Source organism: Homo sapiens, chromosome 5, assembly GCF_000001405.40.
Source record: "Homo sapiens chromosome 5, GRCh38.p14 Primary Assembly".
Taxonomy (NCBI): domain Eukaryota; kingdom Metazoa; phylum Chordata; class Mammalia; order Primates; family Hominidae; genus Homo; species Homo sapiens.
The window spans coordinates 87009851-87586566 of NC_000005.10; the positions used below are offsets into that span (position 1 = coordinate 87009851).

At 36.9% G+C, this 576716-nt stretch overlaps 2 protein-coding genes, 8 long non-coding RNA genes, 1 other non-coding gene and 5 pseudogenes across 24 annotated transcripts, besides 19 other annotated features; 5 read left to right on the forward strand and 11 right to left on the reverse strand.

Moving 5' to 3' along the window:
- Positions 10421-10480: an enhancer, noted in NCBI's record as "active region_22746". NCBI's record gives its function as "activates an Ori minimal core promoter by ATAC-STARR-seq in GM12878 lymphoblastoid cells {active_cell/tissue: GM12878}" and the evidence as "EXISTENCE:reporter gene assay evidence [ECO:0000049][PMID:35858748]".
- Positions 10511-10630: an enhancer, noted in NCBI's record as "active region_22747". NCBI's record gives its function as "activates an Ori minimal core promoter by ATAC-STARR-seq in GM12878 lymphoblastoid cells {active_cell/tissue: GM12878}" and the evidence as "EXISTENCE:reporter gene assay evidence [ECO:0000049][PMID:35858748]".
- Positions 39056-46392, reverse strand: LOC645261 (PP565). Its single transcript, NR_188227.1, has 3 exons — positions 46040-46392; positions 45400-45460; positions 39056-41114 (listed from the first exon to the last, which is right to left on the reverse strand). It is a non-coding gene; the product is annotated as a PP565 (long non-coding RNA).
- On the reverse strand, positions 39056-112345 carry MIR4280HG (MIR4280 host gene). Its single transcript, NR_186582.1, has 2 exons — positions 111971-112345; positions 39056-41114 (listed from the first exon to the last, which is right to left on the reverse strand). It is a non-coding gene; the product is annotated as an MIR4280 host gene (long non-coding RNA).
- Positions 56651-65419, reverse strand: LOC105379065 (uncharacterized). Of its 3 annotated transcripts, none has more exons than XR_948539.3 (3): positions 65299-65419; positions 64330-64471; positions 56651-56930 (listed from the first exon to the last, which is right to left on the reverse strand). It is a non-coding gene; the product is annotated as an uncharacterized LOC105379065 (long non-coding RNA). The 3 variants fall into 3 exon arrangements; XR_948540.3 differs by having other exon boundaries at positions 65227-65419; XR_948541.3 differs by lacking the exon at positions 65299-65419 and adding an exon at positions 64624-65013.
- Positions 65319-65368: an enhancer, noted in NCBI's record as "active region_22748". NCBI's record gives its function as "activates an Ori minimal core promoter by ATAC-STARR-seq in GM12878 lymphoblastoid cells {active_cell/tissue: GM12878}" and the evidence as "EXISTENCE:reporter gene assay evidence [ECO:0000049][PMID:35858748]".
- Positions 74071-74120: an enhancer, noted in NCBI's record as "active region_22749". NCBI's record gives its function as "activates an Ori minimal core promoter by ATAC-STARR-seq in GM12878 lymphoblastoid cells {active_cell/tissue: GM12878}" and the evidence as "EXISTENCE:reporter gene assay evidence [ECO:0000049][PMID:35858748]".
- Positions 92068-92268: a silencer, noted in NCBI's record as "peak5331 fragment used in MPRA reporter construct". NCBI's record gives its function as "represses an SCP1 promoter by STARR-seq MPRAs in K562 erythroleukemia cells {active_cell/tissue: K562}" and the evidence as "EXISTENCE:reporter gene assay evidence [ECO:0000049][PMID:32103011]".
- Positions 92753-92996, reverse strand: RN7SKP34 (RN7SK pseudogene 34; annotated as a pseudogene).
- On the reverse strand, positions 105029-105104 carry MIR4280 (microRNA 4280). The gene has a single exon (NR_036243.1). It is a non-coding gene; the product is annotated as a microRNA 4280 (primary transcript).
- Positions 107691-107790: an enhancer, noted in NCBI's record as "active region_22750". NCBI's record gives its function as "activates an Ori minimal core promoter by ATAC-STARR-seq in GM12878 lymphoblastoid cells {active_cell/tissue: GM12878}" and the evidence as "EXISTENCE:reporter gene assay evidence [ECO:0000049][PMID:35858748]".
- Positions 110298-238171, forward strand: LOC101929380 (uncharacterized). The gene is made up of 4 exons (NR_105018.1): positions 110298-110344; positions 127604-127803; positions 234096-234357; positions 237207-238171. It is a non-coding gene; the product is annotated as an uncharacterized LOC101929380 (long non-coding RNA).
- Positions 141749-141949: a silencer, noted in NCBI's record as "peak5332 fragment used in MPRA reporter construct". NCBI's record gives its function as "represses an SCP1 promoter by STARR-seq MPRAs in K562 erythroleukemia cells {active_cell/tissue: K562}" and the evidence as "EXISTENCE:reporter gene assay evidence [ECO:0000049][PMID:32103011]".
- On the reverse strand, positions 205885-229351 carry LINC01949 (long intergenic non-protein coding RNA 1949). The gene is made up of 3 exons (NR_130914.1): positions 229216-229351; positions 228965-229131; positions 205885-208479 (listed from the first exon to the last, which is right to left on the reverse strand). It is a non-coding gene; the product is annotated as a long intergenic non-protein coding RNA 1949 (long non-coding RNA).
- Positions 221229-221598: an enhancer, noted in NCBI's record as "active region_22751". NCBI's record gives its function as "activates an Ori minimal core promoter by ATAC-STARR-seq in GM12878 lymphoblastoid cells {active_cell/tissue: GM12878}" and the evidence as "EXISTENCE:reporter gene assay evidence [ECO:0000049][PMID:35858748]".
- Positions 250782-251076: a silencer, noted in NCBI's record as "tiled region #12969; K562 Repressive DNase matched - State 8:EnhW". NCBI's record gives its function as "represses a minimal TATA promoter and a strong SV40 promoter by Sharpr-MPRA in K562 cells {active_cell/tissue: K562}" and the evidence as "EXISTENCE:reporter gene assay evidence [ECO:0000049][PMID:27701403]".
- Positions 257762-258056: an enhancer, noted in NCBI's record as "tiled region #46; HepG2 Activating DNase unmatched - State 1:Tss". NCBI's record gives its function as "activates a minimal TATA promoter and a strong SV40 promoter by Sharpr-MPRA in HepG2 cells {active_cell/tissue: HepG2}" and the evidence as "EXISTENCE:reporter gene assay evidence [ECO:0000049][PMID:27701403]".
- Positions 257805-258054: a silencer, noted in NCBI's record as "silent region_16159". NCBI's record gives its function as "represses an Ori minimal core promoter by ATAC-STARR-seq in GM12878 lymphoblastoid cells {active_cell/tissue: GM12878}" and the evidence as "EXISTENCE:reporter gene assay evidence [ECO:0000049][PMID:35858748]".
- On the forward strand, positions 258033-382066 carry RASA1 (RAS p21 protein activator 1). 2 transcript variants are annotated; one of them, NM_002890.3, is made up of 25 exons: positions 258033-259140; positions 321498-321650; positions 322657-322792; positions 323417-323487; positions 328124-328241; positions 331440-331471; positions 336822-336874; positions 339364-339514; positions 343307-343385; positions 352701-352821; positions 353498-353654; positions 359963-360050; positions 362268-362345; positions 364313-364470; positions 364990-365066; positions 366543-366715; positions 367031-367190; positions 368546-368688; positions 369885-370000; positions 370659-370745; positions 373863-373930; positions 375451-375539; positions 376976-377053; positions 379543-379677; positions 380950-382066. In NM_002890.3, the coding sequence occupies exons 1-25, from the start codon at positions 258602-258604 to the stop codon at positions 381031-381033; spliced, it is 3144 nt and encodes a 1047-aa protein (NP_002881.1). In that variant the 5' UTR covers positions 258033-258601; the 3' UTR covers positions 381034-382066. The 2 variants fall into 2 exon arrangements, with proteins under 2 accessions (NP_002881.1, NP_072179.1); NM_022650.3 differs by having other exon boundaries at positions 259087-259205.
- Positions 258110-258997: an enhancer, noted in NCBI's record as "H3K27ac hESC enhancer chr5:86563777-86564664 (GRCh37/hg19 assembly coordinates)". NCBI's record gives its function as "activates a minimal SCP1, AML or CMV promoter by ChIP-STARR-seq in naive H9 embryonic stem cells {active_cell/tissue: H9 hESC(naive)}" and the evidence as "EXISTENCE:reporter gene assay evidence [ECO:0000049][PMID:30033119]".
- Positions 258395-258574: a silencer, noted in NCBI's record as "silent region_16160". NCBI's record gives its function as "represses an Ori minimal core promoter by ATAC-STARR-seq in GM12878 lymphoblastoid cells {active_cell/tissue: GM12878}" and the evidence as "EXISTENCE:reporter gene assay evidence [ECO:0000049][PMID:35858748]".
- Positions 258755-258804: an enhancer, noted in NCBI's record as "active region_22752". NCBI's record gives its function as "activates an Ori minimal core promoter by ATAC-STARR-seq in GM12878 lymphoblastoid cells {active_cell/tissue: GM12878}" and the evidence as "EXISTENCE:reporter gene assay evidence [ECO:0000049][PMID:35858748]".
- On the reverse strand, positions 284339-284623 carry RN7SL629P (RNA, 7SL, cytoplasmic 629, pseudogene; annotated as a pseudogene).
- LOC124901022 (uncharacterized) lies at positions 286288-300097 on the forward strand. Its single transcript, XR_007058861.1, has 2 exons — positions 286288-289657; positions 295343-300097. It is a non-coding gene; the product is annotated as an uncharacterized LOC124901022 (long non-coding RNA).
- Positions 289837-289947, reverse strand: RNU6-606P (RNA, U6 small nuclear 606, pseudogene; annotated as a pseudogene).
- Positions 289927-290427: an enhancer, noted in NCBI's record as "H3K27ac hESC enhancer chr5:86595594-86596094 (GRCh37/hg19 assembly coordinates)". NCBI's record gives its function as "activates a minimal SCP1, AML or CMV promoter by ChIP-STARR-seq in naive H9 embryonic stem cells {active_cell/tissue: H9 hESC(naive)}" and the evidence as "EXISTENCE:reporter gene assay evidence [ECO:0000049][PMID:30033119]".
- Positions 290428-290928: an enhancer, noted in NCBI's record as "H3K27ac hESC enhancer chr5:86596095-86596595 (GRCh37/hg19 assembly coordinates)". NCBI's record gives its function as "activates a minimal SCP1, AML or CMV promoter by ChIP-STARR-seq in naive H9 embryonic stem cells {active_cell/tissue: H9 hESC(naive)}" and the evidence as "EXISTENCE:reporter gene assay evidence [ECO:0000049][PMID:30033119]".
- Positions 301621-403080, reverse strand: CCNH (cyclin H). 10 transcript variants are annotated; one of them, NR_157070.2, is made up of 10 exons: positions 402828-403080; positions 401374-401496; positions 399440-399513; positions 398126-398336; positions 394994-395157; positions 391852-391922; positions 389544-389655; positions 385194-385254; positions 382920-383054; positions 301621-302945 (listed from the first exon to the last, which is right to left on the reverse strand). NR_157070.2 is itself a non-coding variant. In NM_001364075.2 (9 exons), exons 1-9 carry the CDS (start codon positions 402942-402944, stop codon positions 302901-302903), a joined length of 978 nt encoding a protein of 325 aa, NP_001351004.1. In that variant the 5' UTR covers positions 402945-403080; the 3' UTR covers positions 301621-302900. The 10 variants fall into 10 exon arrangements, 6 of the variants coding, with proteins under 6 accessions (NP_001351004.1, NP_001350468.1, NP_001351005.1 ...); NR_157068.2 differs by having other exon boundaries at positions 402585-403080; NR_157069.2 differs by lacking the exon at positions 394994-395157.
- On the reverse strand, positions 308565-313778 carry LOC644285 (uncharacterized). The gene has a single exon (NR_130929.1). It is a non-coding gene; the product is annotated as an uncharacterized LOC644285 (long non-coding RNA).
- Positions 402707-402836: an enhancer, noted in NCBI's record as "active region_22753". NCBI's record gives its function as "activates an Ori minimal core promoter by ATAC-STARR-seq in GM12878 lymphoblastoid cells {active_cell/tissue: GM12878}" and the evidence as "EXISTENCE:reporter gene assay evidence [ECO:0000049][PMID:35858748]".
- Positions 402867-403036: an enhancer, noted in NCBI's record as "active region_22754". NCBI's record gives its function as "activates an Ori minimal core promoter by ATAC-STARR-seq in GM12878 lymphoblastoid cells {active_cell/tissue: GM12878}" and the evidence as "EXISTENCE:reporter gene assay evidence [ECO:0000049][PMID:35858748]".
- Positions 403132-473322, forward strand: LOC105379066 (uncharacterized). Of its 2 annotated transcripts, XR_948542.2 has the most exons (4): positions 403135-403211; positions 422774-422868; positions 470087-470163; positions 473285-473322. It is a non-coding gene; the product is annotated as an uncharacterized LOC105379066 (long non-coding RNA). The 2 variants fall into 2 exon arrangements; XR_948543.1 differs by lacking the exon at positions 422774-422868 and having other exon boundaries at positions 403132-403211.
- On the reverse strand, positions 410497-410597 carry RNU6-727P (RNA, U6 small nuclear 727, pseudogene; annotated as a pseudogene).
- Positions 473323-497346: 24024 nt separating the features above from the next.
- On the forward strand, positions 497347-497456 carry LOC124901222 (uncharacterized; annotated as a pseudogene).
- Positions 566490-567037: an enhancer, noted in NCBI's record as "OCT4-NANOG hESC enhancer chr5:86872157-86872704 (GRCh37/hg19 assembly coordinates)". NCBI's record gives its function as "activates a minimal SCP1, AML or CMV promoter by ChIP-STARR-seq in primed H9 embryonic stem cells {active_cell/tissue: H9 hESC(primed)}" and the evidence as "EXISTENCE:reporter gene assay evidence [ECO:0000049][PMID:30033119]".

Sequence of the window (576716 nt, forward strand, 5' to 3'; positions counted from 1 at the left end):
AGATCCTGCATCATGACCCTCTTTCTTTTGCAAAAAAAAAAAAAAAAAAAAAAAAAAAGCACTAGAAAGTTACAGATTTAGCAACTATAAATATAAACAAATGGACATAAAATTATCTTAATAATACAGAACATATTTTGCAGAGAGGCCAAGTTAATGTCAACTAAAAATAGTTAAATTTTTTAACATAGAAAAAATGCAAATAAGAATAATAAGATTAAGCATCAATTTTTCTCCTAAAAGAAAAATTCACATTTGATCACCAGTATGTTCTAGAGAAGTTGTAGCATTATGTTTAAGTATCAGAAACATATGTGAATATATATCTATCTATAGCAAATCTTGTGACTGCTTATTGAAAAAATATTTTGAGGAGTAATATATGATTAATTTCTTAATATTAGAAATTGCTTCAGTATAATAAAGCTTTAAACACTTTTAGAGCATTCATTTCTGTGAATTAAAGGAAGTGTTCTGGCCAAACACCTGTTGCCTCTTAAACTCTTTCAAAACCAGAAAGAGCAGGTAATAATAACCCAACCCAAGTTACAGTTGCATAGTTAACCCCTAAGTATTATCCCAGAATTTATTACTGGCATCATTCAAATGATACCTGAGTCAGAGCATCAAAATCCTCTAGCTCCAACAGCCCGAAGGCACAACTCAGGTTATATTAATATTAGTGTTCAAAAGTCACTGATTCTTCATTCCTACAATGACTTTATACTGTTTCTCATTTCTTTGTGGAAAAAAAAATTCTTTCAAATACTTGTATAGTCCTGAGGCCATATTCTCAGATAAAGCAAGTACCTTATTAGTGATTTAAAGTCACAAATGTTAGGAAACTCTAAGGTCCTTACAACCTCTCCTACACAATGTTGCTAAAAATCCTGCCCCAAAGAGAGCCAACAGTCAAATAATGCTAGCTATGCACCAGGCACTATTCTAGACGCTTTACCTATACAATTCATTCAATTCTGCCACCAGTTAGCTACTATTTTACACATGAGAAAACCAAGGCACAAAGAGGTTGAGTAATTTGCCTAAAATTACACATCTGGCAGTGGTAGAGTTGGATTTCCAGTCCAGAAAGTCAGCTCGAATCTGTGCTCTTAAGCAATATGTCTCACAAGAATTTTATTCCTTTTGTTTTTGGAGTTCCTACCATTAAGATGCAAAGGCTATTGTTCAAATGAGGCTGCCTTGGAATCGATCATCTCTAAGGAAGAAGGGAGAAGCCAGCTTATATAGTTGGATGAGAACAAGAGGTCAACAGAGACCAATGGACAAAGAAAGAAACGGATGGGAAAGCAAACAGGAAGAAGCGTGTGCCTGCTTCCCACCTATAACTATCATGCCAGAGACTGAAAACTATAATTTTTTGTCCCCACCCACTTGGAAAAAGCTTCCATATATCCATCCAAGTGAGATGGGCTCATTATTGAGAGGATTTTATCATCAAAGAGAAAAATAATAAAAATAAACAGCTGCCTAACTGAACAGCAACCAAAATTGAATACATAATAAAAGGTAAATAATTGAAGTTAAGTCAGTCAATACATTTCATTAGTTAGCCCGTAAGTATTATGCCAGCATTTATCACTGGCATCATTCCAACAACATCGAAGTAAGGGCATTAAAGTCCTTAAGCTCTAACAGCCAGAAGGCACAATTCAGGTCATATTAATATTAATGTTTGAAATTCACTGACTCTTCTTTCCTACCCATAACCTTGTACTGTTCTTTATTTCTTTGTGCAAAAAAAAATCTTCAAAATAATTGTATCCTTCTTATAATGTAACTTCATAGAGATTATGATCAATATCTTTATTTTACATATGATGATTATTAAATTACAATTTCCAGTTAACTCCTACTCTATGTGACTTTAAAATTTTATAAACAATTTTTATTTTCTATTTACTGAAGACCCAGAAATTGGAATTATATTTTAGAAATGAAGTGAATTATTTATTCATTCTTCTAGCTCCTATTTCAATGTCATGCTATCTTTCATTATATTCCTCATCCAAAAAAAAGCTTTGTGATTTGGTTACTTTGCTACAAGTTCACAGATTTATTTGTTTCATTTACTCATAATATTCACTGAGCACCTGCTTCCATCAAACACCTTGTAGGTGCTTGGATACATCAGCGAGCTCAACAAATTAAGATCCCTGACCTGTTGGAGTTTGTGTAGTAGCACCAGGGCATTCACATTTAATTCCTTCACACAGAAATCATTTTATATTGCTTGTAAAAATTACCTTTTTTTTTTTTTAAACAAATCTAGCACTTCATAACTGGTTTTACGGATTAATTAAATGGACAAATGACATAAATGCAGAAGGGCATTATTTGCATTATTTGAAGAGTCTTAAGATCATAAAACCTAGTAGCAACTTAGTCACAGCTTTGTGCAGGATAGGTGTACAAGCTATCCTACTACAGAGCCAAGTGAAAAATGAAGAAAATGTTTCCAAATATAGGTGCATTTTAAGGTCTCAACAGTTGAACTCATTATTTCAACAGGCAAGGAAATATTCAGTGATGGATTTTTGGCAAAGATGGGAGTGTAATAGTCAAGAAAGGAGGAGAGAGGTTCTGTGTCAGCATTTCCTCAGTCTCGTCCTTCCGCTTTCAGTGGCTTGTGGATATTAGTCCACTATATTTATGCTTAAATGGCTTCCCATTTCAAAATACTCATTGGGCTGTTCATCCCACTGCTGTTCACCTAACCACTGTTCTGAATATTTAAAATACACCTTGGTGGCAAATTCTAACCTCTAGCTAATACTTATTCTGCACTTTCTTCTGGTGTTTTTTTAATCTGTAAGCACATGTACAAAATACGAATCAGCAAACTAAATCCAATATTGTCTTTTTTTTCGCTGTTATGAAAGGTACCACACTAGGCTTTGAATACATAAAACATTTTATAAATAAAAAAGTATCTACCATTTCCACCCTTACGAATCTAGTATTCTTCTTTTTTTTTTTTTTTTTTTTTGAGACGGAGTCTCGCTCTGTCGCCCAGACTGCAGTGGCGCGATCTTGGCTCACTGCAAGCTCCGCCTCCCGGGTTCACACCACTCTCCTGCCTCAGCCTCCCGAGTAGCTGGGACTACAGGCGCCCGCCACCACGCCCGGCTAATTTTTTTGTGTTTTTAGTAGAGACGGGGTTTCACCGTGTTAGCCAGGGTGGTCTCGATCTCCTGACCTTGTGATCCTCCCGCCTCGGCCTCCCAAAGTGCTGGGATTACAGGCGTGAGCCACCGCGCCCGGCCTAGTATTCATTTTTAACAGTTGAAATAGATGGCCAATTTTACAGACACAAAAGGGTACAGCAGCATAAAGGACTTTCAACCCTGTGATGACCCCATACTTCAGCAATTTCTTAGTAAACACTGCCACCGTGTGGTGTTTCATTCTAAAATGAATTTCAGGATTTATTATACAATTGAACATTGCATAATAATACAGAATAATAAAAATTATTTTTCTTACAATGTAACATTACCGAAAAACTTATGGGCACTATTTATTACAAAGCATAAATATTAACTAAATGACTTTTATATAAATAAATACTTTTTTACTCTCTAGTTTTTAATATACAAACATTTTATAACAGTTTTACTTATCTTCATGTAAAAGAGTTTTCCTTTAAAGCTAAAAATAAGTCACTAAAAAAACAAAAATTTAAAACATAATTGTCAAAAACATAAACTAGTTTTTTTAAATATAGGTTTCAATTTGGTGCATAAAGACTATATAAAAATACTTTGAGCTTTAAAATATAATTATATCTTTGTTCAACAATTGTGCTTTAAAGTATGATTAATGTTAATTCGACTTATGTCTTTCCTTCTTTGTATTTCCAGTTTCAGTAGGATCTTAAATTACAAGGAAATTAACAGGCAAACTAGATAGAAACCTAGAGGGGTATATAATGTTTATTCTCACCTTCAAGGAGAAAAACAACTTTAAATACCTCCTGGAAAGATAAAGCAAAACTTACCATTTTTATTTTGAAAATTCTTACTGGTAAGCATTCTTTCTTATACTCTATCCAACTCTGTCATTCAACTATTTAAAGAAATTTTGTCTGAATTTGTCCTCATTGGTAATCAAAAAGTGATTCTCTAACTTCTATAAGTTCTTCAGTTTATTCGTCCCTACTCAGTGAAATTAACTATATCTCATCTAAATACAAAAAAAGAACAATATCGATGGATAAGCATGACACAACTTTCTGAACAATGTGAAAAAATACGGTAAGAAGTTTGAAATAACAAAAGTAATATTTTAGTTTAATATTTTATATAGTATGTAAAAACATGAAATCGTAAATTTTATTTAAATTTAAAATATCAATTTTATCTTGATAAAATATGACAATCTTCTCAACTCTTCAATGAAAGGATTCCTGGAGATTACCATGCTTAATTAAATATGTAGTCTTTACACTGAGACTCATGTCAAGAAAAAAGGTACAGAAGGCTTAAACTAATGAAAGAAGTCTTTAAAGAAACTCAATATCATGAAAGATAAAGTAAAACTGATTTCAAATAGTTTTTTAACCTAAAGAGCATGTTTTTCTCTGTGACAAAATTACCCCCCACAAGTGAATAAACATTGAAATCCTATCAATTACTATGTAGTATTTTCCCTCAGCAAGTTTTGCTGTTTTCCTTATTTTCAGACCTCTCATGTAATATCAGCTAGTGCTTCTGTCTCAAACAGTTTAGCTCTTACATAATAAATCAACTCAGTTGTTACTGAAATTCTTTGGGCAGGGAGAAAGTTGTCCTAACGACTACTGCAAGTCCCAAGAGTTAGAAATGGATATTGTGACTGAGTTTAGCATTATTTTTCCTGCCTATTCAATATTCTTTAATATTCAATCTTATTTCTTGACTAAGTTTAAGCATACACACTCTCTGTCTTTGTGTGTGTATACATATTTATACATATATACATATATATACATATATACATCTATGTGTGTGTATATATGTGTATATATATTTTATATATATATTTATTTATTTTAAAGACAGGGTCTCACTGTGTCACCTAGGCTGGAATGCAGTAGCATGATCACAGCTCACCAAAGCCTTGAACTTCTGGGCTCAAGTAATACTCTTGCCTTGGCCTCCAAAGTGCTGGTATCACACGCATGAGCCACCATGCCTGATTTGTGAGCACAATATTATATATGGCAACATAACAATGACTGTTCTAAAATGAGCTAAAATAATTTTGTGTATTAAAATACTTTCTTATTAGACTTTCATTTTAGACTAAAAGTCATTAGAGTTATAAGAGTTACTTCTCTTCTTGAAACTTATTATGACAAAATCTGTACCCCATGGATGCAGATAAATCCACAAAAAAAAGTTCTTCGGAAAAATTCCCCTGTTAGGTGCAGGTGGCAGAAAGGGGAGAATCTCTCCGGGACAATGATTGAGATAAACATCAGAAAATATTAGAAAAGTAAGATTGTGCTGAGTAAAGCAGAGAAAGAAATCCACACGCCACCCACAACTTTTCATAGAATAGAACAGAAGGGGCAAGATCTTTCCAAGGAATTAAAATAAGTTTTTAATAATGTAAGTTACCAAATCAGAACCTTCTTTCTCAAATTTATATAGTAAGTGAAAGCTAAACTACATAATGGAGGAAATTTCTCAAAGTTTCTAGTTAGGCATACATATCATAGAACACAGTATTGATAAATATTGTATGGATGACTTGTTTGAAAAATGCTACTAAGATAAATTCAGAGACAAGTGTAAAGCTTTATCTTGTGCGCCAAGCTACATTTCCTAAAACTCTTTATCAATTTCTGAAACTATCTCACTTCTTTGCCAAAGATATTTATGAGGCATCATTAAGTATATAACAGTATATTAGGTTTTGAAAACTAGTTTCTTGGAATAAAAAGAAAAGTGAAATAAATATCACCATTAGAATGAGCCATTCATATTAAAAATTACAGGTCATTTTGAAAAGTAATTTATTTTCAATAGGTAGCCAAGGTTTTAGTAATGTGTGGCTTTTAATATTATTTATTAACTCTATTTGTTCTATTTAGTTCTTTTTCTTACGATTTGGATAACTTTAATATGGATACTTGAATTTTAGACATTTAACCCTAGTGACATCAGAATCTGCCAAAGATAAAAACTGACCTTTTCCTACTATTTCAAAAGAAGTTCAACTTCCTAAATTTAAAATATCAGCAATGAGTCAGACTCAAACCAGTATAGTCAGTATTTTTAAAGCAGAAGTTGGAAGAGTTTTTGTTTTGTTGAAGCATTGTGTTTGTGTGTGTGTTCCATTTTGCTTCATTTTTATAAAAGCAGTATAAAACTTGGAGAATGATAAAGTTATAGATTTTAAATCCTGCAAATAATGTTTTTCTTTTATAAAAAGTTGCTGACACAGTTTTGGCTTTGGTTTTGTTGTTCTTATATAATTCTGCTTTGGTTTGTGGCCTCACAGATTTTTGAAATAATATAAAGGAGGAAGAAGCAGAACATAGTAGAAGGTTTGTACATGAGACACAAACACAGTGACTCAAAAACAATTATTTGATAAAAAAACAAAAAAATAACTCTAAAGAGAATAAGATGCAAACTATTTTTTCTTAAATTCTTGCTACAAACTACATCCTACTAAAGGCCATGATCCTAATTCTGCTTTTTCACTGTAAAAAGAGAAAGAAGAAGGAAAAAGTTAAAAAATATTAAGGATGCGTTAAAGGTGTGATTGCATCAAATTTGGACTTTTTCCTTGGCATATTTTCAGGGAATTAGAAGAGAATTGACCAAGGGAATTATTTCCTTGGTTTGAAACTTATTTGTTGAAACAACTAAAATCATCCAGGGGAGCTGGGCATGGTGGCTCATGCCTGTAATCCCAGCAGTTTTGGAGGCCAAGATGGGATAATCACTTGAGGCCAGGAGTTTGAAACCAGCATTGGGCAACATATTGAGATGCCCCTCCCCACCTAAAAAGAAAATTAAAAATTAGCAGCGCGTGGTGGTTCATGCCTGTCCTCCCAGCTACTCTGGAGGCTAAGGCAAGAGGATCACTTTAGCCCAGGAGTCCAAGTCTGCAGTGAGCTATGATCATGCCACTACACTCTAGCCTGGGTGACAGAGCAAGACTATGTTTCTTAAAAAGAATTATATAAATAAATTCATCCAGAGAACTACCAGTGTGCATGTCTCACACTCTGGGAAACAGTCATCTAGTGATCTCCCTTTTCCTGAACTTCTACAACTTTTGTCACATGTGCATCCCATGCATTCTGCACACAAAATATATCTTTGGTATTTTTTTTATTTTGGTGTTTTTAACTAACCTTAAACACTGCTTAAGAGCTAAGTCAACTAATTTTTTACTATTCCAAACTACTTATTAGGGCATGTTACACATTAAAATGTCCCTCAGTATTTGTTCATGAAGTGGTTGTACACCTAGCTTTCCAACATGCATGGAGGGCACATAAACATATTATTAGTTATGCTTGAAGTAGCCTCATGTTATATTCTGTTTCATAAGCAGATTTATTTTTCAAGGCAGCATATGTTCCAAAAGCCACTAAAATACACATGTTTGCTCAAATAAAGCTGACAATTTGATAGATTTAAGAAATGAATTTTAAGTCTCTACTCCACAGAATTATGACATATACCCCATCCAAATCCCTAGTTTGTTTGAGATTGTGTGTGATTTACTCTACATCTTACATCTACTGGCTGTCTTTCATGGCATTTGACTTATTTGAGTCTTTGCAACCTTTTTTCTGTGAACACATCTTCTGCAGTAATTATATTTTTAAATTTTCCATAATCAATACTATTGAGATATAATTTATATAAAGGAAAAAGTACCAGACAACTAGTATGTAGAACATTTTCGGTACCCAAAAAAAGTTTTTTTCTTAATCTCTTGCTGTCAGTTATCCCACCCTACAAAACCATTGATAATGGGATTGCTGGGTCAAATGGTATTTCTGTCTTTAGGTCTTTGAGGAATCACCACACGGTCTTCCACAATGGTTGAACTAATTTACGCTCCCACCAACAGTGTGTAAGCTTCCTTTTTCTCTGCAACCTCACCAGCATCTGTTACTTTTTGACTTTTTAGTAATACCATCTCACACCAGTCAGTGGCTATCTCATTGTGGTGTTGATTTGCATTTCCCTAATGATCAGTGATGTTGAGCTTTTTCTCGTATGATTTTTGGCAGCATGTATGTCTTCTTTTGAGAAGTGTCTGTTCATGTCATTTGCCCACTTTTTAATGGGATTGTTTGGTTTTTCTCTTGTAAATGTGTTTAAGTTCCTTATAGATGCTGGATATTAGGCCTTTGTCAGATGCATAGTTTGCAAAAATTTTCTCCCATTCTGTAGGTTGTCTGTTTACTCTGTTGATAGTTTCTTTTGCATTGCAGAAGCTCTTTAGTTTAATTAGATCCCGTTTGTCAGTGTTTGCTTTTGTTGCAATTGCTTTTGGCGTCTTTGTCATGAAATCATTGCCCATGCCTATGTCCTGAATGGTATTGCATACGTGGTCATCCAGGCTTTTTATAGATTTTGGGTTTTACATTTAAATCTTTAATCCTTCTTGAGTTAATTTTTGTATATGATGTAAGAAAGGGGTCCAGTTTCAATCTTCTGCCTATGGCTAGCCAGTTATCCCACTTGCAGCAGAAACTGATGGGTATGTGCTTGATCTTTCTTTACTGGAAGAGACTCTCTGTTGTCTCAGGCAGTGGTTTGGTCTGTGAAATGCCCAGTTCCCTGAGTTCCATGCAGGCCCAGGAATGGGGGACAAAGATGAGTAGATCTAGGTCCACAGTGTGTGTGGTGGGGGGTGTGGGATGAGGGTCACCTTGCTGTACCAGCCCCACCTCTATCCTGGGGCTTGTCACTTTCAGTTCAGATGGACACTGTCATTGATCTCGAGGCTGCCATGCAGCTGAGGGTCACGGAAAATACCTGTACCGTTGCTTTCCAACAGATTGGCCTCAGGAAAGACCTTTTCCCTCAGCGCAACATAGATAGCTTTGCAGCTCGTCTGATTAGCATTCCTGCAGCCGCTCCATGTAGAGAGGGAGAAGGGCCCTGCCCACTCTGTAAGCCCAGCCCAGTGGGCACACCACCCATGGGGTTGCAGTGCCCATTATAGCCTTGGAATGGCCATCCACAGGTGCAACTGTACCAACCTCCCATAAGAATAGCCAAGGCTGCCGGGCGCGGTGGCTCATGCTTGTAATTCCAGCACTTTGGGAGGCCGAGGCGGGTGGATCACGAGGTCAGGAGATCGAGACCACGGTGAATCCCCGTCTCTACTAAAAATACAAAAAATTAGCCGAGCGTGGTGGCGGGCGCCTGTAGTCCCAGCTACTCGGAGAGGCTGAGGCAGGAGAATGGCGTTAACCCGGGAGGCGGAGGTTGTAGTGAGCCGAGATCGCGCCACTGCACTCCAGCCTGGGCGACAGAGCGAGACTCCGTCTCAAAAAAGAAAGAAAGAAAAGAAAAAGAAAAGAAAAGAAAAGGAAAGAGAGAGAGAGAGAGAGAGAGAGAGAGAGAGAGAGAGAGAGAGAGAAAAGAAAAGAAAAGAAAAGAAAAGAAAAGAAAAAAGAGAGAATAGCCAAGGCTATGTGTGCAGCAGTGGGTGGGGGAAGCTGGGAGGAGAAGTCCCCCTCTTATATCTGTTTCTGAGCACGGGTGCCACCTGGCCACTGAGATAAAACCATGATCCTCCCATACAGAGCCCAGAGCTGCACCTGCATCTGTGCTGGGAGGTATGAAATCACTTTCAGCTCCCAAGCAAGTAGCTTTAGAGCACAGGAGAGTGCCACCCTAATCTCCTTTGTCCCAAGGGGTGCTTTGTTGTGCTGTACTCTTCCTCCCCCAGGGACAATCTGCTTTAATTGTTAGACCTCCAGGAATTCTGCAGCTCCCCTGAATCCTGTCAGCCTTTTGTGGTTGTCAGAATTGAGCACAGTCTGAGCACATTCTGGTGAATGTCTGTTCAGGATTGAGTGATGCAAAAATAGAAAGCCTAAGACTGCCCGGGCAGGACAGAGTCCCACGATGGGTGGGACCAGTCTCAGCTCAAGTCTGGAGAGAGGGCAAGTAACCCTGCAGGGGTGGGAGCAGGTACACCAAATGCCTGGAGGCAAAAATGCCTGGAGATATAACCAGGCAAGGAGTAGAGAAGCCACCTCTGCACAGGAAGGGAGGGGTGGCCCATGTTCCCAATCCAGTCTGTGGAGAGGGAACCACCTCCCTCCCTCTCCTCAGAACCGGTAGGGCTCACTCCCTCAACTGACTAAGGTGACTAAGGCAGCAGGCTGGGGCACCCAACAATGTCACACACAGACTAGTCCCAGGTCACAAAGCTGTTTCTGGCTGCAAATCTCACTGCCTGGGAGAAACTGCAGCTTCAGCAAGTCTCCTCCCACTTCCGTCCTGTGATGTGAGAGAGCCCAGTTCCAGCTGCAATGGCTGGAGCACACCCCATACTCATTCTGGTCTCCTTCTGCAAACCAAGTACTCCAATCTCTGGCCAGAGACTAAAATGCCTGCAGCAGCCACCACTGCCAGCTTATCAAATAATGACTGACTTAGTATGAGCCCAGATTGAAAACAGAATCTTCCTCTCAGCCCTAGGTCTGGGAAATGCCTGCAGCTTTTTCCAGTGTCCTTTTTCTCTCTCAGTCTCCCAGACTCTCCCCAAGTTAGCTTCAGGGTTTGGGAGAAACAAGTTGCTCTCCCATAGCCTGGGTTACATAAACAGCCAGTGGAAAGGTGAGTGACAGAAGAAAACTCCCCCTCTCACATATCGGGGCTTCACACACTTTCCTCAGCCAAACACTGCCACACAGGCTGCTTGCCTACCTTCTCTTTCCCAAGTGTCTGAAGTATCCTTCACTTTTTTGGTGAATTCTTAATATTTCTTCTTGAATAAATCCTCACAGTGTTAATTTAGATGCACGATTTTGCTATTTCCAAGTAGACAAGGTATGCTAAAAGCCTTTAATCCACCATCTTGGGGTAAAATTCCTGATATTGGCAATTGAGTTCCTTTCAGGTTTTTTTCTTGATAAATATAGGTAAAGACTTACCAATTTCACTTATTTGTCCAGAAACCAAGTTTTGGCTTCATTAATTTTCTCTAATATTTTGCTGCTGTTAATTTCATTGATTCATTCCTTTATTTTTATTGTTTCTTCTTACTTTTGAGTTAATTTGATTTTTGTTTTGTGATTTCTTTTAAATATTTTTTAGGACAACAGAAATTTATGATCTCACAGTTTTGGAGGCTATAAGTCCAAAATAAAGGTGTCAGCAGTGTTGCACTCCCTCTGAAGGTTCTAAAGAAGCATTTTTCTTTGACATCTAATTTCTGATGACTCCTGCAGTCACTCCAATCTCTGCCTTGGTGGTCACATAGCTCTCTTCCTTCTGTATGTCTCCCTGTCTCTGTTTTCAAATATCTTTCTCCTTTCTCTGATAAAGATCCCAGTCTTTGGGTGACATCCTAATCCAGATAACCTCATCTTGAGTTGATAACATCTGCAAAGACCCTATTTGCAGACCTACATTCAGAAGTACCATAAGTTAGGACTTCAACATGTCTTTCATGGACACAATTCAACCCGCCATACTATTAAATAGGGAGGGATTTGACTCAGTTGTAACAGAAACATTATCTATTCACAGAAATCTGGCAGTAGAGTCAGTGGCAGATGTCGACATCTTTTTTTTTTTTTTTTATTTCAGTAGTTTTTTTTTATTTCAGTAGTTTTTTTTTATTTCAGTAGTTTTTTTTTTTTTTGGAAAACAGGTGGTTTTTGGTTACATAGATAAGTTCTTTAGTGGTAATTTCTGATATTTTGGTGCACCTGTCACCTGAGCAGTGTAAACTATACATAATGTACGGTCTTTTATCCCTCACCCTCCTCCCAACCTTCCTTTTGAGTCCCTAAAGTCCATTATACCATTATTATGCCTTTGCATTCATATAGCTTAGCTCCCACTTATAAGTGAGAACACATGATATTTGGGTTTCCATTCCTGAGTTACCTCACTTAGAATAATGGTCTCCAACTCCATCCAGATTGCTGCAAATGACATTATTTTGTTCCTTTTCATGGCTGAGTAGTATTCTATATTGTATATATACCACATTTTCTTTATCTACTCATTGGTTGATGGGCATTTAGGCTGGTTCCATATTTGTGCAATTGCAAATTGTGCTGCTATAAACATGCATCTGCAAGTGTCGTTTTCATATAATAACTTCTTTCCTCTAGGTAGATACCCAGTAGTGGCATTATAGTAGGTAGCTAGGGACAGGCATGAGCATGGCAGGAGAGGGCTCCCCCAAACCCCACCAGGAACGTCAAGTGACAATCAGGTGATGGTCAGGCAGTTGTTAACCATCTCTCGAAAATAATTGGTCACAGCCAGCACCAGGAAAAGGCAGTCTCCCTATAGATAGAAAAAACCTGAAACTGGTGATGAGCAGCTCTCCAATAAGATCTCAGGAGTTGGGTGAGTGGGCTTGAGCATGTGCAATAAGAGGCAAAATGGTGGAGTTTACTGTATATGACTCAGAGACATTCCACCAATAAGGGAAGAACACCTCAAGTGAGCATGCATTCGACTCCAGTAAACACGCTGCACATGCTCACCTCTCAAGTGCTAGCAGGCCACTGCACATGCGGGCAGCCCGCCCCAAGGGAAGAATCAGGGAAAAAGAAACAGAAGACCCTGGAAGTATGCCAACATATAAAACCCTAAGTCAAAAAGTCAAACCGTGCACTTGTCTTTCTAGTCACTTTTTTGGCCCTCTTCCAAGTATACTTTCTTTCCTTTTGTTCCTGCTCTAAAGCTTTTTAATAAACTTTTGCTCGTGCTCTAAAACTTGCATCAGTCTCTCCTTCTGCCTTATGCTGCTCAGTCAAATTCTTTCTTCTGAGGAGGCAAGAACTGAGGTTGCTGCAGATCCATACAGATTTGACACTGCTAACACTGGAATTGATGAGTCAAATGGTAGTTCTACTTTTAGTTCTTTAAGGAATCAACATACTGTTTTCCATAGTGGTTATACTAGTTTACATTCCCACCAGCAGTGTAAAAGTTATTTTCACAATATGGATTCTACCCATACATGAGCATGGGATGTGTTCCCTCCACACCAACATCTATTTTTTTTTTTTAATCATGACCATTCTTGCAGGAGTAAAGTGGTATCTCATTGTGGTTTTAGTTTGTATTTCCCTGATAATTAGTGATAATGAGCATTTTTTCATATTTGTTGGCCACTTATATATATTCTTTTGAGAATTGTCTATTCATGTCTTTAACCCAATTTTTGATGGGATTATTTGTTTTTTTCTTGCTGATTTGTTTGAGTTCCTTGTAGATTCTAGATATTAGTCCTTCATCAAATGCATAGTTTGCTAATATTTTCTCTCATTCTGTGGGTTGTCCATGTACTCTGCAGATTGTTTCTTTCGCTGTACAGGAGCTTTATAGTTTAATTAGGTCCCATATGTTTATTTTTGTTTTTGTTGCATTCGCTTTTGCATTCTAGGTCATGAATTTTTTGCCTAAGCCAATGTCTAGAAGAGTTTTTATGATATTATCTCCCAGAATTTTTATGGATTCGGGTCTTGTATTTAAGTATTTGATCCATCTTGAGTTGATTTTTGTATAAGGTAAGAGATGAGGATCCAGTTTCATTCTTCTACATGTGGCTTGCCAATTATCCTAGCACCTTTTGTTGAGTAGGGTGTCCTTTCCATACTTATGTTTTGTTTGCTTTGTTGAGGATCAGTTGACTATAAACACTTGGCTTTATTTCTTGGTTCTCTATTCTGTTCCATTGGTCTACATGGCTATTTTTATACCAGTACCATGCTGTTTGGGTGACGATACCCTTGTAGTATAGTTTGAAATCAGGTAATGTGATGCCTCCAGATTTGTTCTTTTTGCTTAGTCTTGCTTTCACTACGCAAGCTCAGTTTTGGTTCCATATGAATTTTAGGATTGTTTTTTCTAGTGATGTGAAGAATGATAATGGTACTTTGATGGGAATTGCATTGAATCTTGTTCTTGGCAGTATAGTTATTTTCACAATATTGATTCTACCCATCCATGAGCATTTGTTTGTGTTGTCAATGATTTCTTTCAGCAGTGCTGTGTAGTTTTCCTTAGAGAGATCTTTCACCTCCTTAGCTAGGTATATTCCTAAGGTTTTTTTGGTTTTGGGGTTTTTTTAATTTTTAAGTTCCAGGGTATATGTGCAGGATGTTCAGGTTTGTTACATAGGTAAACGTGTGCCATGGTGGTTTGCTGCACCTATCAACCCATCACCTAGGTATTAAGTGTGGCATGCATTAGCTATTTTTATTGATGCTCTCCCTACCCCCTGTCCTCTTCCAACAGGTCCCAGTGTGTGTTGTTTCCTTCCCTGTGTCCATGTGTTCTCATTGTTCAGCTCTTACTTATAAGTGAGACCATGCCATGTTTGGTATTCTGTTCCTGCGTTAGTTTGCTGAGGATAATGGCTTCCAACTTCATCCATGTCCCTGCAAAGAACATGATCTCATTTCCTTTTATGGCTGCATAGTATTTCATGGTGTATATGTACCAAATTTTCTTTATCCAGTCTATCAGTGATGGGCATTTAGGTTGAGTCCATGTCTTTGCTATTGCGAATGGTGCTGCAATAAACATAATGCATGCATGCATATTTATAACAGAATTGTTTTATTCCTTTGGGTACATACCCAGTAATGGGATTGCTGGGTCAAATGTTATCTTTGACTCTGGATTTTTGAGGAATCACCGCACTGTCTTCCACAGTGGTTGAACTAATTTACACTCCCACAAACAATGTAGAAGAATTCCTATTTCTCCACAGCCTTGACAGCATCTGTTGCTTCTTGACTTTTTAGTAATCACTATTCTGTCTGGAACGAGGTTTTGATTTGCATTTCCCTGATGATTAGTGATGTTAGGCATTTTTTCATGTTCGTTGGCCCCATGTATGTCTTTTTTTTGAGAAGTGTGTTCATGTCCTTTGCACACTTTTTAATGGGGTTGTTTCTTGTTTTCTTATAAATTTGTTTAAGTTCCCTGTAGATTCTGGATATTAGACCTTTGTCCGATGGATACATTGAAAAAAAATTCTCCCATTCTGTAGATTGTCTGTTCCCTCTAATGATAGTTTCTTTTGCTGTGCAGAAGCTCTTTAGTTTAATTAGATCCCATTTGTCAATTTTTGCTTTTGTTGCAATTGCTTTTGGCGAGTTCATCATAAAATCTTTGCCCATGCCTATGTCTTGAATGGTATTGCCTAGATTTTCTTCTAGGGTTTTTATAGTTTTGGCCTTTACATTTAAGTCTTTAATCTATCTTGAGTTAATTTTTGTATAAAGTGTAAAAAAGAGGTCAGTTTCAATTTTCGGCATATGGCTAGCCAGTTCTCCCAGCACCATTTATTAAACGGAATCCTTTCCCCATTGCTTGCTTTTTGTTATTGTTGTTATTATTGGGTTTTTTTAGACAGAGTAACGCCATCACCGAGGCTGGAGTGCAGTGGCATGATCTCAGCTCACTGCAACCTCCACCTCCTGAGTTCAAGCTATTCTCGTGCCTCAGCCTCCCAAGTAACTGGAATTGCAAGCATGCATCAATATGCCTGGCTAATTTTGTGTTTTTAGTAGAGACAGGGTTTTGCCATGTTGGCCAGGCTGGTCTCAGACTCCTGAGGTCAAGTGATCTGTCAGCCTTAGCCTCCCAAAGTGCTTGGATTATAGGCATGACCTACCATGCCCAGCCTGTTGCAAATGCTTTTGGTGATTTCATCATAAAATCTTTGCTCATGCCTATGTCCTGAGTGGTATTGCCTAGATTTTCTTCTAGGGTTTTTATAGTTTTGGGTTTTACAGTTAAGTACTTAATATATCTTGGGTTAATTTTTGTATAAAGTGTAAGGAAGGGGTCCAGTTTCAATTTTTTGCATATGGCTAGCCAGTTCTCCCAGCACAATTTATTAAATAGGGAATTATTTTCCTATTGCTTGTTTTTGTCAGGTTTGTCCAACATCAGATGGTTGTAGATGTGCAGTTTTATTTCTGAGTTCTCTGTTCTGTTCCATTGGTCTATGTGCCTGTTTTTGTACCAGTACTATGCTATTTTGGTTACTGTACCTTTTGGTATAGTTCGAAGTTGGGTACCGTGATGCCTCCAGCTTTGTTCTTTTTGCTTAGGATTGTCCTGGCTATAGGAGCTCCTGTTTTGGTTCCACATGAATTTTAAAATAGTTTATTCTGATTCTGTGAGGAATATCAATGGTAGTTTAATGAGAATAGCATGAATCTATAAATTGTTTTGGGGAGTATGGCCATTTTCATTATACTGATTTTCATATTTATAAGCATGGAATGTTTTTTCACCTGTTTGTGTCTTCTCTAATTTCCTTGGATCAGTGGCTTGTAGTTCTTGAAGATGTCCTTCATTTCCCTTGTTAGCTGTATTCCTAGGTATTTTATTCTCTTTCTGGCAATTGTGAATCAGAGTTAATTCATGATTTGGCTCTCTGCTTGTCTGTTTTTGGTGTATAGGAATGCTTGTGATTTCTGCACATTGATTTTGTATCCTGAGACTTTGCTGAAGTTGCTTATCAGCTTAAGAAGCTTTGCAGCTGAGATGATGCGGTTTTCCAGATATAGGAACATGTCATCTGCAAGCAAAGACAATTTGACTTCCTCTCTTCCTATTTAAATACTCTTTATTTCTTTATCTTGCCTGATTTCCCTGGCCAGAACTTCCAATACTATTTTGAATAGAAGTGGTGAGAGAGGGCATCCTTGTCTTGTGCCAGTTTTCAAGGGGAATGCTTCAAGCTTTTGCCCATTCAGTATGATATTGGCTGTAGGTTTGACATAGATAGCTTTTACCATTTCGAGGATTGTGAGTATTTTATTGATGATTTTTGCATCAATGTTCATCAGGGATATTGGCCTGAACTTTTCTTTTTTTGTTGTATCTCTGTGAAGTTTTGGTATCAGTATGATGCTGGCCTCATAAGATGAGTTAGGGAGAAGTCTATCCTTTTCAGTTGTTTGGAATAGTTTCAGATAAATGTACCATTGGTAGAATTCAGCTGTAAATTCATCTGGTCCTGGACTTTTTTTGGTTGGTGGGCTATTTATTACTGACTCAATTTCAGAACTTGTTATTGGTCTATTCAGGGATTCAACTTCTTCCTGGTTCAGTCTTAAATGGGCATATGTGTCCAGGAATTTATCCATTTCTTCTAGATTTTCTAGTTTATATGCATAGGGATGTGTATAGTATTCTCTGATGGTTGTTTGTATTTCTGTGGGGTCAGTGGTGACATTCCCCCTTATCATTTCTGCTTATGTTTCTTTATATCTTCTCTTTTTTTCTTCTTTATTAGTCTAGCTAGTGGATGATCTATTTTATTGACTTTTTTTTTTTACTAGCTCCTGGATTCATCGATTTTTGTTTTTTTGAAGGGTTTTTTCATGTCTCTGTCTCCTTCAGTTCCACTTTGAGCTTGGTTATTTCTTGTCTTCTGCTAGCTCTGGGGTTTGTTTCTCTTGTTTCTCTAGTTCTTTTTGTTGTAATGTTAGGATGTCGATATGAGATCTTTCTAGCTTTTTGATGTGAATATTTAGTGCTACAAATTCCCTTTTTAACACTGTTTTAGCTCCATCCCAGAGGTTCTGGTTCATTTTCTCTTTGTTCTCATTAGTTTCAAAGAACTTCTTGGTTTCAGCCTTAATTTCATTAATTTACCCAGGAGTCATTCAGAAGTAGGTTGTTCAGTTTCCATGTACTTTTGTGGTTTTTAGTCAGTTTCTTAATCTTCAGTTCTAATTTGATTGTGCTGTGATCTGAGAGACTGTTATGATTTCAGTTCTTTTGCATTTGCTGAGAAGTGTTTTACTTACAATTATATCATTTTAGAGTAAGTGTCAAGTGGCACTGAGAAAAAAAAATGTATATTCCGTTGTTCTGGGGTGGAGAGTTCTGTAGATATCTCTCAGGTCCACTTGATCCAAGGCTGAGTTCAAGTCCTGAATATCTTTGTTAATTTTCTGTCTTGATGATCTATCTAATATTGGCAGTGGGGCGTTAAAGTCTCCCACTATTATTGTGTGAGAGTCTAAGTCTCTTTGAAGGTCTTTAAGAATTTGTTTTATGAATCTGCATGCTCCTGTATTGGGTACATATATATTTAGGATAGTTAGCTCTTCTTGTTGAATTCAGCCCTTTACCATTATGTAATGCCCTTCTTTGTCTTTCTTGACCTTTGTTGGCTTAAAGTCTATTTTGTCAGAAACTAGAATTTCAACCCCTGCTTTTTTCTGCTTTCCATTGGCTTGGTAAATTTTCCTCTATCCCTTTATTTTGAGCCTATGTGTGTCTGCACATCAGATGTGTCTCTTGAATACAGCACACTGATGGGTATTGTCTTTTTATCCAGCTTTCCATTCTTTGTCTTTTAATTGTGGAATTTAGCACATTTAAATTTAAGGTTAATATTTTTAGGTGTTAATTTGTGCCTGTCATGATGCTGGCTGGTTAATTTTGCAGACTTGTTAATGTAGTTGCTTCATAGTGTCATTGGTCTGCGTACTTTGATGTATTTTTGTAGTGGCTGGTAACAGTTTTTCCTTTCCATGTTTAGTGATTCCTTCAGGAGCTCTTGCAAGGCAGGCCTGGTGGTGATGAAATCCCTCAGCATTTGCTTGTCTGAAAAGGATTTTATTTCTCCTTCGCTTATGAAGCTTAGTTTGGCTGGATATGAAATTCTGGGTTAGAAATTCTTTTCTTTAAGAATGTTGAATATTGGCCCCCAATCTCTTCTGGCTTGTAGGGTTTCTGCTGAAAGGTCCACTGTTAGTCTAATGGGCTTCCCTTTGTGGGTGAACTTGCCTTTCTCTCTGGCTACCCCTAACATTTTTTCCTTCATTTCAACCTTGGAGAATCTGACGATTATGTGTCTTGGAGTTGTTCTTGTGGAGTATCTTATTGGGGTTCTCTGGATTTCCTGGATTTGAATGTTGGCCTGTCTTGCTAGGTTGGGGAAGTCCTCCTGGATGATATCTGAAGTGTGTTTTCCAACTTGGTTGCATTCTCCCGATCTCCTTCAGGTACTCCAATCAGTCATAGGTTTGGTCTTTTTACATAGTCCCATAGTTCTCATAGCTTTTGTTCATTCCTTTTCATTCTTTTCTCTCTAATCTTGTCTGTTTGCCTTATTTCAGCAAGATAGTCTTCAAGCTCTGATATTCTCTCCTCCACTTGTTTGATTCAGCTATTGGTATTTGCATTTGTATCATGAAGTTCTCATGCTGTGTTTTTCAGCTCCATCAGGTCATTTATGTTCCTCTCTAAACTGGTTATTCTAGTTAACAGCTCCTGTAATCTTTTATCATGGTTCTTAGCTTCTTTGCATTGAGTTAGAACATAATCCTTTAGCTCAGTGAAGTTCATTATTACTCGCTTTCTGAAGCCTGCTTCTGTCAGTTCATCCATCTCAGCTTTAGACCCGTTCTACGCCCTTGCTGGAGAGGTTGTGATCATTTGGAGGAAAAGAGGCATTCTGGATTTTGGAATTTTCAGGGTTTTTGAACTGGTTTTCCTCATCTTTGTGGATTTATCTACCTTTGATCTTTGAGGCATTGACCTTTGGATGCGGTTTTTGTGGCATCTTTTTTCTTGGTGTTGTTGTTGTCATTGCTTTCTGTTTGCTTTTCTTTTAACAGGCCCCTCTTCTGCAGGTCTGCTGCAGTTTGCTGAAGGTCCACCCCAAACCCTGTTTGCCTGGGTATCACTGGTGGAGGCTGCAGAACAGCAAAGATTGCTGCTTGTTCCTTCATCTGGAAGCTTCATCCCAAGGGGGGCACTGACCTGATGGCAGCCAGAACTCTCCTATATGAAGTGTCTGGTGACGTCTCTTGGGAGATCTCACACAGTCAGGAGGCACAGTATCAGGGACCCACTTAAGGAGGCAGTCTGGCTGCCCCTTAACGGTGTAGGTTCACTGCCGCGGGGGGAATTCCCCTCGTCCAGATTGTCTGGACTCTTCAGAGCCAGCAGGCAGGAACGATTAAGTCTACTGAATCTGAGACCATGGCCGCCCCTCCCCCCAGGTCCTCTGACCCAGGGAGATGGGAGTTCTGTCTAATAAAACTCTGACTGGAGTTGCTGGAATTCCTGCAGAGAGGCCCTACCCAGTGAGGAGAGATGGATCTGGTTCCTACTTAAAGAAGCAGTCTGGCCATGATTTGCCATAGCCACTGTACTGTGCTGTGGGAAATTCCGCCCAGTCCAAACCTCACAGTCTCCCTAGCACTGGCAGGGGAAAGCTACTGACTAGATCCACAGTAATGGCAGTCACCCCTCCCCTCAGGAACTCTGTCATCTTGGGCCGACTCCAGGCTGCTGTGCTGGCCAGTGGAGATTCCAAGCCAGTGGGTCTTAGCTTGCAGGGTTCTGTGGGAGTGGGACCCACTAAGTGAGTCTGCTTGGTTCCCTGGCTTCAGCCCCCTTTCCACAGGAGTGGATGGATCTCCTGCCTCACTAGAGTTCCAGGAGCTGCCAAAGTATGCAAAAAATGCAGCTCAATGCCTGCCCCAAGTGGCTGCCTACCCTAGCAGCTGCCATGGATCTCCACAGCTTTGTGCTTGGGGCCCAGGGACCTGGTAGTGTAGGAACATGAGGGAATCTCCTGATCCATGGGTTGAAAAACTCTGTGGGAAAAGCATAGTTCTCCAGGTGGGTAGCACAATCCCTCACTGCGGGAGTGAGGTCCCTTTGCCCCGTGAAGCTCCTGAGTAAACCATCACCCTACCCTGCTTTTTCTTGCACTCTGTGGGTTGCACCAACCACCTAGTCAGTCCCAATGAGAGAATCCCGGTATCTCAGAAAGGCAGAATTCACTCGCTGTTTACGGTCCTCTCCTTGGGAGCTGCAGACAGGAGCTGTTTCTACTTGGCCATATCGGCCCCTCCCCTTCACAGTTGGCTTCTTCTAAGTTGTTTTTGTTTGCTTGTTTGTTTTGCAGCTGTTGTAAAAGGGGGTTGAGTTCTTGATTTTTTTCTCAGCTTGGTTGTTGTTGGTGCATAGCCGTGCTACTGATTTTTTTACATTGATTTTGTATCCTGATACTTTGCTGAATTCATTTATCAGATGTGGGAGCTTTTTCATTGAGTAGAGATTTCTAGGTATACGATCATATCATCACTAAAAAGCAACAGCTTGGCTTCCTTTTTACTGATTTGGATGAACTTTATTTCTTCTTGTCTGATGCTCTGTCTAGGACTTCCAGTACTGTGTTGAATACAAGTGGCAAAAGTGGGTATCCTTGTCTTGTCCCAGTTCTCAGGGCAAATGCTTTCAACATTTCCCCATTCCATATAATATTGGCCATGGGTTTTTCATAGATGGCTTTTATGATCTTGAGCTATGTCCCTTCTATGCCAATTTTGCTGAGGCTTTCAATCATAAAGGGTGCTAGATTTTCTCAAATGCTTTTTGTGCATCTATTGAGATGATCATATGATTTTTGTTTTTAATTATGTTTATCTGATGTATCACATTTATTGTTAATCCTTCCCTGATCCCTGGTATAGAACCCACTTGATCATGGTATATTATCTTTTTAATATGCTGTTGGGTTAAGTTAGCTAGTATTTTCTTGAGGATTTTTGGATCTATATTCATCACGGTATTGGTCTGTAGTTTTCTTTTTTGTTATGTCCTTTCCTGGTTTTGGTATTAACGTGATACTGACTTCATAGAATTATTTAGGGAGGATTGCCTTGTTCTCTATCTTTTGAAGTAGTTTCAGTAAGATTGGTACCGTTTCTTCTTTGAATGTTGGATAGAACTCAGCCATGAATCCATCTGGTCCTGGACATTTTTTGTTGGCAATTTTTAAATTATTGTTTCAGTCATGCTACTTGTTATTGGTCTGTTCAGAGCTTCTATTTCTTCCTGATTTAACCTAGGAGGGTTGTATATTTCCAGAAATTTATCCGTCTCCTCTAGATTCTCTAGTTTTGTGTGTAAAAGTATTTATAGCAACCTTGAATAGTCTTTTGCATTTCTGTGGTATCAGTTGTAGTATCTCCCTTTTCATTTCTAATTGAGTTTTCTTGGATCTTCTCTCTTCTTTTCTTGGTTAATCTCACTATTGGTGTATCAATTTTGCTTATCTTTCCAAAGAAACAGCTTTTTGTTTCATTTGTCTTTTGTATTTGTTTCCATTTCATTTAGTTCTGCTCTGGTCTTTGTTATTTCTTCTATTCTGCTGGGTTTGGGTTTGGTTTGTTCTTATTTCTATAGTTCCCTGAGGTGTGAGCTTGAGGTTAAGATTGTCTGTTTGCACTGTTCCAGACTCCATGATGTGGGCATTTAATGCTATAAACTTTCCTCTTAGCACAGCTTTTGCTGTATCCCAGAGGTTTTGATACATTGTATCACTATTTGTTCAACTCAAAGAATTTTTTAATTTCCACCTTGATTTCATTGTTGACCCAAAGATCATTCAAGAGCAAATTATTTAATTTCCATGTATTTGTATAGTTTTAAGGGTTCCTTTTGGAGTTAATTTCCAGGTTTTTTCCACTATGGTCTGAGAGGATACTTGATATAATTTTGATTTTCTTAAATTTACTGAGACTTGTTTTGTGACCTATCATATGGTTTATCTTGGAGAATGTTCCATGTGCTGAAGAAAAGAATGTATATTCTGCAGTTGTTGGATAGAATGTTCTGTAAATATCTGTTAAGTCCGTATGTTGTAGGGCATAGTTTAAGTCCATTGTTTCTTTGCTGACTTTATGTCTTGATCACCTGTCTAGTGCTGTCAGTAGAGTACTGAAGTCCCCCACTATTACTGTGTTGTCATCTATCTGATTTCCTAGGTCTAGTAGCAATTGTTTTATAAATTTGGGAGTGCCAGTGTTAGGTACATATACATTTAGGATTGTGATATTTTCCTGTTGGACTAATCCTTTTATTATTATATAATGTCCCTCTTTGTCTTTTTTTATTTTTTATTTTTTTTCTGTTGTTGCTTTAAAGTCTGTTTTGTTTGATATAAGAATAAAAGAATAGCTATTCCTGCTTGCTTGGTTTCCATTTGCATGGAATATCTTTTTCTACTCCTATACCTTAAGTTTATGTGAGTGCTTATGTTTTAGGTGAGTCTCTTGAAGACAGCAGATACTTGGTAGGTTGATATTTATCCATTCTGTATCTTTTAAGTGAAGCATTTAGGCCATTTACATTCAACATTAGTATCGAGATGTGAGGTATTGTTCTATTCAATACTAAAGCTGTTGCCTTAATACCTTCTGTTATTTTTTTCATTGTGTTATTGTTTTATAGGCCCTGTGATCTTTATCCTTTAAGGAGGTTCTATTTTGGTATATTTCCAGGGTTTGTTTCAAGATTTAGAACTCGGCTGGGTATGGTGGCTCACATCTGTAATCCAAGCACTTTGGGAGGCCAAGGCGGGTGGATCACTTGAGGTCAGGAGTTCAAGACCAGCCTGACCAACATGGGGAAATCCTGTCTCTACTAAAAATACAAAAACTAGCTGGGCATGGTGCCATGCACCTGTAATCCCAGCTACTCAGGAGGCTGAGGCAGGAGAATCACTTGAACCCAGGAGACGGAGGTTGCAGTGAGCTGAGATCATGCCACTGCACTCCAGCCTGGGTGACAGAGTGAGATTTAGAACTCCTTTTAACATTTCTTGTAGTGCTGGCTTGATAGTGGCAAATTCTCTCAGCATTTGTTTGTTTGAAAAAGATTTTATCTCTCCTTCATTTATGAAGCTTAGTTTTGCCAAATACAAAGTTCTTGGCTGGTAATTGTTTTGTTTCAGGAGAGTAAAGATGGGACCCCAATTCCTTCTGGCTTATAAGGTTTCTCCTGAGAAATCTGCTGTTAATCTGATAGGTTTTTCTTTTAGAGGTTATCAGATGCTTTTGTCTTACAGCTCTTAAGATTATTTTGTTCATCTAGACTTTAGATAACTTGATGACTATGTGCCTAGGTGATTATCTTTTTGTGATGAATTTCCTGGGTGTTTTTTGAGCTTCTTTTATTTGGATGTCTAGATCTCTAGCAATGCCAGGGAAGTTTTCCTCAATTATTCCCTCCAATAAGTTTTCCAAACTTTTGAATTCTCTTTCTCCTCAGGAACATGAATTATTCTCAGGTTTGGATGTTTAACATAATCTCAAATTTCTTGGAGGCATTGTTCATTTTTTTAAAATTCTTTTATCTTTGTCTTTGTCAGATTGGGTTAATTCAAAAGCCTTTTCTTCCAGCTCTGATGTTCTTTCTTCTACTTGTTGTATTCTACTGTTGAAACTTTTCAGTGTGTTTTGCCTTTCTCTAAGTTTATCTTTAGTGTCCAGAAGTTGTGATTGTTTTTTCTTTATGGTATCTATTTCTCTGGAGAATTTTTCTCCTATAATATGTATTTTTAAAAAATTTCCTTAAGTTGATTTCACCTTTCTCTGGTATTTCCTTGAGTAGCTTGATAATCAACTTTCTGAATTCTTTATCTGGCAAGTCTGAGATTTCTTCCTGGTTCACATCCATTGCTGGGGAGCTAGTGTAATCTTTTGGGGGGCGTTATACTAATAGAACCCTGTTTTGTCATATTAGCAGAATTACTTTTCTGTTTGCTTCTCAATTGGGTACACTATTTCTGTGGAGAGGTCTGAAACTCAATGCCTGATGTTCAGATTATCTTGTCCCATGAGGTGATTCTTTGATGTGGTGTTCTCCCCCTTCCTCTAGCGATGGGGCATCCTGAGAGCTGAACTGCAGATATTGTTATCACTCTTCTGGGTCTAGCCACCCAGAGGTGCCAATAGGCTCCAGCCTGTTGCTAGGGAATGTCTGCAAACAGTCCTATGATGTGATCCATCTTCATGTCTCCCAGCCATGGATACCAGCTCCTGCTCTAGTAGAGGTGGCAGGGAAATGAAGTCAACTGTGAGAGTCCTTGATTATAGATACATTTAGTATGCTGGCTTTCTTAAATGCTGGTTAAATTAACAGTGAAGTTTTCACATAGACACACTTGAGACCTCTGGTTAGCTAGTATGTTGCAGGCATTGGAATTAGGTGTTGTGTTCTCCTTCCTAGGATCAAGGTTACTCTGTCATGAGTTGCTATAATGGCTTGAGTTGGTTGGCCTCCAGCCAGGAGGTGGTGCTTTCAAGACAGTACCAGCGGCAGTAGTAGTAGGGGCATCTAAGCTTGCCCTAAGTTGTCCAGGGGAGGTACGTTGGTTTCTCAGGTGATGGATGGGGTCATAAAACTCCCAAGAGTTTCTGTCTTTTGTGTTTGGCTACCAACGCAGGTAGAGAAATACTATCAGGTAGAAACAGGGTTAGGCAAGTCTGGGCTCAGACTCTCCTTGGGTAGGGCTTGTCATGGCCACTGTGGGGGATGAAAGGTGGTTCTCAGGCCAACGAGATGATGTTCCAGAAGGGATCTTGGCCACCTGTGCTGTATCATATAGTTTGCCAGGGAAGTGGGGGATAGCCAGTAGCAAGAGGCCTCACACAGCTCCCACACAGTCGGTGGGCCAGTCTTACTCCTGCAGTGCCCTGCTCAGACTTTGCCCCAGGCCCTGAGCTTCCCTACTGAAAAAGCAAGCATGGCTTTCAGGCCTTACCCCTCCCTGTCTGCCCAATCCATCAGTGGCAGCTCCTGCACCCTGCACTTGCATCTGCAGCTGCTCCTGCTCATCTCCTCAATTCCACTCAAGAAAATTGTGCCCAGTTGAAAACACTACCAATTTCACTTGGAAGCTTCTTTTGCCCTGTGACCCATCCCCAATTCCACTGGCTGCCTTCCTTGAGAGCCTCTGTTAAGTATAGTCAGGGATGGCTTCCCTGGGCTCGAGCTAGAGACTGGGAGTGCCTGTCAGGCCCCTCCCATTACTATTTATACTTTTATATTTCACACGACGCCCTAAGTCTGTTTCAGCTCTAGGTAAGGTTAAATCCTTCTCCTGTGATCTGAATGTTCAGATTCCCCAGGGGAGCTGTGTGTTTGGAGGCAGGTTTCCCCACCTCACACTTTGGGAACTCAGTTTTTTACCTGTTTTGCAGAATTGGCACTATTGTGCCACTTCTTTCAAAGAACCTGTGAATTATTTTGGTTTTCCTGGTACATTCCTGCAATGGTTCTTGGAGCAAAAAATCATAGTGTAATTCTCCATATGCTGTTCTCTCTGTCCAAGTGGGAGCGGCACATTAGCCCTGTCTCCTATCTGTCACCTTGTCTGATATCCCTCTCCTTTTTGTCATTTCTTAATACAAATTTAAATCAGTCATTTTTTGACATTCCTTTTTATTAATATAATCATTTAAATCCATGCATTTTCCTCAAATTAACATTTTAGAAATGCTCCATTAATTTTTATATTCTGAAATGTCATTTTCATTTCCCAAACTTTTTCTATTTCCCCTTGTGAGATGTTCTTTGTCTCATGAAGTATTTAGGCATTTATATTTAATGCAATTCTCAATATGGTTTAAATCTACCATCTTCCTTTTCTTTTTTCATTTGTCTCATTTTTTCTTATTCCTTTTTTCCTTTTTGGAGGGGATTGAGTACTTTATTATTACTCCATTTTATTTTTACAGTTAGCTTATTATTATGTCTACCTCTATGATTTCTTAGTGTTTTTCTGTTATCAATATCCATCTTTAATTAATTACAGTGTATCTTCAAATAATATACTGCTTCCCATATAAGAAACTTACAATTTATTTTCATTTGTCCCTTCTGTACTTTGGGCTATTGTCATTTTGCTTTTTAGCTCTATGTCCATTTTACTTCTGGAAATGTTACAAAACCTACACAACATTTCACTATTGTGTTTCAGACCTACTTTAGACCTGTTTTCCATTCCGAGTACTCTTGAGTTTTGTGTAGATCCAAGATTCCATATCATGTCCGTCTCTTTCTGACTGAAGAACTTACTAGAACATATCCTATAATGAAGTTCTTCTGGCAATAAATTTTCCAATATTTATTTTTGTCTAAAATTTATTTATTTCACCTTCCTTTATGAAAAATCTTTTTTTTAAATTGTACTTTAAGTTCTAGGGTACACGTGCACAACGTGCAGATTTGATACATAGGTATACACATGCCATGTTGGTTTGCTGCACCCATCAACTCATCATTTACATTACGCATTTCTCCCAGTGCTATCCCTCCCCTAGCCCTCCGACAGACCCTGGTGTGTGATGTCCCCTGCCCTGTGTCCAAGTGATCTCATTGTTCAATTTCCATCTATGAGTGAGAACATGCGGTGTTTGGTTTACTGTCCTTGTGATAGTTTGCTGAGAATGATGGTTTCCAGCTTCATCCATGTCCCTGCAAAGGACGTGAGCTCATCCTTTTTTATGGCTGCATACTATTCCATGGTGTATATGTGCCAATTATTCTTAATCCAGTCTATCATTAATGGACATTTGGGTTGGTTCCAAGTCTTTTCTATTGTGAATAGTACCGCAATAAACATACCTGTGCATGTGTCTTTATAGTAACATGATTTATAATTCTTTGGGTATATACCCAGTAATGAGATTGCTGTGTCAAATGGTAATTCTAGTTCTAGATCCTTGAGTAATCGCCACACTGTCTTCCACAATGGTTGAACTAATTTACACTCCCACCAACAGTGTAAAAGTGTTCCTATTTCTCCACATCCTCTCCAGCATCTGTTGTTCCCTGACATTTTAATGATTGCCATTCTAACTGGCATGAGATGATATCTCATTTTGTGTTTGATTTGCATTACTTTGATGACCAGTGATGATGAACATTTTTTCCTCTGTCTGATGGCTGCATAGATGTCTTCTTTTGAGAAGTATCTGTTCCTGTCCTTTGCCCACTTTTTGATGGAGCTGTTTGTTTTTTTCTTGTAAATTTGTTTCAGTTCTTTGTAGATTCTGGATATTAGCCCTTTGTCAGATGGGTAGATTGCAAAAATTTTCTCCCATTCTGTAGGTTGCGTGTTCACTCTGATGATAGTTTCTTTTGCCATGCAGAAGATCTTTAGTTTAATTAGATCCCATTCGTCTATTTTGGCTTTTGTTGCCATTGCTTTTGGTGTTTCAGTCATGAAGTCCTTGCCCATGCCTATGTCCTGAATGGTATTGCCAAGGTTTTCTTCTAGAGTTTTTATGGTTTCAGGTCTAACATTTAAGTCTTTAATACATCTTGAATTAATTTTTGTATGACGTGGAAGGAAGAGATCCAGTTTCAGCTTTCTACATATGGCTAGCCAGTTTTCCCAGCACTATTTATTAAATAGGGAATATTTTCCCTATTTCTTGTTTTTGTCAGATGTGTCAAAGATCAGATGGTTGTAGATGTGCAGCATTCTTTCTGAGGCCTCTGTTCTGTTCCATTAATCTATTTATCTGTTTTGGTACCAGTACCATGCTGTTTTGGTTACTGTAGCCTTGTAGTATAGTTTGAAGTCAGGTACTGTGATGCCTCCAGCTGTGTTCTTTTTGCTTAGGATTGACTTGGCAATGAGGGCTCTTTTTTGGTTCCATATGAACTTTGAACTAGATTTTTCCAATTCTGTGAAGAAAGTCATTGGTAGCTCGATGGGGATAGCATTGAATCTATAAATTACTTTGGGCAGTATGTCCATTTTCACGATATTGATTCTTCCTATCCATGAGCATGGAATATTCTTCCATTTGTTTATGTCCTCTTATTCAATTGCGCAGTGGTTTGTAGTTCTCATGGAAGCGGTCCTTCACATCCCTTGTAAGTTGTATTTCTAGGCATTGTATGCTCTTCATAGCAATTGTGAATGGGAGTTCACTCATAATTTGGCTCTCTGTTTGTCTATTCTTGGTGTATAGGAATGCTTGTGATTTTTGCACATTGATTTTGTATCCTGAGACTATTGCTGAAGTTGCTAATCAGCTTAAGGAGATTTTGGGCTGAGATGATGGGGTTTTCTAAATATACAATCATGTCATCTGCAAGCAGAGACAGTTTGACTTCCTCATTTCCTAACTGAACACTCTTTATTTCTTTCTCTTGCCTGATTGCCCTAGCCAGAACTTCCAACACTATGTTGAATAGGAGTGGTGAGAGAGGGCATCCTTGTCTTGTGCTGGTTTTCAAAGGGAATGCTTCCAGTTTTTGCCCATTCAGTATGATATTGGCTGTGGGTTTGTCATAAATAACTCTACTATTTTGAGATATGTTCCATCAATAGCTAGTTTATTGAGATTTTTTAGCATAAAGGGCTGTTGAATTTTGTTGAAGGCCTTTTCTGCATCTGTTGAGATAATCATGTGTTTTTGTTGTTGATTCTGTTTATGTGATTACATTTATTGATTTGCATATGTTGAACCAGCCTTGCATCCCAGGGATGAAGCCTGCTTGATCGTGGTGGATAGACTTTTTGATGCGCTGCTGGATTTGGTTTGCCAGTATTTTATGAAGGATTCTTGCATCGATGTTCATCAGGGATATTGGTCTAAAATTCTCTTTTTTTGTTGTGTCTCTGCCAGGCTTTGGTATCAGGATGATGTTGGCCTCATAAAATGAGTTAGGGAGGATTCTCTCTTTTTCTGTTGATTGGAATAGTTTCAGAAGGAATGGTACCAGCTCTTCTTTGTACCTCTGGTAGAATCATACTGTGAATCCATCTGGTCCTGCACTTTTTTGGTTGGTAGGCTATTAATTATTGCCTCAATTTCAGAGCCTGTTTTTGGTCTATTCAGAGATTCAACTTCTTCCTGGCTTAGTCTTGGAAAAGTGGCTGTGTGCAGGAATTTATTCATTTCTTCTAGATTTTCTAGTTTATTTGCGTAGAACTGTTTATAGTATTCTCTGATGGTAGTTTGTATTTCTGCAGGATCAGTAGTGATATCCCCTTTATCTTATCATTTTTTATTGTGTCTATTTGATACTTCTCTCTTTTCTTCTTTGTTAGTCTTGCTAGTGGTCTATTATTTTTGTTGATCTTTTCAAAAAAACAGCTTCTGGATTCATTGATTTTTTGAAGGTTTTTTTGTGTCTCTATCTCTTTCTGTTCTGCTCTGATCTTAGTTATTTCTTGCCTTCTGCTAGCTTTTGAATTTGTTTGCTCTTGCTTCTGTAGTTCTTTTAATTGTGATGTTAGAATGTAGATTTTAGATCTTTCCTGCTTTCTCTTGTGGGGTTTAGTGATATAAATTTCCCTCTACACACTACTTTAAATGTGACCCAGAGATTCTGGTATGTTGTGTCTTTGTTCTCACTGGTTTCAAAAAACATCTTTATTTCTGCCTTAATTTCGTTATTTACCCAATAGTCATCCAGGAGCAAGTTGTTCAGTTTCTATGTAGTTGTGCGGTTTTGAGTGAGTTTCTTAATCCTGAGTTCTAATTTGATTGCACTGTGGTCTGAGAGACTGTTATGATTTCCGTTCTTTCACATTTTCTGAGGAGTGCTTTACTTCCAATCACGTGGTCAATTTTAGAATAAGTGTGATGTGGTGCTCAGAAGAATGTATATTCTGTTGATGTGGGGTGAAGAGTTCAGTAGATGTCTATTATATCTGCTTGTTGCAGAGCTGTGTTTAGGTCCTGGATATCCTTGTTAACCTTCTATCTCATTGATCTGTCTAATATTGGCAGTGGGGTGTTAAAATCTCCCATTATTATTGTGTGGGAGTCTAAGTCTCTTTGTAGGTCTCTAAGGACTTCCTTTATGAATCTGGGTGCATATATATTTAGGATAGTTAGCTCTTCTTGTTGAGTTGATCCCTTTAGCATTATGTAATGGCCTTCTTTGTCTCTTTTGATCTTTGTTGAGTTAAAGTCTGTTTCATCAGAGACTAGGATTGCAACCCCTGCTTTTTTGTTTGTTTGTTTTGTTTTCCATTTGCTTGGTAGATCTTCCTCCATCCCCTTTTTTTTAGCCTATGTGCATCTTTGCACGTGAGATGGGTCTCCTGAATACAGTACACTGATGGGTCTTGACTCTTCATCCAAGTTGCCAGTCTGTCTTTTAATTGGGTCACTTAGCCCATTTACATTTAAGGTTAATATTGTTATGTGTTAATTTGATCCTGTCATTATGATTTTCACTGGTTATTTTGCCCGTTAATTGATGCAGCTTCTTTATAGCATCGATGGTCTTTACAATTGGGCATGTTTTTGCAGTGGCTGGTACCAGTTGTTCCTTTCCATGTTTAGTGCTTCCTTCAGGAGCTCTTATAAGGCAGGACTGGTGGTGACAAAATCTCTCAGCATTTGCTTGTCTGTAAAGGATTTTATTTCTCCCTCATTTATGAAGCTTAAATGGCTGGATATGAAATTCTGGGTTGAAAACTCTTTTCTTTAAGAATGTTGAATATTGGCCCCCACTCTCTTCTGGCTTGTAGGGTTTCTGCCAAGAGATCTGCTGTTAGCCTGATGGGCTTTCCTTTGGGGGTAACTCGACCTTTCTCTCTGGCTGCCCTTAACACTTTTTCCTTCATTTCAACTTTGGTGAATTTGACAATTATATGTCTTGGAGTTGCTCTTCTCGAGGAATATCTTTGTGGTGTTCTCTGTATTTCCTGAATTTGAATATTGGCCTGCCTTGCTAGATTGGGAAGTTCTCCTGGAAAATATTCTGAAGAGTGTTTTCCAACTTGATTCCATTCTCCCTGTCACTTTCAGGTACACCAATCAAACATACATTTGGTCTTTTCACACAGTCCCTTATTTCTTGGAGTCTTTGTTCATTTCTTTTTACTCTTTTTTCTCTAACTTTGTCTTCTCGCTGTATTTCATTAATTTGATCTTCAGTCACTGATACCCTTTCTTCCACTTGATCAAATCGGCTATTGAAGCCTGTGCATGCATCACGAAGTTCTCATGCCATGGTTTTCAGCTCCATCAGGTCATTTAAGGACTTCTCTACACTGTTTATTCTAGTTAGCCATCCATCTAATCTTTTTTCAAGGTTTTTAGCTTCTTTGTGATGGGTTCGAACATCCTCCTTTAGCTCAGAAGTTTGTTATTACAGACCTTCTGAAGCCTACTTCTGTGAACTCGTCAAAGTCATTCTCCATCCAGCTTTGTTCTGTTGCTGGCAAGGAGCTGTGATCCATTGGAGGAGAAGACACACTCTGATTTTTAGAATTTTCAGCTTTTCTGCTCTGATTTCTCCCCATCTTTGTCATTTTATCTACCTTTGGTCTTTGATGTTGGTGACCTACAGGTGGGGTTTTGGTATAGATGAACTTTTTGTTGATGTTCATGCTATTCTTTTCTGTTTGTTAGTTTTCCTTCTAACAGTCAGGTCCCTCAGCTGCAGGTCTGTTGGAGTTTACTGGAATTGCACTCCAGACCCTGTTTGCCTGGGTATCACCAGCGGAGGCTGCAGAACAGCAAATACTGCTGCCTGATCCTTCCTCTGGAAGCTTCATCCAAGAGAGGCAGCCACCTATATGAGGTGTCTGTTGGCCCATACTGGGAGGTGTCTCAAGTGGGTCAGGGACCCACTTGAGGAGACAGTCTGTCCATTCTCAGAGCTCAAATGCTGTGCTGGGAGAACCACTGCTCTCTTCAGAGCTGTCAGTCAGGGATGTTTAAGTCTGCAGAAGTTGTCTGCTGCCTTTTGTTCAGCTGCACCCTGCACACAGAGGTGGAGTCTAGAGGCAGTAGATCTTGTTGAGCTGTGGTGGGCTCTGCCCAGTTTGAGCTTCCCAGCCACTTTGTTTACCTATTCGAGCCTCAGCAATAGTGGACGCCCCTCCCCCAGCCAGGCTGCCGCCTCACAGATCGATCTCAGACTGTTGCACTAGCAATGAGCAAGGTTCCATGGGCGTGGGACCTGCCGAGCCAGGCACAGGAGAGAATCACCTTGTCTGCCAGCTTCTAATACCTTGGGAAAAGTCCAGTATTTGGGCGGGAGTGTCCTATTTTTCCAGGTAGTCTGTCATGGCTTCCCTTGGCTAGGAAAGAGAAATCCTCTGACCCTTTGCACTTTCTGGGTGAGACAACACCCCGACCTGCTTCAGCTCACCCTCCATGGGCTGCACCCACTGTCCAACCAGTCCCAATGAGATGAACCAGGTACCTCAGTTGGAAATGCAGAAATCACCCGTCTTCTGTGTCGATCATGCTGGGAGCTGCAGACCCAATATGTTCCTATTTGGCCATCTTGACAACTCCCTCTGAAAAATCTTTTTACTGGATATAGAGTTCTATATCCTGCTTACCCACCCTTCACACTTATATATCATTTCTGTGTAACTTGGCTTGATCAGTTTCTAGTGAGAATCACACAATCATTCTTTTCTTTGTTCCTCTGTGACTAAATGTGTTTTTATTTTTTCTTCTGGTCTTTAATATTTTCTCTTTATTACTAGTTTTGGACAATTTATAATGTGTTTTGTTGTAAGCATCTGTGAATTTATCCTGCTTGAGTTTCTTTGAGCTTCTTACATCTGTGGGCATTTAGTTTTCATCATTTTTGGTTATTTTTTGTCCACTATGTGTTTACATATTTTCTTTTCCCCTCTTTTTCTGGGACTTCAAGTGTGTGTGTGTGTGTGCACGTGTGCAGGTGCGTGCATGTGACTGCTCTCCCATAGTTCACTGAGCCTCTGTTCATTTTTCTTTTCAGTCATTTTTGTTTCACTTTTAATATTTATATTATTTTGTCTTCAAAATCTTTAATCTTTGCTTCTTCAATGTCTAACCTGCAGATCGTTCCATCCTATAAAAGTTTCATCTCTAGAAGTTCTATTTGGTTCTGTCATTATGTTTACATTTTTCTTTACATCATCGAGAATATTTAATACTTTTATATTCATATTCTATGTGTGTTCATGTATAAAATAGTTTTAAAGCCTTGCCTGCTAATTCCATGATCATTCTCATTTCTGTGTCTGTTTTTAGTGACAGATTTTTCTTCTGGTTAAGGATCATATTTTCCAGCTTTCTTCAAATGTCTAGTAATTCTTCTTTGAATGTCAGACATTAATTTTATGTTGGTAAGTGCTGAATTTCATTTAAGTAATGTTGGACTTTGTTCTGGCAGGCATTTAAATTACTTGCAGATCAGCATATTTTTCAGGCGTATTCTAAAGCTTTTTTAGAGTGGGTCTAGAATTACCTTTACACTGAGGTAACTTAGCCCCCACTACTAAGGCATGACCTTTCTGGGATTTCTATTGACTGCATTACATATTCAGTGATATCGCTCCACTTTGGCTAGTAGGAACTCAGATAATTCCTAGCCCTGTGTAAGTTCTGTGAGTTATTCAGCTTCTGGTTCTCCACTAATTTTTCTCTCCCAGGTAGTTTTTCTTTACCTGACTTAATAAAGTTCTACCTTTATGTTCACTGATTTGTATTCAGCCAAAGATTCAAGGACCTTATTATATAGATTTCTGGAGCACTTTTTGTGCATAGCAACTTGTTCTCTGGAAATCTTAGCAGCAAATTCTAGCCACCTCACCTTCTTGATCTCTGGTCTTGGTTTTTTCAACCCATTAAGACTATACGGCTTTGTTTGTATTTCTCCTCCCTTCACTGCAGTCTAGAAATTCTAGGCAGAAAGCTAAGGGCAACTATAGATTTCATTTTATATGCTTCCCTTCTATTAGGAATCCTAGTCCTGTGATTCCTGTTAAACAATTTCTGAAAATAGGTTTTTCAGCTATTTTTCCTGTTTTCTAGTTGTTTTGTCAAGAGAGGAAGACCCACAGTAGTTTCTCATTCATGAGTGAAAGAGCACGTCCCCATGGTAATTGGTCTTCTGTAGAGATACTGCATTTTCTTTGGGACAATTTTATTGTTGGCTCTGTTAAGAGATACAGTATTCATAGCTACAGAGCATATTTTACCTAGTTTTTTCACTGAGGGGTTCCAAAAGTATCATAAAAGTCAAAGGCTTCTTGATAGTAGTATTTTCATGCATGGTGCAGGACGAGTGACCATAATTTATGCCCTTCCGTGGAATAAAAAGGACGAGTGTTTCCAATGGGATGTATGTTTGCAGCTCCTGGTTTTGTGCAACGAGCTGAGGAATAGCCCCTCTAGTACATGGTCTGTAACTTTAAATCCTGTTTTTGTGTTGCCATCAAAGTCCTAGCCTCTAAAGCATTTACCATAATGGGCCACACAGTTTCAATTCCCACTTGCCATTGCTTGTTTCCACTTTATTTCCAGCTCCTAGAGATTTGACTTTCTTGTTTTGAAACTCAGCTATGTGATTTTATACAGCTATAAAATGGTAATTCGTTTTCTGTAATTCAATGTGTTTGTAAAGAAAGAATGCTTTTCAACATCAGTTCTGCCTACCATTTGATTATTAGTGTTCCAAAATTTTTACATGATGCAACTGCAATTCAAAAAGAGTATGTGATTTTTATCAGGGTAGAGACTGATTAGTAAGAGGTTAGTAGAAGGACAGAACAGTCACACCTTTTAAATTAAAAAAAAATCAACAAGTATTTTGTTGCACTTCAATTAATATTGAATTGAAATTTTTCATTTACTGCCCCACAGCAAAAAGTAAATCTAGCTTGAGTGCTGCAAGTATACAGCATTTGGGAATTAGCACATAATAAATATTTATAATTGTTGGATGATTAAAAATAGCAGAAGTATGTTGAAAAATCAATTTTTTAAACAAGTATTAGAAGCAAGGAGCAGAAGATAAAACTATTGCTAAGAAGTTTAGTATTATTACTTTCAAGTGTGTGGAGGATTAAGTCTGAAGCTTATGGAAATCCATATATAAGCCTTTTAATGACTAAATTTTTAAAATTTATTATTGATATATTCAGTTTTTTTAATATTGCAAACGATTTTGCTAGTATCTTTCCTCAATAAGTCTATGTGCTCTCACCCTACCTTTGTCAAGTTTAACAGAGTTCATTTTGTTCAGAAAAATGTTCCAGTACATGTCCAAATTTGGTGACTATAATTTTCCTCTGGTGAAATTGCCATATTTTATTATGCTTGTTTTCCATTTTCTAAAAGAACATTTATTTTTAAAGTTTACAATAATAAAATTGGATGTCCTTTAAAAAATATGGGATTTAAACAGTATTCCTTTGTAATTTCTGTTAAGCAGATTGGCTGGTTATTTTCAAAGTGGAGATTGTGTCAATCAATGTCAATTGCATTGTCTTCTCCAGGTTTGTCAGACACTGTTCCAATATAATCCAACTTTTTAAAACATTTGAGATAATTACTCCTACATCTTTTTCCACATTCTAGGCCAGATACAGAAATAAATGAATGTTAGAAGTATAGTTAGCCAATTTGCATGTATAAATGTCTAGTCCATTTATATCAATCCAAATATGTCTCCCTTAATTTAATTTAAGACTAAGTGCTTTAAATTGATATGATTTTAAAAAGGAAAAGATAAAATAGCATTATTTATAGTCACTAAAATAATCCATGAAAGATTAGGAATAAAAGCTTAAATTTTGATTAAATGACCAATTGAAAACAGAGAATAGTTACAGACTGAGCCTCAATCGTAGAGAAGCCATGACACTTAGGATGAGAAGCATGAGCTAATTCATACAAATAATAAAAAGTTACTAATATGATGAAGTCTGCTGAATTCTAAATTGCTACTGGGTAATTTTTCAGTTAAGTATAAATTTAGCATCTGGCACATTCATCCAACTTGAATACATGTCATGTGGTTAAATAAAATATGAAGAGCTATTTAAAATTTGAAAGATGTAGACTAAATGCTACTAAACTGTTTAGCATTCCACATTTTCATTCCTGAAAATCTAACTTCTCTTCAGGTTTTTCTTCTCTAATAGTAGCCTTAACATAATTTCTAAAGTGAGAAAAATAGTGGGATAAATCATGAAAAATAAAAATATGAATTCCAAATAGTTGCATTTACAAAACACTAAGCCATGCTCAACAAAACTTTTTTTAGGAACTCAATCTTAGAAATGTTTTCTAATATTATTCTTTCATAAATGATAGTTAATAAAGAATAAGCATCTTGCATTTATGTTTTCAGAAGGACTTATAATAATATTTAAGCAAACATGCTCATCAACAGAGAGAAATAAGTGTCTGAAGAACAGTCCCACAGGAAAATCATTTTTTAAATAAATTTTATCCTTTTATGACAGCCATTTTAGTACCATATATCTTAAAAATTAAAATAATTACTCTGAAAATGCCCTACTGCCCATTAGTTGTGGTGGCGATACTTTAGAACCACTATGAATATCATCAGCAGAAGGCTTGTGCTTCCACAAAACCGAATATCATGCAGATATTAAAAGAGTAAGTCAGCCGGGTGCCTAGATTCCTGTATTCAAGGGCAGGAAGCATCCAGCACAGGAGAAAGATGTAGGCTGGGAAGCTAGGCCAGTCTCACTTTTTCATATTTTTCTGCCTGCTTTATATTCACTGGCAGCTGATTACATTGTGCCCACAAGATTAAGGGTGGGTCTGCCTTCCCCAGCCCACTGACTCAAATGTTAATCTCCTTTGACAACACCCTCACAGACACACCCAGGATCAATACTTTGCATCCTTCAATCCAATCAAGTTGACACTCATACACATCTCATACACATCTCCTGAAATCATACATAATCTTTAAATAAAGAAAATAATAAGGTCATAATTAGGCCTAACATAATACAACTATCTTTAGTACAACCGGAAACACACCAATCCCCCAACTCAAATACTATTATGTAAAGTTAACAATACTTCAATTCTGAAATGAAATCAATAAATCTTATGTCACATGATGAAGTCAAAGGAAATAAAATGAAGATATTTTCTTAGTACAGCTGTATACATCTACAAACATGATTTTAACAAAAGGAGGAAATACTCATGACAGTTACAGTCCTCATTTCTGCAGCTGGTCATGTGGTTCTAGCAGGTATTGATAACTATCTTCTTCTACTACCCATTCTGCATTCCCTTTGCCTTCAGCAAGCACCTCAGCAGGTCATATTTTTTTCCTGGTATAGTGACCCAAACCTTCATTCCTGAGGGGTCTGGACCATTTGTAGTCCTTCCTGGATTGAGTTATTGTAGTTTCCCGTTGACCTTAAACACAGGGCATGGTAATACTAAGAGATGCCCTAATGGATCTCCTGTATTCCATGTATACTCTTCCTTACCTCTGTTTTGGAGCAGTAGACTGATTTCATCTTGATGATCTGGGTCAGTCACCCCAGCCAACAGTGTAACTCCCTTTTTAGCCTGTTGACTTAAAGGTAGGAGGATCCCAAAGTGTCCAGGTGGCAATCTTTAACTACCAGTTTAATGGAATCATTGTTTTGTCTCCTGGTGGCACTATTCCTCCATCTGGAACTAAGACCTATAGGCCAGCAGAATGTAATGTCACAGGAACATGAAACAAAAATTTTGCTATTGGAACACTAGGGGTGATGGTGAGTGGTGCCACTTCCACTTGCAGCCCTTGATTCCTGGACCCATGAATCCTGTCTATGGGAGAAACAGTACCATATACTGGACACTAATTCAGAGCATACACGGCCTTCTGGAGAACTTTGCCCCAGCCCTGCAAAGTAATGTCACTGTACACTGTTGGCACTGTAATTGTGACTTCAAAAGGCCATTCCACTGTTCTGTCAATCTAGCTGTTTCAGGATGATGAGGAACATGGTAAAACCAGTGAATTCCATGAGCATGAGCCCACTGCTGCACTTCTTTAGCTGTAAAGTGAGTGTCTTGGTCAGAGGCAATGCTGTGTGGAATACCATGATAGTGGATAAGTATCGGGGGAACCAGCCCCCAATATTTCAACATAGGTTCTTTTCTATTTTCCCTAAGTGTCAGCTGGTCTGAGAAATAAAGGGAAAGAGTACAAAAGAGAGAAATTTTAAAGCTGAGTGTCCGGGGGAGATGTCACATGTCGGCAGATTCTGTGATGCCCCCTGAGCCACAAAACCAGCAAGTTTTTATTATGGATTTCAAAAGGGGAGGGGTGTACGAATAGGGTGTGGGTCACAGAAATCACATGCTTCAAGGGCAACAAAATATCACAAGGCAAATGGGCAGGGCAAGGTCAGAAGGCCAGGGCAAAATTAGAATTACTGATAAGGTACCCTGTCCCACTGTGCATGCATTGTCATTGATAAACATCTTAACAGGAAACAGGGTTCAAGAGCAGAGAACCAGTCTGACTAGAATTTCGCCAGGCTGGAATTTCCCAATCCTAACAAGCCTGGGGGTGCTGTAGGAGACCAGGGTACATTTCATCCCTTATCTACAACTGCATAAGACAGACACTCCCAGAGCGGCCATTTTAGGGGCCTGTCAGTGGGAGTGCATTCTTTTCCCAGGGCTGTTCCTTGCTGAGAAAAAGAATTCAGTGATATTTCTCTTATTCGCTTTTGCAAGAAGAGAAATATGACTCTGTTCTGCCCCGCCCCGCCCCGCAGGCAGTCAGACTTTATGGTTATTTCCCTTGTTCCCTGAAAATCACTGTTATCCTGTTCTTTTAGGATGCCCAGATTTCATATTGTTCAAACACGCATGTTTTACAAACAACTTATACAGATAACATAATCATCACAGGGTCCTGAGGTGACATACATCCTTACTTTACAAAGATGATGGGATTAAGAGATTAAAGTAAAGACAGGCATAGGAAATTATAAGAGTATTGATTGAGAAGTCAGAAATGTCCATGAAATCTTCACAATTTATGTTCAGAGACTGCAGTAAAGACAGGCATAAGAAATTATAAAAGTATTAATTTAGGGAATTAATAAATGTCCATGAAATCTTCACAATTTATGTTCTTCTGCTGTGGCTTCACCCAGTCCCTCTATTCAGGGTCCCTGACTTCCCACAACAGATAATGCATTCCATGAATCCATGGATGGAGTCTTGGCAGAAACATTGCATGCAGGATAGGCAAACCCATATCCAGAGTAAGTGTCTGTTCCAGTGAGGACAAACCTCTGCCCTTGCTATGATGGAAGAGATCCAATATAATCAACCTGCCACCAGGTAGCTGGCTGATCACTCTGAGGAATGGCGCCATATCGAGGGTTCAGTGTTGGTATCCGCTGCTGGCAAATTGGGCACTCAGCAGTGGCGGTAGCCAGGTCAGCCTTGGTGAGTGGAAGTCCATGTTGCTGAGCCCATGTGTAACCTCCATCCTTGCCACCATGACCACATAGTTCATGGGTCCACTGGGGAATAAGAGAGGTGGCTGGGGAAAGAGGCTGAGTGATGTCCACAGAACAGGTCATCCTATCCACTTGATTATTGAAATCCTCCTCCGCCAAGGTCACCCATTGGTGAGCACTCACATGAGATACAAATATCTTCAGTTTTCAATCACTCAGAAAGGTCCATCCACTTACCTCTTCCCCAAATTTCTTTGTCACCAATTTTCCAATCATACTTCTTCCAAGTCCCTGACCATACAGCCAAACCACTGGCTACAGCCAATGAATCAGTATATAATCGCACATCTGGACATTTCTCCTTCCAGGCAAAGTACACAACCAGGTGCACTGCTCGAAATTCTGCCCACTGGGAAGATTTCCCTTCACTGCTGTCCTTCAGGGATGTCCTAGAAAAGGGTTGTAATGCAGTGGTCTACTTTCAGGTAGTGCCTGCATATCATGCAGAATCATCTGTGAACCAGGCCTTAGTCTTCTCTTCCTCTGTCAACTAATCATAGGGAACTCCCCATGAAGCCACTGGTGCAGGCTAGGGGAGAGGAGGCAGGGTGGCAGGAGTGGAGACCATGGGCATTTGAGCCACTTCTTCATGTAACTTATTTGTGCCTTCAGGACCTTCTCAAGCCCGATCAAGTATACTTTCATTTGATGATGGAATGCTGCTGTGCATGACCCACTTTATGGCTAGATAGGTCAGAAAGCACCCAGTTCATGATAGGTAGTTCAGGTTGCATGGTGACTTGATGATCCATAGTCAAACATTCGGTTTCCACCAAAGCCCAGTAACAGACCAATAGCTGTGTGTCAAAAGGAGAGTAGTTATCTGCAGAAGATGGCAGGGCCTTGCTCCAAAATTTTAGAGGCCTCCCCTGTAATTCACCGATGGAGGCCTGCCAAAGGCTCCAAACAGCATCCCTATCTGCCACTGACACCTCAAGCACCATTGGGTCTGCTGGGTCATATGCCCCAAGTAGCAGAGCAGCTTGCACAGCAGCATGGACCTGTTGCAGAGCCTTCTCCTGTTCCGGACCCCACTCAAAACTGGCAGCCTTTTGGGTCACTTGATAAATGGGCCGGAGTAACACACGCAGATGAGGCATGTGTTGCCTCCAAAATCCAAATAGACCCACTAGACATTGTGCCTCTTTCTTAGTTTTAGGAGGGGCCAAATGCAGCAACTTATCCTTCACCTTAGAAGGAATATTTTGACAGGCCCCACACCACTGGACCCCTAGACATTTTACTGAGGTAAATCCCTGTATTTTAGTTGGATTTATTTCTCATCCTCTGGCAGCCAAATGTCTCACCAATAAGTCTAGTGTGTTTGCTACTTCTTGCTCACTGAATCCAATCAGCATAATGCCATCAATCTAATGGACCAGTGTGATATCTTGAGGAAGCAAAAAGCCATCAACATCTCTCCAAATAAGATTATGACACAAAGCCAGAGAGTTGATATACCCCTGAGGTAGGATAGTAAAAGTATATTGCTGGCCTTGCCAGCTGAAGGCAAATTGCTTCTGGTGGGCCTTATGGACAGGAATGGAGAAGAAGGCATTTGCAAGTCAATGGCTGCATACCAGGTAACAGGAGATGTGTTAATTTGCTCAAGCAATGCAACCACATCTGGTACAGCAACATATTATTCAATGACAAAAAGCTAAAAGCTTTTCCCCTAAGAAATGGGAGTAGACAATGATGCCTACTCTTATCACTCTTAGCATATACTGGAAGTCCTAGCCAGAGCAATTAGGCAAGAGAGAGAAATAAAGAGCATCGAATTTGAAAGGAGGAAGTCGAATTCTTCCTGTTTGCAGGCAACGTATCATATATATAGCAAAACCTAAAGACTCTACAAAAAAACCCTCTTAGAACTGATAAGCAAATTCAATAAATTTGCAGGATACAAAATTAATATTCAAAAAACAAAATTCAAAATTAATATTCAAAGAAATCTTTCTATACGTAAATAAAGAACTAGCTGAAAAAGAAATCAAGAAGGCAGTGCCATTTACAATAGCTACCAAAAAATAAAATAAAATACCTAGGAATAAATTTAACCAAGGAGGTGAAAGACCTCTACAAGGAAAACTGAAAAACACTGATGAGAGAAATTGAAGAGGATACAAACAAATAGAAAGGCATCCCACGCTCAAGGATCAGAAGGACTAATATTGTTAAATGACAATACTAACCAAAACAATCTATAGATTTAATTCAATTCCTATCAAAATGTCAATGACATTCTTCATAGAAATAGAAAAAAATCCCTAAAACTTGTACAGAAGCACAAAAGACTGAATAGCCAAAGCAACCCTGAGCAAACAGAACAAAGAAGGAGATATCACACTACCAGACCTCAAAATATACTACAATGCTGAAGTAACAAAACCAGCATGGCACTGGCAGAAAAACACAGAGACCAATAGAACAGAATAAAGACCCCCAAAATTAATTAAACCATATATCTACAGCCGACTGATTTTTGACAGGGGTGCCAAGAATACTCATTGGGGAAAGGACGTTCTCTTAAATAAATGGTGCTGGGAAAACTATCTATATACAGATGAATGAAACTAGTTCCCTACTTCTCCCCATATCCAAAAATAAACCCTAAATTGATCAAAGACCTAAATGTAAGACTTAAAACAGTAAAACTACTGGAAGAAAACATAAATGAAATGCTTCAAGACATGAGTCTGAAAAAAGATTTTATTAGAGCACGGGCAACAAAAGCAAGAAATAAACAAATGGGATTATATTAAACTAAGAGGCTTCTCCACAGAAGAAAAAAATCAGTTGAGTGAAAAGACAACCCATGGAATGGGAGAAAATATTTGCAAACTACTCATCCAACAGGGAATTAATATACAAAATATACAAGGAACTCAGACATCTCAATGGCAGAAAAAGAATGACCAATTAATCTGAACAGACATTTCTCAAAAGAAGACATGCAAATGGGGAACAAATGTTTGATAAAATGCTTAACATCACTAATCAGGAAAATGCAAATCAAAACCACAATAATGTTGTGGTGTATCATCTCACCCCAGTTAGAATGGCTATTATCAAAAACAAAAAATAACAAATGCTGGCGAGAATGTGGAGAAAAGGGAACTCAACACACTGCTGGTGTGAAGTAAACTAGTACAGCTACTATGGAGAATAGTAAGGAGGTTCCTCAAAAAACTACAAATAGAATTTCCATATGATATAGCAATCCCACTACTGTGCATTTATCTAAAGAAAAGGAAATTACTGTGTCACAAGAGACATCTGCACCCCCGTGTTTATTACAGCACTATTTACAATAGCCAAGATAAGATACCATCATAGGTGTCAAGCAACAGATGAAAGGATTTTTTATTTTTTTTGAGACAGAGTCTCACTCTGTCGCCCAGGCTGGAGTGCAGTGGTGTGATCTCGGCTCACTGCAAGCTCTGCCTCCTGGGTTCAGGCCATTCTCCTGCCTCAGCCTCCCGAGTAGCTGGGACTACAGGCGCCCACGACCACGCCCGGCTAATTTTTTGTATTTTTTAGTAGAGACGGGGTTTCATCATGTTAGCCAAGATGGTCTTGATCTCCTGACCTCGTGATCCACCCACATTGGCCTCCCAAAGTGCTAGGATTACAGGCGTGAGCCACCGCGCCCAGCAGATGAAAGGAGTTTTTTGAGACGAAGTCTCGCTCTGTCACCTAGGCTGGAGTGCAGTGGCGCAATCTCGGCTCACTGCAAGCTCCGCCTCCTGGATTCACGCCATTCTCCTGCCTCAGCCTCCCGAGCAGCTGGGACTACAGGCGCCCCCCACCACACCCGGCTAATTTTTGTATTTTTTGTAGAAACAGGGTTTCACCATATTGGCCAGGCTGGTCTCGAACTCCTAACCTCAGGTGATCCACCTGCCTTGGCCTCCCAAAGTGCTGGGATTATAGTCATGAGCCACTGTGCCTGGCAAAAATTTATAGTTTAAAATTAAAAATTTAAAAATAATTTAGAAGCATATCATTATTATTATAAATACTTGGAATGATGGCATGTTTGTATACTCAGCTAGCTTTCTAACCAGATATCATTGATGTATTCTATATATCAAAATGAAATTCACTAGGATTTTGCTAATTCCTTACATGATTGTTAAGGCTAAAATGCAATCTGTTATTAAAATGACATCATGTCAGTTCTGTTTCTCAAAACTAAATTTAAAGAAGTTTCCCTTTAGGCATATTCTGATTGACATGTGGTTGAATTATTTCTAAAGAACATTCATTCATATGCAACAACAATTTTATTCAGATCCTGAAACTTAAAATTTTGTCATGGCCTTTTAATGGAGGATCTTCCTTTTAAATGTCTGATAAAGATTATAAGAAAACACAGTCCTGACCAGTGAACATGAACCCTTAGACTATTTGGAGAAACATGGCTGAACACCCTAAAGTTGGACGGTTGTGAAAACCCATCAGAACTGTAGATAGCACATTAGGCAGCAAATGTGGGAAGGAAAAATGATCCAGCTCCACTTTTAGGAGGTTTTCAAAACATTTCAACTGTAAATGAATTGAGTGGACCATGAAACTGATAAAATATCTAGGTTGTCATCTTCATTTTGGGTTACATGGATCATGATTTTTTCAATTAGTAGGCAAAGATCAAGCATCTCCATGTAAGTAACAGCCTTCTGTGTTCTGGTCTCCTTCCCACCTCTCTACCACCTCCAACCCCTACTGAGTACTAAATTTTGCTGATATTTTCAAAAAGATCACAACTTTTATGCATGTTTCTTTTCTTATTTGGTGGAATCACTTCCTATTTTGACAATTCAAGAAGTAAATGATAATGTGACCCATTTCCCTAAAATCAAGGCCTCCATTTTGCATAACACAATGAGAATTTTAAACAGGAAAGGGAAAAGGAAGAATTTAATTAGTAGGGAAGTTTGAAAATATACTTTAAAGAATATACAGGAAAGGAATAAGGGCATTTGACATCCTCTAGAGATCTTTTCTATATAACTAATGCATATGAGAAAAGCAGATGTTACCAATGGAAAATGTGAAACTGAAACACTCCATACTTACCAACCAAAATCACAGAGAATGCTTCCTAGGGACCAGGATATTTCTCTGTCAGGAGAGGTCTCTAGAAATCCAAAAAACTGTCAATAATCATTCAGTACAAAGACAATGATAGTGGGTCTAGGAATACATATTTAGAGAATTAGTTTCTCTGAAAGGAAGGCTGAAGATCATGTTAGGACTTTGAAATGAGTCTAAGTCAATATTAGAGTAGACCCAGATTTATTTTCAATAATTATATCTCTCCAATTTACATTAAGATTCTATAGCCTTGAAATGACCAGGACCCAGGTGATCCAAGATCTTTAGATCACTTCAAAACCTCGTCTGATTCTGCACTAGCCTCCTTTGGGCCAAAAAAACATTGGTCTAGTAATTGCTTCCTTGTCATAGTTCTATTTTCAACATGGAGAGTAAAGGACATGTGTGACCATAGTACAATTATACTTGATAAGTTGTTCTCCCATACAAGTTGGTTCCAAAGGTAAAGGATGAAAGGCATAATGTCCACAATCTCTGAGCATCTGAAAAGTATGAAGAAGTGAATTCCTAACACATATAAAAATGCATTGTCTTCAAATTGAGTGATGGGTTTTAAAGTTCGGGAAACAGGAAAGAAAGTTTAAAAATCTATTATACTTACTTGTATTTCTTTACTTCTTACATTAAACGACTGGGAAATAAAGAATTATTAGAACTGGGCTGGGCGCGGTGGCTCACGCCTGTAATCCCAGCAATTTGGGAGGCCGAGGCAGGCGGATCACCTGAGGTCAGGAGTTCACAACCTGGCCAACATAGTGAAACCCCGTCTCTACTAAAAGAACAAAAATTAGCCAGGTGAGGTGGCAGGCACCTGTAATCCCAGCTACTCAGGAGCCTGAGGCAGGAGAATCGCTTGAACCACGGAGGCGGAGGTGGAGGTGGAGGCGGGGGTTGCAGTGAGCCAAGATCACACTACTGCAGTCCAGCCTGGGTGAAAAGAACAAGACTCCATCTCAAAAAAAAAAAAAAAAATTATTAGAACTGGCTTATATACAAGAAATTTTTAAAGCATACAAATGTAAATGGGATTTAATACTATTCACAGCTTCCTTCCATAATGTCAAAAAGCAGTCTTCTTTCCTTGTACCCAGAAAAACTGCCATTTTAAACTGCAAAATAATTATGAACATTTATTCAAACTGTTTAAATATGAATACTTATGAACCATCATCATTCTATTGTATTGTTTATCAATCAAGATTCTATAATGTTTCCAAAATAGTCTTGGAAATAACCAGGTGGGCTGAGACCTATCATTATTAGAACAGGAGCAAACTGAGCTGATACTTAAGTTGATTGTGCCTATTTGCATGGCCATGATGTTGACTATTTGTTAAATGCCTACTTGTATCAGACATTGTTTTAGGTACATTGTTTTAATGCTATAAATATCTCATTTAATACTGAAAATTGGAACACCAATTAACTTGTCAAAAATAACACAGCTAGTATGTAGCAGAACCTAGATTCAAACTCAGATCAGTCTGCCTCTAAAGCCTACACCCTGTCTCCTAAATTGGGTTGCCTTCTAAGGTAATTTGTTTAACAAATGCTGAAAGAACTAGTCCCTTTTCTGTATACATATTGATAGCATCTTATAGATAATGAGAACCCCCAGTGTATTGTTACTAACAGTCACTCAAAAAACATTCCCTGAATGAATGAATGAATGAATGGTCAACTAACTCATCTCCACAATCAGGCAGGTCATTCTCAACTTAAAAAATATGATTTTCTTTAATTTAATTAGATCCCATTTGTCAATTTTGGCTTTTGTTGCCATTGCTTTTGGTGTTTTAGACATGAAGTCCTTGCCCATGCCTATGTCCTGAATGGTAATGCCTAGGTTTTCTTCTAGGGTTTTTATGGTTTCAGGTCTAACGTTTAAGTCTTTAATCCATCTTGAATTAATTTTTGTATAAGGTATAAGGAAGGGATCCAGTTTCAGCTTTCTACATATGGCTAGCCAGTTTTCCCAGCACCATTTATTAAATAGGGAATCCTTTCCCCGTTGCTTGTTTTTCTCAGGTTTGTCAAAGATCAGATAGTTGCAGATATGCGGCATTATTTCTGAGGGCTCTGTTCTGTTCCCTTGATCTATATCTCTGTTTTGGTACCAGTACCATGCTGTTTTGGTTACTGTAGCCTTGTAGTATAGTTTGAAGTCAGGTAGCGTGATGCCTCCAGCTTTGTTCTTTTGGCTTAGGGTTGACTTGGTGATGTGGGCTCTTTTTTGGTTCCATATGAACTTTAAAGTAGTTTTTTCCAATTCTGTGAAGAAAGTCATTGGTAGCTTGATGGGGATGGCATTGAATCTATAAATTCCCTTGGGCCGTATGGCCATTTTCACGATATTGATTCTTCCTACCCATGAGCATGGAATGTTCTTCCATTACTTGGTATCCTCTTTTATTTCATTGAGCAGTGGTTTGTAGTTCCTTGAAGAGGTCCTTCACGTCCCTTGTAAGTTGGATTCACAGGCATTTTATTCTCTTTGAAGCAATTGCGAATGGGAGTTCACTCATGATTTGGCTCTCTGTTTGTCTGTTATTGGTGTATAAGAATGCTTGGGATTTTTGTACATTGATTTTGTATCCTGAGACTTTGCTGAAGTTGCTTATCAGCTTAAGGAGATTTTGGGCTAAGACAATGGGGTTTTCTAGATATACCATCATGTCATCTGCAAACAGGGACAATTTGACTTCCTCTTTTCCTAATCGAATACCCTTTATTTCCTTCTCCTGCCTAATTGCCCTGGCCAGAACTTCCAACACTATGTTGAATAGGAGTGGTGAAAGAGGGCATCCCTGTCTTGTGCCAGTTTTCAAAGGGAATGCTTCCAGTTTTTGCCCATTCAGTATGATATTGGCTGTGGGTTTTTCTTAGATAGCTCTTATTATTTTGAGATACGTCCCATCAATACCTAATTTATTGAGAGTTTTTAGCATGAAGCGTTGTTGAATTTTGTCAAAGGCCTTTTCTGCATCTATTAAGATAATCATGTGACTAAAGAGCTTCTGCACAGCAAAAGAAACTACCATCAGAGTGAACAGGCAACCTACAAAATGGGAGAAAATCTTCGCAACCTACTCATCTGACAAAGGGCTAATATCCAGAATCTACAATGAACTCAAACAAATTTACAAGAAAAAAACAAACAACCCCATCAAAAAGTGGGCGAAGGACATGAACAGACACTTCTCAAAAGAAGACATTTATGCAGTGAAAAAACACATGAAAAAATGTTCACCATCACTGGCCATCAGAGAAATGCAAATCAAAACCACAATGAGATACCATCTCACACCAGTTAGAATGGCAATCATTCAAAAGTCAGGAAACAACAGGTGCTGGAGAGGATGTGGAGAAATAGGAACACTTTTACACTGTTGGTGGGACTGTAAACTAGTTCAACCATTGTGGAAGTCAGTGTGGCGATTCCTCAGGGATCTAGAACTAGAAATACCATTTGACCCAGCCATCCCATTACTGGGTATATACCCAAAGGATTACAAATCATGCTGCTATAAAGACACATGCACACGTATGTTTCTTGGGGCACTATTCACAATAGCAAAGACTTGGAACCAACCCAAATGTCCAACAATGATAGACTGGATTTAGAAAATGTGGCACATATACACCATGGAATACTATTCAGCCATAAAAAATGATGAGTTCATGTCGTTTGTAGGGACATGGATGAAATTGGAAATCATCATTCTCAGTAAACTATCGCAAGGACAAAAAACCAAACACCTCATGTTCTCACTCATAGGTGGGAATTGAACATTGAGAACACATGGACACAGGAAGGGGAACATCACACTCTGGGGACTGTTGTGGGGTGGGGGGAGGAGGAAGAGATAGCATTAGGAGATATACCTAATGCTAAATGAAGAGTTAATGGGTGCAGCACACCAGCATGGCACATGTATACATATGTAACTAACCTGCACGTTGTGCACATGTACCCTAAAACTTAAAGTATAATAATAATAAAATAAAATAAAATAATATGATTTTCATATTTTATATAAAATACATATTTTCTATTTTAAATAAATATAAAATATGTATTTTTAAAACATCTTTAGGGAAGCATAATCCACAATTTCACTTGGCAATCAACTATTTTCATTTTAAAAAGTAATTTTCAGTGTCTACAAAACTAACATTAATAGCTTTATACACTAAAATTATGAAACAAGTGAAGCCTGTCAGTTCAGTATGAAATAAAACAGTGAAATCATTTCTTTTATTCTTATAAGCAAACAAGTAAAACACGGAGTTGGATAAATGAAAACATTTCTTAGAAATATAAAATTTAACGTTGATTCCTTTTTCTAATAAAAATCTAACTTAGGCCAGGCGTGGTGGCTCACTCCTGTAATCCCAACATTTTGGGAGGCTGAGGTGAGTGGATCACCTGAGGTTAGGAGTTCCAGACCAGCCTGGCCAACATGGTAAAATCCTGTCCCTACTAAAAATACAAAATTAGTCGTCTGTGGTGGTGCATGCCTGTAATCCAAGCTACTTGGGAGGCTGAGGCAGGAGAGTCACTTGAACCTGGGAGGCGGAGTTTGCAGTGAGCTGGGATGGTGCCACTGCACTCCAGCCTGGGCAACAAGAGTGAAACTCCATCTCAAAAAAATAAAAATAAAAAAAATCTATTAAATCTTTGTATTTTCATTTGGATTAATGAAATTTTCTCTTCCTCCAAGGTTGTGAAACAAACTGTCTATTTTGTTTCTGTTTTTGTTTTTTTTTTTTTTTTCTTTTGAGATGGAGTCTCGCCCTGACACCAGGCTGGAGTGCAGTGATGCAATCTTGGCTCACTGCAATCTCCGCCTCCCGGGTTCAAGCAATTCTCCTGCCTCAGCCTCCCAAGTAGCTGGAACTACAAGCACGTGCCATCATGCCCAGCTAATTTTTGTATTTTTAGTAGAGACAGGGTTTCACCATGTTGGCCAGGATGATCTCGATCTCTTGACCTCATGATCCGCTCACCTCGGCCTCCCAAAGTGCTGGGATTACAGGCATGAGCCACTGTGCCTGGCCCAAACTGTCTATTTTCTGAATATGTTTCAGCCCTTCTGATGATATAGAACTCTGGAAATCTACAATGAGTAGAAAGATAAGTATTGAATTCATGTATCTTATAGAATGATCTACTTATAAAGTCAATATTTTACAATGTAAACTACAAGCATTTCAGCCGTATGCTGAGCCACCTAAAATCAACACTCCTTTGAAGCCCACAGAATTTCTCACCTCCTTTAAAAAAAAAAGAAGCGCATTACCAAGAACAGGTCATCATAAATAGAATCATCTTAGGCTGGGAAAGATGGCTCACGCCTGTAATCCCAGCACTTAGGGAGGCCGAGGCAGGTGGATCACTTGAGGCCAGGAGTTTGAGACCAGCCTGGCCAGTGTAATGAAACCCCATCTCTACTAAAAATACAAAAATTAGCTGGGCATGGTGGCGCACACATGCAGTCCCAGCTACTTGGGAGGCTGAGGCATGAGAATCGCTTGAACCCAAGAGGCAGAGGCTACAGTGAGCCAAGATCACACCACTGCCCTCCAGCCTGGGCAACAGAGTGAGATTCTGTCTCAAAAAAAAAAAAAAAAACAAAACAAACAAAACAACAACAACAACAAAAACAATAAGCTTAAACCTAAATAAGAAAAATATTATTCAATGATTCACTTTTAAGTCAGCAACTCAAAAAGTGCTTCATATATTTTCAGCCACTGCATGCTGCATTATGCCACAACTTGGAAGTGTTCAATGTAGAACAATTGACAGAAACAGCTCTCTCATCCAAACATAACAGTTTTCCATTAAAGATAAATAAACTCTAAACTTTCACCTAGATCTTTCTTCAGAGGTAGACTGTGTTGTGATATGGAGCGCTCCACACATGCTCACCCTTAAAATATGCTCAGATGCTGCCCCCTCAGAGAAGTCTCCCTGACTACCCACACACCCAATCCTCCAAGCAAACTATTCACTCTTTTCTCTGATGCTGAAGATGTTTTGCCAGGACACTTATTTCATTATGTTGTAATCAGTTTGTTGTTTTTTTTTTTTTTTTTACTATACTGTGAAATTTTTGACTGGTAAAATGATATCTTAGTCACTGTTCAATATTTAAAGATAAAATTTTCTTATTAGCATTATCTTCTCCAAACTAAATGTATCCACTACTTCTCATCACTCCATGCATAAAGGTTTTCCAAATCCCTTAAATAACCTGGCCACCCTCCCCTGAATGCTTTTTGCTTAGTAAATGTCCCCATGACTCAAAAATAACATTCAACATTGGAGCCAAATCTATTTATCTGAAGCAGACCTACACAGCTCTCCAGAGTTTATGCCATTGTGATCCCTTGTATGTAAAACCAACTTATAACACGTTTCTGTAAACAACTAAGCATCTGGGATAGTGTATAAGGTAGATTAAGTCATTCAACAGGCATATATTAAGTAGCACAATGTACCAGGCACTGGACTAGGAGCTGAGGATCCTACCATAGTCACATCAAGGAGGCATTTCTTGTGTAGCTTCCCAGCATGTATTAACACTCTGTCACACATAAATGGGGGTTTCATAAACAACTACTTTTGGTATGCTATTGGTTATATCAATATTAACAGACTTCTTTTTTTAAGACCTTTTGCAAATTCTAATATATAAATTGTGACTCTCTAAGACTAAGAATATAATATGCAGCATTTCCCAAATATTTGATCACACCACACTGTTTTCACAATGCATCTTGAAGAAGCATCTCCTGAGAATACTTTATACAGTACCTTCTAGAATCTATACAGGAGTAAGCAGATCATTGTGGTCTAGGGAAATAAGAGCAAAGGAAGTACCCCAGGGTGAGATGCAAGTAAAGTACAAAGGTGGGATGCAAGTACAGGGGATGTAAGGGAAAGCTTCTAGAGAGAAGAGATACTCAATACAGATCTCCAAGGACACATCTGAGTAAGTTAAGTGAAAAGAAGTCAGTGGTGAGGTTTTCAGAAAGACTTTTCAGGTATGGGCAAAGCCCAAAGGGGCTTACTATGCACAGTAGCATGTCATGGTCAGAATGGCAGTCACATCTACATTAGCTGGAGGAATCACACGAAAACATCATATTAAAAGAAATCATGAAAAATTTCATTAGAAGCCCTTAACTTCTAATGAGAATGTGACTGCTATCAGTCAGGAATTCTCCCTACTCCCAAACCTACTCTTCCAAAAGTATACAAAACCAAGAAGAATGAAAAATTGGAATTAAATAAAAACATTTTCAATGAAGCTAAAATACATATCATGTGTAGATCCCTAAATATAACTATGAGTTGCTAAAAACAATTAAGATTGGGAAGAAGTTAATAAAGGAGTTAAAAAGGAGTCAAATCACAGAAAGTGGAACCTGTCCACTGTTGTCTTGAGTCTCAAAAAGCACCAGCAAAAACACAGCTTTCTAAAAATTGAAGACATATTCTGAAATCTAAAAACTGTAATTCTTGTTTACAAGGATGTAGGAGCTGTGTTGAGCAAGGCAGGAAATGGCTTGATTTAGAGTAGCAAAATATGAGTGGCTCTAAAAAAAATCACATAAACAAGCCATATTTGCAGGAAGCTATCTGCTTCTGTGGCAGAAACTTGTGGAGAAATATTTTACACAGAGAATTATTCTGTGTGGTGATGACTCTCTCTACCTAACTGTAATGAGCTCTACAGAAAATAGCTGGTCTAGTGAAATACACACATTTAATAATAACTAAATTAATAAAAAAGAAACAAGTACAGGCATAACTCAGAGATATTGCAGGTTTGGTTCCAGATCATCACAATAAAGCAAGTCACATGAATTTTTTTGGCATCCCAGTGCATGTAAAAGTTATGTTTATACTATACTGTAGACCATTAAGTGTCCAGTAGCATTATGTATAAAAAACAACGTACATGCCATAATTTAAAAATAATTTATTGCTAAAAAAGCTAATAATCATCTTGGCCTTGAGTAAGTTGTAAGCTTTGTGCTGGTGGAGGGTCTTCTCTACTTTGATGGCTGCTGACTGACTACAGTGGTTGTTGCCTAAAGTTGAAGCATCCATGGCAATTTCTTAAAATAAGAAAACAATGAAGTTTGCTGCATCAATTGATTGTTCATTTCATGCAATATTTCTCTAGTATGCAATGCTGTTTGATAGCATTTTACCCACAGTAGAACTTCCTTCAAAATTGGAGTCAATCCTCTCAAGCCCTATCTCACTGCTCTATCAACTAAGTTTATGTACTATTCTATGTCCTTTGTTGTCGTTTCAACAATGCTCACAGCATCTTCACCAGAAGTAGATTCCATACCAAGAAACCTTTCTTTACACATCCATAAAAACCACTCCTCGTTTGTTCAAGTTTTATCCTGAGATTGCACCAATTTAGTCCCAAATTCAGGCTCTGCTTCTAATTCTAGTCTTCTTTACATCTCCACCACATCTTCAGTTACTTCATCGCACTGATGTCTTGAACCCCTCAAAATCATCTGTTAGGGTTGGAACCGTCTTCTTCTAAACTTCTGTTAATGTTGATATTTTGACCTCCTGCCATGAATTGTGAATGTTGTTAATGGCATCTAGAATGGTGAACTCTTTTGAAAAGACTTTCAATTGACTTTGCCCAGATTCATCAAAGGAATCACTAGGGCAGCTGAGCACTATGTAAAGTATTTCTTAAATAGCAAATCTGAAAGTCAAAATTACTCCTTGATCCATGAGCTGTAGAATGGATGCTGAATTAGCATCCATGAAAGCAACATTAATCTTCTGCACATCTCCATCAGACCTCTTGGGTAATCAAGTGCATTGTCAATGAGCAGTAATATTTTGAAAAGACTCTTATTCTGAGAAATAGGTCTCAATGGTGGGCTTAAAATATTCAGTAAACCATACTGTAAACAGATGGGCTCCCATCTAGAGTTTGTTTTTTCATTTATAGAGCACAGGAAGAGTAGAAACAGCATAATTCTTAAGGCCCTAGGATTTGCAGAATGGTCAATGAGCTTTGGCTTCAACTTAAAGTCACCAGTTGCATTAGCTCCTAACAACAGAGTCGGCCCATCCTTTGAAGCCAGTCATTGACTTCTCTCTAGCTTTGAAAGTCCTAGATGGCATCTTCTTGCAATAGAAGGCTGCTTTGTTTACATTGAAAATCTGCTGTTTAGTGTAGCCACCTTCATCAATGATCTTAGCTAACTCTTCTGGACAGCTTGCTACAGCTTCCACAGCAGCAGTTGCTGCTTCACCTTGCACTTCTAGGTTATGGAGACAGCTTCTTCCTTAGCCTATACTAGGTTTTAATCTTTGCTAGCTTCCTCACCTCTATCAGCCTTCATGGAATTGAAGAGAGTTGGAGACTTTCTCTGGATTAGGCTTTGGTTTAAGGAAATGTTGTGGCTGATTTGATCTTCTATTCAGACACAAAAACTTTTCTTCATATCAGTAATAAGCATGTATCACTTTCTTATTATTCATATGTTCACTGGAGTAGCACTTTAATTTCCTCCAAGAACTATTCCTTTGCATTCACAACTTGGCTAACCAATTGGTGCAAGAGGCCTAGCTTTCAAACCTGTCTCACCTTTCCACATGCCTTCCTCACTAATGTTAGTCATTTATAGCTTTTCATTTAAAATGAGAGATATGGTCGGGCGCAGTGGCTCACTCCTGTAATCTCAGAACTTTGGGAGGCCAAGGACCAGTGGATCACTTGAGGTCAGGAGATCGAGATCAGCTGGACCAACATGGTGAAACCCCATCTCTACTAAAAATACAAAAAAAAAAAAAAGCTGGGCATAGTGTTGGGCACCTGTAATCTCAGCTACTAGGGAAGCTGAGGCAGGAAAATTGCTTGAACCCAGGAGGTGGAGGTTGCAGTGAGCCGAGATAGTGCCACCGCACTCCAGCCTGGGCGACAGAGCAAGAATCTGTCTCAAAAATAAATAGATGGATTATAGATAGATAGATAGATAGATAGATAGATAGATAGATAGATAGATAGACAACTCTTCATTTCACTCAAACTCTTAGAGGCCATTGTGGCATTATTAATTGGCCTAATTTAATATTGTTGTGTCTCAGGGAATAGGGAGGCCTGAGGAGAGAGAGAGAGATGGGAAACAGCTGATTAGTGGAACTATCAGAACATGCACGTTTATAGATTCGTTTGATAAAGAACTTTTATAGATTAAGTTCTATAGAGAACATTTATAGATTAAGTTCTGTTAAGGTGGGTCCAGTTCATGGTGTCCCAAAACATTTGAAATATAATAGTAATATCAAAGATTACTGATCACAGATCACCATAACAGATATACAAATAATGAAAAAGCTTGAAATGTGCAAATTACTAAAATGTCACCCAGACAATAAGTGAGCACATACTGTTGGAAAAATGATGCTTATAGACTTGCTTGATGCAGGGTTGCCACAAACCTTCAATCTGGAAAAAAATGCAATATCTGCAAAACACAGTAAAGCAAAGCACAATAAAATGAGGCATGCCTGTACAAAATCAATACAAGGCAATATAAAGAAAAAATATCAAAAACAAAAAGAACACAGAAGAAAAATGTGACTAAGGAGAAAAAAAAATCAAATAATAATACATTCATTAAATCATATTGTGAAGCTGTAATAATTAAAACAGGAGGTAGTGACACGAGTAGACAGATAGATGAACAGATTAGTAAATTCAGAAGCTGACCCAAAGACATATGTGAATTTAGTATATGGCAAAGATGTCATCTCAAGTCAGCATGAAAAAGAGGTACTGTTTAATAAATGGTGTTAAAGCAGCTAGGAAAACATCCAAAAAATGTTTACATCAAATCCATACTTCACACCATATACCAAGATAAATTTCAAATAGAGCAAAAGTTTCAATTCTTACCAAACACTGCTAGAAACAAAACTTAATAATGTGTACATACTTCCATCATTGGCCATCTATGAGGATATTTGATGCCCCAGCAATTGATAATTTCAACACTTTTAATAATTGCAAATCAAATGAGTAGAAATATGACACCTTGTTTTACATTTGCTATTCTCTGGTTACTGCAGTTTAAATATATTTTAATGTGTTTATTGACCATTTGAATTCCCTCTTTTGTGAATTTGCCTGTTTGAATCTTTGTCTGCTTTTTTATTTTGTTTTATTTGGTTGTTTGTCTTTTTCATATTGATTATTTTAGGATTCCTTTTTACTTTCTAGAAAGCAGTCCAAGTTTGCTTTGTGTGAGGCAATTAGTTTCTTCTATATCATTACTTATCTTTTAATTGTATATATGGTATATTCTGATGTGCACCTGTTTTTAATTTTGATGGAGTCAAGTTGTCATTCTTTTCCTTTGTGATTTTTCTTTTTTGTGTCTTGTCGAGGAGGACTTCCTGACCTCAAGGTCAGAAAGATGTTCTATATTGTCTACAAAGAAGGAGAAGAAAACAGAGAGGAGAAAGAGAAAGGAAAAGAAAATATTTAATTTTTATAGTATATATTTGATTCCTATAGTATAGCAAAGCACATAAGAAAAATAAAAGGCAAATGACAAACTAAGGATAATATCTGTAATGTATATCACAGGCCAATCTTTTTTTTTTTTTTTTTTTTTTTTTGAGACAGAGTTTCCCTCTTGTTGCCCAGGCTGGTGCGATGTTAGCTCACTGTAGCTGTTCAAGCCATTCTCCTGTCTCAACCTCCTAAGTAGCTGGGATTATAGGCGCTACCACACCTGGCTGATTTCTGTATTTTTAGTAGAGACAGGATTTCACCATGTTGGCCAGGCTGATCTCGAACTCCTGACCTTAGGTCATCCACCAGCCTCAGCCTCCCAAAGGGCTGGGATTACAGGCGTGAGCCACCTTTCCCAGCCCCAATCTTTATAATATAAAAACAATACTGGAAAGCCACAAGAATATATAGCAACACAAAAGACAACTGTCAAAATACATTATCAGTTGATAATGATAGAACTGTTGATAGAAAATGAAATACAAAAAACTTTAATTGGATAATAGAAGAAATACTAATTTAGAATAAGCTATGTTTCACCTAACAGATTAACAAAAACCCTTAAATTTTGACAACAGCCCATTGACAAGGCAATGGAAAAACAGATACTTTCAGTTATTGCTGATGAGAATATAAATTGGCACGAGGCCTATGGAAGGCAATTTGAAAACTTTTTCTAAATTACAAATATATACAACTGTTTATTCAGCAGTTCTATTTCTGACAATGTATATTAAACTTACATATATGAAAATAAACAATATGCATTGCAGCACTGTGAGAGCAAAAAACTGGACTATTTTAAATTATCAACAGGGATCCGATTAGAAAAATTATATCTGTACAACAGCATCCGACGCTGCTGTAAAAAAAGAAAGAGGAAGCTTTCCATATACTGATACATAAAGATCTGTGAAATGCATTGTATGTTTTTTGTTTGGGGTTTTTTAATGAAAATTAAGATGTACAATGTGGTGTTTTGATATACATACTGAGCTGATTACTACAGTCAAGCTAATTAATATATCCATCTTTTAGTATAGTTGTCTTTTCTCTGTGTGTGGGAGAGTGGTAAGAACACTTAAGATCTACTCTGTTAGCAAATTTCAAGTGTACAATACAGTATTAACTATTATGTTGTGCACTGCAGCATTATTCACGATTACCAAGATATGAATAAATTATTATACACACACACACGTGGAATATTATTCAGCCTTAAAAAAGAAGGATAGCCTGCCATTTGCAACAACGTGGATGAACCTGTGGAATATTACGCTAAGTGAAATAAGCCCACACAAAAAAATGCTGCATGATCTCACTTATAGGTGGAATCTTAAAAAGTTGAATTTATAGAAACAGAGAGTTGAATGGTGGTTACCAGGGATGGAGAAGTGGGGGGAATGGGGAGGCCCTTGTCAAGGGGCACAAAGTTCCAGTTGTATAGGATGAATAAATTCTAAAGGCCTACTATACAGCATGATGGCTCTAGTTAATAATAATATTGTATATGGGACCTGTATTGTTAATTTAACAAAGCAACTTGTGGAACAAATGGGTAGGAGACAGAGTTTTGTGCTAGGCAGGGAAAGAATATATCATTTATTGGTTTGTATTTGCCTGAAGAAACTCTTGGAGAACTCAAAATGAGCTAATTACAGTGGTTACCAATGTGTGAAAAAGGGACAGGAGGTAAATGAGGAAAAATATAATGAGGAAAGGGAGGCTTTGCAGACTACACATATTTACATTTTTAAAAATTTTTTAGGCCGGGTGTGGTGGCTCACACCTGTAATCCCAGCACTTTGGGAGGCCGAGGCAGGCGGATCATGAGGTCACAAGATCAAGACCATCCTGGCTAACACGGTGAAACTCCATCTCTACTGAAAATACAAAACATTAGCCAGGCGTGGTGGTGGGCGCCTGTAGTCCCAGCTACTTGGGAGACTGAGGCAGGAGAATGGCCTGAACCCAGGAGGCAGAGCTTGCAGTGAGTCGAGATCATGCCACTGCACTCCAACCTGGGCAACAGAGTGAGACTCTGTCTCAAAAAAAAAAAAAATCTGAAACATTGTATTGCCTATTCAACTGATTTAATTTAAAAATTAATTTATTTTAAAACAACTAAACTCAATAATATTAATTTAGTTCAAAAAATAGAAGCCAAACAATAAAGGTGATACCTTTGGCTATCTTTCTCCCTGTCTCAGAGTTTGAAAAATTGTAGAGATTCAGTGGAGAGGTGGTCTTCTGATTAAAGTTCTAGTATGATGCTATTTTTATGTGTCAAAACAAATTAAGTTTCCTATGATGTTTCAGGACAGGAATTATAAATTCAAAATGTTTTTTCTAAAGGATACTATAAAGGGATGAAACAATTTATGGTAAGCTGAAGCAGTGAAGATATTCCATGCAATACAAAAATATCAACTTCAAATTAGTCTGAAGATCACATATAAAGGGAAGAAAACAACTTTACCACTAAATGATCAACCGACAACATGAAGCAGAATATAATGAAATGCATAACATTTTATTATCACATCTATTTTTTGCAATTCAGAAAAACCATAAAGGATATCTTCCAAATCTGTAATTTAACACATAACACTGTAACACATTTCTAAAGCAAGTTTTAAAATGAGTCAGCCTTATAAGGCTGAGTGACATTTTGTCACAGATTTAAAGGAAAATCCTGTCTCTGTTAAGATCTTATAATACATATATAATAAAGAAACGCACAGAATAAGGTTAGACAAATTTGAGAATTTTGTTATCACCTTAACATCAGGGTGTTAATGCATATGTAACCACAAGTATTAGAACTATTTCTTCCATTATATCAGATGACAAGAAAGGTGCCTGAAAATTGTCTTATTTGTTCAGGTAAATTAAATGATGTCAGATCAATGAATGATGTGCTTATCATTATAGAATCTAGATGTTCAGTGTATCATGGGCTAAAACAACATTTGTAATGGTGTGAAAATGAAATACTTCAACATCAAAAAGATTCATTTCCCAGAGAGGACTTATTTTTATAGTTATTCTTTTTCTGTTGGACTAGCTGGCTTATGATTCTTGTCTGTGGAAAAAGAACCTGAAAAAAATAACTGTCACTGTAATTAAGCACAGCAAAGGTAGAGAAACAAAGGGAGCATTCAAAACGGATAGAGGGGTGGGGAGGGATGTCACTGGGGAACATTCTTGTGTTCGTTAGTTCACCTGAAACTAACTCTTAAAGTTGAAGAACTAAATATTGTTCTCATAGAAGCACATACTTGGTGTACAAGAAGGAATGACCACAGGATGGGGCCAAAGGCGAAGACAGTTGAAACTCAATGAGCTGAAAAACTTACTATAAAGGGAAAAAAGGAAAGGGACATTCTCAAGACATTTTACTACAGATCCTGTGGAAGTAATGCCATTTAGTCTTTATTGACTTTTCCTTAAACTTTGGCATTTTTACACTTTTTTTTAACTATTTAATTTCAGCAGGTGAGGGAAGAGCAGGAATGCCAAACTCCTGGTGTCTCCCTCAGCACAGGTCCTGCTCCATAAAGGTTTTTGGCCTTGAAAGGTCTGTGGCTCCACCCAGGGCTGCAAGGATGGATGTCAACTTTGGGCAGAACAAGAGAAACAGGCCCAGGAATGGGAAAGGGTTATGACCACTAACCCTGCTACCATATGGTCAGATATTTTTTATTCATGAAGAGAAGTTAAAAATCTATATCTCATATATTCTTGATATTTAAATGTTTTTTAAAAGTTGTTCACAGCCTGAGGGTAGCTAGTTTGCAACCCGTGTGCTTTAATAGTAGTAACAGGTAACCCTTATGCAAAACTCCCTATGCACCAGGGGTTGTTCTAAGTATTTTATATATATAACCTCATTTCAAACTCCTAATAACCACTTGAGGTAAGACCTTTTTATCCCCATATTTAAGATGAGTAAACTGAGGCACAAACAAGTCTATAGCTTGCCCCAGGTGGCACAGCTGGCAAATGGCAGAGGTAGGACTTGAACCTACAGAGTCCGCTCCAGAATTCATACTCTCAAACACAAAGATGTTTCTATAAGAAAATTTCCCCTTCAAAGAGCCAGTTATAAATATTTGTTCAATTATGGAACTAAATCAGCTAACCCTGGCCCTATGCCTACTGATGTATTTCAGGTAAATATTTTTCTGAAATTATTTTTTAAATTTTTGAGAAATTAATGAGCCATCAGTGTTTCTGAAGGGCCCAATTTGAAAGAGAAGTTATTTTGAAAAACTTAAGCTTACTATGTATTATTTTCTAGCTGTAAAACATCATTTTGAAAAAATATATATTTTTATGTTTTAGCTACCATGTGTCATTTTGCTTTTGAATAACTTTCTTATTGAAAATACTGAACTGATACCAGAAGCCAACTGAAATAATGACTTCTAAGTTTTATTTGAAGATTGAATTCACACTGTTTAAACATTTCTTTTTTTTTCTTTTTTTTTTTTTTTCTTTTTGAGACAGGGTCTCTCACTCCATCGCCCAGGCTGGGGTGCAGTGGCACAATTACGGCTCATTGTAGCCTCTGCCTCCCAGGCTCAGATGGTCCTCCTTCCTCAGCCTCCTGAGTAGCTGGTACTACAGGCATGCATAACCATCCAGCTAATTTTTGGTTTTTTTTGTAGAGACATGGTTTCTCCGTGTTGCCCAGGCTGGTCGAACTTCCGGGCTCAAGTTATCTACCAACCTCAGCCTCCCAAAGGGCTGGGATTACAAGTGTGAGCCATCACACCTGGACCATAAATACCTTTTTCAAAAACTAGGAGCTCATCTTATATTACACTTTAACTCTTCAAAATTTTGCACTTTATTATCTAATTTTATATTCTTATCAATTTAAAATTAGTCAATTTATATATGAAAAACAAAGGGGCTAGAGACTGCTTACTCCTTGTGTGAAAAATGTGGAACTGTCTGGTATGCACCGTGTGGATCTACTGGCACCTCACTATGTGTGGAAGTCCTTTCAATTTATTTGTTTCACCTGGGAAGTTTAGTAGCTACTTTGAGAAATGGAATTACCACATCATCCTTTGAGGAGAGCATAATGTAAAGTTGTCTCAAAACCTGCATTCAACTTGGCATTCAAAGTCATCAAGTCAGACTTCAACAATTCTAAGAATAACTATTAACGTCAGCATTTCTGGGCATTTTCCTTCCATTCCTAAATTGTTAAAACAGAGATCGAGATCATTATCTCAAACATGTTTATCATGAAGTTCAGATAATATGAAATACTGTATAATAATAGTATGTTGCCTCAGAGACATATTTAATTGGGGACTAAAATGTTTGCGTATATTGAGTATATTACTTTTAGTATACAGCGACAATGGCTCATATAATGAAAACGATCATCATTGTGATAGAGGGCTCTGAATAAATTCTGTTGATCTTTTCTTAATACTATACAGGCCAGGCTAGTCTCTATAATTTTTTATTTTTATTATTTTTTTTGAGACATATTTCTCACTCTGTCGCCCAGACTGGAGTGCAGTGGTGTGATCTTGGCTCACTGCAAACTCCGCCTCGCGAGTTCAAGCAATTCTCTGCCTCAGCCTCCCGAGTAGCTGGGATTACAGGCGCCAATGACCACGCCCAGCTAATTTTTGTATTTTTAGTAGAGACGGGGTTTCACCATCTTGGCCAGGCTGGTCTTGAACTCCTGATCTAGTAATCCACCCTCCTTGGCCTCCCAAAGTGTTGAGATTACAGTCATGAGCCAGGGTGCCCGGCCTAGTCTCTACATTTTGCAGTAGGAATTTAATTGTGTGCATTTGTGTGAGGTAATGCAATATACGTAACATATTTAATATTCTCTCTCTGTCTCTTTCTACACACACACACATACACGCGCGCGCGCACACACACACACACACACACACACACATATATCATACAAAAATGTCCACATGTTATATTGGTATATTTTTCAAAGTAAATTTATAGTGAACATTTTTCCCATCTTTTATTATCTCACCTGGATGCTTTAAAACAGCCAAAAACTAAAATACAATATCCATGTTGCAATCTGGTTATGCTTTGGAAGGATAAACATCTATAATAACCTTAAAATATTTTAAAATTATATAAAATAGGTGAATTATTACACTAGCAGCAGTAAAATTTCTTACCAGAAAAGCTTGATCTAACAGTTGAAAATGCCATTAGCCTTCATGGAAGACAAGAACATGCTCTCTACTTTGCCAACAAACATACAATATAAGTTTTCTTCTACAAAATAAATTCATATTTTGAAAAGCCATACTTCTGGAGCTTTGATTTACATTTCTGATGGTGGCGAATTAGGAAATTAGACTAAGCACATTAATGAATCTAGAGGATAGTCATTTTCAGTCCAATAATGATATGAAAGCAGTACCCTACCAAAAGATTATACCTAACTTCACATAAAACTTCCGATATTCTAGAAGATGGCACCAACATCTGCAACAGTAATAATAGTAGTGATCCTTTATTCAGCCTTAGTAATTATGTGCAAACTTTATATGCAGTTCATAACTGGCAATGGAAGTAAGACAGCATTTGTATAGTGTAAGATAGCAACCTGTCCATGACTGCCTTGGTCACAAAATCTCTGTGTCCTCTGCAGTTCCAGGATGAATATGAGTAACTGCAGTTGTGTATTTTACGCTAGTGAAAAACATTAAAATTGATGAAAAGGCAAATACAATGTGCTTAACTGATCCCTCCCCTCAAAAATCTAACCCTTGTGTCATTTTTTAAAATGGTTAAGAAATAGGTTGACTTTCTGTACAGCATGAAAATTTCTTTGGCTCAAGCCTCCACTAGAAAACCTAAGACAAGGTCAGGTGCAGTGGCTCATGCCTGTAATCCCAACACTTTGGGAGGCCGAGGCAGGCGGATCACGAGGTCAAGAGATCAAGACCATCCTGGCTAACATGGTGAAACCCTGTCTCTACTCAAAACACAAAAAATTAGCCAGGCGTGGTGGCGGGCACCTGTAGTCCCAGCTACTCAGGAGGTTGAGGCAGGAGAATTGCTTGAACCTGGGAGGTGGAGGTTGCAGTGAGCCGAGGTCGTGCCACTGCACTCCAGCCTGGGTGACAGTGCGAGACTCGGTCTCAAAAAAAAAAAAAAAAAAAAAAAAAACCTAAGACAAATCCTACTGGATAACACTGTCCTTCAACACATGCAAACCATGTGGTGACAAAGCAAAAATAAAAAAATCACTATTTGAAAGTGACCCCAATCAAGGCACCCAGACTCACTGGTTACTCACAGTTTTTTTTCTTGCCCTTCCGGTGGTGTACACTGTTTTCAGAAGGTTGACTATTCACTCTCCAATGGCATAAGCCTGTTGCATCATATCTACAGGTGTTACCCTGTAGATAACTTGTATCCGTACCTTTCAGAGATGTTAACTGTAAGGAAGAAACCTAAAAAATTCATTCTGATAGAATGACCCTCCATCAGGTCCAATTCTTTCTAAAGAAACCTCTCTTGTAGAGAGTGCTTGTGTGGAAAAGAAACAACTACATTCAGTGTATGCAGAAGTATGATCCTCCATACTTACTCTGAGCAGTCTACTTTTTCACTATTAAAGCTCCATCTGTACCTGATATTGCCTATAAGGTCACCACTATCATCTCCAAATTCAGACTTTTAGCTCGGTACAGCTCCAAATCCTCCTTAGAATAAGCAAGAGTGATTCCCTGAAGTGGCACCGTGAAACGATGTCAAAGCATTAATGTTCCTCATTAACATAAGATACTGGGGAACATTATTAAAGACAAACACATATGAACAACAAAAGGTAGTTCTCTGCCCCAGAATTTCGACTCCCTCCCTTACTCCATGCAATTTCAGCCAGTAAAGAGCTTGGCTTGCTTTTTACAAGCAGGGTCTCCCTCTATCGCCCAGGCTGGGGTGCAATGGTGCAACCATAGTTCACTGCAGCCACAAACTCCTGGGCTCAAATGATCCTCCCACCTCAGCCTCCCAAGTAGCTAGAACTACAGACACATGCCACCATGCCCAGCTAATTTTTTAAAAAAAAAACTTTTTGTAGACACAGAGTCTCACTATGTTGCCCAGGCTGGTCTCATACTCTTGGCCTCATGCAATCCTCCTGCTCAGCCTCCCAAAGCACTGGGATTATAGGTGTGAGCCACTCCACCTGGCATAGCTGGACATTTTTACTGTGCAAATACTAAATATTTGAGTCACCCCTACTACTTTCTCCTATGACCTGGACGATGCCAGCACTGAAAGGTAAGTGAGAAGTTTGAGGAAGTCACTGAAAACTCAGTAGACATTCAGGCCTTCATCTGCTTTTTCTTCCAATTGAGCTGGATCCATGGAGACAGAGTGAACAGCATTGGACAGGAAGCCAAACTTAGCTAGGTAGCACAGAGGTCTTAGATAAAGCAAACAAAGCAGGGCTTTGTGAGGTGACAAAAAGGAAATGAGCAAAGTCACACCCTAAGCCCATCCTCCAGGCAGTCCAGTGAGCAGGAAACAAAGCCACAAAACCAATGGCCCCAGTGTTGAGAATATACCGTACAGGTGGTCAAAAGGAAGTTCAAGTTAGGTTCTGCCTTTTAACCCACTTCAATGTATTCTAATTGCCTACAGTTGTACTCTAAGAAAATAAGGGAAGGGACTTCTTACTTTTAAGCTTATATTAAACATCACATATTCATATACTGAAGCTCTTTTTAAAAATAAAATGAGTCTAATCTTACAAAATGTTTTCTTATATTAACAAAGAAATCTATGAGTAATTGCTAACAGTGCTATTTATTTTAGAAACTGAAAAGAAAAAAAAAATGAAAGACAACTTAAAGATTTACATTCTGCCCAGATTCTCCTTGTCACTTAGCAAGGATAAACCCAAGCTTTCAGATGTTAAACATTTTTCCTATTCTCAAAATGCAGAGAGGCCACTGTTGATAATGAGGACCATGATGGCATTTTAAACCAGAATACTTATTGAACACCTAATAATACCTAGACAATAAGAAAATTACATCTAATCTAAACACTAAGGACAATACTATCAATGTTGAGTAGAGCAAAGAAATAGAATATTTACAAACAATTAAAAGTTAAATTATGGAATAAATATTTTTGTCATAGACATTTGGGAAAAATATTGAGTGTTTATGTGTGTGTGCATGTGTGCGTGTGTTTGTGTACAGTCATGTACTGCATAATGACATTTTAGTCAATAACAGACTACATACACAACAGTGGCCCCATAAGATTATAGATCTGAAAAATTCCTATCCCCTAGTGACCCTGTAGCTGTCAAAATGTTGTAGCACAACACATTACTCATGAGATCATCATGATGCTGGTATAAACAAACCTACTGTGCTGCCAGTCATGTAATAGCATAGCACATACAGTATGGACAGTACATAACACCTGATAATAAATGACTGTGTTATTGGTTTATATATTTACTATGCTAAACTTATCATTACTTTAGAGTGTATTTCTTCCGCTTATTAAAAAATAAGTTTAAGTGGATAACAGCCTCAGGCTGATCCTTCAGAAGGAATGCCTTCCAGAAAAACGCATTTATTTAGGAATGCTTTCCAGGAAAAGGCATTTTTGTCATAGGAGAAAAATCTATGGGTCATAACATAGGACATGACAGTTTCATGCGGGCTATTGCCCCTGAAGGCCTTCCAGGACCTTCTACATGAAGGGGTTATTGCCCCCGGAAGGCCTTCAGGGGCAATATGTTCCAGGACAACATGAAGGTCCCGGAAGGCCTTCAGGGGCAATATGTCCCAGGACAACAGGTAGAAGTGGTAAACAGTGGTATTTTCCACCAGCATAGGCCCAGGCCAAGATGTGTGTTTGTGTCTACATTTTTAGCAAAATAGTTATAAAATAAAAGAAAATTAAAAATAGAAAAGGTACGTGGAATAGGGATGTCAAGATACAAAGGATATAAAGAAAATATTTTTGTACAGCTGCACAATGTATTTGTGTTTAAGTGTTATTATGAAATAGTCAAAAGGTTTAAAACCATTTAAAAGTTTATAAACTAAAAAAGTTACAGTAAGCTAAGGTTATTAAAGAAAGAAAACTTTTTAAATAAATTTAGAGTTACCTAAACGTACATTGTTTATAAAGTTTACAGTAGCGTACAATAATGTCCTAGGCCTTCACATTCACTCACTCACTCACACCATTCACTCACTACTCACTCAGGGAGTGACTCATCCAGAGCAACTTGCAGTCCTGCAAGCTCTGTTCATGGTAAGTGCCCTAAACAGGTGGACCACTTTAAAAACCTTTTGTATCATATTTTTACTATGCCTTTTCTATGTTTAGATACACAAATACTATTGTATTATAATTACCTATAGTATTGAATTCTATATTACAATTATATACTGTATTACAATTAACTATGGTATAGTACCATTACTATTGTAATACAGTACATAATTGTAATATAGTATTCAGTACTATACGTAATTGTAATACAATAGTATTTGTGTATTTAAACACAGAAAAGGTATAGTAAAATGCTGTACCTTTTTATTAATATGTCGTACAGGTTTGTAGCCTAGGAGCAATAGGCTATACCATATAGCCTATATGTGTATAGACTATGCCATCTAGGTTTATGTAAATATACTCTATGATACTCATACAAAAATGAAATTGCCTAATGACTAATTTCTCAGAACATATTCCCCATCATTAAGTGATCCATTACTCTCTCTATATATAGTACAAAACTATATGTACTCTATATATATACTGCTTAAGTATATAGTACACAGTCATGTATCACTTAATGATGGGATATATATCATCATATGTATATACAGATGGCCCCCAGTGATAATGATTTAACTTATAATTTTTTGACTTTTTGATGATACAAAAGCAATGTTTATTCAGTAGAAACTCTACTTCAAGTACCCATACAATCATTCTGATTTTCACTTTCAGAACAGTATTCAATAAATTATATGAGATATTAGAATAGGCTTTGTGTTAGATTATTTTGCCCAACTGTAGACTAATTTAAGTGTTCTAAGCACATTTATGGTAGGCTAGGATGAGCTAGGATGTTTGATATGTTAGGTGTATTATTTTTTAAGATGGAGTCTCGCTCTGTTGCCCATGCTGGAGTGCAGTGGTATGATCTCGGCTCACTGCAACCTCACCTCCTGGATGCAAGCGATTCTCCTGCCTCAGCCTCCTGAGTAGCTGGGATTACAGGTGTGCATAATCACACCTGGCTAATTTTTGTATTTTTAGTAGAGATGGGGTTTCAGCATGTTGGTCAGGCTGGTCTCAAACTCCTGACCTCGTGATCTGCCCACCTCGGCCTCCCAAAGTGCTGGGATTACAGGTGTGAGCCACTGCGCCTGGCCATTAGGTGTGTTAAATGCATTTTCCTCTTACAATATTTTCAACGTAGGATAAATTTATTGGGATGCAGTCCCATCATAAGTGGAGGAGCATCTGTATATAGGATTGAGTGTCTAGGTAACGTTTCAGGAAGCACACAGGAAGATCTAATTGGTGTGTAAGCAAAGGATAGTAGCCAAGACATCCTGAATCCCCTGAAACAACTCATTCAAAATAAGAGAAATAGGAATGAGTATAGTATGTGTGAAGAGACAATGAGTGAAATTAATCTGGGCAAATTAGACTGCATAGATTAGGGAGCAATGAAAAATAAATCTATATAGGTCAGGTAGTCTCCGTCTTGTGTACATAGCCAAAAACTTGAAATTGATCTCAATACAACATTATAGGTTCTATAAGAGGAGCTGACACAATGGAAGACATGTTTTAGGACACTATGCAGGTTAGGTTTAGAAAAGGATGACTTAAGTCATGCATATTAGCCATAAGGCTAAATCAAATATTCAGACATGTTGTCATAAAGATATGACCAATAGGACACTTGAAAAGGAAATGAAAGGGTAAATTTGAGAAACACTGAAAAAGGAGGAAACCCAAGTCCCTAATAGACTGGATATGGAAGAGTAAAAGAACACATGAAAAGTGACTCCAACAATCCTTTCAAAATAGAGATGCCTACAGAATACTACCAGAACCTACTGAGAGAAATGGAGAGGTTGAGAAATGTGGCCTTGGATAAGAATGGGGTGGGACTTTATTTTTTTATTTACTATAATTTAAAGCAATGACTATGAGCACTCAATACTTCCCTAAATCGCCATCAATGGAAAAAAAAAAAAAAAACATTCTAGTTCTGAGGAGCTTTTAATGTAGTTTGCCAAAAACGCAATGCATACTGTTAAATGAAATGAAAAGAAACAAAACTAAATGTGAAAACTGTGATAATGAATTAAATGCTGGTTTTTCTTAATCACTGATATAACCTAAAATAAAGGACTAAGACAGGAAATGGGGGCAGTGGATTAAAATGTCACAAATGGAAAGCAGGATGCTGAATCTTGAGTTATGCATTGAGAGATTAGAGATAGAGAAGGAAGAACTGAGGTGGAGCCAGCCAGAGCAGAATCTGCTGAGCTATCACAGTGGGCCATGTGGCTAGGGAAGCTATGCAAGTAAATCTTAAGTGAAAGGAACAAGCAGTGGAAAAAAGCCTGCCTTAAAGCGAGATTTGCAACAACCAATCCTAGAATCACAAACTAGCGAATAGAGGCTACCTTGCAGTACTACTTTTCTTGTTTGCTAACACAAGTATTATCTTATACTTACTATGTGCTTACTCTAGTACTATTCTCCATAGAGATGGAGGTCTTGTCAACACTTTCTGTACTATTTTTTAAAATAATTACTGTATTCAACACTTTCCCTTGAGAAATGCCACTTGTTTGAGTTGCTATAGAAAGTTGTACACTTAAGAAAAAAATGTAATAAACTATAAGCGGGTAGAATTCTACTTTGAAACCTACACAGTTCTCTAAGTGGGGTGAGAGGAATAAAGGTAGTGGAGAACAAAGTACTTTCAAAAATTTGACCTACTCCCTGTAATCCCAGCACTTTGGGAGGCCGAGGCAGGCGGATCATTTGAGGTGAGGAGTTCAAGACTAGCCTGGCCAACATGGTAAAACCCTATTTCTACTAAAAATACAAAAATTATCCAGGTGGTGGTGGCACACACCTGTAATCCCAACTACTCAGGAGGCTGAGGCAGGAGAATCACTTGAGCTTGGGAGGCAGAAGTTGCAGTGAGCCAAGATTGTACCACTGCACTCCCGCCTGGGCGACAGAATGAAACTCCATCTCAAAAAAAAAAAAAAAAAAAAAGAAAACATTTAAGCTATTGTGCAAACCAGCACAGAAATAGAATTCTACAAAGTGAAAGGAATGAGCACATAGTTAATCAATAAAGGTGATGAGTTCTGCAAAACATAGAGTAGAGCTTCAGTACTAATATTTCAGGTTTGACAATAGCTAGTAACAATGTGGTCTCCACTGGAATACACAAATTAACTTTTTTAGTATTGTAGAGTGTATCACAATGTTTATGTTTGGAAAGTGCCTGAGTTCAAATCCTGGCTTCTCTACTCATTACTTTAAAGACAAGAAATTTATGTAATTGCTCTCTGTTTTCATCTGTGAAATGGAGGAAATATTATTATCTGCCTCATCTAGTTATTTTTAGGATTAAGATACTATTTGTGAATCACTTAGCACATTGACTGGCCCATAGCAGGAGCTTATTAAGTACAGTATAATTGCTATTAGGAGAATTTTTTTCTTCCCTGCCTAAATAAGGACTACTGGCAAATACCCAATTAATATTATTTCTGAAATGTAAATGATATGTATAGTAATATGTCCTTTGATTACTGGATTGCCAGTCACTGATATTTTGAGGTTCTTTCTAATTTCCTCTTTCAATCCCTTAGAAAGACTTTTTAGGCCTTATAGAGATTTAACATTTCCTTCAAACCATGAGTTGTTTGGCTATAATATATTCTACAAGTTTAACTGAGCACCTGCCATATTCCAGGAACTAAAGCAGTAATATTGCTTTACATATAATTTTTCTACATGTACCAAAACAACAAATTCCTTGGTAATAACCAAAAAGTTAATTTAAAATTAAAATGAATGGTTTAAAGAATGCAACTAAAAACTATAAAACTTTGTAAGACATTATTATCTCTTTCATTGTCAAGACACAAATTTACCTATTTAGATTTCTTTTAATAATATGTATGGAATTTCAGGTTATAACATCATAGCACCAACAAATAGATTATTACAGTGATATGTGTCTTAAGCAGTAAGACTGTATTGCATCAAGGAATTTCGCATATGTGGAAATATAAGCCACATAGGTCCATAATTTAAGAAATATCGAGACATTTATCAGTGCTTCCTTTCACCAGTATGACATTGTGCTATTGTTTGCATGTAAAATTATCAGCCACTAACAGTTTGAAAAACCCTTTCAGTTGTATCCAACAAAGAATTCCGTTGGAAAAGAAATGACATGCAAAGAATGTTCAGTATATATTGGATAGTAAGATGTAGGAATGAGAAAGTGTGGAAATGCATGAACTGTGATATATTTCCTTATTTATTCCTGTCACTTAAATTCCCCAACTATTCTCTCAAACTTAATAACAAAACATATCCTGACCTTTAACAACTTTCAAGGCTGAAATGTTAACCAACATTTTGCAAAATTCTTTAAACACTTCCTCTGGAAAACACACAGCTCAAAGTGCTAAAATTGTCTTCTATAATAACCACAACAGGATCGTAACAAACCTGCTTTTAAAAACCAAATAAAGTCTTCCGTGGGGGCGGTTCACCACTTCCCCTTTTTCAACATGCAGGAACTAATTTAGCTGAGAAGATAAAAGCAAGAGCTGCCTACATATGTACAAGGAAACTAGATCCTAGAACATAAAATTCCTCAGGGGCAGGGTGGTCTGGGCAGTTTTCAGTAAAAAGAGCTTTCTCTGACTTAGAATGTCACAAATGGAAGGAAAGGAGTCAGAAACATGTATGTATTTGCATTGAAGCAGACAGAAGAAGGGACAGAGGCACCCAAAACTACTTTCAGTTGTAACTATTTATGTGTTTTCCAATTATGTAATTTTATGCCCATTTTCAATTTAATGTCAATATAAAGATACTTAAGAATTCAAGACTAAGATGAAAGGCTACTCTCAAACCACCACAGTATCAGAAAAGTAAAGAGCCTAGAGTTTCTGTCAGAGGACCATACCCTCCCCTCCTTTCATAGGAAGAACTCATGAAATACTATCTCTTCCATAAACCCTTCACTCTTTCAGAAAGGTAGTCATTTATTACCATCCTAGGAGGTCTAAACATGCATGTAGGATGTGGTCTTCTCACCAGAAATCCCATAAAGTACATTCAGTTTGTTACTCATGTATAACTTCCCAACTTCATTTTTGTACTTATTCAACTTACTGGTTATCTACTTGATTATACGTCTGTGGGATATATTCAATGGACTCTGGTATATTATAAACTGCAAGAGTATAGGGCACAAGCCTCATTAGCTCAACATGTATATTTGCTAACAGTATCTTCATGTAATAAATGTTCTGTAGTTTTTAATATAATGACAAGAATAGAGGGATATACAAATACATAAAGGGTAGACTCTGGCCATCCATCCATCGCTCTTACTGAGAGGTTTTATGAGATTATCACCCAACAGCATGTGTCCCATCAGTTTTTCTATAGACTTTAAAAATTTTTTTTGCAAATATATGAGAGTCAAAAGCAATAAGTACTATTATCCTTTAAATACAAGAAAAAAATGTGCTCAAAATGTGTCTTCATTAGTGATGCTTACATGTTTGAATACTATTTGGTGACATTATTTACTCCTCTATTACTGTCACACAAATTATTTTTGAAAGGTGAAATTTAAGTACCAAATTAGGAGAAAATGTACATGCAAAATTTGATCATGTGAGAACATACATGCCTAGGCAGAAATAGGAAGTCAATTATGTATATAGTATGAATTTTCCCCTTTCTTAAAATTCCATATATATTCAGAACCCATGACTTCTTATTGACATATCAATGTAATATATCATCATATTTTCCTTCTATCTTCTTCATAAAATTTTTTCTGTACTGGATTCCATTGTATCAAATCATTGGGTTTTTTATCTATATATTTAATTTCCTCAGTACTCACTCTATAGAAATACATTTGTCTTTTAATTGGTGTTTTAGGGCATAATTTCTTAACCCAAGAAATTCTGGAATCTTTCAAACTGTGTCAGCTTTCTGTTACTGATATATCTATTTGGCTTTAGATATGAGTGTATGGCTTGCCTAAGTATTTTTGTACAGGTAAAAAAAGTGAAGAAAAAAAACACAATCAATTGGTTGTTTTATGCAGCTAAACAGCCACTTCAACTCTCCCATTCTGATAAAGGGGGTCATAAATTGTGACCCTCCACAATTTAAAACATGACAAAATCAGACTATTTTATTTGGTCTTAACATTTTTATTGTCTTGGCTACATCAATATCAATGACAATGAGAAAAATTGGGCAATTCTTTTCTTTCCCCAGTCTCATTCCTTCCCTGTTGTTGGAGGGAGACTTGCAGAGAAGTAAAGAACTGTCAACTTGGGCACCTTCCAGGGCTATAAAAGGGACCACCCATTAAAGCATAATGTTCTCCCTCTCTCATTCTGGTAAATTCTAAGCAAGAGAAAACACTTTCTACTCTGCACAAAAACAGGTCTTGCTGTTTTTTTAAATGGCCGCAAATTTTCCCTCTCCCCACATCCGTGTTTTTTTCTCGTAACTTTGTATATCCTCCCATTAATAGAGGTAGCCTTTTTCTCCACCCCTTAAATCTAGGTTGGCTGTTTGACTTGCGTTACTCAAGGATACTTACTTCAGCAAGTGACACAAGGAGAGGGTTGAAAAGTGCTTGCACTTTGGGACTTGCCTTCTGGTTGTTCTGGGAACCCATCAGCTGCCATGTATATAAGTCCTTCTGAATAAGCATGCTGGAGGCTGAGAATAGGCTTGCTGGAGGATGGGATGTGAACAGTTGTGCTAGCTGATGAGAGACATGTCACCTAGGCTGTCCTATCACCCCACATAACAAGGAGCTAACTACCTGACATGTGAAACTGTGCCCCAATCAAGCTGACAACTGACATCAGACACAGAAGTGAGAACCCATAAGCTGCAATCAGGAGCAAAGTGACCAGATAATCCCAGCCCAAATCACCAACACACAGAATCATAAGCTAAATAAACAGCTGTTTTAAGCCACTAAGTTTTGTTCTAGTTTGTAATTCAGTAAAAGCCTACTGGTACACTGACTCCACAGGAAGGAAACTGGGATTTGTTTATTAAAGAAAATTTATTTTTCAATATGGGTTTGAACTTTGCTACTCCTGATTGTTAATATTTGTCTTTGGGAGAGGTACATATGTTTGCTCTCAGGATGTTATAGTTTAATAAATGTCTGTAGTTCACATTTCCTTAATTGTCTAAAAGAAAATTCAGCATGGAAGAGGGTGGTTCCAAGATGGCCAAATAGGAACAGCTCCACTCTACAGCTCCCAACGTGAGCAACGCAGAAGATGTGTGATTTCTGCATTTCCAACTGAGGTACCGGGTTCATCTCACTGGGGCTTGTCAGACAGTGGGTGTAGGACAGTGGGTGCAGCCCAGTGAGCATGAGCGAAAGCAGGATGAGGCATCGCCTCACTTGGGAAGTGCAAGGGGTCAGAGAATTCCCTTTCCTAGCCAAGGGAAGCTGTGACAGATGGCACCTGGAAAATCGGGTCACTCCCACCCTAATACTGCACTTTTCCAACAGTCTTAGCAAACAGCACACCAGGAGATTATATCCTGCGCCTGGTTCAGAGGGTCCCATGCCCACAGATCCTCACTCATTGCTAGCACAGCAGTCTGAGATCAAACTGCAAGGCGGCAGCAAGCCTGGGTGAGGGGCATCCGCCATTGCTGAGGCTTGAGTAGGTAAACAAAGCGTCCAGGAAGCTTGAACTGGGTGGAGCCCACCGCAGCTCAAGGAGGACTGCCTGCCTCTGTAGACTCCACCTCTGGGGGCAGGGCATAGCCAAACAAAAGGGAGCAGAAACCTCTGCAGACTTAAATGTCCCTGTCTGACAGCTTTGAGGAGAGTAGTGGTTCTCCCAGCACGGAGTTTGAGATCTGAAAACAGTCAGACTGCCTCCTCAAGTGGTCCCTGACCCCCAAGTAGCCTAACTGGGAGGCACCCTCCAGTAGGGGCAGACTGACACCTCACATGGCCGGGTACCCCTCTGAGACGAAGCTTCCAGAGGAACGATCAGGCAGCAACATTTGATGTTCAGCAATATTTGCTGTTCTGCAGCCTCCACTGCTGGTACCCAGGCAAACAGTGTCTGGAGTGGACCTCCAGCAAACTCCAACAGATCTGCAGCTGAGGATCCTGACTGTTAGAAGGAAAACTAACAAACAAAAAGGACATCCACACCAAAACCCCATCTGTACGTCACCATCATCAAAGACCAAAGGTAGATAAAACCACAAAGATGGGGAAAAAACAGAGCAGAAAAGCTGAAAATTCTAAAAATCAGAGCACCTCTCCCCCTCCAAAGGAATGCAGCTCCTCACCAGCAACAGAACAAAGCTGGATGGAGAATGACTTTGACGAGTTGAGAGAAGACTTCAGTCTATCAAACCTCTCCGAGCTAAAGGAGGAAGTTCGAAACCATCACAAAGAAGCTAAAAACCTTGAAAAAAGATTAGATGAATGGCTAACTAGAATAACCAGTGTAGAGAAGTCCTTAAATGACCAGATGGAGCTGAAAACCATGACGTGAGAACTACATGATGAATGCACAAGCTTCAGTAGCCGATTCGATCAACTGGAAGAAAGGGTATCAGTGATTGAAGATCAAATGAATAAGATGAAACAAGAAGAGAAGTTTAGAGAAAAAAGAGGAAAAAGAAATGAACAAAGCCTCCAAGAAATATGGGACTATGTGAAAAGACCAAATCTACGTCTGATTGGTGTACCTGAAAGTGACGGAGAGAATTGAACCAAGCTGGAAAACACTCTGCAGGATATTATCCAGGAGTACTTCCCCAACCTAGCAAGGCAGGCCAACATTCAAATCAGGAAATACAGAGAATGCCACAAAGATATTCCCGAGAAGAGCAACTCCAAGATACATAATTGTCAGATTCACCAAAGTTGAAATGAAAGAAAAAATGTTAAGGGCAGTCAGAGAGAAAGGTCGGGTTATCCACAAAGGGAAGCCCATCAGAATAACAGTGGATCTCTTGGCAGAAACTCTACAAGCCAGAAGAGAATGGTGGCCAATATTCAACATTCTTAAAGAAAAGAATTTTCAACCCAGAATTTCATATCCAGCCAAATCAAGCTTCGTTAGTGAAGGAGAAATAAAATCCTTTACAGACAAGCAAATGCTGAAAGATTTTGTCACCACCAGGCCTGCTCTGCAAGAGCTCCTGAAGAAAGCATTAAACATGGAAAGGAACAACTGGTACCAGCCACTGCAAAAACATGCCAAACTGTAAAGATCTTCGATGCTAGGAAGCAACTGCATCAACTAATGAGCAAAATAACCAGCTAACATCATGACAGTATCAAATTCATACATAACAATATTAACCTTAAATGTAAATGGGCTAAATGCTCCAATTAAAAGACACAGACTGGCAAATTGGATAAAGAGTCAAGAGCCATCAGTGTGCTCTATTCAGGAGACCCATCTCAGGTGGAGAGACACACATAGGCTCAAAATAAACGGATGAAGGAAGATCTACCAAGCAAATGGAAAACAAAAAAAGGCAGGGGTTGCGATCCTAGTCTCTGATAAAATAGACTTTAAACCAACAAAGATCAAAATTGACAAAGAAGGCCATTACATAGTGGTAAAGGGATCAATTCAACAAGAAGAGCTAACTATCCTAAATATATATGCACCCAATACAGGAGTACCCAGATTCATAAAGCAAGTCCTTAGAGACCTACAGAGAGACTTAGACTCCCACACAATAATAATGGGAGACTTTAGCACCCCACTGTCAACATTAGACAGATCAACGAAACAGAAAGTTAACAAGGATATCCGGGAATTGAACTCAGCTCTGCACCAAGTGGACCTAATAGACATCTACAGAACTCTCCACCCCCAATCAACAAAATATACATTCTTCTTAGCACCACATCACACTTATTCCAAAATTGACCACATAGTTGGAAGTAAAGCACTCCTCAGCTAATGTAAAAGAACAGAAATTATAACAAACTATCTCTCAGACCACAGTGCAATCAAACTAGAACTCAGGGTTAAGAAACTCACTCAAAACTGCTCAACTACATGGAAACTGAACAACCTGCTCCTGAATGACTACTGGGTACATAACAAAACGAAGGCAGAAATAAAGATGTTCTTTGAAACCAGTGAGAACAAAGACACAACATACCAGAATCTCTGGGACACATTTAAAGCAGTGTGTAGAGGGAAATTTATAGCACTAAATGCCCACAAGAGAAAGCAGGAAAGATCTAAAATTGACACCCTAACATCACAATTAAAAGAACTAGAGAAGCAAGAGCAAACACATTCAAAAGCTAGCAGAAGACAAGAAATAACTAAGATCAGAGCAGAACTGAAGGAGACAGAGACACAAAAAACCCTTCAAAAAATCAATGAATCCAGGAGCTGGTTTTTTGAAAAGTTGAACAAAATTGACAGACCGCTAGCAAGACTAATAAAGAAGAAAAGAGAGAAGAATCAAATAGATGCAATAGAAAATGATAAAAGGGATGTCACCACTGATCCCACAGAAATACAAACTACCATCAGAGAATACTATAAACATGTCTATGCAAATAAACTAGAAAATCTAGAAGAAATGGATAAATTCCTGGACACATACACCCTCCCAAGACTAAACCAGGAAGAAGTTGAATCCCTGAATAGACCAATAACAGGCTCTGAAAGTGAGGCAATAATTAATAGCCTACCAACCAAAAAAAGTCCAGGACCAGATGGATTCACAGCCGAATTCTAGCAGAGGTACAAGGAGGAGGTGGTACCATTCCTTCTGAAACTATTCCAATAAATAGAAAAAGAAAGAATCCTCCCTAACTCATTTTATGAGGCCAGCATCATCCTGATATGAAAGCGTGGCAGAGACACAACAACAAAAGAGAATTTTAGACCAGTATCCCTGATGAACATCAATGCAAAAATCCTCATTGAAATACTGGCAAACCGAATCCAGCAGCACATCAAAAAGCTTATCCACCACAATCAAGTGGGCTTCATCCCTGGGATGCGAGGCTGGTTCAACATACGGAAATCAATAAACGTAATCCAGCATATAAACAGACCCAAAGACAAAAACCACCATATGATTATCTCAATAGATACAGAAAAGGCCTTTGACAAAATTCAACAGTCCTTCATGCTAAAAACTCCCAATAAATTAGGTATTGATGGGACGTATCTCAGAATAATAAGAGCTATTTATGACAAACCCACAGCCAATATCATACTGAATGGGCAAAAACTGGAAGCATTCCTTTTGAAAACTGGCACAAGACAGGGATGCCCTCTCTCACCACTCCTATTTAACATAGTGTTGGAAGTTCTGGCCAGGGCAATCAGACAGGAGAAAGAAATAAAGAGTATTCAATTAGGAAAAGAGGAAGTCAAATTGTCCCTGTTTGCAGATGACATGATTGTATATTTAGAGAACCCCATCGTCTCAGCCCAAAATCTCCTTAAGCTGATAAGCATCTTCAGCAAAGTCTCAGGATACAAAATCAATGTGCAAAAATCACAAGCATTCTTATACACCAATAACAGACAAACAGAGAGCCAAATCATGAGTGAACTCCCATTCACAATTGCTTCAAAGTGAATAAATTACCTAAGAATCCAACTTACAAGGGATATGAAGGACCTCTTCAAGGAGAATTACAAACTACTGCTCAACGAAATAAAAGAGGACACAAGCAGATGGAAGAACATTCCATGCTCGTGGGTAGGAAGAATCAATATTGTGAAAAATGACCATACTGCCCAAGGTAATTTACAGATTCAATGCCATGCCCATCAAGCTACCAATGACTTTCTTCACAGAATTGGAAAAAAACTACTTTAAAGTTCATATGGAACCAAAAAAGAGCCCACATTGCCAAGACAATCCTAAGCCAAAAGAACAAAGCTGGAGACATCACACTACCTGACTTCAAACTATACTACAAGGCTACAGTAACAAAAACAGCATGGTACTGGTACCAAAACAGAGATATAGACCAATGGAACAGAACAGAGCCCTCAGAAATAATACCACACATCTACAACCATCTGATCTTTGACAAACCTGACAAAAACAAGAAATGGGGAAAGGATTCCCTATTTAATAAATGGTGCTGGGAAAACTGGCTAGCCATATGTAGAAAGCTGAAACTGGATCCCTTCCTTATGCCTTATATAAAAATTAATTCAAGATGGATTAAAGACTTAAATGTCAGACCTAAAACCATGAAAACCCTAGAAGAAAACCTAGGCATTACCATTCAGGACATAGGCATGAGCAAGAACTTCATGTCTAAAACGCCAAAAGCAATGGCAACAAAAGCCAAAATTGACAAATGGGATCTAATTAAACTAAAGAGCTTCTGCACAGCAAAAGAAACTACCATCAGCGTGAACAGGCAGCCTACAGAATGGGAGAAAATTTTTGCAATCTACTCATCTGACAAAGGGCTAATATCCAGAATCTACAAAGAACTCAAACAAACTTACGAGAAAAAAACAACGCCATCAGAAAGTGAGCAAAGGATATGAACAAACACTTCTTAAAAGAAGACATTCATGCCACCAACAGACACATGAAAAAATGCTCATCATCACTGGCCATCAGAGAAAAGCAAATCAAAACCACAATGAGATACCATCTCATACCAGTTAGAATGGCAATCATTAAAAAGTCAGGAAACAACAGGTGCTGGAGAGGATGTGGAGAAATAGGAACACTTTTACACTGTTGGTGGGACTGTAAACTAGTTCAACCATTGTGGAAGACAGTGTGGCGATCCCTCAGGGATCTAGAACTAGAAATACCATTTGACCCAGCCATCCCATTACTGGGTATATACCCAAAGGATTATAAATCATGCTGCTATAAAGACACATGCACACATATGTTCATTGCAGCACTATTCACAATAGCAAATACGTGGAACCAACCCAAATGTCCAACAATGATAGACTGGATTAAGAAAATGTGGAACATATGCACCATGGAATACTATGCAGCCATAAAAAAGGATGAGTTCTTGTCCTTTGCAGGGACATGGATGAAGCTGGAAACCATCATTCTCAGCAAACTATTGCAAGGACAAAAAACCAAACACTGCATGTTCTCACTCATAGGTGGGAATTGAGCAATGAGAACACTTGGACACAGGAAGGGGAACATCACACACCGGGGCCTGTTGTGGGGTGGAGTTAGAGGGAGGGATAGCATTAGGAGATATACCTAATGTAAATGACGAGTTATTGGGTGCAGCACACCAACATGGCACATGTATACATCTGTAACAAACCAGCACGTTGTGCACATGTACCCTAGAACTTAAAGTATAATAAAAAAAAAAAAAAAAAGAAAATTCAGCATGGAAAATGCATCTACCTTGGACCAAAGAATAAGAAAACTGGTGGCCACAATACAGGCTTAGGTTTCAACTATCTCTGACCATCCTAAGGACCCTAGAAGCTCTTCTCCAGATGTGCTCTTCTCAGACTGCACAAATGTAGGAAGAAGGAATTGGACACAGAACAGGAGCCTTCCTGCAAGTGGAATGGCAATTCATGAGAGAGGTGGTTGGAGATGATCACAGAGAGAATTGGAGGAGATGCTGGAAAGAGGGCAAGTAGAATCAACTAGGACTTGGGAAATTCTCATTAAATTTACCTTGTGAATTACTTAGGTACATTTTCTCTGGTTCTCTGGGAAAAGTCCTATTTAACATGGTTTTAAACATTTACTCTTCTACCTTATAATTCCCTTTTGAAATTATTATAAACATGGTGTGATAACCATGAAAGGACTGCTAAGAGCAGCTGGAAAATAATGCATGTCCCTGAAGAAGACTCAGGACAGACAGCTAGACAACTATCTTCACTCCTCCTCCACCAAACAATAGAGGAGGCTGACTTCTAAAAGAAGCAGGACAATATTCGGGTTTCAAAACCTAGAAATATATCTCCCAATGCTATCCCTCCCCCCTCCCCCCACCCCACAACAGTCCCCAGAGTGTGATGTTCCCCTTCCTGTGTCCATGTGATCTCATTGTTCAATTCCCACCTATGAGTGAGAATATGCGGTGTTTGGTTTTTTGTTCTTGCAATAGTTTACTGAGAATGATGATTTCCAATTTCATCCATGTCCCTACAAAGGACATGAACTCATCATTTTTTATGGATGCATAGTATTCCATGGTGTATATGTGCCACATTTTCTTAATCCAGTCTATCATTGTTGGACATTTGGGTTGGTTCCAAGTCTTTGCTATTGTGAATAATGCTGCAATAAACATACGTGTGCATGTGTCTTTATAGCAGCATGATTTATAGTCCTTTGGGTATATACCCAGTAATGGGATGGCTGGGTCAAATGGTATTTCTAGTTCTAGATCCCTGAGGAATCGCCACACTGACTTCCACAATGGTTGAACTAGTTTACAGTCCCACCAACAGTGTAAAAGTGTTCCTATTTCTCCACATCCTCTCCAGCACCTGTTGTTTCCTGACTTTTGAATGATTGCCATTCTAACTGGTGTGAGATGGTATCTCATTGTGGTTTTGATTTGCATTTCTCTGATGGCCAGTGATGATGAGCATTTTTTCATGTGTTTTTTGGCTGCATAAATGTCTTCTTTTGAGAAGTGTCTGTTCATGTCCTTCGCCCACTTTTTGATGGGGTTGTTTGTTTTTTTCTTGTAAATTTGTTGGAGTTCATTGTATTGCTAAATGACGAGTTAGTGGGTGCAGCGCACCAGCATGGCACATGTATACATATGTAACTAACCTGCACAATGTGCACATGTACCCTAAAACTTAAAGTATAATAATAAAAAAAAATGGCACACCAAAGGGATCAAGTTAAATTAATTAATTAGTAAAATAAATAGAACTTTGTAGATTGGGTTCTCATCAAACCTCTAGAATGTTCTCTCTTTTTCTTATTCACTATCTTTTAATCTTTAATACAGTATGAATAGTAATGAAATAACAAAATTAAAGTCAAGATTGACATCAAAATTAAAATCAGAGTTACTCTGCCCTGACTGCTAGGACAATTGTTTTTGACAGATCACAGTTAACTGATCCCCAAACTTTGTGTAGGGATTGACATTATTATCAGTTTCAGTATTTCAGACTGTGACATGCTAGCAGATCAAATTTCCAGAGAGTGAGAAGATCTGCATATGAAGCCGGCCAAGAAGACATAAATACTTTTTCATAAATAACTTGTGTTTGCTTGGAGACATAAAAAGACTGGAGCAGGCCGTGGCATCTCACAGTGATGGCTCAAGAAAAATTATGTCTCTCCTTCCCCAAGACCCTTTGCTTGTTGTTGATGTTATCTCTTAACAACCCCTACAGAGACAGTGGGCTTTCTAAAGTCACTGTAGAGCCAGGTGCGGTGACTCACGCTTGTAATCTCAGCACTTTGGGAGGCTGAGGCTGGTGGATCATCTGAGGTCAGGAGTTTGAGACCAGCCTGGCCAACATGGCAAAACCCGATCTCTACTAAAAATACAAAAATTAGCTGGGCGTGGTGGTGGTGGGTGCCTGTAATCCCAGATACTCGGGGAGGTTGAGGCAGGAGAATCACTTTAACCCGGGAGGCAGAGGTTGCAGTGAGTCGAGATGGTGCCACTGCACTCCAGCCTGGGCGACGAGAGCGAAACTCTGTCTCCAAAAAAATAGAAATAAAAATAAATAAAGTCACTGTAGAACCTGTCATCTTATGCTAGAAATAAATATATGTGTCTGCTTTGCCAAAAACAAAAACAAAAACAAAAACAAAAAAACCTAGAAATACACAAAGGTGCCTGGAGTCAAGAATTATTCAGAAGATACTTAATAAACAAAATCTCTTTTAAGCAAGCTCCAGTTGTACTCCTGAAATAATCACTTTGAAAGGATTCCTGGTTGCAAGTTGGAGACGTTAGTGGAAATGAAATACTAAACCACTATGTAGCTAATTTCATCTTTTGAAGTTCCTTAAATAAGGGTCCCCTTTTCTCCTGAAACACTATTTTCCTTCTAGTCTTATTGGTATTTTCAAACACACACCTTCTGGTAGACTGCAAGCCATCCAAATGAAAGAGTTATGTGCTAGCCACTAATGAATACCCCAAGCACCCAAAACTACACATTACTTTGATTAGTTGTTCAATATTCTTTTGATTTATTTTAATAAAGTGATGGGTAAATTCCTGAATATTTACACAATCAACAGATACTTAAATTAGATGAATTAAATTAATAAGAAAATGGATTTTACTTCGAGAGTAGAGAGAACTATTGAGAGGTTTCAGATACAGTCAGTAAAATCTAGAAAAAAATGAAGTAAGAGGTGGCTTGTTAAAATAAGTCTCAAACCACTATCCTAATTGAGGTGTCATTAGTTCAGAAAAGGATCACACAAACACCTAGCTTAATAGCTTATAGGCTTATGAACTTTATTCACTTTAGTAAGAAAAAGAATCTACCTTTGAAAACAATTTTTAACTATTTCCCCAATGTTAATTTAAAGGCTTTCATGTACATTTAATTTTCTACACTAATATAATATATCCAAGACAAAGAAGAACCAGGAGGCACTAAGTTGAAAAAGACAATTCTCAACTATTTCAAAGGGAGAGCAAAGGGATAGTTTCTACATAAACATTAATTTCATTCAGTTGATCGCAATATGATATTTTACCTCTCACCTTTCCTCCTCCTTGGAATTTTTGCTCCATCCTTCTTCATGCTTTGGGTAGAATCCAAGCCTATCACAAGATTATTAGGAAGGGTTCTGAAAATTCATGCCTCTAGATGAGAGGGGGAGAAAATCTTTCAAAGTCTCAATATTAATTCAGAATCTTAATTCTGAATCTGAATTAAGTCATTTAAAAATACTTATATATGTAGCAATCATTTCAGGTTCTTAACAATAAAAATAAAGGCTAAATTATCTTTCTCAAACAATCTGTAAGATACAGAAACTGATTGGTGCTTATGCATTTTCCTGTCTCTCTAAAATTATAACTTCCCAAACCTTCTGATTTTGTCCCAGAAAGGTAAATTCAAAGGCCTAGTCTCTTGCCCTTGGCATTAATTTGAGAGATGATGCAGACATCTTCTCAAACATATATTCCTTTCTAACATGTCACAAAGCAGATTTAAATGGGTACAACTTCAAAGCCAAGCAAAAAAATTAAATGTTCATACTACAGATTGAACATCTAAAGAGATTTTAAGGAAAGTTCCCTTTGAAAATTCTGCCCTTGAGAGAGAGTTCGCTTTTCATCACACATTTAGATTTTCATACTTGCTACTTTCACAGAGCATTCTGAAACTATTTCTCCTCTTGTGGTTGTAGTTTAACACTAGATCTAATAGCAGAAACCACTTTTTTCTGCTTATCTTAAGCAGGAGCGCAATCTGAATAAATTAATTTTATTTCTCTCCTGTTGGGGAAGTTCAGTCCAAATATCTATAAACAGATTTCCAAGTTGCATCTCCCATATTTAGATTTAAACAGTTCATCCATCACAAATACAGATTTGAAAATTATGTCCACAAATCCATTAAAGAAGTTTATTACATTCCATTTTGAATGACTGCAATTTGTTGGAACAGCAAGTAGGAAAACTAAACATGTTTGCATATACCCTGAAAAATTACATAATCTGAAAATTCTATTTTACTGGCAATTTAGTAATACATTATACCCATTGCATTTGCAGGAACTATGAAATGTAGCATTTCATAAAATGCTGAAGTTTTCTGAAATAATAACGTTAGATAGTAGCTTTAAAATTTTGAATAACACTAGCCATAGTCTAGCACCTTGCCCTCTGCTATGTAAGTTAAAGACCACAATTTCTCCTAAAGTGGCTTTAATGACATCAGCTGAAATTGTAGCGAAAAAAGAAAAGGAAAGAAGAAAAGCAAATAACAGTGAAATAAATAAATAAATCATTCCTGGTTTAACGATGTAAAAACAGTAATGAATTTCCAACTGAAGCGTCTCCAGAGTTAACATAGGACAAAGAAACAAAACTCTGTTACATAGAAACATCTTTTATATTGATGCTATGAAGTGAAAACTAGAAGCCACATGAAGGTAAACTATAAGCAATCGCAGAATCACTAGCTGCCTCAATTACATTAAAAAGCATTTATTAAATACACTATAGATGACATGGAATGGTCTTAAGAGACATCTGTGAAAGACAGTATCACTTCAGGATGGTTTAAGATAAGCAAATTCCAGTTAGCTGATATCAGTTATTTTGGACAGGAAAAACATATTGAAAAGCTGTATCATTAAGAGTCAACAGTATTATCTACAAGAAAGATGCTCTGAAAAGTCAGATTTTTAAGACTTAGCACTTGCAGTTTATGAAGTGGTAAGAAAGGATTTAAATTTAAAAAAAAAATGTTTATAACAGCTTGAAAGTCAATTGAAAGAACTAGAATTTATGTAGAGTTCCCTGAAGGGTATTTTGTTTATCTATTTCTAGGATACATGACCTTCAAACTTGTTTTTAGCCATGGAGCCACTTACTCAAATGAAAAAGATTAGCTCTGATCTCTAGAGCTGCCTTACTGTTGGATAATCTTCCAGTTTCAGACCATGTGCATCCTTAAAATCCCTAATTAAAATTCTCATCGGAATAGTGGGAGAAAAAAATGACATGAGGAGAAAGAGAGAGGTCATGGCAATCTTGATTGTCATTGTTGCTGGCTATCTTAAATGTCTCTGGGGACAATCTAACCCAAACCCCACTTTCAATTCCTTGTTCCACTTCTCCACTCCATTCCAGCTAATCACACCTGAGGCTGCAACCAAGTTTTTTTTATTTTCTGGAATGGCAAAATCTCAAAAGTCTTTATTTTTCTTATCATTCTCTCTGGCCACAGCACCCTTTCCAGATAACTCTGCCATTCCCCACACTAGTGTTTCTGCCTTATGAATACAATTATTTCTTCAATGTCTAAACTTCCCTGATGCATCACTGCTATCCGTAACCTAAATAGACCTCATAAATCACTTAAACCAGTGCTTTTGAATCATTTGCATAGCATGATAGAAAAAATAATATTTTAATTAATTTTAACATTTTATTTTAATATTTTAAATGCTCAAGGCTACTTATGCCAGTGGAAGTAACTAGCCTGAGAGTTCTGGCTCCTCTTGCCATGCTCAGCCCTTAGAGGGCTAAGAGGAGCTTTATCTCAGCATCTAAGTGTGCTACAGCTACAAAAGACATTGTGAGTTTTTGTGGAGGAAAATTTTGGGAAGCTCTGACTTAAACTACTTTTTACTAGGACCCTCAACTCCCTTGCCTCCTTATTCTCCCAAACAACCTGCCCTCAGTGCTAGAGCAACATATTCAACTATGGATTTCTTCTGCTCTTCAACATAAATTCTTGAGCATTATGGGGAAAAGTCACATGGTAAGGGGGACTGGTACCAACACAGGGTCTTGGTCTCTAACTTTGGATAGGTTCTGAAGATCAGCTGGCAATCTTTTGGTGAGCTCCTAAGCAACTCCATCTCCGATGCCATGTAACAGCCTTTTAAACCTTCACCATTCTCTTGAAGATCTTAATCCTAAACCCTCAAAGACTCTTAGGCCCCCCTTCACAGAAAAATAGAGGGTATTAGGTAAGTGTTCTTTCAACTCTTGCTCTCTCCCAGAAAGACTTGTACCTGAATCCAGGAACTCCATCTTCTCTCAGGATTCAGTGAAGACTTACCCAAATGCAGGCTAATTCCTCCTACACACTCTCTAGATCCTACTTTTCTCTGAATTCCTTGAGGAAGCCTTCCCATAAATTATCACTTCATTTACTGAATTTAAATGCAGCCTGTCTATAAGCTGTTTCTTAGTCTGATAATTATGTTAAAATCTTTCTTAATTCTACATTTCCCTATTTCTCTTCATCCCACCATAGCCAAGCTTTGTGAAAGGATCAAGTGACATTCATTATCCTCTTCACCTCCTATTTACTCCTGAAATGGAAATGTTTCGCCTCCCTTCAATTCACTGAATCTGCTCCTGTCAAAATCACTAATAACCTCCTAATTTCTCAACCCATTGGACGCCTTCCAGTCTTTAGCCTCCTGAACCCAACTTCGGCCTTCAAGACTTTTGACTCACTTTTCAAACTCTCACCCTGCTTGCTTTCTGTGCTATGGTTCTTTTCTGATTTTCCTTCTATTTCTCCAGATGCTCCTTTTCAAAATCTGTTGTGAGTCCCTCTTTTTCTACCACCACTCTTTTTTTAAAACTTAATATGCTCCAGATTTTATTATGAGCCATGTCTTCTCACTTTAAATACTTTCTCTGCAGTTCTTATCTAACCTAGTTGTAAATGCCCACTATAGGCAGGTTAAAACCTTTAGTTCTCTGTCTCTATCATTAGAATGTAAACATGTTGAGGGTAGGGAATTTTTCTTATCCCTCATTGTATTTTTAGCATCTAGCACATATTATGTGATCAGTATATATTTGTGGAATGAGTGAAGGAATTTTACATCTATATTTTTATCCCAGATGTTACTTTTAAGCGCCAGGATAGTTATCACATTGCCTACTTTCTGTTTCCGTTCAGATGTTCCTCACATGTCTCAAGTACATATTTCAGCCCAACCTCATCACACTTCTATATGTTCCTTATGGTGTTCAGATAACAGTCACAAAGTGGGTTAGTAAGACACAGTGATCACCCAGCATTCTTATCATGATGTAGTTTGTGGTTCTCTGCTATAAGAATTAACAGCTTGAAATGGAAAGTATAATGCAAGAATAATATTTCAGAATTTATTGATTCATACAAGGATACAAACATAACTCTTGAAAATATATCTAGGGCTTATTAATCTTGTAGTTTGGCCATACACTCACATCTTCCTCTATTTGAGCCTCCTGAAACTAATTTCAGCCTTTTGATTTGATTTTTGATCTGTTTAGAAGGACTGTCATATTTTCTCAACTCCTTCTCTTCCTTTACAATAATAGATGAGCTGCCAGCTCCTTCTGGAGGCCTTGGGTTTTGTCTTCCTCTCCCGAGTCTGGAGTGAATCCACATGCTACCTGTTCAAAGCTCTGAAGGCCTGCCTGGCTCATAGAATGTATCACCTACTATAGGAACTACCTGTTGATTTCTTTGTTTCCTGTACTACTTAATGAGCTTCTAGAGGACCAGAAGGTTATTCTGTTCTTATATTCTGTATGCCCAGAGAGAAGCATAGTGCCTGGCACAGAGTAAGTCCTTAATTAATAAATTTGGGTAAATAATGCTGGCAAGATGAGGGTTTTGTTAATGGGAGTGAGTAGAAAGAATAAAATTATACACAATTGAATGGATCATTAGGTTAAATCATATGTTTTAATTCAGAATATAACTTATTTGCCACCGGGCGTGTGGCTCACACCTGTAATCCCAGCACTTTGGAAGGCCGAGGCAGATGGTGATCACCTGAGGTCAGGAGTTCGAGACCAGCCTGACCAACATGGTGAAACTGCATCTCTACTAAAAATACAAAAATTAGCCGGGCGTGGTGGCGGGCGCCTGTAATCACAGCTACTTGGGAGGTTAAGGCGGGAGAATCCTTGAACCCAGGAAGCAGAGGTTGCAGTGAGCTGATATTGCACCACTGCACTCAGCCTGGACAACAAGAGTGAAACTCCGTCTCAAAAAAAAAAAAAAAAAAAAAAAAAAATATATATATATATATATATATATATCTTATTTGCTTATATTTGCTGATCTTCCAAAGGGATCAATAAACTCATCATCTGTAAGCTTAATAAGGATAAGAATAATGAAGGAGAGTTCTTTAATCCAGCCAGTATCATAGCCACCTCAGATTTGGCCACTGTTCTGCACAGCTCCTGAATGTGACAGAGTAGGTCTTCACCTGCATTTTCCTTGGCACTCTCCTTTTTTGCATTTCCATGTTTTCTAAGGCTTTTTGCCTGAAATGTGGTCCTGATGACTAGAATTCTGGCGGCCATTGTGGAGCTTTAAGAAAAAGGTGAACAGAATCACAGGAACTTCTGCACTAACATTTTTAAGCCATGAACAAGCAACTACCTACCTCTACACTTCTTATTACAGGAGAAAAATAAGTCCTGATGTGCTTAAGTCACTATGACTAACAATAGTCATATTCTTAGCTAATAGAATAGCCAACTACATAATATTATTTTAAATGTTTTGAGACATTCCTATCACCTGCACTCCTACCTCCCCACATTCTTACTGGATTCCCTCAACACACACACTGACACAGCACAGCACACATACCCACCCATATACACATATCCCATTCATCAGTTGGCCAAAGCCTGAAATTCCACAATTTGAGACTCATTTTCTTAATTTTAGTCTTTGATCTGCTTCAAAATATGAATGACCTTTGAATTAGTAGCACTTAACTTTAGACATTCATCCTTCCACAAACTTTTATAGCTTGTTTATTGTGTTGCCTGGCACTCTGATATGTATCTGAAAGTAAAGAAGATACAGTCACTGCCCTGAGGAGATTATACTCCAGTGATAAAGTCATTCCCAGGCCGGACACAGTGGCTTATACCTGTAATTCCAGCACTTTGGGAGGCCAAGGCAGGTGGATTGGTTAAGCTCATGAGGTTAAGGCTGCAGTGAGCTGTATTCTGGCCACTGCACTCCAGCCTGGGTGACACAACAAGACCCTGCTTCAAAAAAATATTAATACAATAAAAATAAAGTTATTCTCAAAAACTAACATTAAAATAGAGTCTCTGTGCTTGGAAAGAAGCATTAGCTTGTATTATTGAGGCACAAGAAAGGCATATCAAATTCATTATGGTGGGCAAAAGAAGATTTCCCAGAGGAACTTTCATTTTAGTTGAATGATCAGGACAAATAAAAGCTGGAGAGCTATTTGTTCAGTGGGAGTGGCAGTGTGCAGGGAAAGCATAAGAGGGAAGAGATCAGCAGGGGGGAATTCTGGGCATGGTAAGCATGGGAAACAACACATTTCAGCCTGACTGACCCATAGGGTATACCCACAAGTGTGTTGTAGGAGAGAAAAAGGAGGAGTCTTATATAAAATTTTATGACTTTAAACTTATGCCAGAACTTAAAGAAAACCATGAAGTATTCTAATATATGTTACAACATGATTAGATTTGCATTTTTGAAAGATTCTACTTTTCAGTAATGTGCAGAAAGAAATACAGAGGGATAAGTCATGAGACAATTAGTACAAAGTGGTTTATCTCAGAAATCCAAGTAAACAGTGATCAAAACCTATAGAAGTAGCAGAAACCATGACAGTATAGTTGGTAAGGGGGCAATTATTAGGAAATACTTATGAGATCAGATGGACACGACTTGGTAAACAACCAGATTGAAAAGTATAAAAGCAGAGGAGTTGGGAATGCTACCTAAGCTTCTCACTTGACCAATAATAATATTTATAACTACCCATACTAAAGCTTGATTTTTTATTTGAAACAGGGTCTCACTCTGCTGCCCAGGCTGGAATGCAGTGGCACAATCATAGCTCACTGTGACCTCCAACCCCTGTGCTCAAACAATCCTCCTGATAGGCTCCCAAAGTGCTGGAATTACAGGCATGAGACACTGTGGCTGGCCTAAAATTTTAACATATGCCAAATAAGTAGAAAAGGTGACATTTGAACACAAGCCTCTATGACTCCAAAGCCTGACAGATAAGTCAGCATTGCCTGCCAATGCCAGACCACTGACATTGCCATATATCAAAATTACAAAAAAGCACTTTGGGGATAAATAACAGAGAGGACAGTTTCACCTTATTCACTTTTTTCACTTTTGCATGTTCTATATGAAGACAAAATCTTAACATAAAATTTCTCACTGTATTTCCAAAATCTCAACTCACTATGGGTGCAAACACTTTCTGATAGAGACATTAGAGGCTTATAAATAGTATATGTCCAGCTCAATTGTGTAAAATCCCATAACAGAGACTTAGATATGCCTGGATGGGGTTAAATGTAAGTGATCGGTTTCAAAAGGCTCTTCTGAAAAATAACAAATATGCTGGTGCCAATGATATTTCATTTTGTTCTCACTTCTTCCCTTGCCTCATCAAGTCTGAATTTCCAGTCATTAGTTACTATGGAATGTGGACTTCTCTCAAATGAGGTTTCAACCTGACACCATCACTATTTCACCTTTCCATAGCTGCAATAATTTCAGGCATCCATATAATAACCAACACTAGAGATGTGTAAATAATCTGCCACAGTCCGTCAGTGATTAGGATTGTTTGTCTAAAAATGTCCTTAGGTCAGCTAGCAGGATGCTGTTCTTCTAACCTCTTCCCATTCTGCTTTTTGTTTTTATGTCATTTGCTCACTTCTCACAGGATGTGAATTTGACTGCAATGTCACAGAACCGTTAAGAACTTTGTAGAATTAAGACCGTACAGCACAGCCCATATTTCATTCATCCTTAATCCTCAAATGAAGTCTGTTAATATTTATAAAAGATGTCTACATTAATGATTCCTTCTTCTTCAAAAGGCAACTTCTCAGTCATAAAAACTTGGTTTACATTTTTTTCCTTATTTTTCCTCAGAGTGACACTATTTATAAGAAAAGAAAAGCTGGTTCATGCCAAGAAGAATGGAGGGAATCCTTGGCTGTCTAAATTTGCTAATCTCATGAAATAGCAAATATTTGAAACCGCTTCAGCTGATCCCCAATTTATCACACCCATGCAGACAAAAATCACTGACATTGAAAGTTATAATCCTGCACAATCTTATAATGCATATTTTGTTCACTAGACTGATAATGAGTTCTTTTTTAAAGTATCACTGATTCAGCCACAAGTCACTGGCTGTCAAAAAATGGCAGATTGCTCTTCTGATAAAGTGACACCATACGAAATACATCTTTGAACATAGGCTGCTTTTTAAATTGTAGAGCTCACACCTAAGGAAGCAATACCATTAATTGGAAAATGTCTTAAGATCACAATGTGTTGCAACAATGGAGTATCCAGTTATGGGTTTTGGACAACAGGAATAAAAGAAAACAATGTTAATTTTCTATTCAGTCCAAACAAACCATTAAGTACTTTGTTAATGTGTTTAATTTTTCTTTCCCCAGTCCAGCAGTAGCACAAATGCTGCCACTCTGAAACTTTCTCTATTGTAGTAAGATTCTTGTTATACAGTTCTCTGGCTTCAGTTCTAACACATTATTTTATTGCCTCCGTTACTTAAATATAATCATTACCACTCTTCCAAAACTGCCATGAGGCCTGCACTGCTTGGAAGGAGAATGAGGGTTTGATTTCCTTTGGGCAGGAGAGGGAAACTGGAGAAATCCTATTTTCTCCAGTTAGACTCACCAACCTGCATGTCCTATATGACAGACAGACTCCTGCTGTAAGGGTCTAGATTCAGACTCTTTCCCCCACATTGCTTGTTTGGGATCTTCATCAGTCCCAAAAGAGGCACACTAAATGTCTTATCCTGAATGTAAAATTTAAGTTGAAGCAAAGAGAAATGAGAAGGATGGTAACATCTACCTCACCAGCCAGACCAGTTGAATATATCCTGGAAATGAACAAGGGGTTAGTGTTGTAGCCAAATCACTTCACATCTCTCTATTTAATCATTTTCAAATGCAATGCTTTAGGATTTACCAATTCTAATTTGAAAACAGCTGTATTCTCCCATCAAAGGTATCTAACTCGAAAATCAATTTTGGTGAGGATTGCTAAATAGCACAGCTTGTGTATTTATCACAGGGCAATAGTAGTAAAACTCATGCACATAAATTGAAATATGGCCATTCTCATTTCTAAAAATACAAGTATTGGGCTGGGCACAGTGACTCACACCTGTAATGCCAGCACCTTGGGAGGCCAAGGCAGGCAGATCACTTGAGGTCAAGAGTTCAAGACCAGCCTGGGCAAAATGGTGAAACCCCATCTACTAAAAATACAAAAATTAGCCAGCATGGTGGTATGCACCTGTAATACCAGCTACTTGGGAGGCTGAGGCAAGAGAGTTGCTTGAATTCGGGGGGCAGAGGTTACAGAGAGCAGAGATAGTGCTACTGCACTCCAGCCTGGGTGACAGAGGAAGACTGTCTCAAAAATTAAAAATACAAGTATTAAATGCGTTCTAGTTATAATACTTTCTATGTTTCAACATTTCTAACTTATCTTTCCTAATTTTATGGTAGAATCCTCTAGACGTTCATAAAGACAAAGATTACCCATGGAATTCCCTCCCAGTGTTTTCCTGGGGGGCTGAAAATGAAAATAAGCAGAATTAAAGTTAATATCTCACGAGTTTCATCTTTTGATGAAGACCCAGCCAGCCGCAAACATTGCTTCTCCCCTCACCCCCATCCCAGTGCCTCCTAATCAGTCAAGGACTCAGTTCAAAGTGTCTAGTTCAAGACAAAAGGGAGTTTGAAACATTTATTCAGAACCAAAATGAATGTATCAAGTTTGGTTTTTGCCAACTGTGCAAATCCTTTTCAGTGCATGCAACATTTATACTGAACCAGCCTAACAGGCAAGGTCCCATGTCAGATCCTGTAGAGGCAATACAATTGAATGTGTAGACAGGAACCTAGATTTAGCAGGGGAATACCCAAGTATGCAAATAACTGCAATAAAATGATATGCAACTTTCAGCTCTCAGGTTAAATATTACTTCTTCAGAAAGGCTCATCTCTTCCTAAATCTAAATGAATCTTCTTTGTTAGCATTTCTCTTATACTTTTGTTTTTCTTCATAACAATTGCCACAATATGTTATTATATATTTACTTCATATTAGTTTGTCTCATATGTCTTCCCCAGTTAAGGGTAAGTTCAAGAAGGCACATTTTTTTTCTCCTTTTTCTCACTGTTACTCAGATTAACACAATGATTGTCACTGTCAAAAGAAAAAATAAGCAAATGAATGCAAAAACTTGATTCAATTAGTGAGAGTGAAGTATAAATAAAATGCAGTTAATTGATTTGGGAAGCCTTAGGAAGATTTCATAAAGGAAGGGAAATTTCTGTAACTAGGATTTCAATATTTGAAAGGAAAGGAAAAGAATGTATCCCCACTGGCTAAAAGAAAACTATAAACAAAAGCAGAAAAGGGGAAAGTGCAAGGCTAGATTCCTAAATGAGCTAATAAATATCACATGCCAGATTTGTTTTTCTATAGCTACTTACCAAAAAGTACATTTTAATTTTAAGATATTTGGGTCTTGATTGTTCCACAAAATCTATACAAGACTCTAAAAGAAGCATTGTTTTTAGCAACTGAAAACACCATGAATAGTAAAATCATTAAAAATAATGCCACCAAAGGAAAAAAATTTCTGATATTTATTAGGACATCATTTAGGACACAAAATGCTATGTCAGTTTTGCCTGCAAAGTAAGAAATTTCCTGCATTTTTGGTTGATGGCAGGTAACCTGAAAGAAATCACAGCATTGGCAAAATAATTGAACATCCATGTGGCATTAAGATTACAATCTAAAAGTATATACACACCAATATATAAAAGAATATTTTGTTAAGAATGGGGACACCTTAGCTTCATAAGAATAATCCATTTGAATTTGTAAGTCTTGATCCAGCTTAGAACTCTGAATCTTATTATCAAACTTCTTAGATGCTTTTTTTCACCCTCTTCTAAAAGAAATTAAAATACCCTATTTCCATCTGGATTACAAAAACAAAAATAATGGCCTTTTCACTAAGTTTAGTGTTAAAATAACAAATTAGTATGAGAACACCATGTGTGCCATTGCTACTAATGTATTTGAAAGCTTCAGAAATTTATCCAGACATATTTACTAAGAAACCATTTATTAAGCAACTACCATGTGCTACATACTGTGCTAGAGCTGGGCATATAGTCATAAATAAGACAACAAGTCTTGTCCTTTTGGATATTACATTCTACTCAGGTAAAACAGTAGCAGTACAGCACAACACAGATAGTACAGGCAGTAATAAAAATAATTACAGATAGTGATAAAGATCCTAAAGAAAATAAGACAGTAATAAAATTATATTAGACCATGTACAATCAAGGGAATCATCTAAGTATTTGAAACAAAGATAATGAATTAGTGGAAGAGCTTAAAAGTCAATTAGGACAGTGAAACTTCCCAGAGATTAGCAAAAGCAGAATGTCCTTACTACTCTTAGGTTGGAGGAACAAAGGAAGGAGGTCATGTTACCAGTTTCTAAGGCTTGGGGTCATCTGGAAGAAGCTGGAATCACAGTACAGGTGGAATGGAAGTGCAATGGAAGAAGTGGAACCACAGTGAAGGTGGGAACTGGAGGCATGAAGAAAACACAGGTAGTGCTGGAGGCACCATTAATAACTATGGATAGCATTTTCTCCTTACAAATGTATGGGGTAATCAATACACATACCAAACAACAGGAAAAAAAATCTGTTTTAATTATAAAAAGTTTTAGGGAGCACTAAATGAACTTTTAAATTATCGTATATCATATATTCATTTCTTCAGGAAGTAGTTCATAAGAATCTGCCATGTGCCTATACACCATGGAATACTACGCAGCCATAAAAAAGGATGAGTTCTTGTCCTTTGTAGGCACATGGATGAAGCTTGAAACCATCATTCTGAGCAAACTTATCACAAGGACAGAAAACCAAACACTGCATGTTCTCACTCACAGGTGGGAATTGAACAATGAGAAAACTTAGACACAGGAAGGGGGACATCACACACCAGGGCCTGTCATGGGGCTGGGGGAGGGGGGAGGGATAGCATTAGGAGATATACCTAATGTAAATGACGAGTTGATGGGTGCAGCAAACCAACATGGCACATGTATACATATGTAACAAACCTGCACATTGTGCACATGTACCCTAGTACTTAAAGTATAATAATAAAAAAATAATAAAAAAAAAGAAAGAAAAAAAAAGAAACTGCCACGTGCCAAGCATCATAGCAAGTATTGAGGATCCAACTGGGATACGGTACTAGTCATGCACCTTGACCACCTAAAAGTTAGTAATTGGTGATAATATCATTGTAATTTCTAGGACAGCTATATCAATGCTTTGTATGTAGTAGGTGCTCAATAACTGTCAAATGAATGAACAGGAATTTCATTTATTTATTTCATCAAAATGAATAAATTCCAGTTATTGGTAACTTTCAATAACTAAAAAAGTATATTAGAATATTCGACCGGGCGTGACCGCTCACACCTGTAATCCCAGCACTTTGGGAGGCCGAGGCGGGCAGATCACCTGAGGTCAGGAGGTCAAGACCAGACTAAACAACATAGACAAACCCCATCCCTCCTAAAAATACAAAAAATTAGTCGGGCGTGGTGGTACATGCCTGTAATCCCAGCTACTCAGGAGGTTGTGGTAGGAGAATCGCTTGAACCCCAGAGGCAGAGTTTGCGGTGAGCCAAGATCGCACCATTGTACTCCAGCCTGGGCAACAAGAGTGAAACTCCATCTAAAAAAAAAAAATTCAGCAAGCAGGTTTAAACAGAAAACTGACTTTATTCCCTTAAGGTATAATTGTTAAAAGAGTTGAAATGGTTCCTGAAAAATAGTACATCACTGAGAAAAAGACGTAGAAACATTTAAAAATTAAACCTTTGAGCAGATTTGGAAAAGAAAAAGCAAAACTAAACAAAACAAAAGCCTAACTGGCTTCTTCCGTAATAGGGAAGTATTGGCTATTACTGGGGGAAAACAGTACAACCACCAATCCGATAATCAAGTACTTGTTAAGACCCTTATATAAAATGCTATCATTTTAAACAGTGTGATTTAATGTGGAAGCAAATTAGCATAACATATAGAATAGAAAGGATATTGTCAGTTATCTTCAACATGTCTCTGCAAATTATACCCAAAATTCACTTAATAAGAACTTTTAAGATATGTAAATATGCCAAAGATCTAGTGTTTTCTATGAGATTATATACTTTTTTCTCATTTACCCTACTCTCATGGCCTTTCATACATATAAACATTGTCTAGCATCACGTATTGATCGGCATATAGTTGGGGATAAAGTGACAATCTCTTCTTATTAGCTATGGTATGATCAGTAAGCTAGTTATCCAACAATAATGCTTACTATAGTAATGTATGAATGTCTTGAAACCTGAAATTCTCTAAATGTTTGGTGATCTAAATATTAAAACATTATATTTTTTGAAGAACCAAGCCAAGATTAATGAAAGAATAACCAAATAAATGGGTCTATATGCCAGTCTTGTGCTAGATACTGGAGAATACTATATAGAAACACTATCTAAAAACAATGATGAAAATTTTAATTTTCATAATTTTACATAATTGTATGCTAAAATTATTTTTTTAACTCACAAGAGAGAAATATTCCACCAAATCTAGTCAAATATCTGCTTATCTGAGGAAATAAAAAGAGTTCATTGTATCCAGATTTAGGATAAATCTGTTACTGCAAGCAGAGGCATCTGTTGTTACTAGCATTGTGTGTGTGTATGTGTGAATATGAAGTGAATATGAATTTTACTTTCATAAGCTTTTTTTTTTCATCTAATTTCCAAATTCACAGTTGTGGTGAGATTTAAAGGGAATGAGTTCTCCCAAAACTCTAAAGAATGTAGCATTTAACTAAAAAGAACTGTAAATGCTGAGAAACAATGTGCTTCTGTGCTTATTCAGCCCAGTAACTCTGAGTTTTAACACAGTAATATAGCAGTCTTATATTTATGAGAAACCGAAGACCACTACAACTCTTTGAGGGCAGGAATATACCAAGTAATTCTGAAGCATCTGCAGGCATACCAGGATGAAATGGAGTCAGGAATCAAAAAAGCAGGAAATATATTTTTTCCCTTAAAATTAAATATACCCAAAGGAAGTGGCTGCCGTGATGGCAGATTATCGCGGTTGACGTCCAAACATTTAACCTGGACTTAGTTTCCCTCATTGTCAGTATAAGGATTTGCACACACACACTACAAGGTTGCATCTATATAGCTAAGTCTTTGGCAGAGTAGTCAGGAGTGTTGATTCTGGAGGTACTCAGGACCAGGTTCCATCCTGGCTCCACCACTTTCCAGCTATGGGAACCTGAGTAGGTGGTTCACCTTTGCAAATGTGGTCACTTTCTTGAAATGGTGAGGGGAGTGGAAGATGAAGCTTATCTGCCCACTACTGAGGGTTTTTTCAAGGTCCAGAGATCCCCTGTACTGGCCTCTCTCCATGTTCTACTCACTCTACTCCACCTCTTGGGATATATTTCTCTGATTAGTAAATTTTGAAAGAATAACTGTTCATACTCAACTCCAAGAAGCAAGCATGTGCATAGAAATCAGAGAACAAAGATATGTTCTGCACTTCCATGTCCTAAATCTTACCTAGGGAGGCTGTCCCAGTTCAGCATTGTCATAATTGGTGGGTAGGACTTAAAGCCACATCTTCTAATATGTCCTCTATTTTTTTTTTTTTGGAAAAAAAATCTACTCAGGAGGCTGAGGTGGGAGGATTGCTTGAACCGAGGAGTTTGAGGCTGCAGTGTGCCGTGATTGCACCACTGCACTCCAGCCTCGAACTCCTGGGCTCAAACGATCCTCCGACCTCAGCCTCCTGAGTAACTGGGACTACAGGCAGGCACCACCATGCCCAGCTGATTTGTTTATACAAAAAATTAATATCCCCACATTACTTATTCCTCAAAGTCCATGTTTCTCATGTAGTGGTGGTATTCAGACCACCGGCATTAGAATCTCCAAAAGCCCTTATAACAAATAAAGATTCCCAAATTCACTCAAACTAATGAATCAAAATCTGTAGGAATGTAGCTCAGGACTCCGTATTTTTAACAAAGACATCATGTGATTCTTAAGATTCATAAAGTTTGTTGTATTTTAACACATTGGAGTCTAGTGTAAGATGCCAATATAAAATGGAAGAGGAAACATGTTAACTCAGTTATTATTATCTGCTAGCAATTCAATTTGTTGAATTACACTGAATTGTACTTACTGTCAGATTATTGAGATTTATTTTTCTTTTTTGTATCTCAGTTCTGTTATCCCGTATTTTAATATAAAGTAGTTGCTGGTAAGATATAACTTTAAAGAAAAAAATATAGGAAAATCTACTTCCAGAACTTCTCTGTGTATGTGGAAACAAGAAGCAGTTATTCCAATGTGCCTTTTAGTTACCAGATGTAAGGTGAATATGCACCCCCTGTCATGGACACTAGCATAACCGAGCCTTTTTTAACTTTGAGTAGTTCAACGTAAGGATAAAAATCCTACCTCCTGATCATCAAGGGTCTTCGGATGAAACAAAGTGTCTATAGACTTTTGAGAAAAAACTGATTCTGTCATATACATGCGCAAAACAAAACAAAGTGGGCCTGACGAAGATTTCCCAGCCCAGTAATTCACAAAGGGTGCTCCCCAGACCAGCCATATCAGCATCATCTGGGGACTTGTTAGAAAGGAAAATTCATGAGCCCACCCCAATCCAACTGTATAAGTCTGCTAAGGTTGCCATAACAAAATACAACAGACTGGCTGGCTTAAACAATATAAATTTATTGTCTCACAATTATGGAAGCTAAAAGCCCAAGATCAAGTGTCAGCAAATTCGACTTCTCCTTGGCTTGCAGATGATGAGTCTCTGCCCTGCTGTGTCCTCCCATGGCCTTTGCCCTGTGTGCATGTATCTAGTGGTGTCTCTTCCTCTTCTTATAAGGACATCAGTTATGTAGGATTAGGGCACCACCCTTGTAACCTCATTTAACCTTACTCTTTAAAGGCCCTATCTCCAAATACATTCTAAGGCACCGGGGGTTAGAACTTCAACATATATATGTGGGTGGCACAGTTCAGTTCATAGCAACTATGAGTAAGAAACTCAGAGGTTGGAGCCCAGCAACCTGTGTTTAATACGTCCTTCAGGTGATTTTAATAGGAAGGTAAAGTTTGAGAATTGTGCTGCCTAGTGAGGACCTCAACTCACCGCAATGAAAGGGTAGTCTGAGCTGAAGTGATAGGATTATTGTAAGGATCTATAGACTTTTGAGAAAAAACTGATTATGTCATATACATGCACAAAAAAATTAGTCTAGAAGCCCTCAGGACCATCATTGTTTTGGCAAACTTGTGAAATAAAGGGAGTTCTAACCAGAAAGTCTAAGTGTGAAGCTTGGCCCCTAGGCAAGGATCTGGCCACTAAGAGCACAACTGCAAGCATCCATCAACTACTAGTGTCTGCCAGAAGCAAATGGATTAAATTCTCCACTATTCTCCCCAGCTGGCCTTGGGAAGTGGACTGAACCTTTTGGACTGAGTGAATTACTCCACATGGATTCTTAGATAATTCTGGAAATGGTGGGATCTCAAAAGAGAACTGATGCTATATTTTAACACCTTGGAGTCTATCTTAAAATTCAAATATAAAATGAAAGAGGTAATACATTGATTAGGTCATTGCTGAGATGATAAATTAATCTCAGGGGAAGGATTACTGTGCCTCCTGTATGAGTTGCAGAGAAAGGGTGATGGAGATATTAAAAAGAAAGAACTTTTTAGTTTAGGACTCAAAATGCTGGCTGGCTGTCACGCCCATCTGAGGAGCTTATCAAATAATGGATTCCATAGGCATACTCATACCTGATTGAATCAGACTCTCCAATGACAGGGCCTCCAGCCTCCTGATCTTCTGAGTAAGTGGACAGTTGGCATGAGATATAGAATTAACCGGATTAGTAGTTCATCATTATTAAGCAATAGAGGCACAAAAATATTACTCACATTTTTGTCATATATTTTATCAGAACTGAAAAAAGATAAAAAGAGAATAAGGGGAGTGAAGCTTATCACAAAATAGTTACACATTATATAGATACTAAGAAATTATAACATTGATATGAGGAACAGAAGCAAAATTACTTCTCCTCTCTCTTTTCCCTCACCCTACTGCAGTTCTCTACATGAAGCTGTTCAGGTACCCTTACCTGTTCACTACACACAGGTATGCCACTCACTGATAATACATTAGGGTGCCATCACTTACACACCTATAGAATCATACCACACTCATTTTATATATACTACTGACTCTCTTTTGCCATGTAATGTTGATATTTTCTCAAGAATATAGATATTACTTCTATCAAAATTCAGATGGAACTTTAAAACTGTTTCTTCAGTCAGGCATGGTGGCTCACACTTGTAATCCCAGCACTTTGGGAGGCCGAGGCGGGCAGATCACAAGGTCAAGAGTTTGAGACCATCCTGGCCAACATGGTGAAACCACGTCTCTACTAAAAATACAAAAAAATAGTTGGGCATGGTGGCGGGCGCCCATATTCCCAGCTACTTGGGAGGCTGAGGCAGGAGAATCGTTTGAACCTGGGAGGCGGAGGTTGCAGTGAGCCAAGATTGTGCCATTGCACTCCAGCCTGCGCAACAGGGTGAGACTCCGTCTCAAAAAAAAAAAAAAAAAAAAAAAAAAGTCTGTTTCTTCATAGAATCTAAACAACCACCTATGATTATTTAAAAAGATATCCTGAAAATTAACCTCCCACTCCCCCAAAATCTGAAACAAATTTAAGCTAATTTTAAAACAAATTAAGTAAAATAATTTCCTTTTGAAATCTTGGGATGCCTTATTATGCTCTCTTCTTATCATGCATCTGTTTCTACAAGTTATTTTCTTTTTATACCAAATTTAGTTTACTTTTATATAAAGATCTCACTTCTCTGATTCATTTTCGAGAAGCCACCTCCTTCTTTCTTAAAAATCAGCCACTGGTTTTACGCAAAATAGAATCATGTGCTTTTTTCTCTTAGCATTAACAAAGATGTTTAGAAGTTCTGTTACATGGCTATTAATTCTACCTCTAACTAGGACCCAAACAATCAATTGCCCACAAATCAGGACAGGTTTAGTTGATATATGTAGTAAGTCAACAAGATCCTTGCAGGAGTTTTGATTAAACACAAAACTAAGAATTACATTGCTTTATTTATTTCAAACAGCTTCTTCTATATTATCAAAGTTTTTTAGTTTGTTTTTACTTTTTTTTTTTTTTTTTTGCAATCTTTTCTGCAATTTTCCACCATATTAGGCTATTTGACCTATCGGTAACAACTCATTGGCGTAGTTTTCTCACTCATCTGTGGATTCAACTATGTGGCAGTTGGCACCCTCAACCCACTGCATACAGTTTCCAAAATATCACAAAAATAATTACCTTTAACTCTCTTCCTTCTGCCCTACCTAACAATGATGAAGGGGCTTAAAATTAATTGCGGTAGTTGCAGTTAAAAATTGTTAACAAAATTGTTTTTATCACACTTTTCTCCAAAACATGAATGTGGAAACAGTATAATGTATAGTTACTCTTTGGCATCTACCTCTGTGCCTCCATTTAAATTGTGTACCTGTCCCAGATCTGTCTCTGGAGCTTTATGATCCCTTAGCAACATCATACAGCTGCCTCTGTTGGGATTAGAGAACCAATGGGACCATTCCATGTGGTTCCTGTGATTTGTCTGAACACAATTCCTTGCACTAAAACAAATAGGCTTGTAAGACAAAATGTAGCATTTGGATGCAATTCCTATTGTTTTATAGGAAAATCATTTATTGAGTTACTCTGCAGACTCAGGAGTGTAATAGGTGCTGGGGGTTATGAATGAGATATTCCCTTCTGACCTCTAGGAGCTCACAGTACAAAATAAAAATATATTGTGTCACAAAACAATTTGGTCCTTTGAGCACCAATGTTAAGTAAGACCTTATACAGGAAATTAGTGAAATGAACATGAAACTTGTCTTTTAGGAGTACATAATCAAATAGGAGAGAGTAAGCAAAAAGGTAAATAAAGCTGAAAATGACAAGTAACACCAGTGAGGCATAAAGTGCACTAACGTTGAGAGCAGGAAATCTCGGAGCTAAACTGCTATTTTAATAAATAATAATTGTAAAAGGTTATCAGAAAAATTTTAATGAGAAGATTCATGTAGAAAGAAATATTCTAAGATAAGTAATCAAATGATTTTCCAATGTGTGTCAAAATAACAGGATACGATGTACTTGGTGTACATGAAATTGAAACACATTTGCATATCATCTGATCTGCAGTTTTTTGCAGGCTTTTGTTGAAAGTTGACAGAAGCCTTCCAGGTGTCAGTGTTTTCCCCAGATATATTTTCCATTCCCACATCTCCACACAGTGAGAATGACATTATATGCTAAAATGACATTGTCAAATTTTAGTTTAAAAAGGATCCTTATGAATCTGCCAAATACTTTTAACTCCAGATATAACTTCCATCAGCAAATGTAACATGAAAAATAAATATGGGACTGGGTTTCACAGGCCATGTGTTGAACATTTGGGAATATTCATCTTCCAGAGAGTTCCATGTTAGTGCTCTTCTGTGGTTAAAACGTGGATGTTGTGCTCTAAAATAATGTGTGGTACCTTTCTAAAGAACAGGATTTAGTTAATAACTAAATCACAATGTGAAAAGGAGGGTTGGTATTACATGGTAAAGCTGTTTGTGTTTTAAAGCAATTCATGGTTCATACTTTGCTTTTCTTTTGCTGTCTTATACAGTTAAAGTTTATTTTCTCAGTGTTTGTTTTACTTTATCCAACAAGAATTCAGACCCCTTCAAGTTTAGTACAGTAGTCCCCCCTTATCTGTGGTTTCAGTTTCCATGGTTTCAGTTACCTGTGGTCAACCACAGTCCGAAAATATTAAACGGAAAATTCCAGAAATAAATGATTCCCAAGTTTTAAATTGTGTGCCATTCTGAGTAGCATGATTAAATCCTGTGCCATCCCACTCTGTCTCACCCGGGATGTGAATCATCCTTTCTCCAGTGTATCCATGCTGTATATACTACTTGCCCCTTAGTCACTTAGTAGCCATCTTTGTTATCAAATCAACTATCACACTATTGCAGTGCCTGTGTTCAAGTAACCCTTATTTTACTTAATAGTGGCCCCAACCCACAAGAGTAGTGATGCTGGCATATTGTTATAATTGTTCTATTATATTACTAGTTATTGTTAATCTCTTACTCTGACTAATTATAAATTAAACTTTATCATGGGGTATGTGTGTATAGGAAAAAATCATAGTATATAGAGGGTTTGATACTATCCTCAGTTTTAGACATTTACTGGGGGTCTTGGAACATATCCCTTCTTGGATAAGGAGGGAATACTGTATTGGATTGTCTTTGACTTCTCTACTGAAAGAAGGTCTTCTTCCCCACCCTTTGAACCCAAGTAATTCCTACTTAAGACTGAACAAAAATGAAACTCAAAGGAATACAGAGTCAATACCAAATATTTTATGAGCAAAAGATGGGTGCAGGCTATGGAAGAATAGACTTGGGGCTACATATTAAAAGCTGCTAATCATTCTAAAGACAGACCCTGAAAATCTGTCAACAAGGAAGCTGAAAAGCTGTCATCCTGGGAGGTATCCAAAATTGGAATGAGGAAATTCACACAGGTATCCGGAGACAAGAACCAGGGTTCAGACCTAGGGCAACTCGGCACATTCTGCCAAACCCTTCCTCCTCACCCAGCACTGTTTCCGTCGGTCACCAGCATGTTCCACTGCTTTCACTCCATAGCATCACAAAGGTGTCATTCAGTCTTGAACATACCTCATCCTTTAAGGCTCTGCTCAGAACTACACTCCACCCTGATTCCTTACCTTAAGTTCCTAATGATCTTTCTATTTTGACTTCCTGTGTCATTTTCAGGTCTGTTCTGCACAATGGAAATGAGTGTATAACCATTTGTGCTGCTAAATAAACGTGGAACACAACAGTTAATAAAAAGAGATTGAAAGACAGCCTTAGAAAATCTAAGGTGAAGCTGGGCAGAAAATAAAGGTCAGGCGTGTGAGTGGGCCAGGCCCAGTGATAGCTCAGTTGCAGGTAATGCCAAAGTTAAGCCTGGAACTAATGAAGCCTTCTACAAAAGAAATACTTTTAAAATACTGATGCTAAATGCTAAGGTCAAAGCAACAGTTCAGAACCAACAACTTAGACAAGGCCAAGAAGGCAGGAAAGTACTGAATATTTGAGCAGCAACAGAATGGGGATCCAGAGAAATTCCAAGAAGTCAACTTTCAGATTTGTGTAAAGGATAAATGACACTGTGTATCTAAAGTAATTCTCCCATTCCTTTACTTCGGCAGCCTCACTCTTTCCCATCTCCCCCCAGAATCTTCGCTTTTGACCTCTCCCAAGGAACCTTTCTTATCTGAGTCCTATTTAATGTAAGCCATATCCTAGTAGAGGCCACTGAACATCCCATGGCCTTCTTATATCCACAATGGGGCAGTAACCCCCTGGAGGCAGAGATATTTTTATTCTTCTGCTCCTTATTCACAAACCTAATCTAGAAAAAACGAATGTAGAAAAGCAAGGGATTTTTGCTGTTTTAAAGTCAGGTTATTTTTTAAGTAGTTAGTTAGTTGGTTTGTTTGTTTTTTGAGACAGGGTCTCACTCTGTCCTCCAGGCTGCAGTGCAGTGGTGTGATCATGGCTCACTGCAGCCTTGACTTCCTGGCTCAGGTGATCCTCCTACCTCAGCCTCCACAGTAGCTGGGACTACAGGCACACACCACCATGCCTAGCTTTTATGCAGTATTAAGGTATTATTGGACACATTATTTATAAAGGAATGAATATCTCCATTATTTTCAGCTCAGTCCTTCCTATGCTTTGATTTGTCTAGTTGCCTTTATTGTGCTTCATAGATGCCTGTCCTAGCATGACCCCCTGCAGAGTTATCACACAACTGTTTTTGAATAATTAAAAAAACTGTAAACATTTGTTTCACATATTCCACACTTATCCCCCACCTGCAGCCACTAGTTGGCATTTCGTTCTCCTTTGAAATAGAAATTTTTGGTCCACAGAGGCTTATCAGAGTGAAACACACTTTCTTTGCTAGTGCATTCAGAGAGCGAGATCAGCAGTAACTCGCCTGTTATTTTTTTTTTTTTTAGAAATTTTATGGCACTGCTCTAAAACCCAATAAAACTATTAATGGTCATACAAAAGTAAAACATTTAATTTTAAATTTTGATTACCTTTTAGTGAATTATAAATACAAAGTGTTCAACCACAAATAACACACATTACAAATAAAACAAGTAAGTAAATTAAAATTGTAAACAAATAAATGGATAAAACCCAAAAGTCAGTCAATGCTAGAGGAATAGGAGAAAACAAACTGTGTTAAGCTTTGTGGAGCTCTGCTCTAGTTCTGCTCCTGCTTGCTACAGATATTCTCTTAATGGTCCCCTGAAACTCTTTATTTTAATAATCGAACACCAAAAGTTGTTTAGCAGCATGTGTGGCCACAAATCTAAGAAAGTACATTCCATGCAGCTAGGTATGGCGAGTTTCAGCCCTTGATATATGACTGTAAGTAGTGTGTGACAAATCTTTGGACTTCAATCTTTGGTGACACTCTCTATTCCCCTTACCCCATTCCTATGGGTTGGAACATGATCATGGTACTAGTGACCATGTAGACAAGGACAACTGATGCAACTGACATTAAGGAGAAGAACTCGTCTATTACTGTGTCTGTAGCAAAAGAGATACATAAATATTAATCTTATTTAAGTCATTGTACTAAAAGGTTCCCATTGTTTCAGCAACTTAGCTTTTACCCTAAACAAAACATCCACCAATATTTATCCAGGACTCATAAAAAAATTATCTCCTTCTGCCTTATCTTAGCTCCAACCCAACTGTCTGAAAGTGTCCAAACACTCCTCCCTACTGGCGATGGAAAACTAGCTCTGGCTATATTAACTGGGGTGAGAAAACCAATATAGTTCTCCCTGTATCTAAGCTTAAGTTCCCAAGACAACTAGAGGCCATCAACTTTCAACAACATATCACTTATTGTCCTAGTCAGGACTCTTTTCAAGACAAAAAAAAAAAAAAAAAACAGTGACCCCACTTATAGGATATAAGCTGAGGAAGCTTCATACAATGCTAGAGATCCACAGAAACCATAGCATGGTACCAACATGAGTCATGGGAACTGAAACCATTGAAGAACTGAGACAACTCAGTTACCTCTCAAGATTCATGTGCTTTCTAGCTTCTACTTCTCTCTGCACAATTTTTCTTTCCTCTTCCTTCTCTTTGCAGACCAGTTTTCTTGTAAGGGTGTCACCAGTTACATAGGGCTGCCCATTACCAGTGCTACATAGGGAATAGGATCTCAAAGAAAAGGATTATGGGCAAGGATGGTCCAAAGCACGTCGTCCAAAGATGTTAAGCTCTTAAATCTCTTTGCTTTGTTCTTAGCAGGACTCTCCTTTGATACTTTTCCTTTGCCACGGTGAAAATTCAATCTTCCTGTGGGAAGATCTTTCTAGGTCTCTTGGTTCTCTGCCTCCCTGATTCTGTGAAACCCAAAGAAGTCAAGCTCTGTGCCCAGGCCTTGAGCTAACAAGAACACCATCTCCGAAAACCATCTCAGTCTTTCTCCAGCATTCTACCCTGGTAGCTTCTCATCCTCCTGTGATCACCCTCATTTTTCATCCATCTAATGTTTTGGTTACTGATTTTTATCTGTACCTGATACTACTGCCCACACAGAATGTATAATGGGGGCCAAAGAACCATTCACCCTGGATCTTACTCAATAGACTGCAAAATAAACTTCCAATAATCTCTCCATATTAGTTTATACATGCAGTCTCTGGTATACATTTAAGATCTTATTTATAATCAAACTTTAATAGCTCATTATCAGATACCGTATTGCATATCATAAATTACTTTTTAAATATAACCCCATATAATCTTATAAATAACACAATTATATTGCATTGTAATTTATGTACAGTAGACCTCTGTTAGCCATGGTTTTGCTTTCCATGGTTTCAGTATCACAGTCCAAGAGTCTTAAATAGAAAATTCCGGAAATAAACAATTAATACATTTAAAATTGCACACCATTCTGAATAGTGTGATGAAATCGCATGCCGGCCTGTTCTGTCCCACCCAGGACATGAATCATCCATTAACCAGTGTATCCACACTGTATATGCTACCTGCCTGTTAGTTACTTAGTAGCCATCTGGGTTATTATATCAAAACTACGGGCCGGGTTCGGTGGCTTATGCCTGTAATCCCAGCACTTTGGGAGGCTGAGGCGGGCAGATCACAAGGTCAAGAGATCGAGACCATCCTGGCCAAAATGGTGAAACCCTGTCTCTACTAAAAATATAAAAATTAGTTGGACATGGTAGCGCACGCCTGTAGTCCCAGCTACTCGGGAAGCTGAGGCAGGAGAATTGCTTGAACCTGGGAGGCAGAGGTTGCAGTGAGCCGAGATCACGCCACTGCACTCCAACCTGGGCAACAGAGCGAGACTCCTCCGTCTAAAACAACAACAACAACAACAACAACAACCAGTATATATATTGGGCTTTGTACTATCTTTGATTTCAGGCATCCACTGGGAGTCTTAGAACATATCCCCTGCAGGTTCCCACTATATTAAGAGGTTACTACTGTATTAAAAGTACTCGTTTTTGTTTTTTGTTTTTTGTTTTTTTTTGAGACGGAGTCTCGCTCTGTCGCCCAGGCTGGAGTGCAGTGACGCAATCTCGGCTCACGGCAAGCTCCGCCTCCCGGGTTCACGCCATTCTCCTGCCTCAGCCTCCCCAGTAGCTGGGACTACAGGCGACCGCCACCGCGCCCAGCTAATTTTTTGTATATTTAGTAAAGAGGGGGTTTCACCATGTTAGCCAGGATGTTCTCTATCTCCTGACCTCGTGATCCACCCACCTCGAAAAGTACTCTTTCTTATGTTATAATATTAACACCTGGTTTGGGCTTAAAAAAAAAAAAATAGTGTTCCAGAAAAGAAAGGAGAGAAGGGAGAAGAGGAAAGCGGAGGGAGATCCAAGTTTTGCTGGACCTCTGAAAGGCCCTGACCTGGCTTCAGTTCCCAGCTTCCCACTTGGGTTTTATCTCGAATGAAGTTTGTGAATGCAGAGAAATGAGGGAAAGATAACCAGTAAGTGGACAACACTAGAAAGACTGGCCAGAGAGGTACAGAGGACGGAGATTTCTTTCAAGTGGAAAGGGAAGGAGTGGTTTCAAGGAGGATGTGGTATTTAAGTTGGCTTCACTATATATTATATTTTATGTAATGTGAGTGACACAAGCGTGGGAAAGTGAGAAATAGGAGAGAAAAAAGAGAGAGAGCGAGGAACATGGAAAAGCATGGGGAAGAGAAGAAAGTCGTTTTACAGCCTATGTTCAATAAACAAACGACACAGTGATCACAGTCAGACACAGCAGCTTCTCTGAAGCCCTCTCCTCTCTCAAATATTCCACAAATTACAATCTTCTATTTCTAGAGATTCATTTCTAGGGAACTAAGCAAAGCTCTCAATAGGGGTATATATTTGGTCTATACTAGTTACTAGAAACTCAGTATCAGTTGACTTACATGACTGAGAAGGCAGGGACTAAGATACAAAGTATGCAGGTGAGTGTGGATAGGGCAGGGCACCAAGTTGTGCATAGAAGCCCCACTTGGGAGGCACTGCTGGGAAAGACATCCTAGGTGGGGAAGTGGAGCATGGGTGGAGCTTGGTGGGCAAGGGTGGGCAACACGGACACTAGCTTATATGGTTTGGCTCTACGTCCCCACCCAAATTTCATCTTGTAGCTCCCATAATTCCCACGTGTTGTGGGAAGGACCCAGTAGGAGATAACTGAATCATGGGGTGGGTCTTCCCTTGCTGTTCTCGTAAGTCTCACGAGATCTGACAGTTTTAAAAACGGGAGAGAGAGCACAAGTCCTCTCTCTCTTTTCCTGCCGCCATCCACCTAAGATGTGACTTGCTCCTTGCCTTCCACCATGATTGTGAGGCCTCCCCAGCCATGTGGAAATGTAAGTCCATTAAACCTCTTTCTTTTGTAAATTGCCCAGTATCTGGTATGTCTTTATCAGCACCATGAAAATGGACTAATACACTAGCTGTGTCACACACAAGAGTAAGAATATGATAAAGTGCCCATTTTTTGCTACATGACTATTTTGCTCAGAGCCATCCAGGAAAGAAAGAAAATAAGAAAGGGAATTGAGGTTATGGAATGCCAAAATAAAAAGACCATGAAGGCAGGAAGTTTGTCTAATTTGTGCTTGCTTTATCCCAGAGCTCAGAACAGTGCCTGACACTCAAATAGGTTTTAAGCATATGAACAAATGCCTACCTGGTGATAGGCCTTGTGCTTGGGACTTTACCTGCATTAGCTCATTTAAGTCTCACACATCAACACAGATGAGGAAATCGAGATACAAAGAGTAAGTGTCTTGCCCTAGGTCATCCAGCCAATGAACAGCAGTGCCAGAATTCAAATCCTAGCCTAATTGACTAAAGCCAGTGCTATTAACCACCATGAAATGCTTCTTCACTAGACAGGAAACCAGACGATGACTATAGCATACAGTAATCTGAGTTTGGCACAACTCACTGTGATGATAGCATCATTCAGATACAAACTGGAGGAACCAGTTTTAAAGAAGGGTGAGGGGATGCAGAATATTAAGGGAAGCTGAGTGGTCAGGCTGACTCTATGTTATGGTATCAAATTTGGCTTGCCTGAATTTTAATTAGGACAAGAAATATTTCAAAGCACAAATGAGAAGTTATTTTCATCTCTGCTTCTCTCTTTAATTCAGAGTTCTCTAGAAGAAAAACAGGAAATGTTCCTATATTAAGCAAGTGGTATCAAAATCTATCATATCAGTATTGAAAAGCACCAGGTAATTTCTTAGATTCAGAAACCTCAATTTATCCCTAATGAAATACTAAGAAGGCTGCAATAACCAATTACTCAGAAACATTTTGGTGTTTCTTTGGCTGACTTAAACTGAATTATTTCTATATCCAACTGTTTCTATTAGTCATCACAAACTCAAAGACATTAGTTTATTCTGGTACTTTAAAAAATAATACACAATAGAAAAACAAAAACATAGGATGAATAAATGGGAGGAAATATATATCAATTAGTACCATTCATTTTTTATTCATTACTATGGTATTGAAGGACTTTGGCAGGTGACATTGTATATCCAGGCTACTAAGTCTATTTCTGAATGTTTCTACTGCATACCAGAGAAGAGTGAGGCAACAGAGACCAAACTGCCAGCCTTGGACCAGCTAGTAAAGAACGGAAATGAGTCATCCATTTTTCACCCACACTCTTGAAACTAAACCTGAAAAGGAAAAAAAGTTTGATACAAAATAGAACTTGTTTATTCCCCTATCCACATTTGCTAGAACAGTGCCTAGCATAAATGTTTATGGAATAGATGGTTTAATAAATATTTGTTGAATGAATAAACAAGTGAATTTTTTTTTTCTATTTTTCCCTCAAGCTACGAATATGCAGGAAGGCAAGAAAAAGAGAATAATGCTGATTGCCCACAGAACTCGTTTGCTGAGACTACAGACAGTTTTGTAGTCAAGATCCGCTTAGACAAGTAATAGGCATTTTAAACTTAACATACCTGGAGTAGAACTTCTAATTTCCTCCCTTATAAATTGTTCTCCCCCAGTCTTCTCTCAGTAAATGCATTTCCACTTCACGAGCAGCTCAAGGCAAAATCCTAGGGGAGATGCTTGATTCCTCTCTTCCCCTTGTTCTCTATATCCAAACCCTCAATATGTAGACCCTACTCCCAGAGTGTATCCAGAATCTAATTACTATTTCCAGTACTACCATGCTAATCTCACCACCATTGTCAAACACCTGCACTACCACAAAAACCTCTAACTTGTCTCTCCTCTTCTAAGTTTGCCCCTCTGCAATTTAATCTTCATCCAGATGAAAATGTGATCATTTTGAATCATGCATATTCTTTCCTTTCTCTCCTTATAATGCTGAAATCGCTTCCTGTTGTACTTAGAACAAAAGTCCAATCTGTCTCCTCTCTATCACTCTGACCTCATCTTCTGCAACACTGTCCCTTCTGTTGTCACCATGCTGGTGTTCTTTTTTCTTTTTGAACATACCATGCTCTTTCCCATCTCAAGGACTTTGCACTTGCTGTTTCTCTGTATGGAATGCCTTTTCTCCAAATCTTGACGTGGTGGAGTCCTCATCATTCAGGTTTTAGCACAAATACCTCCTTATCTAGGATGCCTTCCCTGACTAAAGCTGACCCTCTCTGCAACATCCACACACAAGGTACATTCTATCACATCACCCTGTTTTATTTTCGTCTTAGAACTTAACACTATCTGAAATTAGTTGATAAATATGTGTGCTTACTTCATTCATCTGTGTCTCCCAATGAGGATGTAATTTTGAAAAAGTAAGAATCTTATTAGTCTTGTTCTTCGTTACATCTCTTGGACTACAGTGAATATTTATTGAAAGAATGAATGTTTTCTGAAAGTCCTTGAGCAGTTTTTGTGGTTGGTTTTGATACTTTGTTGAGTGTTAATTGTTCATTATGTCATTATGTTAAAGGTCTCTGCAATTAGGATACAAAGTATAATTGAGACTGAGTCATTTTCTATTGGTTTTAGAGCAGAATCTGACAGTCCTCTCTTGGGAAAACACTTTTAAACTGCCACTATATCACAGAACCAATTCTGACATATCTATATCAAAAACTAATTTCCTCAATTCTGTGTGTATGGCATCCAAATTTTTTTTCTAAATATTACCTACATTTGGCATGGTCATCATAGCTAAATGATTATTTCAACCACACTTTTTCTGCTGCTTCTCTACCTTCCTTTTCATTTTTACATATATTGGTGATTTCCTAAATGTAAATGGTTGAGTTTAAATGCCAGCAGGGGGTAAAAAAAAGAAATTCTTTGCAAAGGTAGAGAGATTTGTTACTCAGCCAAGTGCTTCTTCAGTAGCTAAGTTCTCATTAGAAAGCTAACTTTTCAGAGTAGCTCAGAGGTGTCATTTAGAATTATTTCATTTTACCAAGCTAGCATGAAATCTCATGACACCCTGAGGCTACTTGTCCTGGAGTGTCACAAAATGACACTCTGTCCCAATCACCACTAAATAATATTAACTCCTAAGCCTGATCTTCAAAGTCTAAGAATACAGCCCACATACATCCAAGGAGAGGGTTTTTTTTCCTAAAAATGATTTTAAATGGTTTTTAGCTTATTGCAATAACCTAGCCTTCATATTTAAATTAGTTGCATTAGAGAGCTATTTGTCATTGCAAACAAAGCTGCATTTGTAGCTTTGGATTCATTTTACAGTACCCGTCATTTGTCCACCTGGCCTTCTACTTGTACACAAATCACAGCATAACTCTGACAAGATATGGTTGTTTTATTTGATTGTTTTAAGTTTTTAAGTTGGAGAGAAGGATCATAACATAACCTAAAAAGGAAGTATATAAATCCTAAAGAAGAAAAATTAAAAGATTTAGATATCCAAGAAAAAATAAAAATTAAAAAGAATCACAGCTATTCAAAAAACAATTCTTCAAAAATAAGAGTTAATAAAATAAGAATTTAAAAGCAATATCATATGTGATACAGAAAACTTGACTATATTATTCATTTTCCAATTCTGTTCAAATGCTAAGTTTTGCAATAACTTACTAATATGAGAAACAAGTGGGCACTAAAGCAACACTGAGATTATTCATTTATACTAGATAATGAAGTAGCAATGTCAAAAATTTCAAGTTACCAGTTAGAGGAGTCTTAAATGGCACTTGCTCCAAGACATGTCTTATTACTTAACATGAGAAATATGAAGACAGAAGACAATAGAGCAGCTTCAAGAACTTTTAAATCTATTTTGAAAAAACACATGTAAAGCCACATAGCCTAAGTGACAAATTAGTGCAAGAGATACTAAATTTTTGAGAGTGTGAACAAAAACTTTATATTACTTTTCCAACCTAAAATATTATTCAATAAAAACTCTATATGAAGTGTACCTTGCTCAATGTCTATCAATATTAATATTTTTAAAAATTAAAAACAGCAACCTTTATTTAGGAATTTATCCTATAAATATGCATCCACCTGGGTACAAAGATAAATAGTTTTAAATGCTGACTGCTGAAAATGTTCATCACTGAAAAGCATGGAAACAGCCTAGATTTCTGACAATAACATACTGAATACACTAAATATATTTATCCAAATAATGTAATACTCTGTAGTAATTTTTAAAGTGAATTAGAATTATAATTTATTGTTATCAAATGTCTAAGAAATACTAAGTTTAAAAGTAAGTTGTCAAACTAAGTATAATTTATTAATCTAAGGATATGTAAAGGTAAATGGTTTTTTATACATAATGGATCATTAAATTTGGCTTATTTTACTGTGAATGCATAGAATGTTTCTGGAAGACACATCTGAAATTAATGTCAGTTATATCCGGGGAGGAACCTATGAGACAAGCAATCAAGGGAGAAAAAAAGTTATTTTCATTATATCACTTTTTTTTAATAATTTAGACTTTTGATCAGGGCACGCATTTGTTTATCAAAAGAAAATGTAAAATATAATGGATAGAAAATTTTAAAATACTGTCTGTATCTTCCTCGTTCATTAAAAAACCCCGATTTCAGTATGATCCAAACTGAGTAGTTGTGACAACTTCTCATTTGAGAATAGAAGTTTATTTGATGGCTTCTTAAAAATTTACTGAACTTTGAAAAAAGTAATTATTGTAACAATGTCTCCCTAAACCGTGCTTTTTCCTGAGCATGACCAGTTTTGTTTTATTGAATTTTGTACATACATACAGATGTGGTGATATAATGGAATTTATTTTTCTTGGAAAGAAACATATATTGAAACAAGGCCATGGTTGACAATGTCTTAGCATTAATTGATTTTTTTCTTATGGTTTCTAACCATATCCTCTACCGAAATATTTTCTACAGTTTCTGTATCTTATAAGTTTCTTTTTAAGGGAGTAATGATTTTCAAACACTCAAATATTATTTATAATAATCAAATAGTTATATGTTAAGAAAGCAAAAATTAAAACCTAAAGAAGTGTTAGCCATTATTATGATACATTGAATAATATTTTTTCATGTTATTATGGCTGAGTTCTGGCTGTGAGAATAAGCCACAGCTGCTTTCTTCAGACACTAAAGAAAAAAAGTATCTAAAGAAAAAAATGTAGTGATTACACATTGATTCAGAGTTTAGTTAATGAAGTGGTTAAAAGGAAACATCATCTGAGAAATATTCTACTTTAATAATATTTTCACAAACAATAAATACTGTATTTATTTGCAAACATTAAAAGCAAAGCTAAAGGGAAAAATAAAAAATTGAACTAATCTAGGCAACTGACTTTCAGACAAATATTTGTAATGACATTTCCTGAGGCTATACCTATTTAAACTAAGTTATTCAGTGTTGGCGGTATAGTGGCCTTCCAATAAATTATTCAAACAATTCAAGTATTTTTAAAATCTCTGTTTTTTTGAATAGCCAGTGAATAAAATTTAAAGCATTTGAGCTTGGTTAACAGGATATATTCCATATATTTCTTTGACAAATGGAGACAAAAAAAAGCAGGCAACAATAAAATGCTCAGTTTTCAGTCTGTTAATACTTCAAAGTATGAACTGGAAAATAATACAAATCAGCACTTATTGTGGGAATGCAGTTCTGTTTAAAATAATTACTCTTGAATTTTTGTGGTAAAGAGTGAATCTGGACACTCTAAATTTTGTGGTAAAGAGTGAATCTGGACACTCTAAAAATTCACAATCCAATAAATGAAATATACTTGACAATCCCTCTGGGAGAGTATATTAGGCAAACTCTGACTTCTGTACTTGCCTTAGGCTCCTATTAAAGGTCAAACAAGTATAGAATTAGGTTGATGGTTCAAAACTATAGAAACTTTTCTAAGTACCACGATTAGAAAAGAGCAAACAGAAATTTTCTCTAAATTGGAAGATGCTATTTTGTGTCACTGTCACCCGAATTCTTAGAGCAAATCCTACTGGAAGATGAGGGCAGTTATTTAATATGTTGTATCAGCCAGGTGCCGTGACTCATGTCTGTAATCCCAACACTTTGGGAGGCTGAGGCAGTAGGATTACTTGAGCCCAGAAGTTCAAGACCAGCCTGGGCAACATGAGACCCTGTCTCTACAAAACATTAAAAAATTAGTTGGGCACGGTGGTGTGCACCTGTCCCAACTATTCAGGAGGCTGAGGCAGGAGGACCACTTAAGCCCAGGAGTTTGAGGCTGCAGTCAGCCATGATTGCACCACTGCACTCCAGCATGGGCAATAGAGCAAGACCCTGTCTCAAAATAACAATAACAATAATAATAAAATGTTGTATGAAATATTTTTGGAAGGAATGGAAGAAGGGAAGGAGTTACTTTATAAGCCTCATAGTTTCTCTAAGACACAAGAATATTTATCCTAACACATAAAATAACTACAATCAGAATCTTCATAAAAAGGGCCTGTCCTAGGCAACATTGCTAAGTCACAAATTTACCTTCTAACACTCTTTACCACCCTCTCTACACACACTTCATCAGTGGCCTTTCCCCTACTAGGATCTTTTCCCTGTAAGATATGATTTCTACCACATGTCAACTAAGATGATAAGTAAAATGTCTATTAATATAGCTTGGTGGTTACTTAGGCATTGACATTTTATTTTTGGACATTTGAATACAAAATGGCCCACAGATCCAAAGGCAGGAAGCTGTAATTCGCTCACACACTATAGCAGACATTATCAGTGCCCTGCTCATGGCCCCTCAGCACTTGCAGGTTTTATACCGTCTACAGCTTCTCACTGCAAACACCTCGGACTGTCTGCCTAAAGGCTTTCTGTCCTATAGGAGTGAGCTCAGGAAGGAAGTAATAGACAGTTGACTGTCCTCAGCAGCAGCCTTCACCCAATAAAATATGGGAGTTCAACATCATTGCTCAGAGATCCCCAGTAGAAATGAGCCCCATTGGCCCACAGTGGTAAACTACTCATTAGGGTCCCCTTTTCTGTATTCCTTTCTCCTTTTTTCTTGTCTCACTTCACTCTTCTAATGGGGCTTCCTGGGCTTACCTTCCAAATAAACTACTTGTACTTGAACCCTTATTTTAGGGTCTGCTTTCAATGGAACACAACCTAAGATACTCATTCATTCTTTACATAAGAACATTTATTTAGCTTATTCTAGGGACTGAGAAATGTAACTGGCAATGAGAATGGAATATGGATCTTAAGAAGAAGTAAGTGAATATTGTCAACCAGGGAGCTGTGTTTTGCATTCCTCAAACTTACCTCATACAAAAGACCACATCCTCCATCGCCTTCTATAACTAGCTCTGTTCATTATTGCTCATGCTTTTCTTCAGTCAAAATTAGTCATATACTGAAGATTACTTTGAGCTGCAAGAATTGTTTTTAAATCAAGTCATGTTTGGTTCTCATCTCTCTCAGCACCTTTAATACTTCAACCCACTCATTCAATTTGACCATTTTAATTCTTATTTTCTCTTTCACCTCTGCAACATTCTTTTGGCTGTTCTTAATGCAAAGCAATGTATCACATCACAGTAGCCAATATGACTCTGTCCCTGTTTTCTCATATCCAAAAATTCCTTTATTCATCTTCATGCTTTCCCCAAGGAAGTAAAAAGCAGTTTCCCAATATTTAGCCACCTTTAAATGTTTCATCCCAGTTCCAGCATATCATAATATTACAATTTAATACACAAACAGTCTGGAGTTAGAGATTATTATCTTTTGTTTCACAGATTAGAAAACTGTGACTTTTTGCCTCTAAAGTTATGACATTTCTACGTATTCTACTGTACTCATCCCATGATCATACACAAAGAACTTAAATGCATTTTTTCATGCTCTTCTTGCTCATTCCTGAGAGTCTGTAAAATGCTCAGCATCCAAATATTTATACTGGCATTTGAAGAATCATATGCTTATATTTGATTAACACTGACCAATTGTTAAGAATATCTTCAAATGATATTTTTATTGATGAGCTATATTTCTTGTGAGTCAGACTTATTAAAGAAGTCTCTTTTCTAAATTCAGGTAATAATTCATGCAAAAAATACCTTTCTTTAAACAAAATACTTTTTACCTGGGAAATGTTCCAATGGCTCATCTGCCAGTTAACGTCTCTGTTTCCGCCACTAAAATTTCCCTTCAAGTATCTGCATTCTTGGCATCCTGACAAGGCCACCTCCTCCATCTGTGAGTTCATGCATCACACTGGTACCTGAGGAAATGCTTATGTAGTAATTTTTTCTTTGAGAAAAACACTTTGCTTTTAGCTTGTACTTTTGCAGGTTATTTATTTTCAGAGATTCCCCAAAATAGTACATATTTTAACCTTTCTACTTGTAAGGATGTTACCCACTGGCAAGCCAGTGGTACCAAAAGAAAAAGACCCTAAGGGAATGTGCTGAGCCTGTCAGGTATGGGATATCTAGCACATTCCAAGGAGGAAAGGCTAGTGGACATCTTGTTTCAGGTCCAAATCTTGTCTCTGTAAGTAGTAGTCATTTTGCCAAAGTGATTATTTGAAAATACTCCAGTTCAATTCACTAGTAACAAACCCATCATATTGTGTAGATTTAAGTTCATGCTTTATTTCAGCTGTGTGAAGATACTGCAACAGCTTTGAAAAAGCAAATAGCCAAAGTAAAAATGGAGGAGAAAATGGAAAGAATAGGCACTTAAGTTTTTCATAAATCTAAAAGGATCCCAGATAATGAAGAATTCGATTTATTTGCTTCCTAGATTTGGTGCTCAAAATGACTGGAAACAGGAGAACATCTGTCTGTGATTCAGTAGTTCCAGATTAAAGGAAGGCACTTCCTTTAGAAATGATCATTCAAAATGATTCAGAAAAGAATGGAATATTTTTAGTAAGTCATTTACTCAAAACACTTTGGTGGGACTGCTGGAAGAGCAAATATCAATTTATTCCCAGAGGACATGGCTAAATAGTCAGGAATGAAATAAAGACTATGCCATTTGAGACTAAATATGAAAACAAGAGCAAGGAGTAACATAAGAACATGTTTTTGCCTCACAAATAAAAACCATCCAAAGGGAAGCCAGGATTGAACAGTAGAGTAAATATAAGAAATAAGTAAGAACTGAGAGCAGGCATATATGGTCACTAATCTACTAAGGGAAGACTCTCTATTATTGCTATATAGGGTAGACATATGACCTTTAAATTTTTATTAACAGAATCAGAAGAGAGCCTCATGCAGGAAATACACACTGTAGGCCATATCCAACTTTCCTTTCTCCCAGTACCATTTTAGCAAGTCGCTAAGATGTTTTTACTTTAAAAGTTCTTTTTTGTTCGTTTGTTTGTTTGTTTGTGACAGTCTTGCTCTGTCGCCAGGGCTGGAGTGCAGTGGTGTGATCTCGGCTCACTGCAACCTCCGCCTCTCAGGTTCAAGCGATTCTCCTGCCTCAGCCTCCCAAGTAGCTGGGACTACAGGCGTGCGCCACTATGCCTAGCTGATTTTTTTTTATATTTTTAGTAGAGATGGGGTTTCACCATGTAGGTTGGCCAGGATGGTCTCGATCTCTTGGCCTCGTGATCCACCCGCCTCGGCCTCCCGAAGTGCTGGGATTACAGGTGTGAGCCACCACGCCTGGCCTGAAAGTCCTTCTTAATGGCTTAGTATTATTTAGAATAATGGCTAGTGTTGTTCATGAAATGAAGTACCCTCCACAAAATCAATAGCTATCAACACAAGCAAACGCTGCTATAACTTGGAATAAACAGAGAAAATGGGAAATAGTGAGACCTTGTTTCTAAAAATCATTTTTAGATAGGAGAAATTTCTGTCAGCAAAAATAATGACTCATGCCTCTAGAACTCTGAGAAAATGCTAAAATCAATGGCATAATTTTCAAAGTTAATAAATTTCCAATTATAAAAATAATATAAACAGATGCTGGCAAAGCTGCAGAAAAAAAGGGAATGCTTATGCACTGTTGGTGGGAATGTAAATTAGTTCAGCCACTATGGAAAGCAGTTTGGAGATTTCTCAAAGAACTTAAAACATAGCTACCATTTGACCCAGCAATCCCATTACTGGGTATATATCCAAAAGAAAAATCGTCTACCAAAAAGACACATTCACTCATAGGGTCATCGCAGCACTGTTCACAATAACAAAGACATGGAATCAACCTAGATTCCCATCAACAGTGGATTGGATAAAGAAAATGTGGTACATATGTATCATGGGATACTACCTAGCCATAAAAAAGAATGAAATCACATCCTTTGAAGCAAAATGCATGCAGCTGGAGGCCATCATCCTAAGCAAATTAACACAGGAACCAAAAAACAAATATCGCATGTTCTCACTTATAAGTGAAAGCTAAACATTGAGTACTCATGTACATAAAGAGGAAAATAATAAACACTGGGGATACTAGACTCGGGAGGGAGGAAGGGAAGCAAGGATTGTAAAATTAACTATTGGGTACTATTCTCAGTAGTTGTGTGATGGGATCATCATACCCTAAACCTCAGCATCACACCCAGGTAACAAACCTGCACATGTACCCCCTGAATTGAAAATAAAAGTTGAAATTATTTTTAAAAATAGTAGTAGGTATAAACTAGAAAACAGTAAACAAATGTTTAAAAAATTTACATTTCAGCAACAGTCACCATTCATATTTTGAAAAATTTTCTTCTAGTTTTCCTCACCATATTTTGATACCATAACTGAGATTTCATTGTAAGCATTGTTTTGCATCCCGCCTTTTTCTACTATTATAAGACCAATGTTCTGCCTTGTTATTGTAAATTTTTAATGGCAGGAAAATATTACATTGAACAGGTAAACCGTGTTTTCTTAACTAACATTTTATTGATGATTTTTTATCTTTTGAATTTCGGTGTTGTGATAAATATGTTTGTTAATGAAGCTTTTTTAATATGTCTGATTTATTTTTTAAGAGCAGCTCCCAGAATTGTAAATACTAGGTCATACATTATGAACAATTTGAAGAATCTTAAAACGTGAAGCTAAATTGCTTTCAAGTATGTTTTCTAATCCATGTCCCTCCAACTGTGCATGCAAATTCAGACACTTTTCAGAAAAGTCTAAGTCTACTTCACACCAATTCCAAAATAAATTATCCTAAGGAAACAAAAATGACATATTAAATGTTTTTTAATGCCTAATATTACTTCAATTTTAAGTACAGAATTGTCGAATTTTTATTGTAAAGGTCCTGCTGCTATGTGTTTTCCAAGCAGCCTTAAATCCATTTTAGAAGATTAAGCAAAATTAATTAATGTCCAATTTTATGCAATATTAAATGATAAATATATCTAGAACAATGATAAATATATCTAGAACATGTATATCCTATCTTATAGAACTTAAAACATAAGGTTGTAGTTTAGTAATTAAAGTTTATAATTGTTATAAACATGATTGTTATATAATTGTTATATCTTTGCTTTTCCCATGTGGTCGAAGCTATGATTTACCTTTCTCTATACAAGGGCCCCCCAATTAGAGCATTATTTCTGTGGAGAAAACTGACCCTAATGGCATGATCCTCTTTTCTAGTCATTTCCATAAAGACTATGTGGTGGATATAGAGCCTTTTCAGTAGTTCTTCAGTAGTTCTATGAGAACATAACCCACTTCATTCTCTGGGTTCACTTAAAAGCTATTGAGTCCCTCCGCCATGAAGGCATGACACTAGGCAATGAGTAGTCAAATATGGAAAGGCATTGATTTGGTGAGGAGACATACCTGGGGCTGTGAAGTGTATGTCATGGGAGCACAGAAGGCACATTTAATTAACTCACCAAGAGATAAGGTATTATTTGAGCTACAACTTTTAAAATGAAAGCTTTGTCAGAGAATATTGGAGAAAGCATTACAGATAATGAGAACAACACATGCAAAGACATAAGTCCAATACATTCTGGGAGACAGAGTTAATTCCATGTGAGGGAGTAAAACAGGGCTGAGCTTGGAACACTGGGGAGAGACATAATGTAGAACAGGTCTGAGGGGGCTACATCATGCATTGTATGCTGATGTGTTAGAAAGCAGTTTCGATTGTATTTTGTAGATAATGGGAAACTATTGAATACACTTGCCAGGAAAAGATTTTTGTGTCATAATTATAACTCTGACATCTATGTAATAAATAGTTTGAGGTAGAAAGAGTCTATGCATAAAAACACTTGTGAAGTTATTACATGAGCTCAGGAGAAACATTAGTGTATAAATTAGGGTAGTGAAAGCTAGAAGGGAAAATAAGGTAGTAAAATACCATATTTTAAGAAAGGTAGTAAAAACAATAAGACTTAGGAAATGATTGAATATGGAGAATGTACTCCTAGAACTGATTTTGTAAAAATTATCTCAGTGGTGGGTTATTCAGTAAGATCTCATTTATTTATTACAATTGGGAGGAAAAGTCTATTTGATTTGTCCCAAGTCTAAATTATAGAATATTTGTCATTAAAAGATACTTTAATATATAGTTAAGCATCACTCAACAATAGGAATATGTCCTGAGAAATGAGTCATTAGGCAATTTCATCATGTGTGAACATCAGAGAGTACATTTACACAAACCTAGATAGTATAGCCTACTACATACCTAGGCTCTGTGGTATAGCCTATTGTTCCTAGGCTATAAACCTGTACAGCATGTTACTGTACTAAATACTGTAGGCAGTTGTAACACAATGGTATTTATGTATCTAAACATATCTAAACAAAAAAAATGTAGAGTAAAAACACAGTATAAAAGATAAAAAAAAAAAAAAGATACACCTATATAGGGCACTTACCATGAATGAAACTTGCAGTACTGGAAGTTGCTCTGGGTGAGTCTGTGAGTGAGTGGTGAGTGAATGGCCTAGGACATTATTGGACACTATTATAGACTATTAACTCTGTGTACCTAGGTTATACTACATTTATCTTTTAAAATTTGTACCTCAATAATAAATTAATCTTAGTTGACTGTAACATTTTACTTTATAAACTTTTTAATTTTTTAACTTTTTGGCACTTTTATAACACCTAGCTCAAAACACAAACACATTGTGCAGCTGTACAAAAACATTTTCTTTCTTTCTTTGGTTTTGTTTTGTTTTGTTTTTGTAGAGACAGGGTCTTGTCATGTTGACCACACTGGTTGCGAAGTTCTGGGCTCAAGCAATCCTCCTGTCTCGGCCTTTCAAAGTGCTGAGATTACAGGGGTGAGCCATTATTCTACAGGTTTTTATCTATTAAAAAAAATTCTTTTTTATTACTTTTTAAACTTTTTTGTTAAAAATGAAGTCACAAACACATTATCCGAGGCCTACATAGGGTCAGAATCATCGAGACATCACTAGGCAACAGGAATTGTTCAGTTCCATTATCATCTTATGCGACCACTGTCACATATGCAGTCGAGAGAAATGTCATTATGCACAAAGCTGACAAAAACAAGCAATGGGGAAAGGACTCCCTATTCAATAAATGGTACTGGGAGAACTGGCTAGCCATATGCAGAAGGTTGAAATTAGACCCCTTCCTTATACTATAAACAAAACTCAAGTCAAGATGAATAAAAGACTTACATTTAAAACCTAAAACTATAAAAACCCAGGAAATAGCCTAGGTGATACCATTCTAGACATAGGAACCGGCAAAGATTTCATGACAAAGATGCCAAAAGTAATTGCAAAAAAGCAAAAATTGACAAATGGGACCTAATTAAACTTAAGAGCTTCTGCACAGCAAAAGAAACTATCAACAGAGTAAACAGACAACCTGCAGAATAGGAGAAAATATTTGCAAACTATGCATCTGACAAAGGTCTAATATCCAGAATCTATAAGGAATTTAAACAAATTTACAAGAAAAAAAACAAACAATCCCATTAATTAGTGGGCAAAGGACATGAACAGGCACTTCTCAAAAGAAGAAATACATGTGACCAGCAAGCATATGACAAAAAGCTTGATATCACTGATCATTAGAGAAATGCAAATCAAAACCACAATGAGATACAATCTCACACCAGTTAGAATGGCTGTTATTAAAAAGTCAAAAGATAACAGGTGTTGGCAAGGTTTTGGAGAAAAGGGAACACTTTTAGTTCAACCATTGTGAAAAGCAGTGTGGCAATTCCTCAAAGAGCTAAAAACAGAAATAACATTCGACTCAGCAATCCTATTACTGGGTATATACCCAAAGGAATGTAAATCATTCTACCATAAAGACACATGCACATGTATGTTCATTGTAGCACTATTCACAATAGCAAAGACATGGAGTCAACCTAAATGCCCATCAACAGTAGACTAGATAAAGAAAATATGGTACATATTCACCTTAGAATACTATACAGCCATAAAAAAGAAAAAGATCATGTCCTTTGCAAGAACATGGTTGGACCTGGAGGCCATCATCCTTAATGAACTAATACAGGAACAGAAAACCAAGTACTGCATGTTCTCACTTATAAGTGGGAGATAAATGATGAGAACACATGGACATGTAGAGGGGAATAACAGACACTGGGGCCTACTTGAGGTTGGAGGGTGGGAGGAGGGAGAGAATTGGAAAAAATAACTATTAGGTACTAGGGTTATCACCTGGGTAATGAAATAATCTGTACCACAAACTCCTGCAACATGAGTTTACCTATATAACAAACTTGCACATGTACTCCTGAACCTAAAATAAAAGTTAAAGAAATCTCATTATGATTATGCAGTTCATGACTGTCTTTATGCACAGAAAGTTTGCCAGTCACACTTTCGTGGCATTTAAAAATGAATAAAGGAAATTTTGGCAAAAGGAAGGACCCACATGGGAAAGCTTTAGTCTATCAGACAACACTATGACCACATTTAAGATATTGTATTAGTTTGCTAGGGCTGCCATAATAAAGCACCATAGACTGGGTGGCTTAAACAATTAAAATTTATTTTCTCAAAATTCTGGAAGCTAGATGTCTGAGATCAAGGTATCAGCAGGCTTCATTTCCTCTGAGGCCACTCTCCTTGTTTTGTAGATGTCTGTCTTCTCACTATGTCCTCACATGGTGTTCCCGCTGTGCCTATCTGTGTCCTAATCTCTTATAAAGAGACCAGTCATGTTGAGTTAGCACCCACCCTAATGGGTTCTACCTTAATTAGTTTCTAGAGACCCTATCTCTAAAATGGTCACATTCTGAGCTATTGGGGGGTTTCAACATATGAATTTGGATGAGGGGAGGGGGCGCACAATTCAGTCCATAAGAGATATGGGTGGGTTAATGGTCTCTAAAGGCATTTTCATTACTACACCATTAAAGTTTAGGAGGGGAGAGGGGAGGGAGGAGGGATAGCATTAGGAGATATACCTAATGTTAAATGACGAGTTAATGGGTGCAGCACACCAACATGGCACATGTATACATATGTAACTAACCTGCACGTTGTCCACATGTACTCTAAAACTTAAAGTATAATAAAAAAATTAAGAATAAATGTAATATGAAGGAGGTTATAAAAGTTAAGAAAATTTTAGCAAAACGATTTTCTAAAATTAAAGCACCTACATTCAATTACTATTCCCAGCTAATGAATGAATGCCTTCTCAATACTGACTAATATGGTATATTTATTCACAAGAAAGACCTAGGAATGGCATAAAACAAATCGTGAAGATATTTCATTACAATTCAACAATGTTTATCAAAAAAACTTGTCAAGTTCATTGTATATTTCACATTTGCTTGTAAGTGAAATTGGATTATTTGATTCAGAAATGAGAATCTGGGCTGGGTGCTGTGGTTCATACCTGTAATCCCAGCATTTTGGAAAGCCAGGGCAGGAGGATCACTTGATCCCAGCAGTTCCAGACCAGCCTGGCAACAGCAAGAGACTCTATCTCTACAAAAAGAAGTTTAAAAATTAGCCAGGCATGGAGGTGCACGCTAGCAATCTCAGCTATTTGGGAGGGTGAGGTGGAAGAGGCACTTGAGTGCAGAAGTTGAAAGTTACAGTGAACTATGATGTAGTCACTGCACTCCAGCCAGGATGACAAAGCAAGACTCTGTCTCTAAAAACAAAAAAGAAAAGAAATGGAAATGAAAAGCCAATTAAAGAAGCTTTTGTTATTGTTTAGATGGGTTCACACCCAGACTTTAAAAAACTGAGACTTTCATAAACAAAATCAAAATTTGTAAAGGACTGAAAATTACCAGTAGTCAGGGAATGTGTTCTGTATGGTGCAAAAACAGCATATTAAATGAAACTTCTCTGTAGAATTTCAGACTGAAAAGATCTAATGTCAGGTTTTATGTTTTAATCAATTTGGGGGCCTGTTTATTTAACTGGGGTTTTTTGGTGGTGGTTGTTTTAATTTCTACGTTGGAACACAACATACTGTGCTCCAAAATCTAAGAGCCTATAATTTTCTGGGTTTTATTTTTCTTAACAAAATGAAATGTTAAACCATCTCTCTGGGCACTTTTGATAAAATATGTATTACAAAAAGCAATAAGACATTCAGAGCAAAGAACAGGATCTAATAATGCTTATCATAGCACTGTGAAAAGCAAGAATTTCAGGTCCTCCTCCCACCTCCTTCATTTCCTCTCTGTAGCCCCAAATGTGACAATTTCTTAGTTCCAACTCTCCCTTTGTAAGAAACAGTGCATAAAAGTAGCTATTTGTTTCACATTTTGTTAGCATGCGTGTGGGCAGGTGGGTAGCATCTTACTGGGTAGCATCCAGTAAGAATTCTGAAATTCTTAAGAGTATATCTTGCTATTAATATATTATTACAGTCATGAAAATCAAGTTACCCAGTTGCCAAGCTGTAATAACAACAAATAATAACAAAAAGACCTGAGTGAGGAACTGATGATAGAAAGTAATATTTATTGTATTCCTACTATGAATTAGTGTGTTAGATTATTTGCATACATTATTAAATATTTTCTTAAAATAGATTAGGAAACTAAGATTTGAGAAGGTGAAATGATTTTCCCAGATTACTAGAGCGAGCCAACAGCAGAAGTGGTATTTGATAATAAGTCTGGACTCCATCTCAAAAAAAAAAAAAAAAAAGAAAAGAAAAGAAAATAAGTCTGACTTTCAAATCATGCTCATTTCCCCACAGCATGTTCCAGAAGGCCAGGGCGGTCGGTTCTGCTGCACAAATGAGGTCAGAGCAATCAAGAGAGCCAAGGAAGTCCTACTTATCTGGATTAAATAACTCAATCTACAAACTACTCAACTTTAATATAAGGTGGAAAATAGGATTTCAAAAGAAAAGAAGAAGGAGAAGAACAAGGACAAGAAACTGAGTTTTGGCAGAAGGCAAGTGAGCAATTAAAAATAAATCTTTCATGATTTGCTCCCACAGGCAAAAAATATAATAATATTTTTCAATCCTGCTTAACCCAAAATAATCTGAGATATTTAAAGTATTACAACCACTGGTGACAAACCAGGGAGTTTATTATGTTCTTTCACAAGCAGAGACGTCTCAGGAGTCGGGTAGTACATATGACAAGGAACCAAGTTACCCACATAACAGTGTGCAGCTTTCTGTCACATATGAAAAGGCTGCTGTGTCTGCACCTCACAGCAGTTGGGAATTCCATTTTACACAAACTAGGCCAGAAAATCTACTCTCCATTCTGGCTGAGAAACCAGGATATTTTTTAATCCTAGTAGGCATTCAGACACAAATGGAGTCAAAGCCAGAGAGAAATTTGCACACCTTCCAAACCAATACTTCACTACAAATAGGGGTCAGTGTCTTAAGGCACACCAGTAGTTAATAGCAGAATCCCATATTAGAAAGCTCAACATTTCAGAAACCCAACCAATACTCCAAAATAAATGCATCATTTTATTTGCAAAGTAGGGCATCATTACCTAAAGATAACAGCATCTGCAGAAATACTTACTTAGCAACTAAATCACAAGGTCTTCCTTAGAGCTTCCTTTAGGCTAGAAATAGTCCCTGCTTAGCCAGCTGGCCTGAAAAACTAACGACAAACATAAAAATCAAAAGAATTCCAGAGCTCATCGTAGCCCTCATCTGCTCAAAAGGGTGTCTGTAGCACTTTTTTGAGATTGAGGGTTATAAAGCTAGTGGTAGGGGGAAATGCCTGGATTTTCTTCCTTTGTGGAATGTTTTTATACCTGGAAATATCTACTGTTCTAGTTAATCAAATGTACAACTTTTTCTTCAACTGTTACTTAAACTTAAGGTTGAAACTATTGCCAACAGTTGAAACAAGCCAAGGCAGATTTTAGACACTGGACTGTGTCAGCACTGGCCATAACTGCAGTGCATCTAGGTCCATGAGAACACTGAGTAATGCTTGTTTCCAGGCAGCCAAAGAGATCTTAAAGGAAGATACTTTACTGTTCTGTTTCTAGAAACACATTTTAGAAGCTCCCATTGCTGCTATCCTAATTTTGTTGTGATTTCCAAATGTATTTTATTTGCAAAGAAAGCAAACACTTCCATATTAATGAAATGCTGATTATAAAGAAAAATAAGCTTATGTCATATTTTATCCCTTTAATTTACAATGAAGTATATTTTAAATTCACACATGAGCATGTGGAAAGAAAGAGATAATAATTCCACAATGAATTATCTGTAGAAAATGTTATTTCTAATTTACTTTTGACCTAAACATAAGGGCAGAAAGATTCATAGATGACTATTCTAACAGAGCTTGCTTGAATCACTCATATCATTTTATTTTCATTGAGCCCTAGTTATCCAAAAGATACTGTGGTAAGTGCTGAGGAAATAGGAAGAACTATGAGATAAACTCCAGCTTTCTTGACATCTGATCTGAGTAAAGTTAATAAACACACAATTAAAATGCAGTGCAGGTCAGTATATAAAAAGTATCCTGCACACCAAGTGCATAGTTCAAGGGACTTCCTATCAGGAATTATGAGGGAAACTTCTGCCTCAATCAGTAGTCTGCAAACTACAGCCCACAGGCCAAATCTACCTGTCACCTGTTTTTAGATGGCCCATGAGCTGAGACTAGTTTTTAACATTTTTAAATTGTTAAACAAAACTGATTGAACAAAACTAAACAGGAGAATAGTATATCATGACACATGAAAAATATTTAAAACTGAATGTTCAATGTCAGCAAGTAAAGGGTTTGTTGTTGTTGTTTATTTGTTTGTTTTAAGAGACATGGTCTCTTTCTGTCACACAGGCTAGAATACAGTGGTGTGGGCCTACTTCACTGCAGCCTGTAACTCCTGGGCTCAAGTAATCCTCCCATCTCAGCCTCTTGAGTAGCTGGGACTACAAGCACATGCCCAGCTAAATTTTTTATTTTGTTGTATGGACAGGATCTGCCTATGCTGACCAGGTTGGTACAAATGAAGTTTTATTGGAACACAGCTACACCCATTCCTTTGTATATTATCTATGTCTGCTTTCATGCTACAACAGAGTTGAATGATTACCACAATTACTGTATGGCTCAGAAAGCCTAGAATATTTGTTGTCTGGCCCTTCACAGGAAAAAAAAAAAAAAGTCAATTCCTGGCCTAGAGGATTGAGAGAAGCTTTATGATTGACCTGTATTTTGAAGGAAAGAAGTTTGTACTGGCAAAGTCATAAGTGAGGGGTGATTTTGGGGGAAAGGAATGTGCCAGCATAGCACTGGAAAGACACCTGGCTTACTCAGAAGGTAGTGAACACATCAGTGCCACTGGGGTGAAAAGCTTATGAAGAAACTTAAGATGAATGATGCATACTGAAAAGACAGGTGGGGCTCATCTTGAGGACAGTCTTGAATGCTTGGCTTGAGGATGGGGAGGAAAGAAGTACTTCCCATGCCCCTACACCACTTCTATTTTCCTGTGGAAAATAAAGACCAAGTAAGCATTTTTTTAAAAAAACTGAAGAGTGACCTATTCAAAGGAAATTTGATAGAAAAACCTTCCATCAACTAATTTGGCAACAATTGTGTAGAATGGAAGGTTGGTAGGAAGAGAATAATAAAAAGATAAAGGATATTAAAAACAAAGATTTAGTTAGAAGACTCTTAAATTGTTCTATCAGTAAAAAAGCAAGACAAAGAGAGAACTGTGTGGCTGCCTTATGGATATCTGTACACCCAAAGATCTACATAGAGAACACACTTAATGTACAATGGGCAAATAAAGGCACAAATGGATAAAAGGGCAGTAGGAAAGAGGGAAGTGGAGATGAGAAGGACCGCAGGAAATGGGGAAAGGAAAACATTGATGGATTTTGGCAACTGACTGAGTGAAGAAAACAAAAAATAGACACATTAGTAGATTAAGGTAAGCAAGGAAACCATGTTTAACATTTAGCTTTACCCATGCAGAATTTTAGGCAACAAAAGGTCATTCACAAGAAACTGTCTAGCAGCAATTGGAAATGTGAGACGCTAGCTCTGGAGCAAGATCAGTCAAGATAGGGATGAGAAGCACCCATCTATTCTTCAGAGATAAGTCTAACAATCCCAACGTGCTTCTCATGAATAACTGGCAGGAACTTACTATGCCTAGATTTATTTTAGGATGGGTATGCAACTTTCTAAACCTTCCAGAGTGAGTTATATAGACAGAATTTCTCACTGTGCAGCAGTTTGCATCGTATATTAAAGATGAACTTATTAACATGACATTCATTGTCCTCAGAGATTCCACAATCACATCACAATTTGCACTAACAAAAAGAGGAAGGGAAGGAGAGAGGGAGAGAGGGAAAGAAGGAGAGAGAAAGGGAGGGAGGGGGAGAGGGAGGGAGGAAGGGAGGACAGAAGGAAGGAAGAAAGGAAGAAAGGGAGGGAGGGAGGAAGGGAGGGAGAGAGGGCAGGCGAATGGAAGGGAGGAATGAAGTGAGAGAGAAAGAGAAGCATTAAGGCACCATTCTGTTACTGGCAAACAATCGCTTGCTTCTGGAAAATTTTGACACAGACTAAATGAATAGTAGAAAATACTGATTTCATTTTATCCGTTTTCCCTCACCTAGATATTTCTTAAATGGAGTCTAGAAAATAGGTTTTTCAAAGTGTGCTTATAAATATTATGTATTTATTTGCAAGGCTGCTCTGGAATACTTCCCTGATCATGCCCATTTCCAGCAATTATCATTTTAAATTATGTTTTAACAACTAAATGATCCCAGGAGCACAGAAAGGGGCATATAACAATTTCACGGTGTGATACCCTTTCTATGAACTGTACTGACGCCAGTGGATTACAATAAATAAGGCAGCTTTTACCTCCAGCAAACTTAACCAAAACCATACACATATATCCACAAAAACCTGTAGGCAGTTCCACATTTTCTTGATGAACACTGGGCTTTCTTGAAATGTATACTTAGCCATGGAGGCTAGAAAGTATCTCTCTCTGTTTTATAAGCATCATTATCAGAACAATGGTATGCAGGGAATGAAACATATCTCCACTGGGATTTATGTTCACAAAGAATTCAGAAAGCACAGAATCTGCACCTGCTACAAGATAATATTGGGCATGGAATTAAAAAATAAAATTTCAACACAAAGCTAAAGATATTTACACTAGTTGGGATATTTACTGTACTGAGTTATGAGAAAATTAAAATTTAACCTCTTATAAAGGCACCCAAAGTCCAGAATATTAAGATACTATAAGATACAAAGAATTTAGATTTGTACTGGAAAACAATAGAAAAGATACTACAGATCAGATTACAGTGGAAGGAAGGGAAGGGCGGACAAGGTCCTGCCAGTTCTTTTTTTTTTTTTTTTTTTTTTTTTTTTTTGAGACCGAGTCTCGCTCTGTCGCCCAGGCTGGAGTGCAGTGGCACGATCTCAGCTCACTGCAAGCTCCACCTCCCGGGTTCACGCCATTCTCCTTTCTCAGCCTCCGGAGTAGCTGGGATTACAGGCGCCCGCCACCACGCCTGGCTAATTTTTTGTATTTTTAGTAAAGACGGGGTTTCACCGTGTTAGCCAGGATGGTCTCGATTTCCTGACCTCATGATCCGCTGGCCCCGGCCTCCCAAAGTGCTGGGATTACAGGCGTGAGCCACCGCGCCCAGCCCTGCCAATTCTTACTATTAATTCTGCCCACATACACATCTTATACTAAGTTTTCTACTTTTAATTGAGTTAGAGAATGCCCCAGACTCTACACTCTGGTCGTCCTGTCAGAAGTAACACTGAGACCGTCAAGGATGGGAACAAGACCTCAAATGCTTTTCTAGGTCTTTATTTGCAGCCTGTTACACATGATATTGACCATCCTTTCCCCAAATAATTAAGATGACTCTTTCCACCTCTACTCTGTAACTGAGGGCCCTCTTGTCACCTTATGACTGTGGGACAATGAAATGAACAGGAATACTTAAAGCTGCCTACTAAAGCCCATGACCAGTCTGCCATGCTGACTAATTTTGAGAAAAAAAAATTAAACCTTTGAGAAAAACTAAGGACTTTTTCTTAAGGATTTTATTTATTACACCTGTTCCTCTATGCATCCCTTTTTCTCTTGAACTAAAATACTCATTTACTACAAGAGGAAAGCGTGAAAGAAACCTTCACATGTTATACCTATTACTCACTTCTCACAAGAACATGAAGGACAACACTGTCCATGTAATAGTGAGCAGAGAGGTAGTTAAGAATTTCAAATACCAGAGTGAGTTCCAAGATTTATACTCCACCCCAGCCCACCTTTCTTTATATCAATTACAGAACCAAATAGCCTCTCTCTCTCTCTTTCTCTCTCTCTCTCTCTCACACACACACACACACACTCCAAACCCCCCAGTAAGTTAAGAACATTCACAGATGTACATCACATGCAAATCTATGTAGTAGAAACTGTGACCAGCTCTGTACCTTATTTGGTTTTGTCCCTGCTGGATTCAGCTGCCCCTACCCTAGCACTGGCATAATTTTGCCATCAATGGAAAGAGTATATTCATATCAATCCCCTATTAGTCAACAGAATAATTAGCTGTCATCAAAAAATAACTCAGTCAGCTGGGCATGGTGGCTCATGCCTGTAATCCCAGCACTTTGGGAGGCTGAGGAGGGTGGATTGCTTGAGGTCAGGAGTTCAAGATCAGCCTGGCCAACATGGTGAAACCCTGTCTCTACTAAAAATACAAAAATTAGCTGGGCGTGGTGGTGCATGCCTGTAATCCCAGCTACTTAGGATGTTGAAGCACGAGAATCGCTTGAACCTGGGAGGCGGAGGTTTCAGTGAGCTGAGATCGAGATCGTGCCACTGCACTCCAGCGTGGGCGACAGAGCAAGACTCTGTCTCAAAAAAAAAAAAAAAAAAAAAAAAGTAACTCTGTTAGTAAAATCTGTAACACTCTCTAATTTAGTAAGTATAGCCTGCAAAGGTAATCCATACTTGCTTTCTTCCCCTGCTTCATTTCCCACTCCCCTCTTCTCATATCCTACTGTAACATCATCTGCATAGAATTATCTTTCTAATCCATAATACGCCATACTCTTTCATGATTCTGGGTCTTTGAAAATATTATTCTTTTTTTCTCTTCAACTTTTAAGTTCCGGGATAGATGTTCAGGATGTGTAGGTTTGTTACATAGCTAAATGTGTGCCATGATGGTTTGCTGCAAAGATCAACCCATCACCTAAGTATTAAGCCCAGCATCGATTACTACTCTTCATGATGCTCCCCCTCCCCCTAGCCCCACTCCTGATGGGCCCCAGTGTGTGTTGTTCCCCCTCATTTGTCCATGTGTTCTCATCGTTCAGCTCCCGCTTATAAGTGAGAACATGCGGTGTTTGGTTTTCTGTTCCTGCATTAATTTGCTGAGGATAATGGCTTCAGCTCCATCCATGTCCCTGCAAAGGACATGATCTCCTTCCTTTTTATGGCTGCATAGTATTTCATGGTGTATATGTACCACATTTTCTTTATCCAGTGTATCACTGATGGTCATTTAGGTTGATTCCATGTCTTTGCTATTGTGAATAGTGCTGCAATGAACATACGTGTGTGTGTATCTTATAACAAAATTATTTATATTCCTTTGGGTATACACCCAGTAATGGTATTGCTGGGATTAATGGTATCTCTGCCACAGCAGCTTTGAGGAATCACCACACTGTCTTCCACAATGGTTGAACTGATTTACACTACCACCAACAGTGTATAAGTGCTCCCTTTTCTGCAAAACCTCACCAACATCTGTTATCTTTTGACTTTTTAATAACAGCCATTTTGACTAGTGTGAGATGGTATTTCACTATGGTTTTGATTTGCATTTCTCTAATCGTCAGTGATGTTGAGCTTTGTTCATATGTTTTTGGCCACATGAATGTCTTCTTTTGAAGTGTTTGTTCATGTATGTACTTTGCCCACTTTTTAATGGGATTGTTTGTTTTCTTCTCATAAATTTGTTTAAGTTCCTTGTAGATTCCAGATATTAGACTTCTGTCAGACGGATACATTGAAAAAAATTTCTCCCATTCTGTAGGTTGTCTGTTTACTCTGGTGGTTTCTTTTGCTGTGCAGAAGCTATTTAGTTTAATTAGATCTCATTTGTCAATTTTTGCTTTTGTTGCAATTGCTTTTGGGGTTTTCATCATGAAATATTTACCCATGCCTATGTGCTGAATGGTATTGTCTAGATTTTCTCCCGGGGTGATTATAGTTTGGGGGTTTACATTTAAGTCTTTTTTTTTTTTTTTTTCTGTGAGAATGAGTCTCGCCCATGCTGGAGTGCAGTGGCACGATCTTGGCTCACTGCAAGGTCCGCCTTCCAGGTTCATGCCATTCTCCTGCCTCAGCCTCCCAAGTAGCTGGGACTACAGGTGCCTGCCACCACACCTGGCTAATTTTTTTGTATTATTAGTAGAGACGGGGTTTCACGGTGTTAGCCAGGATGGTCTCGATCTCCTGACCTTGTGATCTCCCCGCCTCGGCCTCCCAAAGTGCTGGAATTACAGGTGTGAGCCACCGTGCCCAGCCCATTTAAATCTTTAATCTATCTGGGGTTAATTTTGTATAAGTTGTAAGGAAGGAGTCCAGTTTCAATTTCCTGCATATGGCTAGCCACTTCTCCCAGCACCATTTATTAAATAGGGAATCCTTTCCCCATTGCTTCTTTTTGTCAGGTTTGTTTAAGATCAGATGGTTGTAGGTGTACAGTTTTATTTCTGAAGTTTTCTGAGTTCTCTATTCTGTTCCATTGGTCTATGTATCTGTTCTTGTACGAGTACTATGCTGTTTTGGTTATTGCAGTCTTGTAGTATAGTTTGAAGTCAGGTAGTGTGATGCCTCCAGCTTTGTTATTTTTCCATAGGATTGTCTTGGCTATTTGGGCTCTTTTTTGGTTCCACATGAACTTTTTTAAAGTTTCTTCTAATACTGTGAAGAATGTCAGTGGTAGTTTAATGGGAATGGCATTGAATCTATAAATTACTTTGGGCAGTATGGCCATTATCATGATATCGAGTCTTCCTATCCATGAGCATGGAATTTTTTTCCATTTGTTTGTGTTGTCTCTGATTTCTTTGATCAGTGGTTTGTAGTTCTTGAACAGGTCCTTCACTTCCCTGTTAGCTGTATTCCTAGGTATTTTATTCTCTTTCTAGCAATTAGGAATGGGAGTTCATTCATGATTTGGCTCTCTGTTGCCTGTGTTGGCGTATAGGAATGTTAGCAATGTTTGCACATTGATTTTGTATCCTGAGACTTTGCTGAAGTTGCTTAACAGCTTAAGAAGCTTTTGGGCTGAGACACTGGGATTTTCTGGATACAAGATGATGTCATCTGCAAACAAGGATAATTTGACTTCCTCTCTCCCTAATTGAATATCCTTTATTTCTTTCTCTTGCCTTATTGTCCTGGCCAGAACTTCCAATACTATGTTGAATAAGAGTGGTGAGAGAGAGCATCCTTGTTTTGTGCCAGTTTTCAAGGGGAATGCTTCCAGCTTTTGCCCATTCAGTATAATATTGGCTATGGGTTTGTCATAAATGGCTGTTATTATTTTGAGATATGTCCCTTCAATACCTAGTTTATTGAGAGTTTTTAATATGAAGGGAGGTTGAATTTTATCGAAGGCCTTTTCTGTGTCTATTGAGATAATCATGTGGTTTTTGTCTTTAGTTCTGTTTATGTGATGAATTACATTTATTGATTCATGTATGTTGAACCAGCCTTGCATCCTGGATATGAAGCCAACTTAATCGTGTTGGATAAACTTTTTGATATGCTGCTGGATTTGCCAGTATTTCATTGAGGATTTTTGCATCGATGTTCATCAGGGATATTGGCCTGAAGTTTTCTTTTTCTGTTGTATCTCTGCCAGGTTTTGGTATCAGAATGATGCTGGCCTCATAAAATAAGTTAGGGAGAAGTCCATCCTTTTCCATTGTTTGGAATAGTTTCAGAAGAAACTATTGGCCTTGGCCAGCTCTTCTTTGTACCATGTTGGAATTCAGCTGTCAATCCATCTGGTCCTGGGTTTTTTTTGGTTGGTAAGCTATTTACTACTGCCTCTATTTCAGAATTCATTATTAGTCTATTCAGCGATTCAATTTCTTCCTGGTTCAGTCTTCGAAGGGTTTATGTGTCCAGGAATTTATCCATTTCTTCTAGATTTTCTGGTTTATGTGTATAGAAGTATTCTCTCAGAGTTGTTTGTATTTCTGTGGGATCAGTGATACTATCCCCCTTGTCATTTCTGACTGTGTCTTATTTGATTCTTCTCTCTTTTCTTCTTTATTAGTTTAGCAAGCAGTCTATCTATTTTATTACTTTTTTTGAAAAAAGCTCCTGAATTCATTGATATTTTGAAGGGTTTTTCATGTCTCTGTCTCCTCCAGTTCTGCTCTCATCTTGGTTATTTCTTGTCTTCTGCTAGGTTTAGGGTTTGTTTGCCCTCAGTTCACTAGTTATTTTATTTGCGTTGTTAATTTGAGATCTTTCTAGCTTTTTGTTATGGGCATTTAGTGCTATAAATTTCACTCTTAACACTGCTTCAGCTGTGTCCCAGAGATTCTTGCTAAAAGAAGCACTAAATATGGAAAGGAAAAACCATTACCAGCCATTACAGAAATACACTGAATTACACAAACCAGTGACACTATGAAGCAACCATATAAACAAGTCTGCAAAATAACCAGCAAGCATCATGATGACAGGTTCAAATGCACACAGAACAATATAACTTTAAATGTATGTAAATGGACTAAATAAATGCCCAATTAAAAGACACAGAATGGAAGCTGGATAAACAGTCAAGACCCATATCAATGGTAACAGTTTTCCCTTTCCATATTTAGTGCTTCCTTCAGGAGCTCTTGCAAGGCAGGCCTGGTGGTGACAAATTCCCTAAGCATTCACTTGTCTGAAAAGGATTGTATTTCTTCTTCACTTGGGAAGCTTAGTTTGGCCAGATATGAAATTCTGGGTTGGAAAATCTTTTCTTTAAGAATGTAGAATATTGGCCCCCAATCTCTTCTGGCTTGTAGGGTTTCTGTTGAGAGGTCTGCTGTTAGTCTGATGGGCTTCCCTTTGTAGGTGACCTGGCCTTCCTCTCTGGCTACCCTTAACATTTTTGTCTTTCATTTCAACCTTGGAGAATCTGATGATTATATGTCTTTGGGTTGATCTTTTCATGAAGTATCTTACTGGGGTTCTCTGGATTTCCTGAATTTGAATGTTGGCCTGTCTTGCTAGGTTGGGGAAGTTCTCCGGGAATGATATCCTTTTTCTTTGTTTGTTTGTTTGTTTGAGACAGTCTCACTCTGTCACCTAGGCTGGAGTGCAGTGGTGTAATCTCAGCTCACTGCAGCCTCCCAGGTTCAAGCAATTTTCATGCCTCAGCCTCCTGAGTACCTGGGACTATAGGCGCACACCACCACACCCAGCTAACTTTTTGTATTTTAGCAGAGACAGGGTTTCACCATGTTGTCCAGGCTGGTCTTGAACTCCTGAGCTCAGGCAATCCACCTGCCTCAGCCTCCCACAGTACTGGAATTACAGGCATGAGCCACTGTGCCCGGCTCTCCTGGAATGACATCCTGAAGTATATTTTCCAACTTGGTTCCATTCTCCCCATCTCTTTAAGTTACCCCAATCAGTCATAGATTTGGTCTTTTTACATAGTCCCATATTTCTCAGAGTTCATTATTTTTCATTCTTTTTTCTCTATTCTTGTCTGCCTGTCTTATTTCAAAAAGACAGTCTTCAAGCTATAAGACTGTTTCCTCTGCCTGGTGTATTCTGCTTTTGATACTTGTGATTGCATTGTGAATTTCTCATGTTGTGTTTTTCAGCTCCATCAGGTCGGCTATGCTCCTCTCTAAATTATTCTGCCTCTCAGCTCCTGTATTGTTTTATCATGATTCTTAATTTCTTTGCATTGGGTTACAACATGCTCCTTTAGCTCAGTGAAGTTCGTTATTACCCATCTTCTGAAGCCTACTTTTGTCAATTCAGCCATCTCAGCCTCAGCCCAGCTCTGTGCCCTTGTTGCAGAGGTGCTGCAGTCATTTGGAGGAGAAAAAGTACTCTGGCTTTTTGAGTTTTCAGTGTTTTTGCCTTGATTCTCTTGTGGACTTATTTACCTTTGATATTTGAGGTTGCTGACCTTTGAATAAGGTTTTTGTGGGGTATTTTTTATTGATGTTGTTGTCGTTTTCTGTTTGTTTGTTTTTCTTTTAATAGTCAGGCCACTGTTCTGTAGGGCTGCCGTGGTTTGCTGGGGGATTGCTCCAGACCCTAGTTGCCTCAGTTTTTCCCTTACCTGGAGGTATCACCAGTGAAGTCTGCTAAACAGCAAAGATGGCAGCCTGCTCCTTCCTCTGGGAACTCCCGTCCCAGAGGGGTAACTGACCCAGCCTGGATGCTCCTGTAGGAGGTTTCTAGAGACCTTTGTTGGGAGTCTCACCCAGTCAGGAGAAACAGGATCAGGAGCCTGCTTAAAGAAGCAGTCTGGCTGCTTTTTGATAGAGCAGGTGTGCTGCATCAGGGTGACCTCCCTGGACTCTTCAGACCCAGCAGGCTGGAAAGGCTGAGGTGACTGTACTGCAGAGACATAAGCTTCCCCCCTCCCCCTGGGGGCTCCATCCTAGGGAAAGATTAGAGTTCTGTTTGTATAACTCTGGCTGGAGTTGCTGAAATTCCCACAGGGAGGCCCTGCCCCGTGAGGAGGGATGGATTCAGGTCCCACTTAAAGAAGTCTGGCCACGATCTGGCATAACAGCTGTGCTATTTTGTGGGGGACTCCTCCTTGTCTGACTACCTGGAATCCCAGGAACCAGCAGGCTAGAACAGCTGAATTGACCTAACTGCAGAAATGGTGGCAGCCCCTCCCGCTGGCAACTCGTCCATTTCAGGCAATCTCCAGCCCACTGCATTGTCGAACCTGAATTCCAAGCCAATGGGTCTTAACCTGAGAGGTGCCACGGAAGTGGGGCCCACAGAAGGATGCCGATTGGCTCCCTGGATTCAGCCTCCTTTCTAGAGGAATGTATGGATGGAACTCCCACCTTGCCAGAAATCCCCGGGCTAGAGACTGTAAAACTCCTGGGTCTCGGCCGCGCACTGTGGCTCACGCCTGTAATTCCAGCACTTTGGGAGGCCGAGGTTGGCGGATCACGAGGTCAGGAGATTGAGACCATCTTGGCCAACATGGTGAAACCCCGTCTCTACTAAAATACCGAAAAAAAAAAAATTAGCTGGGCGTGGTGGCAGCTGCCTGTAGTCCCAGCCATTCGGGAGGCTGAGGCAGGAGAATAGCTTGAACCCTGAGGGTGGAGGTTGCAGCGAGCCCAGACCGCGCCACTGCACTCCAGCCTGGTGACAGAGCAAGACTCCGTCAAAATTAAAAAATATATATATATACACATATATATGTGTATATATATAGTATATGTATATGTATATATATGTGTATATATAGTATATGTATATGTATATATATGTATATATATAGTATATGTATATGTATATATGTATATATATGTGTATATATGTATGTATATATGTGTATATATATGTATATAATATAAATAAAAATAAAAACCTGGGTCTCTATGTGAGCCTGAACGACAGCTCTGCTGAGACTCCACACAGCTCTGTGTATCGAACACAAGGCCCTGGTGGTGTGGGCTCACGAGGGGATCTCCTGATCTAGGGTTTGTAAAGATCTGTAGGAAAGCATGGTTTCCCGGGTGGAGTCAGGAAAGCATGGTTTCCCGGGTGGAGTCACGCCATCACTCACTGCTTCCCTTGGCTGGCGGTGAGGGTTTCTTTGCCTGCGTGCCGCTCCCACGTGGACCGTCACCCCACCCTGCTTTTCTCCATTTTCTGTGGGTCGAGTTGATTGCCTAGTCAGTGCCAGTGCGAGAACCTGGATATTTCAGTTGAAGACGCCAGATTTACTTGCCGTTTTCATTCTTCTCTGTGAGAGCCGTGGAACACAGCTGCTTCTTATCATCCGTCTTGGCCCCTCCCCCCAAAATATTAATATTATTCTTTTTCACCTAGCTGCCTTTTCCTTTCTGAATCAGCTGGCAAACTTCCTAACATCCTTCAAGATCCAGTTTCAAAGTCCCTTTTAACAGTGGCTCAAACCTGTAATTCCAGCACTTTGGAGGCCAAGGTGAAAGGATCACTTGCACCCAGGAGCTCAAGACCAACCTAGGGAACATAGTGAGACCCTGTCTCTAAAAGCATAAAAATTAGCCAGGCATGGTGGCACGTGCCTGTAGTCTCAACTACTCAGGAGGCTGAGGCAGGAGGATCATGTGAGCTCAGGGGGTTGAGGCTGCAGTGAGCCATGACCACACCACTGCACTCCAGCCTGGGCAACAGAGCAAGACCCTGTCTCTAAGTAAATAAATAAATAAAAATAAACAATAGAATCTCCATCTCTAGAAATTCTCCTTTATTTTGTCTATTGCCTTCTCCTGTCTGTGCTCTCCTGGAACTTTAGCGATGTCTCTAACACCTATCGTACTACACATAGAATTTATTTATATGTCTGTCTGTCCAGCTAGTCTGTGAATTCTAGCACCTAGAGCAATACCCAACTTTCAGTAAACAACAGATGTTGACTGGATGGTCTGTGACTGAATGAAGGAAATAGCGTAAGAACCTATGCTTTTCCTCAAATGCTTTACAGTATTAGTTCAGACTTGTTAGTTTATGCATATCTTTGGTGTAACTGACATAACTGTTCTTCATGAAGTCAAATAAAGCTGAAAACCTTAATATGTATCTAACAGGGAAAAAATCTATTTGGGGTTACTGGGACTGTAGAATTGTTGAGTTCCTAGGACTGAAGGTCAGAAACCACAAAGAGGTAGAGGAATGGGAAGGAAGTGACTAAGAAGGGCAGCATACTAACTGGTTAACTGTTATCATCACAGAAACCAACAGTAGCTCTGATTTACATTAAGTTGCTTCAACTCTAGGAGTAGTCTTGATTTCTTGGCAGATTTTCTTCTTAGATGACAGTGCTTGGCTTTCTGGCCCTTGACATTAGTAAGACCTTCTCCTGCTGAGTCATTTGTTGCAGTTCTCTCTGGCATCGTTCCTCTATGGATTATGTATTTCCCCTTCCTATTCATTAACATTGTTTTCTTGATAGATTCTGCAGCTATTGTCATTACAGTTGTAAGTACCCTTTGCCCTTGGAAATTACATGGTATGGTTAATGAATATTTTGGTTGAAATGTTTTTGTGTTACATTTTCTGATTTATTCTTAAAAATTATCTTAAGAATAAGAAATAAGAATAAAGAGTAAAAAATACATTTCTAAGAGCAAGGACCTTTGAAGTGCAGCTATTAATGTTAATAGACTTTATATTTACAATAAAGATCTCAACATTTTAAGTGAACAAAATTTACTGAGGGAAAAATAGAGTAATAGAAAAATCTTATTAAGGATGATTCAATAAGCCTTTCAACCAGCATATTCCTGGCATACCCCTATGTGCAAGAAACAAAGTTAAATAACAAAAATGTCCTAACTTGTACTTCTTCACAATCTACAGGAAATACTCTAATTGTAATGCAAACTAATAAGAGAAAGCATTATAGTCTATGTAATAGGTATGAATCTCACCTTACAAACTTACATGTATAATAAATATATTTATTATTTTCTGTATTCATGCTTAATTATTTTTTTGTACCAATCCCCATCTTCCAGACCAGCAGAAAATTGATTCTGGTAATTATTTGGTCTTTCTCTCTCATCCTCTTACCTGGGTGATTGGAATGGGAGAGAAAGAAGAGTGTTATTGTTCATTGTTTGCCTGTTTGCAGGACTCCATAGGATCGGGATCTGTGTCCTGCAGGAGAAACAAGAAGCTCTTAAATGGCTGCAGATGGTTTTCTCAGCCTAAGTTCCCAGTCTACTGGGAACTTAGTGGGTAGAGGGTGCCTGGCCATAGAGAGGCAGAGTCGTCAAATGTATGCAGCCCTGGTAAGATGACTTTGGCATTGCTTGGACTCACATCCTACGCACACCGTATCTGTGTGTGGTCTTGTGCAAATTTTTAAAAATTTCCTCAGCTTTAGGTTTGCATCTGTAAAGTGGAGATATGTATATTACCTACCTCACAAAGTTGTGGTGAGGACAAAACGAGCTAATTTAATATAAATTGCATAACACAATATTTGGCACATAGCAGTACTCAGGGAGAGTTAGCTGCTATCATTATCTTGCTGTTGTTGTTGTTACTGGAAACTGATACCATCATGCTCAAGGCATTACCAGAAAGAGTATATAGGTCCCCTTTGATCTTGGGATCTCCAGAGTTCTTTCTCTTCCTCCTTTCTCTAGCCAGGGAAATCTTTGTAATCTAGGACAAAGGCCCTATGTTGTTTACCACTTTCTTCTAGATTCTCCACCTCCAGTTGCATATCATTTTATCTTGATATTTTTTCCTAGGGTCACATATCAAAATGTCCTCAATAGCATTAGGTTAGTTGTGTTTTCTTTGTTTGTTTGTGTTTGGTGGAGGACCTTCTTCTACAAAAACAATGGCCCAGGGCCCTCCCCTTGCTTGTTTTGGGGGAGGAAGAAAAAAGGGAAAATACAGAAAGAAAAAACCATTATTTTGTATTTCAAAATGTTATTTAGCCACACTGATGCAAAGTGGTAAGAGACATTAAAATGAAAAAAAATTAACTCTCTTTGGGGAAAGAGGAAAGAAATCTCTCTGAAGGAAAAGAAAAATTCATTCGTTCTCCAATGTTTTATCTGTAGTCTTGCTGAGTGCCTGGTACATTGTAGGCATATAATACATTTTCGTTGGATAAATGAAATAAATTCCTGTAAGAAGAAATAGCATGGACAAAATTATGAGCCTTAAAAATATTTAAGTGTTCAGAGAAGTAACAAGTAGATGGAAGCACAGCTTTAAAGGATGAAGGGAGAGAAAGAATGCATGCAAAAATAATAGATTTTTTTTTTGAGACAGGGTCTCACTCTGTTGCCCAGGCTGGAGTGCAGTGGTTCCATCTCGGCTCACTGCAACCTCTGCCTCCCAGGTTCAAGTGATTCTCCTGCCTCAGCCTCCCGAGTAGCTGAGATTACAGGCACACACCCCCACACCCAGCTAATTTTTGTATTTTTCATAGAGATAGGATTTCAACATTTTGGCCAGGCTGGTCTCAAACTCCTGACCTCAACTGATCTGCCTGTCGTGGCCTCCCAAAGTGCTAACTTACAAGTGTGATCCACTGTGCCCAGCCTAGAAATTTTAAATGCTTTAAAACTAACCAGTGTGAACTCAGTGGTCTCCCTAAAATGCTTAAATTTTTCCCATAACAGAAGTATAGATTTAAGCAAGGGAGTGACAATATCAGTTATAAATAATGGGGATTATGGTACAAGACTAGATGCAAGAGAGAATAGAGAACTAGCAAGTTCTGCAGTGGTCCAGAAAAGAAGATTGAATTGTTGGATATAATCACCTGCTCCTCTGTAATAGAATTATATATCCACACTCTTGCCACAGCCTTGCAGAGAGGAGGACTAAGTGAACTTCCCCGCCCCTTCGCACTGGGCTCTGCCATGTCTTCCTTTGACCACAGATGCTAGTGGACATGACTCAGGCATAAGCTTGAAATGTGCTTGTGCCATTGGGCTAGCACTTTGAGCTCTGGGAGCACTTTTACCTTGGGGAGAACATGCCTCAGTAAGCCACTGCCCTCGAGCCTAGGCCCCAGAATGAGACACATGCTACAGGCCTGAATCCAAAATGCAGCCTGTAGCTCAGGGACTCAACTCTAGAGTCAAGCCTCACCCAAATGAGACTCATGAGAATGAAAAGATGTTGTTCTAAGGTAGCCACTGAATTTTAGTTTCCTATAGGGTACTCTGGATTCCAAAACTTGAGATCTTTAAAACTCAATACCCATCTCTTCACACTGCTGTCTCTGCCCTTGACAGTGCTTACAAGACCATTCAAAGTTTTGAGAAAGTTCTACTTTGTTGGGTGGAATCCTTGAGGAAGCCTGTTACTTTGTTCCTAGAAAAAAAATAGAATAATACCAACCAATTATTTGAAAGAAAAACCTGAACTCAATGAAATAACTGCTATGCAAATGCTCACAAAATGAAAAGGTAAGGTTTTGTAATATAAATTAGGGAATTTATCAGAAGAGTTTCCACAGATTGTGTTTAGAAAATGTTTCTTTTCACAAAATGGGTTTCGGTCATACTGTAAACATCAATTACTAAATATTTGCAGAGTTGTTGTCTAACTCTATGAATTCTTGAGCTGTAAAGCAAAGATGGAAAGAATGGTACAAAATGGGTTTCGGTCATACTGTAAACATCAATTACTGAATATTTGCAGAGTTGTTGTCTAACTCTATGAATTCTTGAGATGTAAAGCAAAGATGGAAAGAACGGTACAAATGTCTTACAGGCCCAATCATGCCATCACATCACGCTACCACCAAGAAGCTGGACTGGCTAAGCAGTACACAATCACCTGGTCAGCTGCATTCCAGTGAAACCTTGCTCAAAGCAGAAAAATCCTGTATTGCAGTAAAGCGTTGCTTAAGGCAGAAAAACCCTGTTGGGCTATGGTGTTGTGGTGTTTTTTGATGGCTCCTAAAGAGAGCACAACTTAGCTAGGTGGGAAGTTTTCCCTGAAGAGAGTGTAAATTTTCATGGTCAATCATTCTGAGTGAGCTCCAATATTGAGGCAGAAAATGAGGACCCAGGCCTTAGGTTGGGGTGAATGGGAATCTTCACTTTGGACTAGGGGTTTCTGCTGGACTCTGAGTCAGACACATGCTGGGACTTTCCTGGTAAGGAAATGTCAGCCAGCCTCAAGCTGGACCAATAAGAAATCTGAGGTTCTGTGTATTTTAACAGTAGCCATTTTTATAGCAATTGTAAGTTACTCTCTTTGTCGCACTTTCCTTCATGATGCCTGAACCTTTAATAGTTTAGTTAACATTTTATCCTGGTCTCAATTGTGCTATGGGGAGTAAGGGAGGAGGTCTACTTTTTTCAGGTGGAGAAGAGCAAGTGTCACTCTTGCCTGAGATCAGAAAGGCAGTAGTGGTGGTGGTCATTCTTGGAGGAAAAGGGAGTTGAGACCATATGTTTAGTGGTCTCAGGAGGCCGGCCAATGGCAGAGACAGCAGTGTGATGAGGAGGCCACCTGCTCCTGAGCATATGGGAGGCAGTACCCGGGAAAATCCTCAAAAGTTAAGAAGTCTAATTTCCAGTGATTAGGCTGGTATGGGCTCAAGCTATGATAATTTTGGAATTAAAAGAAAACATGATCTTAATTTATAGTTACTAGCTGGTAAAATCTGGAACACTTGGATTACAGAAATTATTGCAAAATATTTTTCAGATTTATAAAATACTTTTTCTTTAAGATGTAAAATGAAAGAAACCTCACAAGAAAATTTTAAAATCACAATCCAAAATATGATTCTCACAGATAAATATGTTTTTCACTTAAAAAAATTTTATCTTTGTAAACAATAACTAACTTGTATGGCAAATTACCACTTACCTGGACATATGGAAGGGAGGTAGATGATGGGAGGTTTTGTGGGGACCATTAGTAAGAAGTTACCTTAAAAAAATGCTTTTCTTGATGCCAAGAGCATATTAATGAGACAGAGGAAATTATATTTTTGGCTTTTTAATGATGCATTTGGCTTCTCTCTTTAAAGACTACTCTCCTAAAATTAAAACATTAAATTTGGGGGGAAAATGTATACTTTCAAAAAATGCAGGGCATTGTCTTTTGGTTAATTATTTATAGCAGCTTAAAGTCACTTCCCTTGCCAAGTAAATTGAAGAATTAGATTGAGGGGGAAAAAAAAAAAAAACCTTTGTCTCCCTGTTCAGAAAAAGAATGTATGTCTGGTGCCTTTCAATGAAGTTAGGTTTTAAATGATATTCTTTAATATCATTTAAAATATTTAAACTTGAAAATGTGGCCAGGTGCAATGACTCACACTTGTAATCCCAGCACTTTGTGAGGCCAATGTGGGTGGATCCCTTGAAGTCAGGAGTGGAAGACCAGCCTGGCCAACGTGGTGAAACCCTGTCTCTACTAAAAATACAAAATTAAAAAAAAAAAAATTAGGTGTGGTAGCACCCCTCTAATCCTAACTACTCCAGAGGGTGAGGCAGGAGAATCGCTTGAACCCAGGAGGTGGAGGTTGGGTTACCCAATCCTGCTTGGGTAACAGAGCAAGACTCTAAAAAAAATTTTTTTAAAGCTTTTTTTAAACAAAACTCCTGACGTTTTATTTATTCATTTCTAACATTTATGAAATAGAAGACTTGACAGATTTTTCCATGCGTATGGTCCTTTTGCTTTGCTAAGAGTTCTTAAATGAAAGTAAGGATTAGTTTCAGTATAATGTATGATAAGAAAAGAATATTTACTTCTATGAAATCTTTAAGAATAAAGACATTCATTGGGCACTCAGTACATTACACTCTTTTGTAGTACCCTGATATGCACATTTTATATTCAGAGCCATCTTTAGTATCCTATATAACAGAACAATTTGGTGATATATAAAATAAGAAAATAATTACACTAGTTTTCTAAGATACACATCCTTGTTTTTCATAGAAAAGATAATACAAACCTTACAAAAAGACGTTTTTTTGTTTTTTTTTTTGTTTTTTTTTTTTTTTTTTTTTTTTTTTTTGAGATGGAGTCTAGCTCTGTCGCCAGGCTGGAGTGCAGTGGCGCGATCTCGGCTCACTGCAACCTCCACCTCCCGGGTTCACACCATTCTCCTGCCTCAGCACCCCGAGTGGCTGGGACTACAGGCGCCCGCCACCACGCCCGGCTAATTTTTTGTATTTTTTTAGTAAAGATAGGGTTTCACCATGTTGGCCAGGATGGTCTCGATCTCCTGACCTCGTGATCTGCCTGCCTCAGCCTCCCAAAGTGCTGGGATTACAGGCGTGAGCCACCGCGCCCGGCCGAAAAGTCATTGAATCTTTTAAATGTGCTTTTAAATCATTCTTAAGTGATCCCAGCTCTCAACATGTCAAAAATAGGACTATCATATGTGGAAGGGCATATGGAGACATTTTTCCTTCTCAGAAAATGGAGTAACAACGGTTAATTTGGAATTTTAAGTTCTTAAGTTCTTAATATACATTTTCTCTTGAGAATCAGTATTACTTTCTTGCTTTCATTCACAAGCATAGTCCAGGGCTTCCTCTTGTTAATGTATATATATTTATAGAACATAATGAAGCCATGCCCGATTAGCCCTGGGCACTTGCAGGGCCTGGTCAGAATGGTAAACAACAGGATGTGGGGGACCTAACTCCTCAAGAATGCCAACACCCTTCTATCTAGAGGGAAAAATAAGCAACCTGTGTGCACTACTAAAAATAAATTAATTTTATTTAAAATCTATTATTTGATCTACAAAAATGGCACAAAAAATTAAATATTTCTCCTAATATAGGATGTATTAAAATGTTTCTTTAGTGCTTCTTAAATGTATATCTTTTCTTTTTTCTTTCTTTTTTTTTTTTTTGAGACAGAGTCTCGCTCTGTCGCCCAGGCTGGAGTGCAGTGGCAATCTCGGCTCACTGCAGCCTCTGCCTCCAGGGCTCAAGTGATTCTCCTGTCTCAGCTTCCTGAGTAGCTGGGATTATAGGTGTGTGCCACCACGCCCGGCTAAGTTTTGTATTTTTAGTAGAGATAGGGTTTCACCATGTTGGTAAGGCTGGTCTCGAACTCCTGACCTCATGATTTGCCCGCCTCAGCCTCCCAAAGTGCTGAGATTACAGGCGTGAGCCACCATGCCCAGCCAAATGTGTATCTTTTCAAAGTACAATAGTATCCTCATAAATAGAAATAGCTTGTGAGGAATATCAGCGGATACCAGCCGAAAGAACTTCAATGCATAAAAATGAAGTGTGTTCAGACTAGAGACCTTTCTATTATTAATGAAATGGAGCACCATGAGGAAATGCAAGGAGACAGGAGTAATAGCAAAGTCATAAATTAAATAGTGACTTAAAAGCAAGAGTTCCTTACTTCCCCAGCACATGATACCTACCTACTAAAGTTTATTCAGTGGGATATAATGAAACAGTACTATTGCTTCAAAGGAATAAAATCATTCAACGTATAGAAAAATTATTTCAATATCAGGGATATTAGGGTAAGTGAGATCAAGCACCTACTGCTCTTCTTTTAATAGCTTGTGCACCAAAAAAGACTCATGTCTTTCTTGGCTCCACACACACACAGCCTTTTATGAACCTTTATATAATGTATATTTTCCTTTCATCAAAACAAAAATTAAAGTTTATCATGAAGTTTGAAGTTTATCATGTCTGAACTTGCTACACTAGAGTTGAGCTTTGCAATGTGATAACATTATACAAATATTCATACTAAAATAGAAGTCTCAGAATATAGAGAAGGCTAATTCATCATCGCCCAAAACTGCAATAACTGTGTACAGCTTTGGATCCATCTCTGTGATGCCCTTGGTACTCCTGTAATAGCCCCTTTGAAAAACTCCCAATTAAGGTAAAGCAGTTCTTCTTATGTCTCTGTAACAAAAAGGAAAAGGAACTTTTGAAAAGAAAGTTCATTTGTAGGGCCCATTAATCTTCATTTAAGTACCTCTAGTAAAACACATGTATCATATTTATTTCTGATTCTTCAGCCCCTAAATAGCATGAAGTCCATTACTCAATTGGTTCTCATAAAAGCTTACTGAATAGAAAAATAAATGAAGTAAGTACAATTGTAGAATATCTACACTGTATCTATATATATAGATATAATGTAAAGCTAAACACAGTACCAAACACTTGGTGAATGATCCACCAGAATAATGAGTCAAATAACCAAAAGCAACAAGGTGTGATTTCTTTTATTCCCTTGGAGTCTATAAAGGATTTTTGTAGCTCAGCTAATATGTATAGCTAGAATTCTTTACTTGGTGTGGAAATGATCACTTTCAGATAATAATGGCAAACAGTTTTTCTTGGCAAATTATCAAGAAACAAAAACTATAGGACAGGCATAGTTAATATTGGGGTAAAATAATTTAAAAAAAATACCGTTTCACTGTGAATTACCAACTGATCAATGTACCTTTTGAGCACCCGTAGTGGTATACGAGTAGTTTGACCTCTCCTATTTTCACTGATCCTTCTGCCAAATTATCACTTCAGTCTTTGGAACTCCTTTTTTTTTTTTTTTTTTTTTTTTTTTTTTGAGACAGGGTCTCACTTTGTCACCCAGGTTAGAGTGCAGTGGCACAATGAGGCTCACTGCTGCCTCCACTTCCCTGAGCTCAGGTGATCATCCTACCTCAGCCTCCCAAGTACCTGGGACTACAGGCACGTGCCACCACAACCAGCTAATTTTTGTATTTTTTGTAGAGACAGGACTTGTTCCCCTTGCCCAGGCTGGTCTCAAACTTCTGGACTCAAGCGATCCACCTGCCTTTGCCTCCCAAAGTGCTGGGATTACACATGTGAGCCACTGTGCCTGGCCTGGAACTACTTTTCAAGCTATTAGATACCTACAAACATAAAACTGCTTTCTTGCATATGTACAACCACACTTGCACCCCTATCTCCACTACCTACCTCCCAACCCCAAACACATACTCTTCAGGAAAAATACAGTACTACTACTACTACTAATAATAATAATAATAAAATATTGATAGCAAGCGAATAAATGGCACACAATATATTTGAAGAGGCTTTATTTGCAAAGAAATTATGTGAAAAGGAGTGCATGGAGCATATATTGGAGCCATGAAACATCATTAAGAACCCAGAGCTATTAGGATTGATTCCCTTATGAAAAATAAAATGAAATTAAAAAGAACCCAGAGCTATTAGCTGCTAGCCATCTACCACTACCGCCATAGGCTTCGGAAGATTTGGAAGTTGATAGAAGAGGAGAGTGTATCACAGCAAGCTACTTTAAGAGGAAGGACTAAAGACTTTCTGTGGAGTGAACATAGCCAGCCTGAGAAAACTTCACACGGAAGTAAATATCATATCTTCTCTCTATTCCTTCCCTGCCATCTACTACTAGGGCTTTCCACTGGCAAAACCCAACCAGAAGACCGGGGGGCTAGAGACTATTGATATAATGGAAACAAGTCAACCCCGGGAGGAAAAAGGCAGGATAGAGAAGGATAGCAAGAGGATTTGTAGAAGAAAAGAAAAGTCATCTGACATGGCAACATTGGAAGGAGCCTGAGCAGAGCAGAAAAAGTCACTGATTTGCAGCAATGAATGTTTCATAGATGGCTCTTATCTCCCTGTGGCAGAAGGCTTTGAGTGTGAAAGACCCTGGAAATAATGGGATTCTGCTCCCAGGGAACTCAACAAATACTCATTGATCAGCAGCTACGATGTGTCAATAACTATTCTAAACAGTAGGGATTTGAACATGAATAAACCATGGACACTGTCCTGAGGAAGGTCATAGCCCAGGAAGAGAATCAGGCCCATAAACAGACAATTACAACACAATATAAAAAGTCCCATCAATGAAAATATGAACTCCTTAAGGGCATGGACTGAATCATATGCTTTTTTGTATCACCAGAATGCAGCAAAATGCCTGCCACATAGTAAGGACCAAATAAATGTTAAATAAATGAGAGGTATAGGGATTGTTCACATAGGTAAGCTCGGAAGAGCTAGGTCTGCTCTCTGATGAATAAGTCTTCAGCATATTTGTGAAATGGGCAAAATTTACAGCTCACAGGTATCTTTTTACACCTCCATTTAAAATATTTTTCATTGCTTGTTCTCTAAAAATATTTAGGGTTTCCTTTTATTGCATATGTGCTCAGTGAAGTACTCCATCAAACTTATATGGACTGCCTTCTTTCCACTGTCGTTTAAGACTTATCCCATGTACTTAGGTCCCTACTTGCACTATATATACACATATACACTTTTAAATATGCATGTGTGTTTTTAAATTATTCAGTATATAAAATATTTAATTAGATGATAAGGAAGACACATTGAATCATTGGGAAAAGGATGGTATACTCAAATGCTGTGGAACACTTAGCTAGCAATTTTGGGATGAAGGTAAAATTAAAATCTAATCCATGCCTTATATTACAATAATTTAAGATTGAATTAAGTTTCTTCTTTTTTTTTTTTTTTTGAGACGGAGTCTCACTCTGTCACCCACGCTGGAGTGCGGTGGTGCAATCTTGACTCACTGCCAGCTCCACCTCCCAGGTTCACGCCATTCTCCTGCCTCAGCCTCCCAAGTAGCTGGGACTACAGGCGCCCGCCACCACGCCTGGCTAATTTTCTGTATTTAGTAGAGACGCGGTTTCACCGTGTTAGCCAGGAAGGTCTCGATCTACTGACCTCGTAATCCGCCTGCCTCGGCCTCCCAAAGTGCTGGGATTACAGGCGTGAGCCACTGCACCTGGCCTGAATTAAGTTTCTAAAATGAAAAATAAAATGATAAAAGTATAAGAAGAAAATTTGTAACCTATGCTCATCTTAAGATAGGAAAATTTGGGTATAGAGAAAAATAACTGTTGTGAACAAAGGTGACAAATAAATGACGAGAAAAATATTTGAAACGTATATGACAAAGGCTTAACTTAATCTCCACTTCGTAACAGAGAAGAGGGCATTATGACTAGGCTTAGAAGGCAATTGGGAAAATAATGTTTCCCCAAAATACAAATAAATCCACAAATATAAACTTTCTCTCCAGTGTTCTGGCTTAGTAAATGAATAGAAAACATAATGTAAAATTATACCAAGACTAGCCAGAGTATGAACAATTTGAGGAAATACACAGGTTTGTAAAGAACGCTTACAAATCAATAAGAAAAAATAAACACTTCAATAGAAGTAAAAGGCATAAAAAAGCAATTAACAAAAAATATAACTGGACAACAAACATGAAAACAAGTTTTTATTTTTAATCTGTCAAATTGACAATGATTAAAAGAAAGATTAAAATCCAACCTGAGATAAAATGTAGGAAAATTGGCACTCACTTTTTTGGCAATACAAATTACTTCAGTGTTGTAGTCAATAGACTTTTACACTGCAAGTGAAAGATGGCCATGATATTGTCAAACAGAAGCCAAATTTTAAAAAATAAAACATACTGTGGCTATTTGATAATATGAAGGAATCATGGTTAATTTGTTAATGTTTGATATTCATATTTTTGTTTGTTTTGTAGAAGAGTTATCTTTTAGAGGAACATATTAAAACATTTATGGATGAAAATAATAGATCATATAGATTTGCTTTGAAATAATTTAGGGTTGGAGGATTAGAAGAAGGTATAGATAAAACAAGATGGCCAAAGACTAATAATTGTTGCTAGGCATATGGGGATTTCATTATACAGTTTTTCTACTTTCTTATAAGTTGAAAAAGATTTTCCATAATAAGGTTTTAAACTGTTTATATACTAATGTCCAAATTTTATTAAACAAATGATATCATATATGCATGATGCATGAAAAAAGAACTGATGAAAGATACCAAAAGTTATCTTGGGACCAATCTTTATTTTTCTCTTTAGTTCTCATACGTTCTGAAATTTTTACTATGAACCTAAGTTACTTTTGATAGCTAGTAAAATAATTTTTTAAAGATTGTAGTCAGTGCAGTCACCTTAATCTTATAAAACAGGAGCCATGAAAAATGAATTAACATATATTTTTCTAGAAGACATTTTTACTCCCAGGTAGTTCACCATTTTTATATTATTTCTCTTCACTCTACCTACTTTTAATGTAGGATTACCATGCATACTGGTCATTGTTTGAGATTTACTTTTCTTTCATAATTTATTTTCTATTCAATCCCTTTTCTTCTTCCTACTTGGTACATCTCAATATTAGGCCTTCATTTTAAATAAACTAACCACAATTATAGATTATTAACTAAATCCAACATTTTGTCCCATCATACTTTCATCTAAAACTGGTGAGAACTCATTTACAATGTAAGCTATTATATTTGTAACACAGAACAATAATTTTTAAATCTTAAGATGTTTCAGATATTCAAGCAGACACGATTGTAATGGGACTTGCTGGCAGTAATGTTAAAGTCTACCAAAGTAGAACTGCATTCTAAATGATTTTTTTTTTAATAACAGCAAACTAAATTTGTCCCCTGCAGTTAGGCAGATTAGGGTATTATAAAAACAAAAAGAAAAGTGACACTTTTACAAATGGAGTGTTGTGGGGGGCGGGGGGCAGTGAAGTGGGACCACCTCCAGTTAATTTTGAGGAACACATAAACTGTTAACCTCTCCCCACTGCAAATTTTGAAAAACACTTGTTTTGTAATAATAATAAGAATGTGATCGTTTATTATTATCATCACAACATTGTTTGGGCATCTTACGTGGTCACCAATCCTACTAACCATCTTCTCAGGTCTATATTAGTATACCTCTATTACAGTGGAAGAAACTGAGACTCAGGAAGATTAAGCATGTGGTTCAAAGCTGCACAGCCTGGATTCAAATCCTATGTCTGTCTTATAACAAAGCCTGTGCTCTTTTGATTCTACTACCTTGCATTTACAGACTGATCGCATTACACAGATTGATAGGGAATGAAGGGGAGAAATGGTAGGGGCAGGAGAGTATGCAGTGTGGCAACAGTAAAGGGAGAATAAATACTCATTTAAGCTGTGGTGGTTATTCTTATTCTATGCTTTCAGTAGTAAATGTGCACTACAGGAATTTATATCAACAACTTAAATTTACAAAGACATACCTCTTGCCGTTTGCTGCATACCAATGTGTACTAGGATGATTCATGGATTCAGAGGATATTAAAACTAGAAGAAACAATAGAGATCATCTAATGGAATCTTTTCCTTCCCTCTACACATAAAAAAGAGGAATAAGAGAATATTGTCAAGTGTTCCTTCAGCTATAAGTTCAACTGCTATTGCATTTATGATAGCAAAAAAAAATTGAGTGTGAATTTAATTTTGTCTGAAAACCCCTAAAATGGCATACATATCTATACACCAAGTATAGTAAATACCTCATATATTCAAGTAAATATGTTACAGTGGAAGAAGGGGCAAGACACTGAACTGGAAATGGAAGCACAGGGCTTTGGTTTCACTCAGGTTTCTAACAAGTTTTGTGACTTGGATTACTTCAACTGTCTTGTGAGTAAATAGAAGTAATTGGACTAAGTTCCCTTCTCTTGGGCTCTCCAAAGGGGAATAACTTGCAAGTTCTAGTATTGAGGATGCAGCTCCTTTGCTAACAGACAAGAGTGTGTTTGCTTTCCCAAACTAAAAGTAAATCCACAGGTATATACTATATCTCCCCAATGTTCTGGTTTAGATAATGAATAGAAAACAGCAATTCCAGGTATAGTGTGAACAATGTGAGGTTATCCACGGTCTTTTTAGACATTTGCACCCTAGTTAAGATACTGTAAACTTAACCGAGTAGAAAAGAAATCAGAGTGAGCAGGGAACTGATGCTCTAGGATCTTAGGTAATTGACAATCAATACAGCCACAGAAGAATCAGAAACATTGATTTATTTAAGTAAAAGAAAGTATAGCTACACAATATTTGCCCTATGTTCTCGATCAGGTTTTTAAAAACTAAATTTGGTAAAGCGCAGTGGCTCCCGCCTGTAATCCAAGCACTTTGGGAGGCCGAGGCAGGTGGATCACGAAGTCAAGAGATCGAGACCATCCTGGCCAACATGGTGAAACCCCCATCTCTACTAAAAATAAAAAAATTTTTTAAAAATTAGCTGGGCGTGGTAGGGTGTGCCTGTATTACCAGCTACTCAGGAGGCTGAGGCAGGAGAATCGCTTGAACCTGGGAGGCGGAGGTTGCAGTGAGCCAAGATCACGCCACTGTGCTCCAGCCTGGTGACAGAGTGAGACTCCGTCTCAAAAAACAAACAAAGACACTAAACTAAATTTATTGTTTTACTGCCATATTTGGTTCTATTGATTTATAAATAAGTGATATAACTTATTAATATATGGCATCTACTTTTTATGTAATTCAGGTAAATCTGACAGTGGTTTAATAGCTACTAAAACACTTGACTCATGTAGTACCTGTGGGATGATGGCATTAGCTACATTTTCTTTTTTTTTTTTGAGACGGAGTCTCGCTCTGTTGTTCAGGCTGGAGTGCAGTGGCGTGATCTTGGCTCACTGCAAGCTCCACCTCCTGGGTTCAAGCAATTCTCTGCCTCAGCCTCCAGAGCAGCTGGGATTACAGGCACCCGCCACCACGCCCAGCTAATTTTTGTATTTTTAGTAGAGACGGGGTTTCACCATCTTGGCTGGGATGGTCTTGAACTCCTGACCTTGTGATCCACCCACCTTGGGCTCCCAAAGTGCTGGGATTACAGGCGTGAGCCACTGCACCCAGCCTATACATTTTCAAAGTCTTTTAAAAAATGGCCTCAATATAAAAATATGATGTTATTTTTGTAGTAGCATCACAAGCGGCAGGCACTGCTGGAATCTGGAAACCGAATCTGCAAATCTATGACAGTCATATTTTTTTTTTACTACCCCCACTCACCAATTTGGTGATATTCCTTATACTTTTTCATTCACATATGCTTCATTCTTTGACTCAAATGACATAGTAACACAGCTGACAAGAAAAAAATTAACAATGGCTTTGTCTGCTGAGTAGTGATATAGCTTATTTTGAGGGGGAAAAAACTAGTGCTATTTTAGGACCCATTTACTCTAGGGCACTGCATTTTTCCATTATTTGGAAATTCTGTTCAAGTTTAAGTACTTCTTCACAGTGTTTTTGTTTGCTAGTGTGTGTATGTGTGCCATACTTTCAAGCATGTTAACCATAACTAGAAGTCACATGAACTCCTTTATCCACCTTATCAGATTTATTGGTAATTATTCATCCCTCTGGCTAAGAAATATTGGAAGGGCTTAATTTTCAGAATTTGAAATTGGTGTTTAGATTGAATCTCTGGAAATAAAGTCAAGCTCTGACAAATCTCTCTTTGTCAAATAAATATGAGCAAGTTAAAATATGGATGTGGCTGCATGTTTCATAGACAAAGCCCTCCTAGAAAGCCTTTTGATGTACCTACAGAGTTGGATAGCCTGGCAGTTCCATTGGCCATATTGCTATACTCTAATATATACGTATATTAATTTACTAAAACCTGAATATAATAATATATACTAACAGCAAACCAGGCAATGTTGGAAATGTCACTGGGTGTAAACATAAGGTATAGAAGCCAGAAATAAAAGAAGAGAAGGAAACAAAAAATAGAGGGCAAAGATAAAGGTATAGTAGAGACCAAAAAAGCAGGTGTAAGGGTAGCAAAGAGTACCAAAAAGAAATTTAAAATAAGATGCAGAATGGTAGTGAGAAGTATAATGTCCATTGTCACTACTTAGTAGTGTGACTTATTTCATTCTTAAAATTGACCTGCAGTTTTTTATCATAAAAGAAACTCATATTTATTACATATGGCATATTTAGAAAAATGGACTTTTGACAGGCTTTAAAGCTTCAAAAAAATGTTGGCATTATCACCCCCATTGAAGGTTAAAAAAAATAGACACATGTAGCATTAAAATATTTCCACAGTCATTCAAAAACTTTTCACAAGTCTATTCCCTGGCTCAACACAACAATGTCTTACATTGAGCAACTGTTAACATCCTTTAAAGGTAGCAATAAATAAAATATTTGTAAAACAAATAATATTGTAAATATATATAAATGAATATGTAAGTGAAACATATTCATTAAAATATTTTATTAAAATAAAGACTCACTTTGAAAAGTGAATAATTCCTAGATTATATTTTTAAAATACATATCTAGTGCTCATTTACTGCATTTTCTGAGTATGGTAAATCTAGGTCTTTGCTGAAATACTATATTTTTCATTTATTTTATTTATAGTATGTTCCAAAGCTACTTAGTTTTTAAATTAACCTATCCCACAAGTAGGCTCAACTAATACATTCTATTTTCCCGCATATGGATTAATATGTTCTAGTCCCCATTCTGTGTGTCTTTAGACCCATGAATAGTGTTCAGGGCAATATGAAAACAAACCCTTAATTAAACATAAAAATATTCTAGAGAACTACTCAGAATAGTACTGACAGATGTTCAACAGAATACTGTTTTTCTAGTAATTGAAAAGCAATTAATAGAAAAGAGAAACATGTACTTCTTGTCTCTTTTGTGCTGTAACTTGTAGCAATTTTATTGCCAAGGCTTTGTTTGTATTCTTTCATTGTTGGGGTTTACAAAGATGTTCACTCTATAATTGAAAATTGAAGATACATCTTCTCTTTTCTCCTAGAATTTCCATTTATGTCACTAGGCTTTTTAGATCATTTCTTGTTAATACCTTGGATGAACGAAATACAAAAGCTTTGAATTTTGTTGCTTACCAAAACATACATGATAGAACAGCATCTCTGCTGAGATTTTTGTATGTTGCTGAGATTTAAAAATATATATTCTTTTGGTTGGGCACGGTGGCTGATACTTGTAATCCCAGCACTTTGGAAGGCTGAAGCGGGCGGATCACTTGAGGTCAGGAGTTCAAGACCTGCCTGGCCACCATGGTGAAACCCAGCCTCTACTAAAAATACAAAAATTAGCTGGGAGTGGTGGCACGTGCCTGTAATCCCAGCTACTAGGGAGGCTGAAACAGGAGAATCGCTTGAAGGAGGCAGAGGTTGCAGTGAGCCGAGATCACGCCACTGCACTTCAGCCTGGGTGACAGAGCAAGACTGTCTCAAAAAATATTAATAATAAATAATTATATATATATGTACTTTTGATTTTTATGGCTTGTACCTTCTCGTCAAATGCAGAAAATACTTGATTATATGGTAAATTTTATGGATTGAAATTTGAATAAGATCATTTGCCTCCAAAACCCAGAATGCATTTTTTAATAGAAGAAAATAGAACCTGCAATTTCCAAAATAGGGAACTGGAAGGAAACATACCTGCCTATTTTCTCTTCACTCTAAAGGCATTTAGCATTTTTATGTTAGCCCACTACTCCCCTAGGCATGTCACTAAGTCTAGACCTGCCCTATTGATCAGTTTTTCACCTTTAGGAATTTAATTATGTTATTCCCCTAAATGGATCTTAAAAAGAGTTTGTTTGAGGTTTTTAGTAAGGAAACCCAGATCCCCCCATTTCTAGGGAACCCTCTTCTATCTAGGAAGCTTGTCTTTCCTGTTTGGGTGTGCAGCTTAGAGAGGAAATCACAGGAAGTAGTAAGGTAGGAGGGGATAGTAGCAAAGTTAATTATCAGTTTGTAGATAATCACTTTACATTTTTATTCTTTATTCAATTAGCGCCACTTTTAGTATTAAAAATATAAAACTTGCAAGCATAAATGCATGGAAAAGAGTGAAAATAGTTTTGGGCAGAGAATCTTTAGGAATTTATCTTATTACACCATGTGAAAAGCTGCTTCTAGCCTTCCACCTCTACACTGTCATAACAGACATCCAGATGAGGAATCAGGAAGAGAATAGAGCTACCGTTGCTGTTGCTGAGAGAATGCATAACGAAATTGATTTTCTTGTCTCTGTGAAATTTCACAAAGGCTATACGTTGAGACTTTGCGGCCAACTTTATATCTGTAAACTTGTGCAGTGAGTGTAACCTGACACTATATAAATAGGTGGGTAACCTGGCTTATTTAAGTTTGTGGCGTGTGAGTTCAAGTAAATTCTTTTGTCTTTGGCCAGAATAATTCTCTTTTTCCATCAATAAGTAGTCATTCATAAACGTGAATAAGACATGATCCCTGACACTGAATACTTAACAATTTCATGGGGAAGACAAACACGTAAATCAAATCAGGCAGATAATCTATCTTGAGTCTGGATCAAATAACTGGAGGGAAAAAAAAGGCACTGTGGTATCACCAATGTGGTACTTTGGGCTCTTTCAGATCATTCCAAGGGCATGATAGTTACCCTGTTGATGACCAGCAGTCTATACTGTGGCTAAAAATATAAGCCTCATCGAGTTTCTGACTAGCTTATGGCCAAGAAGCCAGGAGCACTAAGTTAGCTTCCTTTTGTGTAATGATGACTCAGACAATATCTCCAGGTGCCATTTCATTTTTATTCTTCCTAACATATTTTATATTTGACCCCAGTCACAAACTTCTCACTTTTGTTTTGTTTTGTTTTGAGATTGAGTCTCACTCTGTCGCCCAGGCTGGAGTGCAGTGGCCCGATCTCAGCTCGCTGCAACCTCCACCTCCTGGGTTCAAGCAGTTCTCCTGCCTCAGCCTTGCGAGTAGCTGGGAGTATAGTCGTGTGCTACCATGCCTGGTTTTTTTTTGTTTTTTTTTTTTTGTTTTTTTTTTTTTGTATTTTTAGTAGAGACAGGGTTTCACCATATTTGCCAGGCTGGTCTCAAACTCTTGACCTCAGGTGATCTGTCTGCCTTGGCCTCCAAAGTGCTGAGATTACAGGCGTGAGCCACCATGCCTGGCCAAACCTCTCATTTGTTATTAAGTTTTATTCTCCTTAAGTTCCTACTTTGGGTTTGAGTTTTAATTCCTAAAACTTTCTTCTGGTTCTTCTTTCAAACACACCTTATGGTCCTTCATTCTTGTATCTGACCTTAATCCTAGAATTCCAGCCCAAGCCAGATGATCAAGATCCCTTCTCACTCCAGAGAGCAGTTCAGGAAATCATGGAATAGTTCATTACATCACCATATAGCCAAAATCATTTCATATTTCTGTGGTAAATAAGTAAAAAGTAACAATAATTTTTTAAAACTAAATTTATAATCTCAGAGATATTTCTATGACATTGGCAAAACCAGGAAAAATTCAAAGGCTAAAAAAATATTTTGCAGTGTCCTGTATTGTTAGTATTCCCCTGAAAGTTTTTTTATTTTTTTGGTTGGGGAGACCCTACCTGGACAGTTTGTAATAGGAATCTTTTTTAATCATCAGACCATACTCTAAATTAGTTAAGCCCTCTAAGTAATAAACAAAAACGTTTAAACAGAGTCACATGGCTTGAAAATACAACACTTAGAATTAGTTGCAAATGTTACACGTGAAATGTCAGAGGGTGATGACATCCAGCAGCATAATTTAAGAGGAATAGTGAGTTCTTTGTGCATGGCAGCCCAGTTTCTCAATATCTATCCATTTGCCAAAAGAGCCCCGAGTGACCCAAGCAACCCTATAAAAAAAGAGCCTGTGACTCTCTCTTCAAAGCAACTGAGGTAACAAGACATGCACTGCTGCCACTCCTGATGAGACCTGAGACCTTGGACCCTTGGGCAGAATTGCTCTTCTTCACCTGGCAGGATAAGGCAGAATAATTTCCCCTGGGGGCCTACAGGTTGCCTGCACAGTGATCCTCCTCCTTCTACACTATCAGTCTGCCTAGTACTCTATCTGGAGTAGTCAGAAGCTATTTAATTCCCTTTCTGCTAGATTTTCTTCTCTACTGGGTTTAGGGTTAATTTTGTTCTAATCACATTATACACATATTTAAGAGAACTCTCTATGCACTCCTCTCTTTAATATATCTTGTCAAGGTAATTTATTAAGCCATTATTTGCTAACATTAAAGGAATAGGCTAAGTCTGTGCTTCTTCAATCAAAGCACATATACCCATGGTTTATGCATTAATGTAGTGGGTACTTAAAACCACAGAAGAAACATATCGCATCTACCAGTAAAATCTACAATTTCACTTGATGGTGAGGAATTTGCAAATCTACCCCACTATGACCTAGAAAGTACTATGTGATTTGTATCTCCTCTCCACTTTTTCTTCTCTGACCTCAACTGCTACTATTCAACCCCCTCACTCAAGATGTTCCCATCACGTTGGCCTCCTCATTATTCCTTAAATAACTCATGCTCCTTCCTCAGGTACTTCGCATTTACCGTTCATTCTGTTTGAAATGTTCTCACAGATATTTACATGGCTTCCTACCTCACATCAAGCCTTTACTCAATTGTGATTTTCTCAATGAGAATTTTCCTGACCACCCTATCAAAATTGCACATCACTATCCTATATTTCCCACCCCTTTCATGTTTGATTTCTGTTTCCTTATTTATATTTAAAGGACTATATGTTTTATTATGGCATGTTTGTTATCTGTATCTTCTTTGAAAATGTAAACTACATGAGAGCAGAGTTTTAAAAATTTCTTATAGAAAGACATATGAAAGTAGGAATAATATTACAGTGAACATCCATAGGAATAATACTATAGTGAACCACCATTATCACTCAGGTTAAAAAATTTTTAATATTTTTAGCAATCTCATCTCCTCTATCTCTCTACAATATTTTTTCCTTGAAGTATTTTCAAGCAAATCTTAGACATAAGATTTCATGTTATTTTACCTATAAAATCTTCAGTATATATCTCTTTCTGATAAAGAGATATATACTGATAAAGTTTTGTAATATTTGAAATCATCATCCCATTATCACATTAAATTAAATTAACAATAACCCTTTGTGTCATTTATTCTTATTTTGAATTCAAATTGCTCCGATTATCTCAACAATATCTCTTTACATTTAATTAATTTGAATTGGGATCCTAACAAGACCCACAAACTGCATTAGGCTTTTTATGTCTTCAATCTCTTCCCACTGCTTCTGTATTCCTCCCATGCTATTGATTTGTTGGAAACCCAGTACATTTGTCCTCTAGCATGTCTCACATTCTAAATTTGACAGATTGCTTTCCACTTAATATTTTCTATAATCTGGTTGTTATTATATACAGAGGTCTAATTAGATTCAGGTTCATTTTTATAGGCAAGAATTCTGTGTTACTTCCTGTTGTGCCTCATGATGGGGCACAAAATGAGGGGTTGGCACCCCTTTAGTGATGCTAAGATAAATCAGAAGGTTAGGGTGATATCAGCCTGATTTCTCCACTGTGAAGTTCCCACCAACAGTTTACCTGATGGTTTAGCATCCATTGATGATTATTGCCTTCATTAATAATTTTATTTAATCACTTCTTTTGCATTTATTATCTAAATTCATTAATAAAAAGAGACCTTTCTCAAGTCAATTGTTGTTCAAGTAGAATAAATGTCTGATCTTTTGTTAGCTGGCAGAATAATGAGTTGGTGCCCCAGCAAATTTCAAGTTATTTAATACCTTGGAGTTAGTTTGTTTTGTTTGGTATTATTATTTTTTGTTTTTCTGTCTCATCATGGACTCATACATTCTTATATATTTGTGTTTTGATCTAGTATAGCATTAATCTTTTTGTTTTGGTTTGGTTTGGTTTTGGGGAGGGTTATTTTTTGTTTGAGATGGAGTCTCACTCTGTCACCCAGGCTGGAGTGCAGTGGCACCATCTCAGCTCACTGCAATTTCCACCTCACAGGTTCAAATGGGTATCCTGCCTCAGCCTCCCGAATAGCTGGGCTTACAGGCATGTGCCACCATGCCTGGCTAATTTTTTAAATATTTCTAGTAGAGACAATGTTTTACCGTGTTGGCCAGGCTGGTCTCTAACTCCTGACCTCAAGTGATTCACTTGCCTCGGCCTCCCAAAATGCTGGGATTACAGGCATGAGCCACCGTGCCTGGCCTGGTCATTTATCTTTTTTGATGCTCGAGTTGTCTCAGATAGACTTCTAAGACCAACTTCAAGTGGATGATATATACATTTAATGTGACCACATTAGTATTGGATACCTTTCATGCTTTTTGGCACAAGATGTGCCAGGCTAATCTTGAACATTTTCTGTTTTAGATCTAGAATCAGCCATTCTCTAAGGAGACTTGATTTCTTTTAGTGGAAAATGGTATTTTAGAATGCTGCTATATTTTCATTGTTTCTAAGACTTTTCAGAGACCTAGCTGGGAAATTAGTAAAATATTTTATTTGGGTAGGCAAAGGGTAGAATCATGAATGCTAACTGATATTTCCAATTCAAATATAAAATCACAAGGTGTTTTACTATTTTATACTTGTTTCCTTCTTGTATGGAAACCCTTGGTTCCTAAAACATTAACGTAATTACTGAACACTTTATCTTACAATATACTTAAGTTTCAAAATGACAGTACATTTAACAGTAAGACTCCTCTTTGCAGTTTACGGGTTATTTTGCAATTCTTTTTTTGTCATCACATTAGAGATAGACAAAATACCATTTTTTAAATCACTTGATATAATTACTTTGTCCACGTGGTTATGTAACCAACTTTTTAATGCCACTAAGTTCATTTGTTTCATTATTTATTGTTTTAATTCTTTATGAATTTTTTCCTTTTTATTTAATGTGGTTTTTAATTATGTAAAACAGTCAAACCTTTATAACCAAGTACATTCTCTAAAGTCCCACCTCCGTGTCTGACTGTGCCACAGTCTTTCTCCTCTTTCTCCCCATAGGTAAGAATTTTTGTTAGTTTCTGGCTTATCTTTCCATTGTTTATTCCCAGACATACAAGCAAAGACATAATTTCGATTTTCATATCTGCTTCTATACTTATACTAAACATAGCATATTTCAAATACTATAAACTGACCTTGCTTTTTTCAACATAGCAATACATATTAAGATATTGCAAATGGGCCAGGTGTGGTGGTGCACACCTGTAATCCCAGCACTTTGGGAGGCCAAGGCGCGTGGATCATGAGGTCAGGAGATCGAGACCATCTTGGCCAACATGGTGAAACCTCATCTCTACTAAAATACAAAAAAAAAAAAATTAGCTCGGTGTGGTGGGGGGTGCCTGTAGTCCCAGCTACTCAGGAGGCTGAGATAGGGGAATCACATGAACCCAGGAGACGGAGGTTGCAGTGAGCCGAGATCGCGCCACTGAACTCCAGCTTGGGTGACAGAGCCAGACTCTGTCTCAAAAAAAAAAAAAAAAAAAAATACTGCAAATGAAATTATATGGAAATCTTCCCCATTCCTTTTTATATCTACAAAATAATCCACTGGGTGAATGTGTCATATTTTATTCAACCCTTGCCTTATTGATGGGCATTTGGGTTGGTCCTTTTATTATTACAAATACTATAATATTCGTATGTATTTTTGTGTATGGCATTTTGTATTTTTTTCAGTACATCTTTAGGATTCCCAGAGATGAGATTACCAGGCCAAAGGGTAAACACATATGTAAATTTTCTAAATATAAGGCACAGATTTTTTTTTCCAGAATCTAGAAGAGTGTCTCAATAATGTTATATAATTGATTAATTTTATATTCTCACAAATATAGTGTAGATGGGTAGCTTTCAGGTTTTTCTAAGGAGGACTCATAGAAGAAGGATATTTTGGCTACCATAACTTGGTAAACCGACATCAAAAGCACCTAACTACTATAGATATGTGAATCTTAGGCAATATTTCAAAAATTAATATTATTCCAAGAGGGAGGTTCAAGAGAATGGGCATTTAAAGTTGTATTCTAATTTTCTTTGATAGATGAAATCTCTAAAGTTTTCTAAATGTGATAGGCTTCTGAGAAAGACCCTACCTAGGATTAACAGAGTTAATACTGATTATACTAATATCATTTATTTGAAAGGCCTTAGCTGATTTTCTTACATTATTAAAGGGCCATCTGGGAAATTTACTTCTCACTTTTTCAGGATGCAGATAGCAGCGGCTATATGCTCCAAAATGAAGTGGAAATGAGGCAGACTGTAAAGAAAATACTCCATCTAGGATATGTAACTATCATTAATAAGATTACTCAACTTATCACTAAGACTGTCTTTCAATAGATAATCAGTACTTATTCTACTGACAAGGTACTTGACATAGGATAATATGTTTAAATTCTAATGGTGTTCTAAAAAGAGAATAAAACTTATCTATTTCTCTAATATAATCCTGAGATTGATTAACTCTAAGTTTAGATGAAATGTCTCATTTTTTGAAAATAGAACAATCATTTGTCAGAACTATTTAGATTAATATATTTTCAAACTCTACACTTTTTCAGCAATTACACAATGTCTTTTATATTGATATATTGGTAGTTGTGATAGTGACAGGAGGCAGTCAAATGCCTAGGCAGATAGGGGCAGGTCCCCAGTGAAAACCAACCTCCAAGCCAAAGAGAGTTTAAAGCCTGAAAGCCAAGCTACAAGTTAAATCCTCAGACCAGATTAAGAACTTGTCTTCCTGTTTGGTGTGCTTTCCTCCGATTGGACCCCACTGTTCAGCTATTTTACATATACCTACCATTTCCTAATCGGTTTTCTACACTATCATGCCCACTTTTGAGCAGTGTCTTTGCTTTAACCTTTTTTGCATACTCACAAACCAATCAGCATGCACTCCCCATCCTGTGCCTATAAAGACCCCAGACTCAGTCAGTAAAGGGGGAGATGACCTGACTACAGGGTAGAGACAACCTGACTTTGGGCAAGAAAACCTGCCCTTCTCCATTCCCTCTCCGACTCCATTCTCTTCTGAGAGCTGTTTTCATTGCTCAGTGAAATTCTTCTCCTTCATCCTTACCCTTCAATGTCCAGTGTATCCTCATTCTTCTTGGGCATGGTATAAAGAGCTCAGGAACTGCTGCATGTGGGTATAAGCTATAACACAGGCAAGCTGGGGCACTCAAGTGTGGTGGAGTGAGGCCTGGGTGGGGGGGCATTGCCAGCCAGGGGTCCCTGGCTTGCAAAATGACCGAGAAGAAAAATTCTACATCAGGTGTATTATAAGAAAACAAACTCACCAGTATGAAATTATTGTGAAACAAACAAATACACCATTGGCTAGCTAAGTTTGTCTGTAAAAACTTTCTATTTAAATTCTTTTCCCCTTTGCTGTCCCTTGACACCTTTAGATATCTGTTCTGTCATATCATTTCATTGCGTCTTTGCAGTCATGAACTGTCAGAATGTACTAGAATTAAAATAATTTAAAAATGGGAATGTACTCTGGCAGCCAGCATGTAAAATGGCTTCCAATGATCACCTCTTCCTGGTGTAAGAAACTTTGTGTAATCCTCTCCCAAATTATACCAGAGTTAATCTGTGTGACCAATACAATATGGTAGAAATAATCATCTCTGAGATTAGGTTGTCAAAGACACTGCAGCTTCCAGTTTGAATGCTGTCTCTCTCCTTCAGATCATTTGGCCTGGTTGCCATGTTGTTTACAGCAAACATTCTTTCACACACTGAATTGAGCTCAGTAACTAGTAGGCTTCAGTCTTAAAAAATATGTGAGATAGGAAACAAGGTGTTGGCTTGCATACCTGTACGTAAAGCTCACACTCAAAGGTGCTCATGAGACAAGGGACTCATAACATTTGCTCACCAAATGTGCCCATATCCTGGCTTGGAATTTAAATCCAAATTAGCCACAAAGTCCTGGAAAATCTAAGGAAAAGGTAAATAAGTAAATAACATCCTGGATTATTGGTTCTGACCGATATCACTTATAAATGTCAATGCAAAATCTTAAGGGTTTTGTCTTGCTTTGTTTTGTTTTTGAGACAGAGACTCATTGTGTCACCCAGGCGGGAGTGCAGTGGTGCAATCTTGACTCACTGCATCCTCAACCTCCCCAGTTCAAGTGATTCTCCTGTCTCAGCATCCCAAGTAGCTGGGACTAGAGGTGCTCGCTACCACATATAGCTAATTTTTGTATTTTTAGTAGAGACGGGGTTTCACTATGTTGGCCAGGCTGGTCTTGAACTACTGACCTCATGATCCACCCGCCTTGGCCTCCTAAAGTGCTGGGATTACAGGCATGAGCCACCCTGCCCAGCCAAATCTTAAGGTTTAACAATTACAATCCAAAAACACCTTTAAAGAAACAACTGCATTAAGAAAGAGATTCTAAAAATTCAAAGATGGCTTAATATTGGAAAATTGATGAATATAATGAATTATATTAAAAGATTTCAGGAGAAATGTCATATGAGTATCTTCACTGATGTCAAAAAATTCAACACCAATTCTTATTAAGATCACTCAGCTGAATTTTTGCATTATATATCTATAAAATACATACATATACAAACATATCTCAGCATATATATGCACAGATATATATAATATGTATACACATATATCTGTTTATAAACATATATACATGTGCATACATATAGGTATTTATATTTATAAACCTGTATGTACATATACATATGTAAATATATGTATGTATATATTTATATGTGTCTATATATATTAGAAAAAATCAGCATCATAGTGAAAGGAAAAACACTGGCATTATTTTCACTTAACTCAGGAAAAAGGTAAGGATGTGTTTTGTCATCACTGCTATTTAATATTACACTTGAAATATTAGCCAACATGATAAAAATGAAAAAAGAATTACACATAGAAGTATTTTTTATTTTGTTGCTTTCCCAAGCAAAGAAGAGTCTATACACAGAAATATTTTAATGGAGAAAGTAAAACTATCACTCTTTGTAGATGGTATATTGTATAACTGAAAACTCAGAGAGAATTTCCCATAAACTAAAAACAATAGGAAATTCAGTGAAGTAGTAGGGTATCAAATTAATATATATGTATCAATAGTCCATTTTTACAAGCAATGACCTGAAAGAGGATAAAATAGAAGAAAAGACCTAATGCAAAACAGCAACAAAAAAATATAAAACGATTAGGAATAAACAGTTATTCCTAAAATAACTTGATACTTAACTTTTTTAAAATCCATAATTTATTTTTGCAAAAATTTAAGTACTTTTAAAGGACCTAAAGTAGATTTGAGTAAGTGAAATGTCATTCCATGTTTGTAGATGGGAAAACACATCATTAAGATATTAATTCTACCTAACTTGATTCATAAATTCAACAAATCTCAATAAAATTCCAAAAGAATTTTGTAAAAGAGGTGGCCAAACTGACATCAAAGTTCATCTAGAAAAGTTATAAATAAGGAGTGGCTAGGAAAACTTTTAAAAAGAAGGGCAATAAGGAGCAACTAACCTTATCACATCTTAAATTATATTATAAAGACTTGATCATTAAAATAGTAATGTTACATAAATAGAAAAACCAATGGAGCAAAATAGAAAGTCCAGAAATAGACTCAAACGCACACAACAATTCAGTGGCATCTGAAATCAGTGAGATAAAGAGGGGCTTTTAAATAAATGCTGTTGGAAAAATTGAATAGCCCAGATAAGGGTGGATCACACTAAGATAAATTCTCAAAGGATGTACGGTTTCAATGTAAAAAGTAAGGTTACAAAAATACAAGAAGAGTCCAGGTGTGGTGGCTCTAGCCTGTAATCACAGCACTTTGGGAGGCCAAGGTGGGAGGATCACTCGAGCCCAGGAGTTTGAGACCAATCTAAGCAACATGGTGAGACCCCCATCTCTGCCAAAGGAAAAATAAGTAGCTGGGCATGGTGTCTGCAGTCCTAGTTACCTGGGTGGCAGAGACAAGGATTGCTTGAGCTCAGGAGTTCAAGGCTACAGTGAGCTATGATCATACCACTGCACTCCAACATGGGCAATACAGTGAGACTGAGGGAGGGAGGGAGGGAAGGAGGGAGAGAGAGAGAGAGAGAGAAAGGAAGGAAAGAAGGAAGACAGAAAAAGGAAGAAAATAAATGAAAAAATAAAAATAGTTAATAGCTCTGATGATTTAAAAAAAAATTGAGGAAAAGACAAAAAACTCCAATAGAAAAATATCCTTTGCAAATTGGCAAAGGATATCAATAGACAATTCACAGAAAAAGAAATAAAAATTTCCTTTTGATATGGTTTGGCTCTGTGTTCCCACCCAAATCTCAACTTGAATTGTAATCCCTACGTATTGAGAGAGGGACCTGGTGGTAGGTGATTGGATCGTGGGGGTGGTTTCCCCCATGCTGTTCTTGTGATAGTGAGTGAGTTCTCAGGAGATCTGGTGGTTTAAAAGTGTTTGGTACTTACCCCCTGTATTACTTTCTCTCTCTGCTGCTGCCATGTAAGTTATGCCTTGCTTCTCCTTCACCTTCAGCCATGATTGTAAGTTTCCCGAGTCCTCCCCAGCCATGTGGAACTGTGAGTCAATTAAAACTTTCTTCTTGGCTGAGCATGGTGGCTCATGCCTGTAATCCCAGCACTTTGAGAGGCCAAAGCAGGAGGATCATTTGCGCCCAAAAGTTCAAGACCAGCCTGGCCAACAACATAGCAAGACGCTGTCTCTAAATGAAATAAATAAATAAAAATAAATAAAAGAAAAACTTTTTTCTTTATAAATTACCCAGTCTCCAGTAGTTTCTTTATAGTAGTGTGAAAATGTACTAATAAACCTTTAAACATATGAAAAATTCCTGTACATCAAAAGACATGATAAATAGAAAAATAAATTCAGGAAGACATCTACAGAGATTATCATCTGCAGTCACCCTAAAATTAATAAGAAAGGATGAAAAACTCACTAGAAGAAAGGGGCAAAATACTTGAACTGGCAATATTAATTGCCAATAAATATATGAAAAAAATTCCATTTCAGTACCAATCAGGAAAGTGCCAATTAAAAAACAATAATACCCTGTTTTGTACCCATCAACTTGTCAAAAATGTAAAGTCATTGCTAAAAGTTAGAGACAACCGGCTGGGCGTGGTGGCTCACGCCTATAATCCCAGCACTTTGGGAGGCCGAGGCGGGTGGATCACGAGGTCAGGAGTTCAAGATCGGCTTGGCCAACATGGTGAAATCCTGTCGCTACGTAAAACTACAAAAATTAGCCGGGCGTGGTGGCGCGCGCCTGTGGTCCCAGCTACTCGGGATGCTGAGGCAGAAAAACCGCTTGAACCTGGGAGGTGGAGGTTGCAGTGAGCCATGATCGCGTCACTGCACTCCAGCCTGGGCAACAACCTGGGTAACAGCCTGGGCAAAAAAAAGTTAGAGACAACCTAAACATCTATAAACATAAGATGAATCAAAACATTGTGTTATATTCAAACAAAAAACTGAAATAAAGCAATGAAAATAATGTTGAGTGAAAATGTAAATTTTCACAACAGTATATAAAATTTCAAAACATGGCAACACTAAATTTTGCTTTGAGACACATATATATGTAGTAAACATATAAAAATGTAAATGGGAATGATAAACACAAATTCAGGATTCAGAAGGAAAAGCAAGGGAATGGGATTGGGAGATATAATTAGGGGTCCAATTATGTTTACCATGTTCTGCTTCTTAAGCTAAATTATAATAAGTACATACATTTTCATTTTCATTTTCTCTGTATAGTTCTTATATGTCTGAAATAGCTCAGGAAAAAAGAGATTAAGGGGAGGAGAAACAAACCTTTTGAAATCAGGACAAAACTTAATTCCAACTTCATCTCTGCAACATACTCACTGTGGAAACTTGAACAGATTACTTAGCTTCCCTGAACCTCAGTTTCCTCATCCATAAAATAAGGACAATAGTATACATATATATATATATTTTCTGAGATGGAGTCTCACTCTGTCACCCAGGCTGGAGTGCAGTGGCGTGATCTCGGCTCACTGCAACCTCCGCCTCCAGGGTTCAAGCGATTCTCATGCCTCAGCCTCCCCAGTAGTTGGGATTACAGGTGTCCACCACCACGCCCAACTAATTTTTGTATTTTTAGTAGAGACAGAGTTTCACCATGTTGGCCAGGCTGGTCTCAAACTCCTGACCTCAGGTGATCCACTCACCTCGGCCTCCCAAAGTGCTGGTATTACAGGCGTGAACCACAGTGCCCAGCCAAAATAAGGATAATAAGTATTATACCAACTTCCTGAAACAGTGCCTCAGCATTCAGCAAAATAACTAGCATGTGGTATTCACCTAATATACTTGATATTTTTCCTGAATTATTTCAATAAAGTCAATATTAATGTCTGTACATATGCATTTCCAATGTGTGTGTGTGTGTATTGTGTGTGTGTGTGTATGGTGTGTGTGTGTATGTGTGTATGGTGTGTGTGTATGTGTGTGTGTGCGTGGAATATATGTATATATATATTCCACACAAACTGATATATATATATATCAGTTTCTTGGAAGCGCACAGCTGCGCTCGTGTTCTTATGACTCCAGCATCCTTTTTTTACATGTAACCTTTTAATTTTGCACTTCCTGTTATAATTTTAAACATAGAATGAACAATTTCTAGACAATCAATAGAACAGCTGCTAGGGGGAAAAATAGAAATGAAATGGCTAAATGATTGAAGGCTGACACTTAAAAGAATAGTTTTACAGTGAACAGCTGTGTATCCCAGAAATAAAATATGTGATAAATACATGTTAACAAAGAGCAAAAACTGCTGTCTGATATTGAAAATTCATGGCTACAGAGCTGAAAACTGTTGGAAATAATGACAAGATTCCAGTGTTGTTAATGTTTCAAATGGGTTATAGTTACAAGAAACAGAGAAAATAATAATAAACCCCCTTACAGAGTATAAATTTTGTGGCATAAATGAACAGTATGAAAATATTTTAGATATTTTAAGCTTTTAAAACATGTTTTGAATATTGAACAATAAATGTAGGTCACTGTAAATGGCAGTGCTCTCCTTTGTCTCTAGCAATTTGTCTCTGTTCTTGTGCTCTGCTCTTGGTCTATGAGCAGACATCACACTCTGCATCCATTTTACACACACACACACACACACACAACCATCTTTTTGTCTCTTGTCCTTTAAATGGCATAGTCCTTATATCTTCTCTGTGTTACGGGAAAGCTGTGGAATCAGAAAGCCTGAGTACCCTTCTGTGAGGTCACATTTGTTGCACAGGAGTTTTTGCCTCTCTGAGCTTTGGTTTTCTTATTGTAAAATAGGGATTAAAATGAGCTAACATATAACACAGGGCTCTGAAAAAACCTCTGAAGCATCACCCTAAACCAAATTATTATTAATGTAAGAAAACACAGTGCACTTGGTAGTAAAAGGATTCGTTTCTAGGTAGTTTTTCTCCCAGGAAACGAAACAAACCTTTAGTCTATATTGCTTCCTGTATCTGTACCTACTAGCTACAGGAAAAGCAGACGTATATAAATCTCTCTATTGCATTCCTTAGCTGATGTGTACTTCTCGTACATATGGATTGCATAAGCCTTCATTTATTCATTTAACAAATGCTAATTGAGTACCCTTTGTACCTTTCACATGTCAGACACTGTACTAGTTATTTTGGGCACATTAGGAAAAAAAAATCCTTGCCCTTTTGAAGCTTAGTGTTCCTTCTGGGAATAGAAGGAGGGTGATGGAAGGAAGCAAGAGATCATAAATAATAAATAATGAAAATAACTGAAATGTGCCATGTATTAGAAGATCATAAGTGCTATGGGAAAAAAAGGAGTACATCAGAGTAAAGGGGATGAGGAGGGTTTGGGGGAAGGGATCATCAGCTGGAGTGGAAGGAGACTGGCTGCATCATCTAATGGGAAGGTCTCAATGGGAAAATGACTTTTGAGCAAAGACTTGAAGGGTGAGGGAGTTGCTCACAAGAATATCTGGGGAAGAGCAGTCCCTGAAAGGAAAAAAACAGTCCCAAAGCCCCAGGGTGAAGCTTTCCTGGCATGTTTGAGAATAACAAAAGGGTGCTGATGTTGAGATGAGTAAGTCAGAGATTATCAGGAGAGGAGGTCAGAAAATAATATCCTGCCTAAAATTTTTGACTCTTACCAAAAATTTCCAGGGTAAACCTCTTTGTTCTGTATATTCGAAAAGCAAGAAGCCTTCCATTTTTTTTCCATTGCCTAGAATTGCTTCAATGAATACTTGACCATTTCTCAGGTGTCATACCTCATTGGTAGAATAACACACTTGGTATCCTGCCCTTTCACTATTCACCTTCATCCCTTTCCCTCTTTTATCACTATAATTGGCTTTCAAAAGCAGGAGCACCTCTTAGCCACAAATTTGTGTTAAAAGCTGTGTTTTTATCCTTCCTCTCCATCAAAGTCTCTCTAAATTGTCAGTTCACAAGAAAACCCTCTCTTTCCCTTTGTGTCCTTCATCCAGCTGCCCCAAAGAAAACAACCATTAGCAAGAAAGAAAAGTCAGTGGGTCCCTATTCCTATTGCACTACAAGGGGAGAACACGATGAACCCGAGTGACAGATCATATAATTTACAAATTGAGTCCATCTCCCCATGTTAAAGTTAAAGAAATGGAGACCCAAAGATGTTCACTGCTTTTCTTTCATCACAAGAAATCATGATGTATTGTAACCCCAATTTCCATTCATTCCTACTGCCTTCTGTTATCCCAACAAGAAAGGAAATCTTGCAACACTACTCTCTAAGACAGAAGAGGAACTGTGCTCTCCTACATCAAATTTTCTTTCTCAGTTCAGACTCTGCTTCAGTGGTTTAAATTTATATTTATCAGACAGTGCTATTTAGCACGTTGCCAGGTTTATACCAGAAAGGGTTTAGATCTTTGTGAAGAAATTTAATAAAATATAAACTCTGTCAAGATTTTAAAAAATTCAGAATATCTGATCTTTAGAACAAGATTTTTGGACAGTTATAATTGTTTTCTAACACCTTCTGGAATACATTATTATACTATGTTATAGCACATTTGAGTAATAACTTTTTCGTTCACTTTATCCAAATCCTAACATCATACAGATCTAGAATTAAATTATCTTGTTCAGGCTTCTACTTCTAAGCAGCTAAATGTCAAAATAACTTTAAAATGTTTTAAGAAGAATGAACATAGAGAAAACAACATCCGTCCAGTATGGCAGGTTCCTCTGTATGAGATCTTGTATATAATAAAAAAGCATGTTGCTGTGGAATTTAGCAAAAAGAGGGCATTTGAGAGAGCTTGCGTACTTTCCCAATAAATTCTGAAAATGTGTTGTTATCTATTCTTACCAGCCTCTACCACCAGTTTGCTTCATTCTGATTTATGCGTCACCTCCACTCTGACCCTAAACACACACACAATCTTCCTTTACAGCAACTGCTGTATTCTTTAACAACAATGGGTAGAATCATCATCACTTTACAAATCTCTGAGCAGTAGACGGACATTGTTTCTGAGCCCTTCCCTCAGACAAGATGAAGCCTATTTTTTCTACCTTGCTTGGAAAACCCAAGGCTTACACTGTGTGTGTCATCCCATGGGCTCCCCCGAGAAGAGTGAAACGGATTGAGCAAACACACTCTTACAAAATTGTCTTGTGCCAGTTTTCAGGATCCATATGGCTCTTCTTTGACCAAAATAATTATATTAAGCAGTCAATGACAAAGGATAGAGGAAAATCAAAAGTGGACCACAATCATGAGAAATATTAGCAAATTTGACTATGTAATGAGTTTGTCTTTGTAAAACTACAAAACTTTCATACATAAAAAAATCGTAAATACATACAGTGTATCTCTGGAAGAGAACACAGGAACTGTATTTCAGTGGTTGTTTCCACTTAAGAGAACTGAGGGATTCATTTTAAAGGGAGCAGCCTATTACCCTGACATAGTATAGCAAAAGGCATTCTCATCAATTGCTGGTGAAAGTCTAAATTGTATGGCCTGTTAAAAAAGAAAAAAGCAATTTGCAATATCTACCAAGAGCCTTATAATTTTCATGACTTTTATCTCAGTAATTCCATTTTTAGGAATTTAATCTTAAGAAATAATCTAAAATGTGAAGAATAGTTCTTATGGCAAAATACATTGCTGAAAGTATTTTTTATAAAAGTGAAAATATGGGAAAACTTAAAAGCCCCAAATTAAGGGAATGGTCATAATAAAGTATAGTTCAATCACATAATAAAATTGTATCTAGTTGTAGATTTAATAAGGTTATGCACATGAAGTAAAATGACTATTTTTGTTTAATTTACAGAATGATCTTGACTAAAATGCTTTTATAAAGATTTGAAGAAAATATGCTGAAATGTTAACAGTAATTATCTTAAGGTGCTAGAATTTGGGACAATACTTATTTTCTTTTTTAAACTTTTTATTTTCCTCAATAGAAGAAATACAAAAAATGAAGTTTCATTTTAAACAAAAAGGACTGGAGGTGAAGTGGGGAGGGAGAGAGAGCGATGAAGAGAGAAACCATTTTTCTTCACCATAGCTCCCAAGCCAAACACCCAAAGAGCCAACGTCCAGGAAATACAAAGCAATTACTACATCCTCGAATGCCTGCCTGCTGCAATAGACACTGTTGATGCCTTTGTATAAGTCATCAAACCCCTCCCCTATCTGCTGCCAGGGCAAGACTAGTGACTGACACCTGTGACTTTCTCCAGAGATTTGCCCTTGGCTGACTCAGGAGTACAAAACCAAACACCCTTACCTCAAGCAAGGATAACTTTAAGATGCAATTATTCTCCCTGGCTGCTGTGGACCAGGCCAGGACTAGGCAACCCAAGATGACATCCTTCTTCCTCCACTCACTGGTAGGATTTTTGTAACAAGCACTCCCTCAATGAATCATGTGCACCTGGGTTCTTCTCTCAAGCTCTGCTTCTAGTGGACTGGCCTGAGACATCTACCACAGGCAAGGCATGATAAATACCTTGTCTCTTGTTTGGCTAAACAAAATGGCCATATATAATTACAAAGTTAATTTCTGATTAATGCCACCAGTGATTTGGTCATAATTGTTCATTGTAGATTACAGATACAGTAGCCAGGAGGGCTTCACAGGAGAGTGATAGTTTATGTAGAGATTAGGGAAGCATTCTAGAAAACAAAAAAGAAGAAATCACAGGGAATGTCTGAGCAATACCTGAAACTTTTCAAAATGCGATATGCTCTTCTCTTCAGGGCAGCTGCAATACAAAGAGAAGTGCCTTGGTTTCAGTGGCACCAGGCTTCCTTGGCCCTTCTCTTACTTCTCTACTGGGCCTCTATTCAATTCTATTTGTAGGATTCTCTAGTGTGCCCTCCATGAATGTTGGTGTACCTCAAGGCTCTACCCTTTGCCTTTTCTTCTTGTCCACACTGCCTAGGCAGTTTCATCTGCAAACATGTAACTATCATCTATAAATTCATCTATAAACACATACCCACATCCCTGCTAAGCTCCAGGGCCCTATGCCCAGTAGCACACTCTCCACAGCAGCTGAAAAGTCACTCATGCACCTTGCAGTTATCATTCATCACAATTGAACTCAACACCCCCACACCTACTCTACCTTCAAAATTTATTATCTCAGGAAAATATACCATCATCCATGTAGTTACATAGGACAAATCTCAAAGATATCTTAGGTTTCTCTCTCTCTTTCCTATCCAGCCCCAACATCCCACATCAAATCAATTACCAAGATGGTCAATTCTACATTTCAAGGCATCTCATAACTCTCCCTTCCATTTCCTTGAGTCTGCCCTGGTTCAGGCATTTATCATTTCTCACTGAGATTACTGTGAAAACCTCCTTAACAGATTTCCCAAGCCTTGGTGTTGTCCTCATTCAGTCCATTCTCCATAGTACTGTCAGAATGATATTTTTAATGCAAAAAGATGACTATGACACTCTCAAGTTTCAGACTCTCAAAAGTTCTCAACTACTTTAGGGCATAAAAATCTAATCCCATTTGCATGGCATGAAAAGTTCTTCTCACTCTGATTTTGGCCTATTTATTCAGGGTTATCTCTTGCCACTTCCTTGCTCAGACTTTACTCCCCTGAAATACTGAACCATTTGTAGCATCATGAATGATTCAGGTTCTATATGTTTGCACCTTTATTATACACTACTCCCTCTATGGCGGTGTTCTCCTCTGACTCTTTCCCCTTTGTCAAAATACCTCAAACACCTTTCATTGCCAGCTCAGTCATTATCTTCTTCATAAAACCTTCTCTCACTCTTGCAGGTAGGGATAGATAATCCTTTTCCTGTTTCTCTGTTTTTTGTACATACATTTATTATAGCAGCTATAGAAATATCTCTTTCAGATATTATCGAAACTAATTGATTGGAAGTCAATGGTACTGTTTATACTAAAAGAGTATCATACTGTATTCTCTCTGTTTGCATGGTTATCTCCTTAAGAAACTGACTGCTTTGACAATGGGACATAGAATCTTCATCTCTGTAACCCCAGAGCCTAATATAATCACAGGGGCCCACTAGCTCTCAGTTAACATTTATTAAATTAATGAAACCTTGTATTATCTGTATCAGTCATGCAATCCATAATGATCAATAATATCATAGTTGTTACCCTCCACTTCCCACTGCCAACATATCCATAAACAAAATGAGAATAATTCAACCTATTTTGTAGTGTAGTTAAATTTTTTTAAATGAACTAGATTTAGGTATGCCTATTTGTACATAAAGATAGGGCTACTGGCACAGTTATGAACCAACTGAATTATATCTTGGTATATCACAACGATTAATATTGATGTAAAGATAGTAAGACAAAAAAACATTTCAGGTCAGATTTAAGATTTTACATGAAATTATCACTGGTGGAAAACCAACAGATTCCATATCAGATGGATCCCAGGAGAAATGTGGGACTGACACAATGTGGAATAAGAATTACAGAGTTTACAAAATCAGTGTCAGCAATATGCGTGTGTGTGTGTGCACGCACACGTGTGCGTGTGTGCATATACACACACATACACCAAGCTTCAGGCCATTTCTGTATTTTAAAAATAATTTTGACTAAGCTGTTTTAAAAAGACAATCTGTTAAGTTTATGCATCCTAGCTCAGCTGAATTACATCCGAGGGCAATGAGAAAAATTGCTGGCAAGATCACCAGACACTGTTGGAAGACTATTTTAGATCGTTATTTGGAAGCTGTTTGTACACAGGCACATAACAGCTGCACTCCACTTCAATCCAATTCGGGTCCTTGCAATTTACTCTAGGATGTGACAATCCCCAGTAAACTACATGAGAAGAGAACAATGCAATCATTATTTACCCAAACTGTAATGCATTCCTTATTCCAGGAGTGGAATTAAATAAATAACTGAATGGAAGGGTTCATGTGTGAAGGATTGAAGTGCCTGCACATGCAACTTTTATTTAAGGTTTGTGGTAGAATGATGCAGAAAATGATTTTAATATTGAAGAATTTGAATACTAGTGGAGTTTTTTTTTAAAGCATGAAGATTAAAACCACTTAATTCCTGAGTATTTATTAATGTCATATAACTCTGGATAACATACCAAAAAACATACAGGAAGGAGAAACAGCTAAGTGATAGACAAGAGAGAGAAAATTCACCTTAAACAACTCGAGCATTTCCTCTAGGAAAGAAGAAAGACCGAAAGAAGGAAGGAATCCAGAACTTGTATAATACCCTATACAACCCACTTACAGGGTGTTGGCTACCTCCTGGCCAGGAGGGCAACCGACAAGCCCTTGCCAACCCTAAAGGCAGAGGCAGCATGGCTCACCAGGAGCATACACTTGGAACTCAAAAGTTCCGGGATTTTGAAATTCACTTGTATTATTACCAGCTGAGACAATCTGATCAAAATAATCTTTTCGGTCCCATTTCTACGTATGAAAATTAGCTTTGAAATATGATAATGCCTTGCAAGGTAAAATAATATATTTTCTGTTCAATAAATGTTTTTTTTTAATCTTTCAAGCTTTTATTTAAATGCCATGATCCAGGATAGATTTTAGATCTTGTTGAAAGCAGCCACATCCATGGACTGCACACAGTCCTCAAAAGCAGTGAACTGCTCCTCCAACAATAAATGTTTTTCTAAGTGCTGCTCAATAAACTACACCTTTCCTTTTTCTCAGAGCCGCAGAAAAAAAAAATGGTACATATGAAGCAAAAACTACCTCCAGTTGCAAACTTTATTTTCTGAACTCTTCAAAGATTGTTGTCAGTGATTTTTAGATGCATCGGATATTTGTAGTTCTAGGAATCCTGCAAGTAAAACTAAGTCTTAATTAAGACCTCTAATGAATGTAAGACTCACTGTAGAAAGAGTGCAACTAAGTTTCATGCCCTAAGAAGGCTGTTTGGAAATATTTCTTTGTATTCAGGGAGTCAGATAAAGTTAGGTAACTGTAGGTTTGAATATTTCAATGCAAGTGAATAATATGATTTTTAAAAATGATAGCACTCATAACCCACATTGCTCAGGCCATATTGGCCTGAGGGAACAATTAAAACAATTCGTCAAGTAATAGTATGGACAACGTTCAACAGCAAAACAGATGAAACCCTAGCCGACAGGTCATTTCTTTATTAGTTCATTCATTCAACAAATGCTGAGCCAAGCACTCTCCCAGGCACTAGAGGTAGGATGGTGAGCAAGAGTAGACTAAATCTTTTATGAAGGAGAGAAATCTGGCAAATAACAAAGAAAACTTACCTAGATTTGAGAAAGGGGGAGAATTGCAAGCAAGACAAGTGTCCCCATGAAAGGACACTTGAGCTGACTTATGATGAGTCAACTGTTAACCAAATAATAGTAGGGAAGGCTCAGAAAGAGCCTTAAGGACTCTTCTCAAGGTGTGGAGAACAAATGATGGGGGTGGGGGAGGCAAAGCTAGATGAATTAGACTATTGTGGTAAATGGCAAAAATCTAAGTACATTGTAAAGACTTTTAGCCACCCTTCCCTCTCTGGAAGCCAGGAAAAATACTTTCTTTCCCAGAGAAACTTGTCCTCTGTAGTGGAGATGAAAGGATGTGGATTAATTGAATATTTGGAAGATAACATTGATAGGACATAGGAATAGACTGGATATGAATACCAGGCAAAGAGTAGTCAAGAGTTTGTATAGCTGGACAAATGAGAATGCTATTTGTTTAGGAAACACTAAAGATGTTTTCTTATAAATGAAATAGGTAATATATTCTGAACATTTTCTATGCAATAAGCACTGTTCTAAAAGCTACACACATTTTATGCAGTTTGTTCTTTATAGAAATTCTGTGATGTAGGTACTATCTTATAGACAAGGAACTGATGCAAAGAAAGATTAAGCAACATGTCCACTTTTACACAGATTTTAAATAGTGGATGCAGGTATTGAGTCCAGAGTCCATGCTTTTAGCCACTGTGCTATGCTGTCTCCCACTCAGAAATGGCCTCCACTGTCATGCCACCAAATCTGTTTCACTTGAGTTGCTCAAACAAAAGGAAGTTTCTCTTTCTGGCTTTCACTCTTGTAATCACCTCTGATGTTCACAATAGCTTCCCAGTAGCTAAATTGCTGTCAATGCTCCAGGCCAAAAAATATTCCTGTCTCTGTGTTAATTTTCCCTCTCTGGGCCATAAATTATCACTGTAACACAAAGTTAATAAAGGCAGAGATGAGGATTTCAATTTGCATTCCTATTGGTCAAATACAAGTTCATGGACAAAATGAATTGTCTTAGTCTGCTAAGGCTGCCATAATAAAATACCATAGAATGAGTGGTTTAAACTACACACATTTATTGTTCTTAACAGCCCCAGAGGCTATATGCCTGAGAGCAGGATGCCACCATGATTGGTCTCTGGAGAGGACTCTCTTCCTAGCTTGCAGAAGGCTGCCTTCTGACTATATAATCACATGGAGAGAGAGAAAGAGGGGAAGAATTATGGGGAGGGGAAAGAAAGAGGAAAAGCAGGGAAGGAGGACAGGGGGATCTCCTTACTCTTGTAAGATCATCAGTCCTGTCAGATTAGGACCTCATCCTATGTCCTTACTTAACCTTAATTATCTCCTAAAAGCCCTATCTCCAAACACATTAGGGGTTAGAGCTTCAATATATGAATTGGAGGGGGATGCAATTCAGTCCACAACATGGATCCAGGGGTCTTCTTTAAAAAAAAAGAATGGAAGATTAGTTCAAATTCACTCACAGGCCCCTGAAACTTCTATTTCTCCATCATTACAGTAATTTTGCCTTTGTTTGGAGGGAGCAGTTCATTAGACTTTTGTTTAGATCTAAATTGGGTTGGAGGTGGAGTGAAGGTGCAGGGAACTCACTGAGAAAAAAAAAAGACTTTGGAAGCAAATCTTATTTCAGTGAATTTGACTGAATACAGCAGAGTGCATCCCTGCAGGAAGTGGTGAAAATTGACTGCTCTGGTGGCTTTGGAAACCCCAAACCCTCAATCACAATCACAGTGATGGTCATCAATGTCTATGTCAAACACTAGAAGATAAGAGGACTTGTTCAATATGGTAGGTGCAAGACCTCCCAGGGACTCAAGGAATAAGTAGAACAGGATTTAAAGGAGTTGGAAAGCCCAAGAAAGCAGGTGGTGATATCTTCTAGAGAAATCACCAAGACTATGATTCCCCATACCCCTTTCCCAGGCTGGTGTAGCCTGGGAACACATAAATTATATCACCTGTAACTTCACCCTGGTTGGCATGACTCTAATTTTAATAGTCAAATATATACTCAAATATTCTTCTTCTACTTATGTTAAACTCTAAGAGCTGGCCCCAAACAGAATATCCACATATTCTCTCTTTTCTTTGTTTTTTTAGTAATATAACTCTAAGTACATCCCCTCTGCTAGGATAACCAATCATTGCAGTTTTTCCAAAACTGAGGGTTTTGAGGGGAGCAGTCCTTTCAGTGCGAAAACCTGCATAGTCTGGGCAAATCAAGACACTTAGTCATGCCAAGTCTAGCTCCTACTCTAAGAAAGTAGGAGACTCTTGCTAGCGTAGGACCAGAGAATATACTGCTCCTATGCCCCCCAAAACAGAGTGCCTGAATCCAGTAAAAATCATTCTGATTTCACCCAGTGAGATCTTTCTTCTTCCTTAGACCTCTGAAAGATAAAGAAATTCACTATTTGATGTGGCTTAGAACTCTGATCCCTGGTGTTATTTACAAAAACAGGTAATTTGCTGATTTGGATTTTTTAAAGAAATTGCATTAGAATATTTTTTATTTTAATTACTGAGTTTTGGGTGCCCCCTTAAATTTTACACTTGGAGCAAAGGCCTTACTCACTTCACCCTATTCTGACTTTACCAATAAGTAACTGGCTCCAAGTGATTCCTGGTGGCCAGTCACCAGCCTCTGATGGTTCAGTCCTCCTTGCTCCCATCAAGTGCATCAAACTCTCTGTCAGACTAAACTGAGGTCCCTCCAGCCTGCCACGTGTACCCTGTGATACCCAAATCTGCTGTAGTTTCACAATGATAAGCTTATGTTCTGGTACTTTTGCTATGCTTATGTTAAAATCAAATGATAGTGATTTGATTCTTGAAAAATAAATGTACAGTATATGCTTTTAATTCCTGCAGAGATACACTATCTGAAGCAGAACACAGCATGGTGTTAGAAAGCACAGCTCTTGAAAGCAAATTAGGTCTCTGTCATTAACAACCACACTATGATGAGCAAGTTAATTAACTTTAATGAAGCTCAGTTCTATCCACTGTAAAATAAAGATAACACCTACCTTATAGAGTTGTCTGTGAAGATTATATAAATTAGCATAAATAAAGTGTATATCAGGCTAGCTGGCAGGAAAGTATGCTGTGAATGCTAATTCTCTTTCTTCACCTTTCCTGCCTGGTCTCCTCGCCACTTCTCACCAAAATCATTTTTGCAATTTTAGTATTTGTGGATCTAGAATTTTGTCTTGACAAGTGCACTGGACATATTTTCAAACGTTTTGGAAAAAAATAATTATTCTGTCATTGTACTATTAGGTTCAAAGTATAGTTTGTTTTGTATTCTCTTGAACTGTTTGTGGTGTAAAAAGTAAATAATCAGGCTAGAGAGTTCTCAAGTCCAATATGACTTTTTTTTTTTTTTTTTTTTTTTTTTTTTTGACAGAGTCTCGCTCTGTAGCCCAGGCTGGAGTGCAGTGGCGTGATCTCGCTCGCTGCTACCTCCACCTTCCAGCAATTCTCCTGCCTCAGCCTCCCGAGTAGCTGGGATTACAGGCACACAACACCATGCCCAACTAATTTTTGTATTTTTAGTAGAGACAGAGTTTCAACATGTTGCCAGGCTGGTCTTTAACTCCTGACCTCGTGGTCCACCCACCTCAGCCTCGCAAAGTGCTGGGATTACAAGCATGAGCCACCGTGCCCGGCCCCAATATGACTTTAAAAATATATATTTATTGAGCACAGTGGTTTTTCTTTTCAGATTCCCTGAATAATACTGGAACTCTACTTGAGATTTCTAAATTTTAAAGTTAGTAGAGGATGCTGCTGTGTTCAGCACTCTCGCATGACAGTGACCCTGAGGCAAAAGAACTTCCTCCCAGACTCTCTCACCTGCCCCTGTGCTTGCTGCTTAAACAGGTATTGTTCCCATATTTATTTCTCTGTAAGTTAAGACCTTTCCATCATTACCACGTGGGGGAAAAATCACTGACAGAATAAGCTAAAGTACTTTCCAATATGAAAAAACAACTCGATTTAGAAGGTTCATGATAAAGTAGAAGTAAATTATGAAGACTGCTTCTCTGGCTACTACTTTATTCAGACTATAAGGAGATAAGATTTTTTTTAACCTTGTTTTGTGCTAAAACATCTTAAAGAATGCTAGCCCTTAAAACAGACTATCATCTATCATCTATCAATAATGTCTATATTTCAGTGGGAAATACATTCAGAATCTAGTTTGTTCATTGTGATTCATTCCTTAATTAAATGCTATTATCTTTCCAACAACTAATGAAATATGCCCCAAGGCCTGGTGCCATCAGATGCATTTTAGAAAATTACTATTTTATACGAGCACAATTATGCCTATTTTAATTGATGGAGCTGACATTAAATCATCAGAAAAAAAATAGCTCTTTCAAAGGAACTAGTGAAAATGATGTTTGCATTATATTTCTTCAAAAAGTTATAATGTCATCAATTTTCAAATAATATTTTTTTAGTGACATTCATAAGAGACTCAGTTTCCTTCTCTGACCTTGATTTAATCATGTCAGGACAATCTGAGGCATGTCCTCCATGGTTGCACAAGATTTTGTCAAGTGGACAAGAGGTTGGGGCTAGAAGAAATCTTAGAGATCATCTAGTCCAACACCTCACTGAACAGAGAGTGAAAGTTTTAAAGATTCCCTAAAGGCCAAAAAGCCAGGATGAGGAAGATCCAGAGTTAGAGCCCAGGTTTCCTTGTTTCCAGACTAATGCTTATCCCACCTGTCATACTACATGATCATTGCACTGGTCTCCCAAATCTTTCTGTTCACAAACTAATTTATATAAGGAGAATGAGCACATCATGGTCCCCTTCAGAAAAAGTGATAGCTTCAAAGTGGAAAGCTTAAAGAAATGAATTCTAATAAATTAGACAATGTGAGATACAAACATTTGTCGAAATCCCAGACAAGAAGAGAAGCTCTTTTCTCTTTTTCTTGTCCTCTTTAAGAAACAAAAGAAAAATATATCCAAATTCTAAATGTCTTGAGTTTCAGGAAAAATGCTCTATTAATGAGTCAGACTTTCAAAATAATGTTAGCAAAGGAAGTGACCGTCAATGCGTGGGTGAGGCTTTTTTTTTAGAAGTCACACCAAAAACATAGCTCTATATGTGCAGTTCTGAAACATTCTCTCCCTGTCTATTCAGAGCTTCCTCGAATGTGCAGGCTGCCATGGACTAATTTAGCTTCATTTTGCTTTCTGCCCTCTTATTTCATGTATTCTGAGGTTCAGCCCAGGAGCGCTATTATTTTCTTTCAGTAGTCCATGTACCCTAACACTTCTGAGACTTTGATGTTGCTCTTTCATTTGCCTGGAATGTCACTTTAATCCTTCTTCTCCACTTGACAAAATCTTGTGCATCCTTCAAATGCCTGATTTACTACCACCTCCTCCTTAAAGCCTTTGCCAATCTCCTAATTTATAATTAGTGACTACATGCTATAGCACTTTTGTTGCGTCTCTTATAGAAATTAATCCAGTATACCTCATTCTGTAGAACTCTTGACTGTCTTCTCTGCTGTTATTCAGATCTAATTGAGGCCTAGGAAAATATCTGATTTTTATATGTGCTGGGGGCATGTTAAGTATCAGGAATTCCAGAGTAAACACGAAATAGCCTTTGTTTCAAGAAGCTGTCTCTAGCAGGCAACCTTAGATTGTATTCCCCTGTCGAAAGCAGACTGTGACACAGGATTTGGATATAAGTGTTTGGGAAGTGAGGAGTGAGGAAGTGACATAGTAAAGGAAGGAAAGTTGAAAAGGGTACATTAATCAGAAGCAGGCTTCTGCTATGGGCAACTGGGCCCAGTACTGCTGAGGACCCACTGAGAAACTATGGCGGACATGCCTCAGATTGTCCTTCTGAGATGAGGAAGCTGGGCCATAAATCCCTCAATTCTGCCCTCCTAGTTTGAAGGTTGCTCCTGAGAGGATTAATACAAATCACTTCTGGCCTGTCCTATACTCAGGCCAAGCATTTCTCCAAGTATCCAGAGAAGACCCTGAGGCAAAGACACAGGTCCTTGAGGCAGAAAGCTGTTGGCAAGTACTGCAACTGCCCACCCCAGCCACAGCTGACCTTCAGGGTGGGCCAGGAGGCTATAGGCAAAGCAGCAAGGATGCTGGCTACAAGGCCTTACACACTGACTGTTGAGTTTATTTAAACTAACTAAATTTAGTTTAAATAAACCTAGTTGCTACTCTTAACAAAATGTAAATTCTGAGAAAGTACTGAATTTATCCTTTTCTAAGGAATCTGAGGAGGTTTTTTTAGTATATTTTCCTTACTAAACTCTCTCTCTCTATCACTCTCTCTCTCTCTCTCTCTATATATATATATATATTTTATATATATATATAAAATACACACACACACACACACACACACACACACAGTATTTTGTTTTCTGTGAAATACTCAGTCAAGAAAAGATTTTGCTTTCTTGAGGAAATTAGATTTTCCTAATATAGACCACTCTTCAAGAGTAGCTTTAGAAAATGCTACTTGCCAGGAGTGTACTCTTTATTTTCCTTGAGGTTTTTTGGGAGTCTTTTTGTTGGTAGTGGTGTCACAGCAGAGTCTTACTCTGTTGCCCAGGCTGGAGTGCTGTGGTGCTATCCTGGCTCACTGCAACCTCCGCCTCCTGAGTACAAGCGATTTTCCTGCCTCAGCCTCTCAAGTAGCTGGGATTACAGGTGCGTGCCACCATGCCCAGCTAATTTTTGTATTTTTATTAGAGACAGAGTTTGAGCACGTTGGCCAGGCTGATCTCAAACTCCTGACCTCAAGTGATATGCCCCCCTTGGCCTCCCAAAGTGCAGGGATTACAGACGTGAGCCACCGCACTCAGCCTTTCCTTGAGATTTTATCTTTTTCACTTAAAAGTAATATCTGCCAATTATAAAAACATTCTAAAATACACAAGAAAAAATGAAAAATCAGCTAATTCATTGGTCCCACCAAATACTGACCCAGAAATATAACATAGAACAATCCTGTTTGTAGTCCTAAGCATTTGTCCTAATAAGATTATCTAGGCTGGGTGAAGTGGCTCACACTTATAATCCCAGCACTTTGAGAGGTCAAGGTGGGAGGATTGCTTGAGCCCAGGAGTTCAAGACCAGACTGGGCAACATGGCAAGACCCTAGTCACCATAAAAAAATTAGCCAGGCATGGTGGCACACACCTGCGGTCCCAGCTACTAAGTTGGCTAAGGCTGAAGGATCGCCTGAGCCTAGGAGTTCAAAGCTACAATGAGCCATGATTGTGCCACTGCACTCCAGTGTAGGCAATAGAGTGAGACCCTGTCTCAAAAAAAAAAAAAAAAAAAAAATGACTACTACCTATTACCTCAACTGTTAGATTATTGATAAACTTGCTGTGTTATTAAAGGACATGCTTATTAAGTGTCATTTGGTTTTGGTTTTCATAATATATGCAGTTCCAACCTTTTATTTTTGCAGACTTAAATTTCTTAAACAGAATTTGCAGCCTGGAGAAAATATTGCTTATAGTGAAGCTATGTAGAGTTTTTAAAAATATTCATTATTGGTTTCTAATTACCCTGTATTATGGTAACAGAGCATAGTCTGTCTTATATTAATATTTAGAACATTTGGAGGCTTCATCCCTGGCCTGGTATATAATTTTTGTGAATATTACATAGATTCTCAAAAACAGTTTTCTTGTCTCAGGTTTTTGAGGAATATGTGCTACCTTCTTCAGACTGAAATCTTGAATTCTAGGTGACATATCACACTATCACCTTGCATATAAACTTATTAATGAAATACTTCAGTGGTGTTCTATAACTTTACTAGTTTGGTCAATTACAATGCCCTGAGAAAAACTATACTTAGAATCCTCTCTTCTACTCATTACAAACTTGAAAGTATAAACTTCTCTAAATGTCATCCTAAGCCTGTTGAGATAAAGATTTTGCCAGAAGGACTGAAGAATAAAGGAAATGTACATCCAGAATATATAGATAGATATACATTCCCTACAATTTCAGTGCACCATATGGAGAACATGGAGTACATGCTCTGTTGGAAGGATCCTTCTGAGAAAACATACTGCTCGAAATAGAACACAAATTCACAAAGCATTCCTCAGCATTTCTCGTAAGACCAACTGTATTTTTCCTAAAGTCCTCAAGCTCCCTTAAAGTTTATAGTGAACACAGTCTTAATAAATAAAGTTGCGGCCGGGCATGGTGGCTCACGCCTATAATCCCAGCACTTTGGGGAGGCCAAGTTGGGTGGATCACCTGGGGTCAGGAGATTGAGAACAGCCTGGCCAATATGGTAAAACGCCATCTCTACTAAAACTACAAAACATTAGCTGGGCGTGGTGGTGCGCACCTGTAATCCCAGCTACTTGGGAGACTGAGGCAGGAGAATTGCTTGAACCCGGGAGGTGGAGGATGCAGTGAACTGAGATCATGCCACTGCACTCCAGCCTGGGCAAGACAGGGCGAGATTCCATCTCAAAAAATAAATAAATAAATAAAGTCATGAATGTAAACGAAGACATTTAGTTCTAGCATCTTCTAGTGATCATCAAAAGGGGATGATACAAAAACTATTTGGAAAATAATCTGTAACCAAAGCATGCAAACTGTTAAAATGTTGCAATTTTAGTAGTTTTCAATATATTTTCCTTGAACTCCTGGCTTCAAGCCAATCTTCCATCTTGGCCTCCCAAAGTGCTGAGATTACAGGCATAGCCACCATGCCTGACCTTCCAATAGATTTTTCAACACATCCTCTGAGGAACGGAGAGCTTACAAATCCAGAAATATTCCTATTACTATATGAAAAAAAAATTAAGGAAGAATAGTTAAAGGAAACAAACTCATATCCTAGTAAAAAACATCTTTTGTGATACTACTAAAAGGAGAGCTAAATAGTAAGGTGAAATGTAGAGACCACATGTGGATTATGAACAAGATTCTTTTTGTTTTTATTATTCTTTAAGTTCTGGGGTACATGTGCAGAATGTGCAGTTTTGTTAAATAGGTATACACGTGCCATGGTGGTTTGCTGCACCCATCAACCTGTCATCTACATTAGGTATTTCTCCTAATGCTATCCCACCACTAGCCCCCCACCACATGACAGGCCATGGTGTGTGATGTTCCCCTCCCTGTGTCCATGTATTCTCATTGTTCAACTCCCACTTAGGACTGAGAACATGCAGTGATTGGTTTTCTGTTCTTGTGTCAGTTTGCTGAGAATGAAGGTTTCCAGCTTCATCCATGTCCCTGCAAAGGACATGAACTCATCCTTTTTTATGGCTGCATAGTATTCCATGGTGTATATGTGCCACATTTTCTTTATCCAGTCTATCATTGATGGGCATTTGGGTTGGTTCCAAGTCTTTGCTATTCTGAATAGTACTGCAATAAACATACGTGTGCATCTGTCATTATAGGAGAATGATTTATAATCTTTGGGTAAATACCCAGTAATGGGATCGCTGGGTCAAATGGTATTTCTAGTTCTAGATCCTTGAGGAATTGCCACACTGTCTTCCACTATGGTTGAGCTAATTTACACTCCCACCAACAGGCTAAAAGCGTTCCTATTTCTCCACATCCTCTCCAGCATCTGTTGTTTCCTGACTTTTAATGATTGCCACTCTAACTGGTGTGAGATGGTATCTCATTGTGGTTTTTGATTTGCATTTCTCTAATGACCAGTAATGATAAGCTTTTTTTCATATGTCATTGTGGTTTCTGATTTGCATTTTTCTAATGACCAGTAATGATGAGCTTTTTTTCATATGTTTGCGGGCTACATAAATGTCTTCTTTTGAGAAGTATCTATTTATAGACTTTGCCCAGTTTTGATGGGGTTGTTTGCTTTTTCTTGCAAATTTGTTTGAGTTCATTGTAGAGTCTAGATATCAGCCCTTTGTCAGATGGAGAGATTGCAAAAATTTTCTCCCATTCTGTAGGTTACTTGTTCACTTTGATGATAATTTCTTTTGCTGTGCAGAAGCTCTTTAGTTTAATTAGATCCCATTTGTCAATTTTGTCTTTTGTTGCCATTGCTTTTGGCATTTTAGTCATGAAGTCTTAGCCCATGCCTATCTCCTGAATGGCATTGCCTAGGTTTTCTTCTAGGGTTTTTATGGTTTTAGGTCTTAGGTTTAAGTCTTTAATCCATCTTGAGTTAATTTTTGTGTAAGTTGTAAGGAAGGGGTCCTGTTTCAGTTTTCTGCATATGGCTAGCCAGTTTTCCCAACACCATTTATTAAATAGGGAATCCTTTCCCCATTGCTTGTTTTTCTCAGGTTTGTCAAAGATCAGATGGTTGTAGATGTGTGGTGTTATTTCTGTGGCCTCTGTTCCGTTCCATTGGTCTATATATCTGTTTTGGTACCAGTATCATGCTCTTTTGGTTACTGTAACTTTGTGGTATAGTTTGAAGTCAGGTAGCATGATGACTCGAGCTTTGTTCTTTTTGCTTAGTATTGTCTTGGCTATGCGGGATCTTTTTTGGTTCTATATGAAATTTAAAGTAGTTTTTTCCAATTATCTGAAGAATGTCAGTGGTAGCTTGATGGGGATAGCATTGAATCTTTGGGAAGTAAATAAATTTGGGAAGTATGGCCATTTTCACGATATTGATTCTTCCTATCCATGAGCGTGGAATGTTTTTCCATTTATTTGTGTCGTCTCTTATTTCCTTGAGTAGTGGTTTGTAGTTCTCCTTGAAGAGGTCTTTCACATCCCTTGTAAGTTATATTCCTAGGTATTTTATTCTCTTTGTAGCAATTGTGAATGGTAGTTTACTCATGATTTGTCTGTCTGTCTATTCTTGGTGTATAGGAATGCTTGTGATTTTTGCACATTGATTTTGTATCCTGAGATTCTGCTGAAGTTGCTTATCAGCTTAAGGAGATTTTGGGCTGAGACGATGGAGTTTTCTAAATATACAATCATGTCATCTGCAAACAGAAACAATTTGACTTCCTCTCTTCCTATTTGAATATGCTTTATTTCTTTCTTTGGCCTGATGGCCCTGGCCAGGACTTCCAATACTATGTTGAATAGGAGTGGTGAGAGAGGGCATCCCTGTCTTATGCCAGTTTTCAAAGGGAATGCTTCCAGTTTTTGACCATTCAGAATGATATTAGCTGTGGGTTTGTCATAAATAGCTCTTATTATTTTGAGATACGTTCCATCAACACCTAGTTTATAGAGAGTTTTTAGCATGAAGGGCTGTTGAATTTTTTCAAAGGCCTTTTCTGCATCTATCGAGATAATCACATGGTTTTTGTCATTGGTTCTGTTTATGTGATGGATTACGTTTACTGATTTGCATATGTTGAACCAGCCTTGCATCCCAGGGATGAAGCCGACTTGATCTGGTGGATAAGCTTTTTGATGTGCTGCTGGATTTGTTTTGCCAGTATTTTAATGAGGATTTTCCCATCGATGTTCATCAGGGATATTGGCCTGAAATTTTCTTTTTTTTGTGGTGTGTCTGCCAGGTTTTGGTATCAGGCTGATACTGGTCTCATAAAATGAGTTAGGGAGGAGTCCCTCTTTTTCTATTGTTTGGAATAGTTTCAGAAGGAATGGTGCCAGCTCCTCTTTGTACCGCTGGTAGAATTCAACTGTTAATCCCTCTGGTCCTGGACTTTTTTTGGTTGGTAGGCTATTAATTACTGCCTCACTTTCAGAACTTGTTATTGGTCTGTTCAGGGACTCAACTTCTTCTTGGTTTAGACTTGGGAGGGTGTATGCATCCAGGAATTTATCCATTTCTTCTAGATTTTCTAGTTATTTGCATAGAGGTGTTTATAGTATTCTCTGATGGTAGTTTGTATTTCTGTGGGATCAATGGTGATATACTTTTTATCATTTTGTACTGTGTCTATTTGATTCTTCTCTCTTTTCTTCTTTTTTATTCTGGCTAGTGGTCTATCTATTTTGTTGATCTTTTCAAAAAATCAGCTCCTGGATTCATTGATGTTTTGAAGGGCTTTTCGTGTCTCTATCTCCTTCAGTTCTGCTCTGATCTTAGTTATTTCTTGTCTTCTGGTAGCTTTTGAATTTGTTTGCTCTTGCTTCTCTAGTTCTTTTAATTGCAATGTTAGGGTGTTGATTTTAGATCTTTCCTGCTTTCTCTTGTGGGCATTTAGTGCTATAAATTTCTCTCTAAACACTGCCTTAAATGTGTCCCAGAGATTCTGTTATGTTGTGTTTTTGTTCTCATTGGTTTCAAAGAGCTTATTTATTTCTGCCTTAATTTCATTATTTACCCAGTAGTCGTTCAGGAGTAGGTTGTTCAGTTTCCATGTAGTTGTGCAGTTTTGAGTGAGTTTCTTAATCCTGAGTTCTAGTTTGATTTCACTGTAATCTGAGAGACTGTTATTATTTCCATTTTTTGCCTTTGGTGAGGAGTGTTTTACTTCCAATTCTATGGTCAATTTTAGAATAAGTGTGATGTGGTGCTGCTAGGAATGTATATTCTGCTGATTTTGGGTGGAGAGTTCTGTAGATGTCTATTAGGTCCACTTGGTCCAGAGCTGAGTTCAAATCCTGAATATCCTTCTTAATTTTCTATCTCATCGATCTGTCTAATATTGACAGTGGGGTGTTAAAGTCTCCCATTATTATTGTGTGGGAGTCTAAGTCTCTTTGTAGGTCTCTAAGAACTTGCTTTATGAATCTGGGTGCTCTTGTATTGGATGCCTATACATTTAGGATAGTTAGCTCTTCTTGTTGCATTGATCCCTTTACCATTATATAATGCCCTTCTTTGTCTCTTTTGATTTTTGTTGGTTTAAAGTCTGTTTTATGAGAGACTAGGATTGCAACCCCTGCTTTTTTTTGCTTTCCATTTGCTTGGTAAATATTCTTCCATCCCTTTATTTTGAGCCTATGTGTGCCTTTGCACATGAGATGTGTCTCCTGAATACAGCACACTGATAGGTCTTGACTCTTTATCCAGTTTGCCCGTCTGTGTCTTTTAATTGGGGCATTTAGTCCATTTACATTTAAGGTTAATATTGTTATGTGTGAATTTAATCCTGTCATTATGATGCTAGCTGGTTATTTTGTCTGTTAGTTGATGCAGTTTCTTCATAGTGTTGACGGTCTTTACAATATGGTATGTTTTTGTAGTGGCTCATACCAGTTTTTCCTTTCCATGTTTAGTGCTTCCTTCAGGAGCTCTTGTAACACAGGCCTGGTGGGGACAAAGTCTCTCAGCATTTGCTTGTCTGTAAAGGATTTTATTTCTTCTTTGCTTATGAAGCTTAGTTTGGCTGGATATGAAATTCTAGGTTGAAAATTATTTTCTTTAAAAATGTTGAATATTGGCCCCTACTCTCTTCTGGCTTGTAGGATTTCTGCAGAGCGATCCACTGTTTGTCTGAAAGGCTTCCCTTTGTGAGTAACCCGACCTTTCTCTCTGGCTGCCCTTAACATTTTTTCCTTCATTTCAACCTTGGTGAATCTGACAATTATGTGTCTTGGAGTTGTTCTTCTCAAGGCGTATCTTTGTGGCGTTCTCTGTGTTTCCTGAATTTGAATGTTGGCCTGTCTTGCTAGGTTGGGGAAGTTCTCCTGGATAATATCCTGAAGGGTGTTTTCCAACTTGGTTCCATTCTCCCCGTCAGTTTCAGGTACACCAATCAAACGTAGATCTGGTCTTTTCATGTACTCCCATATTTCTTGGAGGCTTTGTTCATTCCTTTTCATTCTTTTCTCTCTAATCTTGTCTTCTCGATTTATTTCATTAGGTTGATTTTCAGTCTCTGATAGCCTTTCTTCTGCTTGATTGATTCAGCTATGATATTTGTGTATGCTTCACAAAGTTCTCGTGCTGTGTTTTTCAGCTCTATCAGGTCATTTATATTCTTCTCTAAGCTGGTTATCCTAGTTAGCAATTCCTCTAGCCATTTTTCAAGGTTCTTAGCTTCCTTGCATTGGGTTAGAACACGCTCCTTTAGCTCAGAGGAGTTTGTTATTACTCAGCTTCTGAAGCCTACTTCTGTCAATTCATCAAACTCATTCTCCATCGTTTTGTTCCCTTGCTGGTGAGGGGTTGTGATCCTCAGTTGGAAATGCAGAAATTACCTGCCTTCTGCAGTGATCTCACTGGGAGCTGAAGACCAGAGCTGTTCCTATTTGTCCATCTCGCCAGCCTCTCCTCTGAACAAGATTCCTACACTGCAATGAAATTCAGCCCCTATAGACAGTCAACTACTTTTTAATCTTTCTGTGAGGAAAGTCTTTGTAAAAGTTGACCTTGCTGGAGGTGTGACCATGAATTCAACACTCCAGTCTTTGCTCAGGTTTTATGACCGCACAATCATCCATAAGACAGCCCAATATTTAATGCTGTTATTTTTATTTTATTTTTTTGAGACAGAGTCTCACTCTGTTACTAGGCTGGAGTGCAGTGGCACAATCTCTGCTCACTGCAACCTCTGCCTCCTGGGTTCAAGCAATTCTCCTGCCTCAGCCTCCCGAGTAGCTGGGACTACAGGCGTGTGCCACCACACCCAGCTAATTTTTGTATTTTTAGTAGAGACAGGGTTTCACCATGTTGGCCAGGATGGTCTCAATCTCTTGACCTTGTGATCCGCCCACCTCGGCCTCCATAAGTGCTGGGATTACAGGCGTGAGCCATCACACCTGGCCTAATGCTGTTATCTTAAATGCTTAAACTATCTGTCTCTAAAGACCTCCAATTTCATACCACTTCTATTATCAGTCTTGATATTAGAAAACTTGTCTCTCTGAGAAAGATGTTTGTTCCGTGTTCAGATAGCAAACTCACACATAAACTTTTGAACTGTAACCTGTGGTTAAATTGGGAGCTCATCATATTAATTTCTGCCAAACAGATTTTTTTGACTCAGGACAACGATAGACTATCAGGTGACAGCACAGTTTTAAAAAACTGACTTCCTATCCTGAAGGAGTTGACTACAACAGACTACCAATAAATCCAAATTCCAAGACAGTGCTGTGTAGGTTAGAACAGTCCCACCATTTTCTAATGTAAATGCTGAGAAATATTGTCAGTGCCCATGACAGTTATTTTGTGGTTTGGGTAGTGTGGAGAAACATAACCCCCAACTTCTTATATGTGTGCATACATGATACATACAAGACACACACACACACACAAACCTTGCCAAATTTGAAAAACATAGATTTTTTTTTTCCTCCAGAGTAGTAGCTAATTTTTTTTTTTTTTTTGACAGTCTCACTCTGTTGCCCAGACAGGAGTGCAGTGGTGCAATCTTGGCCCACTGCAACCTCCACCTCCTGGGTTCAGGTGATTCTCCTCCATCAGCCTCCCAAGTAGCTGGGATTACAGGTGCCCGCCATCACTCCTGGCTAATTTTTCTATTTTAGTAGAGATGGGTTTTTGTCATGTTGGCCACGCTGGTTTCAAACCCTTGACCTCAGGTGATTCTCTGGCCTCAGCCTCCCAAAGTCCAGGGATTACAGGTGTGAGCCACCACACCTGGCTTCTTTTAACTCTATGAAAGGGAGACACAGCAAGGTAAAGAGAACTGATTATAATGTAATCTTCCTCTGTTTTCCATAATTTTTTACTCTTACTGGAGGTTTAAGAAACCTGCAATTCTCTCACTTCAGCAGCTGTCAATCCGAGCAATGCTACATTTAGGGAACAATTTCCTTAACCTAGAGTTACAGAGAACATCAAAAGCATAGTTTTATTTAGATCTAAATTATATAACATTTAGAGTTGCAGGGCCCCATCCCCAAAAAGAAAAGATAATAATTAATTCTGTCATTTGCTTTAATCCAACTAGACACATTAAAAACAGCTTGAATGTCTTTACTTGCTCTACCTAAGTTTTCAAGGATTCTAGAATGCTATTGCTGTAACAAAATATTCAGATAAAAAGAACCTAAATTTGTTCCCTAATGTTGGAACAAAATAATAGGAGTATTTTCACTCATAAGGGAGTGAAAATAAAAATAAATAATAATAAATAATAAAACAATAAAATAAATAATAAAACTAAAAATAAAATGTATGAGCAATTAAATTATGCTCTTAAATTATATTCAGTGATTTAAAATGAAGAGATTCTTACTGGCTTTTAGAATTAACACAGTTAATATGTTTTTTATTTACATATTTTATCCTCAAAAATAAACTTATGAATTCACACTCTAGGTCCTAGAGGCTAAAAAATCTAGTGATTTAAATAATTTGGTTAATATAATGTATCCTGTGTTTCAGAATATTCAGTTTTATTTGTAAAATTATTTGATTTACTCTGTATTCCAAATACACTACAAAATTCATATGTATTATAAATAGATGTATTAAGAACAGAATGCATACACACATATAGGAGAACATTTTATTAAGTCAGATACGTTTAGTCAATAAATATTCATTGAGCATCTACCACATACCAGGCACAATGATAAATTACTTCAAATAAATGCGTATTTAGAGATTATCTTCACACCGTGAAGTAGCTGGCTAATATGCATAGCTATTTAATATGTATGTGTATGTAAGAACAGATGTACATACATACATATACATATCTATATGTAGATACATATCATATATTGTATATTCTCCATATACACATTACACAAATACATACTACTTATACATGTATATTTTATATACATATAGAGAGAGAGAGCATATGCCAAAATAAATTTAAATTGAATACTTTAAAATTACTCATATTTTATTATTTCTCTTGAGAAAGTCTATGCTGCTATAATTTATTTCAGGTAGATAAAGTCATACTTTTAAAAAATGCCTTTTTATCACAATGGTTCACAATGGTGCATTTTTTTTTACTTTTTATTTTCATTTCAATAGTTTTTGGGGTACAGGTGGTTTTTAGTTAGATGGATAAATTCTACACTTGATCTCAGCTAAAAGGCTGTGAAGTGATGGATGGATAAGCTCTTTAGTAGCGATTTCTGAGATTTTAGGGCACCTGTCACCTGAGCAGTATACAATGTACCCAATAGGTAGTCTTTTGTCCCTCACCTCCCTCCCAAGGTCCACCCCTCCAAATCCCCAAAGCCTATTGTATCATTCCTATGCCTTTGCATCCTCATTGCTTAGCTCCCACTTATAAGTGACAATATACGATATTTGGGTTTCCATTCCTGAATTACTTCACTTAGAATAATGGCATCCAGCTCCATCCATGTTGCTGCAAAAGACATTATTTTATTCCTTTATATGGCTGAAGTATTCCATGGTGTATATATACCACATTTTCTTTATCCACTCATTGGTTGATGGGCACTTATGTTGGTTTCATATCTTTGCAATTGCCTATTGTGCTGCTATAAATATGCACGTGTATCTGTCTTTTTCATATAATGACTTCTTTTCCTTAGGTAGATACCCAATAATGGGATTGCTGGATCCAATGGTAGTTCTACACTTAGTTCTTTAAGGAATCTCCATATTTTTTCAATAGTGGTTGTACTAATTTACATTCCCACCAGCAATGTAAAACTGTTCCCTTTTCACCACATCCATGCCAACATCTATTGTCTTTTGATTTTTAAATTATCACCATTCTTGCAGCAGTAAGGTGGTATCGCATTGTGTTTTAAGTTGCATTTCCCTAGTGTTGAGCATTTTTCCATATACTTGTTGGCCATTTGTATATCTTCTTTTGAGAATCATCTATTCATATCCTCTGCTCACTTTTTCGTGGGATTATTTTTTTTCCTGCTGATTTGTTTGAGTTCCTTGTAGATTCTGGATATTAGTCCTTTGTCAGTTGCATAGTTTGTGAATATATACTCCCACTCTGTAGGTTGTCTTTTTACTCTGCTGATTATTTCTTTTGCTGTGCAGAAGTTTTTTTAGTTTAATTAGATTCCATTTATTTATTTTTGTTTTTGTTGCATTTTCTTTTGGGATCTTAGTCATGAATTCTTTGCCTAAGCCAATGTCTAGAAGAGTTTTTTCAATGTCTTCCTCTAGAATTTTTATGGTTTCAGTACTTAGATTTTAGTCTTTGATCCATTTTGAGTTGATTTTTGTATAAGGTGAGGGATGGGGATACAGTTTCATTCTTCTACGTGTGGCTTGCCGGTTTTTCCAGCACCATTTATTGAATAGGATGTCCTTTCCCCAATTTATGTTTTTTATGCTTTGTTGAAGATCAGTTGGCTGTACATATATGGCTTTATTTCTGGGTTCACTATTCTGTTCCATTGGTCTACATGCCTATTTTCATGCCAGTACCAGGCTGTTTTGGTAACTTGTAGCATAATTTGAAGTTGGGTAATGTGATGCCTCCAGATTTGTTCTTTTTGCTTGGTATTGCTTTGGTTATGCGGGCTCTTTTGGGGTTCCATATAAATTTTAGAATTGTTTTTCTGGTTCTGTGAAGAATGATGATAGTATTTTGATGGGAATTGCACTGAATGTATAGATTACTTTGGGGCAGCATGGTCATTTTCACAGTATTGATTCTTCCCGTTCATGAGCATGAGATGTGTTTCCATTTGTTTGGGTCATCTATGATTTCTTTCAGCAGTGTTTTGTAGTTTTCCTTGCAGAGAGATATTTCACCTCCTTAGTTAAGTATATTCCTAGGTATTTTATTTTATGTTTTTGCAGCTGTTGTAAAAGGGATTGAGTTTTCTATTTGAATCTCAGCTTGGTCATTGTTGGTGTAAAGCAGTGCTACTGATTTGTGCACATTGATTTTCTATCCTGAGACTTTACCGAATTCATTCATCAGATCTAGGAGTTTTTTGAATTAGTCACAAAGGTGCATTTTATGATTCTTTAAGTGTTAATATCAAGTTTATGTATTATCTGGCGTGGCTTTCAGACACAAAACTTAAACATAAAATATTTATTTAAAAAAACCCTGCTTCTTGATATCATAATTAGTCTAGCTCAGTTATTCAACAAATATTTATTCAATGCTTATTCCATGCCAGTAATTGTTTTAAGCCCTGGGACTACAGAAGTTAACAAAACAGAGATCCCTACCTTTGTGGAGCTTTCATGGTAGCATTATGCAATTCAGTGGAATCAGTCTTGCAGTTTCCTTTATTATCTTTATCATAAGATCTTAGGACTGTGATTATGACATCTTGTAATTAAACTATACATTGTATTCTATGGACCATTAATAATTATGAATCAAGGAGACTAATAAGTCCTAAGAAGAGAAAGCTTTCTGTTCTATTTATTAACTATTCATGGTAATGCAAATCAACAACTGTGAATCAAATGCATTATTAGAAGTTGTTAGTTGGTTTTCATAGAGCTGAAATTATATTAGGAGCCTTAAAAGTAATTAGGTCCCAGTGTAAGAAAATGGATAATGAAGGTATTCCTATGTGGTTGATTTATTTTATAAGTAGATTTGTAATCTTTATAAAGCCATTACTAATTGTTCCACTTGCATAACATATAATTAAAAGGAAGGTTTATGGTTCCAACACTATTACAGTAGCAGAGAAAAATGTCCTACCATAAGGCTAAGAACTAGGAATTGGCTTTGATTTGAACAATGATAATTATTACAGCCAACATCTACAAATAATACAGGCTATACTTATAGCTTACTGTTACTTACATGAATTATTACAACGAACATTTTTTAAACATTGACATTGCCAAGCATCATGCATTTCATATAAATCAACTTTAATCTTTACACTAAGCACCCCCTACAGGGAAGTATTATTTTCCTATTTTACTAATGAGAAAACTGAGACTAAGGGAGGTGAAGTGACCTGACCAAGACGGTATTTAGGATGTGCATTTTGAATCTCTGTATCATTTGTCCCCCAAAACGCCAAACTTACTAATTTCTATTCAGCCTCCCAGGCTCACAGAACCAAGCCCAGAAGTCAGAGTATAAGGTCTGTAGCACAGTATATAATTCAGCTAACTGGAGCAAATAAATGACTTGAATTTTAAAAAAAAAAATTAGGATCTGAGCTAGATAGAGGTTAGCTCTTTTCTTGGCTTTCTACTTTAACTTTGCTTCACATTCATCCAAAAGAGAAATGGGACTGAAAGCACAGATAATCATAACTAAGCCCTTAGTCATTGTTATTTTATTATTAATGTACTTGGAGGAAAATAAACTTCCTAACCTTCTCTTGAATTCTCTGAGTTAGCCAAACAATCCCAGATAATCCTTTTCTATGACCAATGGGCTAAAATTTAAAAAAAAAGAAAATAATTATAATAGCAACTATAAACCAGATTTAAACCCATCGTAACTGAGTATAACAAGTCTCCCAAATTCCACTTTTCCTCATACCTACCTTAGCACACTTGCTTTGCTAGTCCAGCTATAATTGAAGAACAATTAACGTTAGCATCACATAATATATAAAAGGGAAAGAGACTACTTTTTCCACAGCCAGTGCCTTTTGGAGGTGATCCTCATACAAATTGTGTATTTTGGGTGATTTATACTTGCAATATTTTTCTTAAATATAAATAAAAGCACTCATATAGACAAATAAGCAGAAATAGTTCTCATTGAATTTTCATATTCTAGATTTTTTTAATTAAATGGTGATGAAAGGCTGGTATTTAGATTTGGCAAACAGACACCTAAAGGAAATTTTAAAATTTGGCAGCAGACTGCCATGGTATTCATTTATGATAGTAATTTTGAAATCGACAGGCCTTATTCTGTAGACAGCCTTTGATAGAGCTGTTTCAAAATGAGTGAGATTTATTTAAATCATTTCCTCCACCTCAAGAACTTGAGCTTGACAGACATGGACTAAACTAATCTAACCTGTTTTTCAATATCTGGATCTACTGGGAAGCCAGCCAACCAAGAAGAAATAAAAACTCTCTAATGTGGTAGAAACAAAATCACATATAGCATAGCTAGATGAAAAAAAAAATGTAGTTGGGAAACCCACATTGATCTCAGTCGAAAGTGGACTGAATTTGTATGAATACCTGTACCAAAAATCAATCTTTGACTAAAAATGTAGAAGAGAAAAGTACAGTTAAATATGTGAATGGAAAATGGGCTTACTTTACATTGTATAGTGAGTCTTTCAGAGGCACAACCTGACTGAATGCCAAAATTATCAGGGGGAATTTCTGGCAAATATTTTGCCATCCCATACCTGGAGGCTGTGATGGGACTGCCTCAGGATTAGGCTTGGAACATAGAGGATTCCTTTAAAAACAAAACTAAACAAAAAAACATGGAGGTATGGGGGCAGAAATAGTCCCAATAGTGCCAGTTCACCAATATAGGTGCACTCTGATTAGAAAGAACAGTAAGAAAGACAGAAGTTAGACCCACCCTAGAAACCTCAGATTGGGATGACTGTTGGGGCCTCAGAGTTCTCTGGGTAGACTGGAGAATCAAGCAGAAATTGGCTACTTAGAAGAGACCAAGGAGAAGGAAAAGTCATAAAAAGAGAGAGGGAATACACAAATAATAAATTTAGCTGACTTGATCACTGTGCCTCTGGAGAGACTCACCTGAAAATCAAAGGCACAAAATCTAATTGGCCTGAAGACATATTTCCAGCCAGTAAAATTTATCTTAATCTTACCCTCACCTTCATCTTTATTAACATTATAATTATATTCTGCAGTTTATTCCTAAAAAATATCTTAGAGATTATCTAGCTCAAACTGTTCAATTAGAGGATATGAAAACTGAAACCAGAATCATTTAGTGATGGGCCCAAGGTTAGCTAATAAGTTAGTTGCCAGAATCTCCTTCAGACAACTAGGTCAAGTTTCTTATTATTCTATGCCAATGTTTGCCAATCCTCAGTCATTTCTGTCTCCTCTTCACTTTTTGCCTCGTCTTAGTATCACCAATACTATCATCTTTTTCTGAAATTGATTCAGTTTTTACTTAATACATTTACATAAAGAAAAATAATTTTTATTATACTTTAAATTCTGGGATACATGTGCAGAACATGCAGGTTTGTTACATAGGTATACATGTGCCATGGTGGTTTGCTGCACCTGTCAACCATCTACATTAGGTATTTCTCTGAATGCTATCCCTCCCTTTGCCCCCACCCAGCAACAGGCCCTGGTGTGTGATCTTCCCCTCCCTGTGTCCATGTGTTCTCATTGTTCAACTCCCACTTATAAGTGAGAACATGCAGCGTTTGGTTTTCTGTTCCTGTGTTAGTTTGCTGAGAGTGATGGTTTCCAACTTCATCCATGTCCCTGCAAAGGACAAGAACTCATCCTTTTTTATGGCTGCATAGTATTCCATGGTGTATATGTGCCACATTTTCTTTATCCAGTTTATCATTGATAAACTGGTTGGTTTCAAGTCTTTGTTATTGCAAATAGTGCTGTAATAAACATACGTGTGCATGTGTCTTTATAGTAGAATTATTTATAATCCTTTGGGTATATACCCAGTAATGGGATTGCTGGGTCAAATGGTATTTCTGGTTCTAGATCTTTGAGGAATCGCCACACTGTCTTCCACAATGGTTGAACTAATTTACACTCCCACCAAAAGAGTAAAAGCATTCCTGTTTCTCCACATCCTCTCCAGCATCTGTTGTTTCCTGACTTTTTAATGATTGCCATCTAACTGGCGTGAGATGGTATCTCATTGTGGTTTTTGATTTGCATTTCTCTAATAACCAGTGTTGATAAGGTGTTTTTTCATATATTTGTTGGCCACATAAATGTCTTCTTTTGAGAAGTGTCTGTTCATATCCTTCACTCATGTTTTGATGGGGTTGTTTTTCTTCTTGTAAATGTGTTTAAGTTCCTTGTAGATTCTGGATATTAGCCCTTTGTCAGCTGGATAGAAAATTCTCTTCCATTCTGTAGGTTTCCTGTTCACTCTGATGATAGTTTCTTTTGCTGTGCAGAAGCTCTTTAGTTTAATTAGATCCCTTTTGTCACTACTGGCTTTTGTTGCCATTGCTTTTGGCATTTTAGTCATGAAGTCTTTGCCCATGCCTATGTCCTGAATGGCATTGCCTAGGTTTTCTTCTAGGTTTTTATAGTTTTAGGTCTTAAATTTAAGTCTTTAATCCATCTTGAGTTAATTTTTGTATAAGTTGTAAGAAAGGGGTCCAGTTTCAGTTTTCTGCATATGGCTAGCCAGTTTTCCCAACACCATTTATTAAATAGGGAATCCTTTCCCCATTTCTTGTTTTTGTCAGATTTATCAAAGATCAGATGGTTGTGGATGTGCAGCATTATTTCTGATGCATCTGTTCTGTTCCATTGGTCTATATATCTGTTTTGGTACCAGTACCATGCTGTTTTGGTTACTGTAGCCTTGTGGTATAGTTTGAAGTCAGGTAGCATGATGCCTCCAGTTTTGTTCCTTTTGCTTAGGATTGTCTTGGCTATTTGGACTCTTTTTTGGTTCCATATGAAATTTAAAGTAGTTTTTTCTAATTCTGTGAGGAATGTCAATCATGGCTTGATGGGGATAGCATTGAATCTATAAATAACTTTGGGCAGTATGGCCATTTTCATGATATTGATTTTTCCTATCCATGAGCATGGAATGTTTTTCCATTTGTTTGTGTACTCTCTTATTTCCTTGAGCAGTTGTTTGTAGTTCTTCACATCCCTTGTGAGTTGTATTCCTGGGTATTTTATTATCTTTGTAGCAGTTGTGAATGGGAGTTCACTCATGATTTGTCTCTCTGCTTGTCTATTCTTGGTGTATAGGAATGCTTGTGATTTTTGCACATTGATTTTGTATCCTGAGACTTTGCTGAAGTTGCTTATCAGCTTAAGGAGATTTTGGGCTGAGACGATGGGGTTTTCTAAATATACAATCATGTCATCTGCAAACAGGGACAATTTGACTTCCTCTCTTCCTATTTGAATACTCTTTCTTTCTTTCTCTTGCCTGATTGCCCTGGCCAGAACGTCCAATACTATGTTGAATAGGAGTGGTGAGAGAGGGCATCCTTGTCTTGTGCCGGTTTTCAAAGAGAATGCTTCCAGTTTTTGCCCATTCTATATGATATTAGCTGTGGGTTTGTCATAAATAGCCCTTATTATTTTGAGATATGTTCCATCAACACCTAGTTTATTGAGAGCTTTTAGCATGAAGGGGTGTTGAATTTTATCAAAGGCCTTTTCTGCATCTCTTGAGATAATCAATCATGTGGTTTTTGTCATTGGTTCTGTTTATGTGATGGATTATGTTTATTATTTTGCATATGTTGAACCAGCCTTGCATCCCAGGGATGAAGTCAACTTGATCGTGGTGGATAAGCTTTTTGATGTGCTGCTGGATTCTGTTTGCCAGTATTTTAATGAAGATTTTTGCATCGATCTTTATGAGGGATATTGGCCTGAAATTTTATTTTTTTGTGCCTCAATTTCAGAATTTATTATTGGTCTATTCAGGGATTTGACTTCTTCCTGGTTTAGCCTTGGAAGGGTGTATGTGTCCAGGAATTTGTCCATTTCTTCTAGATTTTCTAGTTTATTTGCATAGAGGTGTTTATAGTATTCTCTGATGGTAGGTTGTTTTTCTGTGGGATCAATGGTGATATCCTCTTTATCATTTTTTATTGTGTCTATTTGATTCTTCTTTCTTTTCTTTTTTATTATTCTGGCTAGTGATCTATCTATTTTGTTAATCTCTTCAAAAAACCAGGTCCTGGATTCATTGATTTTTTTGAAGGGTTTTTCATGTCTCTATCTCCTTCAGTTCTGCTCTGATCTTAGTTATTTCTTGTCTTCTGGTAGCTTTTGAATTTGTTTGCTCTTGCTTCTCTAGTTCTTTTAATTGTGATGTTAGGGTGTTGACTTTAGATCTTTCCTGCTTTCTCCTGTGGGCATTTAGTGCTATACATTTCTCTCCAAACATTGCTTTAGCTGTGTCCCACAGATTCTGGTACATTGTGTCTTTGTTCTCATTGGTTTCAAAAAACTTATTTATTTCTGCCTTAATTTCGTTATTTACCCAGTAGTCATTCAGGAGCAGGTTGTTCAGTTTCCATGTAGTTGTGCGGTTTTGAGTAAGTTTCTTAATCCTGAGTTCTAATTTGATTGCACTGTGGTCTGAGAGACTGTTGTGATTTCCGTTCTTTTGCATTCGGTGTGTAGTGTTTTACTTCCAATTATGTGGTCAATTTTAGAATAAGTGCGATGTGGTGCTGCTAAGAATGTATATTCTGTTGATTTGAAGTGGAGAGTTGTGTAGATGTCTGCTTGGTCCAAAGCTGAGTTCAAGTTCTGAGTTCTGTAGGTCTGCTTGGTCCAGAGCTGAGTTTAAGTCCTGAATATTCTTGTTAATTTTCTGTCTCATTGTTCTGTCTAATATTGACAGTGGAGTGTCAAAGTCTCCCATTATTATTGTGTGAGAGTCTAAGTCTCTTTGTAGGTCTCTAAGAACTTGCTTTATGAATCTGGGTGCTCCTGTATTGGGTGCATATATATGTAGAATAGTTAGCTCTGCTTGTTGCATTCATCCCTTTACCATTATGTAATGCCCTTCTTTGTCTTTTTTTATCTTTGTTGGTTTAAAGTCTGTTTTATGAGAGACTAGGATTGCAACCCCTGCTTTTTTTCTTTTCCTTTCCATTTGCTTGGTAAATATTCCTCCATCCCTTTATTTTGAGCCTATGTGTGTCTTTGCACGTGAGATGGGTCTCCTGAATACAGCACAATGATGGATTTTGACTCTATCCAATTTGCCAGTCTGTGTCTTTTAATTGTGGCATTTAGCCCGTTTGCATTTAAGGTTAATATTGTTATGTGTTAATCTGATCCTGTCATTATGATGCTAGTTGGTTATTTTGCCTGTTAGTTGATGCAGTTTCTTCATAGTGTCGGTGGTCTTTATAGTTTGTTATGTTTTTGCAGTGGCTGGTACTGGTTTTTCCTTTATGTGTTTAGTGCTGCCTTCTGGAGCTCTTGTAAGGCAGGCCTGGTGGTGACAAAATCGCTCAGCATTTGCTTGTCTCTCAGGATTTTATTTCTTCTTTGCTAATGAAGCTTAGTTTGGCTGGATATGAAATTCTGGGCTGAAAATTCTTTTCTTTAAGAATGTTAAATATTGGCCCCCCACTCTATTCTGGCTTGTAGGGTTTCAGCAGACAAATCTGCTATTAGTTTAATGGGCTTCCCTTTGTGAGTAAACCGACCTTTCTCTCTGGCTGCCCTTAACATTTTTTTCTTCATTTCATCCTTGGTGAATCTGATGATTATGTGTCTTGGGGTTGCTCTTCTCGAGGAGTATCTTTGTGGTGTTCTCTGTATTTACTGATTTGAATATTGGCCTGTCTTGCTAGGTTGGGGAAGTTCTCCTGGATAATATCCTAAGAGTGTTTTCAAACTTGGTTCTATTCTCCCCAGCACTTTCAGGTACATCAATTAAACATAGGTTTGGTCTTTTCACATAGTCCCATATTTCTTGGAGGCTTTGTTCGTTCCTTTTCATTCTTTTTTTCTCTAATCTTGACGTCACACTTTATGTCATTAAGTTGATCTTCAATCTCTGATATCCTTTCTTCTGCTTGATCGATTCAGCTATTGATACTTCTGTATGCTTCACGAAGGTCTCGTGCTGTGTTTTTCAGCTCCATCAGATCATTTATGTTCTTCTCTAAAGTGGTTATTCTAGTTAGCAATTCCTCCAGCCTTTTTTCATTTTTAGCTTCCTTGCATTGGGTTAGAACATGCTCCTTTAGCTCAGAGGAGTTTGTTATTACCCACCTTCTGAAGCCTCCTTCTGTAAATTCGTCAAACTCATTCTCCATCCAGTTTTGTTCTCTTGCTGGCAAGGAGTTGTGATCCTTTGCAGGAGAAAAGGTGTTCTGGTTTTTGGAATTTTCAGCCTTTTTGCACTGGTTTTTCCTCATCTTCATGGATTTATCTACCTTTGGTCTTTGATGCTGGTGACCTTCGGATGGGGTTTTTGTGTGGATGTCCTTTTTGTTGATGTTGACGCTATTCCTTTCTGTTTGTTAGTTTTCCTTATAACAGTCAGGCCCCTCTGCTGCAGGTCTGCTGGAGTTTGTTGGAGATCCACTCCAGACCCTGTTTACCTGGGTATCACCAGCGCAGGCTACAGAACAGCACAGATTGCTGCCTGTTCCTTCCTCTGGAAGCTTCGTCTCAGACGGGCACCCACCAGATGTCTGTTGACCCCTGCTGGAAGGTCTCTCCCACTCCGGAGGCACAGGGGTCAGGGACCCACTTGAGGAGGCAGTCTGTCCCTTAGCAGAACTTGAGCACTGTGCTGGGAGATCTGCTGCTCTCTTCAGAGCCAGCAGGCAGGAACGTTTAAGTGTCCTGAAGCTGTGCCCACAGCTGCCCCTTCCCCCAGGTGCTCTGTCCCAGGGAGATGGGAGTTTTATCTATAAGTCCCTGACTGGGGCTGCTGCCTTTGTTTCAGAGATGCCCTGCTCAGAGAGGAGGAATCTAGAGAGACACTCTTGCTACAGCAACTTTGCCGAGCTGCAGTGGGCTCCACCCAGTTCAAACTTCCCAGCAGCTTTGTTTACACTGTGAGGGGGAAACTGCCTAATCAAGCCTCAGTAATGGCAGACGCCCCTCCCTGCACCAAGCTCAAGCATTCCAGGTGGACATCAGACTGCTGTGCTGGCAGCGAGAATTTCAACCCAGTGGGTCTTAGCTTGTTGGGCTCCGTGGGGGTGGGATCTGCTGAGCTAGACCACTTGGCTCCCTGGCTTCAGTGCCCCTTTCCAGGGGAGTGAACAGTTCTGTCTCGCTGGCATTCTAGGGGCTACTAGGGTATGAAAAAAACTCCTGCTGCTAGCTCAGTGTCTGCCCAAATGGCTGCCCAGTTTTTTGCTTGAAACCCAGGGCCCTGGTGGTGCAGGCACCCAAGGGAATCTCCTGGTCTGTGGGTTGCAAAGACCGTGGGGAAAGCATAGTATCTGTGCCGGAATGCCCCGTTCCTCACGGCACAGTCCCTCACAGCTTCCCTTGGCTAGGGGAGGGAGTTCCCTGACCCCTTGCGCTTCCCGGGTGAGGCAACACCCCACCCTGCTTCTGCTTGCCTTCTGTGGGCTGCACCCACTGTCTAACCAGTCCCAATGAGATGAGCTGGGTACTTTAGTTGGAAATGCAGAAATTATCTCCTTCTGCGTTGATCTCGCTGGGAGCTGCAGAGCAGAGCTGTTCCTATTCAGCCATCTTTCCAGACACCTCAAGAAAAATTTTATATCACTACCGCAAATAGAAAAACCAAATTATTTGCCATGAATGGAAAGTAACAGTAAATATAAACACGACAGAGTAAAAATAATAAAACATGGTAATATATTCTAGTAGTATATTTCCTGATGAAAACTTTTTACAGGGGTCTGCTCTACCTTGGCAAAATGAAAAATTAGAGAAATTTAGAGACAACACCAAACTGAGAGGTCCTCCTTGAGATAATCACAAAGATTAAATGTTGTTTAGGAGGAAATAACTTTGTCGTTATGTGATTCAATGCTAATTAATGCCATATCCATGAACATGAAATCATGTCTCATGCTTCCTAATGTTATCTCAGGTATTGCCAGTGGTGACACATTTCTGGAAACACTGCTCAGTGGTATCACATGGAGTAGTAAACTGAGTCATACAACATTTTACTGGTAGTTATATTTAAATTTCTATTAAAAATGTTTTTGGCTGGGCGCAGTGGCTCATGCCTGTAATCCCAGCACTTTGGGAGGCCCAGGCAGGCGGATCACGAAGTAAGGAGATCGAGACCATCTTGGCTAACACGGTGAAACCCTGTCTCTATTAAAAATACAAAAAATAAAATTAGCTGGGCGTGGTGGCAGGCGCCTTGTAGTCCCAGCTACTTGGGAGGCTGAGGCAGGAGAATGGCGTGAACCCAGGAGGCTGAGCATGCAGTGAGCCGAGATCACGCCACTGCACTCCAACTGGGTGACAGAGCAAGACTCCACCTCAAAAAAAAAAGTTTTTAATTTTAAATTTCATAGGAAATGCTGATTGAATTTCAAGTCTAAAAAACCAGATTAATTACTTGATTTGAATAATTTAGTGCTAATTTAAAAGTCTTTTAATTACAACCCGAGATGAATTTAGGAATCAAAGCCATCTGACTTGTGATTATCCGTATCTTTTGTTAGGAGTTAGGTCTTATATTAATTGATTTTTGTCTTTCAAAGCATCTAGCATTGGTGACCCATGTCCAGGGATCTCATTGTGGTGGGGTGATGATTACTGACCAGGCTATGATCAGGTATAGAAAAACATTCACACTCTATGCTCTCAGGGTCTGGCCTCTGCTTGGCTCCATGTTGTACAGCTGAGAGTAGTGCAAGCTCTTCAATGATGAGATAGAATAAAAATATGTCTCAACAACTGAATTATCTGATTACCCAAAATGATTTCATATGGAAAAATAATTACTACATATAGAGGACATTTCATTTCAGTGACTTGAAGGATACTGAATTATTTGAAATTATGGACTAGACACCCTGCTATGGTCTAATATATCCCCCTAAATTCATGTTGGAAACTTAATCCCCAATCTAGCAGTATTAGGAGGTGGGGCTTTGGGGGAAGTATTTATGTCATAAGGGTTTCACCGTTATGAATGGATGAATGCCATTATAAAGGGGTTTGATGGAGGAAATTCATCCTTCTTGTGCCCTAAGCCTTCTACGATGTTAAGATACAGAAAGAAGACCCTCACTAGATACCAGTGCCTTAATCATGAACTTCGTAGCCTCCAGAATAGTGAGAATTAAATCTCTATTCTTTGTAAATTATTGTTTCCAGTATTATGTTACAGTAACACAAAACAAAGACACACTCTAATACTAACCCTTGACTGATTACTAAATTGCAGAAATCAGCTCTTTGGTTCAACATGTAATCAAGCCAACCCTGGAAGACATTGCCTTCTACCTCCAGGGCCAACACTGGTCAACCTTTCCCCACCTCATGCCTGCCTTCTACCCTTGTGGGTTAGTGAGTGTCTCCCTACCAAAAAAAAATAATAATAATAAGCCGAATGAGTTAAGCATATAGAAGCCTGATTATACTATGAAGAGCATTTACCTTTGAGTCAGAGACTCAAGTTTGAATAGTTACTTAACTTCACTGCTTAACAGCTATGAAGCCTGGGCGAAATCACTCAACACAGCCTGTTTCCTCTCTAAGAAATAAGGGATAATCATACTTTATTTATGAATTGTTATGAGAGTTCAATTGAGTTAACATTTCAGGTTAGTTGGATTTGACTAAATATTGGTTTAATTCATTTGTTCACTGATTAAAATTTTAATCATTCTCTAAAGTTCTTTCTTCTCTATTCTCTCACAATAATACTGTAAATAGCTCTGCTAAACTTGAGCTCTAAAAAGTACTTTTAAAAAATAAAGCATACAGTTAGGTTTAAATATTTTATGATTTAAAGAACAGGAGGAACTAAACTGATGAAACCCATTTTTCAATTTTTTTTTTTTTTTTTTTTTCTTGAGACGGAGTCTTGCCCTGTCACCCAGGTTGGAGTGCAGTGGCGCAATCTCGGCTCACTGCAACCTTCACCTCCCGGGTTCAAGCGATTCTCCTGCCTCAGCCTCCCGAGTAGCTGGGATTACAGGTGCCCACCACAATGCCTGGCTAAATTTAAATTTGTGTTTTTTGTTTTTGTTTTTTTGAGACAGAGTCTTGCTCTGTCGTTCAGGCTAGAATGCAGTGGCGTGATCTCGGCTCACTGCAACCTCCGCCTCCCAGGTTCAAGCGATTCTCCTGCCTCAGTCTCCCTGTAGGTGGGGTTACAGGTGCCCGCCATCGCGCCTGGATAATTTTTGTATTTTTAGTAGAGATGGGGTTTCCCCATCTTGGCCAGGCTGGTCTCAAACTCCTGACGTCATGATCCACCGAACTCGGCCTCCCAAAGTGCTGGGATTATAGGTGTGAGCCACCGCGCCTGGCCTAATTGTTGTATTTTTAGAAGAGACGGAGTTTCACCATGTTGGCCAAGCTGGTCTCAAACTCCTGACCTCAAGTGATCCACCAGCCTCGGCCTCCCAAAGTGCTGGGATTACAGGCATGAGCCACCATGCCCAGAATCCAGATTTTTTGAAGTAATTTTTCTTGAGCTTTGAGAAAATATGATTTATGAGCAATAAACCAATAAAAAGGCTATGCAAAAGTAGATGATGTTTCAAAATACTTTTAAGCTAGACTTAAGTACTTAATAAAATAGCTGAATTTATTCTTATATATAATATAAATCTCAGCAAACTGAATCTTTTCAATAAGAAAAGTAAAGGAAATATAGACTATTCCTAGCATAGTTCAGCTTAGTTGCTGGTTTGGAGAGATAGAAAAGAGTGCTTTAGGCCGGGCGGGGTGGCTCACGCCTGTAATCCCAGAACTTTGGAAGGCTGAGGCGGGTGGATCATGAGGTCAGGAGTTTGAGACCAGCCTGGCCAACATGGTGAAACCCCATCTCTACTAAAAATACAAAAATTAGCTGGGTATGGTAGCAGGTACCTGTAATCCCAGCCACTCAGGAGGCTGAGGCAGGAGAATAGCTTGAACCCGGGAGGCAGAGGTTGCAGTGAGCCGAGATCAAGCCACTGCACTACAGCCTGGGACAGGGCAAGACTCCATCTCAAAAAAAAAAAAAAAAACTGGAAAAAGAAAGAAAAGAGTGCTTTAGGATTAGGATGTTGTTTGAATGTTTTATATATATATAGTGTGTGTGTGTGTGTGTGTGTGTCTGTATAAAATGGACCAAGCAATAAAGAACTTTTAGCCAAGTATACTTTTAAAACCAAGTAAAATTTAATGTCATAACTTAAGTTATATTATAGGTGTTATTCCTAATATTTGGTTTTCAGGCTGTTTTCAGAATAAAACAGGGAAAGATCAAGAAATCGGCCAGTGTCTCTTCTTTCTGTGTAAACAGGTCTTTGTAGATAACCGTGTTTATCAGAGTCTGATTTTACTTTTCTCTTTGTACTAAATCTTCTGTTTAAAAAGTCTTAAACCACCTCTGTGTTTGTTTGAATTCCAAAGTTGAATAAATATAGCTGTTATGCGTAAATAACCAAAGGAGTGTTTCTCAAATTGTGTTGTCATGATTGTTTTCATTAGAATCAGCTGGAATGACTGTTAAAAGGGTAATTTCCTGGGCTCCACCACCCCAGTGCTACTGTAATAGAATAATGACCCTCAAATATGTCCACATCCTAATCCCCAAAACCACAGCCTATGTTGTGTTACCTGGCAAAGGAGAATTAAAGTTGTGGATGGAATAAAGATTGCTAATCGGCTGGCCTTAAAATAGGGAGATTAAAGCTGGGCACAGTGGCTCACACCTGCAATCCCAACCCTTTGGGATGCGGAGGCAGGAAGATCACTGGAGCCTAGGAGTTAGAGACCAGCATGGGCAACATTGTGAGACCCTTCTACAAAAAATAACTAAATAAATTAAGGAGATTCACCTAGGTTATCCAGATGGATCCAATGTAATCAGAAGGGTCCTTAAAGTAGAATAGGAGGCAGAAGAGGAGAAACAGTCAGAGGAAAGTGTGGCTACAGAAGAAAGGCACAGAGATGCCATGTGGTGGCTTTCAAGGAGAACGAGACCCATGAGCCAAAGAATGTGGGTGCCCTCTGGAAGCAAGAAAAGCGGTTCTCCTCTAGAGCCTTCAGAAAGGAACACAGCATTCCTGACACCGTGATTTTAACCCAATGAGACCCGTTCGAACTTCTAACTACAGAAATGTAAGGTAATAAATTTGTGTTATTTAAGCCACTAAGTTTCTGGTAATTCATTAAAACAGCAATAAGAAACTAAAAATATGCATCAAATCAAAATCTCTGAATATAAGATCAAGGAATGTGCCTTCTTATCAATTTCCCGGGTGAATCTTTTGTACTCTAACATTGGAAAACAACTGGTCTCGAGCAGTTTAAAAAAAAATTGAAGATATTTTAAAGGAAAGATAAATTTCTTACCTTTATAATGTAGGCAAAAAAAAAAAAAAAAGAGGGACAAGATAGTCAGGCTTCTGTTTGGAAGACCTACAAAGCTGGGAAAGTTAAGAAATAGTTAAATACGTTAACTTCTTCAGTGATGTATACTGAACACTGAACACTCCTTACAATGATTATTAAATTTTACAGTATAAGATATAGGTTCTTTATTCTTTATTCAAGTACTATAGGATCTAAAAGAGAGAAAAATTAATGTCAGCTGGAATACATTAATGATAGTTGGAAAAAGTGGATTTTCAATGGTAAGTGGAATTGAACACAAATGAAGTTTTAGTGAAGAAATATTTACAAAAGCAAAGATACCATGTAAAACCTAAAATGGTGCATTTTTGAAGGACCATGAAGCTAACCTGATTAACACGCGAAGCCATGAGGAGTTATGAGAAGTCAGTGGCTATCCTAGGAAATTCTGGAAAGTAAAGTTGGATGGTTAGTATGGACACTGATTATAGAAAGCTTTATAAGGCAAAGATTTTTGCCTAAACTATGGACAAATTGTTATTGAATAGAATCCTGTTGGGTGTTTTTAAACATGGTTACCTGATAAAAAAGCAGTCTGTAAGAAAAACTGGTCTTGTGGTACTATGTACAATAAATAAAGGAATGAACTAAAGTGACCACTTAGTCAGGATGCTTTAGGGTAACTTATGCTTACAGTGCCTAGGGCTAGATTTTTTTTTTTTTTTTAGACGGAGTCTTGCTTGTCACTGAGGCTGGAGTGCAGTGGCATGATCTCAGCTCACTGCAACCTCTGCCACCCAGGCTCACGTGATTCTCCTCTCTCAGCCTCCCGAGTAGCTGGGATTACAGGCGCATGCCACCACGCCTGGTTAATTTTTTGTATTTTTAGTAGAGACAGGGTTTCACCATGTTGGCCAGGCTGGTGTCGAACTCCTGACCTCACATGATCCACCTGCCTCAGTCTCCCAAAGTCCTGGGATTACAGGCATGAGCCACTTCACCCACCCTACATTTTTTTTTAATGACAGACGCTATATTAGAGGTGAAGATATCAATAACTCATATTTAGCTTAATATAAATACAAATGGATACATGTAGAAATAGGGATTTCTATATGTATCCATGGAATAGTGTACATATATATATTTTCTTTTTCATTTGAGAGGGCCTAAAAGAAACTATACCCCAATACCAATGGGCACACCCAGTGCCCAAATCTTGATTGCAGAGACAATTCTCCAATAAAAGGAAACAGCAATCCTTGGAGAAATAATTGAGTCAAAACTGTGGCAATATGGTAGAATAATGTCCTTTCTCATCAAGAGGTCCACATTCTAATCCCCAGAAACTCTGAATATGTCATGTTAAATGGCAAAGAGGAATTAAGATAGCAGATAGATTATTATTATTATTTATTTATTTAGAGAAAGGGTCTCACTTTGATGCTCAGGCTTGTCTCAAATTCCTGGCTTCATATAATCCTCCTGCCTTGGCCTCCCAAAGTGTTAGGATTACAGATGTGAGCCAACATACCCAGCTCTAGCAGACAGATTGTAAGTTGCTAATCGGCTAGTTCTAATAGAGGGAAATTATTGTGGATTTTTTTTAGGTGGGTCAATATAATCACAAGAGTCCTTAAGTGTAGAAGAGGGAGGCAGAAAAGGATAACCAGAGAGATGGCAGCATGAGAAAGAATCAACTTGATATTGCTGGCTTTGAAAATGGAAGAATGGAGGCCATGTTGGTGGCTCACACCTGTAATCCCAGCACTTTGGGAAGCCAAAGTGGGAGGATTGCTTGAGCCCAGGAGTTCAAGATCAATCTAGACAACATGGTGAAATCAAAAAAACAAAACAAAACAAAAAACTAGCTAGGCATGGTGGCATGCACCTGTATTCCCGGCTACTCGGGAGGCTGAGTGGGGAGGATAGTTTGAGCCCAGGAAGTCACGGCTGCAGTGAGCCGAGATTGCACCACTGCACTCCAGCCTGGGTGACAGAGCAAGACTCTGGAAAAAAAATATATATATATATATGAAAGGAAAGGAGAAAGAAAGGAAAATGGAGGAATGGGACCATGATCCAAGGATGTTAGAAGGCTCTAGAAGATGGAAAAGGTAAAAAAACAAAATTTCCCTTTCAGCCTCCAGAAAGAATGCAGCCCTTTGTATACCTCAATTTTAGCCCAGTGAGACCCATTTTGGAATTCTTACCATCAGAATAACAAGATAATGAATTTGTGTTGTTTTAATCTACTAAGTTTATGGTAACTTGTTACAATAACAATAGGAAACCAATACAGACAGGAAATATACAAGATGACCCTAGAGCATCTTATAGTGCCAGGATGTAAGGAAATGTTTAAAAGAAAAAAAAATGAGGTATGTCAAAGGAACATAGGAGCTGAGTGAAAGAGCTTCCAATGGCTAGAGCTGGAACAATTTGAGGAATGAAGTAAATAACAGCATTGTATTATAACTCAAAGTATAATATAAATATCCCTGAGTTCACACTGATAAAAATAAATAATTGAATAAATAGGCAAGAATAGACCAATTTCTATGTAAAAATTCAAGTAATTCCTAAAGAAACTCTGTTCTCAAAGAGGGGAGCATAACTACCCACTTCTTAAGTGTGGGCTGCATATAATAGCTTCCTTCCAAAGAATACAGTACAGAAAGGGAGAAAGAGAATAACTTTACGATGGAGAAATCTAACAAACACCACCTCAGCCAGGTAATCAAGGTTAACATTAGCAACAATAATCATGTTGACAGCATGCACTCCTGATACATGATGAGAATGGCACTTTATCTCTGTAGTCTTTCTCCCCAAAACTTATAACCCCAGTATAGTCATAAGAAAAACTACATACAAACCCACTGAAAGACATTCTAAAAAATACCTAACCAGTACTCCTTAAAACTCTAAAGGTCATCTATAACAAAGAAAATCTGGGAAACTATCACAGCCAAAAGAAGCTTAAGAAGACATTACAACTAAATGCAATGTAATATCCTGGGTAAGATTATGAAATAGAAAAGAAATTAGGTAAAAACCAAGGAGGTATGAATGAAGTATGAACTTTAGTTAATAATAATGCATCAGTGTTGTTTGATTAGTTCTGCCAGATATACCATACTAATGTTAAGATGCTAATAACAGGAAAAACTGCATGAAGGATAAAAGAGATTTCTCTATTCTCTTTGCAATTTTCGGTAAATATAAATCCCTTAAATAAAAAAGTTTATTTTTAAAATGACAGAAATATTCTAGAGGAAGAAACATTTTATGCAAGATTTTAAAGGAAATAATAACTGGGTTAGTGATTAATTAGATAAAGCAGATGAAAACTAATGAATGAGTCATAGATTATGCCAAAGTTTTAGGCCTCTATTGTCAGGAGAATGTAATGCAGTGACAAAGAGAAAGCTTGCTGGTGGTTGGGCAAATAAGTTTGGGACACAACAAATTTGAGACAAAAATGGATAATCCAAGTGTAAACATAATCAGCAGTTGGTGATAAAGAATTGGATGTTGGGTGAACGTTTGTAAATGGAAATGTGGATGTAGATTTAGTCAATCAGTAAACATATATGGAATCACTACTTAAAGAGCTCTGTGTGGAGTAGGGAAAGGAAATGTATACTAAAATGCAAACCAAGGCATATGTCTATATAAAAATAACAAAAAACCGTGAATGTGCTTAAATAAGAACTATCTAAGAGTTCAGTAGACAGAGGCTCCTCCATGCACACTTTGTCTGTGTGAGTGAAATCAGTAATGAAAAGATGATGATGTGTCCCCCCAAAATTCATATGCTGAGGCCTTAATTCCCAATATTGCTGTATCTGGAGGTGGGGCCTCTAAGAAGTAATTAAAGTTAGATGAGGTAAGGAGTATGGAGTCGTAATCTTCTAAGATTAGTGTCTTCATAAGAAGAGACACCAGAAACCCCCCTTCCCCTTCCCTCACTGCAAGGTGCACACACCAAGAAAAAAGGCCGTGAGGTATATGGAGAATGTAGCCAGGAAGGGAGACCTCCCCAGACACCAAAATGGCCAGAACCTTGATCTTGGAATTTCCAGCTTCCAGACTGAGAGAAAATTAATTTATGTTGTTTAAGCCACCCAGCCTGTGGTATTTTGTTTTTGCATCCTGACTGCCTAATACAGATGGTTACCAGAGGGTAAACTGAAAAAATGTGAATAGTGAGAGCATAAAGTAAGACAAGGAAAAAGAAGCCTTCTTTTGTTTGTTCATAAATATTCAAAATTTATCTTGTGCCAGACATTGTACTAGATCCCAAGGTTAGGATAATGAACATGATACAATCTCTACCTGCATAGAACTTACATTTTTGGCATGTCACAAACAAGAAATAATAGAAAAGCCAAATACAGATCATGAGAAGTGGTATGAATGAAGATGAAAGAAGGAAGACGAAATAAAGAATAATTATATTCAGTGCAAGTGGGTCTTGAGCAGTCAATTAAGAACTCTGAGGAGATAGTATTTAGGCTGAGACCTGAAGGATGAAAATGAGCTAGCTATGCAAAAATACTTAAGAGCTTTGCAGACAAAGAGAACAGGAAGTGCAAATGCCTTGGCATCAGAAAGCACCTTGGGAATTTGAAAAACAGAAGAGAGGCCAATTGGATTGCCATAAAATAATTAAGGGAGAATATAAAGGGTAGAAGGTAACATTGTATAGGTATACAGGAGCCACATCATCCAGACAGGCCATTGTAAGAAGAATGGACATATTCTAAGGACAATGAGAAACCACTGAATTAATCTAAGAAAAAAATGATTCCTGATTCATGTTTCTAAGTGATTACTGATTGCTATGTGAAGACAAATTTTTTTTGGAGAAGGGCAAGAGAAGAAGCAAAGAAATCTATTTCACATAGTACAGAAAGAGATTGTAGTGAATTAATTTTGAATGGTGGTATGTAGATAGAGGGAAGTGGTAAAACCTGAGATATTTTTTGGTGGTAGAAAAAAATGAACTGGATGATGAATTGGATGTAGGGAATTGCAGAAAGAGAAAAATTAAAGCTGATACCTGAGTGTTATTTTAGAAAATGGATGAATAAGGGTGCCATATACTGAGATGAGAGAGAGTTGCAAATAACTAGGTTTGTGAAGAAAGTCAAAAGCTCAGTTTGGGTCATTGGGCTAGAAATTAATTTTGAAAACCATGAGTGTATACAGTACAAGTTACTTAAATCCATGAGACTAAATAAGATCACTTAGGGAGAAAGCTCTGATAGAATTGAAAAGAGACTAGCTCTGAGGCTTGGCAAAGAGAGAAGGAGTAACAGTGAGGTAAGAGGAAAACCAGGACGATGATGTCACAGAGCCAAGGGAAGAAAGGCTTTAAGGAGAGTGTTTTGCTGGGTCTAATGCTGCCAAGGCATCAAATGAGGTAGGAAGAGAGGAGTTGGGTTTGGCAATGCAGAGACTGTGGGAGACCTTGACAAAGGTCCACCTCACTGCAGAGGTGGAAACAGAAGCTACATTAGAATGGGGTGAATAATTAATTGGAAGAAAGAAAGTGGTGATAGTGAACATTGATAACATGTTTAAGATGTTAAATAGAAGAATTAAAAGTAATAGGGCAGTATCCAGAAAATAAGATGGAATCAACAGAAGTGTGTTTACTTTTTTTTTTTTTTAACATGGGGCATGTCAGATACGTTAATAGGTATGATCTAACAGAAAGGGTGAGAGTGATGCTGCTAGATAGAGGAGCAGAGGAGCAAATACTCCTAGTCCATGACAAGCAAGAGGGGATTAAATCCAGAGAAAAATAGGAAGATTTGCATTTGATAATGGCAGAGATATTTCCTTCACTGTAACAAAAAGGACAAAGTTTCTGTTTGGTTAGATTTCGTGTGGGAAGATGAGGGAGTTTACCTTCAATGTTTTCTATTTTCTTTTCCCTTTTCTTTCTTTTTTTTCTTCTGCTTCTTCTTTTTTTTTTTTTTTTTTTTTTTTTTTTTTTTTTTTTTTGAGACAAGGTATCACTTTGCTGCACAGGTTGAAGTACAGTGGTACAGTCATGGCTCACTGTAGCCTTCACAAACCCAGTCATTTGGACTCCTAGGTTCAGGCAATCCTCCTGCCTCAGCCTCCAGAGTAGCTGGGACTATAGGCATGCTTCACCATGCCTGGCTAATTTTTTTTTTTTTAAATAGGGACATGATCATGCTATGTTGACCAGGCAGGTCTGGAACTCCTAGGCTCAAGCAATCTTCCCACTTTAGCCTCCCAAAATGCTGGGATCACAGGCTTGAGTCACTGTGCCCAGCGGATACCTTCTGTTTTCTCAGTTAAGCAGGGAAGGTGTGTGAAGGGTGAAGTGCAGGTTTTCAACTGTCATCTGAGAAAGTCAAAAGCAAATCTGCTAGAAAAACATACAAGAATGGTAGGCAGTATTGAATGGCTAGTTGAAGTTTTTGTGATGAATTTCAAGTGTTATCAGTCACCCTAGTATTTTCTACCAATGTTAAGCTACTGAAGTTCAAACAAGGAAAACAGTAGTTTGCAGATTACAATAGGGCTAAAGAACTGCAGCAATGGAAGACTCAGGTAAATGAATTAGAAGAACAGGAGGTGATGGTCATAAAGTAGGATGCTTCAAATAAAGAATTACCAGGTGGTTTCATTAGTGGTGATAAGTTCCAGTGGTCTTGTGATAGGTGGCAAAGGTGGGATAGAGGAAAACATTGAAAGAGGAGAGGTCAAGGAATAGAGAAGCTAAAGTTCAGAGTGTTTCTTCTACATGGTTCTTGGAATCACTAAGAACAATGACAGGAATGAAGATGTACAGGAAGGCAGTGAGTCAGTAGTTGAAGTATTAAGTGAATGAAGAGAAATGATTAGGAAGGTAGATAGGAATTACCGCCAAGAAGTCATGGGTAGTAAAACCGGATAGGAAAACACAGAGTACTTGATCAGCTAAGATTGGAAGGATATTGTCCTAAAGACAATGTATCATGGCTCTTTATATATATATATTTGTTTATATTTATATATAATATATGATATATATTTATATATAATACATATTTATATATAAATATGTATTTTAAATATATTTATTTATATTATATATATCATATATATTCAGTTACATACATATGTGACTATGAATAACTCTACAATGTGTTTTCATTTTTTAATCATATGCTCTTATCAATCAAGGATTCTGAGCATATAATATTTATAAATCACAAATATGCTACTCTGCAGATAGTTATTACAAAAGAAATTTTATAGGATTAAATATATACATCAAATAAACTAAGCCTAATATTTCAAACATCTTTACTCTCACTAGAAAATTATTAATCATTTTATAATTGAAAATACTTTATTTTTAAAAACCTTGATTTAAACTTTGGAATCAAGTGATTTGAAAGTCCGGTACTAAGTTTAGTTTACATCAGTACATGATTTTAATGATTTTCCTAACTGAAAAAGAAACCTCACAAAAACATTTGTGTGCAAATGAAATGTATCTCTGGCTGTGTTTACCAAATTCTGATACTCATTTTTTAATCCTACTTAGCAACTATACAAAAGTTTTCATAACTTTCATATAATAAATATCAATTTATCCTGATGTCACTAAACTTTTCTATAAACTAATAAAAAGTTATAATATTCTTATGTAATAAATGAATTTAAAACTCACTGAATTCTTTATGTGAAAGATTTAGAATAAATTAGAAAAATCTTGTTAGGCATGCTGATAAGGGGATTTTAAAGAAGCTGTAATAATTTTTAGCTGTATCACTTAAAAATGGAAAATTTTTCAGTTTATATTCAAAATGCCCTTTTCATAGCACAAATTTCTTTCAAAAACAAGATACTTTTTAATAATTGCTAAAATACTATTTTTTTTATCTGTGAGAGATTAAATATAAGGACTGTTTTTGTTGTTTGAGACAGGATCTGGCTCTGTTGCCCAGGCAACAGTTGTGCAGTGATACAATCTTGGCTCACTGAAACCTCTACCTCTTGGGCTCAGGCAATCTTCCCACGGCTCACTGAAACCTCTACCTCTTGGGCTCAGGCAATCTTCCCACGGCTCACTGAAACCTCTACCTCTTGGGCTCAGGCAATCTTCCCACCTCAGTTTCCTAAGCAGCTGGGACTACAGGCGTGCACCACCACACCTGGCTAGTTTTTATATTTTTGGTAGAGATGAGGTTTCGCCACATTACCCAGGCTGATCTCAAACTCCCAAGCTCAAAGGATCCACCCGCCTGAATCTCCCAAAATGCTGGGATTACAGGTGTAAGCCACTGTGCCTGGCCAAGGTTTTTTGTTGTTGTTGTTGTTTGGTTTGTTTGTTTGTTTTTCTTTCTATAAAGCTGCTTGGTAAAATACATACTTAGAACAATTGGGTTTTTTGTGTGTGATGGAAAATGACTCACACATCTTGGCCTCACTAGTCTTTGGGGACTCTGTGTACTTATTCCAACAGCCATTGCAGCAACATACAGGTATGTGTGACTTGTGTGACTTCACAAGGTACAAACTGCTAGCACCTCTCCTCCCATCCTGGGATTCTCTTTTAATGCTAAGGCATAAGATGCCACCACATGATTCCTTGGCATTCACATATGTACAAGTCCAAAATGTGGGAGAATCAAAGCTCCATGGGGTGAAACTTTGTATTAGTTAGGGTTTTCCAGAGAAACAGGACTATTAGGTTGGTGTAAAAGTAATTGCGGTTTTTGCCATTACTTTTAGTGGTAAAACCACAATTACTTTTGCACCAACCTATAATAGGGGTGTGTGTGTGCATGTGTGTACACATAAAGAGAGATGTATTATAAGAAATTAGTAAGAAATTAGCTCATGAGATTATGCTAAGATGTCCTATGTTCTGCCATTTACCTGGAGACCCAGGAAAGCCATTGTGGTATTGTGAAATATATATCTGGTCTTCTTCCCTGTTTCCTGGCATACAGATACTAAAACCCTTAGAATTTCAGAAATGATGGATTATCTTTTGTATGTTAATGAGATAACCAGTAGGTGTGGAACCCTAGATAGCTTCAGGATGGGAGCTGGTTGCCAGAAAGACCAAGACATAATTAGAGGATTGAGACTTTCAGCCCTAACCTATGGAGAAGGGAGAGGGGCTGAAGATTGAGTTGGCCATCAACAATGGCCAATGATATAATCAATCATGCCTATGCAATGAAGCCACCATAAAAACTCAAAAAGGCAGAGTTTGGAACAGCTTCTGGGTAGCTGAACATGTGAAAGTTTCTGGAAAGTAATGTGCCAGTGAGAGCATGAAAGCTCCATGTCCCTTCTTCCATACTTTAATCTATACACTTTTCCATCTGGTTGTTCATCTGTATTTTTTATAATGTCCTTCATAATAAGTGGGTAAATGTAAGTGTCTCCCTGAGTTATGTGAGAACCTCTAGTAAGTTAACAGAAACTGAGAAGGAGAGTCATGGGAACCCTGATTTATGGCTGCTCTGTCGGAAGCACAGGCCACAACCTGGGGCTTGCAGTTGGCATCTGAAGTGGAGGACACTCTTGGGGGACTGAGCACTCAACCTGTGGGGTCTGATGTTATCTCCAGGTACACAGTGTTAGGATTGAATTGAACTACACGACACCCAGCTTGTGTCTGCTGGAGGAGTGCTTGCTTGGTGTGTGGAGAGATAACCTCACACATCTGGCCTCTGAAGTGTTGGATTGAGTATGTTAGTACAGAGTCTGAAAAACATTTGGGTTTGTTTTTCCCATGTATTATAGCCAGAAATGTAGTTCTGGAAAGCTGATGGTGCCAATTTCAGGGTAGGTCTGAAGACCTGAGAACCAGGAGCACTCAGGGAAAAGATTGATGCCTCAGCTCAAGCAGTCACACAGAGAGCAAATTCAACCTTCCTCTACCTTTTTGTTCTATTCAGGCCCTCAACAGACTGCATGATGCCCATCCACACTGGGAAGAACAATCTGCTTTACTTGATCTACTGATTTAAATGCTAATCTCTTCTAGAAATAACTTCACAGGCACCTCTAATAATGTTTTACCATGTATCTGGACATCCGGTATCCCAGTTAGGTTGACACATAAAATTAATAATCACAAGTTTTGGCCAAGAGAAGAAGGCCAGAAGATTATTACTTCCCCATTTCTCCTCCCAAGGGACTCTCCTGGGAAGATGAAGTCACTTATAAAGCCTCTAAGAAGATGGCCACATGAGACTGAGCCATGGCATTTGACACTAGTAGCGGCATTCTGGTTAATGCAGCTTTGTATTGGCTCTCTCTCTCATTTCTTGCCACATTCTTGTTTTGCTTCATCCTGGGCCTAAGGATTGCATTACAGATGAGGATATAACATATAATCCTTCCCCTCAGTCTCTAAACCCAAGTTAATAGAAATACTTTTTCCTGAGGTAAAGAATGAACCCCTTATTGTATAAAATATGCTCATGGTAACACCTCCTCAAATTACAAAGTATTTCAGGTAACATAGGAGATATACAGCAGGTCCTCCTGGTATATGATTCAATGTCATTTTGTTACAATGTTGATGAGAAAAAAAATGTATTCCTGGCTGAGGTCACTATCTGTGTAGAGTCTGCCTGCGTGTTCTCCCCATGTCTGTGTGGGTTTTCTCTGGGTACTCTGGTTCCTTCCCACATCCCAGTGATGTGCACATTAGGTTAATTGGCACATCTAAATTGTCCTGGTCTGAGTGAGCGTGGATGTGAACGTGCTCTGCGATGGGATGGTGTCCTCTCCAGGGCTGGTTCCTGCCTTGAGCACTGAGCTGCCAGGAAAGGCTCCAGCTACCGGCAACCCTGAACTGGAATAAGCAGGTAAATAATTATCTTACTTGTTTTTATTAACTTTAAATGTATGTGTAGCTCACATTTATTTCAATGTTTATTATTAGAAGTGTTTTGGTCTTTATTTAGAAGTTTGGTGGGTTTTGTGACCAGAAATATGCTATAGATACTTAACTTTGGTTTATATTTATCCTATGGTAAAATCGGTTTTGCTGTACACTGTTTTGGTTCAAGTCAGTTTCCAAGAACCTACTGACAATGTTAGTGAGGACGTACTATAATCATCTGATCCATTTAACCAAGTACATTTAATTGCAATATGTGGTAACATAATTTTACATAAATGTGGTGCCAGTGTAAAATCTTCCAGTGTAAATCCTGTGTGGGATTTGTTTCTTAGGCATACCTTACATATTGTATATAAAATGGGACCATCAGACAAAAAAGCCTGATTTTGTCAGTATCAATTAATATATTAAACACAAGTAAAGCTTAATATCTCTGTCTCTCTACCTAGCTATATTTAGAATTGACTTGCATGCCTTCTTGGGAGTATACATCCCCATTTTGGAGACAGGTGTTCTAGAAGCTTCACAGTCAATGCCTATATGGCAACAATTCCCTCCGTAGTAGTGGTGAAGTCATGAGACATCAATGTCCTACATGAAAGAGATAGTTATAGCCCAATAGATGGGGAAAATAATATAAATTTAGAGAACTAATTTTAATCACCTCCTAGGAAGATAGAGTGCAAAGCTTTTTGAAGCAAAGACCCCTCTCTCACAGTATGTGTTAATTTCTTATTCAGCATTTAGGTGTAAATTGTTCATTTTGAAATAAATTGTTCTATCAAATGACCTGGGTATCATCTACCACTAATTTTATCTTTTAAGTATAGCTATTAATCATAAGCTTTAATTCAAAATATTTAGCACTATACATGTTTTTATCAGAGATCTATTTAAATTTTACTTACTCTATGCAAAGGTGTAAGAATGATACAATGGAATTTGGGGACTCAGGGGAAAGAGTGGGAGGGGAGTGAGGAGACTACACATTGGATACAGTGTACACTGCTCAGGTGATGGGTGCACCAAAATCTCAGAAATCACCACTAAAGAACTTGTTCATGTAACCAAACACCACCTGTTCCCCCAAAACCTATTGAGATAAAATTTAAAAATTATACTTCCTGCAACAGATATGAGTTATCTCCAACCTAAATCATTTCCATTTTAGCATTTAAACTGAAGTTTTCTGTTTTACAAAAAGTAGGACTGTTATTGTACAAATTTTAATTTCCTTAATTATGTATAAAATATATTTTTAAAACAGTAGAATTAATATATCTTTAATTCATAATACTTTTCACAGATATTTGGGGAAGTTTCTTTCAGGAAACAGCCAAAATTCTAACTGCCACATATTGGCTAATAGTCGAAAAATCATAGTTTGAGTAAATACTGTTGTTTGAGGTTATAATTTAAATGCCAGTTATAAATAAGTGTATTAAAAACTTCAATGTCTAATTTGAAACAATTGTATATAAAAAGATCACATTTCAACCACAATCTCCAATTAGAAGATATATTGTGTAGATCTTTTTTTATAATTCTACACAAAAATACAACAAAAAAGAAAACTACAGGCTAATATCCCTGATGAACATAGATGCAAAAAATCTCAACAATATATTAGAAAACTGAATCTACCAACATATCAAAAAGATTATACATGATCGAGTTGGATTTTTATTGTCATTTTTTTAGATGGGGTCTTAATATGTTCCCCAAGTTGGTCTCTTACTATGTTCCCTAAGTTGGTCTCAAACTCCTGGGCTCAAGCAATCCTCCCACGTCAGGAGTGGGAGGATTGTTGCAACTACACATATTGCATCTACAGGCATGTGCCACTGAGCCTGGCTTCAAGTTCAAGTGGGATTTATCCCAAGGATGCAAGGATGGTTCAAAACATGCAAGTCAATAATCGTGATATATCACATCAACAGAATGAAGAATTAAAAAAATGATCATTTCAATAGATGCAGAAAAAGCATTTCATAATATTCAATATCACTTAATGATAAAAACTTTCAACAAATTAGGCATAGAAGGAAAGCACCTCAACACAATAAAAGCCATATATGACAAACCCACAGCTAACATACTGAATGGGGAAAAGATGGAAGCTTTTCCTCTAAAAACTGGAATAAGACAAGGATGCCCACTTTCACTACTCTTATTCAACATAGTATTGAAGTCTTAATTAGATCACTTAGGCAAGAGAAAGAAATAAAAGCCATTCAGACTGGAAAGGAAGAAGTCAAACTGTCCCTGTTTGCGGATAACATGATCTTATATATAGATAATGCTAAAGATGACCAAAAAACTCTTAGAGCTGATAAACAAATTCGGTAAAGCTGCAAAATACAAAATCAGCGTACAAAAATCAGTAGCATTTCCATTTATAATTATACCTACCCAAAAAAGTCTAGGAATAAATTTAATAAAGGGGGTGAAATATCTCTAAAATGAAAACTACAAAACACTGATGAAAAAATTAAGAGGACACAAAAAATGAAAAGTCATCCTATATTTATGGATTGCAAGAATTAATATTTTTAAAATTACCATGCCATCCAAGGTAATCTACATATTCAATCCAATTCCTATCAAAATACCAATAACATTCTTCACAAAAATAGAAAAAAAACCCTAAAATCCAAACAGCCAAAGCAATCCTAAGCAAAAACAAAAACAAACAAACAAACAAAAACAAAGCTGGCAGCATCACACTACCTGACTTCAAAATATACGACAAAGCTATGGTAACTACATGGCATGATATTGCATAAAAATAGACGCATAGACATAGAGAACCTAGAAATCACATACTTATAAAATTGTGCTTCTGCTCTTTAAGAAGAAATGTGGATAGATATGTTATGGGTAACCAATAGTGACTGCCACAGTGGTTGTATAAATTCCTGCTCCTGTAGAAGTGTGTGTGTTTGTGTTTGTATGTGTTTTACTTGCTAATATAAGGTTTTGTTTTTCAGTCATTTTGGAAGTTTGTTGTATGTTATAGGTAAACTCTGGTTCACATTCACATTTTCATGATAAATGGTTAAGCATTTTTTCCATATATTTATGGCCATCTGAGTCTCCTCTTCTGTGAACTATGTTTATGTTTTTGTTCTCTTTTGATATTTCTTATCTACCTGAGGAGCTCTTTATAGTCTAGATATGAATTATTTTGTAAGATGTATGCATCACAGATATTTTCTCCCAGTCTGTGTGCTATGGACTGAATGTTTGTGTCCCCAAAAAACTCCTATGTTGAAATCCAATCCTCCCACCCCCATCCTGCCTTCCAAAGTGATAGTATTTGGATCTGAGGCCATTGGAAAGTGATTATATCATGAGGGTGAATCCCTCATAAATAGGATTAGTGCTCTTGTAAAAAGTACTCCAGAGAGCCATCTTGTTTTTCTGCCATGTGAGGACATAGTGAGAAGATGGTGGTCTATAAACTAGAAAGTGGGCTCTCTTTGACTGGGACTGCTCAGCCTCCAGAAACTATGAGAAATAAATGTTGTTTAAGCCACTCAGTCTATGGTATTTTTTTATACAGCCAGAATGGACTAAGACACTGTAACTTATCTCTTAATTGTATTTTGGTGTCTTTTACGGAACACATGTTTTATTTAATGTTATAAAAAAAATGCATTTTGTCGTTTATGCCATTGCATCTAGCTTAAGAAAGCTTTCCTTACTGGAAGTCATAAATTCTCCTATCTTTTTCTAAAAGTCTTAAAGTTTTGCTCTTTGTATTTAAGTTTCTTTCATCTGAAGTATATTCCATGTAAATAGAGTGAGGCAGAGATCTTTCTGACTTTTTCCCATGTGACTAACCAATTATCCCGGCATTATTTGTTATTTTTTTATTTTACTCCTGAATTTTAATGTCACACTTGTCATACACCAAGTTATCAAATATGTGAATCTGTTCTGAGTTTTGTTTTGTTGGTCTATTAATTTTATTTCTGACACAATAATACAGTTGTATAATTACAACATTAGAATATCAATATCTGGTAAAGTAATATCAGTGAAACTGATTTATGAATTGCATGTAAAAATTTTAAGGCCACCATGTCAATGTAATTAGCACTGGCCTACAGATAACCTATTGATTTGACCACTTTGCTCTTGTATGTAGAAACTTTGCTTAACTCTCCTATTCCAGTTCTTCAGCTGTACAATTATTGGATTTTCTATAAAAAAAAATATTCAAATAATCAATATTTGATCTTCCCTAATCCATATAACTGGTTATTTCTTTCTTATTTCATTGGTTAGGAACTCCAGAGCAATGATGATTATTGGTGGAGATAATAAGTATTAATGCTTGTTCCTAATGTTAATGGGAATTTTATAACTCTCATACATTATTTCTAGGATAAATCATATTTGATCATAATGCATTTTTTAAAATGCTTGATTCAATTTGTCAACATCTTATGATACTTGCATGTACTCATAAGGAAGATTAACCTATAATTTTTCTTTCTCTTATTTTTCTAGTTCAGCTAACTAGAATATATTAACTTCATGAGAGAAACTACAGAATTTTCCTCTTTTTCTGTATTTTGTAGCATTTTGTGCTAAAGAGATTTTTCTGTGCTTTGAATGTTTGTTGGTAATCCCTGTGTAAAATTTTCTAGACTTACTGTTATTTATTTTGGGTAGGTTTTTGCTTACTAATTCAATTTTTCCAAAGGCTTTCTCCTCAGACATAGATTTACTCTTGAGTCAATTTTGGTAATTTAAATTTTTAGTGATGCCCACCTGCAAAGGGCCAGGTCTGGCATACAGTTTGAAATTTGCTGCCAGAGTCCCATTTTGCAATCCCGAACTTCTGGTGGAGACTGGGGTGTCCATGGCCCACTACCCAGTGGCGAGTAAACTCTTTGCTCCCAGACTGTTGCAAGAAGCTTAAAGGATGGCCTCCAGATCTGGAACAATTATGTTCTCATATTAATAAAAAGATTAACAATATTTTTAAAAATCTGTCATTGAGAAACTGGCCAAGAACCTACCTTGAAGAATATCTTAATAGGAGATGAGATCACTGTAAGAAATGAACTTCTAAATAAATTTGAATAGGAAATTCAGTATTAAGAACAAACCAACAATTCACTCAAGGAACTCTGTAAATCTCTTGAAGAATATTATAAAATGTGGAATATCTCAAAGAAAACTTTCCTTCCCATGTGCCTCAAATAACAGGTCTCAAACTCCTAGCCTCAATCAGTCCTCCCACCTCAGCCTCCCAAAGTGCTGGGATTACAGGTGTGAGCCACTGTCCCCAGCCATAATTTATTTATATTTTATTTCTTTAGCTTTTTCATCTTCTATCCTGTTTCATATAAAATTCAAACTTTTTTGGATAAATTTTTTAATCAAATGCTTCCGTTTAAGTTAGTTTTAGCATTTATTTTTATAAAATTTTAGCATGTAATTTTAAAATAATTTTTTATATTTTAAGATCATACCTGTCCATGTGACTCCAATTCAGCTGTAAAAGATCTGAGAAATATTTGATCTGTTGTCCAGGAAGAAAAGGAGAGGAGGAACATTCTTCTATCATTTCACTCTTACCTGTATATGAAGAATATACTTACCTCCCCCGAAGGAGGACAATCTGAAGTCCCTTCTAGTTAGTGCATTCAGCTCAAAGCCCAAGACATTCAAGAAATGTGTCATCTTCTCCAATACGTGAATGTTTGAATTCTCCTGAAATAAAATCCCATGAACTGAAGAAATATCCTGTCTTTACCACCACTCCCATATACACCTACATGTGAGGGTGCATGCATGCACATGAACACACACACATCTAATATACAAAATGAATCAAGGACAGAAGTAGCTATAATAGGAATCTGATTAGTAAGGGTAGGAATGGAAGGCAAGCAACAGTAACCAGTGCATATAGATCTTAAACAACAGATCGCCAAACACACTGCAGAATGATAAGAGGGTCTGAAATGTAATACATCAAGTGTTAATGTGCCAGACCTAGAAGTGGCAAATGTCACTTGGACATATTCCACTGGCTAAAACTCAGTTACATAGGCCCAGTAAAATGATAAAAAGCCTATGTAAGTTTTGGTTGTATGCCAAAAAAGAAGAGGACAAAATGGATATTGATGTGCACTAACAGTCTGTGTCATCATGGTGACATGATCCTTCTATCATGAAGTAATCAACCTCTTTAGAGAAAAATCATTATTAGACTTAAAGTTGTTTTCTAATATCAATATTACTGTCAGATCTATTTTGGTCCGGTTCCTGGTGTACAGTTTTTCAACCTATGACAGTAAGTTCTCAACGTTGTTGATAGGGTCTTGGAAACTTCAACTTCAAGTGAGATGCCATGTAACAAAACCAGTTTTACTATAGGCTAATTAATATAAACAAGAATTAGTTCCTATGGCATATTTGTATCACAAAAACATCAACAAATTTCTAAGTGAAGACTTGAAACACTTCTAATGTTGAATATTGATATAAATGTAAGCTATACATACATTTAAGAAAAATCAACAAAAATAAGTAAGCAATTTGTCCAATTTTTGGTGAATCAGTGAGTGACAGCCGTCATCCTGGTGGTAGGTTAAATCAAGAAATAAATGTTTGTAAAGTGAAAATTGTCAGGAGTACCTCCTACCAACACACAGTTCAAAAACAAACAATATTCAATAAGGCAGACTCTCTAAGCACTTTCATACAACATTTCTTATTATTTTGCATTTGTATGATTATCAAATACTTTATATTTTATCTTATAATAATTTGTATTCATTTATTCTTTCATTTTCCAACCCACTTACTCCAGTTCAGGTTACAGGAGGCCAAAGCCCATTCAGCAGTTCAGGATACAAGGTGGGAAGCAACCCTGGCCATGACACCATCCCAACACAGGGCACACTCATACATATACCCACACTCACCTTGACTGAGATCGCTGACACATGCCCACCCACCTGAAATACACATCTTCAGGATGTGGGAAGAAACTGGAGTACCTGGAGAAAATCCACACAGACATGGGGAAAAGGTGCAAATTTCACAAAGACATTAGCCTCAACCATGAATTAATTTTTTTTCCCATCAACATTATAACAAAGTAACATTATCTGAGCACCTGATATAATTTCAGTCTTTTGAGATTATTACTATTATGAGACAAAATCTCACTTTGTAGCCCTGGGTAGAATGTAGTGGTGCAACCTCGGCTCACCGCAACTTTCATCTCTGGGTTCAAGTGATTCTCATGCCTCAGCCTCCAGAGTAGCTGGGATTACAGGTGTGTGCCACCATGCTTGGCCAATTTTTGTATTTTTAGTAGAGATGGGGTCTTACCATGTTAGCCAGGCTGATCTCGAACTATTGAGCTCAAGCTATTCACCCGCTTCAGCCTCCCAAACTGCTGCGACTACAGGCAAGAGCCACTGCGCCCAGCCTCTTGAGATTATTATATTTTGGGTGTGATTCTTTAAAAAAGCATATAGCCTAAACTTAGTTTTTTTAATCCAATCTGGGAATCTCTGTATTTTTCAGGTGAATTTAATCCATTTTCAGTTTTACAAGTTTGATACTAGAAAAGAGTTATTTTCAAAGAGCAAAACTATCATTCAAGATGTATTGTGAAATAAACATTTCTCAGAATAAGACAGAATGTACCACTTGCAGACCCTCTTTAAAATAACTGCTGAAGTATGCAGAATGCAAAAAGCAATGTCTGTAAAAAATAATACTTGGTGAACATGTTGATAAATCTTATTAAATACCGTGAAAAAAGATGAATTTGGGGGTTCTTAATGACAACTTGAAATATGGTACAATTAAAGATAGGAGTGGGATGTTAAACTTAAAATATTTCAGGGTACTTGAGTTTGAAACGAACTAAATAGAAATATTGATGGGAGATGTGTGCTACAGAGACAGACTTAGCAACTATCAATAAAAGAGAAGAAAATCACAGAAATGTTTTTGGATGAAGTGCTTTCCCCAGCAGGGAAGTGAATCTAACTAATCCTAGGTAATGTAATGAAGTAGGCAAATGACTCTTCTACAGGCTCTTGCCTGTAATCCCAGCACTTTGGGAAGCTGAAGAGGGTGAAAAGAACCAAAATGTACAATGTCTCAAACACAATAAAAGTTTGTTTTTCTTACACATGAACAGACCAACATAACTCTAAGTTAGTGGGTGAAGCTGGAGGTGATTCTGCTCCACACAATCATTTGGGGACCCAATCTGAAGGAGGTTTTATCTACCACAGATAACTTCCAGGGTCACTCTAAACAAAAACATTCAGCCAATGAAAAGGAGAAGAGCATGTCTGAACATGTTGTGCCTTTTCTCAGTGAATAATGTCAAGGGGCACATGATATCAATGTGTCTCAAGGGTAACATAATCAGTACTGAGATGTATCAATCATGTGTCTTCTACTATGACACACTGAGAAAGACAGAAAGACTGCTGTCCTAGTCTTGCAAAAAATGCCTAAACCGAATGTGATTATGAGGAAACATCAAACACATACTGAGGGACATTCTTCAAAATACCTGACCATCTGCTGTCAGTGAGTACAAGAAAAAACAAAAACGAACCTGACCAGTTATCTTTAAAAGTATCAAAGTTATGGAAGACAGGGAACTGAAAGTCAAGGAAAGACTGAGGAACTCTTACAGATTGGAAGAGACCAAGGAGACACGACACCTAAATGCAATGTGTGGATCAGATAAAAACATTAGGGAAATAAATAATGAAATTTGAATGAGATCTATAAATTAGTTAATATTTTCTCAATATTTCCTGCTTGATACTTGCTGTGTGGTAAGATGCTAAGACTAGTTTGATGAAGTAAATATAGGAATTCTGTGTCATACTTAGTAACTTTTTTCTAATCTTGAACTTTTTTCAAAATGAAAAGCTTTTTAAAGAAATGAATAAGCAAATAAAGTCCCATCATGTTCCCATGTATATGAAAAGCTGTTACCAGAAATAAAAAAGATTGTGAAGTCCACTTAATAGGTGCCACTACCCTTCCTGTTCTTCATTCTGTACCTAAAGTATCATATTAGCCACATCTGAATGAATTTATTTATAACTAGGATGGCCCCTACCCTTTTTGGAGTGTAAATAATACACTTCAGAGTGTAAATGTTTAACCCACTTTCTGCTATGTCAGGCCTCAAGATTACAAATCTAACTTCTTTCATAACAATTCCAGTTGTGCTTCTAATATTCCCCTTAGATCCATTAGTGTTGGGAAAGACAGAGAATTTCAGTCCAGCTTTGCTTTGACTACAGCAGAGTAACATTCACAGTGCTGGTGAGTCATAGCAAAGCATGGAAGTTGGTAATACCCTGGCCTCTCTGGTGCCTCAGGTTCAAATGTGGACCAACCGTGCCACTTAAGGATTATCAAATCTTGACCGCTTCTCATCCAGGATTATATTGAATAAATGGAAATTTCAACTGAACTGGCTAGGGTACTTCGACTTAACAGACATGAAACAGTTGAGATTAGGGTTGGAGTGGCTAGCACTTTTGAACACAAAATGATATGACAACACATTGTTTTATCCAGAAATGATACAACAAGCTCAGAAGTTAGGCAATAGTGAAGACTCTCAGGCAGAAAGACAAGGCCACAGGGAGGAAGTTGGCAACTGTTCTCAGTCACAAAGAAAGAAGGAAATCACAAGTGTATTCTCTCATGGGGCACTTTGTCTAGGGCACTTAACAAATTAGTTAAGGTAAGTTAACTGCCTAACAGCTATAAGAAGTTGACCCAAAATAATGATTCAAATATAATGAAAATTTATTTCTCTTATACATAAGCAGACCAAGGCAGCTGAAGGTTTTCATGTAGCATTGTTTGTTTGTTTTTTGGTCCACCACAGTCATCCAGGGACCAGGACTAAAGGAGACTGCTGACTTGCATACACATCTTCCAAGAACACACTGGGCATCAACATCCAACAAGCGAAAAAAGGAAGGAGCATGTAGGATGCCATGGACCTGGTCTAAAAATGACACACAGTACTTTCTCTAATATTCCACTGGCTGGATTTCATCTTAATGGGTATACCTAACTGCAGGGAATTCATACCTAACTGCAGCGAATTCATACCTAACTGCAAGGAATTCATACCTAACTGCAAGGTAATGTTTAGTGGTTCATCCAAGAATAAAAGGAAAAGGGTCTAGTAAACAGTGGTTAGCCTGTGCCAAAAACTTCCATATATACATGCTTGTAAACAATAATATTTTTAGTGTTTCTGCCCATACTCAAGGAAAAATTTAAGAGTATATACAACAGTCTTTGCTCTCTAGAAGGCTACAGGTTACTATGGATTATAGATGTTGGGAGGAGGTGGAAGTAGTCTATTTACTCCTACTCTTCTTAAGGTATTATTTTTACTTTGTAATAGATAGGGGAGGGGAGAAGACTCATATAGAACAACTGTGCCTCTTAAGAGAGTGGTTCTCTTTTAAGAGAAGAACAAATCACCAGACAGTGTTTGTGCTTTCATCAGATTGCAGGCCCCTAAAAACCTGGTTCCTCTTCACTGCCTTTTTTTAAATTCACCTTTCCTACCCTACTGCAATGACCTTGTATGTTTGTAGAAAGTATCTTTAGCATCATGAAATCAGTGTGAGGGATTCACCCCTGTCCAGCCCATCAGATTTTCCTTTGTGTGTGTGTGTTTGTCTGTGTGCGTGTGGTTGCTCTTTTTGATTTTTCTTTCTCTTTTTTTTTTTTTTTTTGAGACAGTTTCATTCTGTCACCCAGGCTGGAGTGCAGTGTTGCAATCTTGGCTCACTGCAACCTCTGCCTCCCAGGTTTAAGCGATCCTCTCACCTTGGCCACCCGAGTAGCTGGGATTACAGGCATATGACACCATACCCAGCTAATTTTTTTGTAGTTTTAGTAGAGATGGGGTCTCACCATGTTGGCCAGGCTGGTCTTGAACTCCTGACCTCAAGTGATACACTCTCCTCGGCCTCCAAAAGTGCTAGGATTACAGGCTTGAGCACTGCATCCAGCCACTCTTTTTGATTTCTTACAGTTCATATGAAGAGAAACAAATTTGTGCAATGAAATGTCCATGAAACAATTTAAACCCTTCACAAATTTTAGAAAGAAACTAAGGACAGGGATTTTTTTTATGTAACACTAACCCCAAAGCATTATCTTTATACACTAAATGCAGTATGCTATAGTAAGAATAAAGTCAAATACAGGCTATGTATATATTAAGATGCTAAGTGGAAAAAAGTTTGTTTCTTCAACTGATAACCTCTCTGTCTCCTGATCATTCCATTCTTAAATCCCAAGGTGCACTGAATTCAGAATTAGAAGACTCAGTTTTAGTTCTTGCTCTGCCACTCTGGCAACTACGAATTTTGGCAAACTAATTTTTCTATATGTATATCTTCATCTGTAAAATGGGAATAAGAACTGCTTTGCCTCACCAGGGTTTTGTCAAGTAGAAATGAGAAGCAACATTCACCTGACAACTTTATAAGTCACTTTACACATTACATTTTTGCACAATCACTAATGATCTTAGGATCAGAGTGTCAAGGATCCAACCCAGGGTGTTTTCTTATTCCTGACATTACCTCATGCTCTTGGCCATGGTTGTTGACCTTCAGGGCATTGTGCCCGAGATACCTTTTTGTGTTTTTATTCCGTTCCTGGTTTCCTGCTAGGATGTTTTTTTACTTCTGTTTTTTACAAAAAAATGTTGTTCTTTGGCAAATGTATTTCAGTTTATTGTGATGTTTATATTTTACACAAAATATAAATCTATTTTATTCAATTTAAAAATCAATTCATTTCAAAATGATTAAGAAATTTTAAAAGACCAATAGGTTTCAAAAAGTATTGCAAGAACTCAGAAGGTAGAGCAAAAAAAAGGAAATCCATTACTGCATCTTAATTATGAAAAAGTTGTTTTTTGACAAAATTTTGCTAATATGAAAACATTATAATGAAAGAAAAACTAAGTTTCATCATATAGTCTGTGGTAATAGGTAAAAATGTGTATGTAAATCTAATTTTTATAAGGTAATGAAAAAATATGAAAAAAACATTTTTTTCATGCTCACTAATGTTCCTTTATTTTCAGATCCCTGTTGTAGAGCTATTGGTTTACTCAGACTTTCCCTACAAAATAGTCACCATCTGCCTGATTAGTCTGTTTCCTTGGTATCCTGCCCATTCTTGTTACTTGAGTTTCTGCTCTATTTCAAGAAATGCACTCATTAGGGATGGTCACATCTGTGATCATTTGAAAAGAAGTATACATATTCAAAAAACATCTAATAGCACCTTGGCATTTCATTAAATATAAACAAGAAAAGTCTCTTTTTGACTGCCTTACTCTTAAATGCTAACAAAATATAGCATGATCTTTGAGGTCCCTTCCCGCATTTGGAAATTCCATGGGACTAAAATAAAAAAAAGAAGTGCTCAACACAACTCGGACATTTTCATTATATACACATTTATAAGCACATACAGAGAAAAAATGCCATCTGTTAAAAATAGTTAACTGAATACTAGCTGAGGATAAAAAATGTAAAACAGGTATATTTGCTTATTCTGATGACTATTTATATCTGGCTATCTCCTAAAACTCCGGAAGTGATAAGACAATACAAATAAACAGTATAGACACTTTTCCCCTTAAACTCTCTTAGAATGTATGCTCCACGTGGACTAGAATTTTTATCTGTTTTTTCACTAATGGGTGCTAAGTAACAGGACACATAGTTAAATATCTGGCTGTTTTGGGCAGAATTCTAAGATGGCCCTCCAAGATTCCCAGCCTCTGATGTATTCTCCTACTTATTCAAACACTAATCTAAGAATTGCTGTGAAGAGATTTTAGGGGTGTAATTAATGTTCCAAATCATTGACCTTAAGAAAGGGAGATCATCCTGGTGGGCCTGACCTAATCCCATGAGTCTTTAAAAACTCAGTGTTTCTCTGCTGATTTCAGAAGTCAGAGAGAAGCATATGACACGTTCAGAAGAAAGGAACTGCCATATTGTGGACAAGGTCACATGGCAGGGAATGGTGGGCAGCCTCTAGAAGCTAAGAGCAACCCCCAGCTGACAGCCAGCAAGACATCAGAGACTTCAGTCCTACTGCCCCAGAAACTGAATTCTGCCAACAACCTGGACGAGCCTGGACAGAAACCTGAGCCCAGAGTGAGAAATGCAGCCCCAGCCAACACCTGGATTTCAGCCTGATGAGACCCTGAGGAGAGAATCCAGTCATGTTGCATCTGGAATTCTGACCTAGAGAACTGTGAGTTTGTAAATTTGTGTTGTTTTAAGTTGCTAAGTTTGTGAAAATTTGTGATGCAGCAATAGAAAACTGATATCCTGTGCCTGGCGTGGTGGGTCATGCCTGTAATCCCAGCACTTTGTGGGGCTGAGGCGGGCAGATCACAAGGTCAGACGTTCGAGACCAGCCTGGCCAACATGGCGAAACCTCATCTCTACTAAAAATACAAAAATTAGCCGGGCATGGTGGCACGCACCTGTAATCCCAACTACTCAGGAGGCTGAGGCAGGAGAATCAATTGAACCTGGGAGGCAGAGGTTGCAGTGAGCCGAGATTGTGCCACCATACTCCATCCTGGGTGACAGAGTGAGACTCCGTCTCAAAAAAAACAAAAACAAACAAACAAAAAAAACTGATATCCTGTCCTATAGTAGGCATTTAATAAATATATGTGGAATGAATGAATGAATGAATGAAAGAAATTTTGATATGTTACATGGTAAAGGTAAGATAATTATAAGAAAGGCAAAATATGAAACTATACTTGTGATTTTAGAACTAAGTTCTGGATAGTTTTAATAACCACATATCTTGTATTATTTATATACATTCATGTGACATTAATATATCATCTTTAAATAAAAAATACTAAAATAAAAAACAATACATGAAAAAGGCATGTGTAATGTATATTATATATATTTGCATTAATATTTTACATTTAAATGAAAGAAGCTTAGAGTAAATTAGTCTACAAACCCACCTCAAATTTATTTTGAATGTAGGAAGAATATCATTTATACTTACATTTTTAGTTCATGAAACATAATTTACTTCACTTAGAATAGCTATACTATTAAATTTATGGTTGGACTTGCAATTAATACTTCGGAACTTTACCCTATCTTCCTTTTAAATATGGTGTATAAAATTGGAAAAGATTCAAATAAATATACAATCAATGTTCTCAGAAATCAGTGTATAAGGTTTCAGAAATTCACTAATTAAAGTTTGACTAAATGGTTAGGAAGAAAAATCAGCATGGATGTCATGATGTTACATAGAAAGTAAGGTTATAGGATCCAGAAGGAACAGTAAAAAAAATAATGTGTCGTGCTTTTTAAATACTTTGGCTTCTGTAGTGTATAGAAGATGCTTGATGGTCTTAACAGTATTTATTTATACATCATTGCTTTTCAAAAAGGATTTGAGGTGACTTAACATAAATCATTCACAAAGTTGAATAAACACAAATAAAAAAATAAAATGATAAAAAGAAGAAGCCAAAATGTTAATTTTAATGTCTAAAATAGTTGTTACTTAATTGAGCATTAAATTGGGCTTGGGCTACATATGCTGTCAGTAAGAAGATTACTATTTAAAAATATTAAGCAAAAATTATCAGTGGTCTTACAATTTCCCTTTGATCTGGCAACTCTTATGACCTCTTGTATTTTCCACAAAAAAAAAAAAAAAAAAAAAGGATTGCTTGAGCCCAGGAGTTTGAGACCAGCCTGAGCAACATAGCAAAACTCCAACTCTAAAAAAAAAATTTAATAAAATAAGTATGAGACAATGTCAAGTGCTGGAGAAGATGTGGAGAAACTGGAGTTTATGTTTGTTTCTCAGCCTGTAAATTGAAACAACACTTTAGAAAACTATTTGGCAATATCTAGTAAAGCTGAACATGTATAACATAAATTCAAGCAATTTCTTAATTAAAAAAATTTTTTGAGACAGGCTCACTCTGTCACCCTGGGTGGAGTGCAGTACACAAACACGGTTCACTGCAGCCTTGACCTGCTGGGCTCAAGCAATTCTCCCACCTCAGCCTCCTGAGTAGCTGAGACCACAGGTGCATGCTACCACACCTGGCTAGATTCTTTTTTTTTTTTTTTTTTTTTTTTAGAGGTGGGGTCTTGTCATGTTGCCCAGGCTGATCTCAAATTCTTGGGCTCAAGCAATCCTCCTGCCTTGGCTTCCCAAAGTGTTCAGATTACAAGTGTGAGCCACTGCACCCAGACCAAGAAATTTTAACCCTAACTAAATACCCAAAAAAAGTGTATATATGTTCCACAAAGGACATGGGTAAGAATGTTTATAGCAGCAGTATTTGTAATAGCCAGAAACTGGAAACAAGCCAAACATCTATCTACAGCAGAAGAGACTATTGTTTATTTATACAATAAACTACAATATAGCAATAAAATGAATGAGCTACAACAACAGAAATCAATTTCACAAACATAATACTGAGATAAAGAATACAGACACAAAAGAGAATATTTGGTATGAGTCCATTTATATGAAGTTCAGAAGTAAGCAAAGCTAATCTCTGGTGTTGGAAGTCAGGTTAGTGATTACCATTAGGGTAAGCGAGGTAGGAACTGGAAAGAAGTTTCTGAGATTCTGTCATTGTTTTATTTATTGACCTGGTGCTGATTTCTTGGGAGCACTTCTTTTACGAAAATCAATTGAGCAGTACATTATGATTTGTATACTTCTGTGCATATATAAATGAAATTGTATTCAAAAGTAAAACTAAAGCACCATCCATCCCACCACCAAAAAAACCCACTTAATTAATTTGTCATTATCTAAAATGTTGATTAACTGAAAATTAACATTTAAAAGGTTGTTAAACCTATTGCTGAAACTTCAGGAAAAAATAAGAGTATTAAATACCGATTTGAAATTTAAAAGCATGCAAATTATAAACTATAGATCTCTCTGTCTCACACATACATACACACACACACACACACACACACACACACACAAGCCCACACACACCCATGGTTTCATACCTTTATGTGTAGTACCAAAGATTATTATTCATAATTAATATCCGAACATCAATTTGCACTTCAGGAAAAAATAAGAGTATTAAATACCCATTTGAAATTTAAAAGCATGCAAATTATAAACTATAGATCTCTCTGTCTCACACATACACACACACACACACACATACACACACACATGCCCACACACACCATGGTTTCATACCTTTATGTGTAGTACCAAAGATGATTATTCATAATTAATATCCGAACATCAATTTGCATTTTCAACATGTAACCAAAAGCATTCTCAACTGAATTATATGATTAACTAAGATTGAGGAAAAGGTTATGGTCTGTCAGTGATAATTAATCTTCTAATAAGTTATTCTAAAAAATTAAAATGATAACCCAAATGCAATTTATCAACGAATCCATACCAGAGGCCATTAAACCTAAGACTTAGATAATTAAGGCCAAAAAATATATAAATTGAGGGTATCAGTGTCTAAAAATTCAAAAGCAGGATATGATACAAATATTTAATATATAAGTTAAAGATTGCAGATTATAATAAAGTTATAGGTGCTGTGCTAATTTTCTTTTGCTATATAACAAATTGTCACAAATTTAACAAATTGAGGGCCTTCCTCAATTTGCTTTTCCCTCCTTTCCACTACTTCTTTTTACAAATTATCCCCTTTAGTTCAGCTTTTCTTTTATTATTATCATTAGATTATATTATTTTTTAAAAAAATTTTATTTTATTTTAGGTTCTGGGATATATGTGCAGGACATACAGGTTTGTTACATAGGTAAATGTGTGCCATGGCAGTTGGCTCCACCTATGAACCCATCACCCAGGTATTAAGCCCCATATGCATTAGTTATTTATCCTAATGGTCTCCTGCCGCGCCCCCCACCCCCCGCGCCACCCCCCATCCCCCCACACAGGCCCCAGTTTGGGTTCTTCCCCTTTTCAATACTTACTTTTACTACTTCTGTTACGGGAGCTTTGCAGTGTCACTTTTCCTGACAGAAACCTCTGTGGTTGGTGGCACCTTTGCCTGAGTTCTTGTCCTGCATCCAGGAAGAATGAGGTTCGCAGTCAGTGGGGTGAACAAGACCAAGAGGAGCTTTACTGAGTGTTAAAACAGCTCAGAGGAGGCCCTGGAGAGGGTAGTTCCCCTGCAGCTGGTAGTCTTGTCCCCTCTAACGGCAGAGAGGGTAGGTCGTCTCTATTTTTTTTTTTTTTTTTTTTTTCCGAGACTGAGTCTCGCTCTTTCACCCAGGCTGGAGTGCAGTGGCCCATCTCGGCTCACTGCAACCTCCACCTCCAGGGTTCAAGGGATTCTCAATTCTCACGCCTCAGCCTCCCGAGTAGCTGGGATTACAGGCGCCTGCCACCACACCCAGCTAATTTTTGTATTTTCAGTAGAGGCAGGGTTTCCCCATATTGGCCAGGCTGGTCTCGAACTCCTGACAACCGTAGCTGCTCTCTGCAGCTGGTCATCAGGTCCTCTTTCCTGCGCTGACTGAGCCCAGGGCTTTTATAGGCCTTAGAGGGGGGAAGTGCATGCTGATTGGTCCATGGGCAGCCATGGGCGGGCCCAGGAAAAAGCACCATGAATCCCCCTCCCATCAGCAGGACTGGCCAACCTGCCCCCAGGCTGAGGCCTGCCCTGGCCTGAAGGTGGGACTTCACGGGTCACCCACCCACTTCCGCCCAGGAGCATGTCTGCTTCCCCTGGCATCCATGGCTGGCACCAAGGGGAACCTGCAGTGCCCAGGTACCCTCAGCTCCCCCTCAGCTTCCCCTCACGCTTCTCCACTCCCAAAGTCTGGAGAGGGCTGAGGTAGCAGGGGGCTGACGTGTCACCGCTGACCCGTGCACACACCCGGAGGGGATGTGACAGCACCCTAGCTCAGCCCCAACCCCAATCGGAGATCTGATTGGCGCCGGGAGTGGGGAGAGGCCAGGCAGCTGGAGCAGGTACCTCTGAGCCTGCGAGGGGAAGGGGGGCCTTCTCAGACCTCCTAAGAGTTCAGGGATGCCCCGCCTCTTGGGCGGGGCTCCTGCTACTCTGGGTTCCCAAGAGCACCGGGGCCGGAATGCAGCCCGCTTGGGTGGCTGCAGTTGTACCTGGAGAGCTCCCGCCTGGCCAACTTGGAAAGAGCAGGGCTCCCGGTTGTTCCCAGCTCCCACTGGCGCAGTGGGCACCCAGCCGCACCTCCTGGCAGCCAGGGACGGGGGCTCCAGGTCATCCCTTGACCTGCGCCACCATCTGGTATAGGGGCGAGCTTGCTATGAGCTACCCCTGTGTCCCAGCGCTCAGGGACTGGCTGGAGCACCGCCTGTGAGCTCAGCGCAACCATGCCAGGCCTTATCACCACGGCCCCCAAGGTAGCGGGCTGCAGGGAGCGGGGAGGGCGGAAGGTGGGCTGTACACCTCCTCCCCTTGCCGTGCCCAGCGTGATGGCAGCAGCCACATCAGACAGCCAGCGGCTGCCATCACTTCCATGCCGGTGCCTTTTTTTTTTTTTAAGACGGAATCTCACTCTGTCGCCCAGGCTGTAGTGCAGTGGTGCGATCTCGGCTCACTGCAACGTGCGCCTCCCAGGTTCAAGCGATTTTCTTGTCTCAGCCTCCTGAGTAGCTGAGACTACATGCGCGGGCCACCACACCCGGCTCATTTTTTCTATTTTTAGTAGAGACTGGGTTTCACCGTGTTAGCCAGGTTGGTCTCGATTTCGTGACCTTGTGATCCGCGATCCGCCTGCCTTGGCCTCCCAAAGTGCTGGAATTGCAGATGTGAGCCACCGCGCCTGGCCTCTTTTTTTTTTTTTTTTTTTTGAGGTGGAGTCTTCCGCCCAGGCTGGAGTACAGTGGCGCGATCTTGGCTCACTGCAACCTCCACCTCCGGGGTTCAAGCGATTCTCCTGCCTCAGCCTCTTCAGTAGCTGGGATCACAGGCACGCGCCACTACGCCTGGCTAATTTTTTTGTATTTTTAGTAGAGACGGGGTTCCACCATGTTGGCCAGGCTGATCTCGAACTCCTGACCTCATGATCTGCCCGCCTCGACCTCCCAAAGTGCTGGGATTACAGGTGTGAGCCACCGTGTCCAGCCCTGTGCCTATCTTTTTTACGTCTCTTCTTTTGGCTACGTTTCTCCCCACTACCTAATTACTACTCAGCTATGGAGGATCAGTATCATCTCATATCGTCTGTGAAGTCTTTCCTATTTCAACCCAGGATGCATTTCCATTTCTGACCTTTCACAGTACTTGTTATTTGTAACCTTTTTTAAAAAAAAAAAAAAACACATATTATCTGATAATATAGGCAGTTGATTTTTTTTGTAAGTACGTATGTGTCGAATAATATCTTGACCAGATCCCCAGCTCTTTTAGGAGCAAAACTGTTTATTTTGTGTCTCAGTACCCACAACCCTGACTTTAACATACATAAATGAATTTTCCTTCTTTCAGAATCATTTTCCTGTCTAATAACTAATCCCTGTAGACAAGTCATTATCATGTAGTTAAACCATTTTCTATACAAATTTTATTTTGAAAGTGAAAAGTAACTCGTAAAAAATTTACATTTGCTATTACTTAATACCCAAAATAGCAAGTTTTTAAAAAAAGATGTCTTGACGAAAGTTCTACAGAAAGTCTACAAAAATAACAAGCCCTCCATCCGGTGTATTTTTGTTTTCTCCAAAGTGCATTCTCTCCTGTTTTGTACCTCCAAAGCACTATGCCTTTGACACTGTAGTCACCCCATAATAACTATCCGTACTGAGCATTAACTTTGGCCCAGGCACTCTGCTCAGTATTTTGTGAATATTATCTCCAAACCTTACCCTCATGTTACTGTAGCCACTTTTACTCCTACTTCACTTAGAGAAACACAGACTTCCATTACCAGCAAAGTGCAATCTATATCTGAAAAACTTCCAATGAAACAACAAAAAATTGCTGGATAAAAATAACAAACCTACTTTTAAATGCATAGCTGAGCTTGCAAGAGAGTAAGGAAATCCCCAGAGGTCAAACGTGAAGACAAAACTAAAAACTAGATCTCAAAATGTGAATTGGTGCTGGACTTGTCTTAGGGTAGGGCAAAGGATGTGTTTTCATTCACATAGATATACAGGGAGGTAAAGCTCGGATGAGGCAAGGTAGAGGCTTAGAACTGAGGCCCTCTACAAAAAGATGGACTCACTAGAATCCAGTGAAAGTTGTGAAGTAAGAAAAAAAAAAAATGACACCAGGGGGCAGGAAAGTTTGTCATCTTACTACATTCTGGGTCCGAAAACAGTCTCCTCTTAGAATTTACCTCAGAGCAGCATTCAGATTTGAGATTAGAATTTACACTCTCTATAGGGCCTGAAGACCTTTAAGCCAAGAAATTCCAGTCTCAGTGCCAAGTCTCTACCTCTTATTCTTAGGCTTACTCTCCTCTCTGTGTCCATGAATATGAAAGCTAATAATACTCACGGGGAGCCTTGTAGAAGCAAATACCAAATCACTCTAAGAAGTGACCCTCTTTTGCCCTGGTAATATTTTTGCTTTGAAATTCATTTTTCATCCTTATTTTGATTAGTATTGGCAGGGTATATCTTTTCCTATCCTTTTCTTTTTTAATTATGCCTTATTTAAAGTAGGTTTTTTTGTAGATAGAATATAGTTGGATTTTGCTTTTTTGTCCAATCTGTTAATGTGTGCCTTGTCATTAGGGTGTTGACTTCAGGGGGACCTTCCACAGATCTCTTGAATTCTCTTTTTACATAGCTTTCTCCTTCTTAATACTCTGATCTATAAACTCTGGTCTCCTTGGCCTTTCCATATTTCCACTTCCATCTCCTCACTTCAGAAAACCTGGCAGTCTCTTTCTATGCACCCTTTTCTTGGAAATCCTCATTTGTTTCCCATCTCTCCTTGGAGCTCTCTTTATGTTCCTATCTCTTAGGAATCATTGTCTTTTTTGCTCAATGTTGGCTGTCTTTAAAAACAGTTGTTTCATATATTCTGTCCAGATTTTTTGTTGTTTCAGGCAGAAGGGTAAATCCAGTCCCTGTTTTTTCGTCTTGCTTAGATGTGGAAGTATAAACTATTCTAGAAGGACACACCATGCAGGATTCAAACAGATAACACTGTGGTTAAAATGTACTCACAATCCAAAGTTACAAAACATGTGAAATAGTCTGTTGTGAGGTAAGGTCAATAAATACAACAAACAACATGTTTAGACCCCCCAAAAAACTTTAGAAAATAGAATTATTAGATATTAACTATGAAGTGAGTATGTTTCAAATGATTCAAGATATGAAATAAAAAATGGAAAAAAGAACATTATATTTTCAAATGATACCAGGGAATATTGAGAAAATACCAAATAGAATTTCTAGAACTAAAAAAAAGTCATTAAAATTACATAGATAGAAATAAAAGTTCATTAAGTTTTATTTGCCTAAAATCACCCCACTCTGCATGCTAGATCTGAAACACAAGCTGTTCTAGGTAAAAACAATGCCTATGATCTTTTTATTATACTTTGTCTTGAATTTAGTGAAAAAAATAATGAGCAATGAGGGAATTTAATATATGTCTCCTGCCAATCATTCCATTTAACCTTAATATTTGAGTCATTAATAAAATAACATCTTTATAATGGTGACCTTAAGGAACAGCATTAATACACACACTTTAGGTTAACTTATGTAAAGTTTATATAGAACTAAAACTTGAATAAAACTGGGCTTACTTTATTTCAACCTCAGATCAGTGTCAATTTAGAAACACATCCCAAATAAATACAAATATGACTGTAAAACCTAATCATATATATTCTAATTACCCTTCAGAACTTTGTAAAAATAATCTTTATAATCTTCTTTTTACCAGGGTTTCTTTTCTCTCCTGCCTACCAAAATAAAACAACAATAAAAAGACACAACGCTGCTCTCCACCTTTAGCTTGTTTTTTCTTCTATTTCTTCCTTCGTTGCCCTCTCTTTATTATATAAAGCAAGCCAGTCTTATTCAGTTTCTTTCATTTACATCTTTGCAAAGTGCTGGAAAACAAGTTTTGATTTTTTTTTTTTTTTTGTAGAAGAATGGGATAAGAATAAACATGATATAACTTTTGGCTTGAATTACCAACAAGAAGGATCTGGTTGGGAACAAAGCACATCACGTTCTCAGAAACCTTTCCTCTTGTTCATTTAATTATACTTTTGTAGAAGTGAATCCTGGTGAAAATAAAGCTATATGATTGGAAAAATCTGAGTGAGAATTGAATACAAATACGGCTTTAATGAACATCAAGCTTTTTCAGTCTTAGTTCACTTCAAATAAGGAATATGTGAATCTTAGAGTTGAAATGGCAATCAGGTTTGTTTATTTATTTTGGTCCTTACTAATCTAAATGCCATACTGTTTTTAAAAGCTAAATTTGCTTTAACAGCTCAAAACTATAGTGCAGAGAAAGACTCTTTGTTAACAAAAATAATAAATACCTAAGATACTATGACATAATGTCCCAAAATTTGGGATGTAATATTGACTCGTAACAACTAGTCATCCACACTAATAGAGTGTTGTGATTCGACTTCTAACGGAAAGGCATTCTGTTTTCTGGAATATTTTGTAGATGTCTTCAGATCCAGTTTGTACTATCCTTCATGCTTTTCCTTCTTTTCGGCTGGACATGAGTTATTTCCAAATACTTGAGAATTGGTAACTTTTTTTACCAGTTGTTGGTTGATTTGAATGCATCTTTCTGAGGCGAGTCCTCTTCACCTCCCGCTGGAAACTTTTCTCTGATTTGTCTAAGGATCTTTACACAAAGTCAGGTATAAATGACCAACAAAATTTTAAAGCATTTCTCTTTTTATTATGGGATTTTTTCAAACATACAGAAAAGGTAGAATGAATACTGTGTGTACCATCACCTAGCTTTAACAAGTATCAATATTTTGTCAGTTTTATAATAAATTATCTCTTCTCAAATGTATTTGATAAGGATACATATTATTTTAAGCAGATCTTCTTGTAACCCCATGTTCCTAACTTGGATCATACCTTTAAGTAGTTGTGTTCTATGTCTGCGGATAAAAAAAATCATCATCTACTCAGAGGAAAAGGAGATTAATGAAGTGTATCTCCTCCAGAGAAGTGATTCCTTCCTTCTTTAAATAATATAATGTTTAGGAAGGGCACAGCAGCTCACGCCTGTAATCCCAGCATCTTGGGAGGCTGAGGCGGGTGGCACCTGAGGTCAGGAATTTGAGACCAGCCTGGCCGACGTGACAAAAGCCCACCTCTACTAAAAATACAAAAATTAGCCAGGCATGGTGGTGGGCACCTATAATCCCAGCTACTCGGGAGGCTGAGGCAGGAGAATCGCTTGAACCTGGGAGGTGGAGGTTGTAGTGAGCTGAGATCGCACCACTGCACTCCAGTCTGGGCAACAGAGCAAGGCTCCATCTCAAAAAAAAAAAAAAATATATATATATATATAAATATATAATACTATAAATATATAATATATTTATATATGTATATATGAAATATATAATATATAATATGTTTATATACGTATATATAATATATAATATGTTTATATACGTATATATAATATATAATATGTTTATATACGTATATATAATATATAATATATTATATATTATATATATAATATTATATATTATATATATAATATAATATTATATATATATATTATATAATATTATATATTATATATTATATATTATAATATATAATATATTTATATATTATATATACATATATAATATATTATATATGTATATATAATATATAATATATTTATATATGTATATATAATATATAATATATTTATATATTGTATATAATATATAATATATTATATATGTATATATAATATAATATATAATATATTTATATATGTATATATTATATTATATATATATAAATTTAATATATATATTTTGTAAAGTTTAACTACAGAAGGCCTGCATTTAACTTTTCAAAAGTTGTGGAGCTAGAAATTTCTTTGACGAGAAAAAAAGATTTTAATCAAATTTTGGATAGATCATTATATTTCTCACATATTTGTGGAGTTTTCTCTTTTCCACCTTGGTATTTTCACTCCAAAGTGGATGTTTGTATGGGGTGGAGAAAGAGAGAGTAATTTCAAGCAGGTTGTTCTTGATCTGTCATTACCCAAACTTTTAAATCTAACAAAAGCTTTTCCTGAATGCTAGAGATAATTAAAATATGAAAGTCCTAATGTTATTTCCTCCTTTTAATAATATCTCACTGCTGAGAGTGAAAAATTTGTTTAAAGTTGAATAACTGGGTAATGGGAGAAAAAGCAAAGATAATAACTAAGTGCATGAAAGGATAAAGTTATATAAAGGGGGAAAAAGATAGATAACTATACACCAAAATAAATTCCAGGTGAATCAAATATTTAAGCAACATGAAAATTGAAACCAAAAAAGCACCAGAAGATAACTTGAGAGAGTTTCTAAAAATAGTCTTGTAATAGAGGTGTTTTTAACTATGACACAAGTCTAGAAGCCATGAAGGAACCCAACTGGATCACATGGCCGTTTAGTTGCAAGGTTAGCTGGGAAAAGTTCAGTTAGCAAGAAAGGAGATGGGAAGAGGATTCTGGATAAGCAACTAACAGAATCTTCTATAATCACTGTGTTATTTCCCTGTAGAATTCTTTTTTTTTTTTTTTTTTTTTTTTTTGAGGCAAAGTCTCACTCTGTTGCCAGGCTGGAGTGCAGTGGCACCATCTCAGCTCACTGCAACCTCTGCATCCTGGATTCAAGCGATTCTCCTGCCTCAACCTCCTGAGTAGCTGGGACTACTCTTATAAGTGCATTGCCTGATTTTATCTTTCAATGTTTTAATTACTTCAGTAAAAATGAATGCTAATATATCAAAACAATCAGAAAATATAATATATAAAATATTTGCTACTATAGAATATGACAAAAAATTATACGTACTGTTGTTATGAAATAATGAATTCATATTAAACAGTTATAGAAAACATGTTTGTGTAGTCCATGTAAAATGAAAGAAAATGTTAATATATATTAACTTATTAAAAAAGAAAAATATAATTTAAAAATAAAAATATTTGCCATAAGGGATAGAAAATTGTTTCAGATGAAAATGAATCGAGTTTTATTCCTTTAATAAAACTTTTACTTATATCTTTATTTATATCAAATGAATCAATGATATAAAGACTTTATAGCTGCAAAATATAAAGAAATAACAAGTATAGGCTGGGCGCGGTGGGTCACGCCTGTAATCCCAATACTTTGGGAGACCGAGGCGGGTGGATCACCTGAGGTCGGGAGTTCAAGACCAGCCTGACCAACATGGAGAAACCCCATCTCTACTAAAAATAAAAAATTAGCCGGGCATGGTGGTGCACACCTGCTATCCCAGCTACTCGGGAGGCTGAGGCAGGAGAATCGCTTGAACCTGGGGGGCGGAGTTTGCAGTGAGCCGAGATTGTGCCCTTGCACTCCAGCCTGGGCAATGAGAATGAAACTCCGTCTCGAAAGAAAAAAAAAAAAAGGAAAGAAATAATAAGTATAACCACTTACTCTTTCAATAATTATTTAATTAGATGAATTTATTCCTGTGATGCTATGATGATTGGTTTTGTGGAACAAAAGAGCTAAACAGGCTTATATTGTCTAAGAACCAGGATTATATAAGCAGCATATCATACATGACCTCTATTGGAAGGCTCAGGAAATAAGAACATCAATACATAATTCATTTAAGAAACCTCAGGCCAAAATAATCTCATGCTTTGATTAATACCAAGTCTTAAAAGACTGATTATTTTACTTGAGGAAAGTACAATTGTAAACCAGTCAGGCTATGTGCATAAGTCATACATTTTTAGGTGACTAGAAAAATAATATGTTGCTGTATTTTTTAACCTACTATATTTGTTTGATTTTCAAACCAAAAATTCTTAACACACTTTTCTAGTTGATTCAAGCAACCTAAGCCAATAGGTGTTGCTTTCCATGCATATAACAAATGTGGGAACTGAGACTCAGAGAAGTTAATTAACTTGGCCAAGTTATGGAGCTAGTAGCGGCAGAGGTGCCAATCAAACAGTCTATCTCTGGCAGGATTCTAGGTTTGGGGCTAACTTACTATGTCTATATTATTATACTGTAACACTCTGTGAACTCCCAACAAAAACTGTCAAGTGACAACAAAATCCATAAAGATTTCAAGTTAGTTTAGTTTTTCTTTCCTTAACATAATCAATCTTAGTGTTAAATGCTGCATTTATTTATGTGGTTACTTGATTAAATGTCTGCCTCTCTTCTCTCTAAACTGTATGCCCCATGAGAGCAAAGACTGTACCTATTTTGGCATACTATTGTTTCCCTGGCACTTCAAAAATATTTGTAAGTGGAAGCAGAGAAGTAGTGGGAGCCACGAGTAAGCAAAAATCATGAGCTAGAGAGGTGTGGAGAGAGGGATGGCTGGTATTGGGGACAGATTCAGAAGCAGTAGAAGCAGTGACTGTGTTGGGGGAGCAGTGAATGAAGCAGTGTCAGAGCACCTGAGTCATGGGAATGGTGCAGCACCCGAAGGAGATAATAACATGGTCCTTATTTTTCAGACATGACACAGGCACGCCTGTTCATTCTCTGCAGCAGCTTCTGAATCCTGAACAATAAATACTATTATGGTTCCCTATGACACTAGACATTTTGTTGTGGAACAGTTTTCTTGTCCTGCCTTACTCCCCCAGGAATCCTTATAATAAACCTTCGTCACTTGAGGTGAACTGGCCACACCTTTGGAACTTAAAAGCCTTTCAGATCTGTCAGTTGAAGATAATAATACTGTCATACTTCCTGGAGTTGTAAAAGAGTCAATGTACAAAGAAGCACTTTGAAAACTTTAAAATTTTCTACTAAGTCATGACCTTTGGACCATGCTTCTATTTTCTAGCTCAAAAAACATGTTAAATAAAAAGAAGAGACATGGAATATGTTTGGAAGCAAGCAATAATTAAACAGTCTTAGAAAACCACTTCTGGCAGGCCCTGATCTAGAGACAAAATGCATCACTGAGAAATTAGGAGCTCCTGTCTCAGTCACACCATTAACACTGATTTTTTTTTTTTTTAAAGATATGGTCTTGCTCTGTCACCTAGGCTAGAAGTGCAGTGGCATGATCATGGCTCACTGCAACCTTGACCTTCCTGGCCTCAAGCGATTCTCTCACCTCAGCCTCCTCAGTAGCTGGGACTACAGGCAGAAGCCACTGTAACCTCGCTAATTAAAAAAAAAAAATTTGTAGGTTGGGTGTGGTGGCTCACACCTGTAATCCCAGCACTCTGGGAGGCTGAGGCGGGCAGATCGCCTGAGGTCAGGAGTTCAAGACCAGCCTGCCAACATGGTAAAACCCCATCTCTAAAAAAATACAAAAATCAGCCAGGCACGATGGCAGGTGCCTGTAATCCCAGATACTTGGGAGGCTGAGGCAGGAGAATTGCTTGAACCCAGGAGGCAAAGGCTGCAGTGAGCCGCGGTCGTGCCACTACACTCCAGCCTGGGTGACAGAGTGAGACTCTGTCTCAAAAATAATAATAATATTTGTAGAGATGGGGTCTCCCTGTGTTGCCTAGGTTTGTCTCAAACTCCTGGGCTCAAGGGATTCTCCTGCCTCAGCCTCCCAAAGTGCTGGGATTATAGGCATGAGCCACGACACCCAAGCTGAATAAGCTTCTTAACCATGTGTGCTAAATAGTCTTAGCACACTAGGGCTTTATAGAGTAAGATAAATATAAAATGGCTGAAATACAATGACATTCCAAAGTACCTAGACAGTTTCCAACTTACAATGGTTCCACTTAATGATTTTTGTACGTTATGATGGTATGAAAGTGATGGGCATTCAGTATGCTCCTTGATTTACAATGGGGTTTTGTCAGGACGTAACTCCATCTAAGTCAAGAAGCATCTGTACTTAACAGAAATAAGTTCTTCAATCCAGGGGTTCTGAAATCCTGGTACAATAGCTACTGTCAGTGTCAAGTCCACACCCCCTTGGAGTCACCTGTTCTGTGCATGCCAATGGTTTCTTACTGCATGCACCAGTGGCTCTCTACCTGAGGGCTTTCTCTAGCCATGAAGATGTTCAAATTGCACACAAGGCAGTCTGGAAGTGTTGCAGAGGAGATGCTTCCAGGAGCAGCCCTCAACCAATGCCAAATGAGAACTGATGGATAAAACACATTTTCTTTGACCCTTAGGCGTAACAACTCTCAGGTGGATTCTGTGCTGTGTCCCAGAGTTTCACATGAATGGAGTGCCCTACTTATCCACAGCAGCAACCTGCTCATTTTAGCATTCCCTGTATTGGCCCCCTCCCCTTTCTTGCTCTTGAACTGAAGTATTCTGGAATCACTTCCTAAGTAAAAAATTTAACACTCAAGTACTAGTCTCAAAGTCTGCTTCTGGGGAAATCCAAACTAAGATATTTTGTCAAACTAATGCTATTTGTTTTTCTTTTTTGTTGTTGTTGTTTTGTTGTTGTTGTTTTTGAGACAGAGTCTTGCTGTCACCCAGGCTGGTGTGCAGTGGCACAATCACAGCTCACTGCACCCTCAACCTCTGGAGCTCAAGCTATCTGCCCACCTAAGCCTCCCAATTAGCTGGGACTACAGGCATGTACCACCACACCTGGCTAATTTTTTCTATTTCTCATAGAGACAGGGTCTCACTATGTTGCCCATGCTGGTCTGGAACTCCAGGGCTCAAGTGATCCTCCTGCCTTGGCCTCCCAAAGTACTGGGATTATAGTCTTGAGCCACCATGCCTGGCCTTCAATGCCAATTTTTAATGCATCCATGGAAAAAGATAAAATAAGAACATAATATATGATGAATATTTCATGAAGCTAAATTTATGTAATTCTAAGGACTTTTCCTTTTTTTTCTAAAATTATTTCCATCCTTTCTCTTTCCTCCTTCCCTCTTTCTCCCTGCTTTGAAATGTCCTTTCCTTTTATGAAATAAAGCAGCAGGAAATGGCAGTTTTGTTGTAATAACAAAATACTTCTCTCTTCACAACATTGGCAAACTCATAATTGGCAATTCTGTAGTCTCTCAATTTTTGTGGAAACTTTAGTAGTCTATGAAACCCAGAAGTCTGAACATCACTGATACATACCATTATATTTACATGTCATATTTCATTGCTTTTTAAAAACTATTCGATAAACAGTGAATAGGAAGTTGAAAAATAAGAGTTCTAGTAAGATAACAAGTGAAGTTGAAAAGTCTTCAAAAGAGCACGCGGATTGAGAAATAATTATAGTTAGAAATAGAAAGCTGTTTTTAGTTGAGTAAAGTTACACTACTTACAGTGCATTTGCAGTAGTTAAAGCTCTCACCTTATTTATGATAATTATCTGACTCAAGGCTCCACTTAGCCCTTTCATTGTATAGTTACTTTAAAGAGCGGTGTGTATTGCCATACTAACTGAATTTGCAAGTGAAAGCATTCCTGGAAGACTCTCAGGTAGACCAAAGAATGTAACTTGAATTAGAGACTGCAGGATTCTTGAGGTGAAAAGACCAAAGCTTAGTTGGATTTCATGACTGTGCTTCAGGTGCTATTTAAATTGTTGCTGGCATATTCAAAAAATATTATCTGTGAAAAATGGGAGTGTAATAATGAGGGAAATATGGCAAAGTCCTACCCACCCGACTCTCCCACATTCTTTGCCTTGAAACCATTCCGTTCCCTTTTCTCCTTTACTTCTACCATGAGGTACTATCATATATAGGAGCCAGGCAAAGAAAGGAAAATACATAAATGTGCCTGGTCAGAGTAAAATAATAGGTAAAGAAAAAGAGACTAGAAATCATGAAGGAGGAAAGGTTCTGACAAAAAATAATGAAGTATCTGCAATATAAAGACAAAATAGGAATAAAGTAAAAAAAAAAAATATATTTTTCTATTATTTTATATTTTAAGAGATATTTAGATCTAACTGTTCTAATCTTCTTTACTCATATATTGGTTTGAATGTTTTGAGAGAGCTCTGGATAATTTACCTTGTAATTTATTTTACAGCCTCAGAGATCATCACACAGTTCTTCAATTTCTCTATGGTATTTATAATTTTCATAAATCTTAGTTATTATACCACATATTGTAATCTCTGCAGAGTTATTTGCCTTTTCATCAAAGTATTTCCTTTAACCTGTATCTCCTCGATGTTATTTTCTCATAAGATCTTTGTAATAAAAAAATTTGTGCTCTGGAGGGTTTTAAGATAAAGTCAATAAATGCAGTGGGGACATTAGGGTTAGAAGTAAAGGCTTTCTTTCAAAATTATTGGGTCAATGAAACCTTTTGATACTATTTAGGTAAATTTGGAAGGCTATTTGTGTAACTCAATATGTACTAGGGCATGGAACACAATTTGGCATTCTTCAAACACAGCAGTAAGCTCTTTATTACTTCTTGGTTAGTCCTCCCATCAGAAACTATTCTTACCTATGCTCTAAGGTCCTCTAAAATTACAGTTATGTTACTGAGTTAGAATTACCTTTCCACATACTCAAGATATCAAAACTATAAAATATTTTGGAACGTAGTACATTCATATTTCTTTTTCTTTTTTTTTTTTTTGAGACAGAGTCTTGCTCTGTCACCCAGGCTGGAGTGTTAGCCAGGATTGTCTCGATCTCCTGACCTTGTGATCTGCCCGCCTCGGCCTTCCAAAGTGCTAGGATTACAGGCGTGAGCCACCGCACCCGGCCACATTCATATTTCAGTTGCCAATGAAACCAGAATGAGCCAACTTCATTTCTTAAATTTTCAGTTTCTTTTCATACACAAGTTTTTGTCCAGCACTTTTTATTATTTAGTCTTCATTAAATACTATGTTTCAAGATCCAGAGTAACTTTTCTAAAATCACAGATATAATAGCTTATTTTACTAAAGGTAAAATATATTTTGAATTTTCTTTCTTTTGTGTACTATTCTGTTTTTCAATACCTCCCTGTTTAATATCTGTGAATTTAATTAAGATAGTTTACTTCCCTTTGTTAACTGGGCAGAAAGTTAAGGTGGGTAGAAAAGAAAGGCAATGGACAAAAATTAAGTAGAAACATTAAATCCTTTTGGAAAAAATGAAAATAAAGATAGACAACGTATTTGAGATTCAGAAAGTACACAAGCAATAGTAAAGATTAGAGCCTAGATCTATCCAATAATAGGAATATATTAAATATCTGAAAATACCTCATAAAAATATGTGGCAATTTCTTTGGAGGAAAAGAACAGGGCTAACTCTAAGGCTAAACAAAAACTAGGTAAGATATTGGTATAAGGCTGATTTACAAATAGACATAGTAGTTATTTCCTACTGGTTAAGAAATTGATTTCCAAAGATGGGAGCTGATCAAATTTGGTATTTGTTAAAAGGATGAAGATCTGTTCAAAGTAGCATACTGAGGTTGCCTAGGACTGGGCTAGGCAGTAGAATAGACCACAGGTTGTATTTGCAGTACAGTTTTGTAGGTACATACACCTAAAAGTCTAGAAAACATTTAATTGAGCATTTGATAGGTGTTAGACTGCATTAAATATTGACCTTTACAAGTGCTAAAGAATTGTCAAAAAGGAGGAGGTAATTCTGCAGTAAGAGTAGTGAGCCTCACCTGGACTCCCAGGCAACATACAGAGGGTGTGTGAACATTTAGAAATCAGTGATAACCAAGAGCCGGTGATAACCTGCCAGTTCAATGTCCTGCATTCAAGGGCTGACAGTGGTGACTGGGACAGGAATGTTGGAGGATTGGGATGCTAACACACTGGAGGTTTTCAAGCACAGGCTATATTAAGATTTGTTGGGATTGTTGCACTTGGTGTTCACACAGCAGACAGTAAGTAGAGTAGGTATTTTGATAGTCTTGTCTAACTGAGGGTCTAAGTTTAAAAGAAAACTGTTCTCAGGGAGGCCACCATAAGTAGTACTTCATTATTAAGTATTATGGAACTACTTCATTCTCATTTCTAGAACAGCACAGAGCTTGGCAACTCAAAACCCGCCTATTTTACCTACCCACCTAATGAATGACATTTATTATTTCTTTCAGAACCGTTTTTAGGTATTGCATACCTCCTTCTTGATTAGTATACTATACATTAATATAGTGGTTCTCAAACTTAAGTGTGCAAACAATCACTTGGAGGGTTTGTTAAAATGGATCGCTGCATATTTTCTGATTCAGAAGGTCTGAGGTGGCATTTCTGAATTCCTAGGATGTTGCGGCCTGAATTCACTTTGAGAACTCTAGCTCCTGTGACTGGTCCATCTTCCTTCTCCCAGGTAGCACACTGCTAAGAGATATGCGTAATGGAGGCCCCAGGACTACTCCTAATCAAGTTGGATTGTTGTCATTGACTAGGTAAATAGGCCTGTGCAAACTTACAAAGGCAATGCATTGCCTGTATCTTGTCACGTCTTTTAGTGGTCTTTTCTCTTTTTCCTGGGTTTCTATCACAGCCACTTGCCATCCTGAGTGTTAGTTTGATCATCCTTAGCACAGAAAATATTGATCTCAAAGATCAATATCCAATGGTATTTAATGTGGGATCACTCCTGGGAGAATTTAACAATATTGTTAATTTCAAACCATGGGAAGCTCCCTCTACATGAATGCATAGTTTGTATACATTTTAGTGTAAAAGACAAAATAACACCCTTCTCCTTAATTGTATTAAAAATGAGTTTTCAGTTTATTGCTACTTTTGAAACGATATATAATTATAACTAGCATTCTGGGACATTCTTGACATTTGACTTGTTGAAGGTGCTTGCATTGTGGATCACGTCCTGCAGTCTTTTGCACACAAACCAGGACAAAAGTGCATTGATTAGTGTTTTCTGTGGCACCTCCTCCTCTTCATCAGTATCCAACAGACTTATAATGGCATAGGTAAGTATATGAGACAGTTGATAAAGAAAAACGTATGCAAATACTGGTAGAAATCTTACTTCATAACCACTATTTCTACTCAAATTCTTCACCCTTCTCATATGGTGCCCTTTATTTCGTTTTGGAGTTTCAGAATCTATTTTAACTGTGTGTGTGTGAGATAGTCATAGTGATTTATAGCATGCAACGAAAAAGAAAACATTAATAGTACTGCCCCGATCTTCAAAGCTACCTGACCCCTGCCCGGTTTCTGCGCTGCTGGTTAAGGCTGTTTTTTCCACTGGTCAGGAAGTACGGAACTAGTTTCTGGGCATTTTCCTTTCCCTTTCCCCCTCCTTCCTCTCCACCGCCTCCTGGTCCCCCTCTGGTCTCTCCGGCTTTAACAGCGCCAAGCACCCGCGTGCTCAGGTACCCTTCCCTCTTCTCCCGCCCATCAAACAAAGCCCCGGGAGACAGGCGCGCGCCGCCGGCCACGCCAACAGGAGATGCGGCCGCGCCGCCACACGCTTGGAACCGGAGGAGGACAGCAAGCGCGACCACGCACCGCGCGTCCCCGCCGCTTCCTTCCCTCTGGACTCTTCCTTTTCCTCCCGGCCCGGCCCCCCGCCCCCGCTCCGGGAACGCGCCTGCGCACAAGCTGCCCTCTCCCTTCTCCGCCCTTCCTTCCCTCCGTCCCTCCTCCCCTGCCCCGCCTTCCTTTCTCTCTCTCCCGTTTCACTCACTGAGAGCTCCAGGTAGTGAGCAGTTCAGTCGATTTCCTCGTTACCCCGCCCCCCTTTCTCTTGCCCCCCCACCCCTCTCATCTGCCTGGTGGAGGATGAAGCGGCTGCAGTGGCCCCAGCCTCAGCAGCGGCACCGGCGGTGGCTGCGGTGTGGGTGGCCGGAACTGGGGTGGTGAAGAAGCGGTGGTGGCGGCTGAAGGAGCGGTAGCAGCCTCAGCCTCTTTCCCTGTGCTTCCTTTCCTCTTTAGTGCAGCGAGGAAGTTTTCGCTTCTGTACATGTGTTTGTGTGCGTGAGTGTGGGTGTGTGCGGTGAGGTTTGGGTGGCGTTTGTGCAGGCGTTGGGTTTTTTGCCCACTTGGCTTCCCGTAACCCAGGCAGCTGGGGAGCCTGGGCTGTGGCCCTAGGAGGGGGCGCGGCGGCGGGCTCTCTCCTTTTGTTGTTGTTTCCTCAGCCTGGGGAGCTGAAGGGGAGACGCGTCTGGGTGGGGCTGCTCGGAGCCCGGGCCTGGTGGCCCCTGGGGCTCCCGGGCGGGCAGGGTAGGGCAGAGTAGAGCGGGCTTCAACATGATGGCGGCCGAGGCCGGCAGTGAGGAGGGCGGCCCGGTAACAGCCGGAGCTGGAGGAGGCGGCGCGGCAGCGGGCTCCAGTGCCTATCCCGCAGTGTGTCGGGTGAAGATACCCGCGGCCCTGCCTGTGGCAGCCGCCCCCTATCCTGGGCTGGTGGAGACCGGAGTGGCTGGAACTCTGGGTGGCGGAGCCGCTTTGGGGTCAGAGTTCCTAGGAGCCGGGTCTGTGGCAGGGGCACTGGGGGGAGCTGGACTGACAGGGGGAGGTACTGCTGCTGGCGTAGCTGGTGCTGCTGCTGGCGTGGCCGGTGCTGCTGTTGCTGGACCTAGTGGAGACATGGCTCTCACCAAACTGCCCACTTCGTTGCTTGCTGAGACTCTCGGGCCAGGCGGCGGTTTTCCCCCTCTGCCCCCTCCCCCTTACCTGCCCCCTTTGGGGGCGGGCCTCGGGACAGTGGACGAAGGTGACTCTCTGGATGGACCAGAATACGAGGAGGAAGAGGTGGCCATACCGTTGACCGCTCCTCCAACTAACCAGTAAGTTAAGACTGCTGTTCAGGAATTTGGGAAGCTGGCTCCAGAAAAGAAGTGGAAATGAAGGGGTAAATCATACTTTGTCCTTTTCATCTGTGGTTTGTTAGGAAAAGTTTTTGAAGTTTCAGGTTTCTTGGGTAGGAATTTAATCTGATCACTTATCTTCCTTACAGGCATACTACCTGGCGTCTTCCTACATTTATTGCTCCTCTGGGAAAGTGTAAAGTCTTTAAGATGGAAAGCATGAGAAAATGTGTATCTAATGAGAACCGGATATAGTTCTGTCCCTTCCAAGTTGAGGTGGTGTCCCAGAATTTAGTCAAACTGCGGCTACCAAGGCAGTCATAGTGTATATTAACTTGTGTGTGTTACTTGATAAAGCTAGATGATTAGTGAGAAGCTTTGAATACAGGTGTTTAAACGAGTACTATAGTAATAATTTGAAAAATGTATTGGTTAGAATGTTTTTATTTCAGTGCACAGCCCAGCTTCTGATTAGAGAAAGCATAGTGATGCAGAAGAGTCTTTGGGTCACTTAATGAGAACTTGGGTCAGAGAGAAAGGAAAGGAATCCTGTGTATTATAGGTGTGATTAAGAGCCTATATTCCAACAATGTATCTTCTTCCATAGGCTTGCCACTTAATATTAACGCACTGCTTTTATAGTGGAGACTTTGGAAGTACAACAGTGAGGCAAAACAAAATCAATAGAGCTTCCCTTAAACATTTTTTGTTGGTGGCCAGTATAGTATTCTATTTAAAAATTAAGTTTTACAGTCTGTAAAATATACAGGACAATGACTTTTTTAAAATGTAAGTTAATACCTCCTCCTCACTTGTCTTAATTGAACTTAGGTGTTTATTCTTAAAGGTGGACCTTGATGAAAATGTTGAGATGGGAAGTGTTATTAGGCAAAACTTGTTATAGATTTCTCATATAACCCTTAATTGACCCTTAGAATTTTAACAACCGGCCGGGCGCAGTGGCTCACACCTGTAATCCCAGCACTTTGAGAGGCTGAGGTGGGCGGATCACCTGAGGTCAGGAGTTCGAGACCAACCTGGCCAACCTGGTGAAACCCTGTCTCTACTAAAAATACAAAAATAAGCCGGACGCGGTGGCACGCGCCTATAATCCTAGCTACTTGGGAGGCTGAGGCAGAAGAATCGCTTGAACCCAGGAGGCGGAGGTTGCAGTGAGCCGAGATCGTGCCGCTGCACTCCAGCCTGGGTGACAGAGCGAGACTCTGTCTCAAAAAAAAAAAAAAAAGAATTTTGACAACTTTGTTGAATATCAAGAAAAAAAGATTTGGTTCATATGTTGACAGTCACTCTGGACAATTCAGAGGTTTTTTTTTTTTTCCTTCCCCCCACCCCAGAGATGGAGTCTCGCCTTGTTGCCCAGGCTGGAGTGCAGTGGCGTGATCTCGGCTCACTGCAACCTCCGCCTCCCGGGTTCAAGAGATTCTCCTGCTTCAGCCTCTCTAGTAGCTGGGATTACAGGCGCATGCCACCATGTCTGGCTAATTTTTGTATTTTTAATAGAGACGAAATTTCGCCATATGGCCAAACTGATGTCGAACTCCTGACCTCAGGTGATCCGCCGGCCTCAGCCTCCCAAAGTGGTGGGATTACAGCCGTAAGCCACGGTGCCCGGCCTTTTTTTTTTTTTTTTTTTTTTTTTTTTTTTTTTTTTGGATAAGCTTCTTTGGAGCATTTAGAAAGTTCTGAAACTAATTAGGAAAAGATTCTGTTACCCTAATCCATTTTTGACTTAAGGCTACATCTTTTGATACTTAAAGGGGAAAAGTAAAGTTAGTCATATTTATGCCAGCCAACGGGATGTAGTATTCCACTTTTTATATTCCTCAATAAAGGATTCAAGTCTTTCGTCAGAGTTTGGTTCATATTTTAATGTCTTTGTAATGCAGAGTCCCTGGGAGTATTCTGGGAGTGTTAATTCCAATTTTGCTGGGCGCGGTGGCTCACGCCTGTAATCCCAGCACTTCGGGAGGCCGAGGCGGGTGGATCACCTGAAGTCCGGAGTTTGAGACCAGCCTGACCGAGATGGAGAAACCCCGTCTCTACTAAAAATACGAAATTAGCCTGGCGTGGTGGCGGGTGCCTGTAATCCCAGCTTCTTAGGAGGCTGAGGCAGGAGAATCGCTTGAACCCGGGAGGCGAAGGTTGCAGTGAGCCGAGATCCTGCCATTGCACTCCAGCCTGGGCAATAAGAGCTTAACCCCGTCTCAAAACAAACAAACAAACAAAAAAACAATATTACAGCACTGCTTTTGAAAAAAATAGTTCAATTTTTATTAAATGCTAATAGCATGCTTGGTACAATGGTTATGAAAAACAATGCAACTTTTCATACTGAAAGAATCTAGTCTTATGCTAGTTTATAACTAAATTAGGTATATTTAGGATATTGTAGTTAAAAAAAACTGTTTTTAGTAGACTTCTTTTTTTTTTTTTTTTTTTTTTTTTTTTTTTTGAGAGATGGAGTTTCGCTGTTTCGCCCAGGCTGGAGTGAAGTGGCGTGTTTTCGGCTCACTGCAAGCTCCGCCCCGCCCCTCCCCGCCTTCAGGTTCAAGCGATTCTCCTGCCTCAGCCTCCTGAGTACCTAGGATTACAGGTGCCCGCAACCAGGCCTGGCTAATTTTCATATTTTTAGTAGAGACAGGGTTTTGCCATGTTGGCCAGGCTGGTCTCGAACTCTGACCTCAGGTGATCCACTTGCCTCCCGAAGTGCTGGGATTACAGGTGTGAGCCACCGCGCCTGGCCCAATAGACTGTTTTTTAGAGTAGTTTTAGGTTCTCAGCAAAATTGAGGGGAAAATACAGGGTGTTCCCATTAAATTTTTAGTAATAAACACGATTGGGCTGGGGGTGGTGCTTCACGCCTCTAATCCCAGCAATTTGGGAGGCCAAGGCGAGTGGATCACTTGAGGTCAGAGTTCGAGACTAGCTTGGCCAACACGGTGAAACCCCGTCTCTACTAAAAAAAAAAAATCAGCCGGTCGTGTTGGCGGGCGCCTGTAATCCCAGCTACTCTGGAGGTTGAGGCAGAATTGCTTGAACCAGGGAGGGGGCGGTTGCAGTGAGCCGAGATCTGCCGTTGCACTCTAGCCTGGGCAGCAAGAACGAAACCCTGTCTAAAAAAAAAAAAAACACCATGATTGAGTACTTATGAAAAATTGTGAGAAATTCATTGTGTGGGATTTTCACCATTACTACATGTATTTGGAAATAAAAATTGTATGACTATGTATATGAAACTTGTTCATGTTCTAAAAAATACCCTCCATTTATAATATGTTTTTAAAATTTGCCACTGAGAAGTACAAATTTCCTTCTTATTTCATCTTAGTTATCAACCCAGAGTCACTGGAGGCAATGCAGTGTAGTGGTTAAGCGTGCAGATTCTGAAGTTAGACAAGATTTGGGTTGGAATCCTGACTCTGCCACTTACTAGCTGGGTATTCTTGGAAAGGTCAGTTTCCCCATCCGTAAAATGGGGATAGGAATGGTACCTTCCTCATATGATTGTTTTTTTTTTTTTAAGATTTAATGAATACCTTGATGTATTCGTCACAGTACTTGGGCATAGTAAGTGTTCGATAAATACGTAGTCCCCTGTGCCCATAACTGTAATATTTTACTAGCACTAAATTGTCTACTAATTCTTTTGGTTAGAGAATCTCCCTTGTTAAATGACTATTTTACAGAATGTTTTGAACTCCAAATCAAGCCTACCACGATTAATTATATTAAGAATTTTATTTTAACTTTATAAGGGCTTCTAGCAGTAGGTTAAGCAATTTTAGAGGTGAAATTCAAGTGTTCTCTATAAATTCCTATTCCTGAATGTAGATATTCATATTTTTAAGTGGAAGGAAAAGCCTTAAAGACATTTTCAAATAATATTTATCTTTTGTAAAAGTATTGAAGAAATGTTGGACTAAATACTGACTATGAGTAACTGGTCCCCTTAGTTATGGATAGCATGGTATTAAGGGGGTTTAGGTCACAGGATTGAGTCCACAAGTGGCTTGTTACTCGAGTGTTCCATGGTCAGGAAGTTAGTTCAACTTTGTTCCCAGTTTTGTGCTATTGATCACAAAAGAGTCAAATGACAATATGTAGATACACCAGTGCAAATAAATTAACACTATTAATTAGTATTTTGTACCTTGTTTTTCTGTGTACGTGGTGAATCATTAGTCTCATTTTTATTACTGAGCATTTTCATTAGTTTGGTTGAGGCTGGAAATGTTTATGTAATTTGTACTATTTATTTGAATATTTTTGAAAGTTTTGAGAAAATTATAAAAATAAAAAAAATTCTTCCTCTCTATTTCTCTACTATAAAAGTTTCTATATCTAAAACTGTTAACAGATTTCTTTTTCGAGAGAGAAAAGGTTAAATTAAAGAAGTTTGTCACTAGTACTCCATAATTTTTTGGAGTTTCTTTTCATGGTTCTCATTTTTTTTCTTCTGCAGGGTGAGGGGCAGTGGTGGTAAAGGTATATTGTTTGTGTAGTGCACCATCAGTTATATGTAGAGATTTTTAACTGTGAGTCTGCAGTAGCAAGTGGCCATTGGTGAGAATCCAACCCACAGATATATACTGCTTGCCCTTAGAGTATTTGGAATATTTGATAATTGTCACCATTTAAGAATAGAGATTTCTTTTCTTTTTCTTTTTCTTTTTTTTTTTTTTTGAGATGGAGTCTTGCTCTGTTACCCAGGGTGGTGTGCAGTAGTGTGATCTTGGCTCACTGCAACCTCCGCCTCCCGGATTCAGGTGATTCTCCTGCCTCTGCCTCCCCAGTAGCCGGGGTTACAGGTACACACCACCATGCCTGGCTAATTTTTGTATTTTTAGTAGAGACGGGGTTTCACTCTGTTGGCCAGGCTGGTCTCGAACTCCTAACCTCAGGTGATCCGCCTGCCTTGGCCTCCCAAAGTGCTGGGATTACAGGCGTGAGCCACCTCGCGGCCAATAGGAAGATTTCATATTTAAGAAGTCTCAACTTCTAGCATCTCTAGAAAACCCACAGGACTTGGCTATACCTGGTGGCCATTCCTGCTTGAGACTAGATTGCCAGAGCTGAGTAGCGGTTGACCCTTTTAGGTGGGTACTGAGGTCTCCATTTGCAGTCTCCACCAGGTCTGCTTTGCCTTTGCTATTGCAGTATTTGCCTGGCATCTGGCCTGGATCTTATGCTGAACCTAATATTCAGACTTCTCAAGTCTGAAACTTTAAGGAAAAGAAAATAAGGAATGTAAATAGTACCTTTCTTTTTTAAAAAAATCATTTTACTGTCTCTACAAAAATAAAATCATTCTTATTAAGTCAAATAATTGGTGAAGGTTAATGTTAGAACATGTAGCATTCATTAACTTTGTCACTGATTGCATTATACATATGGGTGAGCCATTGTTTCTTAATAAAAATGGGGGTGAGACTTGCTAAGATTAGTTACGGACAATGATTGATGACCAGAACTCATATTTTTTACTGTATTTGTATAAGTAGCAGAGAAATATAGTAGGTGCTTCAAGGGTTGCAAGAGTAAAATGCCCCTTTTCTCAATGGGAGAAAAGGGAGTATTAGATCTAGTAGGAAATTAAGTAAACCAATTACTGTGATTCAGGCTAGGTTAAGATAAATATCACGAGTGAAGTATGAGCAAAGGTCATGAGGGTTAAAAGAAAAAGAAATTTGTGTAATTAGGATCAGTAAATTCTTTGAGGAAAAATAGCAGGTATGTTTTTCCTGCTACTTAATTTATTTTCTGAGCAAGAGGTTATTGGTTCTGATGCTCTTCGCTTAATGATTCTATCAGGAAAACATAATTATGAATTAGATGAGTTTAAACTTTTCACCCTTAGTGAAGAGTCTGGTCTACAGAACTTTTAGTTACCTGTGGTCTGGAGGGAAGTTGACGGTGATGTCTGTAGTGACTGAGGTACAGAGCACAGTTGAATGCTAGAATCGGTATGGATCATTGATTAGCCACTCTGGGGAAAACAGGCAAACATTACTGGCAAAGCTAAAAAGGACAGCCATAAATTAGGAAGGGAAAAGGAAAAACGAAGAGTAGACTTTCTGGTTGCTTTACTTCTCTCTCTTTACTGGCCATTGGTGAAATGAACAGAGTCCCTTTAAGAACACTTAAATACCCAGAAAAGTACCTTTTGGGAAGAAGATTTTTTATAGTGATTATTAACTATAACAATGGTTACCACTGACATTTTTTGTTGTTGTTGCTTACTGCCAAACAGGAACAGTTCTAATTGGTTTATTTGTATTGTTTTGGTTATCTATTGCTGCATAATAAAGCACTCCAAAACATAGTGGCTAAAACAATTGTGTATTTGCCCTTGATTCTAAAATTTGTGTATGGCTTTATGGTGACTTCTCCACATGTGATCTGTTGGCTATAATGTCCACTGTGGCTTCTTAACTCATAAATCTAGTGCCTCAACTGGGATGGCTGGAGCAGCTGGTAGATGGCTGGGCATTTCCCTCTCTCTTCCTACCCATGTCGTCTCTCCACTTGAAGAAGGTTGGCCTTCTTTTTTTTTTTCCCCCCTGAGATGGAGTCTTGCCCTGTCGCCCAGGCTGGAGTGCAGTGGTATGGCTCACTGCAACCTCCGCCTTCCGGGTTCAAGCATTTCTCCTGTCTCAGCCTCCCAAGTAGCTGGCATTACAGGTGCGTGCCACCACGTCCAGCTAATTTTTGTATTTTTCATGGAGATGGGGTTTCACCATGTTGGCCAGGCTGGTCTCGAACTCCTGACCTCGTGATCTGCCACCTTGGCCTCCCAAAGTGCTGCGATTACAGGCATGAGCCACTGTGCCCAGCCAGCTTGGCCTTCTTCATAGCATGGCAGCTATGGCAGTTCCGTGAAAGACCTTTCCAAGCCCTAGTGTGCCGGTATTTATCAAGCTTCTGTGTTCCTCATCCTTGCTAATGTTCCAATGGTGAGTGCTGGTCACATAACCCAGTGTGCATTAAATATGGGAGGGGACTATAAAATGGCATGAATACAGCAAGTTGAGCTTTCCTCAGGGCATCAAAGTAACAGTACCATGTGTATTACTTATTTTCATGTAATACGAGATAATAGAATACTAGTAGTGAGGGACAGGCTGGGAGATAGGACAAATACTTATGAGTTCTTCCTTCAGGCCCAGCAAGCTAAGTTGTCTTTTGTTAAATGAGTCAAATTTCTCCACAATAGATGTTGCTTTTTGGCTACCATTACCTTAATTTTAAACCAAAAATACTGAATACGGATGTTGTTTATTGTTTGAATATGCAGGTATTTCTGTGTTACCTTGAAATCACTGGCAGTACATTTCAGTTTTGTGCTGCGTTAAAAATTGTTGTTATTAGATACAACTTATTGATAACTATGTATGTCTTGTCACATCTCTACAGGATTTAGGGTATGATGATTTTAGGTGTTTTAGTGGTTATGTGATTTAGTGAGTAAAATAATGAACAGTATGGGGGACAAAAAGAAATATACAATTCTACAGTCTAGTTGGAAGATGAGGCATTACTGGTAGGGAAATAAGATGATAAAAGTAGTCTACAGATACGTTGTGCAGGTAAATTTTTCAAATTCAGAGGATAGTTGCCAAAGAGTGAAAGAATGAAAGTAAATGAAAGAATGATACTGAAATTTCATACCATAATTCTCTTGAAGGAAATTTCAGTATCATTCATTTAGGATTATTACAGTGAGAAAGTGTGATTAACTTTTGTAACATTTGTGTTTCAAATTGTAGTCAAGTTGTTATGTGTAACATAGAGTTTTAGTTACAGAGGGAAGCTTCTCTGCTTAGATACAGAAGTAGCCTTAGGTAGAGTGACTTGCTTCACTCCACCCTACACCCTAGCTAAGTTCATATAACTAGGTAGTGGTAGAACTGGGACAGAATCCGATTCTCATACTGTTTCACATATATTTAGATTTGAGTAATATTTATAATTCATTTTTTTTTAAATTTTAGAGAGGACTAGAAGCAAAGGCTCAGTATTTGCTAATCATTTGCTAGATGTCAGGTACTTTATATAGATTATCTTATTTAATTCTTACAATGATATAGTGAGAATGGGCATCATCCTCATTGTTGAGGAAACTGAGTGATAGAGCTGGAATTTTAATGTAAATACTATGCTTTTTATTTTGTCTTGCCCCTTTCCATTACGTAGAATGTACACACATATATGCACCCAGATAAAACTTAACGTACTTCAGGGCTGGCAGTAACTGGCATTTTGGACTTAATAGTTCCCCCCTGTCCCCCATAGTCATAGGTTGAAGCCTTAACCACCAATGTAACTGAATTTGGAGATACAGCCTTTAAAAGAGGTAATTAAGGTTAAATGAGGTCATAAGGGTGGCTGGTGAATCCTATAGGACGGGTACCTTTATAAGAAGAGGTACCAGGAGTATGAGTGCATCAAGAAAAGGTCATGTGAGGACATGGTGAGGAGGCCTTCATTTGTCAGCTAAGGAGAGAGGCCTGACCAGAAACCAAGCTTGCCAGCACTTTGATAGTTCAATTTCCAGCATGCAGAACTGTGAAAAAATAATTTCTGTTGTTTAAGCCACCCAGACTCTGGTATTTCGTCATAGCAGCCCAAACTGACTAATACATGGGTAACTCTACATCTTTAAAAATGGATTTGGATTATTTTGGAACAGATTAAATGCATGTCTGCTGCTTGAGAAATAAGGTCCTCATTCTTTTAATTTCTTTCACTGTGGGAGAGAAAATCTTGCCTTACTTTACCTCTTTCTTTGTTAGTCAGTGACCTTTATCTTTTTTGATTGTACCTCTGTTGAAAGATGGAAAGCATATTTAAATGCATGTCTGATTATTATAGTGTGGAAAGATCCTACACATGACCATGGTAGCCATGGAATATCCTATGGATAAGCTGTTACTCCAGCAAATTTTCTGTATTCAATGTGTGTTCATTGTTGTAACATTTTACTTTAAAAATTTCGCTAATACATCTGTCTCAAGCTAAGGGAAAGACTTAGAGATCTCCCTCACCTCTTTTAAGTGTTTTTTGTAGGAATAACTTGCTAAACTGGGTTCATATTAGACACTTGTGTAACGATAGACCGTATCTCACCTATATTCTTTTCTATCTAAATGTTGATTCATTTCTCTAATTTTTAAATCTTTTTATTTTGAGGTAATTGTAGATTCATATGCAGTTTTAAGAAATAAGACAGATGGGCCGGGCGCAGTGGCTCACTCCTGTAATCCCAGCACTTTGGGAGGCCGAGGTGGGTGGATCACAGGGTCAGGAGATCGAGACCATCCTGGCTAACACGGTGAAACCCCGTCTCTACTAAAAATACAAAAAAAAAAAAAAATTAGCTGGGCGTGGTGGTGGGTGCCTGCTACTCGGGAGGCTGAGACAGGAGAATGGCGTGAACCTGGGAGGCAGAGTTTGCAGTGAGCCGAGATCATGCCACTGCACTCCAGCCTGGGCGACAGAGCGAGACTCTGTCTCAAAAAAAAAGAAAAGAAAAAGTAATAAGTTAGAGATGTACTTGTTCATCCATTTTACCTCAGTGGTAACATCTTGCATAACTATAGTGCAGTATCAAAACCAGGACATTGACATCGCTGTAATCCACCTATTTTGTTCACATTTCACCAGTTTTACATATATTCATTTGTGTGTGTGCATGTATGTGTGTGTGATATATTTAGTATTTAGTTCTATGCAGTATTGTAACATGTAAATTTGTATAATCATTACCATACTAGAGATACAGAAGAGTTTCTTCACCACTAGAATCTCTCATGCTGTGTTTTATAACCAGAGTGTCTCCTTCCTCTTTCCTTATTCCCTGGTAACTGCTAATTTGTTCTTTTTTTTTTTTTTTTTTTTTTTTCCTGTGGTCATTTAAAGAAGATTATGCGGGCTGGGTGCAATGGCTCATTCCTGTAATCTCAGCACTTTGTGAGGCTGAGGCAGTTGGATCGCTTGAGCCCAGGAGTTCAAGACCAGCCTGGGCAACATGGCGAAACCTTGTCTCTACAAAAAAAACAAAAATTAGCTGTTCGTGGTGTTGCACACCATAGTCCCAGCTATTCAGGAGGCTGAGGTGGGAGGATCACCTGAGCCTATGAGGTTGAGGCTGCAGTGAGTTATGATTGTGCCATTGCACTCCAGCCTGGGTGACAGAATGATAACCTGCCTCAAAATGGAATCAAATAGTATGTAACCTTTTGGGATTGGCATTTGTCACTCAGCATAATTTGTCAAGTTCGTGTAAGTTGAAGTATCAATATTTTGCCCTTTTTTCATTGCTGAATAGTAGTCCATGGTGTAGATGTGCCACAGTTTGTTTAACCGTTCAGCCATTGGGGAACATTTGGGTCATTTCTAGTTTTGGGTATTATAAAAAAAAGCTGCTATAAACATTTGTATATATGTTTTTGTGTGAACATAAGTTTTCATTTCTGTCAGTTAAGTCCCCGAGAGTACAATTACTGGATTGTATGATAGTTGCATGTTCACTTTTATAAGAAATTGCCAGCATTTTCTATAATGGCTATATATTTTTACATTCTCACCAGCAATGTGTGAAAGATCCGGTTTCTCTGTGTCTTAACCAGCATTTGATGATATCATTTTTTATTTTAGCCTTTCTGTTTTTACTGATATCTCATTGTGATTTTGATTAACATTTTTCTAATGTCTAATTATATTAGTCAGGGTTCTCCAGAGAGAATCAATAAGATACATGCATATATAAAAGGGAGTTTATTAGGGAGAATTGGCTCATGCCATTACAAAGTCAAAATCCCACAATAGGTCATCTGCAAGCTAGCCAATGAAAAAAGCTGGTACCACATCCAAGTTGGAAAGCCTCAAAGCCAGGAAAGCTGACAGTCTGAGGCCAAAGGCCTGAGACCCCCAGGGAGGCTGCTAGCCTGAGTCCTGGAGTCCAGAGACCAAAGAACCTGGAGTTTGATGCCTGAGGGCAAAAGCAAAATATCCCTCACTAGAAGGGGATGGGGAACTCAGCACGCTGGCTCTGTTTCTCTTACTGCCTGCTTTGTTCTGGCAGCCGACTGCATTGGATGGTGCCCACCCAGAGTGGGTCTTACTCTCCTCATTCACTGACTCACATGCCAGTCTCTTCTGTAAACACCCTCACAGACACACCCAGAAACAATGCTTCACCAGCCATCAAGGCATCCCTCAGTCCAGTCAAGCTGACACCTAATATTAACCATCACAGTAATGATGTTGGAAAATCTTTTTCTTTCTTTCTTTTTTTTTTTGACAGTGTCTTGCTCTGTTGCCTAGGCTGGAATGCAGTGGCACAATAATGGCTCATTACAACTTCCACCTTCCAGGTTCAAGCGATTTTCCTGCCTCAGCCTCCCAAGTAGCTAGAATTACAGGCACCTGCCACCACGCCTGGCTAATTCTTGTATTTTTAGTAGAGACAGGGTTTCACCATGTTGGCCAGGCCGGTCCTGAACTCCTGACCTCAAGTGATCCACCTGCCTCAGCCTCCCAAAATGCTGGGATTACAAGCGTGAGCCACCTCGCCCAGCTTGAAAAATCTTTTCATGTGCTTTTTCCATCTGTATACCTTCTTTGGTGAAATGTCTGTGTCTTTGGCCCATTTTCAAATTGGATTTTTTTAAATTGTTGAGTTTCAAGAGGTTCAACCCATATTGTAACATGTGTCAGAATTTTCTTTCTTTCTTTTTTTTTGAGACAGAGTCTCACTCTGTCGCCCAGGCTGGAGTATGGTGGTCCGATCTCGGCTGACTGCAAAGTCCACCTCCCCAGTTCATGCCATTCTCCTGCCTCAGCATCCCGAGTAGCTGGACTACCGGCGCCTGCCACCACGCCTGGCTAATTTCTTTTTTTTTTTTTGAGGCTGAATAATGTTCCATTGCATGTATATATCACCTTTTGTTTACCCAGTTATCCACTGAACATTTGGGTTGCTTGCATCTTTTGGCTATGGTTCCCAGTGTGCACATGGTATATAAATATCTGTTCCAGTGCCTGCTTTCATTTTGGGTATATACCCAGGCATGGAATTGCTGAATCATATGGTAATTCTGTTTTTAATTTTTTAAGGAATCATCATACTGTTTTCCACAGTGACCACACCATTTTATAGTCCCAGCAGCAATGCACAAGGGTTAGAATTTCTCTGCATCCTTGCCAACACTTTTTTTTTTTTTTTTGAGACGGAGTTTCGCTCTTGTTGCCCAGGCTGAAGTGCAATGGCGTGATCTCGTCTCACTGCAATCTCGTCTCACTGCAATCTCGTCTTACTGCAATCTCCGCCTCCTGAGTTCAAGTGATTATCCTGCCTCAGCTTCCCGAGTGCCAACACTTTTTATTTTCTATTTTCTTAATAATAGCTATCCTAGTGGGTGTGAAGTAGTAACTGGTTTTGATTTGCATTTTCCTAAGATTAGTGCTGTTGAGCATCTTTTCATGTGCTTATTGGCCATTTATATATATATCTTTTTTTTGAAGAAATGTCTGTTGCCCATTTTTGTTTTTGTTTTTGTTTTTTTGAGACGGAGGCTTGTTCTGTTGCCCAGGCTGGAGTGCAGTGACACGATCTCGGCTCACTGCAACCTCCGCCTCCTGGGTTTAAGCGATCCTCCTGTTTCAACCTCCCAGCTAGCTGGGATTACAGGCGCATGCCACCACGCCCGGCAAATTTTTGTGTTTTTAGTAGAGATGGGGTTTCACCATGTTGGCCAGGATGGTCTTGAACTCCTGACCTCAAGTAATCCACCAGTCTCAGCCTCCCAAAGTGCTGGGATTACAGGTGTGAGCCACCGCCCCCAGCCTATTGCCTATTTTCGAGTTGAGTTTTTTTGTTTTCGTAGGAGTTCTTTATATGTTCTTGATATTAATCCCCCATCAGCTATATGATTAGCAAATATTTTTGCCCATTCCACAGGCTACTTTTTAGTTTTGTTGATAGTGTCTTTTGATGCATTTAATTTAATTTTGATGAATTCCAGCTTACTTGTTTTTTTCTTTTGTTGCCTATAAGTTTTATTTCAGTCATCAACTATGATTTGAAAACCTCTGGAGTAGAAGGATAGTCTGTTGTTTTTATCTACATTTCTGCTTTTCTTATTGTTTTTTCTTCTTTCTTGGTGTTTCAAGATTCCTTCTTTTATTGAAGAATTTCCTTATTCTTTAAAGGTATGTCTGCTAGTAACAATTTATTCGTTTTCCTTTTGCCTGTAAATGTCATTATTTCACCATTATTCCTGAAAGATAGTTTCACCACAAATAAGATTTATGGTTGACAATTCTTTTCTTTCAGAAGTTGAAAAATTTTGTGCCACTTTTCTTCTGTCCTTTGTGGTTTCAGATGATAAATCTCTTGCCACTTGAATTGGTGTTCCCCTATAAGGTAATGTGTCTTTTCTCTGTAATTGCTTTCAAAATCTTTATCTTTGTTTTCAGAAGTTTAGTGATATGTCAGGGTTTCTGTGGGTTTACCTGTTTGAGATTTGATCACTTCCTGGATCTGTAGGTTTATGTTTTTCTCCAAATACGGATGTTTTCAGCCATTATTTTTGAATACCCTTTCAATTCCATGCTCTTTTCTTTGGGACTCCAGTGATACGGAGTTAGATCTTACGTTACTGTCTTACAGATCCTCAAGACTTTTAACTTCTTTTTAGTCATTTTTCTTCCTGTTGTTCAGATGGGGTAAATTCTATTGATCTGTTGGTCCTCAAGTTCACAGATTCTGTCTTCTGTCATCTGCTATTGAGCCCATTAAGTTGAAAAAAATAATTTTTAAATTGACAAAAATTGTGTATGTGTGTTGTGTACAACAGATATTTTGATATATGTATACATTGTGGAATGACTAAACTGAGCTAATTAACCTGCGTTACCTTACGTACTCAGCATTTTTTTTGTGTGTGCTGAAAACACAATCGTAGCAATTTAAAGTATGCAGTAAATTATTATTATAAACTATGGACACCATGTTTGTACCATAGATCTCTTGAACTTATTCCTCTTAACTGAAATTTATCTCCTTTGATCAACATTTCCTCACCTATCTAGTAAGTTTTGTTTTTTTTTTGTGTTTTTTTTTTTTTTGGTTGTTATTGTAGCTTGTTTTATCATCATTTGGTTGGTTTTACAACCTTTTTCTTAGCTGAAATTTTCTATTTTTTAAATCTGTTTTAAAAGAATTTGTAATTGATTGTTGAAGTGTTTTTAATGATAGCTGATTGAAAATTAAAAACCTTTCCAACATCTAATACACATCAACATTAACATGTTTATTTTCTTTTTCTCATCCAAGTTGTGACTTTCTTGGTTCTTGGTATGATGGGTGAGTTTTGATTGTATGTTGGGCATTTTGGCTTCTAGATAATTTTTAAATAATCACTTTTCCCCTAAATATGATTAATATATGTTTACTATAGAAAATTTGGAGACTATTAGAAAATATGAAGAAAAACCAATCCTTACTTTTACTACCAAAGGTAATAATCACTGTTAAGTTTTTGTATATTATATATATCTAAAATACATCTGTATATATCCCTATCCCCCTAAATATAATTATAGCTAACATTTTCACATATGAGAACATTGAGATGTGGAGGGTTTTAGGTAACTTTCCCAAGTCACAGAGCCTACCAAGTGATACAAACCCAAGCTTTTGACCCCTAAGTCTATTTAACTACTATGCTACATTCCCACTTCTGTTTTTCTTCCTGGATGCTTCAGAAAAATTGTTTCAGTAGGAGAATGAAGTTCTTTGAGGAGGAATTAGGGTGTTATAGCCATCTTAAGGGACTTAATACAGTGTTTATTTTGGGTAGTTCAGTATTTATGGATATTCATGTACTTGCATGCATTCTGGAGGTTATCTCAGGCAATAGAGAAATGAGCTTTGATACTTCTGTGTATGCATTTATTTAGAGATATTTGTATCAACAAATACCTCCTTAAGGTTGAAGGCCTTTTCTTTTTGACAGATTTTTAAATCTTCTTTCAAGACAAATGCAGAAATATGAAACAACATATAACGAAACCCAATTTTTTTCTTATCAGTGTTACAATGAAATGATGTTATTTGAGGACCTATTCTATGTTGTTTTCTTAAGGCTGCAGTTTCTAAGAACCTATCAGTGATGAAGTGAGGATGCAATTGTAGTGTTTTAATTAAACCATTGTTAGCTTTCTTATTTATTGAACAGCCACGGTATAGGAATTCTTTCATACATTATGTCACTTAAGTGACTATAGGTTGCTTTCTCTCTCTATATAGACAGACAGGTAGGTAGGCAGATGGTAAGCTTAGTTGTTCACTCACATCAGTTGGGTTTTAGGGTGGCTGCCAAAGCATGGATTTAGAAGAAATTATTATTAATCACTGCATTAAGTAGTGACCATATGAAAATTTAGGAATATTTTACTGTCTTTTAGTTCCTCCTTGATGAAGAAAGCTAATCCAGGTATCTGGAGTGGAACTGTTCTCTACTTAGACTTAGGGGACACTGCAATGCTTTATTGCTGGTGGTAGAAGAAATGAAATTTCAGTTAGATTTAGTAGTTCTTTGGAATCATGTAGTAATTCTCCACATTTGTCATCATTAGTAATTAAAAAGAATATAACTATTTGTTTGTATTTGTTTGTGTTTGGTTAGCACATAAATCTGATTAATTTCTCAGGGAATTTGGAAAAAAAGAACACAACCCTCACACTAACAGGAAATCATATCCTCTAGTTAATATTAGGATTCCTGAATATCTTCCTTTTGTATGGTCATTGAGATCAAAATCTTTTTATCATGAAGCTGTTTTTGAAATTTTAACAAGTGAATAGGAAATAACCTAATATTTTTGTTTTGACATTGTTTTTTAAGAACCTTATCTATGTGATAGAATAACATTTAACATTAAAGTTAGTGTCAGAAATCATACAACTTTTAAAGTGCTGCGGAGATAATGGTACCATTTATTTATTTATTTATTTATTTATTTATTTATTTATTTATTTATTTATTTTGAGATGGAGTCTTGTTCTGTCGCCAGGCTGTAGTGCAGTGGTGTGATCTCGGCTCACTGCAACCTCCACTTCCCGGGTTCAAGCGATTCTTCTGCCTCAGCTTCCCAAGTAGCTGGGACTACAGGCGAGTGCCACCACGCCCAGCTAATTTTTATATTTTTTAGTAGAGATGGGGTTTCACTATGTTGGCCAGGATGGTCTTGATTTCTTGACCTCGTGATCCTTCCTCCTCGGCCTCCCAAAGTGCTGGGATTACAGGCGTGAGCCACCGCGCCTGGCAATGAATGGTACCTTTTAATTAATTTTTGTGGAAATGGTATTATCTTCCTAGTGCACAGGGCCCTTGAGAGAGTACAGTGGAATAAAAGTTTAAATATAATAGGAGAAAAATTGTATTATGCTTTGAATGCTATGGTAATGGCTTGTGCATAGCATTGTAGTGTAGATATGTGGAATTGTAATGCAATTCTCTTCTTAACTTTTTATTTAAAAACTTTTTTTTAAGATTTCAGTCAGTCTCTTTTTCTTTTTCTTTTTTTTTTTTTTTTTGAGACAAAGTCTCGCTCTGTCGCCTAGGCTGGAGTGCAATGGCGTGATCTTGGCTCACTGCAACCCTTCACCTCCCAGGTTCAAGCGATTCTTCTGTCTCAGCCTCCTGAGTAGCTGGGATCATAGGCGCACACCACCACGCCCAGCTAATTTTTGTATTTTTAATAGAGATGGGATTTCGCCATGTTGGCCAGGCTGCTCTCGAACTCCTGACCCTAGGTAATCTGCCTGCCTCAGCCTCCCAGAGTGCTGGGATTACAGGTCTGAGCCACCGTGCCCGGCCAGTCGGTCTCTTTTTCTCCTTTCCCACTCTAACCAGTTATCTAGATTGTTCTATTCTACCTCCGAAATAGATCTAACACCTTTCTTTTATTATTATTATTTTGTGATGGAGTTTCGCTCTGTAGCCCAGGCTGGAGTGCAGTGGCATGATCTTGGCTCACTGAAACCTCCACCTCCCGCTTCAAGCAATTCTCATGCCTCAGCCTCCCGAGTAGCTGGGATTACAGGTGCGTGCCACCACCCCTGGCTAATTTTTGTATTTTTTTAGTAGAGTCAGGGTTTCACATGTTGGCAAGGCTGGTCTCGAATGCCTGACCTCAAGTGATCCACTCGCATTTGGCCTCCCAAAAGGATCTGACATTTCTTTTTTATTTCCTTTACTTTGATTCACACCCTCATTTTCTCTTTCTTCTCCTATTAGAGTGGTCTGTTACTTTTTTCCCTTTTACTGATCTCTTCCTCAGCCAATTGATAACTCTTTATTATTGGCTTTCAAAATGTTTAACTTCAACCCAAGTAAAAATTAAGAAATTCCTGATACATTATGACACAGAGCTTATGTGTATATTTAAATTAAAAAAAAAACTGCAAAGGTTTAATGAAAAATAACCTTTAAAATTACTACTTGTGATACAATTCTATTTTCATTTTAATTCTGTTATACTCTACTTAAAAATTACTGGTAGAAAGCAACTAAATTGAATTTGAAACTCCCAGCAGTTTGAAAAATTGCTTTATTTTACTTTCAGTAGACAAATTTTATACTTTCTTAAAATCCTTTTGTGGATCTATTGTTTACAGAGTAGTGGCCTTCAGATATAATTTTGACCATGACTCACTAAAAGAAATAGATTTTACACCTGTGACCCAGTATACACATATGCATAAACGTATACACACACACACTCACATATATATATACCATATATATATACACCATATACATATACACCATATATATATACACCATATACATATACACCATATATAAGGAACACCATATATATACATACCATATATATACACCATATATATACATACCATATATACACCATATATATACCATATATACACACCATATATATACCATATATATACACCATATATATACCATATATATACACACCATATATATACCCCATGTATATACACACCATATATACACACCATATATATACACACCATATATATACACACCATATATATACACACCATATATATATACACACCGTATATATACACTGTATATATACACACCATATATATATACACACCGTATATACACACCATATATATACACACCGTATATATACACACCATATATATACCGTATATATACACACCATATACACCGTATATATACACACCATATATATACACCATATATACACACCATATATATACACCATATATACACACCATATATATACCATATATACACCATATATATACCATATATACACACACCATATATATACCATATATACACACCATATATACACCATATATACACACCATATATATACACCATATATATACCATATATATACACACCATATATATACACACCATATATATACACCATATATATACCCACCATATATATACCATATATATACCATATATACACACCATATATATACACCATACATATACACACCATATATATACACCATACATATACACGCCATATATATACCATACATATACACGCCATAGATATACCATATATATACACGCCATAGATATACACCATATATGTACACGCCATAGATATATACCATATATGTACACGCCATAGATATACCATTATGTACACGCCATAGATATACCATTATGTACACGCCATAGATATACCATATATGTACACGCCATATATATACACACCATATATATACCATATATACACACACCATATATATACCATATATACACACACCATATATATACCATATATACACACACCATATATATACCATATATACACACACCATATATATACCATATATACACACACCATATATATATAACATATATATACCATATATACACACACCATATATATACCATATATACACACACCATATATATACCATATATACACACACCATATATATATACCATATATATACCATATATACACACACCATATATATACCATATATACACACACCATATATATATACCATATATACACACACCATATATATACCATATATATACACACCATATATATATACCATATATATACACACCATATATATATATATACCATATATATATACCAGAAGCAATTTTATGCCTCTCCATTTACTATTTCTTCTGTTGGGACACGTTTCTCCCTACCTTGATTATATGACAGACTTTCATTTATTCTTCTGAATACAGCTGGGACATTCTTGAAGTTGATGTAATATGACAAAAAATAAAGATTCCTTCTCAAACAGTGGCAGCAACGATGTCATCAAACCAACTTGGAAAGAATTGTTTTCTCAGAGAATTAAACCACACGAAATCAATTAAATCAGTGTGCAATGAATTACACAAGTTTTCTGGTTAGAAAGACCTGACAGTACCTGCTTGGTAATACTGGCTTATTTAAATAATAGGGATTGTAGCAAACGATGTGGTCATAATGGACTCATGTAAAATGGAGCCTTATTAAGGGTTAGCTTGTCAGGTGTCATCTAAGTACAAGTGAGTGGGCTTTTTTTAGCCCAAGGATGGAATCTGTTTCTGGTGGAGTTATTCTTGTTATTATGTAAATGTTTTTATTGGATATAGGCTTTTTTTTGGGTCCAGATTGCATGTTCAACTTTACCCCAAGTATTTGTGTTGGAAAATTTGAAATTTGCAGAAAAGTTGCAAGAATACTGAGCAACTTTATATTTTGTCACATTTTAGTTTGTCCCTTTCTCTTTATACACACATGTATATATTACTTTTGCTGAACTGTTTAAAAGTAAGTTGCAGAGATCTTGTTCTTTTCCATTGAAATACTTTATCATGTATTTCCCAAGAATAAGGACAATAGCCTACAAAACCAAATATAATGAATTTAACATTAATGTATTATTCATATATCGTCAGTTATTCCTATAGTGTCGTTTATATTTGTCTGTTTTAATGAACTGCATTTAATTGTTATGTCTTTTTTGTCTCCTTTAATCTAGAACAGTCCTTTTTGCTTTTTATTTCTTTTGTAACATTAACATTTTTGAAGAGTTTAGGATAGTTCTGCAGAATGTGTCTCAATTTGTATTTGATTGTTTTCTCATAGTTACACTTAGATTAACCATTACTGGCAGAGATATGCCATAGGTCATGAGTTCTCAGTACATAAGGGCACATGACGTCAATTATCCTATTGATGATGTACCTAAGTTTGGACTTGGTTAAGGTGGGTTGCACCAGATTTTGCTATTATGAAAAATACCTTTCCCTTTATAATTAATAAATAATAAGTACCCATTGGTTTTAATAGCCGTTGATTATTTTTACCTGAATCATTTATTTTCTTGTAATGATACTGTAAAATGGTGGTTTTTCCCTCTATTTGTAATTTCGTTGAAATTTATTAGTTGGCAATCTTCATTAGGGAATCTTAGGATTACAGTTTGGCTTCCCACTTAGTAGGCTTGTAGGGGAGATTAGGCTGGGCAGAGATACATGCAGGCATGCATGTATTTTATTTTATTATTATTATTTTTTCAGACAAGGTCTTGCTTTGTTTCTCAGGTTGGAGTGCAGTGGTGTAATCACTGTTCACTGCAGCCTCAACCTCCCAGGTTCAAGCGATCTTCCCACCTCAGCCTTCCTATTAACTAAGACTACAGATGCATGCCACCATGCCCAGCTAATGCTTTATTTTTTGTATAGACAGGTTCTCACCAATTTCCCAGGCTCGTCTTGAACTCTTGGACTTGAGTGATCCTCCCTCCTTGGCCTCCCAAAGTGCTGGGATCACAGGCATGAGCCACCGTGCCTGGCTTAATTTTGTTGTTGTTGTTAATAGATAAATTGTCCTTGTGGTTTCTATATTAGTCACTTTCGAGCTTTGTTAAATGGATCAACAACCTTATATCCCATCAACTCTTAATAGTTGACTCACTTGAGTTTAAGTTATATATCCTGGAGCAGTCATCTTGACTTTTGCTATTTAATGATGTTTCTTGACAGTTAGCAAGTTATATAGCTTGTTCTGGGTGAAACCCTTCTGCCTTGCATCTTTACCCATTTGTATTCCATTTTTACAGTGATTTATTTCAAGGCAATGAGGACAAGGAGGATGCAAAATCAAAAAAGGCATTGGATTTAATGGTTAAAGGTGGTGTATAAGGGACAGGAATGCAGTTTGAGTAAAATGGTGAATACTTCTAGATAGGCACAAAAATTTTATTTCCCCTAGTTCACTTTTTAAAAATTAATAAACTTTATTTTTTAGAGCAGTTTTAGCTTTATGGCAAAATTGAGGGGAAAGTAGAGTTCCCATATTCCACCCCCTCTTTTTCCCACTGTTGACATCCAGCACACTGGCACATTTGTTTCCAGTGGTGAACTTACATTAGCATATTATTGTCACCCAGTGTTCATAGTTTACATTAGGGTTTATTCTTGGCATTGTACATTCTATAGGTTTTCACAAATGTTTAATGACATGTATCCCACATTGTGGTGTCATACAAAATAGTTTCATTGCCTAAAAATCCTGTTTATTTTGTCTGTTCATTCTTCCTTCCCCCTTAGCCCCTGTCAGTCACTAATCTTTTTACTGTCTCCATAGTTTTACCTTCTCCAGGATGTTGTATAGATGGAATTGTACAGTATGTAGCCTTTTCACATTGGCTTCTTTCACTAAATAACATGCATTTAGGATTCATTCTTTCTTTCCATGGTTTGATAGCTAATTTCTTTTTTTGTCTGAATGCACCATAATTTATCCAGTCAGCTAGTGGTGGTTTGTGGATTTTGGCAATTATGAATAAAGGTGCTTATAAACATTTGTATGCAGGTTTTTTTGTGGCCAGAAGTTTTCAATTTATTGGGATAAATAACAAGAAGCCTGATTGCTGGATAGTATAGTAAAAGTATGTTTTGGAAGAAACTGCCAAACTGTCTTCCATAGTGGCTGCACCATTTTGCATTCCCACCTGTAGTGAGTGAGAGTTCCTGTTGCTCTACATTCTTGTCAGCATTTGATATTGCCAGATTTTTGGATTTTGGCCATTGTAAAAGGTGTATAGTGATATCTTGTTTGAATATGCTGTTTTCTAATCACATATGATGATATATAATGGTTTGGCTATGTGACTCCTCTAGATCTGTAGTTATGGCCAGGGTGGTGACTCATACCTATAATCCCAGCACTTTGGGAGGCTGAGGTGGGAGGATTGCTTGAGGCCAGGAGTTTGAGACCAGCTTGGCCAACATGAGACTGCGACTCTGTCTCTACAAAAAGAAAAAATTAGCCAGATGGTGGTCAGCACACCTGTGGTTCCAGCTACTCAGGAGACCGAGTGGGGAGGATCACTTAAGCCTGAGAGGCCAAGGCTGCAGTGAGCTATGATTGTGCCACGGCACTCCTACCTGGGCAACAGGGTGAGACCCTGTCTCCTAAATAAATAAATAAATCTCATGTTGAAATGTAATTCCTAATGTTGGAGGTGGGACCTGGTGAGAGGGGTTTGGGTCATGGGGGAGGATCCCTCATGGCTTGCTGCCATCTTCCTGATATTGAGTTTGTTTTCACGAGGTCTGGTTGTTGTAAAGTGTGGCACCTTGCCCGCTACTCACTCTTGCTCTGCTTTCACCAAACATCATGTGATATGTTTGTTCCCGCTTTGCCTTCCACCATGAGTAAAAGCTCCCTGAGCCTACCCAGAAGCTGAGCAGATGCTGACACCATGCTTCCTACACAGCCTGCAGAACCATGAGCCAGTTAAACCACTTATAAATTACCCAGGCTCAGGTATTTCTTTATAGCCATGCAAGAATGGTCTAATGCATATGATATTGAACATCTTTTCATGTGTTTATTTGCCATCTTTATATCTTCTTTGGTGAGATGTCTGTTCAGGTCTTTTGCCCATTTTAAAATCAGGTTTGTTTTCTTATTGTTGTGAAGAGTTCTTTGTATATTTTTGGATAACAGTCCTTTACCAGATGTGTCTTTTGAAAATATTTTTCTCCCAGTCTATGGTTTGTCTTTTCATTTTCTTGACAGTTGCTTTTTGCAGAGCAGAAGTTTTTAATTTTAATGAAATCCAGCTTATTCGTTTTTTCTTTCATGGATTGTGACTTTTGTGTCTGAGAAGGCATCACCATAGCCAAGGTCATTAGATTTTCTTTTTTGTTATTGTCTAGGAGTTTTATAGTTTTGCATTTTAATTTCGGTCTGTGATCCATTTTGAGTTAAATTTTGTGAAGGCTGTAAGGTGAGTGTTTACATTCTTTTTTTTTTTTTTTTTGTCATGTGGATGTCTAGTTGTGCCAGCACTGTTTGTTAAAAAGTCTGTCTTTGATCCATACCTTTGCTCTTTTTTCAAAGATCAATTGATTATATTTATTTGGGTCTGTTTCTGGGTTTCCTGTTCCGTTCCATTGATTTATTTGTCCTTTTCTGAAATACCACACTATCTTGGTTACTATAGCATTATAATAAGTCTAGTAGTGTCAATCCCTCCGACTTTTTCTTTCAATGTTATGTTGGCTATTCTAGGTCTTTTACCTCTCCATAAAAACTTTAGAATCCGTTTGTTGATATCCACAAAATAATTGCTGGGATATTGATTGGAATTGTGCCAAATCTGTACGTCAAGTTGGGAAGAACAGACATGTTGATATTGAGTCTTATTCATGAACTTGGAGTATCTCTGCATTTATTTAGTTCTTTGTTATCTTCCATCATAGTTTTGTAGTTTTTCTTTTATAGATCCTGTACATATTTTGTTAGAATTATACCTAAGTATTTCATTTTTTGGTTGCTAATGTAAATGGTAATGTGTTTTAAGTTTCTTTTGTACAAACAGGAAAGCCAGTGGCTTTCCTTGTATTCTGCAACCTTGCTTGTTAGTTCCATGAGGTTTTTTGTCAGTTCTTTAGAATTTTCTACCTAGACAATCCTGTCATCTGAGAACAAAGACAGTATTATTTCTTCTTTTCCAATCAGTATACCTTTTTCCTTTTTCTGTTTTACTGCATTAGCTAGGACTTTGAGTATGATTTTGAAAAACAGTGGTAAGAGGAGGTGTCCTTGCATTTTTCCCCATCTTGGTGGGAAAGCTTTGACATTCTCACCATTAAGTATGGTGTTAGCTGTAGATTTTTTGGTAGATTTTTTTTTTTTATCAAGTTGAGGAAGTTCCCTTCTATTCCTAATTTGCTCAGCGTTTTAGTCATGATTGGGTATTGGATACCGTCAAATGGATTTTCTGCATCTATTAATATGATCATGTGATTTTTCTTCACCCTGACGTGATTGATTACATTGATTTTTAAAAATGTTGAGCCAGTCTTGGTAAATACTGCTTGATCATGGTATGTAAGTACATTGTTGGATTTAATTTGCTAATATTTTGTTGAGGATGTTCGCATCTATGTTCATAAGAGATTGGTCTGTAGTTTTCTTTTCTTGTAATGTCTTTGTCTGGTTTTGGTATTAGGTTAGTATTGTCCTCACAGAATGACTTAGGAAGTAACTGCTATGTCTCTGAAAGAGACTGTAGAGAATTGGTATTCTTTTCTTTATATGTTTATTAGAATTCACCAGTGAACCCATCTGGATTTGGTTCCCTCTGTTTCTGAAAGTTAGTTATTGATTCAATTTTTTTAATAGATGTAGGTCTATTCAAGATTTTTTTTTCTACTGTGAGTTTTGGCAGATTATGTTTTTTAAGTAGTTGCTCCATTTCATTTAGCTTTGCAAATTTGTGGGCGTAGATTTATTTACAATATTAGTTTATTATCTTTTTAATGACTTTGGGGTCAGTAGCGATTAGTAAAGATCTTCTCTTTCAGTTCTGATATTAGTAATTTGTCTTCTGTCTTTTTTTGTAAGTCTGGCTAGAGGCTTATCAGTTTTATTGATTTTTTCAGAAAAGTTACTTTTGGGTTTGTTAATTTACTCTATTGATTTCCTGTTATCAATTCCATTGATTTTTGCTGTAATTTCTATATTTCTCTTTATCTGCTTACTTTGGAGTTAATTTGCTTTTCTTTCTTGCTTTCTATGATGAAGTTTAGATTATTATTATTATATACAAATTTTATTTAAGAGACAGGGTCTCACTATGTGGCTCAAGCTGGAGTGCAGTGGCTATTCCCAGGTGCAATCCCACTACTGATCTGTGTTTTGACCTGCTCTGTTTCCAACCTGGGTGGTTCACCCCTCCTTAGGCAACCTGGTGGTGTCCTGTTCCCAGGGGTGTTGATACCAAACTAATCGTGGAGGTTTACTGGGCATAATGTACTACAGTCCAGAACTTCTGGATTCTATCCATTTTTCTGCCTTCACCTCCCAGGTAACTGGGACTACAAGTGTGTGCCAGTGCTCCTAGCTGAAGCTCTGATTACTGATTTTTTATCTTTCTTACATGTGCATTCAAACTATAAGTTTTCCTCCAAGCACTGCTTTTGCTGCATCCCAGAAGTGTTAAATTGTATTTTCATTTTAATTTAAAGTATTTTAAAATTGCTCTTCACATTTCTCTTTGATTAATGTGTTTATTCAGAAGTACTTTGGAATTTTCCTATGTTTTGTTATTTATTTCTAGTTTAATTCTGTGGTCTGATAGTAGACATTATATGATTTCTATACTTATAAATTTGTTAAGGTGTGTTATTACCCAGAATGTGGTCTATGTTGGTAAATATTTCATTCGAGCTTGGAGAGAATGTGCAGTCTGCTGTTGTTGGATGAAGTAGTCTATAGATGTCAGTTATATCCAGTTAATTGAAAGTGCTGCTGAGTTAAACTATATCTTTACTGATTTATTGCTGGCTGGATCTGCCCATTCCTGATAGAGCCATGTTGAAATCTCAACTCTAATAGTGCATTTATGTATTTCCTCTTGAAGTTCTGGTTTTTTTTTATTTTTACTCTTCATTGTTAGGCATATATATATTAAGGATCATTGGGTCTTCTTGAGGTATTGATCCCTTTATCATTACTTAATGCCTCTCTTTATCCCTGGTAACTTTCCATGCTCTGAAGTTGGCTCCGTCTGAAATTAATATAGCTGCTCCCACTTTCTTCTGATTAGCGTTAGCGTGGTGTATCTTTCTCCATCCCTTTGCTTTTAATCTGTATGTGTTTTTATATTTAAAATGAGTTTCTTGTTCATATAGTAGGATCTTGTTTTTTGGTCTACTTTGACAGTGTCTTTTAACTGGTATATTAGACTTGATGTTTAAAGTGGTTATTGATATAGTTAAATTAATATTCACCATATTTCTTACGATTTTCTATTTGTTGCCCTGTTTCTTTGTAACTTTTTGTTATGCACTTTTTCTGTCTTTTGTGATTTAATTATTTTATATGATTTCATTTTTCTCTCATTTTTGAGCACACCAGTTATATATATATATTTATTTTATTTTATTTATTTATTTATTTTTTTGAGACACTGTATCACCCAGGCTGGAGTACAGTGGCGTGATGTTGTCTCACTGCTCCATCTCCCTGGCTCAAGTGATCCTCCCACCTCAGCCTCTTAAGTAGCTGGAACGATAGATGCACACCACCATGCCTGGCTAGTTACTGTTTGTGCTTTTTTTTGTAGAGATAGGGTTTTGCCATGTTGCCCAGGCCGGTCTCAAATTCCTGGGCTAAAGCAATCCACTCACCTTGGCCTCCCAAAGTGCTGGGATTATAGGCATGAGCCACCACGCCTGTCCTCTAGTTTTGGTTTTTTTTTTTTGAGATGGAGTCTTGCTCTGTCATCCAGGCTGGAATGCAGTGTTACCATCTCTGCTCACAGCAACCTCCACCTTCCATATTCAAGCAGTTCTCCTGCCTCAGCCTCTGGGGTAGCTGGGATTACAGGCGTGCGCCACCACGCCCAGCTAATTTTTGTGTTTTTAGTAGAGATGGAGTTTTGCCATGTTGGCCAGGCTGGTGTTGAATTCCTGACCTCGAGTGATCTGCCTGCCTTGGCCTCCCAAAGTGTTGGGATTACAGGTGTGAGCCACTACAACCAGCCTTTTTTTTTTTCTTTTTTTTCCTAACTTAAGTGTTTGCCCTGGAGCTTGCAATATACATTTACAGTTTTCCAAGCACATTGTCAAATAGTACTGTATTGCTTCATGGGTTGTGTAAGTACTTTATAATAACAAAATATTCCTGTTTCCTTGCTTCTGTCCTTTTCTATCTTGTCATTCATTTCACTTATACATAGGCATACGCAAGCAGATACATCATTGCTATTATTTTGAACTGTTACCTTTTAGCTGAATTAAAAATAAGAAAAATAAAAGTTTTTATTTTGCCTTCACTTGTTCTCTCATGTTCTTCCTGAGTTTCTGACCTATATCATTATCCTCTTTCATGAAATTATTTTAATGTGTCTTGCAAGGCAGGTCTACTGGCAACACAAGTCTTCAATTTTTGTTTGTCTGAGAATGTCTTTATGTTTCTTTCACTCTAGAAGGATAGTTTCACATGGTATAAATTTTTAGGTTCATGTTTTTTTTCTCTCAACACTTTAGTTTAATTTCATTCTACTCTCCTGTTTGCATTGTTTCTAAGGAGAAGCTGGTCTTCTGTAGGCAAGGTGTTTTTTGCCTCTGGTTTCTTTCAAGATTTTTTTCTTTGCTTTTGATTTTCTGAAGCTTGAATATGATATGCTTAGATTTTTAAAAATTATTTTTAGGTTTTTAGGGGCCTCAGTCTTAATGTTATCTGAGTTTTATGGATCTGTGGTTTGGTGTCTGATATGAACTTGGAAATTCTTAGTCATTATTGTTTCCTTGTGTTACCAGTGTATTTAAGTTACACCTTTTTTAGTTTCCTACAGTTCTTGAATGTTCTACTCTTTCTTTTTCCTCTCTTTTTTTTCTTTGCTTTTCAGTTTTGGAAGTAGTTTCTGTTGTTAGACCCTTAAGCTCAGAGATGCTTTCCTTAGCTATGTTCAGTCTACTAATGAAGCCATTAAAGACATTCTTCATTTCTGTTATGTTGCTTTTGATTTCTAACATTTCTTTTTATCCTTTCTTAGAATTTCCGTTTCTCTGCTTACATTGTCTATGTATTTGCATATTGTCTACCTTTTTCATAAAGCACCTAGCATATTAATCATAGTTTTAAAAAATTCCCAGTCTGGTAACTCCAGAATTCCTGACATGTCTGTTTTTGATACTTGCTCTGTCTCTTCAAGCTGTTTTTTGCCTTTTATTATGTCTTGTAATTTTTTATTGAAAGGTATACATGATGTACTAGGTAAAAGGAACTGCTGCAAATAGGCCTTTAGTGATGTAGTTATAAGGGAGGCATTGTGTAGTTCTAGTATTAGGTCCCAGTTTTTTGGTGAACCTGTGCTCCTGGACTGTGAACATAACCATTGTTTCTCAGTCCCCCACCCTTATCCCTGTCACCTTTAGGTGGGACAGAATGGTTAGAAAGGACTGGAATTTGGTATTTCCCTTCCCTCTTGTGAAAGGCTGAAGTGAACTGGAGTTGTTTACAGTACTTCTTTACCCACAGGTAGGTTAGGCTCTGGTAAATTAGTTTCTGTTCAAGGCAGGCCTTGTTAAGAACTGATTGCTCTGGCGTATTTCAAAATTGTTCTTTTTTCCTTCCCCCTACCAGAAGCACAAAGGGATTTTTCTCTGATATTTACTGTAAGGGCATAGTAGAGCTCCTGGAGGTAAAATTCACAAGAGTGTCAGGGCCTCACATGACTGGATCCTCCTGGAGTTTTTAATTGTCATTTGTTGGCACTGAGTCTCCAGCAATTTGTCATTATAGTTGAGGCTTTCTTACCCTGGCACTGGTTCCCAAGGAAGTTTCTGCTTGTGGGTTTCTGCTCTGATGACTTGAGATTTTTCTCTATCTGCCTACCTGTCTCTCAATTTTGGGGAACCGTGGTTTGCCCTGTGACCTCACTTCTCTGAAGGATCTAACTACAGCTATTGGTTTTTCAGTTTGCTTAGCTTTTTACTTGTTAGGATGGAGTGGTGACTTTTAATCTTCTTACATGTAAAGAAGGAACAGGAGGCTGGGCACGGTGGCTCACACCTGTAATCCCAGCACTTTGGGAGGCCGAGGCGGGTGGATCACGAGGTCAGGAGATCGAGACCATCCTGGCTAACATGGTGAAACCCTGTCTCTACTAAAAATACAAAAAATTAGCCGGGCATGGTGGCGGGTGCCTGTAGTCCCAGCTACTCGGGAGGCTGAGGCAGGAGAATGGTGTGAGCCAGGGAGGCGGAGCTTGCAGTGAGCCTAGATCGTACATGCCACTGCACTCCAGCCTGGACGACAGAGCGAGACTCTGTCTCAAAAAAAAAAAAAAAAAGAAGAAGAAACAGGAAGGAACAGGAAACTGACAGGCAGCAGCTTAAAGCCTGTTTAAAGGTTACAAGTTTTAAAGGGGTTAAAAAGAGATTGGTTTGTGGGAATTCGGAGGCTACATCCTTTCAGAGAATGAGTAGTTAGAGGGGATAGCAAATTAAAGGGAGTAGTTTTTTCAGAATAGCAAAAGATAATATTTGATAATGTTTTTTTATTCTTAATAGTAAATATTTAGCTATTTTATAAATCAATCATTGAGGTTGGATTTTTTGTTTTTACCCTAGTGTATTTGAAAGTAAATGATGCTTTATTTTCAATATTTGCTGATGTATTTAATCAAAACCTAGAGAATTGAGATAGACATTGTATCAGAAGAAAGCAGTTTTGAACAAAGAGAGCGAATTACTAGCCAGTTAACAAGTGTCAGCTGTTTTATAAGCATGGCATAACACTTCCTAAATTGTGCACTGCATTGTTCAGTTAAAGGAATTGGCGTTCTGTGACTTTTTGACAGTTAAATAATTTGAGAACTTCTGCATTTTGGGCCTGTGCTCTTGGAAATCCAGAATGTACATTAACTTATTTATGCCTAGTGTTCCATTAATGGAACGCTAAGCATCTGGGAGTTCTTTATATCCTACTGCTCAAGGTCATCGCCAAGGTCTGATTTTTCACCCTCAAAAAATTGCAACCTTAGACATAAATACAGGAGTCCTATGAGTCATTAATATACTAAACAAACTTTCTTGTTTAACTCTGCTTTTTCTAAACTTACATGCTTAGTGATCATTCTTTGCAGGGCGTGTTTTGAGAAACATAGTAATAGCAAGTAGTTAAGTTTCTATCTACCTGGTGTTCACAGTGGGAGTAGTATAGAGGAAGAACCCAAGTTTAGCCTTTGGAAAACCTGAGTTTGTGGTTTTTAATGCTTTTAGTGAATCACTATATTGGAAAAGTTAATTTAAGTTCCTCATGATTGTTTCCTTTTGTAAAATATAGTAACATTTCTCCATTTCTAATTCACAGTGATGCAGATGTTTTATAGTTACCAAAAAGGCTATAATAAAGTACTTACATATAAGGTTTGTATATGGTTCTCTTTTCTTTTTTATTGTCTATATGTAAGGTACACAACATAATGTTTTGATATGCATATATGTAGTGAAGTAATTACTACAGTCAAGTAAATTAACATATCCCGCATCTCCCATAGTTAACCGTTTGTGTGTGTGTGTGTGTGTGTGTGTGGTAAGAGTGCCTAAAAAATATGGAATGCTTCACAAATTTGCATGTCATCCTTGAGCAGGGGTCATATTGATCTTTTCTCTATTATCATCCCAATTTTTAGTATATGTGCTGCAGAAGTGAGTACTGTATATGGTTCTTACAAAGAAGGGGAACGTTTGACACCTGCTTTCTGGTGGTAGGTGTGATGTTGATGTGAATTGTTCCAGGAGTCAGAAACCTATATAGATGTTGAAAGAATAAATCAGTATGCAAGGGAATGGTGTGTTAACATTATGTAGAGGCAACAGTGCTAAGGAGTTATACTATTTTCTTATAATTTTTTTCCTTTGGACACTATAATATGTGGTGAAGGGATGACCAATAAAACAAGAATAATAGATATTTAGTGTTGCTTATTAAGAGTTAAGCGGAGGGCTGGGTGCAGTTGGCTCATGCCTGTAATCCCAGCACTTTGAGGGGCCAAAGGAGAGAGGATTGCATGAGCCCGGGAGTTAGAGACCAAACCGAGCAACATAGGGAGACCCTGTCTCTACAAAAAATAAAAATAAAAAGTTTAGCAGGGCATGGTGGTAGCACACTTGTGGTCCCAGCTACTTGGGAGGCTGGGGTAGGAAGTTCACGTGAGCCCAAGTGGTTGAGCTTGCAGTGAGTTCTGATCTTGCCACTGCACTCTCACTCGCTTGGATGACCAAGCGAGATATGTCTCATAAGCTGGGCAGGGTGGCCTCTGCGTGTAATCCTAGCTACTTGGGAGGCTGAGGTGGGAGAACTGCTTGAGGCCAGGAATTTGAGACCGCCCTTAACAACCTAACAAGACCCTGTCTCAAAAAAATATTAAAATAAAAAGAGTTAGATGGATTACAAGAAAGCTTCCCTAGCTGGTAAGTTTATCCTGCTTACTAATGACAGAAATATAGTTGAAACATGATAGAATAAAGTTTTGGATGAAATCTTATGCAATTATTTATAAGGTAATATCTACAATTTAATTATTTTGTTGTAAGGATGTTAAAATGAGTTTTAGAATAATGCATACTATTAGAAGAGCTTTTTATATGAAAAGAAAATATTCAGATTTTTTGTTATTGAAAAAGTTTAAAAGATGATTATATGATTAAAATTTACATAGTTAACGAACAGAGAAAATGAAAAATGGTGACAAAATCCTGAGAGGTATAAAACTACATATGCCAAAGAGGCAGATGCATGAATTTCTGTCCTGTCTCTGACCTTAGTGGGCATGAGGCATTAGTCACGGAAAGGCAGAAAAGATGAGGCAGGGTTAGGTCCTGGCTGTGAGTCACCCATTGACTCAGCTGTTAGTACCAACCACTTAGTCTTAGGCTGCTGAATGGGACATAAGTGAATTTTCAAGTTACCACTGTTGTGGCCTCTACAAACATTTGGCAGTATTGGGGGGTTAAGGGAGATTAAGTCCAAGACAATATAACAGATGAGGGAGAGGGTAACAGCTGGACAACACATTGTTATAAAGTGTTTAGTGTAGATATAATTTTGACTGTCTAATGTTTTATTTATGTATATGTATAATTACATATAATATATATGCACATACTAATTTTAAAGCATGCTCCCTTTAGTGTTGAAATGAAAGTTTTAGTATAGAGTTTTTCTGTATTTAGAATTACTTTTTTTCCCTTGGGTATACTTTTTCTTGAAGTATAACACATATAAAGCATAGTATCTTCAGTGTTCAGCACAATGAATTTTAACAAGTGGGTGTACCTGTGTAATCCATACTTAAAGAACCCCAGAATATTATCAGCATCTTAGATGTCTTTTTGTGCCTACTTTCTGCCTAATACACACACCACCTCTTCCTGAAAAACAAAATTCTAACTTCTTGTATCCTAGATTATTTCTGACTTTTTGAGTTTTATATAATAAAATTGAATCACATACAGGTTGAGTTTCCCTTAATGCTTAGGACCAGAAGTGTTTCAGATTTCGTATTTTTGGGGGGCTTTATTTGCATTATACCAGTTGAGCATCCTTAATCTGAAATCCAGATATTCCAATGAGCATTTCCTTTGTGTGTCATGGTGGTCCTCAAAGTTTCAGATTTTGGAGCATTTTGGATTTCAATTTTCAGATTAGGGATACTCAACCTTTACTATCTATTCTTTTGTGTGTTACTTTGTTATGTTTATGAGATTTATTCATGTTGTTGCATGTGACACTATTTCACTCATCTCCATTGCTTGTGTTACATTGTGACTATACCAACAGTGTATTATCCTTTTCTACTAGTGATGGACATGACATTTAGGGTGTGTCTAGTTTGACTATTACAGATAGCATTGCTATGAATTTTCTGATAATGACTTTTAATGAACATGTATAGACATTTATGTTATACACCTAGGATTAGAATTGCTGGGTCATAGGATGTTCATATAATAAGCTTGGTAGGTATTGCTGAATAGTTTTGCAAAGTGTTTGTACCCATTTAAATTCTGAGTAGCAACATGTGAGAATTTCAGTTGCTCTACATTCTTGTGAACATTTAGTATTGTTTACCCTTTTCATTGTAGTGATGTAGGTGGGTTGGTGGTGTAATAGCTCTTGTGGTTTTAATTTTTATTTTCTTGATGTGATGACTAATGGAAGTGTGTATTTTTTCATATGTTCATTGGTCATTTCTATAACCTCTTTCATGAAGAGGTTATAGTTCAAGTCTTCAAGTCTTCTGTCCAGTTTTCTATTGGTTTTTCTTTTTTTGTATTTATTTCTGGTTATTCTCTGTCTTGGCTATGAGTCTTTTGATGAGTATATATCTTATAGAAATCTTCAATTTCGCACTGTTGTTTTTTTAACAGAAGTTAATTTTATCAGTTTTTTCTCTCTTTGTGGTCGAAGTGTAACACACATAAAGCATAGTATTCTATATACTATAGTATACTATACTGTATAGTATAGTATACTATACTAAAGCATAGTATTCTAAGTGTTCAACGCAATGAGTTTTAACAAGTGGATGTACCTGTGTAATCCATACTTAAAGAACCCCAGAATATTATCAGCATCCTAGATATCTTTTTGGGCCTGCTTTCTGCCTAATACGCACACCACCTCTTCCCGAATAAACAGAATTCTAACTTCTCACATCCCAGATTATTTCTGACTTTTTCAGCTTTATATAATAACATTGAATCATAAACAGGTTGAGGTTTTTGGAGTCATGTTTAAGAAATCTTTGCATGCTCGAAGGAGATGAACGTATTTGCCTGTGTTTTTTTCTAGATGCTTTATTGTCTTTTTCTTTTAGACGTACATATGGAATTGATTTTTGTGAATGGAGCAAGGAAGAGGTCAAGATTCATTTAAAAACAATGTCCATATCTAGTTGACCCATTTCCGTCAAGTAAAGAGCTCATATTTTTCATACATGTGTGAGTTTGTTACATCTCACTTCTGTCCCATTAGTCTACTTGTCTATCTTTACATTAATTCTCAATGTATAATAGCACGACTAATTGTTCTTCAGTAGGACCTGTCTCTTTTTCACTAGTGAAATTGATACTTTGTGACCTTTTTCATTTGTTCAGTCTTCTTCCAGTCTATCAATTTTGTTAATCTTTCCAAGAACTAATTTTTCATTTTTTTTCCTGAAGTCTTACGTTGTACCTTTGCTTTTGATTTCATTAATTGTGTCCTATTTTTTTTTTCTGTCTTTTCAGGTTTAACTTTTTGTCTTTTCTAATTTCTTGAGGTAGATACTTAAATAATTCTTCTCAGTCTTCTTTTTTAATATAAGCATTTAAGGTTACAGATTTCCCTTCAAGCATAACTTCAGCTACGTGTCACAAATTGTTATATGACCTGTCTGCATTTGATTTCTTCACTAGCATATTGTGAAGACATATTTCCACATAAATGTCAACTTTTACAGTTTTTCTAGGGGTTAGTAATTTTTTGATTTAGTTCCCTTGAGAGAACATACTCTGAATGAATTCAGTCATTTGAAATGAGGCTCGCTTTTTGATTCAGCATATGGTTTCAGATTAATGTTCTATGTTCACTTGAAAGGTATATATATATAATTCATATATATAATTCATAATTCTAGATATGCATACACCAATTTCTAATGAATTGATTACTGTATTATTACGAAATGTCTGTTATCTTTGATACTTCTTGTCTTTTTTTTTTTTTTTTTTGAGGCAGAGTTTTGCTCTTGTCGCCCAAGCTGGAGGCGCGATCTCGGCTCACTGCAAACTGCACCTCCTGGGTTCAAGTGATTCTCCTGCCTCAGCCTCCCAAGTAGCTGGGACCACAGGCGCCCACCACTACACCTGGCTAATTTTGGTATTTTTAGTAGAGACAGAGTTTCACCATGTTGACCATAGCTGGTGTCAAACTCCTGACCTCTGGTGATCCTCCTGCCTCAGCCTCCCAAAGTTTTGGGATTACAGGCATGAGCCACTGCGCCCAGCTGATACTTCTTGTCTTAAAATCTAGTTTGTCTGACATCAGTTTTCTTTTGATTAGTGCTAGTGTGGTAAAGCATTTTGTATTCTTCTACTTTCAACATTTCTGTATTCTTACATTTAAGATACATCTCTTATAAGTGGGTTTTATTGTTTCATATAGCCTGACATCTTAGTCTTTTAGTGATTGTCCTAAAGATTACAACATGTATCATTGACTTATTACAGTCTACTGAAAATATTTACTTTTACTATTTCCCTAACAATTCTAGGAACTTAGAACATCTGAACTTCACTTATCCTTCTGCTTTTTGCATTATTGCTCTGCATGTTTATTATACACTTTTTTTTTTTTTTTGACATGGAGTCTCACTCTGTTGCCCAGGCCGGAGTACAGTGCTACAATCTCGGCTCACTGCAACCTCCGACTCCTGGGTTCATGCAGTTCTCCTGCCTCAGCCTCCCAAGTGGCTGGGATTACAGGTGTGTGCCCCCATACCCAGCTAATTTTTGTGTTTTTAGTAGAGATGAGGTTTCACCATGTTGGGGAGGCTGGTCTTGAACTCCTGACCTCAAGTGATCCACCCGCATCTGCCTCCCAAAGTGCTGGGATTGTAGGCATTAGCCATCGTGCCGGCCTATTGTACACATTTTAATATTCATTAGATATTACTGCTTTGTACAGTCAATGTTTGTTTACACATGTATTTACTCTTTATGATGCTCTTCACTTTATGCTGCATTTCCATTCTTTCCTGTAGGTTAGGAACTTTTTAACTTTTTTTTTTGGCCTGTGTAACTTCTTTTAGTCCTTTTTTTTTTTTTTTTTTTTTTTGGTAAACGTCAGTTGTCAAATATACTTTGTATTTATCTGAAAATGTACTTGTTTTTGTTTTTGAAGGATATTGTTTCTGTGCATTAGATTCTAGATTCACAGTTACTTTCTTTCAGAAATTTGAAGATATTCCATTCTCTCTGCTTTCCAGTATTTTTGTTGCAAAGTTAGCAAAAATTTTTTATCTGTTTCTTTGAATATAATGTCTTTCTGTTTTGACTACTTTTAAGATTTAGTTTTGCCAAAGAACGAAACTGGAGGCATCATGCTACCCAACTTCAAGCTATACCACAGAGCTCCTGTAACCAAAATAACATGGTACTGGTACAAGAACAGAGACATACACCGATGGAACGGAATAGAGAACCTGGAAATAAGACCTCACACCTACAACTATCTGATTTTTGACAAACTTGACAAAAACAAGCAATGGGGAAAGGACTATTAAATGGTGCTGGGATAACTGGCTAGCCATATGCAGGTTGATTGAAACTAGACCCTTTCCTTACACCATATGCAAAAATTAAGATGAAATAAAACTAAAATATAACACCCCATACTATAAAAACCCTGGAAGACAACATAGGCAGTACCATTCAGGACATAGGCCTGGGCAAAGTTTCATGAGGAAGATGGCAAAAGCAATTGCAACAAAAGCAAAAATTGGCAAATGGGATCCAGTTAAATGAAAGAGCTTCTGCACAGCAAAAGTAACTATCAACAGAGTAAACAGACAACCCACAGAATGGGAGAAAATTTTTGCAAACTACATATCTGACAGAGGTCTAATATCCAGCATCTAGAAGAACTTAAAACACATTTACGAGGAAAAGAATCCATTAAAATGTGGGCAAAGGACATGAAGAGACATGTTTCAAAAGAAGACGTACTTGCGGGCAAGAATCAGATGAAATAAAGCTCAACATCACTGATCATTAGAGAGATGTAAATCAAAGCCACAATGACACCAGTCAGCATGGGTGTTATTAAGAAGTCAGAAAATCACAGATGCTGGCGAGGTTGTGGAGAAAAAGGAATGCTTATACGCAGTTGGTGGGAGTGTAAATTAGTTCAACTGTTGTGGAAGACTGTGTGGAAATTCCTCAAAGATCTAAAGATAGAAATACCATTCAACCCATAAATCTCATTAGTGGGTATATAACCAAAGGAATATAAATCACTCTATTATAAAGACACATGCACATGTATGTTCATTGCAGCACTCTTCACGGTAGCAGAGACATGGAATCAGTCTAAATGCCTGTCAATAATAGACTGGATAAAGAAAATGTGGTACATATATACCATGGAATACTATGCAGCCATTAAAAAGAACAAGATTATGTCCTTTGCGGGGACATGGATGAAGGTGGAAGCCATTATCCTCAGCAAACTAATGCAGGAAGAGAAAAGTCAAATACTGCATGCTCTCACTTATAAGTGGGAGCTGAATGATCTGAACACATAGAGGGGAACAACACACACTGGGGCCTAATTGAGGGTGGAGGGTGGTAGGAGGGAGAGGACCAGGAAAAATGACTAATAGGTACCAGGCTTAATACCTGGGTGATGAAATGATCTGTACAATAGACTCCCATGACACACATTTACTTATGTAACAATCCTGCACATGTACCCCTGAACTTAAAAGTTGAAAAAAAAAATTCAGTCTTGCCTTTGGTTTTTAGCATTTTTACTATGATATGCCTAGATGTGGCCTTTTTTTTAAGAAAAAAAGAAAAATCTTGCTGGGGTATATAGAATGCTTGAATCTTTGCCTTAACATTTTTCATTGAGTTTGGAAGATTCTTGACCATTTTTTCTTCATACTTTGCTTTTGTTCTATTCTCTATTGCCTCCTTTCTCGTACTGTACATGTATGTCTGCGTACCCTCCGCCACCTCCCCTTTTTTTGAGACAGGGTCTCACTCTGTCACCCAGACTGGAGTGCAATGGTACGATCATAGCTTACTGCATACTTGAACTCCTGGGCTCAAGCAGTCCTCTTGCCTCAGCCTCCTGAGTAGCTGGGGACTATAGGTGTGCGCCACTGTGTGCAGCGTATTTGTTTTAGAAAACCTTTTTTGTAGAGTTGGGGGTCTTGCTTTGTTGTCCAGGCTGGTATTGAACTCCTGGCTTCAAGGATCCTCCCTCGTCAGCCTCCTGAAGTGTTGGGATAACAGGTGTGAGCCACTTTGCCCAGCCCGTTAGTCATTTTTTAAAAAACGATGTCCCATTCATCTTTTGTATTCTTTTCTGTATTTTCTTTTTTTCTGCATTACGGTTTGACAGGTATAACTTTTCTGTATTTTCTGTCCTTGTTTTCTTTTTATGCTCTAGTAAGTGTATTTTCTATGAAACTTTGCAAATTATTAGCTTCTTAAAAATATGCCTAATCTGAGGCAGGAGAATGGCGTCAACCCGGGAGGCGGAGCTTGCAGTGAGCCGAGATCGTGCCACTGCACTCCAGCCTGGGCAACAGAGCGAAACTCTGTCTCAAAACAACAACAACAACAACAACAACAACAACACAAAACTGCCTAATCTGCTGTTAATATTATATTTAGCTCTTAATTTTACAAATTTGATTACTTTTTAAATATTCAAATTTTATCATTAAATTCCATCTTTATTTTGTGTTTTCCTGTATTTTCTTGAATAACTGTTATAGCCTTCTGTCTGTAATTTTAAAATTTATTCCCCTTTGGGTCTGACATTGATAATTTGTGACTTTTTCTTCTTTGATCAGTCTTAACAAAATGTTGACTTTAATAGTCTCTCCAAGAACCAACTTTTGTTTTTTTCCTGAAGTTTTATATCTTTGTTTCATTGATTTACTTGTTTGTCTTCTTGTATACTCTCTCGGCGTGCGTTACATTTTAATTAAATGCCAGACATTGTGTTTGACAATTTTATAGGTTATCTGAATGATCATTTGCTGTAGAGGATGGACGGCTTAGCCACTCCTGTGTTAGGCAGATAGAATGCAGTTAGATCACCTTAATCACAAAACTTTTGAATACTGCAGTTTGCTATGCAGTCTTTCCTTAGCTTCTTATCTGTGTAGCTTCACAATTCAGTAGATATCGCTGGAGGGAAATAGTTAAGCCTGTGGTTCAGTTCTCTGTTTCTTTTTTATGACCAGAATCCTGGCCCTTCAAGTCTCTTAATATTTGTCTCACCAGCTTTGTGAGACTGTTGAAAGTTCTGCTGGATTGTTTTCCTCCTGAGAATTCATGCAAAAGACCCAGACAGAAGACCTGGGTCTTTTGCATGAATTCTCAGCCTCTTGCTTTGTGACCACAATATGCAAATAAATAGTTTGAGAGAAAAAGTGGCAGAGTGGCTGCTGAATGGCACCTTCTTTAGGATTCTATTTGTTTTGAAATGTTGGTTCCTTAAGTTCTGATTGCCTCCATATTGAGCTCTTGGATGATTTAAACAGACTGATCTTTTTATTTTTTATTTTTTGTGTTTTATTTGTCTTTTCTAGCAGTTCTTGATTGGAGATTATTCTGCTGCAAGTAATGTGACAAGTATTATAACTATTATTAAAAAACAAAATAATGAACAATATAGGAAAAAGTCTTTACTCCCTCATACCTCCATAATCTCACTGTTCTTGGTAGTAACCATTGCTGTTGTGTATATATATGTATAATGTACATGCATTTGTATAACACATAAGTATACGTTTACCTATGTGTAACATACAGTAATGTTAGCATAATGACATTTTGGTCAGTCCTATAGGATTATAATGCCATATTTTTATTGTGTCTTTTCTGTATTTAGATATGTTTAGATACACAAATACCACTGTGTGAAAATTGCCTATAGTATTCAGTATAGCAATATGCTGTACAGGTTGGTAGCCTAGAAACAATATGCTATACCATGTGTAGTAGGCCATGGCAGTTAGATTTGTGTATGTATACTTTATGATGTCTGCACAATGATGAAATTGCCTGAAGATAAATTTCTTAGAATGTATCCCTGTCGTTAAGCAATGCATAAGATTAAGTTTTCTAATAGGCAATGTATATTTTCACAGAGGGGAAAAATACAACATATTAAAAAAGGTACTCTTTAATTAAAAAGATCCCTTTCTGCCACTGGCTCTCAGTTTCCCAGTTAGACTTTCTAGGGTCAATACCAATTCTGTATATATTGGTTTATTTAAGGGATGACATTTTTAGAACCTGTCTTATCCCAGGCACTATTTTAGGTGGTTAGGATACATGAATAAACAGATTAAGATGACTGTTGCTCTGTAGGTTATATTTTGCAGAGAGGAGACATACAATAAATATGATACATACATAAATAGTATAGAATTCTAGAAGGTAGTAAGTGCTATGGCAAAAAGAAAAGAGCAATCAGACAGGATAGTAGGGCACTGGAGAGGAGAAGTTGCCATTTTAAATAGGGTAGTCAGTATAGGACTCATTGAGTGACATTTTTGTGCAAAGACTTGAAGATAAGTATATGGTAATACACACAGTGTGTTTGTGTACTTCTGAATGTTTAAACTGCCTTGCTCTTTTAAGTAACCACATAGTTTTCTATTGGATGTACATAATTTATTTACTCTTTAGTGATTAAGTTTTATCTAGTCTTATGATACTGTAAACAGCCACAGTGATGATCCTTTCTTGTGTTATGTGAGCACATGCACATCTTGTATTTTGCCTGCTTTCATATATTTTGTACTGTCAAATCTCAGTCTTTGTATATTTCTTTGATTTTTGGTTTTTGTTTTGGCTTTTAAGCAAAGATTATCATATATCAGTATTTTATATATAAACCTATAGTTTTTATAGTATTAAAAAAATACTTTAACTTGTTTAACATTTAATTTGGCATGGTTTGGGATTCTAAGTTGATAACTTTCCAAGCATCTTACTGAATGTTGTATCAGTATTTGTTGAATATTTTTTGTGATATGCTTTCTATTATACATTAAATTTTTATATGTGATAAGATCCTTTTTTAGGATTTATGTTTATGTGCTAGTTGAAAGCTCTTCTACTTGTTGGGTGACTTGGAGGCAGGGCTTTACCAGGAAAAAGAAGAAAGAGAGGTAATATAATGTTTTGACTACAGGAAAGACTTCTGTTGTTGGTTGGGGCAAGTAATGTCAAGCAGTTTGTTGCTTTTGAAAATCAATTGACTGCTTTGAGGTTGATTTCTTTGTGAATAACTTTAAGTTATATGTAAGACATTCCTAAATTTCTGAAATTGTGTTAAAGATGAGGATCATAGCAAACTATCAAGAAGAAAATAAGGAATTTTAAAAAAGAATTCCATAGATGTGTGATTCATCTAAAGAAAAATTACTAATCAAAAGAGACTAGAATTTATCATCAAAATATTTGCAAGCAAAGGAAAGATGCAAAGCTAGTAAGTTAAATCTGAAATATGTCAATAGAATATGAGAGTTGAATTAAGAAATTATTTAGAAATAACTTATTTCCTGAGTTATTTTTTGCAATCGAGTTATCTTACTTGAAAACAATGGCCACCAAAAATTTACAACTAATGGAGTCTGAGTAGGCTTTGCATAAAGAAGTAGGAAGGAATTAAAATTTTGTTACAATATTCGTGATGGTCTTGTTTTTCATGTAAGCGCTGACAGACTTAGTTAAGATTGTTCAAGAAAGTGGTTGGAATGGCTTTCCTGGTATTGATAGTCTCTTCTAGTCTGCTTTCACTAGAGTTCCAAACCATGGGGTTCCCTGAGGCCCTTTCAAGAAGTCTGTAAAGTCAAATAATTTTCATAATACTAATGTATTATTTGCCATTTTCAGTTTCTTGACATTTGCACTATGGTACAAAGCAAAAACTTCTGATGCCTTAGTATAAATTAATGTAGTAATTGCATTAATGTACCAAATGATTCATTATCAAGTAATTTATGCATCAAACTATACTAGTAATTGTTGTATTCTTTGCTGCCACATAGCTGCAGAAAAAAATAAAGCCAGTTCCAGTTAAGAATGTCTTTGATAGAACAGTAAAAATTATTAATTTTATTAAGTTGCAGTCCTTGAGTATATGTCCTTTTAGTATTTTGTGGGTTGAAATGGAAAGAACACATAATACTATATTCTGACGTGCAATGTCTTGAGAAAAAATAGTTATGCGATTATTGAGTCGATATCTGAACTAGCCACTTCTTTTATGACACATTAGTTTTACTTTGAAAAATAGCTGACAAACTATGGTTATTTAGATTTCAGTATATGGCAGACATTTTCTTGAAAAAGAACAAAGTGAGCCTGTCACTTCAAGGAAAAAAACTGGCAGTATCTGGTGCTTTCAGGCGATATTTAAATTTTCAAGCAAAAATTAGAATTTTGGAGGCTTTGTATCTACAACTGTGACTTTGAGGGTTTCCCAAATACTTAATGACTTTTCTGATGAGATTGATGGTTGTCAGAAGTCTCTGAGACCAACCTCAGGTTCAGTGATTTTCTAGAAGGACTAACAGAACATGGCAAAACTGTTATACTCACAGTAATAATAGTTTATTATAGCAAAAGGCTACAGTTTAAAATCAGCAATTGAAAAAGGTGCATAGGGCAGAGTCCAGCAGAGATTAGATGCAAGCTTCCAGTTGCCCTCTCCCAGGGGAGTCATAGAGACAGTGCTTAACTGCCGCTCACAGCAGCAGTATGTGACAACACGTGTCAAGTATTGCCAACCAGGAGAACTCACCTGAGTCTTGGTGTCCAGGGATCTTTTGGGTATCTTTCATGAAGGTCTAAAGTGCCCACGTCGCTGACTTTAGTAACTCCATCTGTTTGACTCCAGAGGTCAGACTGATACTGCATGGACCAAGGCCCCTCCCGTAAATTACATTGTTAGCATAATCTGTATGGTGTGGCTGAAGGCTTTCAGTAAACAAAGGCACTCTTATTAAGCAGGATATTTCAAGGGCCTTGGGTGGGCAAGGGCCAAACCTTCCTTTGGAATATCCAAGGTGTGGACAACCTAGCCCTACTGGGTTATTAATCCTTTACTGCATACTGGTGATATATAAGGAATGTAATGTTTTGATAATGTAAATGAAATGTGTTAATATCTGGAAGATCTGCATAGCTCAGTGAAGCAGTATTTTTCAGATGATCACTGCATGATGCAACCTATGATATGCATCAGTAAATGATAGACCAGTGGATTTTAATGGAATAGAATACAAATGTTATTATACATGTGGTCAGATTCTACATTTCATTTAACTTATATGTAACTTTAGTAAGTAATAGTCTTCATATACTATGAATCAAAGCAATATAGAGCAACATATTGAATGCAGAAACAGATAAGGAAATCTGTCTTCTGTTAAGTTAGATAGTAAACATTTGTACAAAAATGTAAATTGGTGCTGCTCTTCTCATAAATTTTTTTTGGAGAATATATTTTACGTGAAGAATATGTTATCTGTATTAACAGTTACTCCATTATGTGTAATTTTTAAATTAATTTCTAAACATTTAAGATTTTCTGAGTTCTAATTTCTAATACAGTAAATATTGACAGCTATAACCTACAGAAACAGAAGTTCTTTAGGGGCCAGCAATTTTTTAAACATCTGAACGGGCCTAGAGACCTTTTCGCTGGGTCTCCTCTTTCTGGGCTAGAGGTTATCGAAGGATGAGATGAACAACTAAACTAAGGGAAAGATAGTTTGCAACTGGAATCTCAGGGATATCTGGAACTGGGGATGTGAATGCTACCATGAATCTTCATTTCCATCTCTTCATCTGTTTGGTCCTCTCAGCTTCATTCTTTCTTCTTATACACAGGCTCCTCAGAGTACTGGAAAATCTAGCAAACAAATAAACAAGAACTCTTTCTTTGATCTTGCATCCTAAATCTTTCGCTATCAGAGAAAAAAACAGATTTGTTAGTATGAGTGTGAAAAAAATACTTGAATACTTGGTTCAGGTGTTTATCAGGGAATGATCAACTATGAGTAGGCCAGATTATTGAAGGAAAATGATACTTTCCCTGTTGGAATTGAGGGAGAAAGAGTTCCCACAGAGAGACTGTGAGTGTTTTCCCTGAATTGGATGGGGGCTGAACAGGCGTCTTACAAATCATCTTTGAGTGTCAACAAGTTGTATGGACTGCAGATATTATGGGAGTTCAGAGTAGGGGAGGTTAGGGTGTTTAAGTGAGGAAACTCACATTTCTATCTCAGTTTTTGATGTGATCAAATGGCATTTTATACTGGGTGAGTTTAGGTTTAAAATATCACTTTGGGCACAGGTGGTCTTTAGCTAATCTAATATCTTTGAGGTGGCTGAATTTTGGCTCTCCCTGGAGGTATAGGTATTCCTTGAAGGGAAGAGTGATAGATAACTACCACAGGGTAGGAGGACAATGCAAATAGTTTGGAAGCCGGGCTTTACCAAGAAAAAGAGGAAGGAGAGGTGAGAAATAGCTTGAATGGGAGAGTGAAAGTCATTCTCCAGTTTGGCTAGATACGTGGATTTCAGTAAGCGATTATGACTTTTGAATTTCCACATAGGCAGGACTTTTTGACAGATTTGTTTTCCTCATCTCCCACCTGCCAGTGTCTACTGTGTTCAAGGCATTGTGCCATGTGCTAGACTAGAGAATTGTGAAGATGACTTAAATGTCCCCCAGTATCCACAAGTAACTTTTTACTTTAATGGAGAAAACAGATATGAAAATGATTGATTATATTACAGATAAGATAAAATGCCAAAAAAAGTCTAAGAAATCAGCTGACATCATGGTAGACGATTAATTATGACCAAGGGATCAACGAGATGACATTTAAGGTAGACACTGAAGAATGAGAGAGATTTCTGTAGACAAAGGGATGGCAATAAGGACATTGCAAATTAAAGGAGTAGTGTGATCAAAGAGGTCTGAAAATGCATGTTTGGGCCGGGCGTGGTGGCTCATGCCTGCAATCCCAGCACTTTGGGAGGCTGAGGTGGGCGGATCACCTGAGGTCAGGAGTTTGAGACTACCCTGACCAACATGGAGAAACCCTGTCTCTACTAAAAATACAAAAAATGAGCCAGGCGTGGTGGCACATGCCTGTAATCCCAGCTATTCGGGAGGCTGAGGCAGGCAGGAGAATCGCTTGAACCCGGGACGTGGAGGTTGCGGTGAGTCAAGATCATGCCATTGCACTCCAGCCTGGGCAACAAGAGCAAAACTCTGTCTCAAAAAGATAAAAAATAAAAAATAAAAAAATAAAGAAAGTGCATGTTTGGTTTGTTTAAGAAATGACAGGTAGTCCAGTGGAGACTGGCCAAGCCATAAAGATTACTGAATGCTGTACCAGTTGTTTAGATTTAATTCTGTAAGCAATGGGACTTTTTCAGTTTTGATTTGTGTTTTGGGCATAGTTGTTTCTGGAGATAATATTATAGATGTATAAAGAGATGGAAGACCAGTAAAACTGAAAAATCTGTTGTAGGAATAGAGAACATAATGGGTGGGAAAGGAAATGACAGGATGGAAGAAGAGAGCATAGGAAGGTGGAATTGTTAAGGCTTTTTGACTGATTGGATATGAGGGAAACAGGTAGAGAAATAGGTCAGAGATACTGATGAGAAGTTTCCATCAGGTTGAATTGTATTTAATTTTTTGGTCTTAAAAAAACCAGCAATAGATGGTTCAGCTCATAGCTTGGGTATCTGGATTGATGTTAATGGCAAGTAAAGATGAGAAACAGGAGAGAGAGGAGAGGTAAAGAGAAAGGCTGTGGGACGAATGATGATGGTCATTTAAAAAAAAAAAGTGTTGAGTTTTAGTTGTTAGTTGAGATATCCAGATTGAAAGATCCAGTTGCTGGTGGAAATGCAATTCTGTCTTTAAGGTTGATGGGAGAGTTAGGAATTATTTACATTGTTAAATGTTCTTTATTGTGATACTGGATGAGTATGACAGATATGTGACCTAGATTATTAGATAAGTGACACCCCCATCTTTAAGTTTGTTTCAGAGATCCTAAATAAAACATTTTTGAATATTACACCTTTTTGAGGGCATTATATTTGGGAGCTAGGCAGAATGTGGTTTCCAAATTATGTAAAGTATAAAGAGTTTTATATTAAAATGGATATATTATTCTGATTGTCATATTCACTATGTTCATAAAGAAGTACAGAATTACAACACAGCTTCTATTAATGGCTAACAGGCAAAAACTTCAGTCTTAGTCCATTTTCTATTACTGCAGCAGAATATCTGAAACTGGTAATTTATTTTAAAAAACTATTTCTTACAATTTTGGATGCTGGGAAGTCCAAGACTGGGCAGGGGGGTTGGCATCTAGCAAGGGCCTTCTAGCTACATAATAACAAAGTGCAGGTAGTCACATGGTAAGAGGGCAGGAGAATGCCAGCTCAGGTCTCTCCTTCTCTTATAAAAACCACCAATCCCATCATGGGGGCCTGCCCCACCCTGATGACCCTATCTAATCCTCACAAAGGTAGGCCTCACAAAGGCCCTACCACCAAATACTGTCAATGTATGAATTTGGGGATTAAGTTTCTAACAAAGGAAATTTGGGGGCACATTCAAATCATAGCAGCTTCCTTTTAAAAAAATCTTGTGTTTTTAAAGAAGTGTGCTATCTTTTGGGTTTTTCAGAGACCCTCTCAACCTAGAGTAAATATAGAATACTATTTAATAATCTCATATTAGAATGTTTAATATGGGAGAGGGTTGAACAACTGCTGTCAAGATTATTTTATGTGCTATTAAATAAGTAGCACCTTGCGAATAATAGTCTGCTTCCATTATTTTTGTATATTAGTAATCAAGCAGATTAAATACTTCCTAGGAATTATGGTTATTTGTTTTACTTCAAAAACAATGTTGATTTAAAGTACACTGCAGGTTTAAAAAGTTTAATTTCAAAAAATGGATATATAGGCTGATTCTTTTTTCTAATTATTGAAAGTCATTTGGAATTGCAATAAAAATTTTTCTGTGGTTTCTTCAGTAATTTGTAATTCAATTTATTAGTAATTTCCTTAAAATTAAAAAAATTATGGACACTATGTTAAAATCTGTATACCAAATAATACATTTTAAACTCACATTTTTGGATAATTTTCAGAACTATTAATGTTTAACTTTTTTGTGCTAGAATGCTCTGAGACCAGATCTGTTTGTTTGAAAAAGCAAATTACAAGTATAAATTTAAAGCAAATATGACGAATGGTTAGCTTGTGCCTTGGCTTCTGTTGCCTGTAATAGATGTGCCCTCTAAGATGTTCTTGCTATGGTACCTGGAAGATAATTCCTTCTTTGCCTGGTTACTATAGTTATCTTATTGAGGGCCAGTTGGTTTCAGAATGCATTTTAAAAAATGGGAAAAATAGCTGCGGAAAAAATAATTAGCTTTTCAAAAGACAGTAATGGATAGCTTATTCCGATTCCCAGGTTATCAGTAGATAAACAGTTAAATGGACAATCACAAAAATACTTCACAACCAAAGGTTCTTCTTCATTTTTCTCATCCTTAAATTTTCTACCTCTCTCCCTCAAATTTCATGGCATTTTATTTCATGTGTCAGGATTGCCACTATCTAAATATCTTTCTTCTCTGAAATTTCTAGACCTGTCCCACAGAGACTTGAGGATTGAGAACATGGAGAGTGGGAGTAAGGAAGTTGCATGGTCCTTCCTGTATCTGTTTTTAATACCCTGTGCCTCAGCATCCCTGTTTTGGGGGAACTTCCTGCACATAAACTGTCAAAGCCTCTCACAATTATAGATACAAAGCTGTTTTCTGGTAACTTGTGGACTCACTGATTTCTTCTTGCATGTGAGAAAAAGAGCTTTGGAAATTAAAGCGGCTCTAAAGTGCCAAGAATCTGAGTTTATGGGAAAAGTCACCTGACTCTGCTACTTGGATACCACATTTTTTTTTTTTTTGGAGAAAGAGTCTTGCTCTGTTGCCCAGGCCAGAGTGCAGTGGCGAAATCTCGGCTTACTGCAACCTCTACCTCCTGGATTCAAGCAGTTCTCATGCCTCAGACTCCCGAGTAGCTGGGATTACAGGCGTGTGCCACTACACCCAGCTAATTTTTGTATTTTTAGTAGAGTTGGGGTTTTACCTTGTTGGCCAGGCTGTTCTTAAGTTCCCGGCCTCATGTGATCTGCCCGCCTTAACCTCCCAAAGTGCTGGGATTACAGGTGTGAGCCACTGCGCCTGGCGGATACCACAAATTTGTGGTAACTTCATCTGTACTTTTATTACATGGTGCTCTTATTGCAGTCCTTTTGTTTGTGCGTTCCAGACTTTTAATAAATTCCCCTTAGCTGCTCTGCTTTGCCATTTTACCACACTGCTTAAGGCCTATCTTCTTCCTCATTAGATGGCCTCGATTACTACTTTATAGGGAGAATCAAAATTACATATTTTCAAGTTCACTCATCACTTTGCTTATTTGTGACCTTAAGGAATTAGACTAGATATCTGAAAGCTTTTTCCATCCTAGATATTTCATCTTAAAATAATTTTCTCTACTTTTTACTGTGAGGCAACTGTGTATTTGTTCTTTTGCCATTCTATGATTGTAGACATTGTGTTTCCACCTATCTTTTGTCTCTTCTGTTTTTAAGGAAAAGATGACCTTTTTCCCTAATAAGACTGTTTTTCTCATGCTCTTTTTTTTTTTTTTCTTTTGAGACAGAATCTTGCTCTGTTGCCCAGGCTGAAGTGCAGTGGCACGATCTCAGCTCACTGCAGCCTCGGCCACCTGGGTTCAATTAATTCTCATGCCTCAGCCTCCTGAGTAGCTGTGATTACAGGCGCATACCACCACACTCAGCTAATTTTTGTACATTTTGTAGAGACAGGGTTTTGCCATGTTGCCCAGGCTGGTCTTGAACTCATGAGCTCAAGCAATCCGCCCACCTCAGCATCCCAAATTTCTATAATTACAGGCTTGAGCCACCGCGCCCAGCCGTTTTTCTCACACTCTTAAGCTCATTTTTTCCCATTTTTTTTAGAGCTTTGCCTTTTCAAATATCCCCCCTTTATAATAGATAGTTGTAATGAAACAGTTTTCTAAAGGATATTTAGAGTAATGGTACTACCATTAGGTTGAGATTCATTGCTGGGCTAAAATGTTCTTGGCATTTTGAAGCGTGCTTTCATATATCATATAGAAATCCAGAGAACAGTTCTACCTGAGCTTCTATTATAACCCCCACAAATATTTGTGGATTCCCTACTGTATGCAAAGCACTGTACTAAGAATGCTATAGGGTATATAAAAATCAGCAAAATTTGGCCTGTTAGAGGAGGAGTTTATGGCCAGTATAGGGGAACATGTAAAAAAGTACAATGAGATAGAGGAAGATTGATATCTAAATGCAGAGGATTTTAAAGGAGGGTGTATTAGTTTGTCTTCACACTGCTATAAATAACTACCTGAGACTGGGTAGTTTATAAAGAAGCAATGTTTAATTGACTCAGTTCTGCAGGCTGTACAGGAAGCATGGCGGGGGAGGCCTCAGGAATCTTACAGTCATGGTAGAAGGCAAAGGGGAAGCAAGCACATCTTCACATAGTGACAGGAGAAACAGCATGTGAAGGGGAATGTGCCACACACTTTTAAACCATCAGATCTTGTGAGAACTCACTATCACGAGAGCAGCAAGGGGAAATTTGCTCCCATGATCCAATCACCTCCTACCAGGTCCCCTCCCAACACTGGGAATTACAATTCAACATGAGATTTGGATGGGGGTACAGAGCCAAACCATATCATTCTCCCCAGCCTCTCCCAAATCTCATATTATTCTCACATGTCAAGACACAATCATGCCTTCCCAACAGTCCCCCAAAGTCTTAACTCCTTCCAGCATTAACTGAAAAGTCCAAAGTCTTATCTGAGACAAGGCAAGTCCATTCCACCTATGAGCCTGTAAAATAAAAAACAAGTTAGTTTCTTCCAAGGTACAATGAGAGTACAGGGAATGGGTAAATGTTCCTGTTGCAAATGGGAGAAATAGCCAAAACAAATGGGCTACAGGCCCCATGCAAGTCTGAAACCCAACAGGGAAGTCATGAAATCTTCAAGCTCCCATATCCTTTGATTCCATGTCTCACATCCAGGGCACGCTGATGCAAGGGGTGGCCTCCTAAGGCCTTTGGCAGCTCTGCCCCATGGCTCTGCAGGATACAGCCCCCACAGCTGCTTTAATGGGCTGGCATTGAGTGCCTGCAACTTTTGCAGGCACACAGTGCAAGCTGTCAGTGGATCTACCCTTGTGGGGTCTGGAGGATGATGGCCCTCTTCCCACAGCTCCATTAGGCAGTGCCCTAGTGGAGACTCTCTGTGAGGGTTCCAGTCCCACATTTCCCCCTCTGCACTGCCCTAGTAGAGGGTCTCCATGAGGACTCTGGCCCTGTAGCGGAGTCCTGCCTGGACATCCAGGCATTTCCATACATCCTCTGAAATCAAGGTGGAGGCTCCCAAACCTCTTCTCTTGCCTTTTGTGCACCCACAGACCCAACACCATGTGGAATCCACCAAGGCTTGTGGCTTGCACCCTCTGAAGCCATGGCCCGAGTTGTACATTGGCCCCTTTTAGCCACAGCCACAGCTGGAGCTGGAGTGGCTGGGATGCGGGGCACCAAGTCCCAAGGATGCAGTTAGCAGCAGGGCTCTGGGACTGGCCCATGAAACCATTTTTCCCTCTTAGACCTCCAGGCCTGTACTGGAGGGGCAGCCATGAAGATCTCTGACATGCCCTGGGAGACATTTTCCCCATTGTCTTGGCTATTAGCATTTGGCTTCTTGTTATTTATGTAAATTTCTACCACTGGCTTGAATTTCTCCCCCCAAAATGGGTTTGTCTTTTCTATAGCATGGTGAGGCTGCAAAATTTCCAAACTTTTATGTTCTGCTTCCCTTTTAAACATAAGTTCCAATTTCACACCGTCTCTTCATACATATGAGCATATACTTTTAGAAAAATACCAGGTCACATCTTGAATGCTTTGCTGCTTAGAAATTTCTTCTGCCAGGTACCCTAAATCATCTCTCAAGTTCAAAGTTCCATACATCTCTAGGGCAGGGGCACAATGCTGCCAGTCTCTGCTAAATCATAGCAAGAGTGACCGTTACTCTGGTTCCCAATAAGTTCCTCATCTCCATCTGAGACCACATCAGCCTGGATTTTCACTGTCCATATCACTGTCAGCATTTTGGTTACAATTATTGAGCAAGTCTCTAGGAAGTCTGAAACTTTCCCACATCTTCTGTCTTCTTCTGATCTCTCCAAACTGTTCCAGCCTCTGCCTATTACCCAGTTCCAAAGTTGCTTCTGCATTTTGAGGTATCTTTATAGCAGTGCCACACTTCTCTGGTACCAGTTTTCTGTATTACCTTGTTCTCATACTGCTACAAAGAACTACCTGAGACTGGGTAATTTATGAAGAAAAGGTTTAATTGACTCACAGTTCTGTAGGCTGTACAGGAGTCATGGCTGGAGAGGCCTCAGAAGACTTACAATCATGGCAGAAGGCAAAGGGGAAGCAAGAACATCTTCACATGGTGACAGGAGACAGAGAGAGTAAAGTGGGGAAGCGCCACACACTTTTAAACCATCAGATCTTGCGGGAATTTACTATCACGAGAACAGCAAGGGGAAATTTGCCTTCATGATTCAATCACCTACCACCAGGTCCCTCCCCCAACACTGGGAGTAACAGTTCAACATGAGATTTGGGTAGGGATACAGAGCAACCATATCAGAGGGAGGTAATGTATTCAGTTAAAGGGGATTAAAAATGGCTTTATGCAAGTATACTTTTCCCTGTAACTCAACATAGTGTTTTGACAAGCAAAAATTGAATGATGACTGCATTGTGAAAAGACAAGGTGAAAACAAGGTAGTATTTGTAGAGTTACACATAGTCTGATTTGGCTAGAAGGGAGGCTGGAGCCTTTCATGGTGGCTTTTGAATGCCATGGTGAATAGTTTGTGCTTTATTTGTTATTGAATAGCAATTTGTACACTTCTGAGCTATTAGAGTGAAATGATTAAGCCTGTGGTTTAGGAAGAAAGAGCCTATTAGGGAGATAAATCTTTCCCTAGTTGTAGGAAGGGTTGGAACAGTATGATATGGAGAGGGTAGTAATGAATGAAGGAATGGAAAACGAGAATAATTTCAATGATACTGGAGGTGCAGTATACAAGTTGGCAGTAGTTTTATGTCTAGGAAGATAAGAAGTGTTTAGGAAAAACTCCCAAATTGTTTTTCCTCTGCTCTTACACCACAACAATCAACACAGAGGACTTCTGTGTCCAAATGCACAGTATTTCTCCCTGCCAAATAAGCAATCAGTTCTACAGTGAACACCAGCTAATTGGCTTTCAATTCATTTCTGTCACTACCTAGAGATAGTGTCAGATTCCCAACGGCTGAGGGCTCAGTCTTGGGGTCTGGGCCCTCCTTCCCACTGGTTGTAAGTCTGCATCTCTGGAACTTCTACCAGATGGCTTCGAGTTGGGGTTTCCACAACCCCCTCTTTGGGTTGGATTAATTTGCTAGAGTTACTCACAGAACTCAGAGAAACACGTTTACTGGTTTATTATGAAGGATATGTTAAAGGATACAAGTAAACAGCCATATGGCAAGGTCTGGATGCCATAGGGCAAGGTCTGGAAGGGTCCCAAATGTAGGAGCCTCTGTTTCCGTGGAGTTAGGGTATGCCACTCTCCCAGCAAGTGGATGAGTTCTTGCTCACCTTCTTGCCCACCTTCACATGTTCAGCTGTGAGGCCAGTCCTTTTGGTTTTTTATGGAATTTTCATGACATCAGCACTTTCCCCAATGGGAAGACCCCCCATAGGACCCTCTCTGAAATGAGGGCATTATGACCCACAGTCAGAAAAGTGGAGGAAAATTAGAGTCCTGCCTTGGTGCAGATGAAAGGAGGGCAGGAGAAGGTCAGGGATATTGTTTCCTGAGGCCTAACACACCAAACATTGTAATAAAAGACTATAACAAGGGTGATATAGCTTGAATGTGTGTCCCCTCCAAATCTCGTATTTAATGAGACCTCCATTGTTGGAAGTGGGGTCTGGTGGGTGTTTGGATCATAAAGGTGGATCCCTCATGAATGGTTTGCTGCCCTCCCCTGTGGTAATGAGTTCAAGTGAGAGCTGGTTGTTTAAAGCAGGGGTCCTCAACCCCTACTCCATGGACCGGTACCTGTCTATGGCCTGTTAGGAGCTGGGCCACACAGCAGGAGGTGTGAGCCACAGGCAAGCGAGCATTACTGTCTGAGCTCCACCTTCTGATCAGCAGAGCTTAGATCAGCAGCAGCATTAGATTTTCACAGGAGCGCAAACCCTATTGTGAACTCCTCACGTGAGGGATATAGGTTGTGTGCTCCTTATGAGAATCTAATGGTTGATGATCTGAGCTGAAACAGTTTCATCCTGAAATCATCTTCCCTGACCCCTTGTCTGTGGAAAAATTGTCTTCCACTAAATCAGTCAGTCCCTGGTGCCGGAGGTTGGGGACTACTGGTTTAAAGGAGCCTGGCTCCTCCCCCCTTCTCTTGCTCTCTCTGGTCATGTGATGTGCTAGCTCTCCCTTTGCCTTCTGCCATGAGTAAAAGCTTCCTGAGGCCTCACTGAAAGCAGATTCCAGCACCATGCTTCCTCTATAGTCCTGCAGAACCATGAGCCGCAATAAACCACTTTTCTTTACCAATTACCCAGTCTCAAGACAGACTAACACAAAGGGCTATGGGAGTTATAAGCCAGGAACTGTGGACGAAAACCTATTTTTAAAAATATAGATATATAAACACAACCACATACATAAATAAAATAACACCACAAGAAGGAATCAAAGTTGCTTTTGAAATTCCAGGTCTGGACACTAGGAAGGATGCTGGTGTTATTAATAAAGAGGAAGAGAAGTGTGAGAGTGTCTGTGTGTTTGTGGAGATATTTGCTAATTTTTTAAGATGTTGATATATTCACCTTAAGGTGAAGATTCTTGGGAGAGCTTTGTTAATTTAAGCCTGGCGTTTAGGAAGGAAGTTAGATTTAGAGAGGGAAATTTGGGGATTGCTCTCATAGAGGTTATAATTTGAGCTGATGGATAACTGATATTTCCATGACTGTGAATAAATACAGAAATGGAAAATTCTGAGGAAAAGGCACGTAGAAAATGCCTTAGTTTTAGGATGACTTTTGAGTAAATTGTGTAATATTTCACCCTTATTTTTTTAAAAAAGTTAAATAGGAGAAACACTTTGAGAAAGCATAGAGGGAGAAAACTAATGCCTTAAAACATTGCCTAACGCATAATAGGAGCTTAAAAAAATCTTTGTTGAATGAATAATTGTAACTTGTTTGGGATATAAGCCTATGTATAGTAGAAAAATGGGCATATTGTGGAGAACTTTTGAGGGAGAGAGTGGATAATGCCTGTTCCCCTGCCCTGTGCTCATAGGGTTATTGCTGATACCAGATGAAAGGACAGATCTGAGAATATTTTGAACTTTTAAAATGTTCTTTGAGGCATATTTCAGTTTGAGGAACTGAAAGAAATTCCATAAGTAAGGTAGTATGTCTGTATTCAGCAAGTAAGGTAACATGTCTGCATATAAGCTTATATTCTTTCCATTTTATTTGGTGGGAATTAGATTTGTAAAGTATATTGTAAAGAATGTTTAGGGTATTGTTATGGCTATATATCTTTTGATAAGTCAATTCTTTTTTTTTTTGCCTGTGCTTTTTCCCACTGCCTGTTATATTTTTCTCACTTTCCTTCTCAGTCCCTCACTTTTTCCAAGTCAGTTGCCATTCATCTTTTAGGTCTCAGTTTAGCCATCAGTTCTTTCAGGAAATGTATGCTAAAATTCTAAGACTGAGACAGGTATTTTTTTGTATCCCTGTGTATCCTCCTACTTACTATACCAGATTACAGTTGCTTAATTTGTCTGTCTTCTCCACTAGAACCTAAACTTTCCTGTCATGGTGTTCTGTCGTATTTACTGTTATATTCTACCATGTAGCACAATGCTTGGCACATAGTTTGTTGGAGATGAACTAAATAAGAGACAATGTTAGACTAAAGTTTACTTTTAACCTTCAGACGTAGTGATTTCTTATCTTCATGTGCTGAATGGTATGATACTATAATTGTTGAAGTTCTAAGAAAAACCCAACTATAAGAATTGATACTGTTTTGAGGATTTAAAGAACACAGATACAAGAGATTGAAAATGTGCTGTAGGTACTAATACTAGCCTCCTGCTAGTAGGTATTGTGCTAGCCTTCCCTCCCTTTTCCTCCTCTCTTTCAACATTTGATCAGTGCATAACATTTCTTGGAGAGGTGTGGTTTTTTTTCTTCCCTTCGTTATCTGTTTACTAGGGTGATGGGAGTTAAAGGTAGTAAAAACTTCACAATCATGGTTGAGTGCATTTCAGTGTAAACTTTGTATTCTCAACCTTTTGTATGTTAGTCTTTTAGTGAATTTTGGGTGGACAGAGTGTATGATAGTGCTGTTTCTTTAGAAATGCTCTCTCGAAACTAAAACCTCTTGGATTCTGTAAATATGTTACCTGTTGAAAAAGGAAACAGCATTTCTGCCCTTACTTTGAACTAACTTGATCTGAGATAAATACATACACACATGCACGCATGTGCACACACACATACATATGCACTCTAGTTATCTGGTTATATACAAATATACCCAAGAATACCTAATATAAACACGCCCTCTTCTCCCCTTCCTCAAGTTTAAGTGATGTGTAGTTGGTCTAAGGGGTACTACAGCTGTTTTGCTTAGCCTAGTGGTTGTTCAAGTGAATTTACCAGTGACCCAATTTTAGTCTCTATCATAGTGATTTGAAAAAAAAGGCCAAGTAAAGTCACTTAGTATGAGATAAATTTTCTTTACTTTCCTCTTCACTTTAAGAAATCAGTTGCTTTTTTAATTTTTTTATTTTTTTTTAACCTTTAGCAGACTGTATTAGTTCATTCTCATGATGCTAACAAAGACAAACCCGAGATGGGGTCACTTATAAAGGAAAGAGGCTTAATTGACTCATAGTTCCGCAGGGCTGGGGAGGCCTCAGGAAACTTACAATCATGGCGGAAGGGGAAGCAAACATGTCCTTCTTCACATGGTGTCATCAAGGAGAAGTACTGAGCAAAAGGGGGAAAAGCCCCTTATAAAACCATTAGATCTCGTGAGAACTCACTATCACAATAACAGCAGCATGGGGGTAACTGCCCCCATAATTCAGTTACTTCCCACCGGGTCGGGTCCCACCCACAACATGTGGGGATTATGGAAACTACAATTCAAGATGAGATTTGGGTGGAGACACAGCCAAACCATATCACAGACAGTAAGAATATATTTGTTACAAATAAATATGGGAGCTTAAGAAGATTTTTATGTTTTAGCAAATGCATACCAACTTGAAATCACCAATTTAGTTTTAGAAGACACAAGCGTGTGTAACAAAGTCTGATTAGCATTTTGAGGCTTGTAGAATAACTTCAGAAGTTTGTAGTATGATCAGGCACACAGAGTCCCAAGTGATTCAGATGCAAAAGATTTCTTGGCAATTGGATTTCTGCATGTATGTTTCTCTGTAGCTACTTTGGTGCCTGTCAGTAATATAACCAAAAGGAAAAACCAAGTGGAAAGTAAAAGTAATCTGCTGGTAACTTCAATTTAGTTTTCTTTTTATAAAAGGAACTCTATTGATGTTAGCACTGTTTTAATGGTTTTCTGTTGTGTAGTAGACAGTTTTCATTTGGGATTGTCAAGTTAGTTGTAAATAATTGTATAGTTTCAATGAAATGCCTGTCTGTATTCACACTAGGATATTTTCTCATTGCACAAATTTCCATATTTTTCTCTGATCAAGTGAGACAGATTATAAAACACAAAGGCCCCTCTAAGGCCCTTCGGATGTGTTCCAGCAATATGCAGCAGCCCCCCACCCCCTTTTTTATTTCCCCTGTGACAGGGTCTCTCTCTGTTGCCCAGTCTAGAGTGCAGTGGCACAATCTTGTCTCACTTCAGGCTTGACTTCCCGGGCTTAAGCTATCCTCCCATCTCAGCCTCTCGAGTAGCTGGGATCATAGGTATGTGCCACCATGCCTGGCTAATTTTTGTATTTTTTGTAGAGATGGCGTTTTGCCATATTGCCTGGGTTGGTCATGAACTCCTGGGTTCCAGCAGTCCCCTCCTCAGCCTCCCAAATTGCTGGTTTATAAAGTTGGGAGCTACTGCGCCTGGCCACAGCACACATTTATAAAAAATGTTCATGTGATTCCAAATTTAAAATAGAGTGATTTCTGTGACTTTTTTTAATTGTTCACTTTTTTAACATGCAGTTTCATCTTAGATGTATGATATTGTATGTAAATTGATTTGTATTTCTAAAAAAATGAAATTAAGGGACTCCATATCTACCTGTAAGATTTCTCAACAAAAATTTACAAAGCTAGCTGGGAAGACATGTATGTACTTCTTGAATTTCCTCCTGCTATTCCTTTTCCCCATCTTCCTTAGAGAGGCAAAGAAGAAGAGAGAGGGAGATTTACTTTTAAAATAGGAGAACATTAAATGCTTTATTATTAATGTGTTACATTAAGCAGTTTTAAGTCATAGTATCTCAAGTACATACTATCCTTTATATTGCCCCCAACACCCAAAATATACACACATTGGGAAAAGAATGGGGGCTCTTTGGGGGTTTCCTTCTAGAGTTGCCAGGTGAAATAGAATTTCTAGTTTATTAATAGTATGGCACTTGCAGCCCCAATTAATTTGAATGCTCTATAATGTTCAAAAAGAGTTTTGAGAAAATTTCCTCCTAAAATTAATGCCTTAGTAGAAAAAAAGATTGGTTTCTCCTGTTCTCTTCCCCAAATTAGATGGAAAGTAAACAAGACTGGAAAATAGGTAATTGAGACTAAGATGATTCACAGATTGATCACCCATTTTGCAACAGTCATAAAATTTGTTAGTTTTTTTGAAGAAGTTTATTAATCAGTCCCATATCCTTTGAGTATCCTCTACTCCCCTGTGATACTGGTTTGATATTAATTAAGCTAATATTTACTGGGTTCTTGGTATCCATTAGGTATTCTTCTAAGCAACTTTATATGTGTTAGCTCATTTAATAATAATATTAAGCCAACATTCTCTGAGGTAGACACTATTATATTCCTTTTATAGATGAGGAAACTGAGGCTCAGAGATAAAGTAATCTGCCTACATTTGCGCAGCTAGGTGGCAGAGCTGGGATTCAAAGACAGTGACTCTAGAGTCTTTTAACCGTTCTACTATAAAGCCTATGTAGTATTTTTCATTTTTGTATTTTTCTTTAAAGGAATTTAGTACAAGTCATTAATTTTATTCTGAGGTTGAGATAGAAATTAATTTCCCTAATTTACAAGTGATGGTAACGACATAAAAAATGTAAAGACTTGGCCGTAACTGTGGAGACAGTTTCTGACGAGATTTGGTATGTTTAGGGTGGCATTGCCATAGATTGGAGGTTTCTTGGGTTTCTGTTAAGTCTTGGTCTTCTGCTAGTATGCATTGTCTCTTTTGAACAAGCTCAGGGAGTGTCAGCATAATCATACTTCTTTGAGTTCTGTCAGCCTAAACTGTTTTCACATTCTTTTCACATGTCAGAATTTTTGGCTGGGTGCAGTGGCTCACACCTGTAATCTCAGCACTTTGGGAGGCCGAGGCAGGCAGATTACCTGAGGTCAGTAGCTCGGGACCAGCCTGGCCAACATGGTGAAACCCCGTCTCTACTAAAAATACAAAAGTTAGCCGGATGTGGTGGCACACACCTGTAATCCCAGCTACTTGGGAGGCAGAGACAGGAGAATCACTTGAACCCAGGAGGCGGAGGTTGCAGTGAGCCATAAGAGCATGGCACTGCACCCCAACCTGGGTAACAGAGCAAGACTCCGTTTCCCAAAAAAAAAAAAAAGAGAGAGAACTTCCTATGTGGACGTTAAAAAAGAAAAGTTTTTGTTTTGTTTTTTACATTGGCATGGTGGTTTAACTAGATGACTTATAAAGTATTTTTCAACATTGTTTTATGAGTCAACACTTCTTCTTTCATTGGACAAATACTTTTAAAACTTATTATTGCTATGTGCCAGGTATATTCTGTGTTATAATTGCCACAAATGTGAGCAGATTGATAAACTTTAACTTAGATGATGAGCTATTGTTTAGTAATCTCATGTTACACTCAGAGTATTCTCATACCACCAGTATGATTCTTATGCTTATGTTTCTTTGAGGTATTCTAGATTCCAGTTGAATTTTTTTTTAAACTTATTTGAAAACGGTCACCAGCAAATCTACTTTTAAAGAGATATAATAAGGCTTTGACTGTGAAGACTTAAGAGTAATAGTGGGGTTGATTAAATATGTTTTCTTGTATTTCTTTGTAATTTTATTGCTGTGACTATTTGTAGAGGCAGAAAGTGTAGCATTTTTAAAAATTGAGTATTTTAGACAAATAACCACTCCCAAAGTGTTCACTCTTGGGAAATGTTATATCTTTGTTATTGAGAGTATGTTTTGTAAAGCCATATCCCACCTGAAATAAAAAGAATTACAGACTTCAGAAAGTTAAGGTAGACAGCATTTTCTTGGCTACTGGGGCTAATTAGAATATATGATTCTCTATGCAGGACAGCCACCTTAGGGACTCTGAATCTCTCAGTAGGGTAAAATTTTTATATTTATATAAAAGATTGTGGGTTAAAAAATGGTTGAGAAATACTGTTTTTGAGTAAACCCAAGGACTGGTGTTTAAAGGTTATATAGTATTTTACTTAGGTTCTAGAAATCTGTAAGGTGTCTGAATCAAATCTTGTAACATTGGATTTATTGTGATTTATTTATAAAACATTTAAGGATCAAATCAACTAAGTAAATATTTACAAGCTGATGGCTGGATAATTTAATTGCAGTTTATAGTCATAATCAAGAATTGACATGTTTTGCTTTATGTGTTTGAAGCTTACGACCTTTTGACATGAAGGAAATTGCTAACATTTAGGAAATAGTTACTTATTTAGATTAATGTCTTTCTCCTGAACTGACTTATCCATTTTAATGCTCAGATCTTAGAAAGTACATAGATGTAAAAAATCGACTCGGTGTGGTGGCTCACACCTGTAATCCTAGCACTTGGGAAGGCTGAGGTGAGCAGATCACTTGAGTCCAGGAATTTGAGACCAGCCTGGGTGACATGGCAAAACTCTGTCTCTCCAAAAAAAAAAAAAAGCTGGATGTGGTAGCATGTGTCTGCAGTCTCGGCTACTTGGGAGGCTGTGGTGGGAAGATGGGTTGAGCCTGGGAGGTGGGGGTTGCAGTGAGCTGAGATCGTACCAGTGTACTCCAGCCTGGGCGACAGAGTGAGACTCCCGTCTTAAAACAAAACAAAACAAAAACAACTAAAAACCACAAATAAACATATATATTACTTAAAATCATAAGTTGGATATTTCTTATAAAGTAGTAATTGTGTAATGCCTCATGTATCTCTGTGTATCATTTCAATGGTAAGTTCAAAAGATGAAGGAGATTAAAGAAAAACCTTTTTCATCTTGACACTACCTAAGACATAACAGAAATTTAACAAATAACAAGTATATAAAAATAGAGATTTTTAAAAATTGTCCTTAATTTTATCTTTGTTGGGTATATAAATCTGCTCTCTGGGATAGTTCTACTGCTTTAAGTAATGAGGAATGCACTAGTTTCATATTCTAAGGATAACCTAAGGATATCCCATATATTTTCACAACTAAATAAACTCATAGCCTGAAATTTCAAAATTTTATTCTCTTATGTCGTTAAATTATAGTTCCTTAGGGTTCATTTACGATCTCTGGTGTAAACTTTCCATTTCAGATTTAAAAAGTCCCTGAGCTCTTGAAAGTTAAATTTACTTGTCATTTGTCTCAAAGATAATGGCTGAACTAAGATTAGGATTTTAGAGGAATGCAGTATTGATTGTTCTTTCCCTTCTTCCTCTAGTACTAACAGGTTACAATTATATTTTGTTTGTTAAGTCGTAATGGAACGCTATAAATAAGTTCATTATTTTCAGCCTTATGCATAGGGCTCTAAATAAATAGCTTGGTTTTAGAAGAAAACTAAAAGTAATTCTTTCCATAAGTTTTAAGTTTCTGTGTTTTTGTTTTATTTTTAAAAATTAAGGAGTCAAAAATAATGGGCTTTTATTACAACAAGCTTACAAAAATAGTCATAGTAACATAATGCTTTTATCATTGGCTTATATATTATATAAAATACATACATTATTACACATATAAGATTACAAATAAACTTTGGTAAAGCTGAAGTACTATATTATGTTACATAATTGAATATATCAATGTAATATGAATGTTTATTGTTTTTCTCTGGATGTTTCAAATTAGGCTGTAAGTATCTAAGGATGAGTTTGGCTAAACTATCAAATGTAAAAATATTTTATAGCAATTACTTTGGAGATTTGTTACCATGCCTGTATGATACTTCTAGTATATTTCTAAGCATGTTTCTGTTTATATCAGTCCATGAGGCTTTTATAGGCATACTTGGTATGCTAGAGTTACAGCCAGTTTCTTAAGTAGATCATTTGATAGTATGTAGGTAGAACACAGTTAAACTGAGAGCAAGAAGGGTGAAGGGACAAAGGTGCTATTTATTCTCCCACATGTTTGTTACATAAATTTGGAAAGTTGAGTGCAAATGTAAAATGTATAGTCATGGAGTAGATTATCTTAGAGCCAAAGGGATTAATCAGCTTCACGTTCAAACAGGAAATTAAAATAGCATCCTTTAGACAGTGTAATTCTGTTTTCCTGTCGCAGGGCACAAACACTAAAATGGAATAAAACATTTTATATTCTCATAGGTTCCATGTGCCTTGTGAAGTCATGGTTCCTCAGTATAAGATCGAGGTAGTAAATTAATCATTTCCATTTGTCTATCTTTTATTTTTCTAAGTAAAGATCTGGTTGCAGTAGTGTTTATATTTTGAATAGCAGGCAATCCTGGAAGTAGGGAGATGGGTAGAAATGGAAGAGATTTATATATGAGATGACTAGGACTGAGCTTTTAGAACAAATTAAAGACCAAGTAAATGAGTATTTTTTGAGACTGAGGTTAAATTGAGTTAAAATTGGAATAACTGGTTCAGAGTAAAATGTAAATGTTTAAGTTACATGTAGGCATTTAAAACCTCTAGTAGTATGTTTTTCAAGTGTCCATAGAAATTCTGCACTTGCTATTTATATTGTAATATCTTCTCTGTTTTTCCCCTAGGTGGTATCACGGAAAACTTGACAGAACGATAGCAGAAGAACGCCTCAGGCAGGCAGGGAAGTCTGGCAGTTATCTTATAAGAGAGAGTGATCGGAGGCCAGGGTCCTTTGTACTTTCATTTCTTAGCCAGATGAATGTTGTCAACCATTTTAGGTAAGTCTTTATTCCTATTATGAAGCCAAATGATGTAGCTATTTTGATATAATATTCATAAATATACCTGTATAATAAAGGTGAATGACTCAGTAACAAATAATAGAGAAGGAAGCTTGTTTTCAGTCAAATGATTTAATCAGTGATTTAGAGAGATTCTTTTGAATGTTTACATTTTTTGTTTAAAAACAATATTGTTGGGCATTACTGTGCTGATCCTCAAATATATTTATAGTTTTTAAAGTATAAAGAATTACAAATAAACTTTGAGTGGTAAGGCTAAAATAAAGGAATTGTATACTTTTAGACTGCAGAATAACAAAAAGTGTAGGAAACCCTGTTTAAAACTCAAATTTTGTGTCCTTTATTTTAGCTTCACTATTCTAAAACTCTTCGCAGACATGCACTTCAGTGAAACAGACATATAAATTTTCAAGTACAAATATTCTGTATATATAAACATATTTACCCATATTGTATTGTTTCATTTTTATAGAAGAAATTGAAAAAAATCATCTAATGCATATAGTGTTAAATGATAAAATGTTTGTGTACCCTTGGTTTTTAGATTTTAAAATAAGGTTCAGTAGTACCATGATACCACATGTAGTATGTGAAATTATTACTGTACTTTGTGTAAATATTGCAAGAGATCTGTGAGCTCCTTTTAGCCATATAAAACTTATTAAATTGTTAATTCAGCCTTAAATATGGAAAGTGAGAAGAGGTATCTGAGGGTGAGTTTTCAGATATTTGATGGAATTCTGTAATTGAGGTTTATAAGCCTGATATGTATTTCACATCAAATGCATGTATATATATGTAAGAGAAATAGCCCCAAGTAATTTACTGTGATGAAGATACTAATAAGTGGTATTTTAGTATAAGGATATAGTTACAAGGAAAAGAGTATGGAAATTATGGATTTATAATTTCTTTATAAAACTTGATTTTTAAAATTGGCTGTAAAGATTTTTTTATACTGTATTTTTTCCTGTTCAAATAGGATTATTGCTATGTGTGGAGATTACTACATTGGTGGAAGACGTTTTTCTTCACTGTCAGACCTAATAGGTTATTACAGTCATGTTTCTTGTTTGCTTAAAGGAGAAAAATTACTTTACCCAGTTGCACCACCAGAGGCAAGTAAAATGAATAAAATATCTTTCAAAACTTTATTTTTTCAGTACAATAATGGTTTTAGCTATTGCTCAGTTTCTTATGTTTATTATAATTCAAGAAGTATTTGTTGTATTAAATTTTAATTCGGGTTATAATGTCAGAACAAAATGGACAACTTCTTTGAAAAAAAAAGAAAATATTTTTCAATAATTTTGTATTTAAGTAACCAGATTAAAAGAAAATACTGTATGGTGATAGCCTAACAAATATTTCTGAATGTATGGGAACAAATTACTGATTTCATAGTATTAACCCTGACTTTGCTGCAAGATTCTGAAATGCCTTGTGTATCATCAATGAAAGGTTAATGTATATGTTTCATGTAGTATATTTAAAATGAAATGATCATTCATATTACGTTATAAAAGCATACTGCTTATATTTAAAATATGATTTTCATAAAAACAGGAACAACAAAAAAGCCTTTCTAGGCACTGGGTATTTATAGTCCAAGTAAAAATTTATTTGAATGATCCCATGGAGTTTCTAATGTGAATTTTTATTGGCTTTATGTGGATATACCTCTTTTGACTTTAAGATAAAAAGACTATCTTTTTAAATCTTTTTTTTTTTATGGTTTCTAGCCAGTAGAAGATAGAAGGCGTGTACGAGCTATTCTACCTTACACAAAAGTACCAGACACTGATGAAATAAGGTATTTTATAATCTATTCTCATGTATAGGCATTTGAAAGAGCTAGACTTCGAAGATTTATTACTCTTGGACTAGGAAGCTTTTGAAATTTGAAGAAATGGCATACAGCAAGGTGAAAGAGCTTTTGATATTGGGTCTGTTGGTCCTGTATCTCTGGGTTGGCTTATTTGTTCAGACTGTGGTTTTGGATCAGGGTGGCCTCAGTGAATATGATAGGAGAAATAGTTAGGTTTTATTCCACTGTCTCTCACAAAGTAAGGAGAGTTCTGCTTCAATCTATATGCTATGTAAATTTTTGTTACCATGTGACATTTATGCCACAGCTATAAAGGATAAGCTTCTACTTTATGTAATGGGTGAATAATTTTAAACCTTAGGAATGTTATAGAACTATGCAACATGTTAGTTTGTGGTTTTATTTCTATATAATTATATAATTTGATAATCAGATTATCTGTGTCTTTCTATAAGCTATTTAATTTTCTAGTGGAAACTTTGTTTCTTACCATTAATTCTCTCATTTAATTCTTACTGACACATTTTTATTTGTAATGTAAACTGGACAGGCCTATAAATGACAAAGGAAAAAATGCATATATTGAAGAACAGGGATGAATTACAAATTTATGAATTTAGGTAATTTTAAAAAATTTTTAGTGGGATCATTTAGGACAGCAGTTCTGTAAGTGTGTTTCATGTAACTATGGGGATCTTTGAGATCCATTTAGAAGGTTCATGTATTAGTCAGTGTTCTCTAGAGGAGATTTTTTTACGGAGAATAGGTTTACACAATGATAGATGGAGACAGTAAAGACCCACAATCGGCTGTCTGCAATCTGAAAACCCAAGAAAGCCAGTGGTATAATTCAGTCTACATCTGAAGACCTGAGAACCAGGGGAGCCTATGGTGTAAATCATAGTCTGAGGGCAGGAGAAGATGAGATGAGATGTCCCAGCTCAACCAGTAAGGCAGCAGAAAGGGATGAATTTCTTCCTCCTCCATTTTTTGTTCTGTTCAGACCCTCAGTGAATTGGATGATGCCCACTCACATTGGGGATGGCAGGATACTGTCCTCTGATTCAAATGCTAATCTTATCCAGAAACACCCTCACAGAGAAACCCAGAAATATAATGTTTAATCTGGGAACCCTATGGCCCAGCCAAGTTGACACATAAAATTAGCCATCACAGTCCATGAGATCAGATTATTTTCATAACATACTAAGACATAACTTGCCTTTTTCACTGTAAATTTTACAATGATGGTACAAAAGCAATGGATGGTAAAACTGCTGGTGCCTTAATAGAAATCAAGGCTGTGGCACAAAAGTGTACTGTATTCTTCACTGTTACACACTTAGAGTTAAAGACAGTTTCATTGAAGAGTGTTGTTGATGAGGGAGTAAAAAATATTTATTGAATTTCAACCTGTGACTACACAACTTTAATCTGTATGATGAAATGGGAAGTATGTATAAAACACTTCTGCTGTGTACCAGGGATCAGTGTCATGAGGAAAAGCAGTGAGTTGAGAGCTGAACTAGTTTGTTCCTTTTTTTTTTTTGAGACAGAATCTTGCTCTGTTACCCAGGCTGGAGTGCAGTGGCACGATCTTGCCTCACTGCAATCTCCACCTCCTGGGTTCAAGGGATTCTTTGCCTCGGTCTTCTGAGCAGCTGGAATTACAGGCGTGTGTCACCAAGTCCAGCTAAGTTTTGTAATTTAGTAGAGATGGGGTTTTGCCATGTTGGCCAGGCCAGTCTTGAACTCTTGACCTCAAGTGATCTGCCCGCCTTGGCCTCCCAAAGTGCTGGAATTATGGGCATGAGCCACTGCACCTGGCTTAGCTGTTACTTTTGTGCACACCATTTTCACTTGAGAGAATGTTTGACATTTTTTGAAGAAGAACAGAGTGAGTCTATTATTTCAAGGAAGAAAACTTAGTGTTTGTTGCCAATGACAAAATTTGAGTTTTGAGTAAAAATTTGAATTTTAGACATTCTGTATTGGCCATCAAGAGTTTGACAGCTTCTGAAATAATGACTTTTCTGATGAGATAGGTGAAGATAATAAAGAATGAGGTTTTTTTTTTTTTTTTTTTTTTTTTGTGACAGTTTCGCTCTTGTCACCCAGGCTGGAGTGCAATGGTGCCATCTTGGGTCACTGCAACCTCCGCCACCTGGGTTCAAGCGATTCTCCTGCCTCAGCCTCCTGAGTAGCTGGAACTATGGGCGTCTGCCACCACACCTGGCTAATTTTGATATTTTTAGTAGAGATGGGGTTTCACCATGTTGGCCAGGGTAGTCTTGAACTACTGACCTCGGGTGATCTGCCCGCCTTGGCCTCCCAAAGTGCTGGGATTGCAGGCATGAGCCATCGTGGCTGGCCAAGAATGAGAGGTTTTGATAGTGTATAATGTGTTAACAACTAGAAGATATAGATAGCTCAGTGAACTAATATTTTCTAAAAGGTCAACGCATGTTGTTACAAAATTATGCATGGGTAAAAGATTCATTTAAAGTGCAAGATAGACCAATAGATGTTATTGGAATGCATAAAGTTCACTGATAAATAGTTTTGGATTCCATATTACAACTAACCTTCAAGAAAGTACCACTCGTTGAGTTTTTGGTGTAATTTCATAGAATATCTATAATTATCAGAAAAGGCTATTAAAATACTTATCCTTTTCACAACTACATTCTTAGGTGAAGCCAGATTTTCCTCATATGTTTTAAGCAAAAAAATCATATAGCAGCAAATTTAATGCAGAAACAGATATGGGACTCCAGCAGTTTTCATTTAAGCCAGGCATTAAGAGATTTGCAAAATTATAAAACAGTGATATTCTCACTAAATTTGTAAAAGTATCTTTTTCATATTTTTAATGAGCTATTTTTAAAGGAATTAGTGAATATTTTCAAACATTTGTTTTAAATTTGAATATGGTAAATATCAGTAGATATCCATATAAATAAAAGCCATTTAGGATGTCATTTTTAAGAGTGTAAAGAGGTCCTGGGAGACCAAAAAGAAAAAAAAAATAGCTGATCTAGGAAGATGGGAATTTAAATAATACTTTGATGATATAAATTTGGATTTATGAGTCTTTTAAAAAGTTTATACACACCTGTGGATTTTAAAATAAAAATACCTTAAAAATTAATGATTTAATAAAGCACTTTAGCCTGTTTTAGGGGGGATAACACAAAATAATATAGAATGAGTTATGATTAGATTGTATTACTACTAACAAGCTTATTTAAAACTTTTTTTGGTTTTTGCACCATGAAAAGTTGGTATAGCAACAACAATGAAACTTGAAATTAGAAATATCTCTTATGGCTACTTTTAACTAAGAAATGAAATTTACCAGTTCATGTGCACCCTCCTTTTACTCATAATGATTTTCTTTAATGTGCTTATTTAGGTGGTTCTAGAAAGGAATAGTTTAATTGGTTAAGTGGTAATGTCTGCTGCCATTCAGCTAGTGAAATATTGGCCATCATTAAGAAGGATTGTAGAATCAAGATAGAATACAATATTCTATGATTATTCAAATATTGAGTTAAATGTTGTATAATACAAGTTCTGTTGTCTGAAACATTGTCCAAGATACAATGAAGCTTGAGATAGCATAGAGAAAGCAGTTAAAGCTTTCAAGGATAGGAGAAGAGATTTACTTAAATTTACTTAATAGATTTTGATTTGTGAATATTAAGATTGAAAGGAAAATTGCTGGAAAAAAAGACAAATACAGTTATAGATACAGGGTTAATGGTACCATCCAACAAATCTGGAAACTTTGTATTCAGATGCATTCTTTTAAGCCTGAAAGGACAAATTCAAGAATTACTAATGGTTTTATATTGATGAAATACATCAGCAACTTGTTGTTTCCATAATTGTGTGGAGGTTGAAAACATCTAGGTTTCAGTAAAAGGAAACTAAGTTGTATATGCATCTCTGTACTCTTAAATTGGTAACAGAAAAAAAACATACATTCCTTTCTCATAATATATCCCTTGGTACCTACCACTTTCAGAGAAAGAATGCTGTACCCATTGGATAATGGGTATCTGGGTGAATTAAACAAGCCCTGGTTTTTTTATAAGAAAAATGTTAACTGACATAAGCATCTACATCATGCTTATCTAAAATAAACATTTTCTGAAGTAACTCTATATCTTATGTATGTATAGTGTGTTAATTATATTTATTTTGTGTTTTGATTTTATATCTACCCTACATCTGAAAGAGTAATAACATTGAAGCATAAGTTTTTCAATTCAGTTTTCTTGTAGTTACACCCCAAAACCTTCAATATATGTACAATCAGTTTCTGTTAACAGAAGTTGTAATTTGAATCTAACAATAATTCAGTGATATAGTTAGTGCAGATACTACTATCAAACCCATTTTACTCATGAGGTAATTAAAATTCAGATTATTTATTATTTTCAGGAATTGACATGTGGATAATGCCAGAAATAGGATACAAATTTAGGGTGTTTGACTCTAATTCCTTACATTTTTCAATATAATACTATCCCTATCCTATTTTGTGGTATATGACTATTCTAATCTCTGTATTTAAAATTTTTAAATTTAATAACTTTAAAATTGCTATTTTCAGTTTCTTAAAAGGAGATATGTTCATTGTTCATAATGAATTAGAAGATGGATGGATGTGGGTTACAAATTTAAGAACAGATGAACAAGGCCTTATTGTTGAAGACCTAGTAGAAGAGGTGGTAAGTTTTGTTCTTTTCTTCTCAATTCTAGATTCTAAATATTTTATAAATTTGGATCTTGTCCGTAATCAGAGAAAGTAGCTATGAATACATTTCTTTTATAAAAGAACTTAATTGATAAGTACAAGAATTATAAGTGCTGTTTGTTAGTATGGAACATAATCAGGCTAGCATATTATAATACATAGCTGCCAATATTCAGAAAGCTTGTATGATTTTCTATGAATTAAAAATATATTAACATTTGTGTTTTCTTTTGAGACAGAGTCTTGGTCTGTTACCCAGGCTAGAGTGCAGTGGCGTGATCTCGGCTCACTGCAACCTCCACCTCCCAGGTTCAAGCATTTCTCGTGCCTCAGCCACCCAGCTAGCTGGGATTACAGACATGTGCCACCATGCCCAGCTAATTTTATATATATATATATATATATATATATATATAAAATTTTTTTTTTTTTTAAGTAGAAATGGGGTTTTACCATGTTGGCCAGGCTGGTCTCAAACGCCTGACCTCAAGTGTTCCACCCGCCTTAGCCTCCCAAAGTACTGGGATGACAGGCATGAGCCACAGTGCCCGGCCTATTTGTGCTTATTTTTGTTCTTTTTTTTGCCGTCCTTTTCTTCCTCATAAGTGAAGTTATATCAGTCTGATCATGAAACCTCAACTGGTTACACATGTTTGGTTTTAGATTCTTTATCTTTCAAATATATATATAATTTTCCAGTAAACTTGGAAGAATTCATTTATATTATACATATATTATCACATGGTTCTACATTTTGAATCTCGTCCTTGTTTTTGTTTCCATCATATAATACGTTATCATGGTATCAATTACCAGGTGCATTTTTAATAACAGGTCAGCATTTGAATGGCTTTTATATTTCAGAGACAATACTCAGTATCAAATATATTGTACATTATAACTTTGGAATTCTCCCTTTCCTTTCGGATTTTTCTAGTGAGATGGAGTGGCTTTCTGTTGTCTTTTACAGCCTTCAAAGCTACTGTTTTTAAATTATGCCACAGACCTGATAATATTCTGAAGAGTATTGCTCCTGGAAGACTGCAGTGGAGAATATTGTTTTTTCCTATTAATTCTCTTACCTGCCTATTCTGGCAACCAAATCTTGATCCATAGAAGTAAAACATACTGAGTAGAGGTGGGAAAAGTTGAGGAAATGGTGTGATACAGTCCATACTCATAGTCATATAGTTATTTAGTGAAAGAGCTAGGATTAGGACTCCTAATTCCTAGATTAGTATTCTGTATTCTACAGTAAAAGAGATATTTACTCCATATAGGCAAACAGTATTCGTACTGAAGCATCTTACTATGATAGTTTTCCTATAAAATTTGTTAGTTACAACTTTTAGTTTGGGTTTCCCTCTCCTTGCTGTACCACCATCTTCTCCATCCTGATTACTTCAAGAAATTGCACTATAGTTGAACTTTTCTTGAGCTCTTGGAATTCTGGATCAAATTTAACAAGATAACCTTTAAAGAAAAGTGAAAATTACTCAATGTATACAGAAAAATAATAATAACAACCCAAACCAGAATAAGGAGACATGACCTCACATCAGTACAAGGGATCAAGGAAAAAGTTAGCAACTCAGTATGAGTGAATAATGTGATGTGGTTGCTAAAAATGAATATAGTAACATTATAAATTAATAGTGGAGTAATTCCACGTCATTTATAAACAATTTTCACTCCAATATGTAGAATAACTTTCATGATGGGCTTTATTAGAGGGTAGTGAATTCTTTGTAGATTGAAAAACCATTTGGACATTGTCTAGTCTGTGAAGATGTTTCGGGCATTCAGTTAGTGGTTAGATTTAAGGAATTTCTCCTTCTAAAATTCTAATTACAGTTCCCCAAACACATTTATACTTTCATGTATTAACTCTAGAATGTATGCTCTCTGAGGGGAGGGATTTTTGTCTCTGATTCACTGATGTATTACCATTGCCTAGAATAGTGTCTGGCATTAGTAGGCATTCAGAAAATGTTTGTTGAGTAAATGAATGTTTCTATGTTTATAGTTTTCCCTCTTCCTTGACATTCTTGCCCTGATAGATTGCCTTGTAAAATTTGATTCATCTTTATGAGCTCAGTTCATATGTCATCCCTGTTTCACAGAGGATTTATGCCTTTCTGGAGTCTCTTAGGCAAAATTGTTTCCTTCTGTATTTCCATAGCACCTTGCTAATTCTGCATTCTGTTACACTGTCTAAAATTAATAATTGTGTAAAACTCTTCTACAAGAGATTAACTCCTTTTGGGCAGTGACACAATGATAATGCTATTCATTTTTATAGTTTTTTTTTTTAAGCCTACTCCCTTGGATATAGTAACATTCAGTGAGTGTTTGATTTTAGTTTGATTAGGTATTTAATGAGTGAGGACCAAATTGTGAGAAGTAAATCCACATGTAGTTAGACCATTTTTCTCCATAATAGTGGAATGAGTAACACTATTGTATCTTAAATCAGAGGAATATAGAATAAAATAAAGTTCAAAACATAGTAAAAGGGGGATGTCTTTTATATTGAAAGTAGAAGTTGATGTTCACTTTTTACGGGCTCAGAATGTCTTACTGAAGAGGTAGCATTTGAGATAGTTCCTTCCCAGATTGGTTAGGTATTTATCTAACAAGTAGAAAGCAAAAAGTGGAAAGTACATTCTAAGAACAAAAAGTACAAGCTACAGTGGTGGGAGATTGGCAAATAGGAAGTTATGTGTGACCATGGTATAGGAACCAAAAAACAATTGGTAGTATGAGACAGGAAATGTAGACTTGAGTCCTGTGGTAAACGACTTCAGTTGCAGAATGAGAAATTTGTAGGCAGTAGAGAGGTGTTTTTTTTTTGTTTGGTTTTTCTTAATGTAGGGCACAGCTGCTGTTGAAACTGATGTATCCAGATTAGAGTGGTGGAGTAGGACATAATTATATTAGTTGGGCTGTTGTTTAAGAAAAGTCGATAAGAGGGCCTGAGTTAGGGTAATGGCAACAAGAAAAGATTAAGAGAGGTTTGGAAAGATATTTACTGAACAGAAACATCTTTTTTTATATAAACATAAATAAGGATAGTGTGGGGATATGTTTGCAGATACGATTTTCATGAATTTTAATAAAAATTGATTAATAGTTAATTATATAAAATACTGTCTTAATGTCTTCCCTTTAGGGCCGGGAAGAAGATCCACATGAAGGAAAAATGTGAGTTTGTGTTAATTATTAAAATGAAAAAAAAAATCTATATTGTAAATTTACTAATTGGAAAACTTTGGCCAAAAAAATTGTTTTTTAAGGTTTTGGACTGACTTAACTTTTAAATTTGGCTTAGGGAACTGATTTCTAAATATTTTCTTAAGGATCTAGTGATAAAGTCTTGTTTTTAAATAAAAGGTAGCTGATAACTAAATATAACTCTTTTTATCACCACACTGAAGACTTTGAATAAACACTACATTTATAACATTATGAATGTCACAATTTGGCACATTTTAAAATTATTCATAGTATTTCTTGGTTATTCATAGTATTTCTTGTTTTATAGCCACATCTTTTATCCCCCCAAAATAACGGTTCTTCACAATTTTAATAAGATTCAGCAAGGTCTTTTTTTTTCATAATCTTCAGACTGATTTTATGTATATGTAAGTTTTCTTTTGAAGATCTGAACCATTAATCCCAATTCTCTCTTACTCACATTTTAATAGACTATTCATCTCCTAATATCTTTTCAGTACAACATTTTTTCTTATCTTTCAGCATTTAGGGATGGAACTTGAGGCTTGCCTCAAGTGTTTGCTTTTTCTGTTTTCTAACCATTAGAATATAAAAACATTCAACTGACTACTCCATTTGCAGTCACCTTGTTTAATGCTTCACCCTTCTGTAAGTGGAATATGTAAGATATATTCTGAGTTCATTTTTATTGTTTCTTGTAGCTACAAAATAGATTCCATTAGTGAGACTGTACCCTGCTGTTTGTATTAGTTTGAAGTCTCCTCTCTACCTATATCAGGAGTTTCAAATTCTTTTTTGTTATTTTTTCTTTTTTTTTTTTTTTGAGACAGAGTCTTGCTCTGTTGCCCAGGCTGGAGTGCAATGGCACGATCTCTGCTCACTGCAACCCCTGCCTCCTGGATTCAAACGATTCTCTGCCTTAGTCTCCTGAGTAGCTGGGACCACCGGCGCACAACACCATGCTAGGCTGGTTATTGTACCTTTAGTAGAGATGCGGTTTTGCCATGTTGGCCAGGCTTGTCTTGAACTCCTGACCTCAAGTAATCTACCAGCCTCGGCCTCCCAAAGTGCTGGAATTACAGGCATGAGCCACTGTGCCCAGCTAGGAGTTGCAAATTCTAATTAATGCTTGGAAGAATCAGACAGACAATGTAAGCAAGTGAAGCGGGTCAAGTATATATATTCCCAGTTTTCTTTAGACACAATAATCTTGATCTTTCTTATTTTCCCTCGTTGCTAGAGATCAAGGTACATGGAACTGTGTCCCTACTGTCAAAAAACAACACTGTACGTGTGGTAATAAATGGCAACTAATATTCACTCACGGTGTTAGGGAAAACTGTGGGAAGTAGAAAACTAGAAAGTGTTTGCCTATTGTAAGGTAATCACTTTGTCTAGTTGTCTAGTTGATATGTGTAGGAATGTGAGTCTAGTGTTGTTAGATCCTTCTGATTTTCAAAAAAAGACCATAAATCTAGGTTTTTTTATTTTAGATAATAGCAATGGAATTTTAAATTTAAAAATATAGGTTAAATGCTAGTAAACATTTAAAGCTACATCAGTTTTCTCATAGTATAAAATATAAATCCCACTTTCACTCGGAAGTCTTTTTATCTGATAGCATTGTCATTCTTCCATTTTTCTTAACTTTATGTAATTTCTTAATTGGGGCATAACTTAAATTTGCATTGTTGGTTTATTTTATGTGTATGTTTGTTCCCTTTAATTTCCTAATATAGGGACTGTCGCAGTACTTTAAATTCTTTAAAGTGTCCTCAGTAACATCTACAAGTAACCTTTGAGATTAAATAGATGGTATAACTTTGGTTGAATTTCTTTCCAGCTCCCTATTTACATGATATGGGCACCAAGTCCTGATGACTTTATCTCTTAAAGTATTTCTTAAATGTTTACCGCCTTCTCAAATCTTAAATAACTACATTCTAGTTCAGGACTTTTTAAATCTCCTGCCAGGATTTGATATAACAGTAACCTCCAAGTTGATCTCCCTTGACTCTTTAGCCTCATCAAATCCTTTTTTCCAGTAGCTGGAATAATCTACCTAGATTGAATCACATTATCCTTAACTGCCAGCAGGTATATGAAAAAATGCTCACCATTCATTACTAATCATCAGATAAATGCAAATCAAAACTACAATGAGATTTCATTTCACCCCAGTTATAATGGCTTTTATCCAAAAGATAGGCTATAATGAATGCTAGTGAGGATGTGGAGAAAAGGGAAGCCTTGTACCCTGTTGGTGGGAATGTAAATGAGTGCAGTTACTATAGAGCACAGCATGGAAGTTCTTCAAAAAATTAAAAATAAAGCTACCATATGATCCGGCAATCCCACTGCTGGGTATATATCCAAAAGAAAGGAAATCAGTGTATCAAAGAGACAGCTGCACTCCTATGTTTCAGCACCATTCACAATAGCCGAGATGTTTAATCAACCTAAGTGTTCATCAGTGGATGAATGGATAAAGAAAATATAGTACATATACACAATGGAATACTATTCAGCCATAAACAAGAATGAAATCCTGTCATTCACAGCAACATGAATGGAACTGGCAAATACCATGTTAAGTGAAATAAGCCAGGCACAGAAAGACAAATACCATGTGTTCTCACTCATATGGGTGCAAAATATTAGAAAATTAACTCAGGGAGATAGATAGTAGAATGATGGTTACCAAAAGGTGGGAAGGGTAGCAGGGAAGGGGGGATACAATATGGCTGATTAATAGGTACAAAAATACATCTAGATAGAATGAATAAGATCTAATTTACTGGATATTTAAAAATAACTAAAAGAGTGGAATTTGAATATGCCTAATACAAAGAAATGATTATATGTGCTTGAGGTGATGGATACCCCATTTATCCTGACTTGATCATTAAACATTATATGCTTGTATCAAAACATCACTGGTACCCCATAAAAATAAACAAAATAGTTGTATACATTACCCATAAAAACAGAAAAAATAAAAATTAAAAAATTGAATCTTATACTGATTCTCCACCTTTACCTTAGCAGAGCCTAAAAAATGATCTGTTATCTGGTTATTTTGTCGTTTACTACTCCTAGCACTTATCATCTGTAGTTTCCTAATCTCCAGCATGTAGGTCTTCAAATTCATAATACTTTTTTCTTTATTGTTTTAGAGATAGGTTCTTGCCATTGCCCAAGCCGGAGTGCAGTAGTGCTATCATAGTTCACCTCAAACTCCTGGGCTCAAGTGATCTTCCTGCCTGAGCCTCCCGAGTAGCTGAGACTACAGGTGTGTACCACCACACCTGGCAAATGTTGTAATTTTTTTTTTTTTTTTTTTTTGTAAAGATGAGGTCTTACTATGCTGCCCAGACTGGTCTCAAACGCCTGGCCTCAAGTGATCCTCCCACCTTGGCCTTCCAAAGTGTTGGGATTACAGGTGTGAGCCATTGCTCCTAGCTATTTTTCTTTATACCTTTGCTCAAGCTGCTTCCTAGGCCAGAATTCTTCCATTCATACTTAGCTCATTCATCACTTCCCCCTAGAAAATCTTCCTTTATTTTCCTCTCTACACACTCAACAGTATTGGTACCCTTCTCTGTTACTCCCAAAATGCCTTTGGCAATACCTATCACTGTGCTTATTATAGTTTCTACATTGTTTCTATAGTTAGGGTCTCACTATGTTGCCAGGCTGGTCTTGGACTCTTGGGCTCAAGAGATCCTCCTGCCTTGGCCTCCGAAAGTACTGGGATTACAGGTGTGATCCCAGTTCCCACGCCTGGCCTAGGAGTAGGAACTTTATAAGAGCAGGGACTCATCTTTTTATCACTGTTGCAAACCATGTGGTTGAAATATATAAATTTTATATGGGAATAAATGTCTGAAAAATGAAACGAAAACTCTTTAGAAAGAGATATTGCCACTTTGGCTTCAGACTGTGTGCTTATGCTAAATAATCTTGTTCATCTGTAAACCCTATCACTTTTTTACCCTTCTTTTTTTGAATTTTTTTCAAACTGTAGAAGTAGAGGATTAGCCTTGGAGGTCAGGTCATGTAGTTGACTGTCCTCCAGAATATAAAAATCCTGCTCTAGCATTTGTAGTAAGTGGTCATTTAGCCTATACTTGAATGCAGTATAGAACCTCACTACTTGTAGTCTGAACTGTTTTAGTTGTTGTATTCTTGCTTTATATTATTCAAAATTTACACAGGGAGCACCAGGAGATCTGAATCAGTGAGTTAATGCTTGGAATGGTGTTAAAGAAAAGTTTACCTTTTCATTCATGTGAAAATTTAAAAATTCAGTTATATTTTCATACTTCACCAGTAATAATTGTATGGATCATTTAAAACAATGTGAATGACCTCTGAACCTGTCACACTGGACTTTTGAGCACTTATATATTTTAGTCGTATATTTACTTTCTAGCTTGCTCTTTATTATTAAAAATACTTGTAGACCCTAAGAAGATCCCACAAAGTAGTAGATAGGTGATCGGGAATTGTCAGCCTGGCATTAAGATGTGTTAATCAGCAAGATAGATAATAGGCCTTTAGGTAAATAAGAGGTGATTTTATGTACTTTGATGACTAGTAATTACTTTTTAAATCAGATATATCCTTTTATTTGAAGGTAAAATTTAAATACTTAGGTTATTGTATGCTCTATGTCTTGACTATGATGCCTTTTATAATAATTTCTAAAGGCTTAATTTAAGAATACAGAATATAAAATACATAGCAACCTAGTTTGATAGGCTGTTAGCTCAAATAGAGTTGAGAACACTAAGTCCTTCTTTTCTTTCAGTTCTTGATGGTGCTATCCACTCATTCTTATCACCCAATCTTATATTCTGACTTTCAGCAAAGTAAGAGTCAATATCTTGATTTTATTTGAGGAGAGAATTTATCAGATGTTATAGGAAAATTCAGAAATGAATTCATTAATTTTTTCAGGGAAGTTCTGGAGTAGGCTCTATCTGTACTACTCCTCCTTCCCCTTACCCCACAAAAAGAAAAAAAAGACCTATAACAGTCTGTTATTATCAGGATTAAAAATTGTTGCCATTTTTGTATTGGTAATGAAAATTGTAGTTTATATTTGATAGTTTCTAGTTTTACTATCTTTAGTTGAAATTAAGTATAATATGTATATAAAATGTATTAAAATGTAATAAGAATGAGATGATTTGATTAATTGCATTTATTTTATCACTTTGAATTAAACTTACTATATTGGTTGTTTAATTTTGATCATATGATAACAGCAAAAAGGACTTTATTTATATATCTAATTTATTCTCTTTTTAAGATGGTTCCATGGGAAGATTTCCAAACAGGAAGCTTATAATTTACTAATGACAGGTACTTACATATTTACTTGCTTTTCTAATGTCTATTTAAAGAGAATAAAAAAGTGAACAAACCATTTATCATGTGTTTTGCCTTTAGCATTCAGTTAGTGTTTATGCATGTTATAATTTCGTGTCCAGTACTAAGAAGCTGGTGTTTTTATTTATATTTTAAACATACATGTGTTATAAAATTTAGTCAAGTGTGTTTTTCTTTTACCCCAGGCCCCTGTCCACTTCCTCAGAAGTAACACTAGGTGACAGTTTTTTTTCCCATATGTTTCTAGAAGTTTTCTGTGTCTCTGTGAATCTTTCTCACCCCTACACATACACAGACAGGAACATGCAACACACTTTTTTCATGTTAGATATATATTGGGAGATGATTCTGTATCTGCAGATAAAAACTTTCATTACTCTCTTTTATGGATTTAAACTTTTCATTATATAAATACCATAATTAACTAGTCTTCAGTAGAACGATATTGTATTGTTTTTATTCTTTTGCTGTTCAGCTACAGCAGACATTCTTGTATTTATCTTTGTATACTTGTGGAATTATATGATTGAGCTTTATTTAGTATGTATTAATTTTAACATTTCCCAAAACTGTTATGCTTATAAATACAAAGTAAAAATTGACTTGTATTGTGGTTTTAACCATCCTGTCATTGTTTATTCTTACTAAATATTTAAGGCTGAATTAATTTAAATACCGAGCATTTCTTTGGCAAACCACATCTTATAAAGATTTCAGACAAGTTTAAGCTTTAGTATGTAATTTAAAAGTTTCAGTTCTTCAAAAATGTTGACTATTCAATAGTTTCTATATTTGGTGAAATAGATTCTTGTGGTGATAACCCTAATTATAGAGGTAATCTGAATTGTTTTAATCCATAAAGCACTGCATTTTAAATTAATACTTTATTCTTTTGAAAGATTTGAGATAGTTTTTGAAGTACTCAATTTTATTGTGAAGCTGTAGGTTAAGTAGGTTCAAAAAATAAGTTAAAAAAGATTATGATAATGCTATATGATAGTAATAGAGAAGAAATTTTAAACTAAAATGACATTCTGTCAGCTATTTCAGTGTGGAACCAAAAATATGTAGTTTAGTGAATTTATTGAATTTTGGATATGTTTCTTTTTTGGAACTTGTACCACCAAGTACTTGAGGTACTTTTGTTTTAAGTCATACAAGGTTGAAAAGGAGCTAAACTTAATTTCCTTAATACATTAGTTTGCATTTTCTTTGTGTCATGTGCTCTTTTGAGGATCTGGTGGGATTTTCTCTCCTGAGAAGTACAAATAAGCACTTGCATGCACAGTCTTGCATGAAATTCCTATCATATTCTAGAAGAAATTTAGAGAGTATCTTGGATTCTTGTCAGTAAGATTTGTTGTATCAACTTAGAAACACTTTCATTTTAGCCCATATTATACAATCAATTTCTGTAATTTTTATGTTTACTTATGTATTAAGCCTTGAAGATTCAGTTTAAGGAGATTTATTTTTTTCTTTTTACTGAACATGAAGTTACTTCATAAGTGCCTTGATTGGATGATTGGAACTATTAGTAATTTACCCCTCAAATTATATCTAATAATCTAAGCATTCATTGTGCTTTCCTAAAAACAATCAAGTCCTGATCTTTTCTGGATCATTTGAACTTAAATGGAGAAAAGGCAGAGCATCTATGTATTATGAGTCACTGCCAATCAAAGATATCAGAAATACTTCTCTAAAATTAATGTCATATTTAATATATGATAATTTGCTTCTATAATTCCTTTCAGGAGCATACCTATTGAATAAAATATAGTGTATGTGTATTGATTTTTGATAATGTATACACATATTTCAGTTGTTTTGAATCTACCTTTATAAAAAGCTTTTGGTACTATTTTATTACAGTTATTACTTTTTAATTTTTTTTTTTTTAAGATGCAGGATCTTGCTGTGTTGTCCAGGCTGGTATCAAACTCCTGGGCTCAAGTGATCCTCCTGGATAGCTGGGATTATATGCATGTACCACTGTGCCTAGCACAGTCATTACTGTTTAATGATTAATTGAAAACATTGATTAAGCACAGAGTATTCTTAAGCAAACTGGTCTTCACTTTTTAGAATCTTCTTATTACGAAGATTTACATACAGAATTTAGCAGTTTTAGCCAGTATTCCCTAACTATGCTTAGGTTCCTTCCAAATTAGGACAGGTGTAGATATTACTGACCAGAAGTTACTGCTGCAAAATTTCTGCTCTCTATTTTTATGTATTAAAGCTGGTAAGATACACCAGAGAGATAGCAGACAAGCAATGTGGATGGTTGTGAATCATAAACCAGAAAATTTGAAAGAAATTATCTTAAAAAAAAAACAAGTTCCTGGTGAAAATTTACATATGTTTATGACTTTGAATGCACTTTGTAATAATACTACTTAACATCTTTTCTTTTTTATTTGATAATTAGGGAAAAACTAACAGCTTAATTCTTACAGTTGGTCAAGTCTGCAGTTTTCTTGTGAGGCCCTCAGATAATACTCCTGGCGATTATTCACTTTATTTCCGGACCAATGAAAATATTCAGCGATTTAAAATATGTCCAACGCCAAACAATCAGTTTATGATGGGAGGCCGGTATTATAACAGGTAAATCATAATTTTTTAGCTATCTTTTACTTTTCGCAAAAATAGTTGAAATCTTGATAATACAGTATTCAGAGTCAAAATTATATAAAAGTTTCTAACTTCTAAAAATTATAAGACCTTCAATATAATTTCATAGTAGTCATGCCCAAGAATTCTTTAGACAGTGTCAAATATGAATACAAATTAGTAACTTATACTTTGTTTCCTTCCAAAACAATTTTTGTGATTTTAAAAATTAGACATAAGCTGTTTGCAACAAATTTACTAAATCCATGTGTTATCTGTAGGAGGAGCAAAATATCTTAGGAAAAGAAAATATATCAACATTATTTTATCAGTGAGATACTTTAGTAGGAAAAAAAAAGTTTCTAAAGATACCTGAGACTTATTATACAGATGTTATCATGTAACTGAGTTCTTCTCAAGTTGACATTTCTTACATGTGATTGTTGGTTTTTACTTCTCACTTTCAAAGTAAACTCATTGTTTGTCCCAAAACTCAGAATGAATTATAGTTACTTGATTAGGAAAATAAGTTAATAGAAGAAACCATATGATAGAATGTCAGCAATTTTTCAGTCAAATAGAAAATAATCTTCATTTGTGAACGTAAAGGTTTTCCTATAACTAATAACTCTCTATTTCCTATTTCAGAGGCTGGCATAATCTTGTTCTAAAATGCTTATATTTGCCTAGTTTAACCCCTCAGTACCACAGCAGTATTCTCTATCTGAATTAGAATTTGTCAAACTAGACATTTGAGTGAATAGAGATTCTGTAGCTTGTTTATCTGAAAAAAACCAAAAAACAAAAACAAGTTCTTCTAGTTGCTTGCTGGAAGCTCAGTTGACTGTTAAAAGACATCAAATGTAAGATGTGAGTCTAGGCAGCTGTACCCTTTTGCCTACCTCATATACAGGTTGCTTGAGTACTTTATACATGACAATCTGAGTTCTAGATGTCCTCACTGAAAATACAGCTAGCTGCAATTTGAGTTCTTTAAGAATGTAATTTTTCCCAATTCCAGTTTTCTGGAGATTTAGAACATACAAAATAATGCACTGAAAATATATCATCTTCTTAACTGAATAAATGTCCATATTGAGATCCTTTTTAAAGATAAAATAATTTACATGAATTTATTTTTTTGAAGTTCGTTTTGTTACTAACTTAAACTTCCTTATGATACATCACACAAAACTGGAAATTCTTCCTACATACTGGAGGAAGTCGGTAAAACATGTAAAGGTAGTCGCTTTTGGTTGCTGAACACCATGATGGAACATGAAAAAAGAAGTATTTTAAGTAGATTTCTGTCCAAATTATTGCAATATTATGTTTTCAAAATGAGGATTAAAAAAAAAAAGTTAAATGTATGTTAATTTAGTGGCCTTGACCATTCCCCCAGAACTTTGATTTTTATAATTTTTCTTCCCTGTGAATTTGTTTATAAATTCATCTTATTGTTTCTAGTTTTAACATTAAACTTCTTTAAAAAGCCCCAAATTATGTGAATCAGGTGCTGTGAAAATGAAGGATTTTGTAATTGTTTTGGAAATATATATTTCATTTCAGCATTAATGTTAGTAATGTCAGAAATAATTCCTAGGAAGATAAATCTTTGTGCTTATTGTTTATTGTTAGATCTAAATGTATAAAGAAAGATTTTTCAATAAATCTGTCGAACACAGCCATACTCTGCTGTCCCATCTCCCCATTAACTAAACATGAGACCTTGATAAAGAGGGATAGTAGTTATGTCTTTCATTTAGAAACTGTTAAGACATAACTTTAATGTTCCTATATTCAGAGTTTTAAAAAAAAAAAGCAGAAGAGGCATTTAATAGCAAATTTAATTCAGCAGCCATTTATCGACTTATCTACTTTGTGAAATATACTGTACAAATTCTGTGTAAATACATTAAAGAAAAAGATATAGTTTCTTCTTTATTAGTGCTCAGGTTTATTAGAAAAGAAAGTATGGTATGCAGAATGTGATAAATTCAGGGGATATATAAATGCATGGGAATCAATAAATGAGAGTTCAGTGGGGGGTGAGAAGGAAGACAATGGATTTTGGCTAGACCTTGAGGAGACAATATTAACATTTATCTAGACTTGAAGAAGAAGAGTGCACATGGTTTTATGTGCTAAATGCATTACAAAAATTAAAATACAGAACACAGTGTCTCTAGAAACTCACGTTTATTTCAAAAGTAAGTTTACATTGAATATGCTTTAGTTTTCTGAGATGTAAATCTGTCTGATTTCATGGCTGGAACTTATATGAATGTCTAGAAAATTCTGGTTTATCTCCCCTGACTGTTTATTTCGGTGTTTCTGCGTAGAGTATAAATGGAAGAGTAATTTTTAAAAAAACTCTTAAGTCTAGCTCATTGGTAAAAACCTATCTGATTGGTTGCCACACACTTTTAAATTTGCTCCTGGACAATCTGAACTGTACTTCCCCATGGTTTCCTGTTCTCTCAGTTTATGAAAAACAATTATATTGTAACATTGAGGTGCTACAGTGGATTGATTGTATTTTACAGTTACTGAGCCCAAAAACCTTTGATGTTTACTGATTTTCATAGATTTGGTGCTTTTTGCTTTAAAACACATAGTCATCTCTTTAGTGGAATCTAGCTATCTTCAAATATATTTCCTGATTTTCATTTTTCTTTTAACAATTTTGGATTTATATGGTATTAGATTTTTTTATTAAAAACATAAAATCTTGCTTGTTCTTTTAATAATGCTTTTATTTATCTCATTTTCACCACACCCCTCTGTGGCTTGTGTTAAATGCTGCTTCTGGTATTAAGTTCATTCATACACTACTAGTTAACTTTTCAGGTCCTTTTGTTTTGGTTTTTAACATTACTTATATTTGGTTTAAATTAACTTTGTAGTATAGGGAAGATAACATACTTGAAGATACACACACACACACATATATATTCTAATTATATATATATAGAAGGTTAAACAAAATCTGTCTGGAGAAGTGTTTCCTAGGTGGCTCAAAAGTTCCCATTTGTCCAGTATATTAAAGGAAGGTTTAAAATTCCAAGATTTCCATATTCAGGACAATAGAATGATCTTACTGATTATAGAGAAACAACTTTATATTTAAAAAAATACGTGGTTCACTAAAATTTATATTAAAATACAGTATGTCATTTTATTTTTTTGTAATATTTTCCCAATATTTCCCAATTTGTAGCACTTTTAATCAAAATAATAAGCTTTTCTCCCTATAGTGATAATCCTACATGTAAGATTAGCTGGGGGTTTTTTTCTTCTTTTTGCCTGCTTTTCATGTGTTTTATGACCTGTTTCTGATATAAAACCAGTATGTGTAAATGTGATAATAAAAATTCTTAATTTACCTGAACTCTGCTTCCTAAATAAATGCCATGTTTCTGTGAATTCTTCATTCTTAGTATCTCATATATACTCTTGGGGGTGAAAAAAAAGGTAGACTTTTAATCATTTCCTCATTTATGGTGACTCTTTGAATATGGTATTGTTGACCTGGCTGCCCACTTGATGGGTATGGAAAATCAGAATCTGGGCCATGTATTCTGGCCTGTAAATCTATATTGAGAACATTGTTTTTTCTAAAATAATATGAATGTTATGATCATTTATTCTATTAATGTATTTGTGTTATGTGCTTTGAAAAAAATTTGCTAATTAGATAATCCTTGGCAAGAAAGTTTACACATATTTTTAAAGATTTTGCAGTTTTATGAGACAGATTAATACTAGAAATTTTTATTTTAACAGCATTGGGGACATCATAGATCACTATCGAAAAGAACAGATTGTTGAAGGATATTATCTTAAGGAACCTGTACCAATGCAGGTCAGTGTTGCATTTCTTATTGCAATAATTAGCATTTTATTTTAAAATGCATTTTGGTGGTATGTTTTTGCACACATTTGTACAATTCAAATTGGATACAACTTAAAACTACAGATTATTTAGATTTTTTTAGAAAGTCAACTGTAAGAATCTTTTAGTTTTTATCTATGTTGATTTTAGGTAATCAGGAACAACCTAGTGGCTTTTTGAGATTAGAAGCAGTCGTGGAGGAAGGTAAGTTGCAGTAGGTCCAGGAGTGAGTTTTTTGGAGGCAAAAGTAGAGACAGCAGGGATAAACCACAGCCAGGATTATTAAAGCCTGGGGAGTAATAAAAGGAAATAAAAAATACTGATAGAAGAGGATTAGGGCAAAAAATGGTTTACACTTTTTCTTTGTTTATTTGCCTGTAGTTTTACGGTGAGAGGATTTGAGAATGTCTGTATACTCTGAGTGAAAACTGTATAGTAGTAAAGAGGAGAGTGAAGTTGTATGGGGAGATGGGTGGTGGCAATGTCTTACAGACAGGGTCCTAGACAAAAGTGAATAGAATCTAGAACATAAAAGGAAAGATTGGCCTTGAGCAAGAGAGCCTGTTAAATGTTAGTTGCTTAACGCTTAGGGTGATTAGCTTCTGTTTCTTCCTCATTGCACTTTCTGAAGTATATGGTAGGGAAATGGTATAACAGGGGTTAGAAAAAGGTGCTTCAAAAGACGGATTAATAATTTTCCTAAGTGGAAAATGGAGGTACTGTTATTCTAGGGACATAAAGGATTATTAAGGGTTTTGGGTACCCAGCTGCAATTGTACAGTGATTTGTAGTGTGCCTAGTTTCTTGATGTTTCCTCCTAACAAATTCATTTCACATGGCTATAGCTACTACTTATTGCAGTTAATTGGTGGGGGGTGGGGTGGGAGGTGAGGAATCATTAATCTGAAGCTAAAGATAAATTCAAGAATCATAATCTTGTCACATTTTAACATACAGGCACACTTCATTTTATTGTGCATTGCCTTATTATGTTTCAAAGATAGTTTTTTTTACAAATTGAAGGTTTGTGGCAAGAAGGACGTCTATTGCGACTGTTTTTCCAAAGCAGGTGCTCATTTGTGTCTTAGTGTCACATTTTGGTAATTCTTAAAATGTTTCAAACTTTTTCACTATTATATGTTATGTTGATCTGTGATCAGTGATCTTTAATGTTACTATTGCAATTGTTTTGGGGTGCCATGAACTGCATCTGAAGAAGACTGCAAGCTTAATCGATAAATGTAGTGTATGTTCTGACTGCTTCATTGACTGGCTGGTTCTGTTTCTCTTCCTCTCCTTGGGGCTTCCTATTTCTGCAGACACAACACTATTAAAATTGGGCCAATTAATAACCCTACAGTGGCCTCTAAATGGTCAAGTGAAAGGAAAAGTCACATGTCTCTCACATTAAGTCAAAAGCTAGAAATGATTAAGCTTAGGGAGGCATGGTGAAAGCCAAAATAGGCTGAAAGCTAGGTCTCTTGCACCAAACAGCAAAGTTGTGAATGCAAAGGAAGAGTTGTTGAAGGAAATTGAAAGTGCTACTCCATTGAACACATGAATGATTAATAAAGTGAAACACCCTTATTGCTGATATAGAGAAAATTTGAGTGGTCTGGATTGAAGATTAAACCAGGGATAACATTCCCTTAAGCCAAAGCCTATCCAAAGCAAGGCCCTAACTCTCTTCTATTCTGTGAAGGCTGATAGAGGTGAGGAAGCTCCAGAAGAAAAGTTGGAAGCTACCAGAGATTGATTCATAAGATTTAAGGAAAGATGCTATCTCCATAACATAAAAGTGTACGGTGAAGCAAAGAAACTGTAGCAAGTTACCCAGAACATCTAGCTAGTTTTCCAGAAGATAACTAGCAAGTTATCCAGAAGATAAGTATTGAAGGTGCTAAACAACAGATTTTCAGTGTAAAGAAAACATCCTTCTATCTGAAAATATTATCTAGGACTTTCATGGCAAGAGTTAATGCTTGGCTTCGAAGCTTCAAAGGTCAGGCTGACTGACTCTTTTCAGGGGCTAATGCAGCTGGTGACTTTAGGTTGAAACCAATTATCGTTGACTATTCTGAAAATCCTAGGAGCATCAGAATTATGCCAAATCTACTGTGCCTGTGCTCTGTCAATGGAACTACAAAGCCTGCATGATAGCCCATCTGTTTACAGCATGGTTTACTGAATATTTTAAGGCCACTGTTGAAACCTACTGCTCAGAACAAACAATTCCTTTGAAAATGTTACTGATCACTGACAATGCACCTCTACAATCAAGAGCTCAGATAGAGATGTACAAGGAGATTGTTGTTTTCATGCCAGCTAACACAGCTTATATTCTGCAGCCCATGGATCAAGGAGTAATTTTGACTTTCAAATCCTTAGTTAAGAAATAATTTCATAATGTTATGTTTGCAAAAAATAGTGACTTATGGATCTGGGCAAGGTACATTGAAAACCCTTTGGAAAGGATTTATCATTCTAGAGGCCATTAAGAACATTTGTGATTCATGGGCAGAGGCCAAAATAACAACATTAACAGAAGTTTGGAAGAAGCTGATTCCAACTCTTTTGGATAACTTTGAGGGGCTCAAGACTACAAGATGACTTTGAGGAGGAGGTAGCTGCAGATGTGGTACAAGTAGCAGGAGAACTAAATTTGGAAGTGGAGCTTGAAGATGTGACTGAATTACTCCACTTTTGTGATGAAACTGGAGCGAAAGAGGAGTTGCTTGTTACGGATGAGAAAAGAAAGTGGTCTCTTGAGATAGAATCTACTCCTGTGAAGATCCTGTGATCGCTACTGAAATGAAAACAAATAATTTAGAATATTCTATAAACTTAACTTGATAAAGCAGCAAGAGGGTTTGGGAGGAATGCTTCCAGTTTTGAAAGAAGTTCAACTGTGGGTAAAATGGTATCAAACAGCATTATAGGGAATTTCTTTTGTGAAAGAAGAGTCAATTGATGCAGCAGACTTCATTTTTAAGAAATTGCCACAACCACCCCAACCTTTGGCAACCACTGCCCTAATCACTTAGCAGACATCAGTATCAAGGCAAGACCCTTCACCAGCGTAAAGATTATGACTCACTGACGTCCTAGATGATTGTTATTTTTTTTTTTTTTTCTCCCTCCGGAGTCAGGGTCTTGCGCTGTGGCTGAGGCTGGAGTACAGTGGTTCAACTGTAGCTCACTGCAACCTTGAGCTCCTGGGCTCAAGCAATCCTCCTGCCTCAGGCTCCCCAGTAGCTAGGACTGCAGGTGTACACCACCGTGCCTAGCTAATATTTTTTGTAGAGATAGAGTCTTGCTCTGTTGCCCAGGCTAGTCTTGAATTCCAAGGCAGAAGCCTTGGTCTCCCAAAATGCTGGGATTACAGTTGTGAGCCACTTTGGTTGCCCCAACAGTTTTTAGTAATAAAATATTTTTAAATTAACACGTGTACATTGTTAGACATAATGCTATTACACACTTAGTAGACTACAGTATAGTTGTAAACATAACTTATACGTGCACTGCGAAACCAAAAAATTCATATGGCTGGCTTTATTGTGGTGGTCTGGAGCCAAATCTGAAATACCTCCAAGGTATGCCTATATTTTCCTTCATTCCCGCATGCTTTCCTAGTAGAATTTAAGGTCTATGAGAACAGAGATTTTTGTTTGCATTGTTTTTTCCCAGTGCTTAGAACAGTACCTGACATTAGATATTCAATAAATATTGATTGAATGAATGATTCTCTGCTTTCCAGCAAGAAATACCTACTTTACCCTTGCCTGTATTGTTACTAAGGTCTTACACTTTAATGTGCTCCTTCCTATCACCATGTCAGTCTTCCTCTCTGCCTATCTAAATACTATTTTAACATCCATCTTGTTTCACTTTTTGAGTAATTTTTTTTTTATTACCGCAGAGTAATTGGAAGAGAAGTTAGCCAGAACATATAACATACACACACATATATAAATATATATATGTTTTATATATGTGTATTTTTTAAATAACATGGGTGAGTGCTTTTTAGACCATGGCTAGGATCTTTTTTCAGGATCAGAGGTGCCTTTGCCTCCAGATGACGGATCCTGCCATATAGTTCCATTGCTGTATCCTCAATTCTAATTCCCCTTGGCTCTTTGAGTTAGTGATTTTAATTTTATTTGACCCCAAATTAAATCATACATTTCCCCATACTGAATTTGTACTTAGAATTTTCTAATTTAAGTTTTGATCAAGACCATCCTGGCTAACACGGTGAAACCCTGTCTCTACTAAAAATACAAAAAATTAGCTGGGTGTGGTGACATGCCCCTGTAGTCCCAGCTACTCTGGAGGCTGAGGCAGGAGAATCGCTTGAACCTGGGAGGTGGAGGTTGCAGTGAGCCGAGATTGCACCACTGCACTCCAGACTGGGAGACAGAACGAGATTCCATCTCAAAAAAAAAGAAAAACAAATAGTATGTGGCATCTAATAAACTTGCAGTATGTGTTATAAGACTGCTTTAAGAATTACTTGAGATATGTAATGTGCCTTGCTCTTGTGTTAGTTTTATAACTGAACAAACCTCCAATTGGTTTTGCAGAAGTGCCTATAATGCTTTGAATACTTCAGAAATAATTGATGCTGATTATAAAGCAATTTGATTGATTGCTACACAGAAACTATTAAGTGCTATTTGTAGTCTATTATTTTGGAGCATGGGGTGATGAAAAGTTGGTTTTAGTAGAAGTTTGGGGAATAATAAAACTCACTCATTCTTCAAGCAGGGTTTTAACTATTAGTACAAAAGCAATACTATCTTTTTACTAATCGCCAAATTGATTAGTTAGCAAATCACCTCATCTTCCAATGAGGTGACCCTGTGTACCCACACTCAGGCTAAGATGCTGGCAAAGGCTAAGAAACAGCAGAGTCCTAGCTAGCTTTGCTTACTTCCTGGAACTGTTAACACTTTTTGAGGCAAGCATTAGACAAAAAGGGTCCTTTTGAGACAATATACCCCATAATAAAAATGCCTTACATTTTTGAGCACTATATTTTAAGCACTGTTTTTTATACATATTCATTCATTTAATTTTCTCAACAACTTTACCAAGGTGACACTACAATGATGCCTATTTCAAAGATAAGGCAACTGAGAGCTGAGAGGTTAATAACTTAAATCATCCTCAATTCTTCTCTTTTTTTCTTCCTGTACTTTATATCTAACCTGTCAGGAAGATCATACTGACTCTGTCTTCAAAGTATGTCTAGAATATGACCACCACCAGAATCTGCCTTCATCTCCTAGTTTCTAGCTTTGTCCCCTTATGCTGCATGCTGCGCAGCAGTCACTGGGATCCATTTAAAATGTCAGATCGTGTTACTCCTCTGTTTTAATACTTGAAAATGTTCTCCATTTCTTTCAGAATAAAAGCCAAAGTCCTTAGAATGGCATACAAGACCCAACAGTGGCAGTCCATTAATTTTCTGAACTCGTCTCTTCCTACTATCCTCCTGCCACTCTTTTTCACTCATACTTGCTTCTGTATTATTATTTGTAAATAAGCCAGACTCTTTCCTTCCTTAGGATCTTTGCTGTAGCTGTTCACTGTGTCCAAAATTGTTTTCTCTTGGATATCCACTAGCCTCACTCTTACATCTTTCAAGTTTTTGCTCAAAATTTAGCAAATTAGCAAATGACACTTTACCTAGACACCTTAATTAACACTGCAACTTGCTCAACCCTGCGGAGCACTTACCTTCTAACATGTAGTACAATTTATTTATTTATGTTTATTTTTAATCTTTCCCTGGTTAGAATACAAGTTCCATGAGGATAGGGGTCTTTGATTTGTTCACTGATGTATCTCAAGAACTACAACAGTGCCTGAGACTCAACATTTATTGAATTAATATATTAAATGGCGTTTTCCTACATTAAGTGACAAAGCTAGGATCTGCAAGTTAAGTCTGTCTTCAGGAGCTTACACATGTAACTTCTAGGGAAGAGCTTGGTTCAATGGCTGTTAGACTCTAACCAATCAGATTACTGAATTTCCCTTGGGAGGAATGTAAAAAATCTAAGAACTATCTCTCAGGCTGAGAAAAGGAACACGTAGAGAAGCCTTTCTCCTCTCATTGACTAGGACTTGAAAAGTGATGTTGTGTTTTTGCCCATAGCATCTTCTAGTGTATTGGAATCTTTTAGGATTTGTGGGCTAGTCCCCACTTTAATATGATTTTTAAAAGATCTATATAGATTCCAAGATCTATATAAAATCTTGGAATCAAGTATTTAAATCCAAATATTAGTGTGGTTACATGTCTTAAATGACAGACTCCAAGAATGTTCCATTCTGCAGCTAATACTAAGTGCCATCACCATTGAACTAAAGATTTGATAAATACAAATCTGTATTACCAGGAAAGTAAAGTCATCACTATTTGTAACATCATGGTCCAGTGTACCCTTTTAATTTTTTTATATTCCTAAGTCATTTTACAAATAATTCGCATCACCAAGATTAAGGGTATAATCCAAAAACAACTTCATTGGAAAATGTAGTAAGAATTTAAATGTAGCGTACCCAAATTTTTGTTCCATGTTTTCATGTCTAGAAAGGTTTACGTACCTGAAATGGACAGTCTTTTCAATGCAACTAACAGTTCTTCACCCTTCGTGCACAGACCTGGAACACAGCCATCTTGTAAACTCTGATTCCAGATTTGAAATCAGATACTTGTCTAATAAGTTCTATTTGTAATTACTTTGGTTCTTCTTGCATTGTATCTATCATATCAATTCCAGATTTTAAGTACATCACTACTGGAATCTAGCTTATTCTTTCTTGTTTTTGTATTATCAAAATGCAGTTTTTTTTTTTTTTTTTGAGATGGAATTTCGCTCTTTTTTGCTCAGGCTTGGAGTGGAATGGCATGATCTCAGCTCACTGCAACCTCCGCCTCCTGGGTTCAAGCGATTCTCCTCCCTCAGCCTCCCATGTAGCTGGAATTACAGGCACGCGCCACCACGCCCAGCTAATTTCATATTTTTAGTAGAGACAGGGTTTCACCATGTCGGCCAGGCTGGGCGAACTCCTGACTTCAGATGATGTGCCCGCCTCGGCCTCCTAAAGTACTGGGATTAAAGGCGTGAGCAAAATGCAGTACTTTTGAAAACTCTGATGGCTCATAATTTTGTTGGAGAGTACAGTGTCCATTGCTCCATAATTGTAAAATATTTTTGTTTAGATTTTAAAACACCAGTTAACATTGATGTTTATAAGAGTGATCAATCCAGTGAATTTTACAATTTCTATATGTTTACTTTCAGTAATTTTTTATACAAAGGCCCTTTAATATTTGCCCATTCACAAATCATATTAAGTAAATTTTGATGTACATACAAAAATTTAGTCTCATTTCTTTTTAGCAAAACAGGATAATAGAAGTAATATGGTTCACTCAGTGATTGAGTTTGAGAAAATTCAAGTATATCATCATCTGAAAAATCACAGTCTGAGGTTTATCAAAATCAATTCTGCCATCATGATAAGAGTCTAGAGTGCTGCTGTTTCTTTGCATTCGTTTTCTGATTTTTCTAATTGTCAAACATCTTCCTGGATCAGTTTTTTTCTCTTTATCATTTATGAGCAGAAAATAAAGAGTTCTGAATATTTTAAGTATGTTCAATCAAAGCTAAAAAGACAGCAAAGATGGCCTTTTATGTTTTTACAAAAGATGCCGCAATACTTTGCAACACAGTTACACACACACATACACACACACCCAGAGTGATGCAGTAGAGATTATTTATTTCAGTTATATCATCCTCTAGGCCAGCGGTTGGCAAAAGTTTTCTGTAAAGGGTTTTGCAGTTCATTTAGTGTGTCCACTAAAGTCTGTCTTTTTATCTGGAAGCAACCACAGACAGCATGTTAGGGAATGAGCATGGCTGTGTTCCAGTAAAACTTTATGTATAAAAAACAGGTGGTGGACTGGATTTAGCATGCGTGCCACAGTTTGTCAGCCCTGCTGTAAGCAATTCATTCTTCTATTTTCTTATTATTTTAGTAATTTTGTAGCATTAACTTGGGAATAATTCTGAGTAATGATGAAATAGTTCCTAGGATGATGAAACAGCATAATGTTTCAAGATAGAGGATTATGAAAATCCCACAGCATAACTTAGATTTATAAGAGGATTGAATGGATCCATGAAGTTTGTAAGATGGACTAAAAGTCATAAAATATGAATCCTTGCAAAATAGTAAGAACTACTCAAAAAGGAAACCAAAAAACTAAAACTGAGTCCAATTGACCTTAATAGTAAAATTGAAGATTCATTTATTCTGGAAAGATCATGATAAAGGCATCCTGATATAATTCTTTTCCTCAGGAGATTTAGCAATTAATGTAAGTTCTGCTATAATGTAACATATGCATTCCTAAAAATCATAGCATTATGCAAAATTAGGCAATCAAAACCACAGGGCTTTTGAGAAAAGTGAGGTTAGGGGTGTTAACACTTAGAAATTTCATCAGGGATACATTAAGAAAGAACCTAATATAAATATGTTGCTTAGTTTTATACATTTTTTTTTAAGAAATATGTACATCCTACAATAAATATGGCAATTTACCTTGAAAAAAGAGGTACATTACATGAGGAAATGGCCATTGGTAGAGTTGAAGCATGGGAATGTTGCAGAGTGGCAGAGGAGGATTATCTGAAATCATGGTTATAACACCAGCTGTGGATGGATGGGTGTGGCATGTGACACACTTAGTGGATTGAGGGAACTGTTAGGTATTTGAAGTGTGTATGTTTTGTTCATTCTCATGTCTTAGTTCACCTGGTACGGTTGTCTGTATTCACCTAGCATTTCTCACAGACACAATTGTGCATAGGCAAACATGAATTTGCTTTATGCTTACATTGGTTCCTAATCTACCAGTTATGCTGGGACAAGTTTATGTTTTTAAAACATGATTTGCTGTAAAATATAACTGACTGTATTCGAAAATAGCTTATTAGGTATCCATGGAAACAGACAACTTATTAGTTGTTCTTGGGATTGGCAAGGAAACCTTTCTGTGAACTTTGTTGTCGGTGTTCTTCGAAATTATAAGGAAGCATTTCTGAGAATTTCTTTGGAAAGCAAAAGATCATTTATGTGTTATGTGTATCTAGATTTTAGTATTTTAAGCGCTTTGGCTTTTAATTGGTACTTTTATAGATTTTTACTTCATTTCCATCAAGAATGTATGAAATAATTTTAATGTTTTTTAAAATTCAGGATCAAGAACAAGTACTCAATGACACAGTGGATGGCAAGGAAATCTATAATACCATCCGTCGTAAAACAAAGGATGCCTTTTATAAAAACATTGTTAAGAAAGGTTATCTTCTGAAAAAGGGTAAGTTCAGACTTTTATCATTAACCCATTTGATAGAGACGTTGTAAATATGGAGCTCCGAACTTATTGTGATATATATTTAATAAGTTTTGACATGAGTTATTAGTAATTGACACTTGTTTAGAGCCCATATATAAGCATTCTTCAAAATTTAGAGTGTAGGTATATTAAAAGTCTACATTTTCAACCAGAATGTTTCTTCTACCCATGGTTTCTTTTTTTCTTTCTTTCTTTCTTTTTTTTTTTTGAGGAACTCCTTATGGCACATGGCACATTCATAATATTGATATTTTACAGATTTACCTCAATTTGACATAACGACATTTTGGGGAATTGTGGGTGGGGGTGTGCTTTATAAAGTGGAAGAATTTTTTCCTTAAGACTGTTAAAGAATTATTCCAAAACAAGAATTCTGACAATTTCATCATGATGAAATCTCTGAAGATATAGTTAAGGTATTCTCAGCATTTACTCTGTGATTAAAACAAGTAATATAACAAAAGGCATTTTTGTACAGATTTGTTATAGGCATTTTCTCATTATGTAAGAATTGGCATATTACATAAGCTTTGGAATAAAAATTGATTGATTCATATTTTTAGAAACACTAATTTTAATAATATGTAGGATTTCACAATTGTTTGGCTAAGAGAAAACAATTTTTTTTTTTAAACAGGCAAAGGAAAACGTTGGAAAAATTTATATTTTATCTTAGAGGGTAGTGATGCCCAACTTATTTATTTTGAAAGCGAAAAACGAGCTACCAAACCAAAAGGATTAATAGATCTCAGTGTATGTTCTGTCTATGTCGTTCATGATAGTCTCTTTGGCAGGTAAGAGACTGGTTTCCTATTTTTCTTTCGGAATTGTCTTAATAATAAAATAGTACAAACAAAGCAAACCAATTTTGAGAGCCCTAAAATCATCTTCTAAAAGTAGCAGATGCACTTTCTAGGTAATTTTTGCCTTCCTTGCTTAATTGTAGACTAATATATACATAAAGTCTACTTCATTGTGTTGCACAGAAATCTTTGGCATGACATTTCCTGTAGTAAAGCATGTTTTGTCCCTGCCCCAACAAGCAATCTTTTGAGTGACTTACTTTGAGTCTTTGTCACCTTTCCTCTGATTTTTTCACATGGTTTAACTCAGTGTACCCAAGAGTACTAGGTGCACTCAATTCTGCTATTAACTCTATAAGCAAGTTCTTAAGAAAGTTAATGTTAAAAAATAATCTTAAAATTGTCTTGATAGGAAAAATGTATTTGAAATTAAAAAAAATTCTTATGTTGACTTCTTGGTTTTGAAACAATGAATATAAATGTATAAGCTGAATCCTAAACATCAGAAGACAAATCCAGCTCTTGATTACATCTAGATTTTTTTCTCAAGAACAATGGCCTTTACCTTTCACCATTAGTATTATCAGTAATCCATCCCAGTCTTTTTAGATGTACTTACCATTTTTATTACCTATTGTTATGATTAGTAAGAGAAAAGACAGTTAAATGTTTCAACAGCTTGTTTTTCTGCCGCAGGATGGCATTTCTGTGAGGCAAATCTACGTTTTATCCTGTTGAAATATTTCTCTTCTTTAAGAGAAATACCTGTAAAATATATAGCCTTGTCATTTCTTTTTTCAGTGTGTTTAGGAGATCACATTAGTGTTACTTGTGATTTTGACAGTTTTTTAAAATGATCAAATAGGTTTGGGAAATGCTGATTGAACAAATAGTTTTACTTATAGCAAGGCTTTTTGTAGCTTTAGCTAGTGTTTATATTGTGAATCTGTAAAATAGTATGAATTACTTCATAAATTCATTTTACGAAGATACCCTTTTTTTTCCCCTGAATACTCACTGATACCTCATAAAGAGTTGTTCCAAAAAACACAAAGATTGCGTGAGGACAGGATTTCTTGAGATTTTTCTGCCCCTCTTTAACAACCTGAGAATCTTAACCTTCAAATGTGGTTGATTCAGGCCTCTGTCTTTTCTTTTTAGTTCTACTCTGCACCCTTCTTGTGGGTTGAATCCTTCCTCAAACCAGTTCCCTACATGGTAGCAAGGTAGCAAACAGCACCAGAGAAAGGGCTGTAAGCATTCACTCCCATAATTATTAAAAAATCTTGAAAACATTCTGTTGAGCCACCTCTCAACCAATTTTTAGTTCTGGGTTACTGAGGTAGCAAAAGGAATGGGATTATCCTGATAGAATGAGGAGACCCTTTTGTGCCTAGATCTGTTGCTGGAAATGATCTCACCCAAATAGTGAGGCTGCTCTACTTACCATATGTATGGGTGAAATGGATGTTGGAGAGGCAACACTATTCACTACTAAATGTAGTTTATTATCGTGAAAACAGTTAAAAACAGTAAAAGTAGAATATTTTGGGAACAATTTTATTGAGATCAGTAATATGAAATAGGTGGCTCTTGATTCTTGGAGGATGGGTATGAATTCAGTTGGATAGTTGAGCAGAGCTTCCTAACCAGTGTTCCATTAATCAGTATAGGTGTCCCCTGAGATACTAGTGGTTGTAAAATCCTATTGTAGTAGAGATATTTAACAAATGTTTTATATTTCAAAAATTATAACACTCGAAATCATATGATCCCTGTATAAACTGTTCTAATTCATTATTTTATTGGGGCAAAAGAATTGATGCATAACACTTGGAGACAGAGAGCTCTTTATAGTGGCTATACCTCAGTACTTCCTACTTTCTTGTTCAATCATCCAGGTACTCTGAATATTACTTTATTCACAGCTTCATTATGAAGCTACCTTTTATGTTCAAGCAGAAATGTCTCATTTTGTTTCTTACCTTTTTTCGATTAACAGAGAAGTTAAAATTGTTTTAATTATCGTAAAATATATAAGGAGGTTCTTGAAAAGAACATAATGAATTTGATATATTTTTCATTTTTACTACTTTATAATTAGCCTTAATGTACAGATGTTAATTTTTCCCACCATAAGGGCAATTTAGTGACTAACACTGGAAAGTCATTAGACTCATAAGATAAAAAATAATTTTAAAAAAATGTAACTCACTTACTAGGACCTGAAAGAAATACATTTAATTGCTAAATTTTTTTTTAATACTTTGAAACAAAGAAGGTCCTATGGAAATGCTAGTTAAGTTTATGACTGATGATGAGGCTTCACGATAGGAACATTTAAAGATTTTATGTCAAGATTATATATATGTTTGTCTGTAGACCTGAATTCCATATTAAATAATATAATGAAATGGAGGCTGTAATAAAATCTAAGCTGCTTCAGTTGCATGTGTTTTCAGTTTTAGGTGAGAAATGGAATCAAAATACCTACTGTTGGATGCTGAAGTATGTTACCTGTCCAAAAGAAAAGTTTTGATAAAAGTTTATGATTATAGGAGAAAAACTTTTGGTGAATGATTCTCATTTTGCAGATTTACTGAAGAATCAGTAAACTTCGTCAAATTATATGTACAATACAAAAAGATATGTGTCTTGACAGTTTATGGATTTAAGGCAGAAATTCAACCTTGGAAAAATGAGGTTAAAAATGATTCACTAATGATACTTACAACTGCAATTAGATGAATCTTAAGGAAGTATTAAGATGAATATTGCAATATCTGTAAGATTGAAGAAAAGCTTTAGCATTATTTTGATATAGTTTATATGAACAGATGCAGTTAGATTGGAAGTCTGTTGGCACAATCAAAAGAAAGGTCCACATTACACTTGATGGTAAAAGAGAAAGAATTGCCAGAGTAAAAAGAAGGATCAGATCCTTGAAGCACAAGTTGAAGATTGTGAATGATTCCTATTCTGGTTAGTAACAAGAAAGGAGTTTCTGTCTGGTAGGGGGAAAGCAATAAATATACATTTACCACTTGCTGTAAGGTTGTAGCTTGCTTCTTGTACAGTTTCTTGTTGAAGGTGACTTAAAGAATTTGAAGACATTAGAAAAAGTCTTTGTAATGAATTATATTTAATGATACCAGGTCTGAAACCTAGTATGAAAAAGTTATGTTCATGAGAACTAAACTCAAGTCTCTCATTTAGAAAACAGATTTTTCTTTTAAGACTGGGCGCAGTGGCTCACGCCTGTAATCCCAGCACTTCGGGAGCCCAAGGTGGGCTGATCGCTTAAGCTCAGGGGTTGGAGACCAGCCTGGGCCTACATGGCAAACCCCGTCTCTTTAAAAAATTAAAAAATTAGCCAGGTGTGGTGATGCACACCTGTGGTCCTACCTACTCAGGAGAGTGAGGTATGAGGATTGTCTGAGCCCAGGCTCACAACTGCCAGGATGTTGCAGTGAGCTGACTGTACCACTACACCCATGGCAGAGTGAGGCCCGGTCTCAAACAAAACTAAACCAAAAACAACAACAAAAATTTTTTTTTCAAAGTATGCTACTTTATTATTAACTATTTTTTTTAAAGTGCCTTCCTGTGAAATAGAGAAGCACTTAGTGAGAAAGACTGAATGCCAAGGCAAATAGCATTAACAAAGTACATTTCAAGGAAATGAGAAGACATCTGTACCATATAATAGGACAAGTAGAAAAATAGGTTGATAAATTATGTATTACCATAGGATGCAAATACCAGAGGACAAAAGGGGAAATTATAAATGAATGTTAATATCTTTTTCTTTATTATCAAATTAATGCCAGGCATTGAACATTTCCTGCTTTGTGTACACATAGAACCTGATATGCTGACCTTTAGCATTTAGAAGAAGACTAATGTGAAAGTTAACAGCCACCTTGTGCAGTAGGTGATTAGTGCGCATGCTCAGCCTGATGCTGAACGAATGTTGGATGGCAATGCTGTTTTCTTGCATGGCTTTAGTTGCACAGCTGTGCAATTTTTCCAGATTATTTTCAATATTAAGAGATCTCTAAGCACTCCATTTCCTTGTATTAAACTTCTAACTTTTAATACTGCATTACTTAGAAAGATGTCTTAGTGACACAAAGTTATTCTAGTGACTATCCATGTGGTAATTAATTTTTACACCATCTTTTCATAGCTGGATCTCACTGTGGTATTTATTGCTTTACATTTATTTATGAAAATGTTTTGCTGGATATTAAATTCAAGATTGGCAGTTATTTTGCCATTTTAAAGATGGTTTTCTGCCTTCCAACATTTTCGTTGTCATTCAAATTGTTTCTGTTTTAGAGGTAATGTATCTTTGTCTTTTCTCTTAGAGGTAATGTATCTCACACAACTTTCTCTGGATGCTTTGAGATTTTTCCTTATATTTTTAGTGGGAAAACTAAAATGTACCAACTATAAATTAAAAAAAAAATTATCCTTAGGTTTGTAGTGCTTCATCAATCTGAGACCTGATGTTCTTTGTCAGTTTTAGAAAACTCTTGGTTAGTATCTGTTTAAATGTTTAGTATCTAATTTAAACAGTTGTTCTGCCACATTCCTTTTTCTTCTTGGAGTCTGGTTAAAAAAAAAGTTGCACTATTTCCCATGCTGTTTTCTGTTTTTCATCCTTTTTCCTCTGTACCAACCTATATATTTTCTTCTGATCTTTCAGTTCACTAATCTTCCATTCTGCAGTTAAATCCACTTTTTCAGGACTTCATTTTATTACATTTTTTTCAATTTAGAATTTCCATTTTTTTAAAGATACAGTTTCTGGCAAAATTCTTGTTACCTATTTTCTTAAACATTTTAATTATAATTACTTGAAAGTCTTGTCTGTCTTCAGTATCTGCATTATATGTATGTCTTTCTGGTTTTTCATCTTAACTTTTAGCCATTTAATCCTGATGCCTGTAGTGTCTACTTAGTTTGACTAAGTGGTAGACATTGTACATGAAAAACTATGGAAACTAATGTTATTGCGTCCAGAAAGAATTGTTCTTACGGATGGTATAGGGTTAGTACATCTTGTAAAGGCTGTTCTATTTCTGGTTTGCCCTTATCATGAAGGCACAGCCCTTCAGGGGTCTCAATGGAAAGCCTGAAATTCATTCTTTTTTCTCCTAGCACTATCAAACTACTGGATTTGTAGTTAATTTTTTAGCCTTTTAGGAACTATTTTCTGCTTAGCGTCTCAGCTACACAGCCAGCTTAGGAACTGGCAACTGCCTTGAACGGAAAAGATGTGGAGAATGTCGGGTTAATTATAGTATGATCTTGGCTCCTCAAATCTTAGCTGCTTTGGTTGTTCTCCAGTGCTTTCAAACAGTTGTTTTTCTGTTTTGTATTACTATTTTAAGTTTTATCCAACTAGGGTGGTTAGTCTGATACAGGCAACATTTAGGATTAGAAGTTTCCAATTCCTATTTTCCATGATTACTTTTAAGACATTCTCAAAGCATGAAAATATAGTCTTTATCTTTAATAAGTGTTAAGCTTGTCCTCTGTGTATTTTTGCTATGGCCTCCTAACATTAGCATGATATAAAATCTTTAAAGCAGGAAACAGAAGTAACATTTATTGAGTTCCAAAAACATGCAGGCCCTTAATAAAGATTTTACCAATATTTTCAAGTCTAGTTGGAAAGATAGCACATTTCCAAAATGATATAAATTATTACCTAATATTGTACTTACATATCAAATGATTTGAAATAATACTAAAGGAAGACAAGAACATTTGTTGTACACAACTGTTCACTTAAACTCTAGAACAAGCATATGTATGAAGAGATGATGTTTCCATTTTAACAGGTGAAGAAAAATGATCAGTTTAGAAAAATTTGAAAATACAGAATCACCTACAATCTCCTTAGAGATAATTACTTAGAACATTTTTGGTCTAAGAACATTTCTAGTCTTTTTCCAGTGCATATAAAGCTTTTCAAATTAGCTGTGTGCAGTTCTAGCAGTTCAGCTTCAATCTGTTTGTAACTTTATTTCTAATGTATTTTACAATTAATTGAAATTTCTTTAGTTTACACTTTGAAATACTGATAACATTTTAATAGTGCTGACATAAAGTTTTCTAAAATATATATAGCTGACTTTTTTTTAGTAATGATCTGGTACAATGGAGTATTATTTCTTTAAGAATTATAATTTTATGTTAATTATTTATTGTGAGTGTTTTGGAAGCTGGTATAAATATTTTGCTACTTTTTATTAAGCTTCCTAATAATTTTTGTTTTTATTTTAAAGGCCAAACTGTTTTCAGATAGTAGTTCAGCACTTTAGTGAAGAACATTACATCTTTTACTTTGCAGGAGAAACTCCAGAACAAGCAGAGGTAAGATTACTGTTTCTCAAACTACAGTATACTTTTATGTTAGCCCATGTTTTCTTATTAACTGGAATAGAAAATGATCGCATTCAAGATAAAGTGACAGAACGCCTGAAATCTAATCATCTCTTATTTTAAGGAATGAGATTTCATATGTAAAAAGTTTTCTGAAAGAAATGCAAAAACAAACACAGTGAAGGGTTATTAGGAATGAAAACTCCATTTTAAATTGACCTTTAAATACTCTATGATGTTGAGGCCAACTGAGAATGCTCATTTAAAATCCTCTCTGCATAAAGGTTATAGGTCATCTCAGTATAATCCAAAGGTAAGCCAGTTAACCAGTTAGTTTTGCTAACAAGCATTATTCTTCACTGGTTGAACTCCATGTCTGAAAATAAAAGTCAGTCAACACAAGGAAAGATATTTTAGGAATCTATTCTCTAAGCCAAGTCGAGATATAATGTCTACTTTAGATTAGCTATTAATCCATGTGCAGTGTCCTTCTTATAGCGTCTATTAAGTAATTGTGTGAAGAAATAATATTTTTTAAAAAACACTCTTTAAAAAATATTTTGCAACAAAGGGAGAACCCACCTCTATAACAAAAGTAAAAAATTAGCTAGGTGTTCTGGCTTATGCCTGTAGTCCCAGCCACTGGGTAGAATGAGGCAGGAAGATTGCATTAGCACAGGAGTTTGAGTTACAGTGAGTAAGATCGAGACACTGTAAGCCAGCCTAGGCAACAAACTGAGACACTGTCTCTTAAAAAATTTTTTTGCTTTCTTTGAACCCTAATATTTCTGGAGTATATGGTTGTATTTTATACAAATACAGCTAAATTTCTGCTTATATTCTAACGAAGGAACTTAAAGGTGGTTAAGAAGTGAAAGTGGCTTTGTTGGAAATATAATTTGCCAACCCTAGATATGAGGAAGATGCTCTTAAAACTAGATCCTAGCGTGAGACTCACAGAATAAACCTGAATGAGCTTACAACTGAACGTCATATTTCACATCTTTATCAAATATCTCATTTAATGCTCATTTCACATGTAATGCACATAAAATTTTACGGCTATGTATCCCTAATTTTTAGATGAGAAAGGTAGTGCTCAAAACATTTTGGTAACTTACATGATTTTTTTAAATGTTAGAAATTGAGTTAGAAATTTAAACTTCAGTATCCTATTTTCTAAGTATTTTACCATGGTCCCTCTTTCTGAATAAAATGTCACATACCATAATGACATTTCAGCATGTTTTGCAAGCCTAACATAGAACATTTTTTAATGTATTTATACATAATATTTCTGTATTTCCATAAATGGTATTTCCAGTTTTTGTTGATTTATTGGGCTGTGGGGGTCTCTGGTTATTCTCTTCTATTTCAAAAAGCTATGGTAACTGATTTGGTTTTAATTTGCTGTAATATAAAGACAGTCTCTAGATATTAATAAAGTTCAGCTTCATTGAAATAGCCAACAAACTAAAGACATAATTGAATAAAGCAATAGTACACAGCTTTCCAGAAATATGTAAAAACCAAAGTGAATATTTAGATTTGTTTTTAATAAACCTTAGTTCTCTCCTTTTCCCCAAAGCACTAGATAAACATTTTAAAAATATGGCTGCAATTTGATTTGAATATTAGGCTAAAATGATTTTTAAAATCTAATGTTATATTTGAGAAGCTTAAAAATAACCCAAATCCCCTTATACATTTCTACCTGTATCATGGTCTAAAGTATAGATTAATATGCTTGTCATGGGATCGGTCATCACATTATCAGTTGGTTTTACAATCAGCACTCTCCCCCTCTCACAAAGTGTATCAAGTTAAATTCCACCTAAGCTTGCCTCAAGTATAACAGCTTAATTATACAGTTAATTTCCCCAAGGTAGTATCTGTTTGGGAGAAATAGTTTCTTTAATGTAAATTTGATTTTTTGGCTAATTAATGGCCACTCGATGTGTTTCATACATAAATTCAAACAAAGATTTATACAGAATTACAATTGTTTTGGTTGTTTTATTATTGTTATTGTTATGTTATTGTTATTTTATTATTGGTTATTGTTATGAAGTACAGTATAGTCTGAGAATAGAAATGGCAGTCTAGAGAAGGAAAAAATTGTTGAATTTGAAAAAAAAAACCTAACTGATGATTTGGAAGCCAAATAAACTAGTGTATATTTCTTTGAAGTGCTGTTTTTCTTTGCAGGATTGGATGAAAGGTCTGCAGGCATTTTGCAATTTACGGAAAAGTAGTCCAGGGACATCCAATAAACGCCTTCGTCAGGTGAAGCTTAATTTTCTTGGATTTTTAATTGTCACATTTTGCTCTAACACTTTGCTCTTTTTATTTTATTTTTATCTGAACTGTTTTGGACATCATATGGGGTTAAGCCATGCTGCCACTTGCTTCAGTAGCAGGAAAACGTTACTTCTTTATGAAAGAGAATGTTCTTTCTTAGTCCATGCCAACTGTTAAAAACATAAGAAAGATTATTCTTCCACTTTAAATAACAACACTAAACCAACACAGCAGAAACGGTTCTGTTGGGCACTTAATTTTCCTTCAAAAACTTATTTTGGCCTCTTTCAAAAAAGTAGAACATTGAAAAGATCATCAGATTTATAGCACTAATCCCAATAAACTTTTTTGGGATTTTCATTTTGAAGAACAGCTTTTAAAACCTACTGCTTAACTCTTAGGAAATATTTAATCTTATTTGAAACTGTAACATGCCCTATACTTTGAGATTTGTGGAGAGTTAAGCTAGGCTTTCTCTTTTTTTTGCCTTTACAAGGGTAACTTTATAACCTCCATTTCTTGGCTTTTTTCTTTTTAGTAATCCCTGTATAATTGGAAGAAGTTAGGCAAATTTTGACATTCTCAAGGTTTAAAGAAAGTTTAGTACAATATTTATTTACTAACCAAAGTGTCTCCTGTTCTCTTTGTGCGAATATCTGATAAGCTGAGTGATTAACATACTGTTCTACTGGGAGTGGATAATGGTTGATATTTAGGTGACTAAATAGTCCCTGTAACCCAAAGTCTGGCTCTTCCCCAGGGAAATTTAAGTATACACACAATCGCCATGTCTTCATAACATTGTAACATTTTGTAAGCTATCAAAAATCAGATTGGATTTTTGCTAATAAGAGCAAGTTGTATTTTGTGTGAAACTTGAGCCATTAAAATGACATTTGCAGGTTTAATATAATCATAGCTAACATCTCTCAAGCACTTTTTATGTATCAGTGGGCAGTGTGATTTAGTGATTTACATATACTGTCAGCCCTTTCTATTCATGGGTTCTGCATCAGTGGACTCTACCAACCATGGGTCGAAAAAATACAATAAAAAGATACAGTATAACAACTATGTACATAGCATTCACATTGTATTAGGTATTACAAGTAATCTAGAGATGATTTACGGCATACAGGGGGGCATGCATAGATTTTATGCAGATACTATGTCATTTTCTATACGGGACTTGAGCATCTTGGGCTTCGTTAGCTGCCAGGACAGAGAGGTGGAGGGTCTTGGAATCAGTCCCCCACAGATACTGAGGGATAACTAGTTTGTAATACTTATTACAACCTGTAGTGTAGACTTTATACTTACATATTAGAAAGATGAGGCTTAGAGGGACGGATTTGTGCAAGGCCACACAAGTAGTATATGGCAAGAGAGAAAGAGAACCTGATACTAGAAGGTGGATGGTCTAAGTTTTGGCATCCAAACTAACAAATAACTTAGTTTCTTTAGGTTTGTATCCTTTCCTGTAAAATAAGAAGGTAAAGTCAGTGTTTTAAAAATTTTTAGCTGTGGAACTCTTTTATAGAAATAGAATCTTCCAGATAAGTATTATATAACATACGGGATTTTAATTTGAGTAGTGACAGTTGTTTACTTATATTAATAAAGAATTTTCTTCTTAACTTCATTTTCTCTTTATCATTGTTTTATGGTAGAAAAGGTGTATTTCATTATTTCTCCAGGAATATACTGGGAGAAATAACTTGTAAAATAAAATTGCATTGTTTTTATCTTTTAGGTGGGAAGAATTATTTTAAATGTCTGAATGTTTTAAGTATGTCATATACAAATATATAACCAAAGCTCACATTTTCTGAAAAAAAAGGGGAAAATAAGTCATTATTTTTGGCTTTGTATCTTAGAGTAATTGCTTTTGAAATGTAGTGCAATTCTAGAAATCTGGGGTAATATATATATATATATTTTTTTTTTTTTAGGTCAGCAGCCTTGTTTTACATATTGAAGAAGCCCATAAACTCCCAGTAAAACATTTTACTAATCCATATTGTAACATCTACCTGAATAGTGTCCAAGTAGCAAAAACTCATGCAAGGGAAGGGCAAAACCCAGTATGGTCAGAAGAGTTTGTCTTTGAGTAAGTCTTATTTTATCATTACATTAATCATTTTCTTTTACCATATTGCATTTCTTTCTGTTTTTTTGGTCTCTGTATCTAAACCATCAGAACAAGGTACCATATCCAGGTGTTCTAATAGCATATATATATATATATATTTTTTTTTTTTTTTTCTGTTGTTTGTTCACCTTTATTTGTGAAGTGCTATGCCCTTGGTTTTTCCACTTAGTTATTAACATGAATTAGCAAGTCAAAAAACATTTACTAACCCACAAATACAAAACATTTACTAGGGTTTCCAGTACTTATTTGAATGAATTATTAGTTTAGGAGGTTAAAGATGGTAGGAAAAGTGTGTAATCTGCGTGTCTTCTGTATACCAAATAATAAAATATGTTGTGAATCTGGTTTTAGGTCTAGCACACTGTTTTTTTTTTTAAAGCAGAAATAGGGGGTTTATTTGATACTAGAACTAAAGAAATAAGGTAGTTTGATGCCAAAACATTTTGTTAATTCTTTTTCTCCTTGCTCCTTTAGTGATCTTCCTCCTGACATCAATAGATTTGAAATAACTCTTAGTAATAAAACAAAGAAAAGCAAAGATCCTGATATCTGTAAGTTGATACAGAAACTTTCTAAAATAGAAAAAGCATGTTTTATATACTTTCAAAATTCACAATGAAAGTCTTAAAATAGAAATTAAAAAAACAGAAATGCAAGTAGTATAATTTGAGATAGTTTCTTTCTGTACTTCTTAAAGTATTGATTATCAAGAAAGAATATACCTAAGATAGAAAAAGACCAATATGGTTCAACTGTACACACTGTTAAGCAATTAAGATTAAAATATTTAGCCACCCTCCTTTCTCCAATGAATAGGAAGAATAAGGAAATGATTACAGTGGTCTTTTTGTAGGGCTTGCCCTCATCCCTTCTTTCTACTTTTTAGGTTTTTCCTGCTTTTTTTTTTCTTTTGAGATGGAGTCTTGCTCTTGTTGCTCAGGCTGCAGTGCAGTGGTGTGATCTCGGCTCACTGCAACCTCCGCCTCCCAGGTTCAAGCAATTCTCCTGCCTCAGCCTCCTGAGTATCTGGGACTACAGGCGCCCGCCACCATACCTGGCTAAGTTTTGTATTTTTAGTAGAGACGGGGTTTCAGCATGTTGGCCAGGCTGGTTTCAAACTCCTGACCTCAGGTGATCTGCCGGCCTCGGCCTCCCAAAATGCTGGGATTACATTACCATATAAGTAAAAAAGTATTCTATTTAAAAATTTCCCTTAAACTTGAATGTCATTTATTCTATTTAAAAATTTCCCTTAAACTTGAATATGTCACTTATTCACTTCTGGTAGTCAAAGGCTCCCAGTTCCTGTCCTCAGCAGCACAGCTCCTTCCATCCTGCTGCTAAAACAGTTGACAGTGAGATTTACCAGTTCACATCAGGGTGAATTAGGTTAATACCTTCTTAAAACTCAGGCTTAGGGAAGGAAGTGATATGTATTAACAGATCAAAGCCTGAATATTTCTCTATAAAATGTTTATTCTGTAGTTTTTTGTAGTAATTTTAGTTTTCCATTACTTTTACGATAAAATCCAAACCCCATAGTAATGACACAGAACGAAGGCCATACCTTATATTTGAAGTGCTCTTTTTTCTTTTTTCACTACTTTTCTTCTTAGCTACACCTCTAGATCTCGTCCGCTCAAGGGTTACCTGTTTAAAGTGGAGTTTTCACCTCCACAGGCTGAATTAGATATTATTTCTCTGTACTCGAATAGCATTCACCACTGTTAACAGCACTTACCAGTGCTGAAACATAATTGATTTCTTGCCTTCTTGACTAAACTGACCTCTATGCAACTCAAAGAACACATCTCAATCATCTCTGTACTCTCTACCTATCAGAGTTTAGTGCACCGTAGACACTCAGTAAATAAACAACTAAATATTGAATTTGTGATGTTACTGAAAACTCCTTTAATGAAAAGCATTTAACACCATAGGGAAGACTGAACACCAGGAAAATTTACTTGCATGACTAATTATCGTGTTCTCTTTTTAAACAATAATTGCTTGTTTTTCTTCCCAAGTATTTATGCGCTGCCAGTTGAGCCGATTACAGAAAGGGCATGCCACAGATGAATGGTTTCTGCTCAGCTCCCATATACCATTAAAAGGTATTGAACCAGGGTCCCTGCGTGTTCGAGCACGATACTCTATGGAAAAAATCATGCCAGAAGAAGAGTACAGTGAATTTAAAGAGGTATTAAATTATTTATCAGTCTTGTTTTTGTTGGAATTAACAGAAACATTTAACATTTAATAAAAGATCCATTAAGGTAAACATAGTAATTCATAGCTTAGTAGCACAATGATGCCAGAGATTTTAAACCTTGTTTTATACTGTAATTTTGGTAGAAATAAGTAGACTACGAATTCATTCTATTTTAAATAAATTTATTCAATGGGACATCATTTTAAATATAAGAACTTGTGAAAGAACATATTTCTTGTTAGTCTCATGGAGCATGCTTATAATGCTACGTACTTTAAACAATCTTTTAAAATGTCATTTTAGCTTATACTGCAAAAGGAACTTCATGTAGTCTATGCTTTATCACATGTATGTGGACAAGACCGAACACTACTGGCCAGCATCCTACTGAGGATTTTTCTTCACGAAAAGCTTGAATCGTTGTTGTTATGCACACTAAATGACAGAGAAATAAGCATGGAAGGTATGGTATGGCCATGTTAGTGTGATACAAGAAACTGGGTTTAGATTTTATATCAAGGATATATGGACTCTATCTCTGAATATACTAAATTGTTAAATTATATTGCAAAATAAGTTATTCTGTTTTCCCTCCTTAAAAATTGCAGTTGGATGTCAGTTCTGATTATGTTGGTTACTATGGGAAGCTGATATTTCTAATGTAGGTTTTGGCAGATAAGTACTAGAAGCCACAAGAAGGTGGTATCTGTGTCTACATCAATGGCTTGACTGTTTGGCATATTTATCTGTATTCTCTTGTTTTTTATTTTCTTTTGAGATGGCATCTCAGTCGCCCAGGCTGCAGTGCAGTGGCGCAGTCTCGGCTCACTGCAACCTCTACCTCTCAGGTTCAAGCGATTCTCCTGCCTCAGCCTCCTAAGTAGCTGGGACTACAGGCATATGCCACCACACCCAGCTAATTTTTTATTTTATTTTTTTAGTAGAGACGGGTTTTCACCATGTTGGCCAGGCTGGTCTTGAACTCCTGACTTCAGGTGATCCGCCTGCCTCAAGCCTCCCAAAGTGCCGGGGTTACAGGTCTTGTTTAATTTTTACTTCTTCATTACACAGAAGCTGGGTGTCAGCTGCATTTTATTTCTAACTTTTATAGATAGGTAGTTCCCAAGCTGCTGGACACAGTGCTTTTAATGGCTTACAAAATAATCCACCCTCCCCCTGGCCCACACACACCACCAAGCACTTTGATTCATTAACAGTTCTTGCTTCTAGGTTCCCCAAATAAATAGTAAAGTTTAGAACTATTTTCCTCCTCATCACAAAATATAGATTTGTCAAGGAATAGATAAAATGGTGGTCCTTATTTTACACTTGAGTTTATCTTTTCTGACAGCATTTGTATTTCATTAAAATTTTACTGAAACTCAGTAGACATATTTTAAGCTAATAAATTAATCTATACTGGGATTTTGTGTTATATCCTTAATTGTAAATAAACCCTAAAATTTCAAAGCATGGGGTCAATGGGCAGCAAAGCTGATTTATGGTCCTAATTTTATCATTAGCTGTCTAATTGATCTTAAGTCATATAACAATTCTGAGTCTTCATTTTTCCATATGAACATGGCAGTGTTAATCCCTTCTGTTCATGATCTAATGAGGTAATACATATGAAAGTCTTACAGAGTTAAGTCTGTAGAAGTATAGGATGTCATTGTAATTAGTACTTTCAACGCTGCACGCAAAAAGCACATTTAAGTGGCTATTCCTGTTGAGGTAAAATGAATTCACTTAATTTCCAATTTGGTCACATTAGGTCAGTCCTTTACAAATAATCTTCTAATGTAAATATTTGTGTAGATGAAGCCACTACCCTATTTCGAGCCACAACACTTGCAAGCACCTTGATGGAGCAGTATATGAAAGCCACTGCTACACAGTTTGTTCATCATGCTTTGAAAGACTCTATTTTAAAGATAATGGAAAGCAAGCAGTCTTGTGAGGTAAGAATTTAATGTTTTAATAAGTATTTTTGCAAAGAACATATTTTAATAGGTAATAATTTGTAGCCAATTACATTTTAAGGAAAATATATTAAATTTCTAAAATTATTCCTCATAGCAGTTACACCTGTCTGTAATACATTTATAAAAATGTTCTGCAAAATGGACTTCTTAAAAAAGATGTACTTTATTTTGGGATTAAAAACCATCAAGTTGCACCAGAAATTCATGAAAATACTTTGTCATTTCCTCTACTGTACTAATAATCTATATACTACTTACAGAAAGCGTGCATAAGATAAATTGAAGGTTTTGTTAGTGACTCATTATATAACCTATGTAGCACTTCATTACATCTTGGTTTGTTCTTGAAGGTTTTTTTGCGAGGGGAGAATTATGAGATAACCTCAACTAAAACAAAAAAATCTTTTTAGGATTATTAAAGTTTCAGTATAAATTCATAATACACTATTAAGACAGTAAGTGGAATCTCACACACATATTCTCTCATTTTAATGGTAAAGCAACTACAAAGAAATAATATATATTAGATCTGATATAAAAATCAGTTTAAGGAATTGTTTTTGACAATGGACACTGGGACCTAGCAAATGTTAATCCTGCACGAAGGTGTCGATTCATACTAATAACTTGAAGGGAAGAAATTAGTGATTTAATGTTGGAAATGTGGGGTAATGCCATAGTTGGCCTAACATAAGGATGACACAGAAGTGCAGCAGGTAGGTAGGGAGTCTCTGGACTTTAGAGATAGGCTACGGAATTCCGACTTCCATAGATAAATGTACTCTGCTGACACTAGATCAGAAGGGTTACAGGAAAAGTTCTGAGAAAGGTTTGTGATTCTGCCTAAGGCATTTGATATTTTTATTAGCCATTAAATAAGCCTCATTCAGAAAAGCTTTTAATCAGCTTTTTTTCCCCTCAAATAAATAGAATTGACTAAGCACTGTTTGCTTTTCAGTTGGCTAATTGGGAATAAATGGTAACAGACCTACCAGGAGGAGTTCCATAGAGAAAACTACTTAAAAACTCCCATTATACAAAGAAAAAAGATCAATACACACAGAGATACCGAAAAATAGACAACCTCGAAAACTATAACTACTTGTTTTCCTCTATTCATTTGCATTTGTCATTGCCAACATGCATTTATATTGATTTATTCCTTCTTTTAGTTAAGTCCATCAAAGTTAGAAAAAAATGAAGATGTGAACACTAATTTAACACACCTATTGAACATACTTTCAGAGCTTGTGGAGAAAATATTCATGGCTTCAGAAATACTTCCACCGTAAGTGGTGAAATTTTCATTTGACAAGAAATTGTGTATCTATGTCTTCAGAAATTTCTATTTCTAAAACGTGAAAGCTTTTCTGTTGTCCTAATATTATTATACTCTGAAAAAGTCATGGTTAATCTTTATGAGATGAATTGTATTTAAAGAAAATAGCTGTCTTAATAAAACCACCCATTATTTTCGTACAAGCCAATATGTCTGGTTTGTACTGTAGTAGCTTGGGGAGTGAATAGAGGTTTATAGTTTCAGATTTGAGATTGTAAAAGATATCTTGTCTATCCATTTAGTCTATACTTGATAGACTAATCACTCTGTTAATATGCTTGTCGGCCTCCAGTATTAGTGAACTCACTTGTTCAGGTAGAAGTTAACTTAAGTCTAAATCTTGCTCCCCAGAATTTGCAGCTGGTTGGTTCTCTATATCTGAAAGTAAATGTCAGGAAGTTGACTGAATAAATTGATGATAAACTTAGTGGATAAAGTTTTCCTTACCCCTTGCTAAATGCCTCATTACCTGTGGCAAAATACTTTTTTGGGTAAAAGGCCAGTTTTATTGAACTGTGGTATATTTGGGTAAATTAAGCTTTTGGCTGCTAGGAGATCAGTGTTTTCACTTGCTTTCTGTGTTGAGATGATTGTGTTATTTTGGCAGGACATTGAGATATATTTATGGGTGTTTACAGAAATCTGTTCAGCATAAGTGGCCTACAAATACCACCATGAGAACAAGAGTTGTTAGGTAAGGCTCATCAATTGATTTGTTAAATCACATACTAATAGGTGGATAATTGTGAAAAATTGAGGAATAACAATATACAATTCAATGCTTTTTTCTTTGGCTTTTATGTCAAAGCCCTGTTGCATATTTTCTAAGTCCAGATGGCTCCTAAACTGAAAGTTACTGTGAGATTTAGCTGCCGTTTGCATTTTCTAAAAACATGAACATTCATTTATAGTCAAGTATTGGGGATTTTTAAACCCTTACAAGATGAGGCTAAAAGTTATATAACAAAATCTGTAGCTAACTTCATATAGTATTCTTCATACATACACACACATTGATTGGCAGTGAGAGAGAAGGGCAGTAATTGACCGATTTAGATATTAATTGGTTTGTTACAATCTGTGACTCTGAGCTAATCAGAACCAGAACATGTAGTTCTGAAGCTGTGTTTCAGTCTGCTCATTGTACCATAATTAGGAAGAACTGCTTTGGCAAATCATGGAATTTGGGAGCTTATATAAAGGGACTTCATTATCATTATTCTATAGGAAGAACTGCTTTGGCAAATCATGGAATTTGGGAGCTTACGTAAGGTTACTTCATTATCATTATTCTAACTTATTTTTCCAATGAAGAAGCAGATCTGTCTGGAGAGGTTAAGTTGAACTAAGGTTTTATAGAAAGCTGGTGGCTAAGGCAGAACTAAAGGTAACTTTCTAAGACCCAATCTGATATCCTTGAGTCTTATTGTAGGCTTTTGCTTTTGTTAAGCATACTCCAACTAATACCCCAACTAATTCCAGGCAAATGGAAGTTTAATGCGAAAGCGTCATGGAATACAGCAGTTTTCTAATAATATAATTTGTTATTTAGAATATACACTGTCATGTCATGCTATATGTAAAATAATTAGGCAACCATTAACACCATTATTACACAGTTTGTTTTGAAAATGTGTTAATCCTGCCTCCAACCTAAATTTTGTCAAGGGGCTTCTATTTCTTTTTTTGGGGGGCAGGTAATATTTCTCTTGGTTATGATATGACATAATATTTAAGAACTACAGATTCTGTTTTTCTTGGCATTAGTGGTGATTGGGAGGAATAGAAAAGAATTACAAGCATAATATTCCAGCACAGTTACGTGTGAGATGTAAATTAAAACTGTTCTATAAATTTGTAAGTTTCAAACAAGTATAACTGTTAAGCAAACACAGCAGGAAATTGTAAACTGTTTCGTGCAAGAGGGTGTTTTAGGGCATTTTTGCCAAGGTTAGGTTTCAGGCTCATAGACCTACTATGTATAATTATCACAATATTTTCAAGTAAAGTTTACAAGATTCTTTAAATTTGGGAAGTCCAAAATTAAAGACTTAATTGTTATTTTTTTGAGACAGGGTCTTGCTCTGTTGCCCATGCTGGAGTGCAGTGGTGTGATTTCGGCTTACTGCAACCCCCGCCTCCCAGGTTCAAGTGAGATTCTTGTGCTTCATCCACCCAAGTAGCTGGATTACAGGCATGCACCACCATACCTGGCTATTTTTGTATTTTTAGTAGAGATGGGGTTAGACCATGTTGGCCAGGCTGGTCTTGAACTCCTGGCCTCAGGTGGTACACCCACCTCGGCCTCCCAAAGTGTTGGATTACAGGCATGAGCCACCATGCCCAGCCAATATATTAGAATTTCTATAAATGCTGTTTGAGAAGTAACATCTTTACTTTCTAAGAGTCCAAAAATTAGCAAACAGGTACATGTTCAAAGGTAAATGCTAAGAAATTGGGTAATCCACTCTAACAGAGAACAGAGATTGTATCTATTAATCTATAGAAGGAATTGCGTAACTCATTATTTTGGGAATAATGCTTGTCTTTACATGGATTATGTCTATCAATCTGTAGAAGGAATTGCATAATTCATTATTTTAGGAATAATGCTTGTCTTTACATGGGGCAAGTAAGAGGTTAATTATTAGTGTGGATTCTTCTTAAAAGGAAATTAGAAATTATCTACATGACAACATATCCTCCCTACCAGTGACTAAAGGAGGCAGAATAGGAGTATCTATGCAAGCTTTTAACACTGACATTGTCCCAAAGTAAAATTAGCAGATAAAATCATATATGACAGCTGTTAGTATAATTTTTGCTTTTGCTATTGTTTTATAATTTGACAACTTTTTAAAACTTTAGAATTCCTAATGTCTTGTCTTAAAAGTTTTTCAGGCTGGGCATGGTGGCTCAAGCCTGTAATCTCAACATGTTTAGACCAAGACAGGAGGATTGCTTGAGGCCAGGAATTTGAAATTGTCCTGGGCACCGTAGCGAGACTCTGCTTTCTACAAAAATAATTAAAAAAAAAAAAAAATTGCCAGGTATGGTGATGTGCACCTGTAGTCCTAACTACTCTAAGCCTGAGGCAAGAGAATTGTTTGATCCCAGGGGTTCAAGGTTGCAGTGAGCTGTGATTGTGGGCCACTGCACTCCAGCCTGGGTGACAGAACAAAACCCTATCTCAAAGAAAACAAAGAAAAAAGGAAAAAAGAAAACCTTTCCAGTGTTCTATTATAGACATTTTCATTGATCAATAAGTCACTTTTTCTCTAGTGCAATGGATTCTTATTTTTATGTGAATCATCAACAAAATCAATGCAACCAACTTAGGCTGTTCTGTTTAAATAAATTAAGAAATGAGGGTGTGTGAAGTTCTAAAATTGTACAGAACTATGCTTATATAAAAAGTTTATTTCTACTCCTGTGGTATTTCAGAAATTCTTAAGATTCCTGAGGATACTACTTTCTCTAAGTATCAAATGACCACTAGCCTGGAATAATAAATAGTAAGCAAGACAGTAAATACTACAGATAAACAACATTTTCCCAAAGTTAATCCACATTCTAAATTGGGAAAAGTGAGTAATACATTCAAGAAGCAGATATATATATTCTTAAAATACGATGCTTTGGCTTACTGTTTTCTTAAAGCTTTCTGTGTCTGGGCTTTCTTTTATTGGTTTAGAGTGAATTTTATGGGTTCTATGAGTACTAAAAATTCTGTTTATATATATTGTTTTAATGTAACACATTATATAGGTGTTTTCTAAAAAAAAAAAAAAAAAATTTCCCTCCCATTCAGTGGTTTTGTTTTTCTTCGACTCATCTGTCCTGCCATCCTGAATCCACGGATGTTCAATATCATCTCAGGTAATCAGCTTTTGATACATTTTGAAATTCAAAATATTAGAATTAACAGTTTCATACTATTTAAGAATACTCTTAAATCTTTTTTTTTTTTTTGATCATCCAATTCTAGTCATGGCATATATGAAGTATTCCAAAGCACCCTTCCTTCCTTGTGCTTGTGCTTCTTGGGCTTTTTTCTTTTTGTTTCTTTTCTTCCATCTCATATCTGGTCTGAGATGGCATGATTACACACATTCCACCTTTTTTCTACCCCTATTTGTGTCTCAAACCTTTATAATAAGTGACTTCTTGTAGTCTGCAGCTTGGCTTTTTCAAGTTGGGAAGAGCTTTGCTTAGCCCATTGCTAGACTGCTGCCAGCTAGATCTTCAAGATCAAATTAAATGATATGTACAGTTGGAATAGTATTCTGTGAGTACTTATGAAGAAAGCAGTCCTGGTTCCTCCCGTTAGAGATTTTTAAAGTCACCAGTTATATAGTGTAAATTGGCCATTTTAAACTTCAGTAAACCTGATCCAGTTTTATTACCCATATATCCATTTTGAGATGACTTTCAGGTGTTAAAAGCTTCTTTCAAAGAAAGGATAACAGGGATATTTGTGACTTTGAATGTAATAATGAACCATTATAAACAGTAGGAACTGGAACCATTTTTACCTTAATAATCTGAAGCTCAAAATTGTACTAAAAATGTTTTGGAATGTCTTAATTTTTACTTCTATATAGCCATCACATCTCTGTAATTATCTTTTATTGCTACTAAAGTGGTTAAATCTATAAATTATTAATATTAAGGGTTTGAAATTCTTTTGGAGAGATTTATCTGGATGTTCGCCTCAGACAACACCATCTAAAACTAGGCAGTCAGGTAGATTATTTATGGGATTTTACTGTTAAATAATTAAGTTCCAGAGCTTATATTTAATAGACACCAATACTTTTCATTTACATCCTACTATCTGTGTTCCACAGGGAAGTGCTTCCTGACTTACCTTTAAAATATTTTAAAAGTTTATTAAATTTCATGTTTTTCTCCTCAAAATAAAGCAGAGGTCCTAGACTTTATCTTGCTTCTTGAGCTTTAAGCGAATTATTTGGACTGCAAATAATGTTGGGAGCAGGGAATTGCTCAGATTGCTAACCTGAGTAGGTTGAAATTAGCTTTGTGAACTGTCATAAAAGATGTGAGGAGTGACAATCTTTTTTAGTGATAAAGGTAAAGCTTTGAGGTCCTTTGAAATAGTATCAACCGTTGGAAACTGCTGAGTTTTGTAGTACCCTTTTCGCAAGCCTAGAAGCACTGATAAGCATATTCACTTTTTCTCTTTTAATTCAAGTTCTTTTGAATTTTATGGATCATAAATTTTTCAAAAAACATTTTTCCAAAAACATTCTGAGTTCCGAATGGAAGAATGGGTAGTAGTTTAACAGTAAAGAAATATTAAAGTGCTAAATTTATAATGGTTTAGCTGGAAGTGCTGTTGGACTTGGTGTCATTAGCTGTGCCCAATTCTGTTACAGATTCTCCATCTCCTATTGCTGCAAGAACACTGATATTAGTGGCTAAATCTGTGCAGAACTTAGCAAATCTTGTGGAATTTGGAGCTAAGGTAAAAACATTTTGATACTTTAAAATGTAATTTATGAATGCAAGTTTGACATGATAAAACCATAAATTGTGGCTTAAGTAAATTTTTAGCAGTGAAATTTTTAGCGATGAAAGATTATTTTTGTTGGTATGTTTGTTTTTAAAGTAGCTTGTTTAAATTTTACATTTTAATAGTGGAACTTTAAAAAACACAAATTTAGCCATTATAGAAAACGAATTTTTCAAGGTCCAGTGTACTCAAATTCTCCCACTTTTAAACATAATCAATGAGTACATTTTAATACAAAAAGTCATTTAAAAATTTATTTCACAAACATTCACTGTAAATGTTAAAACTCAAGATTTTATTTTTTTAAACACCTACACTTAATTGTACTATCTAAGGATAATGACTGATATTCAGTTGGGATCATATCATGCCTCCTGCTTTTGTCACCTAATACGTGACAGACTTCTTGCCATATGTGGAAATAGATAACTCTTTCACTATTCTTAATAATGGATATTTAGATGGCTTCCATTTGTCCCTGTTATTGTTGTAACATATATTCTTGCATACATTTCCTTTCATACTTACTCAATTATTAGCTGAACTTTGGAGTAAAATCACTAAGTAAATACGTTTTAGGCTTTTGCTATGTGTTACAAGATTTCCTGTCAGCAATTTAAGATACTTTTATTGCTCCTCACAGCCTTGCCAGAACTCATTGGGTACTATACTTTTTTCTTTTTTGCCAATTGGATAGGCATAATATTTTGTGTTTCATTATTTTATTACTGTTAGAGAGACTTTCATGTCTTTATCTTTGGAATTGCCTATTGAGGTCCTTATCTCATTGAGTTTCTTACTGATTTTAAAAGAGTGTGTTAATCTTAACATTTTCCCTATTTATAGCATGGTTTTAAGTAGTCAGGATTTTAGTACGATGAGCAGTTAACTACGTGTATGGCCTAGGTTTTGAATTCATCTGAATCTTTGAGGCAGGTTACAAATAAGATATTTTCCTATTGCAGTCTTTATTATATTGTATTTTAATTCCCTGTAATCTCTGCTGGATTCAAACCTATGATTTGGGGCCATGTTTGAGTGAATTTATATATAAACAATTTGTGTCTGCCAGGCTATGTGTTACGATTTGTGCTTGGGTCCAGAATTTTCTTTCATTAAAAATACCCATACTCCTCAGTATAGCCATTTGCTTATATACTAGAAGGAAAATACTGTCATTATATGATTTAATTAATTCTTGTGAATGTGTTGCTGCTGCTACACCTAATTTATAAGAAGTATTGCTACATGTATGGGTTTTGCTATATTAATTTGGTGCAATAGTAATTGCAGTTTTTGCTGTTAACTGTAATTACTTTTGCACCAACCTAATAGATCAAACAGTGGTTTGTTTCTGGTGCATATAACAGAAGCATTTTATTTTTCAGGAGCCCTACATGGAAGGTGTCAATCCATTCATCAAAAGCAACAAACATCGTATGATCATGTTTTTAGATGAACTTGGGGTATGTATATAGTTTTCAGGTACTTTTTTTAAGACTTCTAGTTGATATAGCTGAGTTAACCCATTTAAGCAGCAATCTTTAGAAAGATTTTCTATCCAAAACTAAAAAGACAAAAAGCCTGCAAATTTTTGTCTGCCTTCCTAAACAAAAAACATATTTTTGTTTGTAATTAAAACCATTTATTCTTACACTAAATAGTTTACACCAAAGCATACATTATTGTGGCTTTTAGACTACTTCCATCATTTTTTAGGGTCTGTCTTGCTTTTCATATCCTTTTAAAGCTATCACATCTGACTGCCATGACATTCTGTTGCCTCCTTAGCTTTTTTACTTTGCTGCTACTATGTGGGGCGTGAAGCAAGACGATGACACAGTTCTGACCAGGTTAAATAAGTAGACTGAAAAGTCTTCTTTTCTAGGAATAAAAGACGTGGATTCGGTGTTACACTTCATTCAGTGTGAATATCTGTGCCTCATTTGGGCCTTGTTAATAAAATAAATTGTGATTACAAAATTACGAATGAGGGTATTTTATAATTTCTAGGACCCTGCCTTTCTTAATCAAGTTAAATTTTCATGATTGAACAGATTTTCAGGTACTGAGTCAGTTTTAAACTAAACTTATTAGTAATTCAGTTCATATACAGAGAAACCAGGAAGGTGCATGTACATGTGAATAGAGCCAGGTGTAAGGCATGGCATTAGGGAGTGCTAGGATTGGAGATTGAGGTGTCCATGTTCTGTCTTAATGTATTCAGATTCAGTTAAAAAGACCACCACAATTTGTGGCAAACAAATCAGGAATGCCGTTGAGTCACTAGTTTGCAACCTCAGGTATAAAAACTAGTGTATGAAAAATTATGGCATAGCTCCATATTTATAGTGAAATTTATAGTGAAATGGACAAAAATGCTAAAAGTCCATCATGCTTCTATATGTGAACTGGGATATAGTTGGTCAATCATTGGAAAATATTTTTACTATAATGTTTAAGGAACTGTGTGAGAAGTTATGCCACACAATCTAAGATTTCATACTGCTTAGAATCCAAATATAATACTACCATATTTCTTCACCACCTGTATAATAAGCCAAATTTATTTTTGAAGACCCACCTCAATTATTATCTCCTTCAGGAAGCTTTTGCTGAACCCCAAACATGAATAAAATAACTTTTGTTTTACCTCCTAAGCATCCCCTGTGTATCTGTGATATATAATTCTGTGTTGCTATGATTACTTTATTCTAAAGTCCTTTCTACTGGAGTCAGTTCTCTGAAGGCAAATATGGAGTCTTTCATCGCTATAAACCTTTAATCACTGAATGTATTCTGAGTAACTGTGTTTCTCTGTCCCATAGATAACATTGTTTTGCAGTTTTTAGCAATGTAAAGCAAATACTGTCACCATTTTACTGGTAATCCAAGCCCTTGTTAAATGTTATTCCAAGGCTTAAAATAACACTGGCATTTAGTGTCGATAATAAAGTACAGGTTGAGTATCCCTAATCTGAAATCTGAAATGCTAAAAAATCCAAAACTTGTTGAGCACCAACAGGAAATGCTATTTGGAAAATCTCCAATTTTGGATTTTTGGATTGGGGATGCTCAACTGGCAAGTATACTGCAAATATTCCAAAATCCGAAACACTTCTGGTCTCAAGCATTTTGGGTGATATTCAACCTATACTATAAACTTTCATTATAGTGACTAAGTTACTTTATGAACCTTATCTGAAAGTACCATAATTAACACTGATTATTCCCACACATTAGCAAGTATTCTGAGCATAGTCCACAGATAATTGCAAACCTGACAGGTTCTCATTGCATTTTCATAGTGCAGTTCCTACTTATATGCATTATCAACTTAGACAAACTACAGGAGCTTAATAATGAAATTTCATCTAGGAATTTTAAGTTTAGGCTGCATTTAATCCAGATTAGCAGTTAACCTACACTATTTGGCATATGTTCTAGATTTTTTCAGATACAAAGCTAATTGTTAGGAAGCCACACCCCCCACCCCTTATTTTTAGAATAGCAATAATATTGTACACATCTGTCATGCTACGGAAAAAAATGGAATCTGGCTTTCATGTGAATACAAAGGTTACAAAGTCTATATTTTACCATCATTAATACTGAATATTATATTTCAATAAGAATCTTTAGAATTTTAAGAGAAATTTGAGTATTAAAAAAATTATCTAATATACCCAATTAGAATCTTTTCACATGAGACTACAGAGAAAGATTTGTATTTGTAACAAAAAATTAGCTGGGCATGGTGGCAGGTGCCTGTAATCCCAGCTACTTGGGAGGCTGAGGCAGGAGAATCGCTTGAACCCGGGAGGCGGAGGTTGCAGTGAGCCGAGATCATGCCATTGCATTTCAGCCTGGGCAACAAGAGCGAAACTCTGTCTCAAAAAAAACAAAAAAAAAGAAGATTTGTATTTCTAAATGCAATTTTACGATTCCCTTAAAGAATGTACCTGAACTTCCGGACACTACAGAGCATTCTAGAACGGACCTGTCCCGTGATTTAGCAGCATTGCATGAGATTTGCGTGGCTCATTCAGATGAACTTCGAACGCTCAGTAATGAGCGTGGTGCACAGCAGGTAGGCTTTCGCCAGCCTTCATTAACAATGATGTTTCAAAGATAACACTTAGAGAGTTAATAAATAGCTGAATTCTGGTTAACATTTTTATCTTGTTACATTAAATTTTTGAGACTCTGCATCATATTACAAAAGATCTCAGCAGACAGAAATAACGGGCCCCGACTAAAATGATGTACATTTAATACTGAAAAACATCAGGTTTTGCTCTTGAGTCTGAATGTTAATTCTACTGGAAAACAGTGTAATAACACTTTGGTAGCATGTGTGAAAATGGCTAGTTAGTAAGTCAATATTGATTTTATTTTTTTTTCTTTCAGTTTCTGTCTTGTCTTTTCTCTGTCACATACAGATATAGTGCATGGCCAAAGTGATTCTCAAACTGTGAAACAAATGATTATTATTTGGGATGTTTGTCAAATTTCACATCCAGAGGTTCTGAAGTGTGGCCTTGAAAGCTGCACGTCTAACAAACTCTTAGAGGAATTTATAGGTATTCCGATGCAAGTGAACCATGGCCTACACTTTGAGAAACAGTAGACTACATTGATAGACTTCTATCTGCCATCTGCACCAAACAGATACAGATAAGGATGTATTCAAAGACCAGACCAGAATTTGAAGGGACTTAATACCAGGTCAATTAAGATATTGGAGATATAGAACAAAATGAGTTACACTTTGAATGTCCTCAGCTGACATAAGGGCTACTGAGAGGAAGTGACCACAGGGACAGTTTTGACTAGTTTCTAATGTAGTTTCAGGAGATAGTGAATGCTGTCACCGCACTGGCTAACCATTTGGCAGGGATTTTGTAGAAGGGATTAAAGCATTGAGTTTGGTGACTGAGTTCTCTACAACCTGAGATTCTAGAATCCTCAAGTCCTGTTTCTCCCCGCCCCTCCCCCCGCAGCTTTCAAAACTAATAATATGACTTGACTTGCCTTAGATATTAAATAAAAAAAGCCTTTTTTAAAAGAGAGATAAACTGCTTCTGACAACATGTGATAGTGTGATAGTTCTGGCCTAAAAAATAGGAGCATGCCAAACACAAACAAATTTCTGTTCACTTTAGGGTATAAAAATTCTCTTAGTTATGACCAGAAATACTCAGCCAATGACTGAATAATAGAGACTTATGTTTTGAGGGGAATTGTGGTAATATTTTATGCATCCTTTTGCTTTGATACAGTTTTTTTCAAATCCAGGTTCCCATCCTGAAATTGCTGACCGAGCTTTCATTTATTTTCATACCATTTTTCCTCTGTCTAGCACGTATTGAAAAAGCTTCTGGCTATAACAGAACTGCTTCAACAAAAACAAAACCAGTATACAAAAACCAATGATGTCAGGTAGCAGCCTTCGCCCCAGTGTTCTGCATGGATTCAGCATGTCCAACATGGTAATTCACTTCAGTTTAATGTCTCCTTTGCTCTTGCCAAAAAATAGCACACTTTTCCACATTCCAGTGATGTGTGAGCTATGCAAACAAAATCCAAGATTCTGCTGGTGAATAACTATGCCAGCAACCTTGTAAGCTATCTGTGCAGGATATTTGCACTATTTCCACATGGAATCAATCTTTAACAACCTCTGAGCCTTGGTGTACAGACCACCTTTCACAAAACGAAATGCTATGACTGTATCTTGATATCTCGAACTTTCAAAATATATTTTCAGTACACCCAGTTGCCAAAGTTTTGCTGTCTCTTAGAGAAAGAACTATGAAATCAACTGACAAGAAACACATTCTTATTGACAATTGTGTATAACTGGATTGCAGACTGTTCTTACTGTAACTACTTCCTGATTAGGAATATGACCATTTGACTGTTCAATGATTATTTGTATTTACAGTTTCCAGAGTTTGTCATTATAATAGGAACAATCTTTGCTGTATACTTTTAAAAAATACTCTGCTATTTCTCTTGCTGGAACTGTTGAAAGAAAATATATAGAATGATCTATTGCTCATCAGCTTTATTTTTTAAACATACGACTTATTTTGTTGAAATTGTCAAAGACTGTATTTAGATCTCATAATGCTTTGTTAAATGTTTACAAGTAAATAGTTTGAATTCAGTAAATATTATTGGTTGTTGTATTGATCAATGCATGTTACCCATTCAACCATTTTATAGACTACCAATTTCTTTTATGTTAACTAGAATGCTTTTGTTAAAAGTTATTTGTTCATTATTTGTGCTACCCCTTTGATTATGCAGACAACCTCATCAGCTGCCTAACTTATCCATCTTTGAACTTCTGACTACTTGTTGTATCTGCTGGATATTTAGTTCAACTGTATAGTTTTATTTACTTCTGTATGTGTATTTTTGTGAAGTATTCACAAAGGTTAAGTTAAAATAAAACCAAGGGATATCTTGCATAATTGATTACTTCTGTCTAAAAGAGCTAAGCATTTAATTTATTTATTTTCTTCCTCCTTCAGGGGCAGTTTAAACCTTAGCATCAGAGCAAGGCCCAGGGAGAAGCTGAAGCTTTAGATTAGTATTTTTGCTAATGGCCTCTTTTGAAAAGGATTTTATAAATGCAATAATTCCTTCCCTCTCATAATTGTGCAGGGCAGATAGATAGGACATATGGAACATACGTGGCAGAATGACATTGGTAATCAAAGTGAGTGAGACAGGAACCCAAGGAGGTGTTCCCACAGTAAGGAAAGCCCTAGATTCCAAGAGCAACACTTTATGCTATTCCTCTAATGTATAAAATACAGGAAAAAAAAATGCTAAGGGCTTAAAAGATGTCTGCTTAGTAGTTCCAAGCTACAAAAGGCAGTTATTTCTATGGGGGCTGCTAACCTATGTGGCTTCAATCACCGTTTAACACTGATACCAAAAATCTCAACATGTCCCATGCTCCTTTTCCTTGAAATCAGCTCAATTCATTCCATTCTCTCCCTTCTTGGCTCTTTTATCAAATTACTCTCCTTTCCACCCCTTCTGTTTTTTAGCTGGACTTGGACCAACATAGTATCCCAGGTGGTCTCCTTCCTTGGTTACATGATAGAAGACAGGGAGGATATGGATTAGTCAAGATATTTTTGCTGTGCACTTTGGCTCCCATTTATCACACCTCAATCTTTAGCCATACTAACCTGTCATTCCTCAGTCTGAAATCCTTCTCCCTTTTATTTAAAATCACAAACCTGACTTACCCTGCTTCTTATATTTTAACATCATTTGTCTCTCAAGTTGAAATGGAAACTTGTTACTTACCTTTGTAGGCCCTCTAGTAACTAGCTTGTCAGTGTTGAAATAAAATCTCTCACACTTTAACGTTTTTAATGGGGCTGGGTGGGAAAATTTTCAGTGATAAGTGTGGACCTTGCTCTGATGCCAAAGTTTGGCGATCTGAAAGGGAAAATGAGACAAATTGTGAACATCTTGTAATTCTGTCTAGAGCCTAGCAGCAATATATTTAACTAGGACTGCGATGGAGGATTTATAACTTTTGGCTTCTTCCACTCTGCTTTTGTAAAAATCTCACATCACGAATTTTATTCCTTTCACTCTGGAATGAGAAAAAAAAAAAACCCACAAAACTCAAGCCTACAGTGTAAAGAATTATTGTTAGAGAGATGAATATGCATATAGTAAGTATTGCCTTAAAATAGATGTAACTATAATGGTACCTACCTTTCTGGAAAGTACAGCCTGGGATGTACTGAGACTGAGGAGGTGTGTGTATTTGTGCAATTTAATTAGATTCAGGACACTTGAATTACTCGGAATTCCTTCAAGCCAGTTTTCCTGAAAAAAATCTGGCTTGGTAAACAGACGTCCACAGTTTGGTTCCAATTATAATAGTTAACACTTACTGAATACTAGTGTATGCAGGTACTATTCTAATTAATCCTATGAAGAGTAGGCATTTTTATCTTCCCCATTTTCAGTGTGGGAAACTGGCACTTAGAGGTTTAATAACTTACCAAGGTCACATAGTGAAATACAGCTGGCCATGATTCATATGTAAGTAATTTGCTGTAATAGTCTGTGCTTTCATATTTTTATATTGACTCATTTCAATTTGAATTACATTTCTCTAACATATTTAATCTGCAAAATTCCTAGTAACTGTTATAATCTACTTACACGGATTCACTTATAGGATCTAATAGGTTAATTATAAGGCTGTGGTGATGTGTGCCTGTAGTCCCAATTACTCAGAAAACTGAGGCAGAGGATCACTAGAGCCTAGGAGTCTGAGACAGCCTGGGCAACATAGCAAGACCTTACATCAAAACAAAATTAAAAAACAACCACAACTGAATATACAATTTGCTGCTACCTACTTATCTATACTAGCGTAAGAGTTTGATGTAGACAGCTATTCAAAATCATATATCTGGTTTTTTTTAAAAACCCATTTGGAAATGTTTTCGGGTAACTAAAGAAAAATAATATTCATTACCCAGACGACTGGCTTTCAGTACCATGTAACAGTTGAAATACCTTCTGCAGTTTAATAGTAATGGACAAATAGCTAAATATATCAGGATGGCATTCAAAAAGCCATTTATAAAGGTTTCTAGAGGGCAAAACACATTCCTTAACACTTTTAAAGCTGGCTACTAAGTTTTGTTTTTTGTGGTGCCTTTTTTAAAAAAAGCATAGGTTTGCCTATCATATTTTGCTTAAAAAATTAGGCAAATGAGTTGCAGCTTTAATTTGATATTAGTCACGATGGAATAAGAATATTCAAAACAGGTGCTATTCTAGCTCTTTTGAAGATGGTTTATTTTACATAAAGTTACTGTGAAAGGGAAAGAAAACAATAGAAAAGTTTTAATATATTTTATGTTTTCACATTATACTTTTTAAATAAAGTTAAACGTTTGATATGCTTCCTACTTCTCTTGATTAGTTAGCATTGAGAAATCAACTTCAAATGGTTAGAGAGATTCTACCAGGTCGTCATCAGTCCATTCTTCCTAAGAAGGAAAAAAAGTGTGGTAAGGATAACACTGAAGCATAACCAGTATTGTTTACCTCTTACCTCCCTTTAAGAAAATGTTCTCCTCCTTTTACCCATGTGGATTACAAAAGATAAACCAGGAAATTTTGTAATAGTTCACTGTTAGTAATGTTGGCATGGTCTCACCAGACTCCTCCAGTGAGGAATAAAGGTTATGGCTGTGACCTTTTGCCTCTGATTATTCACTTATTTGACTTGACAGATAGAAAATTTTTTTTAAAAGGGGGTAAGGGAAAAATCCTTGGAGAATAAGAAAAAAAGCAAAAATGTAGTATGTATACATATTGCTTCTGCTTTCTATGAACACAGGAAGGATTCTTCATTAAATAAAGACAGAAGAGAGAAAAATCCCTTTAATAATGGACAACAGTACTGTACGTAAGGAAGTATGCAAAAAATGAAAAAACCCACAACTCTATAATGCCTGTACTCTTGGAGAATAAATCTTAACAGTATAGTCACACCAGAATGTATAACAAAAATAACTTAGAGTTCATCTTTGGAGTAAAACATACCTCCTCATGTTTGGATTTCTTTGAGACGTAATCATCATCTTCATAGCCTTTCCTCTTCTTCCTATAATTAAGCAACTATCAATAAGCAATCCAATACCAGCCACAGAAACTATAAAATGTAAAATAAACTAGCAAGGCTATAGGCAATATCATGTATCTACTGAACAACAAGGCCAGGATAAATGGAAAAAGATAAACAGCTATGGGGTAGGGAAAATGATACTTTTACAATCAATCTTTAAATTAAATGCAATTCTAATTAAAACCCTAATAAAATTTTTCATGGAATTGTCAAATCTAACACTGACCTAGGAAAGAGTGTGAAAAAATAGGAGCGAATATAAAAAAGAACAGTGTTGGAGGACCTTGTCCCAGTTATCTTTAAAGCACACTACAAAAGCTACGGTAATTAAAAGTGAGATATTAAACAGATCAATGATCAGACTAGATAAGCAAAGTAATGACTATGCAGAAGGATGAATTTAATGTGTGATAAGAAGTGTTTCAAGTAACTAGGAAAACATGAAATAAAAAATGAGCTGGGACCTGCTGGGCACAGGGGCTCACAATTGTAATCCCAGCTCTTTAGGAGGCCGAGGCGTCAGATCGCCTGAGCCCAAGAGTTTGAGGCCAGCCTGAGCAATGTGGCGAAACCTCGTCTCTACAAAAAAATTAAAAAATTAACCAATGTGGTTGAGCACCTGTAGTCCCAGCTGCTGAGAGGCTCAGGTAGGAAGATCACTTGAGCCCAGAAGGCAGAGGGTGCAGTGAGCCAAGATCAAGCCACTGCACTCCATCACACCTGGATGACAGAGAGAAGACTTTTTCTCAAAAAAGCGGGGTGTGGGAGCTGGGGCAAAAATTAGTATTTGGAAAAAAGTTGTGAAAAACAATAGAATATATCATATATAAATAATATATCATATATAAATAAGTACAATCAGCCTTCTGTATCCTGTGGGTTCCACATCTGTGGACTAAACCAACTGCGGATTGAAAATAAGGAAAAAAATTCTATCTGTACTGAACATGTACAGAATTTTTTCTTATTATTCCCTCAAGAATACAGTATAACTATTTACATAACATTTACATTGTATTTAGGTATTATAAGTAATCTAGAGATGATTTAAAGTATATGGGAGGATGTGTATAGGTTATATGCAAATACGCCATTTTGTATTAGGGCATCTGTGGATTGTGGTTATGAGCAGAAAGTCCTGAAACCAATCCCCCATGGATACTGAAGGATGACTGTATATAGAATCTATAAAGCACTACAAACCACAAAAATGTGGCCAGGTGCAGTGGCTCACGCCTGTAATCCCAGCACTTTGGGAGGCTGAGGCGGGCGGATCACGACGTCAGGAGCTTGAGACCATCCTTGGCTAACACGGTAAAATCCCGTCTCTACTAAAAATACAAAAAAAAATTAGCTGGGCATGTTGGCATGCACCTGTCGTCCCAGCTACTTGGAAGGCTGAGGCAGGAGAACTGCTTGAACCCGGGAGGCAGAGGTTGCAGTGAGATCACGCCACTGCACTCAAGCCTGGGTGACACAGCAAGACTCCATCTCAAAAACAAACAAACAAACAAAAAAGCCAGAAAATTGGGCAAAGGGGATAAATAAGCAATACAGATGAAATATAAGTGACTGTTAAGTATGGAAAGTTCAATGTCCCATAATCAAGAAAATGCAAATTAAAATACCAATGTGATACTTTTTCACCCAGACTAGCAAAAGCTAAGCATTGATAATCACCCATTGTACAATATGTATGAAAAATGCAAAGAAGAAAAAAACGCTGCTTATTTCATAAATATATGGATATACGTGCAGAGAAAAGGCTGGCAAAGGTAAACAACTGCTAAGTAACTTCTGAGGTCATGACAGATTTGGGTTTTGATCAAAGGGAACTTTGGTTTCACTTGTATTGACTGACAATGACAAAACAGTTTTTGTGTCATGAAAACTAAAGGTAAAATAATTTTGAAGATCAAGGAAAACAAATATTTAGTCCTAAAGTAGCACTACTCATGGTAGCAAGTACCAGAGCTGGTCCATGAACAGTTTCCAGTTTGCAGTGAGTTAAGTACAGGAATTGTGTTTCATAATTTTTTTTTTGTTTTTTTTTTTGAGACAGAGTCTTGCTCTGTTGCCCAGGCTGGAGTGCAATGGCGTGATCTTGGCTCACTGTGACCCCTCCAGGGTTCAAGCAGTTCTCCCTGCCTCAGTCTTACAAGTAGCTGGGATTACAGGCACCCACCACCACGTCCAGCTGATTATTGTATTTTTAGTAGAGACGGGGTTTCGCCATGTTGGCCAGGCTGGTCTCGAACTCCCGACCTCAGGTGATCCGCCCGCCTTAGCCTCCCAAACTGCTGAGATTACAGGCATGAGCCACTGTGCCCGGCCCTAGAAATTTTTAATAGCAATTTGATATAATAATTTTATGACTGCTGAATCTAATAAAACTTGAGCTTATGTTTTTGTCTTCACTTTTCTAGTAATTCATTTTTTATTGAATTTTACAAAAGTATACATCTAGTGATTTTTTTTTAAAAAAGTCCTTCGCAGTTTGAGAAGCACCCCTCAAGTACTCATAGATATTCAGAATTTGGCCCAGTACAAGGCAGATGGCAATCTGGAATACAATGTAAGCTATGGCAGTTAAGAATTTTGGATTATGGTCCATTCAGTTACTTAGCTAGAAAGGGTAGGATTAGTAGTTCAGTGGTCTAATCCAGGGGTGGATAAACTTTTTCTTTAAAGAGACAGTAAATATTTTCGGCCTTGCAGGCCCTATAACCAGTTTCTGTTGCAACTACCTAACTTTTCTGCTGTATCATGAAAATAGCCATAGGTGATATATAAACGAATAGGTGTGCTACATTCCAAGAAACTGTGTTCTAAAAACGCTAATGGGCTGGATATGCCTGGTAGGTAACAGTTTGCCAACCCCTGGTCTAATCCCATTTCAAAATCAATGCAAAAAGGACATAATCAGTGCTGCAATACTTTTATTCATTAAAGTCAACATTACTTCTCTGTAACCACTCTGAAAAATTCCTGTTACCACTGAAACCGAGGAGTGAATGAAATCCACCAATTTCAAGTTCTATGCTAAAACATGCTTTGTCGTTATACCTATAACTATAATAAAACAACCTCATATTCTGCACACTTCCTAAGTCCGTAGATATTCCCCAACTACAACTGTATAGGTAAGGAATTTGAGTCATGTGTATTTGACATAAAGGCCTTGGAATTGCTGTTCTGGCTTTTCATAGTTATCCAGCAGCACATATTCACCAATTACAGAAATAATACCTCAAATACATCTTAAATATAAGATGCCACAGATAACTCCCATTAAATTTTAACAAATAAGGTATAACTTTAAGTAACAAAATGCATCCCACAGGAAATAGAAAATGGCAGTTTCATTAATCCTAGTACCTGTCCAAATTCCCAACTGCTTAAACACCTAAAAAAGAAAGTTTCAGTGGATCTTTCAATTTGCAAAGCACAAATTGCCAATTTTATGGTGATTTTCACATTCAGCTTACAAATCAATTAAGAGACATTAAAGGTGTTCTTATGGCTAGCCACAAGAAGAAATTACATGGCCTCTTTTCCTATTGGCTTTGTGGTCACTATAAAGTTTGTCACTGAAAGAAGTATGCCGGGAGGCCAAGGTGGGCGGATCATGAGGTCAGGAGATTGAGACCATCCTGGCTAACACGATGAAACCCCGTCTCTACTAAAAATACAAAAAATTAGCTGGGCGTGGTGGAGGGCGCCTGTAGTCCCAGCTACTCAGGAGGCTGAGGCAGGAGAATGACCTGAACCTGGAAGGCAGAGCTTGCAGTGAGCTGAGATCGCGCCACTGCACTCCAGTCTGGGCAATAGAGCGAGACTCCATCTCAAAGAAAAAAAAAAAAAAGAAGTATGCCAACTTTCTCTACTCTAGCTAACAGAAGTCTGGAAGAGCATATTTGTTCCTCAGACCAGATATCACAACTTCAAAGAGACAAAAGATTAAAAGGACAGGAAAAGGTAAAAGGATTCCTTAGGAAGACCCTGACCCCTGAAATCCCATGAGAAGTAACAGAACAGGACAGGGCCTGCAAGCCAAAGAACATATGAGTCACAGCAGGATCAGAACTGCACAGTGAATGCCGAACTATTACCTTAATCTCATTAGAAATGTCCATTCAATAAAGAAAATCTGATTTTATGGATCAGTCAGCTTTCCTCTAATGAGCAAACACCAATAAAATGATTTACGAACCAGCTGGACTGGATAACAGTTATGTCTATTGATTAACACTGTCACATTAACTTACGTGATTACGTTAAGTGCAAGCTCAGCAGAATGACATCGCTCCAACTTCTGTTTCAGAACAGCAACTTCTTCAGATCTGGGTGGTTCATACTTCTTTACTAAGTTTCTCATGCCTATGTGGATACAAAAAAAGAATTTAAACTGAATAAGCAAACCTCCTTCTCATAGTAAGGGAGCTGGTTACTTTTCCATTTTGTCATAGGAAACAACACTCTTCAAATGACATGGTTATTCTCAGGATTTGCATCATTCTGCATTTCATTCTACATTAAAATCCAATAAGCACTGTATGTTTAGTTCAAGTAATTATGGCTCTCTGCTGTTTAGCCCATATCATATACAGCATAAAGCACACTATAATCTAGCATTAATTTTTGGCAAATCCTACTGGGGTCACTTCTTGTTCAGTTTTAAGACTTAAAAAAAAAATCCCTAAATGATTTAGTGAACATGTTTTGTTCTCTATCACCAACCATCTTCGTAGTATTCTATTCCATAGACAGTGGGCCAAGCATATACTTCCTGTTTTCAAAGGAAACTGTTATTACACAACATGCAATAAAGGGAGGATGCTCAGTAAAAATTTGTTAATAATCCTTTGCTTTAACAAAACGCAAACCCTATACAAAAATGTCCACTTTAGGTTAAAAGCAAACTACTGTATCAGTAACTTTATAATTGCAAAAACATCCTCTAGCTGATCTTGTTATTCAACTATAATAAACCAAAGAATACAAATTTCAAGATTAGGGGAATGATGAGAGATCCAATGGGCTTATTATTACTATTAGCCAGCCATGTGATCCAAATGACTACACTACTGACCTATTTCATAATGCAAACAAAGCAGTATTTTTAACTGAATTAATACTTGTAACTCAACACCCTTAGGACAGTATCTATGTTCCAAAAATTACAAATATCTTAGTAGCATTAAACTTCTGAGTGTTTTATGAAGAGCTGTTTTTATTTCATTTTAAAACAAGTGGAGCAAAATAAAGGTATTGAGAAGAAATCAGTAATAAAACTAAGCTATGAAATGAGTACAGTGGAATAAGACCTTTACCTACTAAATTCTATGATCCTAACAGCTACAGTCAAATCACAATTAGCTTTTAAAGTGTACCCCCTAGTGGTATAACTAAAGACCTACAGTTTATAATTCATAAATCACAGCCATCATTCTCAAAGGAAGCCCTCAGGATCACTTCGAGCAGAGAATCAGGAAATGATACATAGATGCCCTGAAGCATCTTAAATTTTAAAACACAAAATATATAAAATGTATGCCCATTTACTGTCATCGAAAATCAAGATTTCAATCTTATATTCTACTGGTTTAATATTTAATTACAATACACATTTAATTAACAAGAACAATTTACACAAGAAGGTTTGGAAACAAACATGATCGACTTTTAACCCCAAAGAGTAGCTTAGCAGCCATGACCAAGTGTGCCACGGTCAAGAATGGAGAATGCTGGCTAATCCAGCCAATAAGTAAAGTAGAGATTCTACTCAACTCTCAACACCGGCACTAATGACAGGGTTTCTCAACACCAGCACTAATGACTTTTTGGGCTGGATAAGTCTTGATTACGCAGGGCTGTATTAGTTTCCTGACATTGCTATTAAAATTATCACAAAAGTGGTGGCTTAAAACAACGGAAGTGTATTCTCTCATAGTTCTGGAGCCCAAAAGTCTGAAATGTTTCACTGTGCCAAAATTAAGGTGCTAGAAGGGCCATACTCTCTCTGGAGGCTCCAGGGATGAATCCATTCCTTGCCTGTTCCAGCTTCCGATGGCTGCCAGCTTCCTTTGGCTTGCAGCCACATCACTCCAATTTTCAAGGCAAGCATCTTTAATTCTTTCTCTGCTGTCTTAACAGTGCCTTCTCTGAGTGTGTCAAATCTCCTTCTACCTTTCTCTTAAAAAAATAATTTATCTACAAAATAGAAGTTCCAAATTTAAACATTATCCTTAAGTTATTTCCCATTACATCTTTTTCAGTGCCTAGTATGTTTCTTTATTCTTTAAAAGGATCCTGTTGTCAATCTCTAAATCCTTTCTAAATCTGACTCTATTTTCACTCTTTGCATAAGTTCTATATAAATGAACACTACTTCCTTCTATATACCTTCTATTTGTTCTAGACCAATGTGTCTTTCATGCTTCCATAATACAGTAATTCAATGAAAAGAAATCTAAACAAAAATCTGTTATATTTCTAGTTAAACACCAAGAGATTTATTTAGAAAGGAGCTTTGTATTGGAAGAAACATTTTGTAAAGTGTTCTCTTTTACTTACTTTTCATTATATCTAGTAACTGTGACAGGCAAGTTCTGTTCTCTTTCAGCATCAGACTCTCTGATAAATAACTAGTAAAGAAAAGAAAAAAAAATCTATTGAAAACATACAGCACATTGAGAAAACATGACATCATAAATTATTTTCCTCCATCCTCATCAAAGGCAATTAAAAAATTTTTAAATTTATGAATGTATAATCTGTAACTCCTATATTTTAAGGATTTATTACCACTTACATTAAAAGATGTTTATTGTTCCTTTAAGTTTAGTGACATTCAGGTACAACCTTTCAGAGGGAAAATAGTATGAAAGCAACAGTAATAGCCAGTACTTATAACATTTATATCTTTTAATATAGAAGCCCAATAAGGCTAACCTTATTTTACAGATGAGGAATCTGAGTTACAGGGATGAACAAGTCATGATCTTGTAACTTGCCCAAAGTAATAAAGCTAGGAAGCAGCAAAACTGGAATCTGGCACTAGTAAGGATTCTCTATTCCCTTAATATGAAAGCCATTTTATCTATAGTTGCACTTCTGTGGAGTAACAGACATTCAAACCAACAAGACTACCACCTAATGCTTTATAAATCTATTGCATCTTATTTGCATCAAGTCCAAATCAAAGGTGTTAAACTTACTTATCAATGTGATATAAAACCCAAATTACCTGTTTTTCTCAGAGCCACTGACAGTATGAAAATATAATTTCTATATTAAAATTTCAGTTACTCTGAAGTTTTACATACCTGAACTTGACCTATGATTGATAAAAGGCGAAATGAACAGATTCTCAAAATGTTAAATAGTTTTTCAAACACAAATGCAAAAAACTTATTTTTCTCTTGGGGGTAATAGTTAGAAAAATAGAAAGCAATGCTTTAAGAACTCTTGTTGCTGTCTTTATCCAGATTTATTTAAATTTTATTATAAAGTTTGGTAACTGTTTGATATTACATCATCATCATCTACTGTGGGAATAAATTTTGGATCTGAAAATCAGGAAATCTCCTGACAACTAATCCATTTCTGGCTACCAGTAATTCAAAATAACTAGTTTTTTCCTTTCCCTCTCCTACCTAAAATTCCTCCCATTTTTGTCATCTTCCTTTATTTTTACTCTTCATTTCCTTTTGATTTCTTAAGCATAAGGGTCATAGGTTTGGTGCTAAGAGTTGGCTGACTAGACTCATTATCTCTGTGAAGTTAGCAACTCTTAACCTCAATTTTGAATTTGAACTTATAATATTGTGGTGTTTTAATAAAATCCACAGGCAATAAGAATACCTAAAGTAGCAGATGAAAAATAAAGCTCTAAATCTGCAAGAAAGAGAAGAAAATCCAGAAATAACGGTAATAATCCTATGATTAATAATCTGAGGCATTATCCAGACTATGACAACAGCACAGGGGCTTTCCCTTTTGAAATCAGCAATAAATGTAAAGCTCATTTCCACATATCCCAAAAATTTGCCTGTAAATCAGCTGTAAGTTAAAAACGTTTGGAAAGCATTTCCCTAAAGGAAAAAAAAAAAAAAAAGGCCCAATGTCTAGTCTCTGGGAATGTTACGAAAGCCTATTAAATTTGCAAGGAGCCAAAGGTATGGCAATTTCAATTTTGCCTTCCTGGAATTATAATGAACTAAACTTCTAAGATGAAATAAATTCATTTGGACCTTCACTGAAGAATTTATAGATGCACTATATACAATGCTTCAAGATTAATCAAACTTTTGGTTATTTGAATTGTGGAAAAGAGGACTTTTGTTCCCTTACAGAATGAAGTCTGCAGGCCAGGTATGGTGGTGTGCACCTGTCACCCCAGCACTTTGGGAGGCCTAGGCAGGAGACTACTCGAGTCTAGGAGTGACTGAGATGAGCCTAGGCAGCATAGGGAAACCCCAACTCTACAAAAAAAACAAAAAGATTAGCCAAGGTGTGGCGGTGTGTGCCTGTGGTTCCAGCTACTCAGCAAGCTGAAGTAGGAGGATCGCTTGAGGCTGGGAGGTTGAGGCTGCAATGAGCTTTGACTGTGCCACTGCATTCCAGCCTGGGTGAGAGTGAGATGCTGTCTCAAAAAAAATAACCACCCAACCCCCACAAAATTAATGGAAGTCCACATCTTAACTCCATATACATCAGTAATTTACATGACTATCTTTCCTAACACAGAGATTTATCTTATTCATACTCCTAAAGTGTAGTACAGTGCATAGTAGTACATAGAAGGTATCTAATAAATGTTTGCTTAGTAAATAAGTGGAGATATAAATCACTTTGGGATTAAACGTATACATTTATATACAGTTGGTGAGCTGCGTTTGCAGAGAACAGGCATATCATAAATAAAATATAAACCTACAATCCCTTATCCTAGATGCAGATGTGTTGCGAAATTCTTATTAATAAGTATTCATGTCTTAGAAAAGTTATCTGGTGTATATATTATGAAATGTGAAATACCCAAGTGATGTCTGTAATCAGGAATATTAAGATTTCTGCAAGGGAACACAAATATTCCTATTAAGTGAAATAAAAACTAAATACAATCTGCTCTATTTGCTGCCACCTTATCAATGGATTCTGAAATTATGGATAAGGGATTATAATCATGTAAAATAGTTTTAATTAACTTTAGGAAGTTTTATCATCTTTCTTCCTCAGCTATTTCTAGGAATGAAATCAAGCAGAACCTCAAAGGTCATAAATTGAGAAACTTAATATAGAAACTAAAAATGTCTAATTGGCTGCTAGCTTGTGCTTCAGTTAGTTAACAATATTTAACTTCCGCGTGTCATACATGCTCTACAGAAGGGGAATAAAGATAAAACAAGGCAGACATTTGCTGCACTCAAGTTGCTCACCAGTTCACAGGAACTTCTAAATTTGTCATATACTGATAGCTATATCAGTCTTTCAAGGATCACCTGGTTTACTTCTACTTTAATCCTAAATGTATCCTCTTAGTTTAACAGTATTTTTCATGATGTTTAAAGATTTCCTCAAAAGGCAATTTCATTTCTTCTTCTCACCAACCATCCCAGCCACAAAGAATATTAAAGATTACAGTCAGAAATGATTCTATGAATAAATAAACCCAGTGACTGAATTTGACCTAAGTTAAAAAACTAATTAATACCTTTCCATAGTAATTCCAGCCCTGGAGGCACTAGATAAAATGGCAGTCAGGGCAATTTGGGAAGGTGTGTATAAAAGGTAAGCATCCGTCAATGCAATTCTATTAAGAAAGTCATCAGCTGTTTTCCTCAAAATCTCTGGATTCTCCAATATGGGATAGCGGGTCTACAAAGAAAGTTTGCAAATGTTACCATTTCTGAGGGTTTAAATGGAGTATAACAACAGTTTAAAAATTACACAACTCCTATTAAGAAATATATGCTATAACATATCTAAAGTTCCTAGCACAGTAATTGACACTGTCCTCAATTTACATTAATCCCTTCTCTTGGTCCTTTTCCACCTGAGTAGGAAGGGGAGGGAAGGGAAGCTCTTAGAGATTCCATTGAGTCTAAAGTAGGGCCAAGAAATACATATTCCCAGGTAAATGCTTCTCTCAGGCAACCCAGGTGATTCAAATGTAAGGCCACATGTAGGAATACACCTTATTTTTATATGAAATTCCTTCTATTTAAAATTTGCTTTCAGGAAGAAGTAAATAAAAATGAATCTCGATTTGATTAGAACACACTAGACTTCGAATTCCCACAGAAAAAGTTTTAGAGTATGCCCAAGAGATGTGGAAGACCTCCTATTTCCTGACAGTTCTTCATACCCTATAAAATAAACTATAAATCCTAAGTCCTCAGATATCCATATGCAACACCTAAAGCACTAAGAAAGCTTTTCTACACTCTGAAACAAAATATTCAGAGTCAATTATGCAAAAATGCCTCACCTGTGATATGACAAATTCAGACCCACTACTCTGACCACAATGCCTCCCTTTCTAATATATTTACTCATTTACTTCACAGCTGTTCTCCCTCCTCTGAACCTTTGCTCACTTATCCCTCTACTTGCTCCCACTCACCAGTGTCCTCTGGTCCTCATTTCTCTCCTGAATTCCCTGCCCCAATATGCTGCCAACAAATTTCTGGCAAAACCAGAAACTGAACAGTGGTTGAATCCAACAAACTTTCGCTTTGCAACTATACCAAGATTTCTGAGGGCTGCCAGAGAAAACCATACAAGCAGAAGTCTGGTAATGTTACTATAAACTCATGTTCATTGACCTCAGCAAGGCTCTTAAACACTGCCAAGCAACCATAGTATTTCCACAGACAATTGACTCTCCTATTTTTCAGTGACTGCATAAATATTTTCCATCTGTCTTAATGTCTTTGATAATTCTCAGAAACTCCATCACTCTCAGAAAACTATCTCTTACCAAAGAAAGGCGCTATTTCCTGTCAACACCAAATCCTGAGGCATAACAGTATCCTAACCCATGATTTCCCCTTTTCCACTGTTAAGAGAAAGAGCTATTATTCCCTCTAAGGCCAGTTCTTATACCTTGCTTCCAAATCCCATGCCAACCCCCTTCCATCTTACTCCAAAGAGACTATTTTGTATTTCATCTTGCTCTCACTACTAGCTCTTTGCCTCAGTATTTAAATGTGCATCAGTCTCTTCCATAAAACAAAACACAACAACAAAAAAACTCTCACCCAGTCAGAAACCTGGGGGTTCTTCCTCTGTCTTCATCTCTATATGCAATCAATCCTCATGTTCTATTGATTCTACCTAACTACAGGCTAAGCATCACAAATCCAAAAAATTCAAAATCCGAAATGCTCCAAAATCTGAAAGTTTCTGAGCACTGACATGACACTCAGGAAATTCTCATTGGAGCATTTCAGATTTTGGATTTGGGATGCTCAACCAGTAAGCACAATGCAAATATTGCAAAATCAAAAAAAAAAAAAGTGTAATCCCAAGTACTTTTAGTCCCAAATTTTTTAGATAAGGGATACTCATCCTGTATCTCTGAAGCCCAGGAAGCTCTTTCTGTATCCACAACCTTCATACGAGTGAAGCCCAGCACTATCTTTTGCTTGGACTCCTTTAACGGTACCCTGTTATTGACTTAATCTATTCTAATCCATTCTCCACGTTATGCCTGACACATACAGATGCGCGATAAATACCTGATCCATAAGGTTGCCAACATGATCTTTTAAAGCTGCAAATCTAATCATGCCACTCTCTAAATTTAAACCTTTCACTAGCTTCTCTTTGCTGTATTCAAAATCTGTAACATTGTCTCCACAGTCTAGACTCTGCCTTCCACTCTGGCAGCAGCTGTCTGTGATCTCTTCCCCCTGCATTGCTAGGCTCTGTTCAGGCTCTTCAGCACGGAATGGTTTCTTGAATTTGAGCTTTTTACCAGGGAAGTCTCTGATTGGAATGTTCTTCTCTCTCCTATTCCTACTCTGAATTTTATTTTAAATGATACGTTCTCAGAATGTTTTCCTTACCCCTTAATCTGTTATCTCCCTCTAAAATATATTTTCCCCTCTGTATCATTGAGCACACTGGATATATGATTGTCTAAAACCTTTAGATTGTAAGGTTCACAAAAGTTGAGACTGTTCCTGTCCTATTTCTGGTTACATCCTCAAGCACAAAGTTTGGCACATAGAAGGTACCCAAATTGAGCCACTGATCTAACATGAATGAACCAATTCCTGATTTGATTCGACTCAGACTATCCAACTTCTCTTTTAGAGCCAAACAAAACAACTTAAAAAAGTTGCTTTTGTCAATGTTTGTTTACGTATATTATTGATGCCTACATAGTGACTTAAGTTCACAAACCTCTAAAAATATAAGTCACTTAGCAATCTTCTAGTTTAAGAATTTTTTATGGTTTAAATCAGGCCCAGATCCATGACAATATAATTCAAAGTTAGAAGAGTTATCTTAAGCCTTTATAGTAAGCACCGTTCTAAACTCTCAATGGTCTTCATTACATCCCTGGATGTAATGAAGATCACTTAAATGAGATTGCAGATCACTTAAATCAGAAACTCTGTAAGTCCCACCCAACAATCTCAGTTAACAATTTCTCCAGATGACTGATGATGCCCACTGAAGTTTGAAAACAACTGCCCTAGATGACCAGGCCAGACCCACAGGTTGTATCCATGCTATAACAACGAGGATGATTATGAGTTTTAAAATTTTGGATTCTTTTGTTAAAGAATAGGAAAGGAGAATGTAGTATTAGTTTATTTTACATCAAGTTTACCTTTAAGTCGATGAGGAAGCCCTCAAATGGTCTGTAAGGATTGTGGACAATAAGGTGGAAATTAAGTTGCTGTATAAGAAGTAGTTCATATTCCAGTATCTGTTCAAGTGCCTTCTCCTGTCCAAGAGGACTCTCCCGGAGGTTTCCAACAAACTGAGGACTAGATACATTGAATTCATCTACTTTGCAGGCCAAAAATGCACAAGTGAGCCTAGAGGAAAAAATAAGGAGGCAGGAGGCAGGGGGTGGGTGGGGTGGAAGAACATGCATATACTTTGAGAAGTATCTAAATAATTTATTTCTAAAAGTATATTCTATAATTGCCTAATATTCAAAAGCGACTGCTAGACATTGCAAGAATTGTTTTTTAAAAGACACTTCCTGTTCACACTTCATTAGGAGACGTAAGACAACTATAAAATTAGGTCAAACCAATATTGCCATGGCATTCAAACATCACTGACTCAATGACAGTGTTATGCAGTACAACCTAAATATCTGGAAAAACAAATTAACTGAGGAATAAGAGTACTTTGTATAATGTAGATGGAAGAGTTAAAAATAAAGCAGTACCCACATATGTACCATGTAAGTATGGGAAGAAAAGTAGGTTAAAGGAACATTGTGGAAGGCCATCGGCAGAAGTCTCTAAGGGCATCTGAATAAGGGACTATTATTTAAGGGACAAACTTGTGAAATTCACCTGGCCACTTCATGCTGTTCAGTATGAGAAAACAGTAAGAAAGCTACTGTAAAAAACAGTTGGCAGTGAGATCAAGGGCCTAATCTTGACTGGTGGAAATGGGAATCAAAAAAGAGAAAACAGGTACAATGTCATTGAGAGCAAACTCTTTGATGAGTTTCATACTAATTTCATTTTTAATGATAGACACAGCGCTCAGCAGAGAGCAGCAACAACAGACCTTTGTTCAACTGAAATGAGTATGAAGCTATAGGATCCGTAAACTGACTGGATGTGGGAGGGGCCACTATAAATGATTCTCAGTCTGAACAACTGGAAGAACAAAGGTGTCTAATAGGAAGAGATGTTAGAGAAGTAGCTAATTTGAGAAAAACAAAATTTGAATCTGGACAAGCTGAAGTTCACATACCATCAGAATTACTGAAGTACAGGTAAACAGAGATCTCAAGTTCTGAATAAAAAAAAAAAAATAGAATTCAAGTCTAAATTACCCTGTATTAGGAAGTCAGTTCTCTCTCTCTCTCTCTCACAATTCTCTCCTCCCAAAAAATACTCAAAAGATTATAAAGGTCTTCTTAAATGAAAACAATATATTAGACAGACATACTCACATTATTATCCTGGGGTGATATTCCATTACTGAGTTATTAAGATAAAAACGTTTGAAATACATACAAGCCGTACCCTAAGGGTTAAAAAAAATATATCATCAGGATCTAGTCACAAATGTTAAATGTTAAATTTTGTGAAACAGAACTTATTTATGGAAAGGTTTCTTTGTAGAGATTACCCAGAAAAATACTAATACTCATTAATTCTTCTTTAATCAAAACAAATTGTGATGAATTACTACAGAAATGCCATAGCCAAAAGATTCTTTCCCATCCTTTGCTTGTCTATCCCCAGCCTACTCTGGCTAATCCTTCCTATGGTCACTGGATTTAAAAATACGTGTGTGTGTGTGTGTGTGTGTGTGTGTGTGTGTATTAGAAATCAGACTATCAAAAATGTTCTGAATTAGATAAATTCAGGAAGAAAAATACAAACGTTCACAGATTAACCAATCTTATAAAAATACTGACAAAAAAACATGGGCAAGGCAATAAGCCTTCTCTCTAAAGCCACTCCATATTTGTGATATAACCATGTATCCATTCCATGATTTGTGATCACTGCTGCCAACTGAATGGCAGAAGCAGCACTACCATTTATTGAATGTATACCATGTGCCAGACTCTGTGCTAAACACGAAACTATCATCATGTTTTAATCCTTACAACAGCTTGGTGAAGTATTACTATCTCTACAGAGAAGGAAACTGAGTATCAATGAGGTTAACTGACTTATCTAGGTCACACAGCTAATAAGGAACAGGAATGAATTCAAGTAAGACCTGCCTGTACTTTTAACCATTATATCATTTGGCTGGAACCAATGAAATAACCACTTATCTATTTTATGATAGAAAAAAGAATATTTCCTTTTAAGTATTTTAAAAGTTTAGTTTTGTCATTATGTAAAACAAAAAATTATTCACCAATGATAAACATGTTATTTAAAAATAAATTCCATAAAGAAGTTCATTAAAGGATTTTTTCTTCATTTGATAAGATCACTTAAATTTACTGCCTCATTTTACAGTTCTTTTGTAAGAACAAGCCAAATCTGAAGATATAAACTAATCAAGTATACCTAAAACTCTCTCTGAATCTTTGACATCTCAGATGAAAAAAAATTGTAAATTCTATGGACTTAATATTTTCAACATACTTCAATTTTTTTTTCAACTATAAAAATGGAGATAATTTCCTAGAAAATTATTCTCTACTGGGTCGTAAGCTAGTCACGCTGTATAACTTTAAAACTTAACAGACTTTTACTTAAGATATACTTTTATATTTGGTCTTCACAACAAACCAGTGAGAGAATAACGTAACAACATTTTGAACACCCTCCCACTCTACCTTTTTTATCTTTCTGCTTTTTAATCTCAGCTACCTGTTTCTCCTCACGGTTGCCCACCCCAGCAAAAAACAAATAGGTCCTCAGAACCATACATCTGAAACAATAAGGCAATCTTTTTCACCAAAGATAAAACTCCAGCTTCTACTAATCAAGGCTTAAAAAAATCTTATGGTATCAGTTTCAGCTGGGGCATATGATTACCAATGATGAATGAATGCATTATTTCAAACATTTATTGGGTGTCACAGAGTTGGAAAAGCAGTAGTCTATGTTCTAGTCCCAGTCCTATGGCTCATTAGTTGAGAACTTAGAGGAAAGTAATTTATTTTTTTTCTTTCTTTATGACATTACCTGACCTCAAATTTTTTTCTGACCACAAAGTGAGACTTGAAATACTTTTGAAGATATGATACAGCAACTCATGATTTAAGGCCTGTATTGAAAAATATATAATGTGCCAAAAACTAATTAATTGTAACTAAGGTGAATTTTTAAGACTTGAGTGGACAGGGAATTTAGAAGAGGTCAAATTTCACAAGCCAACTAAAGGACATTATATTTCATCACCACTGTAACTTACCACAACAGATCTTGGCATTGCTGGCTTAAACACCGAACAGAATTCCAATAACCTTTTCTCATAGTATTTGCAGAGTGTCATTTCTTCATGAGGCTCAAGAAAGACTGGATCATTCGGAAGAACCTTTAGATCAACAATTACAACACAAGTTCAATGAATTCAATGAATTAAACAATTGTAAAACATTTTTCTCTATCTAGATTAAATTTAGTTTATATATCCAACGAAGGGTATATATCACGCCTCATTTTCTTTATAGATTCGCTAATCATTACACAAAATAGCTGTAGGAAAATATTTAATAAACTAAAACTGTACCATCATTTCACGACTTTTCGGAATGTCAGCTAGACCTTTGCTTCATTAAAGTATAAACAATCATGACAGGCTGTGTGCACATGCTCACAGTTGTGATATCATTATTTATAAATTAAAAAGTAGACAGACTTTTTAAAATATGATTGGAAAGCTTCCAACATCCGTTTCTCGGTCAGTCATTACGTCACAAGTTGTAAAAAAACAGCAAATGTTTCAATAAATTTCTGTTATTTTAAGCTACCCAGTTTGTGGTGATTTTTTTAAGGCAGCCCTTAGGAAACTAATTCAGGTGCTAAAATCAGTGATATGAAATAGATGTGAATTAAAGGTAGAAAGTAAAGTAACTCAGTATCGGTAATTTGGAGGCACTGAACACTTGCTGGAGTGGAGCTTGCAGGAAAGATTAAACCAGTCCGAGAGCTGTAACAGAAGGAACTTGGCTAGCGGGCCATAGTCCAAACCATCTTCAGTCACTTGGTTTGTACTTGGTCTCTGGTCTCCCTCCCTCATCCAACCCATTCACCACGAGGTTGCTAGAGCGCTGTTTCCAGAACGGAAATCTGATAAGGTTAGCTTCCCATTTTAAATATTTCAAAGGTTCCTCATCCTTTCAGTGGAAATGTTAAACGCCTCACTTCCACTTACAAGTTCCCTTCCTACCCTCCCCAGCCATTCCTGCACAGGTACTCAACTTCGGCCACATACGACCACAAACACGTCCACGCACCATCTCTGTAACTTCTGACCTCCCTCCCACTCTGAACGGTGGTTCTGACTGCCTGGAACTTCCTTTCCCATTTTCTCCGCATTGGCTACTGGGAAAAACCTTCCCCAACATCATCTCTTGACAAGTGAACGGCTCTTGCCACGCACTACCTTAGCACACTACTTACTCTCTTCTTCACTACGTTACAAAGACTGGTTACTTGTCTGCCATTCGACGACGGGGATGGCGTTGTTCGTCTTTGTACCCACGGAACCTGGCAAGGTGCTCGCTTATTTTGATAGAAAAACGCACTCCGCGCCGCAGAGGCAGAGAAACGACGGAGCGAGATTGTCCTGGGAGCCAGAAGAGCTCCCGCAGCTGCTCAGAATTTAGTGACCGGGCAACTGGGCAACCGTTGGGAAAACCTCACCTTCCCGTTGGCCACGGCTTTGCATCTGAATTTGCGGTTGGCGTCAGCCCGCAGTCTTGCCAGCTGCTCCTCGCTGGAGAAGGTCCAGTGCCGCTTCTGACTACTGTTGTGGTACATTATGGAATCGTGACCAGGTCCAGAGGGTCTGCAGACGAGAACCCAAACGCATCAGCGTCCTGGCGTAAAACACCCGTACCCCCACCGAAGATCTCGCGGAAGCCTAGGGCGTCCGGCTAGCCGGCGCTGGCGCGCTGTCGTCACGATTACGCGGCCAGCCCGTACGCAGTTGCATTTCCGGAGCGGACTAGGAACAGACCGTATCCCGGGTTCGTTAGGGCGCCCACTGAGACGTAAGTGGGCGGAGCCTAGAGAACGCTCCTCTCGGTGAGTCTGGGACATAGCTCCGCCCCTTCCAGGCAAGATTTAAAGGAGAAGCGCCCGGCAAGAGTGTTCAAGGGGCATAAACTGAGGGTACGGAGTAGGCAGATGTAAATTCACAGGGGATAATCAGAAATGAGGAAAGGATTTCGTAGGGTGCTCATTTTTAAATAGAGGCCTCACTGAAGTTGACATTTGTGAAAAGGCTTGAAAGAGTTGAAATAGTAGGTTGATCAATCATGTAGGGAGATCACGGGGCCCAGAAAGAATAGGTAAGATCTTCAGGCAGAAGCATTCCTAGCCCTTTTCAGGAAGAGTTTGGAGACCAGTATTCTTGAAGCACTACCAGAAATCTCGGAGAATGGAACATGGCTGAAAAACTTGAAGCAGTGGATGCGTATTGGCCCTTACAGTTCTGCCACTTTTGTTGCCTTGTCTGTTCTTTCTCTGTGCTTTTTTTCCTTACCCTTCTGTTGATAACTAGCCAATCCTCTCCCTCTGTTTTCATCTCTGAAGCCAGGATGTATGGTAGTATTCGTTTTATTGAGATTCCCATTTTCATTGCCTCTAGGGAGCCTTACAGTAAGCTATCATGAAAATTAAGGTATTTACTATTTTTTAAATTAATAGGACTTTCAAAATTGCAGGTGAGGTTCAAAATTTACATGGATTCTGGTTTGTCCCATTTAGGCATACCTTATTCTCTCATGTATTTATTATATATCCAATCCGAAAAATGGATTTCCCTATGGCAAATAGCTTTTCTAAAAAATAAATAAATAAATAAAAAGAAAGAGAAAGATGATGAGACCTAGAGAATTTAGGTCTTGAAAAGCCCACACAGGTAAAAAGAAGAAGTGGCAGGATGACTTTAACTCTGCTTTCTATTAAAATGTTTTTAGGGGCTTAAGAAAGGGAAAGCCTTTTCTTTTTCATTTTTGTTGGGTACAGCTGAGGTTAGAGTTTGCCACAGTTATCTGAATTCCTCAAACTTATGCCATTTGTGGTATATAATTTTGGAGAGCCACACACTCAACATATGTGGCTAACCTGGTCTCATAAATTGGCTAAGAAAAGAGAGAAAAAGAGAAGATCAAAGGGCATGGCAAATTGATTACAATGAATTGTGAACAACCTAAAATGTTGCATGTTGGGGAAAGAATAATTTAAAAGAGAAAAACATAATGGTACAAAAGATAGGAAAATAAGTGATCTAGATAATTAAATGTCTATATAAAGTCTTAGCCTCATGACTGTTATATATATCATATAAATTCTTTTCATTTTGTTTTTCTGAAAGATATTTGACAACTCCTTAGTTTTATGTAAAGGATAATAAAAATAGGCATTTAAAAGAGTTGGCAGACTGTGATTTCCACAGAGATATGAGTAAAATTTCTGAATGTCATTTAGGAAAAATATATGAAAAACCTGGCATTGCTGGTGTAATTTTTTTTAAACCTTGAACAAATTTTAGTCCATGAAAATTGACATTGATCTTATTTTTCAGATGTAGTAGGAATTGGGCTCTGTCTAAATTAACTGTCTGAGGAATACAATTGTTGCTGATGCCCTAACATTAAGGCTCATGTATGGTTTTTCTTACTAAGGTAAGCAGACTGGATGCTGTGACAGTCTCCTACTCAGCCTGTTGTGCGACAGTGTTTCTTTGCTATTGCTACCACAGGAGGCACACTGGAATGCAGAACTTGTGCCTTTACCTATTTCCATTTCTAGTTTCAACTAAAAAGTAGCAAGTGTTTCTCTTCACTTCTATTATTTTTACTTATTTATTTATGGAGAATTTCAAATATAAAGAATACAGAGAAACATATTTCAAAAATTATCAATACATGGCCAGTTCCCTTCTACCCTCCACCCACACCTCCATTAGGTTTTTTTCTTCTTCTTCTTCTTCTTTTTTGAGACAAAGTCTTGCTCTGTCACCCAGACTGGAGTGCAGTGGCACAATCTTCGCTCACTGCAACCTCCGCCTCCTGGGTTAAAGCCATTCTCCAGCCTCAGCCTCCTGAGTAGCTGGGACTACAGGCTCATGCCACCATGCCCAGCTAATTTTTGTATTTTTAGTAGAGATGGGGTTTCACCATGTTGGCCAGGCTGGTCTAGAACTTGTGGCCTCAAGTGATCCGCCTGCCTGGGCCTCCCAACTCCATTAGTTTTAAATCACAATGTCCCTGCTACTAAATGAAGATATTTCAAACAAGAACAAACCAACTAACCAGACAGAACCTATTCTTCCTAGAAGACATAGGGAAATTCACAGCTTGTTGACAAAGATATCACTATTTCATTAGACACTACTCAGAAGTGAAATGTTAAGAAATATTTCAATGACTTTTAAAAGTAAATACAATCTCTTTTATTGTGCTGCAGTTGTTAAATTGTGCTATGGTATGTACTTGTAGACAAATTCCAAATATTTTGACTTGCAGGCATTACCTGTAAACTAAGGGTTACCAATCAGAGATTAGGTGATGCCAAGCAGGTGTCATCTGTTTGGCCACCACAGAAATGTCCTGTACTTATCCACGTGCTATTCCAAAATTTCCCATAAGAGTATTAGGATTTCCTTTCTCTTGCTTCAGGACAGTCTTCCTTCTTTGCGGTCTACCTAGTGATCTTAATGTTTAGGGAAAAATAAAAGTAAAAAGGTCATATTGCCTGATCTTAGGAGAAAAGGAAGAAAAGGGGAATTAAAAGGTTGTGGGAGTGACCAGTAAATATGTTTGCAACTGAAATAATTTTGCAGTCTAATATAAAACATCTTATAAAGTGGCCAGATTAATTTGTAGTCCTCATTTCCCAAACACATCAGCATACTCACGTTCACACCATTTCTGATTGCAGGGCCACTCACACACACACACACACACACAAAAGGGATAGAAGAGACCAAACCACATCTATGCTCACAAAAACACACAATATCTTTCTTACTTTAAAATCTAACATAAAACTGTATGCCTTCAGCTACTGACATGGATTCGTGACATTTAAAATACAGCTTTACAATGAGTATTTAATAACCCTTTGCAATTGTATTTGGTTAATACACAATTAACAAATTTGTATTTGCAGCATTGGCTGCAAAATCCTTTCTTAGTTTTATTCTCAGATGTCAAGTTACAACTAAGAGAAGAAAAGGAGTCGCCTGAAGCAAGTACCTGGTTTCTAGAAAATAGAATACTACTAAAGGAAAAGAAATAAGAAGAAGAAATAGCATTTAAAAAATATCGTTGATCTATATGTGACCCCCTCAAAATTGAAATGTTTTTTATTTTGCTTTAAGACTATTTCAAATTAAGGCATAAAGAAGACATGACAACATACTAAAGAGAAAATCCTATAAAGCCATCTTCAATTCAGCAAAAATTAGTAAATCACTATACACAAGGCCTAGTACTAATTGTTAGGTGGTAGTGATACGGTGATGGGGTCACAAAAATGACTATCTCATAGTTCTTGTCCCAGGATCCTTGGACTATAGTAGAATTATGGCATGTACGAATACAATCCCCTCTCAATGACAGTAACCTTGGATAGGGCTGACACACACTCTCTCCTTTGACCAAAACTTTAATCAGGCTTTTCTCTGAGTCCTCTGCTTGACTAAGCCTGATCTTGGGCTTTCCTCTCTATTCTAGTACAGATGCTTCTCGACTTAGGATGAAGTTACGATGCAAAAAAAAAAAACAAAAAACCCATCATAAGTTGAAAATATTCCAAGTGGAAAGTGCACTTAATATAGCTAACCTATTGAACATCATGGCTTGGCCTAGCCTACCTTAAACATGGTCCTTGTGACCGCATGGTTGACTGAGAGCTGCGGCTCACTGCCACTGCCCAGCATCAGGAGCGGGTTTGTATTGTAAATCACTCGCCCGGGAAAAGATCAAAATTCAAAACTGGAAGTGTTTCCATTGAATACATACGGCTTTCGCACCATCATAAAATCAAATCATTGTAAGTTGGAGACCATCTGTAGAATCCAGTTGGAACAAGAATCCTGACACGTCACATTAATGAATATCCCCCACCCTTGGTATCAGACCACCCTCAATATCTTATCACCCTGACCTGCCTTCAGCAATAATCCTATCAGGTCAGTTTAGCCAGAAATCCTTTATCCTTGGTGTTTCCTCTTAGTAATTTTCCATCCATTGCTCCCCAACCTGCTTCTTGGTTATAAATTCCCACTTGTCCTTATTGGAGTTAGAATTGAGTCCAATCTCACTCCCCCACTGCAAGACCTTACTGCAGTGGTCCCGAAACCTGTCTCCATAGCTGACTTTGAAAAGGTCTGTCTCACCATTCTTCATTAATAAAGTGTCATTAATAAAGCATTTTTGAGAAAGTCACTTCAACCTATCTTGCCCTAAGTTTCATCTCTTGCATAGTGAAGAAAATAGTTGTAGCTACCTCATAAGGTGGTTGTGAGGATTAAATTAGTTAATACATGTGAAGATATAGCAGACTGGCTGGCTTCCATAAAATGTTTTAAATTGTTAATTATTACTTCATTGACACATGGCATAGGCTAATTGGAAGATACAACATTTTTGTGAATTTGTATTGATGCTGATGGAGAGGGCACTGTTGGTGGATAGGATTTGCTTGAGTAAAGGCAAAAGGGCACAATGTGCAGGGTGTGTCTAAAGACTAGGAAGTAGAATAGCTTGATTGATTGGAGAATAAGAGGGCTTTGAATGTCAAAATTTTTCAATTGGCGAATGAAATGATCAGAGTTGCATTACTTTAATCTGGAAATTATTTGTGACTCTTTTGATAGTGAGGACTTTATAAAGCCATCATTAAAATAATTGAAATAGAACAGGGGATTAAGTCTATAAGTGATACCCAAATGCCTGTGTTGTTGAACTAGCTACATGAGATTCAGGATTATAAAGAGGAATTCCTCACTATGTCTCCAGATAGAGAGATAGGTAGTATATCATGTATATCACACCACATATGCTCTATGAGATGTAACCAATCCATATAATATATTTTTGTGTGAAATTATGAAGTAGGGCCTAGGAATTTTGGCTTATAAAAATCATGTTTGAAAGTTTTTGCAAATGTAAAATGTACAGGACTTGGCAAATAGGATGGATAAGGTGGTGGGATGAAAGAGGAATGGCAACTCTAAAAAGAAGTGACTTTCAAATATGAATCAACATATCAATCATCTGGATCATGTTAAAATACAAATCAGTGATTCCAATTCAGTAGGTCTGGAATGAAGCCCCAAGAATCTGGATCCTTAAGTATTACCTTGAGTTTGGTGATTTTTAAGCTTTAGGGTTCATCGTACTCATATGGAAAGCTTGTTGAAACACAGATTGCTGAATTTCTCATTCAGCCAGTCCTGGGCGGGCCCAAGCATTTGCGTTTCTAACTAATTTCCACATAATACTTGGAACGTGGACCACCACAGTTTGAGAACCACTACTCCAGTTTATTTTTATAGCCTGGGTAATGGGGAGAATGATGGTGTCCTTATTGTTAAGAATCTTCACCTTTTCTATTAGGTTGAACAAAACCATACTTTTATTCTTTGTTACCTAAGAGAAAAAAATGGAGGATGCTTAGTCATTTGTTGGCCTTATCCAGACAACATGACCATGGTGAAATTTAATATCCATTTGAAAAAAAATGACTAATAATATTCTCACTGGATAAATAAAAGGTGAAGAAAAAATGTATTCTCTCACAGTTGGATTGAAATATACTTTTGTTGTAGAGTAATAAAAATTATCAACCACTTTAGTTATTCTTCTGTTGTTTTAAAGTCTAGAATTCAGATGATAAAGAAAATTGAAAGGATACTTTTTTTTTTTTTGGTTTCTCTATTGACAGGCGTCAGTAAAATGTGAATTGGGCTCACAGACCAAATTCAGTCAATGCCTATTTTTGTACGGTCCACAAGCCAAGCATGGCCTTTACGTTTTTAAGTGGTTGAAAAAAATCAAAAGTAATATTTCATGCCTCATGAAAATTATATAAAATTCAAATTTTGATGTCTATAATTTTATTAGAGTTCTCCAGAGAAACAGAACCAATAGGCCAATACGATTTGTGTGTCTGTGTGTGTGTGTGCATGTACATATACATATGTATATATAATACATAATATTTTGGATATTGGAACTTGCTCACACAATTATGGAGGCTGAGAAGTTCCATGATCTGCTGACTGCAAGCTGGAGACCCAGGAGAGCTGACTGTGTAAGTTCCAGTCCAAGTACAGGAGAAGATCAATGCACCATCACAAAAAAAGTCAGGTACCAAGAGAAAATTCTTCCTTATACTATCTTTTGCTTCATTTAGACTTCCAATACATTGGATAAGGCCCACCAACATTGGGGAGATCAAACTGCTTCACTCGCCCTACTGATTCAAATGTTAATTTCATCTATAAACCCTTCACAGACACACCCAAAACAATGTTCAGCCAAATGTCTGGGCACCCCATTGTCCTAGTCAACAAAATACATCCCTTCTCAGCTTGGCATTCATTCACATCTCTTTAAATCATATTTAATCTCCAAATAAACACAATAACAAGGTCATAACTCCACTTTACATAATACAACTATCCCACATACAACTGAATATGCATTACCCAATCCCCAGAAAAGGAGGTAAAGTTCTTGATGTTTACTCTTCTCCTTGACATCCTGTAACTTAAAAAATACTATGATGTAAATTGAACAATACTTAAATATTATGTTAATAAATCAATACATTATATAATACATAATAAAGGAATAAGAGAGGGAGAAAAAGGTATTTACTATACACACACAAACATTTCTTAACAAAATAAGGGGGAAATACTCCTAACAGTCCTCATTTATGTAACTGATTACATGGTTGTAGTTGATATTTATAACTACCTTCTTTCACTAACTATCCTGTTTTTTTTTTTTTATTTGTTTGCCTTTAGCAAGACCCTGAGCTGGTTCTCTACCTGGTCAAGTGACCCAAGCCTTCATTCCTGAAGGATCTGGGGCATTAAGAGTTTTGCCTGGATTGGGTTGTTGTAATTTTACATTGACTTTAATTACTGGACATGTAGTACAGAGGAGCATCCTACAGGTTCTACTGCATTTCAGACATACTCAACCTTACTTCCATTGTGCAGTAGCAGTCCAATTTCCCCTTGCTAGTTCTGATCAGTCACCACAACTCTCTTCTTTGCCTGTTGATTCAGAGGCATGAGGAATTCAAAGTGGCTGGGCAGCAGTTTTTATTAATTTATTTTTCAATGGAACACTTCATGAATTTGCATGTCATCCTTGCACAGGGGCCATGCTAATCTTCTCTGTATCGTTCCAATTTCAGTATATGTGCTGCTGAAGTGAGCACAGTTTTCATTGTTGTATCTCCTAGTGGAAGCATTTCTCCCTCAGGAACTAAGACTTTTAGGCCAGTAGAGCATAAGGTAATGGGAACAGGAAGCAAACATTTTATTAGGGGGTCACAAGGAGTAATAGTGAATAAATTCATTCCCGTTTCTGCCCCTTATTCCTGGACCCATGAGTCCTTGCTATGGAAGAAACAGCTCTATCTATATATTAGATGTTGATTCAGAGAATGTGCAGCCTTCTGGAGAAGCTTGTCTCAGCACTGCAAAATATTACCATCTAGCTCGTGCTGTAACTAGGTTCTCCAAAGGCCATTCTACTGTTCTATCAAATTGTTTCAGGATAGTGGGCAACATGATAAGGCCTATACATTCCATGAGCATGGACCCATTACCATACTTCTTTTGCTGTGAAGTGAGTCCCTTAATCAGAAGCAATGCTGTGTGGAATCTGTGGAATCCTGTGCCCATGGATAAGGCATTCTGTAAGTCCAGGATCACAGTTTTGGTAGAAGCATTGCATGCAAATCCATACTTAAGATGGTCTTGCTTACAGAGAAGAGGCATCAAAGAACTCTTCAAGGATGCCAGGGCCCCCCTCACACATTTATTTCTCTCAATACTGGTGAAAGTTTGTTTTATGGATCCTTCCAGTGTGGGTGGATAGGTCTTGCATGACAAATCCACTCTAACATTTCACAATCTCCCTAAGCGTTTGAATTTCTTCCTCTGCATTATACCAAGGCAAGTCTGACATTTTCAGTTCACTTACTGTGGGCTACTTTTTAGAACGTGTTTCAGCCAACCAACTGAACAAATTCATGGTGCCCTTTCCAACTCTCTGAGCCGTAACACTAAATGCAGGCTATGCTTAGTGAGCCCATATCAATAAATTCAGCCTGATCTAACTTTATCTTCCTTTATTTCACACTCTTAATGTTCATTCCCACACATGTTTCCTGGACTTCTGTCTGTACAAATTAGAAAGCTCAAGCAGTTCTGTTGACATGTAGTGAACCCTCTCATGAGTCACACTTTTTACCTCACTTTTAAGGGCCTGCTGGGACTTGAGTCTAGCTATAGGTCTAGAAACAAAGAGAGGTGGGTCTTAGGACAGTCAGCATTGTCTTGCATGGCAACTGTCTCATGGGAGGCCATTAAACTTTCCTCAGGCAATGCAGGGTTAATCTCAGACTGGATTAAAAAGGCTGATGCCACTGGTAGTGGGGAGGCCACTAACACTGGGGCATGGGGAGGCTGTTTCCACAGGGGATGGGGAGGCATGCCTTCTGGGAGTGGAGAGGCCTCTTCCACTGGTAAAGAGACATCAGAATTTAGAGACAAAATATCCTCAGCTTTGTCAAGGTCTTCCCACACATCCTCATCCTAAATCTTATTCTTTCCCAATCAGTGCCCACACTTTAACAGCAGACATTCGACAAGGCTGGGAATTTATAAGAAATTAAATTGTAATTTAGTCTCGGGATGGTATTCTGCATTCAATTTTCAACCTAGCCCTTTGGCTATAGGAGATAAGGGTCTCCTTTAGGACACAGATAGAAACTCAGGTCATTTATGTGGTGCTCAAGCTGTGAATTTGAATCCCCGAGCTCATTCTTTTCCTTCACCACTTTGTCCAGCAACAGTGGAACAACCAGTCAATCTTATTGTATTGATTAGTTTTCCAAAAAAGCTTGGAATTACCATATACACAGCCACCCAACTTGTTGCTTCTTGTAAATGGTTGATTAGGAGTGTTCAGTGCAGGTATTTTGTGTATCTTTGCTACCAGTTCATGCCATAGACTATCAGTGCCCCTACGTATATATTTACTATAAGGAATTGGCTCACATAATTATGAAGGCTGAGAAGTCTCATGATTTGGATCTGCATTCTACAAGGTGGAGACCCAGGAGAGTTAGTGTTATAGTTCCAGTGCAAGGCTAAGGACCAGGAGAACCAATGGTAGAGGTTTCAGCTGAAGTGCAGGAGAAGAAAACAGTCTGACAGACAGTGAATTCTCCCTTACTTCATCTTTTGTGGTATTCAGGCCTCCAATGGATTGATGGAGGCCCACTCACATTGTGGAGGGCAATCGGCTTCACTTAGTCTACTGATTCAAATGTTAATCTCATCTATAAATATCCTTACTGACACACCCAGAACAATTTCCAACCAAATACCTTGCACCATGTGTTGCAGTCAAGTGAACATATGAAATTAACCATCACTTTAGTGAGTTTTATTGAAACAAAGCCACACTTGTTCATTTCCATATTGTCATCTTTGGCTGTTTTCAAGCTACAACAGCAGAGCTGAGGAGCTGAAACAGAGACCATTTGGCCTGCAAAACCCAAAATATTTACTATCTGACCCTTTATAACAAAAAATTTTGCTCACCAATGTTCTAAGAGAGTGCTTTTAACATTTTAATATATGTACATATCAACTGGGGATCTTGTTAAACTGTTGATTCAGATTCAGTAGGTCATAGCCAAAATTCTCCATCACTATCATGCTCCTGGGTGAGGTCAGTGCTGCTAGACTGAAAACTGTACATCCTATTTGTCAATTTTTGCTCTTCTCATAGTCCCTAACTATAATGCCTTAAACTTCTGCCTATGCAGGTTCTCTTTAGGTTCATCGAACTTAAATCCTGTTACTTCTGTTTATTCTCCAAACTATTTCATCTTATTGTGAACTCTTCTTCCTCATTGTACTTACTTTGTTTCACATTTTTAGGCTTTAAATGTATTCTGTGTTCCCTAGTTGTTGCACTTTTTTTTTTTTTTTGAGACAAAATCTCACTCTTGTCCCCCAGGCTGGAGTGCGATGGTGCAATCTTGGCTCACTGCAACCTCCACTTCCAGGGTTCAAGTGATTCTCCTGACTCAGCCTCCCAAGTCGCTAGGATTTCAGGTGCCTGCCACCACACCTGGCTAATTTTTGTATTTTTATTAGAGACAGCGTTTCACCATGTTGGCCAGGCTGGTCTCGAACTCCTGACCTCAGGTGATCCACCTGCCTCGGCCTCCCGCAGTGCTGGGATTACAGGCTTGAGCCACCGTGCCTGGCCTGACTTTTTAATGTGTGACTATCTTAACTCCTTCAAAAGATTTAAAGTTTAGATATTCTGTTTTGAGACATCTATTACCTATTATGCTTGCATAGTACCTTACATATAGAAGGTATTCTCAAGATAGTTATTAAATTAATTACTGTTCCACACCTAGAGAGGATATAGTTAAATCAACAGTACATCATCACAGTACATGAAGTGATATTCTTAGTCATTGATACATTTTTAGAAGTGATTCATTTTTCTCTTTAATATTATTGATAAATTTCAGTGATAAGAATTATTCTTCTTCCTGAATGAAAGACAGTATTGAAGTAAAATACAAATCTTTGGATTAATACATTAAATCAGGCTATAGAATTGAAATTTAAACTTGTCTCAAGCCTTGAGATGAAAAGTACACCTTAATTACGAACTGAAAAACTGCTTATTGTGCAAATTGCCTGGAGGCTGGATAATTAGAAATGCAATGTTAATTTCACTAGTTTAATAATTTCATTTTCAGAATTTGCTTGAAGAGGTATTGATAAATTGCAATAGCCAATCATGTATGAAAGTTTACAGACTATGAAAATGTTTTATTTTGCCATTAAGAATCACACATTCCAGCTTTTGAAGAGAATTATGTGAGTTATTAAATAAGATGAGAAACTTCTGCTGTCATAAAAATTAGCCAATTTACTTTGCTCTTCTAATCAACTTAAAATTTCTACCTGAACTATTTTAGTATATTCCAATAATAAAAGTAGTATGAATATGAAGCTGCTTTCAAGGAATCTTATAGATAGATATAAAAAGCAGTTATAAATGTTTGGCATTTTATGAACTTTTGAGTTCCTTTTTTTTCTTTTTTTGAGATGGAGTCTCACTCTGTTGCCCAGGCTGGAGGGCAGTGGCGCAATCTGGGCTCACTGCAACCTCTCTGGTTCAAGCAATTCTCCTGCCTCAGGCTCCTGAGTAGCTGGGATTACAGGCACCCACAACCACGCCTGGCTAATTTTTGTCTTTTTTTTATTAGAGATGGGGTTTCACCATGTTGGCCAGGCTGGTCTTAAACTCCTGACCTCAGGTGATCAATCCATCTGCCTTGGCCTCCCAAAAGTGCTGGGATTACAGGCATGAGCCACCGCGCCTGGCCAACTTTTGAGTTCTTAAAGCAATATTCTTTATATCCTTTACCTCAAAATAAATATGATAATTTCACTATTTAATACATTTGGGACTTAATAAATACAAATAAGTACATTTTTAAAAATAAATGTTGTACCCAAGGAAACATTATAAAGGAATTTCACATGTAAGTACTATATCAGGTTTGAATAAAGTATTGGAATTCTAAACATTTTCAGGTTTGAATACATATTTTTCTGCTAATCAGCACATTACTTTTGTTTTTTAAAATTTATTTCTAAACTAATATTGTCATGACAACAGCAACCAGGATCAGAAGGAAAAAAAGCAATGAGCCAACTTGGCACATCACAGTTTATCCACATGGTGGAGCCATGTGGCTAGATCCTGGAGACACCAATTTTATTACCCTCATCGTTTTGTAATAACTCATGATAAATCCAACCAACCAAATTTCTTCTTCCTGTGTGCAGTTTTCTCTGGTTCTCTTAGTTTAGTTCCTTATTATCTTGCACTGTAGCAGAGTGCAGTCTTATTCTATTCCAGTCTGTCTTCTACAGCAGTGATTTGCTAATCTTGGCTGCACATGGGTAACTCCTGGGCAATTTTTACAAACCCTTGTGCTGAGGGCCCTACCTCAGGCTAATTGAGCAGCAGTCTGCAGGGCAGAGTCTGGACATTGGCACATGTTTAAAGTCTCCATGTGTGATTCTATCCTGAAAGCAAGGTTGCAAACCAGTGCATACTACCACTGTAGACACCTTTTTCAATTATAAGTCTAATCACACCACTCTTCCAGTTAAAATTGTTCATTGGCTCCTCATCAACTTTCGGATAAAATCAACCTCATTAACAAGGCAAACAATCCCCCTCAACATCTGACGATTGCTTTTCTAGAATCACCACCATCTTCCACCCCACAGCACATGCAGAGTTCCAGCCTAAAGAATTGCTTGCAGGCTTCTAAACTTACCAGGCATTTTCACACTTCCAGAATTGCCTCATAACTCTAGCAACTAATACACTAGGCACTAATCAATATTTACTGAATGACTAGATGAATACTCTAAAATGGCTTCCTCTTATTTAGGACAGGGATGTTTATTTTTGTCAAACAACTCTCAAGTGTTTGCTTGCCTTTCGGTGGCTTAGAGTACAGAACGTGGCACCAGGTCAACCAACAGATGTTAACTATATTCTAAAGAAGACACTGTTTTCTGCCAACTTATTGAATTCAAAGGTAACATCAGAAACTTCCTTAGAAACAGCTGCTTTTACGTTGTACTTCTTTTCAATCTAAAATTCTCAACTCTAACATTTCTGTTTCAGTCAACGGAAAATGGACTGCCTGCATGTGGATGATGGTGCAGATATTCTTTTTAAATTAGTGGATGCTCGTATTCACTAGCTAGTCATTTAGAATCTTTGACTTTATAATAGTTCTCATCCTAAAACTGCCAAGACCCTAATGGAACTGGATTTTCAAGAGTGGATATTATGGAAGAGTAAGTGGTGTGATTTTAGCCAGGGCCGCCTTCTCCATTAGGCACAGTAGGGGCAGTGCCCATGGACCACAGTGCTTTTAGGGGCCCACGATCATGTTTTAATATCTTTTAAGTTAGAAGGAAAAAAAATACCCTTTTGCGTCAAAGAAAATGTTTTAACATAAAATAGTAATATAGTCATCTTTATGTCAACACAGTGATAAAATACAATTTGTAATTCTGTTGTATTTTGGCCATGAAGGCAAAAGCAGCTAGGGCCCAGGAAAGTCATGTGACCCTCATTTCAGAAAAACTAGGGAGGAGCCCTTCAGCCCTAAAATGTCTCCTCAGATGTGCCTGCCAGATGATGTAATACTGATAGCATGTAGTAAGTTATCTTGGTCTTTATTTTCTGATCATCAGTATCTATCTCAATACGGTTTCCCACCCACTTCCCAGGAGAAGTAGAGTTAGTTGCTTGTACTCACATATCAAACAACTTTAGAATGTTCCTGTAATCATATCTTCAACCTGATTTTTCACTTGGCGTGTACCATCCAAGTGAGTCCCTTAGCATGTCAAAGCTACTCCTTTTGAACAGACATATCTTTTTTTAAAATCTTTTTGTTTTTATTGTTCTTTAAGTTCTGGGATACATGTGCAGAATGTGCAGGTTTGTTACATAGTTATACACGTGCCATGGTGGTTTTCTGCACCCATCAACCTGTCATCTACATTAGGTATTTCTCCTAATGCTATCCCTCCCCTAGGCCCTCAGCCCCCAATAGGCCCCGGTGTGTGTCGTTCCCCTCCCTGTGTCCATGTGTTCTCATTGTTCAACTCCTACTTATAAGTGAAAACATGCGGTGCTTGGTTTTCTGTTCCTGCGTTAGTTTGCTGAGAATGATGGTTTCCGGCTTCATCCATGTCCCTGCAAAGGACATGAACTCATCCTTTTTATGGCTGCATAGTATTCCATGGTGTATATGTGCCACATTTTCTTTATCCACTCTACCATTGATGGGCATTTGGGTTGGTTCCAAGTCTTTGCTATTGTGAACAGTGCGGCAATAAACATACGTGTGCATGTGTCTTTATAGTAGGATGATTGATAATCCTTTGGGTATGTACCCAGCTGGGTCAAATGGTATTTCTGGTTCTAGATCCTTGAGGAATCGCCACACTGTCTTCCACAATGGTTGAACTAATTTACACTCCCACCAAAAGCATTCCTATTTCTCCACATCCTCTCCAGCATCTGTTGTTTCCTGACTTTTTAATGATCACCATTCTAACTGGTGTGAGATGGTATCTCACTCATTGTGGTTTTGATTTGCATTTCTCTAATGACCAGTGATGATGAGCTTTTTTTCATATGTTTGTTGGCTGCATAAATGTCTTCCTTTGGAAAGTGTCTGTTCGTATCCTTTGCCCACTTTTTGATGGGATTTTTTTTTTTTGTAAATTTGTTTAAGTTCCTTGTAGATTCTGGATATTAGCCCTTTGTCAGATGGATATATGGCAAAAATTTTCTCCCATTCTGTAGGTTGCCTGTTCACTCTGATGATAGTTTCTTTTGCTTTGCAGAAGCTCTTTAGTTTAATTAGATCCCATTTGTCAATATTGGCTTTTGTTGCCATTGCTTTTGGTGCTTTAGTCATGAAGTCTTTGCCCATGCCTCTATGTCCTGAATGGTATTGCCTAGGTTTTCTTCTAGAGTTTTTATGGTTTTAGGTCTTAGGTTTAAGTCTTTAATCCATCCTGAGTTAATTTTTGTATAAGGTGTAAAGAATACCTGAATGGTATTGCCTAGGTTTTCTTCTAGAGTTTTTATGGTTTTAGGTCTTAGGTTTAAGTCTTTAATCCATCCTGAGTTAATTTTTGTATAAGGTGTAAAGAAGGGGTCCATTTTCAGTTTTCTGCATATGGCTAGCCAGTTTTCCCAACATTATTTATTAAATAGGGAATCCTTTCCCCATTGCTTGTTTTTGTCAGGTTTGTCAAAGATCAGATAGTTGTAGATGTGTGGTGTTATTTCTGAGGCCTCTATTCTGTTTCATTGGTCTATATATCGAACAGATACATCTTGATGTTGCCTTAATTGAAAGGTGCCAATAGTAGAAATGGGTATAGTAATAAAAATCATAGTGACCTATCATTTATACTCAGATTTTCTTAGAATCAGTCTTATCAAATGTCCTCTAGTGAAAGAGGTTGCCAAAGTTTTCAAGTTTATAAAAATAAATGTTTTTGAAAATGTTGCTCATTGCAAAGTGCTCAAAATTCATGATTAGAATGTGAATGACATTTATATACCCCTTCTTTACACCTTATACAAAAATTAACTCAAAAAAAGCTTGCATGTGGATGATGGTGCAGATATTCAAAAACAAGTGGTTTTGCTTTTCTAATGTAAATTCAAACATGCTGTTGAATTAATTAACTAGTATTTCTATGACATTGAATAGGTTTAATATAATTCTTCATTAAAGATAAATAGTAAGCCCTACTGCCTGTATTGGCCATATCAGGGAATCCCTTATCCGTGATAGTGCCATTTTAAGGTTGATGATTCTTGATAACTACAATGTGTTTGGAATACTTTTCTTGGCTACATAGAGCATCTTAAAAAAAAAAAAAACTTCAGTGTCATGTTCATAAATAGTAGGAATCTCTTAGCTGTGTGGGTTCTGGGTCCCTAGATGGCATTCAGTTGGTGGACTTGAATAAGAACTCTTCTTTCTATCAAAAAATAAATGAATGATATTGACGTGGTTCGTTCATAATTTTATAGTAAATGATGAGTTCATGTCCTTTGTAGGGACATGGATGAAGTTGGAAATCATCAGTCTCAGTAAACTATCGCAAGGACAAAAAACCAAACACTGCATGTTCTCACTCATAGATGGGAATTGAACAATGAGAACACATGGACACAGGAAGGGGAACATCACACTCTGGGGACTGTTGTGGGGTGGGGGGAGGGGGGAGGGATAGCATTAGGAGATATACCTAATGCTAAATGACGAGTTAATGGGTGCAGCACACCAGCATGGCACATGTATACATATGTAACTAACCTGCACATTGTGCACATGTACCCTAAAACTTAAAGTATAATAATAATAATAATAATAATAATAAAATAAAGTAAAGATAAAGTCATAATTGTTTAAATGATTATTTTGGATATTACTTTGCTTGGTTTTCCCAGCATCTTTTCCTCCTTCTGGGATTAATAGACTACCTTTAGTAAAGATTGCTAATCATAGTACATTGTGCCCACAGTGATTAGTCCAAGGAGTGGGCACCAGACATATGTCATGCCAGTCAGACTCTTCCTTATGAATTTAAGCTTGAGTTAGAGGAATGAGCCCTTCTATCTCAGATGGTAAAGTTGTAAGGATATTAATCCAGCATTCACTAGTGGTAGTGATTCAACCTTGGAATGAGAGTTTTAAGCAGACAGAGGAATAAAAGACAAGATGGAACCAAAGAAAAGAAGACAAGAAACAGTGTTGAAAAGGTTTTTCATGTCTCTAGTTCTAATTCCTGAGGTCCTCAAGAACCCTAATTTTTGTTATTCCTGGTCTTGGTCATTCATGTTCAATCTATGAGCTGATCCAGTGTCCTTTAAAAATATCTGCAAACACACCTGCCTTCTTTTTTAAGACCCTCCTTATCTTTAGTTTACATTTATCCATTCCTTTAAGTAGAATGCTTTAATATATTAACTAAGGATGAAACTTCAAACATGTTGTTAATTGGTAGAAAAATTTGAGGATAATGGAATTATAGGATTAAATGAGATAATATATATCAAACATTCACACTTGATCTTAGCCAAAAGATCAAGAAGTGATTTTTTTTTTTTTTTTTTTGATGAGACATCACACCAGGCTGGACTGAAACTCCTGGTCTCAAGAGCTCCTCCCCCGAGTAGCTAGGACTACAGGTGCACGCCATTGTGCTCAGCTTTTTTTCTTTTTCTTAAAGTTGGAAAGACAGACTTTATTCAAGGGAGGCTCACAGTAATAGGTATAGGAACCACTACAATGGGGTCTTGCAGTTGGGGAGAGAGATTAGATTCCTCAAATATTTGATCACTGTCTGGCATATATTAATTTAATAAAAAGTTATTTTAAAATTATTATCTTTCTTAATTACTTGTACAAACATGCTTTGATTATTAAATTATTTCCGGACTCTCAGTTTCACAAAACAAAAAGCAAACTTGGGTACATTTTCTACTTTATGACATAAGTAGCCATTCAAATAATGGGAACCTATCTAGGGCCATCCATAGGGTGTGCAGGGTACAGGGCAAAACTTTTTTGTCAGGCTCCTGTCTATGTGGTTAATTTGATTTTACAATGTGTTATGAAATTCACAGGCCCATGTGAGTTATAGTGATAGGTTGATGGTGATTTAGAATAATGAGTTGAGAAGGGATTCTTTGTAGTATCTGCCAAAAACTGTGAAGGTTCTGAGAGTTTACCCTAATGCAATCTAACAAGTTAGTTTGTTACTATTTCGAGGATACTGGCAAAAAAACAGGAGACTCCTGGGTCAGAGGCAAAGGATTTAATTGCTCACAGTACAGCAAAAAGCATGAGCATCAGCATATTTGCATTGGTTCTCCTTGCCAAGTATCAGAGCTTGATGAAATGGGCTTAGATGATACCTGTACTTGCAGTGAGTTGCATTAAAGTAGGGGTCCCAAGGGTACAGGACTCTCTGAGCAAGCTACAAAATGTTGTAGCAGGTAGCAAATCATTCAGACCCCTCCTGCTACAAACCTGGAGTCTTATTGTGGTCACTTTGACCTACTTAGTGCCTATGTGTCCCTGATCAGTAACAGGGGATGGATAAGGCTAGTAATCTGGCACACAGAGCAAGAACATGCAAGCCTGATCAGGCCCATGGCAGATGACATTTTCTAATAGTATCCAGGTATCATCTTTTCCTGTTCAGGTACAGGAGCCCTCTCTTCTTTATTGTAAAATGTACCATTCCTGGCTAATTTTATATCTCTTACTCAAAGAAAAAGGCATTAACATTGTTATTACTCATAAGGTCATGGCTTGCTGGAACCTGCTTATATTGAAAAATATAGATCTTGCCTCTGCAGTTCCCTAATACCATTTATTTAATTCTGGTTACATGATTGCTCATGACTTTGCATCATCCATAGTGCTTTCCATGATTACTGGCCCCCAAAGACTCTCTTAAATGTTGTTACTATGTTTTATTGATGATGAACAGAAATGTAAACTTACCCAGACTATGCAGAAACATGTGAACAACAATTCATTCTCCATTCATGTTAAATTTCTCGTTTTGAATTTTAATGCATAAGCATAGAACAACATGACTTCCAACTATATTTTCTCTTGAACTCCTTAGGCTATAATCACTGCACACATAAAACATGATCTTCTTAAAAGTTGACTCTCTCTTCCTTCTATACACTGCCACCAGAGGAGAGAACAGATGAGGAGTTTGAGGGGAAGGGGAATGGGATAGGGAAAGAATGGTCCAATTTGTGTAAGGAAGTCCATCTTACAAAAGCATGGCATTACCACAGTGATCAATAGCCAGAGTAGATATAGATCCAAAGGCCTTAGAGTAGATAATATGACCAAATCCCAGAGAACTGCCAGACATGGGGCATGGAACCTAAAGAAGGGGTAGGTATCTGCCACAGGGATGGCCAAGGGTACATAGGGTAAAGAATACTCTTCAGTGCTGGATCAAAGGTGGTACTGTGGTCACAACAGAGGTGAGTGTGAGCCCATGTTCTAGACCACACACTCAGATCAAGCTCAAGTTTTAGCAGTAGATTCTTTGTAGCTCTGAGTCCTGAACTTGTCTTACATCGATAAGAGAGTCGGCCAACATCTGCTGCTTGTTGGTTCCATTCTGAAAACTCAGTCTTGTGTGGTCCCACAAAAAGAAATTCTGTGCTGACATTGGGAGTTACCACTCTTCAGTCTGCTCTCTTGGATTAGAGGTCAGGCAGGGGTCTCAGGACAATCCCATCCGCATGAGCCCTAGGGTTCCATGGGCATTTGGTAGAACCCAGGTCCTGGAAAGTTGGTTGGAGAAATACCTTAGTGGAGAAATGGAGAATGAAGACCTTGTGTTTTATGATCTGAGCTTGGAGAACCCTGATTGGATGGCACTGCTGGTCTAGCCACTACCAGGCATAGAGGAAGCTACAGAAAATGTAGAGAAAAACACTCCAAAGTGTGAGATCCTTCTAGAACTGGAAATATGCAGGCCTATGTACTATAGTCTGAATGCTTTTGTCCTCTGAAAATTCAAAGATGGAAACCTAATCTCCAACGTGATGGTATCAGGAGGTGGGGCCCTTTGGGAGGCAATTAGGTCATGAGGGCTCCTCAGCATCCAGATAAAAGGTTACTGTCCTTATAAAAGAGACACTATGAGGCTTGTTCCTTCCCTCTTCCACCACATGAAGACACAGCTAGAAGATGTCATCTATGAGGGAAGGGGCCCTCATCAGACACTGAATCTGCTGATGCCTTGATCTTGAACTGTTCACCTTACAGAACGGTGAGTAATAAGTTTCTGTTGTTCATAACATACCCTGTATATGGTATTTTGTTATAGCAGTTTAAATGGACTAAGACATTGTGCCTATCCAACATCTGACACCACCATTTTAATATTTTAATTCCTACTTTTTATGTTTTTAAACTTTTAGACTTGAAAATCAATTTCATTTGTTTATTCTTTGCTCTCTTTCCTCTTTCAAAATATTGCACCACTCAGAATTTAATATTAATTGAAAATGTTTTTTTTAAATGTCAATAATTCCCGAAGATACTATATTTAACCTGGGAAAATAAAAGACATTCTATGTCTTTGGGATGAGAATTGAATCACACCAGAAACTACACTCAATAAATAGTGCTTCAATGTTTCCCACACTGCTGTTTAAATATGTATACTTAATAGTTCTATTTTCTAATTTTATATGGATGACTCAACAAATCTGTAGTTGCTAATTAAAATAATTCTGTAGTTAAGTAAAATTTGCATATAATAGATGTATTATCCTATCAAAGTATTAGACAAACTTTTGTTTTTATAGAAGTTTGTTGTGATCATCCCCATTATTTTATTTACTCCTCACAATAAGCTAATAGGTAGATACAGGCCATGTAAATAGCTGGCTTTAATAGATGAGGAAACTAAGGTGAGGGACTTAAGGTCGTCAAAGGTTATATATTTGATGTCACAGTCATGAACAGAACTGGGCTTGCTGGACTCATCTGATGCTCTTGTGCTTCCAGCAACTACCATGTTCTTTCCCCAGGCATACCTATCATGATTAAGATAATGTTTATTCTGAGTCTTTTTGATGTTTATCATGTCAAAAAAGATAACATGTCATTTTTCTTTCTTTCTTGATGCCTATGTTGCTTCAAGGGAATATAGTTTTAATATTCAATAGTGAATATTAAATACATCTCTTACACATGATATATGACAAGAAATCTATATTCTGCATTCAGCGTTGTACTGTTACCCAACATTATGATATATGTGTCAATGCAGAGAACACAACGGATTGGATCCTCCTGCCAGTCACCTTTTAACTACCTAAATTTCACAGCTTCTCAGGGATGCAGGCAGAAGAATCTTGCTGCTTGTTAGCTTTGATGCCCCCATGTCCCTTTCTTAATTCCGAATAAAGAACAAAAAGATTAGTATCCTTATGTGGTTGGTAACTGATAAGCAGAACAGTTTTCCCCATTTTCAAAAGAAGTGATGCTGTCATAACCTGCTCCTAGGGTTCCAACAGGACTTCCTGTCATTCTACAAGATTCCAGGGATAGGTTCATAATGATTGCTTAGGTGTGCAGGCTGACATTATAAAGCTAGGGGATAGTGCAGTGTAGTGGGGAACAGCAAGAGTTCTGGAGTTAGACGAAACTAGGCAGACTCTTACTTTGCTGTTTACTGCTTGTGTGATGTGGTCAAGTCTTGTACCTACATTGAGTTCATTTGGACCTACATCAACATGTTTGTTTTTTTTTAAACTAGAATTTCCCAAATGAAAATCATTTAGTATTCTTGAAATGACTTGAAACTGGTTTCTCTGACAGTAGACTCTTATCATCAAAATCTCTAAGGTTCTAACTATGATTTTATGATAGCCCATGTTCATCTATAGATGGTTGAGGGAGAAGTAAGTTCAATGAGTTCTGGGAACAGAAATCCAACATTTTACACAAGTCCTTTCTAGTTCTTTGTTTTCTTTCTTTTTTGATGATATAAGTTCTGTTTCAACAATACTTTTTCACAATATCTAATGTAATACATAGGAAAAAGAGATGTGGCAGGGCAATAGAGTATGGTACAAAAAAGTAGATGTAAAACCCTTTTATAAAAAACTTTTTTTAAAAAAATAAATCATGTTCATGAACTTCAAGGCCTCTCAGAGAAATGGTGCTGCTTGCCAAAGTCCTCTGCAGAAGTGTGTGTGATAAAAGTGTTACAGGTCCAATCTGTCTTTATGGCCCTGTTCCTTCCTTCTTCGTCACAAATACCACATACAGTTATTAAATTATATCTGAATTTATAAAAGATTGAAGAAAACAAAAAGCAATGGAGAAAGAATTGTAAATGAGAGTGACATGGCTTTCCCATGGTCCAAAGGGAAAGTGTCCCAAAATTTCTACCTTTCCTGCAAGGCCTCTTAGGAAGGTGTCCCAGTTTCTAACCTCATTCTATCATCAGGTTTGTAAGAGTTTCTCCTTGTCAATTTCTTTATCTACTGTTAGAAATTTTATTTCTTATCCACAAATTAGTCTTACTCTAGAATTTATTTCCCTCCCTCCCAGAAGTATACTCTCCCAAGTATGAGTTGTAATAATTTCATGGGGGCTCAAGAAGGACAGTGCAAATTTGGCATTCACACTCCAAGTCTTAGAGAAAGATCTAGAATGGGTGTGGCCTTGACAAGCCTCATCTCTAAAAGTCTCTCCAATGGTGTGAGTTGCAGATGGGCATCCTTAATCTTAGTGTTAAGTGGGTAGCTGTTGGATTACACACACACACACATACTCTCTCTCACACACACACACTCCCTCTCTCACACACACACTGTCTCTCACACACACACGCACACACACACCACACAAATGCATACACATCTCTCTTCTGGGCAAATAATGTTCAGGGACAGGAAAGACTAAATCCATAAGGAAGAAGAGAAACGAGTTTCTTCCCTATAATTTTCAAGGCCACTGTTATCCAAAGTTTGTTCTGGTGGTGTTAACATTTTTTTTTTCATTTACTTCCTCATTTCTAAATTGCATCTCATAAGGCTACTGGGTATAAAGTAAATAACCAGTTCAGGTGTCTCATTATACCTGCTTTCTTAGCTGTATGTGACCAAACCAAAGTGTATACATTATTGCTCTTAAATAATGCACCATTCTCTTTTCTGATCTTGGTGGCAGATGTTAGTGAAGAGGCAAGGAGAGGGGAATAGATTTTATTTTTCTAGTAAACAATTATAGAACTGAATTTCTTTGCTTAATGTACATATGGGGGTAATGTTTGTAGTAATGGTCAAATAAAATTTGTTTTTTAGGATTAGAAGATAAAGACACTGTGTGCTTAAGAGTATAAGGTAACTGCTAAGCTTGATATGGAATTTTGGCTGTGCAACTAGACCTCACCTAACACAAATATAGCAAAGAGACCAATTATATGCACTTTCTTAAAGGATAAAATTTTGTTTAATGATAGATTTAATTATTGATAAAGAAGTAATGGGTTGTTTGAAACTATCAAAGCCTAGAGATTGTCTATTATTCTGTTATATTGAAGAGTATTTATTTTTCATTCTTCTTGTAACTTTCCCTTTTATAGAAATATTATTGTTTAATTTGTTTACTTTTTTTACATGCAAAAACATGGAAAGAGCAAGGACATTGACTGGCTGGCAAATGTCAGGGCAAAAGTTATATATAATTATAGCTTCAGATGATGTCTAATTTTCCTATAGCAAGCAGCACAAATCCCTGAAATCAGGACCAAATGCAATCTAAATTTTATACTTGGCCATAGAGATATAAAGTTCCTTTGATAGTATATCATCCATTAAATCTTTTAAAAATGTTACATAAAATATAACTAAATTTGAGATTTTCACCTTTAGTCTTTTATTCTGGATGAAGGTCAGATGTAAAGCTAAATTTTTATTTTTTACTCAGCTATTGATTTTTAGAAATTTATATTTCTTGTCATTCAGTGTGGGATAAATGCATACATATTTTATCACATCTTTTCTTGCATTAATATATTTTTGTGTGTGTGGAAAACTCTTGCCCTTCAGTGATATATATCCTGACTGCATATAATTTTGAGTGTTTTTCACATAACATTCTCAAATTTTAACTCTCTGGTCTAGTAGTTTACATATTCAAGGCAGATGTTATTTTAAATGGTCTGGCCTTATTTATGGGTTGAAATGCGTGGGTTTCTGGTACAAAGTAAATCACTCACAGATATATCTTGTGAAAATGAATAAAAGACTAAAATCAAGTATCCAAGCCTATACCCTATGCTATTCAAATGTAGCCAGTTAATATATGTTAAGCACCTATAAAGATGTTGTCCTAAAGTCAAAGCTCAAGAATTGCTATGCTGAAGGAGCTGTGATTCCTCCACACCCCAGATAGTTGTAAAATACAATTATGAACTATTGCAGTGGTTTTCAACCTAAGCAAAATCTATGGAGCTTAAAAAAAATCCCCATGCTTAGGCTACTCCTCCAACTAATTAAATCAGAAGATTTAGGGGTGAGACTCAGGAATCAATTATTTTCTAACATTTTATTTTGTAAAAATACCAAGCCTACAGAAAGTCTATAGGAATAATAAATCAACGCTCACACTCCTTGCTCTACCTCACTGTTTATATACGTATTAATATATTTTTTATTCTGAAACATTTGAGAACAACTTACTCTCAAATTATACAATTTTATACTCAAATATTTCTGCATGTAACTCCTAAGAACAAAGGCATTTTTCCATATGAATACAAACCAAGCTGGGCGCAGTGGTTCACTTGGAGAGGCCGAGGCGAGCCGATTAATTGAGGTCAGGAGTCCAAGACCCGTCTGGCCAACATGGTGAAACCCCGTCTCTACTTTAAAAATACAAAAATTAGCCGGGCGTGGTGATGCATGCCTGTAATCCCAGCTACTCGGGAGGCAGAGGCACCAGAATTCCTTAAACCCAGAAAGTGGAGGTTACAGTGAGCCTCAGTGAGCTGCGGTGAGCAAGATTGTGCCACTGCACTCCAGACTGGAAGATAGAGCCAGACTCCATCTCAAAAGAAAAAAAAAATCAAACTAAGGAAATTTAACTTAACAATAACATCACAATTATATAATGCACAGATAATATATATCTTTTTTCAAAATTCTCCACTCACTTCAATTACATCCTTCATAGCTGCTCTTTTAAAATCAGGATCCAGTCAAAGATTCACACTTACATTTTTTTGCCTTGTCTCTTTTTTCTTTTCCTTTTTTTTAAATAAAAATTTATCATCTTTGATTTGATTTCAACGGAATGCCATAATTCATATCATGTGATGTAAGTATACTCATAATTGTAAATATCATTTATAAAGTACTTTTGTTTTTATTGATTTTGTTTACTCTATTAATTTTTAATAGGCAAAAATTGTACATATTTATTATATACAACATGATATTTTGAAATATGCATATATTGTGCAATAGCTCAATAGAGCTAATTAACATAAGCATTACCTCACATACATATAATTTTTTATAAGGAGAACATTTAAAATCTATTCTTTCAGCAATTTTCAAGAATATAATAGTTACTAACCACAGTCACTGTGTTTTACAATAAATTGCTTGAACATACTCCTTCTACCTAACTGAAATTTTGTCCTTTGACCAACATTTCCCCAACTCCACCCTTCTCCCTCACCCTCAGCCCCTGATAAACACCACTTTCTTCTTTATTTCTATGAATTTGACATTTTTAGATCCTACATGTAAGTGAGATCGTGTGGTGTTTGTCTTTCTGTGCCTAGCTTATTTCACATAACATAATGTTGTCCAGGTTCATCAATGTTGTCCCAAATGGCAAGATTTCCTTTTTGTTTTTTAAGGCTGCGTAGTAGTCTACTGTGCTATATATACCACATTTTCTTATCCATTCATCTGTTCATGGACACTTGGGTGGCTTCCATATCTTGGTTACTATAAATAATGCTGCAATAAACATGTGACTGCAGATATCTCTTCAAAATATTGATTTCATATCCTGTGGATATATACCCAGTAGTGGCATTGCTGGAACATATGGTGGTTCTATTTTTAATTTTTGGAGGAAACTCCACACTGCTTTCCATAATAGCTCTACTAATTTGCATTTCCATCAACACTGTGGAAGGGTTCCCACTTCACATCCTCACCTTCCCTATTATCTTTCATCTTTTTGATGATAGCCATTCTAACAAGTGTGAGGTGATATCTCATGGGGTTTGAATATCCATTTCTCTGATGATTAGTAATGTTGAACATTTTTCATATATCTCCTGAACACTTGTATATCTTCTTTCTAGAAATATTTATTCAGGACCTTTGACCATTTAAAAAAATCAGGTTATTTATTTATTTTGCTATGAGTTGTAGTAGTTCCTCATATAGTTTGGATATTAATCCCTTATTAGATGTATGGTTTGCAATATTTTCCCCCATTTTGTAGATTTGTCTCTTCCCTCTGTTGATTATTTCCTTTGCTGTGCAGAAGCTTTTTACTTTGATGTAATCCCGTTTGTCTTTTTTGCATTTGTTGCCTGTGCTTTGGGGCGATCTCCAAAAAAATCATTGCCCAAAACAATGTCCTGAAGAGTTTTCTCCCAGTAGTTTTACAGTTTCAGGTCTTATGTTTAAGCCTTTAATCCATAATGAGTGGATCCTTGTATGTGAGTTAGGGGTCTAATTTCAGTTTTTCATGTGGATATACAGTATTCCTAACACCATATACTGAAAAGACTGTTCTTTCCCCATTGTGTGTTTTTGGCACCTTTGTTGAAAGTCAATTGTTTGCAAATGTGTTGATACGTTTCTGGGCTCTGTTATGTACTGTTGGTCCATGTGTCTACTTTTTATTTTATTTTATTTTATTATTATTATACTTTAAGTTTTAGGGTACATGTTTTCTGTCACCCAGGCTGGAGTACAGTGGCGAAATCTCAGCTCACTGCAAGCTCCGCCTCCTGGGTTCATGCCATTCTCCTGCCTCAGCCTCCTGACTACCTGGGACTACAGGTGCCTGCCACCACACCTGGCTAATTTTTTTGGATTTTCAGTAGAGACGGGGTTTCACCGTGTTAGCCAGGATGGTCTCCATCTCCTGACCTCATGATCTGCCCACCTTGGCCTCCCAAAGTGCTGGGATTACAGGCGTGAGCCACCACGCCTGGCCCCATGTGTCTACTTTTAATACCAATGTCATGCTGTTCTGACTACAATAGCTTTGTAGTATATTTTGAAGTCACATAGTGTGATGCCTCCAGCTCTGTTATTTTTGCTCAGGATTGCTTTGGCTATTCAGGGTCTTTTGTGGTTCCATACACATTTTTAGGATTTTTCTATTTCTGTGAAAAATGTCATCAAAAGTTTGATGGAACTTGCATTGAATCTGTAGATTGCTCTGGCCAATTTGGACATTTAAACAATATTAATTGTTTCCTTCCATGAATATGGGATATCTTTCCATTTATTTGTGCCTTCAATTTCTTTCATCATTGTTTTATAGCTTTTATTGTATAGGCCTTTCATCTGCTACCTTAATTTCATTAGTAAGTATCTTTAATTTTTTTTTTTTTTGCTATTGTGAATAGGATTGTTTTCTTGATTTCTTTTTCTGATAGTTCATCATTAGTGTGTAGAAATACTACTGATTTTTACTTGTTGATTTTGTATCCTGCAACTTTACTGAATTTAAAAAATTAGTTTTAACAGTATTCTGGTGGCATCTTTAAGATTTTCTATGATTAAGATTAGGTTGTCCGAAAATAGGGACAATTTATTGTCTTCCTTCTACTTTGGATGCCTTTCATTTCTTTCTCTTGCCTCATTGCTTTAGCTAGGACTTCCAGTATTATGTTGAATAGAAGTGGCAAAAGTGGACATGTTTGGCTTATTCTTGAACTTAGAGAGAAAGCTTTCATGTTTTATTAAGTCTGTTCACCTCACCTCAGTTTGTGTGTCTTCTCCAAATCTCACTTTTGGAAATTTTGGAAAACATTTATTCCTAAAATTATCTTTGTAGAAAAAGTACTTTTCACACTTCTTGCCTTGAAATTCATAAGGAACAAAATTCCTGTGACATTATTTATTTTAAAATAGAAGCCTGATCATATGCCTCTCCTATGTATTGGTCCTTTATCACCTTGGCATGGCATAGAAGGCCTCTACTTGCTTTGCCTCAGTTTCCAGTCTCCACTATGCTGCATCCCATGCTCCAGACATTTGGAATTACTTGCTGTCATATTAGCCTCTGTGGATTGACAAAGACTGTTGCCTTCACCTGAAATTATGTGACCACACTTGTTTTACTCAGCATCCCAAATGCAGCCCTTGTATTGACCCCTTTTGTTGACACCACCTTCAGCAAGCACAGCTGATCATTCCTAGTTTTTTTTTTCCTCCATAAGTAACCTTTCAATAGATGTGCCTCTACTGGGGAATTTCTATTGGGTTTATTTATTCCACAGTGCCTTCCCCTTTGTGTCATGAGCTCCTCGAGGGAAGAAACTTTCTTAATTATTTTATTTCTGTAGTTCTAAACCTAGTGCTTTACACATAGGCAGTGCTCTAAATATCTGACAGCTGAACGAAAGCTAGCAGACACAATTATTAAATAGTGGTAAGAATCTAGTTTTCAATAAAGAGCTAGAATAATATTTCAGTCCTTAAAAACAATGCTTCTCACTGGACGCGGTGGCTCATGCCTGTAATCCCAGCATGTTGGGAGTCCGAGGCGACTGGATCACAAGGTCAGGAGTTCAAGACCAGCCTGGCCAAGATGGTGGAACCACGTCTCTACTAAAAACACAAAATTTAGGCAAGCGTGGTGGTGGGCACCTGTAATCCTAGCTACTTGGGAGCCTGAGGCAGAGATATTGCTTGAACCAGGGAGGCGGAGGTTGCAGTGAGTCGAGACTGCACCTCTGCACTCCAGCCTGGGTGACAGAGTGAGACTCCATCTCAAAAAAACAAAAAAACAATGCTTCTTAAACTTCAGTCATTGGTTTGGCCATATCTGATATCACATATTACAGGTATACCTCAGATGTATTGTGGGTTTGGTTCCAGATTACCACAATAAAGCAAGTCACATGAATTTTGTGGTTTCCCAGCACATACAAGTTTTGTTTATAACTATACTGTAGTTTATTAAGTGTGCAGTAGCATTATGTCTAAAAAAAGTACATAACAATTAAAATACTTTATTGCTGAAAAATGCTAATGATCATCATGAATCAAAATCTTTTTGTTAGCAGAAGGTCTTGCCTCAGTGTTGACAGCTGACTGATCACAGTGGTGGTTGCTGAAAGTTGGGGTGGCTGTGGCAATTTCTGAAAATAAGGCAACAATAAATTTTGCCATATCGATTGACTCTTTTTTTCACAAGTTTTCTCTGTAGTATAAGATGTGATTTAATATCATTTTACTCACAATAGGAAGTTTTTTGAAAATTGGAGTCAATCATCTTAAACTCTGCTGCTGTTTTATCAACTAAGTTTATGCAATATTCTAAATTCTTTGTTGTCATTGCAACAATATTCATGGCCTCTTCACGAAGAACAGATTCTTTCACACGAAACCACTTTCTTTGTTCCCACATAAGAACCAACATCTCATTGTTCAAGTTTATCATGAAATTGCAGCAATTCTGTATCTTCCGGCTCCATTTCTAATTCTAGTTCTTTTGTTACTTTTACCACATCTGCAGTTACTTCCTTCACTCAAGTCTTGAACCTCTCAAAGTCATTCATGAGGGTTGGAATGAACTTCTTCCAAATTCCTGTTAATGTTGCTATTTTGGCCTCTGGCCATGAATCATAAATATTCTTGATGGCATCTAGAATGGTGAATCTCTTCCAGAAGGTTTTCAACTCACTCTGCCCAGAAAAAGAATCACTGTCTATGACAGATATAGCCTGTCAAAGTGTATTTCCTAAATAATAAGACTTAAAAGTTGAAATTACTACTTGATCCATGGGCTGCAAAATTGACGTTGTGTTAGCAGACACAAAGACAGCATTCATCTTCTGGTATATCTCCATCAGAGCTGTTGAGCACATTGTCAAAGAGCAGTAATATTTTAAAAGAAATATTTTTTTTCTGAACAGTGTGTCTCAACAGGAGGCTTAAAGTGTTCAGTAAACCATGCTGTAAACAGATGTGCTGTCATCCAGGCTTTCTTGTTCCATTTATAGGGCACAGGCAGAATAGATTTAGCATAATTCTTAAGAGCCCTCTGATTTTCAGAATATCAAATGAGCACTGACTTCAACTTAAAGTCACCAGCTGCATTTACCCCTAACAAGAGAGTTTGCCTGTCCTTTGAAGCCAAGCATTGACTTCACCTCTCTAACTAGGCAAGTCCTAGAGGCCATCTTCTTCCAACAGAAAAATGTGTCATCTATATTGAAATGCTGTTGTTTAGTGTAGCCACCTTCATGAATGATCTTAGCTAGATCATCTGACTAACTTGCTGCAGCTTCTACATCAGCACTTGCTGCTTCATCTTGCACTTTTATGTTATGGAGACAGCATCTTTCCTTAAATCTTATGAAACTACCTTTGCTAGTTTCCAACTTTTTTTCTGCAGCTTCCTCACCTCTCTAAGTCTTCATAGAATTGAAGATGGTTAGAGCCTTGCTCCGGATTAGGATTTGGAAGAGGGGCTGTTGTGGCTGGTTTTATTTATTCAGACCACTCAAACTTTCTCCATATTGGCAATAAGTTTGTTTCACTTTTTTTTTAATCATTTGTGTATTCAGTAGAGTACCACTTTTAGGTTCCTTCAAGATCTCTTCCTTTGCATTCACAACTTGACTAACTGTTTGGCACAAGAGGACTCTACCCATTTCAGCTTTTGACATATCTTCCTCACTAAGTGTAATTATTTCTAGCTTTTGATGTTAAGTGAGAGACCTGTGACTCTTCCTTTCACTTGACCACTTAGATGCTATTGTATGGTTATTAGCTGGCCTAACTTCAATATTGGTGTGTCTCAGGGAATAGGGAGGCCTGAGAAGAGGGAGAGAGATGGGGAATAGCTGGCTAGTGGAGCAGTCAGAACACACACATTCACCGATTAAGTTTGCTGTCTTCTGTGGGTGTGGTTTGTGGTGCCCCAAAACAATTACAATAGCGACATCAAAGATCACTGATCACAGATCACCATAACAGATATTATAATAATAAAATGTTTGAAATGTTGTGAGAAATACCACAATGTGGTAGTGCACTTTATTTTTTAATATACATTAAAATATTCATAACAAAAATTTTAAAGACAGCTTGTCTCTAAAAATCAACTGTCTTAAACATACTTTTCGGTCGCAATAGTACACATATTAATATTTTGAAAAATTTTTCTAATATAAATCTTTGGCAATTCTTAAATGCCTTCAGCCACTGCACATTTTGTAGCTACAAAGCAGATTTTATAATATCTGAGTTTAGAAAACCAACAAAAATTTATAGGCCAAATGAGTCTCCTATTGTTGATACATAATGTTAGGTTCAAGAGATAAATTGCCTTACCAACATTTTTACTGGGCCATCACATTTTTATTAGCCTCATCTACTCTTTGCAATATCACAACAGTGTTGCTGTAGTGGCAGGCAAAATCATCCAGATGTTGCCAGATCAGTCAATCAAATCATTCAATCAACTAAAGCACACACAGTTATACACATATGTGTATGTTAGGTCACGTGCAGAATACATAAAACAATAAGCTCAACATTTGCCTTCAAGGAATGTAGAGTTTAATTGCATATATTAGTTGTATTAAATCTTAAAGCTCTTAATGAGATGATTAAATATTAAGCATCATACATAATAAGAATATGGAAGTTTATAATAGGGTAGCATAACTATTATCAGCTAGATAAGTCAAGCAAGCCCTCTTGGTTGAAGTGATATTTGAGCTGAGAATTATAGAATAGAGATTTAGATAGGCAACTCTGAAATAAAGAGCTACAATAGAAAATTGTGTGTGCTCAGTGGATTGTGAATAGATTCATTCGATCAATTAATTTACCCACTCAGTCATTTCATTGTGTATTAAACAACTATATAGTGAGCACCTGGCACATAGCAGGTACTCAAGCAGTCAGTGGAGATAAAAAAGATCAACGAAATAGGCACAGTCCTTGCCACAGTGGAATTACAATATGGCAGGGTCAGGCGAATGGGAAATGAGTCTGTAACTTGACTACAAGGACTTGTAGGCTGTGTGAAAGAGTTTTATCTTTATTGTAAGAGCAATGGGAAACAACAGAAGGTATTTTAAGCCAAGTGGTGACATGATTAGATTTGTCTTTTGAAAATAATTCTGGAGGTAATTGAACAAAATGTATTGGATGCTGGTTATAGTGGATATGGATCTTTGGAGGCCAGTAGAGAATAAAATCAAAGGATGATGGTATTCTAGACAAAAACTATTGTGGTGGACCTGGAGAGATAATAGAAGGAGGAATATATTTAGTAGGTAAGAACAATATGAATCAGTGATAAATTGGATATGTGGGATGAGCAAGAAGAAATGTCAAGGATAACTCTTGGGTTTTTGACTTGCACATTAACATTTTTTCCTTCATTTCAACTTTGGTGAATCTTGACAATTACGTGTCTTGGAGTTGCTCTTCTCGAGGAGTATCTTTGTGGCGTTCTCTGTATTTCCTGAATCTGAATGTTGGCCTGCCTTGCTACATTGGGGAAGTTCTCCTGGATAATGTCCTGCAGAGTGTTTTCCAACTTGGTTCCATTCTCCCCGTCACTTTCAGGTACAACAATCAGACGTAGATTTGGTCTTTTCACATAGTCCCATATTTCTTGGAGGCTTTGTTCGTTTCTTTTTATTCTTTTTTCTCTAAACTTCCCTTCTCACTTCATTTCATTCATTTCATCTTCCATCACTGATACCCTGTCTTCCAGTTGATCGCATCGGCTCCTGAGGCTTCTGCATTCTTCACGTAGTTCTCGAGCCTTGGCTTTCAGCTCCATCAGCTCCTTTAAGCACTTCTCTGTATTGGTTATTCTAGTTTTACATTCGTCTAAATTTTTTTCAAAGTTTTCAACTTCTTTGCTTTTGGTTTGAATTTCCTCCTGTAGCTCGGAGTAGTTTGATCGTCTGAAGCCTTCTCTGAACTCGTCAAAGTCATTCTCCGTCCAGCTTTGTTCCGTTGCTGGTGAGGAACTGCGTTCCTTTGGAGGAGGAGAGGTGCTCTGCTTTTTAGAGTTTCCAGTTTTTCTGCTCTGTTTTTTCCCCAATCAAATGGAAGCTAGAACTATCAACTGATAGGGAACAGCAGAACAGAAAAAAATTAGATCTTGAGTTCTCTTTGGCTACGTCCCAGCTAAGGTATCTCTGAGACACCCAGGAGATGAATTTAAATATATTTATATACTTATAGATCTAGAACAAGGAATTATACATTTGTGTATTATCTGTTATGTCATTTATTCATTATGTCAAACCAGAATAAGATGCTGATTTGAAGTTAGGAGTGCAAGAAGTTTATTGGTCAGGGATGTAGAAGGTTGATAATACCTATGAGAAAGATAAAGGAGAAAACATGATTGGGCATGGGAAGCTATCAGACCATGGTGCTAATCTGACATCAAACAGGAAAGGAGCAGAATTGGGCAGCAAGAGCCTTAAAGTGTGATGTAAATACGACAGAGTCCTGGCCAACTCAATTGTGATCCCCGGACCAAAGACTGGCCATTTAATAAGTCTGTCATTGGACAGACTGGGTAGGCCCTGGTACACCCACTGTGCTCAGTCATTGGCTGGGTGTTTGCCAAGAAAGTATGGTCTTAGCTGAAACACTGTGGTGAATTCAGAAAGAACTGCAGTGGAGATGTCACCTAACAGTCCTCTTTACTGCTGAATGACAAGTCCTTTCTTGAAGGGAGATGTGAATGGCACACCTTCCTAGTTGTCACATCTAGTACAGATGCAAACTGAAGACAGGCATGTGGAAGAGATACCCTAGCAGAAAATTCAGTGTGAGATATTTGAAGTAGGATTTATTAAAGAATGGTTGTATTTAGGTGAACAGTGGAAAAGTTAGATGAAAACTATGTTTTAAGTGTTCCAATGACAAATAAGAGGTTTGACTGGTACATCTATATATTTATCTATTTTTCAAATTGTTCTAAGGTATAATTGAATCAGTCTCTACAACTGTGTCCTGTATAATAATAACATACATTTAAAACAAATGATGAAGAAACCCGGAAAAAAGAATGAATGTAGGGGGACAATGATATAGAAGGAGCAAGCTGTTTCCAAAATCATGTCACAAAATTCTATACACTGAATTAGAAGTAGGTGCAAACATGGCTCTAAACTAACTGCCAATGCAAAGAAGAAAATATGATTTGCAGTGTCTATAAGACAAAAATTCATTAATTCTTTAAGAGAAACTCATTTTTCTGATACTGAGATTAAGAAAAACCTATAGGTCTTAATGAAGAGCATACCACATAATGTAAGGGGTAACACAATCATCTTTACAATAAACACTAGAAAGAGATATACAATCCTATTCTCAAATTTTCTGCCAGGTTGACTAATGCAATTCTATGTGGGGCCCTAATGACTAAGTTTAATAATAGATTTAAGAGAATTAAGAGGGGACAGATGAACTGAATGTCCTATAGACACTCCAAAATGGATTAGGATTTAAATCACCTCATGAAACCTGAGGACCCTGTTACAGAGACATGACTCAGAGTGTAAGAACCACTACTTCCCCATATAATTGGCCTGAGGGGTTATCAGTGAACCAAATTAATAATGTAATTAAGGAGTAGATTTTGTATCTTTGTATATATTGTACAAATAAGAGCTCCTTGCCAGGTCTTTGACTGGGGCTTCAGAAATTTCAGCATTGGAAAAATGTAAAGCAGATAGTGAACCAAATATTTATCTCTGTTTTTTAAAAAATATTTAAAAAGAAAACCCTTAATCTCAATGAAGTGTTCATAGGACATCTAACCTATTATATTTCTAAACTTAACCTTATGAAATCCTCACAGAAAATCTGTATTTGAAATTTTCTCTTGATTACAATTTTCTCATATAATGATTTAAAATTATGTCAACAAATTATTTGATTCTTCCTTCAAGAGGTGGAGGTTAATTCTGCTCCTTCTTGGATTTGGTGACTTCTTTCTAATGAATAGAATAAATCCTAAGTGATGGTATGTTTTAGTGAATATTCTTAAATACATTTAGTAAATGTGAATATGTTCTCCTTAAATTTTATCCATTTATCTAATGTATATATTCTTCTTAGTATTTTAAAAAATAGTCAAACATTTGAAAGCTGAGTAATAACAAGGTTTGATCTCCTTATTTTCTGATATATTTATTATATTCCTAAGTATATTAGTTAATATAATTTCGATCAGTGTCATTTTAGGAAGCAGCATGATACAGTGGCCCAAACCCTGTAACTTATTGGTTGTGTAAACTTGGATAAGTTATTCAGCATGACTGTGCTTCAGTTTCCTTCTTTGTAAATGGGGGTAATAATAAACTATACCTCATAGGATTGTATGAAGAGTAAATAACTAACATAAAGCACATAAAATAGTACTTAACATATTTTAAGTACCCAATAAATGTTGGGAAATAAAATGTTCGATTAAGTAGATATATTTAAAAGATTTATTTTTATTAAATATATTCTATTTCTCTTGACTTTTTAATAACAGCCATTCTGACTGATATGAGATAGTATCTCATTATGGTTTTGATTTGCATTTGTCTGATGATTAGTGACGCTGGGCATTTTTTCATACGTTTTTTGGCCACTTGTATGTCTCCCTTTGAGGAGTGCCTGTTCACGGCCTTTGCTCACTTTTTGTAATGGGGTTATTTTTCTTGCTTGTTGATTTATTTAAGTTCCCTATAGATTCTGGATATTAGGTCTTTGTTGGATGCATAGTCTGCAAATATCTTCTTCCATTTTGTAGGTTGCCTGTTTACTTTGTTGATAGTTTCTTTTGCTGTGCAGAAGCTCTTTAGTTTATAATTAGGTCCCACTTGTCTATTTTTGTTTGTTTTGTTGTTGTTGTTGTTGTTGCAATTGCTTTTAGGGACTTAGCAGAAAAAGAGAAAAGGGAATTCTTACACACTGTTGGTGGAATGTAAATTAGTTTAGCCACTATGGAAAGCAGTCTGGAGATTTCTCAAAGAACTTAAAACAGCTACCATTTGATCCAGCAATCCTATTACTATTGGGTATATACCCAAAGGAAAATAAATCATTCTACCAAAAAGACACATGCACTTGTGTGTTCATCACTGCACTATTCACAATAGCAAGACATCAAAGGTAGATTGGATGAAGAAAATGTGGCATATATACACCATGGAATGCTATGCAGCTAGAAAAAAGAATGAAATCATGTCCTTTGCAGCAACATGAATGCAGTTGGAGGCCATGATCCTAAGTAAATTAATGAAGGAACAGAAAACCAAATATTGCATGTTCTCACTTATAAGTGGGAGCTAAACATTGAGCACACATGGACATACATATGGGAAAAAAATAGAGAGGGGAGAGAAGGAAAGGGCATGGGTTAAAAAACAATCTATTGGGTACTATGCTCACTACCTAGGTGACAGGAACCACACCTGAAGCCTCAACATCACACAATAGTCCCACATAGCAAACCTGCACATATACCCCCAGTATCTAAAATAAAAGTTGAAATGTAAAATATATGTATTCTAAAAGAATATTTTAAGAATGTATTTAGAATATCCTTTAGAATTTTTTTTGGTAAAGTTGGTCAAACATTCAGGAATAGGTTGTCAAACTAATTGATTTTAGTAGATTGATTTTCTATGAATTTCTACAGTTTTGTTGATTATTATTCTCTATTTATGTATTTATTATTTGTGATGGTGATTTAAAATTTAATTTCTCCAAAAATCATGCCCCAGATGCTATACATGATTAAGTATGCAATTACTATTTTGAAAGGCAGTAATTAGAATAAAAACTCCTTGAAAAACATCAAAAAAGGTACTTAGTGAACACCTGATTAGAAATCTGATCTATTCAGCAACCGGAGAAAATTTCTGTGATATTTTACATCTCTAACTGAAAAATTAGATATTAAGAACATATTGTTACATTATTTTCAAGCTTGCTTATAAAATTACACAAATAGATGTAGAGGGTATGAGTTTTAAGTCAAGTACAGGAGTTTCTTGAAAGAAAAATACAAACCCTGAGTGTGCTAAGTGACAATCTAGAGTCACAGAAAATATCTGTGACTTTGCAATACTGTGCAATGTTTTCTAATTGCATTTAATGAAAAATGTTTATATAATCATTCTTTATGCTGGGGAAATAAAGCCTTCTGCCTTATTTGGTTTTGTTGCTATCCCAGTGAATACTGGACGTTAACTAGTAGTTAATCGCTGAACAATTCAAGCTGCCTGTTTTGGATCCAAAAGTATTCTTAAAGATGGGAAAGCCATATTAACAGCACTAAGCTGTAATATCCAGCCAGTTCTGCTGGATCTCGAATCATAGGATTTTTGCCTTGCAAGAAGATCTGTAAATCATCTATCCCAAACCTTCAGTTGAGGCTACTTAAGGGAAGTTTTTAGAGACTTCAAAGACTTCGTAAGTCCATTTATTTGCTAGGACTACTTATTACAGCTAAATCCTTCAAAGCTTTTGAATGTACCCATGTGCTGAAGAAATTAATCTGCTTGTTGAAGGTCACTTTTAAAATGTGGCTTTGGGCTACTTGAAGAGAAAGAAAAGTGTAAAAGGCAAGGGAAGGTTGGAGGAAGCTCTCATGTTAGTTAACCTTGGCTGCTACCCAAGTTGTGGCTTGAGTGTGCGAGGATGATCTTATGCACACTGAATGGGTGCCATCCTACCAGGAGATAAGGTACACTTGACTGTGGCAAATAAACATAATCTTACTACAGATTCTTCCAAGTTATAAGATTATTTTGTGATTTTCTTCAGCCTTTTTGTTTTAGAGGAAACATTGGGTTTAAGGAATTTTATCTAAAGAAATTCATAACCTGAACATCATATATTTCATATTTACCTGATATTTACTATTTGTGTAATGCTTATAAAATGAATACCGTAAGGATGTAGTTTTGCATTAGTATGGCATTTCAAGAAGAACACCCCAAATGGAGATTCCGGTCTTTTCTCACATATGCTTCCTCTTCTCTAGCCTCTTATGTGTTCGAAATCCACTCTCCACCATGCTGCACTTTCCTGCATGGAGCCTGCCAGACACTTCACCACTTCCCCACCACACTCAGCCTCCTGTGATTGGGAGTTCATCTTTGGCTTTTAGTGGTTCCCTCAAGACTTGCCTGAGTGAATTTAGACACCTGCGCTGCCCGCTGTCTCTCTCAGAGAGCAGGGAACAAGAGATGTTAAATGGGACATTCCCAAATTCAGTCTCCTTGGGGGATGGGGATGGGGCATAAGGATGGTGCAGGAAAGGGTATACATTCCACACATTGGATATTCTAATCCCATTTGATATGTGAACATATCAAATATTACTCCACTATATATGCAGTCTTCTCAAATAGTACTATTGTCTGTGGATCAGTGACTGACATTTGAACCAATCAAACAAACTGCAAGTTAATTCAAGCCCTTGGAACGCATAAATGTCTTGATTGGTCAAACAGAGTTGATATTTCATGATGGCTATCAGAACTAAGTTACTAAATTGTATCTATGTTTCATGCCTAATAATAAAATGAAACTTCATACTCATGTTAGGAATATTATGAGTATAAGGGAGACAGCACCACAAAGGGCTGTGCCATTACATTAGATTGCGGAGTAAAATAAAAGCAGACAACTTTGGAAAAAGCAACTTGTCTTTTTGACTGTGTCTTTGGCGCTAAAGTGCCAAAACTGCGTTTTGGGAGTGCAGCCACGAGTAACAATGAGACAGTTTTGAATATTACCTCCCTCATATTCTTTCTTTCTATTGGCATAACCTACTAAGTAGCTCCTACATTGCATGGGGATTAGAGATTCATTGCGTTTGCAACTAACTTCTCAAATTTTGAGGAAGGAAACCCTGTATTTAGTCTTGGATCACGGGGAAGATAGTGTCTGTCTAGAAAAAAAGGAAATTAAAATTAATATGAGCAAAGCAATTTACTCTTTTTTTCTACATAATCCTTTGAAAATGAATTTGGATTTCTTTTAGAGATCTTAGGTATATCTAAAAGTCTCAAAACCGAAGACGTAAATATGTAAAAAGGGAGTTTCAGGTGACAGTTTGGATATGTTTGCAAGAGGAGAGCAGGCATTTTCCTGTTTTGTGACACTGCCTATAAAAGCAGTCAAGAAACTAATGGGTGAATTTGGCTCTCAGTGATATAGAACTTGAGACAACTTGCTTCTGTTTTCATTTAGTCTGTAGATAAAATGCTGTTTAATTTTAAGGCAGCATTATGGTGACTGTATTATACGATTGCACAGAATGATACTCTTGATAGTCTGAGAAAAACAAATTTTAAAATTTGTATTGTTATCTGAGGAAGCACTTTTTACAGTGGCAATGTTCAGAGACCATCCTCTGTTATAATTCAAGCAGAAGACACAAATATATAAATAATACATTATAAAGAAGTCTCATGTGGTGTGGTTTATTAGAGAATAAAGGAAACTGACTGTCCCTGAATAGAGTTTTTGAATATGGTCTTATACCAAGCTGTACCCATTAGTACTTCTGATTCACAGTAAGCACCTTTTGAGTTATGGTTCTTTCATATCAGTGTAATATTTTATTTTTTACAGTCTTATAGCAGAGTTAGTTGCATAATTATCTGCTATGACTGCAGCTTTTTTATATTGCCAACTGACTTCAGAATTTGGTAGACATTGTTTACCCTTTGCCATACTAGATCTTGTATATTCAATTCAATTTAACAAACATTTACAGTACACACATGTAATAAATGCTAGAAAAGCAGAGTAAAACAAAAAACAATAGAGGAACTATTTGGTGTCTTATATACAGATGAGAGTAGAACTGTGATTTTAATTGCATTAATTCAAATTAGCTACTGTGTATTATAGCTTTCCAAAGTTTCATTTATTTGTTTTGTAGAGCCAGTTTGGGTCTGTGAGTAGGTTGCTAAGATAGCCAGGAGGAAGCCAATATTTGATTTATGAGAACAATTGCCTTTGTAGGCTATGGTTTTGTTTTTTTTTCTTCTTCTTCTTTTTTTTTTTTTTAACCAGAACCGGTCGGCTTTCTTTTTATTCAGTCATAATGATGCTTGTATTTGGCTAGTTGGACTGTTTTACACCTCATACTGTCCCCAGGACCTACAGGGTCTCAGTTCTCCTTGGACTGCTTCTCAGAAGCTACAAAGTAACTTCACTGATCATACTGCCAGCCAGTAACTTTTCCTCTTAGAAAGATCACAGGGCTCTATTACTGACCCAGCATGCTCCAGGATGCTGATCTGCCAAGCCCTGTCCTGTCCAGGCCTGACACATTATATTCTCTTCTGCAATCATAAGTGTGACTTGGAAATTGGTGTTTTTGCATACTTGTATGTGTGAATGCAGTACCTTGTAGCCACTAGCACATGTACATATAGCAGTTTTAGGGACTGGCTCTGCTTTTTCATTTCCCAGAAGTCACTGCCATGCAGATTTTCTGAGAAATGTTGTGTGCAGCAGGATAATGTATGGGTTTTTGTCTTTTTTGTTTCCTGTTCTTATGCCATGCTGTGATGTTGCCCTTCTTGAGGGGCAATGATGCCAGATAGTGGGATGGACAAGCTGAACATAAGGATTAGAAGGAAGTGGTTTCCCTAGCAACAATAGCCATGCAGGGGGAGACACTACTTATCTACTGCTCATAGCTCTTTTCCTCTGGTTTAAATAACATGGATAGAGGATCTAAATGCTAAGTATCTGATTCTGAATCATTTCTAGTGGATGAAATTACAGCAAACAAGCACTGTCTAAAAACGAATTTGGAAATTTGATGAAGGTGCAATATACTTTTGTATGTTGATAGGCACCTCCAAAACTATCTGTTTCCTATTGGTGTGCCATTGCTTTTGCACTCTTTATTAGGTGACACTGGGAAATAGTTATTTCTCACAAAGACAAAGCAGGCAAAGGACTTGCAAAAGCCTGGTTTTAAAAACTTATTTAAAAATTCCCATTATATTTTTAACGTTTAAAAATTATCCTTCTACATCAGTCACTAAAAAGCAATTTGTAGATTACGTTATATGATAAGAAGGTAAGAATATCACTCTAATTTAGTAACTTCATTCTAGTTCTTTATAGTGATCTTATTTTAAAGACTTTAAATTATTCTTTTCTGAATTCTTCACTTATTTTTGTGTTATCTTGATGTTAGAGTATTAATGCTTTGATGTGATTATTAGTCATTATTTGTGAAATGAGAAATGGCATGCTAAATATGGCTCTCCATAGTTGCTGATCAGCATTGCATAACATTTATGTGTATTTCATATTACACAACCAGGCATAATTTTGGTATCTGAGTACTGAATGCGGGTTAAGTAAAAATATTTTCATACTGTCTGAAAGCAACTATGATAAAAGAAAAGATGACTTTCCAAACTAGTACCTCTCAAACACTGGCCCACCTTTGAATAGTCAGTCATTGTTTATTGTTTTTTTAGATTTCCTGACTTACCCACAGTTAGTGAAATCCTGAGCACTAAAAATAAATAGTTGTATATTCCTGAAAAAAAATGTCTAATTTGAGCAAAACTAGGTAAAAGTATAGAGCAATGCTATCTGATAAAAATATGTGAGTCACAAACACAAGTCACATATTTAATTTTAAATTTTTGAATATCTTTTATAAAAAGAAAAAAGAAAAACAAATATGTCTAAAATATTATTTTCATTTTTATTATTTCAATTAATATGAAAATTATTAATGAGATGTTTTACTCTTTTGCATACCCAGTCTTTTAACATCTGACTGTATTTTATATTTAAGCATACCTCAATTTGGATTAGCCATATTTTAAGTGCTCAATAGGCATATGTGCCTTGTGGCTAACATATTGGTCTAGAACATAAAATATCACCAAGGGCATTTGAGAGTCAGTTCCATAGGTTAAGCTACTGATGCTATAGAAATACTGTTTTTCTTAGACAAAAATCTATCATTTGAAATGTCTGGAAAAGTTTATAGCTTGGCAATGTTTTCTAGATTCAATATTAGGTCCTCCTGAAAAAATGCTTAAATGTTCATAAAAACCTTTCCAAAATTTGTCTTATAGGCCATAATTAAGTTGATAATAATATGATTATAGAGACTAGAAAACAGTGGCTAACTTAGCTAATTCTGTTCATACCTTTTTATACGTTCTTGGAAAAACTTCTTTGCAGATTTAGCATTCCAGGTTGTTGTATTAGCATAATAGAATAAAGAATATCTTACAGAAACCAGCTCTTTGCGGACTTTCTTTATAACCATTATTTTTGGAATGTAAACATATGCTGTGTGGATTCAGAGTGACTAAACCGAGAAAACCATACATTTTTCAAAAAGAGGTTTCATTCCAATCTCCTTGATTACAGAGTGATACTTGCTTTCTCTGAATGCCATTACAGAGAAGAAATAGAGGAAGAAGAATATGAGTGTTTTATTTCTGCCAACTGGCTGAGTCAAGCAAATTTCTTTCTCTCCCAATTCCCTGTACTATTTAGAAATCACTTTCAGAAAGATTGACTAGCAAGAATCACAACTAAATTTTCAAGAATTTCTATGGATGAAGATATCATAATTACAAACATATCTAGGATAAATAAGAAACTATTATGTGTGCTCACAAACTCATTTATAAGCTTTCTATTTTCAAAAAAATTGAGACAAGTGTTTCATTTGAAAATTCTGTCCCTTATCATTTATTAATCCTATCATTGGCCCAACTAGAAGTTTCTGAGAATCTAGTCTCATTAGATAAACTTGAACAAGTTCAAATTGCCAATGATTAACAATAAGTAATTTGTGAATTAATGTGAAAAATATCTGTTATTAAATGGATCAGACTAATGAAAGAACTAAATTTCTATATGTGTAGAGATTCAAGTGGCTTGTAAGATATAGAAGCAAAAAGCAACAAATAATTTATAGTTTATTTAACTTATTGAGCCAATAAATATTTTTAGAACTCACACTTCATGCAAATTACTCTTCTTAGATGCAGTAAGAATTCAAAGATGAATTGGATGTAAATTCTGCACTTAAGATTTCATAATTTAGTGGGGGTGAAGGAGATCATAAATAGCTATAATGGAAGCTCCAGAATTTTGAGAGACCTGAGGCAAGGGAGATTTGTTTCCCAGGACTGGGGGTGATGGAATCAGGAAAGGAGACAAAGCAGCTTCCCCAAGAAAATAGATTTGAGCTATTTCTTAATGAATGGGAAGTATTTAGCTGAAAAAAAAAATAGGGGAAGGCATTTAGGTAGAAAAAGTACTAACGAAAGCAAGGCTCCTGAGGGATTACAGAAATTTTCTTTTTTCTTTCCTTTTTTTGTTTTTCGAGACAGGGTTTCACTCTGTCATGCCAGGCTGGAGTGCAGTGGTGAAATCACAGCTCACTGCAGCGTCAACCTCCTGGGCTCAAGTGATCCTCCCATCTCAGCCTGGGAATACCGACGTGCACACCACGCCTGGCTAATTACTATATTTTTTGTAGAAATGGAGTTTCACCACGTTGCCCAGGCTGGTCTCGAACTCCTGAGCTCAAGCAATCTGCCCACTTCGACCTCCAGAAGTGCTGGGATTACAGTCATGAGCCACAACACATGGCCTTACAGGAAAGAATTGAATGGGAAGTGGTGATATATGGCTTTGCATTTTGTTCGCTGATTATATTCTGAATAGAAAGAAGTTTTACAACATTGATTAAGGTGATTCTGTGTAGTTTCTCAGCAACAGTTCAAGGTCTATTTAACTAAGGAGTCTCTTTTGATCATAGCTCCCAGTAAAATCATTCTATTTGCAAATTACAAGCATGTACTTGTTTCTCAAGTTTTATACTATGACAGGGAGTCAGATTCATTAATTCATTCATTATTTTTTCAATATTGACATTAGTGTCATTGTTTTAGCCAAAAAAACAAAATTTATTTAAATCAAATGGAAAAGAGAAGTTAAAATAATATGATCATAATTTGTTATTAATTAAAAACAGATAAATTTTGGCTGTATATTTTATATCTAACGTTTTACTACATTTTATCTGTTTCAGATGTACAGATACTTTTATTTGAGATTTCTTATATTACTTATTAGTTTAGCTTAAACTTCCTCCACCCCTTCCCCCCAATTTAATAAGTATTCAATAGTTTTATTCTCATTAGTCCATGGCTTGACTATATGTAATTCATAACATTTAACCTTTTGGCACTTTTATTGCATCAAGCCTGGACAGCAGCCAGGTGGGTGTTGATTTCTTTTTAATTTGTCTTCCTTGGTGATATCATTAGTCCTAATATTTGGGATTCTTTTTTGGTTTTGCTTTCCCAATAAAGTCATTTTCCCTGCAATAGGCTAATAGGCAATAGGCTAAGACACTTCTTGCCACTGTGAAGAGCACAGACACTGTTTTTAGATTGGTGAAATACATCTTGGTAACAGATACCTTTTGTACTCCATTTTACTTCCCCTCAGCCTGCCTCTGACTTGAGCTACAAGCTGTGGTGGACAGTTTTTATGCATAGTACCACAGCCCCACTTCAAGTGCCTATCAGGTCTTTCTGCTTATATAGCTATACCTATTTTATAGATATACTTGTATCTATCTATGTATCTATATCTATATCTATATCCATATCTATATATTTTTTGCAAGCCAAGGACCATTCAGCCAGAAGCAAGGTAATATGGAATCGTGGGGGCAGTTAATGCTTCTGGGAGACACTCTTAACTAGTGGAGGAAATAAGTTGATGGATGCTTACAGGCTTCCCAGCTCTGTGGAGCCCCAGTTGTCTGCAACACAAAGTAGCTCCATTGGCTTTCTCTTTTATTGGCTTTCTCATTTTCCCTGTTTCACTCTTCACTCCCTCACTCCTGCTTCTGGGAGTCACCTCTCAAATAAACCACTTGAACCCAAGTCCTTATCCCTGGCTCTGCTTTGTGAAGGAAATGCATTTCACCATTCTTAAAAAGGATTATGTACTTTTTTTAGAAATCAAGGTTGAGTACCAGAATGACTAAAGAGTTTATATCAGGCCCCTCAATAGAAAGTTGAGATGAGAATGTCTGAACCTTGTTTATGTGAATGAATTATAATCAAAATGTTAATTTATGTCAAGTTTTAAAAACCTAGTGTTGTATTTCCTAATGGAAATAACATCATAAATGCTGTAAATGATGTCATCAGTAGTTAGCTTCCTAGTTAACAAAAATGAATTAAGTTTCTGACTAACTAAAAAAATTAAGTAAAACATATAATTTATCCTGTTTTATAGAATCACATTATATTAATTTGTTAGGGCTTCCATAACAAAATATCACAGATTAGTTGGCTTAAAGATAAATTTATTTTCTCATAGTTCTGGAGGCTAGAAGTCTGAGATCAAAGTGTCAACAGGGTTAATTTTTTCTGAGGCGCTTCTTGGCTTGTAGATGGCAGTCTCTTCCCTCTGTCTTCCCATGGTCTTCCTCTGTGTATGTCTGTGTTTTAATTTCCTCTCCTTACAAGGACATCACTCATCTTGGACTATTAGGTCCCACCCTAGTAAGCTCATTTTGACTTAATTATCTCTTTAACAACACTTTCTCCAAATACATTCATAGAACTTCAATATATAAATTTGGGGAGGACACACAATTCGGCCCATAACACACATGTAACTTTAAATGTTTCATTACAAGTTGTTTGATACATATAAACAAATATTAATGATGAAAACACCATCCAGTGTGGAAATAGAGCCTTATAAATGCCTTTGCAACCAGTTGGATTCTCCTTTCCTCTTCCATCCTCTTCCTTCACTTCAAGAAAGTAAACACTATTCTGATTTTCGTTTATCAATTACTTTTTAATAGATTAATGACATATGAATATATACTTAAGCAATGCATTACTTTTTTGAGCTTTATAAAATAGCAGTTTTTTGTACAGTTTTATGCACTTGCTTTTTCTCTCAACATTATGTGTTTCAGAGTCATTCATACTGAAGCAGCTAGGTATAATTCATTCATTTCACTATTGTATAATATTCCACTAGATGAGTATACATATACATGACTGTTCATTTACTGTTGATAGAATTTAGCTTGTTTCCAGGTTTTTTTGTTGTTGTTATTAACTATGCTGCTCTTCTTGCACATATCTTTTTCACATATGTGAGACATGCTTTATACCCAGGTCTGGAATTGCTGGATTGTAGGGAATGTGATTATTTACAGATTCACTATTCACAAATTGCTTTCCAAAGTGGTAATGCCAGTTTATGTTGCCATCAATAGTGTCTCAGACTCTTCAATAATTTGTATTGTGGCCAATACTTGTTATTGTAAATTACAATACAGGCTTGTAAATTTATGCCAATGTAGTAGGTGCCAAATGATATCAAATTGTGTTTCTAATTTACATTTTCCTGACAACTAATAATTGCTAATGAGCCTCTTTTCTTATGTTTATGAGCCATTCATATTTCTCATCTACAAAATGCTTTCTTTTAATTTTTTAGCCTACTTTTCTACTGGGTCTTTTGTCTTCTTTTTTATGTGATAGCTTTTTCTGTACTGAGATAAAATTCAATTTTTGCCTGTATTTCTTGCAGATATCTTCTCACAGTTTGTAGTACCATTTTACTTTCTTTGTCTTTTAATGAACAGAAATTATTAATTTTAATATAGTTGAACTTAGCAGTGTTTTCTTTTATGATTATTTTTCATAGATTGTTTAAAAAATCTTTCCCTATCCTAAGGGCATATATATATATATATATTTTCTCTAAAAACTTTATGGTTTATCCTTTACATTTACATTTTTATTCCTTCAGTAATGGACTTTTAGGTATGGTATAAGGTAGGGACTTAGCTCCATTTGTCTTCCACATTGATTATCAATTGTCCTATCAGTTAGAATAAAATCACCACTATGCTTTTGTATGTCTTGCTAAATATTCCAGTTGGAACTGAAATTTTATTAAATTGTATTTTCTTTTTAATTGATATATAATAATTTATATATTTATTGAGTATATGTGAGTGTTTGTTACATGCAGAGAAGGTGTAGTGATCAAGTCAGGGTATTTAGTATATTTACCACCTTGAGTTTTTTATCATTTTTTTACCTTTTTAAATTTCTATAGGTTTTTGGAGAATAGGTGCTATTTGGTTACATGAGTAAGTTCTTTAGTGGTGATTTATGAGATTTTGGTGCACCCATCACCCAGGCAATATACACTGAACCCAATTTGTAGTCTTTTATCCCTAACCCTCTTTCCACACTTTCCCCCTGAGTTCCTAAAGTCTATTGTGTTATTTCTTTGTTTACTTGTTGATTGATGGGCATTTGGGTTGGTTCCACACTTTTGCAACTGAGAATTGTGCTGCTATAAACATTCGTGTGCAAGTATCTTTTTCATATAATGACTTCTTTTCCTCTGGGTAGATACCCAGTAGTGGGATTGCTGGATCAAATGGTAGTTCTACTTTTAGCTCTTTAAGGAATCTCCACACTATTTTCCATAGGGGTTGTACTAGCTTACTTTCCCACCAGCAGTATAGAAGTGTTCCCTATTCAGTGCATCCACACCAACATCTATTTTTTTTTTTTTGTAATGGCCATTGTTGTAGGAGTAAGGTGGTATCACATTGTGGTTTTGATGTGCATTTCCATGATCATTAGTGATATTGACATTTTTCATATGTTTGTTGGCCATTTGTATATCTTCTTTTGAGAGTTGTCTATTCATGTTCTTAGCCCACTTTTTGATGGGTTTGCTTGTTTGTTTTCTTGGTAATTTGTTTGAGTTTGTTGTAGATTCTGGATATTAGTACTTTATCAGATGTAGAGATTGTGAAGATTTTCTCCCACTCTGTGGGCTGTCTGTTTACTCTGATGACTGTTCCTTTTGCCATGCAAAAGATATTTAATTTAATTAAGTCCCAGCAATTTGTCTTCATTTTTATTGCATTTGCTTTTGGTTCTTGGTCATGAAATCCTTGCGTAAGCCAATGTCTAGAAGGGTTTTTCTGATGTTATCTTCTAAAATTTTTATAGTTTCGGGTCTTAGATTTAAGTCCTTAATCCATTTTGAGTTGATTTTTACAGAAAGTGAGAGATAAGAATCCAGTTTCATTCTCCTACATGGGGCTTGCCAGTTATCCAGGCAACATTTGTTGAATAGGGTGTCCTTTCCCCCTTTGTGTTTTGACACTATTCCACAAGCTAGAGAAAGAGGGAATCTTCCCTAAATCATTCTATGAAGCCAGTATCACCCTAATACCCAAACCAGGAAAGAACATAACCAAAAAAGAAAACTACAGACCAATATCTCTGATGAATATGGATGTAAAAATCCTTAACAAAATACTAGCTAACCAAATCCAACAACATTTCTAAAAGATAATCCACCATGATCAAGTGGGTTTCATACCAGGGATTCAGGGATGGTTTAACATACACACGTCAATAAATGTGATGCACCACATAAACAGAATTAGAAACAAAAATCACATGATCATCTCAGTAGATGCAGAAAAAAATCCAGCATTCCTTTATGATGAAAACTCTCAGTGAAATCAGCATACAAGGGACCTACCTCAATGTAATAAAAGTCATCTATGACAAACCCACAACCAACATAATACTGAATGGGGAAAAGTTGAAAGCATTCCCTGAGGACTGGAACAAGACATGAGTGCCCACTCTCACTGCTTATCTTCAACATAGTACTGGAAATCCTAGCCAGAGCAATCAGACAAGAGAAAGAAATAAAGGGCATCCCAATTGGTAAAGAGAAAGTCAAACTGTCTCTGTTTGATGATGATGTGATTGTATACCTACAAAACCCTAAAGATTCCTCCAAAAAGCTCCTAGAAGTGATAAAAGAATTCAGTAAATTTTCTGGATACAAAATTAATGTATACAAATCAGTAGGTCTTCTATACACCAACAGCGACCAAGCTGAGAATCAAATCAATATCTCAACCCCTTTTACAATAGCTGCAAAAAAAATAAAATACTTAGGAATATACCTAACCAAGGAGGTGAAAGTCCTCTACAAGGAAAACTACAAAACACTGCTGAAAGAAATCAGAGATGACACAAACAAATGGAAACACATCCCATGCTCATGGGTGGGTAGAATCAATATTGTGAAAATGACCATACTGCCAAAAGCAGTCTACAAATTCAATGCAATTCCATCAAAATATCACCACATTCTTCACAGAACTAGAAAAAAACAACCCTAAAATTCGTATCACCCAAAAATGAGCCTGCATGACCAGAGCAAGACTAAGCAGAAAGAACAAATCTGGAGGCATGACGTTACCTGATTTCAAACTATACTATAAGGCCATAGTCACCAAAACAGCATGGTACTGGTATAAAAATAGGCACATGGACCAATGGAACAGAACAGAGAACCCAGAAATAAACCTAAGTACTTACAGCCAACTGATCTTTGACAAGGAGTTTTTATCATTTTTATGTGTTGGTATCATTTCAAGTCCTCTCTTCTACTTACTAAAATATATATAATATGGATGCTAAGTATAGTCACCCTAGTCTGCTTTCAAACATAAGAACTTATTTTTTCTATCTAACTGTATGTTTGTACCCATCATCAATCTCTTTATCACCCCCACACCCACCCACTTCACAGTCTCTGGTATCTATTGCTTTATTCTCTGTGCCCATTAGATCAAGGTTTTTAGCTCCCACATATGAGTGAGAACATGTGGTATTTGTCTTTCTGTGCCTGGCATATTTCACTAAATATAATGACCTCCATTTCCACTCATTTTGCTGCACAGGACAGGATTTCAGTCTTTTTTACGGCCAAATAGTATTCCACTGTGTGTATATATCACATTACTTTTCACTATATCTTTGCTATTGTGAATGGTGCTATGATAAACATGCAAATGAAGCTATCCCTTTGATTACTGATTTCTTTTCATTTGGATAGATACCCAGTAGTGAGGCTGCTACCCAGTAGTGGGATTGTATGGTAGTACTATTTTCAATTTTTGAGAAATCTCTATACAATTTTTTTTATAGTGGTTGTACTAATTTACATTCCTACCAACAGTGGATAAGAGCTCCTTTTTCTCTGCATCCTTGCCAGATCTGTTTTTTTTTTCTTTTTAATAATAACCATTCAAACTGGGGTGAGATAATATCTCATTGTGGTTTTTGATTTGCATTTCCCTGATGATTAATGATGTTGAGAATTTTTTCATACACCTATTGGCCATTTGTATATCTTCTCTTGAAAAATATCTATTCATGTCCTTTGCCCATGTTTACATGGAATTATTTGTTCATTTTTTACTTTTGAGTTGTTTGAGTTCCTTTTATATCCTGAATATTAGTTCCCTGTCAGATGAGTAATTTGCAAAAATTTTCTTCCATTTAAGAGGTTGTTTCTTCACTCTGGTGATTTTTTCTTTTGCTGTGCAGAAGCTTTTGAGTTTAATATAGTCCCGTATGTTTATTTTTGTTTTTATTGCCCATGTTTTTGAGGCCTTAGCCATAAAATCTTTGCTTAGGCCAATGTCCTGAACAATTTTCCGTATGTTTTTTCCTGGTAATTTTATAGTTTGGAGTCTTATGTGTAAGAAGTTTTTAATTCATCTTGAGTTAATTTTTGTATACAATGAGAGATAGGGATCCAGTTTCATTCTTCTGCACATGGTTACCCACTTCTACCAGCACCATTTATTGAATAGGGTGTCCTTTTCCCAGTGTATGCTCTTGGCAACTTTGTCAATGATCAGATGACTGTAAATACGTGGATTTATTTCTGGGTTCTGTATTCTGTTCCATTGGTCTATGTGTCTGTTTTTATACCAATATTGTGCTGTTTTTGTTACCATGGCCTTTTAACATGTTTTGAAGTCAGATAGTGTCATGCCTTTAGCCTTGTTCTTTTTGTTCACGGTCATTTTGACTATTCAGCCTCTTTTTTGGTTCCATACACATTTTAAGATTGTTTCTTCTATTTCAGTAAAAAATGACATTGGTATTTTGATAGGAATTGCATTTAATCTGTAGATTTCTTTGTGCAGCATTGCCATTTCAAGGATATAAAATCTTCCAATCCATGAGCCTGAGAAGTCTTTTCATTTTTGTATCTTCTTAAATTTCTGTCACCAGTGTTTTAGTTTTCCTTGTACAGATCCTTTGCCTCCTTAAATTTATTCATAGTTATTTTATTTTTTGGTAGCTATTCTAAATTGGATTACCTTCTTGATGTATTTTTTGGCAATTTCATTTTTGGTTTATAGATATACAAATGGTTTTTGGATGTTGATTTTGTACCCTGCAACTTTATTGAATTTGTTGATCAGCTCTAAGAGTTTTTTGGTGGAGTTTAAAAATTTTTCTAAATATAAGATTATGTCATCTGCAAAGAGGAACAATTTGACTTCCTTTTTTTTTTTTTTTTTTCCAATTTGTGTGCCTTTTCTTTTTTTCTTGCCTGATTGCTCTGGTCAGGATTTCTAGTATTATGTTAAATAGAAAAAGTGAAAGTAGGCATTCTATTCTTGTTCTAGTTCTTTCCCCATTCAGTATGATGTTAGCTGTGGGTTTGTCATATATGGCCTTTATTATTTTGAGCAATGGTCCTTCTATGCCTAGTATGTTGAGTGTTTTTATTATGAAGGTATGTTGAATTTTGTCAAATGCTTGTTTCTATTGATATGAGTATATAAATTTTGCCCTTCATTCTGTTGATGTGACATATCACATTTATTGATTTGCGTATGTTGAATCATCCTTGCACCCCTAGGATAAATCCCGCTTGATCATGGTGTATTATCTTTTTGATGTGTTGTTGGATTCTGTTTGCTGTTATTATTTTTTTTTTTTTACCTATGATTCTCAGGAAATTTGGCCTGTAGTTTTATTTTTTTGTTGTTGTGTTTTCATCTGTATTTGGTATTAAGGGCAATGCTGATCTTGTTGAATGAGTTAGAGAAATTCTCTCCTCTTCACATTTTTGGAATAGTTTCAGGAAAATTGGTACGAGTTCTTGAGACACTTGGTAAAATGTAGTGGTAAATCCATCCAGTCCTGGTGTTCCCTTTGTTGGGAGACTTTTTATTACTGATTCAATCTTGCTACTCATTATTGGTCTGTTCGGGTTTTCTACTTTTTCCCTGATTCAATCTTGATAGGTTGTAAATTTCCAGAAATTTATCCATTTTCTCTAGGTTTTCCAGTTTGTTAGTTTATAGTTATTCATAAGTCTCTGATAATCTTTAATATTTCTGTGGTATCAGTTGCAATGTCTCATTTTTATTTCTGATTTTATTTGGGTATTCTTTTTATTTTGGCTAGTCTAGTTAGTGATTTATTGATTTTCTTTATCTTTTTGAAGAAACAACCTTTCATTTCATTAATTGTTTGTATTTTTTTTTGGTCTCTATTTCATTTAGGTCTGTTCTGATCTTTATTTTTTTCTCTGCTAATTTGGGGTTTGGTTTGTTCTTGCTTTTCGAGTTCCTTGTGATGCATCATTAGATTCTTATGTGAAATATTTCCTTTTTTTTGGATTGAGATTTTCTTTTTTTTTAATACTTTAAGCTCTGGGGTGCATGTGCAGAACGTCCAGTTTGTTACATAGTTAAACACGTGCCATGGTGGTTTGCTGCACCCATCAGCCCATCATCTACATTAGGTATTTCTCCTAATGCTCTCCCTTCCCTGAGTCCGCACCCTCTGACAGGCCCTAGTGTGTAATTTTCCCCTCCCTGTGTCCATGTGTTCTCATTGTTCTACTCCCACTTATGAGTGAGAACATGCAGTGTTTGGTTTTCTCTTTTTGTGTTAGTTTGCTGAGAATGATGGTTTCCAGCTTCATCCATGTCCCTGCAAAGGACATGAGTTCATCCTTTTTTATGACTGCATAGTATTCCATGGTGTATATGTGCCACATTTTCTTTATCCAGCCTATCATTGATGGGGATTTGGGTTGGTTCCAAGTCTTTTGTATTGTGAATAGTGCCGCAATAAACATATGTGTGCATGTGTCTTTATAGTAGCATGATTTATAATCCTTTGGGTATATACCTAGTGATGGGATTGCGGGTCAAATGGTATTTCTGGTTTTAGATCCTTGAGGAATCACCACACTGTCTTCCACAATGATTGAACTAATTTACACTCCCACCAACAGTGTAAAAGTGTTCCTATTTCTCCACATCCTCTCCAGCATCTGTTGTTTCCAGACTTTTTAACGACTGCCATTCTAACTGGCGTGAGATGGTATCTCATTATGGTTTTGATTTGCATTTCTCTAATGACCAGTGATGATGAGATTTTTTTCATGTTTTTTGGCCACATAAATGTCTTTTGAGAAGTGTCTCTTCATATCCTTTGCCCACATTTTGATGATATTGTTTGTTTGTTTCTTGTAAAATTGTTTAAGTTCTTTGGAGATTCTGGATATTTTAGCCCTTTGTCAGATGGATACATTGCAAAAATTGTCTCCCATTCTGTAGGTTGCGTGTTCACTCTGATGATAGTTTCTTTCACTTTGCCGAAGCTCGTTAGTTTAATTAAATCCCATTTGACAATTTTGGCTTTTGTTGCCATTGCTTTTGATTTTTTAGTCATGAAGTCTTTACCCATGCCCATGTCCTGAATGGTATTGCCTAGGTTTTCTTCTAGGGTTTTTATGGTTTTAGGTCTTATGTTTAAGTGTTTAATCCATCTTGAGTTAATTTTTGTATAAGGTGTAAGGAAGGGGGGGTCCATTTTCAGTTTTCTGCATATGGCTAGCCAGTTTTCCCAACACCATTTATTAAATAGGGAATCCTTTCCCCATTGTTTGTTTTTGTCAGGCTTGTCGAAGATGGTTGTAGATGTGTGGCATTATTTCTGAGGCCTCTGTTCTGTTCCATTGGTCTATATATTTGTTTTGGTACCAGTACCATGCTGTTTTGGTTACTGTAGCCTTGTAGTATAGTTTGAAGTCAGGTAGCGTGATACATCCAGCTTTGTCCTTTTTGCTTAGGATTTTCTTGCCTATGTGGGCTCTTTTTTGGTTCCATATGAAATTTAAAGTATTTTTTCCAATTCTGTGAAGAAAGTCAATGGTAGCTTGATGGGGATAGCATTGAATCTATAAATTACTTTGAAGAGTGTGGTCATTTTCATGATATTTATTCTTCCTATCCATGAGCATGAAATGTTTTTCCATTTGTTTGTGTCCTCTCTTATTTCCTTGAGCAGTGGTTTATAGTTCTCCGTGAAGAGGTCCTTCACATCCCTTGTAAGTTGGATTCCTAAGTATTTTATTCTCTTTGTAGGAACTGTGAATGGGAGTTCACTCATAATTTGGCTCTCTGTTTGTCTGTTATTGATCTATAGGAATGCTTGTGATTTTTGCACATTGATTTTGTATCCTGAGACTATGCTGAAGTTGCTTATCAGCTTAAGGAAATTTTGGGCTGAGAGGATGGGGTTTTCTAAATATACAATCATGTCATCTGCAAACAGAGACAATTTGACTTCCTCTTTTTCTATTTGAATACCCTTTTATTTCCTTCTCTTTCTTGATTGTCCTGGCCAGAATTTACAATACTATGTTGAATAGGAGTGGTGAGAGAGGATATCTTTGTCTTGTGTCGGTTTTCAAAGTGAATGCTTCTGTGCTAGCGTCAGGGTTCATGGGGGTAGAGGAGCCCTCCTGTGGTTTGGATTGTAGCAGTCTGTGGTGGGGATGTGAATCTCTGAAGTTCTCTTATTTACCCTTTCCTCACAATATCAAGTTCACTGCAGCTCCCAGCCAATCTCAGCCAAGCTGGCCACTCATTTCCTTCTTCTTCTCGCTTCAGGTGCTTCCCATGATTTCTCTGTTGGACTCCAGTATTAGTCCTAGATGTTCTATTTGAAGTTGATTATGTGTTCATAATTTTGATTTTGCTTCCTGGAGAGGGCGGGTATCTTATGTTGCTAGTCGGCTATCTTGAACAGGAATCAGAACTAAAACATTAGAAATAGAGAGAAGTTTGTGAACAGCCTCATGAATGGAATATAACCCACTCAGGAAGGTTTCTACTATTTTCTTTTGAGTAAAACAGAGTATTGGCATTCTCATCAAAGAACAGGGAGAGGGAAGAGTGGTTTCCACTGCAGAGACGAAAACCTGTCAATGTTATATCAATAGGTAGATGGTAGAAGAAAAAAAATAATAAAACGGTATTTAGTTATGGTGAACACAATGAGATTTATCCTAAATTGGAATAATTAATAATGTACAGAACATTCACAAGCTGAATATGGAACTAGAAAGCATTTGACCTTTATTATCTATATTTTTTTATTTGAATCACTTTATTTTCTATTTATATTCTTTTAAATTTTTATTTATTTTTTAATTATTTAAATTATACTTTAAGTTCTGGGATACATGTGCAGAATGTGCAGGTTTGTTACATAGGTGTACACGTGCCATGGTGGTTTGCTGCACCCATCAACCCATCATCTACATTAGGTGTTTCTCCTGATGCTATTCCTCCCCTACCCATCCCCTCCCCCAACAGGCCCCAGTGTGTGATGTTCCTCTCCCTGTGTCCATGTGTTTTCATTGTTCAACTCCCACTTATGAGTGAGAACATGCAGTGTTTGGTTTTCCGTTCCTGTGTTAGTTTGCTAAGAATAATGGTTTCCAGCTTCATCCATGTCCCTGCAAAGGACATGAAGTCATCCTTACCTATAATGTTTTTAAGAAGACCTTTAGCTATTGTCTACTTCAATTCCTTTATCTTATCAGACATACATGTAAGACACAGAGAAATGAAGGAACTCCCCCAAAGACACATTGTGATTTGGGGCAAAACTATGGCTACAGTTCAAATTGGACTTTTGAAGCTTGCAGACCTATAAGCAAAAACAAATGACAAGAACACACATGTTTTTGATTTTGTTTTTGTATTTATCTATTAGCACAGTTTGAAGATTTTGGACTATTCTTTATTTGCTAAATGTATTAAAATGTGAACTGCTAGCATGCAAAGCAAAAGAATGCATTTTGAAAATTTTATTCTTTATGCCTATGTCAAGAAGGAAGGTTAATCCTAAGGATAATTCCTTCTATCATATTCCTAGCATGAGTGAGTTTCCTCTTTTAAGCCGTATCAGTTTGCTTCAAGGTGGAAAACATAAGCAACAAAGTATTTCTCTCTTGGTAAACAAGTTGAACTTTCTCACCTCCAGTTAGCATGAATAGTTTTGTTTGGCTACTGACAAATAATAGTTTGAGGATAGCATAAAAGAGTAACCAAAAATGCACGTTTTTACCTTCACCAGACTTCTTTTACAGTTGATAAAATGTTACAAAACTCACAAGCTGTGATTCATGTATTTATGACTTGAGGTTCTACAACTTTATTTTCTCTTGTGGAAAAAAAGACAATCACTATAATAATTTGTCTTAGAGATATACTTTTCATTTTTTTCATAAAGATCTTCCATCTAGTATGTAGGCTACAGCACTTGGCAGGCAGGAAATTATTTATCAGACTATCTTATAAAAGCAACTTTTCAGACTGGATGCCGTGGCTCACGCGTGTAATCCCAGCACTTTGGGAGGCCGAGATGGGCAGATCACCTGAGATTAGGAGTTCAAGACCAGCCTGGGCAACATGGCAAAACCCTGTCTCTACTAAAAATACAAAAATTAGGTGTGGTGGCCGGCACCTGTAATCCCAGCTACTTGGGAGGTTGAGGCAGGAGAATCACTTGAACCTGGGAGGCAGATGTTTCAATGAGCTGATATCGCGCCGGTGCACTCCAGATTAGGCAACAGAGAGAGACTCCATCTCAAACAAACAAACAAAAACAAAACAAACAAAAAAAGCAACTATTCCATCATAGATACCCATCAATAATTTGGAACTCTGAAGGAAATTTTTTTCTTTCTTCTTTATAGCAAAATTATTCTACAATGGTTAATGAGCATAAACTTCTGAGGTTTATTCCATTGTGTTCAAATTGTTTCCTAATTTTTTGGATCTCCAAAACTTGACTATTTTAATATTGTTGCTATATTGGGAGATGAACTAAAATCTCAAAGTGAGAGAAAATATTTTCATGGGAAAGTTAAGAACAAGATGGAGGAAAAGGGACCTCCATCAGTGATTGATGAATTAGGCTTTCCTGAAGAAAGTAGAGAATAAGGAGCTGAATGCAGAAATAAGGAACAAAAAGCAGATTGGTTATTTCGAAATTGCTTTCCTTATAGGATTAAAACAGAGATCCCTTAGTTAGGTAAACCAGGCCCTTTCTGATTGGTTGCTGTGAATCTCCTGGTTTTTTGAATACTGGCTCATTTTGAAGTTCAGTTTCATTATGTGGCACCTAACAGGAGCGATTCCATTCTGGTTCTGTCTGGTCTTTTGGGGCCTAGAGCACAGCCTCAGCCCTAAACAATGGCTTCTCTTCCACTTTGTTTAACAGTTCTCTGAACTCTTTCAAATTAACGTTTCCGTATGGCATGAGACAAAGGTAATGGTTCATTTGTTCTCCATGTGGCTATCTAGTTGTTATAACACTATTTATTGAAAAGTGTATCTTTTCTTTATTGAATTACTATCATATCTTGTTAAAAATCGAGGATACGTGTGTAGGTCAATTTCTGGATTCTCCATTCTGTTCCATTGATCTCTTGGCCATATACCACACTGTCTTGATTACTGTAGCATTATAATAAATCTTTAAATAAGGGAGTATAAGTCCTTCAACATTGTTCTTTTTAAAAATTCTTTTGGCTATTTTTGGTTCTTACCATTTTCACATAAATTTTATAGTTTGTCAAGATTTAGCAAAGCCCTGTGGCAGTTTTGATTGGAATTGCATTAAACTTATAGATAAATGATGACTAATGGGAACGTAATGCATGTCAAAATATGTAAGCACATGTAATTTAAATATTTCTGGTAGACACATTAAAAAGAAAAAAAACCATGAAATTAATGTTAATAATTATTTTATTTACCCCAATATATGAAAACATCAACCTGTAATCAATATAAAAACATTGATATGATATTTTATTCTTTTTTTGTACTAAGTCATTGAAATCTGGTGTGTTTTTACACTTACAGCACACCTTAGTCACCTTAGTCTGAATTAAGATTCAGACTAGCCACATATCAAGTGTTTAGTAGCCTCATGTGGCTCATGGATACCATACTGAACAAAATAACTATAGATCAATTTGGAGATAATTGTCAAATAAATAGTATTTAGTATTCTTAACAAAAAATGAATTTAAAAGTGTATTATTAAGTGTCTTATTTATCTAAACAGGTATTAGTGTACAGTTCTTGCATGTACTTTGTTAAATTTATTCCTAAGTACTTCAGGTTTTTGCGTGCTGTTATTAATGGTATTGTTTTTCATGTTTTAGTTTTTAATTGTTCATTGCAACTTATATAAATAATTGAATTTTGCGTATTGGCCTAGTATATTCTGCAACTTATTGAAAGTGTTTACTAGCTCTGGTATGTTATTTTGTTGACACTTTAGAACTTCCTACCTAAAAAAAATATGTCTGTAAATAAAAGCAGTTTTCACTTATAATCTGTATGTCTTTTATTTCTTTTCCTTGTATTGGGTAGAACCTGCAGGACAGCATTAAAAGGAAGAGGACTCTCTTGTCTTGCTCCTGTTAAGGCAACAAGCTTCAGTCTTTCACTGTTAAGGATAAAGTTATTGATATGTGCTTTGTAGGTGTTCCTTATCAAGTTGAGGATTCTTTTTTTATTCCTAGTTTTCTGAGAGTTTTTTAAAATCATGAATTGGTGTTGAATTTTGTCAAATGCTTTTTTTCCATTTATTGAGATGATCATATGATCTATTTTATTATTTCTTTTTTTTTTTTTTTTTTTTGAGATGGAGTCTCGCTCTGTCACCCAGGCTGGAGTGCAGTGGCATGATCTCCGCTCACTGCAAGCTCCGCCTCCCGGGCTCACGCCATTCTCCTGCCTCAGCCTCCCAAGTAGCTGGGACTACAGGTGCCCACCACCACACCTGGCTAATTTTTTGTATTTTTTTTAGTAGAGACGGGGTTTCACCAATGTTAGCCAGGATGGTCTCGATCTCGTGACCTCGTGATCTGCCCGCCTTGGCCTCCCAAAGTGCTGGGATTACAGGCGTGAGCCATCGCGCCTGGCCTATTTTATTATTTCAATATGAACTATATTGATTGTTTTTCTGATGTTAACTAACCTTGTGTTCCTAGGATAAAACCCATTTGGTCATGATATGCAATTATTTTTATATATTTTCTGTATTATTTTAGTTACTATTCTATTCATGGTTTTTGGGGAATTATTTTCATGGGAGATATTTGTGTGCCGTTATCTTTTCCTGGAATGTCTGTAACTGATTTTGGTTTCAGTTAATGATGACTTGTTATATTGGTTAGAAAGTGTTCCTTCCTTTTCTGTTTTCTTAATGAGTTTGTGTAGGATTGGCATTATTTTTTCTCCAAATGTTTGATGGAATTCAACAATTAAGCAATATAGGCTTGGAGCTTATTTTGTTTTTATGGAAAGTTTTAAGGTAGAAACTCAGATTCTCTAATAAAGAACTATTAGAGGATGGGCAAGATGACTGAATAGGAACAGCTCCGGTCTGCAGCTCCCAGAGAGACCAACACAGAAGGTGGTTGATTTCTGCATTTCCAATTGAGGTACCCATTTCATCTCATTGGGACTGGTTAGGCAGTGGGTGCAGCCCACGAAGGGCGAGCAGAAGCAGGGCGGGGTGTCCCTCACCTGGGAAGTACAAGGAGTGGGGGACCACCCTCCCCCAGCCAAGGGATGCCATGACGGACTGTGCTATCTGGCCCAGATACTACACTTTTCCCATGGTTTTTTCAATCTGCAGACCAGGAGATTCCCTCGTGTGCCTACACCACCAGGGCCCTGGGTTTCAAGCAAAAACTGGGCAGCTGTTTGGGCAGACACCGAGCTAGCTGCAGGATTTTATTTTGTACCCCAGTGGTGCCTGGAACCTCAGGGAAACAGAATTATTCACTCCCCTGGAAAGGGGGCTGAAGCCAGGGAGCCAAGTGGTCTCACTCAGCGGGTCCCACTCCCACAGGGCCAGCAAGCTAAGAACCACTGACGTGAAATTCTCACTGACAGCACAGCAGTCTGAATGGGATGGAGCTTGGTGGTGGGAGGGGTGCCCTCCACTACTGAGATTTGAGTAGGGAGTTACCCCTGACAGAGCTAAGGAGGCTAGGAAGTTTGGACTGGGCAGTACTCACCACAGCTCGGCAAAGCAGCTGTGGCCAGACTGCCTCTCTAGATTCCTCCTCACTGGGCAGGGCATCTCTGAAACAGAGGCAGCAGCCCTTCCCATCTCCCTGGGACAGAGCACCTGGGGGAAGGGGCAGCTGTGGGCGCAGGTTCAGCAGACTTAAACATTGATGCTTACCAACTCTGAAGAGGGTAATGGATCCTGACAGGAGGATTCTCAAGTTCTGCTAAGGGACAGACTGCCTCCTCAAGTTGGTCCCTGACCCCTGTGCCTCCTGACTGGGACACAATTCCTAGCAGGGGTCAACAGACACCTCATACAGGAGAGCTCTGGGTAGCATCAGGCTGGTGCCCCTCTGGGATGAAGCTTCCAGAGGAAGGAGCAGGCAGCAACCATTGATGTTCTGCAGCTTCCGCTGGTGATACCCAGGCAAATAGGGTCTGGAGTGAACCTCCAGAAAACTGCAGCAGATCTGCCGAAGAGGGGCCTGACTGTTAGAAGAAAAACTAACAAACAGATAGCAACAACATCAACATCAACAAAAAGAACCCACACACAAAAACTCCATCCAAAGGTCATCAGCCTCAAAGATCAAAGGTAGATAAATCCATGAAGATAAGGAAAAACCAGCACAAAAATGTTAGAAATTCCAAAAACTGGAATGCCACTTCTCCTCCAAATGGCCACAACTCCTCTACATCAAGGGCACAAAACTGGACAGAGAATAAGTTTGACAAATTGACGGAAGTAGGCTTCAGGAGGTGGGTAATAACAAACTCCTCTGAGCTAAAGGAGCATGTTCCAACTCAATGCAAGGAAGGTAAGAACCTTGATAAAAGGTACAGGAACTGCTAACTAGAATAATCAGTTTGGAGAAGAACATAAATGACCTGATGGAGCTGAAAAACACAGCACGAGAACTTCATGAAGCATACACAAATATTATTAACTAAATTGATCAAGTGGAAGAAAAGATATCAGAGACTGAAGATCAACTTAGTGAAATAAGGCATGAAGACAATATCAGAGAAAAAAGAATGAAAAGGAATGAACAGAGCCTCCAAGAAATATGGGAATATGTGAAAAGACCAAACATATAATTGGTGTACCTGAAAGTGACAGGGAGAATGGAACCAAGATGGAAAACACACTTCAGGATATTATCCAGGGGAACTTCCCCAACCTAGCAAGACAGGCCAACATTCGAATTCAAGAAATACACAGAACATCACTAAGATACTCCTTGAGAAGTAAAACCCCAACACACACAATTGTCAGATTCTCCAAGGTTGAAACAAAGGAAGAAATGTTAAGGACAGCCAGTGAGAAAGGTCAGGTTACCTACAAAGGGAAGCCCATTAGCCTAACAGTGGATCTCACTGCAGAAACCCTACAAGACAGAAGAGAGTGGGGGCCAATATTCAACATTCTTAAAGAAAAGAATTTTCAACCCAGAATTTCATATCCAGCCAAACTAAGCTTCATAAGTGAAGGAGAAATAAAATCCTTTCCTGATAAGCAAATGCTGAGGAATTTTGTCACCACCAGGCCTGACTTACAAGAGTTCCTGAAGGCAGCACTAAATATGGAAAGGAAAAACCAGCACCAGCCACTGCAAAAACATACCAAATTGTAAAGATCATCAACACTATAAAGAAGCTGCATCAACTAATGGGCAAAATAACCAGCTAGCATCATAATGACAGGATCAAATTCACACGTAACAATATTAACCTTAAATGTAAAATGGCTAAATGCCCCAATTAAAAAACACAGGCTGGCAAATTGGACAAAGAGACAAAACCCATCAGTGTGCTGTATTCAGGAGACCCATCTCATGTACAAAGACACATATAGGCTCAAAATAAAGGGATGGAGGAATATTTACCAAGCAAACGGAAAGCAAAAAAGAGGAAGGGTTGCAATCCTAGTTTCTGATAAAATAGACTGTAAACTAACAAAGATAAAAAAAGACAAGAAGAACATTACATAATGGTAAAGGGATCAATGCAACAAGAAGAGCTAACTATCCTAAATATATATGCACCCAATACAGGAACAACCAGATTCATAAAACAAGTTCTTAGAGACCCACAAAGAGGCTTAGACTCCCACAAAATAACAGTGGATTAACCAGACAGAAAATTTACAAAGATATTCAGTACTTGAACTCAGCTGTGGACAAAGTGGACCTAACAGACATCTACAGAACTCTCCGCCACAAATCAACAAAATATACATTCTTCTCAGAACTGCATGCACTTATTCTAAAAATCAAACACATAATTGGAAGTAAAACACTCCTCAAGCAAATGCAAAAGAGTGGAAATCATAACAAACAGTCTCTCAGACCACAGTGCAATCAAATTAGAATTCAGGATTAAGAAACTCACTCAAAACCACACAACTACATGGAAAGTGAACAATCTGCTCCTGAATGACTACTGGGTAAATAACAAAATTAAGGCAGAGATAAATAACTTCTTTGAAACCAATAAGAACAAAAACACAATGTACCAGAATCTCTGGGACACAGCTAAAGAAGTGTTAAGAGGGAAATTTATAGCAGTACATGTCCACAAGAGAAAGCAGGAAAGATCTGAAATCGACACCTGGACATCACAATTAAAAAAAACTAGAGAAGCAAGATAAAACAAATTCAAAAGCTAGCAGAAGACCAGAAATAACTAAGATCAGAGCAGAACTGAAGGAAATGAAGACACAAAAATCCCTTCAAAAAATCAATGAATCCAGGAGGTGGTTTTTTGAAAAGATTAACAAAATACATAGACTGCTAGCCAGACTAATAAAGAAGAAAGTGAGAAGAATCAAATAGGCACAATAAAAAATGATAAAGGGGATATCACCACTGATTCCACAGAAATAAAAACAACCATCAGAGAATACTGTAAACACCTCTACACAAATAAACTAGAAAATCTAAAAGAAATGGATAAATTCCTGGAAACATACACTCTCCCAAGACTAAACCAGGAAGAAGTTGAATCCCTGAATAAACCAATGACAATTTCTGAAATTGAGGCAGTGATTAATAGCCTACCAAGCAAATAAAAGCCCAGGGACAGATGGATTCACAGCTGAATTCTACCAGAGGTAAAAAGAGGAGCTGGTACCATTCCTTCTGAAACTATTCAAAAAATAGAAAAAGAGGGAATCCTCCCTGACACATTTTGTGAGGCCAGCATCATCCTGATACCAAAACCTGGCAGAGGCACAACAAAAAAAAAAAAAAGAAAATTTCAGGCCAATATCCCTGATGAACACCAATGCAAAAATCCTCAGTAAAATACTGGCAAAATGAATCCAGCCGCACATCAAAAAGCTTATCCACCACGATCAATTTGGCTTCACCCCTGGGATGCAAGGCTGGTTCAACATACACGAATCAATATATGTAATCCATCACATAAACAGAACCAATGACAAAACCACATGGTTATCTCAATAGATGCAGAAAATGTCTTCAATAAAATTCAACAGCCCTTCATGCTAAAAACTTTCAATAAACTAGGTATTGATGGGACATATCTCAGAATAATAAGAGCTATTTATGACAAACCCATAGGCTATATAATACTGAATGGACAGAAGCTGGAAGCATTCCCTTTGAAAACTGGCACATGACAGGGATGCCCTCTCTTACCAGTCCTATTAAACATAGTATTGGAAGTTCTGGCCAGGGCAATCAGGAAAGAGAAAGAAATAAAAGGTTTTCAAATAGGAAGAGAAGAAGTCAAATTGCCTCTGTTTGCAGATGACATGATTCTATATTTAGAAAACTCCATCGTCTTAGCTCAAAAACTCCTTAAGCTGATAAGCAACTTCAGCAAAGTCTCAGGATAAAAAATCAATGTGCAAAAATTACAGGCATTCCTATACACCAATAATAGACAAGCAGAGAACCAAATCATGAGTGAACTCACATTCACAATTGCTACAAAGAGAATAAAATACCTAGGATTACAACTTACAAGGGATGTGAAGGACCTTTTCCAGGAGAACTAAAACCACTGCTCAAGGAAATAAGAGAGGACACAAACAAATGGAAAAACATTTCATGCTCATGGATAGGAAGAATCAGTATCATGAAAATGGTCAACCTGCCCAAAGTAATTTATAGATTCAATGCTATTTCCCTCAAGCTACCATTGACTTCCTTCACAGAATTAGAAAATACTACTTAAAATTTTATATGGTACCAAAAAGGAACCTGTATAGCCAAGACAATCCTAGCAAATAGAACAAAGCTGGAGGCATCACGCTACCTGACTTCAAACTACACTAGAAGTCTACAGTAACAAATACAGCATGGTACTTGTACCAAAACAGATATATAGACCAGTGGAACAGAACACAGGCCTCAGAAATAACACCACACATCTATAACCATTTGATCTTCCACAAACCTGACACAAACAAGCAATGGGGAAAGGATTCCCTATTTAATAAATGGTGATGGGAAAACTGGCTAATCATATGCAGAAAACAGAAACTGGACCCCTTCCTTACACCTTATACAAAAATTAACTCAAGATGAATTAAAGACTTAAACTTAAGACCTAAAACCATAAAAACCCTAGAAGAAAACCTAGGCAATACCATTCAGGACATAGGCATGGGCAAGGACTTCATGACTAGAACACCAAAAGCAATGGCAACAAGAGCTAAAATAGACAAATGGGATCGAATTAAACTAAAGAGCTTCTGCAAAGTGAAAGAAACTATCATCAGAGTGAACAGGCAACCTACAGAATGGGAGACAATTTTTGCCATCTATCTATCGACAAAGGGCTAATATCCAGAATCTGCAAGGAACTTAAACAAAGTTACAAGAAAAATCAAACAACCCCATCAAAAAGTGGGCAAAGGATATGAAGAGACACTTCTCAAAAGAAGACATTTATGTGGCCAACAAACATGAAAAAAAGCTCATCACCACTGGACATTAGAGAAATGCAAATCAAAACCACAATGAGATACCACCTCACACCAGTTAGAATGGCAATCATTAAAAAGTCTGGAAACAACAGATGCTGGAGAGGATGTGGACAAATAGGAATGCTTTTACACTGTTGGTGGAAGTGTAAATTAGTTCAACTATCGTGGAAGACCAGATGGCGAGTCCTCAAGGATCTAGAACCAGAAATACCATTTGACCCAGCGATCCCATTACTGGGTATATACTGAAAGGATTATAAATCATTTTACTATAAAGACACATGCACACATATGTTTATTGTGGCACTATTCACAATAGCAAAGACTTGGAACCAACCCAAATGCCCATCAATGATAGACTGGATAAAGAAAATGTGGCACATGTACACCATGGAATACTATGCAGCCATAAAAAAAGAGTGAGTTTATGTCCTTTGCAGGGGCATGGATTAAGCATTCTTAGTAAATTAACACAGGAACAAAAAACCAAATACCATATGTTCTCACTCATAAGTGGAAGTTTAACAGTGAGAACACGTGGACATAGGGAGGGGAAAATCACACACTGGGGTCTGTTGGGGGTTGGGAGGAAAGGAGAGGGATAGCATTAGGAAAAATACCTAATGCATGCGGGGCTTAAAACCTAGATGATGGGTTGATGGGTGAAGCAAAACACGATGGCACACGTATACCTATGTAACAAACCTGCATGTTCTGAACATGTATTCCAGAACTTAAAGTAAAATAATAAAAAAAAAATCTGAAAAAAAGAAAAAAAAAATTGTTATACAAACCAAAAAAAAATTAAAAAATCAAAAAACAACTATTAGGGTTATCTATTTCTTCTTGAGTAAACTTTGGAAAAATGTGTCTTTTAAGAAACCTACTTCATCTTGGTTGTTGAACTTATTTCCAATATTCTATTGTTGTCACTTTAATGTTTATATGATCTTTAGTAATCCTCCCTTTCTCTCTTGATATTGAAAAATTATGTCTTTCTTTTTTTCCTGATCATTTTAGCTAGAGGTTTAGTAATTTTATTGATGATTTTCAAAGAATCAGCTTTTGGTTTTACTGATTTTCTCTATTATTTGCTGTTTTCTATTTTATCTTATTTGCATTCTTATCTTTATTGTTTTCCTCTTTCTACTTACTTCGGTTTTAATTTGCTCTTTCTTTTCTTCCTTCTTTAGACTGAAACTGGAATAACTGATTTTATATTTCTCTTTTTTTTCTATATAGGAATTCAAATCTGTAGATTTAACTTTGTATACTGCTTCAGCTATATACCTTCTTTAATATATTGTTTTTATTTTCATTAAGTTCAAATATTTTATAATTTGTCTCATTTCTTTTTGAGTCCATGGGTTATATAGAACTATGTAGTTAATTTCCAAATATTTGGGAATTTTCCAGATATCCTTCTGGTTTTCATTTTTAATTTAACTCCATTATAGTAACAGAAAAAGTTTGTGAGATTTCAATCCTTTTAAACTAATCCACCATATGACTTACCTTGACAAATGTTCCATGTGCATGTAACAAGAATGTGTGTTCTACAACTGCTGAGTATAGAGTTATATTTATTTCAGTTAAATGAAGTTGGTTAATGGTGCTATTTAAATCATGTATATTCTGACTAATATTCTGTCTCCTTGTTTTATCAGTTACTAAGAGGAATGGTAAAATAACTAGGTACAATTGTGGACTTGTCTGTTTCTCTCTCAGATTTATCAGTTTTTGTTTTCTATGTTCTGCAGTTCTGTTATTAGGTGTGTACTCATTTCGGATTACTATGCCATCCTGGTTAACAAACTATTTGATGATTGTGAAATTTCCCTTTTATCAGTGGTAAAATTTCTTGTTCTGAAGTCTCTTTTGTCTGATATTAACAAAGTCACTCCAGCTTTCTTATGCTTAGTTAGTACTTTCTTGTATATTTTCCAAATTTAACTTTGACTTTTATCTTTATACGTAGTTGTGAAGGAGAAGGTAGTAACCATTGAGGAGAAAGGAAGATGGAAGAGGCTGGTATCCAGCTGATAGTTCTCACAGGTGGGTATATGTGGACTTGTGGAAAAGAATGATGGCTGATTACCAAAGAGGCTGCCATATCCCCTCTTTCCTGGAAGTTCCAGTGTATAGTAATGAAAATAACTACACTTAGCTTTATTGCATGTCAGTTGTGAGCTGAAGAAAAATGCAACCATGCTCATGAGAAACCCAAATTTTACCTTTAATTCAGTAGGAAAAATTTGTTTATATTTCCTGGGTAGGAAAAATTAACAAAGAGATCTCTCCAATGACTTCTGACATTTATCTCATTTTCCTTCCTATTTCTGACTTTTCTTCCGTCTTCCTCTGTTAGTTTCAAATGTTCTGTTGTTTTATTTTTTATAAATTGAATTTTAGTTTCATTTTATCCATTTAATTATGCCTAACTTTTAATCTTGTACTGATTAAAATCTTTATTAGTATTCTTGGAAGAGATTTTAATAGTTTTTTGAATAAAATGTACCCTTAAAATAATAAATAGATGCTATTTCTGAGTAGCTAAAACATGGGTTTTGAAGTAACACCAACTTTTATTCATACCATATTTCTGATACTTGCTTTAAGTTCTGGCTCTTGTCACTAATTAGCCATGTGGCCTTAGAAAGTTACTGAAACTCTCTGTGCCTTTCTCTAACGTGGTGATAATAACAATAATTTTATGAGCACTTACAATGTAAAACTCCTAGAACAGTAACTGGCATACAGTAAATTGCTACAAAATGTTTGTTTTTGTTACTGTTAACATTTGTGTAACTTTATGCAAATTACTCAAACTTTCTAAGATTCCATCCTCACTGGAAAATTGAAATAAAAGTACTTACTTCGTAGTTGTGCTATAATTCCTAGCTGATATAATCTATGTAAATTCAAGTTTTGGCAATCACGGCCATCTAAACACTACACACAGTAAGTGATGCGTTCCTCTTGCAAACTCCAAACCTTAATTTCCTCATCTTCAAGGGTCTTTGCCTTCACCTCATCTCATCAGCTTTCCTTCACACTTTTCCCTGGACCTTGTCAACATCTGGAAGAGAGAGATATCTAAAGTTTTAGATTCTAACATCCCTGCTCTCTGACCACAGTTTTATCTGCCCTGTCATTGCTCTGCTTGGTAAAACACTGACCTTGGATCTTGTTGTCAGCTTTCCTTCCTCAACATCTAGGCAGCCAAGTGCTTATGGAGAGGACTGTACAATAGCAAAGACTAGTGTCACTAAAAACTCATATGCATGGCAATCTTTCTAATTCATCTTTCTGTTTTCCCAGTCTCTTATGCCTGTCTCTCATGTCTTTTGGTGATTATTCAAATCATCTTTATCTGCCCTATGCCTTCCTATTCGCTCTTAGAATATAACCTAGTTAATAAAGACAGTGGAAGTTTCCAAGCAAGAACTTCACAAGTATAAGCACTGATAAGTGGACAGGTACTCAAGTAACATCCTGGCGAAGGTAACATATCTATCTTCTCCTATACTTGCCTTGAGTCTGCAGGCTGGTCTCTTGCTAGTTCTTAGTGGTTTTGTATGAGAACTAGAATTAAAAGTGGAGCCTGAAGATGTTACTGAATTTCCCCAATTTCATGATAAGACTGAAGAGATGAGGAGTTGCTTCTTACAGATAAGCAAAGAAATTGGTTTCTTGAGATGGAATTGACTCCTGGTGAAGATGCTGTGAACATTGTTGAAATGACAACAAAGGATTTAGAATATTGTATAAACTTAGTTGATAAAGCAGCAGCAGGGTTTGAGAGGACTGACTCAAATGTTGAAAGTTCTGTTGTGGTAAAATGCTATCAAACAGCATCACATGCTACAGAGAAATCTTTCATGAAAGAAAGAGTCAGTAAATGCAGCAAACTCCCATTGCTGTTTTACTTTAAGAAATTGCCACAGTCACTCTAATCTTCAGCAACTACCACCTTGACCAGCTATAACATCTAGGCAACTCTCTCCCAGCAAAAAGATTACAAGTGGCTGAATGCTCAGAGGATCATTAGCATTTTTTTTTTTTACCAATGAAGTATTTTAAATTAAGATATGTACATTGTCTGAGACATAATACAATTGTACTCTATATATAATATAGACTTAATATAACATAATTGTATAAAATAGATTTAATATAATTGCATGCTATAGATACTATAATAGACTAAAATACAGTGTAAATATGACTTTTTTTTAAAGAGTTAGAGTCTCACTCTATTACCAAGGCTAAAGTGCAGTAGCATGATCATGGCTCACTTCACCTTGAACTTCTGGGTTCCAGCAATCCTTCTACCTCAGCCCCCCAAGTACCTGGGTCTATAGGCACACTACCAAGCCTGGCTGTTTTTAAAATGCTTTTTAGAGATAGGGTCTCACTATGTTGCCCAGGCTGATCTCAAACTCTTGGCTTCAAGTAATCCTCCTGCCTCAAGTCACTGTGATTACAGGTTTGAGTACAAATATAACTTTTACATATGCTGGGAAACCAAAAAAATTATGTGACTCACTTTATTGTGATATTAACTTTATTGCGGTGGTCTGGAACCAAACCCACAATATTTTCAAAGTATACCCTGTATTTAAATTCATTTTCTTAAAGATTGTATACAGTTGGATCTTGACTTTTTGTTCAGTATAATAGTCCTGCCTTTAATTAGTATGTTTAAACCATTTATACCATATGTATACACTGGTATGCTTGAGTTTAAATCTACTACCTTGTTATCTGTTGACTGTCCCATTTGTTCTTGGTTCATTTTCCCTATTTTTCTGTCTTTTTCAATTAATTTGGTACTTCTTAGTATTTTATTTTGTCTGTTACTGACTTGTTAGCTTCATTTTGTTTTTTAGTGTTGTACTAGGGTTTATGATATCTTTCACTTATGGCAATCTACCCTAAAATCATATCATACTGCTTTATTTGTAACATATGAATCTTAAAGCAGTATACTTTATACTTTTCCTCTCCTGCTTTTTGGGCTATTTTTGTTAAATTTTAGACTTTTAAACATGTCAAAACCCCAATAGTGTACTTCAAATAATCAACCATCCTTTAAAAAAACAAAATAAGAAAGTCTTTTACATTTATCATGTTTAATACTTTTAGTGCCCTCTATTTTTTTTTTTTTTTTCAGATGGAGTCTCACTCTGTTGCCCAGGCTGGAGTGCAGTGGTGATCTCGGCTCACTTCAATCTCCGCCTCCCGGGTTCAAGCAGTTCTCCTTCCTCAGCCTCCTGAGTAGCTGGGACTACAGTCACACACCGCCACACCCGGCCAATTTTTTGTATTTTAGTAGAGACGGAGTTTCACTGTGTTGTCCAGGCTGGTTGCGAACTCCTGAGCTCAGGCAATCCGCCTGCCTCAGCCACCCAAAGTGTTGGGATTACAGGCGTGAGCCACTGTGCCCAGCCAGTGCTCTCTATTCTTATGTGTAAGCTCATGTTTTGCATTTGGTGCCGTTTTCCTTCTGCCTGAAGAAATTAATATATCATTACATATCAGTCAGTCTTCTAATGACAAATTTCTCAGCTTTTATTTTGTAAAACAGACTTTATGTCACCTCAAATTCTTTTTTAAAGTAACACTTTATCAAAGTGTGATTGTCATACAAAAAATCTATACATATGTAATGCATACAACTTGATGAGTCTAGAGACCAGTATACACCTATAAAACCATCACCAAAATCAATACCATAAACATATCTATCACCTCCAAAGTTTCCTTTTACCATTTTATTATTATTATTTTGTGATAAGAATGCTTAATGTAAAATCTACTTTCTTAGCAAATTTCAAAGTATATAATACAGTATTGTTAACTATAGGGACTATACTGTACAATAGATCTAAATAATTTACTCACCTTGCAAAACTAAAACTTTGTATCCTTTGACCAAAATCTCTTCATTTCCCTCTCCTCCAGTCCTTGAAAACCACAATTTTACTCTCTGCTTCTATGAGTTTGACTCTTTTAGATTCCCTGTATCAGTGAGATTGTGTATTTCTCCTTTTGTGTCTGATTTATTTCACTTAGTATAATGTCCTTGAGGCTCATCTGTATTGTTGCAAATGGCAGAATTTTCTTCTTTTTAAAGACTGAATAATATTTCATTGATGGACATTTATTTTACATATGTGTCTTAGCTGTTGTGAACAATGCTACAATGAACATGGAAGTGCCAATGTCTCTTCAAGATCCTGATTTCAATTCCTTTCTTTTTTCTTTTATTTATACTTTAAGTTCTGGGATACATGTACAGAATGTTCAGGTTTGTTACATAGGTATACACGTGCCACGGTGGTTTGCTGCATCCATCAACCCATCATCTACATTAGGTATTTCTCCTAATGCTATCCCTCCCCTAGCCCCCACCTCCCAACAAGCCCCGGTGTGTGATGTTCCCCTCCCTGTGTCCATGTGTTCTCATTGTTCAATTCCAACTTATGAGTGAGAACATGCAGTGTGTGGTTTTCTGTTCTTGTGTTAGTTTGCTGAGAATGATGGTTTCCAGCTTCATCCATGTCCCTGCAAAGGACATGAACTCATCCTTTTTTATGGCTGCATTGTATTCCATGGTATATATGTGCCACATTTTCTTTATCCAGTATAATTAAACTCTTTAGTTTATTTAGATCCCATTTGTCAATTTTGGCTTTTGTTGCCATTGCTTTTGGTGTTTTAGTCATGAAGTCTTTGCCAATGCCTATGTCCTGAATGGTATTGCCTAGGTTTTCTTCTAGGGTTTTTATGGTTTTAGGTCTTATGTTGAAATCTTTAGTCCATCTTGGTTAATTTTTGTATAACATGTAAGGAAGGGGTCCAATTTCAGTTTTCTGCATATGACTAGCCAGTTTTCCTAACACCATTTATTAAATAGGGCATGGTTTCCCCATTGCTTGTTTTTGTCAGGTTTGTCGAACATCAGATGGTTGTAGATGTGTGCCATTATTTCTGAGGCCTCTGTTCTGTTCCACTGGTCTATATATCTGTTTTGGTACCAGTACCATGCTGTTTTGGTTACTGTAGCATTGTAGTATAGTTTGAAGTCAGATAGTGTGATGCCTCCAGCTTTGTTCTTTTTGCTTAGGATTGTCTTGTCTATATGGGCTCTGTTTTGGTTCCATATGAAATTTAAAGCAGTTTTTTTCTAATTCTGTGAAGGAAGTCAATGGTAGCTTGATGGGGATAGCATTGAATCTATAAATTACCTTGGGCAGTATGGCCATTTTCACAATATTCATTCTTCCTATCCATGAGCATGGAATGTTTTTCCATTTGTTTGTGTCCTCTCTTATTTCCTTGAGCAGTGGTTTGAAGTTCTCCTGGAAGAGGTCCTTCACATCCCTTGTAAGTTGTATTCCGAGGTATTTTATTCTCTTTGTAGCAATTGTGAATAGGAGTTCACTCATGATTTGGCTCTCTGCTTGTCTGTTATTGGTACATAGGGATGTTTGTGATTTTTGTACATTGATTTTGCATCCTGAGACTTTGCTGAAGTTGCTTATCAGCTTAAGGAGATTTTGGGCTGAGAGGATGGGATTTTCTAAATATACAATCATGTCATCTGCAAACAGGGACAATTTGACTTCCTCTCTTCCTATTAGAATACCCTTTATTTCTTTCTCTTTCCTGATTGCCCTGGCCAGAACTTCCAATACTATGTTGAATAGGAGTGGTGAGAGAGGGCATCCTTGTCTTGTGCTGGTTTCAAAGGGAATGCTTCCAGCTTTTGCCCATTCAGTATGATATTGGCTGTGGGTTTGCCACAAATAGCTCTTATTATTTTGAGATACATTCCATCAATACCTAGTTTATTGAGAGACGTGTTGAATTTTATCAAAGGCCTTTTATGCATCTATTGAGATAATCATATGGTTTTTGTCATTGGTTCTGTTTATGTGATGGATCACATTTATTGATTTGCGTATGTTGAACCAGCCTTGTATCCCAGGGATGAAGCTGACTTGATCATGGTGGATAAGCTTTTTGATGTGCTGCTGGATTTGGTTTGCCAGTATTTTATTGAGGATTTTTGCATCAATGTTCATCAGGGATATTGGCCTGAAATTTTATTTTTTGTTGTGTCTCTGCCAGGTTTTGGTATCAGGATGATGGTGGCCTCGTAAAATGAGTTAGGGAGGAGTCCCTCTTTTTCTATTGTTCTGAATAGTTTCAGAAAGAATGGTACCAGCTCCTCTTTTTACCTCTGGTGGAATTCGGCTGTGAATCTGTCTGGTCCTGAGCTTTTTTTGGTTGGTAGGCTATTAATTACTGCCTCAACTTCAGAACTTGTTATATTATTGGTCTATTCAGGGATTTGAATTCTTCCTGGCTTAGTCTTGGGAGGGTGTGTGTGTCCAGGAATTCATCAATTTCTTCTAGATTTTCTAGTTTATTTGCATAGAGGTGTTTATGGTATTATCTGATGGTAGTTTGTATTTCTGTGGGATCAGTGGTGATATCCACTTTATCATTTCTTATTGTTTTTATTTGCTTCTTCTCTCTTTTCTTCTTTATTAGTCTGACTATCAGTTGTGTTAATCTTTTCACGAAAGCAGCTCCTGGATTCATTGATTTTTTGAAGGGTTTTTGTGTCTCTATCTCCTTCAGTTCTGCTCTGATCTTAGTTATTTCTTGCCTTTTGCTAGCTTTTGAATATATTTTCTCATGCTTCTCTAGTTCTTCTAATTGTGATGTTAGGGTGTCGATTTTAGATCTTTCCTGCTTTCTCCTGTGGGCATTTAGTGCTATAAATTTCCCTCTAAACACTGCTTTAGCTGTGTCCCAGAGATTCTGGTACACTGTGTGTTTGTTCTCACTGGTTTCAAAGAACTTATTTACTTCTGCCTTAATTTTGTTATTTACCCAGTAGTATTCAGGAGCAAGTTGGTCAGTTTCCATGTAGTTGTGCCATTTTGAATGAGTTTCTGAATACTGAGTTCTAATTAGATTGCCCTGTGGTCTGAGAGACTGTTTGTTATGATTTCTGTTATTTTGTATTTGCTGAGGAGTGTTTTACTTTTAATTATGTGGTCAATTTTAGAATAAGTGTGATGTGTTGCTGAGAACAATGTATATTCTGTTGATTTGGGGTGGAGAGTTCTGTAGATGTCTATTAGGTCCACTTGGTCCAGAGCTGAGTTCAAGTCCTGAATATCCTTGTTAATTTTCTGTATCGTTGATCTGTCTAATATTGACAGTGGGCTGTTAAAGTCTCCCACTTTTACTGTATGGGAGTCTAAGTCTGTTTGTACATCTCTAACAACTTGCTTTATGAATCTGGGTGCTCCTGTATTGGGTACATATATATTTAGGATAGATAGCTCTTCTTGTTGCATTGATACCTCTACCATCTTGTAATACCCTTCTTTATCTCTTTTGATCTTTGTTGGTTTAAAGTCTATTTTATCAGCGACTAGGATTGCAACCCCTGCTTTTTTTTGCTTTCCATTTGCTTGGTAAATATTCCTCCATCCCTTTATTTTGAGCTGATGTGTGTCTTTGCAGGTGAGATGGGTCTTGTAAATAGAGCACAGTGATGGATCTTGACTTTTTATCCAATATGCCAGTCTGTGTCTTTTAACTGGGGGCATTTAGCCCGTTTATACTTAAGGTTAATACTGTTATGTGTGAATTTGATCCTGTCATTATGATGTTAGTTGGTTATTTTGCCCATTAGTTGATCCAGTTTCTTCATAGTGTTGATGGTCTTTACAATTTGGTATGTTTTTGCAGTGGTTGGTACCAGATTTTCTTTTCCATATTTAGTGCTTCCTTTTAAAAGCCCTTGTAAGGCAGGCCTGGTGATGACAAAATATCTCAGCATTTGCTTGTCTGTAAAGGATTTTATTTCTCCTTCACTTATGAAGCTTAGTTTGGCTGGATATGAAATTCTGGATTGAAAATTCTTTTTTTTTTTTAAGAATGTTGAATATTGGCCCTCATTCTCTTCTGTCTTGTAGGGTTTCTGCAGAAAGATCCAATGTTAGTCTGATGGGTTTCCCTTTGTAGGTAACCTGACTTTTCTTACTGGCTGCCCTTAACATTTTTTCCTTCATTTCAACCTTCATGAATCTGACGATTATGTGTCTTGGGATTGCTCTTCTCGAGGAGAATCTTTGTGTTGTCCTTCGCATTTCCTGAATTTGAATGTTGGCCTGTCTTGCTAGGTTGGAGAAGTTCTCCTACAAGGAAGTTTGAACTGGGCGGAGCCCACCATAGCTCTGCAAAGCTGCTGTAGCCAGACTGCCTCTCTAGATTCCTTCTCTCTGGGCAGGACATCTCTGAAAGAAAGGCAGCAGCCCCAATCAGGGGCTTATAGATCAAATTTCCATCTCCCTGGGACAGAGCACCTGGGGGAAGGGGTGGCTGTGGGCACAGCTTCAGCAAACTTAAACATTCCTGCCTGCTGGCTCCGAAGAGAGCAGCTGATCCCCCAGCACATCACTCGAGCTCTGCTAAGGGATAGACTGCCTCCTTATGTGGGTCCCTGACCCCCGTGCCTCCTGACTGGGAGAACACCTCCTAGCAGGGGCCAACAGACCCCTTATACAGGAGAACTCCGGCTGTTATCTGGTGGGTGCCTCTCTGGGACGAAGCTTCCAGAGGAAGAAACAGGCAGCAATGTTTGCTGTTCTGCAGTCTCTGTTGGTAATACCCAGGCAAACGGGGCCTGGAGTGGAACTCCAGCAAACTCCAGCAGACTTGCAGCAGAGGGAACTGTTAGAAGAAAAACTAACAAACAGAAAGGAATAGCACCAATATCAACAAAAAGGACGTCCACTCAAAAACCCCATCCAAAGGTCACCAACATCAAAGACCAAAGGTAGTCAAATCCATGAAGATGAGGAAAGACAAATGCAAAAAGGCTGAAAATTTTAAAAACCAGAATGGCACTTCTCCTCCAAAGGATTACAACTCCTCGCCAGCAAGGGAACAAAACTGGACGGAGAATGAGTTTGACGAACTGACAGAAGTAGGCTTCAGAGGGTGGATAATAACAAACTCTTGCAAGATAAAGGAGCATGTTCTAACCCAATGCAAGGAAGCTAAGAACCTTGAAAAAAGGTTAGAGGAATGCTAACTAGATTAGAGAAGAACATAAATTACCTGATGGAGCTGAAAAACAGAACAAGAACTTTGTGAAGCTTACATAAGCATCAATAACCGAATTGATGAGCAGAAGAAAAGATGTCAGAGAATGAAGATTAACTTAATGAAATGAAGCATGAAGACAAGATTAGAGAAAAAAGAGTGAAAAGGAATGAACAAAGCCTCCAAGAAATACAAGACTATGTGAAAAGACCAAACCTATGTTTGATTGGTGTACCTGAAAGTGATGGGGAGAATGGAACCATGTTGGAATACACCCTTCAGGATATTATCAATTCCTTTCAATACGAACCAAGAAATGGGATTACTGGATCATATGGTGGTTCTATTTTTAATATTTGGAAGTAGTTACATGCTGTTTTCATAACGGCTATAGTAATATATATTCCAACCAATAATACACAAGAGTTCTCCTTTCTCTATACCTGTTGCCACCATTTATCATCTTTAAAATAACAGCTATTCAAAGTGATATGAAGTGATATGAAGTGATATCTCATTGTGGTTTTGATTTATATTTCCCTAATGATTTTTATGGTAAGCATCTCCATTAGACTGTTTTTTTTGTGTGTTCTTAGGATAAATGTCTATTCAGGTCCTTTGACCATTTTTAATTAGGTTATTTGCTTGGTTGGTTTTTGCTAACGAGTTGTAAGGGTTCTTCATGTATTTTGGATATTAACCCTTTATCAAATATATAGTTGGCAAATTTTTTTCCATTCCATAGATTGTTTTCACATTAGGGTGATTGTTTCCTTTTCTTTGCAGCAGCTTTTTTGCTTGATGTAATCCCACTGGTCTATTTTTACTTTTATTGGTTGTGCTTTTGGTGTCACTTCCAAGAAGGCATTACCAAGGCCAATGTCAAGATTTTTCTCTATGTTTTCTTCAAGGAGTTTTACAGTTTCAGGTTTTACATTGAAGTCTTTAATTCATTTTGAATTTGTTTTTGGTCGGGGTGGGGGCTGCAATGTAAGACAAGGGTCCAACTTCATTCTTTTGCATGTGAATATTCAGTTTTCCCAATAAAGAGACTATCCTTTTTCCTTTTCCCATTGTGTATTCTTGGCTTCCATGTCAAAGATCAGTTGACTCTACATTATTTCTTATTTCTTTATTCTTCCTATTTTATATTCTTATTCAAAGATCAGTTGACTCTACATTATTTCTTATTTCTTTATTCTTCCTATTTTATATTCTTATTTCTGGTCTCCTTATTCTGTTCTATTGGTCTCTATATCTGTTTCTATGCCAATACCATAATGTTTTGATACTGTAGCTTTGTGCTATATTTTGAAATCAGAAAGTGTATGTCACCAGCTTTTTCTTCTTACTCAAAATAGCTTTGGCTACTTGAGGACTTTTTGTGTTTTCAAATAAATGTTAGGATTGGTTTTTCTATGTCTGTAAAATATGCCACTGGGATTTTGATATAAACTGCATTGATCACTTTGTAGATCACTTTGTGTAGCAGGGACATTTAACAATATTAAGACTTCTAATTCATGAACACAGACTATCTTTCCATTTATCCTTGTCCTCTTTAATTTTTTTAGTGTCTCCTGTCTTGTGGCTTTCACTCCTTTGATTATGTTTATTCTTAGGTATTTTATTCTTTTTGATGCTATTCTAAAGGTATTGTTTTCTTAATTTTATATTCAAATAGTTTGTTGTTAATATGTAGAACACAATTGAGTTTTGTGTGTTAATTTTGTATCCTGCAACATTACTAAGTTTATTTATTAGATCCAATAAATTTCTGGTGGATTCTTTAAGATTTTCTATGTGTAAGATTATGTTGTCTGCCAATAGGGAAATTTAACTTCTTTCTTTCCAATCTGGATGACTTTTATTTCTTTCTCTTGCCTGACTGGCCTGAATAGGACTTCCCGTAGTATGTTGAACAAAAATGCTCAGAGGGGGCATCCTTATCTTATTCTTGATCTTAGAGGAGAAGCTTTCAACTGTCACTGTTAGGTATGACTTTAGCTATGGGTTTGTTATATATGGCCTCTATTTTGTTGAGGTAGAGTCCTTCTATACCTACTTTTTTGAGAGTTTTTATTATGAAATGATGTTAGATTTTGTCAAATGCTCTTTCTGCATCTATTGTGATGTTTATATGATTTTGCTCCTTCATTCTATTAATATGTGTCATATTGATTGATTTGCATATGTTGAATCATCCTTACATCCCAGGGTTATTATAAATCCCACTTGATCATGATGTATTATCCTTTTAATGTATTGATTAATTTGATTTTCTAATATTTTGTTGAGAATTTTTCTTCCATATTAATCTGAGATATTGGCCTGCAGTGTTCTCTTCTTGCGGTATCTTTGTCTGGTTTTAGTATCAGGGTAATACTGGCTTCCTAACATGAGTTTGGAAGTCTTTTTTTTTCTATGTTTTGAAAGAGTTTAAAAAGGATTGGTACTAATTCTCCTTTAAATATTTGGTAGAATTCGCCTGTGGAGCCACCTGGTCCTGGGCTTTTGTTTGTTGGAAAGTTTTTGATTACTAGTTTAATTAAGTATTTGTTATTGGTCTTTTCAGGCATTATACGACTTTTTGGTTCAGTCTTAGAAGGTTGTATGTTTCTAGGAAGTTATCTATTTTTTTTTTCTAGGTTGGCCAATTTGTTGGCTATTATTGTTCATAATTGTCTCTTATTATCTTGTTAATTTCCATTATGTCAGTTGTAATGTCTTTTCTTTCATTTCTCCATTTATCTTTTTGAGTTTTTTCTCTCTCTTTTTCTTAGTAGTCTAGCTAAAGGTTTGTTGATTTGGTTTATCATTTCAAAACACCTACTTTTAGTTTTCTCAGTTTTTGTCTATTTTTCTATTGTCTATTTCATTTATTTATTCTCCAATATTTATTTCCTTCCTTCTGCTTTCTTTAGTTTTAGTTATTTTTTTTTGAATTCCTTGAAATGTAGTTTGTTTATTTGAAATCCTTCTTCTCTATTTAATGTTGGCCTTTATTTCTATAAACTTCCCTCTTAGCACTGCTTTGCTGCATCATATAAGTTTTGGTATGTTGCATTTTCATTTTTGTTTGTCTGAAGATTTTTTTTTTTTTTTTAGATGGAGTTTCGCTCTTGTTGCGCAGGTTGGAGTGCAATGGCGCAATCTTGGTTCACTGCAACCTCCACCTCCTGGGTTGAAGCAATTCTTCTGCCTCAGCCTCCCAAGTAGCTGGGGTTACAGGTGCCCACCACCACACCCATCTAATTTTGTACTTTCAGTAGAGATGGGGTTTCTCCATGTTGGTCAGGCTGGTCTTGAACTCCCAACCTCAGGTGATCTGCCCACCTCGGCCTCCCAAAGTGCTGGAATTATAGGCGAGAGCCACTGTGCCTGGCCAGCCTTAAGATATTTTCTAATTTCCCTTTCTATTTCTTCTTTGATACAATAGTTGTTTAAAGAGTGTGTTGTTTAATTTTTATATATTTATGAATTTTCTAGTTTTCCTTCTGTTATTTATTTATTTATTTATTTTTTTGAGATTGGGGGTCTCACTCTGTTGCCTGGGTCAGAATGCAGTGGCACAATCTTGGCTCACTGAATCCTCCACCTCGTGGGCTCAAGCAATTCTCCCACCTCAGCCTCTTGAGTAGCTGGGACTACAGGCATGAGCCACCAATGCTCCAACTAATTTTTGTATTTTTAGTAGAGACAGGGTTTTGCCATGTTGGCCAGGCTGGCCTCAAACTCCTAACCTCAGGTAATTCACCCACCTTGGCCTCCCAAAGTGCTAAAATTACAGGTGTGATCTATCAGGCCCGGGCCTTCTGCTATTGATTTCTTGTTCCATTGTATGTGGTTGGAAAGGAAATGTAGTATTATTTCAATCTTCTTAAATTTTCTAAGGCCTATTTTGTGATCTGTGTAACGTATCTTGAAGAATGTTCCATGTGTACTTGAAAAGAATGTGTATTTTTCTGGTTTTGGGTGGACTTTTCATGCATCTGACTTAAGTACATTTGCTCTATAGTATGGTTGAAGCATGCTGTTTCCTTGATTGTTATTTCTCTGGATGATCTATCCATGTGAAAAGTGCATATTGAAGTGAGTACTATTATTGTGTTGCTTTGTATATCTCTCTTCACATCAATCAATGTTTGCTTTATGTATTTATGTACTCCAATGGTGGATCCACATATATTTATACTTTTTGTATCTTTTTCCTGAATTGACTTTTTATCATTATATAATCACCTACTTTGTCTCTTCTGACAGTTTTTGACTTAGTCTATTTTCTGTGATATATGTATAGCTACCTGCTTTCTTTTGTTTACTACTGGCATAGAATATCTTGTTTCGTCCTTTTACTTTAGACATGTGTGTCCTTAAATATAAAGTGAATTATAGACAACATGTAGTTGCATCATGGTTTTTTGTTCACTCAGCCACTCTGTATCTTTTGATTAGTGACTTTAACCACTATTAAATTAATTATTCATAGGTAAAGACATACCATTGCCATTTTGTTAATTGTTTTGTGTCTATTTTGTGGCTCTTTTGTTCTTCTCTGTGTCTCTCACTGTATTCATTTGTGACTTAATAATTTTTGTGATAATATATATATATATATTTTCTTTATCCTTTTGGTTTCTATTATAGGGTTTTTTTTTATGTTACCTTAAGTTTCCCTTAAAATATCTTATAGTTTAAGTCTTTTTAAAACTGACAACAACTTAACTTCAATTGCATATAAAAACTACACACTTTTATGTTATTAATGTCTGAATTTACTTCTTTTTATGTTCTGTATTTATTAACAAATATTTTTGGCTAGAATTTTGCTTTTTCTCTTTTCTTTCCTTTTTTTTTTTTTTTTTTTAAATCAGGTTCTCACTATATTCCCAGGCTGGTCTCAAACTCTTGAGCTAAAATGATTCTCCTGCCTCAGACTCTTCAGTAGCTGGAATTACAGGCACATGCCACCACACCCAGCAACTATAATTACTCTTAATACTTTTATCTTGTAGCACTTGTATTAGGGTTAAAAGTTATTTATGTATCGCCATTATAGTACTACCTAATTCTGCCTTAAATATGCTTTTGTGTTGCTGTTTATTATCCTTTTCAGTCTTTAGACTAGCTTTATCAATGAAAGGCCTTCATTAGTCAGCCAAGCTGAGGATTCTGGGGGAGCCTCTCAAACCTTTTATTGGATGCATCTGTTCTACTTCTTTCATTCTCTTCTGAGGGAAAAGATTTAGGATTATGTGACTTTTATCCATGTGAGAACCATCCTGGATGCTCCTTCCTTTCCCTAGGGCAGTGTCCTGCAATGCCTGGTGATATGGTTTGACTCTATGTAACCCCCAACATCTTATCCTGAATTGTAATAATCTCCATGTGTTGTGGGAGGGACCTGATGGGAGGTAATTGAATCATGGGGGTGGGTCTTTCCTGTGCCATTCTAGTGATAGTGAATAAGTCTCACAAGATCTGATGGTTTTATAAGGGGAGTTCCTCTACACAACAAGAGAGGCAAGTTCCTGTCTTGCCTGCCACCATGTAAGATGTGACTTTGCACCTCATTTTCCTTCCACCATGATTGTGAGGCCTCCCCAGCCATGTGGAACTGTGAGTCAATTAAACCTCTTTCTTTTATAAATTACCCATTCATGAGTATGTCATTATTAGCAGCAAGGGAACAGACTAATACACCTGGGTATTGGAGAAAGCTTCATTTCTCTCTCTTTCTCCTGAAAGAGACTTATTAGGGTTCCATACCTTCTGCTCACCTGAAGACCCATACTAAGTCCTAAGATTAATCTGCCTCCATTTTGTAGGGTAGTATGCCAAGATGCTGGAATGATGAGTGCAAGCTCCATTACTCTCCCTCCCTCCTGATGAAACAGTATCAGGGTTGCATACCTTCTTTCAATCCTGCAAAATTGAGTCATCTGCTGAGGTCTTTGCTGGATGTTGAGGTCTGCATGCCCACTCTGGAAATGTACTGGTTCCAACTGTGGTGGTATGTGGAACACCAGCTGTCAAAGTCCATGGGTTGTCTGGCTACTGGGGTCTCCACATGCTGGTCAGCTGGCCCAACAGGCCACAGACAGATTAGCTGATATAGTTGTGCAGATTCCCTCAGTGTTCTGGGTGAGGTAAGAGGCAGCCTTCTTGGCAACATCTCAAAAGGATAGGGAAGCTGAATGCTCACTTTGTTCTCTCTTTCCCCTATGGGAGAAATCAAAGATAAGTGTACAGTCACCTATGAAGAAAATCCCATCATACTAACAGCGGAATTTTCAGCAGAAACTTTACAGGCCAAAAGATAATGGGATAGCATTTCAAAAAGCTGAAAGAAAAAAACTGTCAATCAAGAATTTTATAACCTGCCAGAATGGTCTTTTTAAATGAAGGAGAAATCAATTCTTTCCCAGGTAAGTAAACACTGAGGGAATTTGTCACCATTAGACCAGTCCTACATGAAATGCTCAAAAGAGTTTTAACATGGAAATAAATGATAAGTTGATATTCACTATTATGAAAACACATGGAAATATAAAACTAACAGTTCTTATAAAACAATCACACAATGGAGTAGGAGTAAGAGAAAGCAATCAAATGGCAACATGACAGAATTTCATGAAATTATGAAGACAAAAAGATAAAGAAAGAAACAAAGAAGTTATTTTAAAAATTGGAAACAACAATATGATAGGAACAAACCTTCACATATCAATATTAACCTTGAATGTAAATAGATGACATACTCCAACATAATAAAGGTCATATATGACAAACCCATAGGCAGCATCATGTTTATCAGGGGAAAGTTAAAAGCATTTCTAAGCACTGAAGAAAGACAAAGATGCCTACTTTCACTGCTCTTATTCAACATAGTCTGCAAGTTTTTGCCAGAGCAATCAGACCAGGGGGAAAAAAATTCAACTTGGAAAGGAGGAAGTCAAATTATCCCGGTTTGTTGATGCACTAATCTTCTATCTAGAAAACCCTAAAGACTCCACCAAAAAAACTCTTAGATTTGGTAAATGAATTCAGTAAAGTTTCAGGATGCAAAATTAATGTACAGAAGTCAGTAAAATTTCTCTAAACCAATAATGATCTAGTTGAGGACCAAATGAAGAACTCAATTTCATTTACAATAGCTACAAAAAACCCTAACAATATATTTAACCAAAGAGGTAAGATATGTCTACAATGAGAAGTACAAAGTAGCAGAGATGACACAAACAAATGAAAAAACATTCTATACTCATGGGTTGGAAGAATCAATGTCATTTAAATGACCATACTATCCAAAGGAATTTACAGATTCAATTCAATCCCTATCAAATTACCAATGTAAATTTTCATAGAATTTTTAAAAATCCTAAAATTCACCTGGAACAAAGAACCCAAATAGTCAAAGCAATCCTAAGCAAAAAGAAGAAAGGAACAAAGCTGGATGTATCACATTTCCTAACTTCAAATTATTCTACAAGCTATAGTAACCAGAACAGCATGGTAGTGGTACAAAAATAGACACATGGACCAATTGAACAGAATAGAGAACCCACAAATAAAGCCACGTACCTAAAGCCAACTGATCTTCAATAAAGTTAACAAAAATATACACTGGGGAAAAAACACTGTATTCAATAATGGTGCTGGGGAAACTGAATAGACATATGCAAAAGAATGACACTGGACCCACTGCCTCTCACCACATACAAACATTAACTCAAGATGGATTAAAGTCCTACGCATAAGACCTGAAATTACAAAAATCAAAGAAGAAAACTCAGGAAAAAGTCTTTTGGACATTGGCTAAGCAAAGAATTTATGACCAAGTCCTCAAAAGCAAACACAATGAAACAAAAACATATGAGACTTAATTTAAAATGCTTCTGCACAGCAAAAGAAACAATCAATAGAGTAAACAGAGAGCCTACAGACTGGGGAAAAAATATTTGCAATCTATGTATCTGAAAATGGGCTAATACCCAGAATGTATAAGGAACTCAATTCAATCAGAAAAAAAGAACAAATAACCTCATTAAAAGTGGCAAAAGATATGAACATATATTTTTCAAAAGAAGACATACAAGCAGCAAAAATATGAAAAAGTGTTTATTATCACTAGTCATTAAATAAATGCAAATCTAAACTGCAATTAGATGCCATCTTTTATCAGTTGGAATGGCTATCACCAAAAAGTCAAAATACCACAGATGTTGGTGAAGATGCAGAGAAAAGGGAATGTTTATACACTGTTGGTGGGAATGTAAGTTTGTACAGCCTTTATGAAAACCAGTATGGAGATTTCACAAAGAATTAAAAATAGAACTACCATTTGACCCAACAATCCCACTACTGGTTATCTACCGGTTATATAATGGAAAGAAACCATTATATCAAAAAGGTATCTGCACTCATATATTTATCACAGTACTATTCATAATATTAAAGATATTGAATCAGCCTACGTGTCCATCAGTAGAGGATTGGTTAAAGGAAATGTGAGCTACACACACACACACACACACACACACACACACACACACACACACAGTGGAATACTACTCGGCCATAAAAAATAAAATCTTGTCTTTTGCAGCAACATGGATGGAAATGAAGGCCATTATCCTAAGTGAAGTAACTCAGAAATAGTCAAATACTGCATGTTTTCACAAGTGAGAGCTAAACAATGGGTACACATGGCTATATGGAGTCGAAAAATAGACATGGAAGACAACAAAAGGTAGGGGTGAGGGTTCAACAATTGCCTATTGGATATGACGCTATTTTGGTGTTGGGTACACCAAAAACACAGACTTCACCACTATGCAATATATGCATGTAAAGCATCTGCACTTATGCCCCCCAAATATATTTTTTAAAAAAGAAAGAAAGATGTTCTTTCATCTTCTGGCTTTTACAGTTTCTGATTGGAAGTCTGTCTGTAAACCTATCCTAAAGAGCACTCACAACAGTTTGCTTAGGTAACTCTGTCAAGGTGAATTTCTAGACACAATAATTCTATAAAGTGTGTTGTTTCCCAAGACACTACTAAGTGTCCCACTCGGTGGAATTCTACAACATATGCATATTTATGCTCTCTTCTATAAAACTGTAACTTCTATAAGTGAAAGCTATAAGCCTTATTTATCTCTACAGGTAGTAAATACCCAGTAAATACTATAACTTAATAAAGTTTTTGGACTCATTATGCTAAATAAGATATTTGGTTAGAACACCTTAAGTGCCTAAAATAGTATAGATGAGATATTAATCATAGATACTATTTCTGAGCACCTTATATGTGCCAGACACTGTAACAATCAAATGAGATATGTATTATCATCTTTGTTTTACAGATAAGAAAACAGAGACTGAAGACTTTATATAAATTGCCCAATCCACACAGCTGGGATGTAGCATAACCAGGATTCAGATTATCTAAGAAGACCTCATGATCTGAAAATCTTTATAAATGTGCTTCCTCCTTGAGACAGATCATTAAAAGCAGTTATTATGTTTCTATAACACTATGTATCTTGTGTGTATTGCATATCATATCTGTTTAGGTTCAACTTTGCTTTTCTTTTAAACACTTTTAAGGCTTATCAGAAGCTGCTAGACTTCCTGAAAAATACCATTAAGACTTCCAGGTATTCCAGTATATTTAAATTTCTTATAGTTGCAAGTGACAAAACCTCAACTCAACTAACTTAGGCCAATATGAGAAATTTATTGTCTAATATAAACATCTACAACAAATCCAAGTGTAGAATTGGACTCAGAGATGACAGAATTTATAAACTTCACCCAGTTATTTCCTTTCACTGATTCTTATCTCTGATTTTTTTCTGCATATCAGATTTTCCTGTTCCAGATAAATTTCTCCAGAATTGGGAATATGGCTCTAGACCACTCCAGACTAAAAACCTCCCATCTATTTAGCTCAAGAGGCAAAAAGGAGATTCTTAGAATTTCCAGTTATATCCTACTAAAGACAGATGTAGAGAAATTCTAGGCAGACAGGAGCAGGTCCCAGTGAACCCTACCTTCAAGCTGAAAAGTCTGAAACCTGCAGCCCAAAGTGAGAACTTCTATTCCTGTTTGCCCACTCTCTCCTGATCAGTAAAAAGGCATTATTCAGAAAGAGTCAACTGAATGTTGCCTTTTCCAAAACTACCTATGGCCCGCCCCACCCTGATCCTGTGTCTTTAAAGATCCCAGACTCAGTCAGCAGAGAAGAGAGACTGCCGAATTCTGGGGAAGAGAGATGGCTTATCTTTGGGGACAAGGCAGCCAGACTTCAGGGAGAAGACAACCTGATATCAGGGAAGACTACCTGCCGTTCATTCCCTTCTGTAGCTCCCCTCTCCTCTCTACTGAGAGCCATTTCCATAGCTCAATAAAATTCTCCACTTTCACTGTCCTTCAAGTGTCTGCCTGACCTCATTCTTCTTGTATTCTGACAACAGCTCGGGGCCCACCAAGTGCAGGTACTCAGAAAGGCTGTCACACTGGCACTGTGCCCTCACTGGTGGAGGGCAGTTGCCCCACGTGAGGAGGCAAGAGCCCAACTGAGTTGTTAACACACAAGCATCCACAGACAGTGGAGCTAAGAGAGCACTGTAACACGCCCTGTGGGGCTTCAGAGTTGCAAGCACCCCCACCTGGGCACCGGCACAGTTCACACCCAGAGTTTGCTTCTGCTGGTGCCTGCAGCAGCTGGCCGGATCCCACACTTGTTCAGTCACACCTGGTCTGGTCGTGGGCCCCGCAAGGAGCTTGCTCCTATGGCGCCCGGAGTGGCTGGCTGGTCAGATCCTGCACTCACTCGTTCATGCCTGGTCTGGCCTGCTGTGGGCCCTGCATGGAGCCTATTCCTGTGACAGCGCCCAGAGTGGCCGTCCGGGTCTCGCACTCACTCGCTCACGTGCTCCTTTCTGCATGGGGTTGAGGGCCGTGGGCAGAGTAAACGCTCACCCCTGTTGCAAGTCTGATAAAGAGGACAAGAAAAATCCTATATCACTAAGATGTCTTCTGGTTCAGCCTGAGTCACCCATTTGGTGTTAGGAAGATCACTGTGGCCTCGGGAATGGGGCAATCAGTTGGTCTCAGTATGAGTCAGGGACGCACCCAACTTCTGACTAGTGAAGTGGTATACTAATGACAGTCCCCACTAGAAACACATGGATGGAATGGGGAAGGAGAAATTCCACAAAAGAAGAGGATATTGTTATTAGAATAACGTAATGAGGGGCAGAGTGCTGGTTAACAGAACAGTTTCTGTACACTATATCATGCAAGCATTCCCAGACACTAGGATTTTGGTGAGGTTTTTTTTTTTTTTTTTTGAATGAGGATTAAGGCAATGAGGTGCTTAATTGAATGATTATCCAGCTTCCCACTAGTCTTAGAGATCTAGCTACACCACCTATACAAGAAGTGGAATTAGATGCACATTTGATTGTATAGGCAAATACCACTATTTCCATATGATTAGAAAATCTGGCTCAGTTTTTCAATAAATGTATATTTGGGATGAAGACTACTTGAGTAACAATAATCATATTTCAGATAAAACATATGGGCCATTATGTTACCCATAAGCTACACCCAGAAATAATTCTCAATTTGAAGTCAAGAAGTTGCATTTTAAAAATTTCACAGAACTTACAATGCTACAACAGGGTTTAATTCTTCACAAAAACTAATGTCACTGAAAGAATGTCAAGCTGCAGGTCAAAGAATACATGACTTTGAAGATTGAACTCTCAATTTTAGATTCCTCTTTAATTCATGTTACGTTATACCATAATATGAGAAAAGAAAGAAGCTGCATATGTTGTCACACTTAATGGCAAACATTACATAGAATTGGCTAATTAAATAATAAGTGGATTCTGACTTATATTGAGGTGAATGTCAGAATTCATCAGTGTGAGTATTATTTGACAGAGGTGATAAGTTTCGTTCTCTGGGGTTGATATTTTTCAATACGCTTATGCATCCTAGGGCATTTAAAAGTAATACATTGAGAAGCTAGATTAGCCGCAGTCTGATTTACTGATACCTTTAGGGTGGACACTCTAATTAGCACATATCTGGGATCTTTAAATTACTTAAGCTGTATTAATGCAAACTGAAAAGAGATAGAGAAGATAATAGTAAGTGATTATATGCATAAATGTGCTTGATATAGACAGAAATGCTGATGGAGCTGGAATGGGGCAAGAAAGCAAAACTCTTATATTAAGAGAGTTTCTAAGAATGAAGAAAATGAAGACAGGCTATTTTTAGGGTTTACAGTTCACTATCAAAACCTTAATGGAAAAAATGCCAATGAAGTAAATTTCAAGTAGTCAATACAAATATTTTGTAGTAAATCATTGATTTAAATCATAAATGGTATAAGAAAGTGAATATACAGAGAGGTTTTATGTTTATGGAGTTCTTTCAATCAGTTTTAGTTATCTTTTTTCCTCCATCTATGACATTTTCCTTCTGTCATCACCTCCATGTTTCTCCAGACCGCATTATCTAAATCTGTTGTAAGAAGTGATAGACCACACACTAGATTGCAGGAAATATTATGAGCTTATTTATTTTTAATGCAAACATTAAAAATAAGGAAATAAATTTATTTTAAGCATCAATCTATTTATAAGTATTAAGAATATAAATAGAAATTTAAGGTAAGTACAGTATTATTGGCATTGAGACTTCTCTACCCATGTAACCTTAGAATTTATGAAGTCATAGGGATAATCTGATAAAGCCTTAAGTGTTAGATTTACAGAATCTGATGAAACCTACTGACCTCATGACATACAATGGAATCATGGCAAATATACTATGTAATTGTAGCAAGCTGAGCACTCAAGAGTTTAACAAAACATTTTAACTACTAAGGCTCTTTCCCTATTGAAGCAGTCTTCACTTTGCCACCCAGTGTAGGCTTCTCATCATTATCAAGCATCCAAAGAGAAAGCCTGCAAATAAAAACTTTATTTCCAATTTGGAGATATTGTTTTTAGTAGCCCCATCCTCTGAGGAATTGTAGATGGTGACCTCTGATAGCTCCAGCCAATCCACACTTAAATGTTGGAGGACTTAAGTATCTGGGCTCCAGGGGTACCATTCAGATCATATTTGTTTTCCCTAATGTCAAACACTAATAAATAAGTTGAACACCAGAATATTTTGGTGCTTTGTAGCTGATATGTTAAATCTTAAGAATATAGTTTATTGCTTAAAATGCAGGGTGCTTAAAGAGCAGTAGTAATTGTCATAAAACACATTATCTATAAAGGGCAAAGGGCCGAGGGCATTATTTAGTGTGCAAGAATGGAGAGAAAGGCCAGAGTAATAAGGGAGATGTGAGTTCTTCACTGCAAGATCTTTGCCTATGGATCAGGGCACATAATTGATCCTCCCAAATCAATTTTTATACCTCAATTTCAAAGTCTTTTTAATACTTCTACCAAGAGATAAAGCTTAGATTTCTTTTGCCTTATTATTTCGTATTTGTTGAACTCCATCTTGGAGGTTACCTAAGTATTCATTAACTCTCTCAAATTATTGATGAGCAATAGAGTAAAGCAGAAAGCAATATAATTTTCTTACCAATTTTATCAACACCAGTAGAAGCAGTAGTAGCAGCAACAAACAAAAATTTTTGTGTTAGGCACTAAGGATGAAGAAAAACACACAGGTCAGCCCCTTAATGGGTTCATAGTTAATTTCTAAGTGACCTTTCCAAAAGAATGTGTTTGAGTACATTGGATGCAAAACAAAAAGATTATCTACTTAGGAATGGTGCCTTTTAACTTTCATAAATTACTAAAGTATTAAATACTTTTCATCATTTAGAATAACATTCGTAAATGTGTCTTAATAAAAAAAAACCTACCAACAACAAAAATCTCACATACACAGTAGCTCGATTCAGCTTTTTCACAGACTCTTACATTTTTTAAAATGCTAATACTCACAGCCATGAAAAAAGAATGAAATGATATCCTTTGCAGGAACATGGATGCAGCTGGAAGCCATTATCCTAAGAGCATTAATGCAAGAACAGATAACCACCAGTTATAAGTGGGAGCTATACATTGGGCACTCAAGGACATAAAGATGGCAATAATAGATACTGGGGACTACTAGACAGGAGAGGAAGAGACGGGGGCAAGGACTAAAAAACTAACTATTGGATACTAGGCTCACCCTCTAGGTGACAGGATCAATTGTATCCCAAACCTCAGCATCATGCAATATACCCATGTAACAGCCTGCACATGTGCTCCCTGAATCTTAAAAAAATGTTGAAGTTATAAGAAAAAATAAAAAATAAAAAAGGGAAAATGCTAATACAATTTAGAGTTTAATAATTAAAATAAAACTACTAAGAGACTTTTTAACTTTTGTAAGCCATACCTATTATGAATTTAAGCCATCAGGGTACTCATTTTTATTAATTATTTAAAAGAGAGGGTAGATTCTTATAAGTACCTAGGCAAAATTCAAGGAGCAGTTGGGTATCTGTAAGAAACAAATTTACTATTCAGAGCATGGAATGATGGTCTAGTTACAATTATACCTCAGAAGAATTGCAATTTAAAGATAAACAAATCTCCAGTATGTTTAAACATTGTATGATATTATACTTAGTATGGAAAGTAGTCTTCAAAATAATATGTATAGTATGATCTCAACTGGGGGGAGACTGTATGTATATATTTATAAAAAGATACACATTAAAATGTAAAGATAGTGGTAGATGTAACTCATGAACATTAGCTGCTTCTTCATAATTTTCCTTGTTTCCCAAAATTTCAAAAAAATACTATTATTATGTTAAAAGTTATTAAAAATAAGGTTGTCGATGGGTTATGAATATGTGTGGCTGATACACAGTTTGGGTAAATCTTTGAATGAAGTTTGAGTCCTGTGCAACAATCTGCACTGTTCATTGTGAAATGTGGCATGAGTAGTGCACTGGAACTTTTAGTCACAGCTGCACTTCCAAATCACAGTATGTTACCTTACAGTGTTATAAGCAAAAACCAGCTGCAAGCAGAGAAATGTTGTTCAGATGGTAAGTATTGGCAAGCTATTCAAATAAGAAATAAAACTGGTATTTTAAAAAGCTATTAAATGTATGTATAGATAATGACAAAGATATAAAACTGATAGTATCTTTTCCTTTTAAAATATAGAATCAGTTAATTTGAACATCATGTAATTGTGCAAGCAAAATTTCCCACTTATTTCTTGTCATGGTTCACTAGTATAAAGAATAGTTTCATTTCTCTTATTTGTAAAAAAATGAGCATACTAAGAAAATAAAAACAAGTATTTAAAAACTCTAAAGCAAATCAGCCTTCCAAAGTATAGTATGCATATTTACTCATAGGTTAAAATAAATAATTTGGCTATAGCACAAAATGCAATTTATTTTCCTGGAACAAATACTAATATCTGTTTCTTTATGGATCATGGTGATTATATTATTTACATAAGGTAGATGAATAATTGAGATCAATACATGAAAATTTATCCATATATGAAATTTTTGTATGTTAATCATATTTCCCATTTAAAATTCTAAGATCCATTGCAATGTATAAATGATGGCTACAAGACATAACAAAACTGTCCTTTAGAATTAAAAAATAATTACCTATTTATACATTTTATTTTTATATTTATATTTATATATTTTTTAGATGGAATCTTGCTCTGTTGCCCAGGCTGGAGTACAGGGGCGTGATCTCAGCTCACTGCAACCTCCATCTCCTGGGTTCATGCAATTCTCCTGCCTCAGCCTCTACGAGTAGCTGGGATTACAGGCATGCACCACGATGCCCAGCTAATTTTTGTGTTTTCAGTAGAAAGGGGGTTTCGCCATGTTGGCCAGGCTGGTCTCAAACTCCTGACCTCAAGTGATTCACCTGCCCGCAGCCTCCCAAAGTGCTGGGATTATAAGCATGAGCTACCACGCCTGGCCCCTATATATACATTTTTTGAAATTACTGGGAAGATGGCAGCTAAATTATACCACTGTTGTCCTATGTATGTCCTTAATTACTGTTTAGATAAATCCATTTCCTGAGTCAGCAGCTGCTATGTTGATAGGCAGAGGTATGGGGATATGTGACACTAGAAGCCTTGAGGTTTTCCAGGTCTGGAAAGAGAGGACGTATTGAAATTGTCCTCCTGGAATAGACAATAGATTGTGCACCAGTAGCAAAGAACCCTGAAGCAACAAGTGGGGAGAATGTTTAGACTAATTTTGGCTCATGGAGACTCTTGTGACTATCTCTAGGGGCTGTATTCAAGCCTGATGGATCTGAGAAGATACAGGGAATCTTATTAAGTGGGCTAGTGAGTTTTCTCTACCTTGTAGATAGAATGGCTAGAAAACTTGTCTTTAAAACAGAAGAGTCTAGAAGCAGAGAGATTTCTTTACATTGTCAGATAGAATACTGGTAACTTGCTGGCTGCTCTGCAGCTAAGCTCACTGAGGTAAAGGCCACTGAGATTACCTCTCTCACCACTCTTAGAATTGACACTGCCTAAGGTAGCCCAGCGGCTGGCTGAATCCTGGTGAGTAGTCAAAGAAAAATACCAAATCACTTAAGGAGATACAGCACTCATGAGAAAAAAAAAAAAAAAAGAAAAAAGAAAGAAAAAACTAGAAGAAAAGAAGAACTGCTGGAAGAAACAAATGAAAACTTAAATTTAAAATGTAAGTAAAGATCAATAACCTAAATGTACATCTTAAGAATTAGAAAAAACAAAGAGCAAACTAAGTCAAAAGATGAAAGGGTACTTCCTCAATATGATACAGGGTATTGTGGAAAACCCACAGCTATGCACATTATGCAATGTCAAAGAATAAAAGCATTTTCTCTAAGGTCAGGGACAAAACAAGGAGGCTGCCTTGACCATTGCTATTCAAAATTGTACTGGAAGTTCTAGCCAGAGTAATTGGGCAAGAAAAAGAAACAAAAGGTATTGAAATTGAAGTAAAAGAGTAAAACTGTTTCCAGATGACATAATAGAAAATCCCAATAATCCATAAAAAAGCTACTAAATCTAATAAACAAATTCAGCAAAGTTTTTGAGTACAAGATAATGCATAGAAACCAACTGTGCTCTTATACACTGCCAATAAACAATCTGATAAAGAAATTAAGAAATTAAGTAAATTTCTGGTAGCATCCAAAGGAATAAAGTGCCCCCCAAAAATTAGCCAAGTAGATTATGATGGTTAATTTTATGTGTCAACTTTACTGGGCTAAGCAATGCCCGCATAGTTGATAAAATATTTCTGGATGTGTCTGTGAGGATGTTTTCAGAAGAAATTAGTATTTGAAGTGGTAGGCTGAGTAAAGATTATCCTCACTGATGTGGGTGAACATCATCCAATCCACGGAAGGCTGAACAGAACAAAAAGGCAGAGGAAGAGTAACTTGGCCTATGCTTGGGCTGGGGCATCCATTTTCTCCTGCCCTCAGACATCAGTGGTCTTTGTTTTCAGGCTTTCAGACTTAGACTGGGACTTACACTATTAGCCCTCCAGTTCTCAGGCTTTCAAATTTGGAATGAAACTATATCATCAGCTTTCTGGTGTCTTCAGCTTGCAAATGGCAGATCATGAGACTTCTCAACCTCAGTAATTGTGTGAGCCAATGCTACATAATAAATCTCTTTCTATATATTTCTATATATATATATCCTATTGGTTCTGTCTCTCTGGAGAACCCTGATTAATACAGATGTGAGAGACTTGTACACTGAAAACTACAACACATTACTGAAATAAATTTAAGAATACTTAAATGAATTGAAATATATTAGTGTTAATAAATTTGAAAACTTAATGTTGCTATAATGTCATACTACCCAAATAAATCTATATATTCAATGCAATCTCTAGGAAAATTCCAATGACATATTTTTTAAAAAAGAAAAAGCTAATTCTCAAACTCATATGGAATTGTGAGTGTCTCCTAATAGCCAAAACAATCTTGAAAAAGAAGAGTAATTTTGGAGGACTCATATTTTCTGATTTAAAAACTTTTTACAAAGACTACACTTTCAGGGATTATTTCTATAGTTCATTCCTAGAGAAATTTCTCTGAACATGTAGAGCATGAAAAACTAATTATGGAAAGGGAAGACCATTACCAGCCAGTACAAAAACACAATGAAGTACACAGACAAGTTACACAATAAAGCAACCACATAAACAAGTCTGCCAAATAACCAGCTAACATCATGATGACAGGATCAAATCCAAACATATCAATACTAACTTTAAATGTAAATGGGCTAAATGCCCCAATTAAAAAACACAGAGTGGCAAGCTGGAAAAAGAACCAAGACAAATTTATATGCTGTCTTCAAGAGGCTTATCTCACATGCAATGACACACATAGGCTCAATATAAAAGGATGGAGAAAAATTTACCAAGTAAATGGACAACAGAAAAAAGCAAGGAATGCAATCCTAGTTTCTGACAAAACAGACTTTAAACCAATAAATATCATAAAAGACAAAGAAGGGCATTATATAATGCTAAAGAGTTCAACCCAACAAGAAGAACTTACTATCATAAATATATATGCACCCAACACACGAGCACTCAGATTCATAAAAGCAAGTTCTTAGAGACCTTCGAAGATACTTAGACTCCCACACACTAATAATGGGAGACTTTTACACCCCACTGGCAATATTAGACAGGTCATCAAGACAAAAAATTAACAAAGCTATTCAGGACTTGAACTTGGCAGTAGATCAAATGGACATTATAGAAATATATAGAACTTTCCACCCCAAAACAAGAGAATATATGTTCTTCTTATCACCACATGGAATTTACTCTGAAATTGATTACATAATCAGAAATAAAATACTGTTCAGCAAATGCAAAATAACTGAAATCATAACAAACAGTCTCTCAGACCACAGCACAATCAAATGTGAAATCCAGACTAAGAAGTTTACTCAAAACCATACAATTACATGGAATTTGAATAATCTGCTCCCAAATGACTTTTGGGTAAATAATGAAAGTAAGGCAGAAACCAAGAACTTCTTTGAAACTAATGAGAACAAAGATACAGCATACCAGAATCTCTAGGACACAACTATAGCACTAAATGCCCACATTGAAAAGTTAGAAAGAGCTCAAGTTAACAACCTAAACAACTAAGGAACTAGAGAATCAAGAGCAAAGAAATCCAAAAGATAGCAGAAAACAAGAAATAACCAAAATCAGAGCTGAACTGAAGGAGATAGAGACGTGAAAAACCATTCAAAATATCAACAAATCCTGGAGCTGATTTTTTTTAAAAATTAATAAAATAGACCACTAGCCAGAGTAACAGAGAAGAAAAGAGAGAAGATTCAAATGAGCACAATCAGAAGAACAAGGATGATACTGCACTGACCCAACAGAAATACAAACAACCATTAGAGAATATTATGAACACCTCTATGCTCATAAACTAGAAAATCTGGAAGAAATGGATAAATTCCTGGACACATACATCCTCCCAGGACTGACCTAGGAAAAAATGGAATCCCTGAATAGAGCAATAACAAGTTATGAAACTGAGGCAGTAATAAATGGCCCACAAACCAAAAAAAAAAAAAAAAAAAAAAAAGCCCAGGACCAGATAGATTCACAGCTGTAGTCTATCAGATGTACAAAGAAGAGTTTGTACTTCTTGAAGTACAAACTTCAAGAAATTGAAGAAGAGGAATTCATCTCCAACTCATTATATGAGGTCAGAATCATCCTGATACCAAAACCTGGCAGAGATACAACAAAAAAAGAGAAAACTTTAGGCCAATATCCTTGATGAACATTGATGTGAAAACTGTCAACAAAATAATTGCAAACTGAATCCAACAGCACATTAAAAAGCTTATCCACCATAATCAAGTTGGCTTTATCCTCAGGATGCAAGGTTGGTTAATCTATGCAAATCAATAAATGTGATTCACCACATAAACAGAATTAAAGACAAAGATCACATGATTATCTTAATAGATGGATAAAAGGCTTTTGATAAAATTCAACATCCATTCATGTTTAAAATTCCCAATAAACTAGATATTGAAGGAACATACCTCAAAATAATAAGAGCCATCTATGAAAAACTCACAGCCAACATCAGTGACTGGGCAAAAGCTGGAAGAATTCCCCTTGAAAACTTGCACAAGACAAGATGTTCTTTCTCACCACTCTTATTAAAGATAGTATTGGAAGTTCTGGCCAGGGCAGTCAGACAAGATTAAGAAATAAAGAGCATTCAAATAGGAAGAGAGTAAGTCAAACTATCTCTGTTTGCAGATGACATGATCTTATATCTGGAAAACCCCATGGTCTCAGCCCAGAAGCTTCTTAAGCTGATAAACAACTTCAGCAAAGTCTCAGGATACAAAATCAATGTGCAAAAATCACTAGCATTTCTATACACCAACAACAGTCAAGCCAAGAATAAAATCAGGAACAAACTCCCATTCACAATTGCCACAAGAAGAATAAAGTATCTAAGAATACAGCTAGCTAGGGAGGTGAAAGACCACTATGAGGAGAACTATGAACCACCACTAAAAGAAATCAGAGATTACACAAACAAATGGAAAAACATTCCATGCCCATGGATAGGAGGAATCAATATTGTGAAAATGGCCATATCGCCCAAAACAATTTATGGATTAAATGCCATTTCTATTAAACTACCATTGACATCCTTCACAGAACTAGAGAAAACTATTTTAAAACTCATATAGAACCAAAAAAAGAGCCCAAATAGCCAAGGAAATCCTAAGCAAAAAGAACAAAATAGGCCAGGCATGGCAGCTCATGCCTGTAATCCCAGCACTCTGGGAGGCTGAGGTGGGCAGATCACAAGGTCAGGAGATCGAGACCATCCTGGCCAACATGGTGAAACCCCATCTCTACTAAAAATACAAAAATTAGCTGGGTGTGGTGGCATGTGCCTGTAGTCCCAGCTACTCAGGTGGCTGAGGCAGGAAAACTGCTTGAACCCAGGAGTCAGAGGTTGTAGTGAGCTGAGATCACCCCACTGCACTCCAGCCTGGTGACAGAGTGAGATTCTGTCTAAAAAATAATAATAAAAAAGAACAAAGCTGGAGGAATCATGCTATCTGACTTCATACTATACTACAGGGCTACAGTAACCTGTTGGGAGCAGGCCCCCCAAAATCTGGCCAGAAACTGGTCCCAAAACTGGCCATAAACAAAATCTCTGCAGGACTATAACATGTTCATAATGGCCTTAATGCCCAAGCTGGAAGGTTGTGGGTTTACGGGAATGAGGGCAAGGAAAACCTGGCCCACCCAGGGCAGAAAACCACTTAAAGGCATTCTTAAGCCACAAACAATAGCATGAGCAATCTGTGCCTTAAGGACATGCTCCTGCTGCAGTTAACTAACCCAACCTATTTCTTTAATTTGGCCTATCCTTTCATTTCCCATAAGGGATACTTTTAGTTAATCAAATATCTATAGAAACAATGCTAATGATTGGCTTGCTGTTAATAAATATGTGAGTAAATCTCTGTTCGAGGCTCTGAGCTCAGAAGGCTGTGAGACCCCTGATTTCCCACTTCACATCTCTATATTTCTGTGTGTGTGTCTTTAATTCCTCTAGTGCCACTGGGTTAGGGTCTCCCTGACCAAACTGGTCTTGGCAAGTGGCGTCCATCATGGGGGCTGGAATCCAGGTTGAAGGGTCACTGGAGCAATGGTTGGAATGGAAAACTAGCTGGAGGACACCTGAGTACTCTTAAAGAAATCCTGTGGTGAGTAAGAAGGGGAGCTCAGAAGTGTCAGGGTAACAATGGGACAAGTGTGGGGTCTGGTTCATTTCACCTTGGAACTTTTTCAGACTGATGATGAGGAGGAACAAGAGTATAGCAAAGTAACAGAAGAGGTTACAGAGCATGTTTATTTGCCAGCTAAAGCTAAAGTGGCAAAGGAGGGAGAGGTTCATCACTACCTTTCTACACCTCCTCATTATTATTTTGAAGAAAAAGACCCTCCAGATCTTTCTTTTCCAGAGAGCACTGGGTGAAAAGTAGTCTCCCCAGTGACTGTTTGAGCAGTGCCTCAAGCAACCGCTCTTAGTTCTATTCAGGCAGGATTTCAGCAAACTAGATGAGAGGGTGATTTAGAGGCTTGGCAGTTCCCTGTTAGAATACACCCCCAGATCAAGAGGGAAATATTATAGCTACACTTGAGCCTTTTCCTTTTAAATTACCCAAAGAATTTAAACTAGCTATAAATCAGTATGGACCAGGTTCTCCTTTTGTAATGGGACTGTTAAAGAATGTTGCTGTTCCCAGTTGGATGATACCTACTGACTGGGATGCTCTTACTTGAGCTTGTCTAACTCCTGCTCAGTTCTTACAATTTAAAACTTGGTGGGCAGATGAAGCTTCCATTCAGGCTGCTCAAAATGCCCAGGCCCAACCTCAAATTAATATAACTGCAGACCAGCTTTTGGGGGTTGGTGGCTGGGCTGATTTAGATGCACATCTGGTCATGCAGGATGATGCCATAGAACAGCTTAGTGGAGTGTGCATTAGAGCTTGGGAAAAAATCACTTCAGGTGGGGAACAATACCTTTCCTTTAGTGCTATAAAACAGGGACCAAGAGAACCATATGTTGATTTTATAGCTCGGTTACAGGAGTCTCTTAAAAAGATGATTGCAGATTTGGCTGCTCAGGATATAATGTTGCAGTTATTAGCTTTTGAAAATGCTAATCCTGATTGCCAGGCTGCTCTGCGACCTATCAGAGGGAAAGCATATTTAGTTGATTATATCAAGGCCTGTGATGGTATCGGAGGTAATCTGCATAAAGCTACTCTGCTAGCACAGGCAATGGCAGGACTGAGAGTGGATAAAGGAAATACTCCATTTCCTGGAGCTTGTTTTAACTGTGGGAAGTATGGTCATACTAAAAAAGAATGTAGAAAAAATCAAGGAGTCAGGCTGCCAGATAGGGGAAAAAAGAAAAAAACTGCTGAGCCTGAAATGTGTCCAAAATGTAAAAAAAAAAAAAAAAAAATTGGGCTAATCAGTGTCACTCTAAGTTTGATAAAGGTGGGAACCCGGTTTCGGGAAACACCATGAGGGGCCCGTCCTGGGCCCCATTCTAAACTGGGGCATTTCCAGCTCAGGCCATTACCTCACACCAGTACAATGTCTGTCCCCCACCACAGCCAGTAGTGCCACAGTAGATTTATGCTGCACAAAAGCTGTGAGCCTTCTGCCTGGGGAACCCCCGCAAAAGGTCCCAACAGGAGTCTGTGGACCCTGGCCAGCGGGGACAATAGGATTACTTTTAGGAAGGTCTAGTTTAGGTTTAAAAGGGATACAAGTACATACAGGAGTAATTGATTCAGATTACAATGGGAAAATTCAAATTGTTATATCTACTTCTGTTCCCTGGAAAACAGAGCCAAGAGAGTGCATAGCACAGATCCTGATTGTGCCATATGTGGGAATGGGGAAAAGTGAAATTAAATGAACAGGAAGATTTGGAAGCACAAATAAACAAGGTAAAGCAGCTTAGTGGGTAAATCAAATTACTGATAAACATCCTACCTGTGAAATAACTATTCAGGGAAAGAAATGTAAAGCTTTGGTAGATATAGGAGTGGACATTTCAATCATTTCTCTACAGCACTGGCCATCCACATGGCCAATTCAACTGGCTCAATTTAACATAGTTGGAGTTGGTAAAGCCCCTGAAGTATAACAAAGTAGTTATATTTTGCATTGTCAAGGGCCTGATGGACAACTTGGGACTATTCAACCAATTATAACTTCTGTACCTACAAATTTATGGGGAAGAGATTTATTACAACAATGGGGAGCACAAGTTCTAATTCCAGAACAATTATATAGCCCTCAAAGTCAACCTACAATGCATGAAATGGGGTATCTCCCTAGTATAGGACTAGGAAAGAATTTGCAAGATTTGAAAAAACTGCTTCAAATGGAAAAACAAAGTTCTCTCCAACAATTAGGAAATAATTTTTGATGGTGGCCATTGTTAAGCCTCCAGAACCTATACCTTTAAAATGGTTAACAGATAAGCCAATTTGGATAGAACAATGGCTGCCAAGTAAAGAGAAACTGGAGGCTTTAGAGAAATTAGTTACTGAACAATTAGAAAATGGGCACATAGCTCCAATATTTTCCCCTTGGAATTCTCCAGTTTTCATAATTAAGAAAAAATCAGGCAAATGGAGAATGTTATCTGACTTAAGAGCTATCAATTCAGTTATACAACCTATGGGGGCATTACAGCCAGGATTGCCTTCTTCTGCTATAATTCCAAAAAATTAGCCTTTAATAGTCATAGATTTAAAAGACTGTTTCTTTACTATCCCTTTAGCTGAGCAAGACTGTGAACGGTTTGCATTTACAATTCCTGCAGTAAACAACCTGCAGCCTTCTAAGTGTTATCATTGGAAAGTGTTGCCACAGAGCATGTTAAACAGTCCCACAATTTGCCAGACATATGTGGGGCAAGCAATTGAACCTACTTGTAAAAAATTTTCAGTGTTACATTATTCACTATATGGATGATATACTTTGTGCTGCCCCCACTCGAGAAATATTACTCCAGTGTTATGATCACTTGCAAAATTCAATTTCTCTTGCTGGTTTAATTATAGCTCCTGACAAAATTCAGACTACTACTCCTTACTCCTACTTGAGGAACTTAGTAAATGACACTACCATTGTGCCACAGAAAGTAACTATACATAGGGATCAACTAAAAACATTAAATGACTTTCAGAAATTACTAGGGGACATTAATTGGATACGACCTGCTCTAGGCATTCCTACCTATACCATGAGTGATCTGTTTTCTATGCTTAGAGGAAATCCTAGTCTTACTAGCCCTTGCCAACTAACAAAGGAGGCTGAGGTTGAGTTTCAGCTGATTGAAAAGCAAGTCCATAAGGCTCAAATAAATAGAATAGATCCAGACAAGACTCTAGATTTGCTAATTTTTTCAACTCAGCATTCACCTACTGGTGTTATTGTCCAAGAACAGGACTTAGTAGAGTGGCTTTTTCTTCCACATACTAATTCATGGACTCTAACTCCTTATTTAGATCAAATCACTACTATGAGAGGGATTGGGAGAACTCAGATTGTTAAATTACATGGATATGATCCTGGAAAAATTATTGTCCCTCTCATGAAGGCACAAATACAGCAAGCTTTTATAAATAGTCTTACTTGGTAAACCAATTTAGCTGACTTTGTGGGTATTCTCGATAATCATTTTCCTAAAATGAAGCTGTTTCCATTTTTGAAATTAACTAATTGGATTCTCCCTAAAATATCTAAATTTAAACCAATTGAAGCTGCTGAGAATGTCTTTACAGATCAATCTAGTAATGGTAAAGCTTCTTATTTTGGCTCAAAAAGTAAAGTTTTCCAGACATCCTATACTTCAGCTCAAAAAGCGGAGCTTGTAGCGGTAATTGAAGTATTGACTTCTTTTGATATGCCTATTAATGTGATTTCTGATTTTTCATACGTGGTTCAATCCACACAGTTAATTGAAAATGCTCAGTTATGATTTCATACAGATGAACAACTGATGACTTTATCTACTCAATTGCAAACAGCAGTTAGAAGTAGAATGCACCCTTTTTACATCATGCACATTAGGGCTCATACATCTCTTCCAGGACCTTTGACTGAAGGTAATCAAAAGGCTGATCACCTAGTTGCTAATGCAATATCTAATGCTAGACACTTTCACAATTTAACCCATGTTAATGCTTCTGGTCTCAAACGCAGATACAGCATTACCTGGAAAGAAGCTAAAGCTATTATCCAGTGATGCCCAACTTGCCAAATGGTACATTCCTCATCTTTTACAGGAGGAGTTAACCCTTGAGGATTGGAATCTAACTCTCTTTGGCAAATGGATGTCACACATGTTCCCTCATTTGGGAGACTAGCTTATGTACATGTATGTGTGGACACCTTTTCTCACTTTGTCTGGGCTACATGCCAAACAGGAGAGTCTTATGCCTGTGGTAAACATCACCTTTTGCAGTGTTTTGTGGTGATGGACATTCCAGCTTCTATTAAAACAGATAATGCCCCAGGCTATACTAGCCAAGCTCTAGCTACGTTTTTCTCTATGTGGAATATTAAACACATTACTGGTATCCCATACAATTCTCAAGGACAAGCCATAGTGGAAAGAATGAATCTCTCCCTAAAACAGCAGTTGCAAAAGCAGAAAGGGGGAGACAGAATATGGAACCCCACAGATGCAACTGAACCTAGCGTTATTAACTTTAAATTTTTAGAGCCTGCCCAAAGGCCAGATGTTATCAGCAGCTGAACAGCATCTACAGAAACCAGTTGCAAAGACAGAAGCAGAACAACTGATTTGGCAGAGAGATCCAATAACAAAAAATTGGGAAATAAGTAAAATAATAACTTGGGGTAGAGGTTATGCTTGTATTTCTCCAGGCCAAAATCAACAGCCAATTTGGATACCATCAAGACATCTGAAACCTTTTCATGAGCCAGATGCTGAGGAAGAGATTCCGGGAGGATCCCGAGGAACCCCCGGTTGCAGTAATGTTGAGACTGAAGCTGAGGAGGACCCCAACTGTCACAAGCAACACCCGTCCAACACAGCCACCCACCTGGGGACAGATCAAGAAGCTGTCACAGATGGCAGAAGAAAATCTGAGGAAAGCAGGACAACCAGTCACAACAAGTAATTTAATGATAGCTATGATAGCAGTTATCACCACTGCCATGAGTATTCCTTCAACAAGGGCTGAAACAGAGAACAAATATACTTATTGGGCATATTTATCAATCTTGGCTGGCAAAAATGCCTGGATATAATCACTTTATGATACAGTTACATATGCTTTCTGATCTCAGTATTTACCATGATAAATCTGCTCCTATAAGATGGTTTTTTGAAAAGAGCAACAAAATTGATAGACTGCTAACAAGACTAATAAAGAAGAAAAGAGAGAAGAATCAAACATATGCAATAAAAAATGATAAAGGGGATATCACCACTGATTCCACAGATATACAAACTACCATCAGATAATACTATAAACACCTCTATGCAAATAAACTAGAAAATCTAGAAGAAATGGATAAATTCCTGGACACATACACCCTCCCAAGACTAAACCAGGAAGAAGTTGAATCCCTGAATAGACCAATAATAGGCTCTGAAATTTAGGCAATAATTAATAGCCTACCAACCAAAAAAAGTCCAGGACCAGGCGGATTCACAGTATAATTCTACCAGAGGTACAAGGAGGAGCTGGTACCATTCCTTCTGAAACTATTCCAATCGATAGAAAAAGAAGGAATCCTCCCTAACTCTTTATGGGGCCAACATCATCCTGACACCAAAGCCTGGTGGAGACACAACAAAAAAAGAGAATTTTAGACCAATATCCCTGATGAACATCGATGCAAAAATCTTCAATAAAATACTAGCAAAAAGAATCCAGCAACACATCAAAAAGCTTATCCACCATGATCAAGTGTGCTTCATCCCTGGGATGAGAGGCTGGTTCAACATATGCAAATCAATAAATGTAAGCCAGCATACAAACAGAACCAAAGACAAAAACCACGATTAGCTCAATAAATGCAGAAAAGGCCTTCAACAAAATACAACAGTGCTTCATGCTAAAAACTCTCAATAAATTAGGTATTGATTGGACGTATCTCAAAATAATAACAGCTATTTATGATAAACCCACAGGCAATATCATACTGAATGGGCAAAAACTGGAAGAATTCCCCTTGAAAACTGGCACAAGACAGGGATGCCCTGTCTCACCACTCCTATTCAACATAGTGTTGGAAGTTCTGGTCAGGGCAATAAGGCAGGAGAAAGAAATAAAGGGTATTCAATCAGGAAATGAGGAAGTCAAATTATCCCTGTTTGCAGATGACATGATGGTATATTTAGAAAACCCCATCGTCTCAGCCCAAAATCTCCTTAAGCTGATAAGAAACTTCAGCAAAGTCTCAGGATACAAAATCAATGCGCAAAAATCACAAGCATTCTTACACACCAATAACAGACAAACAGAGAGCCAAATCATGAGTGAACTCCCTTTCACAATTGCTTCAAAGAGAATAAAATACCTAGGAATCCAACTTACAAGGGATGTGAAGGACCTCTTCAAGGAGAACTACAAACCACTGCTCAACGAAATAAAAGAGGACACAAACAAATGGAAGAACATTCCATGCTCATGGTTAGGAAGAATCAATATTGTGAAAATGGCTATACTGCCCAAGGTAATTTATAGATTCAATGCCATCCCCATCAAGCGCCAATGACTTTCTTCACAGAATTGGAAAAAAACTACTTTAAAGTTCATATGGAACCAAAAAAGGGCTTGCATTGCCAAGATAATCCTAAGCCAAAAGAACAAAGCTGGAGGCATCATGCTACCTGACTTCAAACTATACTACAAGGCTACAGTAACCAAAACAGCGTGGTACTGGTACCAAAACAGAGATATAGACCAATGGAACAGAACAGAGCCCTCAGAAATAATACCACACATCTACAACCATCTGCTCTTTGACAAACCTGACAAAAACAAGAAATGGGGAAAAGATTCCCTATTTAACAAATGGTGCTGGGAAAACTGGCTAGCCATATGTAGAAAGCTGAAACTGGATCTGTTCTTTACATCTGATACAAAAATTAATTAAAGATAGATTAAAGACTTAAATGTTAGACCTAAAACCATAAAAACCCTAGAAGAAAACCTAGGCAATACCATTCAGGACATAGGCATCATAGGCATGGGCAAGGACTTCATGTCTAAAACACCAAAAGCAATGGCAACAAAAGCCAAAATTGACAAATGGGATCTAATTAAACTAAATAGCTTCTGCACAGCAAAAGAAACTACCATCAGAGTGAACAAGCAACCTACAGAATGGGAGAAAATTTTTGCAATCTACTCATCTGAGAAAGGGCTAGTATCCAGAATCTACAAAGACCTCAGAAAAACTTACAAGAAAAAAACAAACAACCCCATCAAACAGTAGGCGAAGGACATGAACAGACATTTCTCAAAGGAAGACATTTATGCAGCCAACAGACACATGAAAAAATGCTCATCATCACTGGTCATCAGAGAAATGCAAATCAAATCCACAATGAGATGCCATCTCACACCAGTTAGAATGGCGATCATTAAAAAGTCAGGAAACAACATGTGCTGGAAAGGATGTGGAGAAATAGGAACACTTTTACAGTGTTGGTAGGACTGTAAACTAGTTCAACCATTGTGGAAGTCAGTGTGGCGATTCCTCAAGGATCTAGAACTAGAAATACCATTTGATGCAGCCATCCCATTACTGGGTATATACCCAAAGGATTATAAATCATGCTGCTATAAAGACACATGCACACATATGTTTATTGCAGCACTATTCACAATAGCAAAGACTTGGAACCAACCCAAATATCTAACAATGATAGACTGGATTAAGAAAATGTGGCACATATACACCATGGAATTCTATGCAGCCATAAAAAAGGATGAGTTCATGTCCTTTTTAGGGACATGGATGAAGCTAGAAACCAGCATTCTCAGCAAACTATCGTAAGGACAGAAAACCAAACATCACATGTTCTCACTCATAAGTGGGAATTGAACAATGAGAACACATGGACACAGGAAGGGGAACATCACACACTGGGGCCTGTTGTGGGGTGGGGGGAGTGGGGAGGGATAGCATTAGGAGATATACCTAATGTAAATGGAGAGTTAATGGGTACAGCACACCAACATGGCACATGTATACATATGTAACAAACCTGCACATTGTGCACATGTACCCTAGAATTTAAAGTATAATAATAAAAAAAAATAATCTGCTCCTATAATTGAGGCATACTGCCCTCAAAAACCTATTTGTAAACAAGATTGGACCCAGTTAGAAAAAATGAATGTACTTGTTTAGGAAGATTGCATTGCAGAACAGGCAGAGGTGCTGCACAACGATTCCTATGGAATTATTATTAATAAGGGATACTATTAGTTAATTGAATGTCAATAGAAACAATGCTAATGACTGGCTTGCTGTTAATAAATATGTGGGTAAATCTCTGTTTGGGGCTCTGAGCTCTGAAGGCTGTGAGACCCCTGATTTCCCACTTCACACCTCTATATTTCTGTGTGTGTCTTTAATCCCCTCATGGGATGTTTAGCTTGAATTGCACCTCTCAGTCTGCATGCCATTGCCACACTATGTTCAGATGATCTGCTCAAAATGGTCAGATGGTAGAAATGATAAGAAGTATGGCAAAAGTTCCTCTTATCTGGAACCATGGTGGTGTAGTGGCACCTCAACCTCAAATGATATGGCCCACTCTAGGAGCTTAACATAAGGATTTAAAATTAAAAGAACAAATATTTAAAGCATCCCAGGCACACCCGGCCTTAATGCCAGGAACTGGATTGTGTAAAGGAGCTGAAAATGGATAAAAACACTTGGAAGCTCTGTGATTTCAATGACGATTGTGCTTTTAATCTGTGTTGTTTGTCTTAGTATAGTCTACAGATGTGGATCCTGACTCCTGTAAGAAGTAGCTCACCATGACAAAGCTGCCTTTGCTTTTATCGATTTGCAAATAAGAGAAGGGGAACATGTTGGGAGCAGGCCCCCCAAAATCTGGCTATAAACTGGCCTCAAAACTGGCCATAAACAAAATCTCTGCAGCACTGTAACATGTTCATAATGGCCCTAACACCCAAGCTGGAAGGTTGTGGGTTTACAGGAATGAGGGCAAGGAACACCTGGCCCACCCAGGGCAGAAAACTGCTTAAAGGCATTCTTAAGCCACAAACAATAGCATGAGTGATCTGTGCCTTAAGGACATGCTCCTGCTGCAGTTAACTAGCCCAACCTATTCCTTTAATTCGGCCCATCCCTTCATTTCCCATAAGGGATACTATTAGTTAATTGAATGTCAATAGAAACAATGCTAATGACTGGCTTGCTGTTAATAAATATGTGGGTAAATCTCTGTTTGGGGCTCTGAGCTCTGAAGGCTGTGAGACCCCTGATTTCCCACTTCACACCTCTATATTTCTGTGTGTGTCTTTAATTCCTCTAGCACTGCTGGTTTAGGGTCTCCACAACCGAGCTGGTCTTGGTGATAACCAAAACAGCCTGGTGTTACTACCAGAATAGATACATAGACCAATGGAACAGAATGCAGAACCCAGAAATAAGACCTCACACCTACAACTGTCTGATCTTTGACAAACCTGACAAAAACAAGCAATGGGGTTAAGGATTCCCTATTCAATAAATGGTGCTGAGATCACTGGCTGGCCATATGCAGAAGATTAAAGCTGAACCCCTTTCTTACATCATATACAAAATAATTAAGGTAGACTCCTACCTCACACCACATACAAAAATGAATTCAAAATAGACAAACAACCTAAATGTAGGAGTTAAAACTATAAAACTCTTAGAAAAAAAGGAGTAAATCTTCATAACCTTGGATTTAGTAATGGATTCTTAGATATGTCACCAGAAGCTAAGCAACAAAAGAAAAAATAGAATAAGTTTGTCTCTACCAAAATTAAAAACTTTTGTGCATCACAGAACAGTTTAAGTGAAAATACAACACACAGAATGAAAGAAAATATTTGCAAACCATATATTTGATATTCATGACAGTAAAAATGTAGAAACAGTGTAAATGTCCATCAACCAATGAATGTGCAAATTTTGATATGTATTTAAAATGAGATGTCATTCAGTCATTAAAAAGAATAAAGTACTGATATATGCTGCAAGGTAGGTGAGCTTCAAAACATTAGGTTAAGTGAAAGATTCTGGCTCAAAAGATCACATATTGTATGAATCCATTTATATGAAGTATCTAGAATAGATAAATCCAGAGGTAGAATGCATTTTGGTCATTATTAGGAACTGAGGGGAGTTTTACTTTGGGTTGATGGAAATGTTTTGAAACTACATAGAGGTGCTTATACAACACTGTAAATGTATTAATTGTCTATTGTTCACTATGAAATGCTTTTACGTGAATTTTACCTTGAAAAATTATTAAACAGACAAGCATGATAAAAGCAGAGCTCTTAAGGAGATTCCAATACATCATAGTAATTTTATTTTCCCAAAATTGAAATCAAGAAAAAAAATTCAAAGATTTTTAAAATTATAAATTGGTAAATGAGTTGACTGAGACAGTGGTTTCCATTAAGAGACTGATAGTGATCTTGAAGTTGAAATGGAAATAATATCTCAAAACACAGAGTAGAAATTCCAAAGTACAGAAGTCATGAGGGGAAAAAAGGGGGACTAGGAGGAACAATCAAGAAGACCCACTAGGAGGTCCAGAAGAATAAAAAGTACCAAGTGGAAGAGAATCAATAACTAATAAATGCTAGAAAAAACTTAAACCAAAAAAGTCTAAATTTTCCTTTTGAAAATTCAGTTTCCAGGCAGAACTTAAAGAAGACATATATAAGTAAAATTTCCAACTCTGAAGATAAAGAGAAAATTATGCAAGTTTCCAAACAGAAATTTTATAGAAGGAAAACCAAACTGACATTAAACCTTTTATTTGTGAGAGTGAATACTAGAAACATCAACTATTACAGGGAGAAGAGAGCTGCCACCTGAGTATCCTATATACAATCCACATATTGCTTACTTAAAGTAAACAGGTATTTGCAAATGTGCAAGGATTCAGAGAGTATGCTTTTAGTATACCCTCTCTAAAGAAAATATGCAGGTTCTAACCAACAAATGAATCAGAACAGACTTCAAAATAGGGGAAGATGAGATGAGAAAAAGTGATGAGCAAAATCTATATATGTATGTATGTGTGTGTATGTATATGGTATATACATACAACATAAATTATTATGTATAAAAATTTATATTATACATTTACATGTATGCTATGTGAAATTATATTTAAGTGGTTAATAAGAGGATGACTGGCAATGTGTAATCTAAGTGTTAAAAACCAACTCTTAAAACAGAAGGCTGGGTGCAGTGGCTCACACATGTAATCCCAGCACTTTGGGAGGCTGAAATGGGTGGATCACCTGAAGTCAGGAGTTGAATACCAGCCTGGCCAAGATGGAGAAACCCTGTCTCTACTAAAAATACAAAAATTAACTGGGTGTGGTGGTGCATGCCTGTAATCCTAGCTACTTGGGAGGGTGAGGCATGATAATGGCTTGAACTGAGGAGAGGTAGAGGTTGCAGTGAGCTGAGATCATGCCGCTGTACTCTAGCCTGGGTGACAGAGCGAGACTCTATCACAAAATAAAAAGAAAAAAGAAAAGAAAAAGAGAAAGAAAAGAAAATATACATTGTATGAAAAAAATTTTGTAATTTTTGGAAATTAAAATACTAAATTATCTCAGCAAAGTTTAACAGTTGAGATAAGGCTGGGAAAGAGGAAGAGGCTGAGAAGTAAAAGCCATCAAAGTTCTCAAAGGGAGTGAAGAGAGTGAGAAGTGAGAACACTGACTCTAAAATCATGCCATATTACACAGAAAAGGAAATAGCAACAATGGTGATGAAAATACGTTACGTCTTGTTTTCTTACAATAGTAGAAAAATATGTGTTTGACTGTCAAGGAAAGACAAGTAACCACTTGTAGAGTAAGAAAATACAGTAGAACTTCCATATTAAAAGAGGGAACAAAGGGAATGAATAGAAACTAGGGAAAAAACAGCAAAAATTAAGAACAAGAAGTAAAAAAAAGTAATACAGTAATATATGTTATATGAAATATCAAGAAGCTGTATAACATTATTTAAAGCAGAAACTATCAGACTGAGTTAAACATGAAATCCATTCCATACTGTTTAAAACAAACACGCTTAAAACATGAAGAAAGGCTGAAAATAAAAGAATGGGTAAAAAAGACAAGGCTAACAGTAATTTTCAGAAAGCATACTGGCAATATTAACATCAAAGAGGGTAGAATTTAACATTACAAGCATTAAGGAAGAGAAAGATACATAAGGAAGTGATTTTAAAAGTTCAGCTTAAGAGTCATCAAACTATGATTAGTCAATATAGCTATCATGTATAGTAAGCAAAAACTAAATTTTAGAAAAGAGATAAATCAAAAGTGATAATTTGATTAAAATACCATTGTTAAGGAAAATAATGCACTTCAACATTTCTAAATAATAAGGTTCTAGTAGATATCATAGTAATTAAGATTACAGTGGAATTTATCAATATACTCAATAACTTGATTTTATGTGTGCATATAAATTTGTACTACTTGAATAGAGAATACACTGTTTTGTATGTCTCCTAAACATTCACAGAATTTGATCATGTTCTTGATCAGAAAGCAATACTTAAAGATGGTAGGAATATTATATATAGGTCTCAGTTGCTGATCAAAATAAAATAAAATTAGAAATCAATACACTTTAAAATGACTAAAAAACTTAACTACATGGAAAGTAGTTAATACTCTTACATAAAATCTTTGGATCCAAAAGGAAATCAAAAGTGATATTATAAATTATCTTGAAATTAAGAAGAGAAGAAGCCATATCAAAATCAATGCAACCCAGTGAAAGATGAACTTAAAGAAAACTTTTTAGCCTTAAAAAGCGTAATTATTAAAGCAGAAATAATAAAATAATGGAAACTACTACTCATCATAAGGCATTAGGCAAAAAAGCAAAGTTTTCTAGGGGAAACTAATAAAAGCAAAAGTTGACTTTAAAGAATAGAAAACAACTATAAAATTAAAGCAAGGATGAATAAAAAATATTGTAAGATATAATACATATTTACAAGATATTAAAATGGTAAAAAAAGTGTGCAATTCTGTTGTAAAACATTTGAAATTCTAGTATGTATGTATGTATGTATGTGTCTCTCTCTTTCTCTCTAAGACGGATCCAAACAGAAGTAACTAATAAATCAGTAACTACAGAAGATCCTGGAAAAGTGATTAAGACCTGCCACTACAAAACATACCGGTACTAAATACTCCACTTTTAGCAGTGGCGAATCCGTATGGGTCTGCACAGTCTCAATTCTTGCTTCCTCACAAGAAAGAATTTGACTGAGGCGCATAGGGCAGAAGGAGCCACCGAGGCAAGTTTTAGAGCAGGAGTGAAATTTATTACGTCAGCAAACTTCTGGGGTATTGCATCACTTCCCTCTTGATTCTTGCCTTGGGGTGGGCTGTCGACACTCACATGGTTGAGCCTATTTACCCAGCTTTTGAGATCTTATCAGGAAGCTGCTGATCATCAGTTTCAGGTGTTTTGTATCTATTAGGAGACGGCTTTTCTCTGGCACCAGCTGTGACCAATTATTCTTTTAGAGAGACAGTTAATAACCGTCTGACCATCACCTGATGGTCACCTGACATTCCTGATGTGTGTGTATGTAAAGCCCTCTTCTGCCCTGCTTGTGCCTAACTAGCTACCCACTGTAACACTACCACTAAATTCTATCTTACCTTTAAATAATAGGTATCAAAATACTCTTTAAACTTTCTATTTCATTTTATAAATAAAGCATTAAACTTAATAATAAAACCTGAAAATGACGGTAAAGAAAAACTACAGAAAAAAAATCATATCAGGAAAGTGTAACAAAATAAATTAACTCATGAACAAATTAAAGGAAAGGGAATTAAGGGAAAAAAATTATCATAAGAGATGCTGGAAAGGCATTTGATAAAATTCAGCAGCTATACCTAATTTTAAAAAGCCCTAAGAAAAATAAAAATGTAAGTGTGAGAAATTGTGGTAGAAACAAAGATTTGTTTTTGTGTTTAGATTCAGAAAAGCGACTGCATACTTTTAGTACCGGTTTGATATCAGCAGCTGCAGGGACACAAGCTAACATAAATGTTTTTTTCTCAACTCAGTTAAGGAATCACGAAAGGAAAAAAGGAAAAATTCCTCCAAAGTAAGGATGGCATGTACAATTCAAGTGACTATTTACATAATATGTTTCATGAACTAATGATACTCCTGAATAGCAGGTTTTAGGATTACATGGCATTCTTTAAAACACTTTTTTTCAAGTTTCAGATTTCATAAAAGACTTGATGTTAAGGTAATGATATTCTCTGTTGTAAAATAATTTGGTATCTCAGTGATCATGATACATCATTTTTTGTTTTTGAGATGGAGTCTGGCTCTGTCACCCAGGTTGGAGTGCAATGGTGCAATCTTGGCTCACTGCAGCCTCTACCTCCCAGACTCTAGTGATCCCTCCACCTTAGCCTCCGGAGTAGCTGGAACCACTGGTACATGCCATCACACCAGGCTAATTTTTTGCTTTTTTTTTCTGGTAGAGATGGGGTTTCACCATGTTGCCCAGACTGGTCTCAAACTCCTGAACTCAGGCAGCCCACCTGCCTCAGCCTCCCAAAGTGCTAGGATTTCAGGTGTGAGCCACCATGCCCAGTCGATATATCTATATCTATCTCTTTATATTTAGTGTTAAGGGCCATGCAGGGCCAGCTTCATGGGCAGAAGACTAGTGTAGTTATACAGGGTCCCGTGCTCAGAAGGGCCCCAAGCTTGAGGTTGAATGGTCTGCAGTCACTGTCTTGACAATTATAATAATTTTTCTTTGAATTTCTATTTTAAAAGTGAAGTCCAGTGGGATAATGGAGTATGCATGGTGGTGAGAGGAAGAGGAGAACTTGGAGCCTGGGTCACATGTAGTCCCTGCCTCCTACCACCTCTCTGCCTCCTTGGATGGATTCTCAGCTGCCTGCTCTCTGACTCCCAGCTCTCCAGACCCTGCCTGTTTTCCAGCTCTCTGTTCTCCATCAGAGACTGCTACAACCCTCTCTTTGGCATGGGTTTAGGAACCAGACAAGAAGGGCTGGGACTGGATACCTGAGCCCCATGGCATCTTGGGGCAGGGCTTGGCAGCTGGTTGGCAATATCATAGTGCTTTTGGGCACATGACTCCTGGAAGCAAGCTTTTTTCCACCCCATCCAGTTTTGAGTTAGATCTGTTAGAGGCAAGGGTTGCAATCCTCAGGTTCATTCATCTGCGATTGATTAGAGCAGCAGCCTTACGGTAAAGGGAGATTCCTAGCTTTACTTCCCTTCTCCTAAGGAAGGAGGATATGAAGCCTCTGTCTGGCTGCTGGCCAGCTGGGGGACTTGGCAGCTGTTGGGCTCCAAGATAGGCCAAATCACAGTCCAGTTCCTGAGTGCCTGGTGAATGTCTATACTTGCCCAAGAACATTGCCATGCTCCAGAGAGTGTGAAATTAAAGAGCAAATTAAAAACTACAACAGGCCAAGAAAGAAAAAGTTGTAGAAGGAAAATGTTTTTAGTTTAGTACCATTAGTGGTACATTTTTCTTGCATTTTGAACAAAGAACCCCATATTTCCATTTTGCACTTGGCCCTACAAATTATGTGGCTGACGCTGGTGTTAGGAAACACAATATAGAAGATCTGTAATTTACAAATGTGAACAGAGCATAGTCAATTTCTTTTTCTTTCTTTTCTTTTTGAGACAGAGTCTCACTCTGTCATGCAGGTTGGGGTGCAGTGGCACGATCTCGGCTCACTCCAACCTCTGCCTCCTGGGTTCACGCAATTCTCATGCCTCATCCTCCCTCGCAGCTAGGATGGCACACACCACCACACCTGGCTAATTTTTTTTTGTATTTTTAGTAGAGACGGGCTTTCACCATGTTGGCCAGGCTGGTCTCGAACTCCTGGCCTCAAGTGGTCTGCCTTCCTCGGCCTCCCAAAATGCTGGGATTACATGCATGAGCCACTATGCCCAGCCAGAGCAGGGTCGAATCTCATCTTATTTGTTTTAGCGTGATTAGTCAGATAGTAAGGCTTTATTTTCAAGTTCACAGACTTGTAAAAAATTTATATCTGTCTTTTCAGGATAGAGAAAGACTATGGCAAAGCTTCTGAATAAACAAAAGTATCCTCAGGTTCATGAGATTGTTTCTTCCTTGTGCAGGGAATCCATATCAGATTGTGATTTATAGTTCTCTACTAATCGAGGCTGCACAAAAGTTTCAAAGGAGACTTTTTAAATCAGAAAACCAAAGAAACTATACCTAATATGGTAAAAATTATTTCACAAAATCAATAACCGTCGCAGTCAAAATGCAGTCAAAACTTTGCAACATGCACAAAATTATTAAAAATATTTCATAAAATTACCTTCAGGCAATATGTATAAGGCATATGTAAAACATAAATGAATGTTATGTTTAGACTTGGTTCCATACCCAAGATATCTCATTATGTATATGCAAATATTCTAAAATCAAAAAAAATTCTAAATCTGAAACACTTCTAACCCCAAGCATTTCAGATAAGGGAAACTCAGTCTGTACAATATATATACACACGCATTATTTAATTATATGGACATATATTTACAAGAAGCCAATTTTTAATAATATAATCCATTCTAAAACTTATAAATGTAATTACAAAACCTTATAAAATTTAGAAAAATACAAGATGTATATGTCAAAATATGGAAGTTTTTTGTTTCTTCCCCATATCACTGTTAAGAGCTTGATATGTATTCTTCCCAAACTTTTTTCTACACACACACACACACACACACACACACACTCACACACACAGTTTGTTTTTCCTTAAAGATAGGCTAGTATCCTATTCTTTGTAATTGACATTTAACTTTCTTGCCCTACCTTCCAACATATACCTTAACAGTTCCCCATTATAATACTCAAGCAACTGCCTTACTTTTCTTTGAGTTGTTTCATAAAGTAAATGAGCCATAACTAATTGAATCATTTTCATATTTCTGAGCAAATTGGTGTCTCCAGTTTTTGTGATTATGAATATTGTTGTAAAAAAAATTCTGCCTTTAATAACTGTTCTTGCCCTCTTGCCAAAGACCACCAGAAAGCAAGTTGGGCTTATTGCTTGTTGCAGTAATGGAGACCACACACATCATGAGGAGCCACAGGGCCATCTCACCTAAGAGTGTGTTAGGAAGGACTTATAAAATTTGCGTTGTGGCTAGGTAATTCTGGATAAGGTTCAAGGAAGTGGTCTTTGTTTGTTTGCTAGTGTTGTTTTGCTTTGCTTTGATCTCATTTCTTCACAGTCACAAAGTGACCCTGTCTGATGTTGGTGTTCTAGGAGACCATTATGTCCAACAGAACATCTCTACGGGCATCAGACAAGCAACATCAAGGCCTAACTGTAAGTGTCAGGCCAGTTCTTGGATGTCAGGAGCTGATTTCTCTTTCTCAAAATCAATCCTACAGAAATATTAATACAAGTGTCAGGATCAAGGAGTATGTGTATTTTAAATTTTAAAGATATTCCCAAAAGGCTGTACCAAACGTGTATCCCACCACCAAGGGAGGGGTGATGAAAGGTTAGCTGGGAAGCCCCAGTGGGAAATTTCTTTTAATGAATAACTTCGCTCAGAGCTGATACATATAGCCATAATCCTTTCATTTCTCTCAGTAAGGAGAAAGTAAGTAGGAGGAAAACAGGAGAGGTCTTTATTACCTAGAACCTTAATCAAAGCTTTTTATCTCTGTCTTTGGACTCAGGTCAGCATGTCACTAAAACATGCAAAAACAAGAGGAAAGTCTCATGATTTTTTCATATGTTTGTCTTTTATATTCTACAAAATGGGGAAGTAAATCTTCTGTTATAAATAATCCTTTAGAAACATATCATTCTATTCAAAGTGGAGCCTCTGCCATTTTTCTGAGGAAAGAGACTTGCTGCTTTTATAACTGTCTGACAGTTGGAAGTTTCTTACCATTTATGTTTTTAATTGATGATTTCTTGCTTGATATTTGACAGAGATCAAGCAAGCAAGTGGGAAGTTGTGTTGTTTTTTTCTGGCAAAGAACAATCAATGGAAAAAGAGCATGAGAATGGCCCTTCAGAGTAGCATAGAGAAGTATCACGTGGCCATTAAAAATCCGTGAATGTTAATTTAGCTGAAATAATTCCCATGTCATGTTTTTTGGTAGACAAATTTAACATATTGGCATGCAATATATAAAGGGATACCTGGATTCTCAAAGCCCTGGATAGTCAATCAAAAGGAAAAAAAGGCTGGGGGCGGTGGCTAACGCCTGTAATCCTAACACTTTGGGAGGCTAAGGCAGGCAAATCATCTGAGGTCAGGAGTTCGTGACCAGCCTGGCCAACATGGTGAAATCCTGTCTCTACTAAAAATACAAAAATTAGCCGGGCATGGTGGTGCATGCCTGTAATCCCAGCTACTCTGGAGGCTGAGGCCTCCAGAGGCCTGGAGGAGAATTGCTTGAACCCAGGAAGTGGAGGCTGCAGGGAGGTAAGATCGCACCAGACTCCACCTCAAAAAAAAAAAAAAAAAAAGAAAGAAAAAGAAAAGAATATTTTCTTAAATATTGTCCTGATGCACTCTGGTCTCTTGAAAAATGCCATTCTCTTTAGAGTTGAGGAGATTTTTAGTATGAAAGTCATCCTAACCATGCTTTTAATAACACAAGCAGAGATTATTTTGCTTCATGTTTTGGTATGCCAACAATTTTTCTTTTCCTTTTCTTCTTTCTTTCTCTTTCCTTCTTTTTCTCTTTCTTTTTCTTTTTCTTTCTTTCCTTCCTTCCTTTCTCCTTCCTTCCTTCCTCCTGTTCCTTCCTCCCTCCTTCTCTCTCTCCTTCCTTCATTCCTTCCCTTCTTCCTTCCTTCTTTCTTTCTCTTTCTTTCTTTTTTCTTTCTTTCTTTTTCTTCCTTTCTTTCTTTACTTTTAAACTAATGAATAGTCCTCATATCACTGCAGTCATAGCAAAGCAATCACTACACTCAAGGACTTCTGAATGTTTAAGAATTATTTTTTTCTGCTCTTAATTACCACCTGTCTACTCTTCTTTTTACTTGGTCATTTGTTTTGTCTCTCTCCGTAATGGTAATAAAGACCTCAAAAAATAAATATGTGTTGAACCAAGCTTGTTTGATTTAAAATGCCTTCCTAATATAATGTTAATGGACTCTCAAGGCCTCCTTTATGCTTGCCTTATCCTACCTATTGGTTTTAGAACTAATTAGATTTAGTTATTAGTTTTAGCTCAGAGATCTTTCTTTTTCCATTCAGTCTTATGAGGAGCTATAAAAAACTCTTTCATCACAAACAAACTCTGAGAAAATAATTTGTTGACCATTTTCAAAGAGGGTGAGGGGACAGGGTTCCCTCTCTTATGAATGTGATGACTGAAAATGAGGCCATCAAACATAACTATTCTTACTTAAGGTACTGAGAAGTGGTTTTGATATCTAATAGAGATATTATCAAGTTGAAAGTATGCATACTTTCTACAGACAGACAGCATGACTTGCAGAATATTTTAGGCTTCTATCTGCTCCCATTATTATGTCTTGTGTACATTATCTTGTAGGAAAGGCCAAGGCCTTGTCGTCTCCTATTCTAAACTTAGTGAAAGTTTTAAAATCAGGTATAGAGAAGAATTTTTAAATGATAAATAGTACCAAACCCAGATTTTCCAATTTTCTTGGCATAGTATTTAACCTATTTCCCATTAATTTCAATGCATAACCTCTACTGTGTACTCAAGACGATCTTTCTGTTCCACACTATGCTTATTCATACATTTAATTTTTCACCTTTTCCCCCTCAAATTGATCTTTATTTCATTGAAAAAGCAAAAAAGAGACTTGTAAGGTATATTAATCGAAGGGTGCTGATGGTTAGAGTAGATGCCTGGGGCTGGAACGAGGGCTGAACCTGGAAAGATGATCTGAAACACATCTAAGGACAGATCAGTCTCTTGGGCTTATGTCAAATCTTCTCTTCCCTCTGTATATCTATTAATACATAATTTTCCACTCCCCATCAACTAGAATCATTTGTCTAAAAATTGATGCTTTTTCATGGCCTTACTTGGCCCCTAGCCTAACTCATGACATCTTTTTATGGACTGTAGGCTGCCAAATAGTTCAGTCTTTAATTTCAGCTTCTCAAGAACGAGTTACTTATTGAACTTGTTTATCTTTTCACAAAAGACTATGTCACAGGTTGTTGACAATGCTAAGAATCAGTAGCCCTTGAATCAGATGCCTACTCCTAGTTGACACTGCTGTGGCTAGAAAGAAGCAAATCACCTGGTGGAAGGGCCTGATTATGACCTTTAGGAGTACAAAGAATCAAAAACTATAGTGTGAAATGATAAGCTTACATGTGTGCTCTAATTAAAATAGATTGATTCAATAACTTCAAATCTTAAAACTCTGGATAGATTTATTAGAGTGAAATCTCCCTCCTTCTTACTCCCTCCCTTCCTCCTTCCTTCTCTCTTTTGTGTACCCACACTTTTCTGGTCACTTAAGCTGAGCAATTGTTTGGTCTGAGTACTGGGAATATGGCACTGTCTGGTAGAAAACACCACTATGTGGTCAACAATGGCTGTGTAAAGATTAACTCCTCCAGAAGAGGATATGGATGGCAGCAATATTAACCTCACCAATGTGTTCAAGTTGTCCTTTTCTCCTCCTATCAAAATATGTTCATCATAACAGGGCCTGCTCAGGTACAACTTCTTCAATGAGGTTTTGCTTAGCAACCTTGGCATTTATTGATTCCTTTTTCCCTCTGAACTCCTGGAACCCATATAATTAAAACCAAACAAATTTCAGCTTTTTATTTACATTTACTTTGTATTTTCTGTTTTTATTCACATTGTTGGTGTTTAGACTCATTTTAATTTAAAGATGCATGAAGACAGGATGCATATTATATATTTGTTCTACATTCCTCCCAACCCCAGGTTTAGTGCTTTATACAGAGTATGGGCTTAAGATATTTTACTAATTAGCTAAAAACACATAAAATGTTCACATTTTATCTTTTCCTCTCTAAACTTTGGTCTGTTTATTTATAAGTACATTATGAGGCTGTATACATGTAAACGTTTCTCATGCCACTCTCACATCTTCTAGGTCCACTTTTTGCGTTTGAATGTATCCTGCCAGAACCTCACCCCTTGCCTCTGGTTTTCTGTGTGATCCTTCTCTGCTACTGCCTTGTAGTATGCCTACAGCACTAATTCAGTTATTTTGGGGGCATGCAAAAGCCTGGAAGTATGAGAGGGCTAACACCTGTTGGGGCAACTCTTGACCAATGGGAGGTGGTGGATAAATAAGTTTCTCTGTCACATCTTGGTCAGACAATTCTGAGGTTCACTCTATATACCTCCTCAGAATATTCTCAGTGAGATTGAGTCCTCATGACCTGCAACTGTAACAGCAACTTTTTCAAGGTCTTTTCATTGGGCCCAAGATCTTTTCTTTATTTCTTCATGGTTTCCCCATTTTTTTCCTTGGATCACTTCCCAAAATTAACTACCTGCATCAAATCTTTGTCTCACGCTGTGCTTCTAGGGGGAAACCAGACTAAAAGAGCCCGTATTTTAAGTTTTCACAAGAATAATCTTAAAATGTTGAATAATTTAAAAGATTTCTTTACTCCCTCCCTAACTCTATTGTACATTCAAAATAATCATTAGACTAAGAGTATCTTCTCATAATGTTCTCTGTCATTCAAGATCACTTTCTGCGACAATCCATGGTCTGTGTTGGTGCTGCTTTGAGTTTATAGCCTAATGTGTCTTCTGCCAAGGGGTTCCCAATTGAATATTCATCATGGTCAACAGAGGTGTGTGCAAAGTCACAAGTAAAGAAAGAAAATTATTATTTTTACTTTGACACATAGCCTGAGAGGTGATGTATCTTCTCAAACTTTCTGGGAACAAATCTACATATCCAGATCCAAAAGGTACATCCATTCATTCAGCAACATTTAGTAAATAATTGCTAGATGTCAGGCATTATGCTTTAGTAAAATGGTGATAGTAATAGTGCCTGTCTTATAAGATTGTTGTGAAGATTAAATGTTGTAAAGTTACTATATGAGAAGTTTGGTACCTATCAAGTACTCAATAAATGCAATAAATTATAACAGGGGCTAGAAAGAAATAAATCACCTGTTGGTGAGACTCCAGGGTGGGAATACAAAATTCATAAAGAGATAATTCCTGCATTCAAGGAAATTAAATTCTTTTGGGAGGGTAGACATAAATAAATATTTTCTGTACAGAGTGATGAGTACCAAAAATGTGGTATGTCTAATGTTAAATGATGAGTTAATGGGTGCAACACACCAACATGGCACATGTATGCATATGTAACTAACCTGCACGTTGTGCACATGTACCCTAAAACTTAAAGTGTAATTTAAAAAATTATAATTTTAAATTATAATTATAAATTATAATTATATATAAATTATATTAATTATATATAAATTATAATATATTATATTATATATTATATATATTATATATTTTATATATATAATGTATATTATATATAATATATACTGTATATTTTATATAGTATATATTATATATTTTTATATAATTAAAATTATAATTTAAAATTATAATATAAATTATAATTTTAAAAATGTGGTATGTACCCATTACAGAAGTAGCACAAAATGTGGAATGATTATTTCTTTTTGAGAGTGCTTAGGGAAAATGTAAACATTTTCAAGGCACTGGGAAAGATAAAAATTCATGCATTCATTAAAAATATTACAAATATTTGCTGAGAGTCTACTATGTAACAGTCATTGTTCTATGGCACTAGGTATACAAGGACATGACTGATAATCTTAGAGATGCAATGCTTTGTTCAAAAGATGACTGTCCAAGCATTCTGATATTTGAATCCCAAGCTATTCTCCTGATACATGAGCTATTCGGCAGAGAAGAAATCTGGGCTCCCCCAGTTGGGCATGAATGACCCAAAATATCTTTGTCTTACACAATTGATTTGATAGTCTTATTCTAGCTTTTCTCTGTGTGAGCTAATGTGACCATTTTAATTTCTCAATCAGAATAGCCAGAAGTTATAATTTGGCACCACATGGCAAGTTCTGGCAATACTTGGCCCTGCATTACTACATGGCAAAATAGCTGAGCTGGGTTAGCAGCTTCTTTCTACTTGGGCTTAACTGTTTATATAATGACTATATAAATATTATTTACAGTTATGCAGTATAATGAACTTTTGATCACTCTTTTTAAACTTTTAGAGAATAATTAAAAGGTGTACAACAAAAAAGTGTGATCAAGTTTATTTTCTTAGTTGTTTTCCATGTTCCCAGAATTAATTTGTCTCCAGACTCTGTGACCAAAGTGTAAATTTCCTTTCAGTTCCATTCATGCATATTAGAAAGTCTACCAGTTTCATTTGGTTCTAAGATAACCCTTCTGAAGTCCTCCGGCCTTCTGGCTTTCATCTGTACAGTTGTTCTCTGAGTCTCCTGTGCAATTATCTATTAGGAATTCTCTTAACCTTTTTAAAGCTATATTCCCATTTCATTACTTCCACGCATTTCTCTTTCTTGGTAACTCTATTTTCCTTGATGGTTCACACCCTCCAGTGGGTTCTTGAGAAAGAGTGTATAGAACCTAATTTTTGAGTTTTTGTATGCCTGAAGATGTCTTGATTTACCAAAACAATTGAGTGTTAGTTTGGCTGGCTAAAACATTCAGTATTGGAGATGTTTTGCCCACAATATTTTAAAGGTGTCGGTCCATTGCTTCTCCAGATTCAGTTTCCTTTTAGGAAGTCTGATACCATTCTGAATTTTGAGCCTATTAATAAAACCTGTTACTTTTCTCTGGAGAAACTTTTGAATGTTTCTATTTTTGCCATGGGGGTGAAGTTTCATGACTATGTACGTTAGTGTGGTCCATCTGTATTCATTGTGCTAGGTATTTGAAGAGGTCTTTCAATTTGAAGATATTTGTTCTTCTTTCGTAAGCACTTTTTTGTATCACTTCTTAATAATTTTCTTTGCTTTACTTTCTCTTATCTCTCTGAAACTCTTGTTTTATAATATTGACCCATTACCTGGTCTTCAGTTTTTTTTTCTATTAGTCATCTTTAGTAGCCTTTTTATTTCTCCATGATATTTGTACAGTCGTAGTTGCTGCTGCTGCTGCTGCTGCTGTTCTATTTCCTCTTCCTCCCCTTCCATTCTCTCTTTTCCTACTTACTCCTCCTTCTTCATAGATCCAGTATCTTCTCTTATTTTCTGAGTCTTCTGAAGAAAACATTTTAAAGTTTCTTTCAGTGCCTGGATTTTCTCTGAATCCTTCCTTTCTTTCTCTGTCTCTCTCTTCCTCCTCTCTCCTCCCTTTCCTTCCTTCCTTCCTTCCTTCCTTCCTTCCTTCCTTCCTTCCTTCCTCCTCTTTCTCTTTCTTTCTTTTCTTTCTTTCTTTCTTTTCTTTCTTTCTTTCTTTTCTTTCTTTCTTTCTTTCTTTCTTTCTCTTTCTTTCTTTCTCTCTTTCTTTCTTTTTCTTTCTTTCTTTTTCTCTTTCTTTCTCTCTCTCTCTTTCTTCTTTCTTTCTTTTTCTTGTTTTATTTCTTCTCCCTTTTCTTTATTTATTTGAACTGTTATGCTAGAGTCTTCAAATTTCTAGTGATCATTGATTGTCTGTTTATATTTAAAAGAACCTCTAAATGACTGACTGAAAATTGTGATGAATAAGCAGGAATAGTAAATTATAAGCTTCATTGTAGGGTGATTAGGCAGGGACTTGGCTGGCTGTTGCATGACTTCCAGCTGTCTTTATCTGTGGGTCTTTTCTATTGCACTGGTCAGCTTCCCTGAAGTGGGATCCTATGGCCTCCTGTCTGCCACTTAATTACTGACTGCTGGAGTATTTGGAAACCAGAAAGGGAAAGATTTTTTGGTGTTTCCAAGATATTGGTATCTTCAAGAGCTGAGTTACTCTTCCTTAACCTCTTCAGATGTTAAAACATTATTTTCATTTGCTTTAATGCATAATTTTTACAACCCGTGTGTGTGTGTGTGTATGTGCGTGTGTGTGTGCGTGTATGAGTAATACCAGCTTTCTCCATGGCTGGTTCCATCATTTACCCCTCATTGATCTGCTTTTAGAATAAAGACTGCTGAGATAATCAATGAAAAGGGATACTTTAGATAAAGCATCAGGAAAAGCCTTTCTGCAAAGTGACATTTAAACAGAGATGAAGAGGATAAAGAAGCAGCCACTGTGAAGCGCAGGGGAAAGTGCCTTCCAGTCTGAGAGAACAGTGTGTACAGAAACATTCCTTGGGAAAGAGTTAGGCATATTTGAAAACTGACCTAAGGCCTATATAGCTAGAGTAGATATTGAAGGTCAGAGTAGTACAGGATGATTGAAGAGTTAGGCAGAGCCAGGTCAGGCAGGTCCTCATTGTCATGACAAAGGCTGGCCTCATCACCTGGTACAACTGGAAGCCACTAATAGTGTTTAGCAATGGAAGCAATGTGAAGGCTGGGAAGTGACACTTCAAGGTGTGATACTGGGAGTGGGCTGTGAGGTGGGATGCAGGTTGAGAGCAGTAATTCCCTACCAAACAGGCACATATGGCTGCTCCTTAAGGTCATCATTAGCTTTGATACAACACAAACTCTCCACAGAGTCTTAGTAGATGTTCTTACATTTATGGATGATCATACCAATGTGAACAGAGAGATCGAGTTTAGTCAATAACCACACAGAGAGCTAGAAGGAAGTAAATATTAGAACCATAATACATTCCTTCCATTGGAAAGTAGACGAGAAGATATTTCATTAAAATGCACATTGTTTTTTAAGAGAAATATGTTCACAGTCTCTGAGCATTATTGATATGCTTTGAATAACCCTAAGATAATTTCTTCTGGGGATAAGACTATAATTGAGGTAAATCTATACTTCAATTTTAGCAGTTTAAATTTTTCTTCCAGAAGCTTGTTTGGGGCTAGGACTAACTTTAGAATTGCTTTCAATGATTGAAGTCCTTCTGCAACCCTCCCAGAGAGTAGGAAACTCACTTGATTCCAGAGGTTTTCTCCCCCACTGACTTGTTCCAGAAGGTTCAACAGTCTCAGTATTAATGGTTTTAAGAGTTAATAAACAGTTTTGTTATTTTAAACAGTTAAAAAAATGTTAAAATGTGTTAACAATCTTCAGAGCAAGATATTTTCTTCTTTATATGTAAAAAAAAATCACAAGAAATTGGCTTTACTAAATAAGAGGAGGAAGGCTTTAAGTGGTGTGGTCTGACAGTAATTTGTATTAGAGTCTAGAGGAGCATATTTGTAATGTCTTGTGGTAGTACATTTATCTCTTGGTGACAGAAGGAATAATTGCTTTAGAGAGCATATCAGTGGCTGTTTAAAAATTTAACTCTTTATTTCCTCAAACCTAAGGTTACAAAAGTGAGAGGAGAAAATATGAGAAATATAATTCAGGCAAAACAGGAAGTATTTGTTAACTAAAAAAAATATGCATTATCCATTGTCAAGGACTGGTGAAAAGCCTTGAAGGGTAATGAAAATATTTTTCATTATACACAAGTAAATATCATTCATGTATTGCTATTACTGTTATGCACTATTATTATTTCTGGCTGTTATTTGCAATAGCCTGTATAACATGGTTTTCAAATTAAAAACCCCTAGATAAAGTGGTTTTTGTTCAGAAATGAACTGTGTTTAATAAGTTGTTAATTATTAGGCTTTGCTGTCTTATGTTCTCAAATTTGACAGCCTTAATGGCTTCTCGAATACTATCCTTTTTTAACCTACTTTTGTATGAAGTTTGTTCTTCTTCAAGTTCTTGATTTCCCTTGAAAAGAGTTGTTGATATTTATGTCTCCCTCGGTTTCCAGTCAGCTCCCTGAGGGCTAGAATGGCATCTCGTTTGACCCCATCAAAAGGTGCAGTGCTTGGGTATAGTTGAAGTGGCACCTCAAGACACAGGGGTCACATAATTTATTGTTTAAATTGATCACTTCTGAAAGTGAAAGACAGATTAATAATTGTGCTGAGACCGCAGATGTAAACTGTCCAAATCAAACCAGGATGCATGATTACTCTTCTTTAAGGCAGCCAGGGTGGAAACACAGGTGAGAATCTAGCAGAATCAGATTTTTAAAGATATCCTGATTATTCTTCAATTTAACATGGAAAGATTGAGCCATAAAAATATTTTAAATTACTTTTATTATAACCCTATAGAAACCCACAATTAAACACTAAATATGACTTATTTTGTCCTCTCAAAGTGACTCACCTTTAAAAGAGAATGAGGAGATGTGTGTGTATGTATCTATAAATGTGTGTGTGTGTGTGTGTATATATATATATACACATATATAAAGTATATATATCTATATATGGTGTTATGTCATACTTTTTGCCCTATTTGTATTTTTTCTCTTAAATCTATTGATTTTGCATAATGTAGGAGCACACAATTTTGAAAGGAACTGATTTCCTGAAAGGGTCCAGCCATGCATTGAAGGAAGGGGTAGATTGCCAACTAAAAATGCATTTGTGTTAAGCAATATTCAGCTTGCAGCTGGCACATAGTAGGCATTCAATTAATATTTTATGAATGAATGAAAAAATAAATAAATGATGAATACTAGCTTAGATATTTTTCCCTGTAGGGCCTGTGGCTAGCCAGGTTCATGCTGTTTCTTCAATTTATCGAGGTCACTTTGAATTCTGATCTTTTCTTCTGAGGTGTTAGCAATCCCTTCTAACTTGGTGTCATCTGAAAAATACTACCTGTGTGAAATGTGTGACTGAGTTAAGCTGGGAGTGTCATGTTGGACATTTTCTTAAACTAGAACACAGCTGGAAATTATTACACAACCAAAAGCATACTTCATTTTGGTCCTATCAGGCCAGCCTTGTCCACATTTGACTGATTTTTCACTTATCATCCATAATCAATCACTTAATTTCTTCACTAAATAGAAAATAAGATGCACAACGAAGCCTCATGAAAATTAGAGGACAGAAACTGTAATAGATTAGGGCACTATGGAAATACCTTTTAAATGTACTTTGTAAATTATACTCCAGTGCATACCTATTGTATATTCCTCAATAGGCAAGTCTTGACATATAGTGTATAGAAACAATCTATTATCGATTTTCCCATAGGGCAGATGTAAAATCTCGAATGCACTCATATTCCTCTTTCAAAAATTTTGGTAGAAAAATCTCTCACTGCTGGGAGCTTAATTCTCTTCAAGTTTTGTAATCAATTCACTATTTAGTTACCAAGAAAGCTTTTTTAACATCAATAAATAATAATAATCTTGTGTTAGATTAAAAATACTTAGTCTTCTAAAATGCACACAGCAAATTTTTAGATTTTTTAAAATACAAAGATGAATAGTAAGAGATAAGTCGATCAGTGATATGTATGCAACATGAAAGAAATAACCGAGATAATTATCCAGGTAATTTAAAATAAAATTCTCTTTTGAGTATTTTTCTGATAAATGAAGTAAAAGTTGCCTCACTTGAATTTATATTTGTAGATTCATGTCACCATGGAAACTACTAAGCCATTGCTCAAAGATTAGTAGATTGTATCTACGTTTTGTTCTTTTTCTTTCCTATTCTAAAATTTAAAAAAGACTTTATTGTGTTTCTATTATTTAAAAAATATGAAGTGCCATTTTACTAACATATAAAATAATTAAACATTTTTAATTTTTGTGCTATATGCCTTTTTCCTTTGGGGAAAATATGACAATGTAGGTAAAACATAAATATTTCCATGGAGTAAGTTTACATGACAAAGGGAAAAATATCCTTCTAATGATAAAGTCCCTTCTTCTACAACACCTTTAAAGTTCTGTAACATGTTTTAATAGCTCAGGACCACAGTCGCAACACTCCTTTTGATCCATAAGTGGCAGTATCTATTTGTATGAGGAGGTACAATTGGCAGTGTGCATTCCCAATGTTGGTGATGATCTGTATGTCACAGGCTTCATTTCCAACAATGTTATATGTAAATTAGTTATACCTTCATGCCAGGGTAGAATGCCATTCACAGAGTAATTGCCAACATTTTTCCTGGTCATTCTATAGGTGGAATGAAAATAGCCATTTAGAGATCTATTTCTATGAATTAACAGGAAAAAAATATTATGTTGTACACATTCTTTACATTATTTTTGTAACAGTTATGTTCCTTTTTGGTTACATATTTAATATTATATTAAATGGAATTTGAATGCCCCTTCAGTATTTAACCTACTCTCAGCATTTTTTAAACACCTAGTGATTTTATATTGTTTAGAGTATAAGAATTATATAAAAATAAATTCTGTTGCAAATTATTTAAAGTCTTTAAATGCCATGAATGAAATATATGTTGACTAGATGTGTTAGAAATTACTCTCAGTTATTTTGGTAGTACGTAAAGCACAAATGTTTAAGTTAATTTTCTTGCTTTACTAAAAAGTGTTTGCTGTTTCTGAGGGTTTCTTTTGATTTCTAAGAGGAGCAGTACACATGGACCTAAGCACAAATAATGGCAAAGCTAATTGTTTCAAATGACAAGAGCTTAAAATTCTTAGGGAGGGAAATTTAGCAAGCAGACTTTGAAAATCTATGAAGTGAGAAAAAGGTACTAATAGGTGAATTAGGAACATAGACAATTTTTATTATAGCATGTGTGGGCTTTCCTCATTCCATTTAAATTTTCTCTCATTTTAGAAATGTAGTGATATATACTCCTACTTTTCAGTTTCACAGCAAAAGTGAAACAACTGCTTTCCCCCCACACAAAATGATTTGTAAATGCATTCTGTGAATAAAACACATTAAACGCCATTTGCATATAGTACGTTAACACATGAGAAAAATGGTTCACACAGTACATTAGGAAGGAAATAAACAGAAATGACTTTAAAATGCCTGCTATATTCATAACAATTTAAAAGATAACAGAGCAATGTATTTCAGGTGCATTGGACTTAATTCAGTGACAATGTTTTCTTTGGAAGCCCTTATTTACTAATTTTTTTTAAAAACACTCCTTTGCCAATTGCAGTGCTAAGCTGCCAAGATTTTCAGAGCTGACCAGGAGGTGGAGATCTCATGCAAATGAACTCTTCCCCTTGGCTGGCAGCCCACAATGACTGATTCAAAAGAACACTTTAACCCAGAAGATGAGTCTGAGCTGATTATTGCTGGCCAGAAACCACTCCAGTGTTCCATGCTAGATGGGAGGTTGCCTTCCAAATACTATATTGCCTTCCAAAATTTACTGGCTCCATTTCCGAAAAAGGAAGGGTTCAAGTTTTTTCTCTTTTTTAAAAGCAGAAATCCCCATATATTAAAAACCTTCCTATCTTTAAATTAAATTTCTAAGCTCCATTTTCTATGTCCCTCAACTTGTGTAACAACCGCTTACAGGAGTGTATGTGTACATCTTTATTCCTAGGCTGTCTGAATTTTACATGGCTAAGTTTCACTGTTTAATAATATATTGAATCTGAAAGAAATGTTGAAAAATATATATGTGTAAGTCTCAAAGTTTTATTAGTTTTTCTAGTGTGAACTGGCATACGATGTAATTTTGAAGAATAGTATAATGAAGGTATGTTGAATTGGCGAGATGCAAGTCCAGCAGTATATTATAACATCGTCATTTTACTTCAGATTCTGGTTTCATATACACTTCCGCCTTTGGTAATTTACATAAACATGCATAGTCTATGAATAATGCATAAACCTTATTTTAAATGCAGAGCTTTCAACTCTCGCAGTGCACTAGTATACACACCCATTTGATTGGCTCTGCCCTGTTTTCATTACTCACAATTTCTTGGAACACAAAAGAGGTTGAAAAGGCTGACAGGAATGGACAGTATTTTTTCTTGTGTGTGTGGGAAATATTTGTTTCCTTTTCAAAGCAATTGGTGTTGCAAAGTTTTGTCTGTGATTATTGTTCCTGGTTGTTGTTATTTTTTTTCCAAGAAAGAATGCATTAAAATGTCTGAACCTGCAAAACAGCAATCACAATCAGATACTTTATTTATTTTTTTATTTTTAAAGGATACTGCAGAAATTGTTTTCTATTTGCATAAATCTGAACACCAGGCTATAATAAGGAAGCAACCATTAGACTTTTGGGGCAATATCCCAATTACACTTGACTTAAGTGGGTAATCTTAAAGCATTGATTGAATAGTTATGCATCCAGAAAATATTAAAAGTTTAGCATTAAATTGTGCTTATTCAAGTAGAATTGAATATTCTGATTAACGTACACACATGAGTCCTCTGCATTTGAGACATTGTGATTACTTTGTTTTCATATGAGCTTATCTATATGAAATAATCCATCCTATGATATAAGAGGATATAGATATTTTTATTAAAATGGCAGTAATTAATTAAATAAAAAGCAATACAGTGGTATGTAACAACTTTAAAAAAAATTTTGTATTTGTTTACTAACCACCCTGTGATTTAACATTTTTGATATTGTTACTAAAATAATAATGCTTTGCTTTACGATAGTAAGAAATTTCCAATCTCTTTAAAAAAATTACTTCTTATTGTCATTTTTTATTCCTTTTTTCAGTTTCTCCTTATATATCTTTAAGATTTTGTTCGTTTTTCTCTTCTCTGCTTTTTTCCCTTTTTGCATAAGTTTTCTTTCACTCTCTATTTTAACACATTGTTGGACATTAATCACCAAATTATACCTGATATTATCTTCCCTTTTATTAATTCTTTTACTTATTTCTTTTAACATCAGATTAAGCTGTTACAAGAATTTATTTCATTTGATGAATTCTCTATTATGCTACAGAAAATGGATATTTGGTTTAAGTGAAAAAGGAGGAGCTTTTGCTGCTAGAGTTACTTTAGGGAGTACTCTCCCTTTGAGGACCATAAAGTCTTGATTTAATTATTTTGCAGGGAGTTACCAAATTCTTCCTTTGTAGGTTTACATTAGAGACACTTGGAGATTAATGAGCAAAAGAAGTCTTATGGGTCACTATGTTTGGATGTTATGCAGAGCTTTAAGACAATGAGCATCCATTGACAATAAGACAGATTTAAATACTAGGAAAAGAGGTGTGAAGCTGAAAACTTAGGTTCACACTTAGTGACTGAAATTTAAAAGGGCTAGCAGCAAACTCAAAGTAGTGCACTTCGCCTACAAGAAGGTGAAGCAATTTTCTTCAGCATTCACTGTGAGAAAATGAAATTACACCTAGCAGATGTTGTTCTAGTGATTTAGAAACAAAAGATACAAAAAGTTGGGGAAGCATATGCATAACTAGTCAACTATGTTGCTTCAAGAGAGATAGTCAACTGAAGTTAAAAATGAAACTAAGGTGGATTATCTGTTTATCAATCCTATGATCATATTTGGTTGTAAGCAATATGTTTCCATTTAAATAATATATTTTTGCTTCCTTTTATCTAGTTTTCTTTGGTTTTACATAATGAGTGTGAATGGTCCTAACCCAGACTATTTAGTAGAAAAAAGCACATGGCACTTAGAGGACTAAGCGCAGCCAAAACTTCTTTCATGATGTCCGGACTCCCTGGAACTTCATGTAAGTTTGAGTAAAATGCTCATATCCATTCTGAAATAAGGCATATCCAGTAAAATGTTCATATTCAGTCTGAAACAAGCTTCACTTCACAATGAGGATTCTGTAAGCTGGGGGCAGCTTTTGTATGTTGGGCTCCTGAATCTTGCCAGTAGTGGTCAGATGGCATACACTAGAACAGTTATCTCTAGCAAAAACACCTGGAAGAAACTTAGGATTTTTATGACAGCAATAAAAAAAGTTAAATGAGAATGATCAGATCTATATCATGAAATGAAACTATCTTCAGCCTAAGATACATCAAAGTCATCAAATTTTAATTTAATTATTGTGTTCCACATCATTACATTCAATTATATTTCACATTACAAATTGTAAACACAAAAATCTCATTCTCTAACAATTTTTCTTGTCCTCAATTTTAACCTCTTTCCTAGGAAATCTGCTCTTCACACTCTTAGACACACATTGTATCTTAATTCCTACATTTCCTAATTACTTATCCATCTTTTGAATTTATTTACTTCTTCCTGCACAGAAACATATGGCTGACTATCTTATCTATTCTCTCATCAATATCTTGGTTATCTGATATTCCTATTATTTATTGCACCTGCTCAGGAAAACCACAACTGAATCAATTCGTCAATCAGGTTTCTATGCTACTACTGGCATAGAAGTACTTCTAAATGACACACACAACCATATATATGTCAGTTCAAATTTAGTTCAGTCCAAATTTATGATGTGTAAGCTCATCTGGAGCCTTAGTGGAGCTCATCAGTCTTCACATTTTGTGCTTGTTTGTTTCTTTTCATGCTTTTCTGACCAGCTCTTTCTTGGATTCCATGAGTTCATCCCTCTCCTTCCATCTCATACAAATTAGCCTCTAGTAGGCTTCCATCATTGTCCTTGTTTTATTGTTCTTTCCACATGCTTTCTTTGGAAGTTTCCATTAACCATCATGGTTTTAACTTCTGTGTCTATTCTTAAGCCTGTTATTTCTACAACTTCTACCCTACATCTACCTACTCAGAGCTTCAGATTTATTTACTCTCAACACAAAGCAAGAATTATTCCATTAAACACAACTCAGATCATGACACAATTCTGTCAGTATTCCCAAAGGCTCCCCATCTTTCTAAAAATTAAATTTAGAATTGTTATCTGTGTCTACAAGGACCTGCACCTTCTGTATCATATCTCCTTGCCCCTATTACCTCTCTGAATTCACCTCTTACTGCTCTCTGCTCACTTTGTTCCAGGCACAGATGCCAGGAGGAGTCTGTCTCTGGGAATTTGCATTCTCTTTCTCCCCTTGTGAGTCCTCTTTTCAAGATATGCCAGTGACTCACTCTCTTATTTTGTGCAGTGTTTAACTGAAACTTATCAGTAAGAATTTTCTGGACCACTGTATTTAAAACTACACCCTTTCTTTAATCTCCACAAATACACTCTCTACTCACATCTCCTGCTTTGTTTTTTCCATTGCATTTATAACCATCTCTATATTTTACTTGTTTATTTTGTTTGTTATCTGCCTTCTTTCCCATTCCTGTCTTCCTCTGGTAGAGAACAAGCTCCTTGGAAGTAGGGATTCATGACTATCTTTATCGCTGTTATATCTCCAGAGCCTATCTTGATGCCTGTGATATAGGTGGTTGTTCACTAAATAGATGAATAAATGGAAAGATCATGGGCCTGGAATTGCAGAGTTTGCTAGTGGTAATCAGAAAATTAGACTCATAGAAAGGGAAAATTGGATTTCTTAAACCTCATAGGTACTTGTAAGAAGGTAATTGGGAAAAGGGAAGCTTATATGAACATTTCTCCTTTGGTAATTGCTGGCATAGAAGGAGAAATAAAAAGGAAAACATTGGAATTCACCTTATATGAAAGACTATGCATTAAGAAACATTAGTATCAAGGAGAAAAAAGTAAAGTTTTTTGTATTTCATTAGCAAAACTTGATTTCTCTTCTCTGTTTGGGTCTTTTTCTTTATTTCTTTCCTCTAGCTCTCATTCCCTCCCTCTTTTCTTTTTCTATTTTATATCTTCTTTCCTTTCTTTTCCATTCATACTCACATATGAATATATTTCTGTTACTATAAAAATTACTGCTTTTGCATATGATCCAGTTTTATTGAGGTGATTAATTGTGCTAATGGTCTACTGATATAACCAATTCAAAGATAGCCAAGAAAAGATTATGGCTACATTCATAACCCCAGTGTTATTTGAAATAAGCCCAGCAGTCAAATAAAAGAACTAAGTAAATGAAGACTCCAAATTTAGAGATATTTTTATGTTAGCACATTCCCTAACTGTCAAGGAAATTTTACTAATCTAGAAAGTTGCTGCAGTCTCTTTTGACTCAAAAACAAAGCTTCTAAATTGATAGTCCATGTAGTGTTAACAGCCACAAATATTTTGTCCTTAAGCTATGAATGTGTAATTCTTTCTTGAAAGTTGTTGGGTATTTGGCTCACTAAAATCCTGTGGAAATGAGTGCTGTAGATTTATTAGGCACTCTATAGAAATGCATTTCTTTTGTGTTTTAAATTAGTTGCATTTTAATGTCATTGAACATGCCCTTGTTCTTGTTTCCATTTGTGGTCTTGTATCCAGTGGGAATTTATAGGGCTCAGATTTATTTAAATTATGCTGATGTATTTGATCTTTCAACATACAGTGCATGGTAAAAATGGGTGGCTGTCCATATCCATAAATGAAATATGAGGGAAAAGGCATACTGATAAATTCTCTACTAAATCAGGTTTAATTAGATATCAAAAAGAGATAAAGCCGGGCAAAGTTTCCACTCTAAGTGTTACAGAGATCTAAGATCAGAAAAAGAGCATAGATATTCAATGGTATATTATAAAACATTTTCTGAATATTATAGATGACAATGCTAGAAAATACTTCCAATTCAGCCATTCCACTTATTGAGCAAAAACTTACTCTTTATTAACTTGTGTAATTTCACTTTACAAATAGCTTAGGAAAACCTTTCTACCCACGGTAATTAGGCCTATAGAACTATGATCATTCTTGTCTACCTTAGACCCTTAGAACTGTAGATATATCACTATTGATCCATATTTGGCATAGTTCTGTTTCTGCTTTTGGAATCGGGGCAGTATTTGAAACATTTTAAAGCATTATGTGTAAATTGAATTTTATGTTTAGTGCCCTGGGATTGCTTGTTAATTAAAATAAATTAGTGAATAATAATTTTCAGTATTAAATATTATTATATGGAGTTTACTTAAAATGAGATAGTCTTACTAGTTTCAAGGATTCACGTACGTATGCACAAAAATATGTTTCCTTGTCAAAAAGACATATATTATTACTTTTCACTTTCTCCATGTGCCTGTCCACTCTCTTCATCTGTCTTCTTCCAACACACTTGCCAAAGAAGAAGTAGGTACCACTAGAATAGTTTTAGGCATTTGAAAGACAGGTCAGGACACGTGGAGGAATAAATGTCTTATGTCTCTCCCATTCCGTTTGTTCCCCATGCTCACTCTTCACCCTGGCCTCACCTTTCCTTATATGGCATTATCTTTTGACAGGGGATTTAAAACATGGTAAACATGAGTGATGTTAGCTGTAACTAAGGTTGCTGAAATTATGCTTGTGGGTTCTTCTCCATATCTATTTTCTAATTATAAAAACAAAGTAGACTCTGAAAATTAGCAGTCAACAAATACATGTTTTAAGTTTATTTAAAAACAGTAGCAAATGCAGAGTGTTATGACTGAATATATTTAAATATGTTAAATACATGGTATTTAAAATGCTAGCAAAATGCTAAAAGAAATGATAGTACTAAAAAAATTGTGTCTCCATCCTTTAGAGATTTATGTAGCTAGTTCATTTCACAAATTTCATTATTTCCTGTGCTAGAGAACAGTTTGAAAATTTTACTAAAACTTCAGAATTTTGTGAAACTGACTGATTTAGCAAACTCTTTAAGTTACCACACCTAGATTTAACTTTCTTTCATAAACCCACAAGTCCTTTAAACTTTTATCAATGGTTTTGAGCCTCTGCTCTTTGCTCCTGTCCTTCCAATGCCCTAGTTTGTCATTCAGTATGATAGCCACAGTCCTCTCTTTTTTTTTTCAATTATACTTTAAGTTCTAGGGTGCATGTGCACAACATGCAGGTTTGTTACATATGTATACATGTGCCATGTTGGTGTGCTGCACCCATTAACTCATCATTTACATTAGGTATATCTCCTAATGATATCCCTCCCCACACTTCCCACCCCATGACAGGCCCCAGTATGTGATGTTCCCCTTTGTGTGTCCAAATGTTCTCATTGTTCAATTCCCACCTATGAGTGAGAACATGCGGTGTTTGGTTTTTTGTCCTTGCGACAGTTTGTTGAGAATGATGGTTTCCAGCTTCATCCATGTCCCTACAAAGGACATGAACTCATCCTTTTTATGGCTGCATAGTATTCCATAGTGTATATGTGCCACATTTTCTTCAACCAGTCTATCATTGTTGGACATTTGGGTTGGTTCCAAGTCTTTGCTATTGTGAGTAGTGCCGCAATAAACATACGTGTGCATGTGTCTTTATAGCAGCATGATTTATGTTCCTTTGGGTATATACCCAGTAATGGGATGGCTGGGTCAAATGGTTCCATGCTCATGGATATTTATTATTTTTAACAATTTTATGGTGAAGTCTTTAGGAATTTCTATGTATAAGATTATGTTATTCTGAAAACAGGGGCAATTTAAATTTTTCCTTTCCATGTAGTATGTCTTTTATTTCTTTCTCTTGTGTAGTTGTTCTGGCTAGGGTTTTTAATACTATGTTGAATAGAAGTGGTGAGAGTGGACATCCTTCTCTTGTTCCTAATCTTAGAGAAAAGGCTTTCAACTTTTAACTGTTAAGTATAATGTTAGTTGTGGATTCGTCACATATGCCCTTACTTGTGTTGAGGTACATTTCTTTTATTATTTCAATTTTTAAATATTGTATTTATTCTTTGTCTAGTTTTCTATAATAATTTTATTGCTTTTTAAGTGTATATGTTAAGGATTTTTAACTTTGTAATAGCTTTTTAACTGGTCTTCCTTCTTCTATCCTTGTCACTTACTGACCTATTTTTAACTCATCAATGAAGTAGATGATATTAAAATGTAGCTTATTCTATGTTATCCCATTGCTTAAAACTTTCCATGAGTTTGCCACTTTACTCAGAGAAAAGCTCTTAAAGTGGCTGACATGCTCTGATCCCATTTTCTCTCTAATATATTTTTTATTAACCTCCTATTATGATTTTATTCCCAATTCACTTTATTCCAACATGCCATTCCTTCCACCTCTCAGGGCTTTTGCATGTCTCAGGCCTCTGTTTCCTGTGCCTGGAATAGTCCCACCTAGATGTCTTCATGGTTGCCTATTTACCTCCTTCAGACCTTGTCTTTTCTTTTTTTTTTCGTTAATTTTATTATTATTATTTTACTTTAAGTTTTAGGGTACATGTGCACAACGTGCAGGTTTGTTACATATGTATACATGTGCCATGTTGGTGTGCTGCACCCATTAACTCGTCATTTAGCATTAGGTATATCTCCTAATGCTATCCCTCCCCCCTCCCTCCACCCCACAACAGTCCCCGGTGTGTGATGTTCCCCTTCCTGTGTCCATGTGTTTTCATTGTTCAATTCCCACCTATGAGTGAGAACATATGGTTTATGGTTGCATAGTATTCCATGGTGTATATGTGCCACATTTTCTTAATCCAGTCTATCGTTGTTGGACATTTGGGTTGGTTCCAACTCTTTGCTATTGTGAATAGTGCTGCTATAAACATACATGTGCATTTGTCTTTATAGCAGCATGATTTATAATCCTTTGGGTATATACCCAGTAATGGGATGGCTGGGTCAAATGGTATTTCTAGTTCTAGATCCCTGAGGAATCGCCACACTGACTTCCACAATGGTTGAACTAGTTTACAGTCCCACCAACAGTGTAAAACTGTTCCTATTTCTCCACATCCTCTCCAGCACCTGGGAAAACTGGCTAGCCATATGTAGAAAGCTGAAACTGGATCCATTCCTTACACCTTATATAAAAATTAATTCAAGATGGATTAAAGACTTAAATGTTAGATCTAAAACCATAAAAACGCTAGAAGAAAACCTAGGCAATATCATTCAGGACATAGGCATCATAGGCATGGGCAAGGACTTCATGTCTAAAACACCAAAAGCAATGGCAACAAAAGCCAAAATTGACAAATGGGATCTAATTAAACTAAAGAGCTTATGCACAGCAAAAGAAACTACCATCAGAGTGAACAGGCAACCTACAGAATGGGAGAAAAATTTTGCAACCTACTCATCTGACAAAGGGCTAATATCCAGAATCTACAATGAACTCAAACAAATTTACAAGAAAAAAAGAAACAACCCCATCAAAAAGTGGGCAAAGGATATGAACAGACACTTCTCAAAAGAAGACATTTATGCAGCCAAAAAACACATGAAAAAAAGTTCATCATCACTGGCCATCAGAAAAATGCAAATCAAAACCACAATGAGATACCATCTCACACCAGTTAGAATGGCTATCATTAAAAAGTCAGACCTTGTCTTAAATGTCACCCTCAATGAGATTTATGTTGGCCTCCTCATCAGAAATTACAAGTAAACTCAATTTTGATTGAAATTGAATTATTCTATAAAACAATTCTCAAAAAATGGGATTTTGAAAACAATGTTTAGTTTTTCTAGTGAAAAGATATACTTTTTCATTTATTCACGTCATTAACATTATTTGTAAAGTATTTTTTTAAGACCTTACTCATTTTTTAGGTTTATCCTTAAATATTTGTTTCTTGTCATAGGTGTTATTATTGACAAGCGTTTACTCTGTTCAGTCTCTTCCATGTTAATTACATGGGAAAATTATTATTATTATTATATTTGTTTTGAGACAGAGTTTTGCTCTTGTTTCTCAGGCTGTAGTGCAGTGGCGTGATCTCGGCTCACTGCAACCTCTGCCTCCCGGGTTCAAGCGATTCTCCCGTCTCAGCCTCCTGAGTAGCTGGGATTACAGGCGTGCACAACCATGGCTGGCTAGTTTTTGTATTTTTAGTAGAGACAGGGTTTCATCATGTTCACCAGGCTGGTCTCAAACTCCTGACCTCAGGTGATCCACACATCTCAGCCTCCCATAGTGCAGGGAGTACAGGCATGAGCCAGAGCACCTGGCCGGGAAAATTATTTTTAGATATTTATCTTACATTCCAAGTACTTTTGAATTCATTTTTCTAGTTTCAAGTGATTCTTTTAACTGTTCTGATACGCATTCAGTTGATATGCAAATCTTTATTTCTCAATTTCTTACTATGTTTTGCACCATATTATATTGAAAGAACTTTCATAACAATGTTGGAAATAATTAGAGGTAGGGTTGGGGTACTAAAGCTTATTAGAAAGTAGAAAGACATAAAGATTTTTACTTTTGCTAAAACAACAAAAACCTGCCAGATAAACTTAATACTTACACTTTTCTTTAAAATAACCAGAGAACTATAGATACAAAATACCCTGAAAGAATTAAACCCCAGTGGAAATAGCCCTTGCTTATTAGTCAAGAGATGGAGGATGCCTTTATGTTAGGGGACAGCTGTTGAGATTGGGATTGGACAAGCAGAGAAATGAAACTGCTATGAACTGCCAGTCTCTGTTGGGATGAGGAGAAATCAGTCAAATTTTGACAAAACTGTGGGCTGACATGTGGAATTTAAATCTAGTGGAGCCCCAAATACAATCTTCTGCTCAATATTTTCACATGATATTTTTGCTGAGATTGTAGGGGCTGGGGAGCTGGTCAGGAAAGCAGAGATCTTATCTTATGCAGTCATGTAAGATTGTGGTATCCTGGTTTGAGTCTTCAGTATCATTACTCCATGGTTCCCAATGTCAGACATTAGAATAAAAATAAGGATGGAATCAATTGTCCGCCTCTAACCAGTCTCTCACTCTTGATATCACAAAAAAGATATCACAGTTTTGGAGTTTTTTCTCAAGTAGTGGTGGTTGATCATGTTCATAAGGCCTTTAATAAGTCCTCGTGGACCAGAACATGATTATGCTTGAGGACCATTTTTTAATTATCTGGTTTGCTTTTATGAGGAAATTCACAAGGCTTATGTTGGATTTCAAAGAATAAAATAAATAGCCATGATGTGCTGAGCAGTAAAACTAACTTGTAACCGGGACTCAGAACATCTGTTTTATTTTAACTTTTGTTTTAAGTAAATTTTCTAGTAGACAATAAATTCAGCAGTGTTTTGGGCCCAGTTGCTTGGAAGCAGATCCTGAGACAGAGATTCTTGTTTACATGATGTATTAGGAAGTGCTCATAGGAAAAGGAGCAAGAGCAGCAGCAGGATAGAGTAGGTGTGGTCTGGACTGGAGCCTAGCTTCAGTCTGATCATACAGAATCTCTGGAGCACAAACTACACAAAATTAATCCTACCCTGAGGCAAGGAGGCAGCCTTCTGTACCTCTCTGTCAGCTTTCCATCATAGAAGACCTTCTCCATTCTGATAGTATTGAGCATAGTACAGGTTCTTCTCATACTTCAATAGTTTTGATTTTCCTTTTAATTTTTTCTTTTTACATTAAAATTTGTGATCCAATTGGTATTTATTTTAGTGTGAGATATGGAGTAAATATGCAGTTTCCCAAACGTTGTTTATTGAATTGCAAATCTTTTCCACACTGATTTGTAATTCAATTTTTACATATATATGTTAAATTCTCATATATATATATATATATATGAGTCTATTTCTGGACTTTTGAAATGCATTCTTATTTTCATGAGCCAGTACTGCACTGCTTTTACTTATATAGTTTTATAGCATAATTTGAGAGTTCGTTGGTAGTTGGTATAGTCCCCCTTATTACTATTTTTTCTTCACATTTTTTCTGACATTTTGCTGCTACATAAAAAATTTTAAATCTGTCAGTCTAGTTAAAAACACTTCATTTTTATTCTTATTAGGATTGTGATATGTTTACAAATTAACTTAGTAGGGGATGGGGACATTATCATATTGAGTCTTCTTATCTAAGATCAGGTAATGCTGTTCTATTTGTTCATGTGTTATTTTCTTATCTGTAGTTGCCTTTTGAGGTTTTCCTTCTATAGTTCTTGCTTCTTTCATATTGTAGCTTCCACCTGTAATACAGCTTTTTTGTATAAAGAAAAGCCACTGATTTATATTTATAAGTTATCTATCTATCTGAAATTTCTTGTCTTTGTGATAGTTCACTGTCTATTACATTTCTCAAGATACAATTATATTATCTACAAAAAATGATACTCTATCATTTCTAATTTCTATACTAATATTTTCTCCCTCTTTTATAAGTATACTGATTATTTTCTGTAGAGAAATATTAAGTAATTGTTATTTTACTGGGCATCTTTGCATTGTTAAGTGATAGAATTTATTCCTGTTTCTTTCTTTTTGTTCCTGGACCCATACATTTTGGCTTTTGGAGAAACAACATCATATAATGATTATAAATTGACAGCATATACTGCATACTTGAGGACATTGCCTTAGAACTGCAAGCTGTTGCCATCCAACTGGTTCTTAACTACCTTCTATAAGTCACTGCATTAGTCTATCAAGCCAACTGCTTTAGAGTGTCAGTAAGACCAGTGAATACCTTAAACATGGACACATTGCTACATTTTATTTGTGATAAAATGAGTTTCTTGGTCAGAATTGATGCTGTGTATAATTCTATGATGGAGGATAAAGCATTGTGTAAGTCCAAAGATGGTAGTTTTGGCAGAAGTTTAAGGATAGAAAAGGCAAATCTACAGTCATCAGTGTCTATTCCAGTAAGAACAAAGCACTTTCCCTTCCATGATGGAAACAATCTGTATTGCTGATATGAAGAAATACCCAAGACTGGGTAATTTATAAAGGAAAGAGGTTTAATTGACAAACAGTTCCATAGGGCTGGGGAGGCCTCAGAAAACTTACAATCATGGTGGAAGGGGAAGCAAGCATGTCCTTCTTCACATGATGGTAGGAAGGAGAAGAATGAGAGCCGAGCAAAGGGGGAAGCCCTTTATAAAACCATCAGATTTTGTGAGAACTTAGCATCATGAGAATAAGCATGGGAGAAACTGCCCCTATGATTCAATTATCTTCTTCTAGGTCCCTCCCACCACATGTGGGGATTATGGGAACTACAATCAAGGTAAGATTTGGGTGGGGACACAGCCAAACCATATCATTCCACCCTGGCCCCTCTCAAGTCTCATGTTCTCACAATTCAAAACCCAATCATGCCCTTCCAACAGTCTCCCAACGTCTTAACTCATTCCAACATTAACTCAAAAGTCCAAGTCCAAAGTCTCATCGGAGACAAGGCAAGTCCCTTCTGCCTAGGAGCACATAAAATTGAAAGCATGTTAGTTACTTCCTAGATACAATGGAGGTACAGGTATTGGGTAAATATATCTTTTCCAAATGGGAGAAATTGACCAAAATGATGGGGCTACTGGCCTCACGGAAGTTGAAAATCCAATGAGGCAGTAATTAAATGTTAAAGCTCCAAAATAATGTCCTTTGACTCCATGTCTCACATCCAGCTCATGCTGATGCAAGAGGTGAGCTCCCATAACCTTGAGTAGCTCTGCCTCTGTGGCTTTGCAGGGTGCAGCCACCCTACCAGTTGCTTTCATGGGCTGGTATTGAGTGTCTTCAGTTTTTCCAGCTGCACAGTGCAAGCTGTCAGTGGATCTACCATTCTGGGGTCTGGAGGATGGTGGCCTCTTCTCACAGCTCCACTAGGCAGTGCTCCATTGGGGACTCTGTATGGGGGCTCCAACCCCACATTTCCTTTCTGCACTGCCCTAGCAGAGGTTCTCCATGAGGGCCTTCCCCATTCCTTCAGCAAAATTCTGCCTGGACATCCAGGTGTTTCCATACATCCTCTGAAATTTAGGCAGAGGTTCCCAAATCTCAATTCTTGACTTTTATGCACCCACAGGCTTAACACCACATGAATGCTACCAAGGCCGGGGGCCTGTGCCATCTGAAGCAACAGCCCAAGCTGTGCCTTGGCCCCTTTTAGCCATGGCTGTAGAGAGGCTGAGATGCAGTCCTGAGGCTGCACACAGACCAGGAAACCATTTTTCCCTATTAGACCTTCAAACGTGTGATGGGGGGAACTACTGTGAAGGTCTCTAACATACTTTGGAGACATTTTCCCCGTTGTCTTGGTAATTAACATTTGGCTCCTCGTTATTTATGCAAATTTCTTCAGCAAGCTTGAATTTCTCCCCAGAAAATGGGTTTTTCTTTTCTATCGCATTGTCAGGCTGAAAATTTTCCAAACTTTTATGCTCTGCTTCCTTTTGAACACTTTTCCACTTAGAAAATTTCTTCCACCTTATTCCCCAAATCATCTATCTCTCTCAAGTTCAAAATTCCACAGATCTCTAGGACAGGGCAAAAAGTCACCAGTCTCTGTGCTAAAGCACAGTAATAGTCACCTTTGCTCCAGTTCCTAACAAGTTCCTCATTTCCATCTGAGACCACCTCAGCCTGGACTTCATTGTCCCTATCACTATTAGCATTTTGATCAATCATTCAACAAGTCTCTAGGAAGTTCCAAATTTTCCCACATTTTTCTTCTTCTGAGTCCTCTAAACTGTTGCAACCTCTGCCTGTTATCCAGCTCCAAAGTCACTTTCACATTTTCAGGTATCCTTATAGCAGCATCCCACTCTACTGGTAACAATTTACTGTATTAGTGTATTCTTATGCTGCTGTGAAGAAATACCCAAGACTGAGTAATTTATAAAGGAAAGAGGTTTAATTGACTCACTGTTCCATAGGGCTGGGGAGGTCTCAGAAAATTTACAATCATGGTGGAAGTGGAAGCAAACACATCTTTCTTCACATGGTGGCAGGAAGGAGAAGAATGAGAGCCAAGTGCAGGGGGAAGCCCCTTATAAAATCATCAGATCTTGTAAGAACTTACTATCATGAAAACAGCATAGGGGAAACCACCCCCATGATTTGATTACGTCCCACTGGGTCCCTCCCATGGCATGTGGAGATTATGGGAACTATAATTCAAGATGAGATTTGTGTGGGGACACAGCCAAAGCATATCACAATCCAATTTAATCAGTCTGCTACCAAGTAGCTAGCTGATTCTTTGGCAGATGGGTTTTAGTGAGTGAAAGTCCATGCTGCTTAGTGCATAACCTCCCTATCTGCTGCTATGGTCACTTTATTCATGCTTTCATTGGACAATGACTTAGGTGGCTAGAGAAGGATGTTGACTGATGTCCTCAGATTAGATAATCCTCCACCTGTGTATTAAAATCTTTCTTTGCTGAAGTCATCATTTGATGAGAACTCACATGGGATACAACTCCTACATTAGTGTAAATCCATATATCTGACCACCCTTTTTTCCAGGCAAATCGAACATTGCTTACAGTTGGCCTCCTGGAAGGATTTCCCTTCTTCAGTGCCTTTCAAACCAACCCTGGGTGGGGTTGAAGTGATGCAGCTATCCACTTCTGGATGATGCCTGCATGTAATACAGTACTATCTGTAAACAGAGATTGAGATTTTTTCTTTCTCAGTTTGAAAATTGTTTACTTCTTTAATGCAATTCAGGTTTTCTTAACTGACTGTTCATATCCTTTGTCCATTTTTCCACTGGTGATCTCTGAATAGTGGTTGTCCTACATATTCATCTTGATTTTTCTTGCTAATAGTTTATCTAAAAATGTTTGATACTGTGGTTTTCAGAGTGTCTATGAATGAAATAATAATTTAAGTTTTTTTTATACTTACGTATGTTTTGTCTTCAGTAGTCATTACATTTTAGGAGTGGGTGAGAGGAAGGCAGGTCAACTCCTAGTTCTAGGTTACATGCAGTGTTTCCTGTGAATATGTGGGACAGGCAGTCTAGTGGTCTTCCTAACTGCTGAAGTAAATAGTACTTTATTCTGGGTGTGGGTAGCTTTAGAACATTTGAATTCTGAGTAGAACTGACTTTCGTTTTTGCTTTTTTAGTATGTTATTGATGGTCAAATTTTTTTATTGTTTGTATCCCAATACTCATTGTGAATCTCTTTCCAGAAAGATTGTCCACTGTCTTGAGAGAACAGCTTTTAGGTCTTGTCTAATGCCTAAGCTCTACCATGGCCGCCAATTGTGATCATATTCTACACACATGAAAAATAGAAAGGGGGAAAGGTGGTTTTACTGACTCAGCAGTGCTGAAACCAGTTCTCTAATTAATTATTTTGTGATTTCTCCTGTTGTTTGCACTTGTTTGCTTTGAGCAGGGAGCTTTTCTGTGGCTCCTTTTGGAAGGACCCATCTTAACCCTGGACAAATTCCTGTATCTGAAGCTTGATGTAATAGTTTAAAAGGATTAAGAGGCTTTTATTTGAATAAAGGTAGTATTAAAGAAAATCTCAGAGAAAAATTACTCTGGGCCAGTTACATTTCTATATGATTAGAGAGGCTATAAACATTTTATATAAATATAATGTCAACGTTGACACTTACTTTTGGTCTAACTTTGGACAAGTTGTGTAACCATTATATACCGCAGATTTGCTTTTTATGACCCTCAATAGTTTTGTTGTGAAATGAAATTAGTTGACATTTACAAAAAAATGATTGGAATCATGCCTAGCATAGATATGCTCTAAATTATCTTCTATTATTTTTTATATTACACAATTTTAGGTTATACAAATATTTTTGGATTTGTCACTGTCTATGCTGATGTGTCATTAACATTTTTAACAATGTCTTTTTTTAAAAGTTGGAATAACTATGAACTTAGAGATACATTGTAAATAACAATAAAAATAGCTTTTCACTTGAACCATTTGAAAATTATTTACCATCCTGGTTCCCTGTAATCCAAAATATTCTATTGTGGACTTCCCACAATTAAGCAAATTTTTCAATACAACCACAATATCAACATGAAAATTAAGTAACCAACACTGATACTTTATATACAATCCTCAAACCTCAGACTCCAGTCAAGTTTAACCAATCATTGTCCAAATAATTTTCGTTACCAAAAGAGTACAATTCAGAATTATGTGTTGCATTTAGCTGTCATGCCTCTTCTAGCTTGGACCATTTTCTCAGTCTTTTCTTAAAAAGGCTTTCATGGCCTTAACTTTTCAACATGATAGGAGTGTTATTTTGCAGAATGTCACTCAGTTTGGTTTTGTCTGATGTTTCCTCATGATTAGATTCAATTTATACATCTTTGACAGAAGTACCACAAAACTGATGGTACAGTCTTTCTTATCATTCCATTCTATAAAATGATGTAGAAGTTTTGATTTGTCTCATTACTGCTGATATTCCCTTTGATCTTTTGATTAAGGTAATGTTTGTCAGGATATCCTTTGTCAAATTACTCTTTTTACTTCATAATTAATAAGTATTTTGGTGGTTGACTTGCGAAGCTAGATAAATATTCTTTTTCTCAGAAGCTTTCAATTATTCATTCATCAGAATGGACTATTTTATTCAATGGGGTATAATCCGTTTGAGTAATTTTTTATTGGTATTTTTGCCCAAGATTTGACCACTGGGAGCTTCTTGAAGCTGACTCCTGTGTCCCTTTTTGACATGGCACCCTCCCTCTTGGAGGACTTCCTTGCTTTCCAGCACAGCAAAATCTTTCAAGCATATCTTAACTTTTCCTTCCCCATCCCTGGAATCAGATATTTCTCTTAGGAACCCTTATTCCTTTAAGTGGAAAATGGTATCCAAAACCAAATCTAATCTAATCTAATGCTTTGGAGGATTTTCACTGGTACTGATAGAGACAGGAAGCAGCCAAATGCCTAGGCAAATAGAAGCAGGTCCCCAGTGAAACCCCACCTCCACGCTGAAGACAGTTTAAAGCCTGAAAGCCAAGCAAAGGGTTAAATCACTAGACTGGAATGAGAATGTATCTTCCTCTTTGGCGTGCTTTCCTCAGGTTTGTCTCCACCCTTGACCTATTTTACATATACCTACCCCTTTCTAATTGGTTTTCTACACTGTCGTGCCTGTCTTCAAATGGTATCTTTACTTTAATCTTTTTTGTATATTCATAAACCAATCAGAATGCACTCCCTATTCTGAGTCCATAAAAGGCCCCAGACCCAGCTATACAAGGAAACTTTCCCACTTTCAGTTAGGGGGACCAAACCCATGTCTGCTCTCAGCTGAAATCCATTTTCATTGCTCAATAAAATTCTTCTCCACCCTCATCACCCTTCAATGTCCAGCATAACCTCATTCTTCTTGGGCAGGGTACAAGAGCTTGGGAACTGCCAAACATGGGTACAATTTATAACACCTGTGAGGTGGGGCATGCCAGCATGGCCGAGTGAACCCTGGGGCATTGCTGGCCAGGGTTCCCTGGCTTGCAATGTGACCAAGAAGAAAAAATCCTACATCAGTACCATGTCTTCTAAGTGGAGAGAACTAAGGAATATGTGTACATATGCACACATATATGCATGTATACCTATATTTCATTCTATTTCTATTTTTATATATTGAAAAACCAGTAGTGCACTGATACCTTTGATTCTAGACCAACATCACAGGGTTAAATATAATTTTATCCCTTTTTATATCTGTGATTTTGTTTTCTGACAGTGAGGAATTTGTGTGTTTATATGTATTTATTTCATCTTTCTGCCTGTATATAACCTGTCTCCCATGCACATGTCCACCTCATTCTACTTGGCTCTGACATCCTTCTGTTTGGGGATGCCCTCTTTCCCCTACTCATGGTTAACCCTCTGTACTTCTCTGTGTCACTGAGCCTGTCAACCTCACCTGGGCCCTGAAACTTTCCAGGACAATTTTCCACTCCGTATAGATTCCTTCCTCATTCCATCTGGGTTTTGATTCTCTACATTTGGCCTCTGCCTTCCACTCCCATCATGGGTACATCCACCTTGCTCTAAGCTACCTAAGTGCTTTAGTGCTGAATTTTTCTTGAAGGGAAAGGGATAAGTGTAGAGGAAGCTCCAGAGAGGGCTTTTGCTAGAAGAAATAGATGTGAGTGTTGTTAGTATATAGAATGTTTACGGTTGAAATCATTCACTTCTTATAGCTTGTGATCACATCTCCTCCCCCATATGGTCATTAACACCCTGGTCCTCACAACCTCAGGGCCTGTAGCTGGTTAGAAACACCCATGAACGTGCAAAGTCTCAGCTGTAGTTTTATTTCTTTCTTCTCTCTAACACCTGGGGATATCCCTTTTTTCATTTTGTATTTGGACGTGTATTTACAATTTTTGGTTATATTGTATCCAGCCTGTCTATGTGTTTATAATGAGAAAAATGATGATTTGTACCAGTTTATTCCACCATGTTGCCCAGACATCCCTTTGACACAGTTTTTAAACATTTTTCTGTCAGATTTATGTGATCACTTTCTGAACTAAATCAAAGGAAAGTAGCAGATGATGACAGATGTTTCTATTTAGTATTTATTTATCAAAAATATTTCCAGCAGGTACTATATTTAGTTCAGTTGTCAGAAAAGTAATTTAGCTTGAAGCATTTCCTCTTAAAATGTAACAACACAGTGTATTATATTAATGGCATGTCTCTCATTATAGTTTATGAATCAGATGAGATAAAATGAAGTATTGAAATAACAGGAGGGCCTCACCTCCATGTTCAGGCTTTTCCCCAGGCAATGTCACCATGGACAAGAAGAACCAGAGAGAAGAGAAACCTGAATTCTTAAGGTTTAAGTTTCAGAATCTGTGGTGTAAATTTGAGGGAGACAGAGAAGCTATTATATTCTATGATGGCTGCAAATTCCTCCTGATAGAAAGGAGTGAAATCTCTCTGTGACTGAATTTTTGAGAGGTGAGAGCCACTAAAGTGGTTGTTGAGTCAGAGTGAGAGTCCATCCTCTTCATGAGCAAGCACCATCCTTCACCAGTGTGAGCAATGTGGTGGCCAATTAGATCTTCCATTCACGTGACTACTGAACTAAATAGACGGCTGATTAAGGAGTCTACTTAGTTCTAAGTAGTAGTTAGGAGTTCTCCACCTGGCCTTCCTGATGCTATGTTGTGAGGAAAACATCAACTCCTCTTTCAGTGATGCAGGACCACTAACAGACTGGCTTTCACTATCCCACCAAAGAAGTGGAGCCATGTCTCCTGCATGCATGTTTCTTTAGTTAATACACTACACAAGGCAGCCACATCTAAGGATGCACAGTGCACCTGGGAGATTCCTTTATTAGTTGGAATATGTTGGCACTTTTGCTATAACTTTGTTGTCTCCACATATAAATTATTTGTATATTTTGTAATGATGATAGCAAAGCAGATACCATAGAGCATGTTATTCCAGCAAACTCAGTGTATTATAATAATTTTCTGACAAATGAAAATAAAGTATCTTTTTCTAACAGTGTTGTTATTTGTTTTCTTCTGAAAGAACACTCAATAAGTGAAAGACCTTTTTGATATAATATCTAAATAATGAGGTTTTCTTGCTTTTCCCACTGATGTTATGATTGATTAGTATCTTAAAATAAAATAAAAAGTAGAAAACCTGTTTCGTATTAATGTCATGGCTAATTTGATATTTTATATTTTAGTTTATATTATTGCCATTTTTTACTAAGTTCCCAATTTAAATTCATAAGTACCTTCATTATGACATGACTCACTTTGTAATAATCTATATAAACTTACCATTAATTATCCACAAAGTAGGTACTAGACAGATAAATACACTAATAATTTAAAGATGATACTTATGTAGCTATACAAATTGCTTTTTAATAAGGCATATTTCATCAGTATAAAAATTAAATGTATTATAATTCAGTGGTTTGACATATGTTTTATTTTTAAAAGCTGCAAGTTCTAAGATAAAATGTTAACTTTTTGAAAAATTATGTTTATAATATTAAAAGAATATTATGGCCTTTCCGTGTGGTCCACAGATCAACAGCATTGGTATCCTGGGAACTTGTTAGAAATGCAGACTCTCAGGCCCTAAAACATAAACTGCATTTTAAAGACATACCATGTGGTTTGCATGCACATTAATATTTGAAGAGCACGGTTCTAGACGACATATGTAATTTGGAGAATTATATGAAAATTATACATACAACTACGTAAAAATTTACATTTGACACTTGACAGTGTAATAACAATAAACATAGCCATGGAGTATGATATTGAATGGACATCAACATATAAGGAATTGTAAAACTTGCAGTTGTTTTCTAAAATGTGGTATGACTTCTGTTGAAATATTGCAGCATATTCACAGTAATAATTTAAGACATATTTCTAAATACTTTTGTAGTTTTTAGTATTTGTTTCTTTTCCGATATTGGTTCTCACTGAAGAATGTTGCATCTTAAAACTTTATTAAAAAATTAATAATTAATTTTTTAATATTTTAAACTATTAAAAATATTTAAACTATTAAAATTTTAATATTAAAATTTTAAACTATTAAAAATATTTAAACTATTAAAAAATTAAAAAATTAAAGTCAATAATATCTAATAAAAGGTTTCTGTCTAGTCATTATTTTTTTAATACTTAAGTTCTGGGATACATGTGCAGAATGTGCAGGTTTGTTACATAGGTATACATGTGCCATGGTGATTTGCTGCACCCATCAACCTGTCATCAACATTAGGTATTTCTCCTAATGCCATCCTCCCCTTGGCCCCCACCCCCAGACAGGACCCAGGGTGTGATGTTCCCCTCCCTGTGCCCATATGTTCTCATTGTTCAACTCCCACTTATAAGTGAGAACATGCGGTGTTTGGTTTTCTGTTCCTGTGTTAATTTGCTGAGAATGATGGTTTCCAGCTTCATCCATGTCTCTGCAAAGGACATGAACTCATCTTTTTTTATGGCTGCATAGTATTCCATGGTATATATGTGCCACATTTTCTTTATCCAGTCTATCATTGATGGGCATTTGGGTTGGCTCCAAGTCTTTGCTATTGTGAATAGTGCTGCAATGAACATATGTGTGCATGTATCTTTATAATAGAATGATTTATAATCCTTTGGGTATATACCCAGTAATGGGATTGCCAAGTCAAATGGGATTTCTAGATCTAGATTCTTGAGAAATCACCACACTGTCTTCCACAATGGTTGAACTAATTTACACTCCCACCAACAGTGTAAAAGCATTCCTATTTCTCCACATCCTTCCCAGCATCTGTTGTTTCCTGATTTTTTAATGATCACCATTTCTAACTGGTGTGACATGGTAGCTCATTGTGGTTTTGATTTGCATGTCTCTAATGACTGGCGATGATGAGCTTATTTTCATGTTTGTTGGCCACATAAATGTCTTCTTTTGAATAATGTCTGACCATATCTTTTGCCTACTTTTTGATGAGGTTGTTTGTATTCTCTTGTAATTTTGTTTAAACTTCTTGTAGATTCTGGATATTAGCCCTTTGTCAGATGGGTAGATTGCAAAAATTTTCTCCCATTCTGTAGGTTGTCTGTTCACTCTGATGACAGTTTCTTTTGCTTTGCAGAAGCCCTTTAGTTTAATTAGATCCCGTTTGTCAATTTTTACTTTTGTTGCCATTGCTTTTGGTGTTTTAGTCATGAAGTCTTTGCCCATGCCTATGTCCTGAATGGTATTGCCTAGATTTTCTCCTAAGGTTTTTATGGTTTTAGGTCTTATGTTTAAACCTTTAATCCATCTTGAGTTTTGTTAAGGTGTAAGGATGGGATCCAGTTTCAGTTTTCTGCATATGGCTAGCCAGTTTTCCCAACACCATTTATTAAATAGGGAATGTTTTCCCCATTGCTTGTTTTAGTCAGGATTTTGTCAAAAATTAGATGGTTGTAGATGTGTGGCATTATTTCTGAGGCCTCTATTCTGAACTTTTGGTCTATATATCTGTTTTTGGTACCAGTACCAAACTGTTGTGGTTACTGTAGGCTTGTAGTATAGTTTGAAGTCAGGTAGCCTGATGACTCCAGCTTTGTTCTTTTGCTTAGGATTGTGTTGGCTATATGGGCTCTTTTCGGTTCCGCATGAAATTTAAAGTAGTTTTCTCTAATTCTGTGAAGAAAGTCAATGGTAGCTTGATGGGGATAGCATTGAATCTATGGATTCCTTTGGGCAGTTTGGCCATTTTCACAATATTGATTCTTCCTATCCATTAGCATGAAATATTTTTCCATTTGTTTGTGTCCGCTCTTATTTCCTTGAGCAGTGGTTTGTAGTTCTCCTTGAAAAGGTCCTTCACGTTCCTTGTAAGTTGTATTCCTAGGTATTTTATTCTCTTTGTAGCAATTGTGAATGGGAGTTCACTCATTATTTGGCTCTCTGTTTGTCTGTTATTGGTGTATAGGTATGCTTGCGATTTTTGCACATCGATTTTGTATGCTGAGACTTTGCTGTTATTGCTTATCAGCTTAAGGAGTTTTTGGACTGAGACGATGGGGTTTTCTAAATATACAATCATGTCATCTGCAAACAGAGATAATTTGACTTCCTCTCTTCCTATTTGAATACGGTTTATTTCTTTCTCTTGCCTGACTGCCTGGTCGGAGCTTCCAACACTATGTTGAATAGGAGTGGTGAGAGAGGGCATCCTTGTCATGTGCTGGTTTTCAAAGGGATTGCTTCCAGCTTTTGCTCATTCAGTATGATATTGGCTGTGCATTTGTCATAAATAGCTCTTATTATTTTGAAATACGTTCCATCAATACCTAGTTTATTGAGTGTGTTTTAGCATGAAGATGTGTTGAATTTTATCCGAGGCCTTTTCTGCATTTATTGAGATAATCAAGTGGTTTTTGTCGTTAGTTCAGTTTATGTGATGGATTACATTTATTGATTTGCATATGTTGAAACAGCCTTGCATTCCAGGGATGAAGCCAACCTGATCGTGGTAGATAAACATTTTAACATGCTGCTGGAGTTGGTTTGCCAGTATTTTATTGAGGATTTTCACATTATTATTTTGAAATACATTCCATCAATACCTAGTTTATTGAGTGTGTTTTAGCATGAAGTTGTGTTGAATTTTATCCAAGGCCTTTTCTGCATTTATTGAGATAATCAAGTGGTTTTTGTCATTAGTTCAGTTTATGTGATGGATTACATTTATTGATTTGCATATGTTGAAACAGCCTTGCATTCCAGGGATGAAGCCAACCTGATCGTGGTGGATAAACATTTTAACATGCTGCTGGATTTGGTTTGCCAGTATTTTATTGAGGATTTTCACATCGATGTTCATCAGGGATATTGACCTGAAATTTTCTTTTTTTGTTGTGGTTGTGTCTCTGCCAGGTTTTGGTATCAGAATGATGCTGGCCTCATAAAACGAGTTAGGGAGGAGTCCCTCTTTTTCTATTGCTTGGAATAGTTTCAGAAGGAATGGTACCAGCCCTCTTTGTACCTCTGGTAGAATTTGGCTGTGAATCTGTCTGGTCCTGGGCTTTTTTTAGTTGGTAGGCTTTTAATTACTGCCTCAATTTCAGAACTAGTTATTGGTCTATTCAGGGATTCAACTTTTTCCTGGTGTAGTCTCTGGAGGGTGTGTGTGTCCAGAAATTTATCCATTTATTTTAGATTTTCTAACTTATTTGAGTAGATGTGTTTATAGTATTATCTGATGGTAGTTTGTCCTTCTGTGGGATCAGTGGTGATACCCCCTTTATCATTTTTTTATTGTGTCTATTTGATTCTTCTCTCTTTTCTCCTTTATTAGTCTAGCTAGCAGTCTATCTATTTTGTTAACCTTTTCAAAAAACCAGCTCCTGGATTCATTGATTTTTTGAAGGGTTTTTCCTTCAGTTCTGCTCTGATCTTAGTTATTTCTTATCTTCTGCTAGCTTTTGAATTTGTTTGCTCTTGCTTCTCTAGTTCTTACAATTGTGATGTTAGGGTTTTCAATTTTAGAACTTTCCTGCTTTCTCCTGTGGGCATTTAGTGCTGTATATTTCCCTGTAAACATTGCTTTAGCTGTGTCCCAGAGACTCTGGTACATTGTGTCTTTGTTCTCATTGGTTTCAAAGAACTTATTTATTTCTCCCTTAATTTCGTTATTTACTCAGTAGTCATTCAGGAGCAGATTGGTCAGTTTCCATGTAGTTGTGCAGTTTTGAGTGAGTTTCTTAATCCTGCTTTGTAATTTGATTACACTATGATCTGAGGACTGTTTTTTATGATTTCTGTTCTTTTGTATTTGCTGAGGAGTGTTTTACTTCCAATTATGTGGTCAATTTTAGAATAAGTGAGATGTGGTGCTGAGAAGAATGTATATTCTGTTGATTTGGGGTGAAGAGTTCTGTAGATGTCTATTAGGTCCACTTGGTCCAGAGCTGAGTTCAAGTCCTGAATATCCTCGTTAATCTTCTGTCTTGTCGATTTGTCTAATATTGACAGTGGGGTGTTAAAGTCTCTCACTATTATTGTGTCAGAGTCTAAGTCTCCTTGTAGGCCTCTAAAAACTTTCTTCTGCTTGATCAATTCAGCAATTGATACTTATGTATGCTTTGCAAAGTTCTCTTGCTGTGTTTTTCAGTTCCATCAGGTCATTTATGTTCTTCTCTAAACTTGTTATTCTAGTTGGCAGTTCCTGTAACCTTTTATCAAGGTACTTAGCTTCCTTGCATTGGGTTAGAACATGCTCCTTTAGCTCAGAGGAGTTTGTTATTATCCACCTTCAGAAGCCTACTTCTGTCATTTCATCAAACTTATTCTCTGTCCAGTCTTGTTCCCTTGTTGGTGAGAAGTTGTGGTCCTTTGCAGAAGAAGCATTCTGGTTTTTGGAATTTTCGCCTTTTTGTGCTAGTTTTTCCTGAGCTTTGTTGATTTGTCTACCTTTGGTCTTTGATGTTGGTGACCTTCGGATGGGGTTTTTGATTGGTCATTTTTTTTGTTGATGTTGATGCTGTTGCTTCCTGCTTGTTAGTTTTCCTTCTAACAGTCAGGCTCCTCTTCCGCAGGTCAGCTGGAGTTTGCTGGGGGTCTACTCCAGACCCTGTTTTCCTGGGTCCTGTTTTCCTGCAGCTGAGGCTGCAGAACAGCAAAGATTGCTGACTGCTTCTCCCTCTGGAAGCCTCGTTCCAGAGGCTCACCTGTCAGATGCCAGCTGGAGCTCTCCTTTATGAGATGTTTGTCGACCCCTGTTGGGAGATGTCTCCCTGTCAGGAGGCTTGGGGGTCAGGGACCCACTTAGTGGGGCAGTCTGTCCTTTAGCAGAGCTTGAGCACTGTGCTGGGAGGTTCGCTGTTCTCTTCAGAGCCAGCAGACAGGAACGTTTAAGTCCGCTGAAGTTGTGTCCACAACCGCCCCTTCCCCCAGGTGCTGTGTCCCAGGGAGATGGGAGTTTGATGTATAAGCCCCTGACTGGGTCAGCTGCCTTTCTTTCAGAGATGCCCTGCCCACAGAGGAGGAATCTAGAGAGGCAGTCTGGCTACAGAGGCTTTGTGGCCCTGAGGTGGGCTCTGCCTACTTTGAACTTCCCAGTGGCCTTTTTTTACACTGTGAGGGGAAAACTGTCTACTCAAGCCTCAGTAATGGTGGACGCCCCTCCCCCGACCAAGTTTGAGTGTCCCAGGTCAACTTCAGACTGCTGTGCTGGCCCCGAGAATTTCAAGCCAGTGGATCATAGCTTGTTGGGCTCCATGGGGGTGGGATCCGCTGAGCAAGACCACTCGACACCCTGGCTTCAGCCCCCTTTCCAGGGGAGCGAATGATTCTGGCGTTCAAGGCACCACTGGGGTATGAAAAAAAAAAACTCCTGCAACTAGCTCAGTGTCTGCCCAAATGGCCGTCCAGTTTTGTGCTTGAAACCCAGGGCCCTGGTGGTGTAGGCACCTGAGGGAATCTCCTGGTCTGCAGGTTGCAAAGACAGTGGGAAAAGCATAGTATCTGGGCTGGATAGCTTTGTCCCTCATGGCACATTCCCTCATGGCTTCCCTTGGCTAGGGGAGGGAATTCCCTGACACTTTGTGCTTCTCGGGTGAGGCAATGCCCCCCCTTGCTTCTGCTTGCCCTCATGGGCTGCACCCACTGTCTAACCAACTCCAAATGAGATGAGCCAGGTACCTCAGTTGGAAATGCAGAAACCACCCACTTTCTGCGTTGGTCTTGCTGCGAGCTACAGACTAGAGCTCTTCTTATTTGGCCATCTTGCCCAGGAATCTCTAGTCATCTTTTCTATAAAAAGGGAGATACTGGAAGAAGCAAACATCAAAACAACCACAGAGAATTTTGTTTCCATGAAAACAAAAGAAATAAGTGTTTTATAACAAACTATTATATCCTAATGACTTGGTTCTTAATTCTCAATTTTCTTTTACCTTAAGTTCATTATCTGATTTGTGTAATTTATATAAAATAAATTTGTTCTTTTTATTAATGTGAAAACAATAGTACACTCTTCTAAGAATCTCTACCTGAGGAAGGAATACTTTATTTTATATTTACCTGCAGATGCCATAAGCATTAACAATGGCCCTAGAAAACCAGTTAGTCATAGTTATGAAAAAAAAAAATCCCTGACATGGCTATGGCCAGATTAGACTCAGCTTGCAATCTCCTATTGGTCTTACATGTCATTTAATAACATTAATTTCATTCACTGGTTAACATGATGATGATGATGTTTTAGTGCTTTGGGACTGTTAATACAATTATTTCTAAGACAATTACTCTGCCTTTTTGTGATGTCTTGCCTTTCTGTGATTCACACTTACAAAAATAATTTTTTCTGAAATCAATTACATAAAACAAGATTCTAATTAATTTCTGCCATGACTTAGGTCTTTTTAATGTGGTATTTGTGTATGTGTTTTTGCTTTGTTTTTTGGTTTTATTTCAGAAACTTCGCTTCTGAGGTATTGGGTCATTTTTTTCTCCAAGTGCGTTTGAAAATCATGCTGCGTATTTTAATGTCAAGCTACACATTTTATAAAGGAGTGTGCATACAGCCTTTCTTACGCTAAGAAATATGAATAAAATGAGAAAAGGCTTTTTAAAAACCTTAATAAGTGGAGTGCAGATTTATCACAGGGGGAACCTGCTTCACTGGAATACAGCGATATATGTCCATTGGTCAGTTTCATTCACATGAGGCACACTCCATTACTTGCTGTGAGCAAGAAAAAGGTTACCTGACCCAACTGAAGAGTATTAGCTTTTTTTTTCAGCTATGAAAAAATTGCTTTGCCACTTAGGTCAGCATCATGATATAAATCTTAATGAAAGTTTCTGAGATGTGAGAGTAAATCAAGCTGTTTGGCCACCTTGATGCTCTCCTAATCTGCCTCTTTCTTGCTTTATTTCCTTCAGTCAGGTTTAGAGACCACAGAACTCAAGGCAGACCCATTTACAGAGCAATCACCACTCCAGCCAGCCATTCTGGCCCTTCCAGCACCCAAGGCTGAAGATAACTGAGATCCATGGATTAGTACTGTCTTTTATGGAGTAAAATGAAAGAAATCCAAATTGTCCTTTCATTTCATTTGAGGAATTAAAAAACCCTGTCATTTATTTGGGAGCCTATGTCTCTATTGCACAATGAATAATTGAGTGAGATTGTTATTATAAGACAACAGTTATCTGAATTATTTTAATGGATTAGTATGGAACACAAAGCTACTAAACAAACTAATTTGATTATTTTCCCAATTTCTGTGATCTATATGGGCATAGTTATTGAATTAGACTGTGCTTTCTATTATAAAAATGAATTATTTTAAAATGCAATAAAGCACTCAAATAATCTAAGTGAAATTCAAATAACTTTAGAAAGAATACACTGTGATTGTTTGAAGTCATGTGTTCATTCACTCAATAATATATTTGACAACTACTTACTAAATGCCCATTCAATTGGTATAAATGTGTCAAGTCTTTATTTTGGTCCCAGGGACATTGTGATGAACAAGACATACGAGATTCTTACTCTCACAAATAGTATGTGACAATGGGAGGGGAGAAATAAGAAATAAACAAGACAATTTTACATAGTGGTAAATGCCATGAAAAAAATAAAACCAGATTATATGAAGGAATGACTTGTTGGGGGAACATTTAAAAATTTAATTGGATGGTCAGAGAAAGCCTCATTGGTTAAGGCATTCTTTCCAAAAAGCATCAACTTTAGGACTATATAGGGTAAAGAATTCTGGGCAGAGGACTTATCAAGTGCAAAGCCTTTAAGATAAGAATTAACTTCAAGGAAGAATAATGGGATTGGTGTTCAGAAGAGAAGAGAGAAAGTTCTAGGAGATGAAGTTGGAGAGTATATTATGTAGAAGCTTTAGAAATGGCCTGGCTCCATACTATGAAATCAGTGCCAATTACTCCTAAGGCTGCTCTAGATAAAAAGCACAAGTGGTCAAAGTGAGGTGGAGAATGCTGCATAGACTAAAGTAAAGTACAGATGGTATTTGCTATGGACTGAATTGTATCACTCTCAAATTCATCTGTAAAAGCTCTAACATCCCATGTGACTGTATTGGAGACAGGACCTTTAGGGAGGTGACTATGGTTAAATGGAATCACAACAGTGGAGCTCTGATTCAACAGAACTGGTGCCCTTATAGGAACAAGAAGAGATATCAAATATCTTCACCCTCCCACCCCTGAGGGAGGACACAGCAAGAAGGTGGTCATCTCTAAGCCAGAAAGAGAGCCCTCACTAGAACATAACCACGTAGATTTCAAACTCTAGTCTGAAGAACTGTGAAAAGGTAAACTTCTGTTGTGACTCAGTCTGTGGTATTTTGTTATAGCAGCCTAAGCTGACTAATACTAATATTGAAAGCAGTGGACTAGGTAAAAGGGCTTGTGTAAATAGAGATGCATTTGTATAAATAGAGAAAATAAAAAGGCTGAATCCCAGAGTAATCAATATTTAGAGGTATGGAGAGAATTTGGGGCCAGAAAAAAAATTGTAGAAGATTTAAAAATCTAGAGAGTGTGATGTTGTAAAACTCAAGAAAGTTACAAGTAAGAGGGAGTAGTTGATTATGTGTAAGGCAGCTGAAGGATGACCTGAGGTAAGAACTTGGAGACTATTTATAATGTGGCAATAGTAGAATCAATGGAACACTGGCAACATCCCCAAATGGGGCATGTTAAAGAAAGAACAATATGTTAGGAAGAACAGCAATGACCACTGATAAATCTTTTCAGAATTGTTATGAAGGGAAGTAGAGAATAAGAAGACATCAGGAGAGGAGTAGGAGGGCAAACAAATTTTTTTTCAAAGATGAAGAAAAATTAAAAAAATATTTGTATGCTGATGGTAGAAGCTGACGATTAGAAGAAGGATGAGATAATTGCTAAGTGACTTCCTCTAGAAGATGAAAGGAGATGGAGTCCACAACACAAGGGAAAGCCCAAACCTTGGGTAAAAGATAGGCCATAATTCCATCTATTTCATGAGGAGGGACAGCAGACAATATTAAACAGATGCAGAAAGCCTAGTAGATTTGGTGGTGAGAAGATAAGACAGTTCCAATGTGAGCCTATTCTTAATGAAATATGAGGAAAGATAATATGTTGCAAGTCAAGAGGCAGAGTAGTTGGGGGAAAGTTGAATATTTAAGGAGAGAGGAAAAGTATGAAAGTCATTTTAGGAAGGGAGGGAGTACATTTACAAGGGAAGTTTGATGTTTAAGCATACTTGATGTCTTTTTGTAGGGTGTGGTTACACATTTATAGTAAGGGAAGTCACTATTGTTGTGTATTTTTCTCTAACTCTAATTAATTGCATGGGTACTTGTAAGCAGTGGACAGATAATTGAGTTAATATACAGTTCCATTTTACATTGAAAACACAACAGGGATAGTGCATCAAGGGAGTTGAGGGTGTTCTAAGGGAGTGTTGGATTATGGACCACAAAACAGATAAGGAAGGAAATCCAGGCATCAGGAAGATGTAAGGTAAATGACTTGGGGGTCTCAAGTATAGTTCAAGAAAGCCTTTCTGACATATAAATGTCTTAGTATTTGGCTAGAAAAATAATCATATATACAGGTATTTTACATAGCATTTTAAAAATAGAAAACTTCATCTTCGATCTTAATACTACACACAAAGAGTTAAGAAGAGGAATGGCAATATAAAACGAGTGGGTCTAAATTAATTTATATTTAATTTTGAAATATCATCAGATAAGTGCAATCTTTTACAAGTATAGAGATATGTTTGGACATCAGATAAATCGTCATTATAAAGATGAAGAAACTGAAATACACAGAAATCATATGCTGTTCTTAAGTTCATGCAGCAGATTTAAGACATCAGAACTATGATGAATTTTGTGCATCCTAACATATTATAAGACTATTTTTATATCTATTTCTCTAATAGAAGTTTACTTTCTGCCCTAGGTGGGTGTTCTGATCAGCAGAGCAGCTCTTCCTCATACAGTAATTCAGGTCCTCAGGCTCCTTCCATCTGTGCCTTCGCCATAGCCTATGACCTCATTGTCATCTCCATTTAGCATGCAGGGGAACCACTGGAGGTTTTTATCTGACAGGCCTGCAAAATAGCACGTATCACTTCTGCTCACATTCACTGAATAGAACTTGGTTACATGAATCCACTTACCTACAGGATAGGCTAGAAAATATAACCTTGCTATGTGCACAAAAGAGCAGAAGAAAGTTTTATATACAGTACAGCTAGCTGTCTCTCTGATAGCCCCTGGCTACCAAATACTTGTGCAGTCTTTCTCCTCACACAGTGAACACACGATAAACTCTCCAAAGGGAAAGAACACAAGGTTTGTCCAGTTACATCATTATGCCAAAAGTTACGATCTCTGGGTATTTGTTCTCCATAAGATCCAGATATACTTCTTCATGGTACAGCAACCAGTGAACTAAAAAATAGGTTTGTTACCTTTCCCAAACATACCCCCAATGCACAATGGTGGAACAGGGATAATCTAACTGCAATGAGGACTCAGACACAGGAGGACTAGGAAACAATGTCGGTGACTGGCACATACCTAGGATGGAATCCTGCTCACCAGGCATGATGACTATTTCACCTGGTAGTGGAGACACTTTCTTATTTATTTATTTATTTATTTATTTATTTATTTATTTATTTGAGATGGAGTCTCGCTCTGTCGCCCAGGTTGGAGTGGAGAGGCGTGATCTCGGCTCACTGCAACCTTCGCACCCAACACCCCCCAGCCGAGTTCACGCCATTCTCCTGCCTCAGCCTCCCGAGTAGCTGGGACTACAGGCGCCGGCCACCACGCTTGGCTAATTTTTTGTATTTTTAGTAGAGACAGGGTTTCACCGTGTTAGCCGGGATGGTTTCAATCTCCTGACCTCGTGATCCGCCCTCCTGGGCCTCCCAAAGTGCTGGGATTACAGGCATGAGCCACCGCACCCAGCCCAAGACTTTCTTAAGTAGACACTGACTCTGCTTTCTGAAAGGGACTCTTCTGTCTCGTGTTCTCCTTGCCCCCTGGCTCTACATCTGAAAGACACTATTTTGATCATTGTTTTCCACGGCCATAATGGAGGTGGGTTTTGGAGAGTCTGACTCCAGTATAGGCTTGGAGGCTATTCAGCTTTCACAGCCTCCTTCCTGCCCATGAAATGTTGAGAACATAAGGGTTGTTTTAAGACTTAGGCATTCAAAGCCTTCCCATCTGCTTTTTTAGGTTCACAATATAATTCTGTCAAGAACTCACTAGACTTATGATCTATTTTCTTTCTTTGCTTATAACTATAACCTACTTATATTCTCAAATCCACTTACTTATTTGCTTTCTTGCTACTAGCTCTCTCTCTTAACCAGTGGAGGCTATCTTGAGGTCATATGAAATAATACATGATAATAATACTTAACAAAGAACTGAATCTTTTTGTATAACCAAGAAGAGTTAACAAGCTTCTAGTAGCCTAAAACGAAATCATTTCCCCAAATTTATCAATTATACTTGGGCTCTGGAAGCTGAATTATTCAACCCTATAATTTTAATCTCTGCTCTGTCTCTATCCACTTTAATTTCTGCTTGAAACCATCCAATTTTGGCCTAATCTCATCTCTTTCTGGTAATCTTGCTAAATATGATCATTACTAACACACACTAAATAGTCTAATTTTTTCCAGTCTTTTCTGGGTTTTATTACAAACTCCATGGACGTTTGTTCTGCTGTCCGACTTTTTGTAGGCAATGGTTTTACCAAATGTGTTGGCATGGCATGATCTCTAGTCTTCTAGTTTGCTGTATCTATTTTCTTGCTGCTTGGCCCCTGCTGTAATTTTTGTCGCATTTCAAAGCTCTTAGCTGTGGCAGTACTTAATGTGGTGCCAATTTTTATATTAGCCAGAATAGGTTAGGCCATGATAAAAACAGTTTAGTAAATTAGCTACTAGCAATAAGTTTATTTCTTGTGAGTATTCCAAGCAGATAGTTGTTGGGGTGGCTCTCCCACATGAGGTCATTCAGGGACACAGGCTACTTTCATCACATGGCTCTCCCACCTCCTGTCACTTCCATCTACCTGGCCAAGAGAAGAGAACCTAAGGGAGTGCATCTGGTAGGTTTTTATGAGCCAGGCCTGGAAATAACACGCATCATGCCTGCTTATATTCTATTGGAAAAAGATAATCATTTTGCTACACCTAACTACAAGAAGGCTGGAAAGTACAATCTTGGATTTTTTTTTTTTTTTAAAGAAAAAGAAGAGTAGATTTTGGTGGGCAGCTAAGAATTACTGCTACTTTACATACTTACTGAATCCAAATTATGATATTGAAGTTTAGGATTCAGGTTTTTGACAATGTTTTCAAGTGATAAAATTTTCAAGTTAAAAATTAGGGTTGAAGATGAATATATATTTAGAATTAGGAACAAATTATCAATTATAAAATGGTGACAACTACCAAAAAAAGTCACAAAACATAGCTAACATATATATCTTCTGTTTATGTATTACATATAAAATCTTCTGTTTATGATTTTACATCTCTGATTATATATGCATAATTAATTGCCTAATACAGCTATGGTAGGCTGCAATATGGTCCCCCCAAAATGTCCACATTCTAATCTTGGAACCTTCCTCCTATAAAAGTGTAATTACAAGGTTTTTATAGGAGGAAGGCATGAGGGTTAGAGATAAAAAGGAGAGATGTGAGGGTGGAAGCAGGGTCGAAGAGGAGACGGGCTGCTACTGCTGGTTTTGAAGATGGAGGAAGGGGACACAAACCAAGGAATAACTGCCTCTAGTAGCTGAAAAGGTCAAGAAAACACATTCTTCTCTAGCTTTTCCAGAGGAAGGCAGCCCTGAAGACCTATTTTAAACTTTTGACGTTCAGAACTCTAAGATAATAAATTTGTGTTGTTGTAAGCCACTCAATTTTTAGTAATTTGGTAACAGCAGGAACAGGAAACTAATATGACACTTCTATAAAGATTTTTCGTATATTTTTTGACTACATACACTTTGGTAACATCTTGTAACAATGTTTTAACAATATTTAAAAATATTTCATGTTTAAAAATATATTTATAAATATTTCATGTTTTAAAAATATTTATAAATATTTCATATTTTAATACAAAAATTACTCAGTTTTTCTTTTAGCCAAAAACATTAAAATTTGTTTTTTGTTGGTAGTTGAGGTGCATACAATATGTGACTTCTCATAGATGTGCTATTTTTAATACTGCTATAATTTTGAGCTCTACAAAGAGAAAGTTTCTGATAAATTTTGCTTTGCATAAGTCCCACATTAAAAAGAGCTGCATGTATAATTAAATATTCTGTCTAATCGAGTATAGTTCTAACAATACATAAATTCCATTTTGGCAAGGCATCAGTGAGACTCAGGTATTTTGCTTATAATTTTATATCTCTGATCCTATGAATTTTACCAGAATAATATGTGACTCTCTACATTTTAAATCTTGTTTTCTTTCCATTACCCACACTTTTGGTGATGAGTGCTGTAGGACTTGCTTATTTGCTGCATGGCCTCTTGTCCTGAACCTCTGTGCCATAATATTGGGTGCATTAGGGTAAGCGACAGTGGTACTATTCCAGGGATTACTTCTCTAATGGAAAAAATTAGGATATCCAACCATATGCAAACTAAAGGTGCTCCAACTCAACTTCTGTTTTGGGAAGTCAGGGATCCCGAACGGAGGGACCTGCTGAAGCCATGACAGAAGAACATAAATTGTGGAGATTTCATGGACATTTATCACTTCCCCAATCAATACTCTTATAATTTCCTATGCCTGTCTTTACTTTAATCTCTTAATCCCATCATCTTTGTAAGCTGAGGATGTATGTCGCCTCAGGATCCTGTGATGATTGCGTTAACTGCACAGATTTTTTGTAAAGCATGTGTGTTTGAACAATATGAAATCTGGGCACCTTAAGAACAAGATAACAGTGATTGTCAGGGAACAGGGGAGATAACCTTAAAGTCTGGCTGCCTGTGGGCCAGGCGGAACAGAGCCATATTTCTCTTATTATTGAAAATGGGTAAGAGAAATATCGCTGAATTTTTTCCCCAGTAAGGAATATTAATAATTAACAGCCCTGGGAAAAGAATGCATTCCCGGGGGGGCCTCTAAAATGGCCTCTCTGGGTGTGTCTGCCTTATGCACTTGCAGATAAGAGATGAAACATGCCCTGGCCTCCTGCAGCGCCCCCAGGCTTGCTAGGATTAGGAAATTCCAGCCTGGCGAATTCTAGTCAGACTGGTTCTATGCTCTTGAACCCTGTTAAGATGTCTATCAATGACAATGCATGCAGAGTGGGACATGGAAGTTCATTAGTGATTCTAGTTTCACCCTGACCTTGTGATCTCACCCTGACCTTCTGCCTTGTGATCTTTTGTTGCCCTTGAAGCAAGTGATCTCTGTGACCCACACCCTATTCATACGCTCCCTTCCCTCTGAAAATTGCTAATAAAAAATTGCTGGTTTTGCAGCTCAGGGGGCATCACGGAACCTGCCGACATGTGATGTCTCCCCCGGACACCCAGCTTTAAAATTTCTCTTTTTTGTACTCCTTTCCCTTTATTTCTCAGACCAGTCGACACTTAGGGAAAACAGAAGAGAACCTACATTGAAATATCGGGGGCGGGTTCACCTGATAAACTTCTCTGTAACTAGATCCTACAATCACCCATAGTTAGTAAATCTAATGTTATCTGACACTGGATAATATGAGAGAAGGTGACTTGGAGAGACAATAGTCAGTAGAAGGATTATGATTAAAATAGCTTATTTAGCAATTTTTATAAATATTAATACTAATGACTATGTGAACCCATTGCTGGGTACACTCCAAAAACCTCAAAGGGGGTCATGCAGGTGATGTGAACTTTATTAAGATCATGACCCTGATTCTTTTTGTTTGAATTTGTCTAGAATATATTCTTTTATTTCCACAATTTCTGAAATATATTGTTTTCTATGGTTTCAGATATGACAATTTTATATAGCACAGAATTGGATTTGCTTTATGATCCAATGTAAAAGTCCTTTTCTCTTAACGAAAACCTAGACCTGTTTGTATTTATGTATATAAAATGTATGATTAGTTATAATTCAATAATTTTATGAGTCTCAGTCTGTTTTTGTTTGAAAATAACTATGTGGTTATTTCTATTCATTTTTAGTTTTTTTCTTCAGAAATTTTAATAATATGTATATTTTAGTCCATTTGCTATATCTCTAATCCTTTTAAATTATGTTTTTGTTTCAATATCGTTCCTTTCGATTTTCTTATTTTTGTTTTCTATTTATCTTTCTTGCTTTCATCAGAATCTCTTCTCTGTGCACTTTCCATTTGGCCTTCATTTTGGAGTTGGTTTCCTTTGTATCTTCTACTTATTTTCTGAGTTCTGACAGCTCACATGTCATCTGCCTTTATTGATCCACAGTCTTTTCCTGAGCTCATGTAACTTTTATGTTCTTGTTTTATAGATAGTCATTCTAACTCATTAAAAATATTTGGTCAAGATTTTTATCTGCTCTGTGGCAATATATCTGTAGTAGAGTGTTTTCATCATTTCTCTATCTCCAGTTATTTTTTTTTCTAATGTCATTCTATAGAGCCAACCAGTGCTGTTTTTCTTTTTTATTAACAACTTACTTTTGAATGAATAAAGTAAACTTTTCCTTAATTAGCCATGTACATAAAGTTTGTATGTCCTAAGGACCATGTTATAAAATAGCAGAAAATCTTCAAGCCCATGGTTTGGGGTGTGAGGTTTTTTTATCCTTTGCCTTTTAAAAATCCATTAGAAACAAATTGTTTTCACTAAAGTCCCTGTTATTACTCTCCCCCAGCATTTGGTTAGACCATTCATGCAAATATAGCTTGTCTGCAGGATTACTTTTATAACACTTCTTTCTATATTTATCAAGACAGAACTGGGTTCAGAGATGCTTCCACATCTTCAGCTAAGCCCATTCATTTTGGAACTGATGTTGCAAACAGGAATTTAGGGTTTGACTATCTGAGTGTGCCCCTTATGCAGCCTTTCTTAGCCAGCATTTTTTGAGTATTGCAATCATAGGTCTAGACCTGACCCACCCTCCCCAACAAAAATATTAATTGCTCTAGGGCACAATTTCTACCTGTTTTGTGGTTTGTAGTTTCAATAGTCTTCTAGATTTTCTACAGAGATTTAATTTCTGTTTCTTGATCTTGTTGGTCTCCTTGTTGCCTTTTCTTGATGAGATAGGATCTTCCTATATTGCCTAGGCAGGTATCTAACTTCTGGGCTCAAGTGATCCTCCCACCTCAGCCTTCCAAGTAGGTGGGACTGTAGGTGTACACCACCATGCTCAGCTTTCTCCCTGTTGCTTTTGTGTAATTTTGAAATAAGTGGAAACAACCAACTCTCCAGCAAAGTTTTTAGTAAGCCAGCCAGCATTTTTAAATTGGTTTTGTTTTACTGTCTTTTGATGAGTGCTCAGATTATATAACCACAAAAATCAAAAGCTATAATTTATAAGAAATCTGAAAGTGAATGTGATCAATCAAATCTATAGAATCCATATATAAATGTTCTTGAGAAAACTTAGCTTGGCTTATATGTATGTGTGTGTTTTAACAGCAACATTCACAAAATTCAATAAAACATTAAAAACATTTGAATGCATACTTTTGTGTGGAAATCAAAGCTTTATGTCACACTTACTGACATCAAATTAACAATTTTAAAGAGTAGACAAGCATGACTATCCAAAATATCTGAAAAGTATTATATGAGTAGTACAAAATATGTGTTATTGGAGCACAGAGAAAGGGAAAGTGTAGTTGTTGAGATGAAATTGTGACATATGCTAATATTAGTTTTTTATTCTGATAAGATAAATGCAAGAAGACTGATGGAGATAATGAAATTGATACTCATTTTAGTCTCTCTATATACAAATGACAAGAAATTAAAGAATTAAATGCATATTCTGTAGTCTTTTCAATAAATCTTGACAAGCACATAGTACATTAGTTGCATAATAAAGAATTTGACTGATTTTTGTCCCTGGTTCCTGAAAGAAAGACTAAATCCTTGGAATTTCCTCAACAATAGAAGTATCTTTGTTATGTATGAACACCTTGGATCACACCTGAATTTATACTAGGGAGATGAAACAGAATAGGGACTGGTCACCAGAAAGACCAACTTAGTGATGAGAGAGTTTGGCCTTTGAGTCAGTCCAACTTTCGGGGAGGAGAGGAAGCCTAAAGATTAAGTTCAATCACATGGACAATGATTCACTCAATCATGCCTAAGTAGTGGATTAACCAAATAAAATATCTGGACACTGGAACTCAGTGAAGCTTCCTGGTTGGTGAACACATGGATAGACTTGAAGGGTGATATGTTCTGATTTCATGGGGATGGGACATGGAAGCACTGTATCTGGGAGTCTCCCAGGCCTTACCTTGTATGTCTCTTCATTTGGCTGGTATCCTTTTAAATAAAGCTGTACTCAGATGTGTAACAGTTTTGTGAGTTCTTTCAGTTCTTCTAGTGAATTGTGAAACCTGAAAGGGTTATGTAGCTAGTTGGTGAGAAGTGTGGGTGGTTTGGGGACCTCCAAAGTGTAGCTGATGTCTTAAGTAAGGGCAGTCTCATTGGGAACCATACTCTTTAACTTGTGGTGTTTGTGCTAACTCTGGGTGGTTAGCATCAGAATTGTGTTGCAGTATATCTATTGGTGTTGTAATAATATCCCAATTTCCAAAACAAGTCTAGGGAAACAAAGATAAATAAGACTCCCTATCTCCAAGGGCCTCACAGTTTAGGATGGAGAATTACACCCTTAAATTTTCATAAAATAAATGTTTGTGACTCTGTATGTTTTAAGGTTATGATATATGTAATAGATTTTACAAAGCGTTCAAAAAATTGTAATAATTTAATAAAATCAATAAAGGTTATTAGCATCTAAAGTGATACCATGGCTGTGTAACTGAGGTGTTACTTTAATTTTGGTCAAGGTGGAGCTTTATACTTTATTTTGTGAGCACCTTTTAAGATATTACATTATTCTATAAAATATGATTATGGAATATTAACTTTCATGCCTTTGGAAAGGAGAGCACTTGCTTTTTATTGGGATTGGGCTGTACCAAAAGAGATTGCCATTTTGTAGTTCAAATATGGTCAAGTATTGGCTGCTACACTATTTCACATGAATCAACATAATAATTTTAAATACATTTGCAATGCCCAGCATTGAACACATAATAGTGTTCAAAAATACTTGCTGATGGATTTTATAACCATTAAAATTTGTTTCAGATCTGTACAATATCAATTAACTTTTAGTTATAAACTGCCACAAAGAGAACATTAAACAATTTTAAAGAAGTGTTTTTAATAAATTGATTTTGTAGTGATATGGCCTTGAAACAGCAATGTTATTTTTCAAAAATATCTCTAGTAAAATGTGAAAAAATAAAAAATTACATACAAGTTTACATCACACACAATAAATACACTTTTGAAAATGAAAGTAAACCAAACACCTTGCTGTGTATCAATGTAGTTTCTAAGGGAAAGTGTGTTTATTCAATGATCATAAACATTTTAGGGTTACTGTAAGTGTGGCATACAAGGCAATTTTATTGACTATTTACAGTATAGATCTGATTAGTTCTCAAACCAGAATTAGAATCAAATTCAGCTATTCTTTAGATTTCTTAAGGTAATTAGGTTTTTAATGGAAGAATTGCTGTGGTACAGCTAAGGTGAAGTTCTGGAGTGGGAAGTGTTTTAGAACCATCTGGAGGGCATTGGGTTATACATGCCAGTGCACATGACCTGTGGCTTCTACATGTCTAAACAGCTTTACCTGCAACCTCTAACCCCTAATCAGCTATGTGGGAACATCAACATGTGTGCCAATACCAAAAAACAACAACAACAAAAAAAACCCACCAAAAAAACCCCAGCATTTTGCTGTTGTCCAGAAAATCCTCATGATGGTCTTTTGATAAGGTACAAGTAGTATGTATGCAGAAGATAATGGAATATTAGTCATTGAAAAAAGAAATATTCTGATGGAAAGAAGGAAAAAATGGCAAAGTGGGAAAAAATAGAAAAAAATAAGCATTTTTTTATGGCTGGTGAACGCATTAATTGAAGAACTATTTATACAGGAATAAAATCATTTTGAAATAATCATACAACAACAAAAACTGCAGCTAAATATGGGGTATATTCATGTACTCTGAGGATAGGAATTCAAATCCTCTTACCCCCACTCATAATAGTAAACCTCCCCCATTTTCTCCCTTGGGTACTAGAGATGTGTGCTTACTCTTTCTCAGTGAAAATATTCAGTGTTAACAGTACACATTAGTTTGCTAGGGCAGCCATAACAAAACACAACAAACTTTGTGGCTTAAACAATAGAAATATTTTCTTATAGTTCTGGACTCTAGAAGTCCAAGATCAAGGTATTGGTAGGCTTGATTTCTTCAAAGGCCTCTCTGCTTGGCTTGCTATGTCCTCACATGACCTTTCCTCTGTGTATGTACATCCCTGGTGTATCTTTCTGTGCCAAAATTTCCTCTTCTTATGAGGACACTAGTCAGATTGGATTAGGACCCACCCCAGTGACTCCATTTTAACTAAATCACCTGTTAAAATATTTTATCTCCAAGTACAGTTACATTCTGCAATACTGTGAATTAAGGCTTTAATATATGAAGTTCAAGGGGAAACAATTCGATCCATAACACAGTGAAACAAGTATACTTCATAGCATGCTAAAACTTATTTTGATTTATTAAATTCTAGTATGTGAGATAATTTGCTGTCAGAAGATAACATTGTTTACTAAGTTGATTCTAGAAAAGAAAAAATTGATTTTGTTGGAGAATTATAAGTAACAAAACTGAGAGATTTTCAGTTCCTCTTAAACGTAATAGTATGGTTGTTAATCTTCTTATTTTTTCCTTCTTGAAACCTCATAGAACAAACAAATAAAATCAACAACCTATGTGTTCTATGAATCAAGATGACCAAACTCAAAACTATTTGAAAAGGTATCGAAAACAACTTTGCTGACCTTAGGCCCACATAGGAAGTTGTGACAGGGCTCTGGACAAGAAAAATGAGCACAGGGGAGACTCAGCTGTAGCAGATCTCATACATTTACAGCAAATATTTAATTCCAGAAAGATAATGCCCTACCTGAGCATTATCTGAGATTGCGCAGGTCTGAGATCGCACAGGTCATGATGTCTTGGGTTCATGGAGAAAGAGTATAGAAAGTTACAGTAAGGGGGAAATAAAAAAGCCCTTTAAAAGAAAAACTATTTGCTTATGACTACAACCTAGAAAGAAACCAAAAAGAACTGAGGGTTGGCAGTAGAAGTTTTCCAGAGCCAGGTTAGATTCTAAGAGGCAGTGGAAACATGTCTTTACAGAAGCACCATATAAGGAAGAAACAGCCGTTTGCTCAGGAGATTCTTAACAGGTGTAACTTGGAAAGTTATCCTGGTCCTTCTTAATATTTTTCTAACTCAAGGAAATTTTAACTTATTCAAGTAACAAGAAAGAAATATTTATGGTATTCATACAAAAATATTAAAATACGAAAAAGAGGCAGCATATTTTTTCTGCTAATTATAAAAATGTATCAGAAAATTGTTGAGTAAAGCAGATGAAAACTGTAGCCAACATAACAACATGAATCCAAAAAAGAAAATAATGGAGCCATAAAGAAAAATTCACATAACAGAAGTACAAGATCTCAGGGAGGTGATGATAAGACAAAAGGAAGGTCTGAAACTATAACTGGAAGAACTTGGCAGGGGAATTGAAGAAAAAGATAAAATTTTCAGAAATAGAGACTAATTACTAAGAACATAGGGGAAACAGAAACACACAAAGAGAAGATACAAATACAAAAAGAAAGAACAAAATGAAGTTAAAATAAAGAGATAAAAATGAATTATAGGAAAAACCATAGATATATAAATCAGCCAAAGGAGATCCAAAAACTGTATAATTTAAGTCCCAGAAAAAGAAAATCAAAACAATAGGATAGAACAACTATTTAAAACTATCCCAAATACTTTCTTTAGACAAGCAAAATGACTTACATTTCAAATTGAAGGGCCAAATAAAAACTGGCCCAGAATGATCCACATAGAGACATAACTTAGAATTACAAGACTCCAAAGATAAAGATTGGCTAGTAACATGCTGCAAGGGTCCAGTGAAAGAATATGCAAAGCTAATGGTTTTATATCCAATCAAGTTTACTTCAAGTATAAAGGCTACTGCAAAACGGTTTTGAATATGCAAAAACTTAAGAAATATTGTCCAAATAAATTGTTTTTGAAGAAAGCATTAGAGGGCAAACTTCAAGTAATCAACGGATAAAACTTGAGCAAAGGGACTCATAGTTATGGGATCTTCAGATGTCTGAAAACATAGTAAATGTTCTGGTATATGAACATAGGTATATATTCTGGTTAAAACTTTTGGGTAGAGAGAATGCCCATCAATGATAGACTGGATAAAGAAAATGTGGTACATATACACCATGGAATACTATGCAGCCATAAAAAAGGAATGAGATATGTCCTTTGCAAGGACATGAATTAAGCTGGAAGCCATCATCCTCAGCAAACTAACACAGGAACAGAAAACCAAACCCTGCATGTTCTCACTCATAAGTGGGAGATGAACATGGGGAACAGATGGACACAGGGAGGGGAACAACACACACCAGGGCCTGTTGGGGGGTGGCAGGTGAGGGGAGAGAATTTAGAATATAGGTCAATAGGTGCAGCAAGCCACCATGGCACATGTACACCTATGTAACAAACCTGCACGTTCTGCATATATATCCCAGAAATTAATGTAAAAAAAAAAAAATGAAAAAAAAATTAACCTACAAAAAAAAAAAAAAACTTTTGGGTAAAGAGGTAGAATATGAAGATTAATAGATGGTAACTGTGGATGTATACTTAAAAGCTCTATTACTATCTAAAAAATTTTTGCTAATATACTTGAGTCCCTCTTGGGTTCAGAATATATTTGATAACCAAAGAATTCAGAATTTGATATGCTAATCACATCAAATAATCAGATCAATTTCCTAACTCTGACTATGTAGTCAGTACATGTAGGGAACCATTAATGCAGAGAAGCCATAGGGAGAGAGATCTTGTTTCAGCCGTGTGACTCTATGATCATATACAAGGCACCTAATTACCTTTGACTTGTTTCCTTATCTGTAAAAATACTATGAATTGGTTTTACTTATTGTGCTTTTCCTCAATATGCATGTGTGGGGGATGTGTAGGAAGGAAGAGAGAGGGAGAGAAAAGGAGAGAGAAATGAAGAGGAAAAGATAGAGAGGTGTTTGTTTTCATATTTATGGGTAAAGAGTAAACCCCACTTAACAAAGAATGGGAAATTTTTAATCTTTTGTAATCATCTGCAGCAGTTTTTAAAGCATGGAAATCATTTGCTCCATATTCCTTTTTTTAAAATTTTTATTTTAGCTTTGGGGTACATGTGAAGGTTTGCTACACAAACACAAGATCACAAGGGTTTGTTTTACATATTATCAAGCTCAGTACCCAATAGTTATTGTTTCTGCTCCTCTCCTTCCTTCCATACGCCTCCCTCAAGTATGTCCCAGTGTCTGTTTTTTCCTTCTTTGTGTTCATAAATTCTTATCATTTGGCTCCTACTTATGAGGGAGAACAAACAGTATTTGCTTTTCTGTTCCTGCATTAGTTTGCTAAGAATGATAGACTCCAGCTCCATCCATGTTTCTGCAAAATATGTGATCTCATTCTTTTTTTATGGATGAATAATATTCCATGGTGTATATGTACCACATTTCCTTCAGCCAGTCTGTCATTGATAGGCATTGAAGTTGAATCCATGTCTTTGCTATTGTGAACAGGGCTGCAATGAACATTCATGTGCATTCGTCTTTATGGTAGAATGCTTTATATTCCTCTGGGTATACAACTAGTAATGAGATTGCTGGGTTGAAGGGTAGTTCTGCTTTTAGCTCTTTGAAGGATTACCATACTTCTTAATTAAAATAGTTATTGCTTTATTTAGATTCTCTCTGTCCAACATTTAGCCTTTATGTTAATAAAATACATTTTTTACAAAGCATTTTAATATATTAATTATACTTTAATTTTAATTTTGATTTTAATTACTTCCTTTTTCCTTCTTTCCTTAAGCTGGTTTTGCTGCTTATTTCTTAACTTTTTGCACTTAAAGAAATTTTTCTTTATTTTCTTACTTTCCTATCCAGTAATAAATAGAAGTTTTTAAGACTGAATTTGCCCCTGAGTAAAGCTTTGGTTTAAGCTTTTGACCTTTGATACATAATTATTTAACTATTACGGAATTGCATTTTTGATCTATTCACTCAAAAACCTTTTAAGAAAGTGATTTTAAGTTGTAAAAATGTATTTTAGTCTTTTAACTTCAATTATTAGTGGCCAGCAACTATGGCTTAGATTATCTTTTAACTTCACCCAGTATATAGTCAGAACATTCAACTTTTTTCTGTTTTCTTCCTTTTTTACACTTTGTTTAATTGAGGTGGAATATACATATAAAATTTATCTTCACCATTTCTAAGTGTATAGTTCAGTGGTAATAAGTACATTTATATTCTTTTCTTCCTCCCTTCATCCCTCCCTTCCTTGTACCATTTCTGACCTCTGGCACCCTACCCCCATTCTACTCTCTTTTTATGAGATCCTTTATTTTATTTTATTTATTTATTTTTTGAGATAGAGTCTGGCTCTGTCACCCAGGCTGGAGTGCAGTGGCGCGATCTTGGCTCACTGCAACCTCTGCCTCCCGGGTTCAAGCGATTCTCCTGCCTTAGCCTCCTGAGTAGCTGGGACTACAGGCACGTGCCACCATGCCCGGCTAATTTTTGTATTTTTAGTAGAGATGGGTTTCACCATGTTAGCCAGAATGGTCTCCATCTCTTGACCTCGTGATCCACCTGCCTCGGCCTCCCAAAGTGCTGGGATTACAGGCATGAGTCACCATGCCCGGCCATGAGATCCATTTTTTAAGCTCCCATATATGAGTGAGAACATGCAATATTTGTCTCTCTGGGCGGGCTTATTTCACCTAATATAATGGCCACTGGATTAATTCATGTTGCTACAAATGACAGCATTTCATTCTTTTTATGGTTGAATAATATTCCATCATATAGATGTACTAAATTTTCCTTATTCATCCATTGATG

Excerpts from the sequence above, each read along its gene's own strand:
- RASA1 (NM_002890.3), top strand. The coding sequence starts at position 258,602 with ATGATGGCGGCCGAGGCCGGCAGTGAGGAGGGCGGCCCGGTAACAGCC. Across the intron at positions 339,515-343,306 it reads GGAGGCCGGTATTATAACAG|CATTGGGGACATCATAGATC; the intron begins GTAAATCATAAT and ends TTATTTTAACAG. Across the intron at positions 352,822-353,497 it reads AGGTTATCTTCTGAAAAAGG|GCAAAGGAAAACGTTGGAAA; the intron begins GTAAGTTCAGAC and ends TTTTTTAAACAG.
- CCNH (NM_001364075.2), bottom strand. The coding sequence starts at position 402,944 with ATGTACCACAACAGTAGTCAGAAGCGGCACTGGACCTTCTCCAGCGAG. Across the intron at positions 398,337-399,439 it reads TATCACCCCAGGATAATAAT|GCTCACTTGTGCATTTTTGG; the intron begins GTGAGTATGTCT and ends TTTTTCCTCTAG. Across the intron at positions 391,923-394,993 it reads GCTGGAATTACTATGGAAAG|TTATTTATCAGAGAGTCTGA; the intron begins GTATTAATTAGT and ends TTTCTTTACTAG.